This window comes from Colias philodice, chromosome 11 (assembly GCF_061535455.1).
Source record: "Colias philodice isolate Cphi_HAF_F1 chromosome 11, ilColPhil1 Martin Lab GWU primary, whole genome shotgun sequence".
In the NCBI taxonomy this organism is placed as follows: Eukaryota; Metazoa; Arthropoda; class Insecta; order Lepidoptera; family Pieridae; genus Colias; species Colias philodice.
The window spans coordinates 10,433,655-11,010,370 of NC_143096.1; the positions used below are offsets into that span (position 1 = coordinate 10,433,655).

Genomic DNA, 576,716 nt, shown 5'->3' on the forward strand with positions numbered 1-576,716 from the left:
TATGTCTGTGAGCTTTTCTATAAAAAAATAATTATTTATTTAATGTGTAGCACTAATCATGATGCACCTTTATATCCTTTTGTTTAATAATTTTATAGAATATATAATTATAATCTACATGAGCAAGAAGCGTAAGTGATTGACTGCCACGGCTAAGGTCAGGAGGACAAACTATATTGTGATATTATATCATACTACATTATGGTTTACGTAATACTTTCAGAGAATACTGGAGAATAATCTAGTTCAGTGCCGCACAATAAAAAGCTGCCTTTTGAAGTGTCCGAACAATTTATCATTTTATAGAAGTGGTTTATCGTTTGCGGTGAAAAATGTTCAGAAACTTTGTGATGATTATTTTCTTTACTTCAATACCTACTTTAAGCTCAACGGAAAATAGATGTTCCTGATTCACGATTAAAAACAAAACTCCTTATAAAATATACGAAAAAATAAAACATTTTATAATTAATAAATTATAAACCGACAAATCGAAGGGGTCTTAAATTTCATTTTGCAAAATTCTTGCGCATTTCCGTGAAAAAGTTTAAGAATGTAATGAAAGACTTCAATTTTCCAATCAAGGGCTGTTTAGCGAAAAACTGCTCCTGATTAGGGTCCCTCGTTGAATTATCCTATAAAAGATGCACCTTATTGGATTAGACTTCGCTTTGATGTCTATAAGGCACTCTTGTACGTAATAAAATGCTCTAAGTTATATTAGGTTCCGTATACATTACCATGGGAATATACTTCCGCAATTCTTAGAATATCTTGTTTGTCGTTTGTTTTTGTTAACGAAGTATAATTAATATTAATTGTACTTCGTTAATACATAAATAAACAACAAATGACATATTCTCAGAAAGGTATTTTCGATATGAGCTAAATGTTCGTCTACGTTTATAATCTCTATTAACGTTATGAATAATAGAGAGCTATTGTAAGTTTATGAATATGTGTATGTTCCCTAGTTGGAATAAGGTCCATATTTTATTTTGTTTTACTTACCTATATATTATGTAAAATGTAGATATATATTTCGGGCATTTGATTACCTGCTTATGTTATACATATTATGAAAACTGCTACATTACTTATTTTATTAAGGACAAAGAAAGAACTGGAACTACACCATCCTCAGAAATAATACCCTGAAATAATGAGGCTCTTTTACGGATCCTTAAATTATTTTTCCGCTTGCAAATATTGCATTATCTATCTAGGTATTCATTTCACAGGACCCTAAAAAAGTAATTTTCAAAGACTTCTTTCTTACAAGGGGCGAATTGGTAAAGTTAACTAAGTGAAGTGAAATCGGCAGTTACATTACATTCGCTTTGATGATGGAACAATATTAGCAATCTTATAGAAAACTTGATCACAAAAACAATAAATCTTCAAGATTAAAAAACAATTCGGTAATGAGTAAGATAATAGTTAAGAGTTACTCTATTTAATAGAATTAAAATTCCAAGCCAATGTTTATCAAACTACACAAACCATGTGATCTTAAATTTCGCAACAAACAAAAAATAGTAATGAAAAACATCAGTCGAAAGCAATTTAAAATGAAATTATCTAAATACTTTCGCATTTGTAGGTTAGTTACATACGAAGTTATTATTGTTCCTCATAATTAAATATTGATCATGATATCCCAACCAATATTGGATGTAACAATTAATTTTTCAGTTGTTATTAGTTCGCAACCAATTCACAACGCGTATCTGATGCATTGAAACAAACAATCAATGAAACTGATGACAGCATTGAAACAAACAATCAATGAAACTGATGCTGTTTGATTTAGAATGTTTATATAGTTGTTTCAATATCCGCGATAAATACAAATCGGTCACGCAAAACAAAATGGTGGACTCGATTGGGCTCTTAAATATTTGATCGCGTGTGAATGTGATGAAAATTATACCGAATACTGCATATTACTTTGCAAGTACAAAAGGAAATAAAAGTGATACTGGGCAAATTATAAGAATTAGACGAATATTTTGAATAATTACTTTGAATAATATAAAGGAACTCGATTGAAACGAGTATGAAGAAGATGTCAAAACGGTAAAGTCAAGGCATATTATGTGATCAAGGTTGGTATTTGTAACAATACATAATATCATCATCCTTTTAAGCACCTACTGAAAAAAACTGTTATGTCTGGTGTATGCGGAGAAAGAATTCAGTTATGACAGAGGTGGCACGTCAAACGAAACTACAATTCCATGAAAAAATGTGCAGCCAACTTATAACAAACGAAGAAGACGGTATGTACTCTGCTAGATTTCACATTGCGCAGTAAATCGTCAGTTCACTGTAAAGCATTCTTGAAGCTGTAATATATACCTACACAATTTTATACCTATTCCTATTATATCAACGAGGATACAGGAGTAGCTCCCAAAGTGCATACAATTATAAGCTTTAAGTTAACCATTTTGATTATATAACTGAAAAGTATCAACAGAATCTGGTTTATAAATGTGATGGTCATTTCCCGTATAACGTTTAAGTACCTACTATTAATTAGTTCAAAATGGTCCAAATTTTACACCAAACTTTCCAGTTTTGCCACGGTTATCAAAGGCATTAGCGGCAGTGGTGTAATCGCACGTTCCTTACATGAACACATAGCCATTCTTCTTGTCCGATACTATCTAAGAATCATTAGAACTGCGTGCTACCGTACGGTAGCGGTACTGAAATAGGGTTGCTACAGAAAAAAATCAATTACGTAATAGATGCATTTTGACAATTAATTACCTATGTGTGTTTTGAAGATTAAATTCATGTACTTTAAGCTTTATAATTGAACGTAGGACATAATACTACATAATATTTCAAATATTAGATAGATTGTACAACAAATTAATAAGTTTTTTGAAATATTACTTAAGCACATTTGACAGGGTGTCCAATTCATATCCATAACTTGTATAAATTTGCAATAATTTTATTCAACTAAACTCGATTTGTTGTGGAAAACGTTCCCATATACGATATCAATACCCAGCCAATTTGTAAAAATACTATTTAACATTTAATTACAGTTAATTTTAAAAACTAGTGACTGACAACCCTATACTTCACTACGTTTTTGCTAATCGTCCATCTGAGTCGGCCGGCTGCATCGCTTGAATTATGGCGACCCGATGCAAATGGGCGCCGACATCTAAATGAAAATCGGTATTTACACGCTAATAACTCTTTGTTGATTGCGGGTTTGGGGTAAAAGTTTGCGCCGCAATATCCTATTAATTTGTGTAAGTGTCTGATCTAGGTTTTATCTTTCTTTTTAAACCAGAAAGAATTTGTCAGAAGACTATTCGCTCGCAAAGGGTCAAGTACTTAGAATTAATTACAGTATTTCCTCAATATAAAGAAATAAGGAGACTTTAAATTAGAAACCATATCTGATTTTTCTTGCTCTATGTGCTATATCTACAGATCTAGAAGAAACGATACTATTTATCATCAAATCCAAAGATAAAGTTTTGTTTAAAAAATGGTTGCCTGTAAAGTCGGTTTTACGGGCGAAGATTTTACGTGACAACGTCTTTTTCTCGATCATAGTTGAGTGGGAGAGAGACGCAAGGCATTCGGCGGGCCTCTCTCTCGTTCGGTGACTCATCGTAACGTTACCGAGCGTTACACTTTTTCATAAGTGACTCCCAGTCGCAACCTAATTTAAGACGTTGTCACGTCAAAATTGAAACCCGCTTGCTAAATTAACGACAATTTAACATAATATTGTTTTTTTCATAAAGCTCTACTTCAGATAGAGGCTTCTATTCACTATCTTCGCATTTTCACTTTTAATTAATCGATAACTGTTCGACTAGTTCTTTGTATTGCCACACTTCATCGCTTCCCATATTAGCAAACAAATATATACCTGATTTACAAAAACACAAACAAGTATTCCACAGATTATACCGTCAATTAATATGGCATGTAATAACCCACGCGTCAAGGGACACACATTTGAACTCCATCACTTCTGCCTGTAATCTACACTGCAGTAATTTTCCCGTTCGTTGATGTAGAAAATATAACGCTCTGCATAGTTCAAAGGATTAGACTATTTATGTACCTTCAATGTTACGATTCGCTTTGGTTTGTGTCTCACGTTTTATTTCCCTACTAGGTACAGATGTCTAAGTTCTTCTGGGTGCGGTCTAGGTAAAGATGAAGATAAAATGCCTACAGCTTTAGGAATCTCGAACCTGAACCTGACCTTCGATTGTGGAAACATATAAAAAAATCTGCATTGGAATACCTACAGAATCAGGGGTTTTTCTTTTTAACATACCAACTAGGTACATATTAAATCAAATTGCGCTATGCAGTCCCGTCAAGATCGGTATCTTCCCTTTAAAATATATTTTAAAGGTAAGTACTTTATTAATGATGATATTTTTTTACGCCATTAACTATGTATATTACTATTACTATATACTATTCACGTTTAAGATTATGTTTTGGTTAAATGATTTTTACAGTACAAAACTGGCAACATACACATTTGAAATGAATTTTTTTTTTATCTTAAACGATGTTTTGTTAGCAGTCATATGAGTTTTAAAAGGACCCCCTTTCTATTCACTTACAGTCATCATTACCTCTCAGTCATTCATCGCATCATGACGTCATTTGCCATGCATCGTCAGTCACATTGAAACTGATAGAGGGTACATTTTATTGTACTTAGTCATAGTCTGTCACAACTCACAATAAAATATATTGTATTGCTTGCATAAAAATTTCAATTTTATAACCAAGAATACCCTACAGAGCACAGTTTATCAATTTTTACTGACATAATGTAGGACAATAATCGTCTAACTCATCATCAACTAAAGTTTGTTCGTAGTTTCTTGTCACAACTGAAAATGAATAAATTATGACAACATTTATTATTCTAATTTTAAGGCTGAGCTTAAGAATTTAATTAGGTTTCACCGCAATTTTCTTTCACACGTATGTACTCCTCATCACAATCATATTCCTACATAGAAATTTATACTCAAATTAGATTAACAATTTTGGTCTAGTAAACTTTTGATAGCTCTATATTGACTACTCTACTATGCTCTATATTTGACAGCTCTATATACGCAAAAAGGCTAACAAAATATCTCCCTTACATTTACCTTACCATCCTAGGCAAATTAAACTCATAAATTGCTTACGTAACTATGAAGTATGATACCGAGATGACATATCAAAGAACGTCTGATGGGAATTAGATATGTTGAATTGAAGCCCTCTTTCGCGATATCTTGCGGGGTTGTGTACTGACTCATCTGGAAGCTTTTATTTGTAAGGGAAGGAACACAATTAGTCACTAGTTTTTAAAATAATATGTATGGTAAATGACAGTATACATATTGTGTTACCTACGATTCTATTCTAGATATAAATGATGGAAATGTATGTAAGAATAGGTACGCAAACAATCGTGTAACTTTACTGTTTCACTTTAACTTTTATAATTGCACAATTGTTTGTTAAAAACTTAGCTGCAGTAGGTAGCAGTTAGCTGCAGCAGCGCAGACCGCTTTGATTTTTAATTTTTAATTGAAATAAATTATATTTTAAACAAATGACAGGCGTTTTATATTACTTGTGATTTTCATCAGATCATTTTACATGTACAGTGAAAAGTCGATAAAAATGTGACCTAGCCCTAAAAATTCGGGGACAGGTATCAAAAATGAACAGTAAAAGCGACATTTTTTACCCCTTCTCACACGTCACCGACTACAAGATCACAAGAGCTCATTAGAAAGACGCGTGTGTGACGCACGCCTAATTGATTATAATAATAGCCCGAGCATTGACGCCTATTCGTATTACGGAGGGACAAATAGGGCCAAATCTCTAATTGCTATAGGGCATTGTTACCCCAGCGTTTTGTTTATGCCCCATTGTTTCAAAAAAATGTGATATGCGAAAACGGGTCGGCTTTTAAATAATTAGTGTGGCTGCGAGATTAAAAATGCTTGTGTGAAGTGTGTTTGTGGGTTACTTTGCAATTTGTGATTACAAATCATGGCTCGAATAAGTATATATGTATATACTCTGAATAGGGTTCATTTGTGATGAAAAGTGGATAACACGAACTAGTCTGTCATGAAGCATTACATTGTTTTATAATTCTGCCAATTATAATACATTTCTAAATAGTTAAATAATCTCAAATATACAGACAGGTAAGAGATGCATATCTACGACTTCTCAGTCGTCATTCTTATAAAATACATAACAATGTTGCTTTCATAATATAAACTCTCAGTCAACATCCCTATTAAACACGTAAATAAATTTATTTCTACCACATATTTTGTACCCAGTTATACAACTTCTATGAGTATTATGTCATGACCAAGTGCGGCCAGGGGCCTTAGACAAAGTAACAATTAAAAAACGATAACGAAGTTAGAAAAGGAAAAATGTATGGGATTGACATTAGATAGACCACGTGATCTAACGCGGCGTATGTCAATCCCATACATTTTTGCCTTTTCTAACTTCGTTATCATTTTTTAATTGTTACTTTGTCTAAGGCCCCAGGTGTCCCTTATCAATCTTTTACCCCAATACTTTTCATGATCATGTTCCCAAATGTACATAGCTATAAACACACACTCCTGTTCATACACCTTCATTCACAATCCAACGGAGGGTTGTATAAATTATTTATTATCTTTATGAGGTTGTTCCGCGTGGCTCAGCGTGCCGCAGACAAGGATTCACCACACTCTGACCACCCGACTATACTTGAATCTCATTACTGACACACTGCATTGCGGAATGACGAGCATATACATACACATTGGTACTTAAGTGCCAAATGGTGTCCAATAAAACTGCAAGTTACGTGTGTTACTGTTATTGGTGAAAGGAGTAATTCTCACATTTATTTGTTGTTCTTTAAACGCATGAAAACTGACGGATTGTGATATTTTATTGAAGAAATTAAATAGAAAAGTAAAACATGTTTCGTATTTGAGTCTATCAAGTGTTTAAGTATAAAAAATCTTAGATAGAACTGATATATGGAAAATTAAAATACCATATCAGTGAAAAAATATTTTTTTCATAAAAATTATCCCACTGTTTGCGGAACGTTCAACCCGTAAATGTGAATATTATATAGGTCGTTAAAATTCAATTGTTAGTGGCCCCCGCTGGGCGAATCTTACCCCCGTTGTAATAAGTCCATTGAAACTGCATAATTGCAAATCATTTGAGGGCTTATAGACCCCACAGTGAAGTAGTGAAATTAAGATAATTTAGTGCGAATTAATTGTTTCTGAAGGGCACTAAATGGGCGCGATTATGTAATTTCTTTGAACTTTTTCTGCGTGCAGCTGTAGCAAAAGTATACCCTTATTTGTATGAAATATCGAATAGCATTTATATATTATATTTTTATATTAGAATAAAGATAACATAATACATATTTATTATATTTATAAAATTCTATTTATTATTCTGTCTATTTTTAAATATAATTATTGAAGAATTATTGCCTATTGTGCTACGAAACATTAAAAAGGACTTGTCAAAATATAGGTATGAAACATTCAAAAATGTTATTTAAAAACAGTCAGATGTACTTACTTCAATGAAAGAACACGTGAAGAAATAACAAAATAAAAGCAACAGCCCATTTCTATATGAAAATTCTACATTCACTATACCTACAATAAAACTTCATCATAAATTAGAATTTCTTATACTACCAATAACAAAAATCTAAAGATATTCAATAGAATAAATTAAGGAATATTGCCAATAAAATGGCCCCCAATCAGAGCACCCCCTGGAAGTAATGCAGTCGTTAATATTCTTATTTCTTACTTTACGGACAGTATTGAATCAAACACGGTAATAATGTGGAGACGGGATTAAGTAATTGGTATAAGAACCAAGCGGGACTCTAGTAGAATATTATTGGTTCCGTATCTACTTATATATATTTTAGTTATAGCAATTTTCAAGCCTCGTAATTTTGACGCACTTTTCGCTGTAAGAGCTACAAGATATAATTTAAAATACATATCTACAAAATATTACGTACCTAAATATGTACAAAAAAAAAACTACGCTCTAATATTCTCTATGAAATGGTTAGTAATGTACCACAACTTTTTATACCTAAATATCACTCGAAAAAAGCTTAAGCTTGAGCTCTCAATCCTCTTCATTAGCACCCTCTTAATTCTGTAGAGAAATTCCCTATAACTTATCCCAAACACGTGGCATTTTAATCTTGGTAAATACTCCCTAACTACAAGGCTCTTAGAAAAATATTTTTGCAATCCTTTGCAACGTAGTTTGCGGATTTTCTTAAATAATCGGGTACGTCATAACATTTTGTTGTTTGTATGAAATAAACATGATAGATTGAATATTTAATACATGAAGATTGAAGATCCCTGCTTAAGAAGCGTTAGGTACATTCTAGTTTTTTGTAATAAAATTATTAAATTATAAAATAGCCTTATAATAAAGGTAACTGAGCATTGCAGTATTGAGTTATTGACTATAGCCCTTTTTTGAGAAAGTATCAAGCAAAGTACTAGGTGGGATTATATCCCTTACCTTTTCCAGTTCAATATTCAATCCTCAATCCTCCTTCAATGTAAATCCGCTCTTTATCTCGCCCCTTTTTAAATACTTGGCATGATATTCATAAGGAGTTTCCCAACTTCGTAAATACTTATGCATGCTGGTGGTTATATACAGTCAGGATATCCTTCAAAATCTACACATTTTCTTCTATTAAGATCCCAATTTACTCATCATATATAGAATCATTATTTAAGAACCTATTTCTAATACTATTTCTCCATCTCCCTTATTATTCCTTCTAGTTTTACAAAAGTAACCCCCAAAAACGGGAAACCATAAGCAGTATTGGTTATCTGTCAATTAGTTAAGTAAATCTGATGTGAAATGTATGTATCAGCGACGAACGTAATTGGGATTTGATGCCGGCCTGATAAGTCGTCTGGCCGTGATTGAATGTAGCGGTTTTTGGATGTTCTGTGTCTGTCTGTTCATATTGAGTCAAAGTAATGAACATTTTTGATTTGTTTTATATTTACTGTGTTGGAATTCTAACGCGGACAATATTAGAAACGTAACGTTCAATTTATTCCACGAAAGTAATTGTAAATTGAATATGTCTAAAGTCTGATAAGATTCTTCTATAAGTTCGTAGAGAATTCTTAAATCTTAAACAAACCGATTTTAAATACCAGCCTACTAAAATGTAATACGATTTCAGTCTACTAGGTAACTCTACTGGCGACCTACATAAAAGCTCTTAAACTCGCATTAAACTCGAAATTTTATGAATAAGCTCTCTATCTTAATTCGGGACAAAACGCATAATAGCAATATAATGAATACACCACAATAGCGCGGATAATTAAAAGCAATTAAGCCACGATAATACGCTATCACAACCCTTTGGAAGTTTTGCTTACCGCTAATGACGTCACGATGACATAGAACGGGTAATAATTACAAGAAATCAGGGTAATTCGGGACGCTGAGTGTGGCAAGGTTTTTGCTCGTTAGACGTGTGTGGACGCAGTTTTGGCGAGACTAGCGTATAAATATTAAATTAGTTTAAACGGTTTTGTTTCTAAAAGAATTGTTATTTGAAAGTAAAGGACCAGAAAATTGGTTGTCATTGTTCGTATCACTTTATCTTCTATTGAACATAAGTATATTACTAGGAACTGGTAAATATTTATAAAACCTACTAAACAATAAACATTTTAAAGATCAAGTAAGATTATAATATTTAGGTACTGCGTAAGGCAGCAGTTCTTAGACAGTATAAATAGGTACCTATTTCAGATTTTATTTTAATTATCCTTTGATACCTTTAAGAATATCCTGAAAAAGACAAAAATGTCAACTAACTATAGCACGTTAAACAGAAGGGTTTAAAAGTATGAAACGCGAACACTAGGGGCACTAATTCACACTCCATTGAACAGAGAAATGCCATGTCATCGGTGTTCAGATTGCCAGCGAACCATGTGAAAGGATTTTTATAGCCACGGCAGCTATAATAGAGACAATAAAGAAATATCTTATTCCTCTTCGAATGAGATTTGCTAAACGTATTTTTTCTGATGATAGAACAAAGTATGACAAAAATATAAGGGGATATTATAATAATACAATGGAACGGTATGAGAAGAAAGGCCGATTTGAGTAATTCAGATTCCGATTGTCTTTAGAGACGGAAGAAAATGTGCTCTACTTCTACAAAGATTTAATGAAGATATTATTATAATTGAAAAATATATTTGGACAGTATATCGATGACGTCATTGGAAAGTTCAATAAAAATATCTATTAGTATTTTTATTTCATATCTTTGTCAGTGGCTAATAACAATAGCTGACTTGATTTATTTTGCCATAGATTCTGTTGTGATAATAAACAAAAAATGATTACAATATTCTACAATGTCGCAAGCAACATGTAGTCTGATATAAGCTGAATCATTCTCCCTACATCAAAGGAGGCGTGTAAGCGAGATGTAAGCTTAATTTTGATATTACTCAACGCACCACAACAAAACATTCGTCCAATCGAACAAAAGATTTACGACTATAACCAAGTAGCGGATTAGCTCAGCTGGAAGCCTCCAAACAATGCGACAATTAGACAATGAAGACGCCACGTGAATAGCTTAATCTACAAGCAAACGATGTTAACATTTCTCGTCTTATCCTCTACGGGGCGGGTAAACGAGCGCACGACCCGCAGAATTTCAAATAAACGCTTTGAATGCACCAATTCTTTGCTTAGCGAATGTGCATGTGTCGTTGGAAGAAAAAGGTATGTTATGTACGCTGGCTGTCTTGTGAAAATTTTTGATATTTACACCAAATTGTAAGATCGACTCGTTTGCTAATAGATTTATGGGAATTTTTTATCAATTAGTATTAAAGGACACGAAGCCAAAATCCAATCAGCTTTATTATGATATATTGTTTGGTTCTTATCTCGTTATATTTGAGTTACGACTCAATGTAGACAAGGGGAGGCCCTCAGACACTGTGATTTACTGGACATCGACAAATAACAATTCGAAGCAAATACTAAGAAATTAATTGAGAAACTAGTATCATAAACATTAAAGATAAAAATGAAATACTATATTTACCGGCATCCAATATTAAGTTGGCTAATAAGGACATTACACAAAAACATGTTCCTCTATTCTATGAAGATCTTATTAACTGCACGATATAATATTATGAACTTGTAACGAGATATCAAAAGTATTGTAGTTACAATAATAATAATATAATAGTACTTAATTAAAATTATTCTTATAAAATGTGCCATTCTTAATAGTAAATAACAGAAAAGGCCAAGATATCAGTTTCAATTAATTATTTTTCACTTATATAATTATATATTTTTCGCGCCCGTTTACGTAGGTTCCATTGAGGTTGTCTTCGCGGCCTGATTCCGTCGCAAATCTTAGCAAGCGTCATTTGCACTTTCGCAGAAAAACATCGTCACAAAATGAAAAATGAAATTTCACCGACAGACCACAGCACAATGCTTATTGTTGGCTTAACCGCATTCAGCCAAAGTAATGATTTCCATTCCAAACCTTAAGATTGAAATGTTTTCTTTATAAGTATAGGCATGTGCTTTTGTTGTATGTACTATGTACTGGAAATAAGGGTGATGTTTCATTGTATTCAAAATTTTCCTTTTGTATATACTGTTACGTGGTGAAATTTTAAGGTATTAGGCCATGTTTTTATCTACATAGTAGGTAGTAGGAAGTAATATACAGGTGGGAGACAATATATTTTACACGTACAAAATAAGTATTTAGTATTCTTCAAAGCAATATGTACAGAACATTTTATGTAGGTATAAAATCGTACATAAAAGCTGCGTATTAGCTACATTAGTAAAATGTATTCCATCTTCAAAGCTTTTTCACAAATGGCACGGAAATTATAAGAAATGTATAGATATCAGTTGTCAGAAATGAAACGCGCAATCTGAAAACCGTATCCTATTTCCGACAGCGTCAATTTAAAAAAATAAGCCGTTATTTTGCAAATATGCTGTGATATTTGTACATATTTGATTTTATGTAAAATACTAAATGACCCACGCAACTTTGTCTGCTGTGAGGAGGAATATTCTTTTAATTTTAAAAATATTTGTCATCGATGCTCTCTTGTATTGGTCGTAATTGTATGTACAACCTTCATCGAGTAGTTGCTGAGATAAGACTATTAAAAAAAGACCTCAATTTGAATATTTATTGTTCATTAATAATTTCTCGGAACTCTCCGATTTAATCAACGTGCCATATTATGATCAAATAATAATTATAATACTTGTGTGTATTTATAACACATATAAAACAATAATATGACTAACAAGAGTAACACATACCTTATGAAATTTAGTTAATGTTCTAGATTAAAATAATTTCTTGTAACATGAAACTTGAAGCAGTTACACCACATACACATAACATTATCCACAGGATTCAGGGAATCTCTGCTAGTGACATAAATCGTCTCCGTATGCCGTGGTTTCTCGCAGACCCATAAATACACGCCTCGTGTGACCACACCTCTTCCGCTCACCACTATTGTTTTCCGATTATTAACAAGCTATAACAGCGATTTATTTGGACAATTGAAAGCGACGAATCGTATGTATTGTATGTTAGAATACCACCTTCATTGAGGAATAACAAAGTGAGGTATACCTACTAACGTAGTAACTATTTAGTAAGGTATGGTTGAACTGCCAAAATTATGTTGTTAAAAGATAGGACAATCGATAGAAGTGTAAACTTTTCACTTAGAATTTTAGTATTAAAATTTGAAATTACATAATATACATGCTGATGTTGGTGATGAGAACCAATAAGATTTTCCGATATATTCAACGCGGCTAAGAAGGTTTAGTTCAAAAAACAACAAAAGAGTTCGTTTTTATAGAGTTTGAAGTTAAAATTACCATGGAAGTAAAAAAAAACTGTGAATAATCATTATTGGTAAAAAGAGTTTTATCGGTTTTATCTATAATTAAAATGGAGGTTGGCTGACATTTCCATGTAAAAATAGCCAGTTTAATTATAGACTCTTTTTAAAGACTATTTTTATCTTTGTAAAAATTCAATTGAATTTTCATCAAACGCGATGAATTTATTGAAATGAAAATTATTCCAATTTGTGAAGGTCGCCCGGAGCCACGTTTCGATTAAGGTTTCGATTAATACAACTTTCCGACCAATATAAAGATAATAGATTGTTATAAAACTTTTGTGGAGAAATGGAGTTTATTCTTGTATTTTACAATTGTTATAAATATATTAATTGTATGCTTAAATCTTTAAAAATACGCAACGGATTTTGATGCGGTTTTTTTTAATAGACATAATGATTCAGGGGGAAGGTTTTAGTATATAATTTTTTAGGTTTTAGACAAAGCGGGCGAAGCCGCGGGCGGTAAGCTAGTGAGTTATAATAACGGAGCGGTAACTAATTCCAACATTGGCAGTACAGACGAACTTTTTCAATAGATTACGTATGTAATGATGCTCTTTAATATTCTAATTGAAAAACAATCAGGTAACTTTCTATCATAAATTTTACCAAGCATGAGTAGCAGTGTCCACATAAAGGCTTAATTACTCTATATCTTTCCATAGAGGTCTATCAATACTGGTTATATTTAAATAAAGGCCAAACCAATCAAGGAACTATGTCATTTACTAAGAATGACCCTGTTACAAAAGGGCCATGTGAAAACTTTGCACGACATTAATATTCAGATTCACGTTAAAGGGTAACATATAAAGGCAAGGACACAAAGAACCAAAGGTCGGAAGCGAAGGGACAAAAAGCAGTCTATTGACTGTCTTATCAGGACTGGTGATTGATAAAGGGACGCTATAGAACACGTCTTGTTCGACGCGTGAATTGTCCCTATAGGGTAAAAGTGGGATAGATGCCGCACGGGGATAGATGCCCCATTTTCAAAAAACCTCACTTCCCAGAGTCGTGACTACGAATTAATGATTTAAATAGGAGCTCCTATCACCCCGTACCTCGGGTACGCATGAGCTGTTGTTTGGTGAAGACGTGTTTCGCTAGTGCGTGTTATAATATCCGGGGCGAACTTCACGAACACGTTAAAATTTAAAAAGGTTGATATTTGCCTTTGCATAACTTTATAAGTATTAATAAATTTCACTATATTTCTTATTATGTCTATACACTAGTTCATTAACTACAAATCTAAGTGAAAATAGTGGCTCTTTTGTTTTTATTCAATAAAAAAAATACTGGGGCAGCTATCCTTATCAAAAAGGATAGTTGCCCCTTTTTTTTCGAGGGATAGATGCCCTTAGGGGCCTCTAAGGGCATCTATCCCTCAATACATATGTACTGTATGTTATTATCGATAATCACAGGAACTGTTTATATTTTTACCTGATTGCGTCAGAGGTTTTCTCTATGTTAACCGATTTTACTCGTTTAATTTGCTTTTTTTTGTTATGTATACTTACTTATTAATGATCTGCCCTTATACTGATTGTAGGAGAACGCCACGAAAATACAAAAGAAAAGAAGGAGTGCGAGCGCAAGTATATTCTTGGACAACAGAACAACTATGTTAACATGACATTTACTGGTTTATCATATAAATTTTATTAGATTTCGCGTTTATAGAGTATGTAAGGCATCTATCCCACTCTGTAGGCATCTATCCTCCTTAGTATTTTCATGGTGGGGCAACTATCCAACTAGGTAGGCATCTATCCTCAAAAAAGGTGTTCTACAAAAATATTTATTACACATTATCTATAAATGATAGGATAAAAAATATATATAGTAATTCAAAACAGATAATTAACCTAGCTATATTCATACAAAGTGTTCGTATAAGATTCATGTTTTTAAAATTATGAGGCTATTTCAAAAAGTGGGGCATCTATCCCACTTTTACCCTATGGGAGGCCTTTGTGAACCTTTGCTATTTTGGGAAAATATTTAATGGTATCAGTAATGTTTTAGCTGCTACGTTTATGTATAATCTTAATTATGTGTAGCTAATAATAATAGAGAGATTATAACTAGAGTTCATTAATACTGCAATCGATTTCATTCTGTAATATTCATGAAGAAGACGAGAGACGAGAGAACTTATATCTAATATGTAGTTGAAATTAACGGATTGCTATACTGATTGTAGTATTTTTGGTAAGATAGATAATTTTTACTTGTATCTATTACTAGCTGCGCTTCGTGGTTTCACTCGCGTGACTCCGCTCCTGTTGGTTCTTCGATAAATGGGTTATCTAACATCAAAAGAATTTTTCAAATCGAACCAGTTGTTCCTGAAATTAGCGCGTTCAAACAAACAAACAAACTCTTCAGCTTTAAGTATATAGATAAGTTGGAATATATTAATATGTTGTAACTTATCAGTTATCATACCTTTTGAGTTAAAATTCCAAGTCTATTCTCCATCCAACAACATCACAGCAGTTCCTCAGATAATGTCTACAATCTTGTAGCTAAATCTTTGAATTCACGTGGCAGTATGTATCCACGCACCACAACGCGTTTCCGATACATAACAATAAATATGCCTGACTGAATGTTCGTTTGCTTCCGACAGCGTGCTTGCCATGGACGAGTATCTGTGGATGTGTTTTTGCTGTAGCCAATTAGTAGATAAAGGGAGTTTTAATAAAATATAAGCGTTTCGTTGATATTGTCTTTGAAAGTGTTTCAAACCATAGAGTTTTCTTTATTGTCAGTAATTTCTAAATAAATGATCGGTGTTTCAGCGTCGTCCATATCAATTTCATATCAATTTTCATCTAAATAGGCGAAAACGTATTAAATAGAAAGATATAGGTACTGAAGGATTTCTAAATCAACGATCGGGGTTTTAGCATTCTACATGTAAAATTTCATGAAAATAGGTTTCTTAATTTAGTTGCGAAAACGTATTAAATAAAAAGACTGGGGTGAAGGACAGACTTTGAGATTTTAAAGTGAAACATTTATTACATCGTCTCAAACTTTTTGGTCTGTGTAGCGCATGTCGCGTGTATCGCGGCTGCCGAGTAGGTATACCTACTCGGCAGCCGACCGTCACGCGACATGCGCTACACAAAGCAGTGTTCGGAACCGTTCGAACAGTTTCACTTTTACCGTGGTTTCATAAAACCACACAACATTTTTTTTTCTTAATATTGTATCTATGTATTCTTCATACAAAGTCGTAATTTTATATAACGAGTAATAGTTACACATTCCAAAACTACATTATTTCGAAGTTCGTAGCGTTCGAAAACTGGCGATTAAGTGATTAATAATAATTAAATATCGTAAATTCCTACACGGTTCGCTTGTTTGAGTTACGGGATTAATATTATGAAATCAATAATTTCATTTATTTAATCTTTATAGTAGTTATTAAATAGCACAGCAGTGTTAGGTTTTAATACTTACTTATATCTAATACTTACCAACAATAATGTAGTCAATATACAATATCTAGTATTACTATAACACCTAAAATATATACTATTGCATTTGATTTATATTACTTTAAAACCAATTTAAAACGCAAAAAATGAAATTTTAGTAAACCATATCAAAACTTTTTTTTTCACATTCTAAAATTCCAATTTCAAACAATCTTCAGCCAGTCCAGTCTTTAACGTACAGATATAAAATATAGCAGAGCATAGATAATATATCTCTATGATAAATTACGTTCAGAAAGCGCTTATCCAATGCTTTCCAACACAGTGTAGCTATTAATTGCAGAGCCAGGCCGTTTGGCGCCGTTACCGTGTTCTTTCACTAACAAACATACGAACTACGCTAATAATGTGTTACTTGCTATGTCTGGTATTGCTGTTTATTTTTAATGGATAAACGACATTTTATTTTATTATCTACAGGCATAATTTCGACGCTTAAACCGAAATGTTTATTTTATAAGAATCAAATCGATAATTGAAAATTAATATCTTTCAAAAGAATTAATAATTAATAATGATTAAAAAAATTGTCATTATATTCACTTATTGTTAGTACGTAGTACTATTATATATTCTGTGCTATTAGTATTAAAAAAAAAAACAAAAACACAAAAAGTGTCATTATTTAATCTGTGGCATTATGAAATGGGCGCGCCACGCGTATGGCGTGGAACGTATTAAAAGTGTATTTTTTTAAATAAAATTGCTGAGTTGGTGATGGGAAAGGTATGTCATTTATATTCGAATAATAACACAGGAATTGAAAATAATTGTTTCGTAATAGCTTACAGGATATTGTGGGTAATAACTTAACTATTACGTTGTTGTTCTTACGTCTCAGTGTAAGTATGTAAAAATGTTTCAATAAACTTTCATATGTATTTTTAAGAATTTATTTATAATTCAGTAAATTACTGCAGTTTTTTATTACTTGTAAAAACTTTGTCATAATATTGATAATAATACAAACTATTTCAATATAATTTTTACATTTCAGAGTCGCCTTGTATAAAGCTATTGTGTTCCAAACGCCAAATTATACAAATAGGAACAATACGATTTAATCGAAACTTCTAGAAGGTTCTCGAAGGAACACACGTTTTGGAGGGAAACTTACGAGTAATTAGTTGGGCCACTAATTGTCGGTCACGCTGACCCTACGTGGTAACTGTTTTCGTTCCTAACTAGTTTACAGCGGTTTTGACGGTTTGTTTATTAATTACGTTTGTTATTCGATTGTTATTAAAGTGTTTGTTAGTATTTGGGAAGAGAAATAAGTTTCTGTGGTTCGTACATTACTATTAACGCGTTTCTTACTGAGCCAATATTTATGATTTTGTATATATTATGTTAATACTTTGATTAATAGGTTTGTTTTAGACATGTTTTTTTTAATATTATGTTCTTTAACCTTCGAATTCCATATAGGTAGTTTTTACTTTACTTCGTATCATATTATATTTGAAAATGTATTACTACAAAATGTTACAATTAAATCAATTTTCCTGAGTAACCTTTCACTCTTCCGGGCTAAATTAAAACTATCTTATAGTATTTAAAATATTATCAATGGCTAAATTATTACAATATCTGTGGTTACGTGAAGTCCGTGTAAGCTCGTACCAAGTCTGAGACACTCAGACGGTCAATTCGACTATCTTGCGTACACATCTGTGGTATAAATGCTACAATGCTCGTAAACCATAACCATGTTATGGGCAATGTTATTCGGGTAATCTGTACAATACCTACCGTAGATGCTTTGGGCAGTGTGGTAAATTGTTTATTGTTGTTACATTTAATACATTGTTTTAATTATTCTGGTATTTATGGAATGTACTTATAAATAATTCTGATAAGTTGGCTAAGATAGATAAAATGACTTTTCATAAGTAATGTTAATTTAATTTATAAGGAAAATTGAAAGAACAAGATTATACCAATATGTATCGAGTAGCTACATACTACACCTTCTAAACATTTGACTATACTAGGTAGCCAGGTAGGTACTACATATTACTTTTTACCTTTTCATGCTGTACCTTAACAAAAAAACTTATATAAAAGACGTGTGGCACTCGGGGACTGCCGCGGTAAAGCTATTGTATGCTATGCCCTCAAGCCACACCTCCGCGCTCGTCGGAGTGGGGAGCGTGAGGTTTTTCGTTACGCAATTTCTGGATTCGGTCCCCGCGCTCAAGGCCCGCGATAGAAGCTATGCAATAGCTTAATAAAATCACCCTATATATTTCGAACATATGATTATAGATACTATCCTATTTAATAATTAATTATTTTGTACATAATATTAATCCAAAACCCATAACTCGTATCTGGCCAGTTTCAATTAGCGACAGTTATCTGGTGCCACATATATTAGGGACACCCGTCCGATGTTTATCTTGAATGCACTGCCTACAATATTATTGGATTAAGCTTGCAATTTAGTTAAGACGTAATTGTATTGAATATAATACGGGATGGGTATGCTACCCTTGTGTTTATCTCGACCAGTGGTGGAACTGTATCAGTCCTTTAAGATTAAATTGGGGTCTTATAATAATAACTGTTTTGACAAAGGTCTAGATAATATTTAAAAGAAGAATCATTGATTAATTTAAAGTCATAGGTATTATCTTCTTATATATAAAATTCTCGTGTCACAATGTTAGTCTGCATACTCCTCCGAAACGGGTGGACCGATTCTCATGAAATTTTCTGTGCATATCGGGTAAGTCTGAGAATCGGCCAACATCTATTTTTCATATGTACCACGGGCGAAGCCGGGGCGGGCCGCTAGTGTGTATATAAAAATACATATGAAAAGTATTACGTCTTCACATGCTCTACATTATTTTATTATTAATATAATATTTATTTTATCGAATAGACTTTAATTACGACTCGAAATCCTTATATTTTATAAAATAAATAAGCAGAGCCATCGTTCTCTTCCAGCTAGTTTCACTAGTGCTCTTTATTTTAGAAGTTTTTTAATATTTCCATCAAGAGCGAAGTTCCTTTTTAACAGGATTCATAACAAGGACACGATAATTTTCTGAATTACGCGAAAAACTCATCATGCACGAGGCTTAAATTTTTGCTTTGAACGAGCGACGAGGAATTTACAAAGGCGTATGTGTAATCATGTCAAATTTTTGTCCTATCAGTCATTTTTTATTATTAAAAAGAACATGAGGAAGCATACATTTTGGTGGTAATGAACAGAACAGCATTACAAAATGAGCAAAACTTGCAAACAATTTATACCTATTTATTTTAGGGCTAATTTTTCAATCCTTGGTTAAAACTTAGGTATTCATCGAATAACGTATTAAACTACCATTTCAAAAATGTATTCTAATTGTCCGTATTTGACAGTTTATAGGTGACATTTTAATATGTTCCTGTAATACTTTATTGGACGGATAAATTTTAACCAAGGATTGAAAAATCGGCCCCTTAGTCGTACCAACTATCGCGTTAACAAAGACTTTTTTTATCTTTAATTCCATCCAAATTCATTGATCATCCTTTCTTCATCGATACAATACAACACAAACAAGAGACAATCAATACAATAACATCGTACAAAGATTTTTCCATAGATAAAACAGTTACAATCCGCTCCGTGCTTACAGCAAATTGAGCCAATCTTAACACCTTTGTGAGGATGCACGGCTTCGATCAAATATTTGCTGCTTAAGGGAATACCTTAACGATGTAACTTTGTAGAGAGTTTAAACAAACCCTCTTTGATTTTGTTATGCAATCGTTTTGAAATATTTGTAGTACAAACTATTGTAGACGTGTGAATAGTTTTATAGACGTGGATTTGTTGCATTGCATTTTATTGTGGAGTTGTTAAACATTTTCCATGCATTTTTCTCGTAGTATTTAAACGTGTAGTGTAGCAACGTATTCAGATATTTTTTCTAGTAAAGTAATGCGATAATTAATATACTTTTTGTTGAACAATTTAGTTTTTTGAGTAGTAAGTGCAAACATTCCTAGAATTTATTAAAAACGTTTGCGTTTATCAAACCGCTAACGCATTCAATTAGGGATGCTATTGCTACTTTTTCCTAAAAAAGTTTTTCCTTAATTTCGTATTTATAATATTAATTTGTACGGTAAGTCAAAACAAGTGAAAGTTAAGCGTGCAGGCACCGATACATCATATTTAGCTGCGATCAATCAGGGGCTGCCACATCGGCCATTACTCTATTAGCAAGTGATGGATGCCACAAGGGACACCGCTCAACTCTGTAAATGCGTGGTTACGGAGTATTTAACGGACCTTCAGATATTTTTTTCGAGTTTTTTTTGACATAGAATGAGGTAAATTTTAATATACGTTTTTTCCACTATAGATTTTATGAATTGTCAAGATTTTTTTTTAGTTTTGTTTATGTTAAAATTTTGCATGTTTTCTATTATAAATAAACCGTCAGCGGCTTTAGTAGAATAATGATAACGAACTTAACTATAGTAGGTAGAGCAATATGAAGTATACCTACGCAGATTCGAAGTACATTTATATTTTAACAGTATATTAAAAAATATCTGAAATGTATCCTACACAAGTTGCTAACCTTAGGTTGCATACAAAAATAGAACGTAACTCAACCATACGCGAGAAATATCGTAGCCAAAGCGCTAGCATACATTCACTAACTTGCATATTACAACTTTAACCATTACATATTTCCATTGTGTTTAGCAAGTAAGAAAAATGGTATTTTTACATTTTTCCAGTTGTTAGCTGTGTTTTATGAATATGAGCCTGAGGCAAGATTTATTTTAAAATGTGGAACGGATGCGTTTTCATCGGGATACTGTTTCCATTTCCGCTGAAATATATTTATTACGACTTGCTTTTGATATTGTTATGTTATTCAGTGTTTTATGTGCATTGAATAAATTATTATGTATTAAACTTATATTATATTAATAACTACTACTCAGTACTCACACATCTATGTATCACATATATGTATGTATCTATCCGTATGGTATGGTCGTATGAATTTAAAATGTGCTCAATTCAAAGTGTCAGGTAAATAAATATAATATTTTCGTTTTAATTATATCGTTTTCGATTTATGTGAAGTAAAATTATTCGATTAATTGAGTAAAAAAAATATAGTATGAAAAGGCAGATACAATAAAGCTTATCTATAATATCTCATTGAATTATATATTCTATTGTTAAGCACATAATAATGTTATACCAAGCTATAAACTTCGAGTTCCATTCAAGAAGACTATTAAAGCCACACAGCCATATTGTAAAAATTTAAAACTCATTTTTATAGGACTTGTAATGTTATTTTTATAGAGTTATAAAACTGTTTGTTCAACTTTTACTGTGAGGTCTGTTATTGTCGCTGTAAACTTTACTGTCGTTTAAATATTTTAATCGTAGTAAAGTTAATCCTTTGTACAGTACTTTGTGTATCAGAAAGTCTCAAATATTTGATGCAGGCTTTAAGAGAACTTTCATTTCAATTCAAAACGTTACGAGTTATAACAACGGAAATAAAAAAAAAATATAATTTCATTCAAATAACTCCAATTTATTCACTTAAGTTTTATGAATGAATGAATGAAAAATACTTTATTGTACACCTTATAGAATGTAGATGTTCATTTTACAAACTTAACAATATATACGTAATATAACAATGTACGGTAGGCGGCCTTATAGCTGGCAGCGATCTCTACCAGGCAACCCAGAAAAAAACGAGGAAAATAAATGAGTCAATAACATGGTGGTGCAAAATAAATAAAAGTGCCAGAATATACTATACTTACATATATATAGCTTAAATTATAATATACATACGTATATTATACAAATGATAAGAAATCTGTAATAAATAAATTTTATTATTGTTACTTTGTAAAATTACGTATTTTTAACGTAGATATATAATTGAATAGCTCAGACTCCATTTAATTAGCGATCATATATTTAAGAGCTGTTAACAAATATTATAACGAAAGTGTGTTTAAAATACAAATTAATCACACGAGTCCAATAAATCTGAAACAATTATAAAAAAATGTTGTGTGGTTTTATGAAACCACGGTAAAAGTGAAACTGAGGCACAAAATTATCATATTTGTACGTATTATCGTACGGTTCGACCGTCACCCGACATGCGCTACACAGACCAAAAAGTTTGAGACGATGTAATAAAAGTTTCACTTTAAAAAGATTTTCACAAATGTTCATCGAATTACGAATAGTGAAATACATATATAGGAAAACAATTTCGCAGTGAACTCATAAATCTTGTACAGTTGTTTGCGGTGATCGGATATTGATAATTTTTACCCCTTCCGAGGAAACAATTCTTCCGGACAACTTGGCCGGTAAATTCGTATGTCGTTTAACTCATTTTCTATATTAGATGACCGCGACTTCGTCCGTATAGTGTAAGAGTTGTGTGTCCCATTTTCGACTTTTTATTAATATTGTTATATTTAAAATAATAATACAATGGTATTTTTTGTTATAAATGATTGATTTATAAAAATGCATGAAATACCTAATTTGTAGATATAGTCTCAAAAAAAAACCTCAATTACCCACCTACGTATACGTAGACGTATTGAATTTTTCCTTACTTCTGACCTACATAGTATTGAGTTACATTCAAAATATACGGAAGGTTCTAAATTATGCAATAACATTTGGGTAAATACTCTCTATATGAGTTTGCATATATTAGTATTTACTTGTATCACGGGGGCACAAAAAACCGTTCTCACACTTGGACGCATACAATCAGTAAACAGGAAACTGGGAACTTTTGAAAAATCTCCGTCATTTCCGGCGCGTGTTGTCAAAGAGTAAGTAACCATTATTTCGGTCTATATTTGTTTATACGAGCTGAATTTTTACTACTTTTATTTGAACGTGGCTATGAGATAATAAAAATAGCCATCGTTTTTAATTATAAGTACTACCTACACGTGTTTCTTCAGTTATTTCTTAACTGTTTTTTGTATAAAAAAAGCCTTTATAAATATTACTACTGAACAAAAATTGATTGACGTCCACGCTTTACATTTTAACAAGCATTATATTCCTGCCTAATACCTACCTACAGAATAAAACATGGGATAACAACTCTAAAAAAATCATTAACATCTCCGTTATTCTTTGCCGATTGTCATTTTTCCGCACCACGGGTGGGAAGTGCGACAATGCGTGGGGAGGGGGTAGTGTTTGTGATATTTTCATTTTTCACTCACTTTCCACATTACAAAAAGCTCGAAGGACTATTCACGTCCTGATGGCACGAAATTTCGCTAGCGATAAATATTCCCTGATTTATTTGTCATATCAATTTTGTAGCAGGGCTTAATCCATTAAAGTCGGACATAAATATTACTCAAAATAGTATTTTTTGATATATTTTTATAATAGCCTGATTGATGACGCGCTTTAATATGGACAACAATTTTTGAACCACATTTTTTTCGGATGACAAAAAAATTTTGAACAGTGCCAGCTGAAAACGCGTCCTATGTAACAAAGCTTTGAGATAGTAGTTTAAAGAAGTTATAATATCATCGATTTAGTCTATCTCTTTCACTTCTACTACGATTTCAAATTTCTCAACCTTCCTAACGTTCAATCGCGTCGCTACATTAATTCTCATAACACGTGTTCCATAACATACTATAATATTTTATAGTTTGACAATAATACGTTATAGAATAAAAGAATAGAACTGGCATCTGAGGAAAAATTTTACTGGCAAATAAAATGCCAGTAAAAACCCAACTTTCTACAGTTACCAATTACCATTCGTGGATCACTGCTCCCGCGAAATGCACTTGATGTAGAAAAATTTAATAGGTTTTCTGAGACTGACAAAGGAGAGCAAACGTCGACCCTAGCGGGGGCTGCATCATTATTGTATCCCTTGTCTTCTAATTGTTTCCTCGGTTCGACGTATCAATTTGCAAGCAATTTTGTTCCGCATCGGTCTGAAAATGAACCGTTTACTGCCATGTTTCAAACATTATATTGTTGTATATAATGTGGGATGGTCGTGGTTAAAATGAAAAAGGGGTGAAAACATTGTAATTATTGCAGATAATGAATATCTTTACTGAATGTTGTCGTTGTGTGTACCTTTATGTAAGCAATGGCCAAATTAGAAACTGTTTGTTATTTAAGTTATATTGTATGAGCTGTTCGACAAATGAACCACAATATGTAATGTGTATACCGATAGGTAACATTATATTATTCCAATGACTTGAATATTAATATCATACTGATAAACAAAACTAAGTCGTAACCTTCTTAGATTATTGCGTGACTCAACCAGAAGCCGTTAATTACTATACTTAGGTACAAATAACTTTTTCACTATTTGACCGTGAAATATCGTGAAAAAATAAAAGGCATCGTGAAATATTAATATTTCACAATCCAAAAATCTTGGGAGACATAACCTGCCTAAAAATGCACCCAAGATGTAACTCAATACAGATCCAGTTATATCAATCGTTTGACAACTTAATGGATTACAGAGACGTCTCGAGGGGACGTGAGACAAAAAACTTGCTGATGCCCTGTGTAATTTGTTAAGTCATCCGTAGAGATAGGTTACCGATCTATGTGCACACCATTAATAATAAACGGGGGACTTTGCTATTACACTTGTGAGGAGACTGTATGAAAATAAAGAAAACATAAGAACTGAATTCTGAAGAAAAACTTAATTGGTTTAAATATATTAGTGACTCATCCTCATCTTTATCCTTTACCTTGGGCAGCCTGGAAGAGATAAGGTTGCCTTATGTACTATGCATGTTTTCCTTTTCTTTTAATATTATGATATCACTGTAAAATTTGTAATGGTAAATAAAATTGTTAAATAAAATAAAAGACTCATATGTATCACAGTCTCGAGTAACGTAACTATTAAAAAACATAAAGCAGTTCCATGTGGATGCAGTTGCAGTAGATGCGGACAAATGCAATATGTACGTGTATAATGTCCATTGAGTTATAATTGTCCAAATGAATGAAAACAATATTTTCATGATATCAGGCCGAGGTGAGTACAACAATGTTCTATTATGGCATAGCAAGAGTCGCTTAAAATGCTTGTTTATACAACACACTGACAAGATACCTACTGCAAAATTTTTGCAAGTGCGAGCGACGGGATTTACCGATAAACTAAGCGTTCCTTACCCCCGGTCAACATTACAGATAAAAGAAACATACTATTCATTAACTTTATAGCCGCTATAAATGCGAGTGCATGCGATGCTCTTATTAAATAGAATCTCGTTCCGCCCATGCTTTTAGCTAAAAATCGTATTGTAATAAATCTCGGATTCGTCCTGTTTCGTAGTAACGAAGCGACCCAGCGGCGCCATGTTTAAAATATGGAAAAATATGTGTTTTTATTTTCAATATAAATAATAAATTTATACCGATTTTGTACAATTTGTTTATGTAAAATTTTAAAAGTTTATTATTTATGTGATGAATTTTCACTTTCGTCTATCCATTTTCCTTAAAAATAAGATCATAATATAAGTCACTAGCGGTCCGCCCCGGCTTCGCCCGTGGTACATGTTTACTTTTTCTTTCCCTAAGAACAATCCCCATACTTCAAGGAATATTGTAAAAAATAATTAACAAAATCAGTTCAGTCGTTCTCGAGTTTTGCGCTTACCAACAAATTTAGCGATTCATTTTTATTATATAGAAGATTATAAAATTAAAATTAAAATTTATGAGCAATCAGTCTGTGATACGCATATTTTTTATTATAAGTATAAACAGTAATAATTAAAAATGAAATCAGTGTTCTAAAATTAAATGCAGTGTAACTGAGGCAGAATGCATCAATAAATATCCACTACAGACAACATTACATACATAGGTACAAGAGGAAAATTATTTAAGCTTTTTCTAAATTATTTAACTAAACTTCAAAAATACTTGAAGCCTTAACCGTTTATACAATAACCGAACATAACAGTGGTTTGTATCGTCACAATTGAGACCCTAACGATCGCCGATTCAATGACTATTCGACAAACTTGTGATATTAGCATAAAACATCAAAACTCGCATTAAACTGTCCAAATTTCCCCAGCCTCCGTTAAAATATTCCCCCTTGGCTTGTCTGCTTTGCTCAGTCGAGCGGGACAGTAGCAAATACTAAGTTATAAGCTTCTAGCTGTGCATTGGACCCACATTGATTTGAAAAAAATAGTAGTAAACGCTACGTACTTTAGTTATCATGCTACGGAAACAATATTTTCAATGTTAACTCCGCTTCTTTTGGTTGTAGTGTGATGTTATTAGCACGGGTGAAGCCGCAGTCGAAAGCTTTTTTAAAACTGATAGCGTAGCTTAAATACTTATAAACATTTGTAGCTTGTTTAAACATTTCCCAACGAAACATTTTAATAATTGTTTATTTTTATTTAGTATCTACAACAGATATATTTTACAAGATTAGTATATTAGAATAATATCCGACAACGTAACATTACTAACATAAAAAATAGTTATTGTGTTTAACCGCTGTTTGCTTCTCACTTGTACCACACAATAATAATGTCTATATTTTATTCAGCTACATAGAAATACTTGAACAATAAAATAATTATCATCTATCGGTAAGGGTTTTATGTTTTGGAAGGAATCGGGAAAAATGACGGCGGTTTAGAAGTTTCTAGAGAAAGTTGGCAACACAATAACGGGACAATTTTCAATAAAACTTTTTGTAATGCCTTTTTAATCTTTTTCGTATAAAAATACATGTTTCAGTTTTTCTTTTTGAAAAAATCGAGTGATAGAGTTTTAGTCTATTTTGGGCTTGTTTTTAATTGATACACATTATAGATTTTATATTATACTAGCTGTTGCCCGCGACTTCGTCCGCGATTACGTCGTTTTTCGTCATTCGTCGTTTAAAAAAATACGTGGCACTTTATTTTTGAATGTTCTTAATTGTCTCTTATAAAATTTAACTAAATTAAAATTGAACACTGATAAGAAAATCTTAAAATCGGAGGAAATCGAAAATCTGAGGAAAACATGAATGAATGTGATTTAAATTCTACATTACTTAGTATTTCAAATAATAATCTAAATTAAATGTAGATTAACAGTTTGAGCGCACCGTTATAGAATATATTGTACCTAAGTATTAAATTACGTTAGTTTACATAGTAACAAAACAAAAACACGATGACTTTCTTTCGCGCTCGGTACCACAAACTAAGCATGTTAATGGTACGTGGCTCGCGTCACTTGACCCCCCGCGAGTTCCCCTCCGTTGCTATGCGAAAATACATTCGTCGCCCTGCTGTAGAAAAAATTGTAATACTGTGGCCTGGGCGTTATAACACGCCCAGGAAGTTCCTGAGTGCCGATAGACGTCCGTCTATCGGCATTTATAACAATTTTATATTAATATCACCATTCACCATCTTGAAGAAAAGCTTCTAATGTCGATTTAAAACTGCATACATACGAATTAACCTGATGAAACATGTTCTAAAATTGTCCTTACTCCACTTTAAAGCATTACAAAAATAACATACTACGTTAATATCGCCTATACAGAAGATATACAGAAGATGATCTGTAATCAATTGTGAGGTTATAAGCAAACCCACTTTTATATTTGTCGGACCCCACCACCGAATTCGTAGATTGATCTTCTATGTTTACCTCTAATCTAAGTCATTAAGACTATGTCGAAATCTGTCTGCAGTAAGAGGGGCCTCTCGCTATTCGTCCGTTTCCAGAGACCGAATAGTTTCAATTCTTAATCTTTCATTAAACAAACTTATTAATCGTTTTTGGCTCAATTAATTGTAATATTCGCGTCCTTACTCTAGTCATTGCTTATGCTCATGTTCATCTTCAAGAGATCGAATAATATTATGGTGCACCCTATCATTTGTCAAACGGTCTTCATATTGAGTAAAAGTTTCAGATTCTCGAGTTAAAATATGACGGCCGTGATCAGCTGTGAGACATTATACCCTCTCAGTGAAGGTTTCGGTCTCACGGGATAGTACATGCCGTTCGCGGTCAGCTGTGAGCCGCAATTCTCGTTGTGAAGCGGTTTCAGGTTCTCGGCATAACACATTTTGTTTTCGGCCTATAGTAAGCCTCTTACCTCTAACGATTCTTGAGAACTCTTATTTCTCATTTTCTTAGCTTTGCTCGATTTTCGAGATAAAGATTTTTTAGGTGGCACTGATGCATGAAAATAAAAATTGAGTTGAAACGGACTGAGAGTGTTATAGACAAATATAATCAGAAAGCTTCGAACTCCTAAGCTATCGGAAAATACACGTGTTATTGTGAGTCAACCATAAAAGATATACATTTATGATGTCGGGAGATATTTTTTATATAATAAGGAGAACATTTCTTTCATACAATATGATTTCTGTGTAACTTTAACTCTACTTTTACTGCTCTGCTCAGGAATATGTAAAATAATTGTACCAAGTTTCGTTTAAATCCGTCGAGTAGTTTTTGTTTCTATAACGGTTATACGGACAGACAGACGGACAAAAATTTTACTGTTTGCTTCGTTGGCATCAGTGTCGATCCCTAATCACCCCGTGATAGTTATTTAGGAAATATATTTCATGTACAGATTTAATATAAGTATACATAATATATTTAGATTCCAATTTCCATGTAACGTTAAATTCGACTATACAATAACTAACAGACAACGCAGGTTACTCTCGTTTCCGAAAGTTGAGGCGGCTACATATTCGGTCCTCATAACATCACTTTTAGTGAACGAAACGACAGCGCGGTTTAATTCGATGCCAATACCATCAGAAAAAAGGAAATATTTTTAATTGTGAAAAAATATTATGATTTACACTATTAACACTATTTTAATATAAAATATATGGCTGTGAGTGTGTAAAAATAAATCCAGCTAGTTTCACATCACACTTATGTTTATAATTAGCTATACGACATGAAAATATACATATTAATTACCAAGCAATAATCATACAGGTAAATACTGAACAAAAGTATTAACAGTCAAAGTTTATTTTTACTAACATTTAACAACATGTAAATGATGAAGAAATAATAATTATCAACGAACTAACCTTTTCTATAATACTTAACACAGCACATTTTTTAAATTATCTTGCTCAACTCTGCTCAAAAATTTGAGGGTTTTGTTGGAACTTTAATGTGTCAAAACTATGATATATCTAAACTACGATACAACTTGCATGCGGAAATGCTCATTACAATCTGTGAATTTAAAGAATAACTAACAACATACTATTCAATTTTATTGAGCTGATGAATATCTTTTGCCTGGAAAATCACCGCCGCCTAATAAATATACTGTGTTTTCTTATAAAATCGTAACATAATTTCTTTTATCTACTAAATTTTAATAAATAAGTTCTCTTTGTTATTTTCATCTAAAAATGAGCTTGAGCTTATATTAGGCAAAAGTATACATTAAAGTTTCAGGACCGCACCTTAAATGGGGCGCTTGGAAAATATGCCTACGGGTTATTAATAGAAAAATGATACACAACAAAGTTATGTTGGTTCCATTTTATTTATAAAATATAATGAAAATGGGCAAATATAAAACATATTATGTAAAATGATTAAAAATAAATAAATGAAGCAACTACGATTCAAAGAAAACATCTTTTTCAGTGTGAAAATGCTCTATGCAATGGATGATGAGTATATCATGTACTCTGATCCCAGTACGGTCGATAGCCATAACGATAAATATTATAATCAGATAACAGCAAAGTCAGAATAAAAATCATAACTTGTACAGTTGTGAGTGCAAAATTTATGTTTCATTTGGCAATAACATTTTTTTCGGTACTAAAACGTAGTACTTTGATATGTGGTTGGCTGCCCCTTCTCTCCTTCCTGAAAAATATCCCCCAAAATTACCCGAGATACTTCCAATGATTGAACCATACGTTGGACATTAACTTCAGTCAAAAATTGACGAAGCGGATGATTACTAATTTCCACTTAATCCTCGCTGCCGAAGATAGTGGCAATCATCAAATCATCAATTTTCAAGTGGTGTTGTAAAATTGTCAGCAGAAATCGTCTTCCAAAGGCGATATAATTTTATGAACATTGAATCTGTAAATAAAAAATCAAAAGTTAACTGTAAATCTATAAAAAAAGCTACTTACAAATAAAATTTTATCAACAAACTACTGTTCCCAACGCACCTCAAAATCTTGTAAAAGTCAAAAAGAATTCATCATTTTATTATTTCATTCTAAAAGTGTAATATAAAACCTTTATAAAACCAATAAAAATGTTGTGTGGTTTTATGAAACCACGGTAAAAGTGAAACTTAGGCACAAAATTATCGTATTTGTACGATAATTATTATCGTACGGTTCGACCGTCACGCGACATGCGCTACACAGACCAAAAATTTTGAGACGATGTAATAAAAGTTTGACTTTAAAAAACATGAATTGCTATCATTATAAATAATAAATACCTATAAAAGTAACAACTTACCTTTTGTGGGAACGCATGGTGAAAATTCACAAAACACAAAGATTGAATTTGATATTTTTGGTTTTATGACATTCAAATGCTTTATAAATATAAATTTATAAATAATAAATTTATAAAGAATAGAAACATTCGATCACGAAATTATGTGGGTTCGAGTCCCGCCTCGTGATCGAATTTTTTCTATTCTTTATAAATTTATAAAACACGAAGATTTTAAAAATGTAACCAATGAACACAATCAATATTAGATTAATTGTAATATTGCTCTGAGATTGTAATGGTGTCTAGTTTGACTTAAAATAATAAACATCTACCCTCACTTTTAAAAATGTAGTATATTCACACGAAATATAAGCGCACCTTATAGGGAAGGGAAGATATGGGTTAAAGAGTTAAATAAATAACATGATTATATTTAAATTATTAATTTTCAACAGTATTTTCAGTAGTGTTAACATGTAAATTGATTTGATTTTTACGAAATCTCATAGATGGCGCTGTTTCAGATTTGTCTTTATACTACTAAATTTATTAAACTGTTTCTCTGCCCAAATTACGTAAATGACATAGTTTTTATTTTGTAAAGCTAGATAATAGCATGGCTTACTCGAAACCAACATTTAAACATGAGTCTTTAGATTGTACGCTGTCGTAGTACACGGAATATGTAAGAAAAATAAAGGCTCACAGCTCCTCCCCCGAAGGTGATATCATGATAATATGTTTAAACTATCCTCACCCGACCTCTTAGGAATATTCATGCAAAATTTGAAGTAAATCTATGCAGTACTTTTCGAGATTAGCTTGGTCAAACATACAGACAAACAGACAAACAGACAAACAGACAAACAGACAAACAGACAAACAGACAAAAATTCTAAAAACTATATTTTTGGCTTCTATATCGATTATAGATCATGGATTATGTATTCTTTTAAAAAAATATTCAATGTACAGTTTTGACTTTCCTACGATTTTATTATATGTATAGATGTCGAATAAAAAATAACCAAAATTTTTGAATGTTATTCGTGATAAGGAATAAAAATCAAAGTAATCGAGTATGTACTTACTGTGTTTGTTATATGTAAGCAGTTTAATATTATTTTAATGGTGTTGAACGGCTAACCTTGCTTACCTAATCATTAAAAACTCCGAAAAAGTATTCAAACTTCAATATAAAATAATGAAAAAAGACTACTTTCTCTCATAGAGTTTAAACATGCGTCCAATACATATTCAACAACGTTACACATTGTTCATGCATATAACGTGTAAGTGACAAACGTTTTCAAAGGAACAGCAAGCTACAGCTAACAGTTTCTAGCAAGCAATTTCTCGGTCGTCTCCTTTTGTGACAAGCCCGCGACACAGGTACTGCTAAACTACAGGTTTGTTCGGGTTTGCTTGGAAAGTTGAACTGGAAAGTTGATATATTGTTACGGTCCAAAGATGCATCGTACATGATACTTCGTCGTATATAATATGCATAGAAATAAACGATAATGCTACGAGTTTAATCGTAGCGATTAAAAGCTAAAATATGATTGCACTATAGTAAATTCGATATAAGTAGGTAGGTGCTGTAATTTCAGATAATATGCTGTATATGCATGAGTCGGTTATCGAACCATGCATTGACGCACCATCTCCTTTTGTGAGATTCATAATATTTTTTATATGCCCAAAAAAGCGAGATATAATCAGATAATTAATATTTCTTAATATTTTTGTGCACAATATCTGCGGAAACAGAAAAATAAGTGTTGCATTTAAAAGCAGTAATGAATAAATAGTATTAAAGGTAAATGACCGACAAAAATTATTGGATTTTCGTTTTAATTCAATCAAGTGATGTACGACGGACCGTAAAATAAATACTTTTAGAGGAATTTATTCTCCATTTATTCATCATTGAACCACCTGCATGCGGATAAAGTAATTAACCAAATTTATTTTTTATAAGTATTTTATCATTTGCAAGCTGAAACGCTAGAATAAATTTCATTCTTCCAAAATAATGGGTCCTCACAAAAGTAAACCAAAACTGGATAAACTGTTAAATTTAACAAAATTAAAATTTTCATGCAAATGAACAGACGCTGTTTAACTATAAATGAATGAAAATAATGAACCCATAATCATACTATAATGCGAAAGTTGTATGTCTGATGAAAATACAAATAGGTAGCAAAATTAAAGTAGCTGTTCCCAAATTCTGCCCTATTTTCTGTAAGAGCCTTCTACTAAATAGTGGAAAAGTAATGAGCAAAAAGAAAAATAGGATTAAGTATATTTATTAAACAACGAAAGATATTTTCATAATATTATACATATACATTATGTTCGCAATTGTATATTGCGAACATAATGTAATACGTCGATATACCAAAGAAATGGTGCGTATATCCTAACTTCTAGACATCCGATCTACAGAGCAGTCAAAGGTGACATAAGTGGCCGTTGGAGCGTGCAGACGCAATCACGCGACTCTTCAACTTAGCAGGGTTCTGGCATAGGATCTAACAGTAGTTTGTTGGAACTTATATACTGAAAATAGAGAAAAATAGTTTATGATTTTAGTCCGAAACTGAGATCTTACAATAGTCGATCATTAGTAGAATTTGGAACAAGATAGAAGAAGTCCAGTGACAGTCATGGAATATACATATATACCTAATATGGACTGAAAAAAAAAGTTTCCATTTATATAGAGAGGTCGAAGAAAGATTTTTGGAATTGGAATGTAATTTGAACTAAAACCTATTAGAGTTCTTGGCTTCCGAAAATAATTTATAAAAGTATTGTGGTGTATTTACGAGGCTCATCAGGGATAGACGTGTTTTTTGTGTTCATAAATTCAAAATAATAGTCTCACAGTATAATAATCCTACATATCTTGTAATAAGTCTCAAAATAGTGTAAAAGTGCCGATCAGTGTTACGTCATTCTAAAATAACTTCAAAATTAAATTCAGTGAATTTTTGCGGTGCGCAGCTCCACTTCACCTCACGAGGGAAAGAGACGGACTCTTATTTTTGAAAATATTCCGTCGCAGATTTGAAGCGACGCGACATAAGTAAGGAATTTGCGTAACCGATATTCTATTTTTAGAATTGAAACAAATTTTAATTTTAAAAATATGGCTTGCAACTGCGGAGCATGTAATAAAATAATAAAAATTAACCAACACAGTATTAAATGTTCTAAATGCTCTCATAACTTTCACACAGTATGTGCAAATATAGCAGATTATAAAAAAATTACCGAAGAGTCGAAATTAAATTGGACCTGTTCTTTATGTCCTCCAATAAATTCGAATATCGACATAATTAATTCACAAACCAAGCCGAAAAACTCAAGCTACATACAAAGTTCAAACAATACTTGTACTGCATCTGCTTCGTCCAGCCCATCCGATATCACAAACGACGTGTCAATCAGTGCTATCGTTCACGAAATGAGGCTTATCAGAGAAACCGTCGGGGAAATAAAGTCACAAATGCTGTCGCTTACTGAACATATATCAAAATGCAACCTTCGACTCGACGAGTACGATAATAAGCTGGAACAGCACGAAAAAAGAATAATTACATTAGACAATATCATAACTGAACTCAAAGATCGTATGAACTCAAACGCACAAGCTCATCTTCGCAATGAAATAGAAATAATAGGCATTCCAGAAACTCCAAACGAAAACCCCGCTCATACATTCCGCGTTATCACTCAAAAATTAGGTTTTCCTATTGAAGAATCTGATTTGGACTTTACAACCCGGGTGGGCCCCTCGCGCAATTACTCGCAAAATAAAGGTCCTACTAAAACTAACTTCTCCCAATCGCCTCGACCTTTAGTTGTCCGATTTTTGAGCCGTAATAAACGAGACGAATTTCTTAAAATTGGTAAAATGAAGCAGCGCTCCATCAACACTCTGGACATAGGACTCGGTGCAACAGAATTTAATAACATAAATCTGTACTTCAACGAACGTCTAACCCAAGAAAACAGATATTTATTTCGAGCCGCTCGGCAACAAACAAAGGTGCATGGATACAAGTACTGCTGGATTAAAAACGGCGTGGTTTACATCCGCAGACAAGAAGGGAATCCTGCAATTCCTATCAAAAAACATGAAGACCTCCACCAAATACTCAACCCTTTTCAAAACTCGACAAATCCCTAATCTCTTTCTTATTTTATTATGTTTTATGCTAAGATATAAACTAAGACGTAATTTAATTACTTTATCTCTAGAAACACATGTTAAATGTGCCTTAGTGAAAACTTTCCTATTAAGTATTAATCTACAACATAATTATATTTTTAATTTTTCATATTTCAAACCTTTTATAAATTACATAATTATTATTAAGAAAAAATTCACTATAAATAAGTTGCACGAGTCAAAAATAAGTTTGTATAAAAATATGATGGAAAACAATATAACTATTATTACTTCTACATATTATTTAAAGATTTTTCATAATTGTGCGATTCAAAGGCCAAAACGTATAATGTTTAAAATAATAATTTTGTTTCTAATTTTGTATATTAATTTAAGTTATCTTTATATTATCACCTTTGCAATTTCATATAAACTAATATATGTCTTTATTAAAATAATGTTATATAATTTATACACTAATTGTGTGAACCAATGGCCAAAACGAACATTGTTTAAAATAATAATTTTGTTTCTAATTTTTGTATTTAAGAACGCTAACTTAAGTTATCTTAATATTGTCTTTGTAAATTCATTTAAACTAATATATGTCTTTATTAAAATAATGTTATGTAAACACACTAATAATTGTATACCCACTAATTGTGTGAACCAATGGCCAAAACGTATATTGTTTAAAATAATAATTTTGTTTCTAATTTTTGTATTTAAGAGCGCTAATTTAAGTTATCTCAATATTATCTTCTTTGTAATTTCATTTAAACGAATGTATATCTTTATTAAAATAATTTTATCTAAACACACTTACCACTACAAAACACTATTACACACAACTCACTCACACACTCACCTCCTATCATACACATCAACACGTTGCACTCATAATTATTATGCATATTATAATAAAAGTTTTTTACAAAATTTAAATTTACACAAACTCATTATAGGGATGACAAAATCTTGCTTAAAGAAAAAACAATCTGTTATAAACTCATATCGTCAGTATGTCATTAATTAACGTAAGCAATGATTTAGATGAATCTATCTGTATTGAATGTCATCCCTACCAGTCCATAGAAGAATACAATAATTCCAAACTTAAACCAAACGCAAACGGATTTTCGGTATTATCGTTAAACATTAGAAGTATCCAACGCAACTTCGATGACTTCGCCTTAAATCTGAGTAGATTTCATAATAAATTTGACGCTATAATTTTAACCGAATGCTGGCTATACGAAAACATCATAATCGATAGTTTACCTGGTTACAACACATATCGCTCCTCCAACCAGATAAATAAATCTGGTGGTGTAGTTATATTCGTTAAAGTTTGTCACAACACAGTCATGGTAAATTCTTCAATAGCCAACGCCGATAGTTTAAAACTAAATATTAACCATAACATATCTCTCCTGGGAATCTACCGTACCCCTTCCATTCCCGTCAACAACTTATTTCTTTCTTCATTAGATAATCTCCTTCAAACAATAAGTGATAAACCTACAGCGATAGTAGCCGGTGATCTTAATATTGATATATGCAACCCAACATGTCAACAGTCCTTAGATTATTTATGTCTCATGTCTTCTCACTGTCTACTTCCTACTATCACAAAACCCACACGGGGTGATGCGTGTCTCGATCACATCTTTATCAAAGCGTCCGGTAAACTGTATGGTGCCATTTGCCAATCGTCTATAACGGATCATGACATTGTTATTGGCCTAGTCGTGAAGTCAAAGCAATCACAAAACAAGCCTCGACGGCGAATAAAAACTGACACAGACGCTCTCATACATTCACTAAAAGCGATAGATTGGAATGAAACTCTCTCTTCTTCAAATGTTGACGAGGCTTCCTCCTATTTTTATGAAATATTATCCAAGAACATAGAAAAACATTCCGTTAAAATGAAAGTAAGTCGCAGATGCACAAACATAAAGCCCTGGATCACCCCTGGCTTAATTCGATGCATTAAACACCGCGACAAACTGCATAAAGAAGCCAAGGCATTTCCTTACGATCAAATCCGCCAACATATATATAAAAGATATAGAAACTTCTGTAATAAAATTCTTAGAAATGTGAAAATACAATACAACAGCACTCTAATAGATCAAAATAAATCTAATACAAAAATGCTATGGCAAACCATTAAAAACATAAGCTATCCCTCTAATCATACTAATTCTTCGATAGAACTTCTACATACAAATAATGATATAAACAGCTCTCTTAACAATTGTAACAAATATTTCACTTCAGTCGGGAAAACTCTGTCCGACAAGATCCTAACAAAACTAAATATATCTCAAGGAGCTCTAATCAACTCTTATAAAACAGATAACACAGCATCTCAATCCTTCTTCCTCTCCCCCACCGACGAAACTGAAGTACGCAAATTCATAAACAGCATAAATAATGATAGCTCCCCCGGCATAGATAATCTCACAGTCCGAACAATAAAAGCCATTCTTCCTGAAATCATCAAACCTGTAACTCACATATACAACCTAAGCTTAGAGACGGGAGTGTTCCCAAACTGCTGGAAAACAGCAGTTGTGATACCTATTTATAAAAGTGGAATAAAAAACCAACCGGAAAACTACAGACCCATAGCTTTATTAAACATACTTGGAAAAGTACTTGAAAAAATTGTGAATTATCGACTAACATCTTACTTAGACAAATATCAACTAATTTCAGATAATCAATTTGGATTTAGAAAAAACAAATCAACAGAACATGCTATCTCCCTACTCACCAACTTAATATCTTCACATATAGAAAATAAAGAATGTTGCATAGCCGTATTTTTAGACCTGGCTAAAGCATTCGACACAATATCACTCGGACTACTCGCAAAGAAACTGGAGGTAATGGGAGTTAGAGACACAGCGTTAAATTGGTTTAAGAGCTACTTAACGGACCGCACTCAGTGCATAAAAATTGACAGTAACCTTAGCTCTAAACAAAAAATAGAATTCGGTGTTCCACAGGGAAGTGTTCTCGGCCCCACTCTCTTCACCATTTACATTAATGATATACTCAAACTGACTATAGAAAACTCCCACACAATTGCTTATGCCGATGATACTGCTGTTCTGTTTCACGGTAAAGATTGGAAACATGCACAAAAGGTTACAGAACTAGGATTATTAACCATACTAGAAGCTCTCAACAAAAACCTACTCACCTTAAATCCTAGGAAAACGAAATTCTTGTCTTTCTCAAAATCCGTACATCAAAAGCTTTTGCCAAATCAGACTATTAAACTTCATACTTGTACCAACCCCAACATCACTCACTCAACATGCGACTGTAATCACATCGAAACCACTCCGTTTATAAAATACTTAGGAGTTACTTTAGACACCAACCTAAACTACAATCAACATATAACAGAAGTTTCAGTTAAAATAAGGAAACTCATCTTCATAATGAAGAAGCTCCGCAACTGTACCCCCATTAATATTTTACGACAAGTATACATATCTCTCTGTCAATCCGTAATGAATTACAGCATCTCCGTTTGGGGAAGTGCCGCTAAATCACACCTTCTGCAATTGGAGAGAGCACAACGTGCATTAATCAAAGTAACTCTAAAAAAGCCTTTCCGCTTTCCGACAAACGAACTGTATCGGGAGTTCAATGTTCATCGCGTCCGCCAACTATACATACTATCAGCAGTTACCCTTACCCACAAATCTGTTGCTTCACGCCCCGATTACGAGGAACTACTAAGGAAAAGAAAATATCGTATCCCACTTCCTGCATACAACTCAAAAATAGCTAGACGAAGTCCATCTTACTCACTCATCCACACTTACAATAATGTCTGCAAAACTAAATCACTGAAGAATTGTAACTTGCACAAATGCAACAAGATAATGAAATCCTGGCTTCACGAATTAACGTATAGCGACACAGAAGACCTGGTTTAAACGTAAGAATGAAAACAAAGCAATTAATAAATTTTCTTCTCGTCCGTTTTTGGAACAAAATATAAAGCATTGATAGTACAAATACACACACAGAAGTATAAACTCACACTCAACCACACACACACACAATCACAAACACACTCACACACACATCACACACGACTCTCATATACACAATCACACACGACCCTCTTATACACAATCACACTTTTTGTTAAATAAATAATATTTCTATTTTAATGTCAAAGTGTTCCTATGTAACTAAACTTTAGACTTTTTAGAGACCTGTATAACATTTCTTAGATCCAAGACACAGGCAACAGCCTAGTTTGGATCTCCTATAAAACTGTAATGTACTGCTTTTTTGGTAAATAAAGATTTTTATTTTTTTTTTTATTTTATATACAATCCTTTGTGTAGAGTATCAGATAACTCTTCTAATTCAGATGTTTTGTTAATATCCTTAAAAACTAAACATATACCATTATTTCGAGCTCTTATCCCAAAAATACTTAATCATTGTTTTATTCATACGGTTCGCAAAGGTTACTCGGCAAGAGACCGTGCCAAGACGTAGAATATAAACATTTATAGCCAGCTTTTACAAAAAGAGCAGGATGTAGGCCCTAGCCTGTCACATGTCACTCCCCTTCCTACAGGGGACAAGTGAGGCGGAACGCTTCCAAAATTCTGTCTAAAATTCGTATTCAACGGGAGTGTAAGACAAGTGCTTTTGGATGTGTAAGTTTTATTTTTACAATGTCTGGGCTTAAACTTTGTACTTTGTTTGTTATTTCTACTTAAGCGATTCGTCTCGAGGCTATGATAGTAATTAGCCTTTATTTGGTCTCCGGATATATCTCATTATCGGAAAGTTATTCGATACAGCCTTAGATCATTATGATCTAAGGATACAGCTAACATGTCCGCAACAACTTGAAGGAAGTAAGCTATATATTTTACTAGCTTTCCGCCCGCGGCGTCGCCCGCGTTTTCAGAGAACACCCCGCATAGTTCCCTTTCCCGTGGGATTTCCGGGATAAAACCTATCCTATCTCTCAATTTGGATCGAACTGCACATGGTGTGCGAATTTTATTATAATCGGTTAAGTGGTTTAGGAGTCCATTGAGGACAAACATTGTGACACGAGATTTATATATATTAAGATTTATATACTACTAGCGGTCCGCCCCGGCTTCGCCCGTGGTACATATGAAAAATAGATGTTGGCCGATTCTCATACTTACCCGATATGCACAGAAAATTTCATGAGAATCGGTCGACCCGTTTCGGAGGAGTATGCAGACTAACATTGTGACACGAGAATTTTATATATAAGATAATTAAGATTAGCTGCGCTCCGCGGTTTCACCAGCGTGTCTCCGCTCCTGTTTGTCTTAGCGTGATGATATATAGCCTATAGCCTTCCTCGATAAATGGGCTATCCAACACCGAAAGAATTTTTCATATAGGACCAGTAATTCCCGAGATTACCGCGTTCAAACAAACAAACTCTTCAGTTTTATAATACTATCTGTCTGAAATCGGACAGTAGCAGATACTTTATCGAACATTTCCACATATTTTCTGCACAAAATAAAAACAATCCGGTTGTCATTTAGTAAAATTACTTGCACGACTTGATTTACACGTTTCTGCACTACACCCCACTGCTATGGGATCGTGAGTGACTGCATCAACCCCCATGTGGATTCCCATCTATCTTGTATATAAAAACAAATATTCAATAGATATCGAACGCATGAATTGAAAATTAATGACGATTTTTCTTGGTATAATGTTAAGGGGTCTTTGTAAGGCTCTATGTATTCTTTCATGCATTGAAAACTGCGTTTTTTTTCATTTGTTGTATTAAAAGTGGTTCCCGTGAACGTTATTTCTTAGTACTAAATTAATATCTCACCAGTTTTGAAATAAACATAAATGATAATAATTTATAAAAGTTATTACCGCCTCTAATTAATTATTTGCTTTTTGCGTGTTAATTCTCACATTTGGTTCGATTGCTCTGTTATAAAACAAAAAAATCTTAAACGTAAAGCTAAAACTTTACTAAATCACTCTTATCCCAAATCCGCCTTTCCTAAGTAACATTTTATCTGTAAAATAATTTTATATTCCCTATAAATCAGCTTAGTAAAAAGTTTTCAAAACCGGTGAACGCTTTTAACCAAAATGAATAATAAATGAAGATTCACGACGCAAATTAAACTAAATTAAAACGACGCTAAAGGATGAGTTGATGCGAGGAAACTTTCAAAACAATTTTACTAGTGAAAAAGCGTATTAGTTTGGTGAAAAAACCCCTTTTTATTCCTGTTATACAACAATCTCTAGCAAAATAATTACTGAACGTGCAGAGGACAATTGCAATTTATGCGGGCGTTTTAACAATTTATTCAACGACAAAATATATGAAACTAATTGCAGGATAAATATTTGATGATCACACAAAAAATTCATAACAAAACTTAATTTATAAAAACTACTAACATAAATCCATACTAATATTATAAATGCGAAAGTAACTCTGTCTGTCTGTCTGTTACTCAATCACGCCTAAACTGCTGAACCAATTTTCATGAAATTTGGTATGGAGATATTTTGATACCCGAGAAAGGACATAGGCTACTTTTTATCCCGGGAAAATGACGCAATCCCGGAAATCCCACGGGAACGGGAACTATGCGGGTTTTTCTTTGACTGCGCGGGCGAAGCCGCGGGCGGAAGGCTAGTTACCTATAAATATCTATCTAAATTACGATCATGTTTTTAAATTGTTTTTCATCTTTATCCTATCTCACTTTCGTATTAAATTCAATTCTGTACATCACACCAACACAATTGAATGTATGTGTGAAATCAGAAACCACAACTTGATAATTCCATTCTCCATCAATTTTCAGTGTTCAGGCAAATCAAACTACAATCCCATCACTTTACACGTTCACCAAACTGAGAACCACTCTCGGAGATTACAACGCAAAACATACTTTTGGCATAAACATAAACTTCAAACACCTACTAAGTTCTGTTAAGAGGTTTTTAAATTTATTCACCCTTCGTACTGGAAGTTCGACGATTAAATCGACCAACATTTAGGGCTGTATTTGCATAGTCTGTATTGTCTTATTGGAAATTATTGAACAGAATCTATAAATTCATCTTATGAAGTTCTACAATAGTCTGATGATCGTGTTGTTAAATGTGAAATTATCGACAACTAGAGGTCCGCCCCGGCTTCGCCCGTGGTACATATTTCGCAATAAAAGGTAGCCTATGTCCTTTCTCGGGTATCAAAATATCTCCATACCAAATTTCATGCAAATTGGTTCAGTAGTTTAGGCGTGATTGAGTAACAGACAGACAGACAGAGTTACTTTCGCATTTATAATATTAGTATGGATTTACTTGTAACGATTTTATTTTACTAATTAAATACGCAGTAAATAGCACAAAGACACTTCATAAATAGGAAGTAAAAGTTCATTGAATAAAAATACCATTACTTATACGAAAACAAATAAAAACTGTTAATTTATTTTCCATTTTCCGATCAATATGATACAAATAGCATTTGTATCGTACTTTTTAAGTTACGAATCTATTCCGTTCTGGCACAGATCCACGTAAAATCCTTTTGAAAGAGTGCAAATTGTTTTCTCTCTGGCATCAAACCAAAACCACTCGCCTGCAGTATTCGTGTAACGTTACATCTTAGAATCAATGATTTAAGACCTAAATACCTGAATCTCTATGACGGAGCATAACGAAGGAGTGAATTGGCTAATGTTAAGTCACTAATACCCATAAACTTAACTGATTGCATCCAAGTTTAGCCTTTTAACGATATATCGAAAGACGAAAGAAATTATACTCGACATTATTTAAATTATACTAGTTAAAAACACTAATACAAATTTACTTTTACCATCTACTTGTTGAAAAAATTCAACTGGAAGTTCCCAGGAAAAGCTTGAAGCCATCCTTAGGTGTAATAATTAATTGGTGTAATACCGTTTTAATTATTATAATAATAAATAGGCTACTGATTAACAAAATAACTGCTAACATGCATACATAGTGTAAAATTTTCAGTACATTCTATGCTAAAATATCACTGCAGTCATCAATATATAGTCACCGCGCTGTAAGCTGCTCGCAATAGTTTACTGAAAATTTATAGTTATCACTATCTAATATAACTGAATGAAAATGTATTGAAATTTATGTAGTTAAAACCTCAATGGGTTCTTATTTCGTTTTATAATACATGTTTATAACCAGATAAGTTCAACAACTTCAACTTTAAGAAGCAATCATTACCAATATTAATTTTTGTAATTAAAATATTCATGAAGTTAATATTTTTTTTACTTATATTTTGTCTGTAATGAATTGCGATCAAGACTTAGATCAAAACAATTTCATCTAAGTCTTGATCGCAAATTAAATACTGCGTGAATAAAATAGACTCTACTATAGTATAAGCAAGTCAATGTATGTTGCATATTTTAAAACTTTTCTTCTATTTATCGCGAGTGTATTTTTCAGCTACGCACCCATCGGCCCATTAGCTCAGTTGGTTAGAGCGTCGTGCTAATAACGCGAAGGTCGCGGGTTCGATCCCCTCATGGGCCAAGTACCTTTTTTAATACTATTTAACGTCTCATACCATGTTTTATCCTCATATTTAAGTAAAATAATGATTGTCTACTATCAAATTGGTTGATAAAATCATCGCTAACATTTGGCTAACATAACAATATAGAATACTTTCTTTTCTACTCGTATAGAATTGATTGTCGTCTCTAAAATTATTGCCTCTACAATTACTTAAAACTGCCTAACAAGTATAATGTGTATATCAAGTTAATTAGTTAAGAATTTTTAAGGAAACACAATAAAATACAGTTCCATCAAGAGGTAACAATACAAATTATAAATTATATCAATTTAATTACCTACTAAATAAAATTTAAAATCTAATAACCATGTAAGTATACCTATGTCTTCTACACATACACAAGGGTCTTCAAAACACAACCTACATAATATTATAACATAATCTCATCATTCCATGAGTCCAAGGGGCGAAAATTCCCAAACTTCCCTTGTTCCATAATCCTTTAGTTACTAAAGCCTATTTTAGGGTCCATCTGTCACTAATTGCTGTCGATGCTTGTAGGTGACGCGTCACGTATTGAATCGGCTTGTGATAGTTTAGTTTCAAATGTAAAAATCTTTATTTAGGGATTATAGTACGTGACATAATAGTACTTTGCTTACCAAAAACATGGTTACAATAGGTGTAAATTATAGGTGGCCACTTTTTTTTTTTTTTATGCTGCAATAGGGAAGCGCTTGGCCACGATCTCGCCTGATGGTAAGCTGAGATGTGGTTGTAATATTTCTTCTTTTGTTTGAATAGATTTAAAAGAAAATCACAAATTATTTGAGTCATTTATTACAATCCTATCCTACTGACTCTACATACAAAATCAAGTAATCGGATCAACTAATTTTTTTTTTTTCATTCAAGATGATTGAACTAGAAGAAGAATATTTCATTAGTCTCCTAATTATCCCCGTATTGAATTCATTTACGTTTAAATTATTCTATCGTTTGGAGTACCTAGAAATTATAAATATACTATGTTTCGAAACAAACCTAGTCCACTAATTGCTACTGTTCTACACACAATTCTCACTCATATTTCTCTTACTCCATCACTCGCTCCTACACGCTCCACTAAACTGATGAGACGTATTTATCATAGCTAGAACCCGATTTGAGCAGTGGCGTACCCAAGGGCTAGGTGGAGCAGTGCCCTAGGGCCCTCAAGATGAGGGGCCCCCCGAGTCTTTAAAGAAAATCTCAATCGAACCGTCATTTTTTAAATAAATATGACAGGTTCCAACTTAGATGGAACTAGATAGCCATATGGCTTGTTTTTTTTTATCGTTGATAAACCTAATTTTATTATTTTCTTGTGTTTGATTTTACGCGAGTATTACATTTATTATATTATATGAATTAGGTATGACCGCCAAAACATATAACATCATAGTTTCCCCGTGACCACAGACGCTGAAAAGTGTGTGGAACGTTGGGTTAATAATATAATGAATAAATCGCGTTTAAAATCCGTTAAAGTCTTTAATTTCCAATTTTGTTGCCCCAGGGCCCACACTTACCTGGCTACGCCCCTGTATTCAAGTAGCGAGTGTTAAAAGCGCTATTTGTTACCTTTTGTGATGCACTTCGGCCCATTCGGAACGCTTTGTCTCATAATGTGATGAATCTTTCAATTTGAAATATTATGTCAATCGTATCGTTATTTGTGAGGGTAAAGTGGTTTGTATTTAGGGTTTGTAAATGTATACAATACGTATAACGTATTGTTATTAAAAGTTATTTAATTTATGTTTTTAATTTCAGGTTCTGCTGAGAAGATATTATACAGGGTATAATTCTACAGGGTTACCGAATAGTGTTAAAGTTACAAATAAAAAAAATAATGCAAAATATATGTTATTTTTATTGGTTTAAATAGGAAACGTACTTTTTACCTAAGAAGAAACTATATAAACATACATAAAAAAGATAAAAAGCTATATATTTATAAAATAGTACCTACAAAGAAAGTCAACTCTTTCTTTTAATGCTAATTAATCCTTCAGTAAATGCTAGACAGCTACCGCAGCTCTTTATAAGATCACTGGAGGGCCCGTGACGTAAGCACCCTCCAATTAGACCAGCCCTTAGCGGGAAGTGTTTTTAAACGATTTCATGGCTACGTCTAAACTCTAAATACTTCTAGAAGTTTCGTAGATAGGTACTATAAACAGCATTGTATGATGTGACACGCGCTACTTGATCATCGGGTCGTGTATTATTGTAAGTTTTAAGGATTGTTATCTTCATTTACAATTAAACAAGTAGGAAATATTATTTCTAATTATTTTTTTTATTTTTTTAGAAAGAAACCAAACGTCTCGTTTTAACTTTTATAATATACTAGCTTTCCACCCGCAGCTTCGCCCGCGCAGTCAAAGAAAAACCCGCATAGTTCCCGTTTCCGTGGTATTTCCGGGATAAAACCTATCCTATTTCCCGGGGTAAAAAGTAGCCTATGTCCTTTCTCGGGTATCAAAATATCTCTATACCTAATTTCATGCAAATTGGTTCAGTAGTTAAGGCGTGATTGAGTAACAGACAGACAGACAGAGTTACTTTCGCATTTATAATATTAATATAGTATGGAATATCTAAGTATTTGAATGATATCATGTATCTGTATCATATATTGTATTTTATTTAATATTATAAGCAGATACAATAAGAATTTATTTTTTAAAAATTTTATTCATATCATCAGCACACATGATAACACTTCACCTTGTACCTACATAATATTGTTTCTAAGAGATACTTTTTAATTATAAGTTCCCTCAAGAGCAGTAAATTTGATGTAGCATGTGCTACACCGAAGCGTAGCGGGATTACCTAGAAATTGGTAAAAAAATTGATACATTCCAGAAGAAACTTAAATCAATTTACATCAAGTATATCTTTTATAATTATAAATATAACTAATGATATAACATACTTACGTAAAAACGCTGTAAACTAAGTTTTAAATGTTAAGATAAGGAAATTTTATGGAGCAAATAACAGAATGGCTAATTACAAATTATCTCCAAGCGAAGTCACAGGCAAAAACTAGTCTCACAAAAATGGAAGTATGGACACGAGACAGCCGAAACTCATTACACGGACCAATGGAGTCGCATCTTTGATCCAGCCATCAGCAGGAAATCCTGCCCAGCCTAAAGGAAATTGTTCCCGAGTTTTCTAGAACCCAGTTGGCAATTAACTAACTGCTGGAAGTCTTAATTGAATAAGTTCTTTGTTCTTTTAAACTTCATTGAATTGTGCCGTATCTATTGGATTGGTTTTATTGGATTTAAGTGAATTGAATGGTCTTGCTAATGTATTTTGTAAAGTTAAAATGTATATTAATGTCTTAGGGAAGGGTTAAAACATAATATTAATTATTATCTTTCATATACCTACTTTCCATAAATATAGGTACTCTTCCTCCATAAATGGACTATCTAACACCAAAAGAATTTTGCAAATCAGACCAGTAGTTCCTAAGATTAGCGCGTTCAAACAAACAAACTTTTCAGCTTTATAATATTAGTATAGATTAATAATATTTAAAAATAAATTCTTTACATTGTGATTCACTTCTATACTACGTATTCTATAACTTCTATATTACGAAAAGGCTTTGTTGATGCAGAATTAAATATTAGTTTCTCAGTATTCTGGGCAGAAGGCCGTACATTCGTATAACACCTTCATCTTTATTAAGGGGTTTCTTTAACCGAAAGGAAAGACAGCCCGTGAAATCTTTGCCTTTTCACATATCATAAGAGAAAGCGATTTAAATATTTTATTATTTCAATCTGTATTGGTAAAAAATATACGTTATATTTAAGAAATGACGACGCGGTTGGCGCAGTGGTAAAGTAACTGCCTACTGAGCCGACGGTACCGGGTTCGATCCCCGGTCAGGGCAACTATTTGTGTGATGAACTCAATTATTTGTTCTTGGGTCTGGGTGTTATTATCTATATAATATGTATTTATTAAATATTATATTTATCGTCGCCTAGTACCCACAACACAAGCCTTAATAATTGAGCTTACTGTGGGACTAGATAGATTTGTGTAATAATGTCCTATAATATTTATTTATTTATTATTTATTTGTTTCATTGTCTAAAATATATTTTAAAATATTAAGAGCAAACAACAAATCTTACAAACAATGCACATGACATGAATTATGAATCATAGACAATGTTTTTTATTAAAAATGCTTTTAACCGGGAAAGTATGTTAACTGATGAGGCCATCATCACCACTCATAAGCATTCGAAGTGGTCGAAATCGAATACGCTTTACTTTCGACTAAAGTAGAGTTACACCACTCTATCAAGTTTTGATTGTTTATACATGACTTTTTTTACTACTTTCGTCTTTTGTTATAATAGTTCTATCTGTCCAAAATGTATAATTTCTTATATATAAAATTCTCGTGTCACAATGTAGTCTGCATACTCCTCCGAAACGGGTGGACCGATTCTCATGAAATTTTCTGTGCATATCGGGTAAGTCTGAGAATCGGCCAACATCTATTTTTCATATGTACCACGGGCGAAGCCGGGGCGGACCGCTAGTAATATATATAAATCTCGTGTCACAATGTTAGTCTGCATACTCCTCCGAAACGGGTGGACCGATTCTCATGAAATTTTCTGTGCATATCGGGTAAGTCTGAGAATCGGCCAACATCTATTTTTCATATGTACCACGGGCGAAGCCGGGGCGGACCGCTAGTAATATATATAAATCTCGTGTCACAATGTTTGTCCTCAATGGACTCCTAAACCACTTAACCGATTATAATAAAATTCGCACACCATGTGCAGTTCGATCCAACTTGAGAGATAGGATAGTTTAAACATGTAGGTACCACGGGCGAAGCCGGAGCGGACCGCTAGTTAATAATAATATCTATCTAAATATGTACCGAACACATTTTATGTAACTCAAATATTTTCCAATTTTCACACTTCAATCGCTCTCTCCTGTACCACAGGAACATAGAGTAATGTAGAAGCAGGTATTAATTATTAAGCAATGCAATCGCGGGCGTTTCCAACCCGAACGTAAATACTTGAATACTCTGTATTTAGGTCAGAGAACACGGGAACCGTGTCGTACCTATATTATTTAGTGATCATACGCATTTTGAAATTATTTCAATGTGATATTGAAAAAAAAATTAGGAATGGATTTTCACAGGTACAAAATGTCTTAGTGGAACAAACTGAAAAACACAAATGGAAAATTAAATTTGTCTAATAATAATGTATAAATAGTTTCAGCTGGATACTATTACTAACTTTTATTATTAACTTTATGTAGTACTATAAACCTTTAAAAATATGATATCACAGATAAAAACTAATTTATCCTGACGTGATTCGCCGCTTTCACTTTCGTATGATCAAATTTATCGAAATCGGTTCAGTGGTATCAAACTTTAACATTCATTATATAATTAAAGATGATTACAGTGTAACTACATACACAATTACACAAATTATAAAATTTATTATTATATATTATGTTCTGTTAGCAGTTAGAGAAACGAAAGACTTCTGTATTAAGCATTAGTTTTTTAACCAATATTAAAGTAATTACTTACATTTGCAATGTGAATAAATGGGTGATAAATAAAACAATTCTCTTCAATTATATTTTATTTCAAAAATTTAAACTCACTACTCTTAAACTTATCTAGTACCATTTCTATTTGGTTCAGAAATTTACAACTATTTATGTTTGAAACATAATCTTTAGTATAAGCACTCTAGGCCTACATTTTTACAACAAACATCTAAAATATTGTTTATATAGCTTTATACAATACTCCAAAAGAACGCACCGTTATTAATAATTTTCCGAAGTATTGATAACCAGAAAATACATCTGTGTGCGTGCTACAATATTGCAGTGTGCGTAACACAATATATTAATGACGTCACACAAAAGAAATATACTGTATTCAAGATTTAACGATAAAATACAAAACACGGAAGTATTATGAACTAAAGCAGAAGTTTACAATGGTCAATCATCAATGTTAAAGATAAGCCACGAAATTTTAAAATCAATTCGTGAACAATTAAACAGTACATAAGCTTTAAAGTTTCACAATATACCCGCAATTAAATTAAGAGCAAAAAAGTTCTTGTAGGTACAGAGCCAATTAACGTTATAATAATTTTAAAGGTTCACAACACACTCGCAGTTCTATAAAGAGCCGAAAATCGCTTGTAACATTTCGATGCGTTGATGCTCCGAGAATTTCGCTTTACGTCCATACATAACACTCTCACACATCCTTCAAGCACTTTTCTACCAGTCGACCAACACAATGGAATCTCAACCTCAATACTGAAATAGTAAAGTCATGGTGCTATTAAGAGCGATAAGCGGAGCGGCATATAGAGCGTAAATAACGCAGTGCGCGCAATATAACATAAACATAGTGATTTGATTTGTATTGCTATTTTAATTAGTCTAATTATATCGAAGTTGTTTATCAAAAAATATAACATAGTAATTTGACTGTTTTTGCCTTTTTGAAGCTATAAGTGTATTGAAGTTGTAAACCATAAAACAGAATAAAACAGTATTTTTTCATCAATCACATAATCCTTTAAGTTTTAAACTTATTCTTTACAATGAAAAATTGGTAACAGAAGCTATAAACTGTAGTAAACCAATAATTTCACCCTATACAATAGGAGACGAAATATAATCGCAGATAGCAAAAAAGTCTGACCATTAAAGGCTCTCTTTTTAATCCGCTCCTCTTAACCCAGAACACAGCCTTAGTGGGCTTGAAACACATGATCCTGCGTACTATTGTGTGAGCTGCTAGATGCAAGCACTTAAGTAGCGAGAAAGTGCTAACATACAACACGCTCTAAGATCTTATTATATAGGTAAGATGAACGTACTAAATACTTTTAAGAAGCAAATTCCGAGTGTTGGCAGATAGGTAGAAAATACATAAAAGTGTCGCATATAAAAATAATATTACACAGTTAAATTAAAATCATTTCTTATGAAATAAAAATATTGTCTATTAAATAATCTATGGCGTGAAAGACTAGAATAAAAGTGGCACTCGTGAACTAACTAACTTAAACTAGGTTTGCAATATCTCCTCTGTAAAGTAAATTGAATGTATAAAAGTATTAAAGCAGTGAACGGTGCATAATGTAAACCTCATTGTAGTACAAATAAAACATCCATTATTAATACTTCACCATCAAAATTATTGAAACTATTTCTATCAGTCTAATTCAGAAAGCAGCGTCTTTCGACCACTGTCGCACAATCCACCCGAGACATTTCTCTAAATATCCTTGACAAATTAACTAGCATATTCGCGTCGTTGTTCCTACAAATCCACAGATTCAATATATTCTCCGTCGGCGAACAAGTATTAGAAAAATAGTAGTAATACGACGACAGTTTCAATTTTTCCGCCAACAACCTCCAATCGTTCCCTTTAGACGACTGACTATCCAATAATTTACAAAGAATAACTCTATCTGATTTCGTCAATACATTAATCCTATAATGATTATTGTCCAAAGAGTAATTATTTCTTTGAATCCCATTTCGCTGCGTATAATTATACCTACCCTCCTTTTTGGATAGCGACGAATAATTAAATGGATTTTCGAGGATATTAACGCTATAACCCATCTCCACGCCTGAGTAACTAAAACGCTTATTACAACTGAGATTCGAATTAAAATCGTTCGTTTTCAAATTGAAATTGACGGAGTTCGATTGCTTTTGTTTCTGATATACAGTAACGTTGAGTTCCAAGCAATTAATCGCGTCGATTTGTGTCAAAGCAAATACGCAATACAAAGATCTAACGCTCATATTCCAGACGTGTAAATACGAAAGTTCCTGGTACTTCGCTTCCGGCTGAATCTTCCAGCCGGTTCCAACATCCCTAACGTTAAAACACAAATCCGAGCAATTTTCTTGAAAGTACAACGTCTTTGGCTCACAAAGCAAAAAGCCACCGGAACGTCGCTCGTTCTCAAAACACTCATAAAAAGCGAATGGAGTATCGTTAAAAACGCGTACATTTAAATTGTAACCATCTTCGCCAGTTTTATTAACGAAAATAGCGATTTTTAACAATTTAGCGTCCAAGCCGTTGAAACTTCTTCCTACCAATACAAAGTCACTTAAAAATTCACAAACTAAATATGCTTTGGCTGGATCGACTTGAGCGAATATTGGAGTTCCCGGCGTTTCTTGACCTAAAGTCAGAACTTTTCGCCATTCTCTAGAATTGACTTCTTCTGGTTTCTGAAGAATTGATAGCATCCAGCTGGAGTTTTTCAAAGCTGCACAATGTGGGAAGGTAAGAACGACTCCTTTGCTGAAGTGGAAATTCTTTGGGCCGCATCTTATAACGGGGCTGAGTTGAGTTTCACCTGGTAAACAAAACACATTTTTAAATATTTTTATGTTATAGACTTTCGATAAAACTTTTATTGAAAGGAAAAGCTCTTATATCGCGTAAAAATAAAATTGAATTAGAGCAGACGGGACAGTTTATTGCCAATAATATAGCGACACTGAAATAGGTCCAATTGATTTCACCAGACGCTATCTTAGTTGACCCAGACGACAGTATTGTTGCGGTTTCTTTAATTTATTTATACAATAAAATGCAATTGTAAAATTGTTATTATGGGATATTTTAAGTTGTGTTTTGTCCGTTGATAAGGAGTAAATCCCTCCTTGTCAGGAGTACATACATTTGTTATGAATAATTATTAAACTATTAAATTATATAAGGAATAACTCTCTGGCATTAAATAATAATTAGCAATATTATATTTACATAATTTTACATCTTTTGACCACATTTTATATTTACTTATTTTGTTGTAGATCCCTATTTATCTTTGTAACGACCACTCACCTTCTTGTAACAAAGGTCTGTTCCAATCTTCATCAGTGACTTCAATAGAGAACAGCTCTTCCTTTTCAACAACCCCATCAGGCACGAACAAACTAACGCCACATTTATTCAAGTTCAACCAATCCCCATCGCCAGCCACTATTTTTGATACCGTTGTCTCCAAATATTGATGAAATTTTGAATTTACTGACGCGTTGTTTTTTAGAGATGGCGACATTTCTACACTATCGTTACCGTACGACGAGCCCGCTGAAAACAGTATTGGATTGTATATTTCATAGATAGATACCCATGTCATGTTTTTTTTATATTATGACTTACGTACAATTTAAATGTTGTTTATTGCTTTTATAGAAAAACAAACTTTTATATGATTTAAAACTTGAGCAATTATTTGTTAGAATAATGCCTGGTTAATTTTTTGTGTGATAAAAAGTAAAAACATTGAAGCCACTCTTGCTAAAATTTCCCATGCAAAAATAGAAAGGCAAATATTTCATTCAATATGCGTTAAAATTAACGCTACTTGCAAAGCTTAATAGAAAACTAAGAACATCGATCAGTATTAATTCGTTTCCAGGGAAACAAAACTCTTTATTATCTATTTTAATAACGTAGATAACATTTAAGTCTAATATTTATCGCTGTATAATTAACTTTCAGAAAGGAACAGTATTATGTATTTATAGACACACACAACTGAAAGATTAGTTTATTAAGCAATCATCTTGCACAAATACTAACGTAAATAATCAATATATTATCCTACACACAATAAAATAGATGCCTTTCAATGGAAGGCAACTCACAGCTCAGAAAGCAGCTGGAGTCAGATATTTCCGACCCCACGTTATCCTTGCAAGCGAACTTTTCCATTTGATTCCGACCTGTGCTTACCTCGTGATCAATGGGCGCGATGTAACTGAAATAAATGTATTGGTTACACTGATTCTGACGTCTATATTTAGTTATAGCATACAAATCCATACTATAATATTATAAATGCGAAAGTAACTCTGTCTGTCTGTCTGTTACTCAATCACGCCTAAACTACTGAACCAATTTTCATGAAATTTGTTATGGAGATATTTTGATACCCGAGAAAGGACATAGGCTACTTTTTATCCCGGGAATATGATGTAATCCCGGAAATCCCACGGGAACGGGAACTATGCGGGGTTTTCTTTGACTGCGCGGGCGAAGCCGCGGGCGGAAACCTAGTGCTTTATAAATTGTTAAAAATAGAAAAAATACGTGTGGCTCTCGAGGACTGCCGCGGTAAAGCTATTGCATAGCATCGCTGTGCCGGTTGGAGTGGGGGGTGTTAGGTTTTTTCGTTACGGAATTTTTACATTCGGTCGCCGCGCTCAAAGTCTGAGATAAAAGCTTAAAAATTTGATCGCCTAAACGCGGATTCGAATCCCGCCTCGTGATATTTTTTTTCCATTCTTCAAATTAAATTATTATCAGGAGGTCCTAAGACATTTCTTTTTTTTATTGTTGGTTGTTATATTATGTGTGCAGCTCGCAATATCTAGTCCTTTATAAGTTCATAGGGCTAAAGTCATTTTATTTTTGTTAAATCCTTCGGTTTAATGATTGTTCTTGAACTTTATATACCTAATGTGTTGTCTTCGTTAAATGATTAGCTTTGTAATTGTAATGTATTGTGTAATTTATGCTTCTTTTTTTAATTTTCTCTATTCTCTATCCATTAACCATTTTGGTTTTTGGTAAAAAAAAGTAATGAATCGTCGTTTTTATGAATCCATCACTATGAACCACTGCGACAGGGCGATGTGACGTGAATAGAATAAAGTTTAGTTTGAAAAATTCCGAAGCCAAAATAATAACTGAGTTGCGTTGGCCTTTTTGTTATACAAATTGTTTTTATAGATAGAAATATTTAAAAAAAGTAAGTGTAAAAATAAAATTATTATTAAAATTATCTTTCGTACTCCATGAAACTATGTCAATTTATTTTATTCATAGATACTTTTAATTTTGTACCTACTTATAAACTTGATAATGTGAAATGCTGACAAAATCTTTTTTTTATTAAGGCCAAAAAAATTTTTGTAGATAGACAGCATATTAGTTATGAATAAGATTATTTACGCAAATAAATATACATAAATATCCAAAAATAGTCGAATAACTTTTTTAAAGGAAACTATTTCTAAGGTTTGTGTTGTGCACTTAAAAATATAAATAAAAAAATCACATAAGTATTTTGTTTCTTCAAAACCTGAAACTTCTTTTGATCTCCTTACCTGTTAGCCAATTGTGGCACTTCATACAAATGTTCATGTCTCGGATTCGGTCTGTGCGTCTGTCGCACCGTTTGGAACTCCTCGTGGATCAAGTCTGGCTGGTTTGTGAGTGTTCGCTTTATTACGTTACCGAAATAGTTTGACCCTACGGTGTGATAATCGATGAATTATTGTTACTAAATTATTAACAAATAAATATTGACTTATTTAGTTATAGTCTATTCGATCCAATCAAGCATTGTGTCTTATAATGAAACTTTAAAATATATAATTATAAAAATGGACAAAAAATATTAAACTACACTAATAATAAATTATACTCCATTCATTTCCGGAAAAGATTTATTAAAATCTTCAAACATGTAAGAAATAAGACGCAATTGTTTATAAAAATAGAAAAGCACTTACCTGGTGGTGGTTTAACATATGGAGAATCTTCGTTCATTTTAATTTTCATATATTTTATAACCAATACAGCCACTACGATGAAAATAAGAAACGCAATTGATATTATTACAAAAAGCGGCCAATATGATGATCCTGTAACAAAATTAAACGTGTACATATATATCGATAAATCTTAAAGAAGAAACATAAATCACGCACAAACCTTTCTATTTTAAATATTGAGATTAATACCTACGTGGGTCAGAGCTCGAGAAGATCAAACACGTCCGAGGAGACAATCTTACCATCATGCAGCATATTTGACTGAGAAGACCTAAGTTAAGGGAAGCTAGCCTTTGCAGAATTTCATCTGTTATAGATGCCTTACTGATATGCGAAACCAGTTATGGTGTCATTATAATCATGAAGCTCATGTTAAAAAGCCACGTTACCATCATGCAGCAGATCCGATTTAGAAGTCCGTATACACAATGGACACTGCGCGGCTTGGTAAGTATTGCCAAGACAAGCAGAGCTGTTCTTGTTTCCTTACACTCATGAATAACCCGTCAAGGCGTTCTTACCATCATGCAGCAGATCTGACTTCGAAGTCCGTATGCACAATGGACACTGTGCCACCTGGTAGTCCTTGCCAAGGCAAGCAGTGCTAGTGACGCAGCGCCGCCGCCGTGTTTGCAGGCAATCCGAGTCGCACCGCGACCATTCTGACCATTTTGACCAGCGACCTGGTGAAGTATGTGATTCTTTAACGGAGTATTTTGACCAATAATCTGGTAATGTTCTAAATTCTTGAATGGATTGGTAAAGTACTTGATTTTAAAGTGGCAGATCAGGCTTTCATTTGTCTTATTAACATTGATAGAATGTCATGGCTACAAAACTATTCCATCGCATAGCAAAAACAAAGCCTGTGTATTATTAATTAATATAATAATAATTAATATGCAACTAAAACTTAAACTCAATCACTGCAGTAGCTTTGTCTTTGTTTTCTTAAGGCTACGGATGACGCATGAAATAAATTAAATATACTCACCGATTATAATATCTGATGATTCATCTGCTAATTCATCCAAAGTGTCAACGTACACATCTGAAAAATACTACGTAATTGAAACACAAATATATTTTATCCATTATTTATTTATTTATATTATATATTATTAGCAATGTAAAAAACTAAAGGAACTATTCTTTTTTTAATTATATTTACTTTTTTATCAAACTAACAAATATTTACCTAAATCACAATCAAAGCAATCCTGCGTTCTTTGAACACTAGGGCCAACACACGCTTGTCCGCCATTCAAGGGTCTAGGGGATGTGCAACTTCTGACCCTTCTTCTCCCTCGACCCTGGTCTCTGGGTTGACCAGCGCAGTAACAGTCGGTCCAGGCTGACCAACTACTCCAGCCACCGTTTACTGACACATAATGTTAACATCACAACAGTGATAAGACCGCCTATTGTACAATAATCCTATTTTTCTGTTATTCTTTTGTATTGTTTTTATTTGGTGTACAATAAAGAGTTTATTATTATTATTATGTCTCTCTCCATAATACACGGGTACCACCAGAAGGAAGATACCCGGTCCTTTGGAAGGCTTACGTGGGGACACAGGTCCAACACGCAGAGGCCCTTTAGAGAATTTAATGTGTTGTGGATTATTATTATCACAACAATATTAATTATGAAGAAGAATTTAAGAAAATTGCAATACCTCATTAAACATGAACTTGGTTAATATTATGCTTTTTGCATTTTTAAAAGACTTAATTCGAATCAAGTCGCAGTAATCGTTTTATTACAAAGAGGGTACACTAACGGTGAAGAATTTTCTCTCGTAACATTATTTTCTTTGAACAAATCTTCTATTTCTACAAAAAATCTATTACTTTACACTGTGAATGAATGAATTTTATTCTTGTATTGTTCTTGCAAATGAAAGAAGAAAGTTTTTATGCAAATAGATAATTTAAAAAAAATCATCAGTTATTAAACTTGATTTTAGATCATATTGTTGAATTTTCTTAAACTGAAGCAAATTAGAATGATAAATACCAATAACAGTAAAGTAACACAACCATTCATATGTACAAAAATAACAAATAATAGAGAGACGCATATTTCTCACATGTTATTATTAAAACTCACCAAAAACAGTTAAGAGAGCGGGCTCCGACATTCTTTTCCCGGCAACATTTTCAGCGACGCAGGTGTAGTTCGCCATATCCTGGAAAATAACTTTGTCTAGACTAGCACCTTTTTTCACCCTTAACGAAATTCGTTGGCTGTGAAATGATTTTCCCTACATTAAATTACATTGTCGCTTTCAGCTGCTGAATATTAAATCTTTTCCCGTTCGTTTATTTAGAGAGAGTATTTCTTAAAATAGTGTTCAGGTATTTTTATATTTGTGGAAGTATGAATCTGACAATTCTCATACTATTTCTTATAGTTAAATAGTTATTTAGTTATCTGTGCTTATCCAATGCATGCCTAAAAACTTATTTTATGTTTTATTACCAATTCTGTCGTTTAGCTATATGTATGCTATACCTTATTCATATACTTAATCTCATCAAAATTAAGTAGTTATGAGCGATCTATGATCGTTAATATGGTATTTACATAGAAATAAGACTTCATAACAGTACACCCACTTCATATCTTACCATCAAAGTAGCCTGCTTGATCACCAAGCTGCCTTCCTTAGTGATCTGAACATTATCATCAGCTACTACCGGGGCTCCATTCTTCAACCAATATGCTTGTGCGAACGGTGCAGCTTGTGGAGGCTCACATCTAAATGTTACTCCGCTATTCAAACTGACTAATTGTGACTGGGGAGCTATTGTGAAATGCTTCTTGATGTCTACAAAGAGTAAAAGAGTGATAGTGTACCTTCTATCTTAACACACTCCATCTAAGGTCACATCTCAGTTAAACAGCAGGCAAGATTGTGATCAAGCCCTTCCCTTTCGCCCGATAAAAAAAATGTTATTTGTGCTTCTTTATGATTTAAACAACTAAAGTATTTAGGGTATTTAATCGGTGATAGAAAGTCTTAGGACTGGCCAAATTATATGGATCAGATGGATTAAAATTTGTTAATGTGAATTTCTCGGTAAATGTTTTTGAATGTCATCTGAATTTTCATTTCCATGTAATAACTTCGTAAACAATTCATGGAAAGTCTATAAATAAATAGTTCTTGCTAATAATATTATGTAAATTTATCTGTAGGTATAATAATATCGTGATCAATTGTTAATTGATATTTTGGATAAAACGTTTCGTTGTCAATTTAGGGCTTAATATTAAACACTATTGAAAACACAAAATATGAGCCTCATTCTTATGTTGAATCCTATTACCCAGTTTTTATATATAAATCAAATAATAAAACAAAACATTAACTTCACGAACACAGGTTTGATGTAGCAAAATAAACATTAATAAGTAATTCTTTTACTTCTCAATTGTCTTCATTATACTTACAAGCCAGTTCAATAGTAGCTGGTTGGCTCCAAATATGCCCTCGACTGGTCCAAGCGTTACAAGAACATTGATATTTATCACTTCCAAAATATTCTTCAACTTTATCCCTTGTGACTTTATACTCTCCTTCAATAATTCTGACTCCAGTTTGAGGATCGACGAACTCAAAATTTAGAGCCTGCGTTTTAACTCCGTTACAATTAAAGTATACCTAAAACATTCGGTTTTATGAGATGTTGTTAACTATTTGTCCCAACGGGTTTTTTTTAAGTAGTTATAATTCAAACATTTTTTTTACAGACATGGTATTAAGTAATTATGTTAAATGAAGTCTTTGGTTAACACAAAGAAATATGGAAATAATGGAAATGAGATACAATATTATCTAGATCATTATTTTCAACGATGATTTAATATTTTTTTAGAAATTTTGTATTCTTAAAAAATATGATTTGTATCAATTAAGGCACTTACATCTAAAGCATTAGCAGCCCGACATTTCAGTATAGCTGGTTTGTTTTTAACAACATACGTATTTTCTGGCTCAAGCAAAAACACGGGCAAATTATCTTTAGGCGTGTGTAACGGTAATTTATCATCTATTTGCGAATCATCATATTTTGCTGTTACAGAATCTGGTGAATCTTTGTAATTAGTTTCTTTATAATCATAATCTAAATAACTTTGTTCTGCTTCATCTTCTTCGTCTTCCTCTTCCATTTCGTCGTTACTTTCAAATATTGGCGGTAGAAAATAATCTTTTATTTCATTTTTTGGATTATTTGTAAGAAAATCAAGTGTTTTTTCATCATCATCTTTATCGGTACTAGGAACCTCGTGTTTTTTGCCATCTAAAAAAATATTGTAAATGCTGTGTTTTAACACAAATAACACAAATTTAAGTATTCAAACTAATTGTTACAGCAACCGAAATAGAAATAGAAAACAATAATTATATCATAATGCAAATGGTGTAACGTTACTTTTTTTCAAATACTGTTATACCAATTTTCATTAAATATAATCTGTTTCTTATGTTGAACTAAATATAATAAACTACCTTAATGAAAAATACAATTTAATTTAAAAATTTCCGTGTTCTGTTCAAATTAGATTACAATACAATTCGTCAAAATTACAGTTAATAATAACCAACTTCCAAAACATTATTTTTACCTATATTCCATTTTATAAATATGTAATAAATAAACACAAAATTAAATTCCGTATAATGATCATAAAATAAGTTAAGTACTCACGTGTCACCGCATCTTGTCCATCAACAAAAAATACCAATTGAGCAATCACTAAATACACCAAAAAATTCACTTCCATTTATAGACTCAAATCCTGTAGAATATTTTAAAACAACAATTATTTGCCCGCGAACACCATATTCTTCCATAACTATTATCGAATCACATTTTCAACACTTTTCATACGTTTAAAGGAACAGAAAACTTCGACAGGAAAATTTCTTTGCGTAAAAGTTTACGTAAAATGGCGCACACTGAAAACGGTGCTATCGTCACGGGATGAAAGACAACACTGAGGGTAAAATATGGGGTGCCAGGAATTATAAGCGCAAAAGTTTTCTGCGCATGCGCGAAAAGTTAAGCGACCCTAATCGACGAAGTTGCGGATGATAAATTCTGATGAATTGATGTTCCGAACTTGTAACTCGTTAGCGATTGATGCTGAACTTTTAAATAGTATGTAAATGCTGAAAATTGGATTTGCGATAATTTCCAGAATCGATTTCTATGATGTTCTTGAATAAATAATTCAAGTAATGATACGAATGAATAATTTGCAATTGAGAGTAAATTGTAATTAAATTAGCGGTTCGGTTCCACATTCTTTATCCAAACCGCAAGGGACTGGAACATGCTTCCTGAGTCTGTGTTCCTCGACGAGTACAATATGGGGGTCTTCAAGCGTAGAGTGATCAGGTACTTTCTAGGGAAGCACGTTCCATCTTAGACCACATCTCAGCTTAACATCAGGCGACATTGTGGTCAAGCGCTTCCCTATTACCAATAAAAAAAATAGTATGCAAAAAAATAGTAATTATTCTTTTTAAAGTCCAAATGCAACAAAACAAAATTCGTCAAATTTCGTTCATTCGTTATTGATTTAGAATTAGTGTAATCTTAACATATGTATAAATATCAGATATCATACTAGATAATATAAAATAAAAGCCAAGATTTTTGATCAAATTTATTAAACAATTGCTGGATAGACTAAAGTCCCAGCAAACAATTGTTGCTTATCCGAAATAACGAAGAACAGAAAAGGATGGTCCGCTCGGAACTGCATTGTTTTCTCGTAAGACAACTTTGATGCAACTATGGCTGAAAGAGAGACTTCAATTTAAAAGATAAAGTACTTATTTTGTGGCTAAACTTTCCTGAGCAGTTAAAGATAACAATGCTCGACGTATTGATGCTTGAAAGTTTATTAGAAAAAGAAAATAAAATGCACATCAAAGCCACAGAATAGGTTCTATTAGACAAATAGACGTATTCTGAAAACATAATCTTCTTTTCTTCTTATTTGTATTGTAATAATATTTGTATGGAAACTATTGAGTATTATAATTTATAATCATTGAACACATACAACGTCCCTATTATTTTTTAGGTTTGTCTTTATTAAGAACCTTTATTAGCTTCACCTGTATTTTTGTATTTAACTGACTTATTTAAACTTAATTTTGAGCCACTGCAAACAGATTTAATTCAAACTTTGTATACTTATCAAGGATCGGTGACAATACAATAATTTCATGATTTTAAGCATGTTTTTTTGTCTGTTTTTGAACTTTATTAATTATTTATTCTTGCAGTTTAATAACAATTTTATAAGTAACTTACCAGAGGCTGCGGCTGCTTCAGTACCGTACTCATTGACATCAATCATTGCCTTTTGTTTTGCTTTAGATACAAACAGAGTTTTGTCTTTGACTATACCATTAAGCTCTGATTCGTATTCATTAAATATCCGTTTTACTCCTATCTGAAATTGTAAATACTTTAATGACCTAAAATTAACGACTTAAGCACCGTTTAAATAGATCGATTTCGATTAACGATCATTTTTTTAAACTTCATAATAATTTAAAGATTCCGTTCAAAGTCTTGAGATCTTGAATGTCAAGACTCAAGATGTTGAATATGAGCAGCGAAATTCAAAATCTTTATCAAAGACTACAATTTAATTTTTATTTCTCTATAAACATCAATTTAAAAGATTTAATATCTGCTACCAATTTATCAAATGTATATTTCTTAATTTTGTTTTTTGGTTAATAAATGATTATTTTGTTACATTCGATTAATTTTATGACCCACCTGTTCATACATGAATCGCAAATCAATATTCCCTTCTATTTTAAACTTCGGTATAGTGACATGAACATTTCGAGTAATTAATGTTCCAAGAGCGGAATCTAATATTTCTGGTGCCAACTTTAATTGACTTAATAGCATTGGTAAGCCATTCTTAGTGTTTGGTAGAACTATGAGAAACGATGCCTTACCTCCATTGTATGGTATTTTGAGTATCTGTCGATAAATTATTACGTTTTTTGTATAATGATATAATTACTAGGCAAAATTAACAGATATTCTTCTAGAAATTTAAAGATCATCATGAATTTATCATGACTTGCGTACTTTCAGTAATGTTTAAACGTTATATTATTGTAACTGTATTAATTTTAAGTTACTAAACCGACCTGCGTTACGCAAATATTTATCTCTCCAATACAATTCAATCCCATCCATTCCATTAAATCTTTAAAATTCATCGCCGCATTAATTAAAGCCAAATTTGAATAATTTAAAATATCTGTAATTCGTCTTTAATCTAAGGATAGGAAAAGAAATCGTTTTTATAAAACTAATTGTAAAACTTACTTTAGCATCCAAAGCTTCACTTTCTGTGTAGTTAAAATGTGCCACTTTAGTCATCATGCTGATGCGTCGAACATCATTTGGAGTATTGAACGTGCCTGTTTGTACTTTTGTGAAAGGCTCTACCCATTTCCCCTATTATCATTGTTCAAATATACATACTTATTTTCTTAATTATAAGAAAAAATGTTTATACTACGAAAATTATGATAGCGTCTCTTGTTACTTTAGTCGTTGTGCTGTTTTTATTCAGAATTGTTGTAAACAATTCTTCCAAAAATATCTTTATGTAGTCAGTAAGTATTTTGAAGTGAAAACTTCTTTAGCGGCGTTGAGCACTTTTTCTGTAATGGGTATAAAATCTTAAACTCGCGTCAGGACACGTGACCTGATCGAAAAAGTGTAATGCTGGCCATACACCATACTTCCTATCGTCCATTCGGCATGACGCTACCGATTGGATCAGTTAGAACTGACCATGTGTGCCATACCATAATGCCAATCCACTCCCACACATGGTCAGTTCTAACTGATCCAATCGGTAGCGTCATGCCAAATGGACGATAGGAAGTATGGTGTATGGCCAGCATAAGACGGATACCATTCCAAAATATCAAACATGCTCAACGTTAATAATCAAGTTTTCACTCCTGCCGGCACTCCCGGAGTGCAACCCGTCTTTTTTTAATAAACTACACATTGACCTTACACTTGAGTAACGTGCATACTTTCATTCGAAAGAACACTCGTTTTTATTTAAGTTTTGTATCGGTATAGGACTTGAACATAACATGAAGTTCTAAGTAAATATTCAAATGTCATTAATTTATTTTGTAACAACTAATTTAAAATTTTAAAGCCACATCTCCCGATTTTATCAGAAATATTCAGCAAACAAATACCACAACGTAGGTAGAAACCGCACCATACTGCGGTCTTGTGTTTTGAGACAGGGTAGAAATTCTGCGGCTTTCGTAACTGCTTCGAAAATTTGCTCTTATAACGTTCATTTTATGTCCTTGAATGTTTGTAAAATACTTCGTAAATAAACAGGATGTTGAAAGATACAATCAGTTACAAGAAATAACTAAGTCAGAAAGTTTTAAATGTAAAAAAAAAATATGATTCCAAGTTCAACAGAATCTATATCATTGTTAACAGAGAGTGGTTCTTGTATTGATAAGCAATAAAATATAAAAATACTCACAAGAAAATAAACAGCATTAACCAAAATCATGGATGTGTCTGGACTTATGTCATCAGAAGAGATAATATGTTTTATCATATCATTAGTTTGCATTTCCACCTATATTAATTAATAATTTAAAGTTAAAAATGTTTTATACATAACTACAATTATCTATAGTTACCTAGCACTTATAAAATATGAACGCTACAAAGAATTAAAGTTTCCATAATTAGGGAAAATAGATGACTCTACATTCTCGAATCGAACTTTTCAATAAATGAGAAAGAAATTTTCCTTCTCAGTTGAAAACAAAGGAAAACGTAAAAAATATTTCATATTCTATCGATACAATAATGCAATAATCAAGTCATTCTAGTGACTAGATTTCTGCCCGTGTCTTCCTTTCTATTTATTTAGGTTCAAACTGATAAAATTTCAACCTAAAATTTCCAAAAATCGTTTCTTAGTGTTTCCATAAGAACGTAACGTAAGAAACATACATTTATATCTCATCATACTCAAATCATACATCAAACCAGCATAGTACATATTTTCATTTCCTATCCTAGTTAGCTGGCTTGTAGGTACTTTTTTACTATGTCATACAGAAAGTTTTCTAGACTATGCATTGCATATTACTTACTACCACTTTTGCATATCAATCAAAAGCTTTCCTTCCTAAATAGACAGATAAATAATAGATAATTTACCCAATTGTTAATTTTTTCAGCTGTCGCCACTGGAGTTGTGAAGTCAACCCTTTCTGCACTAGATGTGAATACATCTCTCGCATTATCACTGAATTTGGACAGCAATTTGGTTTGTTCGCTTATGTATAGCTTACTAGCGACATCTAGTCTCACGCCGGGTAAATAACGTAAGCTAGCGATGAGAAATTTGAAATGTGCTTTAAGCTATATAAACAAAAAAAAACACGTGACAACTTAAAAATACATAATTTTTAATTCGATTTATTCGTAAACTCAAACTCAAACATATATTTATTCAATTAGACTTCTTCTAGAAGCACTTTTGAAACGTAAAAACATATAAAGTAATTAGTATAGGTTCTAGCGAGTATGTACCTAATATCAAGCAATATCATACATAACAGGCCTTATATAATATAACGCCGTCTCTACACTTCTATAAGGACGAAGAATCAGTCATACGTTTATATTTATTACAAAATTTAGACCTGTAGACTGCATTTCATAGAGAAACATTATATTTTAGGAATGAATACGTTATAATATGGGCTAGATTTTACCTTGTCAATATTAAATACACCAATGGCTGTAAGCAGTTCATCCGAAGTACTACCATCTGCGCCCAAAGCCAGCTTTCCGAGCGGCAGCAGAGCGGATATCGGCGAACATATTGTGTTGTTGTAAATGTTTTCTATTGCGTTTACCTATAATGGATTTAATTAAGTGAATGGCAGGACTTTCAACGATGTGAATATAGAACACAGAAAGCAGAGGTAGAATATATTTTCTTCACTTTCGTACGAAGAATAGATTTAAAAATAGTGTAAATCAAATCTCATTGAAACAATTAATAAACACCTATTTTACGTAAAATTTCCAGATTAACAGAAATGAAGTAGTAAGTCATATGCTGGCCGTAGCAGAAAATAAATATAATCCAAAAGTTCACGGCTTATAATGCTCATTCGTTCGACGAAAAGAAGAATAAGTATAATTTTAGTTTTTCTTAATCAGTACCTTCAAAATTATATTCAAGTACATAGAAAAACAGCTACTGTATCAAACGAATTACCAAAAAGAAAGATTTTCTCAACGATCCGCTCATGTCCAAATTCTTATAAGAGTCATGTGCTTCGTTATCATCTGAATCCCTTGTTTTAGTTTTCTTTCGACCAGTTGAGGTTTGGATTACGAGAAACATGATAACTACAAATGAAATAATACTTCCATAAGAATATAATAATATAAGTTAGCGTTACGCCCGCGGCTTCGCCCGCGTTTTCAAAGAAAAACCCGCATAGTTCCCGTTGCCGTGGGATTTACGGGATAAAACCTATTCTATGTGTTTATCCAAGTTACTTTCTATATGTGTGCTAAATTTCATTGTAATCGGATCAGTAGTGTTTGCGTGAAAGAGTAACAAACATACAAACACTCGCCCACACTCACAAACAGTTATAATATTAGTAGGATAAGAATGAACCGGAAAGGCTAGCTTCTTTTGGTCTTGAAACAGTAATTGCCTGTATATTCAAATATTAAAATGCAGTTTCTCTTTTCTGATCTATATAATAAACTAGAGGTCCGCCCCGGCTTCGCCCGTGGTTCATATTTCGCAATAAAAGGTAGCCTATGTCCTTTCTCGGGTATCAAAATATCTCCATACCAAATTTCATGTAAATTGGTTCAGTAGTTTAGGCGTGATTGAGTAACAGACAGACACAAGACAGACAGACACAAGACAGACAGAGTTATTTTCGCATTTATAATATTATTAGTATGGATTTTAAGTTATTCTTTATCTTAAAACGCTTTTTAGTACATAACAAAACGTTAAATTTGGCTAAATTCGTTGTAGTAGGTATTAACTAGTAATAGTTGTATACGTAGTATATTATTATTAGTCTGTGCTATAGCTATATTATAATCCTTATATTTGGTGTCTCTCCGCCCTCGCTTTCAAAGAAAATCCCGCATAGTTCCCGTTTCTGTGGGATTTCCGGGATAAAAAATAGCCTATGTCTTATTCTGGGTCTTTAGCTACCTACATACCAAATTTCATTGTAATCGGTTCAGTAGTAGGTATTTGCGTGAATGAGTAACAAACATCCATCCATCCCCAAAAACTTTCGCATTTATAAATTAGAAGATAGAAGAAGGTTTAATAAAATTAATTATTCGTATTCACATAATACATTCATTGTTAAATACTCACACAATAATATTGTTTTCATGTTTGCTATGTCAAAAACCACTTTACAAAAGCATTTTCATTTAGTAATTAGGTATGCACAGCTTAAGAAGAAATTGCAATTCTTATCTGAGTGATTAAATACTTATATCGATTTCTGTTTATCATTTGAGGAAATAAACTCCGATCATTAAACTTTCTTGATAATGTACCTATTGCTCAACATGAAATAAACATAAGCCGTGATTTATCAAACATTTTTCTTAGAAAGTTACGTTAACTAACCTATTTATCTAAACAACGTAATTGAACAGTGAACTTGTATCTAAACAACTATAAAATAGAAATTAAAGACTTTTAAACGGATTTTAAACGCGATTTATCTATTATATTATTTTCCCGACCTTTCGAACACTTTACAGCGAGCGTGGTCACGGGGAGACCTCGTATAAATGTATAATTCTTTCTAAATGTATAATACTCGCGTAAAATAAAAAACTAGAAAATACTAAAAAATATTGAACCGTGAACTCGAATCTATGTCTTAAAATTTTTTATATTTCATCCGTTACGTGTAGGTAGTCATCTCCGAAATTCTTGAGAACTACAATATAACGTTTTTCATTATTACAATCTTAAAATGATTAAATTAATTTGTCTCTACTTTCTTTATATATTTTATTTCATAGTCCTCTTTTGGTAGAAATCCTTTCTGAACTAGATACCATATTTATTTGGCCCAGAGCTATTAGAATAACTAGCACGAAGGCTAAATAGAGGTACAATACCTAAGTAGTAACATCTAACCACGTTATTAATTTTCTCCAACATGCAAAAATAATTAAAAATAAACGTAATTATAACACTAGTTTTTTGCCCACAGCTTCGCCCGTGTAGTCAAAGGAAAACACGCACAGTTTCAGATCCCGGTATTTATCCTCTATGTGTGCGCCTAATTCCATACAACAAACATACAAACTTTTTCAATTAAAATATTAGTAGGATTATCGGGTGAGCACTTCATATTCCAAGAAAAGGCGGATGTTGTCAGAATTCAATCATATGATAATGTAGCTAATTATAATTATGTTTTAATAATTCTTAGAAAGACGCAGTAGCAGTCATGTTAGACGATGCCCACAAGTACATCCTTGAGAAAAACATGGTCAGGTTTATGTTATGTAAACTATGTGATATGGGGATTTTATGTTATCTTCACAAGTAATGCATAGACCGTATGTAACGTTATCTTTCTTTATATAAAAATGAATCGCAAAATGTGTTGGTAAGCGTATAACTCGAGAACGGCTGAACCGATTTCGATAATTCTTTTTTTAATATATTCCTTGAAGTACGAGGATGGTTTTTATGTAGAGAAAACGTAAATATGTACCACGGGCGAAGCCGGGGCGGACCGCTAGTTTAATATATAAATAAATAAATATTTTCAGGACAATTTTGCACACATGGCACGATCTGATCCCATACTAAGCTTTAGCTTGTGTTATGGAAACCAAATGGCTGATAAACATACATATACTGTATATATAATTTTAAATAAACACTTATATAGATAACACCCAGACACAGAGCAAACATCTATGTTCATCACACAAATATTTGCCCCGGGTGGGAATCGAACCCACGACCTCTGGCTTGGAAGGCAGGGCCACTACCAACCTAGCCAGTTGACTGACCAGTTGGTCAGTCAAATATGTAGTAAAGGTTAATAGATACTGTGTTAAATTCATTCATTTAGATTATTTTGATCCTGAAACAAGAAAATATAAAATAAAATTAACCATATCCAAGAATCATTATAATACCTCCTTGGAAATTGGACATTTAAAGACTAATAAACTTTTCATGGAAAAGCTCCCAAAAAGGTCAAAAACAAAATGTTAATTGATTAATAAACATAATATTGACCTCATAATTTCTATGCAAAATGTCAGACTTAATTATTATCGCTAAACTTTTACGGATTTACAGGGATATGCTAATCACCTACATCTTGATATTTTCCGTCATCATTCTGAAAAACTGTTTTTCTTGTCTCGATTGTTACCTCAAATTTTGTCCAGAGCGTTGAATATTAATTTGTGAAATAATATTCTTCATCAGAAATAGGTTATATACCTATATATCCCCCTATCCCCAAGTATTTGTAACATTATAGAACGTGGACAATCCTCTACGAGCGCTATTTCTTTGATCTATGTCGTTTTAATTTCTAAGGCGTGAATAACTAAATAAAGTATTGAACATATAATTTTATTAGGTATATTAATTATTAATAACTAGAACCGATAAACAATAAGCAGTCATATCAAATTATTGTACTCATTTCTCAATAGCACCAATAACGCAATTAAATCAAAAGCAAATATCAGTTTTCCTTTCTTCCGTTTCTAGCTAATTATTAATTTTATTGTGTTTACCTTCACTATCTATTAATCATCGATACTCCACAACTCATACTTTATCAAAACTTTTGTTAGTATGTTAATCATACCGATAAGTATAATATATCTTTTCAATTGCTCCGATTTTAAAGATAAGCATTTTTAATTTTACTATAAATACTTATAGCTTAAAGGACTGGACATACTTACAGTCTCCCACTACAATAGAAACATGAAAGGTGAACACAACTTCAAAAACAGTCATAATTATAATTATTTAAAATAATACTAATATTCTTTTCGTTTTACAGCGTTCGCAGGGTTAGTTCTCTTAGCAGCGGTGGCATTGGCAGAAAATGGTTGTCCCCAGGAACAAGTATGGAACTGGGAAATAGAAAAACTATTGCCGCATGAGCAATGTAACAAATTCTACAAGTGCGCTCATGGTCAGCCCGTGGAGATGCATTGCCCTTACATTCTTGTCTTCAACGTGGAAACACTAAGATGCGATTGGCCATCTTTAGTGGACTGTACCGGCCGCGATCAGCCAGGATCATCTGATCAAAGTGGGGAAGCTGCAGGAGCTATTGGCATGCAAGATCCCAATATGAATGTAAACGAAGTAAGCCTAGACGATCCAAACAACGCCACTGACGAAAACACACCAGCTGAAATTGAACAAGAAGTCGAGAGTCCTGAAGAGGCGCTTCCAGAAACTAGCACATTACCATCTATTGAGTTGAAAGAAAACGGCTGCCCTGTAGATCCTCTCATCCATTGGTTGACGCCTCATGAAGACGATTGTACATTGTTCTACTATTGTGGTTGGGATACAAAAATTCTGCGACAATGTTCACCTGGGACACACTTCAATAGGGAACTTCAGGTATGAATGTTTCTTTTTTGAATTGTATAATATGTTATCTACCTTACATCAGTTTTTATACGAAAGTTAAGATCATTTTAACAAATAAAATTATGAAATAGTTAATTTAATTTAGATCGTGCTATAAAATTTTGTATGTATTCGGCAAATTCATAACTCCCATTACAAATAAAAAGCAAAGTCGCTTCCTTCTTCTGTCTGTATGTATGCTTAGATCTTTAAAACTACACAACTAATTTTATGCAGTTTTTTTGAAGTGAAATTTCTTTAGGCGCGTTGAGAGTAAAATTTCAAGGTCGAGTCATGGCAAAACCGTCACGTAATGGAGTAAGGCGACGATCTTCGTATATTTTCCAAAGAAGTAAATTTCGCCAAACAAGTTTCACTTCTGACACGTATGCTCGGCACACACAAGTTTTAGAATAGTTTAATTTATTAGGTTTTAGACAAGCGTAAGCGGCCGAAGCCGCGCGCGAAATGCTAGTTTAAAATGAATCTACAAACTATATCTAGGTACGCTTAATTTCTACCCTTTCCCAGGTTTGCGATTATCCCCAGAGAGCTGGCTGCAACGAAACTGCAAGCAGATAAGTTACGGCATATTATTTTAAGGAAGATAATATTTATATTAAATTGATTTTAAAATTAATTTTATCAATAAGATTTTGAAACTTACTATAATATAAAATTTTTGAATAAAAGACATAATTTCTCAAATTGGAATTTGCTTTTATTTACCTTGACCACATAGTACTACAGAATATAAAAAAATTAATGTGTGCGTGTACTAGTGTAGGTACACACGTAAGAAGTGAAACTTCTTACTGACCTTATTTTTCAAAAAATAATTTACTATATGCAACTTTACAGAAATACGTCAATCACGCGTGGTAGGATAAATCAATAGGCCATCTTGTTTTTAGGTTGTGTCATAAAAACAAGATGGCGCGTAACGGAAAAACGTTACACTAAATTTTTTTCCAACCCCGATAAAGAAGTTTCACTTCAAAATATAAGAATAATACTGCAAGATGCATATAGCGGCTCACCACATAATATATTATAGACAGCCGCTTCGGGTATTTTCCGTAAATGCACACCTAAGGCAAGACGCATTACAGTCAAGTGCCTATTACGCTTGTACTTATTGTATGTACCTAATTATGCATAAAATAAATGAAGTATCAGTAAGATAGCTGTAATTAGAGTAGGCGGCAGTATATTAATTTAATCCATACTAATATTATAAATGCGAAAGTAACTCTGTATGTCTGTCTGTTACTCAATCACGCCTTAACTACTCAACCAATTTGCATGAAATTTGGTATAGAGATATTTTGATACTCGAGAAAGGACATAGGATAGGTTTTATCCCGGAAATCCTACGGGAATGGGTTTTTCTTTGAAAACGCGGGCGAAGCCGCGGGCGGAAAGCTAGTAATCTATAAATTGGGAATAGATTTAGTTATCCGAAAAAATTTATTTTGTTTCAAAAAATTACATTAATTTAGTTATATGAGATATATTAATTATTATGTAAAATATTCAATTTAAGTAAAAAACGTGTAAATTGTGATGTTTTGTTCTTTCTCGTTAATAAAAGTTATTCTCATTTTACATACCACGATTAAATTAGCCGAAACATTTAATCTTCAATCAATATCAAATATGCCGTTGTTTATTATTATGTCCTCTCAACTGTGTCGGCCATTTTGTATGGTTCACGCATCTATTGAGGCAATTCTGGGTGGTCCCGCACGAGAACGGCGCGAGTTGTTATGAAACAAACTAATCAGGATGAGCAAATTTTTTTAGTTCATTGTACAAAACTCGTTAAAAATAAATTTAAATAAACAATTATTCGTACAAAAAGGTTTTATTGTATTTACAATAATAAATATACAAACACATTAAATAATAAAAACATACATTCCTTAACATTTTTTTTACAATACAAGGCTTACAATATTATACATTAGTGATTAGCCATTCCGAGCGGTCCGAGTGCCGGGCAAAAATATCTGAGAACTGAGAATACTGTAGGTCAAGTGGCTTAGGTTATTAATTACTTATATTATAGTTTGGTTCACATACTTGCCTAAAAAAGAGGTTTGGCTGTAGGAAGTGTATATTTTATGAGAAATTAAACAATAATAAAAGCACTTAAGCGCAAAAAAGATCCTCTTAAACTTTGGTTATCAGGATGAATTCTGTAATCTGTTGCATTTATTTCAAATAAACTCAAACTCAAACATTTATTCATTCAATTAGACTTCTTATAGAAGCACTTATTAGAAGCACGATTCGGAAAGCAGTATCTACGGAGAAGAACCGGCAAGAAACTCCATAGTTGCTCTTTTAAATCATGTCAGTTTCACAATTTTACAAAATACATATGTAACATCATCATATATCTTCTTATATATAAAAATGAATCGCAAAATGTGTTGGTAAGCGCATAACTCGAGAACGGCTGAACCGATTTCGATAATTCTTTTTTTATTATATTCCTTGAAGTACGAGGATGGTTCTTATGTAGGGAAAACGTAAATATTATGTACCACGGGCGAAGCCGGGGCGGACCGCTAGTCTTATATATAAAAATGAATCGCAAAATGTGTTGGTAAGCGCATAACTCAAGAACGGCTGAACCGATTTCGATAATTCTTTTTTTATTATATTCCTTGAAGTACGAGGATGGTTCTTAAGTAGAGAAAACGTAAATATTATGTACCTCGGGCGAAGCCGGGGCGGACCGCTAGTATATTATAATAACATGCCAAAGAACTGTCCTGTGGTTTTTTCGCGACAACCCTCCATGGGTTTTTATCGTCCATATATTCCTGAATACTGTAGTACGCTCTCTGAACTAGTACATTTTTTATATAAGTTTTAAATTTAGAACTACTAAACTCCTTAATATTATGAGGAATTCTATTGTAAAAGCGTATACCTTGACCCATAAATGAATTTTTAACTTTAGCTAATCGGAAAAATGGCATTTCAATTCTATTTCTGTTCCTTGTGCCATAACAGTGTCTATCTCCTACTCTTGTGTGTAAGTCGGCGTTTTTGTGTACATGCAAAATATTATTAAATATATACTGTGATGGTACAGTAAGGATACCAGTATTCTTAAAGAGATCTCGTGAGTCCCGAGCACGTAAATTATATATAGAACGAATGGCTCTTTTCTGTAAGATAAATATAGTTTCTATATCTGCTGCCCTGCCCCATAGTAGAATTCCATAGGACATAATACTATGAAAGTAGCTGAAATAAACCAATCTAGCTGTATCCTCATCGGTGAGACGCCTTACCTTTCGGACCGCATATGCTGCTGAACTGAGCCTACCTGCAGCGGTGTTGACATGGGCTCCCCACTGTAGTTTCTCGTCCAATGTTAACCCAAGAAATACAGTCGATTCTGTAGGGTGTAATACCTCCCCGTTCAAGGTAATATTTCTGCTTAACTTTTTAACGTTTGGTAGTAAAAATTCAACACAAGTTGTTTTTTTGGCATTTAATAATAAATTATTAGCAGTAAACCAGTCGGATATGTGTAAAAGAGCACTGTTCACTTCGTCAACATTTGGGTCATGCCTATCCACATTAAATATTAATGAGGTATCATCTGCAAACAGAACTATTTCACACCTATCCTGTAAATAATAAGGTAGATCATTGATATATACAAAGAACAAGAAGGGTCCTAAAATAGATCCCTGTGGAACACCAATGTTAATCGACGCACCGCTAGAACGTTCTCCATTAACTACCTACAGTTTGTATCCTATCATGCAGGTATGAGGCTATGAGGTTCCGAGCCCGTCCTTCAATCCCATAGTGACCAAGTTTACGCAATAAAGTACAATGTTCAACACAGTCAAATGCCTTGGAGAGGTCACAAAATATCCCCAAAGCATTTTTTGAGTTTTCCCATGCCTTATATATATGTGTTAGTAGTGCAACTCCAGCATCTGTGGTTGAGCGCCCCTTCGTGAAACCAAACTGTTTGGTGTGCAGCAAACTATTAGATGCAAAGTGACTAGTCAATTGGTTTAATATTAACTTTTCGAATACCTTACTTAATGTTGGTAAAATCGAGATAGGTCTATAGTTGTTACAGTCTTCTTGATCGCCTTTCTTAAATAGAGGTATAACTTTACTAAGCTTTAATAAATTAGGAAATGTACCATAGTCACAACCACAGAACAGTAAAGTAGATAGAAGTGTGATGTGGGCGTGGCCCACGTGTCACAAGTAAGGTAAGATACACCTAACTTGCTCTCAGTTGTGCGCAGAAAAATATTCGAGTCGGTTGTCAGCTGTCAAACCTTTTTTCCATATTTATTCATTAATTAGGACGTGTTGTTCGGTATTAGAGTGCAAAAATGATAGCAGACGTAATAATATCAGCAATGGAGGCATTTCATACCATCTGTAAGTCTTATTTTTATTTATTTTACATATAATATTTTATGTTATAACTTCGCTTGTAATTTGTCAAAATTGTATACAAATATCTAGTCAAAATGTACCTTAATCCGTAAGAAATTAGTACTATTATAGATTGAACAGCAAACAAGACTTTCTGGAATATTATTGCAATAAACAAACGAATGTCGCTTTAGTGATGCTTGTGGCGCATATCGACAGTATCGATACTTTAGAAAAGACAAACATTATAAATATTAAACTTTATTTTATTTTTCCTTAGCTTTCATTTGTCCAATTTATTTATAGATCTCCCAAAGAGGCTAATTTAAAAGAGAAATGGATAAATGCAACGTGACGAGTTAACTGGATGCCGAACAGCACTAAGCAGTCTAACAAAGGCCACCGATACAGCAAACCTACGGCAGTTCCAAGATTTAAAATAATGCATATTTTCTGTTTGTATTTTGTAAATATAGATTAATACTATTCTATTCCGTTTTTTATTTAATAATAATAATATAAAAAGACGTACTTAGTAGTTATAAACATACTCCAAAATGTGACACATTATACTATACTCATATAGTTAATAGAAAGAAAAAAAATACACAAAAAATATTTATTTGTGAATTGAGGGGTATAGAATCAAAGGCAGCTATATCCACAACAAGTCATTTTTTAAACTGTGAATGCCATCTTATTCTTCATACTATTCCACATAAGTTCACAAAATTGTTTGGTACCTAAAACAGCTAAATCCCAGCCAAATTCCCGTTTAAAGAATCGGTTTAGAATCAAAGTCAGCTAAATCCACAGGGTTTGGAAACGAACACAGCTAGAATTGAGCTCGGCCAATCACAGGCATCCATTTTCGTAATGACAAGATGGCGGATTTCATACTGAACCGTGTTTGCGTGGGTGTGATTTTTATCGAAATTAAATAGGATTTTGCATAGTTTTCTTACTAAAAACGTGTTATACGACTAGTTAAACGTGTAATGGAAGTGCCTGTAATAGAAGCATTGCCAGGGAAAGGAAGAAAGCGCAAAAGACAGCCGGAGAAATGGAAGGCGAACAAAGCGAAAATTGACAGGTAAGCCTAGTCTAGTGATGTACTTAATCCGATGGAGTTCGATAGAATTTTTAACAAAAGATACAATTTTTTAAAGAATAGATGGAAGAGGTATATATTCTAGGTTTAACATTACCTATAAGTTTAATGTTGTTCAGTTCGATTTCTATCAATAGATGGGTCCATTCCATTAAGGGTCCCGGGGATTATAGTGTATTGGAATTTAGGCGATAAGCTGACAACCTATAATTAAAGTACGTTCAGCCTGAAGCGATCGCTCTTTGTACCTGCTGCCTAGGCGCGTGCCGGCGCTTGTCAAAGGAAGCCGTCGCCGCGACACGTTCTGAACGAATATACTTTAAGCAATAAACTTCCACCTTCCTACCTTCAAAACTTTGTCAGACGTCGTATAAACTATCTATGAGATCGGTGACGCTCTGCCCACACCGTAAGAGATATAGGCGTCGCTATTTGTTTTGCAAGTATTTCATCTTAATGAAAATTGAATAGGCTAAAACAGTAATGGTTACGTTTGTTTTGTTTCACAGGTACTCGTCGCCATCTTTGCCTGAAAACATAACCTGCAATCATAACACAAAATCATTTGCGTGTAAACAATTGAAAATACTAGAACTAGTGCATTTTCACAGATCGTTTTACTCAAAACCCAACAAACAACATCAAGATGCGTTAATATTGAAGTGCTGTTCGGTAAAAAAAACAGCCAGAAAACGGCCTGTAAAAAACGTAAGAAAAAGCAGAGCTTTTTCGATAAAATATGCAATTTACGCAAAATCACTTAAGAAAGCCATTCCAGTTTGCCAGAAAGTATTTCTAAATACACTTGGGATAACGAAGTATCGTGTTCAGTTCGTCATGCAAAACTTCTTTGAATCTGGTCGGGTTCCTACAGAGAAAAGAGGCGGTGACCGTAAGACACAAAAGTTTGCAGCACAAAGACAATCAGTTCATAGTTTTTTAAAGTCTTTGAATTGCGTTGAAGCACATTATTGCAGAGGATCATCGCAGCAACGTAAATACCTACCTAGTGAGCTCAATATTAAAAAAATATATAAACTTTTTAAACAAGCACATCCAAACAGCCCAGTCAAATCATCTTACTTTAGATCTATCTTTAATCAGGATTTTAATCTTGGTTTTGGGAGTCCAAGGACGGATGTGTGCTCGAAATGCCTTGAACTTCAAGAAAAATTGAAAAACGAAAATGATACATCAAAGAAAAACCTACTGATGATAGAGAAAAGGATACACAAATTAAGAGCACAAACATTTTTTAAACTACTAAGGGAAAAAGAAGGGCAAATGATTACATTCTCATTCGATTGCCAAAAGAATTTAGTACTTCCGAAAGTGCCCGACCAGAGCTGTTATTACAGCAGGCAGCTGTATTTGTATAATTTTACAATAGTCCAAGGATCATCGAAAGATCCTTTAAATAAAAACACTACATATGCATACATCTGGACAGAAAATGAATATGCTAAAGGTTCAAACCAAATTGCTTCTGCTGTATATGATAGGCTCAACAAAACTGACCTAACTGATGTAACCCACGTCCGTTTAGTGGCAGATGGATGTGCTGGCCAAAATAAAAATTATATAATGATTTCCATGTGCATGCGATGGCTTTTAGAAAACCGTCATGTAAAAAAAATGGAACTAGTGTTTCCCATCACAGGCCATTCTTTCATGCCTCCTGATAGAGTTTTCGGGAATATTGAAAAACAAATCCGAAAACTTGAGGTAATCACATCGCCAGAAGAGTACATCGCTGTAATCAGTGAACACTCTACAGTCACGCAACTACGTGATATACCCGTGCTTGACTGGAAAAGTTCAATAAATAGTATTGTTAAAACACCGGCTCAAATTCACTTCAAGATTTTTCAGTGCAAAAGATTTATTCTTCGAAGATCCAAAAAACAAGGAAGTGTGTTGGTACGTGGTGAATTATATTACAATTCTGACACGGGAAACCCCAAAAGTTTGTGTAAACCAGGCAAAAAAGCTGAGGATATACGACCAACAATAATTCCTAGCGGCATACAAGTGAATCCATTAAAGTTGCGAGATGTCAGAAACTTGCTTCAAAAACACTACGGTGACTCTTGGAAAAACCTGGCACATTTAAGATATTTTCACGCCGTATTGAATCATTTAGACGAAGATGAGCTGCGGCTATTAGAAGAAAGGGGAGTTGAAGAGAACGATACTGTAGAAGATCTATGTGAAGTTCAAGAAGAAGGAGAGAATTTAAGTATATAAAATTTAATTCATAATAAAAATGATTTTATAAAAATGTTCTTTTATTTACTCAACTAGCTGACCCGGCAGACGTCGTCTTGTCCAGTAATCAATCCAACACCTACGCTACACCTACCCTATACCTGCCCTATACCTGCCCTACACCTACCTTACCCCCTATGTATTATTCTGGGTCTTCAGCTACCTACATACCAAATTTCATCGTAATCTGTTCAGTAGTTTTCGCGTGAAAGAGTAACAAACATCCATCCATCCACAAACTTTTGCCTTTATAATATTAGTAGGATTATAATTCGGTATCAATTTTTAAGCAATCGACGTGATAATAACGAATGCATATTTTCATTTCATTTTGGATAGAAAATCCTTAGATAAAGTTTAACTGCACATCACTATTCCTGTGACGTCATCACCAAAGAATTGGTATCAAAAACAGCTATATCCATTACAATCAGATTCAAAGACAGCTAAATCCTTTTGTTGGTATCAAATACAGCTAAGTGATTTTAAAATTATCGCGTAAAAGTTTTAATTTGGATTGGTTTATGGGTGTGTGTTGTTCAGTGGTACCAACATTCCTAATACTTTTTTTAAGGCTTTTTTTACACGTATTTCTACAGTAAAAATAAAATAAGACGTTTTTTCTGCTTTATGAAAAAAATGCCTAGGTGGATATAGCTGCCTTTGATTCTGTACCCCTCAATTATCGATAACAAGGCTGACATCCCTCAGGGCATAGCATCAGATAAATATCAAGTTAATGTCATTAATGTTGAGTGACACAAATTTCAACCTTATCTCTATGTGTTGAGGTTCAAAGTTATATCTATCGAAAACTAACGCCCTCTGTTGTGGAGTAGCTGAATGTTTTCGAATTTGGAATTTCTGTGCAATGAGAAACAAAACAGCTAATATACCTATATGATGTTATACTAAAATAAACCGTAACATGGTGCGTTAGGGTACATATTGAAATGCTGAATTTATAACCTAAGTCAGTTTTTACTCAAATTAAGCTGTCCAATCAAAGCCATAGTTTACTTGTAGTGTACTGTATAACTATCGGTTTAAATGTGTGAGTTTGGCGACACTGGTTTTCATACTAATTATGACATTAAAGCACTTCTATATGTTTTTACTGTTCTGTGGTCACAACACTTATTAAATATAAAAGCTAAATTGTTCGCAATATTTTCTATTATATTATTAACTAAATTTACGGACATTCCCCAAAGATCACAAGTATTTTTTAAATTTAGTGTCTTAAAGGCTGTAACAATATCATTAGCAGTTACGTGTCGCAATTCAAATAATGTGCTGCACCCCGCAACATGGTCCCTCAAAAAGGTCTCTGCAAGTGCTGAAGACGAATTTAAATTATTAGTAATGCTAGCAGGGACACTACTAAAGAAATCTTCAAATGCAAGCGCAACATCAATATTTTTGTCAATAACCATGCCATTATTAACAAGTTTTATGGTATTACTTGATTTGCTTTTACCCATTTCACCATTAATAATAGACCAAACTGTTTTAACTTTATTATCCGAGTCGCGTATTTTATCTCTGATATACAAACGCTTCGCAGTAAAACAAACAATTTTAAAAGTTTTTGAGTAATTTCTAACATAAGAAAAGATGGGTCTTTATTATATTGATTCATACCATATAACTCATAAAGAACGATCCTAAACCTATGTATGCTAGGTGTCGCCCATTTACTAAATGGTAAATCCTTGGTAATATTTAAAGATTTAACTTTAAATATTTTTTCAAATTCATTATGCACTAAATTAAAAAGATTTTTAAACATTTCACAAGGATTGTTATGACAGGATTGATCATTCAGTACGGGCAGGTTTTTATTAATATTATTTCTAAATTTATTAATGCCTTTTTTAGTTATAGGCCTAACATTAATTCTTTTAAATTCAGGTAAACAATCCCATTCAAAAACTACTTTCTGGCCACAGTGATCCGAAGTGAGTGTATTGAGAATATTTTTCTCTAAACAGTTGCAGTCGCAGTATATATTATCAATACAGGTTGCAGAAGTAGGTGTAATTCGTGTGGGTTCATTAAAAAGTTTATACAGATTAAATGACTGAAACAAATTAACAATTCGTGTTGCCGTTTGTGTTTGTAAAAGCATATCAATATTAAAATCACCACATACTATAACTTTTTTTTTACTCCCACTTAAACGCTTTAATATTTCTTCCATGACTGTCTCAAACATATTATAGTCACTGGAAGGGGGTCTATAAACGCAAACAATAACATAACGCTCCAGCTCCACACAGGACAGTTCAATGGTCCGTTCTACAGAAACTAACAATGTCAGTTCGTTCTTTACATTTTACACTATCATGTACAAAAATAACAGAACCTCCGTGAATAGCCTGTGTCCTAAAGTATATACTTTTTAATTTGTAATTTTCAATATTTACTAACGACTGACATTGTTTAAGCCAATGTTCTGTTACACAAAATATTTTAATATTGTTATAATTCAGAAACAATTCTATTTCAAACAATTTGCTAGCCAAGCCTTGAATATTTTGATGCACAATGGAAAAAGACTGCTTAGCTGTTGTCTTATAAACTAGTTTAAATCTAGCTTAGGGCTAGATTGTCTGTCAATACTTAACCTAGGTTGATGTATATAATTACTACTACATAAAATTATAGTAGATCGATGGTCTGATACCGAACATGTACCAGACTGATTAATATTATATGCTATTAACATAGCAAGTTCTCGCTTATATCTAGATGGCAGATACACTGTATTCTTTGTCAAAGTAAACGATTTAATACATAAATTAATGTCAAAGTAAATGAATGCATCACGATGATGATTTGTTATGTTATACAATTTTAAATTCATATTATGAATTAATCTATTTTGTTCTTGTGTCAAACCAGGTAGGTATGGTAATGTACACAACATAAATTTACATTTAGTCTTACTACTAATTTCCAACATTTTTTGAAATCCTACATTAATATCCTTATTTTTTATATTTAAACTATTTCCAAATAGTATTATTACAATATTATTCTTATTAAACCTGAAATGATCAAGTGATTTGACGATATAACTAAATGAACTGTTAGGAGTGCAAATATTAGTGACTTTAAGCCCTAAGTTGTTGAGCATAGCGCCAAAAACCCTGACCAATATTATCTGACAACACAATAATTTCCTGCTCGGAACACCTTTGTTTAGTTTTACTAGTTGAAATTGTTGTCACGGGTTTAACACTATGTATGTCAGTGCAGTCAAGCTTATGGGGTGACGGTTGCTCACTGTCACTTTTGAACACTGACATACATATTTATTGGTCAGCGACTCAAAGCGATCCATATTTTCATTGCTCAACTTAATCAAGTAATCTGCCTCTTGTATATGCTCGTTAATTTGCAATTGGGCAGCAGAATATTTCTGGTTGACATCATTTAACATATGACTTAAAGAGTCTATCTTCTCCTTTAATTCATTTGTTTCTACATCATACAAGATTTTATAATATTCTAGATCCCTATGATATAATAAAAAAAATATTCTACAATTTAATGATAAATTTTACAAATCGATCAGCACAATAAAAGACATGAAGCCTTTGTAAAACATTTCTAAAATCAACTACTAAATTAAACAATTTCACCACAAAATCAATCTCCTAGAGATCGCTCAACAGACGAGGAAAAAGTACATGACTAACATAGTACGGATACGACCAAGACTGTCACATTTGAACCAATAATATGAACATAAAATTAAAATAAATGAAGTTCGTTGCCCAGCTTGGCTTGTCGATCGTAACTGATCGATCACTCAAGTTAAGCAACGTTGGGCGCAGTCAGTCCTTGGATAGGTGGTCGCAAAGTGGCATTTCAATCGAGCGCTACCATGCTACGGAAGTACGGAGGGCACGTTAAGCCGTCGGTCTTGGTTGGTAACAATCGTTAGACCATGTCGAAAGACTGGGCGGTTTAGAAATTTCGACACCAGGGTTGGCCACTTATCTACACATGAAGAAAAAGAAGAAGAAAATAAATTAAAAGACAAAATGAAATCAAAACATTGCAGACGAGAGTCTTTAAAAAAAAAATAACAAAAACTTGCGAGGTGTCAAGGGACACCCGGATGGAATTTTTTTTTAAGTTTCAATTGTAAGCATTCTTTTTCCTCCAACCTTTATGTGTCTTCTTTTTAGTTTCTTTATTATTTAGTTAATATCCAAAAAGTCGTAACTTTACGTTTGTTATTTTGAAGATGCCAGAGATTTAAAAAAATAACAATGAAAACTAGGTATTTTTTTTTTCTATCAAGAAAATATCATGGAATCATGTTTCTAAAACGGTACACGTATTGTGTTACTATTGAACTTTCTTGTCAAGAATTTTCATCTCGACAACTTTATTAATATAAAAATTACTAAGGTTTAAAAAGGGTCGTAAATGTTAGAAAAACAACTTTTCGTAAGAATACCTAACCAGCAACAAAAGCTACAATTGTGGATGGACATATTTATACAAATAAATATAGATCTAGGGCGTGTAAAAACTAGTGTGTGGGTCGCGGGCAAAAGCTAATTTAACATAAATTATGTAACTATGAATGAATAGAAAGGAAACAGGGGTCCATACATACAGTTTTACTGCAACCAACACAGAACGTACGCACCTGTTTCTTGCACACCGTGCACGCTCGCCGCTTGCGTTGGTGGTTCCCCATCGGGAACTCAGCCAATCGGTGAGTAACGTCGACGCGCTTGTTCTGTGTTGGTGAAGGCGGAAGTGGTGAAGGAGAGGAATGCTTTGAAAGAAGTGATTTTATCAGAGAGATTCGGAAATTACGATGACTTAAAGAAGAAGAGTGATGATGATGTATAATATACGAATTTAAAACGGACACGTTTAGCAATCTTCTGAAAAATTTTTTGTACCACACCCTGGTCCGTTTCCGCTCGACTGGGTACATGGACAATAATTGATCTTTTTTGTCCACCCCACCCATCATGATATTGTAATCCAATATCATGATGGGTTTGGTGGAGCTATCAATTGTGCGCTGGCCGTTGCCATGGTATGTAGAGATCATAGCCACCCTATTAGAATCTCTCCATACCATGACATCGACGTCGACTCCCCTGCGGTGAGACCAGCAATTTGACCTGGGCGCATAATTTGCTTGGTGAGACTGTGTAGGGTCTGCGGAACGTACTTACGATCGGTTCGCAGGGTTCCTACACAGTCAAACCCCAAGGATTTAAGACGTCGAGCTAGGCTTGGGGAGTGGTAAAAGTTGTCCATCCACAATGTGTATCCTTTGTTTTCCAGACCTTGGATCAGTCGCAATACAATGGATGGTGTTGAGGCCTCCAATGGATCTTCTGTATGTTGTAGAGGGGCTTTTTTATGAGCGTGAACCTCAAACCGCCATAGGTAGCCGGTTTGAGATTCACAAATCTCATAAGTTTTTACCCCTCTACGCGCAGCTTTATTGGGAATAAGTTGGCTCATTTCGAGCCTACCTTTCCACATTAAAAGACTCTCGTCTAGTGCAATATTTTGAGCTGGTGTATAAAGTTCTTGGAATTTTTTGTTCAAATGTGACAGTATTGGCCATATTTTAAATAGTTTGGCCTCGGAGTAGTCCAGTTCTACCGCACACATGTCGTTGTTATCGTTAAAATGTAGACATTTGCTTAATAATAAAAAACGATCGATAGACATGTGTGCGCTAAAACCGGGACTATAAAATATGTCAGGGGTGGAAGACCAGTACTCCTCTATGCGGCTCTTAATAACAACCCCCATAGCCAAAATGATCCCAAAATATGAGTATAACTCATTGGGATCGGTGTCCTTCCACTGGGAGATACGGCTTCTGGGATACATGAGGTTGTTATTAATCATCTGGTCTGCCACCTGCTGAGCATATTTATTCGTCTCCGAGGCAATGTGCTTCATAATTTGAAGATCCCATATGTCAATAAAAATGTCATACGGGTCTTCATGAGAAGTTGTCGGACCAACATTATTTTCGGAAAACGTTTCCCGTCTCAATGCAGGGGGCATTGGAGAATTCGGAAACTCTTTCCAATCAAAATCATACCAGCGCCAAGGCTGTTCCGTCGCCGTTAGAGGTACAGCAGGCACTGGGTCAGCGACAGACACTGGGTCAGCGATAGGCACTGGGTCATTAGTGGGTGCATACTCTTCGGCAGCATCCTCATCCTGGTCCAAGGGTGTCTCCATGGTGCTCTGAAACACCCTTGGAATACCATGAAACGCGATTGTCTTGTCTTCGTCGTCGTCGCTCTCGTCGGAGTCTTCTTCGCTTCCTGTAACAAATGGTTAAAAACCTAGTAAAAACCAGTAGTTTGGCTACGGCCCTAAACCAAACATATTAGCGGGTTCTTACCGTAATTGATTAGGTAAGAATTATCTTCACCTCGCAGTTTCCGTGGGCGAGGAGGTGGTAATTGCTGCATATGCTGTTTCGGAGAGTCGGCTGGTAGCGTGTTTTGATCGGACTCCCATCCCTCGCATTTAACAAAGCTAGAATAAAAGCAGTGTGGTAGTATCAATATTTTTAGAGATAAATAAGAAAGTTGTAAGCTGAAATTGATATTTTTGGTTTTATGGCATTGAAATGCTTTATAAATATAAATTTATAAAGAATAGAAAAAATTCGATCACGAGGCGGGACTCGAACCCGCATCCTTTCGCGCCATTCCGGGGCGGATGCCTGACCAATTCAGCCACTCGTGACCCGCCAGAGCAATCGAATTTATTCTATTCTTTCAGTTTTATGTGTCTAGGGACACACCGCGCGCCATCTATTGAGATGATTAACAACCATCTCAACCAATATGAAACACTTTTCAGTGAATACAATATTGTAACGATGGAACACGACCTTTTTTGTTGAAATTGATATTTTTGGTTTTATGGCATTCAAATGCTTTATAAATATAAATTTATAAAGAATAGAAAAAATTCGATCATGAGGCGGGACTCGAACCCGCATCCTTTCGCGCCATTCCGGGGCGGATGCCTGACCAATTCAGCCACTCGTGACCCGCCAGAGCAATCGAATTTATTCTATTCTTTCAGTTTTATGTGTCTAGGGACACACCGCGCGCCATCTATTTGTTATCATCTAAGTTGTAAGCTACTTACATTGGTGATGGTGGTAGTGGTGCAACTAATGGTGACTGTGGTGGTGAAACCGACGGTGATGGTAGTGGTTTCACCGATGGTGATGGTGATTGTCTACGATTTGATCTAGATGAACATTTTAAAACAGAAGTTAACACTTGCATAAATAGTATTACAACCATAATTATATCTACAAGATACTAAGGTAGAACTACTTACGACCTCATACGCATCTTTTTTGGATGCAAGGCAGTCTCGAGACCCTGGTCTACCGGCAACTCGCTAATGTCGCGGATTACAAGTCTAAAATTCAATACGAGTCAATGATAATAACAATATTAAATTTTCTTAACAGAGAAAAATAAAAATAAGAATGTTGAAAAAATAAAGCAAAAAAAAACTAACTCGTCAATAGTACGAGTCTGGCCACTCGTGGCGGGCCTCGTGTGCGAGGACGTTTTGTATTACTTAAAAAGCGCATAAATTTTCATAAAACATTCAAGTATGTATTAATAAAGCAGTAATACGCAACGAAAGAAAAAACGTGAAGCACTGCGATAGAAGCTATGCAATAGCTTAAAATAACACATGTACAAGTTGAAGTAAACGTAAGCCAATAAAAAATAGTCACTGATAATTGTTTTGGAGTCTTAAAAACACGAATAAAGAAAACTGACCAAGAATATTAAAATTGAAATCCTCTGAAATCATCCGAACAAATCCTACAAAAATGGCGGTAGAGTGTCATTGACCTCAAATACCCTGTCTGTTGATCAAGCTCATAGAAGATCCGTTTGGGTTGCGTATTTTTTATTTTAATGTTACGCAAATTCCGTGTGGTATTTTTTAAATTAAAAGTTTTATATCAATAATATGATATTATGTAACAATATACTTTAAGTACTAACTACTAGTACTATACTAACTATATTTTCTACTCAAAATCGTTATCAATACACAATCTATGAATTAAAAACTGTTCATTACTTACCGATTCATGATGTAATACCGTTTTCCGATATTTTATACTCCACAACAATTCACAACACAATAATAAAAATTAATAACCCAATGAACTTCTCGTCGATGCGCGTGAAATCGTGACCAAAGACTACTATGTATATACGGACAATCGTGACTTGGTGACTGCCACAGTCCACAGAGCAAGTAATCAAGTTAATGGTGACTGCCACAGATAACTATAATATATTAGTCAGAGAGTGACTGCACGAGAGGCGCTCTTGGCCACATAATATATAGGTAAACCAGAATCTGATGGCAATTAGGGAAATCAAAATTTTGAGTGTGCAACCCTAGGGAAAATGGACTGAACGATCTTGATACTGCTTATTTTTTAGTTTGTTCTCAATATCATTAGTCACATTACATAAGTGGACAATACTGTACTTAATAATGAGATATCCACTTAATATTATGTAGGTACATACTTACATGTATAATATACATATTACTTTTATACAGGTAATACATATTATTATTTACACATACCTATATTTGTATGTTCATTATCATTATGCCATGTGAAAATATCGATGTTATATCGATAGAAAACTAGACTGCTTATAATTTTTTATAAAATAAAATAAAACTATGTTTATTTTCGTAAGTATTAACAGATACACACATTATAAAATTGACTTGGACAGCTTGGACTTGAAATTATTGGATTGGAAATCCCGTATTGGAAACTCCTGTAATAAGTTTTCATAAAATTATATTCCAATCAACAAACAATATTATAGTTACCTAAATATAATATTTTTAATTGAAAGTATCAAAGCGGGTAAGTCCAATTTACCAATAAAATCTTCTAAATTGAAAATTGTGATGTGTTTGACCCTTCTTCATCAAATATTTTTCTATACACATTATAAACAACACCTCTTGCTTGTGATCACAGCGGCTTTTTCGACATTTTCGAAGATTTTTTAGACAAAATCCTAAAAATTATTTATCAACTGCAAAAAAGACAAATAATTTGACAACCAATTTGATAGTTGTCAAATAATTTGCCACATGAAAATCTTTTACTTCATAAATATAAATATGCCATCAGATTCTGGTAGACCTATAGTTCTGTGCACCGTATATATTATATTACTCTATGGTTCTGTGCTCGTGGCTATGTTTTTGAGACGTAGGCCGGCCACATACATCACTTTTCCTGATACGATTTCCTGATCCGTTTTCCGAATCCGGGCCTCCGAACGCAGTAAATTCATATAAAAGTAATGAAAGTCACACACATTCGATAACTTTTGTCCACGACACAATAGATTTTCTATTGTGTCTGTGATTAAACTATTTATCCGATAAATAAAAAATTAACATTATTTGTTGCAAATTAAATTCTCTACAACTTTGGTCCAGTAAGTTTTTGTTGTAGAACTTTAAATAAAAAAGTTATAAGTGAGAATGTTCATTAACTATTAGAGTTATTTATATTTATCAAAAAAAAAACTTTTTTTTATCATTTTACGAAGAAATGATAACAGACCATTTTTGTAGATTGTATTTCGAGGAACAACATTTATAAACGAAATTCATGCTTTTTCCAAACGTGTGCCTATATAAGGCCGGCCACATACATCAGTTTTCCTGCAGCGTTCGGAGCCCCGGATTCGGAAAACGGATCAGGAAATCGTATCAGGAAAACTGATGTATGTGGCCGGCCTAAAGGCCCCAGTACACACACACATGTTGACCCATTGCCATTGTGTACACGGGGTAATAGGCATGACGACAGTATCCATAAATGATCGAATTAGTGTTTTTAAGGGAAAATGTATAATAAATAAATAAAAAATAGTGACTTAGAAAGATTAAAAACATTAAGATTAATGAGATTATCAATAAAATAAAACATCGAAATTCTGCAGTTGGCCATATTGACTGAAACACGCGTGACGTCACGTCTATGTAAACAACTTCGCGTCAGGTGTATTTTGTTGTTATGAATATATTGAGAATACGCATTTTTATTTATTTTCTATTTTTTCACGTATGCTTTATCGACTCAGAACAGAAATATAATTGTGAATTCCAGAATATGTGGTTCGGGTTTCTCTGCGTCAAATTTATACAATCATTTCATATTATTTTCTCGCTTTAAACAATTACTAACACTTTTTTGGGTATTATTTTTATGTAGATTCAAATTGCAATACTGCACACCACTTATTAACTTTGAAATTAGATTCTATAACACTTAATAATTAAATATTTGTTTAATTTTGCTTCGCTATGCATACAGATAATTACGTATTTACGTAAGAGTGACGTCACGCCTACGCCATGACCCCTGTGAGCTGTTTTGGCACAGTTAATAAATATTTTTTGAAAAATGGCTTTTATCTTCGTTAAATTTAAGTATATTAGCGAAATATAGGGTTATTCTTGTTTAATAAACGTATACACACATTATGGAAGAGGTTTTCAAAATCTTTCGTCATGCCTATTGTATATGATGGCGGGCAAGTGTCTTTCGTGGCGTGCAATCGGGGAGTTGTCGGTTTTTTAGGCACACTTCAAAGGATTCGTGGCGTCGCGTGGCCTGTGGTGTTCACACAATGGGCCATTGTTTACAGGTCCATCGCAAGTGGCTTGACAGGCAGTAATGAGACATGGGCCATTGCCCATTGTGTGAACAGCAAGTGATCGTGGCCTACAGTTGTGCATTGGCCTCTCACAGGCCATTGTGTACTGGGGGCTTAAACATGTGAATGTATGCCATCCTTGTTCTTCTGTTGATATTTTGTGTAAGTAAGAGTAGTAAAGATATAGTTAACGACGTACAATAATTGTAAAAAATACGTCAGAGGGTATAATCGATGTCCAGGAGCAGCCTGCTCCTGCTCCGAGCAGGCGACATAGATGCGTTTGACAGTTGACACCGCAGAGTTTGCCACAGACGATAGGATTAGCTGTCATCTGTTGTTTTTGATATTGATTTTTAAATTTTTTTTTTTTTTTTTTATACTTAAGCGGGCAAGCGAGCAGGCGGGTCACCTGATGTACTAATACCTAATCTGTGCACCTGATGGAAAGTGATGCCCTCGTTAGAGACACCTATATTACTTGCTCTGTGGTTAGAGAGTAGTATAGTATATTCTTTGGTGATGCCTAAATGATTATTGAAGACTAGCAAAACAAAAAGTGTTGTACCGGTTATATCTTTAGTAATTCACATACGAAAACGCATCTAGGCTCAAGTGAATATACTTGCTTCAAATTTCAATCGCTAAGAAAAGATTTATAATTAAATCGTACTTTCATCACACACAACATGATTCCCGGAGAAATATTTGCAGAAGACATGATGAGTACCATCATACGATATGGATTGTATATTGGAGCAGCTTTTCAACTTGTCTGCTTATTAGCAAGCGTTACCCTCACTGACGACCAGAGTGAACCGTATCCTTATGAAAAGGTAATTAATGCTATTTATTGCAATCATTCAAGTTTCAACAACTACAAAGAATCTAAGCTATTGAAGCTATAAGATTTAGTTATAAGTAACTAGATTTCCGCCCGCGGCTTCGCCCGCGTTTGCAAAGGAAAACCCGCATAGTTCCCGTTCCCGTGGGATTTCCGGGATAAAAACTATCCTATGTGTTAATCCAAGTTACCCTCTATATGTGTGCTAAATTTCATTGTAATCGGTTCAGTAGTTTTTACGTGAAAGAGTAACAAACATCCATACATCCATACATCCATACATCCATACAAACTTTCGCATTTATAATATTAGTAGGATTTACTTAACCAATATCCTTTACTAAATAGGTATAAAGGATATTCTCTCTTTATACCAAAAATCTTTAAAATATTAGTTTTACAATATTTTCATTAACTAGCTAACTAATTTCATTTCATTCATTAATAGGTTGGAAGTCCAACTTTTGTTTCCAAACTCAACAATATAAGTAGTACCTAGATAAATTCAAAATATATGCCATTATTACTTACCTGTACCTTAACATTATTTTTTTTAGTATCTTGTTCAGAAATGTTAAATTATTTGATCATAGATAATGATTACAATATTTTCATAAAAATTTTGTTTTTCAGACATACACAGACAGCGACGAGTGCAGCTCTGAACAGTCATCCCCGGGGCACAGAGCCACTATATCTCGCACTAGACGCCATGATAAGAAGAAACGACGATAAATTTAATAAACATACTAAATGGTAGCAATTAATGTGTAATGGTTACATGTTTAGAATCAGATTACTGTTTCTTTCTAAGCCATAGTATTATTATTAGTATTCAATTATTAACATTATTTTCTTTTATACACTACTTGAGGATATTGAGGAAGTTTTTTAGAAATTCCTTGACTATTTGGATTTTTTCAGAAAATATGAAGTCTTTTTTTTTTTAAGTGTAAACTTCTTTAGCGGCGTTGGGTATAAAATCTTAAACTCGCGTCAGGACACGTGGCAAAAAACGGCGAAAAAGTATAAGACGGATGGATATCAAACATGCTCAACGTTAATAATCAAGTTTTCACTTCTGCCGGCACTCCCGGAGTGCAACCCGTCTTTTTTTTAACTCTAGATAAGGAAGCGCTTGACCACAATCTCGCCTGATGGAAAGCTAAGATGCGGTCTAAGATGGTATGCGCTTCCCTATTAGGTACCAGTTCACTCAACGCTTGAAGACCCCCATATTGTATTTGTCGGGGAACACAGATTCAGGAAGCGCGTTCTAGTCCCTTGCGGTTCGAATGAAGAAAAGTCTCAAATAAAATGTTTGTAATCGTCTTAAATCTATAATATTAAAATACCATTATAATTAGTATCAAAACATTTTAATGTATGTTGATATTTAATTAATTTTATAGTTTTTAGTAGTTTTATACATTCCTTCTCTTGCCTGTGTGTGTATTAGTAGATTTGTAAGCTTAATCTGTTTTATAATAAGCAATGTAATACTCAAGATGATTCAATACATGTATGGTAAGTAATCTCTCATGCCATAGAAAATAATTGTGGTTCTTGTAATGCATATGAGTTATTGGGATTATTTAATTTTGAATCACCTACATGTAGGGTATCTTTCTTAATACTCAGATGATAAAAGACTTAGCTACACTTAAGACTTATCCTATACCTATTGACTAATGTATTCATGGAGAAATTGACTTATTTGTGTGAAAATTATCTTATCTTATCTTATCTTATATATAAAATTCTCGTGTCACAATGTTAGTCTGCATACTCCTCCGAAACGGGTGGACCGATTCTCATGAAATTTTCTGTGCATATCGGGTAAGTCTGAGAATCGGCCAACATCTATTTTTCATATGTACCACGGGCGAAGCCGGGGCGGACCGCTAGTGTTTATATATATTAAACAGCAATGCTGTATTTAGAGAAAAATAGAAATACAGTTAATAGCAATATTGTGTTACTATTATCTTTTATATTTTACTTTATGAAGTTAAAAAATAAAAGTAGGTAATAAATTATTATTATCTCTGGTAACTATGACCAGTAGATGCGACTGTATTGTAATATTATTTATATTTTGTATGAGACTACGAAATCTTTTTTCATTTTTACAATTTACACCATTATTTTGTAATTTCATTTATTGTGAGGCATAATAACTACTCAATAAAATGATTTCTTTTTAATCATTTCATTTTTATTACCTTCAATATTCCAATAAAATTTCAAATACGATTTTCTTAAATTATTATTCAATCTGGTGATTAATCCATATTTTTGGAACATTACTCTGCCGTCTAGTATCCAAAATAGATATGACGACGCGGTTGGCGCAGTGGTAAAGTAACTGCCTACTGAGCCGACGGTTCCGGGTTCGATCCCCGGTCAGGGCAAATATTTGTGTGATGAACTCAATTATTTGTTCTTGGGTCTGGGTGTTATTATCTATATAATATGTATTAATAATATTATATTTATCGTCGCACACAACACAAGCCTTAGGGTGCACTCACTGACTGATCGGTGACGGTTTGTGTACGTATCCACAAACACCAGTCACCGTCATGTTGTCCGTCAGTCACGTCGCCGGTTTGACTGAATCATTGAACACATACATCAGGTTAGTCAGTGATTAGACGTGTGTCACGCTAGAGAACATGTAGCAATTATTGACGGTAGCACGACGCTGACTGAACTGAGACGTGACGGCACCGGGTGAGTGGGGATAAAAGTATGATACATGTATGGAAAGATTATTTGACGTGCCTGACCGGTGACGTCACTGATAGATTTCGTGCCGGCGACTGTCGTGTGGGAACAGAGTCATATTAAGAAGAGCTGGAACGTCAACACATTTACACATTGCACATGTTAGGCCGGGAGATACTGACACAAAATTTCGGGTCATTTGTAACAGGATGGCGGTCTAGAGGGGTCTTAGTACGCAATGACAAAAAGAAAAATGATGGTCAGAACGCTGGTACCTGCGGACTAGTCGCGTGGGCGTTAGTCACACTCGTCGGATAAATAGCGAAAGTCCAACGATTTGTAACACAAAAATTTTAGAATTTACCGATAGCCCTTAAAAAAGATGTAGGCGGTAGTGTCATGCCATACAGTTACGATGTGACTTACAGTCCGCCATACCGACGTGAATGCGTTGATTTAAAAAAAACAATTCAACCATTTGTACCGGGCTCACTTTTGCACAGGTAACCATCGTCGTGCAGCCATTTACTAAAATCGCCATGCCATACTTTTCGGACGATTCTAAATGGTCGCCATACCGCGGAAAATCTGCAAATTTTTGAATTTTTTTTTCTCGCCAAACGATTTGTACCACCCTACATTTTTTTTTTCAACAACTCCTGAATGATTATAAATAGAAGTGTGATAATGCCATACCTGTGGGAGGTGGCGAATGTGTATAAGATTTTTTTTCTTATTATAAGATTTTATTCGTAGTTTGAACGATTTGTAGCAGTATGGCACTAATTTTTCCCTCTATTAAAAGTATGGCAAATATAATAATGATCACGTTGCATCAAATACTTTCCAAAAATGCCGTACTGGTACAAATCGCCAATTCTTTTCATTTTTTTTTACGTCTTGGCTTAAGTCTTACAATCATCCGCCCCATGTTTGCAATCTGCGATATTTTTTTCTAGGTAGAATTGTATACAAACAAACAGAATATAATGATCCCATACCTACTGTAAAAAATTATTTTACGTATTGTACAGTCGTATTTTTGAAACGTGACGAATAAATTAATTTTCAAGTATATCAGCACTTTTTCCCCCTACTAGAAGTATGGCAAATATAATAATGGTCACATTTTATCAAATACTCTCCAAAAATCCAAATGCAATACTGGTACAAATTGTTTGGCGAAAAAAAAATTTTTTTGCAGATTTTCGGCGGTATGGTGGCTATTTGGAATCGTCCGAAAAGTATGGCATGGCGATTTTCGTAAATGTCTGCACGATGATGATTACCTGTGCAAAAGTTAGCCTGGTACAAATGTTTGAATTTTTTTTTTAATCAACGCATCGCGTCGGTATGGGGGGCTGTAAGTTACACCGGAAAAGTATGGCATGACACTACCGCCTACATCTTTTTTATGGGCTATCGGTGAATTCTAAAATTTTTGTGTTACAAATCGTTTGACTTTCGCTATTTATCCGACGAGTTCGACTAACGCCCACGCGACTAGTCCGCCGGTACCAGCGTTCTGAGTTCTGACCATCATTTTTCTTTTAGTCATTGCGTAATAAGACCTTTGTAGAACCGCCATTCTGTTACAAATGACCCGAAATTTTGTGTCAGTATCTCCCGGCCTATGTATGTGTCATATTTTGCAATTGTTTATAAATACAGGGTGATGTAATTGGTGTAGTACGAATATCTAAAAATCTATGAAGAATTTTGTGATACAGTAAATGGAAGAATTATAGACTATTTTACAGTATTTAATAAAATCATTTAATTTTTTGTTCATTTTCATTAGAAATGTCAATTTTTCTCACCAAGGTGGAAATTTGGATGATAAGGATCTTGTTAGAAAAATATAAATTTTGACTAAAATCGGCATTTTTTTTTTCAAAAATCAAATTACTAATTAATAATCAGAGTTATCATATTATTAAAAAAAATAAGCCAAACTATACACAATTTTTACCTACTTGATGCAATCCTCAAAGATCATGGACATAGTGTATTGCGCCTTCCACCATACCATCCAGAACTCAACCCAATAGAGTTACTATGGGGCATAATTAAAGGGAAAGTAGCATCACAAAATGTGAACTTTAACTTGAAAACTGTGGAAGAATTATTTAGAAAGGAAGCAAATACTATTAGTCTGGATATGTTTAGTGACGTTTGGAGAAAGACGCGAGAACATGAGGAAAAATATATTCAATTAGAACCAAAAGTAGATAATTACACTGACTCATTTATAATAACATTAAGAAATTCCGACAACGAAACATCGAGTTCTTCGAGCGATGAAAGTTACAGTGAAGTAGAAGATTACGATTATGATTAAATAGATTCTTCTTCTTCTCTATAGATACTGCTTTCTGAATTGGTGGTAAATGTTAAAACTGTTAAACTGTTATGACGATTCAAAAGTGCTTCTAGAAGAAGTCTAATTGTATAAATGTTTGAGTTTGAGTTTAAAACCAATAGTGTGAAAATTATACAATAAACATGTAACACATATTTGTTAGCGCGTATTGGTAGGTATTACGTACTTACTACAAATATAATATTTCTTAGATATCTTTACTCGACCAAAGTCAGGAATTTAATTATTATTTGATAATTGAATGATTATTAATACTTTTATCCAATTGATTATTATTAGAATAAATAATTAACTTCATCAATTGATTTACTTTTAAATTATAATTTTACAGGTAAATTATGAGAGCTTTCATAAGTAATTATATTTGCATATATATATATATATATATATATATATATATATATATATATATATATATATATATATATATATATATATATATATATATATATATAATATATATATCTACAACGCACCCATTTTACAATTCAAGTCTAAAATGAAACTAGAGTCGCATTTATTTTTGAACATACTGTAAGTGAAATTGCATAAGTGTGAGTACTGTGAACATGCCAGCTTTCCCTAATTGACCGATAGAACTATTGATACATATTTTTTTTTAATCCTGTCCGGTGACGTGCCGTGACGGTGACTGATGTGTGTGAGTGCACCCTAAATTGAGCTTACTGTGGGACTAGGTCGATTTGTGTAATAATGTCCTATAATATTTATTTAATATTCTTGTGAGTCAAAATATACCGTCCTACAGGTAAATTAGCTTGGAGAAATTTTTGCGTTTGTAGTAGTGTATGGTCAGCAAATAAAATAAAACAACATTTTATTTTTAGTTTTTATTTTATACAGGGTTACTTGTAAAACACCAGCAACCTCGCAGGACAAGATAGCTAACATCATAAGTAACAACATTTCTTCTACGACTTTTGGCATAACACAATAAATTATTTTTAAATGATTTTTTAAACTTTTATTGTACTCTCCTTACATTTGTAAGTCTATGTTCTATTAATTATCGGATGGACGACGCGACGCCCCCTTCCCCCTCTCGTTCGCTTTTTGTTTACGTAATTTTTGGGAGGCGTAGAGTTTATAATATTCAGACGGAAAATTAAATGAATATTTATTTTTGTATGAAAATAAAATCTAACAAATTATCAAAAGTCGAAATGTTGTTACTTATGATGTTAGCTATCTTGTCCTGCGAGGTTGCCGGTGTTTTACAAGTAACCCTGTATATATAAGGGATTTTAAATTAAACTATATGTGTTTCTCCTCTGAAAAAGATGAGACTTTATTTTAATATTTGCACATTTAACATACATATAACTTTTACATTAACAATGTTACTAAAATGAAAAATTTACTAACCTGAAAAAGAAACGACATTTAAAGTTTAATTCTTTAGTTTGAGAAGTCAAAGGCTTGCCTCGACCATGTTTTAACACTGGAGCCATATTGAATTAACAATATAAAGTTACAACACTTACACACAAATTAAACACTAGTTATGGCCCTGCCTTCATACAAAACTGCTGAATACGCCGTTCGCACGGGAATAGAATGTGGATGCGATTTCCCTTAGTTAGCATCCAAGCTTACGTCTTTATAATTATTAAACTGTATAAATTCATTCTTTAACTCCGGTCTGCATCGTGCAGTTTCATTTGGGGCCTCCGGCTGCGGGACATGTAATTCACTTTAACAAATATTATAACAATAATAACAAATAATAACAACAATCAACAAATACAAAATTTAACAATTAAACTATGTAATAATTATATTTTTTTAATGAAAATAATGTGTGCTTTATGTTCTAACGTTACCAAACGACTGCACGTGGCACCTGCGGACAGCGTAAACTGGTTTATTCTGGTTTTGTGCGTGTTTCCACTTTCCACTATCAAGTGACGATTTATTTATTTGTTTTGTTTCGTAATTATTATGGTCAAATATTAATTATGAAACAAATTATTATGGACACGATATTTTATTGTTTCACGGTAGTCGCCTTGTCGTTTGCTCAAGGACGTAAAATTGAATGATATATTTTTTTTTATAAAGTCAAAACCATTTTCTTTCAAATAAAAACTTGTTTTTATTGAAAACAAAAGTGTTGCTAGGAATAAGTATAAAATTAAATAGTAATGTTAGGATATCGAAACATTTTTGTATAGGCCAGAACGATATAGTGGAAACGCGATCTAAGATCTGAGTAATATATACACCACTACATATGCAAAAATTTCTCCAAGCTAATTTACCTGTACATCTACTATGTATTGGACATATCACACATTTTAATTTCAATTTTAACAGTTTAATTTTAACTTATTCTCATTCTCGTTTAGCTCTTTGATTGATCAGGATTATTGAAATGAAATAAGTATAAATTATTTTCAAAAGCCTTTATTTTTCGGACTAGAAATTTTACAGCATTATTATTGTTATTGCTTTTTCTTACATCTAAAATCTAATAAAATCTCATAGAATTACTCAACATTTTGTACAAGGCACTTAAGTACAACATATAAGGCACTGTTTTTATTATATTAGTGTATATCAATTAGAAATAAAATATTAAAATTTTTGTATAAAACTGTTATAAAATTATTAATATAATTATATTAATTATATAAAACAATATGGCACGTGCGTTTGGCATATACAATACAATATATTATCACTATTTTCTTTAAATTATATTGTTACAATCCACTTGAACTTCACTTATAAATTTTCTGCTATAGTGTCCACATATAATACTTATATCAAGGTTTCATAGATTTTAACAAATACTAAAAACAATGGTCACGTGTTTTAAATTTAAGATTCATTGAGTGTGAACTACACAAGTTAGATTGAAATTTAAACGGACACAGAAACTTTATTCAATTAAAATTATTAATGCATCAAATACACAATCAAGTCTTTGAAAGACTTTTTATAAATAGCAAATATATTATTGCACGCCTCATAAGCGAAGCGTTGAGGTGGGTACTACTGTCACTTCGCGCAAAACATCTGATTTTTCAAACTTAAAATGTCTTTATGTATCATACATTGCACTTGTAAGATAATACATACACACACATATTAAGAAAAAACATTATTTTTAACATTCATGATATTTTTGATGTCATTTTTGTTATTTAAACTAGTTAAAAAACAGTTTAAAAAAGTTCTGTCTTGGACGTCCGTGTGTCTGTATGTGCGGAGGATTTTCTTGTTAACACGATAGCGACCGAAATACTTTACTAATCGAGTCTTTTTTTTTCTCTTACGCTTGAGTATGCTCAGGAATAGAACCCTTTCATTTTTCAGGGTCTGATTCGATGTGGTTTAATTGTTATTAAATAAACAAAAATAATAATTAATAAATAATTATTAAAAAAAAATTATGAGGCGTGCACTTTTGGATTTTCCAAATTATTTATATTTACGACCAATTACAGTTTTATAATTTACTAACTGTAGCCAATTTAAGTACGAAACCTTATGTAAAATTCATTAAAGAATAATTTCCTAAATAACATTAGAAACAAATCGGTATATGGTAACTAAAGAAATTTATATATTAGGCAAGTATACATTTTTAGCTCATATCCTTCTTATAATAAGAATAAGGAAACCCTGTTTCATATATTTTTGGTTTCGTTCCTAATATTATAAAATATCATCTCATTACTAACGCACTATTATAACAATCGTAAATCAAAATGATCATTTCAATATAATTTGCTACATCTTCTTTACATATATCATCAATCATGAATATAAATAGATATTGAACATCATCCGTCTTGTTACAAAAACATAAATAAACCAAGTTTAAACCCAGACTATAGAGCCATGGTTTAACTTTAGTACAGAGGTTTAAACTTTTCCTTATCTATGGTTTAACGCTTAAACATGTTTTGTAATAACACTTTTACTTAGACCATGGCTAATGGCTTTAATACTTTTTTGACCCGGTCTGTAGTTAGTCCATGTTTTGTAATAAGACGGTATACTTAGTTAGGTTAAATTATAAAAATTAAAAAACTTAAATAATATTAGTAAACATATAATAAATTCTATATCTTTTATTGTATAATTTGTATGTTATAAATATATTAATTCATCATAATACTTGTGAACAACAATAATAAATATAACAAATTACAAAAACAGCACCGAGGCGAGTTTATGCGAATACTGAATGCTTTGTACCTGATAAATGCATTTTTTTTCCCAAAAAAGCAAAAAAAAATTAGAACGTCGTTAAACTATGCGGCTGGATTGCGAACAATAAATCGTTGTTAGACAAAAACTGTTTATACGCATCGGCCTTTTTAAAACATATCGTCACGCAACACGATTTATTTCCGCGTGACGACTTTTTAGTATCCGATTTACAGCACGTTTTATCTGTATCGCATGAACAGGTTAAGTTTTTTAAACTGTCCGCTACACTTGCAGGCGTGTGGTCGTCACACTCGTGCGTATAAACGCCGAATTCTTCTAAATTCGTATTATTATGCCGCTTGTGATAATCTAAAAACGTATTGTGGTTTGTATCGGTCGCTTTACCGCATCCGACCGCGCACTTCATTTCCGCGTGATCGCATTTACAATCAACGCACGAACATTTATCGTCGCAACGATCTTTTTTATCGCAAGTCGTGCAATCGTTGTTCGGATCGCATTTACATTCGACGCAAGAGCAAATGCCCGCGTCTGCCGCTAACTGTTCTAACGCGTTTCGTTTTGGTTTACCGAATATGTTTTCCGTTCTAACTACGTACATGTCTGAAGGAGGTTCGTTGTCGAATAGCAAAGTGTCTTCTAGCGCAAAATCTGTATTGAATAAAACTGAATTGGATGGATTTATTTCAATATTGTGTTGGACTTTTGATGGCGGTGGTGTGTTTAGTGTTCTATCGTCATTGAGAGGTTCGGGGTCTTTAAGGAAATCTATTTCAGTACTGAGTTTTGGTTCTAGATTGATCACAAGTTCGCTGTCATTAAACACTTTATCGCTAACATCTAGAATGTTCGGCGTATCTAAATCGAAAGAGCTTTGAGATATTAAATTAGCAGTTGGCGCTTCTGCGTTAAGATCTATGTAACTTTGCATGTGTGTAGGAACGAATGTCGCTAGAGTGAATATGTTTTCTGGTGTTTTTTCTTTAATGCTAACTGGAGTTTCTTGTATTGAAGCCGCTAACGCTGTGACGTCAATCCAAGGCGCTTGTAACTCTACTTCATTAGCGAGTGCTAATTGCATTGCTTTCGGTTTAATTTCCAACTTATCACTTAAAGGTATTTCAGGGACCCAATTATTCTTCTTTGCTTTATCATCGAAGGGGAGTAGATCGATGTTTGTTAGGTCGTAATTAATGTTAGTGTCGTTAAATTTGTTAGTGGCGTTGTCGAAGAGTAGTTCGGTAATGTCTACGTTATTGTTAGAGAGATTGGTCATGTCTTCCAAGCTGCTGTCTGTGGAATTAGATTCTGTGGTGATTCTGCCGAAGGATTCGAGCAGACTGTCCCAGTTCATTGCTCGAGGAGGTTTCGTGAGCTCGTTTTCTGTTACCTCAACGGTTGGCGCTTCTGTGTCGATCTGGAAGGAATAGACGTGGGAGTCAGTTAAAATTTAAATATTCATGTAATAATGTATTTTACCGTACAATTTAATCGCATGAAATTGGCAAAATAGAGGTAATCATGTAAAAGTGATCATTCTCTCAAAATAATAGGTTATCTACATCACACATACCTAATTTAAGACTGTGTAAAAGTTAATGTAAGTGAGGGTTAAACATAGACAATATAATATTATGACAAATGTAAATTGAGTTGAATTGAATTTTTGATGGTACAAATTTCCAAATATTTTCAGAACTTACAAATAGTTTCTTAAATTCTGCACCGCACGGCCAATGACAGATATTTTATACGACCTTTACAAATAACAAAATATTTTTTTATAACTACCCACCTGTTTCGGTAAAAGCGGCTTGAAAGTAGGCGTGGTTGGTTTCACAGTGTGCGTCCGTCCATGTGCCTTCAAATGATGCGACGCTGTGAAAGACTTGCCGCATCCTTCTGTTCGACATCTGTAGGAAATTTGTGAAAGAAAGTTATATAATAAGTTAAGTATTTCGCAAATTTAATGATTTTATATTTTAATAAAAAATTCGACACTCCGAAATTAAAACCTTTTTTTTTTCATCGTCATGGTGCAGACATAATTCGAAGTTATTATGTTATAGAAAAAATTGGTTGTCTGTAAAGTCGGTTTACTGACGATAGTTGAACGTGACAACGGCCGATTGTGCTTCTTTGTCGCTCGTTCCGCGCTCTCGCTTGCACTTCAAGCCTTACATGGAACGCCTCAGAGCGAGGTAACGCCGCATGAGTCATGTTTTTTCGTGCGTGCAGCCGGCTCTATCGAATTATAAGACGTTGTCACGTCAAAAACTAAAAAAAATATGTGAGGAAAAACTACATAGACCTACCATATTATTAATATGGTAGGTCTAATACACAATTTCTTATAGGATTTATAGGTAGCTAATTTTGATAATTATACCGATGTTATAAATATCATCAACCCTATATCTTAAACATCTATTTATTAACTTTGTAAAATGGAATATGTCTGTATGTATGCATGTTATTTTTCATGTATTTTTAAATAAACTATATAAACGTACTTATAAGGCCGCTCCTGTGTGTGTGTTCGTATGTGTTTCTTCAAATCGCTGAGGGTCGTAAAGAATTTCGTGCATTTGTCCGCCTTGCAATTAAATGTGTCTCCGCTGTGCAGTCTTTGGTGTGCCCTTAACCTGGAATTATTTAGCTTGCTTTAGCCCGCGGTTTCGCTCATAATTGGCTTATGTGCTACTATAGACTATAAAGTATGGCAAATTTGAAGACATAGTATTATAGTATACTGGAAGCTGAATGGACAATCGACTGGAATCTAGTTCCAGTCGCTTGTTATAAAAAAAGAAGTGTGGCACTCGGGGACTGCCGCGGTAAAGCTATTGCATGCTATGCCTTCAAGCCACACCTCCGTGTGGAGTGGGGAGCGTGAGGTTTTTTCGATACGGAATTTCTGGATTCGGTCCCCGCGCTCAAGGCCCGCGAGAGAAGCTATGCAATAGCTTAACTATTGCTAATCCAGATTATGATCAAATTTAATTGATAGCCTACTTGACGCTTTTTAATATTTTCATACATTATTATTTCTCCTATTAACTGAAGGATAAGCTTAGAAGTAAGAATATATCCAGAAACGTCTGGACGTTGTAGCACTGGTTCTATTGTTACAAGTGTTTATGGGCGGTGATGTTCACTTAACATAAGGTGGCACACCTGCCCCTTTAATTGCTCTGACATAAAAAAAACGTTGAAACTATAACAGTAAGAAGTAAGACAGTAGTAAGTATATCAATTTGTGAGTCATAAATATCATGTATAGTGAATTTTGTCTGTTAAAATACAAGTAGTAAAGGGATACATTGTATAACATGAAATTACTATTTCCTTGGTTGCGTTATATTCCCCAGGCGTATTATGTGTTTATATAACTCCTTAGTATTCTGAAGCTGTCTCATATATTTGCATTTAGTGCAACTCAAATACCTTAGAGACCATCGCTGTGTGTGATTAGATCTATAATAGCAACTGGAAAATGTATGCCATCGTAATTAGAGAGTGAAAACTTCCTTTGTTATTTAGTATCCTTTTATAAGCTTCACTATGAATTATAATTCATATTTTTAAGTTTTGATCGCCATTTTCATTAAACTTAAAATGCTAAACGAAATGTACATTTAGGACAGTAAATCTAGTTTAGTAGTGCTCTATTATCCAGAGCCGACCGCCTCCTTGGTTCAGTGGTTGACGCGTGTGCGTAGAACTACTATTATCCAGAGCAGGATAATAGTTGGAAATTTTAATTGTGTATCATGTTTTCGTATGATATGCAAAAGACTAATGTAAGTGACTTTTCTTTTTTGCAAGATAAGACAGATTTATATGTTTAGCCAGAAAATCGATTTACTTAATCGATATTAATTTTCCATTTTCATAATTTAGCATACACTATCAAAAAATACATGTAAAACTACGAGTTTAAGCTAGTTTTAAAATTGTACGACCTGTCTTTTATAAAAGAGTATCATAATACATCTGGCATATTTGTCACTTAAATAGAAACTCCGATAAATATCAATACAGGACCAGTGCCAAATACCTTCATATAGTTATGTGATCATTACATTGGCACTATGCGTCTACCGTTGAATACCTTCTTATCGACAATTTGTCAGATGTCAATCAAAGTACAGAGTAGGTACTGTTCAACATCAAACAGGTGTATTTATTTAAATGAAGACACAAGATAGGAAAGTTTATTGCGCGATTGAGTTGGTCTAGATTTGGATAGGTAGATAGGCAGTGGCGTAGCGTTTACTTCAGAAAACTTAGGGGCCCCATCAAATGTTTGTATGGGGCCCCTAAGTTTTCTGAAATTGAGTCCCCATTAGACTGGGGCCTCGTAAAATTGACATGGCATATACGATACAATACAATAAGAACTAAAATAATATTATAACTAGTATTTTTCTAAAACTTCGAGTTATGAATTTGCCTGTCTTTATGTCTGCTACTTTCGCATAACTATCGACGTAGTTAGGTGTATGTCGAAACTACGAAGCTACTATATAGGTACATAATAATTATATCTACTACCTATAGGTACTAAAAATGTCACTTAAAATTAATTTAATGTTTTCACATCTTAATTAATTAACTGTTATTCAGAAAACACTGATTATATCGCCGCTAACCATTAATTTTAAAACGCACAACAATATTTCACACCCTGTCAGCTAAACCTTTAGAAAATAAATTACATAATCAATGGAACTAAAAATAGATTAAGGGAAAAATGTATACGACGACCGCTTATTTATTATGTAGCAAAACTGTGGTTTAGAAATAGTTAAATTATTGCTTTCCAAATTGGAGTTTTATGTCCATGCGGTAAGGATTAAATTCGATACTCAATTAAACATTCTCGTAAGCTCATAGATATTGGCAGGTATCCAGAGAGTCATAAATCGAAATTACAGGCATGTTGTTTAGAAACTCGTGTATTTTAAACGAAAACAATTCACTCTTTGTGCGTTTCGCAATTATATGAATGATTAAAGCGGCCAAGTGCAAGGTTGCTGATAAAATAGATCTTTTTACTACATTATGTCACAGTATTATTTGTTATCGAATTTTTTGTGTAGATTAAAGAACGATATGGAAATTCATTTGTATGTAACTATAAGTGTCACGATTAAACCGCTGTACATATTTGGATGAATTTTGATAGATAAACAGTTCCGTATTTGCAGAATACATATTTTTACACGCGAAAATAAAACTTGAATAAACAGGGGATCAATACAAATGGTTATGCGAGTTGAAATAATAATCATTTCATGAAAACGCCTACAAACTATTTTCTATTGAAATGAAAAATAAATGTTTGTGAAAATATTACTAATTTTCATCATTCATTTTTGAGTAATAAACAAATGATTATTAACAGGCATATTAAAACAGTCCTCAAATCCTTGTGTTATTAGCAAATACGGTCATATTAACAAAGACACTTATAAGTAGTATTAATATAATACCAATGCTCTTGTGTGACGCAATTTTTACAATTTGGACCTATGCCTTATTAATATAGGGCAATAATTTGCCACTGCTGAGCATCTCATAATTTCTCAATTACATGTGTCCTACATTGTAGTATGTCTACACTATGCGAAATAAACATACATACACATTTTTTAACAATAATTGGAAAAATATTACTTCTTATTAATTTTTGAAGTGAAAACTTCTTTACCGGCGTTGAGCACTTTTTCTGTAATGGGTATAAAATCTTAAACTCGCGTCAGACAGGACACGTGTCCTGGCCTCGACCGGACGCTTTTTCGATCAGGTCACGTGACCTGATCGAAAAAGCGTAAGCAGATGGATATCAAACATGCTCAATGTTAATAATCAAGTTTTCACTTTGGCCGGCACTCCCGGAGTGCAACCAGTCTTTTTTTGCTCCTTTCAGTTATATTTTCCTTAATTCAGTAGGTGATTCAATATCGATTACTAATAAGTCTGCAAAGTCTGCTTTCTCTTTGAGTTAATTATGAATAACATTCTATAACTATTGAGCTATCTGTGATTCAACATAGCACTGCAAACAAAAAAAAAAAGACGCACTCGGGGACTGCCGCGGTAAAGCTATTGCATGCTATGCATTCAAGCCACATCTCCGCGCCCGTCGGAGTGGGGAGCGTGAGGTTTTTCGTTACTAAATTTCTGGATTCGGTCCCCGCGCTCAAGGCCCGTGATAGAAGCTATGCAATAGCTTAAAACTTCTTCATGTAATTGATATATACTTTTCCACAAATATACAGCAGGAAATACCAAAATTTTATGGCTCAAACCTACACTCGGAACTAATAATTTACTTTTTAAAAACATAGTACATTATTGTGCGTGGTGTATATTTTGAATTAGTGCTATTTTATAATATGTTTATCAGAAAAATACTTTCTATATTCTTTAGAAAAGTTGAAATATCTATGACTATGGATTATGAATACATTAGAGTTGTCTGGTCTATTATTAGGTCAGTTCAATTATTACTATAATACAAACAAATTAGTATAAGACCTTTACTCTATCAAGTTTTATAAAGTCTCCATACCTGTATAGTGTATTAAATGCCTTATTACAGTTCCCCATGTCACATGCAAACGGTTTATCTTTGGTGTGCGCTCGCACGTGTATCTTTAAACTGTATGACGTGAGAAATGCCTTGTTACACTGAGCCATTGGACATATAAACCTGTATTCACCTGTAAAAACATTAAATAGTTATTAATAATAATAAAAAAAGATGTGTGGCACTTGGGGACTGCCGCGGTAAAGCTATTGCATGCTATGCCTTCAAGCCACACCTCCGCGCCTGTCGGAGTGGGGAGCGTGAGGTTTTTTCGTTACGGAATTTTTGGATTCGATCACCGCGCTCAAGGCCCGCGATAGAAGCTATGCAATAGCTTAAAAATAACGAAAAAAAACAAATGAAGTGAGCATCTGTGCTTGTTTAAAGACTACATTAAAATAATATTTAAATTCTAAGCAAATAACTAAATGAAAATCCGTAGCGTAATTTCAGTATTATAACGCTTGATAAATAAATTTATTTCTTTGTTAATATAATTTAAAAAATATGGAAGGAGTTTTAAAGAATATTTATACTTACAAAAGGTGATCCAAGGTAAGCAGAGATTAAAAAAAAATTATTCGCTATGTATTTGAAAATACATATTAAGACAGTGATTGATATTCAATCCAAATTTTAAAGCATGTGTTTCTAGTTCTTGTGTCTAATATCACATCAAATTTTTATAACTTATAATATGTATTATAAATGATAAATTATCACTACATATAGTACAAAACAAAGTCGCTTTCTCTGTCCCTATGTCCCTTTGTATGCTTAAATCTTTAAAACTACGCAACGGATTTTGATGCGGTTTTTTGTAATAAATAGAGTGATTCAAGAGGAAGGTTTTAGTAGGTATATAATTTATTCGGTTTTAGACAAAGCGAGCGAAGCCGCGGGCGGTAAGCTAGTTATACTATAAAGCTCAAGAGTTTGTTTGTTTGTTTGAACGCGTTAATCTCAGGAACTACTGGTCCGATTTGAAAAATTCTTTTGGTGTTAGATAGCCCATTTATCAAGGAAGGCTATAGGCCATATATCACCACGCTAAGACCAACAGGAGCTGAGCTCATCATCATCATCATCATCATCATCATCATCATCATCACCACGCTAAGACCAACAGGAGCTGAGCTACAGAGGTGAAACTGCGGAGTGCAGTTAGTGATAAATAATTACCTTTATGTGTCTTCATATGCGTTCTCAAGTTACCAACAGTACTGTATGTCCGCTCACAGCCCTCATATTCACACTTATATCTCGCACTATTATCCTCCGGCTTTCGTTTGTTTTTATCCATAGTTGTCTTTGGTATTTCAATGCTTGGGCTTGATTGCTCATGTTGTCTACAAGTTGAAAGTGGAATTTATTATATGTACTCTATTTAATTCATATAAAGGCTATAGTAATTGTGAAGATTTAATTTGGATAGAAAGGATTTAGGTAAAGTGATTTCTACTTTGCATTTTTCAATTAATATTATTTGCCAAACAAATTGCAAGTCATTTTGGCACAGCATATAGGAAGGAGTTCTAATTGTTAAACTGTGAATGTAAATCTCTATTCCCCTCATTATTATATTTAAATTGAATAATTATCCTGCACTAAATTATAGTAAAGCAGTGTCTAGTTATGTTTTATTTAAGTTTAAAACAATTATATTTACATCATGAGATAACAGAAAAGCAAAGGATATTGTGTTAGGAAGTTGTGGTTTTATTTTAGTCTCTTATGAAGTGAAAAAACTATATAGTTTGTGACTGCAATGATTCAAGTTTATGTGTGAAAATATATTGCATTTGAAATGTTTTTTGTTATTTTTGGATTTAAAGCAAGAATGTTCCAAACCTCTTTTAATCAAACAGCTCTTATTATGACAATGTTCTTAGCAGCAACAATGTATTGGTTAGTAAGCCAAAACCAAGGCCATTATTGTGTTCCAATGCTTTACCAAGGAATATATACGCATTTTACCTTCCAAACATTAGTTTTATAACATTATAATATACTTAAACCCATAAGACGACACAAAATCAGTATATTCACATCACATCGTGATGGTAATGTACCAAAATAGAATGCCCAAAAAAGTCATTGTGGGATAAAGATCGCATATGCAGAATTCGAACAGTGCGAAAGAGATAAAAAACCATATTGACAAACAGCTGATTCAAACTTCTAGCAAAATAATACACCGCCACTCTATAGAATTATCCCGAAATCATGTAAAGAAATGAACGTTTTAAAACGGAATTCACATATAATGTGTTTGAAAGATTCATTACACTATCACTTACATTTTTGTTGCGGTTAATTTATCTTTTACACTGTCCTTGGGAATTATTTTGTTTTCCAATGTCACGGTAGTTCCCGCCGTTTCGTTAAGACATCGCGCCGAATGTGTTTCGAAAACTTTTTCAAGTATATTTGTGTTTAGGTCACTTGAGACTTGTTGGTTCAAGTTATTTGTTATTTTATTGACATAGTTATTATTTTCTAGATTTGAAGAGCCGCTGTCACCGAGCCATGCGGCCATGTTTGTTCATAAATAAATAATTTGACACTTGACACTTCTCTGGGTAGGGATGTTCCAAATATTTTGTTTCAAATTATCGATTTTTACAGAACTTTTTATGTACTTAATATATGAGTAATTTATATATGTAATTCAATTATATTTTGAAATGTACATATGTGCTTAATTACTTGAAGTCCTTACGCTTAATTAAAATAATATTCACAAGATCCCGATTGTTGAATAAATTGAATAAATTTTCAATAAGATCAGCTTATAATTTTAAAATTCGAAAAAATAACATTATCGAACACATAGATTTAGTGACATTTATTTCAAAGAAATTTAAATTCACATTCAAGTTCAACATTCAACGAATAGATGTCGCTTATTTAAATTGTATTAGCAAAGAGAGAGCTTACAACTTTAAAGCAAAGTAGGTGCTTGCGCCCGCAGTGTATACTCCCGACCGAATTCCCGTTATAATGAAAATCACTTGTTGTCTACACGGGCAGTGCGCCGACCGCACGCCCTTCTATAACCGCGAATGTTTGATTTTTATATTCGGACATTTTTTTTGCAACGAACAGTGCAAGGAACTTATACTGTTTAAATTATTAGTGTAAATAAAATATTAATTATGTGTTTAAGAAGTTCTTTATTTTATATCTTTGTGGTAAGTTTAGAAAACATTTGCGTGTATTTATGGTGTTTATTATATTTTACTTCATTTTTTATTAAAGTAAATAGTAGTTACTAAAATATTATAAAGAAAAGTGCAAAACTTTTATTTTTAAATTTCAATTAATATGACTTTATTATTCCATCTAAATCCTTTTGATTATTAATTAATAATTATTTAGGCATACTAACTATATTTGAATTATTATTTTTATATTTTAGTAACAAAATATATAACTAATTTATTTGAAAAATATTAAGTATTTTATTTTTATTTAACTACTTTCACTAAAAAAAACAGTTATTTTTTTTAATTTAATTTACATAGTGTGTGAACAAACACGGACAAAAAATAATTGATATCATGGACTTGATAATAATAATTATTATAATATATGAGTGCCATATATTTATAATCATCATCAGATTCACGCTCGACTGACTCATTGGTTATGCATTTAGAACGAACGGTTCAGGAAGATATGAAAAAAGGTCTAAGCTGTGGGTGAAGATATCATTCGTGTACTGTTATCCGCAAGTTTGCTGTCTAAACGCATTAACGTGTCATTAGTCGAAGTCGAAGGTTGCTGACCGATGATGTTTCTTCCTACAATTTAACTTGCGAACATAAAGACTCGTAAAACAACTTACACATTACTCCTGTAGAGCCGTATAATTAAGCGGCAAAATGCAGCAAGAACATTGGAACTAAATCCTTCTTTGGAACTTTAAAATAAATAATTTCCTCTGATGACTACTATTTGCAGTGCAAAATGATTAAAAAGTAATCAGCTTATACGTATTTTTTTGTATAATAAAATTGCAGTCAACTTCTAGTCTTCAGTCTAATATCTTAATATTTATAGTTCTAAAGGATAGTATAAAAGTGCTATTGTGAAATTGAGAATGTAAACATTCTCTCGTTATAATTTCCGGAACATCATTAGCGTAAAGCTACTGTTATTATTCCAACCACATCGTTGACAAAGCAAGCGATGGCTATCTCTATTGTGCATTAAGAGTCATTACAAGAAAATTCTCACCAAGAAATAATTTGAACCCTTATTTCTTAGAATACAAATAATAAACGCTTTTAACCCAAACTTATAATTTTTAATCTTGTCTCTTAAATATAACTCCGCGAATAGTTACTCTAAATTACCTACATATTTATTTCATTTTATCATCTATCGATCATAATATTTTAAAGTACCAGTAGAAGGACATATCCAAAATATTAATATGAAATTTAGTGACCTCTATTGCGACGTGATTTTGGCATGTACAATTTCATAAGACCCGTTAACTTGATGGTCAGTGGTCCACTATTATTACTACCTATGTAGAATTCAAATCGCCCACGTCGTGCAATCCATACAATGAACCTAAGCTATGGTGGCACTTTCACTGGTTTTTTCAACAAATTTTCACTTTTTTATTGATTTTAGACTTCGTCATGAATTTACTAGAAATTGACTGGAAATCAAGCAATTCAATTTCGATTATCGATACTTTTTATTTGACTGAGATACTGAGAAAGAAAAGTATTAAAGATGTTTTATTGAAAGTTTAGTTTAGATTTTTTATGCAAATAATAATCTATTCTTTTAGACTTAGTTCCAAAGAGTGAATATTAAACACAATAAGTTTATTGTAGATTTTATATTGCTTACAAAATCCTTCGTTATTAAAATTCAAAACAATGCGCCATAATCTCTACAGATAAAATGCACTTGACACACGCCGGATTTTCCAACAACAGTTCAACGACATGTTATGTACATTGGCCTAGAAATGTGACACTGGCACTTTCTTCTTGAGGGCTTAACGATTCGTCGCACATCACTACGTTGCTCTTCCACTTCCGGTGTATCCGATTTTGAGTACTTAATAAAATAACAAGAAAATAACATTATTGTTTACTCTGGCATTTGCGTCTGTTCCTATCTTCATATTCGAATATACAAAAAAAAACTTATATATTTTGTACGCGTTTTATCTTTTTATTGTATTGCAGCACACAGTATTCAATAGAAAATTATATCTATGAAACCTAAGTTCTAGACTAGTTCTCAACGTTGAACAGAGCTATAAGGCCTAGGAATTGTGCCAATAGGCCACGGCACACATTCTGTTTCTGCCTAAGACGCACGTTTGGCCGTGAAATCGTGCCGCCTTCAAATCATAATTTTATGATCGTCGTGAATCATGATATTGTATTTAAAAAGAGATTTTCAATCTCGCGGCGCGGGCGTCCTGTTTTTAATTGGCTCGAAACTTATTATTTTTAGTTTTTTACAGACAGGGTCAGTTATAAGATTCGCTGATAGAGACACGCAAATAGCCTATTTCGCACTAGTCTAGGTTCGTAATAACTTCGGAATGGCACATCGGAATGGCAAAAAAATACTAATAAATAATGCACTGACCGAGCTTGTATATTATAGGTATTACAAAGTTTTGCATTTTCATCAGTGAGTCATACAATTCTTGCAGGGAAATCAAAACATGTCTCGTCAGTAACGACTCGTTACTAACGAGTCAGACAAGAAAGTTGTAACTCGTAAGAAAAATTGATCAAAATGATATACTGTCAAGTTTTTGTTGAAATTTTTAAGTTTTCAAGTGCTTGTCGGTACACATAGAAAGTTGAATTTAAATCTAATAGGTACAGACCACAGTCTTTTGTTATTTATTGAACAAGAAAAAGGCGGGACCAACTGAGAAATGTTTATTGGTGTTATAATAGTTAAACAAGTCCTAAGTAAAGCTATAGTTACCTACCAAAGCTTATTCTCATAATTGGTACTAAACATTTTATGTTTTTCTGACACTGGGCTTGATTGATCAATAGAATAGAAAATATGCGAAATGTTTGCGTAAATATTTTTTTTTGACTTTTGAATAAGTATATATACTTAGGTATATATATATTATATAAGGACTAATTTTTAAATTAGTACAGTGACAATATGCTCTATTTCCCTGAAAACCGCGCAGGTGACGAAGCAGCATAAAGTAATTATAATTTATAACCTAAAGATATAATCAATACACGCATCTTCCTCATAAATACATGCAATGAGTCATTCGTGGTCATTTCTAATTAGTTGGCAGAAGTTTAACACAGGTCAAAGTCGTAAAGTATAGATGCTGCATTTACTTGGCGGTTAAACTTGTTGGACAACGGTTATTTTGTTGTAACTTTGTTACCTAGTAAATTTATTTAGTAGACACCATGTTACTTTGTGTCTATGACGCCGACTAGAATTAGTTAATTATTTAGATTTCATGTTTTTACTTGCATTGTCCATCTCCAGCCGTTATGCCAAATGCCATCTTTCTTTCTTATGACAGAAACAAAAAAGTTAACAAGATTTTTTTTGTATTTACAGGATCAGCCACTTGTTTAAAAAGTTTAAAAAGTAATATGCGAGACAATCAATATTAGTTTGAAATATAAACACCTAGACTAAGAAAAGAGATGAAATCTAGTTAATGATTTTTGAAGCACTTTTTCTGTAATGGGTATAAAATCTTAAACTCGCGTTAGGACACGTGACCTGATCGAAAAGCGATGGATATCAAACATCAAGTTTTCACTTCTGCCGGCACTCCCGGAGTGCAACCCGTCTTTTTTTTTCGGTCTATTGTCGATCGGTGGTCGATCGACTCATGGTTATCTTTGCTTTAGTTATGGCACGAGAGCGAATCGGACATCGCAGTCGCTTATTACGAATTACGATTATTATATAATACTGTAATAATAGATAATTTGACGGAAAATCTGTTCAGACTCGCTAGGAGGAACAAATTTCCACAACATAGTTAGGTGACGTTAGCTATGATACCTATTTTTATTCATCAATGTTATGACTTATGATTAATAATAAATAGGACTTTAATAAATTAGGTAGTAGTAGCTAGCTAGTAAGCTACTAGTTTTTATTCTGTGGTAGTAGGTAGATGAAGAGTTAAAAATCGACATTATCTAATAAGTAATTATTAACTTAAAATCTTGACGAAATTGCATTGTAGGTTTCAAAAACCTACAATGCAATTTAATAAAAACAAAAAAATAATAAATAGGAAAAACTCATTTACGTGGGTGACGCAGCTAGTCCTAATTAATTATTAAGTTTATTATAATTAGTAATACTCTAAGATAATACTTATTTAATCTTTTTTCGTAATATTTCAGGCGGTAACCATAGCAACCGTGGTGGGGGAGTGTGGGCCACGGTTGAAATACACCTGGGGGGACGCTCTACAAGGCACAGATTGTCCAGGGCCAGATGGTACACCTTATCCTAGGTAAAATTATTTTTATTAAGTACCTAAGTAGTTATATTAAGTAACTAATATTTTTTATTGTATATTTTTACCAAATATCGGTACCTACGTTTATTTTTAGCCCTAGATATTTTAAACAAACTGATTACGCAGGTTTTTATTAGTTAATCTCACATGCAATTACATATAAGTCCATACATAGTCCATAGATATACTTATGGTACACTTTACTGTATTAATGGATACGTATTGAACAGGTATACTTCGATCCCATCTCTTTTTCGGTTTATAGAATGACTTTGTATCAATTATTAATGTCCAAAGTCCAATAGCATTTAATTAATTAAATTTAATAACACTTCTACCTTCTACTTGTCTTTGCTAAAGGTTAATATTAGGCATAAATAATAAATTCGTTACATTCGCCTTCAACCGGTTCAATCGATCTCAAGCGGGCCAAAACGCGTTTCCACCGGTCGAAAGCGACCCGCGAGTGATTACACTGCGCATTGATACCTTAATAGTCATCATCCATCTCTGTCTTACAAATGAGTAATCGAGCAACCTCGCCAATGTTCGTACCGTGTTCGTATCTAACAAGTTACGCAGGCCGGTTTCGTGTTACGAGCAATGTGTAGTTTGCTCGATTCAGTTCAGGGCAAAGTACGTTTTCACGCAAGTTTTATTCAAATAGATAGTGTGTTATAATAATATCTCTGTAAACATGTCCACGAAGGGCAATGTCACGAGGGAGGAATTCGATGCGCATTTCAATGAACTTTTGAAAAGTAAAACCGCATTAAACACAGTCCAACTGACTAAAGCGAAATACTTACGCATAATAGAACAGGTGAAAGAAGCGCATTCGAAAACACGGAAGACTGCTATGGATTACAGGCGAATTAAACGGTACAAAGTTTTACAAACTCCATATGGTGAAAAATTATTTCATAACGGCGGCAACTTCTCACAGATGTTCGTCACATTAGATGAAGTGTATGATATTATACACGAATATCACCTCAAATTGAATCACTGTGGAAAAAATCGTCTCGTCAGTGCTATCAAGCAGAAATACAGAAACGTCACAGCTGAATTCATTATACTTTATTTAAAACTGTGCAAAGGATGCAAGACGAAAGCGCAAAAAAACACGATGAAATCAAAGAGTAATAATATCACGGCGGATACGGCAGCTGCAGAAATATTATGTGAAGTTGGATCGAGTCATCAAATGCCAATAGACAACTTAATTGACACACATTTCCAGGACGTTGCCGAAGACACAGATGCACAAGAAAATGTTTTCGATGAAGAAATTAAGACCTACCCGGAACAATTCTCCCGTGGTCAAATCGACATACTCAACGTAACGACCGTGCCGCACGAAGCGTATAAATATTTAATGGTGTATAGGAATCTAGTGACTAAGTTCATTCACTTGAAGCCATTAACATCTACAAGCGTCGAGGAAAGCGCTGACGCTCTTTTATCGATATTCCTAGTATTTGGAGCGCCGAATGTGTTACAATCACGAAATGGGTTGTCGGTATCGAAGCAGATTTGTAAAAAATTATCTGGAATATGTCCTGAAATTAAAGTTGTATATGGGAAACCACTAAAGAATGTTGTGAAGGGGCATTCAAATAAAGATATATTGAAGTTGCTTCGTGATTTTTTAAAACAACACGCGACAATGAAATGGCATCAAGCTATAAAGTTTGTACAAAACTCGTTGAATACTTCATTCGATATGAGCATTTGTAGGACGCCCAGTGAGGCAACTTTTGGCTCAAATCCTAAAGCCGGTCTTCTAGCAATTCTAACTCAAAACGACTGTGATAATAATTTACAGAGTGAAGATGATTTGGTTCGAATGTTAGACGAAAAGGACGCTGGCAATGTTTCCAATCAAATAATCCTGCAGGAATCCTTGATTCCAGCTTCCTCTATTATAAAAATTGAAAACATGGATGGTGACGATGATGAGGACGGCGATATTTTTGATAGTGATCTAAATTTTTAAAAATATAATTATTAAGTAAATGAAGAATATAAATAAAGGATTCGAGGAAAGCAACGTATATTTTATTCTGTACCTAAGTTCTGTGTTTATTTGTAGGTATTATGTATCTAATTAAATATCTAAATGAATCTCAATTAAGATATTTAAAAGTACCTACATAGTAATAAAACGATAAACGAAAGACAGTTCACTTTGCGTTTTTATGTTTAACACTTCCTACCTATTTAAGGTAAACTAAATTAGTCGAAGTAGGCCAATTGAGGTCCCGTTAAATTCGATACAAGTTTATTACAACCATGAGAACTTTCCCACTGCCGTGAACTGTAAATAACGAACAATGTATTATCCAGTCACGATTATTTTCCCATAATACACTTCCAGCATGCAATTTTACAAGAATGGTTCTTTTGTAATTTGGTTCATCGTTTAAGGCTATGCCATCTAGTAGCGATTAGACTAGAACTAAATTGTTTAAGAAGGGCTTTTAGCAGTTCGTGATTTGATTGTAGATGGCGCTAATCTAAAATAATTTAGTGTAATCCACGGACATATATCAAGATAGACTAAGCGAGTGTATGTACTTCCCGTGTCCAAACTACGATTATGAAACTTACTTGACGCTGGCCTACACTCAGTCCGCGCTTGCAGTTCGCCAAGGAAAGACGTGAAGCTGAATAAAGTAAAATGCCGAATTACGCCGTTATAAACTGTAGAAACTCCACAGCTGTGAGTGGCCGAGTTAGCAGAGATGTTTCCTTCCACCGGTAAGTAATTTTCTAATCAGAATATGCACTATTTATTTTAAAATCAAATAAAGAATATCTGTGGAAAACGATCGTGACAAACACGGATACCAAATCATACGAAATGATTCGGAATACATTGCGGCTTTTACTTGGCACGGTAAAGATCGCGTCGTATGATAACAAGCAATGAATAGCGTCTTCTCATTTTTCTGTTCTCATTTTTCTGTCCAATTTTGTGGTTAGTGATGTTCATTTGATGCAACAGTTCTCGATTCTAATCGATTTTATAATCGAACAGATAAATGATAATTTGAAGGAGCAATTTTTCAGAAAAAAGGCATAGATTTTTTTTGTCATTTAATACGACTTGACCTAGAACTTTTAAGTATTTTAATACAAAGGTACTAAAAATAAATATTATGACATGGACGCCATTAGTTAAAGTGTCATCTTGGGAGTTTTTTAAGAAAACTCCTTATTGCTTAGACTATGTTTGTTTTTTCAGTTTTCCAAGTAACCCGAACATAAAAGGAAAATGGATCGATGCAACGGGACATAAAGATTGATTGATTGACAGTTTCATTACTTTCTTTCGATGGCCTCTCTAGTACGTAGTACATGGTAACTCAATGGGCATATGTAAGAAAAAGCTAAAACACATTAGTTTACTTGTTAGAATATTAAAAGGTTTATAACTTTATTTTATCATCCCTCTGTCTATGGTAATTATCATTTTTCTGTCTTGAATCGATTTAGTAATCGATTACGATTCATTTATTTGACTACCTCTTAGACATAGATCTAGTTTGATCTGATTTCTTTCGATTTACTTCGATGGGATAGGACGATACTAGAATCGCCGCGCGAGTGGCGGCCTAATCGATTTAGCGTAAAATGAAATTAACATCACTAAAAAGCGCTCGTGACGTCATAACGCGTCAAGGTCAGTACAAAAAATATGACACGCTTGGTTTTCATACAGATCGCGGTACTTGCGTTGTCTACTTATATATACATGTCTGTGGTGTAATCGTTTACAGAAAAATATATGAATAATATAAATGTTAAAAATTAAATTTTGTTATATTACAAAAATGTTAAAACAATAAATTTTAACGAGTTCGATCAAAATCGAAAACATAACGTATTAATTATTGTTTTCATAATCACCACTAGATGGCATTAAAAAAAATTGTAATTATTGGCGCGAAGCTTCGACTTTCGAGTTTACAAAAATTTAATTAACATTACAGTAATTTTTTCACAGTACTAGCAGTCCGCCCCGGCTTCGCCCGTGGTACATATTTACGTTTTCTCTACGTAAGAACCATCCTCGTACTTCAAGGAATATAATAAAAAAAGAATTAACGAAATCGGTTCAGCCGTTCTCAAGTTATGCGCTTACCAACACATTTTGGGATTCATTTTTATATTATAGATTAGTAGCGTTAGCTACTATTAAGTATTCTGTGGTATTAGGTATTCAAATAATATCATTATTCATTGTAATTTCAGGCATTTAGTGAATCGTGCATTAAAATCGGGACCATGGGGTCAATCGTCGCGACAAGGGCGCGTGGCGAGGACATTAGACCCGGCGCTCATGAGGCGAGCGCTGCTCGAAGCGCATGGCGGGTACTCAGAAGGCGCTATGAAACCACCTAATAATAGAACAGGTAATGTTTTTTGTATAAATACGCGTACCTGTAATTATGTTATATTTTATGAGTGTGCGTGTACCCACACTGTATTACACACACTGTACATTTAATTAAGAATTATTGATAATAAGATTAATGAGTACCTAAAAGAAAGACCGCTGGGCAGGATTTGAACTCACCAATCTTTTATTTTTCATTCTTTACTGTTTAATAAATAGTTATAAGTTATAACTTCTGATCAATTTATTTAAAAATAACCTTACAATAAAGATCCATATTCCATATGTTTCAGAACACGCATAAATTATTAGCTTCACGTGAAAACGACTCTTAGATTCGATTTTGATACCCTTTTAACAGACAGATTAAATTCAATCTTTGTAGACAAGTATCGGCGGCAATACAATAATTTCATGAACATTTTCGAAATTAAAGCTTGCTTTTTATATTTTTAATTAAAGTGAAACTTATATTACATCGTCTCAAACTTTTTGGTCTGTGTAGCGCATGTCGCGTGACGGTCGAACCGTACGATAATTTTCGTACAAATACGATAATTTTGTGCCTAAGTTTCACTTTTACCGTGGTTTCATAAAACCACACATTTTTTTTTATTATATTATTATATTCTTCGCAGCACGAGCAACAAACCTCCCCGGTGTACCCACGAACACGTGCGGGGGGACCCGTCTCTGCCGGACGCGGTACAACACAACCGCGCCGATGTACGGCGTGTCCCTCACTTCGGGGCAACCGGTGACGATTGTACAGAAGTTCCCCGATTTATTGCAGCAGGTTGTTTTTGAAGTTTGCGAGTAAGTTGAAAGATTTTTTTGCTCTAAATTGGTGTTTATGAATCTAGATTTATTAATTTGTTCAGTGGTTATATGTAACAAGTAGCTTTAGTTAAAAATTGCAAAAATTATGCAGATATGTAGGTACTATGGAAAAAAGTAAAAAAAAATAATCCTAAATGTATTATTTTTTTCGATCGATGTAGAGCAACAACTCAGATCGAGAGTTAAACCATAGGATCTAACTTCACAAAATAAGCTTACATTAGGAACAATATTTTTTAATGATTAAATGTGGCAGAGTAACTATATTATTAGATATTTTAATAGGTACAAAATTTTAACGATAAATTTGAAGAACACTTCTTTGCTCTACCAAAGTAAAACCTTTCTACATCTTTTTCAACCGAAAGTTTTAATAATTCACATTTTCTTCACAGATCGAGCGAATGTTCAGTAGTTCGTGGTTCCTGCACACAAACCTACGTGCCCTATTTATTCTTAGTCCTACCTTTAGGGCCTGTGACTCTTACAGGGCAAGATTATGTACTGGTCGAATCTGGGTGTGTTTGTAGACCAGACCCTATCTAGATATTTTTAGATATGAAAATTTAGTCCATTTTTCAGGTTTTGACTGTCTTATTGTACTTACTGTAAAATTGGTGAAATGGGATTAAAATTTATGATTTTTAATCCTGTTTCACTTGCCTTGTAATTTTGCGGCATATATTTGTAAAGGATCGGAATACATTGACAGATACTAATGTGGCAAACTTTTAAAAATATATATTTTGCAGAAATAAATCTGATTAGAGAACCTTCTCTAATCAGATTTATTTATGCAATACAATGGTTACAATACATTGGTAACTTTCTATAAAACAGGAAATTTGTTGTTTTGTCGATAACCTGTTAAAAATTTAAACATTCAAAACTCTACTTAGAGGCTTATAGTACAGTGGATAAGAAATTCTTGTTGTTGCTTTAAGCAGAATTTTTATTTTTTAATAAATACAGTTATTTTATCTGTTATTTGAATAAAGACTGTCATGATGACATTTCCCGCTTATCTAAACGTCAAAACATTATGTTATGACAGCATATTTTGATCTAAGCATTTGATAGAATAATCTGAAAATATTTATTGTCTACAAGGATATAGAAGGATATATGAAAAATTCAAAATTTAGGTTTTAAAAAATATTTACGTAGATAAATAAAATTAATGGGACCAATTTTTTTAATCTTATTTTTAATTACCCAGACATGCATTTAAAAAATATATTCCTTCCTTATATTCTGTATTATTACAATTTATTCTAATTTTTATTGTATAAAAGTGAATCATATATTATATTATATATCTATAAAATTATTTACATCTTACATATAGACTGAATGTAGGTATTTTTGTTAAATTATTAAAATAGTTTTATATATTTATTTTCCTTGTGATAGTTCTTAAATGTACTTATATCTTAAGTTATAACTGTTAACAAAAACATCGAATTATTGTGAGAATAAAGAAATTTAAAGAAAAAGTATTTTGTATTATTTGACTCTACATTATTATTTATGCTGTGCCACTAGTTTTATGAATGTATGTAAATAATGTTTTCTAATTTTCTTGAATTTATATTATTTTTATATCTGACTTAGTTAATCTCGTGATATACATATAAAAAGTACCTACACAATAATAAGTAATGTTTTCAAAGGTTGTGTAACGTTGGTTAACGTGGTTTGGAACATAGAGTTGTTGATATTTTCCGAGTAAACCTTAAAGATGGAAGGGTTGGTAAAATAAACAAAGATTTATTTTTAAAATTTTATTTTATTTTTATATCACAATTTGATGTTCAACAATTCAATATCTAAAAAGTAATATCGCAATACGAAGCGTAAAGAGCCATTGGCAAGTGTAAATTCATTCTTGTTTCATAGAAATAGATGTGATATTTAAATAAACATTAAATATTTTTTATACATAACCATGGACGTATAAAAAAAGACGGACGGTATATCGCCTAAACATTGAGTGAAGCCTAGTAATGGCGGCGACACATCCATGTGTGTGTGCCATGTTGCCATGGCAACAGCTGTCCTGATGACAATGGCGGCTGTATTTTTTTCTATAAATTTTGACGTAATAATTTTGTCATTAAAACATTAATGAAATAACTTGCTTCCCTGTGGAATGTAATCCCTTGTGTTTTGTTATTTAAAATAGTACTGTTGCGACACCATTTAACCACGCAAGACAGCATTTTAAATATTTTTTGTGAAACAGTGACGCAGTTAATCGGTCGGTAGTTCACGACGTAATGGCGGCCGACTAGCTTACTATGGTGAGAGTGTGTGCATGTTCATTGTCTTTACACGATCGCTAGCTTACTATTGTGGCTTCACGTTGTTTGTTCGTAATACGGCGTCCGTCTTTTTTTATACGTCCATGTACATAACATACAAAATCTTTAGGACTTAGAATCAAATCTTAATCTAATAGGTCGCAACTAGAAGCTAATACTTTCTACATTAACAATATCTACGGAAGAAAACGTGTACGGTTTATAGGATTGAAAAATGTAGATACCATATAAAAAATTAAATAATATGTACGTGATTTAAAAATATAAAGAAACAAACGTTATGTGGTTATACTACATATGGTGTGGAATTGGATAGTTAGCGAATGAAGAATTAATTACAAAGTGAAAATCTATTAAAAAAAAGTTCTAAAGGAACACATTACACAGATAATAAAATATTTTGTAACTGGCAATCAACGAAAGCGCAACAGATTATCATTTGGATAAAGAACATAGAGTTAAACAATTAACATGAGGCCGTAGACATTGTTCGATGATTCTAGAATGTTCTAGAATATTCTAGAATTATTCGTAACGGTAGTACTGTTGTTGGTGGGGGTTCGGCCGAGGTTGCGCGGCTTGTTGCACCTGTGGTTGGGGTTGCGCTACATGTTGCGCTACATGTTGCTCTTGGAATTGGGGCTTTGGTGTGGGGATTTTAACTACGATGTCTGTAGGTTTGCGGGATACCTGACAATATTAAGAACGATAAAAATTAGCTATTTTCTCTATAAATTAATATAATTTTCAACAATGAAGATGCAATATAGAAATATAACAGTCTTCCTAGTGAACTTCTGGTATTATGAAATATTAAATCGAATCTGCAAATGGTAGGTTTCGAAACGTTTAGCTGAAAATTTAGAAACTCCATATCTCTCATTGCAAAGGCAAGATTAGTAAGATCACTAACCATACGAATTCAATTAGGAAATCATCGAGACATAAAACTACATAATCAAAATTAAACCAAGTTTACCTCAGCCTTGAAGCCCTCTTTAGGGTCGGCGGTGTAGGTAACAGTTCTGATGAAACCATCGCTGTCCACCACGGAGTAGGAGCCCTTGATCACGTCACCGTCTCTCTGCTCCTTGCGGTTTTGGTAGTTGGTGAATTGGTCATCATTGACGTCGAAACCGAATTGGTATGAAGGATTGGCCTGTAAGGAGGGAAATATTAGTATCTAAGTATTAAGAGTCTATGACTGGTAAGTCAGCAAAGGTATTATTTTATTTATAAATTATATTATAATATAGTATTTACTAGTAGATATTTAAATTACTTGCTTCGTTAAATGCAAAAATTGAAGATATAATTAGTAATGTAGGTTTTTTGTACGAAAATAGTTTTTATCAAAGACTTCATCAATTGCGTATGATAATATGTTAAACAATTCGTTTACTATTCAGATAAATACATGTTATACAAACTAGTGTTACAAATTAACAATAGTTTGCGAATATCTCAGACACATCTGTAACGGTATACGTAAGTTCACACAGTACGTTAACCTTTGGTTCATTATTACGCGGTTAAAAGTCAAGGATGTATTACATTATGAAAGTAAGAATTGATGCTCATTGTTCAGTTATATTGAAGTGAATACTGTTTTAAAATTCTGTAAAGAATCTGCATATTCAATCCTATAGATACCTTTTTATTACGTGATGATTTTTTGTCTTTGAACTGTGAAGATCGACCCTAAAATCACTGTCTTCTACACTATGTACATGAAAAACATTTCTAAAAGGCCATAAGTGAACACAGATAATATAATACTTATGACATTTTTCAATTTCTAGTCTAGTTGCTAAGAATGTGTATCCTTTTACGGTATCAGATTACAAAACCTGCAACTATACAGTATACATTATCGTAGTCCATAATTTCCAACGTAATTCTGCATCAGTACCACGGGATCGAATGATCTACTTTCACTCGAAACTCGCTTTGAACACGTTCTCTAAAAGCATATAAATGGAGCAATGTGTGAGGAAACCAGATCAAGTGATCCGCACGTGATCAATGTTCTTAAACTTTGGTTATGTAAACGTGTAATTCAAGAATTTTGAGATAATGGACAGTTTTCAGGAACGAGACTTTAGCAAGCCTTTACTCAATTGACGTTGGATGGTCCTTAAAAGCACCTCAATGAAGAACCCTTTCCACATGTGTAACCGAAATAATGTCCATCTCATAACGCGAAGATTTGAATCTAATGTGGTTGATGTTGCCGTAAACGTGGTTATAAAAATCACTGATCAGAGTTTCATTATTATTATGATTGATGACAATACAAATTTTTACCCGACGCTCTCAATAACGTCGGAAGGTTCTCTATCCGAAGCTCATGTTTCTTATTTTATTTCTTTATTCATATTGTTTTATCACGTGACTTGAGGTATCTTGAAACATGTTTGTTGTCATGACAAAAACAAGTTTTGCATTAGTTATGTCTGCAAAGTATTGTATAATGCAACTGTGCCAAAACGATTTGCAGCGGTCAACCTGTATGGCGGTGAAATGTTGAGAAATTGCAATTGGTCAAAATTGCCTGGACGTAACCAATTTACTTATTCAACCTGACGATTGTCTTTGTAATACTATTTTATTGGGTAAATAAAGAGCTCTATATTCCCTAGTAACACCATGACGTAATTTACTAGCGAATTTCTTACTGACTGACAGTTTTAAACATAAAAATTTAATTTCGCGCCGTTATTCAGAAGTTACACTTGTACCTACGTACTAACAAGTATCTAATCATCAAATGAATGTGATGGCACTGTTAACCTCTTTACAACTAACAATATCGTCAAAGTCTTTTGGCCTGTCTTCTCTCTGTGGTTAGGGTCTGTATTGTGGCTACGGCTTCTACTGCTTATACGGTCCAATGTTTAGACATGGCACTGTTACCACTTTACAACTAGCACTTACGTCAAAGTCTTCAGGTGGCAGCTCTTCTCTCTGTGGCTGGGGTCTGTATCGGACTGTAGTTGGTCCTGCTGTTGGTACTGTTCACAAGTGTCTAAAGTATCTAGATTTTAGGGCGTTTTACAACTAGTACTCACGTCAAAGTCTTCAGGCCTCTCTTCTATTTGAGCTTGCGGTCTGTATTGTGGCTGAAATTGATCCTGCTGTTGGTACTGCTCACAAGTGTCCAAAGTATGTAGATTTTAGGGCGTTTTATAACTAGTACTCACGTCAAAGTCTTCAGGCCTCTCTTCTCTCTGTGCTTGCGGTCTGTATTGTGGCTGTGGTTGCGGCTGTGGCTGCGGCTGAGCCTGGTACTGTGGCTGTGGTTGGTACTGTGGCTGCGCCTGGTATTGCTGGCGGGGCTGGTACTGCTCTTCACTTGGGACGTTGTATGGCTGGAGGAGGGAAAAGAAATGTGAATACTGGAGTCTCTTTAACTTCTGATATATTTTCGAACAAAAACGAAAAGAAGGATTTATTTTTTGTAGTTAAAGCTCTTGAAAGAAATAAAAGGAGAGTTTACTTCCCAAATAGTTCACACTTACCTTTTTAAAAATATCATGAATTGAAATTTAATCTTTTTTTCGTAGTTTTGAATTACTTCAGTTTCACACTTAAAATCGTGGTAACTGGTAATGATTCTTGTCTATACTAAAAAAAAGTTTTTTACTTGATACTCTGACAACTTTCAGACAACGTATTACATTAGCAATTTGATAAAGTCATAAATTTCATAACTACAAAATCTCTAAACTGCAGCTAAAGAAGAAGAGGAAAAAGAGAGTGTCTGTTTAGTTAGAACTTAATTTCCTTACCAATCTAGCCGGCGCAGGCGCAGCTTGTGGTATGTGTTGTGGACGCGGTGCATGCTGTTGACCCTGGCCGATGTACTGTCTTAATAGATGAGGGGGTATGCCTTCTTCCTGCTGGTAGAAATATACTGTTAATAATAGGTTCATTTTTGTGCTAGAGGTAATTGAGCATGATGAAAAAACAAATAAAATAAGTCCCAAATATTTGCTCTCATAGAATGTAAATCATAACATCAAATGACTGAAAGTTGTAAGTCACAAAAGAATTTCTGTGCTCGATATAATTAACCTCAAAATATAGTTATGTAACTTTAACCAGTTATGCTTGTTAACTAAATCGGGTTAGCCTAGTCTACGGTTATGTAATAAGTGGGACTATAGTTATAATTTGATTAATTTTCATTAATTGGTCTTGTATATGACGTTGACATGCGATGTGACGTGATTCGTGAGTTGAATGCAGTGTTTTATTAGTTATTAGTTAATTAGAGAACTGAATATTGTTACTTATTAATTAATATATTGCTTTATAATAAAGTGACTCATTAATTAAATAAAAAATATTGTTCATATTATGATTTATTGCAGATGAAATGAATTTTTTAAAATAATTCGGTGGAATTAATTACTAATTTATTTGGTTAGTTATTATTGGAATCTTTAAAAGCTACGAAATAGTAATTTATGTTTTTTATGTAAACTGTTAAAAGCTTTGCGATATAATAAAATGGAGTTAAATATCTAAATTTCATAATTTATTAAGTACCTATTTTTAAATAATTTGAACCTTTTAGCAATTTAAATGCAGTTTTTTTGCGAAAAAAAGTGAAAACTGAAATGCAGTGATTACTATGCGTGTGAAGAGGTTCCGATTGTCTGATAAGCACAAACTTTCACGACAATTTTGTTCATTGAACTTGATCACGCAATCTTACTTTGTGCACTGCTTAGTATTTTGTAACAGTTTTATAGCGGAGGTACCTACCTTTATAAAGGTAATTTATCAAACTTTAAATAAGTTAAATTCTCAAAAATTAATGAATTATATTTATATAGCTTTTATTCATAAGTAATTTTTCAACCAAATCATGCAGATTTTTGAGTTAAAAAAATCCAATAATTTTTCTTTAGTTAAGCTGAGATAAAGATTAGGTATATTTAATTTAAAGGCTGTTATATAATTCATCATAGTATACACGGTCATTAAAATTTAATACAAAATTGATATTGATGCGAACTTCATAGTTCTTCAGCAGTATAAGTTTGTGTATTTGTTTGTTTAGCTAATTTGGTCAAATAAATGTATTAATTGCACACAAATATGATGTGATTTATAGTAGAACTAGCTTCCGCCCACGACTTTGTACGTGCATCCCCGTGTTTTCCCGTTCCCGCAAGAATTTCGGGAAATCATTTCTTAGCGGATGCCTACGTCCTAACATCTACCTGCATGCCAAATTTCAGCCCGATACGTCCAGTGGTTTTGGCTGTGTATTGATAGATCACTATATCAGTCACCTTTGAGTTTTATATATATACATATTATATAGATAGATGTTAGACTAAAAATTGTAGAAAAATATTTTTTTTCTGTAAACCTCTACCGGTAGTATTAATAAACTTGTGAGATTTAAAAAGCTAGAAAGTGTATATTTATATTACCGACTGTAATAAGTGTATCTTGAAATAATTGGTTGTGGCTTTTAACCTGCGTAATTTTATGTAATAATACTAGAATAATAATTATACTTGAAACCTTTTCTCGGCACAATAATTATGTATAATTTTAAAATTACATTGTTGGCAAGGATGCAAGCAATTTGTTTTAAAGATGGCACTCCTTGTTTTCTCTTACCGAATACATCTTAGAAAAGGCATTTGTTATAATTATTTTCTAATTTATCTTTAAAATCTTCATACAATGGTATCTCAAACATTGAATAAAAGTTCGCTTTTACCATATATTTAAATTGGTAAAATTAATATATTAACTAAGTGCCAAAACAATACCACCATTACAAAACTTGAAGCTATTATACCGTACCGAAACAATGCCTACATGTCTCTACACAACAAAAAGCCACACATCCAAAAAGGTTCAGCCGTTAGCTATTCACAATGACAAACCTGTACTTGGTACTGCGCGACGGGGGTGGCCAGTGCGCACCCCAACACTGCAAGAACAACACATTTACGAAACATCACACACAATTATGCACACACAACACGAAAGATACAGTGCGTTGCGAGAACAACAACACTTTATATACATTCACCCCTTCTATTTAGTGGGGGTATGAACGTAAACTATGGACCAATGTTTTAGGATACCTAGGTCCTTTCGAATTGGTGGGAAGAAATTTGTATTGTTTTATGTCAGAGTAAATCAATAGATCTTTAAGGACCTGTCCTAATAGCTATATAAATTGAAAATTGAAAAGTACATACTTATCATTTAGAAAATGAATATGCCGTGTGTGACCATAATAATATACTGTCCAACAATGCTTAATTTTTGTTTTACACTTTTCAGAGAAACTAATGCTTTCAGGTCTGGGGCTTTACACAGTAAGTAATTTTTATCAATCTTATTTCAGAGTATTTTTTTATTAATATTTATTTTAATCCAAATTAAGATTGAATGATGCCAGATTGAATATCGCGGTCACAGTAGTCAGAACTATTGAGTATTACCTATTGTTATATTTTTTGTTAAGATGAAATAAAAATGCATGAATTATTTACATAGGCTACGTTACTCATAGTTACTTAGAAAATAATTTTTCAAGTTTGAAAAACTATACTAACTACTAAAATTGGCAATTTCACGAGCTCTCTGCTTTTTGCTAAAAGTAAAACAAGTACATACCTACTTTTTATGCCATTTATTCACAATGGAAGCGAAATTCGGAATCTGTAGATAAAAAGCCTATTTCATAAACTGTACCTTCTTATATAGTTTCGTAATTCAGTTTGATAACAGATATTAATTAAAAATTTCTAGGTACATGAAACTATCCAATTCCCACCGTCATCCTGGCTTAGTTTCTAACCCCTTTCTCGGATTTCTCTCGAGAAATTAAAGCAAGTAAAGAGGCGATAACTGATAAGCTGCCTATAATTTCAAAACAGCTTTCGTATTTGCGTATTAATATACATAGATTATTTGCATCAATTGATATTCCTTATTACTTTATCTTTTCCGACTTACAGAAATAGTAACTAGTAACTAGAAATAGTAACTATGTATTTGTTTTAATTAAAACACGTTATTTTAATTATCGTTAGCTCTCACGTGGCTTTAAAATGATTTAAATTATGTTATAAATGAACTAAAAAAGTTTAAATATTTTACATACAATTACAAATAGGTATTGCTTCAGTATCTTTTGATTAATACTATAACATTTTCGATTATAAAATAATGTTACGTATAAAAGCAATTTAAAAAATATAAACTTCTAGGGGTCCGCCCCTGCTTCGCCCGTGGTGTGCGAATTTTATTATAATCGGTTAAGTGGTTTAGGGGTCAATTGAGGACAAACATTGTGACACGAGATTTATATATATGTATTAAGATTATTCTGAACATTAATTGATGTTCAACATTCAGCGAACAATATTAATCGGTCAGTGATAAGGCTAATATTACAAGGCTTGCTAATTATTATTTTATGGAACTCTACAAATTTGGTAAGTTAAAAAAAATTAAAAGGGTAAGTAAGTACATCCTTCCTCTTTATTTGTTAACCGACTTCAAAAAAAGGAGGAGGTTATCAATTCGGCCGGTATGTTTTTTTTTTTTTTATGTATGTACACCGATTACTCCGAGGTTTCTGAACTGATTTACGTGATTCTTTTTTTGTTCGATGCGGGATGGTGTCGAATTGGTCCCATAAAAATTTTATTCGGATAGGCCCAGTAGTTTTTATTTTATGAGCATTTTTGTCTGTATTTGTAAATGTTGCAAGTGCAAGTTTGAAGTCGGTTGTTTTTAACGCAGTTATCACTTGTTAATATACAATAATATAGAGTAATTAAGATACTTCATTATGTCGATATTAGTTCGCTATTTATGATTTTGGCAATATATTAAAATCACTAGCTTTTCGCCCGCAGCTTTGCCCGCGTAGTCAAAGAAAACCCGCAAAGTTCCCGTTCCCGTGAGATATCCCATGTGTTAATCCTAGTTACGCTATACGAATGTGCCAAAAATCGGTTCAGCAGTTTTTGCGAGAAGGAGTAACAAACATACAAACTTTCGCGTTATAATAAATAATTATATTCCGTAGAAACGGAAGCTGTTCAAAAAATATAGAGCGTAGGTACAGTGCGTGGTTCGCAGCCAATGGGGTAACAATTCAATTTTAAGTTTCTGTAGAATTTTCCTACAGTTAGGTTTTCCTGTTTCTGTATTTTTTTTAATAATAATGTAATCATAAATATTAGAATAATTATCTTCTGGCTACGATTCTATGTTGGGCTTTCAACTCCTTCCAACTATAGATAGCTGTAACTTCGTGTTTCTCTCGATTTTCCTACTAACGGTTAAATTAAAAGTAGGGGGAATCCGGGAGACTTGCCCAGGTGGGAGAGTTGAACCACTTTCAATAACTTTTTAAATTAGGTGCCAAATTACGCCAAGTACCAAACAAATGAACGCGCGTAACCCGCCAATCACAAGCAACTCACAATTTTGAGTGATAACAGACGCGTTCGACCGTGAGTTCCGAAAAAGTGGTTTCATCGTCGCGGAGTGAATTTTTTTGGCTTTGTTGTTTTAATTGCTATGCACGCATTTATGAAGGTATACATCAAACACCTACGTTATTGCATTACTAGATTATCATATTTTGTCGCACGTTCAGTGTTGTTCTCCAGTTGATAGTGGATTTGTTGGAAAAAATCAAGATATGGCCTTGGGTCGGGTGCGGGAGAATTGAACCAGTCTGCAGTCGGGAGACTTGAACAATGGTTTAACTCTCCCTTTGCAGTTTGTATACTATTTAAGTTAGCTTTTGTTTTGTTTTAGAAAGAAAATGCCATTTCAGAATAAGCCTAAGGAAGGTAGTCGTCGCAGGAAACCGTTTAGGTACTAAGTCTAAGATTGAAAGCGCAGTCAGAGAAATAAAGAGTGTAAAATCTATTCGTCAAATTGCAATCATGTATGGGATAGGCAAAACCACTTTACGGTATTATCTGTTAGGTGAACATAAGTTAACACCTTTGCAAGACAAGGGGAGCCAACACAAATGCTCCCGGATTTTCAATGTAAATAAAGAGATATTGCTTGTTCGTTACTTATTGACCTGCAGTAAAATGCACTATGGTTTAACCATAAAACAAGCAATGCATTATGCAACTAGCATTCAACTACGCCAAATTCCTCCAAAATGAACATCCAAGAGGCAAATATTGAAGAAATAGGCAAATAGGCACATATTAATTAATAGTAAGAAATGTCTTTAAATTAGTTTTGTAGATTTATTTAGCAGTAGATACCTCAAAACGAGTATTTAATTAATAAAAAGAAGCGAATGTTATGTTTAGGAGTTGCTCTGAAAACATTTTTCACTAAATTGTTTAGAAGATGATTATGAATAATCTAGTTATTGTTAAATGTGTCTAAATAATACATAACTAATGAATAATATGCTTTATTTGCGTCATTTCCCCTCTCTAAAAAGGTATGGGCAAGTGTCCCGCACCTGATGGGCAAGTGTCCCGCCGGTTGGGGAGACTTGAATCAAAACTCATTTTTCATTACAACTTCGTTTACTATCTTCTCCTTGCAACTTTTATTTTCAGAATAGTATAAAATCTTAGCCAGATAATAAGGCTTCCATATGGTGTAGATCTTAAAGCTCTCCAGGTCACTGATCAGATTTTATAGAGTTTTTAGTAAAAAGCGGTTCAAGTCTCCCGGACTCCCCCTATGTCCTTATTTAAACAATGGTTATTTATAAGATTTTGCATAATGTATTTGTGATTTTTATCGTCTAATAAGAGACGGCGGGGTATAAATGGCTTTAACATTTAGCGTTTTCAATGGCGCTCTATTATCTAAAGTTCAGATCTTAAATTCGTATAATAATAGTAACGTTGTATCTGTTACGATATGACTATCTAGTTGCAAGGATTATTACTTTATTAATTCTTTTTCTAATGCTCCTAGGTTAATTAATTTGCATCGGGTTATATTTTGAAACTCCTGTAATGTTCGAAGCTTGAACTTTGACGTTATAAAAAAAGAAAATATTAAAAAAAAAAAAAGTGTGGTTAAGATTCGTTCTCGTCAAGAATTGTTCTGGTAATAATAAGATAGATGCAGTCTCGTGTCCCCTTGTGAGGTATGGGGCAGATGCATTTCACACACATCACACATCGAAGAGAAAATTATCTTCTGTGTCCTGCCAGACCGAGAAATTAACTAAAATCTCTTATCGATTTCGCTATTACAATAAATACTCCACTATACTGCAGCATCTCGACATAAAACAGTCTTTATTCGATCCATAATATCTAAACAAGGTAACCTTGTTTAGATATTATGGATTTCTTGAAGCCTAATTACACACCAAAAATCCATACAATGAAGATGTATTTTTCTCCACGTGTTTACAAGTGTAACGTACGAAACACATGTATTGTAAAGCACATAGCGACAGTCATTGTGTCCGTTCGCCACACCTCACTGAAATTGGGATAAGGTCATACATCTGAACATGTCTGAACAGTCAACTGTCACACCAAACGCATATAGAAAACTAGTTTCGGCCTTCTCATATTATATCCCTATACGTGTTATCTGGTAATAAGCAGACTGAAATATGTTGTTGAAATAGAGTCTAGTTAATTTGTGTAAAATTAATATTTGTCTGTATGTCCTTTATAGCAACGAAAACTATGCTTTTGATCATGTGATGATCTTCAGTAAAGTGTTGTGCATGAGCCCACGAAGGTTTCTGAGTCGGTAGGTACCTACGACTAATCTTCGATAGTGTAACACAGGCGAAGCCGAGGTGCACAGCTTGTAAGTCATAATAATAATTGGGATATTAAAAATAAACATTTTTAGCATCAGAATCTATGGGCAACTGTTTGAATGAATAAAAATGAAACTGAATTGAAGCAAATTAAAGCTCACGATTATCTTTTACCTTTGCACGTGGTAAATGAAACAAAAATAAATGTTACAGACATTATTTCTCATGACACTCCCCGCCCTTTAGAAGAAAATTACCATAATTGTTCATTTTCGTCGTCGTTCGTCGAAAAAAAAAAATCCTTGAGCTTTTTTGACAATTTTGAATCTAGGCTTTATTATAATAAGGCTGTAAATTGTAATCGTAATTGTCATGAATACATTATTCAGTTTGGAGAAATGAATTTTAGAACTAGCGCGTTTATCTAGATAATAGTTTGATATACAAAGTATGCCAATTTAAATTTTATGCTCTAATAATAAGAAACCAATTTGTTTGATAGGTCAAATTAGTTGACCTATATCCGGAACTACGAGGTAATTTTGATAAGCAACATTATGTTATTATTATAATTGTTATGTCATTGTAAGGCTGTATACTCACGATCGTGTTTACCGCAACTAATTCTGAACAATTATCCTATTTGTGTAGAGGGCTTAATAAAACACGATATAGTAATTATTTGTTGAGTAAGCACAGTTTATTGTACAATTCATTACTGTTTCCAAGATCACATACTTTGCTCAAAGGTTATTTCAGTGACAATACTGTAGGAAAAGGATTTCAATAGTGGTAGCTTCGTTCAAACACTAACGATCATTGTTTATTTGATGTGGGCATTTACATGCAATAAATAAAATATCAGTGATAATTTATTGCTTGGTTCAGGACAAACTTAAAACACGGATAACATTTGATAATTTAATTTGAGAAATTTAAAGTTCCACGAGCCAGAGAATTTGACCAGCCGTACTTAGTTTAAAGGTGCTCGGTTCAATCCATCGCATCATATTATGTACAGTTGTAAGAAAATGTATTTTCACTCCATTTCGTCTGAATCATTTTACGATGCCTTGTTAATTTTTTTCATATTCATTTATTAGGCGCGCCACCGCTCGTTAATTTTCAGCCACGGGCCGACGCGGACGCGCGCCGGGCGGCGCGGGCGCAACATACGAGTTTAGTGTCGTAATTATAAGTGAACGGATTTGGGTAGTCGTGTGTGTCGACCGCAGAGTAATTTGATACAGTTATACAATACTCTAACTATTTAGTGTAACAATTATTTATCTGTGGCCTGATTGGGGACATTAATTATTGATAAGACCGTAAATGTCCTGGCCGAATTGTAATGTGAGTCAGAGCTTTAACTTACAGGGGATGTGTGCAAAAAGCTAATTTGTTCAAAAGAATGAATTGCCTAACATGTTATCTTCTTCTTTATCATCAGCTCGTTCGTCGTATCAAGGCAAAGCCAGCTGTACTGGCTTTGTCTTTGAGGAATGTCTGTTATAGATATAAGATATAAGATGCAAACCTACATTTTAAGCTATTGCATAGCTTCTATCGCGGGCCTTGAGCGCGGGGACCGAATCGAGAAATTCCGTAACGAAAAAACCTCACGCTCCCCACTCCGACGAACACGGAGGTGTGGCTTGAAGGCATGCTATGCAATAGCTTTACCGCGGCAGTCCCCGAGTGCCACACGTCTTTTTTTTATCATATTATCTATGGTTGAATTAAGCTTTCGCTGCAAAAATTTTTCGTAAGTGAGGGTTCGCTAGTAATGTAAGTTTTATTTCAAGTTGTACTCCCGGTCTCCTGAAGATCTAAAGATATACAGTATACACACAGTATGATGATTGATAAACAACCGTTTCTACGGCAGATTATTAATTTTACATATTTCGGGTATAACATCGTAACAAGCATACGCTACTCATTCAAAACTTTCATCACTCGTCAAGGTAAACCAAAGTTTCTAAAAAGTATTTATTATGAAATTTTCAGACATCACTGCCTAACAAAATAATGCCTACACGTCTTACTGCACGTAAGTCTTTAGAATACGTAAATCTACCTACAATCTACGTAGACTAATGTAAAAGTGCGAGTAAGATGCGTTATAAATGCCTTTTTAAACATACTAAATAGTGTTTCGTATAAGCCTACTCTATGTAAGTTTTATTATGTTCACCTCATTATATCTTGAATAGTTAGGCTGCTACGTGACAACTATTTAAATGGTCAATTACACTTGTGTTTTTCTTATGTATTCTAAATTGGGAAGGAGTTATGTAACTGTCTGCAAGATTTTTGAAGTAGGTAATTGCTTAGGTAAAAGAAAATTGGAAGGTCTGGCATACCTGCATAAGCTGATAAAGACTGCTAATTTCTAGCATTATCACACACACACTCTTTTTTTAAACACCGACACAGTCTTTTTAATAACAAGTCTTTTTATCATGAAAAGTACTTTGATTATTTACTTGAAAAAGTAATTATTATGATGCGGGAAAAAGGATTGATATGGCCATCCTTCTTAATATGAATATGATGTTTGATTTGAACATCACAATTGCATACAATAATTATTATATAAAACACCTTTTTTAATATTCGTTAATATATTACATTAAAACACATTTGTTACATATAATTATCACATAATTTTCCATTTTACTCACTGTTATCTGCCATACAATAAAGGCTTTTATTTGAATTATTTGAACCATTTCTTAACAATCATATCTCTACTATCTATATTTTAAAACTATATCACAATTAACAACCCAACAAATTCGCATACAAAAATGAAATAGAACACAAAACAAAAATCTTTGAAACTCCGCTACGATTTATATTTATTTCCAACGTGGTGTCTAACCCCCCATTTATAATTTGCATTTTTGTCCGTCTTCACAAACGTGTGGACCGGGCCCGTGACGCCGCTATCTTTGTGGTCGTGGTCATCGTGGTCGTGGTCACGGTCGCGGTTGTGGTCATATTCATCTTGACCGCGCTTCGGTCGCTGCCATCTTTCGTAGCGAACTGGAACTGAAATTGTGTCATGTTAGATAAAAAACGTCTTTGGGACGTTTAGCTCTTTCAAAATAGGTCTATTTTAAGCTAAACGCTGCTAAGCTGCTGTTCTAAAACGAATTACTAGCATACTTATAACTGTAAAATAAAACATGTGTGCGTGTACTAGTGTACACACGTAAGAAGTGAAACTTCTTTATTTTTCAAAAAATAATTTACTATGTATATGCAACTTTACAGAAATACGTCGAATCACGCGTGGTAGGGATAAGAAAAAGATGGCGCGTAACGGAAAAATGTCACGCGTAACGAAAAAATGTTACACTAAATTTTTTTCCAACCCCGATAAAGAAGTTTCACTTCAATAATAATTTATAATTATCTCACGAGACAGCGCTATTGTTTATATGAATTTTGTTAAGAAAGTTTAGGAGATAGAACTTGTAATAAAAGAAAAAGCAAACATTACCCCAAGTATGAACTATTATTATAAAGATATCTGTTTTCATTATATTTAATTGTACCACGTGTCACTTGCTCTATTTTCCCCTTAAAGATTTTCCCTATTATATCTATTATCTATACATAGAACTATCTATAAGTACATATAGGTGGTATGCATAATAAATTGTATAACAATTAATTGTATTATGTAAAAAAGACATTATAACTCCGAATAAATAACCGTAATGGACATAAAATAGCTTTCTATAGATAACTATAAAATTATATCAGCTTGCAACTATTATATAAAAACACATATTTCATATTTCCAATAACTCCAACCTTGTAACAATAACTTTAATAAAAGACACTTATATGTTTCTAACCGCAGACAAAATGCGTAACACAGAACGTTTTTCTTATATCATATTACATTTTTGTTAAGATAAAGTTACTAGCTTCGTAATCACTACATAGTATAAAACAAAGTCGTTTTCTCTGTCCCTATGGCCCTATGTCCCTTTGTATGCTTAAATCTTTAAAAATACGCAACGGATTTTGATGCGGTTTTTTTTAATAGATAGAGTGATTCAAGAGGAAGGTTTTAGTATGTAATTTATTAGGTTTTAGACAAAGCGGGCGAAGCCGCGGGCGGTAAGCTAGTAATTTTATAAATTGAGAAGAGTTTAGAGAGTTACTAAAGTTATTGTTTTAAATTAGCTGTGCACCATTTGTAAAATGTAGAGCTCTACTATACTGTAAGTGTATCTATATATAATATTATAAAACTGAAGAGTTTGTTTGTTTGTTTGAACGCACTAATCTCAGTTTCTACTGGTCAGTTTTGAAAAATTATTTCGGTTTTAGATAGCCCATTTATCGAGGAAGGCTATAGGCTATATATATCATCACGCTAAGACTAACAGGCGAGAAGCAATGCGGGTAAAACCGCGGGGCACAGCTGGTTATTTATATATAATAATATAATACCTACTAGGTATTCTATGTAGCGGTGGTAGAGGCGCGTATCTGGTGACCCGTAGCGGCCTATGCACTGTGTAGAACGGCGCAGACCAAGCTGAGCTGGTCACCACCACACTTGCCAGAAGAAGCTGTAATACGCGAAGATATAATTTGTAGTTAAAATAATTAATTAAATCAGTGTGTCAAATAATTAAAATACTTTAAATGGTCGATTTCACTACTTCTGGAGAATTCCTGTTTAGCTTATCTGTCAGTTAAAAATTAAAATAACAAATAAAATATAATGCATGATAATATTAAAAAAAAGTGTTAACTTGCTAGATGAATGATCAAAAATTGCTATATTAATAAATAAATTATATTAAAAATAGCCTGTTACGAACATAATAAGTTAGTGCTAAAATTCGCTCTTTGTTTTACGTCTTCAATTTTATAGTTTTAAGGTTTTTATTATCTCTCACCTTTAAATATTTTATAGCAAGGAGAAATATTGATCCTAATTGCATATAAAATAATATATAATTGCATATAATATAAATAAAAAATGCATATCATATTTAATTACCTAATAATTAAAACAATGAAACATAAAGTTAAGTATAATAAAAAGTAAGTTCGTGTATTTTATACCTAGTGTTATTTTATATTGGCGTGACGGCCATTTCTACAAAAAATCAGAGAACGTCCGAAATAATATATTTTATCATTTTTTATGCGTCTAGGTTTTAACGTTAATTCATACTACTCGGAAAGATGATGAAACCAACCTATATTGATCAACCAAACAAACCCAAAGTTTAACTGTGTTAAATTGAAAATTGCTACAGACCATTTCTTATATAAACTTGTAATAAACAGAGATACATTTAGGTTATATATTAACAGCATAAACGTAGATAACCGCAGGCAAAGTTCGCAATCAGTTAGTAATCAATATCACATACTTCATGACCCAAAGGCAGCCCTATATAAAACCGGCCGAGAATTCACCGAATGTCAAAATAAAATTACATAAACACTTACCAAAGTGTAGCAATCCATATCACTAAGAATAATGCCGCCTATAGTGTCAATGCGGCGTTTATAAAGAAAGAAACGAATTTGTATCACTTTCTATCGGTTGTACGCTCCACTGGGTTTGAATTCATTGGTCTTACCATCAGTGAGGTCAATTTTAAAGTAATTTAGAGAGAATGCTGGAATAAACAGTGGCAGAATGATCATGGTGAACGCCTCTCGAACTGCGCGTTGACAACATAATGTAGGTGGTTTTGGCAATACGAAGATCTTAAATGTATCTCTGTTTATTAGTCTTTCATAGATAGCAATCCGTTTATAGAGCTTGAAAGCTTATTATGTAGACATTACTCTCCAACACTACAACTGAATAATTTTTGAAGGCTCGATGATTCACCATCCAACTCCGGTTTAGCATATTAAAATATCATACCAGCCATTTTTTGTTCCTAACTAAGCATGGTTGGATTATTAGGTATTGGTTTCAATGATCCCATATACCTACTTGTGGTCCCAGAAAGCTGAAGCACTATTTGCACGTACAGAAAACTCATCATAATTATATTTTATTTATCCCCTCCACTGGGTGATTGGCGAAAGAGGGGGCGAATTAGGTATTTTGACGACAGAAAAGCGCCGCTTAGAACCAAAACAAATGTTTGAGTTTGAGCATGAAAGTTTCTTTATTCATACTATATACAAATTTTGTAATTTAGCTACTTATTCTTATAAAATTATTTGACTACCCTCAGCAATTCAGATGAAAACGTAAACACATGGTAATTGGTAAGCTCGGGTTTTTATAAGTTTCTTATAATACGGAAAAGCTTTCGACCAGCATGAAACAGTTCTTACTCCAAAGAATGCATTAATTTCTTAAAATTATAAATGGTATTTAACCTTTGAGCAACATAAAAATGTCGTGACGCGGTTCTCGACTTCAAAATGTTGTCTTTTACAAATTGAGTAATTGGCTTACGAAGTTTATGATTATTATGTAAAATAATGTTTCTTTTCAAGAGAACGTACCTACAGGTGAGAAATTGAGCAGTGTCTTATTTAAAGTAAGATTTGCAAGTAGATCTGCAGCTTAAATATGACAAAAGTTATCTTGATTGGTAGGCAAAATTTTGCTTTATTTTTTGAGTAAGGCAATACTGGAGCGTTGCTATTATGACATAAATACTTTGTTAAACAAAATTGCGTTTTATACGCGTGAAATTAATGTTTGTAAACTTGGAACATTGCTAATCTAAATTTAGTTGTTTTAAAGAATTGGAGTAAGTAATTTTTTAAAACGGATCAGCATTTATTTTTACAAATATTTACGTCATTCTGTCTGAGAGTGTCAAACATTTTGAAAGAAAAACGATGGCAAGTTAATAAAATTGTAGGATGCGAACTTATTGTTCAACAAAATTGCATCGCTTCGCTGATCATATTTTATAATATCAGACTTTAGTTCCCAGTGTGTCAAGGGTTGTTATTTGTTTAAAAAGTATCTTTGATAGTATAAGATTATATTATATCTGACTTGATAGAGTTGTAGAGTAAGAAATTAAGTTTTGTCTGTAATTAAGTTTTGTCTGTGTTAGTCGATATAGTGTTCTGTATACGATGTTTTAGTGTAATAAAAGAACTCAAATACATGTAATACATATGTATACAGTTTTTAGTTTAGATTACATCATGTTTTGAGATAGTTTTTTGCGGGTTATCTAATAAAACTAGGAGGAGTGCATTCCCTAGTTTATTAATATCAAAAATAATAAACGCACAATAACTGTACATGCACAATGCATATATCATAAAGCATAAACCCGCCTCGTACCCGGTCGTACTCTTTGTACGCCAAAAGATAACTGGCGACCAGGCTATTTGTATATTTATCATTGAATTGAAGTTTAGGAATGTTACAAATAAAGTTTAATATTCAACAATTTACACATGTAAAGATTACATGTGTAAATTGTGAAAATCTTATGTACTGCATGATTTCTTGGGAATAAAATATGTCTTTCTATTCTATTCTACGTCAATGTTGTGATTGTAATAAGAATGTGATCGTTTTTAACGATAACTGATAGAGTATAATTTTCTAAAATAATTACGTCAATTTAGGTGCTTTGCGTCGTTATTTTAATACAATTTAGTCGTTCATTATTAACTACGAAATAATATTCATAATTACATTTATTTTTTAAATATTAATAATTTCATTAAAGCTGTTCATTAAAATACGTTTTTATTTGATTCTCCTCAGTTTTAATAATATCTGGTGTATGATATTTTATGCAAAAAAAAAACCTATGTTGTATGTCGAATCAATGTAGAAATAATCTTAACGTTTTTGTACATTTACGCATTTTAGTAATTATTGTAAACTCAAATTAGTTTTATCTCCTTGTTCGTTTTCTTTATTTTGATTGAAAAATCTTTAAATAATTATAGTTACAATGTACACAATAATATCAATGAATGTTTATACCTTATAGAGTAAGTCAAACGTGCTTAATTAATTTCATAGATGAATGCAACCGGACATGTTAGGACAGTCGTGCACAAAAGTATTAATAGATAAATAATGAAAAATTAAGTACTTAATTTATTTAGGTATTTAGGAAATACGTCGTCTCTTGTTTTTTATTAAGTTCATATTATGTAATATGTAGATACTTACGTCATACATATCATAAATCGGAAATCAGGAAGTTTAGATATGTATTTAAATAAATTAATATATTTTATAATATTTAAGTTTTTTTAATTAATTGCATTTACACAATTATACGCATTATGCAAAGAAAAAAATTGTATTAATATTTTGTATAGGTAATGCGTTAGTATAGTTAGATGTGTCTCTTACAAATTATATATGTATAACTGTTCCCTGTTAGTTGGGTATACAAAATAAAACAGCATCTCTGTAGCAACGAAATGTCGTAGTATAAAGATTTGTTACCGCACTCTACATAGACATGTTAATACAATTTGCTCACCAGATCATGACTATATCAATGAATGATATTAATGCTTAATTACTTTCAACACTTCTGTCCCTGACTGTAATTATCTGGCACACTTTCGTACATTTCACAATCGTTTATTGTCTGTAACCTAATTAGCAATTTTGTAATGAAATGGACTAATTTATAATATCTTTACAAATGGTTGATAGGTCTTTTCTAAAGCTTTTTTGGTTAGAAAAACAAGTATAATAACAATTATTATTATGAAAACTAAACGCTAATTTATGTAGCCTATGTCAGTATCGAAATTCTGATGATTACAATGAAACCTCAAAAGTCAAAATGCGTCTAGTGATTTGAGCTGTAGGGCGTGCCAAAGAAACTTCAAGTCACATTACACTCGAAAAACATAATCTTTTTTTTTCGCAGTCGGGTAAAATGTAAAGAGCGACGTCAAAACATATTGCCATAGTTGACTCACACCCACATGTGCGCTGAATCGTAAAAAGTAAATTGTATGACGTATTTATTACGTTTAATAATTCATGTTTAATTACTCAATTAATTACAATTAAGTGTGTATTTGTGCATTAATTCATGTTATTTGATTGATGTGTGTAACCACTGTGGCTAAATCAAATACCGATGTTATGTTTCTATTAAAACGTGAAAATATTACCCGATTTCATCACATTGCAATGAAGAATTATTATAATAGCTATCTGCCCGCGGCTTCGACCGCGTTTTCAAAGAAAAACCCGCATAGTTCCCGTTCCCGTGATATTTCCGCGATAAAACCTATCCTATGTGTTAATCCAAGTTACCCTTTATATGTGTGCGAAATTTCATTGTAATCGGTTCAGTAGTATTCGTATGAAAGAGTAACAAACATGCATACACATACACATACATATCCATTACATTCTCACAAACTTTCGCATTTATAATATTAGTAAGATTAGTAGGATAGGATAGGATTGAAGTAGGTAAAAGATATTTTGCTTTAAATAATTCAAAGGATGTTGACAAATAAATAAATAATATCAGATTGACAAGTTTGATAGCTTTCTACAAGTTATTTAATCAAATTGGAAACAGAGGAATTACGGCGGGAACCAGAAGGAAATCGGAAAGAAACCGGTAAATTGATGTTAACGTTAAGGCAGTGATACAATTAGCTCTATTGTCTTTGTAATATTAAGAGGCCTACTGCCAATTTTATTTTGGTATAATATTATAAAACACTGGTGGTTAAGAATATTTTTTTTAAATTAAAATTGTCAAGAAATCAACGAAGTATTTTAAAATCATTGAATTATCTGTAATTTTCAGTTAAGTTTTTCGTCCATTTTCTTTTCCAACTGCAATTAAAATTAAATGTAATTGAGACGTTATTTTTTGTAATTTGCACACCATGAAAATACTTGACAATTTTTAAGAACTGTATTTTGTACTTAATTAGGACTCGTGGACTACAAAGAGTGATAGATTAGATTATCAAATGCTTTTAAATACCACCTTGTACAAAATATAGAACATAATATTTCCGTTTCGTACCCACTGTGCCACCAGCCTAACAAATAAGAAGCGGTAAATAATTATGGGATATTACATAATCTATTATTTTACGGTTGTTGCCGTTTAGTCGGATATCGGAATCTTTGCCTGTTATGGCGATAAACGCTCTAGTTAATTGCGATTGTCATTATTGCGCAAAAACAATGACAAACTAATTAGTGTAGGAAGTTATATGCCGCTTCACTACATAGTATACAACAAAGTCGATTTCTCTGTCTCTATGTCCCTATATGTATGCTAAAATATTTAAACCTACGCAACGGATTTTGATGTGTATTTTTCAGATAGAGTGGTTCAGGAGAAGGGTTTTATCACATATTTGATACTAGGTTTTAGTATATAATCTGTTAAGTTTTAGTACTAGTACAGTTTCTAGTATTATATTATCTATATTCTATACTATGGGTTTATTATATTATCTATGGTAGCATAGTATAAAAAGTCTCTTATATCTTTAGGAATGATAAATTAATTTATGTAGAAAGTTATTTCGCTTAATTATTAATTAATTCGCTTAATAAAAAGTTAATTCTAAAGTTATAGTCTGTCGTTGTAATCTGTTCCGGCATTTAATATTTTTTTGTTCTATTGCGTCTTCTGGGAAATGTATTATTTTTGCTTAATCTTTGTTATGTTTTATATAAGTTTGATTTATTATGTTGTTTATGATTTCCTTAATATTTAATTACATTTAATAGTGACTTCAGTAATTACTTATTTCTATAAAAATATACAGCTGCTATTTTGCTTGTTCAGGAAAACGATAATAGAAAATTATGAAATAGGTACGCTATTATTTTACATATTACATAAATTCATCACGATTTCAATTCAATTAAATCAGATATTTGTATTGGAGAGTTTATCAAATGAATTTATGTAAAGCAAACGATTGTATACTGTGAGGATTGTGCACCTGTTTAGACTTAAATTATAATAATAATTTAAGTTTTAACATTTATAATCTCTTGCAACTGTTATTATTATATCCGGAATTTATTCATTGATGGTTTAAAAATAATACTCTTGTACTTTGTGTAATATAATTTAGTTTTGTAACCTATTAATGTTGTGAGAACCAAATAAAGTTGATTTTATTTATTTATTTAACAATTTTATGTACCATTACAAATTTTACAATCATATAATATTAACAGAAAAGGAAACATTAAAAGCACATAAGGCAACCTTATCGCTTATCAGCGATCTCTTCCAGGCTTTTATTTATTTTTATTTATTTATTTAATTATCTGTGGTAAAAGTACACAAGAAAGTTTTTTTGTTGAAAAATGAGAATGCATAAAAACAGTGAACGGATTATTTTTTTCAAATTATAAAAAATAATATAAGAAACAAACAATAAAAATATATGTAGATATGTACATATTATGTAAATTAGGGTAATAAACCAATCATGAATAATTAATCGAAACTGTAGTTACCTATATCATTTTATCTATTACAATCTATAACGTAAGATAAAAAAAGGATGTTCAGTTCTTAGGTCAGTCTTTAATGAACTTACTAATTCATTACATTATCAAAAACATGCGAATATATTTCCAAAGATTACAGATGAAATAATCCATTCTAAACATTCTCTTTCGATGATGTTTAACGACCTTGCCCTCAGCTTTCAAAAGAATCAACAAAGAAAACTATCAGAAATTTCTTCAACCTATTTCTTAACTATCACCGAAAGCCTATAAATAAATTGCCAACAACTATTGTGTTTCAAAGGTTGTCAACATCTCAAGATGTCACAACGTCTCAGCAAAATGGTAATAGATTGAAACCAAAGATTACAGAAATAAGAGAATGTGGTTTAGTGAAAGTGATCGATTTAAATTGAAAAAGTGTATCATCTGTATTTGTGCTATTTTGAGATGTTTTTGCAAGTTTGATAGTGAATTTCAAATAACGGCGACAGCATAAGCCAACGGTTTATTATTTAAAAAAAATATCTTTATTTTTATGATAAACGAAAGTGTAATTAAGGCCGTCAACAATATTGAAGTTATAAAAAAAGAAATAAGAAAAAAAAAACACAGCATTCTAAATTTAAATTAGGCGCGCAAAAAACAATTATTTATTGGCGGAATGTTGGCGGGAAATCATTAGTTTACACGTTTAATACGACAATTAAAATAAAATGCTATAAAAGTGACTTGTTAATTTCAGAGATGGATTTGGTGTTTCTTCGCGTTTTATTCTGGATCAGCATGGAATCCTGTAAAAGCTGTTCCTAATCCACAAAATAGGCCGAGTACTATTGAATCACAAGCAAAATTTTTCCAGTAAGTTTTTCGTCAATTATAAATAAAATAATTTTCTCTTCATTTTCTTTATGAAAACATAGGTTTAAGTGAAAAGAAAATCCTAATACTATTAAAATTCAACTTCATAAATTAGTAATAACTATAGTTAATTAAATTAAAAGTAAATTAGAGGCATAATGTTCTTTCACGATTCATTATTTTAATTATTTTAATGAATTAGGTTTAATTTTCACGGGCTTAAGTTACAGCCTTGTTTAAAATTAATTAACTAAATTAATAATTCACTGTTTTATAAGTATAAAACGAATATAAACAATCATAAACTGTACCATAATTTTATCATTTATTATTTTGTTTATGTAAATTTTTCTTTATATTTCTAAATAAAGTATGTTTCACTGAAACTCTTTGTTACCAAACCTCTGTATCTATGCATATGTCTATCCTTAACAAAAACTATATCAACTAAAAGCTAAACCATCATTTATAGGGACTTTTTCTCAGTACAGTTGAGTCCGTACAAGATAGAGTTCGGTCATGTATGTGAAGATCCAAACACGTGGGAACAACGTTACGAGCGGAAAGATTATAAAAACCACAGGGACATGGGAAAAGTAACCGGCATTTTTTATGCTTTGCCTTCTTTCCTTCGCTGATCGTTAATGGTTTATAGACAATGCCTGTCTAGTGTCTATGAAACATTAATGATCTCTATATGCTATTCTTCGTCAACTACGTTAAGGATGTGTATTGCTTTTAAAATAAAAGAATTTGCAGCTTAAATATTGATCAGCTTGATACCTAGTTTTGCAGCATTCAATTCAATTCTGTAAAATTTTCTCATTTACATCAGCTGTTGATTAAAGTTAAAAACCATCGTAAGCACATTCCTTAGTTGTTGATACAAAATCATATCTAACTGTTATCTTTCGCTTCGCTTGGCAAGGTATAGGCAGATGCCTACTTCGGAGGATTTTGACCAAGGTCACCGATTGGGCAGTGAGGACCACTTCACTGAAAGGCATGAACGATCAAGACCTTCATCTGGATTATTTAATGCTAAAGTACGCTTCTGCTTTATTACGTTTAACAGAAATGTTCATTTAAAGTAACAGACTGAGTTATTACATTCACACAATATTAATCATCATTAATGTCATTTTTTATAAAGATTACGCTTTCAATGTTTCTTGTGACTGTTAACATTTTATTTTTCCTACTAACCTCTCTTTGTATCACTTTATAATTATTATTCTTGGTATTAATATGCATCTAAAAATTTTAAAGGTTCGTTGGGGTGACAAGAAAGGAGGATATGGTGAACATTACTGGGACCTAAATCACGCAGGTCATACTGATGACCATGACAATGGTGATTATGATTCTGACGGTCAATATAACCATGATACGTATGACGAGCCCAGTGAACAATCCCCTACATATGAGTCTAATGAAGAACTAACATACGACGAAAGTGAACGTATTAAGAGAGCGGATTCTGAAAAAGCACGCAGAGAATTAGAAACCCAGAGGGATCAACAAGCACATTACAACCATGAAAACCATGAAGGAGAGTTTAAGAGACAACAAAAGAAACCAAGGGAGAAGCATCACATAGTGTTAGTTGTAAACCAAAGAGAAAGAGAGCCTCAAAGACAAAGGGATGTGAAGCAGCGGCCTTACGAAGGATCAGTTAGACGTCATCCAGATCTAGAAAGTTCTGTAGCCGCTTCAGCACCAAGACTTTTCTTTGAATCATCTACGGGTCATGTTATAGATAGAACTACTGGTCAAGCATATGTGCCAGTTGTTCATCATTAAGCCTAATTTAAGAAATTATTTATTAATAGTAATTTTACGTTCGGTTTAAGTGTTAATTTATTTTGTGTCTGAATGTTAAATAAATGTTTTAATTGAGCGATTGTGTTTCTTTTCGTGACAAACCATCTTTATAAAATGTTTGGTAGTTATGTAAGGCATAATAAAATAAAAAATCGAGATAGTAAAATATTCAAATACATACTACATAATGTAGACATTATTTGTTCGATTAACAAATAAAACTTTTTGCAGTCATTATGAATCGAACCCAAGATAATTAGGTTACAAAACTACCATAAAATACGTAGCAATTTCTAATGTTACTATATAATAATTAATGAATAACTAACGATAGCGTAATTCCCACTTGACTGCATGCAATCTGTGTTTAATAACTGTTGTCACGTTGTTCTAATAAATCCTTCCTGTACTTTCTCTTTAATATATTGATTAATAGGTTTTGTTAAAGATAAGCTGGTGAAAGTTAAAAAAATAAACTTGTGGAAAATCTTTCAAAAATACAATTAAATTTTCACGATATCAGCCGCTCTAGGAAAATAGCCGAAAATTTGTAAAAATATATTTTTGATATTTGTTGATGCAAAATGATCTACGTAATATTCAAAACTAAATCATTAGATGAAATATGCTCATCTATTATTATGAGTATAGGTTAAAGTAGTATCTATAAGTTTATATTGTTTTAATAAACTTATAAAATTATTTAAATCTGTAAATGTTAGTTTTATTGATAACATTGGAATAAATTATTATTAAAATAAACAATAAAAATAAATAAATTGGTAAAAAAATATTATGAAAAGACGAAAATCTTTGTTACTAAAATGCAGCCAAAAGAAAGGTTATTCTTTACTAGCGACCCGCCCCGGCTTCGCACGGGTGCAATGCTGATACTAAATACACTACAGAAAAATTGTGAACGTTGTATAGGTATAAAAATATAGCGGCCCGCTCCGGCATCGCAATTCGCACGGGTATAAAATACATAGCCGGGCGGCCGCAAACGCTACGTCCCGCAATTTTTAAATCTGTAATATCTTCGAAAATATTCACTTAAATCATGCGGTGTAAAGGGCCATATAGATCTATATTAAATGAACAATGTATCCATGGTATTTAATTGCTTAAGGATTAATGCTGTATTGGTTAAAATCGCTTCGAAAATTAGCCATTATTTGTCGTAAAAAGTAAATGACAAAAAAAAGTTATTGTGGGTTATCCATAAGAGATAGACATATGCCATCGCGGACTTTTCTGTAGACCTTTTCAATGTGTATAATACTTAGTACATTATTTTGATAAAACTCGTAGGGTTCAGCCTGCGTTTGCAATGTAAGCGGAATAAATGTAATTTTTTACGACATCACATTAGAAACCTCAAAAATAACAGTACTTCTCCACTACTTAATGGATATTATTATACATATAAACCTTCCTCTTGAATCACTCTATCTATTAAAAAAAACCGCATCAAAATCCGTTGCGTAGTTTCAAAGATTTAAGCGTACAAAGGGACATAGGGACATAGGGACAGGGAAAGCGACTTTGTTTTATACTATGTAGTGATTCTAACAAAAACGCCGTTAGACGCAATCAATGTAAAACATAATATTGTAATTTTTTATATCATTACAATTGCCCGTGAGAAATTTTTTTACGTAATTAATAAACATTATTTAAATTTATGCATATGTCTACGTAATAACACGAAAATTAAAAAATGCTGAACCCTTTATAGTTAATCATACTGTAATAACATTTCAAAGTGAGAACACGTGCATAAAATGGATAAAATTGCAAATAAAAAGTGCTTAGTTTTACACACCAATACTATTGAAATGGTTAGAAAGGAAATCAAATTAAGTAGGCCAGGTGAAATGAAAGAAGTTATTAATATTTTGAAGGAGTGGGTGAAAATGCAACCGCATTTTAAGAAGAAAGATTTTCGTTAGTATACATTTTTAATAGTAATATGTTGTGTAAATAATACCCAGAGTTCATAAACTTTTATTAGATATAAAAAAAATATATTTTTGATATTTGTTGATGCAAAATGGTCTATGTATTATTCAAAACTACCTAAATCATTTTTAAGTAAATCATTAGATGAAATTTGCACATCTATTATTATTAACAGTAGGTTAAGTAGTATCTATAAGTTTATATTGTTTAAATTAACTTATGTTGGGTTGTGGAATAAAACGCCTTCGTCACAATTGATATTTTAATATTCCTCCTTGTTACATTCACTATTTACTATAATATTCGCAATCTTTCACAATCACAATCTTAAATAATAGATTTAAATAATCCTAAAACAAGCACGAGGCACGGCTAAGGCACTGACTTGTTGACCGCACTGGTCGGCTGTTCAGGATCAATTGCTAGCTGATCGTTTCTTCAAAAAATGTGAGCGATCGACTGACAACTAACCGACTGGAGGGGAGGTTAAGTTGTCAGGCGGTAGATTATAAATAACAGAAAACCTTGTCTATGGAAATGTACTATGTATGATTTTAAGATTTGTAACAGCTCGGCCATCCGATCTTCAACGAGTGCCTTCGTTGGCTTGAATTAAATTTAAACAAAAATAAAATGTTAAAATATGGAAAACAAAATGCAACCATGCTTACATGAAATTGAAACAAATACTTATAATTAATAATATGTATTTACAACTAGTTCCCAAAGTTTGAATTGGTATGATTAGCTTTTACAAATAATCAAAATTACACAAGGAAACAAGCCTAGGATAAGATTTACAAATTTCGAAAAAAAAAAAAATGAATAAATATATCTCTATTGGAACAACTTCGACAATCGCTACAAACATTTGTATAACAAAAACTCACTTCTCTATCCGTTTGATTAGGACTAATTCAAATTCAAATAATTTATTGCTCACCAATACATTTTTACATATTAGTGACCTTATGCAGGTATTGCAATACAATCATAATGTTATATTTAAATTACATAATACTATCTCATACATTTAAATTTTAAATTTGACAATAATTAGATCACAAAAATAACAATGTACAATAATAATTGTTGCTTTCTTATGGGCGGCACATCATTGTACCCAGCATGCCCTTAACAGTAATAAAAATCACTCAGTACTCACTGCTTGCACATAGACTGCATATTGTTACTCTTTGGGCGGCACATCATGCCCGGCATGCCCACAGTATGTAAGCTATTCGTTTTGGGCGGCACATCATTGTGCCCGGCATGCCCACAGTATGTAAGCTATTCGTTTTGGGCGGCACATCATTGTGCCCGGCATGCCCACAGTATGTAAGCTATTCGTTTTGGGCGGCTCATCATTGTGCCCGGCATGCCCACAGTATGTAAGCTATTCGTTTTGGGCGGCACATCATTGTGCCCGGCATGCCCACAGTATGTAAGCTATTCGTTTTGGGCGGCACATCATTGTGCCCGGCATACCCATAATAATCATACAAAATCACTCGGTACTCACTGTTCACACATATACTGCATTTTGGTTCTCGTTGGGCGGCATATTGTGCCCGGCATGCCCACAATATGCAAGCTATTTCAAATTCCATGTGTTTGTTATAAACGTCGATCATTCTTCGTTCATACCAAACACGTAGACTTGACTCGTCATTTTAAAGGAGGATGTGTATTACAACATACATAAAGAACTTTAAACTACCTAATGTGTATGTATAAAATTTAATTATTTTGATTCTCAATGGCATCAGAACAACTGTCATCACCGTCATTATCGCTATCAGACATCGATTTAAAATTTAACCAAGGGTGCATTTTGTCGGCTGCCACGACAGTTTCGTACCGCCTACCTTTTCGAGATAAAGGGGTATCCTCTACCACATAACGGTCGTTTGGTAAAACTTTAATTATGCGGTACGGTCCCTGTAGCTTGGATTCCAACTTTTTAGACTGCCCGCTACCAGATGCAACTGCTCTCAAAATTCGCACTAGATCACCTACTTTATATACTTTTGCCGCTTTACTTTTTCTATTATACCGTTCTTCACTGACCTTCGCTTGCTGTTGCATCAGGCAGCGTGCATCTAATCTAATATCGTCAATCTTACCGTCTACTATTCCATGTCCTACATCCGAAATTACTTCACTTAATTGCGAAGGATTTGTAACTACGCCCAAATAATAATTTGCTAGGAGTTTTTTTTTTTTTTGTGACGTCGTGTATTGTCGTATTAATGCCTAACTGTATATCCGATAGATTATCATCCCATGTTCTAGGATCTTTGCCATGGTTCATGGTTCCCAATGATGCCAATATAGTTCGGTTTGACCTTTCTACTTGACCATTTGCTCGCGGCGTGGCTACTGCATTCATAACATGCTTTATGCCTAAGGCCTGTATAAACTTCCTAAACCTCTTGCTGGTAAAATAGCTACCTCTATCAGAAATGAGGCGTGTTGGAGTACCAAAATACCCAATAAGATTTTTTTTTAATTACTTTTATAGTTTCCGACGTTTTGGTACTTTTGACGGCAGCCAAAGAAACAAATTTAGTAAAGGCATCGATGATTACTAAGATATATGAGTTCCCCTTCTTACTCTTAATGAAAGGCCCAACATGGTCCACGTGGACCGTGTGAAAAGGGATTTCTACTTTTTCTACGGAATGTAGGTGACCTTGTCGAGCACCACCTGGCATCTTATGGTGAGCACATTCTAAACATGCTGAAACATATTTGGTGACAAAGGTTCTCATTTTAGGAAACCAATATAATGCCCGAATACGATCTAAAGTCTTTTCTAACCCAAAATGGCCTACGTCATCGTGATTGGCTTTAACAATTTGCCAGCGTGCGCCTTTAGGCACTACCCATTTGATATTATCATCAGCTATGATCCTGTATACACGTCCATTTTTTAACTTGTAATTTTGAAATGTACTTACTATGTTGGGGGATTCTGGATCACTTAATATTTCTTTAATACGCCTTATATCGTCATCTGAAGATTGAACAGTAGTAATCCAATCTTCAGCAGTAACACTAAGTATATCAATAACGTGCAAATCGTCTACTTTTGAGTCTGATGGAGCTCGACTCAGGGCATCCACATGTGACATCTTATCTCCTGGTCGATACTCAATTTCACAGTCATATTCTTGTAACTGCACCCACCATCTTGCAATTTTCGGGATCACATCTCGTTTTGTAAGTGTGGTGCGTAATGAATTACAATCTGTTAGTATTTTGAACCGTAGGCCTAACAAGTAGATCCTAAACTTGTTTAATGACGCTATCACAGCTAGAGTTTCTAACTCAAACGAGTGAAGTTTCTGCTCTTCTACCGTGGTTTGACGACTGTAGTATGCTACAACTCTCCATTTGTTTTTCTAATTCGCTAAGATTATCCCCTATAACAGGCTCAGATATATCATTCCTGTCAGTGAAATTAACGTTATTTACATATTTACAATCATTACTCATTACCATACTGCGTATCAGCAACTGTTCACGTTCTAGAATTAAACCCTTAGTTCTAGGATTAAAGATAAGAAGACAGCCTAATCCATATTTTAATTCATATTCTCCCGGAAACAAATAGAATTCAGAACCATTTTTTTCCCCGCATACCACCTCTAACATATACAGTACAAGAAAGTTCAGGTTTTGCTAATACTGCGACAGTTTGTATTGCTTCAGGGTTAATATAAGTTTGCTCCCTACATAACAAGTGTATTTTAGCGTTTTGGGTCTTACAAATCTCCAGTTTATCTACGGTTTTAGTGATTTTAATACCCGGCCGTTCTGAAAATGAATGCCCTACAAACACTGGATAGTTAATAAGATTATCATTAATAACTAATATTTCTATATCTTTTCAGTAATTCCTTGTACCTCAATATTAACTAACGACTTGCCGATAGGCTGGTACGGTATACTGCCTAGGCCTTTTAGTAAAGGTAAATCATTTGTGGTCCAAACGAACCCTAGATTTAGGGCGTCCGTCAACCGAATTAGTGTACATTCGCTTCCTAAATCTAAATGACATTGGACATTTACCCCGTTAATACGTATAGGAAAAGCATAAATACTCGCCGATTGTTGACTAGAGATTTTCAACACGGTTTTTTTCCTTATCTAGCTTTTGAGCGGGTTCCATTTTAGAACACTCATTAGACAAATGACCTAATAAATTACAACGACTACACTTTAATAACGGTTTATTGCATTTATAGCTGGGGTGACCTACTTCGTTACAATTGAAACAAGTTATCCGACCCGGTTCGGATCTATTCGGCTTATTCAAGAACCTATTTGAATTATTTGGTACCGGCCGTTTATCCCTATCTCGAATTGATCTTTCGGTATCCCTAGAAACGCCTGGTTTAACAGTTTTAAAAAATTTGAGTAACTGTTCAGGTTCAGAAAATTGTGCCGCTTGAGCTCCTAGTCTAATACCCCTATCTTCAATTCCATAAATTAGACAATCAACTGCATTTTTGCCATATATGTTGCAACGGTTTAGTAAGTTAATTTTAGTGTAATAATATAATTCGGGAGATTCACTAAACCGTAGTTGTTTATTCAACATTTCAGTTAATAATTCACCATAATTCTGGGTAGATGGAAAAGTTTCAATTAATTTAACTTTCCATTCCTCCCAAGAATACAGCAATGTGGGGAGACTTTGGTACCACGTTTTAGCTATTCCCGAGAGTTTAGGCAGAGCGTAGTGCACGACTTCTTTTTCTGACCATTCGTAAATTAATTTACATTCCTCAACCTTCGATAACCACGCATTAACAGTCTGTTCTTTTGCCATTGGATCAAAATCAGGTATTACATTGTGAATAGACGAAAATTTATCACTAGAACTAGATTTCATCGATTTAATCGCATCAACAAATGAATCTATTAAAGTACTAGTTAGATCGCTTTTATCACCTTTTTGGGGTCTTGTAATAGAACAGTCCTTACTACGTTTCCTACTTCTACGGTCCCGATCAATATTCATAATTCTGCTATCGTGGCGATTTCGTAGCTGACTGCGGCTACGACTTCGATGTTCACCAGATCGTTGGCTGCGACGTTCAATACTACGCCTAGAACGTCGCTCACCGGGGCTCCTTTGGTGGTGCTCAGTGTTAGGGCGGCTCCGGTGACTGGCACTTCGGTTCGGGCTTGGGCGCTGACTGCGGCGGTCTGAGCGCTTTTCACTGCGGCGCTCTCTACTACGCCGGCTTCGCTGTTCATTGCCCTCACGACTGCCGTCTCGGCTGCGTGAAGGAGTCCTTGACCAATCACGGCCCATCACCAATCTGATAAAAAAAAATAATCCGAATCAGGTTCATTTATTATTATTAAAAATATATATATATGAGTTAGCTTTTATGTTTTAATGTAAAATGCGAATCATAAAAACATCAAGGAGTTCACGAACAGTACCAGAGAGTACCCTGGCATACTGATAGCAAAATCCGCATTAGACTAGTCTAGTGTCACAGCCCTACTACCCGGGAGTGCCCTGGCCAAATAGTGCTGTACCTCCAAACTATCCAACTAGATGTCTCTATATACGCTTTATCATTAATAAAGAGAAAATACGTATATATAATGTATAGTTTTTTTTTTTTAAATAGTTTAGTCACTCAACCTTATTACCAGAGTGTAGCCCTGGTCAAATATTGTCAAGATTCCAAACTATTCAATTCTGTGTATTGCTAGCACTATCAGGGAGTGCCCTGACCACGTGTTAACAACTCACATATATAATGTTCAATACAATAATATCATAAACGTGTCACCTGATAGTTTAGTCACTCAACCTTATTACCAGGGAGTAGCCCTGGCCAAATATTGTCAAGGTCCTAAACTATTCAACTAGTGTCTTGCTAACACTATCAGGGAGTACCCTGACCACGCATTAACAATTCACGTACGTACATGTAATGTTGTAAATTATTCGATTAAATAATCTAAAATCACAGTCGTATCACCAGGGAGTGCCCTGGCCAGATTCGATCTGGATCGTAGATCACTTAAAGCGTCGTTTGTTAACATTATGAGGGTATGTGAACCCGGCCAAATGATAACAATCAACGTTCGATACACGCACAAGGATTATTTATTTATTCACATATTTGTGGGCAAATGGACGATAACAAGCCTTTTAACTAACAAGCATAGTTTAAAATACATAAAGAAAAAAAAATCCTTTATAATAATTATGATCCATGTAAACTATATATTAATAAAAGACGGTGGTAAAAAAAAAAAATATAAAAGAAAAATGTCACATTACCTTGTTATCGTTATCCCGCTTCTGAAGCTGTTGGGTTGTGGAATAAAACGCCTTCGTCACAATTGATATTTTAATATTCCTCCTTGTTACATTCACTATTTACTATAATATTCGCAATCTTTCACAATCACAATCTTAAATAATAGATTTAAATAATCCTAAAACAAGCACGAGGCACGGCTAAGGCACTGACTTGTTGACCGCACTGGTCGGCTGTTCAGGATCAATTGCTAGCTGATCGTTTCTTCAAAAAATGTGAGCGATCGACTGACAACTAACCGACTGGAGGGGAGGTTAAGTTGTCAGGCGGTAGATTATAAATAACAGAAAACCTTGTCTATGGAAATGTACTATGTATGATTTTAAGATTTGTAACACTTATAAAATTATTAAAATCTGTAAATGTCAGTTTAATTGATAACAATGGAATAAATTATTATTAAAATAAATAATAAAAAGAAATGCTAGTATATATACTCACCATTGATTTGATGTATTATAATATTCCAACGGTACTTTGAATTAATTTTGGATTTATAATATAAGAACAAAAATGAAATACGAGTTTAAGGACATTTAACAAAGTGTCCTTAAACTCGTTTCATTTAAAATGCACGTTTATGATGTCAGTATTTTACAGCATTTAGAGTGAAGTAACTGTAAGGCATTTAAAATATCCATTAATCTGATAATATTTTATTATTACTTTTACAATATTTTATGTCCAAAGAAGTGTAGTGCATTTTTGTAAGAGCTATAATTAAATATAAGTCATATAGGGAAATATTATAGAAATTATTAAGGAAAATATTCTCGATAATTTTAGCTGATTCGTATCTGGAGAGATGTATCGTAGCATCTAAAGGTTCTGTAGAAAAAGCAAAAAATCGTTTGGACAAAATGTGCACTATGAGAACTTTGATGCCTGAATTCTTTGAAGACAAAGATCTTACAAAAGATTTTAAGGAACTATTTGAGACAGTGTAAGTATTTGATAAATATTTAATTAATTTGTGGTAATTTTAAAACAACAATTTGACAAATCTGAAAAAAAAAAACTGAAGATTTCAATAATTATTTTGTATTTGTGTGTCTGTTTATTTCATCGTAGGAAAGGGTAGATTTTTTTAACATGAAGGAACAAAAAAAAAACAATATTTTATGGTTATAAAAACAGCGGGCTGATCACCAAATTGGAAACATGATTGTATTTTGCATTTTAAATTATGTTAGACATTTTGGGATATCTGGGTGCATTTATTTATTTTTTATCTACTAAATACATATTATTTGTACATGTCGGTATTATTCGGGTATTTTTCTAACATTTTTATGAGAAGATAAGGAAAAAAGGAATTTTTATTGCAGAATTCTGACCATTTGCCCGAAATTAACGAAGGAACACCAACAAGTTTTCGTAGTAAAAGCCTACAAGAATCCTTCAAGCTCAAAACTATTCACTACGTTTTTTAAATATGGAGTTTATGTAAGTTATTATTCTTAGCTAGACACGTTCAAAAATAGTGATATTTTTAAACAAAAAAAAAATTGGGAATGTTTTATGTTTGCTGTTCACAATATTACTAGCGGTCCGCCCCGGCTTCGCCCGTGGCCGTGGTACCTACATGTTTACGTTTCTTTTAAGGAATAGATTCTACAGCGCACGCGATGACAGAATTTTTATTAAGGAATTTTTTACACCTTGGGTTACATTATTGCATTTTTGGTACCTATTGAAAATACAATATAGCCTATGTTGCTCAGTCAAGATGCAGCTTCTATAATGGTGAAAGAATTTTTGAAATCGGTCCAGTAGTTTATTCATGAAAACCATACAAACATAATAATTACAAACCTTTCATCTTTATAATATCGTTCCTATAGGAGGAACTTGTAGTCAGCATGTAAAATGTGTATATTACACAATATTTACTTTGAATAATATTACAATTTATAAATTCAATTTTCAGAAGCACTTTTGAATCGTGAATCGTCATAACATACTTTTAAAATTTACCTTAAATTACCTATTTTATTATTGTTATTCTATGTAGGTACAATATTTTAGTAAAAATAAAGCACAAGTAATTTAAGTTTTTTTTACACTTAATTAATAAATTATGTTTTTAGCTGGCAGAGTATGAAAGAAGATATGATTACATCGCCGGTTTTCGTATTGTTTACGACTTCAGAAATTTGGATTTAATTCATTTCGTTTCTAAATTAAATATTGTTGAGACTCGGCATGCCGTATCTCTGTTTATGGTAAGATATTTAACAGAAATGCTAAAGAGCTGAAGTATTGTGTAATAGTAGTATACTATTAGATATATATGGATATATTATCTGTGCGGTAATAGTTTTATTTTTAAGAATAGAATAGAATAAAATAAATTTTATTAGGCACACCAAATTACCACCACCAACACAAACAAAAAAAAAAGAAACAATATAAAAATACACTCTTAAATATAATCAAACATAAAAATTTAATTTAATTTTATCAGTCCACTATCTGTGTCCCGCGGTTTCACCCGCATTGCTCCGCTCCTGTTGGTCTTAGCGTGATGATCTATAGCTAGCCTTCCTCGATAAATGGGCTATCCAACACCGAAAGAATTTTTCAAATCGGACCAGTAGTTCCTGAGATTAGCGCGTTCAAACAAAAAAACAAACAAACCCTTCGGCTTTATAATATTTACTATAGATTTATCACTCGAGTCTTAATTTGGATTGGAATTAGTCTAAATCTGCATTCCTGTAATATTAGATATATTTGAAGAAAGTATTGCTTTGCTGATGTACAACTTGTATTTAATTAATTTTTACGCTCACGGGTGACGGGTTTACAAGGCAAAAGTTCTTGCGCCTGTAATATTTTATGAGCAAATTCACATGCTATAAAATTATATCACTGCGGAACTAACTTTCACATAATCTTTGATTCTTGAATCAACGATTCTTGACATATCTTCATAAACCATTTTAACAAAGCTGTTTAAAGCTCCTAGAAATTGTTTTTTCTTTTTTTTATTAAATGTTTTCTAGATAATTAGAATTAAGAAAATATTACATTGATACAAGATGTTCTTACTTTCAGTTCTCAGTTGTGATAATATTATAATAAGTTAAGTAATATTATTAGGTTTTAACTGATACGTAGGTACCTAGTAAAAATATGACGATAAACCTCCAAACGTCTGCAAAAATAAGTCCAGTAACCAATTAAAAATATTTTTTTTAATAAATAGATAATATGTATTTTTTTTAATTATTGTTTAAAACAAATTAATACATAATCGTTCTATTATTTCAGCAAGGCTACGGCTTGAAAATAAAAGGCATTCATATAATATCAGATTCCAAAGGTGTCGATCTTTTTGTGAATATCATCAAGCAAATATTAAAGCCCAAGCTGGCTAGTCGGATTTCAACTCATAAGACGTTTGAGGAGATACATGATATCGTGGGAAAAGATGTTCTACCAGCTGAATTGGGAGGATATGAAAGGCCTATCAAGGAAATTCATGGTAGGTAATATTTGAGTTTAGTTTTAGTAGAGCTTGTTGTGAACCCCTCACATTTATAATTTTCTTGTAAATTTGTTAAATTATAATATGCTAATTTGGTATCCCAGAAGGATAACGGCTATTATATTTATTGGACTGCACCTAAATGCCAAATTATGAAGGGAAGGAAATTATTACACGATTTACACTTTCTATATCAGATTTTCGTTCCTAAAACTGCCTTCACTTAACTTATCTTACACTCAAACATTTATTTATTTAATTAGACTTATTCTAGAAGCACTTTTGTATATATAGTTTTACTCACGTTTTACCATTTACCACCGGTTGCAGTGCTTAAGCTTACATTTCAAAGTTTCGAGGTACAAAGCCTCCCTAGCACATTTTGATATATTATCTTTAATTAAAAAAATACTATTTCAGAGGATTGGTTATCAGAATTAGCAACAGAAGAAAACATGGAATACATGCGTGAAATGAACAAAGCTGGCACTGACGAAACACTTCGATCGAGAGACAAGTTCAACGAAGACTATGCTGGCATGCCTGGCACCTTTAGAGTTTTGAGTTTAGACTAATTAGAATTATATAAATTCTGGTTAGATGTTTATTCTGATAAGAAAGAAAGAAGAAAGAATAAGATTCTCACTGCTCACTGTTCAGCATGATGATTGTGTAAAGAAAGTACCTATAGTTATAAAGAGATTTTAATTGTATAACTAAAAAGTTGTTGATGAGGATAAGAAGCTTAAGTTTTTTATAAGCTAAAGTATAGGCGGTGATAAAAATAAGTAATCGATGTATGAAAAAAATTTTATCCTAGTCAAATGATTAAAGATGAATTTTTGAGACTTTACCTAAGAGCTAGCACGCAAGAGCAACTTTTGTCCCCGCAACTATTTTGTCTCTCCCATCAACTCTATGGGGAGTTGCGTGGCTACGTGCGCGCACTTTCTTACTAGCCCATAGAGTTGATGGGAGAATCAAAATAGTTGCGGAGACAAAAGTTGCTCTTGCGCGCTAGCTCTGAATAAACAACTGAATTTATGACTGTCCGTCATTTTCTCTGATGATATTCAATTCCAAGTTAAGACCATTAAATCTATGAATGAATGAATGAATGAAAAATTCTTTATTGTACACCATATATAGGACAATTTAAAACACATAATAACTTATTTACTTATTTAAATGTATCTATTATTTTATACATAATCTTTACAAAATACAGTTATTATTATTATTTCAATATTAAACAGTTAAGGCGATGAACTATAAAAATCTATAGAAATGGTAAATAAAAGGTGATCTTTTTCATCTCAGCGCGTGGCTTTATTTGAACATCAATAGATATTCGCAGTCTCCCCTTCCGTTAAGTAACATGAATAAAAAGAGTATGATCTTGAATTAATATGGAGATGGTACGCATTAAAAGCTAGTGTTAAAGATATTCTATGTTTCTTAGTAATAAATGGTGAGTATTAACAACTATAGTGTTCGTAATGTTCTACTATTCTAAATAGCAAAAGAATATTGAGTCAATTGAGTTCATCTCGTTAATTAAACAATTATTACAAATATGTCTCAGAAAAACAATTTTTATGTATTTAATTAAATTTTTTAAATATATTTTATTGTAAAAAATAGCGAGTGAAGAAATTATACTCTTTAGAATTTGGTATTGCCGTATTATTTATAACCAACCCGATATTTCTGGAGAATACAAAAGTATAGTATGAAATTATTTTTCTAAGGCTCAAATCATTTACTACTGACCTACTGCCTTTTAAAATTTGTAATTATGTTTAAATGAACAGCCCGCATGTGAAACAAATACAATAACGGTTGTTGATAAATCAGATAACATTATTTCTAAGTCTTACATTTGTGTTCCACCGTGAGAATAGTTGTTACTTCTTGACCCCTATTTTGAATATCAGAAGGGTGTAGAATATTTTTGTATACTTACAACTGTATATTATTGAAAATATCCTAAAAGAGGAGTCATCAATTACGTCTCATACTTTTAAAAATAGGTTTACCTATTAAAAAATGTACTTTATGGAAAACACGAAAAATCCTATAGATAGTCTACATGTAAAATACCAAAATTAAAAAAAATACTTCCCACTTATTCTAATTTATTCTTCTGTCCTTAACGGCTATTGCATAATAATATATAGACAAATAAAAAATCCTAGAAGACCTTTGCAAAACTTTCTCAGGACGAAACTGGTCAAACCAGTTGTGGACAATGGTGTCTATGGAGACACTGTCCCTTAAATTGCAAGGGTTCGTCCAAAACCAGTTTGACCGCTTTGTGTGGGAAAGGACAGTCAAATGACCCTTTATTTGCATGTCTTAGGTGAAGGTGAAACTATTATTGTGCTAACGGTACAACCCTTCCGCGTGGCAAGTGTAAAGGGATCTTTTGTGCTTAAGCTTTTGATGGCATGCCATATGAAACCTTATGTGATAGTGTTAGAGTTGAAATTATATTGCAATAAATGTTTGTAGTGCTGGACACATCGCTATCTAAGAACTGGTTTGGATAAAAATAGACCGGGAGATACTGACACAAAATTTCGAGTCATTTGTAACAGGATGGCGGTTCTACAGGGGTCTTAGTACGCAATGATAAAAAGAAAAATGATGGTGTGATCGCTGGTATCGGTGGTTTAGTCGCGTGGGCGTTAGCCGAACTCGTCGGAAAAATAGCGAAAGTCAAACGATTTGTAACACAAAAATTTTAGTATTTACCGATAGCCCATAAAAAAGAAGTAGGCGGTAGTGTCATGCCATACTTTTCCGGTGTGACTTACAGCCCGCCATACCGACGCGAATATGTTGATTTAAATAAAACAATTATTCAACCATTTGTACCAGGCTAACTTTTGCACAGGTAACCATCGTCGTGCAGCCATTTACGAAAATCGCCATGCCATACTTTTCGGACGATTCCAAATGGTCGCCATACCGCCGAAAATCTGCAAAAAAAATTTATTTCGCCAAACTTTTTGTACCAGTATTGCATTTGGATTTTTGGAGAGTATTTGATAAAATGTGACCATTATTATATTTGCCATACTTCTAGTAGGGGGAAAAAGTGCTGTCATACTTGAAAAATTAATTTAGTATGAATTTATATAAGTAAAGATTTCCAACAACTAGATCTTTGAAATTTTGTATTTATATTCTTTGATCCTCAAACTTCCAGGAAAAATAAGTGCCATACTGTTACAAACGTGAGTGAGTTCGACTAACGCCCACGCGACTAAGCCGCCGGTACCAGCGTTCACACCATCATTTTTCTTTTTGTCATTGCGTACTAAGAACCCTGTAGAACCGCCATCCTGTTACAAATGACTCGAAATTTTGTGTCAGTATCTCCCGGTCTAAAAGTGCAGGAAGGGCGGACAGGAATAGTCGAACGTGACAACGGTTATTTCGCAAGGATTGTTCGCGGTCATGTGGGAATTTCGCTATCATCATTGAAATAGATAGGTCACTATTGTTATTTCATATTTGTTCGTTGTACATGCGTATAAAATTGTTATTGTTTTACCAGGAAAAAGTATCTGAAAATTAATACAGTGTGGCATTTATTGTTTTATTGATAAAATTGTTTGTAGGATATTTAATTAAAATATTTTTTTTAAGAAATACATAAACTTCTGATGGTGAGAGCATTTTATTCAATTAATGAATCTCTAAGAAGTTTTAAAGAACTATCTACTTATTAACAGTAGAAAGTAATAAAATTATATTTATTTAAACAAGCATAATAATTATGGATAAATTCAAGAAGGGGAGTCAAAAGTTATTGTTCGTCGCGTGCCGAAAATATGGACCCCAAAGTCAAGTAGATCCCTCTCATCTCCATTTATCAAGGATTTTTTGAAATATCCCTTACATATAAGAAAGAGAAAGATATAGTTTTAATTTTATATTATATTTTATACTTTCGATGACTGGAAAAGCGTGAAAGTTTTCAAATGTTTTTCTGGGGCCCACGTATGCCCACGTCACAGTCCACGTTTTTTTAATCGGACCAAAAAGTCTAGCAATTTTACATCCTATCGTTATTTTATAACAATATGTTGAAATTTTGCCATGAAAAATTTTAGTAACGATTATAACGTAATTGTTAATATTATTTACCAATCATTATTTAGTAGACTACAGAAAAGTAAATTTATAATTATTTCAATTTGCAACTTTTTAGTTTTTATCATTTAATTTTATTGGTCTGTATTTAAGTAGGTTCTTAGATAAAAAGTACCTAAATAATTGACCACTGATTGCAAATTAAGGTCAAGAATTATAGATTAGTTGAGCATTTGAAATAGTAATATTTATTTACTGTATCGAATGCTGACTGGATAATCCAAGTATATACTAATTTCTTAATTGAAAACTGAAACTTTTTCAGTCGTTTTTATGTTTTAATGGACGAAGTACCTACTAAACGAACAATATTTACTTGCAATGATTTAAAAAAATATATGGTGTATCGAAAGGTGTTTTATTGAGAAAAAGAACTAACTGGGTATGTTAATTATAGAGGGTGATTATAGTTTGTGTCTATTTTGCATGCAAAACGGTGGCATATTAATTATCATTTACACATTGAACTTATAAAATTATAAAGCATTTGAATGCCATAAAACCAAAAATAGCAAAGACTTTGAACTTCATGAATCAGAATATGCAGATCTTGTGTACTTACCATAACCATAAAACAAGTAAAATAAATAAAAATTAATTAATCATATGTTTTTTGATACCTTATACCTATATGTTACTTTATTACCTAAAATATACAGATATTGCGACATTTTAAAACCTTTTAATCTATGTCTAGACATGCAGTTTAGACATAATATCACTGTATGTATTAAATAATCTGTCACGGCGAGAATATTTTTTTTACACCTACTGACACTATCACCGCCAAAAACCTCTATTAACTGTGGTCTGTGCCCGCACTAAAAAAAAAACCATAATTTTTTATTATTAACGAATTCAAAATTTAATCTAGACTCAATATTCTAAATGTTCCAGGTGTTCCAGCGTAGTCTTCATTGAATTTTCCACTTGGTCGGAGCTCCTCGTCAGTGCGAGCATTGTACATGTAGTGGGACCACTCTCTGAACTCTTTCGTTGATAACACATCTATTAGATCGTCTGAAATTTAATTGTAACCTTAGTATTATATTTAACTAGCTGTGCTGTGCGGTTTTACCCGCATTGCTCCGCTCCTTTTAGCGTGATGATATATAGCCTATAGCCTTCCGCGATAAATGGGGTATTTAACCTCTTTTTCAAATCGGACCAGTAGCTCCTGAGATTAGCGCGTTCAAACAAACAAACAAACTCTTCGTCTTTATAATATTAGTATAGATTAGAACCTAGGCTTAGATTGCATCGTACAATAATAAGAATATCAATATCCAGACCGAGATCTCTTAGCGAAAAGACATTCCCAGCTCAATTGTTTGTTGAAAAAGGAAACAAACACTATTGAAAATAATAGTGATATATATGTAGAGCATAGAATCAGAAACAATTTGCAATAGCATAAAGAATAGAATTTGTACTATAAAGCAATGTTAGTGATAATTACTTACCATGCAATTCAAAAATAGATCTTTCATTGCCTCCAAATTCTGGTGGAAGAACATCTTTTCCGATAAACTCGTGTAGATCATCATAAGACTTATGTACGTGCATACGACTAATTATCTTAGGCTTCAGAATTGTTCTGGCAATATTTAGAAAAAGTTCGATGCTTTTCGACTGTGATACTAAATGTATACCCTTGACTCTCATACTGTATCCTTCCTGAAATATATAATTTTAAAGTAAAATGACTATTTTTCTTATTAAAAATTCACAGGAGTTAACTACATATAATATTTTATTACGTTACACGGATGCAGCTTTCTAAAAATAAAACGATTTTTAAAATCGGTCTAGAATTTAAAAAATCAATTCTCTTTCCTCTATAATAAGTTTAGATTTCAGTTTCTTACTTATCATATTTTTTTCGTCTATTTCATGAAATGGAAACAACATGCAGTATTCTTATTTTCGTTTCAATTCTTTATTATTTTCAAAGGACTAATTTAATAAGATAATCAGACATTTATTTTTACATGTATTTAAAAACTTACCAGGAAAACGGTTATAATATTTCTAAATTCGACCACGTTCATCTTTGAGATTAGTTTGACCATATCCAGTGATTGTAAATCGTAGACGCAATGAAGACCCATTACATAATCGTATTTTCTCAAAACTTCACCAATCTGAAATTACAATAGGTAGTAGGTATTTGGAGCTATCTTACAGAAACAATTACAGGGATATAAATTGTATATTATATATAATATAATATAATTATATACTAGGTAGTTATAAAAAACTAAAAACACGCGTAGACTCGTGAAATGATTGTATTGTCGTCGATCCATGTCAAGTCTACAAAGTTTGAAATAAACGTGGGTCAAAATCGAGTCTAAAGGAGTCAGTTATATGACAAACATACATTTCACAAACAGGTGAAGCTAATAAAAGCGTGTTAATAAAAAAAGGTCAAGTGCGAGCCGTTCTATGAATATTGGCAAAACTTGAATAGTAACAAAAAAGTCATGTGATATTCCCAAAAATGAATGTTTTTTTCGGTGGCCTTAATTAAAATAGATTATTATACTTGTATAATTAAATTAATTTTAAATAAATAACAATCCTAGATGCAATTTTTTTATCAACTACTTATTATTCTGCCATTGTTCTTTTTTGGTAGATAAACAAACTTTTCGGGCTTTCATACAGTTCTGTTTTTTGCTAGTAGCAACTATTACAATTTTTATAAGGTTTCTTATCTAAAATATGTAGCAGGCACCTTATATAAATTACAATCTAGCCTACAAGACTAATAAGTAATTTTATGTCAACTTAAACTTACTTAAACTATTACATTTTTTTATATATTTTGATCATGAAGCATTTGTTTATATGACAGTAAGATTATTTTAAAACTTACGTATATGCTAAATTTATAAAACATGGATAAAAATTCAGCAGCTGCATCATTTACAAGGGTCTTTGTTACAATCACTCTGTGATGTTCTTTCGTAAGCTTTGGACAGATGACGGCAACGCTGTAAAATAAAGCTCATCAGATAACGGATAAATGTTGATAGTATTGACCATTATTATTATTTATGATTATGAATAAATATACTACTAGGTACTAGTGATTTAAAAATGTGACTAATCCATTTGGTTGTTGTTATTTTTTAAGCTTCTTATTTCTTCAATTAACAACTAATTTTTTGTTGATAACTAATCTGTTTTTAATGTCCTTTGGTTTTGTACATTTCAGTTCAGTTCAATAATTTATCATTTTTTTACCATGACGTAATCTGAATAACAACAAAAATAAACAAAAACAACACACACTTGGCGAAAGACGCGGGATCGAGTCCAGCCTCTGTATAGATTTTTTTCTAATACATACATATTTATAAAGCATTAGAATGCTGTAAAATAAAACAAACAAACTCACACTTTATCACTTAAACCGTTGAAATCCTGTGTTATGTCTGACTCCTTGAAGAAATTGGGCAATAGAGTTCGCATTGTACACATTCTGTCCAAGCGAGATTTCGCCTTTTCGACCGACCCTTTGGACACCACAATCCATCTTTCTAAATACGAATCAGCTGTAACGATAATATTTATCAAATTATTTATGTGATTGGTCTAAACTCTAAAGCAGAAACTAAAATTATTAACTGAAATCTGGGTACTCTATCTCTTCAACTATAAAGAGATAGGATACTACCTCCATTTTCTTAAAAGATAAACTGAAACACAATTGAATTCTTTCAACAGTAGGTGCATGATCGATTTATTGTTTATTATGCGTAAAAAGCATACATACATACATACATACATACATACATATGAACCTTTCCTCTTTACAATATTAGTATAGATAAAATCAAAACCACTAAATTGATATTTTTTATTTTGTTTATATGTAGAGCGAGTAAATTATCAACATCAAATTTCGGGTTCGTCTACGTGCATAGGTCAATTACAGATAATATAAAACTTTTGGGTCAACTTTTATCATAACATCATTTCTTTCTTTTCGACTAAATATTTAAAGGTTATTTGTTGAATGCCGTCAGTCGTGATTAATCATTTTATACAGAGCGGAACGTAGCAGGTATTAAATTACTAGTTAAACTATGACTGACATAATTTTATTTCAATTGGACCTGACTACAAAAAAAAACATTCATAACACATAGCCCTTTAGGCCTCAAAATCTAAGATCTCTCGTAAATCACGCATGAGATCAATAAGACAGTAATTAATTGGTTTAAAAACGAATACCTGTTATTAACTTAAGGTCAATTGGACATACTGAGAAATAAAATATGATAAGTACTTATATAATTTATAAGTAACTCTGCCTACAAACAGAATTATGTCTCACAACCTTGATAAAAAACACGATTAAAATGATTATATTTAATCACTACTTTTAACTGTGTAATTGTGAACAGAGACAAATTAATATTTAATAAAATATAATAAAGTCCATTAAACTTATATGTATTAATAATTAAGTATAGAAGTGAAAAATTGTGAATATGGAGATGTGTTAATCGTTCATCCAAAAATGGACTAGGTATCAGATTTTATTAGTTGATGAGTTTTTGACACAGAAATTATAAACTACAGTTTATTTTGGGTACCATATGTGCTAAGCTACTAGATGAAATTTGTGTCATAGAAAAATGGGCATTAAAAGCAGTTTTTTTTTGGAAAACTAAAAATCGTATCTGTAATTATTAAGATGATATTATGATAAAGATAATATACGTAGATATGTAGAGACATATCTAAGTACAAGCATAACGTACTTAATAGAAAAAAAAATATAACGAGGTGGGATTCGAACCCGCGTCTTCTGCCTTTCTTCAGTTTCAGTTTTTTCTATTCTTTAAAATTTTTATTTCTAAAGAATTTGAATGCCATAAAACCGAAATATCAAATTCCACAGATACAAGGAAAAATAAATTTGTATGCATACCTACCTAGTTACTCGTAAAGTTTAAAAAAATGGTAAGCTGATAATTACAATGTTTTTATGACCATACATAAAAATAATTTTGGATTCGGGACCTTGGCTGCTTTATAGCTTTTTGACAATGGGCTGTTTAGTATATATGGTAATTTATGTATTTTTTGTAATACGGTACATAATTAATATGACAGGTTTTTAAACGACTGTGCATATATTTTGAAAAGCTCCGAGTTGATAGATATAATAAGAGTCGTGTATTATTTTATGGTACTGTTATTATTTTAATTAAACACGTCAATCAGCGAGCATCTTATTTTTCTATTTTATTGCCGGGCACGGGCAAAATTTTAAATATTATATTCAGATATAAATTACGTACGTCTTTATTTTGAAAAGCTGAAACGTTAATCGGAACAATGTTCTTATCTACCCTAAAATTATTTATATGTAACATATCTTGCATAAAGTTATCTATCAATAGTCTCAGACCAATGTAAATAATTAAACTTAATATTTATTTTGATAAACATAACACAATTAATTAATTGTTTAGGTATCTACATTGTACACTTAAAAACTAAAAATAATTGTATCTTACAATTTACAAATACCTCCTCAGTGAAAGAGAGCATTCCTCTTAATTATAAAAAAAGTTATGTCCATATATTATTAGCAAAACAAAAAATAAATAATAATATACTAACGGAAGTCTTTCGTCCTGAAGTGAGGCTGCATCTGCACCCATTCCCTAAGAATTCGAACGGCTTCTTTCATGTCATCTTCTTTGGCCAAGTTTATTTCTTTTTTAACTACATCAAATGTATCCGGATGAAAACGAAACACTTTATTTTGCTCTTGCGACATTTTATGTGTCTATTCACTTCAGATGTATATTTTAAACTGGTAGATGTAATTTGCTTACAACTTTATTAATATAACGTATTTGACAGCAACCTATTATTACATTATGAGGAAAAACGCTATGGAATAAAAATGAATAATTAAAAAGGTGTAAGATCAAACTTGGATTATTTTATTATACTCAACCATTATTATCCAAGTGTCCTTAACTTAAATAGGTAATTGATTTTAATAATTTCCTTGGATGCACATTTTTAATCTCCAAAAAAGATGTTATTTATAATGAAAACCGAAAAAATTACTTGAGAATTTTAAAAATATAGTGCAACTAAATGCTACAATTATTAATATGTATGATGTCACGTCTTTACAATCTCAGCGAGGTGATATAAAATTTTAACACCGATTTTATTATTTAAATTTATTTCTAGAAAACAAAGGTTAGTTAATATATTGTGAGAATGTTATTGTATTATAATTAGAATGGTCTAGCAATTAATTAACTTAAGTATAATTAATTAATTAAATTTATACGTGTGTCTTTAATGGAGAATGTTCACTAATTTTGATTATTAGCACTCCATATTCTCTGTCAAAAATAAATAATACTAGTGAAAAAATTACTTCGATACGTCAATTATTTTCCGATTTAGAAGTAAAACAAGTTGTAAACGCCCGGTGATGGTGTGACGTCACACCACAACACGCTCAATCTGGCTCACTCAGTCCGCTAGCGATCGCGCGCCCGCGCCGTCGAAATTATAATTAAATACTTTTAAAAATGTCCAATCCAAATACCAGAAAATCATGTGTTGTTCCTAAATGTAAAAATACAACTACCAATTCGTCGGATAAGTTGTTTTTTATAGTTACAAAGGAAGTAAGCTACATATTATAATATTTTGAGAACATTGCAGCTGTTTTGCGTTATCCTTTGTTTTCTATACAAGTTTTAATCTATACTAGACTGTGCTTCTGCTCTGCTCGTATGGGCTAAGTATAGGTAGATGGCTAGTAAGATTTTTTCTTGTTTTAAGTTGAGAATGATATGGAGAACTATACTAAAATATAAGTTGGTCGGGGGAAGAATTAAACAAAAACAGGGCATAGTTCCACACAAATTCAAATGTCAACAGGAAAATGAAGATAAACCTCAGAGATCGTAGAGAACGCAATCGTATAGAATATTTTGAGAAACTATTAAATAAAGATGAAACTTTGGCATGACTGTTATTTTATTAAATGAATAATAATTACTATTATTGGACTATTAACGAAATTCGCGGACGAAAACCCATCAAAATACTGCGCAAGCTATAACACCTACTACAGCGCTGCCGACTTGATACTAGGGTGCGTATAAAGCAAAATTACCAATCTTCTATTAGATGATACGTGTAATATTCAAGACCAAATCTAAAAAATAAAATATATAACAAACTAGATGATATGTTCAACGATTCTGTTCAATCAAAAACATAAAATATTAAAATTGACTCGATAAAAAAAAATCACCAAGTTAGCTCTAATTTTCACACTTTTACGTTTTCTACTTGACATGGTAATACTTATTATGATTTTTTTTTCATAAACAATTATATTAAAACATTTGCAAGATATTTGTCAGAGCATTTTGAGTAATTACTTTTAGTTTTGGTTTTATCTGCGATAAACCACTTTTATCGTGACAAAACCAAACGTTTATCTCGAGAAAAAAAGAGCGCCAAAAATAAAACCAAAACTAAAAGTAATTACACAAAATGATTGACAAATATCTTGCAAATGTTTTAATATAATTGTTTATGAAAAAAAAATCATAATAAGTATTACCATGTCAAGTAGAAAACGTAAAAGTGTGGAAATTAGAGCTAACTTGGTAATTTTTTTTATCGAGTAAATTTTAATATTTTATGTTTTTGATTAAACAGAATCGTTGAACATATCATCTAGTTTGATATATATTTTATTTTTTAGATTTGGTCTTGAATATTACACGTATCATCCAATAGAAGATTGGTAATTTTGCTTTATACACACCGCGCGGGGACGCGGCCGCGCGGTGCGTTGTGACGTGACGTCACAAGCGGTCACGTGACTATTAGCGGGACTCGATATTTTTCGAAACTTTGAATGCGTATAAAATCAAAACTACTTGGTATTTTTGACTACGACAAAAACTAGTGTATTTGTATACATACAGGCTTTACTGAGACACAATTTCAAGGGATTTGGCATACCTAGTAACATTCTTCATTATATAATGGATTCACAATAATATATTTTGGATGTTTACTCAACAACGCCGCATTATAAGAACTCAACAAGATTGCTATATTATCACTATAATTATCTATACCTATGTAAGTAACTACACATTTAATATATAAATAATATTATTATGAACTTTTTTATATCTGTATTAAGATAAACTTGTGCATCTAATTTCAAGGTTTATAATTTAATTATATTGCGATAACCTACATAGCGATTATTGAATATAATCGCTTACTTATTTATTGTTAGTAGGTATGTTTATTTTTATGGTACTCACAGTGTGTATGTTCTCACTTTCATGAAGTCTTATCAAGCCTAAGGATAGAGATCATTAGGTTTTTTATAAAGTTCATTAACCGATACAGTAAGAGGTCAAAAGCACACTTTCAATTTAATTCTGAAAACTAAAAATTTAACCCTAAATTATAAAATTTGTTCATATAATTATTTCTATTAGATTTTGCTGTTAGAAGTAGTTGCGTACATTCTTTTTCATTTAGCATAATATTGTGTACCTAATATTCTTTTAACGGATCTTGAATTGTTATAAAATTAATTAAATAAATACCCATTTATCAAACTGCTCTTTAAAAAACACTATAATTTTATACAACAATAGTATGCCTATTAATTTTGACCAAATAATAGCAAAATTCCCATAGATCGTACAATCCTTGCAAAATAACCGTTGTCACGTTCTAAGACCGTTCCTGTCCGCCCTTCCTGCACTTTCATTCCAAACCAGTTCTTAGATAGCAATGTGTCCAGCACTACAAACATATAATGCAATATAATTTCAACTCTAACACTATAACATAAGGTTTCATATGGCATGCCATAAAAAGTTTAAGCACAAAAGATCCCTTTACACTTGCCACGCGGAAGGGTTGTACCGTTAGCATAATAATAGTTTCACCTTCACCTAAGACATGCAAATAAAGGGTCATTCGACTGTCCTTTCCCACACAAAGCGGTCAAACTGGTTTTGGACGAACCCTTGCAATTTAAGGGGCAGTGTCTTCATAGACACCATTGTCCACAACTGGTTTGACCAGTTTCGTCCTGAGAAAGTTTTGCAAAGGTATTCTAGGATTTTTTATTGTTCCATTGATTATATTATTATAATATAAGCCGTCACCGATAAGGTTGGAAGAAAAATTTAGTAGGTCCACAAGTGCCTGGATTAAAAAAAATAATGATTATATATTAGACCGATTATTTAATTAGAAAAATTATTTCTTTTTAAATGTATTTTGTTAATTAACTAGGTACAGACTAAAATAAAATTTGATGAAGATATGTAAATTGTGAAAAATTACAAGTATGTTCTCTGAGAAAACATAATATCCTATGGTGTATAAGTGTTCCTGTCTTTGCGCCCCTTAAAAATATTTAAATTAAGGGTCAAGGAGTAACAAAATTTCTCATGAGGGCTACATAAAAGTTAGTTCAAACAATGAAGTGTTATCAGTTTGATTATTATTCACCGTTACATGTGGGCTGTAGTTTGTTTGTTAAAATACCTATTTGAAACTATCGAAAATTCCAATGAAAATTTTCATGTACTTAGTAACTCTAGTTAACGGAATATGTGAAAAGGTCCAAAATTATTTCCTTAGTTAAAAATGTACAAATTACCAATGATAATATCATGTAACAATGAGTTTTGAATGAAAGTACCTAACCATAACCTAAACAAGATATTTTACTACATATTTACATCATTACATGCGGTTCATGTAGATCACGGTACACCGTGAAACAAATAGATACTTTTTCCAAACATCTTTTAACATTTATTATCCTACATTTGAAACGTATTCAAATAATTATAAAATATACAATATGCCTTCCCTTTCATCTTAACTGCATAAAGGGGAGACTGCGTGTACCCCATTGATGTATGTAAGTATTGTTGTAGCCACGCGCGAGATGAAAAAAGCTTCGTTGTTTGTTTTGTATTGAATTTTACAGTTCATCACCTTTTACTGCTTAGTGTACTGTGTAAACTGTAAATATAATGATTTACATATTGTATTATGAAGATATTGGTATCGAATATTTTCTATTAATTGTAAAATTTTAATAAGAATCTTTCCTAATGAATAAAAGAGAATACAGAAAAAGTGAATACGTATATATCTGTCTTGAATACAGAATAAGCTGATAATATATGTATCTGTTTTTGCTTCTTTCAAAAATAATCTGATCTTTAGGATGGCGCAAAAAATTGAATAACCTTTTATGTATCTACTATCTACTCGCCGCTATAAAAATAAAAACAAATACCTGGGATGAAATAAAAACAGCCTATGTCACACCTTCGTATGACCTGAGCCGAGTACTGACTTCAGAAGACTACTGCACTCTACAAAAATACAAAGTAAGAAATTAGACTCTACCATAATATAACATATTCATTCGAAAATACTGTCTGATCAATCATCATTGTTTGTGAATTACATCATTGTGCAATTCATATCAGTGTGTTGATATCATAAACCATTGTTTAAATTTTATTACGTCTAGGTATCCTTTTGTCACATTAGCACAATTTAGAAGATTCTACTAATTCACAAACACAACTTAGGTTACTAGATATATCTATAAAAATCTAAAGAGTCAAACGATGCGGACATTAACAGAATACTTACCTAGTTACAATCTTAAAGTTAAATAAAGTTTGTATGGATGTATGGATGTTTGACTCTTTCACGTAAAAACTACTGAACCGATTACAATGAAATTTAGCACACATATAGAGGGTAACTTGGATTAACACATAGGATAGGTTTTATCCCGGAAATCCCACGGGAACGGGAACTATGCGGGTTTTCCTTTGAAAACGCGGGCGAAGCCGCGGGTGGAAATCTAGTAATTTCCATAATATACGATATTGGTACATAGTACTTACGTACATTATCATACAAATTTTTATGACGTTAACTGAACAAAGGTCCCTTTAGAAAAAAGTGACATGCAAATAAAGGTCATTCGACTGTCCTTTCCCACATAAGTCGGTCAAACTGGTTTTGGACGAACCCTTTGTAACTTTATGAAGGAACCTTTGTCCAAAGCTCGTTTGACCAGTTTTGGTGAGAAAATCTTTCAGTAGTTATGTAATGGATAAGGCCACAGATAAGGCAAGGATACTGAGACAAGTCTTTTGCTGTTACGAATTATTATATTACTAACTTAACTTTACTCAATTACGTTTTATGGTCAACGACAAATCTAGATAGTCTGGTCAAGTTATTTCATAAATTATGAATGAATGATTATGAAGTTAAAAAAAACTATCAAAGCAAAAAAATTGAATTCATCAGAAAATTATTGGTAACTACTTCAAAAGATAACCAAAAATTACGATATTAATAATTACCCATCATAGGTACCTACTTGGAAACAGTGAAGTAAATAGTTTTGCGTGATTATCACCAAAAAGTTTTATAAAAATTTTCTTTTGCATTAAAAATTTTACTTTCTAGAGCCGGAAGTGGAAGTATGTGAGTTTCTTATTAAAAAGTGTACCAAAAAAGCATAGATTGTGAGATCCTATACGATGTAGGTTTATTAAAATTATTAGTATAAAAAGTATTTATGGGATGAATGCGTATAAAAATAGTTATTTGAAATTTCTAATGTTTGCTTTACTTTTAATGTATTAAACAGTTTCATAGCATTAAAATTAAAAATTGTTCAGTGAGGTGGGATCAATATGGGTGGTTAAGAGGTAAGGCCTCGACTTATTTTTAATTTTTTCCTTTTCTATACAAATATTGAATCTTTTTTCAATGAAAGCTCTTTGGTTGTACTTCATCATAGTGAGGTAAACCTATATTAAGAAGAGCTGGAACGTCAACACATTTACACATTGCACATGTTAGGCCGGGAGATACTGACACAAAATTTCGGGTCATTTGTAACAGGATGGCGGTCTAGAGGGGTCTTAGTATGCAATGACAAAAAGAAAAAACCGGCCAAGTGCGAGTCGGACTCGCGCACCGAGGGTTCCGTATGTGATGTAACTAAAAATTTATGGTTTTCGTAATTTTTCCTTTATCTATGCTATAAGACGTTGCTTCGTACCAAATTTCAAGATTCTGAGTTCACGGGAAGCAACCTGTAGGTTTTGATTCCCTTGCAAGTGTCGAAAATTTGCGGCATAAACGGCTATATCTTTTGATTGCGTTGGCTTAGAAGTTTGATTTTTTCACAGCTTCAAGGGACAGTAGACCTGAGTAATTGATATAAATTTCAGCTTCATACCTCCACGCGTTCCTGAGAAAAAGGGTCTTGACAGACGGACGGACGGACGGACGGACAGACGGACAACAAAGTGATCCTATAAGGGTTCCGTTTTTTCCTTTTGAGGTACGGAACCCTAAAAATGATGGTCAGAACGCTGGTACCGGTGGACTAGTCGCGTGGGCGTTAGTCACACTCGTCGGATTTAAATAGCGAAAGTCCAACGATTTGTAACACAAAAATTTCAGAATTTACCGATAGCCCTTAAAAAAGATGTAGGCGGTAGTGTCATGCCATACTTTTACGATGTGACTTACAGTCCGCCTTACCGACGTGAATGCGTTGATTTAAAAAAACAATTCAACCATTTGTACCGGGCTAACTTTTGCACAGGTAACCATCGTCGTGCAGCCATTTGGAATCGTCCGAAAAGTATGGCATGGTGATTTTCGTAAATGTCTGCACGATGATGATTACCTGTGCAAAAGTTAGCCTGATACAAATGGTTGAATTGTTTTTTTTTTTTAATCAACGCATCGCGTCGGTATGGGGGGCTGTAAGTTACACCGGAAAAGTATGGCATGACACTACCGCCTACATCTTTTTTATGGGCTATCGGTAAATTCTAAAATTTTTGTGTTACAAATCGTTTGACTTTCGCTATTTATCCGACGAGTTCGACTAACGCCCACGCGACTAGTCCGCCGGTACCAGCGTTCTGACCATCATTTTTCTTTTTGTCATTGCGTAATAAGACCCCTGTAGAACTGCCATTCTGTTACAAATGACCCGAAATTTTGTGTCAGTATCTCCCGGCCTATGTGTAGCTTTTATTTTGCAATTGTTTATAAATACAGGGTGATGTAGTTGGTGTAGTACGAATATCTAAAAAATCTATGAAGAATTTTGTGATACAGTAAATAGAAGAATTATAGACTATTTTACAGTATTTAATAAAATTATTTAATTTTTTGTTCATTTTCATTAGAAATGTAAATTTTTCTCACCAATGTGGAAATTTGGATGATAAGGATCTTGTTATAAAAATATAAATTTTGACTAAAATCGGCATTTTTTTTTCAAAAATCAAATTACTAATTAATAATCAGAGTTATCACCATTTACATTAATTTACAAACAATATCGGTTGTTCTTACTTAAAATTGAATACCAATGTCTTATTGCGGTAGGTAACACATATTTGTTAGCGCGTATTGGTAGGTATTACGTACTTACTACAAATATAATATTTCTTAGATATCTTTACTCGACCAAAGTCAGGACAAGACTGCTCCGCAACTGCAGAAGAAGTCCCTTATTTAAATCATTATCAAAACAACCATCCGTGTGTTGGGAGTGAGCGTACACGTGTTATTTGTATTGTTTTTATGACCTGAAATTTAATTATTATTTGATAATTGAATGATTATTATTACTTTTATCCAATTGATTATTATTAGAATAAATAATTAAGTTCATCAATTGATTTACTTTTAAATTATAATTTTACAGGTAAATTATGAGAGCTTTCATAATTATATTTGCATATATTTATCTACAACGCACCATTTTACAATTCAAGTCTAAAATGAAACTAGAGTCGCATTTATTTTTGAACATACTGTAAGTGAAATTGCATAAGTGTGAGTACTGTGAACATGCCAGCTTTCCTTAATTGACCTCTATAATCTGGGTATTAACATGGACGAATATATTTGTCTATGGTATTAATTCATTATTTTTATTTTTATTATGTTCAAGTAAAAATCGATAATGAATAATGTCATCTTATCTTTGTAATATTATCAGTTTAGTATAAATATGACAGGTTTATTTTCAAATTACGTTAAAAATAAACGCCTTTTAAATAAATATAGCAATTAATATTTCGCTTGTTTAATTTCTTTTGTGGTCAGAAAAGCATTGAATTCAATGTATGCAAAATATCATAAGAATAAGAATGTTATGATAGTCGAGATAAAAAGGTGCATAAATCAAGTAGGGAATGAAGACCCTTGCGATTAAAAAAACGACAATAATAGGTGAGCTTAGGTGGTCATATTTGCTCCTGTAATGCATTTCGAAACAGTGTTAGTGTAGTGCAGGACTTTATCGTGATCACATTAAACTTTAACATTTTATATTTAAAAGTTGTAATAGGTTAAAGGTCGACAGTGAAAGTGAAACACAGTAAATCTGGTGAATTTTTTTTTATTTAATTTTTAAGGTAAGTTGGATACAATGAAGGATGATGTTTTTAATCAGATACACAATTGGTTATTACAATATAATATATGCCTCACATTTTTCAATATTATAAACGTTTACTATATTTTTTATTAATGTCATGATAATGAAGGTAGTATACAAATGAGTTGATTATACTCTAAGGTATTTAAGGGTCGCCAATAGTTGCCAATCAATGAAGATAAGTTACGTGGTTGACTTGCTTGGTTACGTGTAATTTATTTTTTGGTTTTTTTAATATTTTTTTCTTTTTTTTTGGTTTTTTATCGATTTACGATCCTCCGTCTGCTTATTCTGGCTCGTTCATCCTGAGGCGGGCGAAGTCTTCGAAGACAATGTTGTCCTCTTCCTCGTTGGTGTACAGAGAGTTCTCGTAGCGGTGTCGCTCAATGGATTGCATCTTCTTCATGGCGTTGAATCGCTGGCGCTCAACAGATCCTAGAATGGATAGATTCAATGAATAAAAAACGTTTTTAAACAGGAACCATTCTATTGGTACGATGCCTTACCCTCAGCAGGGTGAAGAAGTTTGAATGGCACATCGGTAACGAGTTCGCCTCCAAGAGTACCGCAGTTCAGCTTGACACGGACGGAGTAGGATACGACAATACCAATAGCGTCGGCTGGGCATTTGCCTTCGGTTACAAGGGTGGAGCTGGCCAAGTTGACGTCATCTTCCTTGAGGTGTCCGTCCAGAGCCACACCTGTTTCACGAAACAAATAATTAATGCAACGGTTTGATGTGGAAAGAAATATGAAATAATTTTTCATGGATCTAGTTTACCGCGGATGTCCTTGTTGCTGCGAGCAAGGGGTACGAGGTAGAAGCTCTTGGACAGGCTGGCGCCGGGGGTAACTGGGCAACCTTCACGGCTTTCCAGGGAAGCGACGTGGCGGCTGAACTGCGAGTTGATCATGGTGATTTCAACGTGTTGGACCACCATGCAGCGGATGTTGCGGACCGATTTCCTGGAGTTGTTGGAAACGATGATGTTCGCGCAGATCTTTTCGCCATGGTAGTAGATTTCCTTGTCCAAAGTGACTTCGAGGCTGATCTTTCCATTGCTGAAAGTGAAGCCCTTGCTGACGAGAGAGCTAGGAAGGCGGCGGCCTCGGGAGGCAGGTGCGTGTTGAAGCTGTTATAAAAAAGGAAAATTAGTAGTATGCTTTATAAAGCAAAGTATTCGATAAAGTTGTACTATAGACCACCTTCTTGATCGCCAAAGTGACTGAGCTCCTCTTGTGGCTCTTCTGGTCTTCGCTCTCGGCAACGTAAGTGCGGACGCAGTATTCAACGCCCATGGGCTTGCCTTGGTCCTCATCGGATGCTTGCAGAGTTACCTAATATTGAATGAGAATCGATAATAAATAAAATCGATGAGTTATTGAATTTATATTAATTTAAAATAGATAAGTGAAAATATCATGTTTCCTTCGTATCGTTATCTTCATTTGATTGCTTTAAGTTAAAATAAATAAATTCATTACCGAGCTAGGGGACATCTCTGGGAAGTTGAAGGTGAATGGGAAGGCGTTAGGGCCCAGTTTCTTCAGAAGTTTCTCCTGGACGGGTGTCAGTTCCATTTTGTTGTTGACCATTGGGACGACCTGTTCTGTACCGACGACCATTTCCTTGGAAAATTTGACCCCCATAACCTCATCTTCCTCCCTACCATAGCGGTAAGTGGTCACGAGCTGCACAGATACAAATAATTTTAAATCCAGGGAATGCACTTCACTTATCACAAGATGCACAGAACGTCACTATTTCACAACACTTTTATACCTGGCTGTAAACTTTCCTTCCTTTCAGGTAGTCGGTGTCAACGACCACCACTCCATCGATTGGATCGCAGTAATCTATATGATCAATGAAGTCACGCTTGCCAAGGTAAACCGTAATTTTTCCATTGGGGGTGGTTTTCTTGAAAACCTTTACGGCAACCACAAAGATAAGGGATAGGTAATCAAGCATTTTGCTTGGGGAGAGTGATACGAGACCACAGGAAAAATTGAACTTAGTATACTTTCGTATTTAGTTGGATTGTTTTTGGAATGTTTAGGCTGTGAGGCGTTCACCAGAAGTGATGAGCCTAGGCCTCTACCACCTATTTATACTAGCAACCTATGAGGTTTCCTGAGAATAAAGTAGCAACGTAATGAGATTTAACTCGTATGAGACAAATTGGATTAAACTCGTATGACGTTGTTTTGTAACAATATAATCGATAAATAGTACACAACACTACTCTGCAAAAAATTTGGAAATCGGTCAAGGAAATGTCAAAATGACGTGAGTGTTTTGACAGTTCTGATCGGGCTAAATTTCGAGGAAAATTGTTTTATTTATCAAGTTTTAAAAATAATCACTAATAAATAAGCACTACTAATCCAATTAGATTCTTATATGATAACGATTTAAGGTTTTAGGGATTTGATAGCGCAAGTAACGACACGAGACTATGTGAATGTGTTAGTATTTAATTTTGTTTATTTCTGTTAAAGTTATCGATGTATTTCACTGGTCTTGAAATAATGTAAACTGGCAGTATATAGTTATTTTACTATCTTATACATGATTGTATTTAAAATGCATATAAAGATAAAGCATATTTCATGTAAGAATGTGTAGTTTCGCATATATGTTCTAGTCCTTTTATTATAGATTAAATCTTTTAGAAGATTCCATTACTAGCAAATATTCTCATAGTTTTTTACTTGATGTCTAGCTTATACACCATGAACTAAAAGGCTAACCATTTCGATGTCTTATTTCTAAAAATGCCTCTGTAGCTTAATACAAGGTTATACTTATTAGTAATTTGATATAGCCTCCAATGGTTATATCACTAATTGGTGTTATAGTAAACAAGCAGTTATTTTGGTCAACAAATTTCTATTCAAGTTCATTTTCATACAATTTTTTTACATACTAGCACTAGTATTCAAGTAATGTTAAAAGTTATGACATTTGCCTACTGCCTAATAGGTTATTCAGATATTTGCACCCACAAAGCAATATCCCATAATTATTTTTGTTCAACTCATAGTTCAAACTCATGTTGTACATTCTTATATGATTATAGTATATTCTATTATCAATCTAGTTTCAATTATATAAAGTTAACATGTTGTATGTACTTATATGACTGGCCGGTTGGCTTGGTTGGTAGTGGCTCTGCCTTCCGATCCAGAGGTCGTGGGTTCGATTCCCACCCCGGGGCAAATATTTGTGTGATGAACGTAGATGTTTCTGGGTGTTAATTATCTATATAAGTATTTATTTAAAATTATATATGTATGTTTATCAGCCATCTGGTTTCCATAACACAAGCGAAAGCTTAGTATGGGATCAAATCGTGCCGTGTGTGAAAATTGTGCCGAAATATTTATTAAATTTATTTATTATTATTATATGATTGTTTGAATAATCTATCTTCAATCTAGTTAAATTACACGCTTTATATTAGCTTCACCTGTATGTTTGTTTGTTTGTAACCGACTTCTTTGGGTGCGATTTTGACCCACTTTAAACGGCCAGATTTCTTTCAAACTTTGTAGATTTATTGAGGACCGATGACAATACACTAATTTGATGAAATTTTTTAGTTCGGTTTTCTATAAAAAGCTTTTTTAGTTTTATTAAACTACTAGAGGTCCGCCCCGGCTTCGCCCGTGGTACATATTATTATTTCGCAATAAAAGGTAGCCTATGTCCTTTCTCGGGTATCAAAATATCTCCATACCAAATTTCATGCAAATTGGTTCAGTAGTTTAGGCGTGATTGAGTAACAGACAGACAGACAGAGTTACTTTCGCATTTATAATATTAGTATGGATTATTACACCAACATTTATCATATTTCAGCTACACCCTCAGCATGCCCACATTCCTGACGCCTGGCCGTCATGGCTACAGTGTTAGATTCTCGAGAACGCGGCCAGATGCCCTTGCAGTGGCTACGAGCCAGTACTATGGCCTGGCTGGTGGCGGCACATTGTTCTTCCTGGAAATCGCTCCAGATGGAACGAGTGTGCTTGAGTTGCAGAAGTTGGAATGGACGGATGGATTGTTTGATGTTGTGAGTATATCTATACTAATATTATAAAGAGGAAAGGTTTGTATGTATGTATGGTTTTCACGCATAAACTACTGAACCGATTACAATGAAATTTAGCACCCATATAGAGGGTAACTTGGATTAACACATAGGATAGGTTTTGTCCCGGAAATCCCACGGGAACGGGAACTATGCGGGTTTTCCTTTGAAAACGCGGGCGAAGCCGCGGGCGGAAGTCTAGTCTATACTAATATTATAAAGAGGAAAGGTTTGTATGTAGGTATGGTTTTCACGCATAAACTGCTGGACCGATTTTAATGAAATTTGGCATAGATAATCTTTAGACCCTGAGAAAGAACATAGGCTACCTTTTATTGCGAAATATGTACCACGGGCGAAGCTGGGGCGGACCGCTAGTGTTGTTATAAGCTTGATAGTATGGTCTATTACTGGTAAAAGAAAGAATAAATGCATACAGAGTTTTTTATGTTTTAGTAAATGCTTCATAACTATGATATTTAAAATATTGGTTTGTGTTAAGTTTACAACCATGATTTCTTAGTTTGATTCTTAGTAAAGATAAAACATAAGTTTTTTCCTAGTTTCTGGTGAAGCCTTAATACCTATTTGCCCATAAATCAATATCTGAACATTACAAACAGAAACTGGCTCATATTATGTATCTCTTTTCATTTTTCTATCTTAATGGTTCATAGAAAGAAAATATTTAGAATCTTATATGAAACTTCAAAGTGTTATCCACAAACTTATTTCCTATACTTTCACAGAAAATATTGTACAGTTCAAATAGTTATATAGAGTTTCAAAAGAAGAAGTATTAAAATGGTGGAAGTATGTTGATATGAGATATTGTAGTCAAGTCTATAGTATTCAACAGAAAACATCACTTACCTATGTGAAAACTAATAAACTTATTTGAAAGAAATAATTTCATATTTGAAAAAAAAAAAAATAAACTGGATAACACCATTTCTATTGCTTGTACAAATCTTGAAGTACCAAATACATGTACACATCTTTTAGCATTATTTTTATTATCATATCTATGAGTACTCATAGCCTCCTTTTTTGTAAAAAAAATCTCTCACAGAACCTCCTAGAATAATAAGAATTTTAAGCCTTCCTTAGTTGCATACAACATTCTTCTGTTATATAATGTTAAATCTAATTATAAATAATAAATACAGTTAATAATGACATCATAATTTTTTTTTTATTAAACGCCCCACAAATTAAAACATGGCGTAAAATAATATTTTACAATATTTATTAAAATTGGCCGTTAACTGATTGAATCCCATTAAAGTTTATTGCATTAGGTCACGATTGAGAACAGAATATAGTAGGAGTAACCTTTTGAAGCCCTAATAGTGCAGTTATGTGAGAGCTTGACGTGGGCCAGTAAGAGGCTTATCTTTTCACTAGCTGTGCCCGCGACTTCGTCCGCGTGGAATAGTGACTGCATAGTAGGTAGTTACTACTTAACTTTTATTGAATAAACACGTACTACCATAAATAATTAAACGAACTGTTAGTAAAATTTATTACTAAACTGAGCTAAAAAATAAAAATAAATACCTAGTTAATTTTCTACGTAAAATTTATTTTAAATTATGTCATATTATTTTTAGGCACCAGGAGGGAAGGGAGCAAATTTATTTTTCTTCCTTCCTTGTATGTATGTTTTTGACAATATATATAACCGTTTCTACGAAAAATCTATTTTTTCATTCGTTGATCTCAAAAATAAAAATTCCAATCACCAGAACGACAGGAAATTTTAATAATTTATTTTTAATTATGTTTTGCACAATTTTGTTAAATTACGACTGGATGAAAATTTTGTTCGTGGTCGTCGTCGTCGTTGGTAAGGTGAACAAATCCTTATCAAAACATCATACGCTTAAGACAATAATTAGTATCGATAGCGGATTCTATTCCTTTGCGTTTTGACGTTTGTCTCAGCGCTCAGATCTTTCCTGTCTCACGCCGTAGTAACTAAACCGTTTAGACCGTGCAATAAAAATTAAATAAAAAAAAAACTCAACGCAACGAAGAAAAGTGCATAGAAAAAGGAAAAAATGTTGTGTGGTTTTATGAAACCACGGTAAAAGTGAAACTTAGGCACAAAATTATCGTATTTGTACGATAATGACTCCGAACACTGCTTTATACCTACTCGGCAGCCGACCGTCATGCGACATGCGCTACACAGACCAAAAAGTTTGAGACGATGTAATAAAAGTTTCACTAATTTTACAAACTTCCCGAAGATCTTTAAAAATAAATACCATTTTAAATATTTATAAAAATAAAAAAAACAAAGTCATCGGGGCTGCCATACCATCATTATCATAATATCATATACAATTATATTTTTTTTATAATGGTACTTAATTTTAAAGATCGTCGGGAAGTTTGTAAAATTATAATTTATTCCTTTTCCTTCGTTGCGTTGGGTTTTTCTTTTTAATTTTTAAATTTTTAACTTCGGTTTCTTATTTTCATGTGATATTTTCAAGTGAGCGAGACCTACCTCTACCTCCATATTACATTCCTACATCATATTGATATCTATAAGTTTGTTGCTCCTTGACATCTTTTAAGTTGGGCCGTAACCGTGCACAAATTGTAATGGATCACAGTGGCAAAAGAAGTGGTATCTTTAGGAAAAAAATTGCCAAGAGCCAGGCCCACAGTATTACAATATTATTTCCTACAGTAAGGAATCGCCTTTGATGTCGCGCGATGCCGCCGCCAGCGTAGGTACTTACGCTGCCACACGAAAATACGCTAGGGTTGCAACAAATGGGAAATAAAACAATTGTGATTATTAATATTATGATGAAATCATTTATTCATATGTACATTCAAAATAATTGCGATTATTTAATCTGATGTAATTATTTGTTCATAAATATATAATTACAGATATTGCACTGCTAAATATTTACGTGGACACTATTTTTGGATGTTCTTAATTGTATATTATAACATTTAACTAAGTTATGCATTCGCATTGGGATGTACAATCTGATTAGAAAATAATGAGGACAACATATGTACATAGCTTTGATTTTAATTCAACAGATACAATTAATACAATCTTTCTGAAATATTGTTTCCTTCTGGGATTTCAATGTAGATTTACATCCGCAAACGGAACAGTTTTTGCGCGCCATAATAGAATATGTCAGTACCTATGTATAATAAAATTATTACACAAAAAATACGACTGCGTCGTCCTTTCGCGATAGTTAATGCAAACTCAGCGTGATTGCATTAAGCGGCCCGCGTCGCCCGACCCCCCGCCAGTTCCCCTCCGTTTCTCTGCACAAGTACATTCGTCGCACTACTGTAGGAAATATGGTAATACTGTGGCCAGGCCTATTTGGCTTTGAGTAGAGTTCAAAATTTCCAGGTTGTGGCTATCCTCTCGCTCCCATATCCCCCTCTTCTTTCACAGACTTTCAACCCTTCTCTTTCCACACCTAGTAAATGGCAGAACCGATTTTGATGTAAACCATAATTATTATCTAATTATACCTATATGTACACGTCATATCCTGTCGTTTGATGCTCCATTTGGTTTATTTATCTAACCACTGTCACCCCTAAATGTAATAAACGGATGAACCGATTTCGATAAAACACGTTGCTCTTTTATATTTTGATATGCCACTTGAGTATATTATTTGACCACATTCGATTATTGTTCATTCCCACTTTCACCGCTGTAATCTAATAAATGGATAAACCGAATTGGATAAAAATATAACTAATATTTTTTCCCACATTCCCACTTTTACCTCTATATACCTAGGTATAATAAATGGATGAACCGATTTTGATACACTTTATCTAAGAACCAGCGTCGGAAAATATGCTGCCTAACACGCATCTAATTCGTATTACCTGTTAGCGAGCTACGGTGGCACAAACAGACAAACATAGCGGTCAAACACTTATCACCCATCTTTTTGATGGTTAAAAATGGTTAAAAGGGGTTAAAAATATAATACGACATAATTTAAAGGACATTTTATGTATAAAATTTACCTAGAAGTAAGCATAATTCTAATTTGACCCCTTCCCCCCCTACTACCTCAGCTTACCCCCCCACCCTTGGGGACTTTCGATATGATCACCTGGACATTTATAAGGAATAATTACTGTAGCGTATAACAGATAACTTACGTTTTATCGTACACTGTATAGTGTACAATAGAATGCCTTTGCAAATGTTCGCCGTGAATACTTAAATGGTCATAACTTTTTTATTTACAAACCGATTAACATGAAATAAACACTTAATATTAAATGAAGATTACCACAATATATTAGTGAAAACCGCATCTAAATCGGATAAGCCGTTTCTGAGATTAGCGTGCACAAACATACAGACAAACAGACAAAAAAAATTATAACTACAGTTTTGGGTTTGAGATCGACTTAATAATAACCCCTGCTATTTTTTTTACATATTTTCATTGTACAGACATCACTTTTCTAGAATTTTATTATAATATGTATTGAATATTGATTGACCACGCGCAAGGTTACTAATTTCCACTACATCCTCACGCCAATCGTCAATTTTTATGAACATTGAATCTGTAAATAAAAAAAAATCAAAAGATAAGTGTACCTAATTTTAATAAAAAGCTACTAACAAATAAAGTTTTATCAAGAACTAAAGTGACCTTCTTTGGGCGTATAATATAGTCTTGTAAAAGTTATACATGATAAAAATAAAATTTCATCATTTTCTTATTTTGTCATAACTTTAACTAATTAAAAACATGAGTCTAACTATATAATTATAAAAAACAATAAATATAAAAGCTACAACTTACCTTTTGTGGGAACGCAAGAAGGCGAAAATTAAAAAAAAGCCGAAGATTTTTAAAAATGTAACCAATGAACACAATCACTGTTATCTACTATTACCCAAAGAGAATACAAATACTACGTCTATTACCTATATAACTGTAACTAACATCAAATAATAAACATCTACCCTCACTTATAAAAATTTAGTATATTCACATGAAATATATGCGCACCTGAAATTTACTCTGGGAAGATATGAATTATTTATTTAACTTTAAAAAAAAAACCAAACTCACCAACATCATAATATTTAAATTATGAATTTCCAAGGAGCGTTTAGCGTGTAAATTGATTTAATTTTAATGAAATCTCATAGATGGCGCTGTTTTAAATTTGTCTTTATACTACTAAGATTCATTATACTGTTTCTCTGCCAAAATTACTTAAATGACGTAGTTTTTATAGTGTAAAGGTAGACAATAGCATGGCTTACTCAAAAACAACATTTAAACATGAGTCTTTATATTGTACGCTGTCGTAGTACACGGAATACGTAAGAAAAATAAAGGTTCACAGCTCCTCCCCCGAAGGTGATAGCATGATAATATGTATATAACAGCCTGACCCGACCTGTTAGTAATATTCATGCAAAATTTGAAGTAAATCCGTGCAGTACTTTCTGAGATTAGCCTGGACAAACATACAGACAAACAGACAAACAGACAAACCGACAAACAGACAAACAGACAAACAGACAAAAATTCTAAAAACTATGTTTTTGGCTTCTATATCGATTATAGATCATGGATTATGTATTCTTTTAAAAAAATATTCAATGTACAGTTTTGACTTTCCTACGATTTTATTATATGTATAGATTTACCTTCATTTAATTTTGCTCAGTTCAACCACATGGTTTTAACAACCTGTTTTACATAAACTATATAATAATTGTGTGTTAAATTCGTAAGTATTTGTTTAGGCTAATTTTTAGGTAGGTATATAACTTTAAAAACATGATGTTATGTTGAGGGAATGATTGTGTAAATAAGTATGTACCCAGGTAATTAGTCTTCTACATCTTTCTAGGCTTTAAATTGTTTTTCAGTCTCTTCTAGTGAATGTATCTATGGGTTTTGAGTTGGCATATACAAAATAAATAAAACATAGGGAATAACTACAGTTTTAACAATTGTTGTAAAGGTCAGAGTCCCTATAAGTAGTTGGGCTTATAGCAGTTCATATTATATTACAACATTCTGATATTATATATTCCAGAAAGTGACAAATTATTATAGACTAAATTACAGTCTTTTCTTTATTGTAATTCATAAACCTAAAAATTTAAAATGTGGTTATATTTTTAAACCCGTACAGCATTTGTGTATGTGTATTATGTTGAATAATGTATAGGCTATCTTATCCATCTACCATGTGACTATAGTAAGCTATGTGCTGATACTAATTTTAAATGCTTATATAAAGCAAAGTTAAAATAATAATTTACTAGGATTAGGCTTCCCAGAGAAGCCTTGTTATGTAAATGTGTTTTGAGTTGTTATATCTATATATATAATAAAACTAAGTCGATAAAATGTGCGTGCCGATAAAACTTAAAAAGGAGTCCCGACACGATAAAGGGACTTATGTGGTGTGATAGCCCTTTATCCCCCCTCGAACAAGAAAGTTCCCGTTTTAATCTAAAGGGCATGTTTTTAAAGATATAAGGGACTTTCCGACCTTTCAACTTGGAAATTAAGTGCAGTGGCGCCATCTGTTATCGAATATTTGAACTTCATTCAGGCCAACGATTGTTTGGGTTGAATTTCCAAAAGCGTTGCGAGCAATTGTAGCATGTGTAGTAGTGACATGAAATTTAAAATTCCAATTTCAATAAAGTCTTAAATTTAATTTGATGCTATAATAAAGTTATTAAATTTTGTGTATTTATACGTCATTAGCTAACTTATATTTTGGAGTTAAAGCGACATAAAATTAGTTATCCAAATTAGTTCTCAAAACATTAATTTAGGTTTTTAAATTTCGCGCTTTTACTACAAATGCTACCGCTATAGAACCTTTTATTATGGCGGACGATAATGACCAGAATACTCTAGAAGGTGTGAGAATATTTTCAAATTTTCTCGAATATTCTAGAGCCTAGCACTCTGAAGTGTCTCTGAATATATAAGAGCCCGGTGTCACTCACCAGAGTTAGTTTAATTTGAACAGCGAAAAACTTCCCCACTGAATTTCTAAACTCTTTACAAGTACCAGGAATGCCATTACACTGCCTTCGTCGTCATACTACTCAGAAATCTCAACTCCCCAAAATTATGTAATGGAACTAGAATGATCGTAAAACAGCTATCGAATAATATCATTGAAGCTGAACTTATTTCTGGAAAGACCAAAGGACAGACAGTATTTATACCTAGAATACCTCTGATCTCTTCGGAATTGCCATTTCAATTTAAAAGACTGCAGTTTCCAATAAAATTAGCCTTTAGTTTTACAATTAACAAAGCGCAAGGGCAAACTTTAAAATAATGTTGTGGCATTAACCTCAAAGAATCCTGCTTCTCTCACGGTCCGCTATATGTAGCTTGCTCAAGAGTAGGAAATCCGAAAAATTTATGTATATATTATACTCCGGACAATAAAATGAAAAATGTTGTTTATAAACAAGTATTGTAAATAATGAGAAAACGTTTTCAATAAACTTTTTTTTTACTTTTTACGTCATTGTTTATTTTTTTACTTCGACTCTACCACGTCATCTCATATCAACTCCCGGGCGAAGCCGGGTTTTTTAGCTAGTGTATATTATATAAATAAAAGTAAATTACATATAAGATACACCAAGTATCTAAATATGCACAGTGCACACATATTCACTTGGTAAGGAATATGAAATATTGAAGATGTGATAATGTAGTAAATGCTTGTATATTGTTTTGCATATATACCATTTTGAATATTCAGTAATGTGGTAGAGTAGACAAGGTTTAGTAAAGTAGATCATAGTAGTAGCCATTTTCAAAACTGTTATAGGAGCCATTTCATATAAATTATGTTGGTTAGATAAAGTATCTTGTATCTAGGATATTACAAAACTATTTCAGATATGGTCTGGCATGTCAGACGTGCGGGTCCGGCGACGGCATGGTCATAGTGTAGCGCTTGGAGTGCGCGAGACCGTTCCCATTGACATAAAATTATTTGGCCAGATTCATACATTCGGCATCAGAAATCCTATTGAAACTGTGTTAAAAATTGTTGCCTATTACAACTATTAGCATCTAGAATGTTCGAAATCTCTTTCAGACGTGGTCTGGCACGTCAGACAGCGTCGCCGCGTGCGGATCCGGCACGGTCATAGTGTGGCGCGTGGGGAGCGCGGGACCTTTCCCATTTACATTTTATTTAATGGGCTTGATTATGACATTAGGCATCATAAAACTTGTCAAAATAGGCGTTTTGAATGTATTTTGTTATTCTTGTATATATAATGTACAAAATCTCTTTCAGACATGGTCTGGCACGTCAGACAGCGTCGCCGCGTGTGGTTCAGGCGATGGTACGGTCATAGTATGGCGCGTGGGTTGCGCGGCGCCGCTGCGTGTGCTGCGCGCGCATCGGAGTGAAGTCTGCTCTGTGGACTGGTTGCGGACACATTTGTTAAGCGCGAGTTGGGATACGACGGTGAAATTGGTGAGTTTTTTTTTGTTTTAAATAATTTATGTATTATGTTGCTTGTTTATGAGTTAAAGGTGTTCGGTTTTCAACTGGGTGCGTGATTGTTTTATGCTTTTTTATTAAATATTTTTAGTAAATATTTAGTGTAGTAAATTTCAATTGTTTGTGATGTTATTTAATTATGTATGATAGGTATTACTTTGGTATTCGGTTTGTATACTATAGTTTGTCTAATAATAATCCAGTCTTAATTGAAACATTATGGTTGTACTGTATTTAAACATTGCATTTTTTTCCGTTATTAACGGGAATATATAAAGGAAAATTAGAAATACTTTTAAAAACTTGAGTCATGAGTGGTTCAGTGATTTTATTTCATGCACGTCATTCAGATAATAGGTTGTTCGGTTATTTCCGTTATAATTTTTTTTTTATAAATTAAAACAATATGCCGACATTTCAGCTGGGTCATACCTTCTATTTCTTAATATATTGTATTAAAATAAAACTGGTAATTCATTGAAATTCTTGAAAGATGTTTAGTAAATTTACATTTAAAGAACAATAAAGATTGAGTTATGATGTATTTTACATTACTATTATAAAAAAAATCTGTCATTCTGTATACAATATCGATAAAGATAAAAGTTTTGGACGAACTGATTTGACTTCATTTACTTCATATGAACCATTCACTTAACAGTTGCCTACTAAATTCTATTGAAATAACATTTTATTCGTTGACAATAATTTTTAAAGTCTATTGTATCGCTAATTAGAAAACTCTGCCCAATACACACGCGTAGGCAGAGTTTTGCTTTAGGAAATTTTCGCGCTCGATTGTGAATAGTTATTTATTATTCACTCAATTGTTATAAGGCTAAAGAAAATTCTATATTTTTTTTTAATCTCTATGGTCTTTCATGTTTGATTCTAATTAGCCGGACTGTCGTTGAAATCAAACGACAGTCCGTGGCGTCCTTTATAGTCTGTGGCATTTCCCACTCTAATCAGTTATAGTAAAATAAAAATCTAATAAGAATTAAGGCAAGTGCTTAAAATGCACAATATTAGTGTATAATGTATAAGTATTGTGTATTTTTACTAACGGTGTTTGCGATACTAAGCCGCTAGGTGACTCGATAAAGATACAGATTTCTAATAGTAAAAAAAAATCCAATCAGTCAAGTAGTTTTTGAGTTAAATCGTTATGCTGGCAGAATAACTAAAAAAAATCTAAACCTTTTTTTATAAGTAAATAATATTTTTTACCGATTTTAAAATTTTAAATAGGTAATAAAAGAAGTGTCTAATAAGTTTTTTTGTAAATATGAACTATTAATTTTTAACGAAACTTAACTTAACTAACAATATTTTCTCACTTTTTCTCTCATGAATTAATCCCAAAACATCAATAAATTGAGACTTAGATATGCATAAAGTACACGAACTCATCACCAATCACTAATCCATATAATTGCACCATACAAAAAAATGGAAATTACGATAAAATTGTCATACTTATAGTTATTAGGTACCAAGAAAAAATGTTTATATGTATTTTGCCTGTTATACGAGCTCTATGGAATTCACAGTACTTATGCAAATTTATGTAAAATAACCTGATTTACTCGCTCTAATGACTAGCTTCTAAATAGTCACATTATATTGCATGTAATTTGAGAGCAATTCAATAATGCAAGTGAGTGAGTGGATGTAATTTTTTTATCACAGTACCTACCAGCAACAAAGTTGCTAATTATGTACTAGCAAGATGTATGTTAAATAATAGTTATCTGTATCGGCATAGCGATATTATCGATGTACTTTATTTTGTATCATAATATGAAGAGCGCATTTTCTTTCTTTCATTTATACAGGGTTACTTGTAAAACACCAGGGCCTGTAGACAAAGTAACAATTACAAAACGATAACGAAGTTAGAAATCGCAAAAATGTATGGGATTGACATACGCCGCGTTAGATCACGTGGTCTATCTAATGTCAATCCCATACATTTTTGCGATTTCTAACTTCGTTATCGTTTTGTAATTGTTACTTTGTCTAAGGCCCCAGCACCCTCTCAGGACAAGATAGCTAACATCATATGTAACAACATTTGTTCTACGACTTTTGGCATAACGCAATACATTATTTTTAAATGATTTTTTTAAAGTTTTTATTGTACTCTCCTAACATTTGTAAGTCTATGTTCTATTCATTATCGAAAGGACGACGCGACGCCTCCTTTCCCCTCTCGTTTGCTTCTTGTTTACGTAATTTTTGGATGCGCGTAGAGTTTATAATATTCAAACGGAAAATTAAATGAATATTTTATATTTATTTTTGTATGAAAATAAAATCTAACAAATTATCAAAAGTCGTAGAACAAATGTTGTTACTTATGATGTTAGCTATCTTGTCCTGCGAGGTTGCTGGTGATTTTACAAGTAACCCTGTATAAATTATACATTTTGTGCATTGAACCAACAGTCTTACAAATAATAATATTATCATTGAAACTATCGATAATAGTTTAAAGTTTGCCTTTATTCCCTCAGTCCCGGAATCACAGACACAATAGAAAATCTATTGTGTCGCGGCCCGATCGGGCCGCTCGGTGGTCAATGGGTTATTTTATACCATAGGTAAATCGCTGTTGTAGATAGAGAGAGAGAGAGATCTAGATAATATTTGATTGAATGAACGCGCTTGTCATTCAATCAAATAGCGCATTCAACCAGATGACGGTGACATAGATATCCCAACAAATTGATAAATCTATATGAGGTTAATGAATCATATTATGCATATAACATTAAGTATATTGTGTTGCCGGTTCTTCTCCATAGATACTGCTTTCCGAATCGGTGGTAAATGTTAAAATATGTTATGACGATTTAAAATTGCTTCTAGAACAAGTCTAATCTTAATACTATTATAAAGGCGAAAGTTTGTATGGATGTATGGATGTATGGATGTATGGATGTTTGTTACTCTTTCACGTAAAAACTACTGAACCGATTACAATGAAATTTAGCACACATATAGAAGGTAACTTCGATTAACACATAGGATAAGTTTTATCCCGGAAATCCCACGGGAACGGGAACTATGCGGGTTTTCCTTTGAAAACGCGGGCGAAGCCGCGGGCGGAAATCTAGTTGAATAAATAAATGTTTCAGTTTGAGTTTATAAATGAGAAATTTTGAAGTGAAACTTCTTTATCGGGGTTGGAAAAAAATTTAGTGTAAGTAACATTTTTTCGTTACTCGTGACATTTTTCCTTTACGCGCCATCTTGTTTTTATCTATAGCACGCGTGATTCGACGTATTTCTGTAAAGTTGCATATAGTAAATTATTTTTTGAAAAATAAGGTTATAAAGAAGTTTCAATTCTTACGTGTGTACACTAGTACACGCACACATTTTTATTTAAGAATAAAAATCGCATTAGATAATATTATGTGTCTAACGTTCCCCAACCATTTCAGTGGGACCCCGAGTCGGAAACATGTCTCAATACATTCGCGGGTCACTCGCAGCTGGTTTACACGGCAGCATTTTCCCCACACTCGCCAGCGACCTTCGCGTCGGTGTCCGGTGATGGACATCTGAAGTTATGGTCCTGTGCAGAACCTTCTAGACCAGCGGCTGTTGTTAAGGCACATGATGCGGAGGTGAGCTCTATGTGGTTGTGATAAAGTTGAGTTGTGTGTGAAATAGGTAGCTGGGTTAGGAAGTCACTCGCAGCTGGTATGTGACATTTGCATCTATGCGAAGGTGAGCTCTATGTGGTTGTGATAAGGTTCAGTTTTGTGTGTGAGGTTAATAGTGAAATAGATAGCTGGGTTGTGGAACGTAGTCACACGCAGCTGCTTTTCACACTCACTAGCGATATTCGCGTCGGTGTCCGGTGATGGACACCTGAAGTTATGGTCCTGTGCAGAACCTTCTAGACCAGCGGCGGTGGTAAATGCACATGATGCTGAGGTGAGCTCTATATACTTGTGATAAGGTTTAGTTTTGTATGTTAGGTTAGTAGCTAAATAGGTTGCGGTACATAATCACTTAAGCTGTGGTCTTGTGCCGAACAAAACCGTGGTAAATGTTAAAAATATGTAATGACGTTTCAAAAGTGCTTCTAGAAGAAGTCTAATTGAATAAATAAATGTTTTGAGTTTTTTTTAACCTTCTAGAATAGCGACGGTTGTTTAGCCACATGATGCGGAGGTGAGCTCTATTGTGTTGGAGTAAGGTTCAGTTTTGTGAGAAATAAGTAGCTTGGTTAGAAGTCACTCGCAGTTGGTCTATATTGCCGCGTTCTCCCCGTTGAAATTTGCATTTATGCGAAGGTGAGCTCTATGCGGTTGTGATAAGGTTCAGTTTTGTGTGTAGTCACTCGTAACTGGTTTACATATTCCGGTGACATAAGCGTGTATGTCCGGCGATGGTCATCTGAAGCTGTGGTCCTGTGCAGAACCTTCTAGAACAGTGGCGGTTGTGAAAGCGCATGAAGCGCAGGTTAGCTCCTATGGCATTGCAATAAGGTTCAGTTTTGAATAACGGTAGATTTTTTTTGTATATACAGTGTGTCCGGACATGACATACCGATATTTGAAGGGGCTATTCTCCAGGTATTTTTATCGACAATTCAACCCCTCTACAGTCCCCTACCTCACCCCCCTCAAAATGGCAAACCTATCAATTCGGATAGTGAATTTATGAAAATTGTAATAACTTCGAAAGTGAGTGTCATAAAATACTAAATTTGGTTTTATTTGAACAATAACAAGTTATTCTAGGGACCACTAAACAAATTTAATTGATAAGAGTGATGAAACATACTTTAAAAAATTCGAATACCATTTTGAGGGGGGTGAGGTAGGGGACTGTAGAGGGGTTGAATTGTCGATAAAAATACCTGGAGAATAGGCCCTTCAAATATCGGTATGTCATGTCCGGACACACTGTATTTTCAACGTATATAAATAAAATACTGAAAGAATATTGGCATAACTTTTAGTATGCACCAACTATATTACCATTTTTTTTCTTTTTCTAATTTTGATCCAATTTCAATATTATTTGTTATCTTTCGAGTTTACTTGATAAATATATCAGACAGTTTATCAAATAAAATTAAATTGCAGGTATTATCCTGTGATTGGAGTAAAGCAGAGGCGCACGTGTTAGCGACTTCAGGGTCTGATGGACTCATTCGAGGGTGGGACCTTAGGAGACTTACAGCACCTATGTTCACGCTTAAAGGTATGATATTAGAATTTTGTATGAATGATTAAGGTTTTTTAATACAAAAAAAGTGTTTTTTGTGGAAATCCTGAATTTCATACTCTATTTTTTTCTATTCGTGTAAACTTACAAAATGTGCCTGTAAAATGCTAAATCTTAAGATGAAGGGATAAATTATTATTCTCGAAATCATGTAGGTAGTTGAATATTTTATACTATTTCCCAGGTTGTGAGTGCGCTGTAAGAAGAGTCCAATTTTCACCACACGCGTCTTCAGTAGTCGCCGCTGTGTCATATGATTTCACTACGAGGTAAGAATTGTTTATTAAATCAAATCGACGTATTACTAAACTTCTTAACTACCTATTTGATATTTATATAGAACTTTGATACAGTGTATACCTTATGTCTCATTGTATTTATCAGTGAAAAGTGGGTGAGGTCTTTATTGAGTTTACTTCGAACGAAATAAAGTCCTGTTTGACTGTCCTTAAGTTTAGAAGATTAGTTTTAGACCTGTCGGGAATGGGTCAATGATAATGCACATATGGTTAAAATTGATATGTGTAATAAGGTACACCAAATTCCTGTTTTTGTAATTCTATTTGTGTTATTTTACTTAAATAAAAAAAAAGACGTGTGGCACTCGGGGACTGCCGCGGTTAAGCTATTGCATGCTATGCCTTCAAGCCACAACTCCGCGCCCGTCGGAGTGGGGAGCGTGAGGTTTTTCGTTACGCAATTTCTGGATTCGGTCCCGGTGCTCAGGCCCGCGATAGAAGCTATGCAATAGCTTAAAAAATATTTTCATTTTCATATTTTTCCAATATCTATCTGTTTTAATGCAATTCAATTATTGCAGGATATGGGACGTAAAGCGCGGTTGCGAGCCGCTAGAAACGATCCGGCATCACTCTGAGTTCACGTACGGGCTGGACTGGAGCGCGCTGCGGCCGCACCGCGTGGCCGACTGCGGGTGGGACTCGCTCGTGCACGTGTTCACGCCGCGCTCGCTGGCGGCCTACTGAGCGGGGGCGGGCGTGCAGTGAGTATATATTGTTTCTTGCCCGCATGCGTCTATTTCCCGTCCGATTAGGGCCCTTCTGGCCTCCTCCACTCAAGCGACAGCTCAAGCCGAGGTTCGTGGTCCCCGTCAAGGGGGGACGCCCTTGTGCATGTCGCTACCAGGGTGAACCTTCAGTTCACCCCCGCGTCCGCGTTAAAATGTAGAAGCCCTTCTGGCTAACATTGAGAGACACCACACAAAAAAAAAAAAAAAAAAAAAATGCGTCTATTTCTGTCTTGATATCGTATCGTAGTATAGGATATGTAGCAGTGGGTGGGACTCGCTCGTGCACGTGTTCACGCTACGCTCGCTGGCGGCGTACTGAGCGGGGGGATGCGTGTAGCAAGTATACAGGGTGTCCCACTATATGGGACGGACGGACGACTATGGGTGGTATACTAAGCGCGATGGAACTTGTAGTTTTGCATACACTGATCACGTAAAAAATACTTAAACAACAAAATTACGTCAAAAATTTTTTGCTAAATTTTTCCTGAAAATCCATGTTTTCTTCTCTAGCTTCGCGCAGCCGGCATATACCGCTTATCTAATGTGAGCATTTTGTCTATGAAAACATAATCTTCAACGATAGCTCACGTGCTGGTGGCAAAGTTGGGCGGGTTGCTTGTTATGGGTGTACACAGAGTTTTAAGAATTCATCTATTTGAAAAAAAAATGCGTCTGGAATTTTATAAGTATTTTTTACGTACTCAGCGTATGGAAAATTATAACCTCCTTTGAGCTTAGTATACCAACAGTGGGACACCCTGTATATTGTTTCTACCCGCATAAGTCCTTGAGACGTGAAGCGCGGATGCGAGCCGCTAGATAAGATCCGGCACTTTTTTTTGTCCAGGGCTTCTACTTTTAACCGAGCTCATATTTGCTGGCTGCGTATTGAGCCCCCGTAACGTAAAAACGTACCCCCGCGTGCGGTACGACTTTATTGTTTCTATCTGTGGGTTATATTTCGTTTGATTGCATATTTTGTACTTATGACAAAAAGACACATAATAACAAACGTCTAGTCTTATAGACAAAGGAATAGGTACCACAAAAATTATCTACAACTAATTGAAGGCAGTTAATCACGGTGAAGCGTTATTTCTTCTACTGTAAAGTTGCATTTTATGATGTATGATAATTGATAACTTGCCAATTCAATCTCAATAAAAATAAATAAAAAATAAACTATAATTGTCCTACTGTAGGTATGTATTTTAAAGTTTAAAACATTATTATTTTCAGATCTCGTCTGGGAATTTATACCGTCTTGTGACGTCTAAGGCTGTGGAAACAAGTGGAGGGTTGAATATTTTGTTGGCTGGTTTCGTTTTAGTTGTATTATAATTATTCTTTGTTGAATTATATCAAAGCATGAATGTTCAATGTACGATTTAGAGTTCTGACGTCATCAGACTGTAGTGAATACAGTTCAAAGTCCAAATGAAGTCATGACGTCATTCGATAATCACATGTTTCGATATTCATCTACATAGGAGGTGGCTATCCTTAATTTCAATCAATGTGACAATAATAGAGGAAGCTTTGTGACGTCATAAGCCAAAACCGCAATAAGTATTAAAATAATTTCTAAGTGTAATGTTTGTGATGTCACAGTAAACTTAATAAAAAGTCTCCTTAAAACTTACTGAAATGTCTCCGCGCCATGCTTATGAAATTGAAATCGTGTTTCAAAGTAACCACTCTGTTTCTTTCATTCTTAGGTAAAATAACTTGAGAGTGAAAGGGATAGAACCATTGACGCATAGTAAACAATTACACTCTCAATCATGGTCAAAAATTGTCCGGAACAAAACTCTGCTTTCGCGTGTATTAGGCAGAGTTTTATTATGAGAGATACGATGGATTTTGAACATTACTGCCAAGAAATAAGGTGTTCATTTTAATGAATGTTTTATAGAACGCCACTCGGACAGTTTTTGACAACCTTTTAATAGTCGATTGTCAGTGTAATGGTTCATAGTACGACAATTTAACAAAACACTTTTTTACATAATAAATATGTTAAATTAATTTAAAAAAATAAAGCACCCCATGGATGACTCTAACTGAATTTTTGAAAAAAAATCCAGCATTTTTTTGAGTTATTAACGAGATCTTTATTATAATTTTAATGTTCATTCCTTTTTACGAATCTATTCTAATATGTTTTTTGTTATTATTTGTTAAAATATTGGGAATGGAAATTAAAAACAGGGAAATGAATGAATTTCGGTGGTTGGAGTGTAAATACAATTTTATATTTGTTAAATATTTTATAATTTTTAGATGTAAGTCTTTCTAAGCTATTTTTATTGCCTGTTAAAGGTTATTGTATCGTCTGTTTTATTGTTGTATTTTATTGTAATTCTGTTATTATTAACTTTGAAAATATGTTACGAAGCTAAACTTTATGCAATTTACAAAATTAAACTAGCTTTCCGGCCGTGGCTTCGCCTATTCGTTAAAAGAAATTATCATAGAAATGAGATGTTATACCGCGACATAAAGTATCAAAATGGAGTATTTTGAGTAGCAACGTGAGAGAAAGACAAACAATCAAACATTGTTATATTAGTAAGTATTTAATAAAAAGTCGCAACTTAATAATTCTAATTTATTTGCTCTTCTATAACGGTGTATTTTCATCAAACGAACATAGAGCTAGAGCAAGAGCATTCTTTCGTGATCTTTTAGAGTAAACGAAAACTTGTATTCAGTAATAAAATAAGTATTAAAAAATTGCATAGAATATTTTCCAACGCACTAAGAACAACGGAATAATGCTCTACGCCTGTTTACACTCACACACAATCGCCTTTTCTCGTTTGATATAAACGCACCGTAACATATAATAGATTAATAATAACAGAATATTAATAATTTTTCAATGTAATAAATAAAATGAATTTGAGCATTCCAGTATAATCGTTTAATATAATAAATATTTTTTATTAATAATTGTATAAATGTCGATAATTGCTTGTTTTGTACATAATTAATCTATTTGTAATGTGTAACCTATACCATAGTATTTTATTGTCTAATATTATGTACTATATCACCAGCACATTATTGGATTCTCTGTCAATATTAAACTCAAACTCAATAATTATTCAAACTACATTTAGTTAAGCTTTTGAATCGTCAAAATACAGAAAAAAAAAACAAAATGATAATTTTAATAAATTATTTGAAAGCAATGGATACAGAAAATATATCATTCCTAACATTATTTTTTAAGCTATTGCATAGCTTCTATCGCGGGCCTTGAGCGCGGGGACCGAATCGAGAAATTCCGTAACGAAAAACCTCACGCTCCCCACTCCGACGGGTACGGAGGTGTGGCTTGAAGGCATAGCATGCAATAGCTTTACCGCGGCAGTCCCCGAGTGCCACACGTCTTTTTTTTTATTCTTATTATCAGCGCAATTTTTATGTAAGTACATAAGTACACCATGGGGCATTTCACGCCAAGCGGACACAGATTTCAGGGTCAGGTTTCAGATTTCGGTTATATTTTAGTATGTTACACCTGTATATATCCTCGGTATGTATACGAAATATTTTTGCATTTAGAATCTTAGTTTTCAAAATACAGGTCTTTGAAGATGTCAGTAAGCGCGAGGTATGGGGGACTTTGAATGTAGTTATCAGTTCAAGAAAAGTAATTTTTAAATAAATTGATGACTGAATAATATACCCCATGAAATAAACTTTTTATGCTCATATTTCGAATTTCGAATTTATATTAAAATTCCTTAGAAAAATAAAAAAATATTTTTCTTTGTCATTTTTTACAAACTTTGCGTATTTTTAATTTTTTTAAAGATCATTAAATAAATAGCTTATATTATGCTTAAACTTCATGCAAAGTTCTAGAGTGGTCATCGCAGAAGTTTAGAAGCTACATGTATTATAATGTCGAAGCGCGGCAATATCCCCATACTAGCGCCTAGCGCGACGCACTGCAATATTCATAGAAACGGGGACAAAAAATAAATTCTAGAAATTTGAATTAAATGAAGTGTCAACAGATAGGTCTTTAAAAATTGATTAGAGGATTATATATAAGTTTTATGCTAAAATAAATAATTGACGAGATATACGTATTCAAAGTCGTAAAAATGTCATATTACTTTACTGAATATTTTTTTTTTAAGAAAACTAAAGTAATATTTTCTTGCTTGTTATTTACCACTATAAAATCTTATTAAAACCTGAAACGGTGTTATTAACTAACTATAATGAGATAAATACTGCAGTACGGTGCGCTAACCAACTAAGCGCTAGTATGGGGATATTGCCGCGCTTCGACATCATAATACATGTAGATTCTAAAGTCCTGCGATGACCACTCTAGAACTTTGCATGAAGTTTAAACATAATATAAGCTATTTATTTAATGATCTTTAAAAAAATTAAAAATACGCAAAGTTTGTAAAAAATGACAAAGAAAAATAAATTTTTATTTTTCTAAGGAATTTAAATATAAATTCAAAATTCGAAATATGAGCATAAAAAGTTTATTTCATGGGGTATATTATTCAGTCATCAATTTATTTAAAAATTACTTTTCTTGAACTGATAATTATATTCAAAGTCCCCCATACCTCACGCTTGCTGACATCTTCAAAGACCTGTATTTTGAAAACTAAGCTTCTAAATGCAAAAATTTTTCGTATACATACTGAGGATATAAACAGGTGTAACATACTAAGATATAACCGAAATCTGAAACCTGACCCTGAAATCTGTGCCCGCTTGGCGTGAAATGCCCCCCATATAAAGTATTTTTGGTCAAATTCAGGTGTAAAGTAAATTTCGTGAATTAATTTAGCTTTTCTACCTTGAGTTCGAAAGTATTACAACATATTTGAATTTATGAACTTCTTTATTCGCGTTGAGAGTCGCGTCAAGGCAATACCGTCATAGAGTAAGGCGACGTATATTTGAATCTTGCCCAAGAAGTTTCACTTCTGACATGTGTACTCGGCACACACGCTCTTTTTCTATTTCAAGGTACCTTTACGTCGTATTACATTTAAACTAAGAATAGAATTTGCAAAAATATTATTATAAACTGTATTGAGTAAAAAAAAACAATCATGGTTATAAAGTATGTACTATTTTTAGTTACAATAGATGACAAGAAGTTAAGCGATTTTTTTTATATTCTATAAATAATTTCTGTTTCTTTTTATTCATTGTTCAGTTTAGTTCTTCATTATGGAATAATCATTTTATAGCTGTGAGTTCTTACAATGATTACTAAATATATAATATTATAGGATAAAAAGTTGATTGATGGTGTTTGGGAATGAATTATATTTTTGTATTATTTTAAACATTTAACTTCAATGATTTTAAGATGATCATTAGATTTTTTCAGTTTTTTTATAAAGACTATAAATATATTATATAATTTACTAGGTTCCGCCCGCGGCTTCTCCCGCGCAGTCAAAGAAAAACCCGCATAGTTCCCGTTCCCGTGGGATTTCCGGGATTGCGTCATTTTCCCGGGATAAAAAGTAGCCTATGTCCTTTCTCGGGTATCAAAATATCTCCATACCAAATTTCATGAAAATTGGTTCAGTAGTTTAGGCGTGATTGAGTAACAGACAGACAGACAGAGTTACTTTCACATTTATAATATTAGTATGGATTATATGTATTGATGTTATACGGGTAATAAATGATAAAATATATTTATTTACTTTAAACATCGAATCAACCCTTAATCAACCATAAGAAAGGTGTTCGTTTATAAGAAGAACAAAACTGTAATACGTGAGACACGCGAATAATTTATTATATTATACAGTAGTAGTACCAAGAAGCTTATATCTTATACACTGGAGATTTCGGTACGAACATTTGACGTGTAACAAGAAAATTGTTGTGTTCTATCACTTTCACACCTAACTTGGTATTGCCACTGTTAATACGAAGTTTTCCCAAGGCTACTATGTATGCTGTAATATTCTGTGCAAAAGGATAGTTTTTGTTCATGAGTTTGTTGATAAATTGCCAAAAACGTCATTCAGAAGCATTGTTGGATGAGACAATTATTATTTATGCTAAATAAAATAAGTATCTGAACCAATTATTAAAAAGCGATATTCCCTGATTATGGGTAGTTACCATAATAAAATTGTAGCAACTCTCACTTTGACAATATGACATAAGTGTCAAAAAAATTGCGTCGCTTCGAATATTTAAGTTAATATTGTTGCGTATTTAATAAATATTTTCCGAATATTAATAACTAGATTTCCGCCCGCGGCTTCGCCCGCGTTTGCAAAGGAAAACCCGCATAGTTCCCGTTCCCGTGGGATTTCCGGGATAAAAACTATCCTATGTGTTAATCCAAGTTACCCTCTATATGTGTGCTAAATTTCATTGTAATCGGTTCAGTAGTTTTTACGTGAAAGAGTAACAAACATCCATACATCCATACATCCTTACAAACTTTCGCCTTTATAATATATATTAGATAGCAATGCCCTGCGGTTTCACCCGCATAGATAGCGATATCGTTACAGTGAAAAGTCTACTATAGGTCGGACTATAGGTTTAATTTTTAATCACATGAAAATCACCTTTACCCCGTCCCGCACTACGGCCTTTTTTTTTTTTTTTAGTGGGGAAATCTTTCATAGATACCCACGGCCTCCGGGGGAGGGGCCGTGGGTTATGTCGGATTCCTACCGACCAAAACCCCACTGTGTTCCGTCAAGACGCATATTGGTAGAATTCCTCCGTGACCCCCGCACTACGGCCTGCTCGAACAGTATACCTACTATTTTCTGTAGATTGACACTTTTAAAAATTCGTTATATCTTTTGAATGGAATATCCAATTCTTTTCATTTAAAAAGTATTTTGCTGGTATTGAAACAGTCTATAATAAAACATCATTTAATGGGATAAGGATTAATATATATGTATGGATAACATGGTTTGATTACTGACGGCACTTCTATTTACTTTGAAAACGTAAAAAAGTTGTTGTAGTACCATAACTACTGAAGATGGACATATGGTATCGTGGACTTTCTTGTAGATATTGATCCATTCTATAATACCGTAGAACATTTTTTTGTTCTATCTTCAATAGATTCCACAGCGCACGCGATGACAGAAGTTTTATTGAGGATTTTTTTACACCTTGGGTTACATTATTGCATTTTTGGTAAGGATCTCTAATTTTTTTGAAAATGCAATATAGCCTATGTTGCTCAGTAAAGATGCAGCTTTCTAATGGTGAAAGAATTTTTGAAATCGGTCCAGTAGTTTTTGCGTGAAAACCATACATACATACATACATACATACATACTTACAAACTTTTCCTCTTTATAATATTAGTATAGATGTATTGCATTGTGAAAAATTGCAGAAGTTTTTGGACACCAAATTCTGGCCTATAATTTTACAGGCAAGTGTATATTTACGTTATTTACAATATTCCTTAATACTCGTGCATTTACCTGTTTAGAATCATTTTAATGGCAAAAATCATCAAATTTATCATCATTTTACTAAGCAATCATGTTAAATAAGTTCTTTTCCTAATACTTTCATCATTTTTCAACAAGTTTTCAACAAACAAATTTAACAAGTAAGGTAACCATGATGATGGGTTTTTACGGATAGCGACGATAATATTATATTGCTAAACAATATTATGATGAACATTTAGAACACCATTTTAAATTTTTTTATACTAGTAATGAAACAACACACGACATCGGTATTGCACTCACATATTGTGGTTTGTTCTTTTTTACATTGAAATTTATACTTTTTAACCTAATATTTTTTTTGTTTTACGTATTTCAGCTTTCCAAAAATGAAATAAAAAGAAATAAATGGCTGTCCATAGTGCCTATCAAGGGTAAAATTTATCAACATGCCAGAATATGCAGTTTGCATTTTAAGCCTGAGGATTACGGTCCAGAAAAAAAAATACCTTTTGAAAAGTGCTATACCTTTTTATTTACCACATTCTTGTTACTGCGTCTCAACTGATAAAGTAATTTTAATTATATTATAATTAACCACCATGAAACCATTAGTAACCGTAAGTACAGCTCCTGAAAGACATACGAATTTCTGAGAACTGTAATATCGTTACCACACATCAACACTAGCGATGCAACTCTCCCTTTGGAATATTGAAAAGTTTTAGACTGAAGCTTGAGTAACAGTAACAAAACGATCTTTTAATGTATGTAGCACTCATTTCAAAATCGTAGTATGAGATCAAAAGTTATCAAGCGTTATTTAAAACTATCATTCTCTACCAATTAAAATGGTATGTACATATAAAGATGATAATTATTCATGTAAGTTGACCAGTAATATTATAATATAAATACTGTTAAAAATATATGTCGTTATTATTTATAGACCATGATTTTTAGTTTTTTTTATTTCGAAAAATCCTGAATATACAAACCAGTGTGGTCACCCACAGAAAGAGACAAAAAACAACACTGACGTCATTCAAGGTTATATTTTCTTGTGACAAGTTAATGGTCATAGTGCAATCTCCAGTGTAAGATATAAGCTTCTTGAGTAGTACAATATTGTCGGGCGTTTCGTAATTTTGATTATAAAAATGATTTTAAAATTAATAGATACTATAACTCCTTTTTCATGACACCATTTATATATTACCTGAGATAATTTATCTTCTACATTTTTATAAATCTGTATATTTTACCTGCATAGGTACTGTTGTGTAATATTTGTAAATTAAATACATAATATATAGACTAGTTTTTGTTATTGGATTACTCTGAATACTTGGTGGATAAATAATAAAATATTATTCGATTGGTGTTGTTTTTATTTATGTGTAATCTTAAGTTTTTATAATTTCAATTAAAGATGTATTAATAATTATTATGATCTATGTCTTACAGTAAAACTAAAACCTCTTAGGTAATTGCAGAATTTTCATCTTTGGCTAGCCTATTGATATTATTGAAGTGAAACTTCTTTATCGGGGTTGGAAAAAAATTTTGTGTAACATTTTATGGTTGGTAAATAATATGTTAATATTATTTTTTAAATGATTAGGCATTTGCGCGGTACAAAGTTGCATATGTACATAATATGCATATTTAACGTATTTGTTAATAACCTTACATATTGTCAAGAAGTATTAATTAAAAATTATAATGGTCGTAACTATGTACTTAAAGACTCGAAGGCACGAAAAAAATTGTTAATAAAGCCGTTTCATTTATAGAATATATTGGTTTTTCTATAAATATGTCTTCTAAATAGAAGGGCCTATTCAACAAATGAGAAACAAAAGTAATTAATTGTTATATCATATTATTGTGTACCCATTGACCAATATATTACTAATTATTAATATACCAATAGATTTTCTATTGTGTCTGTGATTCCGTGGCCTGAGTTATTAAACCAATAACTATTATAATATCTTTAATTTCGCTTTATAATACCTACACTAGCTGTACTAAGTACTCAAGAATTTCTATCCTTTAGTTTCTGTGATCTGTGATTTCTATAGTCATGTGTTGCTCTTCTTTTACTTTAAACTTTAGTTTCCTTTAGATATTATGTTTACCTACTGATGACATATAGACTAGCAATATGATACTTACCTATAATGTTAGGACTTAGGCGTAGCGATGCTACGCTATAATTATCTAATATTTTTAGCGATACCAGAGCAAGTAACTAGAGTTTTTATAAACTCAATTCCTAACTCGAAAGGGAAAAATCGGAACCCTAAAGGATCACTTTGTTGTCCATCTGTCTGTCTGTCTGTCCCTTTTCCTCAGGAACGCTTGGAGATATGAAGCTGAAACTTATTTTTATGTTGGACAATGGACACTTACACGTGCGATGCACTTAAATATCTAAGCCCATCGAGTTTTACCTTCAAAAATATATATAAATAAGAGATTATATTGTAGACATTCATTTGAATAAAAATTTTCAAACATAGCGCTCGCTATGTTGTTTTTATTATTATGTTTAGCGGCAGTGCTGTGGTATACAGTATTTAGATATAAAAGAAAAAGATTATATGAACTCGCAGATTTGCTACCGAGCCCTGAAGGAATGAACAATTTGCTCGGCATAATGCAACATACATTTAAAGGAACAGATGGTGAGTATTTTAGAGGTAGTTCAGCAGTATTTTTCATTTAATATTTTCAAATAATTATCTAGGTCTCCTTTTAAAAGCGGACAAACGTGTTACGTGCGGCACTTGCGACGTGTGAAATAACATCCTGCAACATTAGAAACATACTAAATAATTCACCCATTTCCATGACTTAATTATTATTGATCCCTTTAAAATAATATGATAATTGATAAATAGGTATTATTTTTTAAGAAGATGAAATTGTTGATGACTACGAATCTATCTCTTTTGTGGGATTGAATTGTATTAAAAATGTTGTCAATTTCCCTGAAAATTTCTTCACGCTTTAATCTTAAAGCCTCTTGAAATAAAGAAAATTTGACTTATTTTATCGCGTAGCATATCTGTTAGTCTGTACCTAATGTAATGTCTGTAGCATCTACCTACCTACTAGGTACCGATTTTATGCAATTTGAAATGAAAATCTTTTACTTAGATATAATATCTTCGATCTTAATAATTATAATATTATATAATTAATATAATGATATATAATTAATATTTAATACCTACTGTTTCATTTACATAAGTATTATTTAAATTCGAACTAAGGAGATCTTGTTAGAAACTAGATCAAATTTAATTTGCGGCGATTGAGTAGGTACTAGGTAGTTGAGTTGATACTAATTATCTACATATATTTATATAAATGTAACCCGTTTTCCTTGGTCACGGCATCACACGTGAACGGGTGGACCGATTTCGATAATTCTTTTTTTATTATATTCCTTGAAGTACGAGGATGGTTCTCATGTAGAGAAAACGTAAATATGTACCACGGGCAAAGCCGGGGTGGACCGCTAGTCTAATAATAATTGAACTAGTTACGTAGGCTAAATAATCATCACTACATAGTATAAAACAAAGTCGCTTTCTCTGTCCTTATGTCCCTACATCCCTATGTCCCTATGTCCCTTTGTACGCCTAAATCTTTGAAACTACGCAACGGATTTTGATGCGGTTTTTTTATAGATAGAGTGATTCAAGAGGAAGGTTTATATGTATAATAACATCCATCAAATAGTGGAGAAGTACTGTTATTTTTGAGGTTTCTAATGTGATGTCGTAAAAAATTTGATTTTTTTTCGCTTACATTGCAAACGCAGGCTGAACCCTACGAGTTTTATCAAAATAATGTACTAAGTATTATACACATTGAAAAGGTCTACAGAAAAGTCCGCGGTGGTATATGTCTATCTCTTATGGATAACCCACAATAACTTTTTTTGTCATTTACTTTTTACGACAAATAATGGCTAATTTTCGAAGCGATTTTAACCAATACAGCATTAATCCTTAACCAATTAAATACCTTGAATACATTGTTCATTTAATATAGATCTATATGGCCCTTTACACCGTATGATTTAAGTGAATATTTTCGAAGATATTACAGATTTAAAAATTGCGGGACGTAGCGTTTGCGGCGGTACCGGCCGGCCGCCCGGCAGCCGGCTATATATTTTATACCCGTGCGAAGCCGGAGCGGGCCGCTATGTTTTTATATACAACGTTCACAGTTTTTCTGTAGTGTATTTGGTATCAGCATTGCACCCGTGCGAAGCCGGGGCGGGTCGCTAGTAGTTTCTACTTAATTATAGTTTAGGTATATTTATTTAACCTAGCGGCCTAATGCCAATGTCACCACAGAAATTAAGTGACATATCACACTAGCGGATTGCGAGCGGTTTCAAAGCGGAGCGGGTGCGCAACGAATACGTTGCGGTTGCGCAGCGAATTCGTTGCGGACGCGTGGCAGATGCGCAACGTTTACGTCGCAGTCATGTACACTCATTAACAAAATGGAATCCGTGCTGGTTGTTACTTATAACTTGTGATAGTATAATAATTATGAGATCATTATTTTTTACGAGTTTCATAACATGTTAATGTTTAGGGTATTGTTTTATCTATTAAATCTTGGTCGAAATGCAATCAGATAACTTAATTGCTCATTAAGAAAGTTCATTAGTGAAATAAATGTTAAAGCTCCTTAACTAAAACAGGGCTATCTTATTATTAGATAAATAGCAGTGAATAGAAAATTTTATCAAGCAACCAGCAACTCACTATCACTTTGCTCATAATTAGGTTCACAAAATCTCTTTATAACATACGTTGCTATGGGAGAGATTATACTGGTCAGTCGTTACATACTTTTGGAATGTATGGTACATTCTAAAAGTCCTAGTAATTCAATTTTATAGCACCTTTTTTTAACAACTCCAGTTGTTATTACATCTTTAGTTAACTGTTAAGTAAGTGCATTTCCACAGTACGGTTAAAAAATTGAGTGCTACAGAAACGATGGAAATATTGAATGGAAGTTAGGCAAGGCGGAAGGGCTGGCTTTTGTGCGAGAGTATACAAAATGACGCGTCCGCAACGAATTCGCTGCGCAACCGCGGCGTGTTCGTTGCGCGCCCGCAACGTATTCGTTGCGCACCCGCTCCGCTTTGAAACCGCTCGCAATCCGCTAGTGTGATATGGCACTAAATAGGTAAGTATTTTTTGCGGTTAATATGTTTTCAAGGATTTTTTGCGGTTTCGAAAGCTTTCCCAAAAGTGTTGAAAGTTCAGATTCCAAACTTGTTGCGCAGGGAATGAAGAAAACTACCTAAATAAATATTCCTTTTCCACAAGTACCGTGGTCATTCACACAAATTAAAACCTATTTATTTAAAAACTGGCATCAATTATTATTGTCTTCTTTTTCAGTTGCGTTCCATGTTATAAAGGAATTCACCAAGTTTTGTGAAAAAAGCGGAGGAATTATTAAATTTTGGGGAGGACCAATATTTTTCGCAGGTTTTTGTATTGTATACCTACACCTTACGGTGCACTTATCTACCTATATCAAACGAGCGAATGCTCATTCTAACCCCATTTGTGTAAACAGGCGTAGAGCTTTCTTTCGTTGTTCTTATTGCGTTCGAAAATATTCTATGTCATGTTCTTACTGATCAACACTGACTACGAGTTTTCGTTTACATTAAGATCACGAGAGAATGCTCTTGCTCTAGCTCTATGTTCGTTTGATGTTAATGCATCTCTACAATAATTAGAGGTTTTTTTATTTGACTAAAATATCTAAATATTTACATTTAAGCAGTCCGTTACAATTCAATATTAATTATTATATATTCAAGAAAACTTGACTTATTTACATATAAAATGAAATAACTATTTTACTTATGAGTTACTTACTATTAATGAAATAACTATTTTACTTATGAGTAACTTACTATTAATTAAATAACTATTTTACTTATGTAGTTCGTTGCCGATTCAAAGTATCTATTTATTTCCAGGCTCCTGAAAAACAGTTTATAACTATATTAGGAGCCTAGGTCATTTAATATATGTAGCAATTTTTGTTGAAAAATAAACGACTTTTTATTTTATTTAATTAACTTTACAGGTGTCATGAGACCGAATGATGTTGATTTTATATTAAAGAACTTCCCAGAAAAGGAAAGTCGAGAGAAGTTACTAAGAGAATTTACTGGCAATGCTGGGATTTACGCACCTGGTCAGTTAATTAATTATACTTAATTCAAATAAAATGAAAAAATCCATGCTAGTACTTCTAAATTGTTAAGTAATTTGTTGAAATTTTGGTTGAAAATAAATCATAAGCTGTACAAACCATATTTATGTCTTCTATAAAAGAAAATTGTCTTTAATGGACAAATAAATATGTAGAGAAACATTGTATCTATAAAAAATGAAAATATATTTTATGACTACGGCCTTGAAGAATAAAGTTGTAGCAGAGTATTAAGGCACAAATATTATTTTAAATGACTTTGTATATTATGTGCAATAATGTATGTATTTTCAATCAATTAGCAATCTTTATAATTATACGTATTATTATAAAATCCTCGTGTCATAGTAGGTAGATACTAAATACTTGTAACCAGACTTCTGTGAAATAGTTTGACAGATTTCAATGATAATTTTGTGAAGATATTTTTTTGTTAGATCTGAGTGTTCTCAATATTATTTATACCCCAGTTATAAGGGTGTTCTGATCAACAGAACAATTTGGGGGCCAGCTAGTACAAACGTATCTAAGGCGACAAACATCGACGATCATTTGTTGGGCCAAAGCAGGCATTGTGAAGAGGGCACAAAACATTGAAATTTAAACAAATGCTTGTTAACTATAATTTTAGTGCCAATTTGGACGCGTCGGAGGAAGATCATGGTGCCGGCATTTTCTCCGAAAATAATAAATGGTTTCTTAGATACAATTGTCGCCCAAAGTGAAAATCTTACTAAGCGTTTGGCGAAAGACGATCGTATTGGTACTGGGCAGTTTAGCATTTGGCTGTATGTTACTGGTTTCACTTTGTCCACTATTGCAGGTGAGTTCTGAACAAAGTACAAATTAGCAGAAATGACGACATTTTTATCGTGTAAATAATTTTACTCGAGCGTGTGTGCCGAGCACACGTGTTAGAAGTGAAACTTCTCTGGCAAGATTTAAAGATATCAAAATCGTCGCCTTACTCCATGACGTGACTGTATTGCCATGACCCGAGCTTGAAATTTTAATCTGCACTGCTTAGAGAAGTTTCTTTTCAATAATATCCAATGTAAAAGGTAAATTTGGCGAATGTTTGCATGAAGACGGAAATACAAATTTTTATATACCCTTGAACAGGAACGAAGCTCGTAGAAATCTGAAAATAAAACGCAATGTCCAAAACTTTACCTAAAACATATTTTTTGCTTCAAACCGGGTCTTTCAGAATAAAGTACCACTAACAACAATAAAGTACTACCTAACAAGAATTTAATATAGTTTCAATGTCAATTTATTTTATCTAATTACTTACTCTGAATTATATTTTTACGTATCCTCTAGGATAAAACCTACCCTATGTGTTAATCCAAGTTACCTTCTATATGTGTGCTAAATTTCATTGTAATCGGTTCAGTAGTTTTTACGTGAAAGAGTAACAAACATCCATACATCCATATTTAAAAACTTTCGCCTTTATAATAGTAGTAGGATTAATTTTCCAGAAACGTCCCTCGGCGTGAATCTGGACATCCAGCGAAATCCAGACATACCGTTCCTAAATGCTATTAACCGCACATTATTTTTAATGACAAAACGGATGTTAACTGTTTGGTTGTGGCCCGACTGGTTATTTAGACTAACCCTATCATATAGAGAGGCGCAAGAATGCAAGGAGATTATGAATGGCTTAACTAATAAAGTAAGTACATAATGTTATGTTTTGTGGTACTTAATTTCTTAATTTTACCATTTAGTGACGAACAAGAATAAGATGTTAATTTTAGACATTCCTTTTTAGCGTTCCGTACGCAAAGTGTAAAACGGGAGTCGGGACCCTATTACTAAGCCTCCGTCCGTGTCTGTCTGCGCGAGTCCGACTCGCACTTGGCCGGTTTTTTAATAAATCTCATATTAATACCCTTATTTATATTGCAAAAGCATTTTGCACTCTATAAACTTGTGGTTTTTATTTTTATATTATTTCAGATAATGCAAGAGAGACGTGAAGTACTGAAGGATTTTAAAGGTAGCAGTAACAACAATTCTATTTACGGTATGTTACTTGAATAGAACACTTCTAGTTTTAATTTACGAATATTAAAATGTTAAAATCTGTGTAAACGAGTCATTCATTTAGTTTAAGAATAGTTTTAAGAAGGTAAAGTATGAAAGAACGCTTAATTTTAGGTCAAGGTGAACACCAAGTAAAGAGTTTCCTAGATCACCTAATAATGCAGTCTAAAGTCAATAAAATGACTGATACTGAAATAAGGGAAGAAATTTTGGTTTTATTGATAGCGGGAACTGATACCTCTGCTGTGGCGATATGTAATACTTTGAAGCTATTAGCAATGTATCCCGAAGTACAGGCTAAAGTTTATAATGAGTAAGTTATTTGTCAAGACATTTCTAATCTCAGGCACTCTTCACAATGAGCAAAGTTGGCCCAACAAATGATCGTCGATGTTTGCCGCCATTACAGTATAATGAATAAACACCTACAATGATGGCCGATCATAGACATTAATACTCTCTACATTATCGTGATTGCCTCTTCTCGCCCAACGCTGCTCATTGTGAAGAGGGCCCATTATTAACAGATTGAATATTATAATTTGTCAAGGAAATATATAAAAATTGCAGCCTCTTTTGTATCTTTTTGTAAACTATAATAAGAATATAATCGTAATATAATAATTAATAAGAATATAATATTTGAACCAGTTTAACTATAAATATAGGAACTTATAAAATAAAACATTTGATATACAGTCCAGATTTTGGTCCTATTATTGAGTTTTCCTATCTACTGCATTTTTTTTAAATAAAATATCAAATTTCATGTAAGAGCTAGCGCGCACGAGCAACTTTGTCTCCGCAACTATTTTATCTCTCCACCCATGGGCTAGTATGAAAGTGCGCGCACGTAGCGACGCAACTCCCCATACAAATTGATGGGAGAGACAAAATAGTTGCGGAGACAAAGTTGCTCGTGCGCGCTAGCTCTTACGTTATTCGATAAATATACATTTTTATCAATCAGGATAATGAGCGTCTTGAAGGATGACCATCCACTTGACAAAAATAGTCTCAGAGACCTCGACTATTTACAAAGAGTTATAAAGGAATCCCTCCGACTATTTCCTCCTGTACCAATTATTGGAAGAAAACTCGATACTGAAGTTAAATTACGTGAGTTATTTCGTAAAAAAATCTCAAGAATTCATTACATAGGTACATACTTCTACTAGATTGCTGTAAATACAATCTTGCAAGATAGGTGTAAAACATAGTTTCAAATAATAATTTTAAGATAACATCATTATTATCTTTGTAAGTACCTATATAATAACGGGTCATGAGGTCACAGTTGATGCAAAATTACCTAAATTACTTTAAAATGTGCCTACTTATTCTTTACAGAGGATTTACCTATTTATTATCTTCAATATACTTAATTATTGTTGTTAATAATAGCATCTTAATATATATAAATCTCGTGTCACAATGTTTGTCCTCAATGGACTCCTAAACCACTTAACCGATTATAATAAAATTCGCACACCATGTGCAGTTCGATCCAAGTTGAGAGATAGGATAGTTTAAACATGTAGGTACCACGGGCGAAGCCGGGCGGACCGCTAGTTTATTTTAATTTCTAGGGGTTAAATTTCTGTAATTACATTATACTTAATGTACAATTCCTTTATTTAAATTGAATATTTTGTGTGCTTATTCATTATTTTAGGATAAATCCTATTTTGCTTTCAATAGCTTCTGGCGCCATACTCCCTGAAGGAGCAGAAGTTATAATATCTATCTGGGGCATTCATCGAGATGTAAACAACTGGGGATCTACAGCAGAATGCTTTGATCCAGATAGATTCCAATCAAAGGAAGATGGCGGTCGCTTTATACCGTTTGGTTCAGGGCCGAGAAATTGCATTGGTGAGTACAAAATGCCATTTGCTAATTCTGGAATCGATTTGTTTATACGGTAGATAGTTCCATTTTGTTCCCTATCGTATCATTCTTGTGAATTACATAACATTATAATTCAGATAATATGGCGAACACAAAAATATTATGTGTGGTTTTGATTTGTTTCCGTTTCTAAATAAATGGTCAGTTTTTTTTAAGTTCAATTGTTATAGGTCTACCAGAATCTGATGGCATATTTATATTTAAGAAATAAAAGATTTTCATGTGGCAACTTATTTGACAACTATCAAATTGGTTGTCAAATTATGTGTCTTTTTTGCAGTTGATGAATAATTTTTAGGATTTTGTCTAAAAAATCTTCGAAAATGTCGAAAAAGCCGCTGTGATCACAAGCAAGAGGTGTTGTTTATAATGTGTATAGAAAAATATTTGATGAAGAAGGGTCAAACACATCACAATTTTCAATTTAGAAGATTTTATTGGTAAATTGGACTTACCCGCTTTGATACTTTCAATTAAAAAATATTATATGTAGGTAACTATAATATTGTTTGTTGATTGGAATATAATTTTATGAAAACTTATTACAGGAGTTTCCAATACGGCTATTCGTCAAGTCCAAGCTGTCCAAGTAAATTTTATAATGTGTGTATCTGTTAATACTTACGAAAATAAACATAGTTTTATTTTATTTTTATTTTATTTTATAAAAAATTATAAGCAGTCTAGTTTTCTATCGATATAAGATCGATATAACATCGATATTTTCACATGGCATAATGATAATGAACATACAAATATAGGTATGTGTAAATAATGATATGTATTACCTATATAAAAGTAATATGTATATTATACATGTAAGTATGTACCTATATAATATTAAGTGGATATCTCATTATTAAGTACAGTATTGTCCACTTAAGTAATGTGACTAATGATATTGAGAACAAACTAAAAAATAAGCAGTATCAAGATCGTTCAGTCCATTTTCCCTAGGGTTGCACACTCAAAATTTTGATTTCCCTAATTGCCATCAGATTCTGGTTTACCTATATAGATTTTTTGTATAGTTTAATATGACGTGGTTTCTCAAAGTAGTCTACGATTACATCCTATTTGACTTCTTAGAACTAACTTTTTTGCAGAAGTTATAAAATTTCTTGCTAAAGTTAAGGGTGAAAACGATGAAAGTATAGATAAATTATTTCTTTCAGGATATCAATATGCATTGACTGGTATTAAAATAGCACTTGCAACAATACTTCGACACTACAGAATCGTGGGTAAAGAAGCAAGTAGCAATGTTCCAACAATGGATTTGAAATTTTCCATAATGCTGAGAGCAACAGATGAATATCAGATTTCTTTGGAACGCCGTTGATGTTTAGCTATAAGTTATTTAAATAATAAATGAAATTGCTTTTAATACGTTTGATTTTTATTGTGTCTCCTTTTCTGAGATTTGTTGGTATTTTGAAATATTTAATTATCATAGAATTTTAGATTTCTACGTCAGAATAGGTCAGGATGCATAAGGTATTGCAAAATATTTTAAAGGTTTCTTTCCTTTGAGGCTCACAATAACAAACAAAATATAATATCTGAATAAGGTAAACAAACAAATAAAACACGAAATGCTCGATCAATATTTATTACGCCATACACGACTATTACATAGGTACAATATGATAATTTCAAACGGTACGATCACAAATTTTGTTTTAGTCTACGAACTCTGCCTTCTATCGCAGTGAGCATATAATACAATGTTTTTAAATCATGGCTTTCATTCCGTCTAATATCTACAGCACTAATAGTTGGTGATAATATGCAGTTTTGATTTATTATTTCACGTTTTTTGATTTTCACTTGCAAGTTCTCATCTTGTCTTCCGCTAGGCTTCATTGTACACGCTTCTACGTATATATTTGATGGAGAAAATGTATCGAGTTCATTTGTTAGCCGTCTTTTAACTGAAAATATTAAAAAAAATAATAAATACCAACACAATATACAAACGCCATGGTAATTCATTTTTATAAACTAGAGAATTAACTTTGCACCTACTCTATAAATATTTTTTATTTGATTGATATTTTTTACGACATTCCTCAATGATTTCATCAGAACAGAACTTACCATTCTGTTTAAACCGTATAATTTTTTTCGATAAGAGATCACTGTAATATCGACATGATGATGCCATCTGATCTTCTATGTGGTCTCCGCTGGTGTGCACTAAAAATGAATAAATAATAAGAAACCGAAAAATACAATTATTATTAAAAGTAAATTATTACGTAGGTACTACATTCGTTAAATCTTCTTCATTATTTTTGAAATGAACTTCTTTAGATGCGTTGAAAGTAAAATTTTCAGGACGGGGCGTGGCAATACCGTCACGTCATGAAATAAGGATTTTGGTATCTTTGAATCTTGCCAAAGAAGTTTCACTTTTGACTCGTGTGCAAACACACACACACACACACACACACGCTCTTTTAAGCAAAGACAAACATAAAAATTACAAGGTAGGTACCTACTATAAAGAAAATGTAAATTCTATTCAATTTTAAAGGAATTTTACTATCTGCAATGAACCAGTTAATGCTACAATGTTATTATGTACGCAAATAATTTAACTTGACTTTAAGATACTTTTTAACTGTCAAGGAAAACGGCAAATGCGATTTTGTTCCAGTTTCTTACCGTAATCCTTGTGTTTATTATATTTTCTAGAACAGTAAGGACATGTAAATGGCAACGACCCGAGTATTGCTTGTATGGATTGCGAGTGTTTTTCTGTAAAAAAAGAAAATATGTTTTTTTGTTAAATGTTCAGGATAAAAAGGCTCTTTTCATCAGAAACGTTTGTTATGGACCTTTTTTTTTGGTAAACCTACCTACCAGTAGGTATCTAGTAGGTAATTTTCTAAATTTTATCATACAGGATTGTTTTTTTATAATGACAAATTATTAAATCATAAAATCATTTTTCAAATCAATTTTGAAGTGTAATTGAGTAGCTATCTAGCAAACATAAAAAATACAATATAGGTACATTTCCTAAATGTTCTATCTCTTTACGTTCAAGAGATATATAAATTAACAATTTCATAAGAACCCATAGCGTAAAATAGTCTTTCAATATGGAGCTATAATATTTTATAACACCTTTTGGCTTTTGGGTAGTTTATGAAAATTATAACAGGGTATGATATAAATAGGGTATTTATTACCCATTACATATTGTCGTTGTCGAGGTTGTTTACATTAACCTCTATCTCAGTACAAAGAACTACATTTTTACAAAATAATATACTTTTGCATTGTTGTAATTTTATTGAGGATGTTTCAGTTCTTTTTAATTAGATGAATCAACAATTTATTTGATGCACAAAATCAAAGAAAAATTAACATTAGTTCTATTGTATACGTTGGGTAGTTTTTAAATTCCAAATATTATGAAGATACAGGTAAAATATTGTTATACCTACCGAATTTTTTTCCTAAATTTTTAACCTATCCGAGCGAACCTTTATTTCTCTCCTCAAATTATTATTATCGTAAAATAAATAAATGTTACAAGCGTTTACAGCTTGTTTGCATATGTGCTTGATTATGTAATTAAAATTTCAAAATAATTCGGATACAAACCTTCAGGTACCATAATTCCACCAATCACAGCACTCGTTTGCTTACAGCAATTGATTTGTCGTGACGTCACAAAACCAATGGTACGACTGTTGTTACTAGTTTTCTTTGCTGTGGGAGAAATCGCTTCAAAATTAGTAGTATTGTAAAAACGTTATTTTAATTCCAATTACTGTAAACAAAAAAAAACTTATTCAATCGTTTATTAATTACTAGCTTTCCGCCCGCGGCTTCGCCCGCTTTGTATAAAACATAATAAATTATATACTAAAACCTTCCTCTTGATCACTCTATCTATTAAAAAAAACGCATCAAAATCCGTTGCGTAGTTTAAAAGATTTAAGCATACATAGGGACATAAGGACAGAGAAAGCGACTTTGTTTTATACTATGTAGTGATAATATGTAGTTAGAGCTTTAGATAAGCTTTCATATTTTTTTTAATATCTGTGAATCAACCCTAAACAGATTGAATATTTTTTCCTCAATAATTGTGCTGGTCACGAAAAATAAATATATTTATACCAAAACTATCTAACAATAAACGCAACCTAATCAAATATACTAACATTTAAATATTTTCCCAAGTCGTGAATGTGTGGAATCATTTTGTACGCCTGCTTCCATATTCTGAGAGTGGACTATGCATCTACCTCGGTCATATATGAACAAACAGTCTAGAACAATCGATATTGCATATTATTATTTTACTATAAACAATATTAATGTCTGTGCTTTTAGAAATAGCACACTTTCTTAACTTTTATAGTTATTTACACTAAGACAATAAAACGAAAAGATACTTTCTAAGATTTGATCTCTCTGTTGTTCTTTCTATTTCAGGTTTCCAAAGGTGGAATCAATTATAATAATTTTACTTTTTCTTCGGCAATATGACAGATTTAAGCTTATCTTTTATTTTACCCAAACATAGTATTATATTATCTGTGCCCAAACGAAGCACTTTCAATAAGCAAACTAAATCAAAAATTTTAAATGTTCAGATAGCATAGTTCTTATTTGCACTGTATCCTCCATATTGTAATATTTCAATGTCATAAAGCGAGAATGCCATTTATTCCCACTATAAAACACATAAATCTTCCAAGTTGAAACGCTGAATCAATCAAACTTAGATCCACTTTATTCCGCGTTTTATATTACAAGAAACGATCAAATACACAGAGCTGTAAAACGGAGTTTTCCGATTTATCATTTTCCTCTTTGGAAAAATCAGTGACATTATAAAGATTTTACAGAAAATAATGTTTCAGTAATGAAATATAATACGTAGGTAATAACATAATAATAATATTTTACCCAAACACATACATATCTACTAAACATTTATACCCAAGAAGCTTATATCTAACTAGCAATGCCCTGCGGTTTCACCCGCATAGATAGCGATATCGTTACAGTGAAAAGTTTACTATAGGTCGGACTATAGGTTTATTTTTTAATCACATGAAAATCACCTTTACCCCGTCCCGCACTACGGCCTTTTTTTTTGTTTTAGTGGGGAAATCTTTCATAGATACCCACGGCCTCCAGGGGAGGGGCCGTGGGTTATGTCGGATTCCTACCGACCAAAACCCCACTGTGTTCCGTCAAGACGCATATTGGTAGAATTCCTCCGTGACCCCCGCACTACGGCCTGCTCGAACAGTATACCTACTATTTTCTGTAGATTGACACTTTTAAATTCGTTATATCTTTTGAATGGAATATCCAATTCTTTTCATTTAAAAAGTATTTTGCTGGTATTGAAACAGTCTATAATAAAACATCATTTAATGGGATAAGGATTAATATATGTGTATGGATAACATGGTTTGATTACTGTCGGCACTTCTATTTACTTTGAAAACGTTAAAAAGTTGTTGTAGTAACATAACTACTGAAGATGGACATATGGTATCGCGGACTTTCTTGTAGATATTGATCCATTCTATAATACTGCAGAACATTTTTTTGTTCTATCTTCAATAGATTCCGCAGCGCACGCGATGACAGAAGTTTTATTGAGGATTTTTTTACACCTTGGGTTACATTATTGCATTTTTGGTAAGGATCTCTAATTTTTTTGAAAATGCAATATAGCCTATGTTGCTCAGTAAAGATGCAGCTTTCTAATGGTGAAAGAATTTTTGAAATCGGTCCAGTAGTTTTTGCGTGAAAACCATACATACATACATACATACATACATACATACTTACAAACTTTTCCTCTTTATAATATTAGTATAGATACACTGGAGATTTCAGTATGAACATTAACTTGTAACAAGAAAATATGACCTTGAATGACGCCTGTATGTTTTTTTATCCCTTATAGATATAAGCTTCTTGTTCATATCCATCGGCTAAATAGCCTTGTCGAATAGTATGACATAAATGACATGAATTAAAATATTTAAATAAGTATATTATCATAGTGGCGTAGCTACCCAGAGGCTAAGTGAGGCAGAGCCCTCGAATCCCAGGAGAAAATCTAGATCGAACTATCGAAAATTTCTCCCATTTTCAAAATAAATAGGTATGACAGGTTGCAACTTAGTTAGTTGGTATGTCTAGATAAACAAAATAAAAATAAATAGTTTTTTTTCATCGTCGATGAGAGGCCCTCTTTTGTTATTTGCCCCACCCCAGGGCCCTTGCTTAAGTAAGCAAGGGCCCTGGTAACCAAGGTACCTGGTAACCTGGTAACCAAGTGGTTACGACACTGGTTACAACATTGTGAAGTAAACCAACTATCAGCAATTCATTGAGAAGACTGTCGAGATTCACACACAGTTACAAATATTGTACTGTGTCATAGTCTATAGCGTATTTAAATTTTCAAATACAGCCAAGTTCTGAAGAGGTACTTATCTAACTGATGGTTATATTATACTATACTAAGGGCCGATTTTTCAATGCTTGGATAAAACTTATCCGTCCAATAAAGTATTACACGATAATATTAAAATGTCACGTAAACTGTCAAATACGGGCAATTAGAATACGTTTATAAAATGGTAGTTTTATACATTATTCGACGAATAAGTTTTATCCAAGCATTGAAAAATCGGCCCTAAACTAATTTGGAGTGTTCTTCACCAATTCCAAATCGCAGAGAACCGACTAACATGCATGGCTAAAGCACAAAGCTATATTGCTCAATACTTGGATCATTTAGATTTTAGAGCGAGCTTCAAAGGATCGAATATACTGGAACATTTTAATCGTTCAATTAAATCGTTTTATATGATAATTATACATTTTGGAGAGTGTGCAGATTGTCATACTATTCGACAAGGCTATTTAGCCGATGGGTATGAATGTTTAGTAGATATAATTATGTATTAGTTAATGCTGCAATTTTTTAACGAAAGTTAAATGAAACTAAATTTGACGATTGATTTAACTCGCTGTGATTTCTAAACGATTGAATCTAATTATTTGCTAAATTATATAATTTGTTAGATATCAACTCAATTCCAACTATAGCAGGAAATCAATTTGACTTCTTTACAGCCAGCCAGTAGCCATATTACATAGATTTTGGACACGAAGAATGATAACATATTTTTCTGTTAATATTTTTTGTTCATTAATTTAAAATTATACACGATTATTTTCGTTACGAAAAACAATTAATAAGGACTTTTAAATCTAATGTTGATGCTGTAAGCTGTTAATCTATTTTAAATCTTAATATATAATATAAATCTCGTGTCACAATGTTTGTCCTCAATGGACACTTAACCGATTATAATAAAATTCGCACACCATGTGCAGTTCGATCCAACTTGAGAGATAGGATAGTTTAAACATGTAGGTACCACGGGCGAAGCCGGGGCGGACCACTAGTATAAAATATAATACATATATACAAGTAATAAGTTACCTGTATGATCTTTACTCTGACGTTGACATTCCAGTGGCTTGGCGAGAAAATGGCGCGATGTCAGAACGCAGGCTGATTTGTGTTTCACTCTTGATTTTTTATCTGAAATATTATATTTTTCCAGAAACAATTGTTCTATGGATTGAATAATTTCTTAACGATTATAACCTGATTGTAAAGATATACATATATTTTAATTTGTATATTAATAATTATTATCGGAAAGAGACGGAATAAAAATCAATAAGAAAATGAAATGAAAACCAAAAGGTTCAGCCAAAACAAAGTTTAAAATACGGAATAATTATCGTTGAAATTTTGTTAAAACATTTCAAATATCCCCCATATTTTCATTTGAGATTATTAAATCACTATTCTTTTATACAGATAAAAATTGACTATAAAACCTACCTATTTAGATTTTCTAGGGTTAGTTTCGATATTAATCGTGATCACACAGTTACTTTTATGCATACGGTCCAACTTTAATATTATACCAAACTTCGAGTTGCGTTTGGATGAACTTCTTTGCTCTATGGAGAAAAATATTGGATTCAAATATGTTTATCTATTCTATTCGATATAATAAAATCCAAGTTATGTTTCAATATAACGGTAGGATTGTTCGGTTTAAAGAATTTTATTTATCTCATAAACAAGAACAATACAATATGATCTTTTACACATATGAGAAATAACAATTTTGCAGTTAGTATAACACAATCAGCTATCGAAATTAGTTAAGTGGGTTTGTCTTAATTTATTTTTAAAAATAGTAATTGATGAGGATTCTTTAATTGCTTTAGGCAAGCTATTGTACAATTGTGCTCTCTTGATTGTTAACGAACAAAACTGTAACGACGAATTAATCTTTCAACACAATGTTTTAATAAAATGATAAATTGGAATGTTTATTAAGCAAAATTACTTAATGTTTTGTACCCATTGACTTATTATAATAAAAGTAATAAAAACAATAAAACAATATTGTATTTACCTGCATCACAAACGTTTGAACGAACTTGCAGTGAAGATTTATCTAAATTCTTCGTAGTATCTGAAATTGAAAATGATAAATTTCGTGCGCAATTGATGCTATATTTTATAAAAGAATATAATATTATATTTATTGGAGTAGTTCTTTGTTAATACAACTATATCATCTCATTAAAAAATTGGTAATTTTTTGTATCACAAATTGTTTATTTCTCATTTGATTTTAAGTAAAAATTACCTGAAGCATCCGCATCTTCTTGATTATGGCAAGACTTTGTAACTCCAACATTTTCCTTAGTTTCATCTTTAACTGGTATTTCATCCGTCATTATATTGTTATCAGTTAGTATTGTACTCATGTTTTTTGCAGTTACTGAAATTTTATCCAGTCGAGTTAAAAGCGACTTCAAATTAAAAATAATTATAATCGAAAGAGAAAAAATAGTTTGTATTTACTAGTTTTAAATGATTTACTTATATATTTTTATAGATAGAAATGTCTAGGGTTAAACTGAGCAAGTATTAATATTATATAAATTTATAAAGAATAGAAAAAAAGAATCACGAGGCGGGACTCGAACCCGCATCCTTTCGCGCCATTCCGGGGCGGATACCTGACCAACTCAGCCACTCGTGACCCAAATATATTTATAAAGCATTTGAATGCCATAAAACCAAAAATATAAATTCAAGTATTAATATTTTCAACATAAAAGGACATAACTGAGAATCGAGTTTTAATTAGGGCTCATTCACAATAAGAAATATATTATGGACTCTCTTTTTCCATACAATAACCAACATCCATCTAATCTAAAACTTTAAAAACCATATTGAACTAATAAATTTTTATTTAAACGTTTATTTAATAACAATACCACAATTAACAGCAGCTTCTTGAGAATTAACAATATCCGATGTGTGTTTGTACTCGCTTGCGTTTGTCACGGCCAATGTAGCGCGCTCTAACGACTCTGATACTGTCATTTCACTTATATCTATTATTGATTGGTATTCTGAAATTTCGAGTGAAAATAATGGGAAATAATAATTTTATTTATCTTAAATAAAATTTTAATATAGTGGTACAATATGAATTTGAATTTCGACATGCTAATGGCGTTCATATCGTCCTTATTTTTAAAATGTTTTAATATAAACATTGTGTACACGAAGCAAACTTACTTTATCAGACAGCAAAAAAAACTAATTAAAATCATCATAATCTTTCTGCATTTTCAACTGAATTAGTAAATCTTTTAAGGAATTATACGATAAAGATTTGCAAAAAAACAATTAGATTCATACACAATTCGTGTGTAATTAGGACAAGTAAATAAAAAGGATAATTTTATTAATAAAATGCGTAAAACTTTCGTATTTTATTAAACGTTCAAACAATAACTTAAATAACATAGGTATATGACTATACCATCTTTAGTACATCCATTCATCCATTTAGCGGCGTTTAAATTGCTCGATATAACGACACTGGGGTTACGAGGCCGAATCAACGACTTATTCGATCTCTGTTCCACACGACATGACGTAGATTTTGTGTCCCCTTCTGTCTTTTCTAGAATTAAGTACATAAATAAATAAATAAATAAATAATAAAGTGTTGGATATATGTAATATACATGGAAAAAATAAATACTTAATTGCGTATAAATTTTTTATATAATGAAAAACATCGATCACGAGGTGGGAACCTGCGTCTTCTGCCTAAAAAGCATTTGAATGCTGTAAAAACGAAAATTTCTAATTTATACTTAATTATCAGTAATTATTTACAAAGAAAAAAAATTTTTTCCCTATCTAGAGTGTATCATAGCATTTTGAAAACGATTTAAAATAATATGATGATAAAAATTAATATTGTTTCATAGACATAATATTGATAGTTCCAAGCGGAAAGTAATGAAAATTAAGACATAAATAAAGTTCGTGAGTTGGTGGAAGTCATAAAAACGAAAGAAGAACTATATAAAAATATCTCAAGCGGTGGGTAGATTAATTATTATTTCAAGGATATAACATGAAGTATCGCTCTATAATTTCGATATAATTTTGTTGTTTTAATTATTTGCTAATATAATGTTTTCTGGGTTAAAAACTCTACAAAGTCTTTGTGTTACAAAGTATTTTATACCGATATTCTCAATGATCACGTAGGATTTCTAAATTGTCGTTTTTTCTTTCATTAGACATAGACTTACAAGTAGGTACTAAGTTTTAAAATTAAAAATCGTTGAAGTGGAAGACACTACGCTTCTGTTAAGTTTTAGGAAGTTAGAATAGAAATACCAAAGTTCACTCATGTGTTCTAAAACAATGTGAAACAATTAAGACTTTAAACTTTCTAATGCGTGAGGTTGAGCATTCACCGAATTATGCTTATTGCTTTGGGACCTTCTTTTGTCATTCCCGAGCTAATATTGATGATAATATCTATAATCGAAACTAGCGGTTTTCTCTCCATAAGAACCATCCTCGTACTTCAAGGAATATTATAAAAAAATAATTAACGAAATCGGTTCAGCCGTTCTCGAGTTATGCGCTTACCAACACATTTTGCGATTCATTTTTATATATAACTAGCGGTCCGCCCCGGCTTCGCCCGTGGTACATATTTACGTTTTCTCTACATAAAAACCATCCTCGTACTTCATGGAATATAATAAAAAAAGAATTATCGAAATCGGTTCAGCCGTTCTCGAGTTATGCGCTTACCAACACATTTTGCGATTCATTTTTATATATAAGAAGATCTACAAGGACTTTTGGAAATATTCAATGCCGGTGAAATACATGAAAATGAAGCGCTTTAATAAATGTACCTACAGTTAAACATAGAACCTCATTCTTTTTTAAAGTTAGTTAAATTGAGTAAATTAAGAAAAATTCTATATTATACAAACCTGTCGCGTCAGTCTGCTTCTCCAATCTAGATGGTATATTGCTCCATGTTTTGTTAATTTTGATGTCTGGTGTATCTGTTTGTAAACATACGTGCTTGATAAATTGACTGTACTGATCTAAAGTACACAATATGTAGGTTATCACAAATACAATTTTTATAACGATTGAAAAGACAAACTACCTAACTACCTATAGTAGAGCCATTTTAATAGGCAACATTTGACAGTTCAACAAAATTCAACAACGTAACCTAGTAACGACGACATAGAATAACATGATATTTCGTTTTGTTGTAACTGCACATTTGCTTAACTTTTTTCAATTACGATTACATATTTATAATAATAATGACCGATGCAACTAATTTTAGGATTTGATTTTACTGATAAACCATTCTAAACATTTTCTTATTTAAAGAACTGACGTCGCTACAATTTTGTGTCAATAAACCTTTTTTCTTTTTAAATACCAGAGACGTTACTCTAAAAATCGAAATCTGACACCTAGAATCGAATGCATTGATTACTTGGGAATAAAAATCATCATAAATTATTGACATGTGTTTCAAGTTCGATTGACAAAATATGTTTCAAGTCCGTATCGATTAATTCGCTTTAGGGCGCTTGTGCACTACAAGGAATTTTACCGTCCGGCATTCCGATTTTTTACGGTCCGGTTTGGCATGAAAAATCCGATGAATTGGCTTGTGCACCTGTCCGTCTTTACTCGGATCAGTGCGGTACAGTTCAAGGAAGTTTGGCGGTAGAATGCTATCATATTTTTTTTGCATTTTACAAGAAACGAGTAAAAAATAAAATATGTTGTGTGGTTTTATGAAACCACGGTAAAAGTGAAACTGTTCGAACGGTTCCGAACACTGCTTTGTGTAGCGCATGTCGCGTGACGGTCGGCTGCCGAGTAGGTATACCTACTCGGCAGCCGCGATACACGCGACATGCGCTACACAGACTAAAAAGTTTGAGACGATGTAATAAAAGTTTCACTTTAAAAATATAGAAGATGAAATATTATATTACTTCGTAGGTCAATGTATATAAAAATAACAATACCGACTTTTCAAATCACATTGCCAGCTAAAAGGAAGTAAAACAAGAGCTTGTTTCAATTGGCATATGCTGTAAAAAGAGTAAAATCCAAGCAAGTGGGCATTCGAAAATAATTATATGTACAGCGACTCGTAGACACAAAAAACCATCCGGAATAGGGAAAAGTGAAATGTCGGACAGTAAAATTACGTATAGTGCACAAGCGCCCTTTATCGATGTTTTTAAGCAGGTTACCACCCTATGAAGATAAAATTGATAGACGTCAAATGTTGCCTATTAAATTGGCTCAACTATTAATTAATTATTAGGCAAAATGAACTGAAACTAACTAGCTCAGTATATTACAATAAAGATAAAAATAATATTGTTCTAAATATTCGAAGAAATGTTTATTATTTAAATCCATACTAATATTATAAATGCGAAAGTAACTCTGTCTGTCTGTCTGTTACTCAATCACGCCTAAACTACTGAACCAATTTTCATGAAATTTGGTATGGAGATATTTTGATACCCGAGAAAGGACATAGGCTACTTTTTATCCCGGGAAAATGACGCAATCCCGGAAATCCCACGGGAACGGGAACTAGGCGGGTTTTTCTTTGACTGCGCGGGCGAAGCCGCGGGCGGTAACCTAGTTTACTATAAAGCACCAAACCTGTATTATTCTCCTTGGAAGCTTTCAATACATTGACAGTTTTATCAAACGCAAAGTGAGACGTTAGCATAGACGCCGACACAATCCCCTTCGGCGTTGTATGTGTTTCTATAACAATTAGATGAATTGCTATGTAATATGTATGAATTCATTTTATTCACTAGACAGTACCTTGTCGTAAAATTTCGAGCAATATTAAAGTCCAGATGGAAGATTATTACAAAAATTTTGTCGTAGACAACAAAAGTATGTAGGTACTTTCCCTTTTAATTCGAGCTCGCGGCTTTGCTCCCATAAAAATTAACCTACCAAGTCTACTACGACTACAGTTATTAATATGTATATTTTTATTTAAAATTTCATACTGAATCGATCATCTCTTTTTGCGTGATAGAGTAAATGATTCTTCATAATTTTGTTCTCACAGTTTCACAATTACAATAATTATATAAGTATAGTACAGTATGAGTAGGACAGCAGGTTACGAATATTAAGTATTATTCAAAGATAAAAATTCATGATTTATTTACTACGTATTATCATAGTTGAATTATTATTAAGATATTTGTAAAATTACCTGCATTTGCCATAGACGGCTTAGCTTGCGTGTCCACGTCTGAGAAAGAGTCGCCCAGCATTCGCACCGACATGAGGCGGCTGCGACCGATACGCCCGGAATCCACTGATTTCGGTGTATCTTTAAATAAAACACAGCTGTCTTCTCAAAAAATAATACACAAATTTCAGCATTATTAAACGAAACGAACTTACTTTATAATTTTTTTATTGCAACACGAAAATCAGTAAAATATTTAACTGAACAAAATGGAACATAACTTTTTTTTTCTTTTTTTCTAGAGCTCATTTTCCCGCGCGTAAACGCAATTTGGACTTGGGCTTTTATCTATACAGCCAAATAAAGAGGTGCCAGTATATAGTAATTTATTTTATTATATTTATTTAAAAATAAATGTAAAAATTACGTATATGAAAAAAACCTATTGAACTATTTCATTTTCCTACGCGAAAATATTCTTAATCCTTTCACAAGAGGCTGGCTTTTAGCTATAGGCAGCCAGGACAATTGTTTCAATAGAAAATTGAGCTTGTTTATTTATTTTATTAATTATTATTACTGTTACCTAAATTCTATTTTTAATTAATGTATATTAATTATTATGAAGTAATATAACTAACCATTTTTCTCCTTATCGCTATACTGAACGAAAGCGTCATTCATGTTTGTATTGCGGACCTCCGTAACGGCTACGTTGGAAATGATTAGAGCCCGTGACTGTATTGCCCACTCTGTGTTGGTCGACATTGAATGCATGCTTGGACGAAAATCTGAAATTTATATGGGTTATTATACCATAAAAATCATTCGAACGACTAGCTGTCCCAGCAAACGTTGTTATGCCTTACTCTTATCTAAAAATAGATTTAAGCTGATTCTCAGAATTATCCGATATGCAAACAAAATTTCATAAGATTCAGTCAAGCAGTTTCGGAGGAGGTTAACTGCTGACAAATACCGCGACACGATAATTTTGTATTTTATTAGAGATAAAAAAACTCCATGTTTTACATAAACTGTCAAAATAAAGGTTTTTTAACTTCACACATAAAGTTGAAGTTTGATTCTTTCACTAGGTACGATAAAATTGGTATTTTTCCCTAAGCTCGAGTTATACGACCTCATAAAATTGGTTAAATAGATACGAAGGATTTAGGTAATATCTTGACAATTTTCGGTTAAAGTGCCTAACATAACCTTAATTTCTAGAATAAAAATTTGTTAAGCTTTAGGGTACATTTTTATCTTTCTCAAATTTAGCAATCGATAAGAAATTTTCATAATAGTGCAGGTATAGGTAAACCAGAATCTGATGGCAATTAGGGAAATCAAAATTTTGAGTGTGCAACCCTAGGGAAAATGGACTGAACGATCTTGATACTGCGTATTTTTTATTTTGTCCTCAATATCATTAGTTATATTACACAAGTGGATATTATACTGTATTTAATAATGAGATATCCACGTAATATTATGTAGGTACTTATTACATGTATAATATACATATTATTACTTTTCTAAAGGTAATACATAATATTATGTATTACACACCTATATTTGAATATAATATATCATTATGGCATGTGAAAATATGGATGTAATGATAATGCAGATCAAAACTTATTCACTATATTTAACGATTGTTTATAATCCATACTAATATTATAAATGCGAAAGTAACTCTGTCTGTCTGTCTGTCTGTTACTCAATCACGCCTAAACTACTGAACCAATTTTCATGAAATTTGGTATGGAGATATTTTGATACCCGAGAAAGGACATAGGCTACTTTTTATCCCGGGAAAAAAACGCAATCCCGGAAATCCCACGGGAACGGCAACTATGCGGGTTTTTCTTTGACTGCGCGGGCGAAGCCGCGGGCGGAAACCTAGTTTTTTATAAAATAAAACAATAATAAAATAAAATCATGTTTATTTTCGTAAGATTTAACACATTATAAAATTGACTTGTACACCTTGGACTTGACAAATAGCCGAATTGGAAACTCCTGTTATAAGTTTTCATAAAATTATATTTTAATCAACAAACAATATTATATACTTACCTATTTATAACATTTTTAATTTAAAGTATCAAAACGGGTAAGTCCAACTTAGCAATAAAATCTTTCACGCGCTTTAAAATTGAAAATTGTGATGAGTTTGATCCTTCTTCATCGAATATTTTTCTATATACATTGTAAACAACACCTCTTGCTTGTGATCGCAGCGGTTTTATCGACATTTAGAAGATTTTGAAGACAAAATCCTAAAAATTTATCATCAAAACAAATAATTTGACAACCAATTTGATAGTTGTCAAATTAAGTTGCCACATGAAAATCTTTAATTTTTTAAATATAAATATGCCATCAGATTCTGGTAGACCTATAACCACACTTATTATCACTAGTACATAGTATAAAACAAAGTCACTTTCTCTGCCTCTATGTCCCTATGTATGCTTAAATCTTTAAAACTACGCAACGGAATTTAATACGGTTTGTTTTATTAGATAGAGTGGTTCTCGAGGAAGCTTTTTGTATATAATTTATAAGGTTTTAGACAAAGCGGGCGAAGCCGCTCTATAATTTCAAATACGATGTACGTTTATTTTTAATGATAAATACAAAATCTTAGTCAAACCTGCATTAAAACTGCGTTGAGTTTTTGGCGACCCACAGTTGAACGATGACTTGTCTATTAGTTTAGTTGTAGATACGCCTGTAACATCGGAAAATCTATTAATAACGAATATTATAAAACTAAAGAGAAGAATTCGTTTATTTGAACATGAATATGAACATGTTGCAAAAATATTCCTTTTGACGTAATATTCTAACTCACCAATTGTAGAATTAACAGCTTTTGTTATATCCGTTGTGGAAGTAGTACCGTCATTCTTCATAATATTATTTTCTTCAATGTTAATGCCTACATAGAAAAACATCTTTAAGAACAGGAACCAAACAGAGTTCATAATATTATAATTTGTATCTATTAATTTGATTTTTTTTTCGACCAACAATTTAAGAAGGCAACAGGGTCATGTTGACCCTTTGTCGTTATTATTTAAAACAACTGCTATGGTACGGGAGCCAGCAGCAGATTTTATGACCAAGTTCCTCTCAAGCGGTAATTAGTAAAATGCATCAAAGTATAGTAATAAGAAGCCTCGTGAACGTCAGCTGGAGCTCGGTTGGGGGGAAGAGCGGTTGTAGCCTCCCGTATCAGCTGACGGTTTTTCCACCAAGATACAGCCAGCTGACCTATATATTTATCCACAGTTACATATAAGCTATCATCAGGTAAATTTTTGTTTGAGAGGAAATCACGGAAAATAAATTTTTCTTTAAATTTAACTTTCATGTTCGAGACACCAGCTGACGTATATTATACCATGTTGTAACCAGCTGATTATTTTTTTTCGTTGAGATATTGGGTTAGCTACAATTTGACAAATTTTTAGCTGAGAGGAAATGAATGAATGAATGTATTTTTTTCCTACGTGCGTGGGAGGCTACAACCGCTCACCCCCCCAACCGAGCGCCAGCTGACGTTCACGAGGCTTTATAATACTATACTCTGAGGCGTCTGACGAATTATCTCTTGAGAGGAAATAATTAACCAAATTTGCACCTGGCTCCCGTACCACTACCTAATCGTAGAAAAATCGTGCAATTTTAATATTGATCATTATAAATATATATTATTATAATTATTATATAAAGTAATTCAAATAAATAGAGCGTACATTTATTTACATTTATTCGTACATTTATTATTTTTACATAGCTTTCTGTACACTTATTTTGGGATCTAAACCAAGGAATCCCGAATCGATGATCAAATAGCTAAGCATGTGCTCGTATATTATTTGAATAATAATAATTGAAATAGTTATAAAATAACGTTTGAAAATAAAACCGTACAAGTATTGTTTTACCTAAACACGCGTCTTTCAGCGTGTGTTGGTAGAGCGACGGCGCCGTGTGACACACCATGTTACGCGTCGATACCAAATTCGTAGACATAGCTGAAAAATAATCAGTATTACGTATTTTCATAAATCATCATCTTTTTATTATAAAATACTTTATTTTAATTGCTTACATCATAATATTATAATAAAATAATTGTACTTTTAATGTTAGGCCAACATACCGTGAGTTGCGGGTGTATTGTATGTAGTACCAAATTTCATGAAAATTGGCTCAGCAGTTTTCACGTGAAGGTGTAACAAACAAACGTACAAACTTTCGCATTTATAATATTAGTCGGATCGTTAATTACCTGTGTTTGTTATATACTTCCTATTGTAAAATACGGAATCAGCTTGAAGATTGACCGATGATACTGATATTATCTTTGTGCCTGAAATGTAATTTATAATAAAAATAAATGAATAAATGATAAAATATAAATTCAGCCAAGTCCGAGTCGAACTCGCGCACCGAGGGTTCCGTATAAACCTTTTTTTTTAATATTTTGTAACTGTAAATTTTACACAATTTTCCTTTATCTGTATATGTATTGTATTTAAAAAAATATTAATTTTATATTTTACCAGTGCACGATAAAACAGTTCCTTTGGGCGTAGTCAACGTAGCAAAGCCCTTATTCTCAAGCCTCTTGCAAGGTATTACAGTATCTGGAACAATTATTGTGCTCATTATTTGAATACTCTAAAGGATGTACCTACTCGTACTTGTAAATTTACTTTTACTAAGCAAAAGGCAGCCTTAGCCAGCTATAGTAGAGCCATTTTAATAGGCAACATTTGACAGTTCAACAAAATTCAACAACGTAACCTAGTAACGTATCATAGAATAACATGATATTTCGTTTTGTTAGAACTGCACATTGGCTTAACTTTTTTCAATTAGGACCACATATTTATAATAATAATGACCGATACAAGTAATTTTAAGATTTCATTTTACTGATAAACCATTCTAAACATAATAAACAATATCTGAATTGAAGAACTGACGTCGCTACAATTTTGTGTCAATAAACCTTTTTTCTTTTTAAATACCAGAGACATTACTCTAAAAATCGAAATCTGACATCTAGAATCGAATGCATTGATTACTTGTGAATAAAAATCATCATAAATTAATAAATTCGATTGACAAATGTTTCAAATCCGTATCGATTAATTCACTTAAATCGATGTTTTTAAGCAGGTTACCTCTCTTCGAAGATAAAATTGATAGACGTCAAATGTTGCCTATTAAATTGGCTCGACTATAAGTATCGAGCCCTTAAAGAAAAGGAAATAAATAATAACAAATCGAAGGCGAAGTCTATTAAGTCTTAATAACTTGAAATATGAAAAATACTCATTGGCTAAAGGCTCAACGACTCATTAATAGATATTTTTTTTATTATACAGGGAGTTTCAGTTCTGCCAAATATTTTTTTAATATTATGTAGATTAAATAGTTATTACCTGTAACAGTACTGGATGTATTGAGGAAACCATTGTCGAAAGTTATCGTGCCCGTTGATACTTTGGTGTTCGACGGTTCTGGAGTTATTCGCATCGATTTCACTGTTGTAAGGATATTATTATAAATTATTATCTAGAAAGGTGATAATCCTTATTTTTAAATTAGTTGTTATACATTGTTTAAATAAAGAGATAATAATCCTTTATAAAAAAAAATAAAAATTATCTTGGTTTTTTTTAATGTTTACCGTTGCCTCTACAAATTTATTGCTCTATTTCACATCCTTAACTTTATTTTTGAGTTAAATAGGTAGAGATTGTCTAATCTAAAAATGAACGCCCCTCCACTGTGTTTACGCTCACATTCAAAGTACGTGTATAGACGCAATACACACAAATTGGTCTGCCTCATTGGTCGTTCAGTCCTCCAGTCCCGTTCATGCCCGAACGACAGGACCAGTTGGCCAACTAGTGCATAAATGACGCGATGCACGACAGAACGGACGTGTCATTCCGTACATAGCGCGCTCTCCCCGCCATACAATGCTAGGCACCTGAACTGATCGCCCGATTAGTTGACAAATCAGTGCGCGAGTGTCAAAGTTTGCAGTAGAATCGCCGCGCGCACACATATAAAGTGGTTCAATAATTATTTGTCCTCACACATTGAAACAATTAAGTTTAGTGGAGGGGCGTTCATTTTTAGATTAGACAATCTCTAACATATTGTGTCCTGTATAGTCTAAACTATATCTACATTCAAATTTATCCAAATCAGTTGTTGAATTTATGGCCTTTACAAATTCATCTAATTACTCAAAACAAACTTAAATAATGTTCCATCTCTTTTTATAATATAACAATAATAGTAACCCTTATTAGTCTTATTACTTTTTTTTTCATACTCCAGACGTGAATAAATACATAAAAGTACACCGAATAATTGTATGAATATCGAACCATTACATTTTACGATATCGGAATCGAACCGACACCGTCATAACGATTTGAGGTATTAACGCAGTTCATAAAATATGATAGAAATCGCTTTGAGCTATGAAATTATTATGTGATTTTGGTTCTATCTATGCGATTTTTTCCTTTATTTTTATATAAGTAGGTATGTAGAAAAAGTAAGCTTGAAATATTATATCTTCTTATATATAAAAATGAATCGCAAAATGTGTTGGTAAGCGCATAACTCGAGAACGGCTGAACCGATTTCGATAATTCTTTTTTTATTATATTCCTTGAAGTACGAGGATGGTTCTTATGTAGAGAAAACGTAAACATGTACCACGGGCGAAGCCGGGGCGGACCGCTAGTATTGAATAAAAAATTAAATAATATAAACATAAACGGTGAGATAAGAGGACATCCTTTTGTTTTCAAAACCTAATTGTTTAAGGATTTAATAGTTTTTTCCATATCATATTATTTTGATGATAGTTGATGTATTTTGGATCTAACTGAAGATGATAGCTGATGTGCTACCTAGGTAGTAAAGTGAATAATATTCTACTTACTCATTGATTTGTTCTCTGACGTAAAATCTTCGGTTAATTTTGAATCGCAGTATAATTCTGATGTTGTAGCTGATGCTTCCAATGTTGGATTGAATTTTATATCGGTGGCTGTGAAACACATCACACATTAATATAATTATTGAAAAAAAGAATCATCGTATTGAATTGAACAAACGATGTTTGTTACAGGCGACAAAAAGATTAATTCTAATGAATTTTCAATTTACCTATACATAAAATTGACCATGACAAAAACCTTACACAATATTTGTTGTCTCTCAGTCTCAGTTGAATATTATATCTATTCAAGTTTTCGAGTGAAATTCAAAAGCATTTCTTAATTATTATGTTGTATTATCCACTAACATATCAAACCATAGTCTTCATCATTCACACATACACACACACATTTAGATACAAACATAAGTTAGATTCACACTATCTAGGGTTCGGGAAACTAAACAATGATTCACATCAACGGACAAAAATAGTACAATATTCGATGATATAGGACCCATGGAAGCGTCTAACAGCTTTATGATTCGGAAATATAGGAAGGAGCAGTATTAATCTATGGGCTACGTTTTGGGTTACACTGTATGTAAGATTAAGCTATACATTTCATAGTTAAGACAATAATTGTATCCCACTAATATCCTACTAATATTATAAATGCAAAAGTTTGTGAGGATGTGTATGTGTGTGTTTGTTACTCTTTCACGCAAATACTACTGAACCGATAACAATGAAATTTAGCACACATATAGAGGGTAACTTGGATTAACACATAGGATAGGTTTTATCCCGGAAATCCCACGGGAACGGGAACTATGCGGGTTTTTCTTTGAAAACGCGGGCGAAGCCGCGGGCGGAAAGCTAGTGTTTGATAATAGTTCTTGTTTTTAGAAAATGTTTTATATCGAATAGAATATAATAATTGACCTAAATTTTACAAGAAAAAAATGTCCGTGAAAAAGTTATAAATAAATTCCGCCATTTTGTGTTCTATTTTCTTTTGTGACACAAGTGTTCTATGAAGAATAATCCTATTGTAATGTCAATATTATGTTCGAAGGGAATTGGGTCTACATAATAAGACTGTATATTATATTGAAGAATTACAGTACCTTCGAAATATTCAAATAATTATACCTACGGGAGTCATCAATGTATATAACAATTATATAGACTGTGTCTGTAGTCTCGGCACTGTGTGAAAAACTTCAGACAAACATACATTCGCTAGCTTTATAATATAATTATTATTGAAGAGAAACTTCTTTATGCGCGTTGAAAGTAAAATTTCAAGGTCGTGTCATGACAATACCGTCACGTCATGGAGTAAGTACCTATGAATCTTGCCAAAGAAGTTTCACTTCTGACACGTGTGCTCGGCAAGCACGCTCTTTTTATTATTTACCTGCATTATTGCAAGTTATGATCATTTGTGTGCACACGTTTTGTGGTAGTTGGTCCTTCAGGTGTAGCAGAGTGCTCGTTATCTTATTGGTTAGCGGTGGAAGGGATTCTGTAACTGAAAATAGTGTCCTTTTCCGTGTAGATATAATAAGAAATATCGATAAATTAGACTCTACTAAATTTCTATGTACTTTTATAACTATGTTGAAAGGGTAATTATTCAGCTATCGAATGTCCGTTGAACTCATAATACAAATGAATGTGACGTGGGTGTTTATAAATGTTAGAAGGCAGTAAAGTATACGAAACAATTATGTAGGTAGGTAATACCTACTGAGAATGATATAATACTTGTATGTAGGTAATAATTGAAATGATCAAGCAATCCAATAGGGTCAAGATAGAGCAAATAATTAAATGAAATTTGAACTATTCCACAACAACACACGTATTAATTACGGTAAGGAATAACGTACATTTCAACGAAACAATTATGTAATTGAATACTACAAATTAGATCTACAGCACAAGTTTGAAATAAGCATTTACCTACCGGAGTATAGACGGCCTAGAACTTTGTCATACTCAACAAATACACAACTTATTCATACAAATAACATTGAATACCTGTCCCATTCTCGGCTTTGTCACTCGGAATAACCACATAACTCGTCGACTTACTGAGTTGACGACTCACTGGGAAAAATGTAAAAATGTTAGAAAAAAAGCGAAAAATTGTGGTAATAAACCGGCCAAGTGCGAGTCGGACTCGCCCACGAAGGGTTCCGTACTATCATGCAAAAAAATACACGTCTATTGTAAGGGGAACTTAACTATTTATTTATTTTTTAATTTTAGTATTTATTGTTGTAAAATGGTATTTCCGTTTCATTTGTGAAAATTTCAGGTTTATAGCTATCACGGTTTATGAGCACGGTTTATGAGCGGTATATACAGCTTGGACACAGACAGACAGCGCGGAGGTTAGTAATAGGGTCCCGTTTTACCCTTTGGGTATGGAACCCTAAAAATGTAGGAAAAATTGCAAAATACAAGAGTCATTGTCGTCCTGCGGTCCTGCCGCCTTACCATTATTTATCTTTCAAGAGGAACAAGGCGAAATTAGAATAAGTGTTATTAAAGGTGACGATGAATATCTGAGGTTTTTACACCTTTATAAGGTACGTTGCTCACTGAGATGGAATTATTTTCAAGGAAATTATGATAGCATAAAATATAATTTATTATACTATAAGGTATTTAAAGTAAATTAAATTTGGTTACATTATTCCTTTACACAGTTAAGTAAAATGCAAAGAATTATAAAATATGCGAGCTATATATTTAATACAATTAAAGGTTTTGGAAAAAATGGTTTACCTACTGCATAAAAAATTACTGATAATAATTATTACTGCACAACCAACCATACAATCTTATAAAGTATACGTTATAATTATTTTAATACATATAATATTCAGGTGAGCGCTTCTCTTTATACAAAATAGGATTTGTTTTTCAGAGCCTTAAAATTTAAGGGTCTTTTAACACTACACTTTTGTTACCTCCGAGTATAATGTCGCGACTGCTTAGTAAATTAAATAAACGAGATCTTTATTGAAATTATTTAAAAACCTTCGGTGGCATTTTTATAATGATATCTATTATTAAATATTACTTATATACAAGGTATAGGTACTTTATAACAATTTTTATTGAACTATATAGGTGTTTGTAAAATATTGCACTCTTATGAACTACTTACCTATTAAGAAAAGCTACATAGTATTAAAAAATAAAATACTTAATATCAATCTTACATCTCATCTTCGCTGACTGATCCATAAGTTTAATTAGTTCTTTGAACGTTTTCAAATCTTGGAAAGGCGATGACTTTTCCACCGACGTTGTTTGAGACACCATTGGTAATTCTTTAAAAGAACAAATCAACATAATAATGGTCTATCTATATATAATATTTCTCATACATCTTGATCTGTATTCTATGTAGAGTTGTTATTGATAAGGCACTTAATTTTTCGTTCATCCCTGATATAAACACACAATGTCTTCCGATCGTTTATTAGTAGGTCAAGAGGTTTCCGCAGTGAAACAGACGTCAAATGTATGTCGTAAATTATATATCTTTTTTGCTCTATATATATTTAAAATTATCGAGTTACAATGTTAGTTACAATACTCTTCCAAAATGGCTGGACCGATTGTGATGTGCTGAAATTTTGTGTGCCTATTGGGTATTGATTGGTTGTCATTCCATTCACCTAACAGATCTAGCGAATGTTCGCAAAAAATTTCAAAAAATCGGTTAAGCCGTTTCTGTAAGTTTAGTTACAAACTTTGTGATATGAGATTTTCTAACAATTTATGGATATTTTGTTATCCAAAAATTAAAAATGAATATCATAGTTCTATATCTAGAAATCGAGTGTCGTATTACTGTGGACTATTCTGGAAGTATTTTTCGTAGTTTCTTCTACGTGACTCTACTAAATGTAATAAAAATTAAAGGCTAAATTAATTGAACAAAACGATCGTATTTATTTAACAAATGTTAGGTTAGGTTAAATTAAAAAATTATCTAAAGACTTTTTTGTGAATTTTAAATGACAATACAATACAATACAATACAAATTTTTTTATTTAACACACACATACAGAAGAAAAGAAAAAAAAACATATAAGACACTATACAACATGTTAAATAGGCGGCCTTATCGCTTTCAAGCGATCTCTGCCAGGCGACATTATCATGGGAAGACTGACCGCGCTTGCTTTAAAATACTTGAAACGTCAAAACGAAATATTTTACTGAATCACGTTTAAAATCAATTGAAAAGTATTCAATTTCTCTTGCTCGGGTTGTATCCACACATAGGGAAAATGTAAAAGAATGTAAAACTCAACTTACTCGTCAATTTGACGAATGAGAATTCCGATGGGCCAACATTAACGTGATTCGGATCGCAGTTTGTACACTTTTTTAGTCTTGACGTTGTAGAGGCGACTGGAAAAAAACAATATTAAAAATAATTGTTAGGCAAGTTTTCCTCTAAACTCTCTGAATATTAAACTCTCTAAATTCAACTAAATTGTGAAGTTTAAAGTTTTTAAAACATCTATTCTTATTTATATATGGCTTGTCCGCGGCTTTGTTCGCATATTTTCTCAATTGTTACTATCTTCTATTGTAATAAAACCCAATTCACTGGAACTCAATGAATTTACAATTCAATGGATAATTATCGATATTGTTATTATAATATTATCAATATTCGTATGTAATACGTACCTAACATGAATGTAAATATCAAAAACAAAAGCTCGTGTGGATGGTGCTTTTCTAATATTATGAATGTTTTATTCCTATATCTGTATATTGTTTGAAATATTTTCAAATAATGTGAAGCCAATGAATGTATAAAAATATGGTTTCCTATTGTCAGAGAGCTATTTGTATATAAGACCATATTATAGATATTACTAACGTGGGAAGATTTTATGAAATTTTAAATATTATATTTTTGTATTCAAGATCAAGAAGATTGTAATTATGAATATTACAAGATTTTCTGGAAAGTACGCCTAATTATAATAACGCCTAATTAAGTACGCCTAATAAGCATCAAGCATGTCGAATTTTGAAGTATGAAATTTAATAAATGAAGCTGGGGCTGTTAATGAAACTCTGCTTCATAAATCATAAGTGTAGGAATGTACATATTTTCTTTTCTCATTGGTGAAAAAAAGTAGTCATCACAGTTAAAATTTGAATGGCCGTTTTTTTCGAGACTGCCTATTTTAAGACATACCCAGTATGTCATTTAATTTATTTACCCACCGATCTATAAGGGTACCTAAGTGTATAGATTTTTTCTACAACATTATTATAGTAACATACTTGATCCATTTCTAACTTCTGTATCCGTAGTGATAGCGGCAGACCGTTGCCCCTTTGACAGCGCGTCCGTCCCTAAAAAGTAAAATCGTGTCATGGGTTACAATATCCGCAGAATTACGAGGAAATGTACTCCGATCTTCGTCTCAAATGGCCTTGCTAATGCGTCAAATTATATTTTGAAACCTCTTAAGATAATGTCAGCGGAACGATGAGAGAATTTTTCATCCACCCTTCGAGCGTTTGATTTTGCCACGTATTTATTATACGCTTAAAATCAATTCAGAGTTTCAAGAGGGTTCCGCGATTTATCCTAACATTTCAATGTCAAAATGGATGCGTCATGGATAGTAATCAGCCGATATTTATTCCAACGACAAAACATGAAATTAAATTAAGTGTAACATGGAATTTCACTTTGTTTTTGTAAATTATTCTCAAAGTATTTTTTCGGATAAGTGGGAATCGAACTGAGTCAAATCTGCAGGAAACCACACGCTCACAGAAATCACAATAAGTCACAGACGTGATATTATATTAACATGTAAATGTTTGTCTCTCGTTCATATCATTTCCCTAACCTATCCCAGTCCTCTGCTTTATATAAGCAACTTATTCGTAGAGGCCTAGTATTTTGGGTCCGTAAATGCTCAATAGTTCCTTTGCCCGCTCTTGTATAAATAAATAATAATAGTTTAACAAAACTAAAAAACACGCTTTTAGTTCGGTTTTCTATAAAACGCGTGTTTTTTATTTTTTTTTAACTATTATTTATTTTATCAAATTAGTGTATTGTCATCGGTCCTAAATAAATCTACAAAGTTTGAACGAAATCTGGCCGTTTAAAGTGGGTCAAAATCGCGCCCAAAGAAGTCGGTTACAAACATACAGGTGAACCTAATATAGCGTGTAAAAAGGTGATGATGCTGGTTTATTACCTCTTTCATTGTATACTAGGACAGTGGTTTGGACGACTGCGTTGTCTAAGTTGTAGCGTTGTAAATAATGCATCATTCGAACTAGAAGAAATACAAGAGATTTATTAAAGTAATTAGGTATATAAGGTATTTTAAAAGTAAATAGATAAAAAAAATATTATGTCCATTAATATTATTGAAATACTGGAAGTATAAAATCTGGTTGATGTTAAATAATGTGATTATGATGATCTTATTCATTTCAATAATCTATATTCGAAGGATTAATTCGTAGACTTTATTCGTAGACCTTAGCAAGATATTAATTAATTTTAGGTAACCAATAAAAAAAATTCTCAATGGTTAAATGGTATGCTATTTTATTATATACACTATTTGGTTATAATATCCTCTTTAATTAGTTAAACATAGTATGGGTAAGTAGGTCTCATAAGTTTCGCTCTCCAAACCATACTCTCCCTGAGATTGATTCAATATAGACGTCAATGTGCGATTCCCTCCAAATAAGATTTTCACACGATATTGATATTCAGTTTTTCGTCCTCTAGACGTAAATAAGATCAGCAGTTTGAGTCGATCTTCGAGAAAATTTCATTTTACCAGTCAGTCATAGTTTTTCTGAGACACCTTTATTTTGTTATTGATATTATATCGAGAGAACAGTTATTTTATTCAATAACAGAATATTAGTGTACGAAATTGGTTTTCATACGGAAATAAAAATATATTTTTGGTTTGAAGTTGAACGTTTGAATGTTCAAAGTAATATTCGGAGTTTGGCGTTAAGGAGTCTATTTTATAAATATCCTGATCTGAATAATATTAAGTTCGTAGAAGTCTCGAAAACAATAAACACAAGGACATCATGAACTGTTTTTAAACACAGTCACCGTCCCGTTTATCTTCTTCTTCTTATATATAAAAATGAATCGCAAAATATGTTGGTAAGCGCATAACTCGAGAACGGCTGAACCGATTTCGATAATTCTTTTTTTATTATATTCCTTGAAGTACGAGGATGGTTCTTATGTAGAGAAAACGTAAATATGTACCACGGGCGAAGCCGGGGCGGACCGCTAGTTTATAATATATTCATGTCAGGTTTTAACGCACGGAAAAAACTTGGGACTTTTTAAACACAGTATAAGTAGGATAGCAATTATTTATATGTACCTTAAAATGAATTTATTATATAAACTAGCTTTCCACCCACGGCTCCGCTCGCTTTGTCACTCTCTATCTATTAAAGAAATATATGTACCATCAAAATACTTTGCGTAATTTTAAAGATCTGAGCATACATAGACGGTAGAAAGTGACTTTGTTTTATACTATGTAGTGATGATACATACGTAATAATATAGGATATAGTTACATTTAGCGAATTTTGACGGTGATTTCGACCATTTCGTGAACCGTTGTGTGGTTTTCTTCCAAACCCGATTCCAGCGATGTTTGCACCCTCGTCCAAACACTATGCGGTTTTTCAAGTCTACAAATCGTTTGGATACTGAAAAATTGTCTTAAGACATTAAAAGCATTAATACTAATGTATCACAACTAAATAATAAAGCAAAATTTGTCGTGTTATAAATTATATTTAATTATATGAAAATTAAATTAAAAAAATAAATATTACAGAATAATCTATTAATTGTGGCTTACTCTTGTTGTTTTTATTTGAATATCTTCTATACTTCTGACATTTTTTACATCTTCCTAAAGAATCACGAAGTTTTTGAATATTATTTTCCCGTATGGCCACTTCCTTTCTCCAACAATAATGGTAGTAATATTCACGATAACTGCAATTCGCTAAAAAGCCAATGAAATCGTTTAAAATAATACTATCTATTAAATCTGTATCTTGTCAAATATATAAAAGGTAAATCCATGAAATCTATCACATTATATTACGATAGATTTACCTTTCAAATGAACATACTAAGGCCACAACTTTTTATACAAATAACAAGCTTAATATACTCAAACCTGCACACTTCTGCGACGAAAAGTTGCTCGACGGCTTGCACAGGTCACCCCTCTGTCTCCAGGAACCATCCGTCGTCTCCGAGCACTTTGACGACTTGAAGATGGCACTGCACTGCGAGCTTGGCAGCCTCCAGTCGTACTGGTGAACATGATGTGTCAAAATGTAATAATGTCTTTGCGAGAAAGAGATAGTGCTATACTAACTGTGTAGCTCTGTCTCTCACACGCCGGAATAATGCTCTATGCTATGCCCATTGACGTACAACAAATAACTAGACTCACAATCAGCTCAAAAAATGTTCGAAGTTAAACTCTGCATGGACTGCGTGGCAGACTTAACAATCATTCCAAATTCAAATTAATTTAATTGCCAAACACATGGTATACAGATAGTTTTCTAATGAGCAATACAATGGACTGTGAACTTTGCTGTCATGAAATAAGGTGCTAATTTTTATAAATGGTTTATATAGCCTAAAGTAGAGACCTTTTAGTAGGCTATTGTGAGTCTAGCTGTTTATCACATCGGTTTACCTGGTCGGTCGCTTCGCTGCTATCATCCATGTGTTCGCAGGCGTGACTGGAGAGATCGTCTTGTATGTCCACGTCTTTGCCTGTGCTTGACGTGTCGTTGCCTTGGGGCGTATTGTTTATTTCAATTAATCAGGTTTAGTGTTGGAATTATATGCAAAAATTAATAAATTATTATTGTTGGAATTATATGCAAAAATTAATAAATTATTATGAGTATAGTAACTCATTTGATCTTTTTTGTAAGTATAAAATAACCGCCACCCGTTAATATTTGTTCAGTCCTGTTTTAATTTGTGAACAGTACACAAGTATAATACAGTAAAATAAAAAGTGATAAAGTGAAGTGTAGTATTATTTTATACCCTAACCTCCTACAGGTTATGGGCCCAGATTACGCGAGTGAAAATAATAGTGCAGTGTTTGTGCGGTGAATTGTTAAGTGTTGTTTAAGTTAAGTGCGTATACGTTAATATTTAAAATGGAGAACCAAAAAATGAAGCGAAACATTAAGCCGTTCGATGGCGAAAAATATAGTACGTGGAAATTTCGTATTCGTGCTTTATTGGCCGAAATGGACGTTCTTAAGGTGGTCGACGAGGATCCCATCATTCCGACAAATGAGTGGGAGAAAAACAATAGGATTGCAAAAGGTATTATAGTGGAATATTTGGCGGATTCTTTTCTCGGTTTCGCTAAAGAAGATTCTTCAGCGAGGCAAATTTTCAAAAAATTAGACAACCTATACGAGAGAAAAAGTATGGCTACACAATTGGCTATACGAAAGAAGTTATTGGCGTTAAAACTACAAGGCGATGTACCTCTTATCAAGCATTTTACTACGTTTGATGATTTGATAACGGAGCTCTTAGCTGCAGGCGCTAAATTGGAAGAGACCGATAAAATAGCCCATTTATTTTTGACACTACCCTCATCTTATGATGGAATCGTCACTGCAATTGAGACGTTGACGGAAGACAATCTAACGTTAGCTTTTGTAAAAACGAGACTTTTAGACCACGAGGTGAAGCTGAAGAATGAATCTGGTGACACTAGTATGAAAGTCTTACAGGCTAAAGTTGAGATTCCGAAGAAAAGGAAGTTCAATCGTCATAAAATTAACTACGATAGTCATAAAAGAAAGAAGACATCACATTTCATAAAGTGTCATCATTGTGGGCGTAAAGGACACGTTAAAAATGACTGCTACTATTACAAAAGGAATAATCAGGCATTTAATCAGCATAAAGATTATACCGACAGACAAAAAACGCTACAAGTAGTGGACACAAATCAACCGTCAACTTCAAATTATGTTTCTGGGTTTGTTTTAATGATGGGAAATTATCGAAATGATCCTAGAGGTAACAAATTAACATTTATCTTGGACTCCGGAGCATCGGACCATATAACAAACAGGGAAGATTTGTTTATCAATTGTACTCTTTTAAATTCGCCTGTCAAAATTTCGATTGCTAAAACCGGTCAATTCATCTGTGCAAATAAAAAAGGAGCTTTGCAGGTAACCAGTGATACAGGCATACAGGGAATCTTGGAGAACGTGCTTTACTGTCCTGATGTGCCGTATAATCTCTTGTCCGTGTCGAAAATGCAACAAGCTGGTTACACCATCATTTTCAACCAGTGCGGTGCTCGTGTACTAGATAAGAGTGGTAATGTCATCATGCGAGGTATGTTGAATAATAATTTAATAACTGTTGATTTTATGACTTCGTTACACGAGAGTCACTCTGTTTCTAATATTTGCAATAATAATATTACCAAGTACAAATTATGGCACGAACGTTTGGGCCATATTAGTAAAAATAAATTTTTAGAACTGAAAAATAATAAAATGACAGATGATTTTAATGAAATTGAAACATTGTTGCCAATTAATGAATTTTGCGAAGCCTGTATAAAAGGTAAACAGAGTAGACTACCGTTTAACGACGTCAAGGATAAAAGTTACGTGAAGAGACCTTTATTTATTGTTCATTCGGACGTCTGTGGACCTATCACTCCTCCGACCGTAGATAATAAAAATTATTTTGTGCTTTTTGTTGATCAGTTCACGCATTACGCCGTGGTTTACTTGATAACGTATAAATCGGACGTATTTTCAGTATTTAGGGACTTTGTAGCTAAAAGTGAAAGTAAATTCAATACAAAATTAGTAAATTTATATTGTGATAATGGCCGTGAATACTTATCCACGGATATGAAAAATTACTGTGTTGAGAAGGGTATTACTTACCATTTAACTGTACCTAGGACCCCACAGTTAAACGGCGTCTCAGAAAGAATGGTTAGGACTGTTACTGAAAAAGCCCGCGCTATGATTAACGGCGCTAAATTAAATAAAGTATTTTGGGGTGAAGCGGTATTAACTGCTGTGTTTTTGATTAACTTGACTCCGACTAAAGCGGTGCAATGTCATAAGACACCGTTTGAGATGTGGCATGATAAAAAGCCCCGAATTAAATATTTAAAGGTGTTTGGATCGACTGTGTATGTTCACAATAAAGTTATGAAGTCAAAGTTTGACGACAAATCTTGGAAGGGTATTCTCGTGGGTTATGAACCAAACGGATATAAAGTTTGGAATCCTGAAATTAAAAGGTTTTGTGTTGTTAGAGACGTTATAGTTGACGAGGTCAACTTTATTAAAACTAGGCCTATAGATAATTTTGAAGAGAATGTTCGAAATTCTCATGACCAAACTGATAGTGACTTTATGTCGAAATCAGTGTCAAAGCCTAGAGTCTCTGCAAGTAATAAATCTGATGATAATGAGTGCCCTAGTAAAAAGAGTAAGAACCAAGATGTAAATGATTGTGAACAAACACATGTTGATCTACAGTCTGTTAGTCCGAGTTCAAGTAATAATGAATTAAGGAGGAGTGCTAGGCTTAAAGGGCGTCCGCCTGTGTCATATAAAGAAATTGATGAATGTAATAATGATTACTTAATGTGTGCTCATTCCGTTTTGTATAATATACCCGCCTCTTTTAATGAAATTAAATTTCGGGATGATAAAGTTTATTGGGAACAAGCAATAAAAGATGAATTGAATTCATTAGATATTAATAATACATGGGTTTTAGTTCCTAAACCTGAAAATAGAAATATAGTTGATTGCAAGTGGGTTTTCACTCTGAAGACTGATGAGTTTGGAAAGCCTTTAAGATACAAAGCTCGCCTTGTTGCAAGAGGTTTTAGTCAGGAATATTTAACTGATTATAACGAGACATTTGCCCCCGTTGCAAGAATAGCTAGCTTCCGATTTATTGTTAGTTTTGCTAATCAGTTTAATTTGCTCATTCACCATATGGACGTTAAAACAGCTTTTCTTAACGGTGACTTAAAAGAAGAGATATATATGAAAATACCTGAAGGAGTACAATACAAAGATAATTATGTATGCAAATTAAATAAATCATTGTACGGGTTAAAACAGGCCGCTAGGTGTTGGTTCGAAAAATTCGAACAATGCCTTGTGGAAAAAGGTTTCCAAAACTCTTCTGTAGATAGGTGTATTTACATGTTAGACAAGGGCAGTGTGTATAAAAGTATTTATGTGCTATTGTATGTTGATGATTTAGTAATTGTATGCGCTGATATTAGTGTTATGAATAGTTTTAAAATGTACCTAATGAGCAAATTTAAAATGACCGATTTAAAAGAAATTAAATTATTTCTGGGCATTAAGATTGCAAGATCTAACGATGAAATATTATTAGATCAAAGTGCATATATTAAAACAATTTTACATAAGTTTCAAATGCACGAATGCAATCCCATAAATACTCCTATGGAAGTAAAACTTAATTATGATGCCTTAAACTCAGAAGAAAAGTATAATGCACCTTGTCGTAATGTTTTAGGCTGCTTAATGTACGTAATGTTATGTACTCGGCCAGATTTAAGCTTGTGTGTTAATATACTTAGCAGATATTCTAATAAAAATAATAAAGAGTTATGGCTGTGTTTAAAGAGAGTTCTCAGATATCTTAAGGGTACTATTAATTTAAAATTATGTTATAAACGGTCTGATTATGAAAATATTTTATGTGGATATGTTGACTCTGACTGGGGTGGAAGTGATACAAAGGACAGAAAAAGTACAACTGGCTATATATTTAAATTGTTTGATAATTGTACTATAACTTGGTGTACCAAGAAACAAATGTCGGTGGCAGCCTCTTCGACTGAGGCTGAGTATATGGCACTGTATGAAGCTGTAAGGGAAGCGTTATGGCTAAAATCATTAGCGGCTAGTGTTCATTTAAATATAGATAAACCCATTGTTATATATGAAGATAATAATGGTTGCATAAGTATTGCAAATAACCCCACCAGTCATAAGAGGTCAAAACATATAGACATAAAATATCATTTTTCAAGAGAAAAGGTTGAACAAAATGTAATAAAATTAAATTACATTCCCACAGGTTTGCAGCTAGCAGATGGACTCACAAAGCCATTACCTGTCGTGGCCTTTCAAGCGATGAAGTCCAAATTAGGATTAAAATGAATATGGTTCATTTTAAATGATTCAATTAATTTATTGTGAAAATTATGAATTATGTTTGATTGATACATTTATGAATATTATATATTATATAGTCTGATTAGGTTTTTCTGGGTTTTTCCTAATCCTTGCAACAAATGTTGGACTATTATTATGTATTCCCAGTGTATACTTGTAAACTGTACTGTACTGTGGTAAATGTTAGAAATATGTAATGACGATTCGAAAGTGCTTCTAAAAAAAATTTTATTGAACAAATAAATGTTTGAGTTTGATTTTGTAAAGATTGATTTAATGATTAATTTTTGAGGGGGCGTGTTGGAATTATATGCAAAAATTAATAAATTATTATTGTTGGAATTATATGCAAAAATTAATAAATTATTATGAGTATAGTAACTCATTTGATCTTTTTTGTAAGTATAAAATAACCGCCACCCGTTAATATTTGTTCAGTCCTGTTTTAATTTGTGAACAGTACACAAGTATAATACAGTAAAATAAAAAGTGATAAAGTGAAGTGTAGTATTATTTTATACCCTAACCTCCTACATTTAGGTTATGGATTTTAAATGGGGAATGTTTTATATACACAATATATAATAGGTGAATAATTCCCAGAAATTTCACTGGTGGTATGTTTTTATTATTTATTATTATAAATAATAATAACGGTGAAGGAAAACATCGTGAGGAAACCGACATGTCGAAGAATCAAAAGTTCGACGATATGTGTCATCCGCCAACCCGCACTTGGCCAGCGTGGTGGATTATGGCCTGTACCCTCATAGGAGGCTCGTGTCCCAGCAGTGGGAACATATATGGGCTGATGATGATGATGATGATAAATAATAAAAACATTATTATTATTATATCAGCCTGTCGTGTCCCAATGCTGCAAAGGCCTCTCCAAGTCGCTTCCACGAATCGCGGTCTTGTCCTAATGAGAACCAGTCATTTTTAAATTGGTGAAGTTCATCTCGCCATCTCTTCTTCGGCCTGCCACGACGTCTTCTATGTGTTCCTGGGCTCCACAAAGTGGTTATCTTGGCCCACAGTTCGTCCGGCATGCGACTTATGTGCCCTGCCCAACTCCATTTCAACGCAGCGGCTTTTTGCGCTACATCGGCAATTTTAGTGGTGGTATGTTTACTTGTGCTTAATGTAAACAGTGGTGATTAAATTTACAAAACACGGATGAATTTTCTACATACCTACAATTCAAAGGACCCACATACTTGTTGCTCTATATAAATTTATTACTTTCTATTTCGACGTGTCTTCTAAAATTCCATATAGATTTAGGTATTCACTGTTAAAGTTGTGATATTCGGGATTGTATATGGGTAATACACTAATTTTGAAATAACTTATGCGTAAATTATAATATTGTGTTTAGACCTCAAAATAATGCAAGAGTAACTCGTGCATGATTTCATCACACTTACAATCTCAATCCCAAACAACCCGGCCAACCCATATAACTTAACACTATACCGTCTGTTTCAAAGTTGGTGGTCCGTTGTAGAACTTCTGAAGGACACTCGATGTATGAGGGGACTTGTATGCTGTTGTAAGGTTCTTTCTTTCGGGTCGGGTTCGGTGTGGACGGGAATTTGAAGGTGGCATAGAATTCTGAGGAAAGTAATATTATGATGATCAATTATCAACATTGTACAGGTATGAGTGGCGTGCTGTTAGATTTTTGTATTGGAAAAATCTCTTTACGTAAGGCGTCTTCAAAATTAAATTTATCCCGAACACCTAATGTGGATGTAACTCCATTAAGCAAATAAAACTGTTGAATTTCAACACATATTATAATTTCGTTCATAAATTTTTGTAGCAAAAATATAAATTACTGAAATCACCATAACCCTTAAAAGGAGGAATTACTAAATATAGAAAAACTTTTGATATTAACGTACCGTTGGGAGGCTTCAACGGTTTCGTATCAGTATTCATTTTGTGCAAAGGGTTTACAGGTTTTATTTTAGAGTCCTTAGCTAATATCACAGTTTCTTGCACCGTCATCGATTTAGCTGAAATTAAATAAAAATTTGAATGCCATTCGACATACAAAGCTATCAATAGTGATTGTAAATTGTTGATATTGATATTTAATTAGTCTGAGTGAGCCACCCTGAGTGTCTATAGCTTACCAGTTATAAATAACTTGAACATCAAAATTGATTATATTTAATGTATGTAAGTGATTAATTTACTTTCTAGTAATTACTTAATATTATTATTTTTTCGACTGAAGAGACATAGGATAAATTATAATTAAAAGTCATGCATCTAAAATTATAAATTTAAATGCACTCATTTAAATTTATAATTTTAGATGCATGCCTTTTAATAATAATTAATGGTCTAATTTTCGTAGTTAATTTACCATCGGTATTTTTCTCTATGTCCGTCGTCGACACAGATTTCTTAGTTTGATTTTTGTTATTGAAAAGAAGTGAGTACTTTCTGATAATTTCTGCTCTGGGATCCAAAAAGCCGTTTGATTTCGCTCCACTTGACATGTATTTTGGCTGACTATCAGAATGGTAACCTAAATAATATTTAACAAAACCTTTAGGAGACAATTCATATTACAGCATTATAATGAAAGAGTCAAGATTTTTACCTGATTCATTATCTCTTGTGGGATGATCTAATTCAAACGATAACCAGTCTCTAACATTATCGTTTGTGGATTGGAAGTATCTTGCTCGGTGATTTGCGTTGCTTGTAAATGAAGAATGCTGGTTGCTCATCCCTTGTTCTAGAACATTTTTATGAAGAGGTTAAGGAATAGGATTTTTATAGTATTTACCAAATTAATTTAAATTAAAAAGAGTTGATACTAAAACTTCACTGTTTTTAGTTCCTAGATGCTTTTACATGTTGAAGCCCTTATAACATCTTAAAGTCCTGGTTTGATTATAATTTATCAAAATAAAAATAGTAGTGTTCTTTTAAAAGCTTTATTATATAACAGAAAATTGCTACCTTTATTAGTATCGGCCATGTTGAATCCGCTTCCAGGAGATACGTTACTTATATTATTACTATTGCCTGGGGTCACAAATTGAACTTCTAAGTTTTCATTTACTGGACCCAAGAAAAAATCTAAAAAATTATTGTACATTGAGCCCCTTACATGATCAGCAAAGTGAAAATAAATAATAATTACCACTTAGCAGGGGTAGCTAGATTTTAATCATGTTTACATAAATTAAAAAGATCATTCAAATATGATATTACCATTGTAAATGTTGCTATTAATGACTGAGTTGCCATAAATTTGTCCTAAAGTTGGAATAGGTCTTGTTGTAGCTACAGTAACTGGAATATCATGCAGTTCTGAAAAATCTGAAACTTCTAGTTATAACTTTAATATTTTATTTCAATCAAATAATTTTACAAAAAAATAAAGACGTTTAATTTCAAAAACTGACCCGGTGAAGTGTTATAAATTTGCAGTCTTTGTATATTTTTATTTTGTGATAAGATGCTTTGTGTATTTTCCTTTGATGCTTTTTTCTTCAGAGTGTTAACTTTTCGCATTGGAATATGACTTGGTTTTGGTTTTTTATCTACTTCTAAAAATGTATGCCATATTTTAAAACCTTTAAATTTATGTTTAAGATACAAAAAAGATATAAATATTTTTTTATTTACTTGGTCGATTAGTCGGTGCTGGCCTGGGTCGTCTATTTATGGTTGTCGAGTCACCTTTGAAGAAAAAAAGGCAATATATTATAGCAGAGTATAATAATTATATTTCAATTATTATTATTTCAATATTAATTAAGTACCTGCAATATCAATTCGACCGTTGCTATTTGGTATAACTCTTCTAAAATTAACTGGCTGTCTGGTTCTATAGAATTTATTTTCTTCTTTCTTATCCTCTTCACTTTTATGCTTAACATCTATAATTTCATATATTTTATAAATATTTAAGTCTGAATAATTAAATAATATTTTTGTTTAATTTACCTTTGTTTATTTTGTTCCTAGTTGAAGTCATACGGCCAAAGGCAACGGTATAATCCTTGGACTTGGATAGATTGGAACTTACTTCGTGAGAAACATCCATTTCTGCTCTATTAAAATAAATTTTATAATTATAACTTGTTTGACCTGATAAAAAATAGGGATAACAAATTACTCCAGTGTCTAACGTATAAAAAATCAAGAATATGAAATGGAATAGTCACCTTTGGAATTTCTCTATTTGTTGATTCTATTGTTACAACATGCGCATTATAAAGCATGCATTCACTTTTAAATTTTGTAAATAAAACGAACAAAACTTATATTTTTATGTATTTATTTTACAAAGAATTTTAGAAATCCAAAACAATCTTTAATTCATGTTGACAAGCTGTCAGTTATGATTTCTACTTCATATTTTCTGCCAGTCCAGTTATTTCTTTGTCGATGAACATTCAGCTTCAATCATAACATTCATTGGGGTATTTAAGTTATTTCCTTCTTCTGCTTTTATTTCTTCTAGCTTTTTGATTAGATCCTCTTGTACGCTGTCTACAATCTCCTTTAAATTCTTGGCTGAAATAGGATTGATGTTTTTGACATGTGATTTAATAGAAGTGGCAATTGATCTATGATTTACCAATACACAACATAATGTGAATTTACTAGAATATTGTTGACTTATGCTACTTCAAATTCCCTAGGACGCCAAGGATTTACCTGTTTTCTGATTAAACTCTTCAGCTATGAGTGATATTTTTCTCAATGTCCCCACATACTTTGCTATTTCACCAGCGACGTCGTGATCACCTCCTGTGTTCACTGCAACATCTTCCATAGGCATTTTGATCCGTCTCTCTGTTGGCTTGAACACATCACTGCTTGAGACTGGCATTTTAGGCATTTTGAAACCACTCTTTAATATTGGATTTTCTATTTCTGGCGGCTCATCAGCTGCTATGGTTAATGGTTGAGGTACACTCAATGTATCGTTCGGCAATAATTCTGGCGCGTAAGATTGTAAAGTTTCAATTTTTAAAGGTGAATCTTTCCTTGGAGGTGACCGTTTTGATAATCTCACTGGTAGTGCGTTAGTGAGGCTTTCTATTATTGTTTCTATAAAACCAAAAATGCGATTGCTTAAATCCATAATAATTTTAGTAATGGAAATGAATAATATTTGGACACTAACGGACTATGTTTATGGGCGCTTCGGCTTCTTGTTTCTTTTTCAACATGAACTTTTTTGTCAGTTCAGCTATGAACATTGAACATGTAGGACCTGGAGAAGAACAGTTTAATAATAATGATAACTAATAGATAATTTTCTTTATAATTTGAAATTACGCTAATAATAATAGTTACCATCACTCTTTCTTTTCTTCGCTGCTTTTTGCTTCGATGCAGCAGTTTTATTCTTACTCTTGATGCGGATCGGTTTTTCCATAACTGTTGGAATAGCGCTTGTACGTGGCTTTCATATATTTATCATGTGTTTATTAAAGCATCATGTTTTTGAGTTTATGCTACAATTACTAAGGTTCTAAATATAAATTTACCTACCAAAGACCCCGGGAGGTCCCGATACAGCGGGACTCCCGAGTAATATGATATTTAAATAAATCAAAGCTAAAATTAACCCAACACAACAGTAAATTTTCGAGGATAGCTTTTTGACAAAGTCATATTGAATGTCGTGGTTTTGTCAAATTTCTTATTTTTTAATGAATAATATATTTACAATGAGGTTCATGTCGAGAGTACGTAACAAATGAGTGCTAAATGAACATTTTTTTGATATTATGTTCCTTGGTTATAGTATGCTCTATAATCTCGACATCCTATAGTAGAGCCCAAGAAGCTTATATCTTATACACTGGAGATTTCGGTATGAACATTTGACGTGTAACAAGAAAATTGTTGTGTTCTATCACTTTCACACCTAACTTGGTATTGCCACTGTTAATACGAAGTTTTCCCAAGGCTACTATGTATGCTGTAATATTCTGTGCAAAAGGTTAGTTTTTGTACATGAGTTTGTTGATAAATTGCCAACAACGTCATTCAGAAGCATTGTTGGATGAGACAATTATTATTTATGCTAAATAAAATAAGTATCTGAACCACAGAACAATAAAAACAAATAGAAGTGCTTTAATGTCATAATTAGTATGAAAACCAGTGTCGCCAAACCCACACATTTAAACCGATAGTTATACAGTACACTACAAGTAAACTATGCCTTTGATTGGACTGCTTAATTTGAGTAAAAACTGACTTAGGTTATAAATTCAGCATTTCAATATGTACCCTAACGCACCATGTTACGGTTTATTTTAGTATAACATCTCTAGGTATATTAGCTGTTTTGTTTCTCATTGCACAGAAATTCCAAATGCGAAAAACATTCAGCTACTCCACAACAGAGGGCGTTAGTTTTCAATAGATATAACTTTGAACCTCAACACATAGAGATAAGGTTGAAATTTGTGTCACTCAACATTAATGACATTAACTTGATATTTATCTGATGCTATGCCCTGAGGGATGTCAGCCTTGTTATCGATATCGAGATATCGATAATTCACAAATAAATATTTTTTGTGTATTTTTTTTTCTTTCTATTATACGAGTATAGTATAATGTGTCACATTTTGGAGTATGTTTATTACTACTAAGTACGTCTTTTTATATTATTATTATTAAATAAAAAACGGAATAGAATAGTATTAATCTATATTTACAAAATACAAACAGAAAATATGCATTATTTTAAATCTTGGAACTGCCGTAGGTTTGCTGTATCGGTGGCCTTTGTTAGACTGCTTAGTGCTGTTCGGCATTCAGTTAACTCGTCACGTTGCATTTATCCATTTCTCTTTTAAATTAGCCTCTTTGGGAAATCTGTAAATAAATTGGACAAATGAAAGCTAAGGAAAAATAAAATAAAATTTAATATTTATAATGTTTGTCTTTTCTAAAGTATCGATACTGTCGATATGCGCCACAAGCATCACTAAAGCGACATTCGTTTGTTTATTGCAATAATATTCCAGAAATTCTTGTTTGCTGTTCAATCTATAATAGTACTAATGTCTTAGGGATTAAGGTTCATTTTGACTAGATATTTGTATACAATTTTGACAAATTACAAGCGAAGATATAACATAAAATATTATATGTAAAATAAATAAAAATAAGACTTACCGATGGTATGAAATGCCTCCATTGCTGATATTATTTCGTCTGCTATCATTTTTGCACTCTAATACCGAACAACACGTCCTAATTAATGAATAAATACGGAAAAAAGGTTTGACAGCTGACAACCGACTCGAATATTTTTCTGCGCACAACTGAGAGCAAGTTAGGTGATCTTACCTTACAAGTGACACGTGGGCCACGCCCACATCACACTTCTATCTACTTTACTGTTCTGTGATCTGAACCAATTATTAAAAAGCGATATTCCCTGATTATGGGTAGTTACCATAATAAAATTGTAGCAACTCTCACTTTGACAATATGACATAAGTGTCAAAAAAATTGCGTCGCTTCGAATATTTAAGTTAATATTGTTGCGTATTTAATAAATATTTTCCAAATATTAATAATGTATTGCATTGTGAAAAATTGCAGAAGTTTTTGGACACCAAATTCTGGCCTATAATTTCACAGGCAAGTGTATATTTACGTTATTTACAATATTCCTCAATAGGTACTCATGCATTTACCTGTTTAGAATCATTTTAATGGTAAAAATCGTCAAATTTATCATCACTTTACTAAGCAATCATGTTAAATAAGTTCTTTTCCTAATACTTTCATCATTTTTCAACAAGTTTTCAACAAACAAATTTAACAAGTAAGGTAACCATGATGATGGGTTTTTACGGATAGAGACGATAATATATTGCTAAACAATATTATGATGAATATTTAGAACACCATTTTAAAATTTTTTATACTAGTAATGAAACAACACACGACATCGGTATTGCACTCACATATTGTGGTTTGTTCTTTTTTACATTGAAATTTATACTTTTTAACCTAATATTTTTTTGCTTTCCAAAAATGAAATAAAAATAATAAATGGCTGTCCATAGTGCCTATCAAGGGTAAAATTTATCAACATGCCAGAATATGCAGTTTGCATTTTAAGCCTGAGGATTACGGTCCAGAAAAAAATACCTTTTGAAAAGTGCTATACCTTTTTATTTACCACATTCTTGTTACTGCGTCTCAACTGATAAAGTGATTTTAATTATATTATAATTAACCACCATGAAACCATTAGTAACCGTAAGTACAGCTCCTGAAAGACATACGAATTTCTGAGAACTGTAATATCGTTACCACACATCAACACTAGCGATGCAACTCTCCCTTTGGAATATTGAAAAGTTTTAGACTGAAGCTTGAGTAACCAAAACGATGTTTTAATGTATGTAGCACTCATTTTAATTAAAAAATCGTAGTATGAGATCAAAAGTTATCAAGCGTTATTTAAAACTATCATTCTCTACCAATTAAAATGGTATGTACCTATAAAGATGATAATTATTCATGTAAGTTGACCAGTAATATTATAATATAAATACTGTTAAAAATATATGTCGTTATTATTTATAGACCATGATTTTTAGTTTTTTTTATTTCGAAAAATCCTGAATATACAAACCAGTGTGGTCACCCACAGAAAGAGACAAAAAACAACACTGACGTCATTCAAGGTTATATTTTCTTGTGACAAGTTAATGGTCATAGTGCAATCTCCAGTATATTAGATACTAGCAATGCCCTGCGGTTTCACCCGCATAGATAGCGATATCGTTACAGTGAAAAGTCTACTATAGGTCGGACTATAGGTTTAATTTTTAATCACATGAAAATCACCTTTACCCCGTCCCGCACTACGGCCTTTTTTTTTGTTTTAGTGGGGAAATCTTTCATAGATACCCTCGGCCTCCGGGGGAGGGGCCGTGGGTTATGTCGGATTCCTACCGACCAAAACCCCACTGTGTTCCGTCAAGACGCATATTGGTAGAATTCCTCCGTGACCCCCGCACTACGGCCTGCTCGAACAGTATACCTACTATTTTCTGTAGATTGACACTTTAAAAAATTCGTTATATCTTTTGAATGGAATATCCAATTCTTTTCATTTAAAAAGTATTTTGCTGGTATTGAAACAGTCTATAGTAAAACATCATTTAATGGGATAAGGATTAATATATGTGTATGGATAACATGGTTTGATTACTGTCGGCACTTCTATTTACTTTGAAAACGTAAAAAAGTTGTTGTAGTAACTTAACTACTGAAGATGGACATATGGTATCGCGGACTTTCTTGTAGATATTGATTCATTCTATAATATCGTAGAACATTTTTTTGTTCTATCTTCAATAGATTCCGCAGCGCACGCGATGACAGAAGTTTTATTGAGGATTTTTTTACACCTTGGGTTACATTATTGCATTTTTGGTAAGGATCTCTAATTTTTTTGAAAATGCAATATAGCCTATGTTGCTCAGTAAAGATGCAGCTTTCTAATGGTGAAAGAATTTTTGAAATCGGTCCAGTAGTTTATGCGTGAAAACCATACATACATACATACATACTTACATACATACTTACAAACTTTTCCTCTTTATAATATTAGTATAGATAAGCACAGAACAGTAAAAACATATAGAAGTGCTGTAATGTCTAATTATAGTCGAGCCAATTTAATAGGCAACATTTGACGTCTATCAATTTTATCTTCGAAGAGAGGTAACCTGCTTAAAAACATCGATTAAAGTGAATTAATCGATACTGACTTGAAACATTTGTCAATCGAACTTGAAACACATTTATTAATTTATGATGATTTTTATTCACAAGTAATCAATGCATTCGATTCTAGATGTCAGATTTCGATTTTTAGAGTAACGTCTCTGGTATTTAAAAAGAAAAAAAGTTTATTGACACAAAATTGTAGCGACGTCAGTTCTTTAATTCAGAAATTGTTTATTATGTTTAGAATGGTTTATCAGTAATATGAAATCTTAAAATTACTTGTATCGGTCATTATTATTATAAATATGTAATCGTATTTGAAAAAAGTTAAGCAAATGTGCAGTTCTAACAAAACGAAATATCATGTTATTCTTTGTCGTCGTTACTAGGTTACATTGTTGAATTTTGTTGAACTGTCAAATGTTGCCTATTAAAATGGCTCTACTATAGTATGAAAACCAGTGTCGCCAAACCCACACATTTAAACCGATAGTTATACAGTACACTACAAGTAAACTATGCCTTTGATTGGACAGCTTAATTTGAGTAAAAACTGACTTAGGTTATAAATTCAGCATTTCAATATGTACCCTAACGCACGATGTTACGGTTTATTTTAGTATAACATCCCTAGGTATATTAGCTGTTTTGTTTCTCATTGCACAGAAATTCCAAATTCGAAAACATTCAGCTACTCCACAACAGAGGGCGTTAGTTTTCGATAGATATAAATTTGAAACGCAACACATAGAGATAAGGTTGAAATTTGTGTCACTCTACATTAATGACATTAACTTGATATTTATCTGATGCTATGCTCTGAGGGATGTCAGCCTTGTTATCGATAATTCACAAATAAATATTTTTTGTGTATTTTTTTTTTCTTTCTTTTATATGAGTATAGTATAATGCGTCACATTTTGGAGTATGTTTATTACTACTAAGTACGTCTTTTTATATTATTATTATTAAATAAAAAACGGAATAGAATAGTATAAATCTATATTTACAAAATACAAACAGAACATATGCATTATTTTAAATCTTGGAACTGCTGTAGGTTTGATGTATCGGTGGCCTTTTTTAGACCGCTTAGTACTGTTCGGCATCCAGTTAACTCGTCACGTTGCATTTATCCATTTCTCTTTTAAATTAGCCTCTTTGGGAAATCTATAAATTAATTAGACAAATGATAGCTAAGGAAAAATAAAATAAAATTTAATATTTATAATGTTTGTCTTTTCTAAAGTATCGATACTGTCGATATGCACCACAAGCATCACTAAAGCGACATTCGTTTGTTTATTGCAATAATATTCCAGAAAGTCTTGTTTGCTGTCCAATCTATAATAGTACTAATTTCTTATGGATTAAGGTTCATTTTGACTAGATATTTGTATACAATTTTGACAAATTACGACAAGCGAAGTTATAACATAAAATATAATTAAAATAAATTAAAATAAGACTTACCGACGGTATGAAATGCCTTCATTGCTGATATTATTTCGTCTGCTATCATTTTTGCACTCTTTATACCGAACAACACGTCCTAATTAATGAATAAATATGGAAAAAAGGTTTGACAGCTGACAACCGACTCGAATATTTTTCTGCGCACAACTGAGAGCAAGTTAGGTGATCTAAACTTATCATTGACACGTGGGCCACGCCCACATCACACTTCTATCTACTTTACTGTTCTGTGGATATAAGCTTCTTGGTAGAGCCATTTTAATAGGCAACATTTGACAGTTCAACAAAATTCAACAACGTAACCTAGTAACGACAACATAGAATAACATGATATTTCTTTCTGTTAGATCTGCACATTTGCTTAACTTTTTTCAATAACGATTACATATTTATAATAATAATGACCGATACAAGTAATTTTAAGATTTAATTTTACTGATGAACCATTCTAAACATAATAAACAATTTCTGAATTGAAGAACTGACGTCGCTACAATTTTGTGTCAATAAACCTTTTTTCTTTTTAATTACCAGAGATGTTAGGGCGTTTGTCCACTACAAGGAATTTTACGGTCCGGCATTCCGATTTTTTACGGTCCGGTATGGCACGCCATTAATCTAAATACTAGCTTGTGCACTATACGTAATTTTACTGTCCGACATTTTACTTTTCCCTATTCCGGATGGTTTTTTGAGTTTACGAGTCGCTGTAGGTATAATTGTTTTCGAGTGCCCACTTGCTTGGATTTTACTCTTTTTATTGCATATGCCAATTGAAAGCAAGCTCTTGTTTTACTTTCTTTTAGCTGGCAATGAGATTTGAGAAGTCGGTATTGTTATTTTATATACATTGACCAAGCATTGACCTATAATTATTATCTAAGTAAGTGTTGGTAAGTTAAAGTTCAAGTGGGAATAGATTTAGCTCCTCGTCACCGATTAATAAATAAGTGAAACACGCATTTTAATCCGTCAGTCCTCGGATCACAGACACAATAGAAAATCTATTGTGTCTCGGCCCGATCGGGCCGCTCGGTGGTCAATGGGTTAAATCTCTTACGGAACTTTACTTTTTATTATAACGAAGTAATATAATATTTCACCTTCTATATTTTTACCTACTCGTTTCTTGTAAAATGAAAAAACAATCATTTATTATACCGCCATACTTCCTTGAACTGTACCGCACTGATCCGAGTAAAGACGGACAGGTGCACAAGCAATTCATCGGTTTTTTCATGCCACACCGGACCGTAAAAAATCGGAATGCCGGACAGTAAAATTCCTTGTAGTGCACAAGCGCCCTTACTCTAAAAATCGAGATCGGACATCTAGAATCGAATGCATTGATTACTTGTGAACAAAAATCATCATAAATTAATAAATTCGATTTACAAATGTTTCAAATCCGTATCGATTAATTCACTTTAATCGATGTTTTTAAGCAGGTTACCTCTCTTGGAAGATAAAATTGATAGACGTCAAATGTTGCCTATTAAATTGGCTCGACTATACATATTATATTTCATATTATCATGAGCATGAAAAAGTGAGTACTACGACAAGACTACGATGGTATGTGATATCTCAATAGCGTTAGCTACAAAACAGAATTGTAACAAATTATAGCATAATAAAATATAATAATATGTATGTGTTAATTAACAATTGTAGGTTTTACAATTTCAAAAAATTTGCAATAAATATGAAGGATGCTCTTGAAATATGGAAAAGATTAGTCCTGGGAATTAATAAAATATAACACATTATTATTCCATAAATACTTTATTATATTGTTAATTGTATAACACTTGTTTCTTGAAAGCCAGATGTTTCCCTGAAGATCTGTAAAGATAACATAATATTATATTTAAAGAAAAGTATTATGAGTAAAATATTTAGACCTCTATTCATATATAATTTTTCATAATAAAATTTATAATTGTGCCAGCGAGGTATTATACGTAAAGGTGAGTAGGTGATAAAATAAAACGGTTCATAATAATGATTTAATTTTAAAAAGTGAAAAGCTTTGAAAGCGATATTAGACTTAAATTTTACCTTATTGCTTTGCATCTGGAGGAACTACGGGTTTCTGAAAACCATAAAATTATGGTTATAGTAAGACATTCAACTAAACATAAGACAAAAATTATACTTAGCAACCAAGCATTATATTATTGTTTAGTTTTGCACAAAAACTTAAAAAATACACTTGCTATTAAATAACAGTAATATATTATGCTAATCAAATAAAAAAAAAAATTGAATTTGGTCAGTTTTAAGTTTCACCAAAATGGAAATTTCTCTATGCCCTAAAAAATTATAGCACGGAATATCCAAAAATTCTTTCGTGTCATCTATTACCAATATAAATTGTATTACCGTAACAGTAGATGGTTGTCGAGGGGTGGCAGAAGTCCTTTGAGTTGTTGCAGTTTGTTCTACTTTTGGATCTTGACCGTGTTCAGAATGTGCCTGGGCCAAGGCGACTGTTGCTGCGGGCTTTGCTTGGTTATCTATAGTTTTAATAGAACAGAAACATATTTTAGAAAGTGGTGGTATTATAACAAAAATATTAATAAAAAATTGAAGAATTTGAAGGTTCGAATTGTATTTTGACTTTTAAGTATTATTACCCTGAATGGTAACTCAAACGTTTGGAAACTCAAACGTTGGCTTAGAGCTGATAACAAATTTTCGAAATACAATACTGAATTGTTTTTATATTTTTAATGTTAGGTATATTCTTTCAAATGTTGCTATCTGCTGTTGAAGTTACTATAATCTTTATTCGATAGCTTTACAAATACATAAGTACGTATTTATAAGCTGTAAACAGTTTTTACCTGGTATATCATGTAAACTGGCATTCGCGTCATAGAACTCCTCCTTTCCCAGATCCTCAACTTTTGGAGTACTATCCGACAAGCTAGATGCTGACGTGCTACTCCTCTCCGCAGTGGGTTGTGCTCGTTTCTTCCTTCTCTTCTTTATTCTTAAATCAGTTGGTGCAGTCTTCTCTGCTTGAGGCACGTCTTTCTTGATTTCGTGGAGTTCTAGTACAAACGGTTGATTAGATTCGTAAATTCCTGAATTGGAGGAGGACGACTCTGTGTCTGTCAAGTTTAATAGGTCTTCTAATGTCCTGTCTGCAAGTGAGTTAAAATTGCTCTTGTGAATAACAAATAATGCTCAATATAACAAAGAGTGGGGATTAAAACTAGTACACTTTTTCTCGGCACTTTAAAGTAGCTAGAGCCAGTATATTTTGGCTGGGTTTTAAGGTCACAGCTCGGAGGACAAAACTAAGTCTTCCAGCCCTTTTTATCTAACTAAATAATAGAATATTGTTATAACTGAAGAAAAATCTAATTTCTTCACACGTTTCGGGGATCAAGTGTCTCCTGCATACGAATTAAACGACGGACAATTTCAAATACTGTGACGATGTTTACGATAGCAAACACTTTTCGACTCGGTATTGGAATTTTAAAATTGTTATATTTGACTAGCTTATACCCGCGGTGTTACTTGCAATGGTATGTAAAATACATCTTTGGCCGTGATAAGCAGTAAAGCAAGAAATATTACTAACTACTACCCTATTCTAGTACCCTATCAATATTATGGATGAATGAGTTCATTCAATTTTACATTGAAATTATCAGTATTACGTGGCCTTTAAGTGAGATAAATCTTTCTTCTGTATTTTTTATTTATACATAAAATAATGTTTCATAATTTTGAATGCAATTAGGGACACATGTGCCGTATCGGAATTCAGGTCATGGTAGTTAATTTCAAACTAAGATGGTAATAATACCTCCTCCTCTACATTGAAGTTGAACTAGTAAATTATAGATATGTTTTGCACACCTCCACCCAGTCTTTAAGATAAGGCAGAAGTGCACATATAGAGAACTTACAATACTTACTTGAGTTATCCATTCTATATGGGGTTATCTTTGTATTTATATGAACTGAATGTGTGATTTTACTGTATTATTGTTTTTTTTTAAACTTCCATATTATAAATGATTATTTGTATTATTAAACGGGCATTTTGAGAAACTTGAAGATTTTACTTAATTTTTAGATGTTCTGACTATTTCTGTCAAGAACTGTTCTTTGTCATAAAGTTTTAAATTAGGAATTTATTTTTTAGAATGCGTTAACTATGTGGAATGAGGTTTCAATCGAATTCTACCTAGTGCTTGAAATAATTTATCTGTAACATACGTTTTACATACGCCCTACGTAGTGTAGGGCGCCCTGTAGCAAGGTGGAGCGACGATATACGCAGGGTTGCTGGTACTCAATGGCGGCGAAAAGCTGTAGACCAAGCTCTATGGCGTGCCTAAGGAGAGGCCTATGTCCAACAGTGGACGGAAAAAGGCTGAAGAGAGAGAGAGAGATACGTTTAAAACTTGTTTAAAACCAATTACTTGTAAGTAGTAAAAAATGTCTTATTATATAAATAGGTAATGTACGTATGTATTACATACGCAACTTCGCTTTGACATGAATATGCATATAATGTTTCATCCATAGAAATCTAAATAACAAGACACATAGAAGTGCTAGAATGTCATAATTCGTATGAAAACCGCTGTCGCCAAAATCAACACATTCAAACCGAAAGCTAAACAGTACACACAAGTAAACTATGCCTTTTATTGGACAGCTTGATTTTAGTGAAAACTAACTTATCTATTAAATTAAGCTTTTGAATATGTATCCTAACGCTCGAATTTACGGTTTATTTTAGAATAACATCCCTAAGTATATGAGACTTTTTGCTCCAATACGAACAAACGTGATAATAAGAATGGTCGACTGTGTCATTCATTGTTATTTCGATTACTATGGTGACACTCGTAATACTTGTAAATATTCTATAATTTTAAGGAAAAACGGCATTATTTCTAAAAAAATATATTTTCCGATGAAATATTATTCCTTTATAAGTATAATTACAACTTGTGGAAGAATTTCCGCAATGGGAATTGCTGAAACACACCATGTATACACTCATACGTCTCCAGAGCAACTGAACAGTGACGAATGCACTGGTGATGTGCAAATCACCTGAGTGGCGACAAGGTCACGCACGCTTACGACTTCTAGTGTCTTGTTATTTAGATTTCTATGGTTTCATCGTCTATCAGGTATTTAAACAAAACTACCGTCAGCAATTTGTATCCATCGATACCGTTTCAGATAGCTGTGCAGATAGCGATAAAAAATTATTGTAATTGTGTGATATTACTTCAAAATGTTATACTATCTTCATTCGTGTTAACGTCTCAATAATAAATTGATAGAATTTAAGATCAAAGTCACTTCGAGCTATAATTTGTACGATAAAGGAAAATGGTCCGCTCACACACTTTATGTGACTGTTATTGACCTTTCAGTCCTTTGAGAGTCACTCAATGAACATACATTTAAAAATAACAGTTAATTCCATAAATATGATTGGTGATCCTATTCCTTAATTCTGAGTGCTAGAAAACATATACACTTAATAAATAAAACCGTCTGTTATTCATTTGAATTAAATTTGACTAATCGATGCATTAGATAAACTGATTGTATTAAGCTTAGTATTAAGACATTACTTTAAAAATGTTTATATATTATATAGTTATAAATTACTAGCTTTCCGCCCGCGGCTTCGCCCGCTTTTTCTAAAACCTAATAAATTATATACTAAAATCACACTAAAATCCTCTTGAATCAATCCATCTATTAAAAAAACGCATCGAATTGCGTAGTTTTAAAGATTGCTTACATAGGGGACATAGGGACAGAGAAAGCGACTTTGTTTTATACTATGTAGTGATAGTGATTATGTACAAAAAATCATGTAGATAAAAAAAAACGTTGGCCCTCTGTGCGTTTTAATATTTATTTTTTTAATGTCCATCCAACCATAATAAAATTGAGCCGTGCTACATAAAACTTATAATCATATTATAGAATAATATAAATTATGAACTAATGAGTTGTAGTTGTAATATAAAAGAATATTTGTATTTCAGTAGAAACATTGTCATATTCTTTGTAACATTGCGGGACTTTGGCGGAATTTACATAGATTTATGTTCAGTGCTTACGAAGCGCGTTGTCTAGATTTAGATACTAGTGCCTCGAGAGACCGAGCTTCGTAACAAAACATATACTTATTATATATGACACACTTTGCGTTGTTCTTATGTAACAATGTTATCATAATATATTTATTTATCCTTTCTTATGGATATTGTACAATTTAAAGTAGTTTAATTGGGTTTAAGTTTAACGGTTGTTATTATTAAAATACTAGCGGTCCGCCCCGACTTCGCCCGTGGTACATATTTACGTTTTCTCTACATAAGAACCATCCTCGTACTTCAAGGAATATAATAAAAAAAGAATTATCGAAATCGGTTCAGCCGTTCTCGAGTTATGCGCTTACCAACACATTTTGCGATTCATTTTTATATATAAGAGAAGATAAGTAAGGTCAGTCTTCATCCGTTCTAAAAGGTAAATTAAGTGTTAAATGCTCATGTTTAAACTCTATTCACATCTTTAGGTATAATAAAAATGAATCGCCAAATGTGATGCTAAACGTAAAACTCGAGAACGGCTCGACCATTTTGGATATTTTTTTTTTGTTAAGGTTTTTGAAAACGTAAACACCGTGGTACACACGGATTAAACCGCAGCGAAACACTATTTTATGAATTTATTAATAAAAAGGCGTCTAAATTTCATCTTTCATTATTCAATGTATAACGAAGTGTAGTTATTTTAACCAGAATTTTTAGTCAAAAGGGCCAATAAAATCGAGTATCTAAATAAACAAGTCAATAACTGCGTTAAAAACAACCGACTTCAAACTTGCACTTGCAACATTTACAAATACAGACAAAAATGCTCATAAAATAAAAACTACTGGGCCTATCCGAATAAAATTTTTATGGGACCAATTCGACACCATCCCGCATCGAACAAAAAAAGAATCACGTAAATCGGTTCAGAAACCACGGAGTAATCGGTGTACATACATAAAAAAAAAAAACATACCGGCCGAATTGATAACCTCCTCCTTTTTTTGAAGTCGGTTAAAAATTGCAGCCAATAACGACCTAGCGTAACCAACAATTTTCGCGGCTCGTCGCGTATTGTATTGCCCGTGAAAATATGGTTCCCTCGATTGGATGTTCCTATGGAAATATGTTTATTGTGACAATGTAATAAACGGCACGTCGTGTAAGCTTTGATAAAAGGGATTAATATTTATGAGTCTATGTATATGAAGAGGCTCTTAACATTCGTCTATGTGATCAATGATGTTTATAGAAAAGGAAACTATACAGCGAAAACGAAATATTCATTCTTAATCGATGAGTGTGAATCTTAACTTTGCTTTTTGACGAAAGAATGCTGAATGGTAGTGACTTAATTCAGATGTTCTTACTTCTTCCAGTGCAAATATAGTAATTTTGGCTACTGAGTGTCGCTACGAAGATTTATTAAAGGTATTTGTGTTATATTATATTCCAATATCTTAGAATGTATAATTATCATGTCATGTTAGGTGTATTTTTTATCTGCTCTACATTTATTTCAATATAGACAATAATTATCTATATTGATTCAAACTACCAAAATTACAATATGTGAATGTGAAAATATAAAATAGTTTACTAGATAATCCGACATCATTATAATTCATATGCCTTTAGATACAAGATCTATTAGAGTCATTTTTCATACTGATCACACGCGTCCAAAGTCCACAAAAACCCTACCATATGTATTATTTATAATTTGGGGTCCCACGAATGAGGTCAATAGGGTAAAAGTCAACAATCTTTACAAATATTTCGATCGATATTCTTATCTGTAATATGTCACCAGTTGGTAAGCATCCGATGGTTGCCTACTCAAAGATCCCTTGATGCGGTGAAAGGAAATTTAACTTTATATTATGAGCGTTATGATGTATTGTGTTTAAAGGTGATTGATTTGTTTTTGGTATTACATACAAATATGTTGTAATTAATGCATTCAGCCCCCCTAGACAAGTGGCTTTCTATTAGCGTAAAGTTGAATAGAATAGATTATGAATGTATGAAATTGACGTAATCAATCGTCGTCGTCGTCGTAATCAAACGTCAATCTCATACATTCATAATCTATTCTATTGAACTTTACGCTAATAGAAAGCCACTTGTCTAGGGGGGCTGATTATTAATAATTAAGAACTACATAATTAATTAAGATGACACGTCTTGTGCCCTGTGCTACATGCTCGTGCTACGCTACGATCTATGCTACGTGCTACGACACCTGTAAACATCTGTTAGACTATAACAGATGGTTACAAGGTAAAAGGTAGGTAGGCTAGCTAAATATTTACATTTTTTAGTTTAATACACTTAATTTTAAGGCCTTAAATTGAACTAATGAATTTGTTTCCTTCCTAATAATTTTATTAATCTCTGAAAGTAACGAACTATCAGATTTACTACAAAAGGTAACAATATTCGTATACCCAATAGATAGTAAATCATACATTACATTATTCGTTGGAGGCTGCGCTTTATCTCCCGTAATGTAACGTTTATGACTTGCTGTTGAAGATGACAATAAATCGATAGGGACTGCAAATTATCGGTCGTCAGTGACCCGATTTGTTTCGGGTCATGGGTTGCATGGGGGAATAATACTGGCTTTACACTGAGCTTTATAGTGGAGCCTTAATTATGGAAGGGTTGTAAGAAATGTTTATGATGGATTGATTAAGTTTTGAACGTTGGGTTTTAAAGGTTTATAGTTTGTTTTGTTCGTATATTGCCTTGTTTATAAATAGAGTATTTTAACAATGTATGCAGAAAATAAACAAAGGAGTAGGGAATTGAAACTGGTATCTAATAGGTTATTATGTACTGGTATACTAAAATTAATATGAGATTCCTTTACTGTGTCTTATCCTTATTTAATACTAGCTTACCCGCGGCTTCGCCCGCTTTGTCTAAGACCTAATAAATTATATACTAAAACCTTCCTCTTGAATCTCTCTATCTATTAAAAAAACCACATCAAAATCCGTTGCGTATAGTTTTAAAGATTTAAGCATACAAAGGGACATAGGGACATAAGGACAGAGAAAGCGACTTTGTTTTATACTATGTAGTGATAATAAAATTTAATATAAACTCTACATGTAATGTTATGTTAGGATAAAATATGGAAATTTAATTAGTTACTTAATAATAATAAATTGATTGAAAATGTAATCAAAGTTTTAACTTATAAACAATATCAGTTTAGATATTCGATATAGGTAATACATTTTGAAAAGCCCGATTCAGTAGACAAAATGTGGCGTAATATGGAGTAGGTACCTATGTAGTAAAAATAAGGTAATTAGACAAGCAAAAATACTTTCTAGACAATAAAAGTAACTGTGTTTTTCGTTATCTATCCTATTCGGTATATTGTTTACAGGAACTCGTCGCCAAACAAGTGCTTTTTAATGAGTCGATGTCTGGTCTAGTTTTTAAGATTTGTGGGTTTTCTCTATGTGTAGGTATATACTATTATGGCAGTTCCTGGACAGCATAATAGCAATACAAAATTAATGATAATGTATGTTTAATCTATTACATTTCATACGAAGGCTTAAATATAACGTAATATGTGTAATAGAATATTTTATTTAGTTTTCCTTTTTCGTATTGCCTTGTTTTTGCTCACCCACTTTTTGCTTTTGTGTATTTCCTATATTTTAAGGGTTGCCTGGCAGAGATCGCTGCCTAGCGATAAGGCCGCCTTTTGCTTGTTTTATATTATGTGTTGTGTGCTTTTGCATCTGTATTTATTTATAAGCAATAAAGAATTTTCATTCAAGGCTTAATTGCAGCTTTTAAATAAATGTAATAGACCGGACTCTCAGTGGAGTTTCGTTTGCAAAAATCGCGGACCTAAATCTGACTTCTGATATATATTGTATAGATCCCAGACATCCTATAGACAGATGTTGCCAACCAGTTTTGTGGTCCCCCTGCCCGCACCCCGGTAATTAAATATGGCATACAAAGAAAAAAATAAAAATTTCCAAAACATGCCGTGTGGGGTATCAAATGAAAGAGCTTATTGAGTAGATCACGAATATATAGCATACTATATACATTTCTTACACTTTCTCTAAGATTTTTTAGAAAATTTACGAAAATGGTCCATTGTTGAGTTAACTTTAAACCACTATAGATTGAAAACTCGTGAATATATTTTTTAAATTATTATTTTAAATAATTAACAATAGTCCATTGTTTACGATTCAATATTTCGTACAGTGAAATAGTTGCATGGGGGAGTGGGGGGAGCATTCAAAGATGGCGAGTATATTTTCAAGTTCATATAGTATATAGTTATTTTCATCAAATCCACCACATAGCTCACTTATATAATATTACGAACTATTGAATCATAAACAATGGACTATTATTAATTATTTAAAATAATAATTTAAAAAATATATTCATGAGTTTTCAATCTATAGTGGTTTAAAGTTAACTCAACAATGGACCATTTTCGTAAATTTTCTAAAAAATCTTAGAGAAAGTGTAAGAAATGTATATAGTATGCTATATATTCGTGATCTACTCAATAAGCTCTTTCATTTGATACCCCACACGGCATGTTTTGGAAATTTTTATTTTTTTCTTTGTATGCCATATTTAATTACCGGGGTGCGGGCAGGGGGACCACAAAACTGGTTGGCAACATCTGTCTATAGGATGTCTGGGACCTATACAATATATATCAGAAGTCAGATTTAGGTCCGCTATTTTTGCAAACGAACATCTCCTTGGAGCCTGCTCTATAAGAGATAATAAGAAAGGGAACTTGTACATAATTATGGTTTCTTTATATCACATAAAACAGCGGTTATTAAGTAAAAGTTATGCACAGTATATGCACAATAAAAACAATGAAGTAGTAACTATCTCTTTAGGGCCAGACAATAGTTGCAAAAACACGATTAGGTACAAGACATCACGGATTTATGGCGAACAATAAACTGAATTTCACTTCTCTTGCCAGAAAACATTTTATAGTTGTCATATTAAGACATCAGTATAAAATATTTCACACTTTATTGCTCGGGGTAACACGAGCGATGTCTCATGGAGTATCTTGCGTTCGCATGCGACTTCGCTTTGCTCTCACTGTAAATGTATTACTATTCTTAACTGTAAAATAACTTTAATACACGGAAGATTGGTGGATTCTCTCTATTGGGAGCATAATTGACAGGTTTATGTTGACCCAGTACACTTCAATCTACAGTACATTTAATTACTGGATAAAAAAAGAGTGGAAAAATATGACATTGGTATAAATTAAATTAATTTCTTCATTTTCACACAAGGTGGTATTGTATAAATCATGTTTTCATCAACCGTCGCATCATAAATATAATTATATATATAAGGATCTAAGTACTAAATAATGAATAAATATAATTATTATTATCTACGCACCGCAACTTTCTGGTTGTGATAGACACGCTAAGTTTGTAATGAATTTTGGTACTTAACATTACTTCTAACAAACTTTTTGATTTGATTTCATTAATATAAAATATATTACATAATATATTACTATGAACAGAATTGGGTGCTCTTATATTAATTTTAGTACTTAATCGAATAAATAATATGTTATTTATTTTCAGCAAATAATACGTAATTTCGGTTTCATCAGCCAATAAATAGTTAAAGAAAATAACGAGTACGATAAAATTTACTCTCTTGAAAACAGAGTACTTACGTTAAAATTTACTGTCTCATAATCTTTGAAGTCTTTTCGAATCTGAACTATTCATGGTTCAATAATAATAATTAATAAATCTACACCACAGCTATAACTGTCAACATGTTGATAATTAACGATTTGCAGTTAATAAAATGAAACAAAAGTTGAAAGGGGTTTTAGGTAAACTAGATAGGTCATTAGCGTTATTTATTTCTAGTATACAGGGTGTCCCAAAAAGTAGTGATATACTGAAGCTGGGAGGTAGAGGACTTAGAGTGCTATCCGAATCACCCCCATGTGTGTTATGCGATTTTTCGTATTTTCGGAGTTATTACATTTTTTTCAATTTTTCATCTATCGCCGAGTACGATGAGATTTTTATTTATGGTGACGTGAATTATTGCGCTAGATGCTTGATTTTTTTTTGTGTGCTAAGCTGAAAGATAGGCCAATTCAGTATGGTAACATTTACTATCGTTAAATCTTCGAATAGAATAAAAAAAAGAATTAAATGCCAAGAAAGATAAAATTACCCAGTATGTTCATAACTTCAAGGGCCCATAAAAAAATAAAATCACATAAAAAAGGTTTTCCATTTGGCTTTTAAAAACTTGCTCTATCGATCAGGTAGCTACCCTAAAAATTTCATTTTATTATTCTGAAGGCTTCAATCGAAAAATTGAAATCTAAATGTGGTAAGTGGAAAATTTTTATTAACATGATGATCATTAAAACCAATAAATAGGTGTTAAATTACCAGAATTTTTTTAAAATAGCCCCGCTGTTGCTCAATGCAAGTGCGACATCACCGTAAAAAGTTGTTTTTTTAATGTCTGAATGCTCTTTTATCATTTTAAATGGTTTCTTCTGCAACTATGAATTTCCGGGTTATTTCGTCCAAATTGTGGCAGTCTCTCGTCTTTGTAGTATTCCCACGGAAAAAATTCAGTAGGGTTTATGTCCGGAGACCGTGGAGGCCAGGCTAAAGGGCAAAAATACTCTGAAAGATGGATTGGTCGTTGCAGCCTGCGCATGCGCTGGTGACGCCTGCTTTAAAGCCTGGCCTCCACGGTCCCTCGACCTAAACCCCATTGATTTGTTTTAATGGGGATACTAAAAAGACCTTGGCCACTTGAGAGAATGCCACAATTTGGACGAAATAACCCGAAATTCATAGTTGCAGAAGAAACCATTAAAAATGATAAAAGAGCATTCAGACATTAAAAAGACAACTTTTTACGGTGATGTCGCACTTGCATTGAGCAACAGCGGGGCTATTTTAAAAAAATTCTGGTAATTTAACACCTATTTATTGGTTTTAATGATCATCATGTTAATAAAAATTTTCCACTTACCACATTTAGATTTCAATTTTTCGATTGAAGCCTTCAGAATAATAAAATGAAATTTTTAGGGTAGCTACCTGATCGATAGAGCAAGTTTTTAAAAGCCAAATGGAAAACCTTTTTTATGTGATTTTATTTTTTTATGGGCCCTTGAAGTTATGAACATACTGGGTAATTTTATCTTTCTTGGCATTTAATTCTTTTTTTTTATTCCATTCGTAGATCTAACGATAGTAAATGTTACCATACTGAATTAGCCTATCTTTCAGCTTAGCACACAAAAAAAATCAAGCATCTAGCGCAATAATTCACGTCACCATAAATAAAAATCTCATCGTACTCGGCGATAGATGAAAAATTGAAAAAAATGTAATAACTCCGAAAATACGAAAAATCGCATAACACACATGGGGGTGATTCGGATAGCCCTCTTGGTCCTCTACCTTCCAGCTTTCGTTCATCACTACTTTTTGGGACACCCTGTATATTGAGTTAGATATAAACTTTTAGAAACACTGTTTAAATAAAATATAGTAGGAAATATTTTATACAAAATGGCTCTAGCTATCACAAACTTTTTAACATAAAAGCAATTTCTTTCATATACCTACTTATGAAATTAGACGACTTAGAGATTCTCCTATAGAAATCGAACAAAAATCACAAAATCACCTGATTTAGTAGCACGTGTATGGAAGTTTTATAAAATATCATTCCAATAGGTAATAATAAGCTGAGAAAAAGCCCATAGAAACAAGATTCGCAATCAAAGTGTCCAACTAGTGATTAATGGCAAATAATAATTACTTGGTTACTTGCAAGTGATTAAGTTGCTTGAGAAGGGTTAAATATACCCTTTGCTGATACTTATGTGAATAGACTGCTTTTATATAATGTGGAAAAGTAATAGAGAACGGAGTTATTTATTATGAAAGGGTTTTTTTTAATTGTTTTAATTGAATGTTTGTCTCTTTGATCAAGTCATTGGTAGGTATGTGAGAGACTTGAGTCTAGTGTTAATCGTAGGTGGAGATTGATATTTAAATTTCAGCCTTGTTTAAAAAATCCGTGATAATGACCTTTTTTATTAGCAGAATCCACGTCAGAAGTGAAATGCATCTCTACCGTCAGCTGTATCTCTTCCTTATTACTTTTTTAAAAGCAGGAAATTCATTTGTAAAGGCCCTACCTCTACAAATATTCATGGACGGCGGCCGGTTACCATCAGGTGACCCATCACTTTAGTTGCCCGCTGTATTATTAAATAATTTGGAAAATCCAAAAGTGCACGCCTCATAATTTTTTTTTAATAAATATTTATTAATTATTATTTTTGTTTATTTAATAACAATTAAACCACATCGAATCAGACCCTGAAAAATGAAAGGGTTCTATTCCTGAGCATACTCAAGCGTAAGAGAAAAAAAAAGACTCGATTAGTAAAGTATTTCGGTCGCTATCGTGTTAACAAGAAAAAGGATCCGCACATACAGACACACGGACGTCCAAGACAGAACTTTTTTAAACTGTTTTTTAACTAGCAAAAATGACATCAAAAATATCATGAACGTTAAAAATAGTGTTTTTTCTTAATATGTGTGTGTATGTATTATCTTACAAGTGCAATGTATGATACATAAAGACATTTTAAGTTTGAAAAATCAGATGTTTTGCGCGAAGTGACAGTAGTACCCACCTCAACGCTTCGCTTATGAGGCGTGCAATAAAACATCTGTAAGAAAAGGTTCATTAAAATTCCAATAAAATATTACTTTAAAAGAATATTTCCTCAAACAACGCCTAACTCCTAATACATTTACACAGTTTTAAATTAATCAAACAGTTAGTATATACTAATGGATCTCTAAACTTTCAATTCTATTTAGAACTAAACTGGAAAGAAAAACTTTTCACTCACATAAAGCATCAGACGCTGTCTTTATTTACACCCTTTGAGATTTTTATAATATTATCAGCGCGACGAATCTCGCCTCTCAAGATTTATTACAGTATAATTTAACTTACAATGGTTGCATTTGAGACATAATTACATTAATCTTTTTATTTAACTCGCAAATACAGTCTAAATAACCAAAATATTAGTTTTCAACTATTTAATTAAATGTTTATGTAAGTAATTTAGATACTAACACAAATCATTTCTTAGAATGGAGAGTTTATTTATTATTTACTCTCGAGAGTTAATTTATTATTTTAAATTTACTAACTTTTTAAACATAAATATGTATAATGTATATCTCTTATGTTATGATAATAATATCTAATATAAGTAAATGAATAAAACTTTAATTTTTACTTTAGGAGTGATCGGTTTATCGATCCGAGCAGAGCCTAAATTGATGTACAATATCTACTTGACTTAAACTCATACAAACTTACAGTGAAACCATAAAGCATGATATCCATTCCATATTTATTTTAAGACATTGGACTTGGTACTATTACCAAATTAAATATACATAGGTATATATCAGGTAATTATACATAATTTAATTGATTATTATCAGGATAGGAATGTTAAAATCAAACACACCACATCGTTTCATACATTTATTTCGCTTATCTATTCTAAACATAGATTTACACATAAGGTACTCATTAAATTCAATTAACATCGATTACACCAAATGACTTAGAGTTTGACTCGGGGCCATTTTGGCACCAGCAGCCGATCCATATATCGGCTTGGAATTTATATTAAATAGACTAATGGTAAATGCTTTGTTACTTCGTGGTATATATTTCAATTTTGATCATACTTTGGTAGATCTTCCTCATGTAATTTCTGTTTTTAATTTGTTTCGTATTCCTGTTTGTTATAAACATTGAAATCATAAAACCCCCTACGACATACCTAATTGTGCAATATTTTGCCAATACTTTAAGTATTTCGCAATTATATGAATTATTTATATTTTAATAGCATACTATATTATAAAATCAATATTATGATTATTGAAATGCCGATTTGAAATATACTATAGTTAGATTTGAGCCCACGCTAACGAGATCAGATTATATTAAATTTCTGATCTTAAAAAAATGTAAAAAGCACAAGAGACCCACATAAAAAATTGTAATAAAATTCTGACAATTATTATATCAATATAAAAAACACCATTCAATCTAACAACGACTTATTCTATCTTTGGTACAAGAGATCGGTAACGTCGTACAAAACATTTAGACAAATTTTGAAAAAATAGCCATTAGTATACATATAAATAATCCCTGTAATATATTTTAACCCTAAGATACAGTGATATCTTAAGTATAATGGCAATGAGATTAAATGCATCGAAATCAAGGTATTTGGTAATACAAAGGATTATACTTATTCTTTAGGACTATTTCTAATAATAAGTTTTGTAATTGTGTTATCTCATTACCACGTATTATTTTACATATTTAATTACATAGAGACAAGATAACGATTTAATATTGGCAGTTTTAAATCAAACACTGATTAACTTTAAATTAAATAGGTATATTTTTTCCTGAAATATTACTTAGTTTAAAAAATTAAAATCTTTGGCTTTAGTCATAACGAGTAAAATAATAAAATGACCGAATAAAAAATGGATAAGGTAACTGTTTTGCAAATAAAAATGTTTTGCAAAATACAAATTTTGTCATAATTCAAGTGTCCGTATATAATTCGAGTCATTTTAAAATATAGCGGGATTATTAATTTGTGATTTATCTACAAGAAGGTGTCGTCTCGCCTTCGCGGCTGGCAATTATTATTTATTTGGGTTTGTTCTGGCAAATGGAGCCGAACTTTACGGGAACTATTGCACTGGTGTAAGCGCTGCTTTGGGTACTTAATGCTGTCGTCTTTTACCTGAAAAATGAAATAATTATATTAATTATAATAATTATATAAATAATTATATTAATTATTAAGTGCAGTGTCTAACGTTTACTTTATTACAGAATCTACTCTACTAGAGCGTAAGTAAATATTTGTAACAATTTGTATTTCCGGAACTAATGTTTATTAAAAAAATTGAACAATGAGTTTGAAAATTGTCATGGTTTTACTAAAAGTAGATTTGCGTATAAACAGTATAAAAATGTAATAAAATGTCGAATATTTTATAACTACATTTAGAAAATTTTGAATCCCTAGAATACTTTAAATCTTATTTGAAATATACTGTGAAAATTGCGTACCCATACCTACTTTCCTACCACACAAACTAGTTGACAACATGTCACTACAAAGATACATGATGAAGATTTTTTATCAAAGAAAAGGGATTTTTTATTAATACGCGCTGTTGCTGCGGAAGACAGACCATTTATTATTAAGGTTTGTAAAGGAATATGACGGTGCTCATAAGTTCTGCATAGCGAAAATGTACTGAAATATTTGTTCCAACTTTTCCTTTTTATTTTCATCTCGAGTTCTTTATTATTTATGTTTTTGCGTATTTCTTAACATAATGTTTCATTCTTATTTAAATGATGATTGGATTTGATGAATCATGAATAACAAACGATATTAAAATTTTAATTTGAAATTTCGATGTACTAAGGTAAATTTCAAATCTTGGAATTTATAACGATTGAATATGGAGCTTTCAAAGTAGAGTTTCTTGATGTAAACCCATTTGAACATTCCTTATTTCAATTACAACGTATAATTAGTATCTACAAACAAAACATTATTTTCTGCATGATTTATTTATAAAACGTCATTGATTATTAATTATAAAATTATGTTTGATTTCCAATAACCTCTAAATTTAATCCCTCCTCTTCCCGTCACTTTAAATAAACATTTCATACCGTAAATGAGATAATAGGCTGTAAAATAACGATTCATAAATATGCAATGAGCTCGCTCCAACAAATATTCAGATTACGGTCGACTGCGGGATAATCCTCGGTGACGATATTGTTGTCAGACATGGGGACTGGGGAGGTTTCCTTACATATTGTTTGGAAAGAACACTTGAGAAGGAAATGTATGGGAAATAAAAACAATTAGTGCACGTGCTAAAGGTATGTATGGTTTAGAATTGAAGTAGTAGGAGAATGTCCTATATTTTCCTGGATTATATAAGTCATTGTCGCCGTCACAGCCGATGCACAGTTAGTATTTGCATTCATTAAATATTCTAGGATTCGCGATCGTCGCTGTTATGCACAATTGCAGAAGATCGTTTGCAGGCATTACAGCTCTACAAATGAATTGCCAACGTTAAAGGGAAAGAGAATAAAGAAAGGATTGATCAAAGGAATAAAGGACTAGGAAGGGTAAGGAAAAGGTCATCCTTTTGAACCAGGGAAAAAATTAAGATAATAAATATGACAACTTATTAATTAGGTATTATCTTATCCTATTACATTATTAAGCATAACGCAAATAAAGCGCGTCACACACGGTGAAGATACTATAATATTTTATGTTCAGATTCTCTAATATAAAATATTACAGTATCTTAAGGTATCCGGTATCAGCGTTCTGACCATCATTTTTCTTTTTGTTATTGCGTACTAAGACCTCTGTAGAACCGCCATCCTGTTACAAATGACCCGAAACACTGACACAAAATAAAATATTATAGTATCTTCACCGTGTGTGACGCGCTTTATTTGCAGTTCGGTCTGTCCATATTTTATAAATGGCACACACGCACACACACACACACACACACACACACACGCACACACACGCACGCACACACACGCACACACTCACCCGCACGGTGAGCTCGTGGCGGGTCCGCCGGTGCGAGGAGGTGAGCAGCTCGGTGTGCGCGCGCGACTCGGCGCCGCCCGGGCTGTCCGCGTGCAGCCAGCACAGCCACTTGTATGGCGGGATGTTTCTGCATTTGTAGTGCTTACCCGTTTATATGTTTTGTAATAACACATACATTTACGCTTAGTCACAGTAAATAGAATACGAACAGTAAGGCAACTAAAGCTTTTTAATAAAATAATTACCTACGCAGTATTGAAACAAAAGTTCTGTTAACGTACGTTTATTTTTACATAATGTGCGTATCTGGGGGCACGGCAGTGCCCCCGCCAAGTCGAGCAAAAAAAAAGCGGCACGGCCGTACCATCCTTTTCTCGAAGCAATTCGGGCCTTTTTCGACCCCCTATAATTCGGTTGTGGATAAAGCAAGAAACCTGAATCTTCAGTAACTAATCCGGCATTGTATAAACACGGAATATTTAAAATTTCAGTCAATTTGAACCAGTAGTTTAAGAATGACAACTTGTTAAAGTTTCTAAATTTTGTCACTCACTGACTCACCGATCATCAAAAGTCCAAGGCACTTCTAGCAGACTTAGAAGCTTCATATTTGGAATACATATAGAGTTTAGTGTCTTAATCATGGGAAAACTTAAATATTTTGTAATTTCGGTCCAGTTTTCCAAATACACCAACTGCATCAATAACTTTGTAATCACATATAAATATATGGGATTACAAAGTTATTTATGCAGTTGGTGGTTGGTGGTGGTTATAAATTTAATAGGTGTAGATAGGTACCTACCATATGAGGCAAGGGAGGGGGTATAGGGTGGGTAAGGGTGTGTTTAGCCCATGAAACTGAACAACATTATTACTTGTAAAATGGTCGACGTAATGAAAAACACATGATTGGACATGTCTTGAAGTACGAAAATCTAATAAAACAATATATTATAATTTAAATCTGTTATATATAAATTGTTGGCGCGACTAGCCTCCTTACAGACAGACTGGCCTCTATTTTACTCTATGACTGACAAGCAAAATATACGCCAAAATGACAGAACAATGAAATGTGAATGCCTTCGAGCGAGCGGCAGCCACACGCATACGTGCGAGCGCCCTCATGCTGTTCGGATGTGCCTCGAAATCTAACCTATAAGTTTGCGATTTTCATTTATAATTTCGATTGAGGCTGAAGCTCAAGAAGTAGTACCGGAAAAGAAAAAGAGGAAGACTACATATAAAAATAAGAAAATATCATAAGACCTTTAACAAAATTTGTTAGAAGTAGATGGTATCAAAAAGAAAGGCTCTACAAAAAGAAGTGAGATCCCATCAAAAACATCCTGTAAAAAACCCAAGTCTCGCAGCTCAGTTTTTCTACCGTCAAAAGTTGTGAGATCCATGTAACCAAGTCGGTTAATCTATTTAGTGTCTACTTGAAGGACCTTCTGTCTTAAGTTATTACATAAGTTATTATCATGCCAATATTAAAAATATTTAACGTTTTAAACAAATAGATCGACTTGGACATCGCATGAAAACAAAATGAATATTACAATATTATATTAGATTCTTTAGTCTCTCGCGCCTCACGCGATTGAAACTCTCGTTCCTGTTGGTCGCTGGCCCGTCGTGCTGTGTAGTGTGATACATACTAATAATCAAATCAAGCGATGTCCAAGTCGATCTATTTGTTTAAAACGTTAAATATTTTTAATATTGGCATGATAATAACTTATGTAATAACTTAAGACAGAAGGTCCTTCAAGTAGACACTAAATAGATTAACCGACTTGGTTACATGGATCTCACAACTTTTGACGGTAGAAAAACTGAGCTGCGAGACTTGGGTTTTTTACAGGATGTTTTTGATGGGATTCTATTTACTGTGTCAAAGTTAAGCTTAAGGGCTTGGTCTAGTAGTGCAAACAAATGCATCCTGTCATCCTATATGTAAATAATACAAATGTACTAAGGGAAAGTTGCTCCACTTAATTTTTAAAAATTAAATCATTCGTATAATTTAATATTCGTAATAAGTACCAAAAATGACAATTTGAAACAATTTTCGTGAAAATTACACCGGGTGATTTTTTTTTTATCAGTACACAAAATTTGCGAATACTTTCTATTGATATCTTCAACTTCATGTTTATATAACTGATCAACTTTTACAAAGAAATTTGGACGAAATATAAAAAAAATAAGCTTTCCATACAAAATGCATAACTCTATACATTTTTTTCGACCTAAGTTTCTTAGTGAAAGTTATTCAGTTTAACTAATAAAACGGATAAACAAATTTTGTATTTAATAAAAAAAATGTAATGTTTGTGTTAAAAAATTATAAAATAGAAAAATACGCAAATGAAAACAAAAGATATTTATTACTGACTAGCTTCCGCCCGCGACTCCGTCCGCGCGGATGTCAGTCTTCGCGTCTTCTACAGATTTATTATATTATGTATAATATATAGATTAATATTGATAAACCTAATAAATCTTTTGCTAGCATTCTGATGCTTTATCGGTTGCACTGGATTAATCTCTTTTTTTTCAATCGCTTGAATGATATAGGATGGGTCCTTGATGGGCATCGAATGCTGAAGTCTCGAATCAATCAATTCTGACAGTAGGCAATTTATGTAAAATCTTGATAATGGTCCATCATTTTATTTTGCCTAAACGTTACATACTTTTTTATATATTCTATTTTTAACGAATGATTCACTCCAGTCCAAACAGCAAATAAGCAGACTTCTGCTTCTGCAACGTTTAGTTGTCCCTGAATTTGAAAAAAATAGTCATGATTCTTATCTATGACAAAAGTGTTATTTTTTGCATTGTATTTCAAATATTAAATTTTTTTTAACCGCATCTTCCGCATTCATGTCTTTTGCCGGAATTAGACATTTAACTTCTACTAGTCCCATTTTCCCTTTTTGATATGGGAGTGTATAAAGTAAATTTTTTAGATATTTCTCGTTATACTTTTAAAAAGTTATTATTGTCATTTTGCTCATTAGGTAAAGTAATTTCGATATCAGTTTTAAGTTTTTTGATACCTGCAATAATAACGTCATAATCGCCTGCACATACTTATCGATTACACCCTGTATGCAATCCACCATCCACATTCATAATGTTTTCCTGTCCTCCTCTCCTTTACGCTGTTCACCGATACATTTTAAATGAGTAAATCTGCTACCACTGAAGGATGTTTCATTGTGATCAGCAAATTTTCACCACTGTTGTCGATTATTTGTTTTTCATTTTTAATCAGCAATTGGGAATCATCAGTTTTGTTTTTTGCAGATTGGTGATGTACCCTAACAATACGTCGAAAAGGGAAAGCATCAACGAATTATCGTTTTCGTCCTCTTTTTTTATTCTTCGCGTCTCTGTTACTTCTGTTTGTTTAGTTCTCAACCCCACTGAATTTTCTATGTTATTGTGATCTTCCATTACATCTGAGTTTTGATGATGTGATGATAATCCATTCGTTTTAATATTGGTACTTAGAGTTGGTAGACTAAACTAGAAATGGTGGACTAAATTTGTCAGCGCGTCTGTAAGATCAGAATATAAAACCAACATCCTGTATTTAAGTTACAAAATTAATAATCAAACAACATGCCGCTACGTTGAAAATGACTAGAAGAAAAAATTAAAACACCTCGGATCAATTTTGGAGTAAACAAATCATTTTCCCCGTATGGGGATTTCCCCGGATGAACTTGGGAAGTTCAAGTTCTCAATACAAGTTTATATTATATTTCGTATTTCTCAAACGAAAAATAAACATTTTTGGAACTTCAAAAAAATTATATTATAAGAAAATTTATGAGCTTACTTTAGTTTTAAAGAAATATACATCCCTTTACTGACACCCCGTAAAATAAAGAAATTGTTGCCAATCACCTTTGCAATCTATTTGGTTTCATTAACTTTATGTTCGAAGATAATTTTTTTTCTAGTAGTTACACGCGTAATTTTTTCGTTTATTTTCCATATCGAAATCAAATGTTTAAAAATACGAATATTTGCACAAAACTAAGATAAAAATAATCAATTAACAAAAATATTAAATTTAATGAAGTAGAGCAACTTTCACTTCGGTATGAAGGAAAATCGAGCGTAGAGCACACGTCAGAACGCTCCGGCCCAAGGAGCGCGACTAAAGAAATTCGCTAGGATTTTTACTTATTATTTTAAATATTTTTTTAATATTTAAAGAATTATCAAAATTCAAAAAAAAAATTTTTTAAAGGATTAATACTCATTGGTCTTCAACCAACTCGAATAAATTAATGGAAAAAATAACTTTTAGCAGTATTTATCAATCGATTTTGTAAGGCAAAAAATGGGAAATTTAATGAATTTATAACGTCCTAATTAAGAAAATCATAAGTTTTTCGGCAATTGTATTCAGCAGTTTTTAATAACGACTATATAAGGATAATAATGCGCTGATCAGATTGTGTAAATTGTAATCGGTTGCAACGTAGTGAGTGCACAAACTTAGCTCGAAATGTCTTTGGGGGAAAGAGACTTATCTTTAAGGCCTGATTAAGGTAACATAAAGTAACTTTATAAATGTGAAAAAATTCACGCGCATTGCGTATATAACACTAATTGATAAACAAGAAAAAAAAAATTCAGTTTATCATTTCATTAGCCGGGAAAAAATTGTCAAATAACTTGTTGAAAACGCAATTTTGCTAGACTGCAGCCTTAATTTCAAAATAATTTAGACTCGAAACTCTTTAGCTCTTTAGCTCGAAACTCGTTAGCAAGCTTTTATTTATAGCCTAATGAACAATATTTTGTTTAAATAACACTGATTCAAAAATCAGAATGTCGTTTTCAATTTCTTCAATTATCTTAACCCATTTTATTTAATAGGCCAATCCAAAATTTACATAAAAATATCGCTTCAATAAAAAATTATATTAACAGCACTTAAATGAATACAAACAAATCTTTAATTAAAAAATACAAAAGCATTATTATTTATTGGATTCGGAATTTTATAAAGCTCTTTGATCATTCAATTTATTATTGGGCGAAGAGAAACTTCGTCTAATCGGAAAATATTTATGGACATAGAATTTAATCTCAAATTTATGAAACCATAAAACCCTTCCCAAGTTAACAATTAGCTATAAATCATTTGCAATAACAACTGCGGGTAAACTTTATTCAGAAGTAATTTTGTGACTCAAAGATATATTGTTGCCGTTTTTAATAATATTTGTATATCTTTATTTAAAATCAAATGCGCTTTTAACACGTTGCAACCCTAATTAGCATACACAATACATCATAATTAATTATTTGAAAGCTTTTCATAGGGCTACCAAATCGACGTTAACTTTGGGCATTTAGGGAAGGCTAAATCTTATTATTTTGTAATGCTATTTGTAATCTATAAATTATGATTAAAATACTTATTTATTCAATGTAATAGGTAATTTTAACTCAGTACCTATCAATACTCATAATTAAGTATCATAAAACGACGATTAACAACCGAAATCAAATTTAATATTACAATAACAATTTATGACATAAATTGTCAGTCTGACTTCGACTTGACATTTCGATTCATTGGCCTGTATCTGATCGTAAAACTATGGTTTCTTTTATGATATTTTTTAAGTTTGTATGAAGATATTTCATAGGAATATGACTAATTTATAAAATTGCAACTTTGCACTGCAGTAAACATTGCATCCATTCACTGGACAAAATATTATATTGGATCGATTTTTAAAGATTCAGCGACGAATTTTCGTTTCTTGAATGAGGAGAGGTACTTTAATTGTAGATAACACTGTTCAGAGTGCAAAAACTAAAGATTTAAACACGCTTATTTTAAAACTGAAAGGGAGCTTAACTTTAAGGTTAGGTATTTTAAGGTTATAATTGATAAAAGCTGTGATATGATTATTTGCATCACATCACTCAATACTCAACAAATACAATCATTACTTTTTCTAAAGTTATCTATTGACGAAAATGACAAACACAAAAACCCATAAATTTTAAAATCAAAACAGATCTTACCTCAAACTAATAAATATTCTATTAGAGAAGATGAAATATATAACAGGGTTGGCTGCTGAGTTGAGAGGCGCCAGGCTTTGTATCAGTGAGGCGATGGCGATGTTTGCTTGTGTGTCCGGTACGTAGCCATACACTTGAAGTAGGTCGAAGATCATATATGGCGACCAGCAGAGGACGAACACTATAGATAAGTATACATTTTACAAATATATAAATAGAAACAAATATATATATATATAAAAAACCGTAAAATCTTCAAATTTTCTGTAAAGTACATTTTTTTATTTTAAATAGAAATAGATTGCACGTATTTGCATGTTTTCTGCAGTCGAATAAAAACTTACAATGTATATTCAATCCATACCTGTATAAGATAACCATTGAAGATACATAATATTATGGACAAGGTTTAATATGGCCTTACAGTCAACAAAACAATTCAATAAAAGGTTAAATGTAGAGTGTATTACGTAGTAGGTACCATTTTTATCTCTTGGTTGCGTAAAACATACCTACAAATTTTCACATTCATTTTATTAGTCACTACAATAAATAATTGATTAGGGCAATTTCATGCTATCTCATAGCAATAATTCACAGGAGTAAATTCGACAGCCGTCCAATCTTGATACAGCCCTAAATAAATAAAGTCACTCAACACGTTTAAAAGAAATATATGAGCATAGGGGTTAAATGAAAAGTCGAGTCACGATTCGAATTGTAAATTTATAAGATTCCTTCACACCGCTGCTATGTGGGGGCACGTGACGACGCACTATAACGTAAAGGTATCAGACTATCAGTATAGTTTTTTTGAGAATTAGGTATCTAGTTTTGTGGAAGAAAAGTTTTCGAGTATTGAGCAGTCAATCACTTCCTATCCTGTTGTATACATAATACATATATTATGAAAACGTAGCTAATTAATAAAATTGTAAGGATATTTCAAGTTAAGTTACAATGTTGGTTACAATAAATAGAGTCAAGTCTTTTATTTTATTAATGTAAGTAAATACAAAGAGTTTTCTTACACGTAGTAAGTTTTAAACCAGTTAAGATGGAACTTAGCTACGTGGTCGACGTATTTATAAACACTGGCAAAATTAATTTTATTCAATACAAAATCAGCAAACTACCATCTAAAACGAAGAATATGCATAAAATAATATTAACGAATTGTTAAAAAGCTCACAAATATTAGTTTTTATGCGTCAATTAATTGGGGTATTTCATGCTAAAGCTATAAGAATAACAATTTTGTCCACTTAGACATAATGGACGCGATCGTAAAAGGCTTTATCGCTGAAGAGCATTTACTTTTCATATTTATTATTTTTATAGTAGATGTATTTCTTTTCAAAGTAGGCTATTACGTTTTTGTTAGGAGCCCGCAATATGCTATACGTAGCATAATATGATTTGATTTAGACGCTTTTTTAAATATTTTCTTCCAGTTCGATATGACAAGCCTTATCATTATATATTTTTCTACTTAAATATACATTTAAGGTAATGTCTAATTACCACCTGTTTTCACCCTTACTTGTAATTTTCATAAAAATATTTACACCTGTCCCTACCATATACCTACATACCCATAAAAAGTTAAAGTCACCAGCCCAATAAAACCATTCTAATACTAAAGGATTTCAGCTTATAATATACTTATGTTAAAATTTAACAAACTACGTATTATGTACAAAGAGAAAAATCTCAGCAAACAAAACAATCTCTCAGGATCCCAAATTAATACATAAGTATATCTTCGTGAATTCCCGCAAAGCATCTTTTAAGAAAATGAAGTTAATAAATAGCCAAAGAGAAGCGGGTAAGTTATTGGACGTTCCCGCTTTCATAATTCTGTTTTCTTGTCAACTAAGTTTTCAGACATGGATTTACCGAGACCAAACTAATTTCGCTAACATTTTATTAAAAAGTGCTATTGACAAATGTACTAAGTATGATGGAATTGAAACCGCATATTGCAGTGACGTTTTTACTTTGGATGTAAAATTTGTATCAAATATTGACTCACAAAATCATAAATCTACTTAGGTTGTAAAAGTATTTATGTTATGGATAAAATGCTAAGTAATATTACAAATAAATGGTAACAGTGAACGGTATGGAAATTATTACATATTTGTATTAACTAACATTTTGGACGAAATTCAAATATTCTTGAAGTCGGCTACTATTTCCAAAAGAAACCTTATTGTTTTTAATTTTCCATCTTATGGAAAACTAGCTGTGCTCCGCGGTTTCACCCACAGTGCTCCGCTCCTGTTGGTCTTAGCGAGATAATATAATACAGTCTATAGCCTTCCTCGATAAGTGGGCTATTTGACCCCGAAAGAATTTTTCAAATCGGTAGGTAGTTCCCGAGATTAGCGCGTTCAAACAAACAAACTCTTCAGTTTATAATACATATTAGTATAGATTAACTTTACATTTTTCTTTTATGAAGAGTACCTAGGTGATCTTATCTTAAAATAAATTACTAGTCACAGAATTAGATATGTTTAATTTTTAAATTAATTATCACACTATAATATGTTCTGTGAATTATCATTACATGACTCACGAGTATTGCAAAATTTTCAGGTTTCTAATAGTACGACTTACGAGAAAACAATAATTAAGGTCTGTACTATGAAAAGTAATTAAAGCCAGTTGTAGGTATTTCAATATTTATCACAATTATGCTATCCATTACCCTAATTTTAAAAGCAAGCAATTTAAATAACTAGGTCAAAAAATTAATTAACTGCTTAATTTAAAGCTACTGTAATCAAGTTTTGATATGAAAATTAAAAGCCAACACGAAACAAATCACGCCAACTTTAAATATATGAAGGGGTTAGGAAATTGAATTATAATTGTTCACTATATTAAGATAGTTCAAGTTCAATTTAACATAATATAATAAACTAGATTTCCGCCCGCGGCTTCGCCCGCGTTTTCAAAGGAAAACCCGCATAGTTCCCGTTCCCGTGGGATTTCCGGGATAAAACCTATCCTATGTGTTAATCCAAGTTACCCTCTATATGTGTGCTAAATTTCATTGCAATCGGTTCAGTAGTTTTTACGTGAAAGAGTAACAAACATCCATACATCCATACATCCATACAAACTTTCGCCTTTATAATAGTATTAAGATAAGATTAAGATATGTAGATAATACTTGGAATATGTATAATTATTAATTGAAATGAATGTTTCCACAGTTCATAAAACAAAATACACATTTTTACGTAGATAATTATAAATTTTCCAAACTATTGTATTAGTTTCTATAGTGTCGTACTCAACATACGTACAATTTATTTTACATATGAAAAAATCCTTTCTTATCATTAATTAGATCTATTTTCGACACTAATTTTCCAATAATATAATACGAACCTTTATTATTTATTATTCAAACTAATTATTATTTTCATACAAATAGGTCTATTAGTATTTATTAGGATATTGACTAAACGTTCCCTTAAGCATTGTATTAAATAGCTACTTATTTGCTATAATTTGTCTCAAATAAGTTTATCCTCAAGGAAAATGGGCCACAAATTAAGGGCAGAGATACTTATCGCACTACTCATCCCTTGTCACGAATTACGTACACGGAATATCTTCCTAGTCAAGGTTCTAGCGGCAACTAATCATAAATGAAATTAACTTATATTTACGCAACAGATATTATATACACTGATATAATAAATAAATATTAAATAATCTGTTCTAATGTGACGAAACGAAAGTCTTTGATGCGGGTGTAAACTAAAGATACTGCTTTCTTTGATTATTTTTAGCCAATTTTATTTGAATTTAGTATGGAAATTATGACCTGGAATATATTATGTAGGCTATTCAGTATTCTATGTAAGTAACTAGATAACGTGGCCCACATAAGACAGCTCGAAGCATTAATCGTTCTACAAGACAGGCTAAAAACTTTCTTAATGTATAGGTATCCTTTGAAGAAATTATTATTATAAATCACAGAAAATAAACTTTACATAAAAATTAATGTTATTGTGGTCAAGAGAAATCTATAGAGACCCATTAATCAGACAATACAACATCCTAAAAGTCCTAAAAGCTTAGACATACGCCACAACATAGTACTTGAAGAGTCTCATACGTGATTCTAAGCAAAGTTTCCATCGTACGCTATAATCCTATCTCACACAGTTCGTCCCCAAATTCTATCAACAGTTACAGGGGAAACCGTCGATGATCCTAGTAATCTCATTCAGTCTAGACGACAATTGGTTCCTATTTTTTTCCTTTCGTTTTACGCGTCTCTCGCAATATTATGTACGAAACGCGCGTTGAAATTTGAATTAGGTATTAGATATACCTAATGTATTATGATATTGTAAATTCCATTTTTATTCAGATAGTCAGTAGTATGATTTTAACTGTAATTTTTATTACAACTACCTACTACTTACACCTAGTGTATTCACAACAAAGTTTATACAATATCTATGATTGATTATTGGGCTGAAATTTAAAACAAATTAGTAAAACACACTGCTAAAGTTTCATAAATGTTCGGGGATGCGTAATTATGAACATTATAATAATATGTTATTTACATGTAAAATGTTTTTGAAAATTCTACCAATATTTTCATGTTTATTTTATTTAGGTTATAAAGTAAACATATAAATTTAATGTTAATTATTTACATGCTAAACTTACCAAAAACGATAACAAACGTCATTTTGACGGTTTTGATTTTTGCTTTGGGAATGATGCCGCGGCTGCTCGCGCGTCGGCTGTCCAGATCATCACTATCTAAAATCAAAATAGATGTATAATACTTGTTTTTAAAAATAAATTAAATAATTACCTCCAAATTGTAACTATGGCCGTCAATAATTATAATTGCATTATCTATGGTCTATTTTTATACATAATGTGGAAGTCGAAGTACAATGATTTTGTTGTGCAAAAAATTAAAAACACCTCTACTTTTAATTAAAAATATCAAATGTGTAGGTACATTAATCATTTGATTTTGGACGAATTATGACCTGAATGTAAAACCTTATAAAGAAAGAAAAAGTAATTAACGAAGAAAATAATGGTGACTAGTGAACAATAAAGAAAAAATTGAAAAGGGAAATGTGAAGGTTTTAGTTCAAAAGAAATATGGAAGAAATTATTTCATAATACATATCTAATATTATAATGTGTTTTTAAAACTATGTTGAAATTTTGTTGTAGTTTGAACTTTAAGAAAACCCTAAAAATCTAAGTCTTACTCATATTATTCGTTTTGCTTTTATTTTTTTGCCAAAAAAGGCATATTACAGTCCCCATAGTTCAGTTTATCTCCGTTCTAAATTTCATCAAAATCGGTTCAGTGTAAATGTTCGATCGTAACGTACGTTTCTTTCGCATTTACATTATTAATAAAAATACACGAAAAAAGTATCAAGTAAATACTTAGACGAAAATATATTTAACAAAAAGCGAAAAATCTCCCTAATCAAATTAGCCTCTTACATCGAGCTTTTTGATTCAATTACTGTATAATATGATTTAAATCCGTCATGTGAGTCGAGGCCGTATTCCCAATTATTATACGAAACATGACACTGTCTGAACAAATAAACACCGGTGAAATAATCTTATGTTTTGGGAAAATTCAATTAGTAATGTTTATCGATGATGGTTTAGTCGAGGTTTATGGAAATTCATCTTATGGGAGCAGGTTCCATTGGAATGAGGAACAAACTGTTGGTTGTAGTGGAAACTTTAACTGATTTTCTTGTGCTATTTATTGATAATTTACAACGTTAAAAAACTCTCAAGTAGTAATTTTTCATTGTTAAGATTATAAAACTGATCTGTTTGTAATTCATAAATTCCATTAATGACGTAGAATTTAGCAACAATATAAGCCCGGGCTTGTAATGATTAGATTTTTTTTTAGTTGAAATCATCATTACTGCAACCCTCCAAACAAAATGTATTATTTTAATCTCACAAAATAATATAATACCTATCCATTCTTATTTTGTTCCAATAAATTCAAATACCATAAAACAAACCATTTAATGCGGCCCATAAAATAAATCCACAACTAATCTTATTACTAAAAGATCCATTCACTAGATTTGTTCCATTCATTGAATAGTTTGTCAACGTCGTTACATTACCGTTAATTTAGCAGACGTCCCCAAATTTACCGACAAAAGATCAAGTGACAAAGTTTTTCTTACAAGACACTGTGGCGGCCAGCTGAGCGAGCGCATAACGGGACTACGCGCCCTTCACCCCGCGCCCCGCTCCGGCCGCACACGAGAGTTGTCCGCTACGCTTCGCGACTCGCGAGCCTTCACTCCGTGGCAACCAGCTTTAGACGACGGATGTGCGCTCAGTTTTTCTATCCTATTGAATTATTGTAACGTGCGAATAAACGCATCTTCGTGGATGTTTTGGGATTTTATTTCAACGCTCCTCAAGCATCCCACATTGGTGACCCCGACTTCAAAAAACGTTTTATAATGGAAAAAGAAGACCGATCGGATTTGGAATTGAATAAAGTCGGCGTGCGGCTGCCGCCATTTTGGGCGGATGACCCTGCTTTGTGGTTCGCGCAGGTTGAAGGACAATTCTTTTTAGCTGGAATAACGTCTGATACGACGAAGTTTTACCACATTTCGTCGCAATTAGAACAAAGGTTTGCCCAGGAAGTCAAGGATATAATAAAAAATCCTCCAGCTGAGAATAAATATAATAAACTTAAAACAGAATTAATAAAACGACTAACGGCGTCACAGGAAAGACGAATACAACAACTTTTGGCTCAAGAGGAATTAGGGGACAGAAAACCGTCACAGTTTCTTCGTCATCTACAGAATTTGGCGGGGCCAGCTGTTCCGGACGAATTTCTCAGGACTTTATGGACAGGTCGGTTACCATTAAATATTCAAACAATAATAGCTTCACAAAAAAGTCTCAGTTTAGAAGCGATTGCCGATTTAGCAGATTCTGTTCATGATATTGTACACCCTACCCAACAAGTTTGCACTTTAAATAATAATTTGAATAATAATGAAATTTCAGAATTAAGTAAGCAATTAGAAAATTTAACAAAAGAAGTAGCTTCACTAAAAGGTCAAGTCCACAGATCAAGGTCACGTACCCCATCTCGAATAAGAACTAACCGTAACAGGTCAAGATCTAAATCTAGAAATTTCGATTTTTGTTGGTATCATCATAGATTTGGCAAGCGAGCGCATAAATGCATTAAACCGTGCAAATTTAATTTGTCGTCGGAAAACAACATGTGCAGCCGGAACTAGCGGCAACCGACTGCAATGTTTCGCCAGGCCGCCTTTTTGTTATTGATAAAATAAGTAAAATAAAATTTCTTGTCGATACAGGTTCTGATTTGTGTGTTTACCCACGCAGAGCGCTCAGGCAATATCGAGAGAAGACTGACTATCAGCTGTTCGCGGCCAACGGCACTGTGATACCTACATATGGCTGGGTGCAGATAAATATTAATTTAGGTTTGCGGCGTGATTTTAAATGGCGATTTGTAGTTGCAGATATTAATAAGCCGATAATTGGCGTTGATTTTCTTTCTTTTTATAATCTGTTGGTAGATTGCCGCCAGCAGCGACTTATTGATGGGTTGACGTCACTCCAGGTCACAGCGTCAATTGAGATTCCAACTGACAGCGACTATGGTTCAATTAAGGTAATTTCTGGAGATTCTATTTACCATCAGCTTTTACGCAAATATCCAGACATAACACGCCCGGCTGGTACACATAAGGAGGTGAAACATAATACCGTTCATTATATTCGAACTACACCAGGTCCACCCGTTTCCTCACGACCACGCAGGCTGCCACCGGATCGCCTTCAGATAGCACAAAAAGAATTTGAGGACATGCTGCAATCAGGCGTGGCACGCAGGTCAGACAGTTCTTGGTCATCTCCATTACATTTAGCTCCTAAGAAAGACAACGGCTGGAGACCCTGCGGCGACTACAGAGCTTTAAATGCAAGAACTTTGCCAGACTGCTACCCCATCAGACATATTCAGGACTTTACACATTTAATTGCTGGAAGCACTATATTTTCTAAAATCGACATGGTAAGAGCATTTAACCAAATACCAGTTTTCAAGAGCGATATACCAAAGACCGCCATTACTACACCATTCGGATTATTCGAGTTTTGTTATATGACGTTTGGCCTTCGCAACGCAGCTCAGACCTTTCAACGTTTTGTTGATGAAATGCTCAAAGGACTATCCTTTTGTTATGGGTATGTCGATGATATTTTGGTCTTTTCCGCAGATTACGATGAGCACCTGGAACACCTGGATCAATTATTTAAGAGACTTTCAGACTACGGCATGCTTATTAATTCAAGTAAATGTGAGTTTGGTTTACCTAGTATAACCTTCTTAGGTCACAAAGTTACATCAGCTGGAATTAGTCCTGTTGAAGAAAAGGTTCAAGCTGTCGTAGATTATCCAGTTCCGAAGAGTGTAAGAGAACTCCGCCGATTTCTAGGAATGTATAATTTTTATAGGCGTTTCATTCCAGATGCATCTTCTATTCAAGGTCCTCTCAGCCTGGCACTCTCAGGATCTAAAAAGAAAAATAACCAACCTATCGAGATGTCTGATGTCATGCTGGACTCCTTCAATGCCTGTAAGTCGTCTCTTGCGAGAGCAACCTTATTAGCTCATCCTAGGTCCGACTGTGATTTTGCAATTCACACAGATGCCTCTGACATCGCAGTCGGTGCTGTGCTCCAACAACGGGTAAATGATGACTGGCAACCACTAGCGTTTTTCTCACGCAAACTTAAGCCGTCTCAGGTAAAATATAGTCCGTATGATCGAGAACTGTTAGCCATTTATGAAGCTATACGATATTTTCGACATATGCTGGAGGCCAGAAATTTTACTGTGTACACAGATCATAAGCCGCTGACATTCATGTTCAAAACTAATCGAGATAAATGTTCACCTCGACAATTTAGATATCTAGATTTTATTTCTCAATTTACTACAGATATCAGGTACGTGACCGGGTCTGAGAATATGGTAGCCGACGCTATGTCCAGAATAGAGGAAATCACAGACTCTATAAATTTTGAGGAGCTTGCACGCGCTCAAAGTACAGATATTGAGCTGCAAGAACTTTTAAATAACAATTCATCTCTTAAACTAGTAAAAGTAAAATTACCAAATTCATCTCATTTCATCTACTGTGACGTGTCTATGCAAAATCCAAGACCGTTTGTTACTAAGGCCTTTCGCGAACAAGTTTTTAATAATTTACATGGTTTAAGCCATCCTGGTGCTAAGGCGAGCATTAAGTTGATTACGCAACGATTTGTTTGGCCTGGAATTAAAAAAGATTGTCGACGCTTGGCGCGAGCTTGCACAGATTGCCAGCGCAACAAAGTCATTCGTCATACAATTTCACCTTTCTCTCAATTTTCTACACCTTCTCAACGTTTTTTGCATGTCCACATGGACATTGTAGGACCATTACCTTATTCTTCTGGTTACAGATATTGTCTCACGATCATCGATAGATTCACGCGTTGGCCTGAGGCAGTTCCTTTACCAGACATACAAGCCGAGACGTGTGCCCGTGCTTTTCTCTCTGGTTGGGTGGCGAGATACGGATGTCCAGAGAAGATCACTACTGACAGAGGAAGACAGTTTGAATCTGATTTGTTTCGTAGCATTTCTTCACTGTTGGGTGCAGTTCATCGCCCTACGACGGCGTATCACCCGGCATGCAACGGCATGGTGGAGCGCTTTCATCGGCAGCTTAAGGCAGCTATCATGTGCCATAAAAATGATCAATGGTCTGAGGTACTTCCACTTGTTTTACTTGGCATTCGCAGCGCTTGGAAGGAAGACATTGAGTCATCTGCAGCTGAGCTAGTGTACGGGGAGCCACTGCGCCTTCCCGGTGAGTTTCTCGCTCCTAAAGCTCATAGTACTGATCTAACAGATTTTGCATCCCGCCTACGCAATCATTTTCATAATCTCGCACCAAAACCAGCGCACTGGCATACCAGCAAAACCTTTTTCATACCTAAGAGCTTACAAATTGCTGACTATGTTTTCCTTCGCAAAGGCCCCATTAAAAAATCATTAGAATCACCTTATTCTGGCCCGCACAAAGTGATTGAAAGAGGAGAAAAAACATTTAAAATTGACGTGGGAGGCAAGCTTTCGCATGTAACCATAGATAGGCTTAAACCTGCTTATTTGCTTACTAAATTACAGGAAGAACCACAACACGATGAGAACAGCAAATCACTACCGTTCAAGACCAGAAGTGGACGAGTGGTTCGCTTCCCCAACTACTATCGACCTTAGCTGTGGCATCGGTCTCGGCGGGGGAGTAGTGTGGCGGCCAGCTGAGCGAGCGCATAACGGGACTACGCGCCCTTCACCCCGCGCCCCGCTCCGGCCGCACACGAGAGTTGTCCGCTACGCTTCGCGACTCGCGAGCCTTCACTCCGTGGCAACCAGCTTTAGACGACGGATGTGCGCTCAGTTTTTCTATCCTATTGAATTATTGTAACGTGCGAATAAACGCATCTTCGTGGATGTTTTGGGATTTTATTTCAACGCTCCTCAAGCATCCCACAACACCATTAGTCTACACTAATATTATAAAGAGGAAAACTTTGTTTGTTTGTTTGTTTGATTGTAATGGGCTCATAAACTACTGGACCGATTTTAAAAATTCTTTCACCATTCGAAAGCTACATTATCAACGAGTAATATAGGATAGGTTTTATCCCGAAAATTCCACGGGAACGGGAACTATGCGAGTTTTTTTTGAAACCGCGGGCGGAGCCGCCGGCGGAAAGCTAGTTGAATATAAATGCGTACGACTGTACTTTCATGTTGTAGGTATTATATACAAGTATTGTTATCCGGCTTTTGATGGCAATTTTACATAATTTATGTGTGTAATATCTGCCAATGGTTTGAGAAATGTTGACAAAAGATTGGCCTGATACGAGAAAAGTAATATAAGAGCTTATATTTTCAATGGTATTTCTGTTTGTAGGTACAAAAGATTGAATGGGTACAATTCACCGATGTGTCTATACCAAGGTCTATACAAAAGAAAACCAATCGCTACGCATTAGTCTGTAAGAAAAACTCAAGGGGGCTTGATATTTGCTGGGACAGTTTAATAAAGTACTTTGGGACAGGCCGACCGAAAGCCGAAAAACTTACCGAAGTTCAAATCGTCACACTGATAAATACAAAAACTAACAAATACTTCTAAAATTTCTTCATCATTCATGCTATTACTAAATTCAATGGGTTGCCCGAAAGATATCACTCTTAACGATAAGACAGCTGTCTATGCAGATATCTAAGGACATGCCTCTGCCCTTGCAGCACAATCACATAAATTTTGAAAACCTAACAAGTGTGAAAAATAATATACAAATAAACACTCACATTGCCTTGTAGCCGCAGTCCGCTTGCCCAGAACTCGTCTACTCTTCTGACGAATGGTGACCACGATCACACCATAACACGCCGATATGATCAGCGCGGGCGCCACGAATAGAGAGAGGAACACGCTCGTCATCCAGATCCGCCATTGGGTTTGGTTTATACTTGACCAGCATTGTGGAGTACCTGTGGAGAGCTGGTAGTGTTAGTGTGAACGACAGAATCTTATAAGAAAATAATATCTAAAATGTAAGATACGGTGTCAGCAATGTAATGTCGTCAGAAATTGAGAGTTTGAGGTGAAACGCTATGTTCGCTAGGTTCGTACGTCGCGGCGTAGCGAACCGCGACTGCTACTGACCTTTAGGGCGTTACAAGTAATAAAAATTATGCCTGTATGTGTATATTATAACAACCTGCTTGCATGTTAATTATTTATCGTCATTAATTTAAAAGTTAAAAATACTTGTGACCAACGTCCTTAGTTAAAAACTGTAGTAATTACATCACTTAGATAATATGGTTATCAATCATTTAACAAGAACATTGATATTTTCAATTATGTAGAGCTTAAAAATGAACATTAAAGAAGTTGTATACTCAATATTGAACTTTCTTATAGGTGTCAACCCTTATCGTAACATCAAGAAAAGTTCTCGAGTCGTCTTGAACTTTTTAATCGAGTTTATTTTCAACAAATTCCTTCTAACATTTACACGAAGACTTATAAGAACCTATCAGGGAGGTTTATTGTTGATTTCTTACAGCAAAGTTAATTATGTTGAAAATTGCTAAACTCAAACAAGAAAATGGTTGAGAATCAATAGCAAAACTCGTGGAATCGTTTGTCTTTACTGAGATATGCGAGAGATATTCAGATTTGGCTTTGGTGATAAATTCTTATTACGGGAATGTATATTAGGGCATACTGGGTGATATTTTAATGGAGTTGACAGATTCTGTCATGTATACCTACCTAGGCTTGATATGCATGATATGCGAATTGAATTGTGTACCCTACTAAATTTTTGTTCGCTGTTGGTTATTAGTAATTTATTAGACTCTAATTAAATAAAGAGAATAAAAGTACCATTCAATATTTTATCTATTCGATAGTCTCATAGTCCGGGATACATCGCCCATTTTTGCAAGTGATTACTATCAAGCTAATTTTTCGTGAGTAGCTTTATTTTGATGAGATGCCCAATAATTTCATGTACGAAACTCTCGATTGTGGTAGCTTACACAGGTAACAAGGATAAAAATTTTTGATTTGACGGTTCTCAAATATTTATTACGCAATTTGTAGGACAATATGTCTGTTGAATTATATAAGTATTAAATAGGTGAAAATAAAATAATCAGCTGGTTAGTAATCATTTATGATGACTTCGTTATCGATACACATTGGAAAGAGGGACTCTTTGATCAAACCATAGATTTTGTAGGACAAATATTTTTCCGAATAATTTAGATAATTATCTTGAGATTGAACAAAAAAAAAACATTCAGTTAGTAATTAATATTTGAGAACCATCAAATCAAAATATTTTATCCTTGTTTCCTCTGGTAGCTACCACAATCGAGAGTTTTGTACATGAAATTATTGGGCATCTCATCAAAATAAAGCTATTCACGAAAAATTAGCTTGATAGTAATCACTTGCAAAAATGGGCGATGTATCCCGGACTATCAGCTAATTTTAAAATCTATTTATACTAATATTAAGAGAAAAGTTTGTAATTATGTAATTATGTATGTATGTATTGTTTTCACGCATAAACCTCTTAACCGGTTTTGATGAAATTTGGCACAGACAATCTTTAGACCCTGAGAAAGAACATAGGCTACCTTTTATTGCGAAATATGTACCACTGGTCGAAGCCAGGGCGGACCGCTAATATAATATACATGATATGAAGCTGTTCAACAATTTGGAGTTTTCTTTTCTATTTCGACAATAATTGTAATTACCCAAAAAATAACAACAACCAAACCAACCAACCAACCAACGTTTTTCAAAGTTTTAAGGTTCGGTTTTACTATGGAATTGTATCTCAAAAATGTTTTAATAATTGTAGATAATAATATTTTGCAAATTAAAAACATTAAAATAATTCAATTCTAATCCTTAACCGTTCAGTATCTATCCAAGATGTACGAAAAATATTTACATTCATATAACTTGTATCAACAATAAGATAATTCTTCTCAGACAGTCACGGTCGATTAAATCCCTTAATATTCATAACTTTTATTCAATTTTATTTCCATATAAGTAATACTTTAGTTATAAACCAAGAGATTTTTCTATCTTTGAATTTCAGCACGAATAAGTATGAAAGAAATCGCTTAAGGATATTTGAATTTTGTGAAGTAATAACACTTATTCAGTCAACTGTGAACAAATATCTAACCACTTATGAATATTTACTTGTATGAATATTCGATGAATTTCTAATAGAGCTTATCTTTTGTATACATTTCAATATATTGATATTACTTGAAAACGACGTAATATGTTTATTGTTTAATAAGAAACAATAATTATGTTTCTCTCGTTATAGTAGGGGAGCCCAGGATGCTAAATGTGGATTTACTCGAGCGTCACGGGAACCTATTAGAATTGGTAGATTAGACCATAGCGAGAAAAAAAGGTCCTATATAATGTTTTCACTTTTAGCGGTGGGGAAGGGTTTTTTGATTTTTTTTAATTTAAAAAAGAAAAAAATTGGCTTGGAAATACTCAAGCGCGTTAGATATTGATATTTTGCATGCTCCAGGACGTCACTGAAAAAAAGTATACGTTAATCTGACGATTTAAGTGGCGATTTAATCGCTATGAAGAAAGGGTAAAAAAATTAAGTAATATTATTCGAGCGCGTCAGATTAATATATGGGGGGGGTTAATTACAATATAAGAAGTCCCCATTTCGCTAATCTGACGATTCGAGCTCAACCTTAGGAAATTATGGATTATTCAAATTTTCCAGCGGGGCCCCTGAGCGCACCCACCAACCATAACTGCTCATATTGACTAGAGGTACTAATGAATAGCTAAGGTACCGTCCCTTATAGTAGTAATCTGACGCGCTCGAGTAAATCCCAAAATCCCCTCTTGGGCTCCCCTACTATTATGTATAAGATACTTGTATTACGTTGATTAGTAGATAATTAATTGTTACATATATTATGTAACCGAACAGTATAACAAATTAAATCAGTACAATCTCAGATACTAGAACCGAACAGTATAACAAATTAAATCAGTACAATCTCAGATACTAGAACCGAACAGTATAACAAATTATATCAGTATAATCTCACCTACATTATATTTATAACAAAGAGATAATAATATTTGTGTAAAGTTAATTATTATTTTAAATATAAATTCAAGATTTTAGTTTAAAATCGGAATCACTACATTATAATTAATTATACATTTCAACCACAAACCTACTTTTTACGACAACACAGTATGACTATTTTTACCTACTTCATTTGATTGCCTTGTAATTAACATTTTCCTGATTCTTTCAAAATGCCTGCATATCTTAATACTATTATAAAGGCGAAAGTTTGTATGGATGTATGGATGTATGGATGATTGTTGCTCTTTCACGTAAAAACTACTGAACCGATTACAAAGAAATTTAGCACACATATAGAGGGTAACTTGGATTAACACATAGGATAGGTTTTATCCCGGAAATCCCACGGGAACGGGAACTATGCGGGTTTTCCTTTGAAAACGCGGGCGAAGCCGCGGGCGGAAATCTAGTTCTTAATAAGGTAACTAAGCACGCTATTACTATCTTATACCTATATTATTGGAATTCGTAGATCGGATTATCTAAAACAGTATGCATGTGCTTAAACCATACTATTGGAGGATTTTGCTAGTAATCCTCTTTTCATATCATTACAGCACATTTCCTTAAAGACGTCCATATTATATTTAAAAGGAAATATAATAAAGATATTTGCATATATTAATACTAGATTTCCGCCCGCGGCTTCGCCCGCGTTTGCAAAGGAAAACCCGCATAGCTCCCGTTCCCGTGGGATTTCCGGGATAAAAACTATCCTATGTGTTAATCCAAGTTACCCTCTATATGTGTGCTAAATTTCATTGTAATCGGTTCAGTAGTTTTTACGTGAAAGAGTAACAAACATCCATACATCCATACATCCATACATCCATACATCCATACATCCATACACATAATAGATAATAGATAATAGCTGTGTTTTACCTGAAAATAAAACACATATTAAATACTTACCTATATTTGAAGCTTACTTATTGAGAAGGCACCTAGCTTTTTCCGCCTATTTTTCCCTCTCTTTCCGTTGTATATATGCTATCTCTCTCGCACACCTCTCCACCAGGTGGCGGGGCGCTCGATAATGTGCGGGCGCTGGATGTTTTTCATTGAGTCGAAATCCACAACAGGTGGACGTTAAGTGTAAGCTTCAAATATAGGTAAGTATTTAATATGTGTTTTATTTTCAGGTAAAACACAGCTATTAAACACTTGACCGTAATTTGAAGCTTACTTATTGAGACCCGTTTGTTACCCACCTGGTGTAGAATATATGGACGCCAATGTGAATTTGAAAACATAAGTAATTACTTATTTCTTTATTTGATAGAGTAAGGTGTGCAGATAGTATACCTACCAATAAATCACACAAATTTTTATATTATATAATATATTAACAATCCCAGATGAAAAGTTAATCAAATAAGAACCAAAAAGTTAATCATAATGATTAAAAGTATTAGAACTTATGAGATTGGTTCAAGTGTACCTTAGTTAACCTTTTGGGCTTGAAAAGTTAAAGTTACTACAATTTCCACTATCTTTAGCGTAAATCTGCGAAAGCGCCAGTAACGACTTTCAATTAAGCATTTAGATGTTACTTACAAAATGAAGCAAAAGCTGATCCCGACGAGGCAAAAATACCTCAAACTCAAACCTTTATTTATTCAATTAGAAGTCTGCAGAAGCACAATTGAATCATCTTAACATAAAATTACCACCTGTCTCAACTCACACAGTTTTAACCCAACCTGCTACAAGCAGACAAGAAGAGACCTTGGTCCTTACTTTTGGGGTCAGAAATAAATTTAAAAAGGTCACCCCTTGAATAAGGCAATAAAATATCAAAACAGGTAAACGGTTTTAATTATAATACAGATTTTTAACATCCAACCAAACCGTGCGATATCTATTAATGTTTAGAGCCAACGCCACCGATCATAATCTAAACATGGCTAGTACTTTCAGTACAATGCATGAATTATTTATTTAAAACTGATAGGTCATAAACTCTGTACTGAAAACAAATATACTGAACTCAAGAGACTAAAATGATAAGGAGCTTATCTGTGTCCCAAAACTGCAATTACTACAGCCAAGTACGTTACTTCTAATCAATTCGGTTTTAAGATATAATTATGATTTACATCAGAACTTATATACCGAAAGCCTCGGGACTACATAACGTGACTTATTTATAATAATTGTGTTTGTACATAACACTAGGCAGTCAACAGCTATATGAACGTCAGATAGGAAAAGAGCCTTTATCCAGTCAGTAACAAAGGATTTTAACTATAGGTACTTATTCTAAAACAAACAACTACTACTAGCTACTCCGTATGACTTTTGGGTAGACGGAGGCAAATAGGGTTTTTATTCCAACTATATCATTTGATATTTTGAAAATGTACTCCACATTTTCATACCGTCAGAGTCATTTTGCAGATTATAGTGGTGCGGCACTGAACACTGTCTATTAGGTGGCTGGTGCTGCTGACCGGGCCTTCAGTTCCGCTTTCCAGAATACCTTCACCCTTCTAGGTGCTACTACTACTGAAATAGCAGTACTCTATCGCGTCGTTCAGGTCTGTAACCGACAGGATTTCTCATATTATCGTAACAACCCTCGCTCGTTCTAACGAGAACAAATTATCGCCAAGGAATTCTGCTGCAGGATAATGGCAAGAGAGATTATAAGCTTAACTATGCATTATTATGTTCAGGAATATGGTAGATTTTGAATACTATCGTCGTCTGAAAGTATCTCCTTTCGATTAACTTCATTAAGGATGCAGATCTGATCCCATCTTTGTTCCGTAGGAATGCTTCGACAGTCTAAACGTTACACTGGACAAAGAAAATTGCCCTAAATATAGTCGGTTGTTCCAACATCCGTAATATGGCTAGCCTACCTTGCTAGCCCTTGATTGTATCTGCTACCAATGGAGGCATTGGTCTTGTGTTGTCCACAGTTGTGCGAGTGCAAAAATGAAGAACTGAGCTCGTGGGGAGCTATGTCAAATGAATCTGTAGATTATGACAGTATATGACGGCTGTGGATGCGAAGACAGGACATTACTTTATTCATCCGTAAACACGCGAGGCAGCCACGGACAGCGATATAGCAAGAACTAAACTAGCAAAGTTTAGTTCGCTTACCAGACTTTGTCATGTTTTAAATGCAGTAGGTATATCCTCTGTATAGCATTGCATTTATGACTATTGATAAACTTAATTCACCCGTAAACACGAGAAGCAGGCACGGAAAGCGATATAGCAAGAACTAAACCAGCAAAGTTTAGTTCGCTTACCAGACTTATATTTTAAAAGCCGTATAGTCTGTACATTTCATTTATTGCCCCCCCCCCCCCCCTCAAAGCAAAGAAATGAGAAGTCATTTGGCAGAGCTTTCTCGTTAAGGGTAGGGGTTCCAAGTAATATCTAATAATAAGAGGCTTTTGTTTGGAAAGATATGTAACTCAACAGTCAGTATTCTCAGCATTCGTTGAGTACTTAAACGTTTTACGATAATAGTTGTATATAACTTTATTATACAATATAATAATCCTGGTGGGATGACAAGAAACTTGTCTAACAAACGATTATCCTAATCCCTCAGCGATTTATTGTTTGAGCCCTGAAGAAAAATCTCATGGGTGCAATAATGAGGTTTAAATTGGTTGAAAAAACGAGTCAAATAAATTGCCTACAAGACCGGGCAACTAATATAGGCCTATAAGAGGTCAACTATACGTAATCAATCGTCATTTGTTACATTCAATCGCTTTGCGATTAAAAAATCTCTTCCGATGTTTTTACATGAAAATTGGTCGGCTAGTGCCATTGAATTACGATACCAAACATACCGTTGACACAAGGCTTGGTGACAATCCTCGAAACCACCGCCACAAATCATCTGCGAGATGATATTTGATCCGACTCGCCTTCCTTTGTTGTGAATAGGCTTTGCATTGGTAAATACGATTTGTTCAATTCCAATATCCATAATTGGTAAACCAATGGTGGTTTCCTGATTCCTGAAGCGTAAACTTTTAGGATACGAAGTATCAATTTCATGCGCCCATTATTTAACGTCTCTAACCTTTATTGTATTTATTAGGTCATATTACTATACTACCCACTGTGAAGTAGATTTCAAAACCTTTTTCTACCTACCTTAGAAGAGTGAAGATCCGATACAGTCATATCCAAAAATTTCTTTCGTTGGTCCTCGTTGACGAAAGCAAATATCTATGATCATTTTAATGATCAATCCTTTGTTTATTTGCACCAATCGCCATCAAAGCCCCGCGAGGGCTGATATATTCCCCGTGGAGACGGTTGCTATCAAAGCCCCGCGAGGGCTGATATATATTTGCACCATGTCTCCGTGAGGTACTAATGTAATCAAAGCCCCGCGAGGGCTGATATATATTTGCACCATGTCTCCGTGAGGTACTGTTGTAATCAAAGCCCCGCGAGGGCTGATATATATTTGCACCATTTCTCCGTGAGGGACGGTTGTAATCAAAGCCCCGCGAGGGCTGATATATATTTGCACAATCTTTTCCGTGAGGGACGGTTGTAATCAAAGCCCCGCGAGGGCCGATATATATTTGCACCATTTCCCTGCGAGCGACAGCTGCGCGAGGGATGTTTGTAACTAGAAATAAGTAGGGCCTGCCAAAAAATGCTTAAGAGACACCCTGCGAGGGTGGATTTGACCTGGCTAACCCCTGCGAGGAGTAGTGGCCACATTTATGTATTCTGCTTCGAGCAAGAATACACCTTAGTGCTAATATAAATTAGCACTAAGGTGTATTAGCAGTAAATAATTATTTAAATAATATAGCAATTAACAAGGTCCTTTAACTTATTTTCCAATGTTAGCGACAACTGTCTAGGATGAAATAAGAATTGATTTGACAATGGTAATTAATTATTATGTTTATATAAAAAAGGACTAACTATTTAATAAATTCATAATTCAAATCAATTCACTAAATTTTTAAAATGAACTTCGATTCATATTTATTTTTGTTCATGCAATCGATGTAACATTTAGTTGCTTTATATCCGTTAACATTCCTTACGAACGCAACCATACCGTCGTAGGACGTTATATTTAATTGCACAAAATAATCTCCACTCACCCGCAATTTTTTACTTTTTGTCAAGGTGTACAAGTTTATAATATTATTCTAAAACGTTAGAAGTGAATTGTAAATCCTTTGAAATAAATGTATCTAAATCTAATTTATATTAAGGTATCTCGATAATTATATTATACGATAACCCTTTCAGCACAAGTTCAGTAAACCAAAGCATTTAATTGTAAAATTTTCGTTTTAACAAAAAAGTTGCATCATTTGAAACATAGGAAACGTAATTTTCAATCAAATTAGCCGTGTGTAATATGTCTACTTTCACATAAAAACGGATCAGAATAATACTCATAAAAGGACACGTATAAACTACGGATAGTTTTGAATGTGTGGAACATTCATGGTACGTATCTACATGAGCGAATTCCATCATTATTCAGTTGAGCGGTAACTCCCGTACGATTTATAAAATAATATCACAACATGTTCTGACATGTCGTGACTTCTTGGAGCTGACTCATCTCGTTCGATAATTTTTAGTAATAAACTATGATAGGAATTCCGAACCGTTCCTAGCGATAACGACAATGTAATAAAGTCCACGTGTTTTCCACCAAAAATTCACTTGTAACATTGTAATAAAAACACATTAATAAAAATGAAATAAAATATTAAAAATATCTATATACAAGAGAGGGTATTTGATATATCTAGTAATATCAAATAATCACAAAAGTAATATTAACGATTCGAGTAAAGCCGAACGGTAACACCGTTAAAATAGCTTTACTCACAGTATTAAAAATTCAAATATTAATTAGTACATATTGCATAATGAAATATTTCAAAAGAAAAGTTACTATTTCAAGTAAAATGTAACGGTTGTATCGTTAATTTTAAATATCTTTATTCATGCTATTAAGTATTTAAGCATATTGAAAAATAAACTATTGCTGAAGGATTCATTAAAAACCTCAGCATTTTAAATAAAGTCCAACGATTATACCGTTGACTTTAAAGATTTTTACTCATTTTTAAGTAAAATATCATAAGAATAGATTAAAAATAACTCACTGTACCGATCCGACGGGATACACTTTTTAACACTTTTAGCACTTGCTTTAAGCAATACTTAATACTTAATAGCACCAAGGTTGTAGTCTTGTAGACAACCTTCTCGCGGCGGAAGCTAGACGCCAATGAAAAACATCCAGCGCCCGCACATTATCGAGCGCCCCGCCACCTGGTGGAGAGGTGTGCGAGAGAGATAGCATATATACAACGGAAAGAGAGGGAAAAATAGGCGGAAAAAGCTAGGTGCCTTCTCAATAAGTAAGCTTCAAATTACGGTCAAGTGTTTAATAGATTGTTTCATAATAAAAGCTCTTACTTTGCTTAAATTGCCTGAAAGATTTTTATCGATCATCTGCCTATTTGTACTACTATAATAGGTATTTTCGTTGTTTGTATTTTGCCTGTTATGTGTACAATTATATTAGTATTTTATAAGAATGAAGTACATGGTATAAAATTTTGTAGCAGATAAATTTAGTAAAAAATAGATCATATATTTTATTTTATCAATTTCTAAGGTTTTCAAAGAAAATATAAAATTTATAGAAGACATCTTACCTTGTATGTCTGCTTCATCGAATAAAATAAGCATCGGTATACAAAATATGAAGCTGACGAGCCACGCGCCGAATATCAAAGCTCTGGCGCGACGCCCTGTGAAATAATATAATATTATTATATACTGAAAACCATTCATAAAAATACAAGTAAATACAATAAATAAATCATTGAGTTAACATTTTCGTATTTTTCTTACGTTTCTAGTAAAATATTGGTTGAAGAATGAAAATGAATTTCAAGCATTAATTCTTAAATTGAGTATTTGAATTAAATTTTTTTTTGTGATAAATGGAAAGATTATATATTAGTTTTATAACAAAACTGTTTTTATTTTTATTTTTTTTGCAATAATTCAAAAGTTATTTCAAAATAAAAATTAGTCTTTGAATCCAGTACCGAAGACACGCCGACAACTCCCGAAGCGTCACACGATCGCGTGTGACGTCACAATGTTAGTTTTCACTCATTGCAGTTGATAGAAAATTGAATATAGTTTGAAAAACTAAACAGGACAAAAAGATAAATTCATGAAATTATTGTATTGTTACCGGGTTTTTATAAGTATACAAAATTTAAATTAAATCCGTGGGTCTAAATCGAATCGAAAGGAGAATTGGTTACATACAAACATATGTTTTAAGCTGATCCTGGCGATCCTTATCAGGATAAATTTATGATATTATTGTATTGTCATCGGATCTTGATAAGTGTTCAAAATTTGAACAAAATCCGTCGGTTTTAAGTGGGTCAAAATCGAGTCGAAACTTCGAAAGGAGTCGGTTACATACAAACATACAGGTGAAGCTAATAAAAGCGTGTTAATAATAAATACAGTGTTTTGATCTATTTAATTTTGTTGTCATTATTAAATTACATATTAATTATATTAATTGTTAATTATATTATTTAAATTTATATTAAAAATGGCGAACCTCAAAAGTTATCGTTTTGTATCATTATGTACGAATACTACAAAGGCAACTCCTGACAAAAATCGGTGATCATAAATATATCAACATCAAGAATATTATTCGTAACTAACTAACTAATTCGGAACCAACTAACAAATCGTATGTAAACGCTATGTACTGCAGTTAATAATAGCTATAACATTATGACGTCACAACTGTGGTGACCAGTCATGGCGCGTTTTTAGTCACGTGATTCTAACTTAAATTTCATCAATTTTTAATTGCTTATAATTAACGGAAAAATTTTTTTTTAAGTTATTTGCATTAAATATCAATATTATTAATAATAAAGTTTCAAAATACATAAAAAAAATCAATAATTTTTTTTTATTCAAATACTCAATTATTGTAAAAGTGTACAAATACATTTGAAATATTATTAGATTTAATAACAATCTTAACTATATTTTTAACATGTTAAATTTCATAATACGTAGCGCTATAAAATAAATTTACTTATTAACTTATAGAAAATGATATAAACTTACAGCTTCCCGTAAAATTCATAGGATGCGTGATGGCATCACACCGGTCCACGCTGAGCGCGACCAACACATACGTCGATGAATACGTAACTACACCCTGCAAAAATATTTCTATTATTTATTTTATTTTTTGGGATCAGTAAGGAACTACTGATCCGATTTGAGATTAGCGCGTTCAAACAAACAAAAAAACAAACTCTTCAGCATTATAATATTAGTATAGATTACTTCAAATCAACTACGTATATTTAATCGACTAAAAACCAAGAGAGTTATCGACATAAAAACATTAAAAAATGCTACGTATTGAGAACCTCAGTTGTTTTTAGGAACGTCGGCTAATTGCTTGGTGAAGCATTCGTCATCAAATTGTACTTAGATAATTTAATTTTCTACTAGTTCATTCGTAGTTTCGTATTTAAAACCTACGTACATACTACCACCTATAACAGTAGAACTACCTTCTTAAAAAAGTCTTCAAATTAATGAAATTTCTGTTGTCATGACAACTAACATAGTCAAATAAGTGCAGTTAATTTTTTGTTTAATTTAGCATTGAGGTATTATTACTACGTAGTACATAGTAACTCAATGTCATTTAGTCGCTTTTTTTTCAAATATTATATACACTTAAATTGCTTTAATTTGTCTCAACCTGCTAATTATCCAAAAATAGCTATTAAAACGTTAATAAAACAATAGAAAGCTAACAAAGCTGTACAAATTAAGAACACGTCTTCAGCCGTTATTTCTTGAATGCTTCCTTTTGAATTTGACTCTAAGTCCCAGAGTGTTTCGTATTAATTAAATGATGACAATATTAATAAGAAAAAAAGGCAAGAAGTTCAACAATGTTTTTGTACATTCATGTCATTTAATTTTATACTACAATTCTTATTTCTTTAGTAATGGAATATTGCACGCCTCATAAGCGAAGCGTTGAGGTGGGTACTACTGTCACTTCGCGCAAAACATCTGATTTTTCAAACTTAAAATGTCTTTATGTATCATACATTGCACTTGTAAGATAATACATACACACACATATTAAGAAAAAACACTATTTTTAACATTCATGATATTTTTGATGTCATTTCTGTTATTTAAACTAGTTAAAAAACAGTTTAAAAAAGTTCTGTCTTGGACGTCCGTGTGTCTGTATGTGCGGAGGATTTTCTTGTTAACACGATAGCGACCGAAATACTTTACTAATCGAGTCTTTTTTTTTTCTCTTACGCTTGAGTATGCTCAGGAATAGAACCCTTTCATTTTTCAGGGTCTGATTCGATGTGGTTTAATTGTTATTAAATAAACAAAAATAATAATTAATAAATAATTATTAAAAAAAAATTATGAGGCGTGCACTTTTGGATTTTCCAAATTATTTAAAACTACCGTTTATCTATTTAAATCATTAAACATTATTTAATCCTTAGATTAATACAAAACAGTTTAAATAATATAATATGTAGGTATTTTAATCTATTGTTTAATAGTGTAAAGTTAAACCTAAAACTACCTTATAAAAAGTACTTTTATAAAATAAAGATCTAAAACTACAATCAATGTACAGAAATAGGATGTATGCGATTCAATGAAATTTAATTACACACGTTAAAACTAACCGAATAAATCAATAGTACAATTACAGTATAACTACTGCGATTAAATTTATATCTTGGCACGATTCGACGAGGATTAAAGTTTCAATAGCATTGTTTATTCTAACAATAGGACTGTCAATTACATAGAACATACCTAACATTGAATTATTTTTAGAAATGGCGGTGAAATATTTTCTAATTGTTTTAGTGGGACATGATAATTCACAACAATAGTGTGAAATAAAACTTACCAAGTGAAGTTATTTATAAATAAGAAGTTATTTATAATTTTACAATTCCACAATACAAATAACAATTATTTCTTTAAATTCTATTCTCGAAAAAACATAATGTGACCTAAATATCAATGATTATTCTAGAATCATGGACGTATAAAAAAAGACGGACGGTATATCGCCTAAACATTGAGTGAAGCCTAGTAATGGCGGCGAAACATCCATGTGTGTGTGCCATGTTGCCATGGCAACAGCTGTCCTGTTGACAATGGCGGCTGTATTTTTTTTTAAATTTTGCCGTAATAATTTTGTCATTAAAACATAAAATAAATAACTTGCTTCCCTGTGGAATGTAATCCCTCGTGTTTTGTTATTTAAAATTGTACTGTTTCGACACCATTTAACCACGCAAGACGGCATTTTGAATATTTTTTGTGAAACAGTGACGCAGTTAATCAGTCGGTAGTTCACGACGTAATGGCGGCCGACTAGCTTACTATGGTGAGAGTGTGTGCGTGTTTATTGTCTTTACACGATCGCTAGCTTACTATGGTGGCTTCACGTTGTTTGTTCGTAATACGGCGTCCGTCTTTTTTTATACGTCCATGTCTAGAATGTTAAATTTTCTTTCTCGGTCGAACGTACAGGATTTAAATTTCGAATAATATGATTTTTTTTTAATTTAAGCTGCCAGCGCCATCACGTCGAATTTTTTTTTCCAAAAAGGTTTTATAAAATTCCTGATTCGAGAAAATTAAATGTCAAAGTTGTTTCTTAATTTTATATTGCTATAGAAACCTGGGAAATTAATTTCTTTTTATAAAAGTTTTGCGGAAATTCAGTCAGGATTTTAATCAGGTGCTAACTCTATTAGTTTGTATGTGTTTTTTGATTTGAAGTTATTTTTATTGTTCCTTTTTAAAGTAATCAATGTATTATAAATATTTATTATAGAATAATATTCTATCCTTTACTGTGATATATTCGCACTAGTGCGTATCAGTATTTTGACCAACTACACAATAGCGCATTTAGAAATTACTGCCATTGTTGAATATTGTTGCATAAATTGACATGAAACTCTGTTCCTTCCAATTAAAATTAAAATATTAACATTGTGGTTTATAATTTTAGGAATAGTACTACAAATAAACTTCTGATAATATGTTAGATATTTTGAAGTATTCACACCCCTTAACTTCAATAATCAATCAACTAATTCGTTTACTTTAACCCCCGCATACATAATTTTGCGGTTGTGAAATTTTGCATATAATTTGCAATCAATCGAATTACACAAATTGTTTGTGGTAGATTTACGTGTTAAGATATTGAATAGAGGAACTTAAAATAGAACATTTGGTTATTAAGCATAATATAATATAGCAAAACTAAACGACGCGCGGTTTCACCACTCCCTGATAACGTCGTTGATAGACTATTTGACACTTTTTGACGTAAATTTTCAAACATTATTTTGTTTTGACCACACTACACGACATTGGCAAAATTGTGGCAACGCAGTACTGCCATAAATTAAAATATTGAATTGAATTGTTTTGACCACAATTACTGTCCGCTTTTTTTTCTTTGCTTTAACTGACAGTTAAGATAATCAGGAAGCTGTTAAACCGGCCCTCACTACCACACACAGCTACCACAATACAATATGATTAAAATGAATATTAATAATCTTGATTTCTAAATAACAAATAAATAATATAATCTTACCTGTAAATATTTCATCAGCTTACAAGCTATTGAACCAGCGAACCACGAGATGGTGACCCGCTGTATGAGGTCCGGCAGGACGCTTATCAGCCCCACCCATAAATCTGGAACAAAATTACTTTACGCACAACTAATCGCATTTATTAACTAGCTGTTGCCCGCAGCTTCGCCTGCGTGGAAAAGATAAATTTTCATGGTACAAACATTCATCCCCTATTTAATACACTTGGGATGCCAAATTGCAGCCCGATACGTCCTGTGGTATGGGCCGTGCGTTGATAGATCACTATGTCAGGCAGTCACCTTTGAGTTGTGAATATTTAGATTTAGAGATAGATTTAGATGGAAAGCTATACAGTGTGAGATGAGGTACTTGTTGATAGTTATGTTAAAAATAAAATGTTAAATGTATGGAAGATTATAGTCATTTTCGCAAAGGTTGGTGGTTATAACCACTTTGTGAAAATGATGTTATAAGTAAAAAAACGTACCGGCCGAATTGATAACCTCCTCCTTTTTTTGAAGTCGGTTAAAAACAAAATGGTGTTGATAGGTTACCAACACGACATTTGATCTTCCAAAATTGCATCCTAGCGCACACACGATTAGATGCCAAGTAAGATGGCATGATTCATCTATCGTGAGCGAAAAAGAGATAACCGAAGTATATTGTGGCTAATTAGCCACATTTCTCGAAGATTCTATCTTCATCTTTTTACGTATAATTAAAATCTACTATGAGTAAATAATATATGCGTCAGTCTATGATTCAGCAAGAATAGTTAATTAAATTTTCCTACGAACAACGTATCATATTAATTTACCGCCTTCTAAATCTCTTTGGAACACATTCCATAAGAATCCCTCAAAGTTGCTTTATAATAAATTGAACAAACTTCGCGCTGCTGTTATCTTTTTTATTGTGAATCAGGTCTTCTGTTTTTAACTGAATAATAAATCTTTTCTAAAAAACATCCAGATTCTAAAGTGATACGAAATTATTTAAAAGAGCAACTATGGAGTTTCTTGCCGATTCTTCTCCATAGATACTGCTTTCTGAATCGGTGGTAAATTTTAAAAATATGTATTGACGTTTCAAAAGTGCTTCTCGAAGAAGTCTTAGGCCCTTCGCTCATGGAGCTACTCAAAAAGAACTAGTCACAAACTCAAATTACTAACGAGTTGCCTGAGCGTCACAGCCCATACATGTTCTATGGAGATTCGCACACGACGCGACTAGTTACTAACTGGTGAGTAACGCGTTAGCAACAAATCACGTGCGACGCGTCGTGCCGGTCTCCACGCTACTGGTTTCCCGAGTTTCTTTGTTTTTTATGATAAAAATGAACGAGCAAACATTGACAAGTGACTGAAACCTTATAACTTGAGTAGCGTTGTATGCGAGATACAATTTGTAACTGGTTTGTAATCGTAATTACTGATTAGTTCAGTCATTTTTGAGTAGCTCCATGAGCGAGGGGCCTAATTGAATAAATAAGGCCCTTCGCTCATGGAGCTACTCAAAAATGACTGATTTAATCAGTAATTACGATTACAAACCAGTTACAAATTGTATCTCGCATACAACGCTACTCAAGTTAAGGTTTCAGTCACTTGTCAATGTTTGCTCGTTCATTTTTTTATCATAAAAAACAAAGAAACTCGGGAAACCAGTAGCGTGGAGACCGACACGACGCGTCGCGCGTGATTTGTTGCTAACGCGTTACTCACCAGTTAGTAACTAGTCGCGTCGTGTGCGAATCTCCATAGAACATGTATGGGCTGTGACACTCAGGCAACTCGTTAGTAATTTGAGTTTGTGACTAGTTCTTTTTGAGTAGCTCCATGAGAGAAGGGCCTTAATGTTTGAGTTTTTTTGAGTTTGAGTTTTGACAACTATTCTATCAAATAAAAAAAGAATCACGTCAATCGGTAGAAAACACACGGAGTTATCGACTTCTACTACTATCGAGAAAAAACAATACAGAATTGAGAACCTTCGTTTTTGGGAAGCTTGTAAATAGACTTTGTATAAAAGCTCCATTAGCCAACAATTATTTTCAATACGATAAGTTCGAACTAAATGTTAATTGGCATGTTTTGGCACGTACGATAACCTAAAACTAACTACTTCGGATTTGGAGGATCATATTGAACAACAAAAGATGCTTAGTGGGTCGTCTTAACGTTCTATTTCAGTGTTCTAACCACACAACGCTGTGATGTGTCTATATTTTCGTATTTGAATTCCATTTTATGAATTAATTAAGGTGAACTTAAGCTATCATTTATTATCATTACGATATATATGTCGTAGGCAAATTGTAGGTATTATTTCGCCGAATATTCGTAATCAGAAATTTTTCGTTTGGAGGGGGTGGGTTAGTTAGGTTCGTGTTTTTAAAACTACACAGAAATAGGCTCGCGACCGTCTTTTTGTAGAATTTTTGAAAAAGTAAATCCTGAGCATATTACAAAATGCCGAGCATTTGTAAACAGCGAGATTATACAATTTGCCTGCGACATATACAAACGTAAAATTAATATGTTTGAATGTTGAGTTTCGCTACAGAATTTCCTACAGTTAGATCAAATAGAACGCAGTACAAAAACTGTCTATTCTTTTTAACAGGTAACGTGGGTAATTACGTCACGCAGTGTAGCCTACTCTTACAAAGGACCTAATTGATATACCTTTGACTAGCATTCACTATTGAATGGCCTTTTATTGGGTGAATCCATTAATTAAGAGAAGAAGATGATTTTCCTTAATGAAAGATAAGTAGATTACATGTTTTATTATGATCGAAGACAAAATAGCAACTGTAATTTTTCCATCTACCCTCAACATTATTATCTATTAAATTTATATTTCTGCCGTTTGTTTTTGCTGTATTTACATAATAAGTAAGATGTGATATAAATCATATTATTACAGTTTGAAATATTCTTTGTCTAAAAAATATTTGTCTTCTTTAATTTTTAACTCATATTACTGTTTCTGTGTGTGTGTATGTGTGTGTGTTTTCTGTATTATTAAATGCTTTTTGTGTTTTCTGTTTTATTGTAAGTATGATTGTGTTCTATGAATACACGTTTCACCTATCTATCTATTTGTCTAAATAAAGAATAAAACTTACCAGCTATAGCTAAATGCATGATAAAGAAGTTCATCCGACTTTTCCTGGACTTTGTGAGCAGTAACGCCAGGATGACGGTCGCGTTGCCGGCGACGATTGCCACAAGCAGTACCCATAGTACTGCCAACTGTGCTGTCTGAAGGAAGAAGAAACGACCTCGGGATATAAAATAGTAATTGGAACATTAACTTACATTATACTATGTTGACTTATCTGAACTATTAATAAAGACAGGTATGCTGTAATTATTTTGTGAGTTTTTAAACGATTGATTCGATTTTTAAATTGTCCTCGTTTAATTTGCATAGAGTATTTGATTTTTGCATTGTGCGCGTAGTACCTATATCAAAACAGTTTAAACGTGAATACGTAGGTACTTTTATTATATTACTAGCGGTCCGCCCCGGCTTCGCCCGTGGTACATGTTTACGTTTTCTCTACATAAGAACCATCCTCGTACTTCAAGGAATATAATAAAAAAATAATTATCGAAATCGGTTCAGCCGTTCTCGAGTTATGCGCTTACCAACACATTTTGCGATTCATTTTTATATATAACTAGCGACCCGCCCCGGCTTCGCACGGGTGCAATGCTGATACTAAATACACTGCAGAAAAATTGTGAACGTTGTATAGGTATAAAAATATAGCGGCCCGCTCCGGCCTCCGGCATCGCACGGGTATAAAATACATAGCCGGGCGGCCGCAAACGCTACGTCCTGCAATTTTTAAATCTGTAATATCTTCGAAAATATTCACTTAAATCATACGGTGTAAAGGGCCATATAGATCTATATTAAATGAACAATGTATCCATGGTATTTAATTGGTTAAGGATTAATGCTGTATTGGTTAAAATCGCTTCGAAAATTAGCCATTATTTGTCGTAAAAAGTAAATGACAAAAAAAAGTTATTGTGGGTTATCCATAAGAGATAGACATATACCATCGCGGACTTTTCTGTAGACCTTTTCAATGTGTATAATACTTAGTACATTATTTTGATAAAACTCGTAGGGTTCAGCCTGCGTTTGCAATGTAAGCGGAATAAATGTAATTTTTTACGACATCACATTAGAAACCTCAAAAATAACAGTACTTCTCCACTACTTAATGGATCTTATTATACATATAAACCTTCCTCTTGAATCACTCTATCTATTAAAAAAAACCGCATCAAAATCCGTTGCGTAGTTTCAAAGATTTAAGCGTACAAAGGGACATAGGGACATAGGGACAGGGAAAGCGACTTTGTTTTATACTATGTAGTGAAGATATTATAAAATATAAAGGCATTGGTTAGAACAAGAGACAGCTCTTAGCGAACAAAATAAACGCCACAAAAGTAGTTCTTCCTAGATAAATAAGGAAATGAGGAAACAAAAAATACCCGTTAGTTGACAAAGTTAATTATATAAAAATTTGTCCTACCTTTTCTCTTCCTAACCGGGAAACGAGTTGTTATTAATTACATTGTGTATTCCCTTAGAAACTTTATTTTTCTAAATACTACACTTATTTAAATCTACCTTTGTTTTTGCTTTCATTAAATCATTTTCATTTCACGTCTCATAACTCACAATGTTCCTGTATTCAATCATTTATTTTGGCCCTTGTATAAAAAAATGTTCTAACTATTATGTTTTCTAATTGAAAAATTATTTTATGTTTTGTTCTAAAGAAATTGAAAACAAAACATTTTCGTTCCTTATTTTCCATTCAAGCGTTAAGTCGAGATTAAATATTTATTCCATGACACGATCCTCATAATGCAATTTAAAGTGAACTGAAAAGAATTTGAATAACGGGCTAACGTTAATGGTTTTCTGTTGTAAATTATAAGAGGGTAAAGTTTTGCATAATAACGCCCCAGTGCAGTTAGCAAGCAATCTTCAACGAATAAATTGACTTGAAAGTTGTACCTATGGATCATTGACTTGACTTACTACGTCGTAAACTATTGAGTTGTAGATTTAGTAAACAAAATAGCGGATGTATTTGGGAATTAGCGATGCGGTCTTATAGTAAAAGAGAGATGGTTTGATCCGGATGGAAATCAACTATTAAAATTATATTGAAATAAACAAACCCATACTTTAGCAGTGGATTAAAAACTGTCCATAAAACGCAATAAATTTAATATTTCCCCATCATAAGAATCATTGTCTATTCTAGTACAAATAAAGGGATGATGGTATCAAAATCAATTAAATACTACTATTTTATTCAATAAAGCTTGTGTAGTGCTTGATGCACTGCACTTCAACCAATTAAGTGATTCTTGTTAATAACATAAAATTATTACTACCACAAATTAGTGCGTGTAGTTTGTAAAATTATACGTATTTAAACAAGATTAGAATACTGTGTCTAGACCCATACTTCAGTGGTCTCTCAAACAATTAATTGGAACCCGAGTGAGGATCTCTAAGGAACATTTGACGTTTAAACAGGCAATTATGAACTTTATCGCTCAATTATACAGTTTAAAATTGAATATACGAAGGTGTCGTCTCCATAATGCATAAGACGACGAAATTTAAGTGACTTTTATGTCTAAATCTATAGTGTTAGCGTAAGTTTTTGCTTGCCAAATGAGCCAGATAATATTTACATAAGTGAGTAGTTTACAACATTTTTAAAGAAAATAATAAATTCGTGAAAACACGAAGCTTTATAAAGCTTATGGCTAAAAAAAATAGTGGAAACTACAAGTCTACTAAAGTTGTCATACCTACTATAATATTAAGCAACTACAACAATTATTATTGACGAAAAACAATATTCATCCTAAAAACATTTTTTTCATTATGCTTGTACTTTTTATTTCGATAAATCATAAACCATATTTTATAGGTATTAACAAAACAATTTTTTAAATAATTTACACAACAATAAAACTATATATGTACCTGGTAGAAATAAAATTTGTTGATGGTAACATTGCTCGTCGTATTCCCATAGTATGTATCATTTTCGTCCAAAAACAGACTGCAGTTGTCGCACCCCACCTCTTCCATGCCGCTTCACATTTTGTCCCTTGATTATCTGTGGACGAAATATCATTAAGGCAATGTTTATCTATGTCCGGGTAATTTCCTGTTGCTCTTTCTACTGTCCACAGAAAATTTAATTTCAAATTTGGAATTTAATAAGGTCAGTGTGACAGCCCTATTTCTTAGTTTGGATGTTTTGGATGTTGTTTAGAATTTTAATTTGGCCTCGAGAATGTGCCTTGGAAATAATAATAATCAGTGTACTACGATTAAGGCAGTGTCTATATATTTTGTATTTTTAAATGAAATTACAATCATAAAAGTAAAATAGCAGAAATCTCAAATGGTGAGTTTCTATTTTTATTTGGATCAAATATTACCTTATTTGAACTATAGCCTATATTTGGTATATTTTATTAATTAACGATTTACGTCAATATGTATTTTATTTACATACTATAATTAATAGGTAATTGAACTATTTGGTTTGATATAAATTGTTTTATTGCTTTTCTCTTAATTCTATTCCTTGGCCTTTTCTCCTTGAACGAATTCGTTTTCATAACCAATTTCCTTCCCAAATATTATTTTATGCGCGAAATTTGACTTCCAGAATGTCCACCAATAATAAATGTAATTTAAATGTATTATAATTGTATTTTTAATTTCACAGACAAAAAAATCACACACGATCATTGAACTAACAATCCAATTCTATAATCTATAATGTCGTTCGATTCAAATCGAAACAGATTGGTAGAATGTAATGCTTATTACACACAATCCGAAGTAACCATTTACTGTATCGAGTTGAACGAATTGCTTCGGATTAGACGGGGTAAGTATGTAAGTACATCAGTGATTCAATCGTGTTACTTACATGTTGTAATTCTCATTATTTTTGGTTGTAAGATTCTTCTGATAAATTTTAATATAAGTATATAAATCTCGTGTCACAATTTTTGTCCTCAATGGCCTCCTAAACCACTTAACCGATTATAATAAAATTCGCACACCATGTGCAGTTTGATCCAACTTGAGAGATAGGATAGTTTAAACGTCATGTAGGTACCACGGGCGAAGCCGGGGCGGACCACTAGTACAATATAAATTGTACGTTCCATATCATATGTTGAATTTTCCCACTGGGACACGGGCCTCCTATAAGGGTACAGGCCATAATCCACCAAGCTTGCCAAGTGTGCGAAAGAAGTTTGAGATTATTAAAGACGTCTGTCCGGTTCAAAATACCTCAAATGTAAGTTTTAAAGTTGTTAATGATTTTTGCAAAAAAATACTTAGATTACCTAATTGTTATGTAGACATCGATTATAGGATATAAATAAAAATTATTTAATTTAATTACACTGTACGTATGTTAACACACAAAAGTAAAAAAAGGTAATACCTAAGGTAATTCAAATTTCAAATAAGCCCGTGTACCGTGAATTTTGTTCCGTGTGTCTTGAATTTTGCGTAGAAGTGTTAGAAAGTGGCTATAGCCTAAGCAAGTTTTGTCAAAACTAAAACAAACATAACATAAACATACAATTACATAACACAATGAGCTAGTTATCAGTTGTTATCTCAACCTTTTATTAAAACCCGGCTAATCCTCGCCACAATGCTACCCTTTCCTTATTTTAATGAAATAAACGGGCTTAACAGAAATTTGGGGCCCAAAAATTTAATTAGGACCGTTGATGAAGTCTTTTCATCTCGATATTATTATTTTTAACAAAACTAAACCGCCTGCAAATTGTCGGAACTAGATCAAATTTAAATAAGATACAGAAGGCACAAGCTTTCATATGAAAAAAAAAATCATTAAAATCGCTTCATCCAGGTAAAAGTTTATAACAAACAAAAGAAACAGTCGAATTGAGAACCTCCTCCTTTTTTAAAGTCGGTATAAAAAGGGTTTTCGTCAAGCGTCTGTATCGAGAGACGTATAGTGGTAATCTACAATAGCATTGGATATCTATAAGATTCCACACTTGTGACGAATTGCTTTTAGTAGTAAGCTTCGATAGGATTTCGTTGTGTTTTGTGTAGAAAGAATTCTCATCATTCAATCAATATAGAAAGACTGAGTAAAATCCCATTTTAATAACAGCAATCGAGATCAAAACTTTAAGCTTCTTAATCACAAATCTACTATCGGCTTTATTATTTCTAACATATCATAAAAAATGTAATGAAACTTCCAAACTGATGATTCACTTCAATAACTTGTGTATAAGTTTATTAATTCCTGATATCATAACGAGTAAGGAAACAAAAATATTCAGCTCAAGTTCTTAATAAAAACAACTCTTAACTTATGACCAAGAGCGTAGTTTTTTCCTCTCCACATAACATATAAAGCTGTGTCATCGCCCTGCTTACGTCTAGGGCATTTACATACTCTGTATTATCTAATACTATCTTCTACACCCGTCTTATCAAAATATTACGTCTTAAGACCACTGCTCTCAAATGTGTTCCTAGAAAATTCTAGCAATTTCATATTTCTGTAGTCATGGATATGGCATTCGGAAAAAGGGGCTCAGAACTTCTGACTATGAAGTAATAGTCTTAGAAAATTTATCTTATAGGGCTCCAGAATCCGACAAATACATTGGAGACTCCGAAGCGAGCAGGCCAGTTAAATATTTACTTTACAGATAACCATATATACCAAGAGATAAGACCAAGGGTAGTATTGATTTAAAGGCATATTTCAATTCAGCAACTGAATTCCAGAAATAATAATATTTGCCACATTGTACCCAAGAATATTGCCTATAAATAGTAATAACAAGCAGAGAGAAAAGATTTCCAAAACTATGCCCGTAAATATTTATGCTAAATAGTTAACATGAGAAAATTCTTCACATCGCAAAGGATGGATTCTGACATAAAACCAACATAAAACTGAATGTGGATACGAACGCTCATAATGGAATGGTTTTGCTCGATAATATTTTTCTTAGGTGAGTTTATTATTTTGTTCGTACAATTTACACAGGCAACTAACCCGAAGGAATGACATTTGGCGCCGTAAAAATTTATTAAAACAATACTTTTGTTCGTTTTGCTATGGAATTTATAGGAATTGTTGGGAGATAAAATTAGGCAAATTTAAAAGAATTAGGTAGGTACTATCTCATAGCTTAGAGTTAAGACTAATTAAGTAATCTCTTTTTTTTAATTGTGTGTCTAAAGATATTCTGTAAAATATAGCCACAATTATTTTAGGACTGTCAAAACAAAACAATCTAATGTAACAAAAAAATTCCTCTTTCAGATGTTCTCATCAATATGCCGCTGTATAAAATATTCAAATTCGTCAATAGCCATGAGCAGATGGTATCTGTTGTTTTATCATTTGCATCCTTTCTACATTGGATTTAAGGTTCAATTTCGCTGAAATTAAAATTGGATAATCAATCAATCTGACAGCGATTCGGGAGCCGATATACAAAGTACTTAATACAGTCGATCAAATTTGCGAGACCCTGTGTTAACAGGTGGGTTACAATTGCTTTTCTTTTAGCTCCTACTTTTTTAATAAATGTCAGAATTTTTTTAACAAAAAATTAACAACTTGTAAATAACTCATAAAAAATATTTAAAAGAACCAACAAAATTATTTTTATTATTTTGGATAATTAATTAGGAAGAAAGTGTAATTGGATTTTCAGGGTTTCGATTTTCTAAAAATAAATTCTCGAGGAAACGATGAACAGAAGGTATTTATGTTATTTATAATTTTAATTATGAATCTTAAGATATAAATAGATTTCATTCTTATCCATTCTTGCCCTTTTCTCAATGGTTTACTTAATAAACTTTTCTTAATAACTTCAAAGGCAAGGACTTCAAAGGATCACAATAAGTCAACGTTTTCAGGCAATGTCTGAAGAAGTACCTAGTGCGTAATATAACAAATTAAATGTATCGTAAACCCAGTGTCTACAAGGTCAAGGGAAACAAAATCTCATTTCAAGGAATTAAGTTCCTTGTGCCTCGGTATTCTTAATGTGGTAAAGTGATTCGGAGGACTAACTGTAATCCAATTTGGGAAATTCGTGCGAAATATTAAGTGTTATATCTAGTCTGTAAAAAAGCAGATACATAGAAAAAGAAATACAAAACAAAAAAGACCGTTTGTGCCTTAGAGCATTAAATGCTCTAAGGTTTGTGCCAAGAACACGTGTCAGAAGTGAAACTTCTTTGGCAAGATTCAAAGATATCAAAATCGTTGCCATCTCCATGACGTGGCGGTATTGCCATGACTGAACCTTGAAATTTTACTCTCAACGCGCCTTCACGAACAGTTTTACTTCAAAAATACTTCTGCAATAGCTATATTCTCTCCTGATTTGCTCCTTACATACAATTTCTAATTTCTCATTAGTTAAAATAAACATCCGACACATTTCCGGGCCAATACCATGACACGAGAATTTAGCTTGACCCACATCCTTGTCTAAAATTCTTAAGCTTTTACAATAAAATCCGATTCATGTAATTAATCAGTGACAAACACCATGTCCCTTAAGAAGGGTCCAAAAATGACAAATAACTGACTGACTTTTCAAATTACGCAATCAAGAAAATGGAAATGTAAACTTTTCGCTTGAAATATAATTAGGAGCCTTCTTTTTGCATTATGGTTGAACTGTACTCTGAAAAGGTAGATGTTGCTTATTAAAACATACCAAATATTAGATTCCAGTGTGGGTGTTTAATATTTCATGGGTTCCCAAAACAATGTTTAACAGAACATCTATGAACGCTTTTCGTTTCTTTTCATCTAACCATCATCATCTCAAGTCGGTGTGATAATATTAACATTCTACTTATTATGATAAGCTTTTAAATGTCGAGAAAAAAATCAAAAAATCGAAATCGAAAATTATTCGTTTACAATGAAATAGTAGCTTGTACCCAATTCTGCATAAAAATCAGAATTAATAAGGTTAGAAAACAGTTTTTAGTTAACCTTTTTGACTTTCCCAATAAAAACAGTTTCGAATAATAAATCAGCCTAAACCTTATCTGGAAATTAGCATAAAATCACAAAGCAAACTAAAGGTATCCAAAAGTTTGGATCATAAACTCAATCCACTAACGGGAACATTATCGCATGATAATGAGGCAAGTTTAAAGTTATAATGCAGAGTGCAAATTTGTGTAAGCCACTGTGGCTGAGCGTTAAGGAAGGACTTGGAAGTATCTCATCCCAACGGGATTACTATAGCAAGGAATTACTGCTTTCCGTAGGCGGGATCTGGTTTGTGCCGGTTCTATCGTTCTCATAATTTGATTTGTTAAACTGGAAAATAGTGCTTCTAAAGTTTGTTGTCTGAATTGTATAGTTTAGAACATTGAGATAATATTAATATGGAGACGACACCGCCTAAATCACTTATGTTCCACTCAACATACGTCATGTGACGTATGTTGAGCGGTATTTTTTAATGGTTTTAAAGTGAAACGCATCAAACATGCCTTCGTGTGTGTTACGATATTGCACAAATAATACAAATAATACGGAAAAGTGCAAAGGAATAACTTTCATCGTTAAGTACCTAACTAGATAATAATTTTTAAAACTTAGTTAGAGCAAAAAAATGGCGCACAGATTTTGTTCGTGGTGTCTCCTCCATACGTAGTAATATTATCTCAATGGTTTAGAAAGGTTTTGTTGCGCTTCAGTGAAATATAAAGAGATTATAATATTTTGCTCATGGATGCTTGGGTAAATCATAATTTTGGCAACAATTGTACAGAAGCTTTGGTAGATGCTTATCTTTGTATTGCGCGGTAATATTCTCTTGCCTTCAGGGGACTTGTAAACTCGTTTGCCCACTCTGCTAAATACATAAAGAAATAAAGGGTTCTAATAAAAAACCTCACCATGTGTATCGTAGATTTGTGAGGTATAAGGTTTAGTTGCGGATAAAATATATTGGCGTCTCATTAAAATGTTAAACAAAAAATAAATCATGATAGAATATAACAGTTATTTAAGAAAAATTAAATGAATATGCAGATTTTTCTTTCAGTTCCGACTCAACCACTTATAAATCACTGGCATAACTTTTTTTATCAATAAATCATTTACAACATCTAAACTAGAAAAGTAATTTAAAAGCTTGGAAAATTGTTAACTAAACGTAAATTGTTATGAGGCAGTAACTTTTTCTCACCTTAAGGAATTAAGTTAAACATTAACTCGAAATTTCTTCGGAGATAAACAGCTTGGGGCAATTTACGGGAGCTTCAAGGTCAATTACGAAATAAATTCACTTTTAAATGTTATTTGAAATAGAATTTCGCTACTTTTCGTATTTATTTTTGGGTGTTCAAACAACTTGTAATGCTGAGTGTTTAATTGATATGATTACCTTTGCTTCTTTTCTTGTAATTTGGGAAATTTTAAATGAATTAAGCTTTAAAATAAACTATATTTTTTACAGCAAAATTAATATTAAGTTACGTAATATAAGTTAGTACGTTTTAGTATACGTAAAAGAAAATCTAATAATAGATTGGAATACCTACACACTGACATAAATCTTTTTTCCATAAATAGTTCTCAATCTATTTATAACTATTTCATACATTTATCAAAACCATATTCACAAATCACAAGAGACGAAACAAAAGCCACAACTCTAAGTGAACGTTTATATTTCATAATAATTAACACTTCCTTGTTTCAAATTACCAATACATAACGTACGAAATGCGAGATCTTGAACACGAATAGAATAATAATTGTCTCGACGCAATTAATTTTACGTATGAGATACTGTTATTTAGTTAATTTTGTACTATCTTGTCATCGTGTGTTATTGTGAAATGTTGATATATTTATTATTTTATTAGAACTTACTAGCTGTCCCGGCAAAGATTGTTCTGCCTTACTCTTATCATTAAGCGGTATGAAAAATAGATGTTGTCCTATTCTCAGACCTACCCGTTATGCACAGAAAATTTCATGAGAATCGGTCCAGCCGTTTTGGAGGAGTATGGTAACTAATATTGTGACACGAGAATTTATATACCTATATAGAGAAGAGATGAGGAAGATGGAAGGTGTGACTCAAGAACATATTTCTCGACCATAATAAATTACTAGCGGTCCGCCCCGGCTTCGCCCGTGGTACCTACATGTTTAAACTATCCTTTCTCTCAAGTTGGATCGAACTACACATGGTGTGCGAATTTTATTATAATCGGTTAAGTGGTTTAGGAGTCCATTGAGGACAAACATTGTGACACGAGATTTATATATATTAAGATTGGTCAGCTGTAACATAACAAAGTTTCCAAAGGGTCTGTAACGGGTTAATCAGGTAATTTCTTAATCACTGTTTATTTTTTAATTTACCATGTGCGATGAACAGTGAATATTCGTAAAACCACGAGTGGAGTCAATAATATTGTTTAGATTGTTTTCTAAGTAAAACATTAATTATTATCAAATGATTTCCGATCCTGAATCTCTGATTTAAATTCTATATTTATAGAGCTTATTTTTAAATATTTAATTATATCATATTTTGTACCTTGTTATGTTGAAATTGATTCAGTTAGTACTGATTAATATTTTGTCTGTGCCGCTTACAGACAGATTGGGCTGATCAAGTAGTAGATAGATTATTAATATGAACATGAAGGTGGTCAAAGAGTTACCTAAAAATAAAATATTTGTTCAAATGCATGAAAAATCTGGGCACTAACTCATTAATCACGTATTTGTTAAAACAATCAACAAAAGGGACTTTGTGGTGAACAAAAAAATTCAATTTGTCGCCTTCATAACTTAGACGTTGGCTGCTAATGCCGACCACATTATGGAAGTTTTCGTCGTTGGTGTTTTATTAAAAAGATTTCTTACATTCTTGTGCATAGTTTTCACGAAATATTTTAAATTTAAGTTTTGTAAAAATATCAAAGGTAAAATTTAGTTTAAGCGATAGTCTATACAACTTTTTAAAATCTATTTTCTAAGGTAAATTCTATAGTAGACATTTCAAAGCGTTACTTTATACCTTACATAATTAATACATTACATAAATTAATATAATACATTTTATAGTATTGGTGCCTTGAAAAGAGCAAGTATCCTTCTTGACCATTTTCTGCATTCCAAACAGATGTTACCTCCTCATTGTTAATTCTTCCTTAAACATTTTAAACAAGGAGGAAAGAATAAACCTTTGAGCTCGAGTTGATCCTTTTTACTGGATTAAGATTCACATATGAATTTATGATTAAGAAAAGTGCAATTTGTATGATGACTCATAAATTAATAGAAACAGAAGAAAGCATTAATATTGAACAGATAAACAGTAGCAATCTGATCTGAAGTCACATAGTGCTGCGTTGGCTGAGGGCAAATATATTCATATAATAGCAATGTTTGTTGTGACAGAGCTTGATGGAACAAACAGTTTGATGTAGCAGAAATATTGCTTGATTTACAGTTTGGTATCAGTTTTTGGTAGATAGATACCTATCTGTATACCTGATAGATATCTATCTAGATACTAGCGGTCCGCACCGGCTTCGCCCGTGGTACATAATATTTACGTTTTCTCTACGTAAGAACCATCCTCGTACTTCAAGGAATATAATAAAAAAAGAATTATTGGAATCGGTTCAGCCGTTCTCGAGTTATGCGCTTACCAACACATTTTGCGATTCATTTTTATATATAAGACTAGCGGTCCGCCCCGGCTTCGCCCGTGGTACATATTTACGTTTTCTCTACATAAAAACCATCCTCGTACTTCAAGGAATATAATAAAAAAAGAATTATCGAAATCGGTTCAGCCGTTCTCGAGTTATGCGCTTACCAACACATTTTGCGATTCATTTTTATATATAAGAAGATTAGTTTGAAAATTATTTGCGGTTGAACTGTGAAAGTTATTTAGTAGGTAAATGAATGCGTAAAAGTTATTTTGGTATAATATATTAGGACAAAGCTAGTCGTCCGCTAAACGGATGAATAAAATAAATTAGTCGTCCGATTACCGGATGAATAAAATAATTTAATCGTCCGATAACATCTATTTATCTATATGTATAGTTAGGTTATCGGGGTTTCTTTAGAGAACTGCCGCACGTATTATAGGTTTTTTGTGGGGGGAGGAGGGGGGAGGAGGGCACACGTTGGTATTTGATTTTTTTTTTGCGCGTCGACGGAGCCCCGCTTCGCGGGGCTCCTATTTCTGTGTAGTTTTTTTTTTAAGAAACCTAACCTAACCTAACCTAACCTAAACTTGATTTTTTTTGCGCGTCTATTTCTGTGTAGTTTTTTTTTAAGAAACCTAACCTAACCTAACCTAACCTAAACTTGATTTTTTTTTGCGCGTCGACGGAGCCCCGCGAAACCTAACCTAACCTAAACTTGATTTTTTTTTGCGCGTCGACGGAGCCCCGCTTCGCGGGGCTCCTATTTCTGTTTAGTTTTTTTTTTAAGAAACCTAACCTAACCTAACCTAACCTAAACTTGATTATTTTTTTGCGCGTCGACGGAGCCCCGCTTCGCGGGTCTCCTATTTCTGTGTAGTTTTTTTTTTAAGAAACCTAACCTAACCTAACCTAACGACTAACCTAACCTAAACTTGATTATTTTTTTGCGCGTCGACGGAGCCCCGCTTCGCGGGGCTCCTATCTCTGTGTAGTTTTTTTTTAAGAAACCTAACCTAACCTAACCTAAAGGCTAACCTAACCTAAACCTAACCTTACGAATTAAGGGCGAATATCTCGGCCATTTTTGATTTTATAGAAAAGTTGTTCCTATAAAACATGCTTATACAGGGTGTCCCACTGTTGGTATACTAAGCTCAAAGGAGGTTATAGTTTTGCATACGCTGAGTACGTAAAAAATAATTAAAAAATTCCAGACGCATTTTTTTTTCAAATAGATGAATTCTTAAAACTCTATGTGTACACCCATAACAAGCGAGCCGCCCAACTTTGCCACCAGCACGTGAGCTATCGTTTAAGATTATGTTTTCATAGATAAAATGCTCATATTAGAGAAGCGGTATATGCCGGCTGCGCTAAGCTAGAGAAGAAAACATGGATTTTCAGGAAAAATTTAGCAAAAAATTTTGGACGTAATTTTTTTTAAAAGTATTTTTTACGTGATCAGTGTATGCAAAACTACAAGTTCCTTCGCGCTTAGTATACCAATAGCGGGACACCCTGTATTAGCGTAATCTTTACGATAAAATAATAATAAATAGGTGTTATAATGACACCAACTCCATCAAAAATTTTCTAAGTCCTGCGCCCCCTTTGCTTTAGTCCAACCCAACTAGCTTTAGTGTTAAAAGGTTATCTATTAATCCGAATAATCGGACGATTAAATTATTTTATTCATCCGGTAATCGGACGATTAAATTATTTTATTCATCCGGTAATCGGACGACTAATTTATTTTATTCATCCGTTTAGCGGACGACTAGACACTTCGAATATATTATCTACATCTAAACTAATATTATAAAGAGGAAAACTTTGTTTGTTTGTTTGTTTGTTTGTTTGATTGTAATGAATAGGCTCATAAACTACTGGACCGATTTTAAAAATTCTTTCACCATTCGAAAGCTACATTATCCACGAGTAACATAGGCTAGGTTTTATCCCGGAAATCCCACGGGAACGGGAACTATGCGGGTTTTTCTTTGAAAACGCGGGCGAAGCCGCAGGCGGAAAGCTAGTGTAGATATATATTACGTAAAATTAAATCATAATATTGACATGATTTTAAAACTATGGAGTTTCTTGCCGTTTCTTCTCCATAGATCCTGCTTTCCGAATCGGTGGTAAATGTTAAAAATATGTAATGACGAAGTATGTTGAGTATATATTTTGAATAATAAATAAAAAATTTAAAGGTATTACCTTTAAATTTTTTATCCACGTTTATTTGTGTTAAAATATATTTCTCATACCAATATTACTTTAGAAAATAATTAGATTGTTAGGCGGGACTTAAACCCTACGTTGCGTTGCCGCTAGGCACGTTCCAAAATACCGTCTCAGACATTTTTTCTCTGGAATATAATACCTACATAATATTAAAATGCTATGAATAAAAAAATATAACTTAATTTATTTAGACGTTGGTTAAGCATTCCTGTAATGTTGGAAGTTTCATAATAGATTTTCATATTGAAATATTTCCACTCCAGAGGATTGATTTTCACCATTATTGTTACAATTGTTCATATTGTATCCTCATATAAAATTGCACTTTTGCTGACATGAACTATAAATAGATTCAGTAGAATTCCACGATAACAGTTATCTATAAATAATTGTATGCACTCCATCCGTGCGTTTCATTGATAAATGGCCCTGCGAATATTAGATAAATATTATTTATCTATTTCGTGAGATGAGGCATGCTGGGACAAACCCGCGTGCAAAAGCTAGTACTTCTATATATCTTACTAGCTGTGCTCCACGGGTTTTTTTTTTGTTTAGCTGTATAGATGTGTTGCTCAGTTACATAAGCTACAACACTGTCAAGTTTGTTGTTGTTAGTTGTGTAGTTGTTTTTCCGTGAAAGAGGAACAAACATACATACACATATTATTAGCCAACCATCCTCACAAACTTCCACTTTTGTAAAATTAGTAAGAAAATAAGGTTATTCTTGTTAGAAGTATCTACTTGTAGAACCAAATTTACTTAAATGTAATAACTAACTTATCCATTAGGTATGTTTCAATTTTGCTTTTACGAAAACCGTATTAAAAGCATGTAAAGTTAGTCCAATTATTTAGGCAAATTACTTACATAGAACTCTTACTAACTTCATAAAATGTTCAAAGACTTGAAACCTATTGCGATATTAATTTTAATGTTTTCATTATTATATTTCTTTAAATTGTATTAAACCGGCTACTCACGTATCTGCAGCAGGGGCAATTTTGAAATTGGTCCCTTAATTGTGATGTGTATAGGCAAGCAGGGGCAATTTAGAGAACAACTGAAATTGCTCCGACCGCCGATCAACCGAGATTGTTCCAATATTGCCCCTACGTACGTGAGTACCAAAGATCAGAATCGGATCCTTAGTGCAGTGGTTAGCAGATGAAAAAGAAGTGGAAATTTCATAGGTTCGATGTTAACAGATGAACGCAAAAGAGAAAACTTCATAAGGAGATTGGTGGATATTAAGAGTGGGTATAAAGCAAAATTACTAATCTTCTATTAGATGATACGAGTAATATTCAAGGCCAAATCTAAAAAATAAAATATATATCCAACTAGATGATATTCTCACAACAAGTTATTCGGACAAAACAAACACAAAAAAAATAACCTTTTAGTGAAGACGTAGTAGAACTGTAGAAGTTATGCGCGGCATCTCATTTTTCACATTTTTATTTATAGTTAAAATACATTCAAAAGATACAAAAAAAAGTAAGTTCAAGGTCAAATCTAATGAAAATTGCTCCACTATGTATTACCGTAATTCACAAGTTAATTAGCCGATAGTATATAAACCACTGCTAACTGTGTGTAATTACGCTTGCCTGCTTTTATGTCCAATCAAAGTAAGTAATTGTATGAGATTTAACATTCTCTTATTGTCAACTTTATAGTGGAAAGTTTTAAAGGCGAAAATACAATTTTATATATTTTATAATATTATAAGGTTGTGTATTTGAATAAGATTATGTAGGAACATTCGTATTTAACGGATGTGAAAAAAATAATATATTTTCGTCCGTGTAAAAATTATTGTTAATATATAGAAATGACCAATTTGCGCTAGTATTTTGCTAAAATTAAATTTTAGGTTTCAAGCTCATGGGTCGTCGTCGTGACCGATATAAAAACTTATTTTTGAATGAATTAATTTTAGACGCATAATTGCGTCTTTAGTGATATATGTCCCATTTATATTCATACATTTTTGCTGTAAAATAAACAATATATAGGTAGGTGTTATGTATCTTAATTTGGATTCCATTCTTCAACACTATTGTAAAGCTTTTGGTTAACTAAGTTTACTGAAATTTTCTGTAACATAGTACCAGTTTTCAGTTCAACCATAATCTAAAAACGTATTATTTCTTATTTACATTCAATTTAATCTAGGTATAAAATAACAAACATATTACAAAATACAGCAACTGTTTGTCGCTCCTGACTTTTCCAATGACGTCACATGGTCTAGAAAAACTTTGCATACGATTATATCTAGGAATGGGAAATAAGACTTTTATTTTCCTTGACAAAAGTGTTATAGAACTTTTGTTTTCTTTATGCTTAGATAAGATACTAGACTCAGTATTATATGAGCGACAGAATCGGGACAAATAGACTGTTTTCAGCGAAAAATAATAAGAAACCTTTTCGATTGTAGTTATAGTTCTTTAGTTTGTTTGTTCTACGAGATTAATTTGAATTCAACCTTATAATTTTAATAATTTAGGAATTTGTGTTAAATATGTAGGTAGTCGTCAGAATTTCGACAACCTTTTCATTCTGAAAAAGTGGTTCAGAATATTCTGTGATGTTAATGTCACATGTCAGTCAATTTTATATGAATCCAAAATTGTAAATTCAAAGGCTAAAACAAAACAAGTTAAAGAAGCGTTAATAGACTTTGAAACAAAACCAAATTATAATTTAATCCCTTTTAAGGCAAAAACTGTACCCTTATATTTTACCAATTATAAAATCGTCTGCAAAAGGGCAACCTTACACAGATCTTTGTTTGAGGTTCCTTGTTTAATTAATTTTCATTCTTAACAAACATCAAGGCTCTTAATCTCAGCATTCTTGGCTTAAAGGCCTTATTAACTGGATGATAAACAAAATTACAGCAGTTTGAGTCATCGATTCCTGTCAGAAACAGAATGGTTTCAATTTGTCCCATTACGTCGACTCAATGATCCGATTTTCAGTGAAAGCCGGCGTAAGTATCGTTTAGGGTTAACCTCTGGAGTTAATAAAAAAGGAAGTTTAAAACTATGGCTATATCATATTTTCAACCTACTCCATTTGCTGGATCGTTTCCTAATAGCTTTGTGCATTAGACACAGGCATTAGTCAAATAATGCTTTATGTCGTTAAGCGGAAATAACTGATCTTTATCGTATGATTAATAGGTATATAATTTCCCAAATCACACGTTTTAGTTCGATTGTTAAAGCATTTTTATTTTAAGAGCTAATATACATAATATATGTATACATAATGTAGCTACTTTTTGTTAAAATTTTGCTCTATGAACCTAAAATCTATTCTTTACGACGTCTCGCGTAGTTGAACTCATTTCAACAATCATAAAATAAAAAAGCGAATAAATAGAGCATTATTATCGTTTCCATTAACAAACTTTTCCAGAACTTTCTACCTCATTTAACTCATTAAAGCCAAGGATGGCACAAGGGCGCACTGTCAAGGGCAGTCCCGGATATATAAATGGCCATGAAAAAACATTAATAATATATGTAATTTTCCGACTTACTTCACATCGGAATATATCGAATCAAGCCAGATACCTAGTCTGAGAGCGTGGAATAGTTTTATATTTTCTGCGGTGATTTTCGTCAAATATTAAATCTAGTATTATTAATGCTTTTGAAATCTTTTGGAATATAAAAATTTAATATTTTTCGCCTTATTGAGAAAGCGTTTCGCCGAACTGCGTATTTACATAGGTACTATAAAAATTTCATGAGGTACTTGATATTTATTATCATTTCTTAATAATTTTAAACTTGCTTTCGAAAGCAGAAAAAGAATTGTTTTTTTTTTGTGTTGAATAAGTAAAAACAAAAAACAAAACCCCTATTTGAAATTCTGCAAGCTATGCACGTTCAAACCAGTCAGGGGCAGTATATTACCCTACAAATATACTACAAAGAACCCCATTGCCATCATAAATCCCATACACACATCCTACATATTTTTACCATAATCTCCTAGACTACGTATCAAACCGATTCCGTGACCTTTTCCGTCTATAATTTATTTATATTTCCGACGGACATGCTGTTGATACAGGGACTTAACGAAGTCATATTTCATTTTATACTTTGTTTTCTTTTTCGGTGATTGAAGCTACATTACGGTTGATCGACAATGGTTCTATAAAAATATTCTTTCGTCTTTTCAGAGATTATTTTTAAATTATGAAACTTGTATGTTCACTACTTCTTGAATATATTCAAAGCATGTGATTCAAAGTTTAAATTAAACTATCAAACTATAAGTTACATAATACTTATATTATGTTAACTGACCGTAGAATATAACCATTTCTAAGGTACTTATATACAGATTTTGACGTGACAACGTCTTATAATTCGATAGAGCCGATTGCGCGTACGAAAAAACATGACTCATGCGGCGTTACCTCGCTCTGAGGCGTTCCATGTAAGGCTTGAAGTGCAAGCGAGAGCGCGGAACGAGCGACAAAGAAGCACAATCGGTCTTAAGACGTTGTCACGTTCAACTATCGTCAGTATACCGACTTTACAGACAACCAATTTTTTTTTGTGAAAATCTAAATGTTTCCTTATTAATAGAACTACCGCCAGCAGTTTTGCCATGCCATTTGCCATGCAAATTATACATATAAACCTTCTTATCTATCTTAAATCACTCTCTATTATAAAACAGCAAAGTCCGTTGCGTAGTTTTGAAGATTTATGAATACACAGGGAAGAATACATAGAGCCATCATGAAGGCAAACGTGGTTCAGCAGATAAATGAAATTTGATAAACATGAAAATGTCATCATCTGGATTTCATATTTCATGGAATGACAACTAAAAAAAAAGTTTTTAAATACCCAAAGACGTCATTGCGAAAATTATGTACCATTTATTCCGTAAACAAATTCTATAGAAAAAGGCAACAAGAAACTTTGTGATTACTTTTTTGAATCAGATAAAATTTATAGAATTTATTTACAGTTTTCATTTAAAAAAATAAACTTTTCTCGACCCCTCTGAATCAAATTCAATTTAATATTATAAATGTGAAAGTATTTGTGTATCTCTCATACGCTTTCGTAGACATCTTAATTACGTGTCAATTTTATTAAAAAAAATAGATGAACAGATTCAACACAGGTTTCTTTTATTATCAACCGATATGATGTTTAATAATGGATGGCCATACATGACATAATATGTATAATTGGTATAATATTATTGTAACTCAGTAGATGCGTCGTGTATGTTTTTAAGTTTGTCCGTCATTCGCATCGTAATGGTGAGCATACAGATGTCAGTATGCTACTAGTCAACTATGAAAACTGAAAACAGAGTGTTGCAAATAAGTAAAACGGAACGCGAACGTATCCTCAGCGTTCGCGCTGCCTCATCGTGGCATCGCGTCATCGAGCCGTACCATTGGCCGCTGATGATGCTACGTTGTTCCATATGCTACGCAACCGCTGCGCCGTACTGTAAACTGCCTCGCTTCTAAATGCTGTGTCGTAAAACGCTCTCTGCAGTATTGACTATTTTTGGATAAGAATAACTACCTATTGGTATATGGTAAATTGTGTTAACATGGATGAGGAACGATGAATTATTGAAGTGTAACTTCTTTATCGGGGTTGGAAAAAAATTTAGTGTAACATTTTTTCGTTACGCGTGACATTTTTCCGTTACGCGCCATCTTTTTCTTATCCCTACCACGCGTGATTCGACGTATTTCTGTAAAGTTGCATATAGTAAATATTTTCTTGAAAAATAAGGTCATAAAGAAGTTTCACTTCTTACGTGTGTACACTAGTACACGCACACATTTTTTTTTATAAGAATAACTACCTATTGGTACATGGTAAATTGTGTTAACATGGATGAGGAACGAGGAATTATTATATTTAAATCGTATTGTTATCGTATTCATATGAAAGCTTAATCGAAACAGAACTTTTAGTTCTTAGAACGTTAACAAATCAACTTAGTATTTTAAATAGCTAGCTAGATATATTATAAAACTGGTTTATATTTATAATAACAAACGCTCCAAATGTTAGCATCAATCAATCAATAGGGTATTGAATAAATCCAAGAACACATAAACTTCAGTTTATACGCGCTAATTTCAGCAGCTTCCTAGAGGGATTTTCCTTTACTTACAAAAATACAGATGAGTAAAAGCACAGATATTTAATTTTTAGTTATATGGAATTCACATCCTACTATCCTAATATTATCCCATTAATAATCCTTAATATCCAATATCCTACTAATATTACAAATGCGAAAGTTTGTGTAAATGGGGAAGGATGAAGGTATGTTTGTTAGTCCCTCACGCAAATACTGCTGAACCTATTACAATGAAATTTGTTATGTAGGTAGCTGAAGATCCAGAATAAGACATAAGCTACTTTCTATCCCGGAAATCCCACAAGAACGGGAACTATGCAGGTTTTCTTTGAAAACGCGGGCGAAGCCGCGCGAAAGACGTGTGTTCGTATCTCAACTCGTTATCAAATATTTCTGTTCTTTATAAAATTTCTCAGTACGAATAATTTTCATACAATTATTCTAGTAATTGTTACAAGGAACCAGACATAAATACTATCTAATTTTCAACTAAATCCAATAAGAATGTAATTATTCGGAGTGGCTTTTTTCGATTGCGCGATGAATAATATATTTCAATTATTTGTCCACCTGTATTAGTAATGTAAAATGTAAATAATTGTTTCTCTAGCTAACAGCTGAGAAGCTAATTAGTTTGGTTTTACAGATTTTTTATTAATTGCAATTTGATATTATTTGTAAGCATTTAAATAAATTTGTAAGATATTATTCCAAAAAATATATTATGAGAATTGATATTTTTTTTGAGAAACACTTATATTAGATATAAATACATAGTAGAACATTAATTATTAATGTATTGTTCATAAAATTTTATAACTAGTTTAAGCCCGTAGTTTAGTAAAAACTCAATATTTTAAGTTTTTGTTAAATTAAATTCACAATTAAAATTTAGAATTAAAAAAAAAATATAGATATGATTATTATTATAAGAAGGCATAATTTATATAACCTATATGTTGAAGTGCTTTTATGACATTTTATTTGTAGCTGGATTTTCCACGAAAATTGCTTTAATTTATTAGATAACTATTCAGCTTTAGTATTTTATAAAGGTTTTAAAAGAAAAAAAAATCATAAAAAGTGCTCTTTGTATGTTGAACGATCTAAAAATTTAGATAACGCACAATAGTTAAAATGTAAAACAATAATAATTTTCGAAGTTAGATAATTTAAGTTCATGGCACTGAGATTTTAACTTTAAAGCTTTAGTATTTCCTTTCTACTATTTTCTATAAAATAAGTACTTATTATTCAAAGTAATCTATGTAACTAAATATTAAGTTTTTTAATTAGCGTGCACCAAACCAATTTAATAAATCACTTAAAAATAACCAAAAAATCATCACACAAATCGTCATAAAAATTAATAATAAAAACCTTATAACTTAATAAATTATTTTGAATTAAAAACTAATATTCACCCTCAAAATAAATTCTCTCAACACTAAATCACTGAACAGTTAACAGTTATACACACTTCACAACACTCGTCAAAGTTGGAGCTTCCGAAAGCACAGGCGTGCGTCGTCCAGCGAAGCCACTACGAGAATACGCGCCAAAACCCTGCGATAACTTCGATTATTTATTGTATAATTATATTGCTTGTATAATTGTGTATAATATTATACTGTATGTTTCCTATTTATATATTCTACATTACTTTTGCTGTACGAATTCGTTGTAAAGAGGCTTTGTAGGTATGTACAAGCTTTTGGGCTATGCGTTCTGGTTTGATGTTAACTGGTGTAGAAAAATATTATGTTGGTAGGTATTTGTTAACCCTAAAATTGAAATAAAATTCCAATTGTTTTGTAAATGGTAAACCTTAATTTTTCAGAGGAATAGGTTATGGATATTTATTATCTAAGGTACTTTTTTCTGCGTAATCTATTTGGTGCAAATGACATTCTCTACGGTCTACGAACAAGTGAATTATGATTAGCAATATTTATCTATTTTTTTGAGCAATATTTGAAAATATTTGCTTAATTTAATCCATTCAAAAACAGCAAGAATTTCTCGTACAATCTATGAAAATTTAAACGCCACTCTAGAACCTATCAGCCTTGTAATATCTATTTTTAAAAGTCTTCACACAATCATGTTTTACTGTTCCATAATTTAATAGTCAATTTTCAATGTTTTATGATGCGTAGACATAAATTTACCGCGCATCATCAGTTTAACTAAAAAGATATTTTTACTCATCTAAAAAATGTTAGTATTCATTCTATTTATATATTTATGTACATCCGTATGTTCGTTATTTACATAGTGTATTTTTAGTGTTTACGGCTTACGCATTCTTACGAAGGGAACACGCAAATATTTTTACGTTTTCTTAAATGTTTTGAGATTTATTTCACTCAATCTTGTAGTAACTTAAAATAAACCTTTTAACACATAAAAGAGTGATCGTAAATCTTCTTAAATGTTTTATGATGTTTAAGAAAAATGTACTGAATACACATGAAAGAAAGAAAGAAAGAAAAAAAGCTTTATTGCCAACAAAAACTTAGACTAACTTAACTTAAAAGTAAACACGTATTAGGCAATCGGAACAGACTCAGCCATGCTGTGGGCTAACACCCGAACATATATAATACTAATATATATAATACTAGCTGCTCCGCGCGGTTTCACCCCCGTGGCTTCACTCCTGTTGGTCGTAGCGTGATGATTAGCCTATAACCTTCCTCCATAAATGGGATTTTTCAAATCGGACCAGTAGTTCCCCAGATTAGCGCGTTCAAACAAACAAACAAACAAACTCTTCAGCTTTATAATATTATTAGTAGGTATAGATAGATGTGATTATTGCCAAATTTTATTGTGAAGATTTAAATTTTTCTTTACTACCTATCCTCTTTTGCTAAAAAAGTAAGGGAGGTTTCGAAAAGATTTGGCCTAAAAAGGTTTCAATCTACAATTATTGGGTTAAATGTTTCATACATTTCCGTAATAAAAACCAGGAAGTATTTCCCAGCCGTGTTCGGAGGTACAAACTAGCGTAGGTACTTTATGTCATGTCACTAACACACGAATTTCATGGCGCAAGTTTGGAAAAATTTACCGACTTCCAACATTCAGAAGTTTAAAACTCAATATATTTCCCGGAATTCTTGTAATAAAAATTAAATGTTCTATCGCGTATAAAAGTTGGGTTTGAATCACCTATTAGGTAGAGGGCATTGCACTTGATATGTGCAAAACTTTTTTCTATAGGTTGTTGAGATAATGTCACGATCATTATCAGTATTATATTTATTGTTATAGTCCTTTCAGGGGTTCAGTTCTAGCAATTTAAGATTATTTAAGAAAACATTTTAATTAAAGATATCTTAATCACCATAGATCACAGCTTCAACGTATAATTCCAGATCAAATTATCGATATTTTGCTGACTAATTATGTAAATATATTAAGTATAGGTCTCGAGTAATTTTTTTTTAGTCTAGATAGGGAAGTGCTTGACCACAATCTCACCTGATGGAAAGCTCAGATGCGGTCTAAGATGGTACGCGCTTCCCTAGTAGGTACCGGTTCACTCTTTGCTTGATTCTTTATTAACGAAAACAAACCGATATAACTCTTTTGTTTGTGGTTAACAGTGTGTTTTATTGAGACATATTATTTAAAAACGTGTTTCATGACTCTTTACACACTTGAAATCTATAAAAAAGACATTCTGTCGGTAAAGTCCTGTAGCACAGAATCAGGTTACACGTTCTTTATATTTTGGACTTCTTTGTCTTTGCGACTTTTAATTTTAATGACAACGAATGATTAAATGTAGAGCCAAATGAGAGCCAACGTTTTTATTTTAATACCTACTTTATATTATATTTTTTTAATTGAATTTTAATAACGTAGAAATTATTTTTAAGTGACACTTCTTTAATCGCGTTGAGAGTAAATTTCAAGGTCGCATCATGGCAATAGCGTCACGGCGACGATTTTGTTATATTTCAATCATGCCAAAGTTGTTTCACTTCTGTCACCTGTGCTCGGCACACACGTTCTTTTTTAATTTAATTGATTTCTTGAATCATGTAATTCTTAACTTTGATAAGTGATTTTATTCGCTTAGTAACTTAGTAACCCATGATTTCCTGCTTAGGTACTTTATTGATCGTCACTAAAAAGAAATATATTGTACCTACATGCTAATTTTTATTCATCCAAACATTTCATTCATAGATTTGAAATTCCGTAAAATACATACATTTAGCCGAGGTTCTCCTTACATAATATAACGGTCCAACCCTACCTGTATGTATCCCGTGAAATCCTACCTTCTAATGGTGTTACACGAATATGTCAGTTGATAAAAGCTTATATAGGTAATAGCAAATGTAACATAATGTATTTGTCACATCAGCGCGTCTCCGATTTTTACCTGTATTTTTATCCTAATAAATTCGTGTATGAGGGTTTTTTGAGGGAAAATCCTTGTGAGCTTGTGACAGCGGTTACTAGGGAGGTTTTTCGATTAATATCCTATATTTGTTGTATTGTATTAATAAATAAAAAAGTATAAGCTGAATCTTTATTTATAGCTCTTTGTCTAATAATTATAGTACGAGCTTTCTTAATTTATTGTAATCAATGACTCTATTATACTAGATTGTAATACGTTCCTACAGTATCGATAAAAATTAACATGATAATTCATAGGAAGATCACAGTAACGAACATTTTTTATTATTTACAACGTAGTCGTTTAAGAAAAGATAAACTGTACCATTTCAAGTAAATAGTAGAGTTAAAGATATTGCTATAACTTGACCAATAAACAGTTACCAAAGTTATTCAAAACTCCTAGATTTTTAATTGCTCTAGCCGATTGCAGTTCAAATTTTACGATACAATAAAATCAACGCTTCGCTGAACAAAGTTCAATTAATGTCTTTGAAATACAAACTGAAACGAGACTATTGTTTCCAATTTTGTTCTTCTTTTGCGATTGCTTGCTTTGAATATGCGAAATATAGGCATAAATATATCTGGGCACGTATTGTGCTAAAATTATGTTACCAACTATTAAATGTATATAATTTTATTTAAATAGTATAATATTGTTATTCTTTTATTATTTTGCATAGTTCTGGTAATGAAATTGAAGAGGTATTTCAAAAACATTCTCTTTGCTGTCTCCATGTCTAAAAACGCTACGACAATCAACCTCAGCTATTGTATTTTTCTAGCTTTGTGCCCGTTTTCAGTTCCATTTTTTGCATTTTTTTTATTTTTATGAATAAAAAGTAAAATAGAAAATGTAGATTGTACGATTATTACGATTATTGTACGATTGGAGACCCAATAATGATATTTGAGCAGCAGATCTCTACTTTCTATGCATCTGAAGATACGTAAATATGCACCGGAGTTTTTTGAGAAGAATTTTTCAAATCGGACCAGTAGTTCCTGAGATTAGCGCTTTAAAACCAACAAATTAACTCTTCTAAATATTAGTAAGTACAGATTTTGGCCTTGACCTTTGTATCTATGGTATCCAGACTTAAAATTGAAATTATTTGAATACCAATAAAGTTGCGTAGGCTTATAATCGGGATATTTCTCCTAAAATCAGTGTCACGTCTGCCTGTTTATTTATGTATCAAGCTACATTAAGCTAAGATTGTTATTGTTATATTTTATAAAAAAATAGTTGAATAGGTAGTAGTTATGACAATGGTTTAATTTGGATAGTAGGTAATTTACTTAAAAGTTATACCTACATCATAAATAGATAGATAGAGAGAATTAAGAGAATTAACCACAAACAGTAAGTTAAGCACTCCATTATAGAAATCAACACTGAAATTTGAAACTAAGTCTTAGGAAACTGTAATCTATGTCCTTCTGTTAAGTGCTATTTTAGCACATCAGTGATATCTTTAACAACAGCTCTTCAGATGAAGAATGGTCGTGTTTCGGTTTACGACGCATTTGCATTCGCAGACTGTTTCGTTGTTTCTTATGTTTGTACTATCATATTCTTACTATCTCATTATAGACTATAGCTTTACACCCACGGGTTCACTCACATTATCCTCTGGAATAAAATCCATCTTATATCCTTTCTCAGGGTCCGTTAGCGGTACCTGTACAAAATTTTATCGAAATCCGTTCAGTAGTTTAGACATGAAGAAAAGACAGACAGACAGTTTATTTTCGTATTTATAATACTTGATAGGACTATGAACAAAACATAATAACACCTAGTACGGTGTTGTAAGACATTAAATTTTTATTTGTATTTTATTGGCACCGGTGTTTGAGCTACAAAAATATTACAGATGTGTTGTGTTAAAAGCCGGTCAAGTGTGAGTCGAAACAAAGAGGCCAGAGGGTTTTAAGGGTTCAGTAAGAAGTCTATAATACTACATATTAGAAAAAAGTCTGTCTATCAGTCGCAATTTCGGTTAAATTACAGCAATTAAAATTAATCAATATAGTTGATAACGCACGATCCGACATAGTCCACGTTTTTCCTAAAAAATCAACAACATTTGGTGTACCTACCAATATTATTATTTCTAACACACATTTTCACACAAAGACAAAAAATACATAGTAAAAGCACCCCGGTTGCCACTTTTCGCCATGTCCAATACTTTAATAATCGCCTTTCCTTATACCTTCTCACAAAGATGAATAAAATAAGGTTATTTCATCATGGGGTGAAATAGATAATGAAACATTACGAGAATATGAGAATAGAAGCCTAATACGAGGCCTTCCCAGAGGGACTGCTATAAGACTTCGCAAAATAAATGAATTTCCTTAAATTGAGTCTTCCAAATTTGATGGAAATGACTATGGAGTTTCTTGCCGGTTCTTCTCCATAGATACTGCTTTCCGAATCGGTGGTAAATGTTAAAAATATGTAATGACGATTCGAAAGTGCTTCGAGGAGAAGTCTAATTGAATAAATAAATGTTTGAGTTTGATTGTGATATTTTTTCGAGAGCTTTTAAAACCGCAACGCTAATACGCGCTTGTCAATATCCAAATGTTTATAAAATGGACTAGCTTTCCGCCCGCGGCTTCTCCCGCGTTTTCAAAGAAAAATCCGCATAGTTCCCGTTCCCGAGGGTTTTCCAGGATAAAACCTATCCTATGTGTTAATCCAAGTTATCATCTATTTGTGTGCTAAATTTCATTGTAATCGGTTTAGTAGTATTTGCGTGAAAGTGTAACAAACATACATACACATCCTTACAAACTTTCGCATTAATAATATTAAGTAGGATAGAATAGGATAGGTTGATTCTGGAAGTTTCTAGAGAGGTTTGATTTCTAAAATCTATTGTAATAATTGTATTTGAATTGTTGAATATTCAACGTTATTGTAATAGATGCTGTTTTATTAAGAAATTTGAATAAAATTTTACCAAGTTATCATTTCTTATGATAATAGATATTATTGTTGTTCAGAAGGTTTGGCTCGTTTAGCAATTTAGGATAAAAAATGAATGTAATAATTTATGTTTCTTGCCGAGAATTAGTAACCTTTGTCTGTCGTCGAGGTCTAATTTATCTCTAAGCAAATCTCATCAAAAGTAGTCTAGCTATTTATGATAAAAGAACATGCGTACAAAAAATAAGATTTGTATGTGTCAACATTCTTCTAGGTATAATTCCAAACATGGTTCCAAGTTCTAATTTGTTCTAAGTAAGTTCTAAGTTTGATCCCTGGTGACATATTATAAAAGTAAGTTGGACTAAGAATAACACATGTACCTAAGAAGTTAATCTAATGAAACACAAACAAACAAACCTACATCTAGTATCTATATATATAATAATGAATAGATTTTTAAATAATCAATCTTTTTAATTATTTCTGAGGTTTGTTTCAATTACACTCTTTATTTATTTTTTTTATTAGGTATTTTCAGCCATCAGTCCCACTGCTGGGCAAAGGCCTCTCTTCCCTCCGTCCACGTCTTCCTATTGTGAGCAATTTTAGTCTATTCCTTGCAATGAGAGTCCTGTTCGTCTCGCCATCTGATTTTGGGCCTGCCACGCAGCCTTTTTCGACTATTGGGGCTCCACATAGTGGTAATTTTTGCTCACAACTCTTCGGACATTCGGCAAACATGTCCAGTCCATTTGAGCTCGGCAGCTTTATGGGCTACGTCAACAATCTGTGGTTTTGAGCGCAGCGTTAAACTCATATTAGTATTTTTAATTATTATTTAAATTTTACATTACTATTTCTCTATATTTTCCACATAAATTATTTAGAAGGGCTAAAAAATAAAGGAAGGAATATTTGTCAGATATTTCATTTCGTGTAAAATTTAATCAAAGTACGGCTTCACGCGTAACTTAATTTGCTCTGATTAAATAATCAGCACGAAATATTCCTAGTTGTTCTACATTTTAATATGTCAAATATATTTAAATATCTTCAATAAAACAGACTATGAAATGGTATTTAATTAAATAATTTATTTCTGGTGATGATTTTCTTTGGACTAAAGAACTAATATAGCAGCGTAGCTCTGGATTGACGGTCAGAATTCTGGGTTCGATGTTTAACCCTTTTTTTTATAGTGGGGAAATCTTCCAAAGATACTGCCCCCGGGGAAGGAGCCGTGGGTTATGTCGGATTCTTACCGACTAAAACCCCACTGTGTTCCGTCGAGCCGCTTTAATGATGGGGCCGCGGGTATTTGTTAGAATTCTCGATGTTTAACCCTAGAAAGATAATCATATTGAGTAGTACGGAAAAGATACTCATGCGTCAAATTGACGCATGTTTTTATTAAGCTCTAAGTCGAGGTATATTATTTGTTATTATAATATTATAATCTCAAAAAAGCCAAATATTTACAGTCGAGTAACCTTATAACATGTATAATAGAGATGACATCTATTATTAGTATTTCTCAAATTAGCATAATTTGATCACTACTATCAAAACATAATTGTAATACAGCGTGCTGCGTGAGTATATTTATTTAAAAATCTTTATTGTGTTAATTAACAGAACGTTTAGGTAATTGTAAAAAATGTAAAAAATTCATTTCTTAATTCATAACACAGCCATTTATAAATTCCATAAATTCCATATCACTAAATATTATCGCACTAATAGTAAACTATAAACGCAATAAAGATACCCACACAAAAATCTTAATTAAATAACGTGCCTCAAACAAAAGCCCAAAAAATCCAATTCCATCAGGAAATACATGGATAACAAGGATTATCTCGCAAGAATACAACTAGACCTATGAGTGTTATCTCTGCCCTTGAGTGACCTTCTCATCCCTGAAGTGTAACAAAAGAAATTGCTGCTTTTTATCTGTGGTCTGATTGATGGATTATGAACGAAAAGTAGAAAAAATAAATTTATTTTCACAAAATGAAAGAATAATGTACGCATATTGTGATTTTGTCTTTCCTTAAAATACGATAGTTTCTGAATTATGCCGTTCAATTGTCGTCCTATAGTGGAATTGATGTAATGCCTATAAAACAAAGACACATGCATATATGGATGAAATTAGATTATTACTCTTAAAATTTAATGGAAAATTACTTTATCCAAAGTTTGTGTTTCAGTAAAAATAATTCATTCATTGAAATTAAATAAAGTGTGAAAAAAAGCGTATTATGTGGTGATTTAAACAATGTTTTTGCTATTACAAAAACATGCAATTAAAACTATATAACCAGTATAAAGTTTTAATTGCTATTTCATAAAAAAAAAAACAGAAGAAAATACTTTCATGTAATAGATACCTATTCGGAACTATACAGGATGTAATCGTTAAGTGTGCACAGGCGATTATTCCGTAACTATTGCAGATATCAAAAAACTTTAAACTGATATCGAAAGCCCTTTGGGCGTGTTTGATGTAAAATTATTGGATATTTCCCGTTTTATTTTTAAAAAGTTAGTATTGTCATTTTACTCATTAGATCTGCAATAGTTACGGAATAATCGCCTGTGCACACTTAACGATTACACCCTGTATACATTGTTCCGATGTGATCCTGAACGAGTACAAAAATATGTATCAAGAACATTGCTGAATAAAAGTTAGTCCTGTATTTCTTTTGTACTACAAACACAATTTGCTTTATAAATGTTAGTTCATTAATGTTCTGTCTCTACTATTTTCAAGTTGTTTGATCAAAAGAAGAGAGAAAAAATAATCTAACATTTCATAATTATGGTAATATTTTTTTACGATTTTATTTAAGCTCAAGGATGAATCTTATGGAGGGAAAACACGAAAAAGGTAATAGGGCAGATCAGCGTCAGCCGGTAGCTAGTTTTTTATATAAACATTAATCTCTTCGTTTATTTTTTAAGCCTATTAGGTGAATTTACATATTAAAATTAGTTCTCCAATGCAAAAAATAAATATATAATACAATCACAAAAACTTAAACTGTATTAATAACATCACTTTAACCACAAAATACCTAATCCAGCCTGTACCTAGTATAAACTTCGTTTAAAAGTTACTATGTTGAAACCACTTTTCAATCACATTCAAACTTAGTCACCAAATATTTCAGTGAATCTAGATTAAGTAACTTAAGCACTAAGTTGAACAACAAATGTTCATCTCACTGGAACGTCGCGGGATTATCTAGAATTTGCTACAACTTTATTATAGTTTTATCTTTGGCAAACTAAGTAATGGTGAGGAAGTCTTACCATGTCTTGTATTAACTGATTGAATGTATAGGATAGGGATATCCTTACTAACATTATAAATGCGAAAGTAAGTTTGTGTGTTTGTTTGTCTTCCTTTCACGTGGCATCGGAGCGATTTTATGATATGATTTTTGCGTCTGGAGAGAGTTATTGAGTCTAGAAAGTGACATAGGCTAATTTACACGAGGGTGAAATATTTTATTTATTTTAGAAATATTATTGCTATGAGAAAATCCTTTGAATATGCGATCGAAGTTGCGGGCTGTAAGCTAGTTAGGTAAGTAAAAATAATATAATATTTTTATTCTACGTGGCCTACGTACTATCCTTTTACCAAATGACGAAAGGCCAAGTTATGTCTGAGAGCCGTGGATGTAGAGACAAAACCAATCAGTTTTTAGATAAATTATTATTATATCTATCTACTTCTATTTCGATTTCAAGGTTGCTGTGGTAGAAAAAAAAGCTGTAAGGGAAGACAAATTTTTCGTTTGGCAAAATCAACCTCTACAAATTGCTTCCAAATTAGATAAATAGGAATATAACTTGGATAGGATTCTACAATAAAGTCCAAAAATATCAAGTGATATTACACAAATATTACCGTGAATATTAACCCATTAAAACTATGCTACAATTTTTAATTAATTAAAATACATTTTAAAAAGAACTTTATAAATCTGAAGTAAAAACGCTATTTAACCTATTTTATAAGGTCCATAATACATTTTACGATGGAAATGTGGTTAAAAATTCAAAAGAAAACGGACCCTGAATGCTGAAACCCCTTCCTAGTTGATAGCTCGCGGGTACGATGATCCCTTACGTATGCAACTACTGGGCGAACCAGAAAAACAGCGATTTTAACCGCTTGAGTTGAAGAATGAGTTATATTAGTTCTTATAGTACTGATCTATTAATCTATAGAGTATTATTTCATGACTTGTCAATGGCTGATCGAATTGCTCACACTGTATTTATTGTTGATAATTTGATCAAACATTTCTTAAAATAAAAAAGTTTGAAACTTACAATAAATACACTTGAAATAATTTATTGTAATATTACGGACAAAACAGCCTGCAAGTTATTTGTATAATACTTAAGGGGGCGCATAAAGCAAAATAACCAATCTTCTATTAGATGATACGTGTAATATGCAAGACCAAATCTAAAAAATAAAATATATATCAAACTAGATGATATGTTCAACGATTCTGTTTAATCAAAAACATAAAATATTAAAATTTACTCGATAAAAAAAAATCACCAAGTTAGCTCTAATTTTCACACTTTTACGTTTTCTACTTGACATGGTAATACTTATTATGATTTTTTTTTCATAAACAATTATATTAAAACATTTGCAAGATATTTGTCAGAGCATTTTGTGTAATTACTTTTAGTTTTGGTTTTATCTGCGATAAACCACTTTTATCGTGACAAAATCAAACGTTTATCTCGAGAAAAAAAGAGCGCCACAAAATGCTCTGACAAAAATCTTGCAAATGTTTTAATATAATTGTTTATGAAAAAAAAATCATAATAAGTATTACCATGTCAAGTAGAAAACGTAAAAGTGTGAAAATTAGAGCCAACTTGGTGATTTTTTTTTTATCGAGTAAATTTTAATATTTTATGTTTTTGATTAAACAGAATCGTTGAACATATCATCTAGTTTGATATATATTTTATTTTTTAGATTTGGTCTTGCATATTACACGTATCATCTAATAGAAGATTGGTTATTTTGCTTTATGCGCCCCCTTAATACAAACAATAGTTCGGAGAAGATGTGTGGCATGTTAAAGGTTTGTATGATGACACGGTTCAAAGCACGAATGAATATGCGCTAAACTGATATAGTACTATTACTGCAAATACATAATAGAGCATTTCAAAACTCGCTCTTGGATTCGCTTAGCTGATCCAATCCTGTCGCGCTTGCCCTGGCCTCTCGTAGAGTCGTCAACTAGAATAGAAGTGCGGTTGATCGCCTTTTTATTGTTCACTTTGTACGCTACTCGCATCTGTAATGTTTGGTTTGTTTTCATTAAGACACTTCACTACTTTAACCCTAGTAAATGTTTTTTATTACGAGAGAAATACCGAGACTTAACGGCTATTGTGAACTGGACTGGACAGATGATAATAATTCCTTTGTTCATGGTTTTGGGGTAATGATTTAGTTTATTGGCGAGTAAGTAGACCGTTTTTGGTGTCAATCTCTGTGTATTTATACATTAATATTATAGCGTTATAAGAAAGAAGTTATAATGTGTTTGTGTCCATTTATAATAATTATAATGTGTATATAACACATTATAATTATTGTTATCCTTTTTAAACTGCTAAGTTAAGCATAATTTTTTCAATGTCCAAATGTCTCACGATGTGGGAAAAACCATATAAATTAAAATTCAACAATATTTGGGGCTTTTAAAATATAACATACTACATCTTTAAAATTTATATACCTAAGTATTTACAAATAATATTTCAAAAATTCGGTAAAACCATGAAACATTTTAAAAGCTTTCTCCTATCAATAAGCAACAAGCGTTCCATTTCGCGTCGTTTTCCATCTTGCTGACGTCACTGGTAATGCATTTCTATTTGTTTAGTGATAAATGAATTTCCTATTTACTCTGATATTGATATGTTAACTGATATACTTGATAAAACGTGGATGAAATATAAATCCAGGAATTTAACTTGTATCGAGTATACTGCAAATTGTGGTTCAATATGTAGATAATAATCAAAGTCGCTGTAGCTAATGGTCCGACCTAATGTATGCTTAAAACTTAAAAACTACGCAACGGATTTTGATGAGGATTTTTTAATAGATAGAGCGGTGTCTTAATAAACTCTGACTAAAAACTGCCTATAGGAAACAATATTAATGAATGCTCTCAATAATTGAACTAGGCTTTTATTATAAAAAAGATTCACCCACTTATTTTCGGTGTATTTGATGAAGTATTACAAATTATCAATATAAATACATTAATTTCGTTTCATTTCATATAATCCTATATCAATTGAGTAAATCTACGTTACATGGAAAAATATACCATAGTCAATGTCCATATTAAATTTCTGTACCTATGTAGATGCAATTTCAACTTGGTCTCCATTTCATACTCGCTATAAAGACATACGAGGTCAACTTATTCTGGTTGCGTTTAAAATTAAAAACCCCGTTTTACAGTCCATGCTCTTGTCATAAGATTGATGAGTCATAATTGATGAGTCACGATACAATACATCAAGGTATTATGGTATATTGTTCGTAAAAACGTTTAAATGCTCTTGACAAGGACATGGTATTAATAAACGCGAAAATTTTAACGTCCGGGAGGAAATAAATCGCGGCTACGTCATGTTCATTGTAAAATTCAAAGAACGGCGAATACATTAAGGGTGCACTCACACACATCAGTCACCGTCAAGTCACCGATGACTGATCGGTGACGGTTTGTGTACGTATCCACAAACACCAGTCACCGTCATGTTGTCCGTCAGTCACGTCGCCGGTTTGACTGAATCATTGAACACATACATCAGGTTAGTCAGTGATTAGACGTGTGTCACGCTAGAGAACAGATACTGCCCTGACGGATAAAATGCAATACACGTGTAGCAATTGACGGTAGCACGACGCTGACTGAACTGAGACGTGACGGCACCGTGTGAGTGGGGATAAAAGTATGATACATGTATGGAAAGATTATTTGACGTGCCTGACCGGTGACGTCACTGATAGATTTCGTGCCAGCGACTGTCGTGTGGGAACAGAGTCATACTAGAACTATTGATACATATTTTTTTTTAATCCTGTCCGGTGACGTGCCGTGACGGTGACTGATGTGTGTGAGTGCACCCTAAAATGATATTGCGTTTTAAAATTTATATAAAAATATGAACTTATTGATTGGTTTTTACGTGGTTTTTACTGTTTAATTTAAATAAGACTATAAGTTGCAAGTAACATAATATGTGAATATTATACCTAGTGCAGTTTAGTATAATCTAGATCTTCAATGAAGGTGGTATTTGTCCCTGCAGTGAGCCCAAATATAGGCTGGTCTGGCATTTTATTAATATACTATCGAATATTGTTTTTATCATATTTTCTTAGAACACAATAAGTGGAAAAACAATGTTTAATCATTATTATCTTTTTCATGTTTATTTGGTTACAAATTCGGAATTTACACAATGATTTTATAGATATTATATACACTTTATGTACATAATATTATGTTTAACATTCGTATAACAAAATTTAAATACAGTCATCATGTAAAAATATAGTAATCTTAAAGATAAACAGGCATTCTGTAGATATCATCCCACATTTTAAGTATACAGAGATATAAGGTAAACATTTCAGTAAAGGTTTAGGATTACGTCGAAAAACGACAAAGTTAATACCTTGACTTATCAGTGGACCCCCAATAATGTTGAGTAAAGCTGGGTACAGAAACCGTTTTATAATTGAGTTCAAACGATACAGGGGATTAGACACGACATAGGATTAGAGGAATCTTTATAGAGTTTTATTCGTTTACGAGCTGATTTTTCTATCTTTGGTTAAAATGAAATTAGGAAGTAAATTCGGTGAATATCGTTATAAAAACCCGTTTCAAAATTGCCCATCTTTTGAAATTACTGGTGATATTTCTTTCTCGTGATTTCTCTCAATAACAATCTTCTTTACTTTACAAAAAAGTTTTAAAAAATTTTTGTCGAATTGTTCTAGCCGCGGATTGTTAAGTATTTTCACTGTGACATGTTATAAATGAATTCCAACATAATTAAACTTTTGAGCTCATTCTACATTGTGACATAATAGTTCATATTCCAGAACGTAATTACTCGGACTTAAGACGTTCACAAATTTATCTAAGGATTAATGAAGGAAATTCTCGTCTAATGGAAATTTGTTTGCCAAATCGGCGGCCGCAATACGTCATCCGAACTTGTTGTTTACAAAACTTCTATCAATTTTCTGTTATTTATTAGTGCCCTCAATATAATAACATATTTCATATACTTTCACCGAACTGTTTAAGAACGACTTGATGTATGGCAGTAACATCAATAGTTATAGCTTATTAACTCTTAATTTATGGACTATTTTATATTGATAGCGTCCCGTCTGTGCTTTGTTTTCGGAATAGAAATTATGATTAACAAAGCCAATTGCGGTGTATCAAATTTATTATTATTCCACACTAGCGGTCCGCCCCGGCTTCGCCCGTGGTACATGTTTACGTTTTCTCTACATAAGAACCATCCTCGTACTTCAAGGAATATAATAAAAAAAGAATTATCGAAATCGGTTCAGGCGTTCTCGAGTTATGCGCTTACCAACACATTTTGCGATTCATTTTTATATATTCCACATAACATTCAGTTTTCGTTTAGTCATCCTACTAGATATTGATTCACCAAACATTTAAAATATTAGTTGTTGGTATGCAAAGCGTTGTGTTACTTAACCATTACAACCTTTCCTTTTCTAGATTTATTATACTAAGCTCTGATTTTCAGATACGTAGCTCTAGTTAAAATAGATCTCCCTAGATTGTATGCGTAGCAGTTAGTGATTTAGTAACTACTGTCACAAATTTTCATTTGATGATTGATAAAATGGTAAATAACAAACTAAAATATTCTTATGTATGTAGGTAGTATATTAGTTAAGCAAGTTCCACATAAACAAGTTCATCCAACCAGTCGCCAAAACCAATTGATAGAGAAAGCTACGTGATTCCAAGGCTTCCCGGAAGGGTCCCATAAAAACGGCCGTAAAACCTGTTGGCACCGAGATGAGTCAAGGACATGCAAGGTCAGAGTCCTGTGACCTCTGCTCGATCTCGTGCCATATAACAATATTTCAATGTTACGTAGAGTGATACGTGCTTGTGCTTAAGTCTTCTGTGAAGAATTGGCTTGTATCAGGGAAGTAATAGTATGTTTGCGTAATGTGGACTCATTAATATTGTGTAATATCTTGGGTCTGATCTTCCAATTCATTGGAGTATGAGGGATTGATTGTGGAATTAAACATAAAATTTATAAGCTTGTATGTAAATATAAATTGAGTGAAAATTACTCTAGGTACATAATATTAGATTATTTAATATATGTATTATAATATCCACTTCCTGGATAAAGATACGCATCTTTATCCGATTCCAAACTACCCAATAGTAATTTTGTGTCTTGATATCTAGTTTACTGCAAGGACACATAGAATAAATAATACAGTATTGATTAAATACAATATGAATTTCAAATATACTTTTATTAAGTGTAACGATGAAATAACATTTAAACGGTGTTTTAACGACACTGAAATATAGGTAGATTAGAGTAGAGTAGAGATAAGAAAATTAAGCTAAAAAAAAAATTAAGCTCAGAATCTAGATATCTCGGAAAGTAAAAAAAAGTTGGCTTATACACCAATCTACACGTAATCCAAGATTCATAAAAACTAATATTCCATCTCGATTCCACAAGCATGTCATAAACAGCCCACACGCTCAAAGTTGGCGCGAATTGTGATGCAAATACGAGTCCGAGGATTTCGGGACGAAAAAGTTATTGAATAGCTTGAGGTTAGATTTCGGAAAATTAGAATGAATTCGGGAATTCGATATCGGCTTTCCTTTGATGTGGAATGAGATTTGCCTATTCTGTAGTTTTCAGTGAGATAGTATTCACTTCGATCTTGATTTGTAGGATAGGATTGGTCGTTGAAGTAATTGTTTAGATGTAGAATAATGAACATAGCTGATAGGCTGTACCGATCATACATTATTGCGAGATCAAAAAAATGGCATTTCAATAATGACTGCACATACGACTTTTTTTTGCACACGATCTTACACTGCATATTATGGATTTTCAAATAGTGTGTTAATTTATACCGAGATTTTTACTTAATCGTGTTCTACAAAAGTTTCGTAGCTATTTCGTAGACTCTACCAAGATAGTTTAATTTTGGTGTTTGGTACAAAGTCTAGGAGTTGATTTTTCACTAAATATATTACTTAGATCATAATATTATAAGGAGATTAAACCCAAAACCATCTTTTATATGAAATCCAATAAATTACTGAACAATAGCAAAAGTTTCAATAAACATTTTCCCACCTGGATACATAAACCATATTTCAGTTTAATTCTAAATGGATTTCCGGAATTATTTGTTATACCACAATACGTAAACTTTGTTTTAGGATTGCCCTGACCCTTGTAACGGGCCCTTCTAATTATACCATTATATTAATTTACGCTAAAGGGTTTCAAACACCTATGAAGCCTTATAACACGTATTACTATGTACTTATATGTAGAGTAACGTAAAATAGTTTATTCTTCGTTTATTTTTTTCATGAAACTGAACAATATTGTGTTATACTCTGCCAATTGTACAATAGTTAGTTGGCAGATGCAACTCGAATTTAACAGAACTCATAAAAGTTTAAAGCCTTGAATATTCTATTGTACTTTTATTTAATATATACAATATTACTGAAAAATTTAACACAACGCTCTTACACGGGAATATTTAAATATATTTTTTGGGATTTTTGAGAAATAGTGATTTGATTTATAAGTATAGGAAATAATAGGGTTAACAATTTTCATGTTACCCAATACTGTCGATAGTTGTATTTCTGCGACATGCTGGTTTCCTTGCAATATCTTGCAGCACTGATTGGAGTACCGTATGTATATTATTAGAAGTTTTATTAAAAAGAAAAGCAAACATAAGTATGATTAAATTAATATTATTTCTGTTACGTTAGTAATCACGATAAGGTGATTTTTTAGCAAACGTAATAATGTTTTTATTTTATAAAATTAAACAAACAGAGCACACAGTGCAAACAGAAATATATTTAATCTGAAATCGAATTAAATTAAGTTTCCATTCAAAATACTGTTCGAAAAATGCCCACTTTTAATTTAAATACAAATTAATACAGTTAAGGGTCTATATAAATGTAATAAAGTTGAAAATTAGGCTAAGACCGATGAACTTCGATACCTTATTTACGACTGAGAGTTTTACAACGCAATAAAAATTTTCACGCGACTCCCGGCAATTAGGCTATGCAAATCTGGGTCTTATATTATTATAGTACTGTATACAATCATTCAAATAATTAACCTTTATTTGTTCAAACACAAAAGAACATTATTTTATTACAGATGAATCTCAAATCGAAATTGACTAAAATCTGAAGTAACATCCATTCTCTTAATCTCATATGTGACACCTCACTAAGCACATCTAAGGCTGGTAATACACGTCCGATCCGCAGAGACGGCATAAGGCCTCGCGGTAAAAAGAGCCTCGCGCCTTACAGCCGAAAATTAAAACTCAAAACTACACGCCAAAATTCTACTTACTACTATGTGTCTAGTAGTCGTAACTCGCGAGTCCGACACCGATATTTTAATTTAAATTTTCTGTTAGAGAGCCTCGCATCTCACGACATGTGGCAATCGGGTCAGGCAAAGTGGGCAAAGTGTTTTAAGCATGATTTTTTATTTCTCATTTATAAATCATTTGATTAAAATTTAAAATTAATCTTTGCGACAAAATAAAAAATATGAAAGTGTGTTAAGTATTCAAAAGTATGGCATGAGAGCCTTCAGACAGTCTGAACAGCCAGTCAGTCAGACTCTTGGATGAAAGAATGTGACAAAGAGAATACAAATACTACGTGAATGTGACGTATATTCCCAGCTTGAATGTTGATGAAGCATGCAATCAATATGTCATTTTCAAAATGCTCCGCTGATCGAAACGACCCGGATCGCACTGGCATGTCCTAAAATTTAAAAAAGTTTAACGTCGTATGACAGGCCACAGAACAGTAAAAACAAAGTGGGCCAATGGCTATCCAAAGAGGTTATAAATTTCATTTAATCTAAAGATGATCTCTTTGGGTAGGATAGGATTAGCAGCATAATCAAATAATATCAATTATGTTGATTAATACATAATATGTAGGTATTAAGGTTGATATTAAACTTTCTTCTTTAATTATAAAAGTACACATACACGCCCAATTAATACATCGATAAACTTTTATGACCAATATACAAAGTTTATTCCGGTCATAAAGTTCTAGGACTAAATGTATTAATGGCCTTCCAAACTATGGCTACTCAATTAATGTAGGTACATATCATTTGACGACAAAATTACATTTGAAACAAGCCGAGTTCTGTGAATTAGGTTTTGGGTTATATTATTATGTATATTTGTACTGATAAGGGGAATACATGATGAAGCACTTTGTGTGTACAAAACATTTTAACATGGGACATTAATTATTAAAATTTTTAAATACAGTAAAAGAATCATTTGTCATTGTCTTCTATGCGAAGATATTTTCAAAAAGAGAGAATCATCAAAAAAAGGTTCATCTAAAATATTAAAAACTTCTAGGTACAATCATGGACCAATATACTCAAGATTAATTTCATTAAAACGAACTTACTTTTCAGACTTTACTCCTTATTACATAATAAACCTTGAGAAACATCACAATTCTGACCAAACAGTCCCAAATCAACAAGGAAAATATATCAAAATGCGTCCGCAACAATCTCAAACAAGGCAATATATTTCCATACAAGTAAATGCAATTTACAGTTTCTTGTAAACTGAAATTAATTGCTTGGGAAAGCGCCAGATACGTTGCATCGAGAATATTATAAATAAACAAGAGTTTTATGCGATTTTCGACTGTATGGATAATTACCTGCGTAAACCTGTTTAGTGAACAATGCGGATAATAAAATACGTATTATTAAATATTGTTTATATGAGTAATCTTTTCAGTCTTTTACTGTTTGATTCACTTCGAAATTAAAAAAATATACCTATATATATGATACGATGCAATGTAAAAATTGATTTATAAAACAATAAACATATTACATTGGTAAATAACTATTTTTATTACCTACTTATTGCCTAAGTATTTTGTTTTGCTAAAATACTACATGATATTTAAAAATTAAACCTGTGTGTTTACTCGCCTTATTATTACCTCGTACCTAACACAAATGTTTCCTAAATTAGTACTTACAGCCTCTAGTTATTAGATCGAATCCACTATTTTGAAAAATTCAACATTTCAAACATTGTTACATCCAAGTTACAACATTGTCCCAAAGTCTGCTTATCAACGTCAAATAAAACTAAATGCGCACAAAATAGAGCTGTAAATGGAACAACAGATAAAATGCATGATACGTCACAATGTGTCACGGTCGTGAATTTCACGAGACTTTTCAACTCATAAAATTTCATACAAGCTATTAGTATGCAGATTCGCACTATCTTTGGGTTGTCTCCAAAAATATTTACTTGTCTAACAATATGAGAAGTTTGGTTCGCCAAGCCTTTTGTCCTGGATTTAACAATACATCAAAATAAATATACGTTTTATATTCGAGGAGTCTAAGTTCAATCGCGTGAAAACTTATAAGTCATGTATGTGAGCTAAATATTTTATTTTTGTGAAATTTAAAAAATTATTGTCCTTTCTACATACTTAATATATACAAGGTATTAAAGTAGTCTGCACTATAAGTATCTAACAGTTTATAGTGGTTATAATAATACCTTATTAGTACAAGCAAAAATACTTCGAGCAACCTAGCCTACTTTCTAAAACCACTCTATACTATACGAGTTGTGCTCTGCGGTTTATCCCGCAATGCTCCGCTCCTATCGGTCTTAACGAGATGATATAATAAACCTTATAGTATCCTCTATAAATGGACTATCTAACAATATGAAATAATTTACAAATCGGACCCATGGTTCCTGAGATTAATCAAGCGAACAAATTCTTCAGCTTTATAACATTAGTTAGATACTTATGGGAGTTAGTTACCAGGCCAAAATAATTAACCCGCCATTGGTGACGTGAATTTGACTTACACCGTTGGTGACCCCGGTCTCACGCACCGGGGTTTTTGACTACGAGTTTTTCTGTAATTTGCGGTTCATGCTACTTTTCATTGGAATGGATATAAAATTTGATCTTTTATTGTCAATAAAACATAGGTATTTCATAAATCAAATTCTCTTTTATTAGCATAAGACAATATCTTTGGAATAACTAACATTTTCAAGTATTTTAACAAAGTTTTTTTAAAACTCAAAAATAAAGCAACAATCTTAATTATTTAACAATAAAATTAGGCTTAGTCAGTCTTATGACATTGAAAACATAAAATGAAGTAACATAAATGGTAATACTTCAACCAAAAAAAAAAAAATTCACAATACCAAAATCACATAAATCTTCAACAGTAAAACAACTAGAGCAAGTTGGTACTACGTGCGATCTGGTTCGAAATTATCTGGTTCGAAGTCACTTCCAGATTCACTTTCCGATGACGTTTGTAATCTGTCCTCATCAGATACTGCTTCTTGCAAAAGAGCCTCGAGACGACGCTGATTACTTTCGTAAGACATGCTGAGACAATGTTCACAATTTGAACAAAAAATACGGAATTTCTTGTAAAATATCGATCAAATCTAGCAAAACGCTTACTAATAATAGAATTATATGATTAAACTATAAATTACAACAACAGCTTTATCAAAATAAATAAATAAAAAAAAAATACACAATAACCATTTGACTTACTTAGTTGGTGACACCGGTCTCACGCACCGGGTTGGGGCCAAAACTCTGTAACGTGCGCCCGCGTCGCTGTCACGGGGTAGGGGTAGGGTAGGGGGCGCGAAATAAGGCAGCTACTCGAAACCACAGTGTAATTCGATAAACGGTGACAAAAATATTTGGGTTTCTTTAACTGCCCGGTCTCACAGACATATAAGGTCACCAATGGCGGGTTAATACGTAATTATAATTCAGGTTCAACAAACCACAATGAAATTGGTTTTGTTCAACCAATCGACCTTTATCAATCTACGTCAGTGACAAATGTTTGTGACCAGTTGACACTTAATTAATATTTTTTTAGTATTTAGCACTTATTTGGAGCTAAGATGTATGGGCGGTGATTTAGGTTATGAATGCTGCAAAAACGTTTCAGAGCGTCAAGTGAATGAGTAATAACATTTTCTGTATATCTCGATGTATTTATTCGGTATAAAATAATTAAGTAGTCTTTAATAATTAATAATTATTTAATAGTTAAGTAGTAAAAATGTGAACTTGAACTAGAATTAATAATTGTATAAATACATACAATAATAATATTGTATTAAATTATAATTTTCACATACTCGGAGAAGATAATAATTATGTTCTTTTCGTTATCTCGTATGAAATTACACGAAGATAATCCACATACGAACGTAATAAATTAATTATAATTGTCTATAACGATCCGAGTGGCATAATTTGCCGAAATAATTAATTTTATATTAGTTCGTTATATTAAACTAAGACGATTAGTCCAATATAAGAACTTACAGAAAAGACCCATTCGCTCTATATATAATTTACGTGCTCGGGACTCACTAAGAGATCATTTTAAGAATACTGGTATCCTTACTGTACCATCACAGTATATATTTAATAATATTTTGTATGTACACAAAAGCTCCGACTTACACACAAGAGTAGGAGATAGACACGATTATGGCACAAGGAACAGAAATAGAATTGAAATGCCATTTTTCCGATTAGCTAAAGTTAAAAATTCATTTATGGGTCAAGGTATACGCTTTTACAATAGAATTCCTCATAATATTAAGGAGTTTAGTAGGTAGTTCTAAATTTAAAACTTATATAAAAAATGTACTAGTTCAGAGAGCTTACTACAGTATTCAGGAATATATGGACGATAAAAACCCATGGAGGGTTGTCGCGTAAAAACCACAGGACAGTTCTTTGGCATATTATGTAGTTAGATATAAGTTACATATTATGTAATATTGACATGATTTTAAAAGAGCAACTATGGAGTTTCTTGCCGATTCTTCTCCATAGATACTGCTTTCCGAATCGGTGGTAAATGTTAAAAATACTTATGTAATGACGATTCGAAAGTGCTACTAAATAGTAGTCTAATTGAATAAATGAATGTTTGAGTTTGAGTTTGAATATTAAATTACTTCGGTTGAGTTGATTAATCTAAAAGTTGTTATAATTGAGATTTATTAAATCCTAACATTTTTGGGCTGTGCTCGGTTTCACATACGAAATAAACCTCCGGCAAAAACTTACATCTTCTATTTCAACCGTATAACATTAGGCTTTGGAACCAATTTCTCGTAAAATAACATCGTAACTACTAGTAGTGAGTGAATCTAACTATGTATAACTTTTATAATATCCAATAGAGATCTTTTCTCGCTAAAGAATATAACAATATTTTTATAATAGCTACAAAAGTTTATAGTGTCATTGAAATACGTTGTATAAACTATTAAGTGGTCGGGTCACTGATATTACAATTTAAGTATTAATCACTCGCTCGCGGAGAGCATACCAAAATTATAGAGTGCCATTGTTACAATTTTCTATTAAAACATAAATATAGAACATCAAAATTATTAAGAAAAACGTAAAAATAACCAATAAAAACCAACACTTAATTGAATACATTAGCAAAATATTAAAAACCGCTTCACTGAACATGCTGAAAATGAATTGTAGGCGTAGGTACGGGAATCATTGAATTATTCATTATATTTATTCATCAATAGGTAAGATACGCTATCGACTGGAAGCCTATATTCCTTTGACACCGATACGTTTAATATACTGTATTTACATTTTTATAACGCAATATCTTAATATATATAAATCTCGTGTCACAATGTTTGTCCTCAATGGACTCCTAAACCACTTAACCGATTATAATAAAATTCGCACACCATGTGCAGTTCGATCCAACTTGAGAGATAGGATAGTTTAAACATGTAGGTACCACGGGCGAAACCGGGGCGGACCGCTAGTTTTAATATAGATATAGTAAAGTTTTAATAGAGGCTTGTCATATTTTTCACATGCTACGACTGCTTGCTATTGACGAAAATTATGAGAAAACAAATATTTGGGATAAATTTGGTTGATATCGAAATAAAAACTGAAGCAATTATTTTTATTCAACAACATTCATAGACAACGAATAATAAATTTTTAAGCCGGTTTTTTGCATAATTTTTTAGATTATAAATTACGAATTACGAGCTAAGTAAATTATAAATTACGAATTGTTTTGAAAATACACTGCAATCTCTTCTAGTTTCCCTTAGGCAAAGGACTTATAACAAAATAAAATACACATTAAAAGGTAGACGAAAGTTAATTGAAATTCTTCGGGACCTCCTTCAACGTGGCGTTAGAATGACGTACACTTTATACCATAAAGTTTTTCAATTAATTGTTATTTAAAGTAAAAGGTTATTGTTGTGCGTGTGTTTATTATGTTTACTGTATATTAAATTATTGAATATAACAAATATATTAAAACACTAGATTAATTTTAAAAGGGACACTTCGAAGTTTCTAGCTTGTTCTTGTCTGTAGAAACTACTTTTCGAATCGGTGGTAAATGGTATGTTATGACGATTCGAAAGTGTTTCTAGAAGAAGTTTTATTGAATAATATAAATGTTTGAATTGATTGAGTTTGTATTTAACATCATGTAAAATCATTAATAATTGTAGAGTCTGTGTTTATGTACACATTTTGTTTGTAGGCGTGAGAAATATGCATAAACGTTCTATGAAAAGTTGTAAAGACTGTTAAAATATACTTCTCAATTTCTCTATAAGTAATTCTTAAGCGCTTTTATCGACTTTTGGATCTATCGACACTTATAATAATATTATATTTGCTTAAACCATAGATTTTTTTCGTCTGACGACATTGTAACGTGATGATTGCTAATAAGACAGATTCCACCAACTGAATAATGAATGATACAATGTCATTCACCCCTGTTTGTTTCAGGTTCAAGGACCATTAAAATTGTGGCAAATTAATGAGATTCCCCGTTGAAATTTATGATGGCATAGTATCGGTTCGTTTAACATTGTACAATGACGAGGCTGTGATTGTTATGGTGTACTGTTTTTTGAATTACAAATTAATTAATGACTTTTACTTGGTGTTTTGATTTTTTTGAAGTGAAACTTCTTTATCGGGGTTGGAAACAATTTAGTGCAGCATTTTTTCGTTACGCGTGACATTTTTCCGTTACGCGCCATCTTTTTCTAATCCCTACCACGCGTGATTCGACGTATTTCTGTAAAGTTGCATATAGTAAATTATTTTTTGAAAAATAAGGTCATAAAGAAGTTTCACTTCTTACGTGTACACTAGTACACGCACACATTTTTTATGTATATGGTTTTCTAGAAGTCTACGTTATGATCCTGATAGTCACATTTGTGTTCATAAGAAATCAGGAGCTCTTGAGTTCTTGGTAACAGAACATTTCTTAATGGATGCCTCAAAAATCTTTTAAATGTATATGTTGAACAATACTTCTAAAAATGTAAGTAGGTACATTATTGTAGTGAAAAATTGTCTCCTGCTCCTGTGATGTGATGGATCTCAAAATCGGATGAAACTATAATTCAACTGATAATTAAAAATGTATTTGAATCGTTACACAATAAACTATAAATAATTAATTTACTGACTACCTATTGTTTCATTATTCAAAGAGTTATTAAGTAGGTACTTACAATTTTGTGGTAACTGGTAAAGTCTTTGATTTATCTATTTAGTCCTTTCTAGAACATTCTCGCAAGTTCTACTGCTACAATAGTTCGTGAGTCCATGAACTACAATAAAGTTATTTGGAGACTTAATAATAAAGATTCTAAACTAAGTACCTATTTAATATTAACTGCGGCCATTTTGAAATCATCTTCAATAAAACAATGAAGTTTTAAAGAAATAAAATGTAATAAAAAATATACTAAGGTCTACTTTCCAATCAGGAATATAAGGATTTTAATATTTCTACGTTATTATGTTAATACATATATTTCACAAGTATATGTATTAACATAATAACGTAGTAACACAAGTACCTGGTTAAAATGTGACACAATTTGAAACCACAAAAGCTTTGGTGGATAATGCCACGCCCGAAAAATTGAGAGCTTCGCTTTTGTCAATATATTAATTAATGTATCTATTGTTTGTTTTGTATGCTATACGGATTTGATAGAGACGACAATATCTCTAGCTTGTTTGAAGTTTAACACGTTCGCTGCGAAACAGGGCTTGAAACACCCTGTCCGTGTCTCGTCGTTATAGCGGTAGGAAAAAACTTAAACTTCTCTGTCGTGCGGGAGGCATAACTTGCATCTGGTTCAGTGTAGGAAAGTGATATCTATATATCTGAGATGTGCTATTGATTCCTAGTTCAATGGTATACCGACCTTAATACCGGGTTTCTTAGACCTCGTGCCGCACTGAACAAATAAAAATTCTAACACAGTGCGGAACGAGGTTGCGAACACCTCGTACCACCGCGCACCTCGTACCGCACCCTAAGCTAGCTTCACGCGGTTAGTGTTGTGCAACGCATTCGAGACTATTTGTGGAACAACTTATTGAAGCTTTTACAAAGAAGGACTTGAATGTGGATACAGGTACCTAATTTTCAAACTACTCGTTATAATAAATATCGTTAATAGAAACGTGAATGTGACATGTTGAGTAACTTTCTTCAAATAGGTTGATAATCATGATTACTATTAGTGTGTTTGTTCATTGAATCAACTAGCGGCAAATCCAAAACACCCGGCAATCGGTGTATGGCTCATCAAAATTTAACTCTTGCCCAAGTCAACAAGCCAACAAACAAGGCACATCATCTCTTAAAGGGATCAAAGAAGAGGAGATGTGTAGGATGTTACGAAAAACTCCGCATCTTCTTAACAAGTCGTGAGGCCGACAAAAAAAGTAAAGGAAATTCTCACAGAATGCACTGGTTGCAAACAATATTCTGGTTTGGCCTGTTTTAATAAAAAACATCCATAAGTTTGATAAATAAATACAATTAAATAAAATCGATATTTCTTTTCCCATCACTAAATTATATGAAAAACTGCTATTGTTCAGTGCGGTATGGGGTACATCAGACCCCACATTTTATTTTACCCATAGAATCTAAACTAACTAATCTAACCACGGGCGGCGGTAGATTTAGGTTAATGAACTCATTGTTAATAATAATCACGACAAAAGCCGCACACTTTGTCTTATTTGGCGCCAAAAAAAGGATTTTGGTCTCCTACGGGCGGTGGGGTTTAATATGCCTCGTGCCGCCACAATGTCTGGTATAGGACAAGGTTTAAAACGACCCGTAACGCAGTAATGGAAAGTACAGATATATCTGTGCCGCAGCGAACGTGTTAAATGGATTAGCTTTTCATATTTATCGTAGATTTTTCCATCGAGATATTTTAAGTCAAAGACTATCTTATATTCAGGAAATAAAAGCTTAAAGCAATTCCAATTGAAGAAAACCGTGCTGACAGCTCGTATTACTCCACCCCAGGCTATTTTCATAGTTCAAAACGTGACGATATAGAAAACTTTTTCTAATATTACTTTGATTCCGCAACCAATATGGCTTCGGGCGACAATTTCGGTGGCCGCAAACAAGCCCAAAGAAAGTTTGAGCAAACCCCGATCAAATCAAGTAAAGATTGTTATGGTTTGATTTCATAAATCAAATTTGGTTATATAAATCAAATTTTATTTATCTTATGGGAACTTATAATTATCCTCATTGAGAACTTGTTTGCTTAAAAAGATATATAATTAACAGTTTCAACTTTGAGTTATTAATAGTTTTCATTTTTCTTTTTTCTAGGACATACCTAATTCTAAAATTGTACTAGTAAAGCTTATTCAGAGGAGTCGTATAATTGTTAAAAGTTACAAAATCTTTCTCTCTCTCTACACAAACTTCCCATTTTATATAAACTTAGGCACCCTAAGCCGATAGCGCTGTTGAATGCAAAGTTGTTATCAGCTCTTATTAATAACCTAACTAGCCATCATCCATTCTTATTCGGTAATGAAACTATAGACTATTTAGCCAATGTCTATCTAATGATATGGTATGTATTAATTGATTTTATGATAATATATTGTACCATGACGCAGATAGGTTGTTGGTATAAAACTAGTAAATGAGTACAGTTTAAGATTGCTTTGAAAAGAATTAAAAAGAAAATTATTATGAATAAAATATTTCTATTTTATAATACCGTTGGTTGTAGCTATCCCTCTTAAAAAAGAAAAGTAGGTACGTAGAAGTAATTAGAGCAGGTAGAAGCTAAATAACATTTTAATTAAAATACTAATTGTACATCAACCGCAAGGTTTTGCCTTTGAAACCTTTAGTTTGTATATGACACGTTTCATGTACAAATAGCACAAATTAACAGGCTTTAAATTCGTCGCAATTATTACAATAATTACCGATTATACCTAGGTATATATAATATTATATCAGTCCAATTAGAAAAATAGGATGAAAATTATGTACCTACTAAGTGAGTGATGTTAAGATTTGAAACTAAATCGTAAATAATAATAATAATATTATATTGTGACGTGAAATTTTTGAACAAAATGCCTATTACATGAATTTAAGAAATGTAACGTTACTTAAAACGTAACGTTTCTGTAACATTTAGCCACATCTTATTCCGTACAACTGCACTTGACAGACGTTTAGAAAAACAAAACTGCAAGCATTTGTATTCTAATCTGAAAATGACGTTTATAAACTGCGAAATCTTACAATTTGTAGTTTTAGGATAAAATTTTACGATATTTATGAGTAGAGTTGATAAATAAAATCACATGATGCTATACCTACTTAGACTGCAAATTCTTTTAATATTTTACGTGGAAACAGTACATAAATATTTCATGTATTCATAGATAATATGTTTGTAATGTAATGTAAATATGTGAAATACCCTAAGATAGTGCTCAATGAAATGGGTTTTTAATCCAATTTTTTTGCATCTGGAAAGTCGATTGCCTACAACCTATAAGGCAATAAATAGGAGTAAGGAAAAATAGGAAAAATAAAACAATTAGGTTTATGTACACTTGAATAATCTTTTTATTATATTTCAATAGGTATATTATACAAAAATAATTGTAAACATTTCTTATTCTATAGAATATTAAAATCTACTCACACACGATTATATTTACGTTTTTTACATATTATTATCTATTTACACACATATTATTAACTAGTAAATAATACTATTATTTGATGTACAAATGTCTATAAAAAATGCCAGTATAAAATAATAACAACCTAAACGAATATTATTTTATACAGCAATACAACACTAAATACATTAAAAATGGACTAGCCGTTACAATGCTTCTATACTTTGTTCAATAATTATAGACGAATTCTCTGCTTTTTTACTCTATTTGCAGGATTTTATTAAGTTTTGAAAATTGAGGTTTCCCTTTCATAGCCTTATCAAATCTATACTAATATTATAAAGCTGAAGAGTTTGTTTGTTTGTTTGTTTGAACGCGCTAATCTCGGGATCTACTGGTCCGATTTGAAAAATTCTTTCGGTGTTAGATAGCCCATTTATCCAGGAAGGTTATAGGCTATATTATATCATCACGCTACGGCCAACAGGAGTGGAGCTACGGGGGTGAAACCGCGCGGAGCAGCTAGTTTTAAATATAGCTAGTACAGTAAGTATGTATAGAATTATTATAGTACATTAAGTATGTATTACAATGAGCATCAGTTCTATGTATTTAAATGTATGCCTTGAACAAAATATTAAACAAGACCAATAAATATTATGTCTCTTTGGCACTAAATAGGTTAATTCTTACAATAATTGCTACACACGTAAAATAGCCTCATATTTGATTATGAATAAAGATGACTTAATAAATTCACTTACTTCAAGTATTCTATGAATAATATTATAGTGATTCGTTGCTCTTGCTAATTTTGATATAACTTAGTTAATACGAACAGTACAATAAAAAAATGCACTCCGGGAGTGCCGGCAGAAGTGAAAACTTGATTATTAACGTTGAGCATGTTTGATATCCATCCGTCTTACGCTTTTTCGATCAGGTCACGTGTCCTGACTCGAGTTTAAGATTTTATACCCATTACAGAAAAAGTGCTCAACGCCGCTAAAGAAGTTTTCACTTCAAAAAAACAGACCCAATTTTATAAAATAAATAAAATATGCATATAAATAACGAAGTAATTCAACAAAAAAATATTTTCTTTGCTCCAGTAGGTAGATATAGAACTAAAAAATAAATGTAATTTAATTTTTTAATTTAATTGTTTATTGAAAAAACAATATGTTCAAAAAATAAGAGCATTAAACCAGTTCCAAAAACATTCAAAAAGTTGTCATTCGAAAAAAAAATTAAATAAGCAGTCAAGATATTTTAATTTCGGCCAACATGTTTCATTGCTCTTAACACAACCACTTCAAAATTACTCAGTCTAAACAACAAATACATACAATATACATAGAAATACTGAATATTTGACTATAATTTTAAATAAATAATAAATAAATATTCAGGACAATTTTCACACACGGCACGATCTGATCCCATACTAAGCTTTCGCCTGTGTTATGGAAACCAGATGGCTGATAAATATACATATTATATAATAAATTTTAAATAAATACATATATAGATAATTAACGCCCAGACACAGAGCAAACATCTATGTTCATCACACAAATATTTGCCCCGGGTGGGAATCAAACCCACGACCTCTGGCTTGGAAGGCAGGGTCACTACCAACCAAGCCAACCGGGCCGGTCAGTCAAATACATTTACATAATATTTATTAGTATTACATTACACACACACACTAATATGGACTATATTTACAATCAGTCACATTTAACTATAGTAAATGACTTAGTAATAATTATGAAATACTTACTCTAAAATGTAATCAACTAACATCTATTATGATAATCTATCTATATAGTATATAAAAACTAGCTTACCGCTCGCGGCTTCGCCCGCTTTGTCTAAAACCTAATAAATTATATACTAAAACCTTCCTCTTGAATCACTCTATCTATTAAAAAAACCGCATCAAAATCCGTTGCGTAGTTTGAAAGATTTAAGAATACAAAGGGACATAGGGACAGAGAAAGCGACTTTGTTTTACTATGTAGTGATGAAACCCGTTTCGATTTGTCACGGCATCACGTATGAACGGCTGAACCGATTTCGATAATTCTTTTTTTATTGTATTCCTTGAAGTACGAGGATGGTTCTTATGTAGAGAAAACGTAAATATGTACCACGAGCGAAGCCGGGGCGGACCGCTAGTTCAATAATAAAACCATAATTTACTTTATGAAGGTGTGAAGAAAAAGTAAATATTGTAAAAATAGAAATAAAATAAAATTGAATTTGTAAAATGTGTTTTTTTTATTATAATTTGAGATACACGATATTAATGAATATTCATTTTTGATTGTCACTTCAGTTGAAGACAGAAACGGACGGAGTATAAAACAAATGTAGACTTTAACCATTTTTTTAATAAAATATTTTTAAAATTAATTTACGATTGAAATAAATGAATGGAATTGTAATAATTGTTTGTTTGAACTTTTGTTTTAAGATAATATTGTTTTGTATTATGCCACGCCATCTAGTTAACGTTCCTGGAATTTCTAGATACATATAAACTTTGTGAATACATCAAAAATTAAATTTACCCTTATTACTGAGACTTCACTATCAGTCTGTCTGTCTGTCTGTCCGTCTGTCACAAACTCACCAGGCTGCATCTCATGAAACGAATTGTTTGCAGTTCTAACAAAACGAAATATCATGTTATTCTATGTCGTCGTTATACTAGGTTACGTTGTTGAATTTTGTTGAACTGTCAAATGTTTCCTATTAAAATGGCTCTATTTGTTCTTTGTCAGGTTATACAGCTCCATGTAAGAAGTTTAAGAGTAAATAAAAAGTGAATCATCTCATCCGTGATTTTTCCTCAGCACAGAGTTCGCTTATCATGAGCATTAACTTAAATTGATCATCTGCTCAAAACTTGACATTGGCAGAATCCGTCCTCACTGAAGAATTACTATAGTGCGTCTACAACATGACGTCCTGCGCACAATGCGAATGACTATGCGAGTGTGTGTGTGAGTATGTGCACACATAGCTATGTGTGTGTGTATGTGCGTGTGTGTGTGTGTGCCGACGTCACTTGTGCAGCGCGACGAGCAGTGTGGCGCGGCGCGGGGCGCGGGGGGCGCTGCCGGACTGGCTCGCGTTCAGTGCCTGCAAGATATACAGTTACATATTAATAGTATTGAAGTGAAACTTCTTTATCGGAGTTGGAAAAAAAATTTAGTGTAACATTTTTCCGTTACGCGCCATATTGTTTTTATCCCTTCCACGCGTGATTGACGTATTTCTGTAAAGTTGCATATAATAAATTATTTTTTTGAAAAATAAGGTCATACAAAAGTTTTACTTCTTCTTCTTCTGTATAATATACAAGGTGAAAGGTAAGACGTTAGACAAATTTAGACAGGAGCTTCTACTTATGAAACTGAACAACTTTTATTCTACAACTTTGCTGAATTCGCTAATCAGCTGACCGATTTCCATACAAAGTCTAAATTTTTTTCTACCAATTCAGCAAAGTTGTAGAACAAAAGTTGTTCAGTTTCATGAGAAGAAGCTCCTGTCAAAATGCGTCTGACGTCTTACCAGTCACCCTGTATAATAAGTAATATAGAAATCCCACTAACAGCAGCATGCGAGCGTCTCGCGTGTGTGGAGCTGAGCAGATCGGAGTGCGCGGTGGAGTCGGAGCGGGAGCGGAGCCGCGCGCGGGACCGCCCGCACCACACCCAGCGGTACGGGGGGACGCGTCTGCAACATATACGTAATAATATTACAAAGTTATATCTATACTAATAATAATCTCAGGAACTACTGGTCCGATTTTAAAAATTATTTCAAATTATTTCTATGTTACATAGCATATTTATTGAGGAAGGTTATAGGCTATATATCCACACTCTAAGACCAACAGGAGTGGAGCCACGCGGGTAAAACCGCGTGACACAGCTAGTAAAAAATTATATGGATTCTTCAGGTGACTTGTTGTAGATGTAATAGTTTTAAAGACATGAAAGTATAGCTCATTTAGAGTAAAAAAAGTAGACCATTAGTCAAATCCGGCTCGAAGGACCATGTTAAATCGTGTAACTTGTAAATGTAATTAGTGTAAAAAAACCCGGGTTTTATTACTTTACACCAGCTACATTTATAAGTTACACGATTTAACATGGTCACAAGCACTTTATTAATAATGTGTATTTTCACCATCACATAAAACGGAAGTTCAAAAAAAAAGACGTGTGGCACTCGGGGACTGCCGCGGTAAAGCTATTGCATGCTATGCCTTCAAGCCACACCTCCGCGCCCGTCGGAGTGGGGAGCGTGAGGTTTTTCGTGACTAAATTTCTGGATTCGGTCCCCGCGCTCAAGGCCCGCGATAGAAGCTATGCAATAGCTTAAAAAAGTAAAACATTACTCAAATCCGGCTCGAAGGACCATGTTAAATCGTGTAACTTGTAAATGTAACTGGTGTAAAGCAATAAAAACCCGGAGAACTTTGTTAACAGCGTGTATTTTCACCAACACATAAAATGGAAAAAGATTGCCGTACTTAAAACTTACTTAAAAAAAACCCCAACAATTACCAAGCCTAAAATTATTAATTTCAAAAATATTCTGAAAACGATAAAACTATGATTTCACTCAGTCTAGTGAAAAAGTTTTGAGGAAATATGGATATCTTATTTTTTTCATTGAATTTACGGTCTATAAAGGAAATCAAGCCAATAGTTTCAAGGATAACGGCGTTTATACTAGCAGCCTGCTGATATAATGTATGAAGGAACCGACGAATACAACTGACACGAAGGACTGTCAAATTTTAGAGCCTCTTACCTAATCTGGCCTAAAATAAAACAATTAACACACTTCCAAAATACAATTTCTATCCTCACCTCAAACTGCTGTAAATATGCGGCGAGAACATACAGCAGATCAAAGGATTGGCTGCTGAGTTGAGTGGTGCGAGAGACTGGATGAACGTGGCTATGGCCAGGTTGGCCTGCGTTGGCGGAATGTGGTCATACACTTGGAGGAGATCGAAGAGGATGTAGGGCGACCAGCAGAGGATGAACACTGAAATTTGGGAAATAATTGGTTATATGGTGGCAAAAATATAGTAAATAATATCTTGTTATTGAACTACGAAGTTTGAAATTATGATAGAACAATGAAAAATAGGAATAAGTTATTGCTAAAACGTTATTAAGTAGACCTTAAATTATTTGATGCTTAAAAATTTAAAGATTCTGGAGCTTAAAATTATGATCCAACAAAGTAAAATAGAAAAAAGAAATAAAGATAATTTCAATAAATGTGATACGATAATGAAGTGATGGACATGTGTGAATTTAATGTAATAAATTAATAATACATAAAATTATAGTTGTTAGTGGTCGGCTTATAACTATGAATTGCTAATTGCAATACCTATTGACTGTATAAGTGTATAATAGCGATTCAAAGAAGATAGAAGTTAAAATATCAATACATTACAATTGAAACAGATACGTAATGCTAATGGATTTATTTATAGGAACTAAAATAACAGCAGACAATTCCTACTGTTCCTGGCATTCTAACAATACAAAACAAACAAGCACCAGTTACTTCCAAACTCTAACCATGTCAAGAACTTACTAATTGATATGTTCTAAGAAATATTTAAAACCAAATGAACTAGAGTCGGAAAACAAAATGAACATCAAACGTTACGGACGTCACTCGTCACGTGTTCCGGAATACATTGGCCAAAGAAAACCATAAAATATGTTATCAAAACACTCTACTGTGTTCAAAGTAAATACAAAGAAGACTATTGACGGATTCGTTTAATACAATATCTGAAAACACATTTTTATGGATCCTTTGAACAATTGGCTGCGTTGGGCGAGTAGAGGCAATCACGATAGTGTAAAATAGTAATAGATAGTGTGGCCTAAATATCCATGACCAGCCGTCGTTGTAGATGTTTTTTTTTATAATCACCGTAGGTATTGGCGGCAAATATTGACGATCATTTGTTGGGCCAACGCTGCCCATTGTGTAGAGAGCCCATTTAATAAATTGTAAAATATTGTATCAAAATAACAATGAAATACCTAGCTTTAATGTGCAACTCATCAACTTTACAAAATATATTGAAAGCTTTCCCTTACTTTACCAGGCATAAAAACTAATAGATAATAATGATGGTATGTTTTAAAGACTTTCAAATAATATTATAAATTGTGAAAAAATTGGAATCCCCTTTGAAGTTAGTGAAAACCAATGGTGAAAACTAATTGTAGATATAAATTATGCACACATTTAATGCATGGCGTTCAAATAAGCTTACTATTCAAATCTTGAAAGAACAACAAACAACCAATTTTTATACAAGAATTACGCGATAAAAAAAACCATGTAAAATGAATCACAGTGTGTACACAGCGCTATTTCGGAAGTTGAACCATAGTCTAAATATATTGTGATCTTGAACCGTTTCGAGGTGTATAAAATAAACGATACATCTTGCTCTGACTTATAAATGATCTCGTGTTCGTATGGCGTCTTTAGATAATTGCCTTCCGGTATGAGTTATATAGATTATTGTTTTGAAGATTATCTGGTAATAGAATTTTTATTATGTAAGAGCTTTTGGAGGTTATGAATTTTATATTTAAAAACGTAATGCTTTTTGATCGATACACTCATTCAAATATTGAATTTTGATTTTATTTGAGTTTAATATACCTACTACAAGTGGTAGGCTTGTATGTAATCATAATTTTTTGAGAATGTTCAATGTACATACCTACTTGAATCTTTAAGTTTTACAAGTAGGTGCCACCAATGTTCAGTATTTATTTAAAATAAATACCCCTACTAATGCATTTTATTTCATTTTTTATATAAATATAAAGACAAATTGGTGTCACCTACCATTTAATATTTTAATAAGGAACACTAATAACTTTCTTTTAACAGGGCGGGAATCAAGTTACATTTACGAGTATGAAAGGAAATACGGACATATGACCCAGTTCCCTCATTCTTAAGAAATATTTTTATTATCACTTTGAAACAATTTTAGCAATAACTTTTATCTTCTTTTTTTTTAAGACATAACCATGGGGAAATTTTTCGCCCCAAATTTTACAATTTTATAGTAAAAGGATCACTTCGCGGTGGTTTTCAGGGAAACTATATTATATTTAGTTTTATAACATTCAAATGCCTTATAAATGATAAATTTTTAGATAAGTAATAGAAAAAAATGACCACGAGAATTATAATATTGTCACAAAGTAATATTGGCATTACTTTATGAACTAATACATTCTAATACTAACAACGAAGGCTTAGTACAAATTTCAGATACTAAAACAACAAACAAGTTATTATGTTAGTATAATATTAACTATAATAAACTTAAAATATACATCCATCAAATCACCAGATTAGTTCAGACAAACGTTATAATAATGCTTTATCAAAAACGTCTTTTTAATTTTTACACAGAAACTAAAAAATGACCAAACACACGCAAGTATGGACATCTTATACCAAATTATGATTAATCTCTCTATAAGATGTCTTATTCTATAGATTTCAGCCACTCACCCCACTAATTACTAAACCGATGTGTTGAAAAGCTCTTGGAAGTGATCAATCTTAACTGTCAACTACCTTATGTAATAACTGTCCCGTACCTTGGTAATAAAGTTTGATGATCGTCAGGTTTTATATTGGTACTTTAATTATATGAAAATACTAGATTTCCGCCCGCGGCTTCGCCCGCGTTTTCAAAGGAAAACCCGCATAGTTCCCGTTCCCGTGGGATTTCCGGGATAAAACCTATCCTATGTGTTAATCCAAGTTACCCTCTATATATGTGCTAAATTTCATTGTAATCGCTTCAGTAGTTTTTACGTGAAAGAGTAACAAACATCCATACATCCATACAAACTTTCGCCTTTATAATAGTATTAAGGTAAGATATGAAATCTCGTGTTTCATTCTATGGCTTCGTACTTTTATCTATAAGATTATATATTTTATGATTTATACTTTGTATACCTATATTTTTACTTTGTATTGTCTGTTGTCCATAAGATTGAATGGACGTTTAACGCATGTGTAACATATTTATTTGTCCAAAGTGGATAATTAACTTGATTCAGTGTGCAGACGAATAGTTGCAAGACTAAATCGTGACATCTACTGCGAGTCGTAATGTACCTTTATCGCTATTTACAAAGATAATAAACGTCCAATAGATCCTCAGATTTGATCTCTATCTTTTAAACTAATGACTACGATAAAACCTTATTCGCTCCAAGTAAATAAAGAAACAGTTAAAAATTATTGGCTGTGCCCGAGGAATGCACGAAAATTATCGCAATTTTCGTGCATTAATTTATACACACAGATATACATTGTAACTTACATATTCATTTGTTCACCCAGGCTTTTGCTATCTCACTAAAAACCCTAATAAATATTGACATAACGATAAAAAAACACACTTTGGCACCTGAGTGGCAAATGAATAACCTCCTATTAAAGTCGCCAAAAAAGTTACAACAAAAACAAAAAAACGAAATAAGACAAATTAAAAAAAAAGAACACACACACAATTAATACTCACCAAAAACAATAACAAACGTCATTTTGACGCTTTTAATCTTGGCTCTTGGGATGAGGCCGCGTGAACTGGCACGACGGGACTCCGGCTCGCTCTCCGCTTGCCCTGGAATTGTATTAAGCTTACTAAATAACTAGCCTATGTATTCTTATAATAAATATTTTATAATCTAGTGAACTATACAAATTAGACCATAATTTCTAACGTATTTAGAGACCAAATGTAAGACCTTAGTTTAAAACACGAAGTTAAATAATCCAGTCCACTGACGAATAGAATGAACAACTAGACTCACAATGCAACTTTTTCACAATTGTTGGAAGCCAAACTCTGCCTTCGTGTGTATTAGGCAGAGTTTTCTAATAAGCGATACATAAGACTTCGAAAATGATTGCCGTGGTCTTTGGAAACGTTAGGTTAATCTAATTTTGTGTATTGACATCATATTGCTCAACCATTGCATTTTTGTGCAAATGAAACTTTTCGTACTACAGTAATTGGTTTTCTACGTATTAAGCGCGTCACACACGGTGAAGATACTATCATATTTTATCTTAAGATACTGTTATATTTTATATTACAGTATCTTAACGCATCCGGTATCAGCGTTCGGACCATCATTTTTCTTTTTGTCATTGCGTACTTTAGACTCCTGTAGAACCGCCATCCTGTTACAAATGACCCACAAAATTTCGCGTCATTTGTAACAGGATGGCGGTTCTACAGGGGTCCTTAGTACGCAATGACAAAAAGAAAAATGATGGTCCGAACGCTGATACCGGATGCGTTAAGATACTGTAATATAAAATATAACAGTATCTTAAAGATAAAATATTATAGTATCTTCACCGTGTGTGACGCGCTTTACTGTTAATTAATATTTCTAGGAGATATAAATATAAATCATTGTTTTAGAATTCAAAGTCGTCATAAGAATACCTGGGGAATTTCAGCGTATCTAAATTGAATGCAAGAGGTCTTCATTACTTAGCTGGGTTGTGCACTTAGAGAAATTGGACCTTTTTAAACACTAAGATAGACCTCTATTGACTTTTCTGTTAGAGCAGTGTATTATTATAATCATATTTAATAGAGTACAAAATTATCTATGTATTTTAAACTTATGAACTATCGAAAAATGTTATCGAAGACGTACGGACGGTAGGTAAACCAGAGACTACCTACAATGCAATGGGAGTAGGTAATATAAAATACTAACTCTACGCTTTAAATGCAAAAATATATCCGTGCCAGTTTAAGCATTAGCTAATAAGTTTCCTAATTTAAGAATTTAGGATATTTTCAAATGTTATGTCGTCATTTTTACTAACAAATAAAGTAAATAGAACATAGCCAGAAGATATGAATAAAGCTTTTTAATAATGTATATCAAAAGGACACGATCGTATCGCATACTTTCTAACCCAGTATTTTAGTCATTAGTGCATTCCGTCACACTTTTGTTTCGTTCACATCCGCGAGTTTCTTATGCCTTCTAATCTTATAATCTAGACTGATGGGAGTTTTAAAAATGCACTTTTGAACAAAATAATGTGGGAATATTTATGTTTATCTTTTTGTTTGTGTAATTAAAGTGAATGTGAAACACGCACTGTTGTTTTTGTATATTGGACTTTAAGAGATTTAAAATTACATCGACACTCATAAGAAGGCCGAAACTATCGACAAATTTAATAAATAATAAATAAATAAGTAATAAAATTCACATTTGGCAAATATTTAAACAATCAAGATGTATCATTTGATATTTATTTAATGGAACATGTAGAGGTTTTTGTGCTTTTCGATATTTTAAGATTACTTTAATCAAGCTTTTAGCAATAATTTTTAAATATTAAAAACTTCAAACGTCTGACTTACATACCCATGCCACATAAAACAAATTTTAATCAAAATACTTATCTACATCTCAGTGTTTGATATGGAAATCTTATGAGATAAATATTTGTAAGGCACCATCTTCCCTACTAATTAGTACCGAATGTTAATTATATATCTCTATGAATTAATACATAAATATTATCATTAAATTCTGAGGTAAAAACCTACCTATACGCAGTAGCAAATATATGAAGATTTAGTCGAGTGTAATTAGTTTAGCTTGATGAATGCTTACCTACACTATAGAGGAATGTTCTTCAGATTGTAATAAACATAATGATACTAAACATGATTGATTGATGACTAGAAATTGATTGATAAGTTTATAATCCTAACTATAATATATTTTAGTCCAAATCGTGAGTACTCTTACGCGTAATACGCCGCTATAGCAAGCAACAAACTCACAAATACAACAAAACTCACCATTTCTCCAATTCTTGAATCTTCTAGAATTGACCGGTGGGCTCATAACCACAGCCTTGCTTTTGGTCCAAATAGTAAGTACTATTATTGCGTAACAAGCCGCTATAGCAAGTGCGGGGAGAACGAATATCATGACAGCGACTAGAGTGACCCACACTTGCCAGCGCTTTGTGGTGCCGAGGTCTATCCAGCATTGAAGCTGACCTGGGTATGGAAATTTTAGCTTAAGGGCCGATTTTTCAATGCTTGGATAAAACTTATTCGTCGAATAATGTATAAAACTACCATTTTAAAAACGTATTCTAATTGCCCGTATTTGACAGTTTACGTGACATTTAATAAAGTATTACACGATCATATTATTATGATCGTGTAATACTTTATTGGACGGATAAGTTTTATCCAAGCATTGAAAAATCGGCCCTTAATCTTACAAAATTAATTTAAATTGAAAGTCCAAAACAAACATTCATACGTGTCCATACAGATAACAAAATTTACTTTACAAAGTTAAATGTCTTTCTTTTAATATTGCATGCACACAATTTAGTTTGGTTTTACAGCTCCTGTAGATACGTTGCTAGAAAATTTTGTGTAGGTATTAACAACTCTGTATAGTTCTGTTTTGAGCAGCTCTATATAAATACATAGTTGGAAATATTTTACACTAGGTATTTAGATGTCTATTAACAATATGAAATATTTAATAATTTCCCAAAATATCTACACAATATATCAAGTAATCAATCGAATTAATATTTTTATTCAAAGAATTAATAGGTGAACAAAATTATCACCCACCTTGTACTTCCTTAACTTCATACAGAATAAGAAGCGGTATGGAGAACACAATGCTGATCATCCAGGCGGAAGCGACGAGTGCCCGCGCTCTGTTCCCTGAAATATTATGAAATACCTCCTTAATTTTCTAAAATTAATATTTTTTAAATTGTACTTAACTATTAATTTAATGGTGTTATCACAAAAAGCAAAGCTTTCATCACTACTAACTATATAATATTATAATAATATGTAGATATTATTATGTTTCAGTGGTTAAGGACTTCACATGAGTTTTGAGACAAGCATGAATATCCACACCACCTAGGTAATTAAACGGACGCCCCTCCGAGAAAAAATAATGTAAATTTCAGTAAAGAAATACAATTATAATAAGAAAAGATATAAGTATGAAGACGTAGGTTCGTCATTAAACAATATTTTATAACGAAAGTAATAAAGCCTTTAATTTCATCTTAATTGCAGTCTAAATTGGAGAAACATTACATTTACCTTCAACTTTCAATAATGCGTAATAAGCCGACTTGAAATTTACCTTTCCATTGCATATTATGAAATTTAAATTACGTGGCTCCACTCCTGTTGGTCGTAGCGTGATGATATATAGCCTATAGCCTTCCTCGATAAATGAGCTATCTAACACCGAAATAATTTTCCAAATCAGACCAGTAGTTCCCGAGATTAGCGCGTTCAAACAAACAAACAAACTCTTCTTTATAATATTAATATAGATTAGAAGAAACTTCGACTCAAACTTCTTCTTTTAACTTCGAGAAGCCACCGAAATGTGTAGGTAATGTATGATGTTAGCAACGTTAAATACACTTCGAAACAAATTTATTGTTCAATTTACAAGAACTCTACAGCAGGTAAGATGAATGAACTTTAAATGGATATTTAATATTCGCATTAAAATGACCTTTAAGCCCACAGCGTAGAGAGCAAAGTCGACTGAAATGTTATTAATATGTGTAATTATACACGAAAAACGAATATACTAGAGTTCAAAATAAACTGTGTTGTGAGTGTCTTGAACATATGGTTTCGTGTTATAAATTAGCTCTGATTCAGTAACATCTGCTAGGAATTTATTTTAATTTAGACTTCACCTCACAACAAATTACAATATGCAAAGTGCTGCATTTTATTAAACGCATGGAATTATTCAATACAAATTACTTTTATTAAGAACCGCCATGAAGTGTGCTTTTTTGGGCATGTAATGAAATGCATATAAAAATTAAACGATTTTTCAAAGTGTTCAGTCTTTCGGCCACTCACCTTTTTGACATAGAGAAAAGAAACAACAGGAGCATTATGCACATAAATTATAAAAAAAGCATTCTTATTTACACTGTAATAAAATCTCTTTATGAGAGGTTACTCTTTTATTTAGCAAATATAAAAAAAAAAACAATTAAATCCCAAATTATATATACCAACATCAACAAACACAATCATTAAACACTTCATAATTTGCAATAGTAAAACACAAATTAAAGTGCGACGATTCAAGCTTACCACGACGCGGACGTCTTGTAGCAATATTATTTTTCGACAAGCTCATTTTTACATAATGGAAATAATACTGTTTTAAGACATCATAGTACGGAGGCAGAAACTAAATCAAGCTTCCCAAATAGACACGGTTTAGAACCATTATCATACTGAAATATGTAAATACTCACAACTGCCGGAGAAGTTCATGGGATTTGTGATCGCGTCGCAGCGGTCTATACTGAGCGCCACTAGAACGTATGTGGATGCATACATTACTACCGCCTGGAAAAGGGGTTTAGTATTAAATTAAATCAATACCTAGCAGAATTTATTGAAGTGAAACTTCTTTATCGGGGTAGGAAAAAAATTTAGTGTAACATTTTTCGTTACGCGCCATCTTTTTCTTATCCCTACCACGCGTGATTCGACGTATTTCTGTCAAGTTGCATATAGTAAATTATTTTTTTAAAATAAGGTTATAAAGAAGTTTCACTTCTTACGTGTGTAGACTAGTACACGCACACATTTTTTTTTAATATGTTAATTGCATTTAATGTTGTATAGAAAACTATCAACAACAACCGTCGGTTTCACCTAAATGTTAAAGGCAAATTCAGAAAAGAGATGTTTCAGGAAAGAGATGTAAAAGTATCATTTATGTATCACTAACTATACTGTGTAATAAATTACTTAGTTGCCACACGAAAGAGAAACAAACTCACTTTTGCATTAGTATATTTTTATATATTTTGTATACGAAAACTAAAAGCAATTTAAGGGCAGTTTCACAGTGTTTAGCTTATCTATCAGTTTGAATCAGTTACAATGTATGTCAATCAAAAACTATCAAATAGGCTTTCAACCAGAGGTGAAAATGGTGAAATAAATAGACAGAGATATGTCTTTTCTTTTACGTATAATGTAAATGGGGTGATATATCTGCATTCTGTATCTTTTCTCAAACACGCCCAGTCATTTGAATTTTGGCTTACTAGATGTTTGTTTCGGATTTCTAGTGTCTTTTTTTTAATGGTAACTTTTATTTCATTTCAGTGTTAAAAAATAAATGTATTTTTAAGAGAATTATTTCAGAACCAGTAAAAATGTTATCAAAGATTTTAAATAGAAGGTCACATTGAATAACGAGAAAATAATAGGCAGTCGTTCCGGAAAAACAAATATAAATGTCGAAAAATTTAAGATCATCAAAACCTTTTCAGTTTGAAACGCCATTGCACTTAAAGAGTGATAAAGACGGTAGCTTTGAAGTCCAATTAGAAAACTTAAAGTAATCAAAAACTCTGATTTCTAATTTAAATTTACAGTTAAATATTCTTATCAATATTTTAATTCTCTCTGTTTTCCGTCCGTCCGTTATTATTTTCATTACAATTCCTTTTGAGTAGCTTTTCACCAAAAACTGTCATTTTTACACGCTTTATATTAGCTTCACCTGTATGTTTGTTTGTAACCGACTTCTTTGTAGATTTATTGAGGACCGATGACAATACACTAATTTGATAAAATTTTCTATTTTTTATTTCGGTTTTCTATAAAAAGCGTGTTTTTTAGTTTTTTTAAACTATTATTATTTAAATGTGCGTGTTATTATTTTATTTCAATTTATATCCATACGAGAATATTTTGATTTGTCAACGATAACTTTATCTTTCTCTTCAAAGTATCAAGCCAAAATAAAAAATGATGACCACATCGAGTAAAATTATTATCTCGATAATAAAACCTAATATCCCTTATCCATATTTAAAATTATCCAGTTTAAAATTAGTAACAAGCCAGGTTTACTAATTTGAATATTTACAATAAAGAGATTTTCTGGATACTAAAGCTTAAGCTGAGTTATAATCAAGTTATTTAAATTAGTTATCAATATAAGTATGGAAATTATATCAATCATTCATTCAAGACAAAGAAGAATGTTTTTGACAAACCGAAGACAAGTGGATTTTTGTAATAATTGTTCTAGATAATTTTAAATACTTATAATATGCTTTGAATTTCATACTAGAATATAAACCATTACCAACCAACCATAAGGCAGACGCTTTATCATAAACTAGTTTAACGCCCGCGGCTTCGCCCGCTTTGCCTAAAACCTAATAAATTATATACTAAAACCTTCCTCTTGAATCACTCTATCTATTAAAAAAACCGCATCAAAATCCGTTGCGTAATTTTAAAGATTTAAGCATACAAAGGGACATAAGGACATAGGGACAGAAAAAGCGACTTTGTTTTATACTATGTAGTGATTTAGGCTTCGCCCGCGGTTCATGTTTACGTTTTCTCTTCAATAAGAAACATCTTCATACTTCAAGGAATATTATAAAAAAAATAATTATTGAAATCGATTCAGCCGTTCTCGAGCTATGCGCTTACCAACACATTTTGATATTCATTTTTATCTAATAGACATTAAGTATAAAGTAAATTTCAAGGGTACACCTAGGGGATACGTATTTTTTAGACAAACTGATTTACTTAGAAAACAATTTACATAAAGTAGACATTTCGTTATCTCGTCTATTATGTTGATTTCAAAGTGTACTCTACGTCTCTTCGTCTTTGACAATTTATTCATAAAAACTTTTCTTGCGAAAGTAAAACATTATTAAGGACTAGGTCGAAAAATACCTACACTAATCATACTTTTCGTTTTGCTCAGAAATTTATTAATATTACATTAAATAGAAATAAACCTAAATAAATTAAAAAAAGGGGATATTACAAATTACCTGTAAGAATTTCACAACTTTACACATGAATTCGCCGGCCAGCCAGGCTATCGTGATCTTCTGTACGATGTCCACGAACACGTATAAGAGACCAACCATGAGATCTGCGAAATAAAAAAAACTATTAGAGCTATTATAATATATTCTATATATTTTATTTAATATTAAATTAACGGTGCGTTTAGTACAAGGAAAAACATAAAATAAATAGGATCTACTGAATGTAGTATCAAATTTTACGACTTTTTAATTTTATGACATAGGTTACTAAGAACTATAAAAATCAGGAAGATTGGATGGTAGACACGTCAAATTATTTTTGCAAACATATTAAACTTTACAATAAGCACAATAATGATTTATTAAAATAACCACAGTATAAAAGAACATCGACTAACATTGAAAATTGCGCATCGCAGTTTTTTTATCGGTTCGCACAAAAATATTCTACCGTTTACATCATCATATTTATATTATGGCTAGTTTACACATAATCGTATACGTTTTATCTTTGGCTAGCTTCATAATATATATTACATTCAAAATTATAATTTAAAAATGATTATCACGTCTGTTTTTAATAGTGAAAGTAAGGATGTAGAGTCCTTAAATTTAAAAAGTTATCTTCAAATCTCATGTGATCCTATTGAAAGAATAAAAAACAGTACATAGTAATAATAAATCAGTCAAAAATAATAAAATAAATATAAGCATAAGCCGGTTTTAAACCGTATCTCCAGGCTGCTACTCTATAATTTCGCTTGGATACAAAAATAAGAATATTTTTCATATTTTCTTGAGAAATCACACAAAATTTGAAGATATTAAACTAAATATTCAAATACAATAAAGAAATTTTGCTTACGGGCAAAGGAATCATAATAATATTCACGTATTTTGTTTTTTTTACAAGAATAAAAGATATTGGAAATGATAGAAGGAAGTCGAATTCAATTAATCCAAATAGATGTCCAAATATTTCAGTATTTTGCGTTTTGTATATTTTATTATATTCAGTAATTTGTTTGGTTTATCGAAGTTTTTTTTCTATTTGTACTGAACTACACGAGAAGGAATCAATATTACCAAAGCCAAAATAATTTAAACTAAATAATATGAAACAGTTAACAAAAGTATCGTTTTATTTTCGAGACAAATGTAACAATACAGTGTCGATGAAGTTTGCGGTAGGCTTAAACATTTTTACAACGTACCTACGCTGCTCAAAATAAACTGCTTCTGTTTACATGCTGAGTGAATCTTCGAACTAGTCATCTGATAATCTTTAATACATTGTAATAAAGCGTAATCTCGTTTAAATTTTATAAATAATCTACTTTGGACAAGGGTTTTGTAGTGACTGGATATTAATGAAGCGATGAAAGCACGTCAAAGAGAATGCTACAATGTTTACGCGCTGTTTAAAATCATACTTCCGTATGGCAGAAATGTTTTTCAGTTTTTGATATGCTTTGAAAACATGAAAGCGTTTTATAATACATATTTTAAGTAGCCACGATAGTTAGCTTGTAGTTTATGACGTGTAAATATTTCTCCGCACGATTATTTTTCTCGTACGTAAAATGTCGCTGTCAAACCGAAGATAAACACGGAATTTCAAGTTCATTACAATTAGTATGGACGACATCCAGTTTCCTGAACCACACCACCTACGCCAAAAGTTCATGAAATGTCAGTAAGCAGTGAAAATATTAAACGCATGATGGAATTGTATCCGTTAATCGAGATTAAACTGTATTAATCGAATGAGCGATCAAAAGCGATCATACGTTGTGTATGGCGAAGGCATTGAACGCTCAATTTCAGTCACATTGTTGGATATTATATCCAGCTGTCATGTGCTTGCTTTATCAGAATCGACTCGATCGATTGTGATTATCGATTTATGCAATAACAGTGTAATTTATCCAATTATTGTTAAGATGGCTAATATTATCTTGTTTTACCGCTAAATTAGGTAATGTTTTATGCAATTATTTACGCAGTATGTATGATACGTTGGTTAAATAAATATTCCTGGCAATGTTACATATTGATATCTTAATATAACACTTTTAAATAGAAATCGCTACAGCCATTAAAATTACGGTAACGGTAGAATGAAAAAAATAAATGTTTGAATGTGATCTCTACATAGTGAGCATCCATAACTTTGCTCCTGTGATATCATTTTAAATATATATTATTATTTTAGGTGATAATTTATTGATGCCAGTATTTTATAAAATAAATCCCTAAAATTATATTTCGGGATAGTAAATTGGCAAACCCAAACAATTTAAATAAACCTATGTTTTGTAGGGAACGTGAAATGGAACGCAAATTATTGTTTCCCCCAATTAATATAAATTATTGCCCGATGATAAATGCGTTTCCGCATCCCGTTTATAATTAATTTATTGTGATTAAATTAGACAGCCGCGGTTTGTATCCCCGTTATTATTTGTTGTACATAATTTGGCAAAAAATTGACGATGGAAGAACAAAAGAAAATCGTTCTAAAATTATTCTGGAAGTTTTTATTGATGTAGATGAGTGGGAACTGTGAAGGTGTTTCTAATTTAAATCTGGTTTGTATTAATATTTAGTATGTAAGTATATATATGAAAAGTTTGTTAAAATTATTCTTGAGATGTTGTTTTTCGTTTCTTTTACGTAGCGATCTATTGTATACGATAAAATAATTACGTGCAGTTTTAAAAAGGATTATAATCTTACCATCTAGCCCTATTTATGTGTAGTTCAATTTATAATTGAAAACAATGTATCCGATTCATAGCCTACACCTAATAATCATGTATAATAATAACTAAATAACCATCTTTGCGAGCAACCATACTCCATAAATTTTATTTTCAAACTGCAGAACATTTATTTCACTTAATTTGATGCAGACGACTATAACCAGACTGTAAAATATATCATCCGTCTTTTGGGAACTATAAATCTGTGAAGAATTCGCGTTCACACTTTTATGATTGCAACTCAAGCGTATAAAAGTAATCAATTTATTTATTCCAGTCCTATTATTATGAGTGTGCAAAACTGTCTAAAAATGTTGATATGTACACGAGCTGCATACTATTTTTATTGTTATGTGAATTTTATTGCTATTAAAAGATTTATTAAGATCATTTTGCCTATTTTGCTGTGGTAAGTAGACTACTGTTTCTTTGTCTCAAAATTCGTGTCTTTGTCGTTGCGTGATAAAATAAATATAAACAAAAGAAGAAAAAATTCTCCGGAATCCTATTTTTTTTTCTATTTAACCCATTATAATCCTAATGGACGCTACAATTACATGCTTTTAATATCTAGGTGGTCTAACACAAGTCAATAACTGCGTTAAAAACAACCGACTTCAAACTTGCACTTGCAACATTTACAAATACAGACAAAAATGCTCATAAAATAAAAACTACTGGGCCTATCCGAACAAAATTTTTATGGGACCAATTCGACACCATCCCGCAGGGAACAAAAAAAGAATCACGTAAATCGGTTCAGAAACCACGGAGTAATCGGTGTACATACATAAAAAAAAAAGAACATACCGGCCGAATTGATAACCTCCTCCTTTTTTTTGAAGTCGGTTAAAAATGGGTGTAATTTTATTAAAGGTCTCTTAATTTGGAAAGTTCTCTGTGCCGTTAATTAAGGTGAAAGGGCAGAATTACCTATTGTCGTTTTACGTTTTAGGGGTTATGAAATTGGAGGCTCACTTAAAACTTATATTTGCATATTTATTGGATGTGATATGACTATGCCATATTATTTCACGCGTGCTTGTTTCACTATATTCTGTTAATGGATTCTTGTGTAAATTGTAATATGAGAATTTATTCAAAGCTTAATGGAAATATGGAATAGAAAGGTTACCCGTAAGTCTTAACAATTTCTTCTTCAAATAATTTATAAATCGTAAGAACTAAGTTATAAAACAAAAATAACATTTTGTTTGCTTATAACTTATAAGTTAGATAGATTTCAGTGTACATACCTACCTACATATCATATTAGAGTCCACTAAAATTACTTACAAAAATCACCAGATACCTAAATATTAGGTACATGGGATTTCTCCCACCATCAATAATCTTAAAATACCATACCTACACTATTTAGTACATGTAATTGCTTTAACATTACCACGTACCTGCAATAGCAAGCTGCATTATGAAGAAGTTCATTCTGCTCTTCCTAGCATTGGTGCAGAGTAGAGCTGCTATGACTGATGCATTTAGAAGCACGATCAGGAAAAACAACACCCACATTACAGGAAACTGGATCGACTGGAAGGGAAATTATTGGTTAATAATTAAAGAAATTAAACAGCTTGATAATGACGTACTCAGTTTTAAATGAGTACCTACTAATCTAAAGGAATATTTTTGCCAGTAAATTTCTTCATAGCATAACGTTGTTCGCTTATAATTATATTGTGATTGCCTCATTGATAATGTTTGTATGTCAGGGTGTGAGAATCGACAAATCTTTCGAAGAAGCTGATGAATCACTGGATTTACAATTTACTTAAATAAAAAATGTGAAATAGTTGTGCAAGAAATTGACCAGCTTAGACATATTAGTACCTAGTTTTACATAATTACAATTGTTAATCGCAATAGTTAATATTTGTAAAAATAAACACAAAAGTTTATAGTTTATAGTTTTGTATTACAATAATCTTGAATCACATAATATGTATAATATTATGTCTTCGAGTTATGTCTAATAACATAGAGACAATCCAAATATGTATATTAATATAGGCTACTATTTTAATGTTTAATTCGCGACCGAAGCTTCGAGATAGAACTATTATGGTACCCTCAGCTTAATGAGCCTAATCTAATTAGATGAAGCTGGAAGCACACTCAAATCCAACTTTAGATATTGATTGACACAAGGAACCTAATTATATGAATTGTTGTTTAAAATTAGTTTTGCGGAAACAAATTACGTCATATCCAACTTATGACAATATGAGGTTTAAACTGAAAAGTCATGAAAGCAATTAGTAAAAAAGTTAAATTTTTACCTTTGAAATTTGAACGATTAATCACAGTTTTGCGAAAGCTTTGAATAAATTAAACTCGGTTTTCGCTGGTAACCTTGCAGTTTACGTAACGTTCATAACATTTAGCCAAGCACTATTGTCATACTTTAGTAATTAAAACAATTAGTCCGTTGAGTAAGGATCTCAGGGAAAGGTATAGTGGACCATGGAAGTGTGGTTTTGACAACTAACAGTCCGTTTAGATTCATTAATTAGGACCCTTTTTGCTTACTGCTGCTTTTGACAGTGGTTCTTGGAATTATTTACTTCATGTTAGCATATTATGACATTGAATTGAGGTAGTTTTTGGCATTTTAGAGTGCTCTATAAAGCTCATGGATAAATTACTATATCTCATTATTTACGAAACTCGCGTTAATATTTAAATAACGACTAAATTCCTATATCAAGTCTCTCATTAAAGTCTTATTTATTCGTATAATAAAAATAAAAGTTAAAAGAATAATAGATACAATTAGTCACGATGTTAGAAATCACTTCCTCGAAAACATAAGCCCATGCTTAAAATAATGCAGTCAAATGTCACGTAGAACTAATAATAAACCACTTTATAACAAATTTAAAGCGACTGATTTATTATAATTTGACATTAATAAAATTTACAGCCACTTCTAGCTTAATCGCAGACAGTTCGCTGATAGATGTCTTTATGATGCCTTCATAAATTACTGCGACTATGTCTATTTCTAAAGCATTTGAATCTATTACACTCACACATAGATCTTCTACTAACAAGGTACACTTGTACCTTTGTGCATATAACACGTACTCATACAAGCGTGTACCTACATAATATTACGCGTCTGTATGTGTGCGTAATAAATGAATATAGTTAGATTTATTGTGTGACATTTAACTGAACGCACTGTTACTCCTATACATTGTCATAATTTACGGTTGTCTTTTGTTTGATTTAACGTGATGATTGTTATATATTCGACCCGACAATTCGAACACTTTATAGCGAGCGAGGTCACAGGTATAACAATATCAAAAAATCAACATCTTTAAGGGAATTTTATCTAAGCGCTAAAAAGCTTTAATGTTTCAGTAAATTGTTGAAAACCGCAAGCCGAATGTGTATAATAAACTTGCTATTTAAATTTAAATACGTTATAAAACATTTATTTCCAAATATCAACGTCAATAAAATAGCAAATGCTATTAATCACGGGAAATATATTAAATAGAGTAACACACCGTGAAGTCAATAACCTTTATTGAATGCCATTTTAAAAATAGCCGGCATACCCGATTTTCAGATATATTTAATTCTGTGTGTACAACTCATTTGACATTTATAATACACGATAAATAATATATTTATTAGGATAATATTTGATCATATTTTTGAAGGGATTATAAGCGCAAGTTACCAAAATATTCCTTATATTTAGATCCTGAAAATATAAATAAATAAACTTGAAAAGATCCTGAAAGTATAGACATATTAACAGTTGCGGATATGTGGGTTATAGCCACGTTAAAATGTCTACAATTTTAATTATACCATCTAATTGTTGATTGATTTAATTTGAGTAATATAAAAAATCATGCTTTAATTATACCAACTGCAAATTATACTCAAATGCAAACATAAAGTGTGCTTATACAGAAAAACGCGTAAGAAGTAATTGCTCTCATTCCCTTTTTCATTACTTCATACATATCTTTTCATAACCATAATGTACTTAAACATGACGCTTTTTATAATGTAACACTCAATCTCATTATTGAATCACCGGGGTTTTATATGTATACAATTACAAGGTTTACAGTATACATTTAAAACAAATAAAATATCGTGTCGTATCGTATAAAGCGTCTCAACGGCGCGCGGTCAACGATAAATTTCAGCGTATTGACAGCTATACAAATTACAAACGCATGAAGAACTGTATACGTGCCAAAAGCCGCGAACCGCTTATTGTTATAGCCATTGTAAACCACTTGTTTGCGACATTGTATTTGTATTCTCGTAAATTATTTGAGAACTATTGTACTATTATATTCGGATACGATGCATCAAACAAGCATGATAGAGCCCTCACGAAATGGGAATCAATTTAAAAAGATTTCAACGTAATTTAAAATTATCCATATGGTATCTAAACGATAATTATCAAGCAGAAGTATTACTACATTTGTTTCTATTACTTTATTACCCATAATATAAAGATAGCCTAATAATTTTATATAACTCAGTGAACCCGCTAACTATACGCATTAAGAAGAAAGTTCGAATCTATTTATTCAAACTAACATGAAACAGCCAACCCTATTACCATATTATTAAAACAAAGCACGACCATCCAATCAACTAATAAACAACGTTATCGTACACAGTGAATCTATTAAAAACACTTATCTGCCGTGACGACAGAACGGTAACAGGCGTCCATTACACGATTAAAACCTTTCAGCCTGTTGATAATCCACCTGAATGCGTGGGCGCGATTTACATTACGATATTGCAAGTATTTGCCTCTAGTTTCATACTTTGTATTGAGATAAACAGTAACTAGTCTCACGAGGCCCCGGCCCCAAGCGGTGGTTGAAAGGCAGCAGAAAGCGCTGTTTTGTAATTCGGAAAATGTTAAAAAAATACTAAGATATTAGAAACTTTAATAGGTAATATTCCTGGGCATTTCTTATGTATGATGTGTGAACACGTAATTGGTATAAATGACGTTTATATTATTCTAGCTTTCCGCCTGCGCTTAAAACCTTCCTCGAGAATCACTCTATCTATTTAAAAAACCGCATCAAAATGTTGCGTAGTTTTAAGGATAGGTAAGCACACACAAATGTCGAAGAGCGACTTTGTTTTATACTATTTAGTGATCACTTTCATTATAGTATGTTACTACATACTTGTACATAATATGCACTTTTTTTTTCTTTTGAAAAACATGAAAAACAAGGCCATGTTTCCAGTCGGCCGTAGGCGACCCCGCGCGACGACGCGTTACGCCCCTGACTAGGCTTCGTTTGTTTAATCAAACTATGGAGATGCTGACTTTTTTGGATAAACTACTGCCGCTTAACTAAAATGTTAAACAAATGTTTAAGCTATTTGTCGCTGACTTTCTTGTTAAACTACGAAAGTTTGATTGCTTCATATATTATGCAATATTATTACAAGGCAGTTAAAAGTAAAATGTATCTATTTTTAATTGAAATAAATGTCATTCATTGAGCTTTAAACGAATTAATGTTTAATATAAATATTAACGATAAAGATTAAATGTTCCGAGACACCATATAGGTAACAATATGAAGTGAAGTATGAAAAGCTAGATTTACTTAGTTACCCCTCGACCTAATAAAAGTGATTAAAAGTACTTACGTCATAAAAATAGTACACATTGAGATCATTTGAAGTGTTACTGCTGTTGCCTGGATAGATAGTTGTGACCAGGGACCGGGGCGTCGACCCCGGCATCTCTTCGAAGAGGTCTGGCTCCATTACCTGTGATATAAAAATACATAATATAAGTATAGATAGTAAGTAAAAACTTAAGTAATTGGTTTGCTTACGTTCTGTGAAATGGATAGATTTCTATAAAAAAAATATGTATAAGTGTGTATTGATACTAATTACAAACACAATTTAATTACCTACCTTGTAATAATTGTTAGATAACTTCTATTAAACAATATACGCCATACCTACATTATACGTATTTCACGTAATAAAAACGAAATATCTACTAATTATTTACATTTATTACGAATATTGCAGAAAGTTATAATGTGTACAAATTGTTGTCTTTTGTTTTTAATTAATAATTTTTTCAATTGATCTAAATTCAAAATTTAAGAACGCGTAACTTTTTTTTTGCTTGCCAGTATCAGTATGTTCGCGCGGCGTTGCCAAAATAAATAACACCATAATATATAAAAAATATAAATAATCATCAATTAATTTTAAAAATGTTTTTGCATATTTAATAGATAAAGTCTATAATATCTAAGCATAAAAATATGTGATCATGTTTTTACTTTTTAGGTTGAAAAAAAAATTCAACAACGCGCCAATTCCATTTGACCACAGATTAGCTATGACGTGTGCATCGATTTTTTTTTTGCGAGTTGTGTCTATGGCTGCCGGCTGTGTCAGTTCAATTATTTATTGCCTATTAAAATATAATTTATTGTAATGCTTAAATTTCCAAATATCTATATACTAATTAATAATAGCAATTTATTTTATAATAATGATATAAATAAATATAATATTATTTTTTATTAACGTTATTTTTTTAAGAAGCGCGCTTTTTTTGGACGCGCGTTTTTAGCGCGCAGTAGCCAGGTTTTGCTATCAAGTATGAATATAAACTATAGAACAGGTACGTAATATAAAAATTACTTTAAATATTAAACAAATAATTTTATCTACAAACTAACTTCCTGAACATGGGTGCGTAAATTTTTGGAATCTGACTTAAAACGTTCAATCAACTTTATCAAATGTTTCATATTATTATGTAAGTAGATAACATGATTAAATATTTTAATAAAAGTTATCTATCGATAATTATTGGATCTTTTCTATATTAAAAGTAATATTCAACGGTAAACGTCCAGCCCGCGGCGAATTTCAGCAACTAATAAGGGAAGAATGCCAATAAATCCAGACTTAGTTCACGCTTGAGGAAATATTTGCCCCAAATTTTAAATCCCTTGGTCTACGGTTTTGGACTAGACGTTACTTTACATTTAGACGTTAATGTTCTAATAAATTAACGTTTACGTTTTAATCAGAGAGTTGAATGTATGAATCAATGAAAACAGTACATTTGGACCAAAGGAACAGATAACTATACAAAAGTGTGTCCTTTTGACACTTATGACCTAACATAGTTACATACCTAAAGACAGGCAGCCTTATCTCTAAAACAGCGATCTCTTCCAGGCAACCTTAGAGAATTATGATTTACAACACTAGACATAATATATTGTGCACACTTAAAAATATCTTATTGATTGAGATTCACAGAAAATGTTAAAAAATGTTTCATTACAACTTTTTCGTAATAGATCCCATAAAAATTCCCCCACAAACGTAATTTTTATTGTTTCCCGAAAATATCGTAAAATAGGTATACTTTGATTAAGATTGAAATCGTTTCATTGTTTATGTTGCAAGAGATAGGTACGTTGGTTGAAACATCTCGAAAACACGTCGTAAAATACGCAATCCGTAAAATAAGTATTAGATTTTATCGATAATTATAATTTTTGTGGGACTTCCTCAAGCTATGGATATAATCGGGTTTCTATCTTGTATCTTATTGGTGAATATAGATAAGAAAGAAAGAAAGAAAGATCATACAAACAGATGCGGGGTATAATATAACTCGAACAATATTTTATAAAAAAATATATTCTGATTTAAAAATTATTCTTAATTTCAAATAATTCATCTCTTGGTCTATGGCACGTTTTTCATTTGTGTAGTGTTTGTGTTCTTAGTTAAAATGTTGATACATGTGCCAAAATATGCCTGATTTTACAGTACAAAATTTCTGTTAAATACCAATTCGCTAGAAAACCATAGGTAGAAAAAGTTTTAAATTCTGCTTAATTCGAAAACAGAAGTTCTCTGGTAAAAATCAGAATAATTTTATGCTTGAAAGTTTCAAACATCTGGCAATATTTTTTCAATACCTACGTTTTATTTATATATTTAGTTAACGATTTCAATGCCTACGATTTAGTTAACGATTCCAAACTTTAAATCTGTTGCTCAGCCAAACATGAAGTATAAAATTAAACTGAATTCCATCTCAGTTTTTCATACTACATATTTGCAAACTAAAATATTTCCAAGAATAATTGGAAAACTTTCAGTTGAAAAGTAGTTCCCTATTTATATGTCAGTGACAATAATTTCTTATGAAAAATGTTAATGTCCTTTTTGAAATACGGTAATGCTCGTGGAGGAACTTAAATCAAAACTTCTTTGAGTTAATATTTGAGTTCAATATTCTTATGGATATCACGATTGTTTTAAATGGCAAACGAATTTGTTATTAATTTAGATTATGATATTAGATTTGAACAATGATATATTAAAAATCAATATTTGATTCGATTAAAAAACAATGAAATTTCAATAAGTGCCGATGGGGTACGCGTGTATGACACAGGCTATTGCGTTTTAGCATGGTTTTAATCTTGTTTTAATCAACTGAAAATGATAGGATTTATTTTTATGTGAAAACATTGTCTGTGCTTTTTTATAAACATGATATTTTAATAATAAAAAAAAACGTGATAAGTATAGTATTCACTATTCATATATTTGTCTTTTTTTCATTCTAAATAAAGAGTGTGTGTGTGTGTAATATTCATATAGAAATATTATATATTATATACTATAGGAGATTCAAATATTCTTCGCTCAATCGACGTTCCTCTACAGATTTTATCATACGATACTCGTTAACGTAACGCAAAATTTTATTATAAAAAGGGCCAAAGACATAAAGTAAGTTCTTTCTCCCTTAGGACCTTCTTATTTCTTAATTTATCAAAGTCAAACCTGCGTATAATAGTGGTATTACTCTTAATGAGACCAAAAAAAGCTAAAACTATCTAGATAATCCACTACCATTAAGTAACAATGGACAATGGACCACGCATTTTCTTTTTATGCGAAGGCCAGCAAAAAACAATCGTTAGTTCCTCTGAAATTTATGTTAGCGACATACAAATTACAAGGGTCTTTTCGTATCATGTAGCAGTAAATTTTTCATAAAAAATATATGATTATTAGATTATGATGTCCATATAATTAGATTTTGGAACAACCTTTCTGTTACATTTTTCTCGTTTCGCGTTAAATAAAAATGGATTATAAAAGTAAGTTTTTAAATCATTAGCTACTAATTTTTAAGGTTCATTCTTGTACCATCTTCAATATTAAAACACATTAAAACACACAATATAACTATAGTAATCACAAACTCAACTTAACTCAATTTACCTTATTTATTTTTTGTAATAAATGTATTTGCAAGGTATCCCTACTTATAGTACCTACTTGATAAAGTAATTCGCACTATACATTACTCAACAATAAACCAACTAGAGTGCTTTCATTACTCACATTGTACTAGCCTTGTTTACTTTCTTTTGCTAATAAATTACCTATATTAAACAAGGATCAATGTCATTCAATACAAGAACCTTTATCCAACCACAGATCTATTTATTAAAAAAATATGTAATAAATAGGTCTGTGTATTATTTATCTTACAATACTGTATAATAACAGCTACACATATTCTATAGATACAATACTGTAATCATGTAGATTTGGAAGCCTTATAGCGATATCCTTTCATTCAATACTTGCTTCTTCAACTAATACGATAAATATAAAAGTTTCGACGTTCAAAGATATCGATATTTTCGAAACATAAAATACTTTTCTTGAAATACTTATTCTAATGTACATAAAAAAAAACTTCTAGGAATTGCTATAACGTACATTTTATTTGGAAGAAAAATGTCTGGGAAAAATGTAAAGAAAAGCAGTACCTACCATTGATAAAAAATATACATAAAAAAATTCTTTGGAAGCCTTGTTCTTTGTGTGGTTTTATGAAAATAATTGATTCACACGTGTATAATATTGAATATTGTACAGATATTTATTTATTGGTTTTATGTATGAATTTACATGTATATAATTTTGTTTAAACATGAACTATCTTTCCGCCCGCGGTTTCACCCGCGTTTTCAAAGAAAAACTCGCATAGTTACCGTTTCTGTGGGATTTCCGGGATAAAACCTATCCTATGTTTTAATCCAAGTTACCCTCTATGTGTGTGCCAAATTTCATTGTAATCGATACAATAGTATTTGCGTGAAAGAGTAACAAACATCCATACATACATACAAACTTTCGCATTTATAAAATTAGTAGGATGATGGAATGCAGCTGCATAAACGTGTGCATGATATCAAAAGATGATCGAAATGCGAATTACAAATCCTTTGGTAAGCTGCGGGTTATAAATATTTTACAAGTGTTTCAATTATTGATTTTCTTAAACATGTATCTATAACATACCAGAAAATGTATCTGCCATTTATTAATGTTATACAAACTAAATTTTATATTTTACAGCTTAATAAATACATATTGGTACTGTAATAACGAATGAAAGTAATAAACAATATAATGTCAATTAATAAATAGGGAAAATAAGTTCCAATGAACTTCCCTAATTCATTCAAAGCCTTTCCATTAATTATTCGCTGTAGAGTATTATTACAAACAATAAATGAGTTATCGTCTTAAACAGTGCCGGATAAAAGTTAAGTTCATAAATCCATAGGCCTTTATTCAGACAAATTAAACAAAGCAATAAGGACCATCAATGACAGATTTATTGAATCTCTTCGCTTCGTTACCAAATAAATTATCTTTACTTGGGACCTTCATTGTTTGTTCGATGGAATATTGAGTTTCGTGTAGATTTCTACATTCAATCAGATTTTGAATATATGCTTTGTATATTGTATACGCTGTTTCGATTGCTGTAATATTTTGAACATGCCCAGTTAAATTTTAAATACATCCATTAACTAATAATTTCGAAATATATACAAGTAATGTTGTTACCATAACTTGTACATATTTCGAAAAAGGTACTTTATAAAAATTGTACATAAAAAACATACGTAAAGACTTGATAATTTTATCCTTTAATATATTGATTGTTTCAAAACATAGTTATTTGTACGATCAGAATACATACAATCGCACTACATAGTCATCCCTATACTCTAGGATTTAAATCTTTTTCAAGCAAGATATTTTAAATTCCCATTTGAAATCACATTTTTTACTAAACGAAAACCCCATAATTTATGTAACAAATCACTCCACTGAACCTCTAAGTGGATGATCAAGGCCGCATTTCATTACAAAACGTTCAACTTTATTTACATAAAAGGTAATGGATTTCGTCATTTTATTAAAAAAGGTTGGCAAGGTAATTGCCAAAGTTATTGTTTCCTAAAACCCTTCTTTGCTTTAATTGACTCACCGGGCGTGTAACTCGTAGAATACATTAACTCTAAAGAGCTTTTTGTGTGCTTTTTGCACCAGAGTTAATTTTCCTGTTAACAGTGCAGTTGAGAGTATAAAAGATCCACTTTGCGTCGTGAATTAACTCTTTCAAAATCTCTACAAAAGTGCAAGTACTACTTAGAATTTACACGTCAATCATTGCTAATTTTTCTGTGGTGATTAAATACAAAAGTGGTTTTTTTTCATTGCTCCAGAACATTATTCACTAATATCTAAAGACATTTGTCCCTAAATAGTATAAATAATATTATACTATGTTATAACCAAACCTATTTAAACTTAGCCTTTCTCTTCCAAAATAAATAAAATCTACGAAAAATCAGAAAATATAAGGTGGAAAATGAAAATTCAATTTGCGTATTCCACTTGAGAACATTCGTTATCGTAAAATAAACACCATACAGTTCTGTGATACAGTTTCTACTCCGTAGTTTCCAATACAAATAACAATTGAATATCTCTGAATTACGACAGCAAACATAGAGCGATGAGATATCCGCTAAGTCCACGTAATAACTTCCCAAAATTATTCAATAGACGGGTTCACACAGAGCGAGCATCCTCGCGAAGCCGTGTGAAGCAGCTCTGTCAGTGTGGACGTGGCTAGGCTAAAGAAATGAAATGAATACTCTTCATTGTACATGTGAAGTAGATTAAACTTAGATTACATATATTTTTCATTTATATATTATCTGTTATCACTTTGACAGTTTGTCCTATTGCGCACATAAATAATAAAACCACTCGTAGTAAATTCTTACATCTTTTATTTATTGAACATCACGTTACAGTACATACTTTAAAATATAGTTTGTTACATGGGTGAGATAGTTACTTATAATAGAGATGAAAAAATAGCGGCTTTATACCTCATGAGTGTATTCTTCCAACTCAATGTAGATATACATAGTGAGCTAGAATTAAAGTGTCAACACATCGAGCTGCATTTGCTTCGCGAGGATGCTCGCTCTGTGTGGTCGCCTAATGGTTCGGTCAGATAATACGAAACTCTGACAAGGCCGGGATTTATTTACTTTATAACCTTCGTAATGAACTTGAACAAATCCTGATTGAGACGCTTGAGTACCAAGAAATATCTTTGTGCGAGTTTTTGTAACCCAGCTTGAGATTATTTACACTATTTTTGCAGGAACGTGGTGAAAATATTATGATTGGATAAAAGAATTTTATTTAAAAATGGTTCTGTAATTTCAGTCTTTGACATTCGTCACGAAATGAGAAGTGGAATACTAATTTATGTAGTTACCCCGTTTGCTAATTTTAAAATATTTAACGAGTAAAATAAGCTTTAAATATAAATAACATTCATCTCTATATTCTAATAACTCCACCAAAAATTAAAAAAGGTAATAAGCCTTACAATTACTATATGTATGTATTATGAATATTAAATTGGCTACATATATTTTACAACCAGTATTAACACATAGGGTATAATCCCGGATCAAGCCAGACAAAGCCGGGATGAGCAGCTAATTTAATCCTTCCCGTCATCACATTTATATACAAAATTCAGAATATTACTCCTCTACACGCGAATTAAATTCGAGCTTTCATATAAATACACTTCATAAAACTTATAACATTATTTACGTTGGTATGTCAATTTCATATTACCAAGCTTAGAATATTATGTAAGTCGTAAATTGGACGAAGTTTTTAGTACTTTTGTTAAATCTGTGAAAATGTTCATGTTTGCCTGATGTACCTTAATGATACTTTTCATTACATTTTAATGGCTCTATATCATAGATCTCTATAACTGACTGCTCTCTGTGCCTGCTTTGAACGGGAATAAATACACACCTATAAAAAAGTTAATACAATAGCAAAACTTTATTCAAATCTATTCCAGTGCTTCTGTGTATGAGACTGAACTATCATATTAGAAGCACCTTTTGCAATTTTTCTCAAAAAACTACTGTGATTAACATGATAATTACAATCAAAACCATGCGTATTAGAAACAATTAATGATGAGATTTCAATAAACATTATTGTGAAAAAAAAGAATATGTTTCTGTACATATATTTATTTATTTATTAAGGCTCATTAGCAGCTGTACATCGATGAAATTACATAAAAAATACACAAAAAATATAGAACGTGATGGACAACCAATAAAAAATGAGCACTGCATGCACTATAAAAAATACGTTACAACACATTCAATACATTCCAAAATAATCAGTTAATAAATTATAATACATATATTATTAAGCCCACTTTCACGACATGTTGTCGGTACCTTTAAATACTCCGTCTCGTATCCCACGAGAATAAAAGTATTTAGAATTCCCTTAATTAAATCGTTATTATCATGTTTTGTAAAGGTAGTTGTGTCATAAAATGTAAGAAAGGTATATAGTACTATTCGTTCAACCTTCTTCTACGTCTTTTGTTCTGTTCTTGATTCCTTGGTGCATGGACTGTCGAAATTGAATCTGGTGTTATATTTATTATTTGTTCGTCTGTAGATATTTGATGTGGCTGTAATCGATTGACTGGTTCGTCTGTTTGTGATGTGTGATGTATGTTCATTTGTTGAGATGTATGTGTTGATAGTCCTATACTTTGTGTGTTATGATTTACTACTGTGTTTATAAATACGTTATCGCCAAGTACTTTACTTAATATAATTGATGAATGTATGGCTGCTTGTTTTTGAAGAATGCTGATGTCAATAAACGTATCTAATTTATCTATATATTTTATAATGTTTTTAGCTACTACCCCTGTGGCTCCTATGACAATCGGAATGACCGTTGTTTGAGTTTTCCACAAACGATTTACTTCAGTCTTGAGTAGTTGATATTTACTTAACTTTTCTATCTCTTTCGGCCCTATGTTGTAGTCTATAGGTACTGTTATATCTATCAAATATGTTTTGTTGTTAATTTTATCTATATATATTAAGTCGGGTCTATTGTGTGTGATTGTGAGATCAGTTTGAACAGGCATTTCCCAAAGAATTTTAGCGGTGTCATTTTCTTTTACTTGTGGCTGTACAAGTGTTTCTTTCCACCAGAGGTTTGAATCTGCCAGTTTGTGTTTTTTAGCTAAGCACCAATAGACGTATAGAACGAGGTTATTATGTCGCTTCATATAGTATGTTCCTGCCAACTTTTCACACCCTGATATGATATGTTGTGCAGTTTCATCTTTGCAGGCACATAAGCGGCACTTGCCGTCTATCGGTTCTTTCAATATATCGCGTTTATGTTGTCGGGTCATAACAACTTGATCCTGTATAGCAAATATTTCTGCTTCTATTCTAGGTGATACTTTTTGTTTTTTCATCCATTTAAATGAAAGTTCTGTATCTATATTAGCCTGATCTAATACTCTTTTTGGAAACTGTCCATGTAATTGTTTACATATATTATAATACATATATTATAATAATATATTATATTAATATATTATATATTTACTTCTAGCGATAAAACAAAGCCACGGGTGAAATTAAGTTTACATTATTAACAATTTGACTGAAACCAATCCCAGTCAATCAATATTATAATAGACCATGATTGCTTATTATGAATTGATTCTTGATTATCCCTCACTCCCTTATCAGCCGTACCTTTCGCCTAAATAAATTCATTTTTATCCTACAATGGGAAAAGAATTGAATGAACAAAATGACTCTCACAATCCGCTGTTCAGAGAAATCCTTTTTTTAATAAACATAAATTTAGACGTAAGGTAACTTTTGAAATGCTCTTTTAGCATTATATTCATTGCTTTTGATTCGAACGGGTTTACAAATAGTGTTTTTAGGGTTCCGTAGCCAAAATGGCAAAAACGGAACCCTTATAGTTTCGTCATGTCCGTCTGTCCGTCTGTCCGTCTGTCCGTCTGTCACAGCCGATTTACTCGGAAACTATAAGTACTACAGTGATGAAATTTGATGGGAATATGTGTTGTATGAACCGCTACAAAAATATGACACTAAATAGTAAAAAAAAGAATTGGGGGTGGGGCCCCCCATACATGTAACTGAGGGATGAAATTTTTTTTTTCGATGTACATACCCGTGTGGGGTATCAATGGAAAGGTCTTTTAAAATGATATAAAGTTTTCTAAAAAACATTTTTCTTAAAGTGAACGGTTTTTGAGATATCAGCTCTCAAAGTCGTAAAAAGTATGTCCCCCCCCCTCTATTTTTATAACTACGGGGTATAAAATTCTAAAAAAAATAGAGGTGATGCATGCTAATTAACTCTTTCAACGATTTTTGGTTTGATCAAAGTATCTCTTATAGTTTTTGAGATAGGTTGATTTAACTGTAATTTATTATATTTGCTGCTACGGAACCCTTTGTGCGCGAGCCCGACTCGCACTTGGCCGGTTTTATTTTAATACCAACTTTGACTAGATTTCAAGAACTACAGATTAAAAATATGTATATAAAAATGACTGCGTGAATAATACCTACTACTTGTTATGTCTACGTAATCAACTAAGAAGATAATAATATACTAGCTATGTCGCGTGGTTTTACCTGTAGGCAAGTGTAAGGCAAGTAGTTCTATTACATGTGTTATTCTGGTACATAAACTACATTACTACCAAGTCTCATTAAAATTAGTTCATCGGTTTTCCGTCAAAGAGTAACATAAATTTTATATTCAATCCTCATCATTCCTCATAAATTTTCAATTTTCATATTAGTAGGAGGATTACTATGTGAAATGTGAATAATACTCTTATTTAGTAGGATAACAATGTAAATAATACCCTTGTATAGAAAGTATATTTGGCCCAATATATACCAATATCCTGAAACCGATAGTTACGCAATACCATTGGAAGGATATTAGGAGTGATAGCAAACACTGCCTTTGATTTGATATATGGAGCAAACAATTCAACGAACTAGTGGCTTCATTACATCATCAAGTGATTTTGGGATCTTATTGCTTTGGGACTTCGATATTTTATTTAACGGCTGTAACGTACATAATGTACTATTTTTTTATAATGTTATTCGTTTTGTAGTCCGTCAGACTTCAGTCGTTTGAATTATCTAAATTAAACTATCTCGTCGATCGACGATCGTTTAAATCCAAATTAGGTATAATCAACTTCGTTGACTACGACGTAGTCACAACGTAGTCGCAGTAAGTAGCATTAGGTATTCACAAACAATTTTAAACTGTATCACATTATAAATTATAATATAACATAATATAAAATGTTATTCAGCGGAATATAGACCTATTCAGGATGCTGTTTTGTCTAATAGAGATATACGTAGCACTTCTTCCAAACACTAGACATATCGAACTTCAAGCCAGCAACATTGCCCACCCAGAAAATACAGGATAGGTAATCCTAGCGCATGAAAACGATAAACTGCAATAACAACCCTAAGTATAAGTCAATAAGAACTCTAAAAAGACCAATACTAGAAGCTACAACATAAAATAGAGTCATAACAAACATAAACATTGTTTACAGTTACAGGTGTTGTTTCTCACCATCGATCATATCAACGATTACTGGGGACCATTAATATGAAGAATTGCTATTTTCCTTATTTCGTAATCATTTATCTATTCAGCGTCTTGCAAGGCATATAATATATCACCGTCTATTTGTGTCTACTCCCATAAGATTTTCTAAAATCCCTTACATCTCCTATTAAATTACTATATAATTAAAGAAAATACACTACTGTTTTCCTTAGTCGTCAACTTTTTATCTATACATATAATAAATCTGTAGAAGGGTCAATTCTGTACATTGAAAATATTGAAAAAATAAGGGGGTGTTACTGGATCGATACCAAACCCAAATATGTGATTAAAAAAAATTTTGTCTGTCTGTCTGTCTGTCTGTATGTGAAGACATCACGTGAAAACTAAAGGTTCGATTTCGATGAAACTTGGTATAATTATACCTTATTATCCTGAGCGTAAAATAGGATACTTTTTATCCTGAAAAAATACGAAGAAAAAAAATAATCTTAATTTTTCAGTTTTATCCATAGACGTTGTTCTGTAGAACAGCGAACACACGTTGGGTATTATTATAGGCCTAGCCGTATTTGAGTCCAATAGATATTTATAAGATGTTATTGTCAGAGTTACTCAAAATGGAGAAATAAACCATCCACGCGAAGACCGACATCCGCGCGGACGGAGTCGCGGGCGGAAGCTAGTAAAAAATAATTTCGGCAGTATATACCTATCGTTAAAAAAGTTTCAACCCATTCACAAAATGCATTCTTATTATAACAGCATTTAATTTTTTTGAAGTAAAACTTCTTTAGGCGCGACTAGGGAGTAACTCAGATTTATTTTCTGACGGAAGTAACGCTTACTATAGTCTGCGTAGTTTCCGCCATTTAAAAATAATAATTCTGATTGGTTGTAAGTATATGTCATATACTACACGCTTCTTGACTTATACGCCAGCTAGTGGCAAATATCATAATCAATTAGGATTATTTATTTTCAAATTTTCAAACGGATCAATTGTGAATAGCAAAGTGAATGAAAAATTCAACAGTTTTAAAAACATTATTTTAAATTGCAAAATTTTTTGAAAATCTCTAAATATACTTGTTTATTTATTACTTTTAAAATAAGTAAATTAAAAATAAAAATAAACATGTTGCGGATTATAATCAATCTATTTTAAATATTGCTGAAGACAAAGTAGTATCCATAGCAACAGATATGTATATAGGTTGTCATTCAGTTGAACAAGAAGCATATTATGTACGCCAACAATTTCATAAAATGTCAGTTATTGATACAGGAGGATCGCCTTATGAAATCATATTAGTTCTTAACAAATTTTACATTATTACAACCAATATTGATGTATCTGATGGCTTAGCCAACGGTTGTGTTGGAAAGTTAGTGTATATTGAACGTGATGACAGTGATAACATCATACGCTTATGGCTTGAGTTTCCTGGTAAGATAGGAGAGAAAATTAGGAAAAAAGCTGCCCATCATATTCAAACTCTAAACATTAGTAGAACAGCAGTCCCAATTTTACGAAGATCGTCATCTGTACCAATGAATAGAAATAAGACAATATTTGCAAAGAGAAATCACTTTCCATTAGTATCTGCTTGTGCGCTTACAATACATAAGTCTCAAGGTGGTACTTTTGATCAAATCGTTTATGAATACAATAAAAGTCACAGTCAGCAGCTGTTATATGTAGCATTATCACGAGTAACTGATATAAATGGATTGTTCATTGTCTCAAACACCGATGACAACAAATTTTATCATGGAAGAAAGCGTCCAGGGGGAATAGTTGATTTACAGTGTGAATTTGAAAGACTTTCAAATTCTCGCCTAATAACACAACAGGAAGAATTATATAACCTTGTAAATGAGAGTAACATTACACTATTTTCCTTCAACTGCCAAAGTTTACGTGCTCATGTTTCTGATCTGAATGATAAAGTATTAAAAAGGTCCACATTGCTGTTATTTTCCGAAACTTGGATGAAAAATGACGAACAAATTCTTATTGAAAATTTTTATTGCGTTACCCAATACAAACGACCCAACTCAACTGCTGGTGGAGTAGCTGTATATCATTCATCTACAGATACACTGAACAATGTAACACCAATTCAAAATATTTCACCAACTATATTATCACAAATTTCCGATGAGGTTTCACAAATTGGTGACATCGCCTTGGTTCGATGTGTTAATACGAATGACCAACCTGTGATTATCGTTGTTATTTATATTTCTACAAATACTAGCCTGACAAATATCATAAAATTTATTCATCAGCAATTACTTCACTTCACAATTGAAGGTTCTCGACTTTTAAATAGTAATTATCATGAATTACCGATGATTCTAACTGGAGATTTTAATGTTAATTTTCGCTCTCAGGAATCTCAGCCGTTAATTGATTTTTTAGAAGAAAAATTTGATTTATCTATGAATACTTCTCGACTTCATTCAACAACGCGTTTCGGTACAACGATAGATGCTGTATTTTCAAGAAAAGTAGCAAATTTAGAGAGTAAAATTTATGTTTCACATTATAGTTACCACAAACCTATAATTTCGTACGTAAGAAATTATGATGACATTCAATTACCTGTTTCGAATGAATAATATTAATATAACATTTAAATAATCTTTGTAAAGCACATGAATAATAAATATAATTAAATTATAATATAATATTTATTTATTTAAGTTAATATTTAATCATTTCAGTGATATATGTCGTCAACGCCAAAGAAGTTTTACTTCAATCGCGCGTAAAGGTTACACGCACACACTTTTTTTTTTCAGTAATAAGTATAATATAATAATAGTACGTATATTTTATGAATAATTTATATGATATTCAACGGCTGAAATGATGATTTTAGTACGCCAATAATAAAATCATCGCTTCAAATAAAATTACCATTAGATGCGTGACTGAACAATATTTAAATGTATTTGGAAATATTAAATATACTATCCGTGTTGTCCTTTAAATAAGTACTGAATTTAATTAAGAAGTTTTAGTCTTATCAGTAAAAAAGAGTAAAAGGCTCTCTTTATTTTAAAGACAATACAGAGCTTAATGTCATCATACCACAGAAATAAACGAAAACTTAATAGTGTCATCATCCAGATAATTATTACTCTATTCATAATTGAAAACACGTTTAGTTTTTCTTAATACATATATTCAATACATTATATCATTGAAATTACAATTAACGTTTTAAACAAAGGCATTTATTAAAAAACAACTCTTTCATAAATTGACTTCATATAAAAGCACAACAGATAATTAAATACCCAATTATAAAATTTCAGTAAGCAATATTACCAATTTACAACAGAAATAATTGGGTCGTTTGCTTATTCGGCTTTTCCGACCTTTATATGGCTTTGTATTGTATTGTAATTAATTTTCAATATAAATGATACAACTTTTCAATAAACTTTCTGAATGTGTAACCTTTTTATTATACAGACATTTTCCCTTTTGACAAAGTATTGGTCATATTTTATGTTATGGACGCCATACTTTTTTTGTGCTTAAAAGTTCTTAAAGTTATTAAAGCAATAACAAATATATTGATGGCATAGACTCTATCGACCAGACCAAATCCATTAAAAGTTACATTGAGGGTTGCGTCTAGCAATTATGTATGTTTTTTTTAAGTGAAATTGCTAATATTTAAAAATGTAACATTTCAATGGACTATTTTCTATTGTTATCTACTTTGTACTGGTTGGTGACCGCTTCTTAAAGAAATACATTGAATGCATATTTACAAGGCAAGGTTGTAAATATGCATTCAATGTATTTCTTTTGTAATTTATAGGTTGTATTATTTTTAATTATTTATTATCAGAAACAACAAGACAAACAAGCATATAAGTGTACAGCTGTGAAGTAAAACAGCACTGAGATTTAATTATAATTTATAATATCATATTAGCTAACATAATGTCACAAACTGTCACAAACTATTACGATAAGAATTTTATATTATTTGTTTCTAAAGAATTTGTTATTCAATTTAATCAATAAACGTTCATGTCTTTGTGACTGCGTAAAAAGAATTTGCAATCTTCAATCTAAAAACACAAGGGAAATAGGACACAACGCTCAAGAATGTTCTCGAAACAAATCCTATGGGCACAATGTATTGCATTGATGTGATCAATATAAACGGAATTGGTACGCGTATTTTTGCAAGACGTATGACTCGATAAATTTATGTTTTTAAATGTGTTTTATGCGTAAAGTGGGTTGTAATAAGTGCGTTATTTATGAGGTTGAACGATTGAATAATAGATTTAATGTTCCCAATTGAAATGAAATGTGTTATTATTAACTTTCTTTCATGTCGGTCTTTTCGATGAATGCATACTTACAGGACTGAATAAATAAAGAGTACGCATTACTTGCACGTATTTATTTATTATACTTCATTGTACAAACATAAATGGATAAAGCAGAAAAAAAGAACAATATCACAAAAGGGCATCATTTGTACAAAAGGCGGCGTTATTGCTGAACAGCAATCTCTACCAGGCAACCTGGTAGGAAAGGTAATGTATGAAGGTCGAAGGTCGTATTTACATATTTTAGTACATTAAGTTACAGATTAGACACTAGGTTTAGTTATATATCACTAGTATATAGTGTGACTAGTATATGATAATTATAGTTTAAGATAAATGTTATAATTTGTGCTCTCAAAGAAGAAATAACAGCTGATTCTTTAAGCTATCACAGGACGAACCCAAAAATTAAATAGGTATAAAAAGTAGTCCATTATTTAATTATCAGAATTATATTATGGTTCTATAGCAGATATAGAAGAAGTAAAAGCGAATATTAAAGGGTATGAAGCCACTTCCCCTGAACACTTGACCTGACCTTTTACAGTGAAAGGTAGATTGGGTACCACCTCTTCAAAAACTAAAGCCGATAACCGTGTAAAATTTTAATCTAGTAAAATTTCAAAAAAAAAATTGTCTAGTACATTACACTCAATAATATAATTCTAAATATTATCCTTTTAGTATTTTTATAAGTTTACTTTTCTTTAAGAAAAATGGGTTGCTTGGTAGTATCATATCTAACACTCACAAAGCTTAAAATAAATTCCCCTTAGCCGACAAAATCCACTCCCAATAAAGTCAAATCAAACAAAAAACAGTTAGCCAGCGAAAGGGATAATAAAAGAAACATTAAGGGCCTTCATGAGTCCATGTAAGTACGGTTTATACTCTGACCCTGACACCTCGTTACAGTAAGTGATCAATTTGGAACCGTCCCGCTGTTAACTCGTAAAACCTTTTAATAAACTGCTTGAGACTGCTGACGCTAATCGCCTTTGAATATCAAATATGGAGTGTTGTGTTGATGGATCGATTTTTTAAATATCTCGCTAATGGAAGTTTTCGGTTACTTAGTACTTTGGTTACTATTCATCAGTCCGGATCATTTATTTGTGGTAGAGACAGACGGGGCAACTTGAGCATTGAACCAACTGTTTAAGCGGGATAAAGATGTCAATTGTAGTGGCAATTATTGGTACCTACTTACGAAATAATATTCAATGGTAAATATAAGAAGATGGAAAAGTTGACATTATCGACTTTCTCCGGGATAACACCATACAACGAGTAAGTTGTAAAGGATCATTACGGATTTTTAGAAAAATACTAGGAATATAAACAAGTAAAGTTCTTGGTTTAGCAGAGACGAAGTAAAGCGAAGTTTTTTAATAATAGTTTCAAACTCAAAATATTGGAACAGTAGGGTCAAGAATAATTGAAGACTAGAACTCATAATATTACGTTATTTTCATAACCTAATCTAAATTATGTTAGGTCTTAGGAGACTTTTTACTAATTAATCCCGCTTACGTCTTCCCCGAGAAATATAATTTTAATCTATTCTCTATCTAATCTCTATCTAGGCAGGCATGGCCTTTCATAGACTGCATCACTATTTACCATCAGTAGTAGTGCAGTCAAATGCCTGGCTATCCTAATACTATTATAAGGGCGAAAGTTTGTATGGATGTTTGTTACTCTTTCACGTAAAAACTACTGAACCGATTACAATGGAATTTAGCACACATATAGAGGGTAACTAGGATTAACACAAAGGATAGGTTTTGTCCCGGAAATCCCACGGGAACGGGAACTATGCGGGTTTTCCTTTGAAAACGCGGGCGAAGACGCGGGCGGAAATCTAGTTCTATATAAAAAAAGACGGGTTGCACTCCGGGAGTTCCGGCAGAAGTGAAAACTTGATTATTAACGTTCAGCATGTTTGATATTTTGGAATGGTTTCCGTCTTACGCTTTTTCGATCAGGTCACGTGTCCTGAAGCGAGTTTAAGATTTTATACCTACTACAGAAAAAGTGCTGTAAAGAAGTTTTCACTTCAAAAATGTGATTCGTGATTGAATGAATGAAACATTAACATTTTATTACGATTAAATTACTTTTGTGATAAGATTCTTTTACTTTTATACCCAGTTTTTGCCAAGCAGAGTAGGAGAGCTCTGTAAGTCTGAAGCAAATAGGTTTCTAAATCCAAAAACAAGGTATTGAATTTGTCATTCACAAATAATATCCTATCAGGGGACGTTCAAATGAAGCAAACAATTTGTGAGATCAACCTTGGACCTTTACATGAGATTGGAGTAACTTCACTATATTTTGTAGACAGTTCAATTTCCAGGCGGGTTACGATAAGGACTTTTATCAAGAATAATATAATAAAAAGAAGGATTTTTTGTACATGCTCCAACACGTAAAAAACAGCTACGAGAGAGAATATAAAAAATTGGCCTAGAAGAAATTATTACTTCAAGTATATAAGTGACATCACGAGTGCAGACAGGGAAAGTAGCTAAAACACATATTGTAACAAATAAATAATAATTTATAAGACACTAGCTGCTCCGCGCGGTTTCACCCCCGTGGCTCCACTCCTGTTGGTCGTAGCATGATGATATAATATACCCTATTATAGCCTTCCTCGATTAATGAGCTATCTAACACCGAAAGAATTTTTTAAATCGGACCAGTAGTTCCCGAGATTAGCGCGTTCAAACAAACAAACACACAAACTCTTCAGCTTTATAATATTAGTATAGATTTAAATCGTTATTTCCGTAACCTACATTAATATATTATTATTTATTACTAGCGGTCTGCCCCGGCTTCGCCCGTGGTACATAATATTTACGTTTTCTCTACATAAGAACCATCCTCGTACTTCAAGGAATATAATAAAAAAAGAATTATCGAAATCGGTTCAGCCGTTCTCGAGTTATGCGCTTACCAACACATTTTGCGATTCATTTTTATATATAAGAAGATTAACGTACATTGATAATGGATGAAGATTATCTCTACCAGCTATTTACTTCAAAACAATATAATGTAAATTTATACTAGGATAATCAGCTTATTGTCTCTATTATGTATCATTTATTTATTAGTTTAAGGTGCCAAATGATTTATTGTTGCACGCGGTGAAAACTAAATTGGTATTCAGTAGTTCAGTAGCTCCAAATATTTCCGCAAATAACTGTTTATCTAGATCATAACAACTTATAAAATAATTCCACTGAATTGAAAATAATTTTTAAAACACCTTATAAACGTAGAAAGGCGCTCATATAAGCTTCCAAACGATATTCGCGAACAATAACACGACGAAATGTTCAATGTAAATAACGCATAATTCATAAGCCCATAAAATAAAAACAATTTACTAAGAGCTCGAAGCACCTGCCCTTATTAAGAATTCATTAAGCCATAATCTCTTTTATAGCTTTTATAGCGTCGTTATAAAATTTATAGATTCATTGGACAATATCAGAAGTAATTAACATTGAATTGTATTGCTGTATAACAATGAATCGATGAAAATATATCTAATACTTACTAGTTTCACACGTGGCTTTGTTCATGTAATTTATAGTGGGAAAATACTTTTCCATACACAATTGTATTCTCTTACGTAGCCCATGTCAGATGCCTGATTTTTAACTTCGTAGGTTAATATATCAACATTTTATTTATAAATCAAACGAACACTAAGCAGATTTTCTCATTCACTAGCTCACATTTTCACTGGAAAAAGTAAGCGTTTTATGAAAATTAAAGTTCTGGTTTTATGAAATTTACATTCTTCATTATCATTATAATAACATTACCTTATTCTTTTATGAACCAAATAAAAAATACACTTTTAATCTCAATAATATAATCTTTATAGAATACACGTTAAAAATGACAGAACAAAATTTCAACATCATTTATTAGCATGAACAAGCATTATTCATCAACATGCATCTTAAAGGCGCCAGTAAAATTCTGTTTTATACGTTTTTAAACATTCATTAGTCGTATATAACATTTGTATACAATGTGAGTTATTATAAAAACCCAACAAAACACCGTGATTTATCAAAAACTGCTGCTGCTGAGATATTCTTAAGTCTTAATCTTAGCTCATTCCCACGATATACAATTACAGTTTGCACATTGAAAATATTAGTAACCAGCGGTCCGCCCCGGCTTCGCCCGTGGTACATATTTCGCAATAAAAGGTAGCCTATGTTCTTCCTCAGGGTCTAAAGATTATCTGTGCCAAATTTCATCAAAATCGGTCCAGTAGTTTATGCGTGAAAACCATACATACATACATACAAACCTTTCCTCTTTATAATATTATAGTATAGATGGACACAAAAACTATCTTTGTCCTTGTTTAGAAATAGTGAAATAACATATCCATTTGTTTTCTGAGACTTTTTTAATCTTAAAACAACTCTAACTTAAAGAATATTAAAATAGAGCAAAATTTGCCATCAAGGTTAGATTCAGCGCAAAATATTTCCCTCATATATTATTTTCCCACTAATATTAATAAATAACCTTGCCAAGGTACCTTATATCTCGATCAAAATACAGGTTGTTTTTCCCATCTCACCTACGCAATATAAATTTCCCATAGAAAACATCACGCTGTGCTTAGTTCGACACCAAAAATAGATTTCGCGAAATTGGAAAAGGTCACTATACTTAATTGAAGAATTATCAGGGTTTCCCTACTGACGTCATTCCGTTTACAAATCATTAGTATTTAGTTTTAGCGTAAGAAGTTATTGTAATATATTGACATATTATAAAATCTTAGGAATGTACATTGAATATTTTTTTATATCGAAACAAAAAATATAGTTTTTAGAATTTTTGTATGTGTATACAGGTTCAAGTAAGTGTTAAATTTAGTACAGAGATAGCTTGAGACCTGCAAAAGAACATGGGATATGTTTTATCCCGGAAATCCCATGGGAAAGGGAACTATGCGGGTTTTATTTTGACTATGCGGGCGAAGCCGCTGGCGTTAAGCTAATTCTTATTAAAGTAGGTAATTACAAACATTCTATATCCTATAGCGATTTAATAAGATTTTTTGTTGAATTGACAGCTCTTAATTTAATCTGTGGATTCGTTAATTTTATTCCGTAAATAAAAGTTATCGGATGATTGAAATCTATCTTGAGCCTGTCTGATTTCTGATTAAATCGTTGATTTGACTTTATGGCACAGTTTTTTCACGCTACAAAAAACAGATAATAGTAAAAACAAAATAAGTTTTCATGATGTAAAAATGCATTTCGTTGGCAATCACATTTATTAAGAACTAGCTGTGCCCCGCTGTTTTACCTGCATTGCTCCGCACCTGTTGGTCTTAGCGTGATGATAGGCCTATAGGCCTATAGCCTTCATCGATAAATGGGCTATCTAACACTGAAAGATTTTTTCAAATCGGACCAGTAGTTCCTGAGTGCGCGTTCAAACAAACAAACAAACTTTTTTTCGATTGTTTTCGATACAGTTTTTAGTCGGTTTACGACGAACTTTGTAACCCAGTATAGAAACTAATAATTATAAACGGTTTAATTAAGCCTCTTTAGATCTTACGAAGTTCATTAACAATAACCCGAAATTCCACATCAAATGGTATGATTTTCCATACAACAGCATCTCATTATAAAATTTTGATTACTTTCAACCGATGTATAAACTTTGTAATTAATTCGTTGGTCAGTAATTACTCGTGTACTATAATTAGCTTGAAATTTGAAACTCCATTATTTTTCACAAGGGTCACGGATCTAAGTGTAATTATTTTGTAAATCGAGATGGTTTACAAAATTGAGTTTCCCAGAATTTTTATAATAAAGAAGGCTATTGTTATTTTGCACTTAATAAAAGACACATTAGTTAGTGTTGCTATCCAAATATAGTGAAAAAATATAAAAAAATGACGTATTTTAATAAAGAATTAAGTTAAGTGAAAAACACATTATCACATTGCAAAGAAAATGCGTTTTCATAGAAAGTTTGTTGTAGAAATTTAACATAATAATTACGGTATTGGTAAGGTTTAATTAACTGTAAAAAAATTAAAGAAAATACGTAAATTCAGCCATTACTATAACAAAACCAACATCACAATACAGTTAGTTACTACATATCGACAACTTGATACATTATTTTAATTCTTAAACATAGTCTAGTTACCAGACTAGAGGTTTGTTAAACACAACATTAGTTACAGACTACTTTAGGGTCTCTTTGAAATAAGGGTCAAAGTTTTCCAATCACTCAATGTAACTAACCAAATTAAATTATTAACAACTTGGTGTTACTATTCAAAAACGAATATGTCTGTTGAAGACTAATAAAACATTATTATTTTGAGTGGCAATACTATCTTTAGTATTCAAACAATTTGCCCCAGTTCATATACCTACTATCGATTAATATTTATTATTTCTCAATTAAAGTTGAATAGTTTTTTTCTTACATTTATAACAAACATCCTTCCAAACATTTTCGTTAGGTTTCAAACTTGCATTAATGGCTAAACTTTACTTTATAGGGCGTCGAGTTGAGTCGTAAATTTTTTTGTGCTTAGCTATTGTCCTATGGAACCTAAATCAAAGATTTCATTTGTTGGAAACTTTAGTTTATGAGTTACGAATTTTTGAAATCGGAAAATTACTATAGAAAGTTACTCACCAACAAAAATAAGAAAGTTTTCGCCTGAAATAAATATCTACATAAAGTGTACAACTACATACAACTAATGTACAACTAACGAAGTGTTAAATAAATAAATAAATAAATCTATTACCTACCCGTAATCATTGCTAATGAAAATTAATTGAAAATTATATTGGCTTGGGTAGTCGGAAACTCTAGATAAAAGTTGCTAATGTACAAAAATAATAGACAAAAGAATCTCAACTTTCTGATTAATAGATTAGAATAGTGCAGTAGATTATTATTTTTTATTTCGAATACTTACTATACCCGGCGCGGCCTAAGATGATCCCTATGACAGTTCGTCTTAGTGATTGCTCGTATGATGGATCGTGTCGATACTTTACTATTTTATAGGCTAAGGCGTGGTTTGCATTCAGCCACGTCGGTAAACATGTTTTTACAAATATTATAAAATGAATTTTTAACGTCTATTATGTAAACGAAACGGTAAAACGAAAGTTTTCCAAAACATAAAAATGCACCTTATCATTTTCTCGTAATCTTTAACCCGTTTAACACAGTGTATATTATTTTATCATGAAAATGGAATCCCCCATTTAATTTTTCTAAAAAACTTATATTATCATAGGTAAGTAAATTAACGCGAACGGTAATTAATTAATTAATTATGCTGCGATCTTCTGTTCCATTCAATAGAGAATATAAATAATAAACTATAGCTTAAGCATGGAAAAAATGTGAACTCGTTTCCATTATCGAAATTTGTTTATCGATACTTTCCGCACTAGTCGATAAATGCCAATGATGTAAGTTTTGAAGGACGTAAACGTAAAGTCAGATTGATATAATTTCTCGTAAATGTTAAGAATTGTTATAATTCCAACGGAATATCATTGTAATGGCACAAAGCTACGTAAAAATTAATAAATGCCATTTTTGGACGCCTCCAATACGTTTCTAATTTAATGGTGACGCCATTACAAGTTTGTCTCTTGACAATAACTGTCAGTGTCATAGGGATCATCTTAGGCCGCGCCGGGTATAAATAACTCATACTTGAGGTAGACATAAAAATATTTCAAGCTTATTTCGCTAAATTGCTTGAAAACTTTAAATACAACAACATAAAATCCAATATTATTAATCTCTTTCAACCTACGCAAACTGTAAAACCAATAAAGTTATATGTTTTAATTGCCCCTAAAGCGTAATTTACACAATATCACATAATTCAAATACTAATAACATTGTGCAATATTGCTTTCAGCCATTATTATTAAGCTCTATATAGTATTTTCTAATGTTTGATTTTACGCGAGTATATATTTAGAAATTAAAGATCTTTTAACGGATTTTAAACGCGATTTATTCATTATATTATTTCCTATAATGAAATATTTAGTTTTACATGTTACATTTATATATAATATAAAGATACGTAAGTAGGTTTCATTTCGTTGAAGATCACAATTATTATATTATCTCCCAATTATTTAACAATCAAACTTTTACCTTCACATACAGTCACAGAAATTCAACAGCAATATTTTTTAATTTTATTCATTTGATTTGAAAAGATAATTTACAATGATTCCCACATAATATGTGTAGGTATATAATATGCCTCCCACACTTGATGAGAAGCCCAAAAAATGTTCAAATAATATTAAAACGTAGCACAACGATTTCTGCCACCTTTCTGCCACTTACATATAAAATTTAATCTATACGAAAGAAATTAAATTCGTAAAAAGAAATACTAAGAAGAAATTTATAACTTTTATCTAATATTTGACTCCCTACTTGCATTAGCTACTATTAAGTATTCTGTGCTCGTACTTTTTCATACATCAGTTTCTTTGCTTAAAGGGATTATCTATATTAATATTATAAAGAGGAAAGGTTTGTAATTATGTATGTATGTATGTATGGTTTTCACGCATAAACTACTGGACCGATTTCAAAAATTATTTCACTGCTGCTGCATCTTCACTGAGCAACATAGGCTAGGTTTTATCTCGGAAATCCCACGGGAACGGGAACTATCATTGAATATTACTACGCATGGAGGAGACACCACGAACAAAATCTGTGCGCCATTTTTTTTGCTCTAACTAAGTTTTAAAAATTATTATCTAGATAGGTACTTACCGATAAAAGTTATTCCTTTACACTTTTCCGTATTATTTGTATTATTTGTGCAATATCGTAACACACACGAAGGCATATTTGATGCGTTTCACTTTAAAACAAATAAAAAATGAGCGTGCAGTTACGCCATATGGCGTATGTTGAGCTTGAGAGCTTGAGAGTTGAGAGTTGTATATCTCAATGGGAACTATGCGGCTTTTTCTTTGAAAACGCGGGCGAGGCCGCAGGCGGAAAGCTAGTCTATTATATTTTGTTATAAAGAGTAAGTAAGTCAAGAGTATCTCAAATCACCTACTCCCATTTTAATTACCGTACACAAGTCTTAACACTCCAAACATCTAAAAAGTACAAGAAAAAAGAAACATTAGTGAAATTCTTTACCATTGTTCTTTCTACAAACATAGTCCATTTCTACGATGTACCATGTCGGCAGTAAACACACATATTCAGCAAAGATGTAAATCAACTCAATTTACACAGCGGTTACCTCGTTACAGACACGTAGCCGTAACCGTGGTACAAACGTAACCGTAACGGCGGTTAAGGTACACAAATTATATTTACCCATTCTAAATATATTTCGCTTTGAGCAATCAATCGAGTTTCCTTCAATCTGTTTTACTGCGAACATGACTCGTTTATAGCTTCCGGAAAATGAATAAAGTTTGCATAAGTAATTTTTACCTCATTGAAAAATAAGAGCTTTTAACTGAATTTGTTAATATTAATAAAATAAAGTTATATTAAGCCTATACAATCACCAAGCTTATAGTTAACTAGCTGTGCCCCGCGGTGCTTCCCTCTTGTTGAGCTTAGCGTGATCATATATAGCCTATACTCTATAGCCTTCCTCGATAAACGGGCTATCTAACACCGAAATAATTTTTCAAATCGGACCAGTAGTTCCTGAGATTAGCGCGTTCAAACAAACAAACTCTTCAACTTTATAATATTAAGAATAGTTAAAAAAATATACAATGACCTAATTGAAGTACTTTCTCCAAACCTTTCAGCAAATTTTTGTTTCTACGCATATCATAATATCACAACAAGGAAACGCATTCCAGAAGATAATATTATTTTCATAATAAAATCAACAAAGCTCGCAATCTTACGTATTTAATAAACCTCGTCAAAAATTTCCTCATAACCCACTTCCAGAGCAATTGTTTAACATAATTAAAAATACGCGACCAATGTTTCACATATAAACAACTTTTTATGAGATCATAAAATTATAAATAATTTTTGTGTTGTAAGTCTTTACGGTTGTAAGTCATATCGTAAATATATCATAGTAAGAACGTTTTTATTTCTGAATGAAAATTATTACGTCCTGGACATCTTGAGGGCACTGAAAAACTATTAAGTTATATTGGATCTCATTTAATAGGTTAGGGGCTAAATTAATTCAATAGAGCGAACAGAACTAAATAAATAAAAACCAAAAGTGACTCTCTTTCTGGCAATAAGGTACCTCAAGTCTCATATTAATAGGTGATATAAATTATTACAAAAACAATACCACCTACAATTGGAAAACTATATTTAATAATCAAATTGTGATTTAAAAAATTCATAACAAATATTTTTCTCTACTAACATAAGTACGAGAAACCTATAAAGAATAATAATATTATGTCCTGCCGTCTGCGTTTATCTTTATGGTCTTCATTTAATTTGAATGTAGGATAACTTTTTTATCCATACAGGGAATAAAAATATTTAGATAAATTTCTTTATTGTTCAAACAACACAGAGAGAAAAGAATGCATTTTAAACATACCAAACCGAAACACATAACCCAGGCTAAGTCAAAAATTATTAAATCCTAACATTCAATTACAAATATAAAAATCTGGAGTTGAGAATACTGTCTCCAAAAATGTTGTCGTATGTAATTCACATCTTTACGGAACGATAAACAAACCCAATTATTTCAGCCAATAAATGCCAAAGCAAAAAATATAACCGAAAGAGGACTTAATAAATTCAATGATCGTCCCTTTGAATTCTTGTATATTTCTTGTTCGCTCCACGTTTTGAGTGAAAAAATCTAGCCACGTTTTGCGCTCGAATTGTTACTTATTCCATCTGTTGTACAAAACGAGTTAGGAGAATCTACCAAAAAAAAGAATAGGATTCTTGTAAATTTTGGCTGGATATAAATGAAGTTTGTTGAGACGGATTTTAACTTTAAAGTAATCAATGTAATTCTACGAAGCGATCTCTTAAAACGTCTCAAAAAGAATCAAAATAGGTAATTTTATAGCAATAATCCGAGTCCATTTATTCCATTATAGATTCTATAGCTCTCAATAGGTGTATTGAAATATAAGGAAGAGAAACTGTAATATAGATAATATTTAGATATTATATCACTTGAAAATTCACACAGAATATTATGTAGGTTTATATCAGAATATGTTCTAGTTTGAAATATACCTTTTGTATTAAAAAATAATCAAAAGACAATTTGTTTTTTCCCGAAGCAACGCGAATGCTGTCCGCTAGTAATAGAAAAACACATGGACAGCCTTTGAATAGATTGAGGAAAATTTCGCTTCAAAACTAGTGTGTTTTTTTTTTGTAAAAAAAATCTTATATATATGAAACACTTCTGCTTTAATTTATTGCATACAAAGAATTTCTACGCAATAGTTATAGCAATGTTTAAACATCAAAGATTTTATTTGAGATTTTTGACTTATTTTAATACGCTATAGAAGTATTTTTAATCAGGTTTTTCAAATATTTTTTTAGCTCGTTGAAAAGCGTATGATTTGAGAATTTGCCATAAATATGCTTTGATTGCTAATGCAATTATGTTTTCAGCGAATCTAAAATTTTATCGCCTACGAATTATTTTAAAATTACATGGATTTTAACACATAAAAGTATAATAGTGATGCTTAGATAAGAAGTAAACCAAATTAAATTTTAAAACTTGTCATAATGCACACTTAGGAACAGGTTGGCGTTACAGATAATAAATATTCATACAATTCGTTTTAATGTCTATAAAATATCTATTACTCCTCTCCATAAAAGTGGGAATGTTCTCGATTTTACAACAGGTTTTATTAAGTAACATAAAAAGAGTCTCGGCATCTCGAATTGTAAGAAAAAGGTCGTTAAATCTGCGAAATGCGAAACAAGTATTGCAAGCACGTGGCCTGCTATCATTTTTTGTGTAACGATATTGAGAATGGAGGATATTTATCATGAAGCTAATATATCTGGTTGTTATGACGTCTGCCTGTTTTCGCTGTGTTTTAATATACGATAGTGATTGTATATACCGGGTGTAATCGTTAAGTGTGCGCAGACGATTATTCCGCAACTACATATTACAGATATTACAGATATCAAAAATATATACGTATTACAGATATCAAAAAACTGCGAACGAGCGTTTGATGTAAATTTTTTGGTTATTTCTCGTTTTATTTTTAAAAAGTTATTATTGTCATTTTACGAATTAGTTTAAGTACTTTTAATATTAGTTTAAAGTTTTTTTATATCTGCAATAGTTACGGAATAATCGCCTGTGCACACTTAACGATTACACCCTGTATAAATTGGGTGGCAATCATTTATTGTTTGTTGAATATATTTGAATATTCTAATGTTTAGTACTTATGTTCTGCGTAAATTATTTTCTTTATGACAATTATTAACGGAATTGCCTTTTATGTAAATCGTCATTACCTAGTCTAACCTTCACCATCATTTTAAGTATCATTTTTATTTACTTAATTTAAAGATATTTCAAGTTATTTTGCTAAGCTAAGCTTTCATTGCAAGTACTACTGAAACATTATTTTCTTTCATTCATATCTCGGTTTTAGAATGGTTTTAGATCACACTGTCACAATTCTTTCCAATTAGAGTTTGATTCATACAGTTTGTAAGGAACCTCTGTTTGAAATTAATTCATTACACACAATGTTCAAACACTAACCCAATAAAACCGTTTGCTTTAAAACTTTACGATAACGCGCTACATAAAACTATCCAGAACACATAAGTTATTAGGAGTTAGCCAATTTACTGCACCATAATCACTTCTTTTGATATACATAAGGTCGAAAATCGCGTGAACTTTCAGGTACTTACCATTCATAGTCTGGAAATTTCAGAAATAGATGCAGAGAGTACATTCCAGTAAAATAAAGGTGAGAACTTGTTCTTTGGGTTAAATGACTCATAAAATGTTGAATGCGCTTTACATTTTTATTCGGAGTACGTGAAAAGTACAGCGTAGTTCGTGTACATTTATTTTGTTAAGCTCTTCGCAACTAATACAAACAAATGTTTTGGCTCAAATGTGTTTAAATGGCATGTGTTACGGCCAAGTTGGATTCAACACTTGTTAATGGTAAACACTTTTATCTGTTAACTTTGTGAATTAGAAATTGTTCCATATTGCTGGGATATATTGAATCACTAGTTTTCCGCACTTGCACTTTATCTTAACATATTTCGAAGCCAAATATTATAGTAACGAATAATTATAATGTAATATAATTTCCATGTCTTATTTCTACCTAGACAGTTTATAGACAGTTAAATATAATTCGTCTTTTCAATACATCCATGTAGGCAGCTACCTATCTGCCTTTATACCTAAATATTAAACATCTTAAACTATCGAAAAATGGACAACAAATTCACACAAGAATATAGAACTCAGGTATAACGTAAAGATAAGCATAAGAATAACAGGAAACTATTGGTAGATACAACAGCTTTTAGCCGAGCCCTTCTTAAGAGCCCTTCTAGCCATGGGCAGGATATTTTCTCTGGTATTTTTGTTTCGTTAATGTCTTTAGGTTTAATGGAGTTTCCCGCTAAAGGCATTTTTGTGTCTCATTTAGAAAGCGGTGCAAATTAATCAATTTGATTAATACTAAGAGATTTATTATAGGTAGAAGACCTTTACAATGATTTAAAATCTGTACAATAACAATAATGTAATTCAAAAATACAATTTGATGACTAAAATTAATCGAGGTCAATCAGAAAATAAACATCTTACGACTCAAATCAGTATGTAAGAGACAATGAACATAAACAACACAACCATATTTTAACTGCCTGAGTTAATATAAATCTATTCATTTCATATACATAAATACATACATCGACAAGTTTTTACTCTGATATTACTCGAAAACCTTCATGGCAACCCCTGTAATATGGGTAAATACTAAACGGTAATTGATGTAGACATAAGGAAGAGTAATCAAACCCAATACATGCCAATCTAATTTCAACAATCCCAAATCATTGTCACGGACAGTACTTCACTTCGTCACCCGTCAGAGGTCATCAGCCGATACTCATCGATACTGATTCCATAAGCAAACACATGTAAAAGCTAAATCAGATAAGCTTCTGCTTTGTTTTAATGCTATCAGATAGTAGAGATAGCAACGAAATTTTCAGGAAACATGCGTAACAATCTTTATTATTATTTGCCAGAAGTACTTGAAACTGTTACCAAATATTGATTATATTATAAAGAGGATTTACAGGTGAAACATTTATAAATAAGAGTGTTTCAATATTCACGCAATTTTATACAATAGATATTCTATTAATAGTCAATATACTTGGTAAAAAGAATTCATGCTAAATTAAACAAATATTGTAATTATGATTATTAACTCATCTGAACACTCATAAAAATCAATCCAAATATAAATATTCAAAAATATCTCAAACATTTGTTAAGAGGATATCCAGAATACTGGATTTAAAACAATCACTACTTATTTAATAATATTTATTCTTGTAAACTACTAGCGGTCCGCCCCGGCTTCGCCCGTGGTATATATTTCGCAATAAAAAGTAGCCTATGTTCTTTCTCAGGGTCTAAAGATTGTCTGTACCAAATTTCATCAAAATCGGTTGAGAGGTTTAAGCGGGAAAGCGTAACAGACAGACAGACAGAGTTACTTTCGCATTTATAATATTAAATAGTAGGGATTACACACTGCAAAATCTATATAATATAAGTACGGTTACGTCTAGATAAAACAAATCCGTTGAAAGTGCTTAACATAAAGATATCCCGAAAACCACACACCTCAAAAACCTCTGATTTACACCGCACCTAATTTCAATAATCACTTTATTCAGCACATAAATAAAAATAATGTCCCACTTTAACGGCCCCGATAATGTCCCATTTCTGACCAATGTCCCGTTATATTTGGGCCATGGGGCAATTCGGGTTGAGACAGACGAATGCTTTTTACAGGCGATCTTATAAAAAGTAATGCCTTTCCTATATCACATGGCAGTTTGTAAGACCTTTTCCTTCATTTACATAAATTTTATATAACCAGGATTATTTACATGAATATCTAATGCTTTATATTGGAAATGGGTGCAAATCTATATAATATAATTTTTAAAAGCTTCGTTTTTACATTTTGCCTTATGAAAGATAAATAAAACTGACTTATATTCATATCATCTCAAGATAATACACAGCTATTCGTCTGAAATTTCGCAGATGTAATCAGTAGAATCCAATTTGAATATCAAAATAAAAATAATTTAATAAATAAACATTAAATAACAAAAAAGTACTTATTTATAATATTTTGTATTTTATTTATATCGTTGTTGTATTCTTGTTAAATAAAACTTTAGTATCTGTGTCAATTTGCGGCGGATAACTTCGAAATGTCTAGGCGGCTTTTTCTGGTAGAAAGCAGTTGTTATAAAAACTAAATTAGGGTTTTCTTTTTTGGAAAAAAAAATTGAGCTGCCCGAAACAATGTCGCATTTAATCTGGGTGAAATCGCAAGACTTATGAGTTTTAAACTTTCGAACTTTTTGTTTATTTTACAGTACAAGTTACAACCGAGCCCATCTCTTGGTTCTGTTTTCTGGCATAAAAAATTTAGCCTATGATGTTCAATAAAGGGGCTACTAAATGGAAAAATAATGTTTAACACAAAACAGTAGTATTTCAATTAAATCTCAAGAAACAAACAAACGAAAATAAACTATTTAATATTTTCTCTTTATAATATTAGTACCTAGGTATATATATACTAACTAGCGGTCCGCCCCGGCTTCGCCCGTGGTACATATTTCGCAATAAAAAGTGGCCTATGTCCTTTCTCGGGTATCAAAATATCTCTATACCAAATTTCATGCAAATTGGTTCAGTAGTTAAGGCGTGATTGAGTAACAGACAGACAGACAGAGTTACTTTCGCATTTATAATACTAGTATGGATGTGCTATTTATTAAATAGGTTTGAAGTTGGTGCCGAACATTAAGCACTTAGTATTAAGCCCGTGCACCGACATCAAACCTTTTCAATAAATAGCACATATAAAATATAATATGTAGTAAATAATAATGTCAAATCTTTTTTATTTCTTACTTTTCCGTTTTTGAAGTCGATTGTTTTTAAAGCAGTTATTTTTATTAGTGAATATTAAGCTTTCCGTGCGATTAGAGCTTTTTATGACAATTAAGCTCTCCGTGCGATAAGAGCCTTTAATGAAAATTAAGCTCTGCGTGCTATTAGAGATTTTTGTGAAAATTAAGCTCTCCGTGCGATTAGAGTTTTTTGTGAAAATTAAGCTTTCCGTTCGATTAGTGCTTTTAATGAAAATTAAGCTCTGCGTGCGATTAGGGCTTTTGTGAAAATTAAGCTCTCCATGTGATTAGAGCTTCTTGTGAAAATTAAGCTCTCCATGTGATTAGAGCTTCTTGTGAAAATTAAGCTCTCTGTGTGATTAGAGCTTCTTGTGAAAATTAAGCTTTCCGTGTGATTAGAGCTTTATGTGAAAATTAAGCTCTCCATGCGATTAGAGCTTTTTTGTGAAAATTAAGCTTTCCGTGCGAATAGAGCTTTTGGTGAATATAAAGCTTTCCGTGCGATTAGAGCTTTTTATGAAAATTAAGCTCTCCGTGTGATTAGAGCTTCTTGTGAAAATTAAGCTCTCTGTGTGATTAGAGCTTCTTGTGAAAATTAAGCTTTCCGTGTGATTAGAGGTTTTTGTGAAAATTAAGCTCTCCATGCGATTAGAGCTTTTTTGTGAAAATTAAGCTTTCCGTGCGAATAGAGCTTTTTGTGAATATAAAGCTTTCCGTGCGATTAGAGCTTTTTATGAAAATTAAGCTCTCCATGCGATTAGAGCTTTTTTGTGAAAATTAAGCTCTCCTTGCGATTAGAGCTTTTTGTGAAAATTAAGCTTTCTGTGCGATTAGAGCTTTTTGCGAAAATTAAGCTCTTCGTGCGATTAGAGCTTTTTGTGAAAATTAAGCTTTCCGTGCGATTAAAGCTTTTTGTGAAAATTAAGCTCTCCGTGCGATGAGAGTTTTTTGTGAAAATTAAGCTCTCCGTGCGATTAGAGCTTTTTTGTGAAAATTTAGCTTTCCGTGCGATTAGAGCCTTTAATGAAAATTAAGCTCTCCATGCGATTTTATGCGGTTATCAATACGGCCGGTATATTTTTTTTTGTATGTATGTACACCGTACACCGTATGTTTTTTCGGATAGGCCCAGTAGTTTTTATTTTATGAGCATTTTTGTCTGTACTCGATGACTAAGTTGATATGTAGCAAGTAACTTTGATTCACTTCCCGGTAACCGATTGAGCTGAAATTTTGTATACGTATGTAAATTTGATAGCGATGAAACATTATCATGACATGAAGCTGATTTGATGATGGAATCGGAAGGTGGCCATAGGAACTTAGTAATATATTGACTCAACTTTATCGAGTTTGGGCTCGTTTGATTCGTGTTGAAAAATACACTAAAAAGTATTAAATAAAAATAACTGCGTTAAAAACAACCGACTTCAAAAACGGAAAAGTAAGAAATAAAAAAGATTTGATATTATTAACTACTACATAATATTATTGTACATATTTCGTAATAAAAAGTGGCCTATGTCCTTTCTCGGGTATCAAAATATCTCTATACCAAATTTCATGCAAATTGGTTCAGTAGTTAAGGCGTGATTGAGTAACAGACAGACAGACAGAGTTACTTTCGCATTTATAATATTAATATGGATTTTAACTAAATCTATTTGCATATAAATATGATAGTATACAAGAAGTAGAACACATTTAATAAACAATGGCTCTCCTAACTGAATTTAAATTGTTTAGTTAGCAATATGTGCGCAGAATGTGTCACGTAATCGCTTCTGAAATATTATTTGTTTAATATAAAATAATATAAATTTCAGGAATAGGAAAATCTAACACGCTTCAATTATTATGTTATTTGCGTTTCAAAATCTACTGAATAATCATGGTATTTTTCACTTTAGCAATATATTTTAAGCATTCAATATTATCTACCTATTGTTTTATTCTTTTAAGTCTGAAGGTACTTGTTTAAAAAGGGTAAATGACACAAAATATATAAATTGGTTGTAGCAAAAAATTATTGACGGAATATAAGTAAATAATACTTGCATGAAATAAAACACAAGGAAACTCTAAATTTTATGGTTAAGGTATTCTAATAATTTCTAATTACAGATTTTCCACACATCGTTTTAGTTAAAAGTGATTCCTACAAAATATTTTTTCAGAACAATTTTAAGAGTTTAAGTAATCTTATAAAAGGTTTTCCTTATAAATAAAGCAATAGAAAATTTAAAAATATATCATTGTTTTTTAAATCATGCTCTACCAAAACTTAAGACATTTCCATCCATAATATTGCTATAATATTTTCCTTTCAAATACGTTTCTAAGCATTCTTTATTAAAGGATATAATTCAGGCTCGGTTGGACACAGAAACCTCAATAATATCAAGTTGCAAGAACAGCTGATATTTCCATACGAGTAAATACATTTAAAAAGCTCGTCCCGAATATTTGATATTTCCACTGAACCTTATTGTGAAGAATCTTCGAGAAATTTTCTTTTTACATACGATTTACTTCGTAAAAAGTTTTGAATGTTTTTATTTTTGTAATTGAAAAATATATCTGATACAAGTTTACGTGGTATATTATGTTGTATTAATTTCAGTTTCAATTTATATTGTGGAATAATTAATAAAGTTACATGTACAAATTGTTTTATTTCAATATTAAGGTGAAAACTAATCAACCCAAAGTGAAAAAGTGTATATTAAATAATTTCATTTTAATCAGTATCCAATATGTGTTTTAATTAATTTTCCATTTGCAAATACAAATTGAAAAGTTTATTTAATCTAATGACGAGGTATACAAATAATAGTTTTAATTAGAGCAACATATTATGTTGATGATATGTTACAAGAGGGTTACTAACATAATTATATGTGTGTATCAAGTTAGAAAGGAAAATTTAATATATAAATACATTTTATTTGTACTTGTGTATATTCTAAAGTTTTATTTTTTTATAATATTACCGTTTAAAAGCTTCACAGTCTTCAAATTCAAATCCAAATTCTTTTCAAAAGACCCACCATTTTGTAACAATTTTACACGATTTTCACCACATGCAATATCATGCGACGGAACACAAGCATCCACAATATGTAAACAGTAAATAATATTTTACGACGCTGTCCGGTCGCGGATTATTTGTGTAACATTAAACTATTTATAAACATCCGCTTCAAAAGTGGACCTCTCGAAATTCTTTCAGCCTGTTGTAGGCGAGCAATGTCAAGATCAAATGATTGATGATTATATTTATTCATACTAAATGGTGCACCCGCTACTATCGATCCCTCTCAATACCCTTTATGATTCTCGTAATCACGCGTGCGTGTGTGCGTGAGCCATTTCGAACGTTTTGTATGAAGTTTCCTTACTGTATGTATCTGTATATTGTGCTAAATGCGAAAGTCTGATAACGAACCTCTTCTGCGGCTTTGAAGGAATTTTTGAATACCAAATTACCTATAGTAAAAGAGCATTTTTATTATAATGTTTTAAAAAACACGAAACCACTTTCAAATTGTTTGAAAACAAACATAACTTATTATATTCCATATATTTTTAAATGGAAACACAAGGGAGGAACCAGCTTTCAATTACGAAAAATTATCAAAATCGTTTCACTCATTCGTAAGTTCTGAAATGCAAACCCAAACCAAAACAGTCGAATAAGAGAACCTTTCCGAAGTAAATTTAAAACACATTTCATAATTAAAAGAAATCATAATGAGTCGCAATTAAAACACGCTATCTTCAAAGAATAGGAATGTAGAATTGTAGAGCTTGCTGTTCCACAACATTCTGAGCCTGAGTTTATTTGCAGCCACATACACATTACTAGAAAAGTTTATTAAACCTATATATAAAAAGAGTTGTTCTATATTCTCGTTTTAGAGTTTGTTGCATGTCGTGTTTTCGCTAATCTGTTTTTTTTTAATTATCTAATACTAGCTTTCCGCCCGCGGCTTCGCCCACGTTTTCTAAGAAAAACCCGCATAGTTCCCGTTCCCGTGGGATTTCCGGGATAAAACCTATCCTATGTGCTAATCCAAGTTACCCTCTATATGTGTGCTTAATTTCATTGTAATCGGTTCAGTAGTTTTTGCGTGAAAGAGTAACAAACACACACGCAAATCGTAAATCCTCACAAACTTATAATATTAGTAGGATAGGATGTAAATATGAAGTCATCTTCTTGAGGATGTAAAATCAAAAATCAATTGCTCTGTAACTATCGCATGAAAAAATAGCAAAATTGTACCAAGTCATTGGGAAATACTGATATACGCTTTATAAGGAAGATTGGTGGTTTCAATTACCGTCAAAAGGGACAATGCCTTCAGTTACCCAACCCAAGAATTTGAAATCTACTAACTGGAAATTTGGATGCATCGACTCATTTGTAATATCATCAGCTATTTCTTTTGCAATAATATTTCACAAATCACTATCATTCATTTTTTACATCTCAATCAATTTACGACTCATAATAATTTCATCACATTCTAAACAAAACAATAGCCGTAAAAATTAGAAGAATGACAACAATATCTAAATTAAAATCTCCATTGAAATCCGTGATTTGTTTCAGACGACCGTTGGAGCAGGAACTTCTTTTATCCGTTCCCAAAAGATTCCCTTTCGAGATATTTTGAAACAATGCTTTTTTTGTATTGAAGCCAGATATATTACATAAATAACATCGCGAAAGCAGATAACACTTGAAAATAAACAGTTGTACTCGATAAACAGTTATTTATAGAGCGTAATGATATAACTAAAGAAAATAATAGTCTTTCGTTTTAAAACATCGCAAACTTTTGTGCGAAACAGATAACTGATTTAAAGGACAAATAAATATTTTATTTTCAAAGGCCTCGTGAAATATTTTTAATCTTGTTTGAATTTTAAATTAAATAACAACAAATGCCAAAACAAAAATGAAGAGAATACACAAAGCTGACTTGTAATTTTACTTTAAAGTGAATATCTTTTATTTCAATAAAGATAGATAGTAGACACTGATGTAGTTTAATATTTTTGAGGGTTTATAAAAATGATATTAGGTTGTTACCTATGTAACAGGATTTCTATAATTTGATTTCTATAAATCGTTGTCTCTTACTTGACTAATTACTAATATTAAAAATATGCTTATATATAACGCTGATGGAATCAGAATGAAATTTGGCATTATATAATAGAAACTACTAATCACTACGTAGTATAAAAAAAGTCGCTTTTTCTGTCCCTATGTCTCTATTTATGCTTAAATCTACGCAACGGATTTTGATGCGGGTTTTTATATTAGATAGTCGAGTAATTCAAGAGGAAGGTTTTAGTATATAATTTATCAGGTTTTAAACAAATCGAGCGAACCCGCGAGCGGATAGCTAGTAATATAATACTTTAAAAACTAGCATACAGTACCTACCTCGGTGATTTTTTTGAAATAAAATGCACTGAAACAAACAAACTCTTCAGCTCTATATTGTAAGTACAGAATACAGATATCGATTGGTATATACTATGTTTAATACGGATTGAAGTATTGCAATACTATTAGTGCGCCCATCCAAATGCTCTCTAGAAATCTGAAGAGATACATTTTAGACAATCATATAGATTGGACTTAACTTACGTTATATTTTGCTCTTCAAAGCAATGTTTGTAGCTTGCACACAAGTATCCTATATATTATTATGTTTTCTTGTATTTAATTTTACGTTTTGCTATAAAATATTAAAAACTCTTATTAAAATCGTATTGTTTTTCAATTTAAATTTTACTGAAAAGCAATAAATATTGATGATAATGACTGGCAAAAAACAACGCAGAAGACAAAAAAAAAATATTTACAAGTGCTGGTCGGTCTTGAAGATGTTATACAGGGTGTCCCAAGCAGTAGTGGTAGGTATACCTACTGAAGCACTCTGGGAGCGCTCTAGGTCCTCTACCTCCCAGCTTCAGTAAATAACTACTTCTTGTGACACCCTGTATAACATTTCTATTAATTGCACTGTTGGACTTCTTCACCTAAATTATTCAACAACACCACAGATAATATAATACTATAGAAATACTAATATTACATATTGCGTAGTCAATAAACTTTGCCTAGCAAATGCAGAGCTTCTCTGTTAATTTTCCTTCTCACATTATAATACGATGTAAGATAATGACGAATTAATTCTAGAGAAACGAAAACCACTATTGAGAAAATACCTAAATATTGCTTCTACGTATTAAAGTTTATTTATATCTTTGTTGATCAGTTAGGAACTTTTTCCTTAGAATAATATATTCATTTTTCATCCTGTAATATTTAAAGAACATGACTTTCAGGTATAAAAATATATTCACGACAACACATGTTTTGTGTGGGTAGTACGAACATGTTATAAATATTAATCGGCAGGATTATCCAACTTTATTCATATGTTACGGAATTTTTAGAGAGTAATAAATAAAAATGCCTAAACAGTGTAATGTTTTCGGATGAATATTTTCTTCTACAAAACAATTGGTCTTATTTGATGTGGAATAAAATAGCAGAGCGAATCATTTTACTGAACACGTAAAATCTAAGAAATTGTTGAAATTAAAAAAATCTAAACAAAAAAAAACCTCATCATTCAATCATTTTTTCGCAAAATAATGTGTAGGTACGACTCTATATTTAAAGCGGATGTTGTTATTCTTTGAACGATTTAATATTCAGAGTTAGCAAACAATAAAATAGCACTTCTAAAAATACTTTGTTAAAGCCTTGTTTGACTAAACACTAAACAGTCTTGTTGTTTATCTTAAAAACGAACTATTAATTAACTTTGTAAAGTGCTGTGTATTTACAAAATCAGTCTGATGCATTTCAGCAGTTTGCCTTGAGGAATGAGGTAGTCTACGTATAAATTCAGTTGGAGCAACAATAGATCAAGATAATTAAGTCTAAATCTTGACCATATTACTAATTACTTTACTATCTAACTAAACGCTCGTCCCGGGTTCACCCGGGCTGAACCAGGATAACTACGAAATAAAATATAACCTCCTTAATAATGTAGCTTTTTATTAGAGAAATCATTAAAATCGGTCCGGTAGTTTGGAGCCTATTCAATAAAAACAAACAAAAATATTTCATCTTTATAATATTAGTGTAGATGTTATCTAACAAGTACAATGTACATATTGTTTTTATTACATTCTGCGACATTCTCGCAGTATAGAAAACGTAATCATCTTCATTTCAAGCAAAAAACGTGTCACTTGTTTGTGTAAACTAATATTACATGGATATTATGTACAATGTTGTTTGCACGTATTTTTGTTTCAAACAGTTTTATGGCTACATTACATAGAAATGAACCTTTTTAAGCTATTGCATAGCTTCTATCGCAGGCCTTGAGCGCGGGGACCGAATCTAGAAATTCCGTAACGAAAAAACCTCACGCTCCGCCTCCGACGGGCGGAGGTGTGGCTTGAAGGCATGCTATGCAATAGCTTTACCGCGGCAGTCCCCGAGAGCCACACGTCTTTTTTTTAAGTGGGGAAATCTTCCAAAGATACCCACGGCTCCTTCCCAGGGCGCCGTGGATCCGTTATGTCGGATTCTTACCGACTAAAACCCCACTGTGTTCCGTCAAGCAGGTAGAAATGAACTACTGGTAGAAAATTGCCACAAATACAATTTTGAATACGCTAGTAAAGAGAAAAAGCGTAATGGGAAGCGAAAAGTAGACATATTTAGATATGAAATTCATCTTCATTCGTCATGTCGAAGATGAAGATCTCGTATACTTCTGTAATTTATAATTATTATTATTGATACATCATAATATCATCATCACCATCATCATCATTGATGCGCAGTATTTAGTGCTTCACGCTTAATCTAATATTCTAAGACATCAGGACAGACATACAGGTTCATTACTAAATTAAGTGCATGTGGTCTTTAATATATAATTAAGTACTCTTTTAAAACTGCAATCAACGACAAAAAGTCGGTGACAAACAACTTTATTTCCCATCGAATGAATCTTGATTAAAAGTTAGGGTCAACCGGGGCAAATGCAACTATGGGGCTATGGCAACTAGTTATCATAACTAATTTATTAGAGTTGTTGTAATAAATCGCCACCTATGATTCAATAGCTCAACGACTAATAAATCTTACAAGTAATAGATGGTGCCCCTACGATGAAAACTATTTGATTGATAGGCCATTGTGTCAAACCGCTATTTTGAAGTTGGTGTGCGTAAAAACAGGTGTCGAGTGGTGCAGACAAAAAAATTGTTTAGTTGTGATTTTTTGCAGGTGTTTTTGATTGGACGCGATTATCACAAGCCGTTAAGCATATTTCATTTATATTTTTAGTGCGTTAGTTGACTCTATTTTGTGTTATTGATGCAGTTACAATTGCCTCATGAAAATTTCACTGTGGGGTTATTGCAACTGTGAGGTTAGTTACAATAGCCCCTTATATTTTTGTATGAAACTAAAAACACTAGTGATGTGACAGTGTCGATATTTTTATTATGTATCCTTCTTGGTAGTCAAAATATATTTTCTTTATGATTAATTAAAGAAGAACCATCGATTATTTCTTCGATATTATACCCAGAGACGGGTTCATAAGTAAAATTCAAATTAGATAAAGCGTGGTTAAAGAATATAAGTAACTAAAAACGATAGGTAGGATAGTTCTGTGATTGTTCAAGTAATTTTTAGTAAACGGTTGATTAACTAATAAACGTATTTTGTTTGGTTTACGTTTTTAACAATATTTAACATAAAGAATATTATTTGTTCTGACCAAAAACTAAAATTTACTTCGTAGGTAGTACACTGTTATTTTTTTTTTTGTTGCGATTTAAAGTGGTAAATCAAAGTAGGTACATGAGACAATGCGGCGCCATCTACGATCGCAACGTTATTGTATATATATATATATATATAGAATAATAAAAATATATCGATGAATAAGTTTTTTGCATTCCCTTCACTAATTCTCTAACAAATAGTTGCATTTGCCCCACAATCAGAAAAATAAGATTTTTCCTGAAAACTCGTTCTTCCTACACGGTAATCCAGTTCAAAATCCTATGAATAACATGAAATCTCATAAATATATTCTATATTCGTTGTTTTATATGAAATAGAAGAAGAGCTATGGCAGTTAGTTGCATTTACCCCCGACTAGGGGTTAATGTAACTTTTTCTACCAATTTTAGGAAATATTCTCACTACCAGTTATTTATAAGACTACTGTATTGCTTGATTGGTTGAAAATAATCTTGAATAAATACAAAAATCACTAAATGGGTCAAATAAATGACCAAATATAAAAGGAGATAACTGCAACCGATCAAACTTGACACTTGTTATTTTTTAGTTGCATTTGCCCCGGTTGACCCTATACGTTTTATCTCCGCTCCTCCATACCATGATATCTTATAGCAGTATTATATCCAGTGTGGGAAAGTAATGGCGCTAGACGACCTATATAGCGCTGTCTCTTTTCCACATTGGATTTAATACTGCTTTCTGACATCATGTTACGGGAGCAGATCAGTTTAACGTCAGTAATAATAAAGTTCCTGCAAAAACAAATACGCCTCACGGAGCATTATTCTCTGGGGTTTACAATATCGTTCTTTCAGTCATTTTATTGTGTATATTCTTTTATCTGTGAACGGTCCTTGAACTTTTTAATAAGCTGATTTGAATAAATTAAACAGAATTGAATGACCTTTAAAAATGCGGCAAGCAAAATTTTGGGACTAGATACGACTTTATTCATATACTTAGACAAATTATTTTATATAGTTACTATCGCCATTTTACATTGAGACTTTTTACCTAATAAAAGGGACTTAATCTAATAAATGTTATCTTTGAACGTTTATTCTTATCATATTTGCAAAATGGTAGGTATTGTTTTTTTTAAATAATTATCAACTATAATTTCGAATTCAACAGAGTATTCATAAAACCTCACAATTTACCTTTGACAACATTATAAGCAATAACTTTTTCCGTTATTTCATCCGTTATAAACTTTTGTATCATTTTATCTTTCCTCGTCATCATAAAATTGTTCTTGTAAATATTTAGCGCGATATTTCCCAAAGGGAACTTTCGAATTCCTTTTTGTTTGTAGCTGCGTGTGTTAACAAAGTGAATTCAAATTGTCATTTCTGTCAGCATATAAAGTAATGCTGACAGAAATGACAAACTACACAAATAAATAAATAAATGTTAATGAACAGAACGAAAAATACACAAATAAAAATAATAATGTTAATGAACAAAAGAAAAAAAAGAATTTAAGCGTATTTGCATTGCCTTTGAAAGGCAAGGTGAAAATTTTTAAAATATTGCCTTCAATTGAAAATTAAACCAAGAGATTACCATCGTGGTAACAATTATTAATTCAGTTATTATAAAACGAGTATGACTATTATTAATGTATAATGTAACTAATATCGTATTATTCTTTTAAGAAAAGTTGTGTGTTTATAAGCTAAAAAACGTTTTAAATGTAATATTACCTTTTATAAACGCCATAGCACCATCACTACATGACTAAAAATACGGCTTCATAAGCTCATACACGAACTTGATATATACATATTGCCAACGTTAATCCTCAAAAATTTCCCTCTTAAATATGTAGGGCAAAAAAGGACATCATATGCACCCCAAGTGTTCCTATAATGGTAATATTATACGAAGTGTCTTTGAGAAAACTCTCTGTAACGGTGCATTGACATCAAACGAATATAGAGCTAGAGCTAGAGCAAGAGCATTCTTTCGTGATCTTTTAGTGTAAATGAAAACTCGTATTCAGTGCTGTTCAGTATTAGAATTTTGTATAGAATATTTCGGAACGCACTAAGAACAACGAAAGAATGTACTATTCCTGTTTACACTAAAAGAATTTGACTAGAATGAGAATTCGCTCGTTTGATGTAAATTCACCGTATGTTAACAGTATCCAGCTGATTTTAAATTGTTGGCACAAGCGATCTTAAGACGCTTTTGTGATAACATTTTAGTAATAATGCTTGTTTGCGTTTTATGGCTAGCAGATTGGCGAGAAATATGGAGTTAGAAGTATGCTATAAATAATATGATGAAGTATACTTTAAAGATTAATAGGGTATGGAAGTAAATGCTTATTTGATATGACATATTTCGATTGTTATATAGAAATTTGTAAAATAATCACAAATTTTTAACACCGTTGAAATTTATAGATGTAGCTCGTCTAAGTTCGGACACGCTATGCTAGGATGAAAGCCAGGTTCGAAGCTACATGTGTATTTTGTACTATCAAAATCAGTTAGATCTTTTTTGGGTAAACTAAATATCTAAAGATACTCGTAGGCGTAGAGACTACTTTAAAAAGTAAAACACAATAGGTACAGACTTAATAGTCACTACATAGTATAAAACAAAGTCGCTTTCTCTGTCCCTATGTCCCTTTGTATGCTTAAATCTTTGAAACTACGCAACGGATTTTGATGCGGTTTTTTTTAATAGATAGAGTGATTCAAGAAGAAGGTTTTTGTATACAATTTATTAGGTTTTAGATAAAGCGGGCGAAGCCACGGGCGGTAAGCTAGTAGATAATAAGGCTGAAATTTTTCAAATTGAATGAGCCGTTTTAGCTTCATACACATATGAAGCTATCTATCTTTTCTTTCTTCATAATACTGTAAGAAAGATTAGATCACATTATATATTCAAGGCATTTTCAAAGTTTTACGAAATAAACTGAAAAAACTTATTTAATTTAAAAAGTCATGGGCGAAGAGTGGCTTCAGTCTAGAAATAACTTAAAATAAAGAAACAAGAAACAGTTAAAGTAATGGAATCCATTTAATACGTGTTTTGGATACTAAGAGAAACAAGACCCATTGTATAAAATAGACTTTCTCATAATCTGAATAAAGTAGAATAGATTGTGATGCTTATTACAACAAGTCATTTAATTAGAAATTCAAACGTTGAATTAAGTTTTAAAATGTCTTGGAAAATACAATTTAGATCTTAATATCATGAAAACTTACTTTTTAAGGTACCTCGTAGTTATATTTGAGGAAAAGGGTAGGCAAATCCATACTAATATTATAAATGCGAAAGTAACTCTGTCTGTCTGTTACTCAATCACGCCTGAACTACTGAACCAATTTGCAAGAAATTTGGTATAGATATATTTTGATACCCGAGAAAGGACATAGGATAGGTTTTATCCCGGAAATCCTACGGGAACGGATTTTTCTCTGAAAACGCGGGCGAAGCCGCGGGCGGAAAGCTAGTATGTATATAATGTAAAATTAAGATGTTTGTTTATATTACCTATTCATTTGTTTTACCTGTTGTCACGTTAGATAGTAATTTATTAAATTATTATCAGTTGAAGTTTATTAGTATGAAACTTGAAACAATTCAACACAACTTATCATTGAAAATTGGCAGCAGTCCCTATTAAATAAAAACCAAATTCAATCCATAAAAACAAAAGTATGTCAAAATAATACATCAATGTTAATTAAAAGATTTTAATTGACAGAACAATCGGCAGCTTTTGTTGATCGTTATACGTACAATACGACGAGGGCATAATAAAAACGATATTCATATAAGGGCCGATTTTTCAATGCTTGGATAAAACTTATCCGTCCAATAAAGTATTACACGATAATATTAAAATGTCACGTAAACTGTCAAATACGGGCAATTAGAATACGTTTTTAAAATGGTAGTTTTATACATTATTCGACGAATAAGTTTTAACCAAGGATTGAAAAATCAGCCCTAAGTTCATAGGTACTTATTCCTTGACATAAATTGAGCTCTTGTGTCGTTTTACGTAGGACTCTCATAATAACAATGTGGTTGTAATTACTAGCTGAAAAGCATCGGCAATCTATGTATCTGTGTTATGACGACTCAAAGGTGCAAGAAGTTCTCTAGAATACATTAAATGTTTGAGATTGTATGATCGCAACTTGCTATTGTATAAGTAAAGGCGATAAATATAAAGTTATATTCTTTTAAGGGCTGATTTTTCAATCATTGGTTATTCATCGAATATCGTATTAAACTACCATTTCAAAAATGTATTCTAATTGTCCGTATTTGACAGTTTACAGGTGACATTTTAAAATGTTCGTGTAATACTTTATTGGATGGATAAATTTTAACCAAGGATTGTAAATCGAGCACGCAGATGAAACTGTGTGAAAAAATAAACATTTTCAAATCCACACAAACAGATTGTAACTCTTTTTTAAAGAATACAACGTTATTTATGTAGATAAGCATTGAAATAAATTTTCATTCAGGATTTTTTAACGACCAGAGGATGTCTGTAATAATAATATTATACTGTCGTGTTTGACGTCCGTTAGTTATTTCAATGCTAATAAAATCACACAAAAATATAACAGAAATGTTGTTGGATAACATTTAATTTCTTTCGTTCATCAGTTTCGTGTTAAAGCTACATCAAGAAACTAAAATTAAAACTTTAATATTATTGAACATTTAATAAAAACAAACACTGCACATTATATTGCCTGGTAGAAATCGCTTAATAGCGATAAGGCCGCCTTTTTAGCTTTATAACATTCATTTTTTACATGTATTTACTTGGTGCTGAATAAAATGTATTTTTTTATATTATATTAATTGTATTATTCTGAAAAAAACAGTCCATTTTATTTTATGGCAATGGCGCTTAATTATTGCAGTATGCTTATTTGCAATTTTTTCTTGGTCAATACATTTCCATAATTCTCACACTATGAAAGTAAAACTGAATGAAGAACTACCTCTCTCATTATTTTGCTCAAAATTACTTAACTGTGGGAATCAGATTATGTGATAATCGTTTACTTAATAAGCGGATTTAATTAGTTTTTTTATTTATTAAGTACTAGCTGCCCCGGCAGATGCATTTCTGTACTATTGCCTCTATTACATGTTTTCTCTCCATAATATGAACCAAAACGTTCAAATAATCAACCGAAGTAGTGGTTCTAAAGTTTTGGGCTTAGCAACAAATTTGAAAGAAAGAAACATTTGGCGATTAAATTTTATTACATAGATATTAATTTCTTATTCGTTATTAAGAAAACTTTATGCCTGAAATGCTATGACTGTGGAAATGGAACACAATTTACTTTAGAGTAACTAAGTTAAGCATCAGAAGCTATTTAACAGGACTGAAATATCTTCAGCTAAATATAAGAAATACTCCGACATTTAGACTGTTCTAAACAATCGTTAATTATAACTCAGTTGCAAGTATCATGTATCTATTTATTTTATTGTTTGTTTCTTACAATTGAGTGAATTTTATATTGGCCAATAATATTCTATTTATGTACACAATAAAGGCCTATTTTATATTGCTACAATTTTATATAACAATTAAGGTAACTTTACATTTAGCATCACATAATATTCTATGTATTTACAAGTTTACAACTATAATATCTTTTTGGAATTTTCATCTTTGTGAGGATGAATGGATGTATGTATATTTTTGTTCCTCTTTCATCCCAAAGCACTGAACGGATTTTGATGATACTTAACAGTGATGTAGCTTATGTGTACCATATTAACACTGTCTTCAGCTAATACTTACTACTTTAAGAAATACTTTATTTTTGCCCGCGCGGAGGAAACTGCACAACACAGCACAGCATCTGATATGTACCATAAATTCCAATAATTCATCCTTCAATTAAACCACACAAAACATTGTTTCCAATCCACTCCCAATCTTCTCGAAGCTTGCGGTAATCTTGATTGAATATCAAAAAGTTTTTATTGATTTGTTTGTAAAGCCAATCCTGTAGATTATTACTGCCATCCATCATACCAGAGTGTCAAGCTGAAGTACCCTAAGTGTGTTTTAACTTTTATTTGGTAATTCTTATCTTTACTGTGACCGCTTCTAGAAAATGCTATGTAATATTGAGATGCTAAATTCTTTGAATATCTAGTTTTAGATAAACGCTTAAGAATCCATACTAATATTATAAATGCGAAAGTAACTCTGTCTGTCTGTCTGTTACTCAATCGCGCCTAAACTATTGAACCAATTTGCATGAAATTTGGTATGGAGATATTTTGATACCCGAGAAAGGACATAGGCTACCTTTTATTGCGAAATATGTACCACGGGCGAAGCCGGGGCGGACCTCTAGTATTTTATATCTCTAGTCAGTTCCTTGTTTGTTTTTCTTCTCTTAAAGCTTTTCAGCTTTTTTAAATTATGCAATTAGTTTACTAGTTATTTTATAAGGTCTATTTTTTATTGTTAATTTTTTCCTCGCTTATCATTTATATAAGGGCCGATTTTTCAATCCATGGTTAAAACTTATCCGCCCAATAAAGTATTACACGATAATATTAAAATGTCACCCCTAAACTGTCAAAGGCGGGCAAAGAATACATTTTTGAAATGGTAGTTTAATACGTTATTCGACGAATAAGTAGGTATTAACCAAGGATTAAAAATCAGCCCTTAATGATATTAATCAATCAATTTGTAAATGATCCTTTATTCTACAAGATAATCTAAAATTATTCCTTTCAATACAAAAAAACAAGTTTAGACAGTGTTCCTGACAACTCCCTTAAATTAAATACGTTTCGTACAATGATTAACTTTCAATTTAACTTCTTAACCCGAGTCACGTTAAAAATCAAGGATCCAACCTTGATTTTGAAGAAAGTAAGGCCAAATTAAATACGGTTTAAGAGTGAATGAAATTGAGATAAAGTAAATTTGGTAATTTGGAAGCAAACATTCGAATTGGAATGAAATAATTGTTATCGTCAACAATTATTGAAATTAATGGAATAGCGTGGACAATATTGTTAAGCTTTTTATAAGTATGCTTATCATGATCATTTTTTTTTATCCTTCCTTTTATAGAATATATCCTCCTTACCTTTTTTAGGCTATGATTATTATCAGACTGGTCTATTGCGGTTTGAAAATAAATTTATTGTTAAGCACTGTCATACAATTATTTTTTTTTTTTTTTGGAAACTGTTCGTAATTCGTTAAGCTGCAAAATGCAATTGTAAATGATTTAATGTGAAAAGATGATTTATGTTTCAATGAATAAAAATTAAGGTAAATCATCCTCGAATCCCACATACAAAAATCTTAATGGGCCCTCTTCACAATAGTCAGCGTTGGGCGAGTAGAGGCAATCACGATAGTGTAGAGGCAGTATTTAATCTGTGGTAGAGGCTAGCTGTTTATTCATGCCGTAATGGCGGCAAACATCGACGATCATTTATTGGGCCAACGCTGCCCATTGTGTAGAGGCCCCATTACACATTAATCACATCTCAACAAATCAAACCGCACACGGCAGAGCGTAATGGGCCAATTTTGCGTTCGATTATATTGAATAAAGTTCAATTTACGAGTGCGAGTTTGTTCCCCGACGGAAATTCGAGCACGCAATGTTGCGGGAATCTTTATACATATCTCGTTTGAAATTTATGTTTCCTTTCATAAGAATAATATTGCTTAATTCGATCCGTTTTTAAAAACAATCCGCGCTTTGATGTGGAAATGCGTGGTAGGAAACCGTAAAGAAATGACATATTAATAGACGTTTGTGTTACATTTGCATTGTTATTTTGAGTATGTGGGTATGACGCTTTTTTCTTTTTTACTAGCTTCCGCCCGCGACTTCCTTGTTGTTTTCTTGCTGAAAAGATTTCGGCTAACAATGTATTTCTCCCGCCAAATCGGTCTGTTCCCTTCGATGTTCAGCCGTATGAAATGGACCAGGAAAACTTTTTATTCATTATTACCTCGTTGAATCTACATAATATTTTCGGAACTGTAAAGAAGCAGTTAATTGTAACATGAACATAGATCTATTTAAAAACTAATGACACACTTAAATATTTGAATAGATACAGTTAGTTCAACGGGACTACCTAAGTGATAAAAATCTATACAGATATAGGTAGTACTACTAAGCTCAGCTTACGACCTTGCCCGCATGGTAATTGAATAAAAATAATCCATTATTCTGATCCTAATCTACTTGCATAATAAATTTTAGCTTAACGAGTTCAGCAGTTTTGCCGTGAAATATTAACTAACTGACACATCCATTTGGGTATCATTTAAGCTATCACCAATTTAATTAGTTTTGTGTTTCTTAAATAATAGGGTTTGTCCTCAAAATAGTAGATCTGTCACCAAAATGTAGTCACCAAACAATGCAAAATCAGTTCCACAATAAATCACCTAAAATCCTGAGATATAAGGTCTAGTACCAAATAAATGTTTTTGTATGTATTATAATAGGTGTGTCCTAATAAGTATTTAAGCAAACTAATTTAAAGAGATCACCAATAAATCATATTATGTTACTAGAAAATTGCATTAAATTCAAATAAAAAATTAGGGTTGTCATCATCGTTTCAACCAAAAGATTCTCCCAAGGTTCTAAATTTCCACTGGTAGTATAAATTATATTTAAATAAAATTTTTAGCAGAGTAGTAAATAAAACAATTAAAGTCAAAATAATCAATATTTATTGTTTAAAATAATTACCACTGAACAATCAGCGCTGGTTTAAAATAGCTGGCTTATGGCTAGCAGAATAGTAGATAAAACACTTAATTAAAGTTAAAATAATCAATATTTATTCTTAAAAATGATAACCACTGAATAATCATTTGGTCATCATTGGTCAATTTTTAAAGCGCGCCAATTTGTCTCCGCCCCTTTGATCATTTTTTCATTAAAATTATAAATTGATGTATTAAATTGGTAACGAATAGTATTAATTTAATATCTGAACGAAATAAAATGTTACTATAGTCCTTTCCACCTAAGATGATTTCTGTGACACATCGATTTTTGACACGTGTAGAGATGTCGGTTACTGAAATCGTATCAATTGTTTCCGATAATCGATAATATTCTATATGGAAATGAAATCGATTTGAATAAAGTACCAAAATTAGTTTTTTCGGCATTTCGCCAACAATTAACTAAGGAAACTTAGCAAACAACAGCAACAAAAAGTCAACAATAACAATTAGTAACAATAACAGAATACCACGTAAAGTATCAATATAAAATTGCAATTTGCATACAAGGCTGACGCACTCGTACAGACGATTGACTCGATTGTCAAATGATCACAAGATGGGCGCCGATTATATGATTTTCCAACCCTATGATTTTTCAACGATCCATTTCATGTACACGAATTGCGTAGGTATTATATTTTTGTGTTATTTTATTTTATTTTTCATTATATTAAACTAAACAATACTGTTTTTGATTTATAAGCTTAAGGCGTGAATCGGGTAGAATGACCTTTTAATACCGAAAATTAACTCTAGTTATAACCGTTTTTCTTCTTAGATTCTTAATGTACATATCTAAAAAAAATGTATATTAAAGTTTCGAATATGATAAAGGGCATGGTTGTTTTAATTTGTTTATTTTACAATCAGGTTTTTTGGAAAAAAATCATGAACTGAGGTAGATTTTTGGACTTTAAACCAAAACGCTAAGTCAATATAACGTCAATTATTGTAGAATTTTTACAGTGTGTTTATGAAATTGAAACACAGGGCATGGTTGTTTTAAATTTTGATTCCATACCCAAATATCATTTTAAATAATTTTTATACGTACTTTTACTACGGTAGATTCGCGCCGGTCCCCCGATCCCGCCTTGTAAATCGTCGTCAAGGTCGCTAGCCCCTATTAACGCCTTAAGATGTTTCATTTTTATATTTTTGGTAATAATGCCGCCATAAAATAAAAATATTATGCACTAAAATTATTTTGACTTTAAACATAAAATTCGTAATTCGGAACACGATGAAGTGTCACAGGAATCATCATAGGTGAAAAGGACTATACTGTATTGGTGACAAAATATCAAATAAAAAGGAATCGCAGTCAGGGATCAATAATCGATTTATTTGGTGACAGATCTACCATTCTGAGCACAGAGCTATTATTTAAATAACAAAACCGTTATTATAAGAACGAAGTTTTATATTCATGTAATGCAATATAATTTTATTGGTTATCGATCTCTTATTTTACACATATATTAACATTAATTTGATAATTCATACCTGGGAACAATTTTTGTTTATCTGAGAACGAAAATATTTCGTGGTGATAGATCTATTTATTAGGTGATACAACTTGATGACAAATATAAATTTTGGTGATAGAAAATATAGTTCCCCATCCATTTAGAGTTATTATTATATGTGTTTATAGGATTTTTTACTTGTACTCGTTTGTCACAGTTATTCTTTTACGTAATTTAGGAAATAGACCGGTCGTATTGCGAAAGTTGTTATAGAACTCTATTAAAATCATGTTTGACTTCTTATTTCATTTTAAACTAAAGTTGTCACCCGGCTTCGTGTGAAATGTGACTATACATTGTTAAGATATAATATTTATTACTAGCAGTGCATCCCGGCTTCGCCTGAGTTACACTGTCGAAAATTGGTTGTAGGAACTCAGAAATCATCGTGGGCTCATGTACAATACTTTGCTGAAAATCAACACATGATCAAATCCGTAGTTTATAGTTACATAATAGACATACAGACAAACATTCATTTTTATATATTTATTAGAGGTTATTATTAATTGACTTGATACAATAAAGTTCAATGTCGGTTTAATGTTTCATTGATGAAACTAAGATAAATTTATATTTGAAATATCGCAGCAAATAATTAATGTAGCTGTAGTTTCCGCTGAGAGCAATGAATAAATGAAAATCATGATGTTGTGGACAATGATATCCTGAAAATTAAATGTATATTAAAATTTCCCTGGTTTCAATGGAGTCGTAAAATAATTCAATTTTAAATTATAACACTTATTATGTTAGTTTATCTATAAGTACTTATTTATATTCTTTTATCAGCAAAGCAATTACAATGTTTTATAAAATTTAAGATTAATTATTGAATGAAATTTCTCTTTGATAAGTAGTCGTCGTCGTCGTCGTTTCAGCCGTGGGATAGGTAGTACCACAGACTAATAATAATATACTACGTATACAATATTATTATTTGAAATTTTTATTGCAGATTATAATATAAATTGCTACTATAGTATAGTTACTAGTCGGTATAGTAAGTATTATAATATCTGTGCCATAGTACAATGCGAGACGAAGAGCTGTCCAATTCAAGCCCGACATAAGATTGATCAATGAATTAGTAAGTACTGAAATTCCGCCCCATATTCCACAAAGGGACAAACAAATGTTTACAGGAATTGGAAACATAACCGTTGCATTCTCAAATCTCTCTCCAATAATTTAGAGCTACAACACAGAGAAATAGTATGAATATAGGTATAGTATTACTAGCTTTCCGCCCGCGGCTTCGCCGCGTTTTCAAAGGAAAAACCCGCATAGTTCCCGTGGGATTTCCGGGATTAAACCTATCATACGTGTTAATCCAAGTTACCCTCTATACGAGTGCTAAATTTCATTGTAATCGGTTCAGTATTTGCGTGAAAGAGTAACAAACACACACATACACATCCTCACAAATTTTCGCATTTATAATATTATTAGTAGGATAGGATATATAATTAGGATATTCTCTGTAGTATTATTTATTATCTGTGGTCTGACACACTAGTTTTTTAAGTAACGATTAATAAAGTATGGGAACCCACGTATATCTTGTTTTCTAAGGAATCTTTACACAATGTATCGTCTTTGTCGTGAAAAAAGAGATCAAAACAACTACTAGAAAAACTTTACCAGCATTCATGTCCTAAACCTTTATATAACTGAGAGAGATCTGTAGAGATACAATGGAAACAAAATAGGTTAACGATACTATTAACAATTTCGTTCAAACTGTTTCAGTAGTTTTTGCGTGATGAAACATCAAACACACAAACAGACTTTCGCATTTTTAATATACGTAAATAATATTTTCTTTACGATACCGGAAGTTTAAGGGTAAGCGTATATTTTAAGGCAATAACCTTCAAATCAACAAACGAGAATTAAAAACTAGAGCAACCGACCTACATTCATGAATATTTAAATATATATAACATAATTTTATTCGCAATTTATCAGTATTTCACCACAGTTTATAGTTTTGTATTTAAACGCGATTTTGGACGGGTATAGTTTGCGTTTAGTTAATCGCCAAATAGGGTATTCAAATATCCCAACGTTCCTGCCCCGAATAATAATTAGATCTGATTATCATGCAATCTATACCAATATTATGAAGTGTTTAGTTGTTTAGTTTTTGCAGAAGAGTTTGTTTGCTTGCTTGAACGGAACTCAGGAACCAGGTCTGATAATTTCACAGTTAGATAGTCCATTTATTGAGGAAGGCTATATCACATCGCGCTAAGACCATAGGTGCAATGAGGGTAAAATCGCGAAGCATAGCTAATTTCCTAGTTCCAATATATAATGTGGAACTAGTCAACATAAAATAATAGAGACTTTAAAATCAAATTAAATTACGAATACATAATAAGAATTAAATACCTTCCGCCGTTTTTGGGAATAGCATTCCTCTCGATATCTTAATCTTATCTTCATCGCTAACTGTTCAAGTCTACATAATAAATTAAATAATTAATTACACGTAATGACACATAATTGCACATTATAAATACATAACAAATAATTTAATTAAACCATTTTTTTTTAATCCTTTTATTATGATCGTCAATTTAGTTGATACAATTTAGAATTTATAATCAAAACTGCAAAACCATCTCTATCATTTCAATAAAACACCCGAATCTTTTGGCTTAATTTTTAATTAATTTTTTTGTTTATAAATCCAAATACACTAATAAATTAATATTCGCATAAATTAATAACAGGAAAAAAATATTTGTAAAAACTCCACTGGCCTAGTGCATCGTTTAATTGACCTTTAGGTGTTATATTAGTAATAATAAGATAATGTTTTTATTGTTCCATATAAGAAATGTTTATAACGTGCAATTGTATTAATCTTCTTATACATATATAAAATTCTCGTGTCACAATGTTAGTCTGCATACTCCTCCGAAACGGGTGGACCGATTCTCATGAAATTTTCTGTGCATATCGGGTAAGTCTGAGAATCGGCCAACATCTATTTTTCATATGTACCACGGGCGAAGCCGAGGCGGGCCGCTAGTATATAAATAAAACAAACAATATCAGAATCACAATTTTAACACTTAGATATAAAAAAGTTCGCTTATGTAAAAAAGAAACTGCTAAAAATATAGTGCTCTCTTTCTCTTATTTTCAACCTCATAATATCATTCTTCTCGCTCTTGTAACGAAATTTTCCTAAAACACTTTTGCATTTAGCCATATCCACTTATCGATTCCTTAGGGTAAAAGTGGGATAGATGCCCCACTTTTTGAAATAGCCTCATAACTTTAAAAACATGAATCTTATACGAACACTTTGTATGAATATAGCTAGGTTAATTATCTGTTTTGAATTACTATATATATTTTTTATCCTATCATTTATAGATAATGTGTAATAATAATAAATATTTTTGTAGAACACCTTTTTTGAGGATAGATGCCTACAGAGTGGGATTGATGCCTTACATACTCTATAAACGCGAAATCTAATAAAATTTATATGATAAACCAGTAAATGTCATGTTAACATAGTTGTTCTGTTGTCCAAGAATATTTACTTGCGCTCGCACTCCTTCTTTTCGTGGCGTGGTTCTCCTACAATCAGTATAAGGGCAGATCATTAATAAGTAAGTATACATAACAAAAAAAAACAAATTAAACGAGTAAAATCGGTTAACATAAGAAAACCTCTGACGCAATCAGGTAAAAATATAAACAGTTCCTGTGATTATCGATAATAACATACAGTACATATGTATTGAGGGATAGATGCCCTTAGAGGCCCCTAAGGGCGTCTATCCCTCGAAAAAAAGGGGCAACTATCCTTTTTGATAAGGATAGCTGCCCCAGTATTTTTTTTTATTAAATAAAAACAAAAGAGCCATTATTTTCACTTAGATTTGTACTTAATGAACTAGTGTATAGACATAATAAGAAATATAGTGAAATTTATTAATACTTATAAAGTTATGCAAAGGCAAATATCAACCTTTTTAAATTTTAACGTGTTCGTGAAGTTCGCCCCGGATATTATAACACGCACTAGCGAAACACGTCTTCATCAAACAACAGCTCATGCGTACCCGAGGTGTGGGGTGATAGGAGCTCCTATTTAAATCATTAATTCGTAGTCACGACTCTGGGAAGTGAGGTTTTTTGAAAATGGGGCATCTATCCCCTTGCGGCATCTATCCCACTTTTACCCTAATTGCCACCTAACCAGAATATCTTAAATAACTTCATTGTAGACACTATAAAAAAGGCTACATAAATAATTTACATAAATTATTCAACGAATTTTAAGCGGTTTTTTTAATAGATAGAGTTATTATAGATATATGTTAATATTTATTAGGTTTTAGACAAAGCGGGTGAAGCCGCGGCTGGAAAGCTAGTATATATATAAATTGAATTAATATCACTCTTACTTTTCACCAAATTGAGTGACATTCTAGAGACAAAGAAGTTTATTGAAATAACTAGCTTCCGCCCACGACTTTGTACGTGCATCCCCGTTTTTCCCCGTTCCTGCAAGAATTTCGGGAAATCCTTTCTTAGCGGATGCCTACGTCCTCAATCTCATCTACCTGCATGCCAAATTTCAGCCCGATACGTCCAGTGGTTTGGGCTGTGCGTTGATAGATCACTATATCAGTCACCTTTGAGTTTATAGATATGTAAATGAAACAAATAGATTCGAAGACATTTACACCATTTAGCTATTATGTAGAGCTTTGCTTCTGTATTTTATATCTCATAATGTCAAGATATTATAAGATTCTAGGTGTGCCCCGCGGTTTTGTCCGCATTGCCCCGCTGCTTTTGGTCTTAGCGTGATAGTATGATATATAGCCTTCCACGATAAATAGGCTATCTAACACCGAAAAAATTCTTCAAAACGGACCAGTAGTTCCCGAGATTAGCGCGTTCGAACAAACAAACAAACAAACTCTTCTGCTTTATTATCATATCATACAATTGAATTATTTTATATAAAACCTAGGTAACTATAATAAAGCCATAAAATAACTAAAAATTTCAAATATTTTGTCACTTAAGACTGAACAACTGAACAATATGTTGTTTTACGACGATCATATACGAGAATTCTATAGTAGGTCAAAGTTCATACGTGCTTAGTGTTACTAAGAAATTGTTTTCTTTTAATAACATCTTATCAAAAATTCAATTTCATTGAGAAATTTTATATCTTTCTTACGAATTTACAGCTCTCAGGAGATAGACAAGGAACAACAGAGTATAAATGTTTATAAATATTCATAGAATGTTTGTTACAAAATGAAAAAACTTTTTTAATTTTCCGTGTTTTCATTTAATTGATAGTCAATGCTTTTGAAGAGAAACGATGATTAATCTCATACTTTTTGATATTATTAGTAAAATATTAAAAAAGCAAATAATTAATTTGTACATACCTAAATAACATATACCTACTAATTATATCTGTTAGAAAAAAACATTTAAAAGTAAGGAAAGGAAAATGAAGGAAGTATTTTAATAAATAACTGCATCAAATATCCGGAAATCAGAACTTAATATTAAATTGTACATATGTTATTTCTGTAACTCTACATTTGTAAAGACACATCGCTTAGGCTAACATCAATAATTAAATCATACGCATAAATGACTTAGCCAATGATAACGTAATTCACAAACCCTTCCGACATAATTGCTTGCTCACGCAAAAATATAATCAAATCCGAATGTCAGCCTATTATTATGAGCTTTAAAATTATATTTTATTACATAAAACCTATTTATATTCGACCGGAGTAATCCAAGGAGTTCAACCCACAAATTATCTTTTATAATTAGGTAAATTACACCCAGTTGACACTTAAATACTATTAAGTATAATTACTCACGAGTTTCGCAATCCTTGACTCGAAATTCGGCAACTTCCAATTCACTTTTCAACTGAAATAGTCATTGTCATTGCGCGCCAAAACTTTTAAATTAAAATATAAAACTGTCAATCACATCGTTGACACGTTTATAAATTTAAATTTGGAATCGTTAACACGCGATTATTACGTCACATCATTGACACTGTTACTTTTTAAAGTTATTTTTTTAATTCGCGACGGGCGAAAGTACGGATGCCAGCTAGCGGGCGCACGCAACTGAGTATAGTCTCAAAGTGAAAAGAGCAAGGAACGTTCCCGCGTCAGTTTATCCGAGTTAGCCCGTGATGTTTTTGCAACACCGTGATTCGTGTCAGTCAATTAAGGAAGATTCTCTCAGATTGAACATTGCCAATTTAATAAATCTCTTAAGATATGGGTTCGTTTTACACAATTTCTTGACAAATCTACGAGCTACGCGGATTTATTCTTGACAGTTTGACATATTGTAGAACGATAAATTCTCTGATTTAGAAGTCTGTTGGACTTTGTAACTTTTCAGGGGGATTAGAGGAAAGTTTTTGCGTTTTCTATCCGTATGCGTCCCTTCGGAGCCACAATGATGACCGCGATTTTTTATTCGTGTACGTGCTCAGCTTCTTTGCCTTACTGCGGGAAACTTGATGCAAGTTTTGTGTAGTTGGGAAAAAGATTTCCCGAACTTCGAGTATCGTCAATGGCAGTTTTTTATTTGTATTAAAGATGCGGGTTTATTGTCATCGAATTTCATCGATACTAAGAAAAACTGAAAAGTCAAAGTACAAAAGTAAAAAATTATACAGCTCTCTTTTGTTTTCTTATGTTTGCAGTTACTATTAAAATATCGTTTATTAACATTTTAAAAGGTTTAGTGAAATTACCAAACAAGTATGGTTGCCTTTGTATAGTAGAGCTCTCTTTTAAAGTCTCTTATTTATGTATAAAACAATATCCTACAATTTACATTCATATGCATTAAAAATAACACTTTTAATGTGTCACTAGTGCATCTTCTCTTCTTATATATAAAAATGAATCGCAAAATGTGTTGGTAAGCGCATAACTCGAGAACGGCTGAACCGATTTCGATAATTCTTTTTTTATTATATTCCTTGAAGTACGAGGATGGTTTTTAAGTAGAGAAAACGTAAATATGTACCACGGGCGAAGCCGGGGCGGACCGCTAGTTTTTAATAAAACTCATCCAAGGATAACTCATGAAATTAATTAATTATCCAACTAGTTATAGATACGCTGTGACGTATACGATAAGTGAATGACCTCGTGATACATTTACGAAAACATTACGACTTTAATAGAAAATTCGATATGAATGAAACAATTAAAAAACATTTCTAAAAACATAAATAAAATTAATCGATGGAAATCGATTTTATTGTCAATCCATTTTAATTGAATTTTTTAATGGAATGTAATCATCTCAATAAATTAATGTTTCTTGAGAATATAAGCGTGTAAAACCTGAGATAAAAATAATATACACATAAAGATTAATATAAATAAATAACGTGTGAAATCACGAAAATAGCATGCGATTTAAAACAAATCTATTTTCAGAATGAATAATTGCTCTACATTAGTTTTCTCGGTATAAAATAAATCTGCATCGAACAAATATGCTAAAAATGTATTATTTTGGACAATACAGTCAATTTGATTTATATTTTACATTCTGAATATGTTCTGAATCGAGTTGGACAAGGCATAAACAATTTATTAAAATAATCAAGCAAAGCCAAACAAGCTTTAATATACCTAATAAATTAATCTCGTTTTGTATCCGTCAAATTTATTTTATTAAACAAGTTAATAATACTATTTATGGCTGATTTTTCAATGCTTGGATAAAACTTATGCGTCGAATAATGTATAAAACTACCATTTTAAAAACGTATTCTAACTGCCCGTATTTGACAGTTTACGTGACATTTTAATATTATCGTGTACTTTATTAGATGGATAAGTTTAATCCAAGCATTGAAAAATCGGCCCTTAAACTGAGCAATAAAAATGTTCCAGATTCAACCAAAGTTAAAGAATTAACGAAATTCGTTCCAATTTCCATCTATTTCCTTGTACCTTTTGATAATCTATGGTTTATTTTCAATATTCATGTACACAGGACCTTTTTACCAAGGATACTATTGTACCAGTCCGTACTACGCGAGATTATTTTACAAAATCGAAGGAAATATGTTAAAAATTTACAAGGACTATACCTATTGGTATTCGATTATACGCGTTTGGGAACTATAAATCTATCAGAGGTTAATTCGTTTTTACCCTCGCCTTGAAGTTTGAAGATCTTGATAGAAACTGATGAATTGCTAGATGTGAAGTTTAATAATTTTTTATTTAATAATCGTAAGTTAATGATCGTTATCTATTACGCCTGGTAGGGTTTTTATAAGTTTTAAACTTTACAGTTAATTTTCCTAAACTAAACAGAGACAAACCAAAAGTCAATAAAATGCATTCGAATCTTTTTGAGTTATTAAAGTATTATAAAAATATATAGGTGTTTAAGTTATCAGAATCAATGGCAACCCATCTTTTCACTTAAATTATTTTCACTTAAGTTTTATATAGGTAACAATAAAAAAGGTATAATACTCGATTCGTTATTAATCCGAAGATACTAAACCATAATAATTCAATGAACCATATCGTAAACACGTAAGAGCGTCTTGATTACCATTAATGAATGGTTCCTAATTGCTTGTGGATTGCACTAAGAACCGATATTGAATAAACATGTGGGTAGATGATTCTTACCCTTTAATTATAGTAGTGAACTAACTTTATATTGTGGCTCCTATCACTCCTTTGCTATGTGCCAATTTCAACAACCTATATATTGTGATCACCCCTTTTATATGTTACTAACGGTCCGCCCCGGCTTCGCCCGTGGTAAATATTTTGCAATTAAAGGTAGCCTATGTTCTTTCTCGGGGTCTAAAGATTGTCTGTGCTAAATTTCATCAAAATCGGTTGAGAGGTTTAACCGGGAAAGCGTAACAGACAGACAGACAGAGTTACTTTAGCATTTATAATATTAAGTAGGGATTACAACTTTACTTTATAACAAACTTTAGTCATCGGTTAATTATTTTGTTGAACTGTACCTTTAATATATTTTACAGCAAGCGTGGGCGGACGGATACAATAATTTTCATTACTTACTATCTTCGCAAGTATGCCATAAAATGTAATGAACTCATAACTGGATCAAGATAATTGCACTTTTTATAAAACGTTCTTATATGTCTGAGAATTTACGAATCATGCTAATAAATTTTAATGTACCTATTGCAAAATTATTAATTATACTAATTTTAACTTTTTTACTACTTACTACTGTTATAAATAATATTTACTACTTTTTCACGAAAAAACCATGACAGGTAGTAAAAATGAAAGAGAGTGAAAGAAAACAAAATATATTTATTGGCACACTTGCAATCAGTCATAATAATATTATTATCCACCGAACTAGTTCTACACACTCTTTTTATTGCCTGTAGCTTCGCCCTTTACCAATGTGTGTAAATATAGTAGATAAAAATATAAATAGTATTCAATATTTTATTGTATTACATATCACTGCATAGTAGCTGTAAAACAAAGTCGCTTCCTGCTGTCTGTCTGTGCCTATTTATGCTGAAATCTTAAAACTACGCAAGATATTTTGATGCGATTTTTTAAAGATAGAGTTGATCTCAAGAAAGTTTTTAATATACATTTATTAAGTTACCGACAACACGGGAGATTCCTGGAAAGCTTATAAATAAGTCAAACAGGTATATTGTATTAAATATTACTTAATTATAATACATATCAAAAACACACTGATTGAGAAATATCTTGGTTTCAGGCGGCTGATATCTCCGGAATTAGGTCGACAATTACAGAAGCAATCTTCACACAGCATCTAGAAGTCAATCAGAATTAATTCTGCGAACATTGAAATACACATTCTAGCCTAGTATTAGTAGATTAGTTGGAATGTCCTTGGTTGGACTAAGAATAGGTACTATATACATTGATACAGTTGAATAGTGTTCCAAATTTTCCCTTTTCAAACTATTAATATGGAGTTTTTTAGAATTTAATAAATCTTAATTGTAAGAAAGTATTGTGTATATACATATTATAGGTTGCATTAATATCCAATGTAATAGATATTTGAAAAAATTGTGTTTGCGTGAAAAAGGCGTGAATATCGCTAGTGGCGTTAATTGTATCCGTTATCAAATCATTCGTTCTTTTAAATATATATGGAAAACTAGCGGTCCGCCCCGGCTTCGCCCGTGGTACATGTTTACGTTTTCTGTACATAAGAACCATCCTCGTACTTCAAGGAATATAATAAAAAAAGAATTATCGAAATCGGTTCAGCCGTTCTCGAGTTATGCGCTTACCAATACATTTTACGATTCATTTTTATATATTATATAAGAAGATAGGTATATTAGATATGAAAAAAATGTGTTTGCGTGAATAAGGCGTGAATATCGCTAGTGGCTTTCATTGTAATCGTTATATGAAATCATTCGTTCTTTTAAATATATCATTCGTTCTTTTTTCGAGGGTAGGCGCTCAAAAAGTTAGTAACGTTTTTTTTGAGCTCTGAGTTTATAAAAGTTTTAAAAATAATTTATAGCAATTTTTCACTATAAATCTATGAGTCTGTAAAGTATTACACCTACCAGCATATCATCCTTACTTTGATTTCCCTTTATTTGCAAAAAAACACAAACACTGGTTTTTTACTGGTACTAAGATGGAGAACTTGAAAGAAAACATTGCACAGATGACTGAGAATTTTAACACCAGGATGGCAGAGTTCCAAAAGCAATTGCAAACTAACAACACACCTGCCTCCTCTAATATTACTACGGAATTTTCACTCTTCCAAAATTTTATATTGTCTTCGCTGAAAATCCTGCAGAGTGAAGTGGAGATGTTGTACAAGCTACATGACATACAGGAAATGCGGTCTCGTCGCAAGATTCTTCTTCTGCACGGAGTTAAGGAAGACCACAATGAAGACACAAAAGCAGTAGTGTTAGCGACTTTATCTAGCAAGCTTCAGTCGTTGAACCTTGATGCGGACTCCTTCAGTCGCTGTCACAGGATGGGTCATGTGAGTACTAGTGCTGTCAAGCCTCGTCCTTTATTAGTAAAGTTCAGAGATGTAGCAACGAAGAATACTGTCTGGTTTTCCAAAACTAAGTTCAAAAACAGTGGTGTCACTCTCTCTGAATTCCTCACTAAATCTCGACACGAAACTTTCATGGCCGCTAGGAAGAAGTTCGGGCTCCCCAAATGTTGGACCAAGGATGGCAATGTGTTCATTATTGGTTCTGATGGCGATAAGTACCAAGCAACCTGCCTAAACGATTTAAACACTATTCCGTGCGCGCGAGTGGATAATGTGCAATTGACCTCAAGTGTTCCTATGTTAAGCGATTCAAATAACTGTACTAAAGCCGCTTCTAGACCTAAAAGAATGGGTAATAAGATTAAATAAACTTATTAATATGCACATTATAATATTACATTGTATGTCCTTCTCAAACTAATTTCACCTTTATTGTTGTGTCTTATGTATCCTTTTTCTTTATAATCACCTTCCGTATGTCCGATTACTCTTTTTTACCCTCTTTTGTGTATTTTAAATCATTGTTAATTTTTGTGTCGTTTTTCAAATATTGTTTTTACATTCGAATGACATTCTGTCAGTGTCAAATGTCAATAATCAATTATTGTCTGATATGTCAATAGCAAATGTCAAATGTCAATTATGATTTAAGTATGTTTTTGTTTCGTTTCATGTAATTTTGCAATAACCTGTTTTATATTGTATTTGCTGGGGGTGTAGAAAAAAATAAGCGTTTGTTTGCTTATATTATATAATTTGTGTTGTGTATATACGTATATATTATAATATAATACATATATTATTTAATATTTATTTTATTGTCTATTGTATATAGCACGTATCTATTTAATAAATTCTAATATTCTATTTTACTCTTAAATCTTTTCGGTGTTTGTAAGTAAGGTGTATAAACTGTTTACTTTTGTAATTAATGGTTAAAGACGACTCATCTAGTGATCTTAACTATATGTCTCTATCTTCCGAAGACGATAGTAGTGACGATAGTTTTCGCAGTTCTTCCTTTGTTCCGTTAAATAATTTCCTATCCTCTTGTCTCCCTCCCAGCTTGAAAAGTTTCAATGTAATCCATATAAATGCCCAAAGTTTGCCTGCACACTATCCTGATTTCCTCTCCTCCTTCGACTCTATTAATGCCCACGCTATCCTTATTTCCGAGTCTTGGCTCAAACCCTGCCTTCCTTCCTCTGCCTACTCACTTCCTGGTTTCCACTTAATACGGAATGATCGCTCGGGGAGGGGTGGGGGAGGCGTCGCAATTTATCTACGGTCTCACATTCCATTTAATATTGTAAGCGTATCGCCGCAACCCCCTCCCCCTGACGCTGCTGAACATCTCATTATTGAAGTTTCCTTATCCCATAAAAAAATCCTCTTGGGTGTGTTTTATAGTCCTTCCCTCTCCATTAATTACTTCCACTCCTTCGAAACCATCCTCGCAAAATTTATTCCTATCTATGAGCATTCCATCCTTATGGGGGATTTTAACACCTGCCTCCTTAAAAACGATTCCCGAGCCAAGACTCTCCTTTCTATTACTGAATCTAACAACCTTCATCCTCTCTCCTTAAAACCTACTCACTCTATTCCAAACTGTTCTCCTTCTCTCCTCGACCTAATCTTTGTCTCCTCTCCTAACCTCGTCCTAAAATATGGTCAGTATGATGCTAGTGCATTCTCTCATCACGACCTTATTTTCCTCTGTTACAATTTGCGATCTCCCAAACCTAAACCCAAACTCGTGATGCGACGCAATTTTGCTGGGATAGACATCGAAAGTCTTCACCGTGATGCCGGTAAGATTGACTGGTCTGTTATATTATCTGCCGATACAATGGACTCGAAAGTTGATTTGTTTACTTCACTTCTGACTCAGCTATACGACCAACACGCACCCCTCAGACCAGTCAAACTTAAACATTTACCTGCTCCCTGGCTCACGGATGACCTCAAGTCACTGTTAAATTTAAAAGCGAAAGCTAAAGCCAAACTTAAGTCGAATAACAATGACTTGAACAGGGAAAAGTATGTCAAGATTCGGAATCGTTGCAATACATGTTGTAGAGATGCACAACGACGCCATATTCACTCATCTGTCGAGAACGGCGACTCCAGTAAAATCTGGAAATTCTTAAAATCCATAGGAATTGGTAATAAACCTAGTAACCCCCTTCCTGATAACATTAATATAGATCTTCTAAATCAGCATTTCACCGCTTCTTCTCCTATTTTAGATAATAACACAAAATCAAACTCTCTCCAATATATTTCTTCTTTACCAATTCCTGATTTCCCCCCGTTCCATCTGAGCCAATTCGCTAATGGTGATGTTAAGAAGAGCATAATGTCAGTATCGTCTAATGCAGTCGGTAGTGACGGCATTAGTCGTAACATGATCATCCCTATCCTTGACCTCATCATTCCTATCGTAACTCATATTTTAAACTTTTCCATCTCCTCGGGTACTTTTCCCTCTGCTTGGAAAAGTGCTCAGGTTATTCCTCTCCCTAAAAAGTCCAAACCCTCCTCCCACAGTGATTTCCGACCAATTTCTATTTTACCGTTCCTGTCAAAAGTTCTTGAAAAATTAGTGCATCAACAATTCAGTATTTTCCTTAACAGACATAATTTATTCAATCCTTTCCAATCCGGTTTCCGTCCTGGTCATGGGACGACTACTGCTCTCACCAAAATCACCGATGACATTAGACTTGGCATGGACAACAAACAACTCACCGTACTTACGCTACTTGACTTCAGCAATGCTTTTGGCTCTGTTGACTTCGAGTTACTGCTGGGTTTGTTACGTTCACTTAACTTATCGCCATTAGCGTGTGATTGGTTTCGTAGTTATTTATACGGGCGCCGGCAGCGAATTGCACTCGATGACATTTCATCGTCCTGGCGCAATATCAATGCCGGCGTGCCTCAAGGTTGCGTCTTGTCCCCTCTTCTCTTTGCAATTTTCATTAATACTTTAACTCACTCTTTAACTTCTCTCTACCACATGTATGCCGACGATGTCCAGATCTACACCCAAGCGACTCTGGAAGACTTGCCCAAAGCAATCAGCAAGGTCAACAATGATTTGTCGACCATTGTAAACTGGAGCAAGAGTTTTGGTCTATTACTCAACCCATCTAAAACTCAGACAATCATTATCGGCAGCGCGTCATTTCTCTCAAGGATTGATTGGGCAACTCTTCCGGAAGTTTTGTTGGACGGCATACAGATTGGATATAGTACCCACGTTAAAAACTTGGGTATTTTTATCGATCAGACCCTGTCGTGGGATGTCCATGTGAAGGAAGTTAGTAGGAAGATGTTTGCTTCTGCTGGCTCACTTCGGCGCCTGCGCAACTTTCTGCCTATCCCAACCAAAATAATGCTAGCTCATTCCCTTCTCCTATCCCACCTTGATTACGCCGACACCTCTTTCCTTGATCTTTCGGAAGTCCAGTTGAATAGACTTGAACGCCTTCAAAATTTTTGCATTCGTTTCATCTTTGGTTTGCGCAAGTTCGACCATGTGTCGGACTATCGCAAAAAGCTCAACTGGCTTCCCATCCGCTTCCGCCGCAACTCCCATATCCTACATCTTCTTTTCTCCATCCTCTTTGATCCTAAAACTCCTCACTATCTCAAAGATCAGTTTGATTTTTTCACTTCTCCCTTCCCACGTTCTTCCAAAACTCTTCTTCTGCGTGTCCCTGTCTCGAAGACCAAATTTTATGGTAATTCCTTTGCAGTTCGTGCAGCCAAACTTTGGAATGAACTCCCACTAGAAGTGCGTCAGGCACAAACCTTAAGAAGTTTTAAGCACCTACTTAAGGTACATTATCTCTCTCTTACCTAGCTTATTTCACTCTTCTTTATTGTTATCGTATCTTCTTTCCTATCCTTATTTTGTTATATATTATTATATTTATTCGTTGTATATGATATATTAATTTTATTTTGTTCATTTACGCCTTGTTTTTTGCTCACCCACCTCAATCAAAATCTCTCCTTACGCATATACATACGGTAGCCTGGAAGAGATCGCTACCTAGCGATAAGGCCGCCGTTTGTACATGTCTTTCTCTATTTTATGTTCTTTCTGTATTTGTACTTTCTGATGTGTGTGCAATAAAGTATAAAATAAATAAATAAATAAATAAATATATATGGAAAATATAAAAGCTCTTTACAAACTAAAACATTAAACACGCTGTATATTGAATTAAATTTATTATCTAGATATACATCATGAGACTAATAATACAAACTATTTGTATTCATATATGGTAATAGTTATGAATTTAAATTAAAGGTGACTATTCAAACCTTATCAATTAAATCTGGCAATGTTTGCTTTCAAAATTAGTTCACATAACAATTATTAATCTTAAGGTTAGTTACATATGAAATTCTATTGCAAGAGAGTATGTAGTAACAAAAGGAAAACAAAGAAAGTGTTAACAAAGTTAAAATTCACAGGAAGTTCTGTCGTTTTCTTTTCTTACACAGAGTGTAAATAATGTAATATCGATTAGATGGATTTCACCGATTTACCGAATAATTTTTTATGTGCAGGTAAGTAATTGAAGTATACGGTTCTAAACATCTTTATTATTAGTTGATTTCTGAGTAAAAATCTTGACTCATTATCTATACTTCTATACTAATACCTATTGTAAAGAGGAAAGGTTTGTAATTATGTATGTATGTAAGGTTTTCACGCATAAACTACTGGACCGATTTCAATGAAAATTAGCATACATATAGAGAGTAACTTGGATTAACACAAAGGCTAGGTTTTATCCCGGAAATCCCACGGGAACGGGAGATACGCAGATTTTTCTTTGAAAACGCGGGCAAAGCCGTGGGCGGAAAGCTAGTATAACATAAATGTAGAGATTTTATAAATCTGGGCAATTGAATTATTGTGACAAAATCGTGCGTAATAATGTAAAAGCACAGACAAACAGTTACTTATAACTTGTGTAAACTCTGCAAAAATTTAGTTTTCTATTGGTAAAGTAACTTATATCGCTCAAGGAATAGGAAATCTGCTAAATAGTTTTTGAGTTTATCCTAAGCAAGTGCCTTTATTTTTAAATAATGAAATCCCTCTAACAATAGTAAAATAAATAACAAAAAACAATAATTCATTTTTGTATAATAATAAATGATTAAATTCTTGAAACAATTATGAATACAGTGAAGAGGTTTCAGAGGGCAACGAACAGATAAAACGGAAATACATTGAGATCTGTTTCGATTGATATCCACTAAGCATCAAATTTAATATCTGCCTGATCGATATATCTCCCATAAATTCTAAATAATTATATTTGATCGGTTTATTTTAGATCCAAATACATTATATTCGTCGTTTTCTTGTAATGCGTTAACTTTTTGCAAAAGAGAATTTAAGTAATATTGTCTAACCTACAGTACAGTACCTACTCTACATATTTTAACAGCCGTACAAATAAACGAGTCATAACATTTTATGATAAGAATAAACTAAGAATAAGGAAAAATCATACAAATAAACACGTAATAAGTTAAACCTACCATAACGTCGTAATAAGTATTCATACTAATGCTATTTCATAGTTATTCCGGCTGTCACCCTAGTATAAGTCTGACATAAACGAATAAAAACACATCTTTTCGTACTTTCTGTAGTAAAGGTTGTAATTTAGAAGCAATTTTTAATCTTAATTCGAGATAATGGCAATGAGAGCAATAAGAGAAGTAGAAGAAGTTGAGCAAATTAATAATTTCATTATTGAAATGGAAAATCCTGTAAGAACAAAGAGATCAAAACATACGAAATTAGGAAAAACCCCTTTGATATTTATAATGATAATAAGTTTCGTAGAAAATATAGATTTTCTAAACCTGGAGTTATGTTTTTGGACCAGTTATTTGGCAACTCTCTATATAAAGACAGACGTGGTGGTGGTTTATCTTCTGTTCTCCAGATATTGATAGCTTTGAGATGTTGGGGTCGCAATCAAGTAAGTGTGTACCTTACTATATAATTTTAATTATTTCATTAATAAACATCATTTTTAGAGTAACCCACACAATATTTTTGTATTTGTAGTTTGCTGTGCAAGCAATTATGTAGGTACTAGGTAACTAACCTAACTAAAATATTTTGATTAACTTTCAGATGCAAGATGATTCTGGTGATATTCACGGTTTGACTCAGCAGTCTGTCTCTACTGTATGTCATCGGGTAGCAAGGGCAATATTAGTGAAAAGGTTTGATTACATTAAAATGCCGCTATCTTTAAATGAACAGTTGAAAGTTATGCAGCAGTTTGAACTGATTGCTGGGTTTAAAAATGTGGTTGGTGCCATTGACTGCACTCACATTAAAATACCAAAAGTCCAAGGACTTAGTGGTCAATATTATATAAATCGGAAAGGATACAGTTCCTTAAATGTACAGGTGTGTGTTATTTTATTTTTTCTCAAACTGCATAAAATCTATCTATATGTAAACTATCAGTTATATATATCCACCATATTAAATTGTGTGTTGACTCACCAATTATTTAATTTCAGGTAGTGTGTGATGCAACATTAAAAATAACGAATATTGTTGCTCGTTGGCGTGGCAGCACTCACGATTCACGCATATTCAGTGAAAGCCGAATAAAACAAATTTTTGAGAGTGGGCAAATACATGGTAGATTACTAGGAGACTCTGGATATGCTTGCACTCCGTACTTGTTTACACCCCTGCTAAATCCTTCTACTCGGAAAGAAGAAGCATACAATTATGCCCATATTAGAACACGCACAAGTGTTGAAAGATGTTTTGGTGTGTGGAAGAGTCGATTTAGATGTTTATTATCAGGTTTTCGAACAGCTCTGGACAACACCAAAGCATATATAGTTGCTTTGGCTATATTGCACAATATAGCCATCGAATTAAATGAGGAATCTTTCTTTGGTGATGATGATGATGACGACGATGAAGAAATACCTGCTCAACCACCAACAGTACCCGCTGGTATCAACACATTGCGTGGACCTGCAGTACGGGCCACATTTATTGAAGATAATTTTTAATTATGTATATAATATGTATATTATAGTATATTTTTATTATGTAATTTTATTTAGTTAGTAATTATGTACATAAGTTTATAAATAAAACGATAAATATTATATTATGCATTTTTATTAGTATCCAAGCATTTTTGTAAAATTTCATGTTGCAATTTTAAATTTTTCATAACTTGCACATGCATTTCAGCCATTTGAGTAATTCTTAATTCATGTTCCTTTTGTAGGCGCTCATTTTCTTGCATTCTAAAGCTATGCATGTCTTTATAAGAGGCTTCAGCAAAATCAAAACTATTTTGTCTTGCTATCTATAACAAACAAGAAAAATTTAATTATCTTTTGATACCCTAGATTTACTAAAATTCTAAGTTCTGCCCATGAACAGCTACCAACATTATATCTATCACACATTTAATATAATTATATATCTCAATAACAAACATTTGAATAAAAAAATATTTTGGAAATAAGTAGAAATTGAACAAAAACAAATATAAACTAAATCAAAAGTTAAGATGTATATAATTACTGGTGTTTTTTGTTTTTGAGGTTTTTTTTTTGTTGGTTTTGGTGGTGTTGTTTCTTCTACTGCCTTGCCAATCTTGTTATTTATAATTTCCTGGAATTAACAAGAGCAGTTCATACAAGTATCTACCTGAATATAATAGATAGATATTAATCTAACTACCACTATTACTACTACTTAGTGACCTACTAGTGATCATTATGTCACTTGATATGGTTATACCTGGTTAATATCATTTAATAATAAATTGTATGATTATAATAAAGGAACACAAAAAAAATCCCTACACTACTATTTCCATCCATTGGTGTATTTGGTTCCACAGGATCTGGATTCCCACTTATTTCATTTGTAATATCCTGAAATAAAAAACACCCATGATGAGACCACTTAAAGAACGTCATTACAAGATAAATCTTGGTAATTATTTACTTAGTAATGTAAACAAAGGAATAGTATTTAAGTTAATTTCTAACCTTGATACCATCACAATCAAACTCATTAAAACCAATCTCAAACTCCTGAGGTACCATGTCCAGTATTTCCACAGCATCTGGGGAAGGAGAAGGAGGTTTGGGGCCACCCCCAGTTTTATTTGACTCTCGCCTAAACAAGGACATTTCTTTCTTCGAATTTAATTTTTGGACCTTCCATTGATTAATTAATTGTTTTCTATCCCTTGTTCTGATATTTGCTAGATTAAAACTGAAAATAACATGTTTCAAATTTCAAATTCAAATGATTTATTGTGATTCACAGGTTATAAGGGTTATTACAATGTATGAGGTGATCCGCTGTGATCTGCCATGTGGCGTACAATTTTTAAAAAATGTTTTTCAAATGTTTGGATACATCAATAAGGTTTATAAGCAAACTAATATACAAAACAACACAATACTTACTTCTCTGTTATTTCGTCCCAAGCCTTTGTTTTTTCCTTATTTGTATTGGTAGTTAAATCCTTATTTTCTATTATATTTAGATAGGGTCGTAAGATATTCCTAAACAGTTGCTGTGAACAGAGAGAGGTACAAGAAACATGATCGAAGCAAAGAAATTACCACGCATCAATTATAAATGTACATAACTCTACATACCTTTTCCTCCTTTTCCCAATTCAGACAGCGTTCTCTTTTATTTGCTTGCATATTTAATTATAATATAATAATATATTTCCAATAATATTTTCCAAATAATTTAACAAGACATACAATGAAACTTCGAAAACAAATTCGAATGGAGGGAAGTCTCAAGTCAATCGAGTGTCGATTGTCAAAATGACAGCAGAAACGCTTATCCATAGACAATTTCAATGTTTTTCATAATTTTATGAATGAATTGCTACGTTGCCGCTTCGCGCCTATTGCATAGCGTGAGCATAGTTACATCGACGTTATTCTTAATTTATTTGTATGAAGTTATGACATCCATATTCTTTATTTATTCCAATCATATCTATTCATTGCATAAGGTTTGAATAAGCAAGTTTTTATTTGTACGGCTGTAAAAATATAGGTAGGTAGTTAGGTACCTATCAACCTATATTTTTTGATGATATGTAATTTTTTATAATGTTAATTTATTTATTTGAATCTGAACAAAAATATCAGCGTACTTATTAGGTTCTTGGATCATTTTAAAAACTACAAAATAATAGAAAACAATGGCGGGATTAAATATTAAATAAATAATAAATAACGTTTATTTCTTTTATATTTTCATAGACATGGACATATTCATTATAGTTTTGTTCACAAGTAAAAAGTATAAGTGGCACCAGATTCATAATCAAAAATAATATACCTATACGTAGTAATTCTGATGCCGAATCATTATATTACACATACCATAATATTATTATTATTATGTACCTACTATTGTACTAAGAAAAAAAAATAAACAACAATATCTAAAACTAACAAAATCTGTTCTTTCCTTCTTCCACGCGCTTCGCAATCCGCACTAACTCATGTCGAACAAATGTCGAGGGAGTTCCAATAGTTTCCACTCGGAACACAGAACTTACTGCTTTATGGCCGTAAGTGGGGAATGCACTCGCTAATAAAGTTTATTTAGCGTATAATTTTGCGAGCGAAAATGCACGATTGCTGTTAAAGTGTGTGTTCGCTCATGTGTTTATATTATTTTGTAAGAGTTTTTATTAATTTTAAAATGGAAATAAAAATGATGGAATCGTCGATAAGTTTTTTATTTACCTATTCCTTAATTATAAGATATTATATTAGGTATATTAAGACTACATCTCCTTTATCATTAAAATAATATTACGAGGCATTTTGTCACATAACATTTATTTTCATTGCAATTTTATTTTTTACTTCAACTTTATTTCAACCCTCTAGGCTAATTTAATGTGATTTTCATGCTTCTTTGTGTAACTTATACCTTTCAACAGACATTCAATGAGTTTTACCAAAAACGATTCTTATTTAACGTAATATATCTTTGCATTACATTATAAGATAACACGAACCGGCACTTTCGTTCTTCAAAAGAATACACAAAATCTTCATATAACCTGTTCCTCACATTAGCTGTATCAAATGTCACTCGAGAGTAATGTACTAGTAATACGATACATTTGTATACGTCACAATGTTAAATAAAAGCTGTCTGAAATATACAGCCTTAGATATACAGCGTATAAAACAGTGTTAAATATTGTACAGTGATCTGAACATTAGTTTTCAAGCTGAATGTGCATACCTACCACATAGAGGTTCCATATCAGTGTTCGATATTGATACATATATTATATTTGAAAACCACAGTAGAGTCGTATCCCGTGTTTAAACAAATCATGTAGCACTCGCCCCGTCTCGTTGAAGACGGTTTTTCTACGTAGATTACATCTATATGTTGAAAGACAGGTAATTTCATAATCTAAGTATATGAACTAAACTATCCAATTAAATTTAATTATCTAGTATCAAACTAAACCACTCTCATAAGGATCTACAGCAAATGTGCTACGAAGTTCAGAAAAAAGGAAGAAAATCGATTATGAAACCCGGCTCCCAAACACAAATAGATAATACTATAAATAATTATGCAGTTACTTCGGCCACCTTTTTTTACATTTTGATATAGTATCTATCTGTAAGTATCTGAATCTCAACTTTTCCCATAGAAAAACGGTTGAAAATACTTGCGTAGATGCATAAAATCTACCATAAAAAATAAGTGCGTAAGTACACGAGCTTGTAATAATATAAAAACGTATTAAAAATACGTGAAAGCTTTGCGAATGTTATCAAATAGTAAAACCGTTATCGGCGACCGACACGCGCTCGAAAAATCTTTCAATAACACGTATAGGACAGCATGTTTTGGTCGTAAAAACATACCATGTTTCAGTAAATATACCTTTAGAATAGCTTTTTATATAATGCTTGAAACGAGTTTATTATTTCAAGAGAACCATGAATGAAAAATATGTTATGATACCAGCTGCACGTTGTTTTAAACAGGATAAAAATAACCTGGGATTGTATTAGTTTTAAATAACCTTATCACATCTATCTAACATTGAATTTTATGTTTTTGGTTTTAAGGCATTCAAATGCTTTATAAATATTTTATAAAGAATAGAAAAAATTCAATGACGAGGCGGGAGTCGAACAGATTGGATGCGGGTTCGAGTCCCGCCTCGTGATCGAATTTTTTCTATTATTAATACTACTTGGTAATTGGAAAAGTGCAGATGACTCCATCTAGATTTTATATCAGACATGGTCTAATTTGGACCAGAATTAAAATTGTGCTCCGTAATATTCTGTTCAAACTGAAAGATAAGTAAGACATTTTGGAAAAAGCTCCTATAATGTTACAGATCATGAATACTTGAGAGTTGTCACGTTGCTTCTCGGAAACATGTTTGTCACTAGTAGGAGTCGATTATAATCCTGAACAATTTTCCACTAGATTTGTTAGAAGCCCACGCAGGAATCCCTTCAAAAAGCCCTTTGGGAATACGAGCGTGATGTTATGAAATGTTTTACTAGCTACCCTTTCCATGTATCATTCTAGTTTTAAAACCGTACGTGGCAAGACTGTAAAAACTCATATTATTTACTTCCTTTATATGGGTAAGTGCAGCGTTGTTGAAGCGATATTTATGGCGTGGCTTCTTTTGAGTTTGGATTAGATTTCCTTGTAGATCCTTCTTCATTTTATCTATTTATATCGAGAAGATGGAAAACAGAGGAGGAAAGTTTTGAAGACCTTTGCTTGCAGTTAGTCGAGTTTTTCATTTTAGTATAAACCTCTGATCTCTTGAATAGGTGCGGATAATGTTTGATATAGGTAGTTATAGGTTGAGTATTTTTTCTTGACAATTTTGAAATTATATATCATAGTATGTTTTTTTCTTTTCCTTGGTCTATCTTTCAGGTAATAACTTACAAAGCTTAGATTAAGGATTGGTCTCCGCGCGCGCGCTACCCCGCGCTAAGTTACAAAGTTTATTAGTCACTATTAAAAGGCTCATTCAAAAGCTTTTCGTTTAATCGGTAAATAATAAAGAAAATGCAAAGCTGATGTCTATGAATTAAAATCGTATTATTCCCTTACTATTATGTACAAAGGGTCGATTATTTATAACGTATTTTCTATTGATAAATGAAATTTAATAGCCACACGTCACGTCATATCCATCAACCAATCAGGGTTAGGGATTTCAAGCGTGAAGCTGCGTGGAGAAGATAAACACTTTTCTTTGGGACTTACCCTTTGTATAATAGAGAAAATACAGGGCAATAACCTTTTTGGTAGTGTTTTAATGTGTTGTGTTGTGGTTTAATATAAAATAGGTATTAAAAATCATGTCATAAAATCAACGTGAAAATGCGACGTAAAATAAAGACAACAGACCAACACTCTTTCGCATTTATATATTAGTAACAACTTACATTTTTTGTAGAATAAACTATGCTTTGTTAACCCATGAACACAAAGATTTAATTTATATATGGTCAGACAAAGGAGCAAAAATGTCGGCTCTTGGCAGCTGCAGCTAACCCAACATTAAGATTTATGATATGATGTAATGCCAAATTAAACTGGAATTTATGCTTCAGATATATAGACCGGGAGATACTGACACAAAATTTCGAGTCATTTGTAATAGGATGGCGGTTCTACAGGGGTCTTAGTACGCAATGACAAAAAGAAAAACGATGGCGTGAACGCTGGTACCGGCGGCTTAGTCGCGTGGGCGTTAGTCGAACTCGTCGGAAAATAGCGAAAGTCAAACGATTTGTAACAGTATGGCACTTATTTTTCCTGTAAGTTTGAGGATCAACAAATATAAATACAAAATTTCAAAGATCTATGTGTTGGAAATCTTCACTTATATAAATTAATAATAAATTAAGTTTTCAAGTATGACAGCACTTTTTCCCCCTACTAGAAGTATGGCAAATATAATAATGGTCAGATTTTATCAAATACTCTCCAAAAATCCAAATGCAATACTGGTACAAAAAGTTTGGCGAAATAAAAAATTTTTGCAGATTTTCGGCGGTATGGCGACCATTTGGAATCGTCCGAAAAGTATGGCATGGCGATTTTCGTAAATGGCTGCACGACGATAGTTACCTGTGCAAAAGTTAGCCTGGTACAAATGGTTGAATGATTGTTTTATTTAAATCAACACATTCGGATCGGTATGGCGGGCTGTAAGTCACACCGGAAAAGTATGGCATGACACTACCGCCTACTACTTTTTTATGGGCTATCGGTAAATTCTAAAATTTTTGTGTTACAAATCGTTTGACTTTCGCTATTTTTCCGACGAGTTCGACAAACGCCCACGCGACTAAGCCACCGGTACCAGCGTTCACACCATCATTTTTCTTTTTGTCATTGCGTACTAAGACCCCTGTAGAACCGCCATCCTTGTTACAAATGACTCGAAATTTTGTGTCAGTATCTCCCGGTCTAATATTATAGTTTAAGAGTAGGAAGAGACGCCATTTAGGACCTCTCAATACTTAGTATTGGAAAGCAAGTAAATAATGGAAAGTCTAAAAATATGACGTTTTTGAGCCAGAAATCCGCATTCTCTTTTTTCGTGTAGGTACCCCGTGAAATTTCAGAACTATACATCTATCCTACGAGCTAAAATCTTTCCGTTTGAACTACATAAGGAAGGTATCTGCAAAATAACTAAATCTTTTCGAATAATATACCTCGAGACGTGCAGCAAAAGTTCAGGGGTTAAATTCCCTACGATCCGGCCATCCAATAACTTACAGGAAATCTCTGAAATATTTCAAATATAACCTGCATGCGTCATATCAATTTGAGCGTTGCAAGTCAGTGAACAAGCAATAACTATTATACTATATGTGCTCGAAACATTCTGCCATTCTGAATCCCTTAAGCCGATTTAGCTTAATATAGAAATGAATATGATTCGACTTATCGCATGTTGCATGGTATTTATAAAATTGCATATCTCTTGACGTAAACATCCTAAATTCTGATATAATCCCACACTAGGAAGCTATGGAAATTGCATTAAATTAAGCTCTATCTATTAAACTCTAGTTTACTATATCCTTACTTAAATGAATGGGGAAAATGTGTTTGTTTGTCTTTATTCACAACGTAACGGAGCTATTTTATTTGTTTTTCAAGAGGCAATTAAGAGACTAGGATCGATATAATATTATAGGCTCCTTTTATACCTCAATCCCGTGGTAATTTCAAAGCAAAGCCGCGGGCGAACAGCTTGTATTTTTATACAGGTATGATAGTTAGATGATAAATGAAAATAAATGCCTGTGTTTATCTGAATATTACCGAGAATATCTGAAAACAATTTATTACGATAAATACACGTAAAAAATAAAAGAGTGAAGCCAAATAAAAACATGATATAACTTTTATAGCGAAATTACATAATCATTGACTTCAAATGAAATACGTGACTACGCATTAATGAGTATTTATATGTTATATAAACTTCATAAAAATCGTAAATGTATGTATCAACAATGTGTTTGTATGTTTCAATAGTACCTACATGTTATTATATTCTGTGATTTCAATAGAAATTTGGATATTTGATTGTTTTCGCAAGATTTTTCATAGATAAGCATGGGTAAAACTTTAGTTACCTTTTAAATTCAATTGTAAATTTTAAAATGTCCAACAGTATTATAGCATGTACAATAAATGATATTTTAGAAGCAATTTCATAAACGCCTGTATAAATAAAATAGCAATTGTGTCAGTCAGAGTAAAAGTACTTTGTAAATACAATATGTACACGAAAATTCGTCTTCCCTCTTCATATCCATTTATTACTGAAATGCTCTCCATATCCTCGTTTTTATATAAATTGAAAGGCTTAAGGATAAGGTTCAAATACCTATTAGTAAATGTAATTTCTGGGAAGATTCTCAAAGGGTTGCAAAGGGTTGTAAGTAAATCTTTCATAGAAATTATTCACAAAATTAAAGTGTATGTATCGATTTCTTAAATCGGTAAAATATATATATCTAAGTATTTGTACAAATATTATTAAAATTGTCAAAAAATCCGAATGTTTTTTCCTTTGGTGTTTAACATAATATTTTGGTCCTTAAAATTTTTCAATATATAGGGAATATGTTTCTCATTTGCCGAATTTAACCTGTCAGAGAAAAATAGAGCACTACCACTCCATAATTTTATATTATGATAAATACGAATAACATTTCTTTTCATTCAATTAAATTTTCATACTTTTTTGAATACCACCAAAATTCATAGATATTTTATCTTCTATAATGAGAGTACCTTCCTAACATAATAAACCTACCCACGAATTCATAAGAAACTTTCAAGTGTGCTTTCGAGCATAATATATTTACCTACTGAGATCGCAATTTTGGCGGTATTTCGAAATTATTACTCGACTTCATGTCACTGTGTCAACTGTCAACATGAGATTTTATTACCATACGTTATAAATATAATTCTCAGTCTAAAATAAAGGAACATGCGTAAATCATTTTCATCAATCTATTACAATTCTATTTAATATAGTGCAATAAATAAGATAGATAATTATTAAATGTTCTGTAATAAAAATATACTTAAATTGTATGAATAGGTAATTAATTTAAGGAGATGTAGGGCTGTAAACGTGGCCTGTAACTGTAAGAGCAAAACCATGGGTAGAAACCTAGTATTTTTAGAGCTAGCGCGCAAGAGCAATTTTTGTCTCCGCAACTATTTTGTCTCTCCCATCAACTCTATGGGCTAGTAAGAAAGTGCACGCACGTAGCGACGCAACTCCCCATAGAGTTGATGGGAGAGACAAAATAGTTGCGGAGACAAAAGTTGCTCTTGCGCGCTAGCTCTTAGACTCTTAGTATGTTTAAACAAGCTACTATTAAACAACTTGATAAATCGCTGGCAACCAGTATAAAAAAAAAGAAAATATTCAATACGACGAAGGTTTTAAGAGTGAATAGAAGAGTTAGGATATATGAATTATGAACCTCTTAATTTATATTAGAACCTCAATGACAAGGAAAAATGAAATATCTCCTGAAAGCAGTTAAGTTGGCTAAGTGCATTTTAGATTATTAGTGAAGATGCTGTCGGGTCAGGGATTAAGCTTATTGATTGGATATCGAAACTTAGATCAAAGGGTTTCAAACTGTATTTACTTAACATAATATCATTATATTGTCATGTGATTTTTTACGTATGAAATATTTTCAATACATCTTAAAATTGTGAGTACATCTTTTAATATATTATATCTAATAAATCTCGTGTCACAATGTTTGTCCTCAATGGACTCCTAAACCACTTAACCAATTATAATAAAATTCGCACACCATGTGCAGTTCGATCCAACTTAATTGAGAGATAGGATAGTTTAAACATGTAGGTACCACGGGCGAAGTCGGGGCGGACCGCTACTTAATAAATAATAAATATGTAACTCCAACATAACATAGTTACGGTTTAAACTTTAAATCACCGCTATTTTTTACACCCATGACCGAGTAATAGTATAAAATACAAATGCCATGACAACAATAAATTAATTTATTTATTCAATCTGAAACGTGGAAATTCGTTTTATTTTTCAATACACAATCCTTTTGATGTACACTTTCAATTGACATGTGCAATGTAATGTTACATTACTCAAGTATTAACTAATCAAATTCATACGACACGCCTTTGTCTTGTAAGGGTTGAATTTAGAGATAAATACGAGGCAATTTGTATTTAAATAATATATTCCACATAATATAATGTACTTGAGTTGGAATGATGAATGGAATCCACGACCTACTTAATTGGTTTTATGATTTATCCTCCTAATTTTAGTACAGTAGGATAAATTAAAATCGAATTATATTTATTTATAATATAACGTTTCAATAATCAATACTTATTATACAAGCAGTCTGATAAGAAAATAAAGAAATTATAGGAAAGAAAATCTTTTGTAAAAACTATGTGTAGCTTGAAAGCTTAGTTTGAAAGAATTAAAATTGCGGTTGAAATCACATTACATCGCAGTTACTTAATTTTATAATGTTCTGTAAAATGCATCACTTTCTATAGGTACCTGAAATTATTCTGGAGCAGATAATATAAAATTGTAATAATAAAATGCCTACTTCGTAAATAAATAGGATCTTTTCATATAATATTTATATAAATTAAATATTTATATAGTTTGTTTCTGAATGTAAATGGAAAAAAGCAGAGTAAAATCTTATATTACATAAAATTAATTATCCTAATTTTTGATGAAGAACCAAATAGACTTGTATCATTTCCACAGATTTTACTTTAAAGAAGCTGTTATGTCACTTGCCAATGTCAAAAACATAAAAGCGCGCTTCTTCGTAATTCGTATTTGTTTTTTTTCTGCAAAGTAAAGTAAACAAATTAAAAAAAATGTGTTGTTGAAAATCAAATAATTTTTATTAATCCTAAAATAATAAAGTGAAATGACAAAGGGTCGACAATATCAATACAGCTACACTCAACTCAATACTGAAACCGGGTAAGTTATTAATTTAGTTTTACATATTATTTATGTTTTGGTACATAGATGGATTTGATAAAATGTATCTTCTTTATTTAAGTTTAATATATTATTTTGGATTCATTAGGTACCTATTTTTATCTCAATTTTTGTATATGATTGAAGACTTATTTCATGTATAATCATAGCATTCATTATATGTATTATTAAGCATTCAATCACTCTAAAAGGACATACATTATTCAATAAAATTAAATATGTATTCCTTTGCCATAGCAATAAGTAGTCTAAGAAAAAATACACAATAATATGTCTGTAGGTGTGAATGAAAATTACTTCTTATTGGAAATAAGAGTAGAGTTTATTAGAGTTAATAATTGCAATACAAATAATTATTTAACCATACAATGTAATATTATTATTGAAAAGTAACACCTTCTGTTATACTTTAATAGTCACTTTAACCATCAGATTTTAATTACTTAGATTTTAAAGAAATTCAAACATAATGTATGTGTACTGTTCATTTTCCCGTCCGACTAGGGCCTTCCCGGCCTCCTCCACTCAAGCGACAGCCCAAGCTGAGGTTCGAGATCCCCGTCAAGGAGGGACGCCCTTGTGCATGTCGCTACCAGGGTGAACCTTCAGTTCACCCCCGCGTCCGCGTTAAAATGTAGTAGCCCTTCTGGCTAACATTGAGGAACACCACACAAAAAAAAAACGTTCATTTTTTTTTTTACCTAAAGATTATTTTGTTCTTATTAGTGTTTAGTATGAAAGTACTACTATACAGACAAAACTGTGGGCCTGAAGTTTTCACAATTACAGCGCTATGCTTGAATATGGGCCTACTTTTTTAAACTAGCTGCCCGGGTAGACATTATTCTGCCCCATAGCCCTTATTATGTTCTTTTGCTCCATAAGAACTATCTTCGTGCCATATTGCAATTGCCAAATTGATTAAGCCACTATCAAGTTTTAGAAAAAAATTTGATGATTAATTTTTATTTTACCAACGGTCAAATACTTCATTATTATATAATCCATACTAATATTATAAATGCGAAAGTAACTCTGTCTGTCTGTCTGTTACTCAATCACGCCTAAACTACTGAACCAATTTGCATGAAATTTGGTATGGAGATATTTTGATACCCGAGAAAGGACATAGGCTACCTTTTTTGCAAAATATGTACCACGGGCGAAGCCGGGGCGGACCACTAGTACTTCATATTTAGATATAATTTATTTGACATTTTGATGGTGTTTCATTTGATTATGAAGAAGAATATCAAACTATTTAATAAATTTAGAAATTAAAGTTTTTACATGATTTATTTATTATTTTAATATCCCGATGTTTCACACACTTTGCAGCGTATTTCCAAACTATACAAGGCCAGCACGCAACGGTGTGAAACTAATCACGTATAGTTTGGAAATAACTTTTTTACAAAGTTCTTCCAATCTATACAACAGCAGTACGCAAATACTCGCGTATACTTTGTAGTGAAGTAAGTAAGAATAGCGTTCCAAAACATACAGCGCCAGTACGCATACGGACTAATCGTGTATGTTTCGGAGTAAGCGCGGCGTTTTTCCATTGCTCGCGTTTATATTATTGTATTGCCTTTTTTAAATCTATTATTACAATGCATACACGAATGTTGCGTACTGATCGTGTTTAGTTTGTATCGTGGATGCTTGCGTCTTCGTTCCCGACTATACTACACGACTTACTTACAATTGACAATAGTGCTAAAAGTAAAAATCTAATAAGTCCAGAAGAAGACGGTTACGAGGCGACGGAGCCCCGCTTTGCGGGGCTCCTATTTTTGTGTAGTTAAAAAAAACACGAACCTAACCTAACCCACATTATCTGTTACCTACCCCTTATCTGTTACCTATTTATTTGCCTAAGCTTACATAATAATATTTTTATTCCATATTTTACTGAATCAAAAATAATCAAGGAGAATAAAAGTAGATAGATATAGCTGTACCTTGAGCTGTACAAATATATGAATACCTGTTTATTTATTATTTCGTTCAAGTGTTAGTAGTGTAGTATATTTGCGTACTGATCGTGTAAGTATAGTTTGGAACGAAGATGCAAGCATCCGCGTTACAAAGTATACGCGATCAGTACGCAAAATGCGTGTATATATTGTAATCACAGACTTAAAAACAGCATTACAATATATACACGAGCAGTTTCCTATGGTTGCGTTCTGGCTATGTATAGTTTGGAAAGACGCCACTTTGCAGCGAGCATGGTCACAGGGAGATTGAGATGTTATATGTCTTAACGGCCATTCAAAAATATATCGTTCATCATCGTTCATACCTTCCCTGGACTATGATACACATTTCAAAACCAAAATCAGATAAATTGGCTCAACCAATCTCGAGATTTAGCGTGACTAACGAACAGTAAATGATTTTTATACATTTTATGAAATTTTCTAAGTTCATTATCTAGCATTATTACCATTACAAGACCTATAACTGTGCCTATAACGTCACGCTATCGCCTGGCGCCTACATCATTGATCCTTCTATACAGACGTCATAAAAATCGAGTGGGCGATATTTAACCAATATATTCTCAATTGCTAGTGGGAGTTTACTGTTAACTGTGAAAATAATAGAACCGTTAGGTATTTCGATTTTTTTTTTAATCAAAGTTGTCATGATCGCGAATATATTTTGGTATTACAGAATAAACTAGGTATATAGGTTTTAAATTTTAATCATGATTTGCGATCGTCGCGGTCGGTACTTACTAGAGTTGTAAAAATACGAATTTTTCATTTATATGCGGCAATTTTTTTTAGTCTTTGGTATAGTTTAATGGGTTCGATTTGGGTGGAGACTGCTTATTCTGATAGAGTTATGAGTGGTTACTTAAACTTGCTTGTTGTTAATGTTTGTTAAGGTTTGGAATAAAAATAACAAAGTTCATAGAGCTAATGAAAACAAACTCTATTCCTAACAATGAGGCGCTGGCCCTAATACTTGAGAAAATTGTCCAAAAATTTTCTCAAAATAAATAAAAACTGGGCAACGCGTGGAAAACTATCAAAGAAAGAGCATTAGTCTGTTTTCATAGAGGTCCAAAGTCTAATTTAGATACGAGCGGTCATTATAATATTTGGAAAGTAAAGTAAACTTGCTATTCTACGTCACGTATCGTATACGCGGGGTGGGTCGCCCGACTGCACATTCAGTCGTCGAGAGGCGCGGGCGTCGAAAGGCTTGCCGGCCTCGATACAAAACAATTAAATTAATAATTTCTACATAAGTGTGTGTGTTTGTGTAACAATGAGTGAAGAGAACGCAGTGTCGGATGATTTGAAACGACAGGCGGCTATGTTTTATAATTCCACGGAAAGGTTTGTTTTCATTTCGTTTAGAAATTGCTTGTTGATACGATCTATAGTCGTTTGAGGTTGACGCCCGGTGTTCAACATGTTTTGGAGACAGAAAATGCGAAAGCCAGTTTGAAGTTTATGTGCAATTGTTTTTACAGTGTTTCATAAACTGCAATTGCAAAAAGTTTATGAATTAGTAACTCAAATATCACAATTACTCTTATGAACTATAATTAAAAAATGACACACTTTTGTTATAGTCACAATTCAAATAATTATAATTATGTTTTACGAACTAATGCACACATTAAAAATTTCACGGTAATTACTTTTAATTATTAGTTCGAAACGTCGCATATTGGAGATTATTTTTGTCCATAATTAGAAGAAATAATACCTACTTAGTACTTATAATATAGCGAAGAATATTATTGTTCCTCGTGTGCCCGATTAAAAAAACAAGGAACTTCGGCACAAGGTCGCAAACTCGTTTTTCTACAATCTATCTTGAACTTACGGAGAAATATCACCTAAATGATCGTACACTTTGACTTATCATATTAGAAAGGTGAAGCTTCCCAACACGTTTGATTAGGTATATTGCCTCTACATTCACACGGATCTTAATATGTATATACTATATACTAATATCACTACATAGTATAAAACAAAGTCGCTTTCCCTGTCCCTATGTCCCTATGTCCCTATGTACGCTTAAATCTTTGAAACTACGCAACGGATTTTGATGCGGTTTTTTTTAATAGATAGAGTGATTCAAGAGGAAGGTTTATATGTATAATAACATCCATGAAATAGTGGAGAAGTACTGTTATTTTTGAGGTTTCTAATGTGATGTCGTAAAAAATTACATTGTTTCCGCTTATATTGCAAACGCAGGCTGAACCCTACGAGTTTTATCAAAATAATGTACTAAGTATTATACATATTGAAAAGGTCTACAGAAAAGTCCGCGATGGTATATGTCTATCTCTTATGGATAACCCACAATAAAATTTTTTTGTCATTTACTTTTTACGACAAATAAAAGCTAATTTTCGAAGCGATTTTCACCAATTTAGCATTAATCCTTAACAAATTAAATACCTTGAATACATTGTTCATTTAATATAGATCTATATGGCACTTTACACCGTATGATTTAAGTGAATATTTTCGAAGATATTACAGATTTAAAAATTGCGGGACGTAGCGTTTGCGGCGGTACCGGCCGGCCGGGCCGCTATGTTTTTATATACAACGTTCACAGTTTTTCTGTAGTGTATTTAGTATCAGCATTGCACCCGTGCGAAGCCGGGGCGGGTCGCTAGTTACTTATAAAGTTGAAGAGTTTGTTTGTTTGCTTGAACGCGCCAAGTCCATTTATCGAGGAAGGCTGAGGCTATAATATTATATCATCACGCTAAGACCAATAAGAGCGGAATAATGTGGGTAGGTAAAACCACGGGTCACAGCTGGTATATTATATTTTACTTCTTTCTATTACTTTATGCATACTTTTATCTTTATTAGTTTACGTAGTTTTATAATCACGATGTAGTTCAGTGTAAAGAACCTTTCACAGAAACTGTTGTGTATGTTATACGCTCAATTCCTTTTATTAGTTTGGATTTTATTAATGGAGTTACTCAATCTTTATCTGAAAGATAAGCTACTAAGGAGAACGAATAAACTGTGCGGTTTGTTTTGCGATAATTGGTAGAGCGATTTTAATGTAGAGATACCGGTAAAATTGTCGTCACATGAATATTATTGTTATTTGTTTACAATTTACATGAATAATCATAATATTTGTAAAGTGTTCTGCTTCTTGACCGAGGTATAGGCCGTTGAGCGTAAAAATAATATAGGTATAAAAATGAATGTTTTTTTTGGTCAAAATTTTACAAAAAAATACGGGACATAGAATAACATTTCAGATGATAACCTCTACTTTACTGCAATACTCTATATCCTAGAGCATTTCTTATATAGATAATGCAGTAATAAAATTCCTTAAGATATACATAGAGTTTTTGCAACTAATATTTCGTCTAACTTGAAGTTTATTCGACTCTTAGGTGCAACCTCCATATTATAGTTTCTGCTGCAGCTAACGCTCGGTTGAGTAGTCTTGTCGAGGTCTTATATATTTTGACGAATGACGATCCAGAAATAGGATCTAGAATCGAAATTCTAGACCGACAGAATATCTGTAAGTGGTTAAATATTGTTGTAGAATATCGTTTATAAAATCACGTTTGTATAATACAAGCTGAACCTTTTAAATTCGTCTTCGCTTTATATTAATACTAGCTGTGCCGCGCGGTTTCACCCGCATTGCTCCGCTCCCGTTGGTCTTAGCGTGATGATAATATATAGCCTATAGCCTTCCTTGATAAATGGGCTATCTAACACCGAAATAATTTTTCAAATCGGACCAGTAGTTCCTGAGATTGCCGCGTTCAAACAAACAAACTCTTTAGCTTTATAATATTTTAAAATTTTCCCATTGTTACACTTTATGAATACTTTGCTCTATATAAATAGACTAGCTCTATAGAAATATACAACGTTAATAATTTGTCAATTCGAACCAGTAGTTCCTGAGACTGGCTCGTTCAAACAATTTTGTCATGCATAAATATAAACTAATAAATTACATAAAAGCCAATGCAAAATAAGTAGATATGAATTTCCCATCATGGTTAAACGGTGGAACCTTGAAAACTGAACACATGAATATTAATTACATATTGTTATCTATACTTTGTGGTTGGCGAGGATTCTGCGGAAAAACGAGCAAAAAATTTACATTCTTTCTTTATTTTGCTATACGTACTTGCATAAATTCATAGAATCATCCAAGTAAATCATGTAGGTACATAAAGGAATACAACAACATGCCAAGCTATAAGGGAAATTAATTATATTTAGCATATTTCTGTTTACAATAACAACTTTTCATTTCTTTTAACCTATTTTTCACTGTGATGCAAAAATAAATGACATTCTGTCACAAAGATACCACATTATATTGCGATAGGAGTCACTTTCAAATCTAGTGCAAGTCACATGAGCACGTAGAGCTAACTTTCATGTCAGTTGAGTTAAAACTTAATACTACTTCGACTGATTACATACTGAAGTAATTACAGTCACATATTACATACGTAATCACAACTCGTCTCCAAATTCACGTTAATTATGCCTAGATTGCATAGAATAGGTAAATACTTCTCACCGCGGATCCGTACTGAATATTTCTCTATTTGAATGTTTTCACTTTCTACTTGTTAATATGTATGTTATAGTATATATTTAGAGTTATTGCCTAAACCACGAAGGTCTATCACAGCAGTGACGAATATGTTATTAATTAATAATTGTAATTTATTCAGATGCTCTAATGTTATCTAATTCTAAATAGTATTATATACTAGCGGTCCGCCCCGGCTTCGCCCGTGGTACATATTTACATTTTCTCTACATAAAAACCATCCACGTACTTCAAGGAATATAATAAAAAAAGAATTATCGAAATCGGTTCGGCCGTTCTCGAGTTATGCGCTTACCAACACATTTTGCGATTCATTATTATATATAACTAGCAGCTTCCGCCCCGGCTTCGCCCGTGGTACATATTTACGTTTCCTCTACGTAAAAACCATCCTCGTACTTCAAGGAATATAATAAAAAAAGAATTATCGAAATCGGTTCAGCCGTTCATGAGTTATGCGCTTACCAACACATTTTGCGATTCATTTTTATATATAAGAAGAAGAAGAAGAGTTAATGTAGTCTATAATTAAATCACATTTCCGTATACATTCTTATATATTCACAATCCCAAAGCAATTTGTTCCGATGCCATGGATGCTCAATTATTAAGTGCTCAATTATTGCACACAATTACTTTTCCATCAAGCAACTAATTGCTTTAGTGACCGTAGTAATCTTCTGGAAATGTTTCGGATTTATCCAGCATTTAATATAATGGTTATAAATGTGCAATTTCTTAGATGCCAATGTTTTGTTACGAGGAAAACATGTATTTTAGGACCTAATCTTGTATGTAGTGAATATATGCAGTTTAGTAGACATTGAAAGGTCAGAGAAGCCTCAATATTATTGCTATTAAATAAATGTTAAGACAAAATGTGATAGAAGCTGATATTATATTCAGAATAATTTAAAATCATAGTTCATACAATATATTAACTATCTACAGTTTCTACTGGTTCAACAGTAGTTTTGGAGCTTACAATGCCAAAAAATATTCCTCTTTAAATAAGATTTAATAATGCTCGATTATCCACATAGGATATTAGGTAACCTGTTCATTTTCATCATTAGCATTAATTTCTGAGTCGGAAATTAAATAATTCCTAAAGCCTATCTAGACAAGCTGTAGAATGTCGTGGGAATATCCGGTCATTAACTTTTATATAAAATTGTACATTGTGAATGGTCTTGTATTCATTTTAGGGCCGATTTTTCAATGCTTGGATAAAACTTATCCGTCGAATAAAGTATTACACGATAATATTAAAATGTCACGTAAACTGTCAAATACGGGCAATTAGAATACCTTTTTAAAATGGTAGTTTTATACATTATTCGACGAATAAGTTTTATCCATGCATTGAAAAATCGGCCCTTAATTGAAGTCAGGTACTTATCAAACGTTTTTAGGAAAAATAATGTTATTATATAACAATTCATCTATAGGATAAGGGTATTATTCATTTAGAATAGAAAAATGAATTCAGTACTACACCCACACTCTCGTATTTCGTAGTTTGTTCTAATCTCGTCCTTAATGCAATTGTAATAAGACTTAGCGAACCTCCCACACACATAGCTTACAAGTTAATGAAACCATTGTGAATACCCACGCAAAGATTCATATGATCCCTGCATATATTTCTTGTATGAGAAGATGGAAAAATTGTCCCGTCTGGAACCTACAAGAATGGATGTTTATCGTCAAATATCTTACCTACTCGCTTCTGAAATATAAATAATGCATCCCAATATTTTAAATTCAGATGTTGGTTTGGAAAATAATGTAGAGCACTATGTATTATGTATTTGTACAAGATTTTTAAGAGAACCAGCTCACAGTTATCATAAAAAATAAGGTTTGACCTTAAACCTGGCTACCATGATACCATAGAGCAGTATTATTTGTAGTTTGGGAAGTGATGGCGCTAAACGACATAACGCCTTTATTTTTCTACAGCGGAAATAATACTATTTAGAAACATTATTGTATAATATGTAGTCATTTATCACAAAAACCCCAATTAATAACCTTGCCGATAATAGTCGAAAAGCAAAACATTTGTCCGATATAAATTACGGGAGAACTTTTATTGGTTTACTTGATTTACGGATTGTGATTGGATACGGGTTGATGAATATGAGTAAAACGGTCACTAGATGAATGGATAAGATGAAGAGTATAATATATTTTTTTATATTTTCAGGACAATTTTCACACACGGCACGATCTGATCCCATACTAAGCTTTCGCTTGTGTTATGGAAACCAGATGGCTGATAAACATACATATACAGGGTGTCCCACTATTGGTATACTAAGCGCGAAGGGACTTGTAGTTTTGCATACACTGATCACGTAAAAAATATATAAACAACAAAATTACGTCAAAATTTTTTTGATAATTTTTTCCTGAAAATCCATGTTTTCTTCTCTAGCTTCGCGCAGCCGTCATATACCGCTTCTCTAATGTGAGCATTTTGTCTATGAAAACATAATCTTAAATGATAGCTCACGTGCTAGTGGCAAAAATGGGCGGGTTGCTTGTTATGGGTGTACACATAGAGTTTTAAGAATTCATCTATTTGAAAAAAAACTGAGTCTGGAATTTTTTAAGTATTTTTTACGTACTCAGCGTAGCCATAACTATAACCTCCTTTAAGCTTAGTATACCAACAGTGGGACACCCTGTATATAATTTTAAATAAATACTTATATAGATAAATAACATCCAGACACAGAGCAAATATCTATTTTCATCACACGAATATTTGCCCCGGGTGGGAATCGAACCCACGACCTCTGGCTTGGAATGCAGGGCCACTACCAACCAAGCCAACCGGTCAGTCGAATATAAAACGCTATAGCCAGTACTACAATGACTTTCAGCCGGTATTGATTTGAAAAAGGTTTGAGAAAGCCTCGAGAAAGCTTATTTCACATAGGTACAAGAAAATATTAAAGCACCATATAGGCATAGTTTCAAATACTCATTTCAGATACCGGCCGTTTACAGTTTTATTTAAATACATGTAATGAACAAAATGATGCGATGATTTCTATGAAATCATATAATCAAGCTTACTCCTTTTGATACATGTAATATTTCCAAAAAAGTAATAACCTCCATTGTAACATGACATCAAAGCAACGACACTCCGCAGAAATGGGTTTTCTTTTCTTTTGGATTGTTAACGTTGCGTTGTCTCTAAATGGCGTTATTGTTTTTAAGTAATTAATAAATATGCCTTTTTATACACAAATATATTTTGTATTTTTTAAGTAATTAATAAATATGCCTGCTTATACACAAATATATTTTGCATTTTTTTAGTAATTAATAAATATGCCTGCTTATACACAAATATATTTTGTATAAGCTTTATTATCTTTAATAATTGTTTACTTTGCTTGTTTTGAGACCTGTCTGGAACAGATTATAGATTCTGTAATTACAATGAATGTTGTCATTCAGATCGGTATTTAGCTCGCATAAAACTGCGTTTCACATTATAGAACAAGTGGGTCATTGTTGTAGCGTGGATCCGTCACTTTGTCGGATTTATCCTGTTGTTTAGATTAACTTAGTTACTTATTTAGATTTAATTACTTTCAGATTTTATCCTAGCGCGTAGCTTGACGTGTGAACTTAGATACTTACTAGCTTTCCGCCCGCGGCTTCGCCCGCGTTTTCAAAGAAAAACCCGCATAGTTCCCGTTCCCGAGGGATTTCCGGGATAAAACCTATCCTATCTCTCAAGTTGGATCGAACTGCACAATGCACATGGTGTGCGAATTTTATTATAATCGGTTAAGTGGTTTAGGAGTCCATTGAGGACAAACATTGTGACACGAGATTTAAATAATTATATATATTACTAGCGACCCGCCCCGGCTTCGCACGGGTGCAATGCTGATACTAAATACACTACAGAAAAACTGTGAACGTTGTATATAAAAACATAGCGGCCCGCGGCCGGCCGGCCGGTACCGCCGCAAACGCTACGTCCCGCAATTTTTAAATCTGTAATATAGACATATACCATCGCGGACTTTTCTATAGACCTTTTCAATGTGTATAATACTTAGTACATTATTTTGATAAAACTCGTAGGGTTCAGCCTGCGTTTGCAGTGTAAGCGGAAAAAATGTAATTTTTTACGACATCACATCAGAAAACTCAAAAATAACAGTACTTCTCTACTATTTAATGGATGTTATTATACATATAAACCTTCCTCTTGAATCACTCTATCTATTAAAAAAAACCGCATCAAAATCCGTTGCGTAGTTTCAAAGATTTAAGCGTACAAAGGGACATAGGGACAGGGAAAGCGACTTTGTTTTATACTATGTAGTGAAGATGTATTAACTTGCATTCAACGATAGCTTAGTGTTTGATATAATAATGTAACACGTTCCGGATTGGAATTAATTTGTATTCAAAAATATTTCAGCCTTATTTAATAAGATAATAAAGACGAGGATTATAGGAAAAGGCGGCATTCCAAATCAATGATGTTTTATTTTATTAATCATAAAGGTAAGGAATAAAATATTTGACTCTAAAATAGATTATTATTAAAGCATGATGTTGAAAATACAGCATTTTAGGTAATTTCAACATGACACAAAATACGAATTTTTATCAATTTGACGAAAATGTCACTGACAGAAAGCCCATAGAAGTAGTACTTATGCTACATTTCTATTGAAAATATATCATATCGTCTTTGATATATAAGAAGGATGACAAAAGGAAATAGGTGTTCGTGTTAAATAAAAGGCAAACAAAAGGTATTTCTACGTGCACCAATGCTATCGATTTCATTGACTGTTCATATTTCATGATAACTATACGAGATAACCTAGCCATTCATTAATTTAGATACATAGATTATTTGCTTACCATATACTATATGGAGCGCTGCTAATTCTATTACTATCTAAATATATTAGTTCAAAGAATTCATTGATTTTATTTGTGAATAACATCCTTTTTCATAGCATTTATTGATGTATCTGAACTAGGCCGTCAGAAATATTGCGACGGTGAAAATTTTGCCATTATTTTTCCGCGACAATTTATTCTCGCAATCCGAAAGGGACATAATAATACAATGAATTATTATTTATTTAATAATTCATAATCTCGTTTAGAGTATCGTTAGATAAATTGACTTTCCAAAACCGAAAAGAAACTAATATTTAACCAGGAAGTCGTTACTTTAATACCAAAACAAGCATGATTAACACAACGATAAACTTCATAGAGCAACTTTGATAGTGACTCAAAGTTAACATTGCTTCTGAACAAGCTAAATGAACTATGCTATCATTATGTAAATACCTGTGTAATGAAGATCCAAGAATATGTGCGGTTTAATTCGGTTTATGACGGTCGTAAAATAACAGTTTTAAGATTAATCGCCTTGTTACATCTTGTATTAATGGTGTATGTTATGCAAGAATTTTCCAAGGAATTGAATCTATAACTATTAATATTATAAAACTGAACAGTTTGTTTGTTTGTTGGTTCGTTTGAACGCGCTAATCTCAAGAAATACTTGTCCGATTAAAAAATTTTTTTCGGAGTTGGATAGCCCATTTAACAAGGAAGGCTATTATAGGCTATAATATATCATCACGCTAAGACCAACAGAAGCGGAGCCGCGCGGGTGAAACCACGGAGCGCAGCTAGTGTGTAATCAGTAATCACAGAACATAATATAAACTGTGTGTCTAATATTATTGTTGGTCCTAATCTGAAATAACTTGAATAGCAATACATATGAAGCTGAACAAAGAACAAGGTTATATTTTTTTAATTAGGTCATTTATTCGGACATTCCATAATGCTATATAGTTCAATGATTGATTATTTGTAAAATATTTACATTTACAAAATTAATTGTGCAAAAGCGTGCAGTTATGGACGTCAAATGTTACAAGGAATACGAAGCAGTTTATGAGTCTCATAAAAATATAATAAAAGAAGTATATTATTTGTATACAAATATCAATTTGCATACATATTTGTACTTGTATATTTTTAAGAGATTCAATATTTTATTTTAAATTGTATGAAAGATAAACCGCAATTAATAAAAGTCAAAGGAAACTTGAAAACATTCAAACAAACATTTATTCATACAGTTACATAAAAATATATAATATATAAATGGCTTCACATAACAGCAATTAAGGATTTAATGACTTCTACTATAATTACTTCTTGCAATTACAGCATTCATTATTTTCATAATGACTGATTTAACTTGCACTTGATTTTTCGAATTTCGAGTGTTTAACTTTTTCTATTTTTAGTTTAGTCAAATTTAACTGTTTATGTGTTATGTGTTAAAAATGTGACTGTCGTTTACACATACACAGCAAACCACAACACATTTTATGTCGAATTATTGTTATCACTATAATATCCAACATCACACAAGGATTATTTTTCAAATTGGTTTGTACTTATGTCCTCACAATGTTTGTACATGTAAAGCACTTATTTAACATTAATCTACATATTGATATAAGCATTAACCGTGACAATAGATTGTAAGATAAGATTGTTCGATTCAATACGATTCTTTAATCATGTATCTTAATAGTTAATACCTATGCACGTAGTACCTACGTACCAGTACAGACTTTATACATACTTATATATGAAATGATTAATATTATAAAGCTTTTTTGTTTGGTTGAAAGCGATAATCTCAGGAAGAACTAGTTCAAAACGAAGAATTAAGAATTAATTAAAAACGCTAAGTATCGGATAGTCCTTGTATCGTCAAGAAGAAAGAAAAAAAGAAGGCCCTATTAAATGACGCATTGACGAGTAAAAATAAGAAAATAATAATAATAATAAAGGCGTAGGGATGTGACGACCCCATCGCCCCCGGATGGCATATCTACAATAGATATCCCAACCGTGCAGTCAGTCATCCCGCAGGGCACCTTGTGGCGAGGTGTCGGGGAGTAGCGACCCCGCGGGAACCGAGCGCTCCCGGGGGAGGCCCCTGTCCTCACCTCCGGGCTGTCTTTGTGACAGTTCGGAGTGAACAATGACGAGGTTCAGGATCCCCCACCTCTGGCTTGCCTTTGCTGGCCGTCCAGAGTGGAGCCGCCAGAGCTATATGCTCGGGGGTGGAAGTGTCTAATGGCGTAATAGCGGGGAAACCCGCTCCGGGCCCGCGGGCCCGCGATGGTGAAACCGGTGCCGCACCTCTCTACACCCCTAGCCGTTCAGCTGATGTTGCCCCCTTGTTGCCATTCTCGGTAATCTTTTTGGGAGCCCATCGACCGAACTGGCGAGTCACCGTCTGCCATTATTTTCAATTTTTAATATTGAAAAGGCAGACGTCCATAGTCCCCATAGAACCAATATACCAGTCCATCTAACACCCCCTTCCATAACCCAGTTTTGTTCATTTCCATTTTTCTGCAACAGTCCTACATTGGCCGCGGACTGCCCAGGGCTGTATCTCTATAGTGCAGTCATGGGCAGGCTGCGGCTGGTGTCCCACAACACATTAAATTCTCTAAAGGGCCTCTGCGTGTTGGACCTGTGTCCCCACGTAAGCCTTCCAAAGGACCGGGTATCTTCCTTCTGGTGGTACCCGTGTATTATGGAGAGAGACATAATAATAAAAGGAGGAGGACTGGAGCAATGAAAAACGTAGAATTTACAAAAAAAAAAACTATTCAGGTTCAACTGGTCAGGGAGTAGTTACTTCCCTTCAATTAGTTTTATTCTGATATAAGAATTACAAAAATGAACTCGATATAACAAAAATATAATATATTGATTAATGATTAAGGTAATCTTCGAATAGGCAAAAGATTCTCTATCTAGTACCTAACAGGCGGCAGTGCTTAGTGACATAGAGAGCAAAATAAATATCACGAAGCGTTCCTTTTATTAGTGATTTTTCGAAATGTCAACTCCAGAAAAGCACATCCGGATAAATATTATATTACAAAGAGTTTCACGTGAGAATATATTCAAACTATGTAAAACTATCCATGGACTATACGAAGAAACGCAGATAGTAAAAGTTTCCGTAAGAAAACCTCTACATATTAGGTCTATAGGAGAAAATGAGCATATCAAATATTTTAAACAAGTCAAGATGTTACGCATTCAAATGCCCTTATCTTATAAATGTCACATAATATCATACTCCTAGACGAAACAAGTTTTTTTTACTACAAAAGATATTATATAACAAGTATATGGTGCAGAATTAAAGATTGCATCAAGGAGCAATCCTCCTTTGATTTGACTCCATCTATAGGTGCTATTTCGCACAATCCTCTGGTTTTCTCTAGGTATAGTTATTTCGCACCCCTTAGCTCCGTGATAAAGAAAGCCACATCAAATGTCATTTCTTGACCTAATTCCGTTTCCATTGTAGATGAGGCTTACCTACGAGTTATAGCGGGATTGCAGGATAAAGGATAAGTGGAGGCTTTGTGAAATGAACTATTTCTGACCAGAATTATTAACGCTCACCCGGGGCAAACAAAGAGTTAATTAACTAAACGCTTAAATCATTAGCTGTGCAGTGAAAGTTTTGACCATTAGTTCGTGAATCGGACAACTTTTTAGTGTACTTATGCGGATTTGAAATAATAATGATGTAGTCAACAGAATAATTGAAGCTAAAAAATACAAATTTTAGAACCTATATTTGTTATTAATATTTTTAAGCCACTTGAGTGAGATGAATTAGCGGGAATTAACAAAAATATCAATTTCCTAGGAAGTAAGTACTGAATAAAGTAAATAAAAATCAAGCACGGATAATTTTGCAATTCAATGCTCGAATGTGATACTTAGTCGTTAAGTTATATTTTCATAACAAGGTCGATGCATTCAAAACATTTAATGCACTTACTTCGCTTAGATAGTATGTTTGAAGACGGATATTAAATTTGAACTAACAAAACTAATAACTTCCTTTGATTACAATTAAAGAACGTGACCCAAAATTCACCAAGTTAAGGAATGCAGATAAAGCAAAACATAAGGTACGTGTACCATAGGTACTATACCGATATGATATAAGTACCCGATGGTCTATTACATGCTACATATATTACATTATCCCATTCTCTGGAATTGCTCTTGCAGCTATAAACTGAAACACATTCACGATTCCATCATGGAATTATCTATGATCTTCCCATATACACAAATAGCTTAAGGTTTTGACTTTTGCATTTTCAAGAGATATAGGTAGATCTTTTTGGCGTTAACTTAATTTTGTTGTTAACATAATTCAAGCATTTATTATAATTTAATTTTACCAAGCACAATTAAACGTTATGGCTTGATGAATCTTAAAAACTCGTCTATATGTACCTTGTTTGGTGTTTATTAAATGATTCAAAGGTTTGACTTCCTTATTGTTGGTTGTTTTATATTCGTATGCATTTTAATTCATAACATTTTAATGGCTTTCCTCATATATATGAATCATCTCTAAGCTTATTTACGTACGATAGTTACTTTGTTTTACCACTAGGTATTTACCTATTATTTTCCCAAAAACAGCATCTATAAGGATAAGATTTTTTATGTACGTTACTTATTCCACTAAATATTGATAGCCCTCTCTATTAAATTTTGGTCCAAATAAATCAGAAATGCAACATCCTTAAAATAAGTAATTGGGTCACAACCTAATTAGGTCGGTTGACATCATCGGCACGAATGTTTGGCCCAATAAATGTCCCACGGGGGCTTTTCTTAACGACATCTTGGTTACGAGCAAACCACTCGATTTACAAGTCCCCGCCGTGTTCGAGCTATGTAGGATTGCGGTTGCTAAATCGAAATCTCCCCTCACAGAGCTTTATCATTGCAGATTATATTGGGCAAAAAGTTGGTTATCATACTTCAATCCTAAAAACGTATTATAAACGAGATAATGCAATTTCGCTTGAGTGCCGTTCAGCATTGTACGCGTGGAGGAGGCGGTGTTTATTACGATTTACGACTGCTTTTGCATTTGCATTCTACGTAAATAATAGAGAAGTTGTATTTTTCTTGCGAAGTTTGTATAATCTTATAAATATAGGTACTCGCCCAATAAACAGTTTTAGTAAAACAATTCCATTCATTAAAATACAAACCTTGCAGAAAATAATAAATAATAATACAATGGAAATCCGGTGAATGAATGAGATGTGAATATACTTTATAATTAAAAGTAATTTACCAAAACACTTCAATGATGTTATGGAGCATTACAATTGCTATAATCGAGCCAATTTAATAGGCAACATTTGACGTCTATCAATTTTATCTTCATAGGGTGGTAACCTGCTTATAAACATCGATTAAAGTGAATTAATCGATACGGGCTTGAAACATTTGTCAATCGAACTTGAAACACATGTCAATAATTTATGATGATTTTTATTCCCAAGTAATCAATGCATTCGATTCTAATTGTCAGATTTCGATTTTTAAAGTAACGTCTCTGGTATTTAAAAAGAAAAAAGGTTTATTGACACAAAATTGTAGCGACGTCAGTTTTTTAAATCAAAAATTGTTTACTATGTTTAGAATGGTTTATCAGTAAAGTCAAATTCTAAAATTACTTGTATCGGTCATTATTATTATAAATATGTAATCGTTATTGAAAAAAGTTAAGCAAATGTGCAGTTCTAACAAAACGAAATATCATATTATTCTATGTCGTCGTTACTAGGTTACGTTGTTGAATTTTGTTGAACTGTCAAATGTTGCCTATTAAAATGGCTCTACTATAATATATGTATAGGACATTTATTATTCTACATACGCACCGATATACCTACACATTGATCTTACGTAATTTTTTTGTCAAAATATTCATGACCATTTCATGACAAACTTATGTAACAATACTTGGTAAATACTACATTAGGCTTGCCATATTTCGAAATAACCTTGTTTACTGAAACGTGAATGAAGTCAATTATATTAAAGTATACCTATATTTCTACATGTCGCTAACTGAATAGGCTTTTATATTTTTGTTAGAAACAACAGAAAATACTAGTTCAATTTACAGATGACAATTTTCGCTCCTTAGTTCCTTCGAAGAGACTCTCTATACATAATAATCAAGCCGTTTCGGAGGAGTTTAACTGAAAACACGACACGAGAATTTCATATATTAGTAGCTATTGTATATAGTACAGAAATGTTTATACCATGAAATAAATATTATATCTAAAAATAGTAAAACTAGAAGCTCCATACACCCACATACTTCAATGTTGACAATGGAATCCTGTTACAAAGGGCAAAGGTTTCACTTTCCTCTATATTACTATACTCTTTGGGTTTCACTCTCTCTCACGCTTGCTCGTTTGTCCTTCAAAATCCCATAGAGATAATAGTACCGTAAAGGGTGACCATTATTAACTAAAGTATAAAAGATATAATTTGACTAAAACAACTGAGGACCTCATATAGGAAGTGTGAACACTATGGGAAGTCAATCCACGATTGGCCGGTTTATATCTATATGTACAATCATTGCTCCGTATGTCAATTGAATGATTACATAATACAATTTTCAAAGACGCTATAAGCATCGTGACTTCTGTATTACGCGACCCACGTATGAGAATTTAAATTACCTGCTAGCACTTATAAGATATTCTTATACATATCATAAAGAGACCCATTCTGTGATACTTAGAAAGAATCACGAATTATACCGATTAGAGTAGAGAGATAGAGTACTTTTGAAATATGTACTCAAAAAAATGACAAAAAAGTACCTAGGTACTAGGTCCTACTGATTGCACATGTATTTGCACTATATACTTTAACGACTTCACCAACACATAACATACATAATACATAGGTATATACTATATGTATAGGTAATAGAATTAGTGTCTAATAAATTAAATCAGAAAGTAAATTATAAACATTATTTCATACTCATTTATGAATCGAAGAACTTTTGATGTTGTTTATAGCAGTCTCAAAGAGAAATACAAGGTTATCTTAAATTATTCATTAAACGGAATCTGAAGACACAGCTTGAATAAAAGATATATCATTTTTTCCTTCACAAATATTAGGGCAAGCTAGGCTATTCAGCTCGGCATTTCTAACGACCTTCGGCTTGGTAGATGATTCTTAATTAAGTCTTTGACTAGACAAATTTAAAACATAGTATGTAATAATAAAATATCAACATATGATATCACTATATTATACTGCCTATAAAGTAGTGGTGCCTGAGTGGTGAGGACTTCGGAATCGAAGTCGGAGGTTCGAGGCCCGGTGAGCGTGCATTAAATAAGTTGATTTTTCAATTTATCTGCGCATATCACCATACCACTGCTCGAAACGGCGAAAGAATAACCGAAACAGCAATAACCGTCATAGCTCGAGCAGAAAAGTCTTTTTCAAAGCACTATTATATCAATAACATGTTAAACGATCCGATCATGCGAAGATTATTGCAAAAAATAGGGACACAAGGGTGTGTATATTTGTCAACCAATCTTGCAAAAACTACTTTACAGATTTTGAAAACCGGTAGGTAGTTTATTTGGTCAAATTTCGAATTTGTTAGAAAGTTGTGCTGTGAAAGCGGAACGGATAGTTTTTCATTTGAAGTAATTTAATATATTCGGATGAATAATTTTATAATACTAGAATTATTCTTGTTCTAATGTAATTTTCATTCAGAGTTCATTAATTCCAGTTGAACAGAGTTATAACAAAAAAAAAGTATTCATGATCATATTCCAAAGATCTCTCCATAAAACTAACAAAGTTGAGACTTGGCCTCTTTGTAATATTATAATAGAAGTGCAGATTACTTCGATAAAATTTTCACGGTAATCAATCACTACATAGTATAAAACAAAGTCGCTTTCTCTGTCCCTATGTCCCTATGTATGCTTAAATCTTTAAAACTACGCAACGGATTTTGATGCGGTTTTTTTTAATAGATAGAGTGATTCAAGAGGAATAGACCGGGAGATACTGACACAAAATTTCGAGTCATTTGTAACAGGATGGCGGTTCTACAGGGTTCTTAGTACGCAATGACAAAAAGAAAAATGATGGTGTGAACGCTGGTACCGGCGGCTTAGTCGCGTGGGCGTTAGTCGAACTCGTCGGAAAATAGCGAAAGTCAAACGATTTGTAACAGTATGGCACTTATTTTTCCTGTAAGTTTGAGGATCAACGAATATAAATACAAAATTTCAAAGATCTAGGTGTTGGAAATCTTCACTTATATAAATTAATAATAAATTTATTTTTCAAGTATGACAGCACTTTTTCCCCCTACTAGAAGTATGGCAAATATAATAATGGTCACATTTTATCAAATACTCTCCAAAAAGCCAAATGCAATACTGGTACAAAAAGATAGGCGAAATAAAAAAATTTTGCAGATTTTCGGCGGTATGGCGACCATTTGGAATCTTCCGAAAAGTATGGCATGGCGATTTTCGTAAATGGCTGCACGACGATGGTTACCTGTGCAAAAGTTAGCTTGGTACAAATGGTTGAATAATTATTTTTTTTAAATCAACACATTCGCGTCGGTATGGCGGGCTGTAAGTCATACCGGAAAAGTATGGCATGACACTACCGCCTACTTCTTTTTTATGGGCTATCGGTAAATTCTAAAATTTTTGTGTTACAAATCGTTTGACTTACGCTATTTTTCCGACGAGTTCGACTAACGCCCACGCGTCTAACCCACCGGTACCAGCGTTCACACCATCATTTTTCTTTTTGTCATTGCGTACTTAGACCCCTGTAGAACCGCCATCCTGTTACAAATGACTCGAAATTTTGTGTCAGTATCTCCCGGTCTAGAAGGTTTTAGTATGTAATTTATTATGTTTAAGACAAAGCGGGCTAATCCGCGGGCGGAAAGCTAGTACCTAATGATATAATCCGTACCTAGAATGTAAACAAAAAACATTCGTAAAAACAAACGAAAACGACCTTACTTGATAATAGGTGCATCAAAAACGTAAATGTGGTAAAAAACTTAATTGTACTATTGGAAAACAGTAGGTAGTTTTTATTTGTAATTGATCAATGGAATTAGAGCGGAACCTAACTAGTATATAAATGTAACGTAAAGGTAATAGACCTGATAAATTATAGGCGAATTAAAAGTTATGGTACACGTTTTTATGCATACTTACCTATATGTCAATCACGCTAAAATAACTGAACAAATTGGAATGAAATATTGAAGAAGTAGAGATATGATAGAACAAAAATCTTGTATTTCCTACAACTATAGAGAATGCATAGGTCAATTGCCAAGGTAATATTATGTTATAATATGTTTCTTTGAATGGTTTAAGTTGTTTATTGTCGTATTTAAATTATATTGTCCACGATTTGAAAATAAAATCCTTTGAAAAGGCCATCACAAATTACTTATTCTTTAAGACTAGTTAGTTATAAATTGCATTTACTTTATGCTAAATAAATAACACAAAATTAATATGTCTATGTATTTTTGAATAGAAGGTGACTTTTAAACATATATCTAATCTTTATCGAAACATTTTCAACGTTCAAAACAAATAATAGTTGTGTAATAGAGCTCGTAGGTATGCTATACAAATAAGCACATAAAATATATATAATATTCTCCAAGCATATCTGTACATTATACAACTTTCAACGGCGGCATTCGAACAAACTTATATCATAACTAGCTGTTGCCCGCGACTTCGTCCGCGATTACGTCGTTTTTCGTCATTCGTCGTTTAAAAAAAATACGTGACACTTTATTTTTGAATGTTCTTAATTGTCTCTTATAAAAATAAACTACATTAAAATTGAATACTCTGATAAGAAAATCTTAAAATCGGAGGACATCGAAAATCTGAGGAAAACATGAATTTGATTTAAATTCTACATTACTTATGTAAATTAAATGTAGATTAACAGTTTGAGCGCATCATTATATAATATGTACCTAAGTATTAAATTACGTTAGTTTACATAGTAATTTTACTAAAAACACGATGACTTTCTTTCGCGCTCGGTACAACAAACTAAGCATGTTTGTGGTACGTGGCCCGCATCACCTGACCCCCCGCGAGTTCCCCTCCGTTACTATGCGAAAATACATTCGTCGCCCTACCGTAGGAAAAATTGTAATATTTTAAATTCGAGAAATATTGATTTCTTGTATTCGACTATTCGTTGTAGTCGAATACAAAATATATTTGAAGAAACTTAGGTTGGCCTTCAGGCAAAAGGGATCCTATCAAATGATAAACTTGACCTTGTATCTTAAAAGTAAGCATGAAAGGATCCTCTGATAATTGTTGAGCACCAAAGGATCATTTAAAACGCACTACTATAAGAGCGAATATTGTCTAAGAACTGTTTAGATTGCACATGTTCCTCTAAAAGTAGTGATTTCAAAGGTTCTGGTGTATCTTCAAACGAAAGCCGACTCCTTACTCCTCTTTAAAGCATTACAAAAAGAACATACTACTTGTATACGTAGTATATTATTATTAGTCTGTGATACTACGTTAATATCGCCTATACAGAAGATGATCTGTAATCAATTGTGAGGTTATAAGCAAACCCACTTTTATATTTGTCGGACCACACCACCGAATTCGTAGATTGATCTTCTATGTTTACCTCTTAAGTCATTAAGACTGTCGAAATCTGTCTACAGTAAGACGCGAACGAAGCTCGCTATTCGTCCGTTTCAAGAGACCAAATAGTTTCAATTCTTAATCTTTCATTAAACAAACTTATTAATCGTACTTGTCTCAAATAATCTTGTCTCAAATAATGGTAATATTCGCGTCCCTACTCTAGTCATTGCTTATGCTCATGTTCATCTTCAAAAGATCGAATAATATTATGGTGCACCCTATCATTTGTCAATCGGTCTTCATATTGAATAAAAGTTTCAGATTATCGAGATAAAATATGCCATTTGCGATCAGCTGTGAGACGTTATACCCTCTCAGTGAAGGTTTCGGTCTCACAGGATAGTACATGCCGTTCGCGGTCAGCTGTGAGCCGCAATTCTCGTTGTGAAGCGGTTTCAGGTTCTCGGCATAACACAATATGTTGTTTTCGGTCAATAGTAAGCCTCTTACCTCTAACGATCCTTGAGAACTCTTATTTCTCATTTTCTTAGCTTTGCTCGAATTTCGATATAAAGATTTTTTAGGTGGCACTGATGCGAGTAAATAAAAATTAAGTTAAAACGGACTGAGAGTGTTATAATCATCAATCATCATCATCATCAATACATATAATAAAATTGTGGAAAAGCGATGTCTGTACAATGAAAATATGTAGAAAAAAATTAGCAGGTGTTATTATTAAATCGATCTTGAACCCAAAACTGTAGTTAAAAATTTTTTTGTCTGTTTGTCTGTATGTTTGTGCACGCTAATCTCAGAAACGGCTTATCCGATTTAGATGCGGTTTTCACTAATGTATTGTGGTAATCTTCATTTAACAGTTAGTGTTTATTTCATGTCAATCGGTTCATAAATAAAAAAGTTATGACAATTTATAAGTAATCACGGCGAACATTTGCTAAGGCATTCTATTGTACACTGTACAGTGTACGATAAAACGTAATTTATCTGTTATACGCTACAGTTATTCCTTTACATGTCCAGATGATCATATCAAAATTCCCCAAGGGTTTGGGGGTAAGCTGAGGTAGTAGGGGGGGCGGGGTCAAATTAACATTATGGTTACTTCTAATAGGTAAATTTTCCACACAAAATGTCCTTTAAATTATATCGTATTATATTTTTAACCCCCGACGCAAAAAGACGGGTGTTATGTGTTTGACTGCTATGTATTTCTGTGTGTGTGTGTGTGTCTGTCTATGGCACCGTAGCTGGCTAACAGGTAAACCGAATTAGATGCGGCTTTTTTTTGTTAGGCAGCATATTTTCCGACGCTGGTTCTTAGATAAATTGTATCGAAATCGGTTCATCCACTTATTATACCTACATAGGGGTAAAAGTGGGAATGAAAAAAATGATATAATAATTTATTTTTAAAGATCGTTGGGAAGTTTATGAAATTATTTATTCCTTTTTCTATACACTTTTCTTCGTCTAAACGGTTAAGTTACGTGCTCCCTCTCTGTCTCTTCAGCCTTTAGTTACGTGCGTGAGACAGGAAACATCTAATTTGGATTTGTTGCTGGATTTGATAAAAATTGAGTATCGATTAAGCTGATCAGTGGCTACACCATACATTATTAAAAACATCCATTTAAGAAAGGAAGGAAATAGAATTTGCTCCTCTCCCCCCCTGGTTCCTAAAAAATAATATGACATAATTTAAAAGAAATTTTACGTAGAATTAGTTAGGCATTTCTTTTTTGATTTTCGATATTATATACTAATCATAATTTTTAATTACAATATTATGTAGTAACTATTTGGTATAGGTTAGGCATTTCATTTCTTGATTTTCTTTAATAAGTTGGTGCGTAAGTTTTTTAGCTCAGTTTAGTAAGAAATTTTAATAACAATTCTTTTAATTATTTATGGTAGTACGTATTTACTCAATAATTGTATGTTAAGTAGTAATTCAGCATGGGCGTAGCCACGGTGGGGCTGGGTGGGGCGCTTACCCTGGCTTTGATCTGGTAGGTACCAATTGTGAAGGGGAGTGGGCGTGGGCGTTGGCGTGGGCCTGGGAGTGGGCGTGGGAGTGGAAGCATGAAAATAAAAACAATTATTGTTGCCCCACCCTGAGCCCATGGTCATAGGTCCCATAGTCACTATTCCACGCGGACGAAGTCGCGGGCACAGCTAGTAGACAAATATAATCAGAAAGCTTTGAACTCCTAAGCTCAACCATAAAAGATAGACATTAATTATGATGTCGGGAGATATTTTTTATATAATATGGAGAACATTTCTTTCATACTAATAATTGTACCAAGTTTCGTTTAAATCCGTCGAGTAGTTTATGTTTCTATAACGGTTATACAGACAGACAGACGGACAAAAATTTTTGGCGTCAGTGTCGATCCCTAATCACCTCGTGATAGTTATTTAGGAAATATATTTCATGTACAGAATTGACCTCTACAGATTTAATATAAGTATTATTCATATAATTAGATGCCAATTTCCATGTAACGTTAAATTCGACTATACAATAACTAACAGACAACGCAGGTTACTCTCGTTTCCGTAAGTTGAGGCGGCTACATATTTGGTCCTCATAACTTCACTTTTTGTGAACGAAACGACAGCGCGGTTTAATTAGATGCCAACACCATCAAAAAAAGGAAATATTTTTAATTGTGAAAAAATATTATGATTTACACTATAAATAGATACTATTTTAACATTAACACAAAATATAAGACTGTGAACTGTGTGTAAAAATAAATCCAGCTAGTTTCACATCAAACTTATGTTTTTAATTAGGTATACGACATGAAAATATATTAATTACCAAGCAATAATCATACAGGTAAATACTGAACAAAAGTATTAACAGTCAAAGTATATTTTTACTTACAACATGTAAATGATGAAGGAATAATAATTATCAACGAACTAACCTTTTTGTATTATTGTTTATAAATATAAATTCATAAACAATAAATTTATAAAGAATAGAAAAAATTCGACCACTAAAGAATGCTGGTTCGAGTCCCGCCTCGTTATCGAATTTTTAAAACACGAAGATTTTTAAAAATGTAACCAATGAACACAATCAATATTAGATTAACTGTAATGGTGTCTAGTTTGACTTAAAATAATAAACATCTACCCTCACTTTTAAAAATGTAGTATATTCACACGAATTATAAGCGCACCTTATAGGGAAGGGAAGATATGGGTTAAAGAGTTAAATAAATAAATAACATAATTATATTTAAATTATTAATTTTTAACATTGTGTTCAGTAGTGTTAACATGTAAATTGATTTGATTTTTACGAAATCTCATAGATGGCGCTGTTTCAAATTTGTATACTAATAAATTCATTAAACTGATTCTCTGCCCAAATTACGTAAATGACATAGTTTTTATTGTGTAAAGCTAGATAATAGCATGGCTTACCCGAAACCAACATTTAAACATGAGTCTTTAGATTGTACGCTGTCGTAATACACGGAATACGTAAGAAAAAAAAAAGGTTCACAGCTCCTCCCCCGGAGGTGATAGCATGATAATATGTTTAAAAAAGCCTCACCCGACCTGTTTGTAATATTCATGCAAAATTTGAAGTCAATCTATGCAGTACTTTTCGAGATTAGCCTGGACAAACATACAGACAAACAGACAAACAGACAAACAGACAAAAATTCTAAAAACTATGTTTTTGGCTTCTATATCGATTATAGATCATGGATTATGTATTCTTTTAAAAAAATATTCAATGTACAGTTTTGACTTTCCTACGATTTTATTATATGTATAGATTTCCGAAGAAACTCCCAATACATCCGAACTTTGTTGTAAATAGTATGGCGAGATAACAGTTGCAGTTATTCATATTAATCTGAAAATACGTCCTTTATATTCTCTTAGTTCGTTTATGGATCATTAAGCTGAATATATTCACATCATCGTATCCCTGATGTCTACACAGTGAGTTGTTATCTTGAACAATGTAAACAAACCAAAGTTCCCTACTAAGATAATCATATCGTTTATTGAAATTGTATTTGTAGTAAGCTATATCAATTTGAGTTAACTGGAACACATATTTTGAATGTTTTGTGTCCTGGAACGAACGTTTTATGTCCTGGAGACCTTTTTTTTATATAGTGGGGAAATCTTCCAAAGATACCCACGGCCCCCGGGGAAAAAGCCGTGGGTTATGTCGGATTCTTACCGACTAAAACTCCACTGTGTTCCGTCGAGCCGCTTTAATGATGGGGCCGCGGGTATTTGTTAGAATTCTTCCGCGACCATGTCCTGGAGACCTGCTTTGTTTTATTAGCCTGCTTTTTAACCTTAACTTTATAGGTATGTATTAGGTAACTACCCTAATGTATTTCTAAAGTTTATGTCTATAGGTGGTACGTTTTTTTTTTTAATAAAATTAAAAGGACACTCCGAAAAATAGAGTACTGAATTTGGAGGTAAGACGTGAAAGGTTAAAAACAACGTGGATTGGGTTTTATTAGTTTTAATGTTCTTGAAATAGATCTGCGCTGTAAGAAAAGTATACCTACTTACATTATTTGTATAAATATGATGTTAAAAAAGGTCATAAAATAGTACAAGTCAATAACTGCGTTAAAAACAACCGACTTCAAACTTGCACTTGCAACATTTACAAATACAGACAAAAATGCTCATAAAATAAAAACTACTGGGCCTATCCGAATAAAATTTTTATGGGACCAATTCGACACCATCCCGCATCGAACAAAAAAAGAATCACGTAAATCGGTTCAGAAACCACGGAGTAATCGGTGTACATACATAAAAAAAAAATCATACCGGTCGAATTGATAACCTCCTCCTTTTTTTTTGAAGTCGGTTAACAAGTAATGTACCAACTGGTTTTTCATTTAATTACCTATCGTCTTAAACAATAAGCTAATAATTCAGTAACAATTGATCATATTTTCTTTTATTTATTTTAAGTATTTCCCTGCTCTCAAATCAAATTTATTTCGATACAACATAGATTCGTTCGCAGCATTCACAGAGCGTAGAACCTCTCTGTAACAATGCCTTTACAACAATGGAAAAACATAACGTAACAGTGAATAGTAAAAGGGAGTGGACCTTGGAATAACTCGACAATGAACTAATAAACATTCCTCTACGATAAGTTGCTTACGAAAACACTAAGTGTATGGGTTCCGTGGGGTCAAGTCAGTGCATTAACCGGACATAACTGTCCTTATTGGCAACGCAGATTATATAACTTTAGTCGATCCTTTTTGGGTTGGTAAAATTGAATATTTTTAACTGTATAATTGTATGATTTTAGCTAGACGATAAATTACTCGTAGTGTATCTACTTACGTGATAAAATACGATTAGGGATACCTTTATTCTAAGTTAGTGTATTTTTCCGTGTCAAAGATTTCTTTTACTTTTTTTTTGCATTTATGAGTTTGATTACCAAACTTTACTCCTAGAAAAAATATCAAATGTTTTTTATTCATTACTCAAAGGTTGTTTACATAAACCTCTACATAAAGCTAATGCTCTGAACCCTTATTTTTACGACTTACGTTTTATGTCAGCTGGTTTGTAGTTAGGACACTTATTTAGGTAGCGACAAGCGAAGCCCTAGTACCCATATAGCCCTACATTAAATATATTGTGTTCATATTATTGAGCTTGCTCGTAAACTTGTAGGCATGAGGGATCTATAAGAAAAAGTATTCATTCGCCGCCTTCGCCCATGTTACATGGATTTGGTTGAAATTTCTTATTGTATTTCTTTAGGTTTTGGATTTACTGGGAGACGTGATTTAGGATGAATTTAGTAAGAATGGTTATGAAATATTATCTTTTTCATAACTTACGTGTCAACGACCTCCTCTTCGAACGAATTGACCGATTTTTATGAACTTTTTGTGTAGGTTTGATATTAGGTCGTAAATTATTTTTTATTGCCTTAAGTGATAAGGGTGTTCTGATGAAACAACGTTTGTCAAGTTTACGTGATCCTCTTCAAATTGCCCCACTGATGATATAAATGCATGTTGCCATGGGGCAACCCGGTGCCATATTGTTTAAACCGAAATTGTTTAAACAATTGCAAGGAATTGTTATTTTTCAACCGGACAAATTTTTTTTATATTTTTTATCGAAATACCAATAAAAAAGGTCCAATTACTTTTCACGATAAAGTTAATATTTTCAAAGATATGAATTTTTTAAGGTTTGAAAAATCTCAAATTTGGGTACTTTCGACCCATGAAAAATATATTTAAAAAAAAAATAATATATAAGTAATATTTTTTTTTCAATTCTCTATACAATAGTTAATAATATTGTTAATAGAGATTTAAGAAAATTTCATTGTTTATATCTGTTTTTTACCTTTATTATATTTGTTTTTTACCATTCCCAACTAATCTTAAAAAACCGTGTAATTGTAAGAAAGCCTGTAAAACCAAAGCTTGTTATTGTAAAAAAAATAATATAAGTTGCATACTTCTATGTGGTTGTGATTCAGAAGACTGTAAGAATATAATATATAAAAATAATATTGATAATAAATAAATACTTATTTTTAAATCTTGTTTTATTATTTCATACTTCTCCATCTATAACTTTCGTTTGAAGAAGTTATTCAATGTAATTAATAAGGTAAAAGACCTAGTTATTGACACTTTAAATTTTATTTTAGTTAAAAAAAAAACAAATCAATTCTAATAAATTAATAAATATAATTTTTGAATTAAAAATTTTAAGATCTTTGGTTTTTTGAGAACATTTCATTCTTTTAATTAAAATCAAATTGCGAGTGTCAAACAACTAGGCCAGTGTCAATAACTGGGTCTTTTACCTTACTTGCTGTTTCAATAACAAAAAAGTAATATAAACTGACAAAAAAGTAATTTTAATTACATGTTTCAATTTATGCTTAAATAACTTTAAAAAAATTGATTTCAGAAAAAAATATATAAGAAACAAATTGTAGACAATTTAATTATTAATAAGATTGCTCTCTTTAGAAATCTTGATAAAGTTGATAGTTTTTAAGATAAATGATAAATAATGATTCAAGACACAGAGAGGCCGATGCAGCGCATGAGTAAGAGAGAGACGGCGATACTTAAAGGTAAGCGGCGCGTACTTGTGAGCGCGCGAAGTTAACAATTAAAAAACAGATATAAACAATGAAATTTTCTTAAATCTCTATTAACAATATTATTAACTATTGTATAGAGAATTGAAAAAAAAATATTACTTATATATTATTTTTTTTTTAAATATATTTTTCATGGGTCGAAAGTACCCAAATTTGAGATTTTTCAAACCTTAAAAAATTCATATCTTTGAAAATATTAACTTTATCGTGAAAAGTAATTGGACCTTTTTTATTGGTATTTCGATAAAAAATATAAAAAAAATTTGTCCGGTTGAAAAATAACAATTCCTTGCAATTGTTTAAACAATTTCGGTTTAAACAATATGGCACCGGGTTGCCCCATGGCAACATGCATTTATATCATCAGTAGGGCAATTTGAAGAGGATCACGTAAAAAAATTGAGGTGGAATAGTTTTCGGTACTCATGCGCCGATTCCTCCTGGACTAATTCATTTAGAGTACAAAATTATCGCTCAGATGGTAATTATTACAATCTTAACAAACATGACCTTTGTATGATCCTTTCTATTAGTATATATGTACATCGTACGTAATATTTACTTAATATATTTCATACACCTATGTTTATACATATTTATTTTTATGTCGTCAATGTTATGCTTCGTCCTTTATGACTATTTATGTACCAAATTTCATTATAATCGATTCAGTGGCTTTGGCGTGTGGGTACCCATAGGTACAATCCTTTTTTTGTTCATCTCAGAGTTAAGTTCTTCACATAAAACCGCCTATATTGTTCGAAGTCTTAATAGAATCCAGCCAGAACTTACATAAAAAAGGCGTAGCGTCACGTGTTTTGAAGTTCGATCATGAACAAACTTGGAAGTTAAGAACTCCTAAATATCTAGACAGGAACATAAAGAGTCGGTAATTTGGTAAATTATTCATATATTCAATATTCGGCTCACAAATAAAATCGTAAACCTAAATCGTAATTTGCACGCCCACTAAAATATTGCTGACAAAAGCTCGGATAATATACGCAGTGAGAACGAGGTAGGTATAATCATATTATTTTCATACATATATTTTATCAAGTACATACATATATTGATTTATACATGGACACGTACGATCTAAACAATGCAGTTTAAATAGTTTTATGACAAAGGAAGTTCTCTGAAGTTAATCTAGTTTTGCTAAAGTATTGACCTAACTCCTGGTTAATTCCACTGTAACATGAATATATTCTTGAGTTACGGAGTGCTTCTATTTCCTCCGAACATAGCTAAGAACCTCGAATGTCAAGATCTTCGAAATATATGCATTGTAATCAGATCGCCTGCTTAGGAGCAACAAACAGATTGACACAATGCACACGCTATATTTAAACCTCGTTAAATATTCTGTTGCAAATGTAGCTGTAATTTTTTGTTCTTAGGAATTAAGAGTTACTACGTACATTTTTATTGATATTCATATGAGAAGCCGTAGAGCCACACATAAAGAATAAAAATTGTGAATAAAGTGTCGTTAGGGTTTCTTTTTTTTTAATGTCAAACAAAAATAATTAAAACAAATGCATCAAATTTTACACGCACGCGTACACACTAATTTTAATTTTGTATCCTTAGTGATTTTTCAACTGCAAGGAGCAACTTGCACTTTATACATACCCAATATTAATATTTTTACGCCGATGATTTCCAACTTCCTACCCACAAACATGAGCTTTTAAACGCAAAAATGAAATCGATATAAATTCCTTATAACCGTATCGGCGTGTATCGTAATACCTACCTACGATATTTATTTACAACCGTGAAAATACGCCATTGTAATGCTCAATCATGCACTTGTTTTCCATTTCATTGACCTATTTTAACTCAGTTTCATGTAATGGATCGATTATCGTTATTTAAATATAATAATCGACCTACCTAATCATTAATTCCTATAATATATTAATGAATGAAGATCAAAATTCATAATGAAACATCAATCTACAAAGAATGAAACACTTTTGATCAATCGGTTCAGACTTCAAATGCATTTTGAATGCTTAAATTTTACTATAATAACTTTAATATACACCACTAGTCTATTTTTAGATCATGGAATTTCGGTCACAAAATTTTAATGGTCTTACGAGTTGACTTATGGTATATTTCCCCAATGTAATGGGAAACTTTTGGCCGTAAATCTGGGACGCCCTTGGGAAGATTTTATGTCACCTACATTCATTTTAAATTGAAATTCAAGGAACTTATGGCTATGCATTACGCTTTAATTAGCCTAACATTATCCATTATAAACCATATTTTAGCAGGAAAATGGGAAAAGAATAATTGACACTTAACTTTAAGACAAAAAATGTAATATAATATTAGTTAATTTATTCATATTCATGTTATTATTGTAGTTAAACGTAAAGTTAGTAAAAATTTACTTTTCAAAAATAATAAGATCATGTTTTTTGTCTCCAATCAAAGAGCTAACAAAATATAGCCAACCTTATTTTCGAGTAGCCTTCACATACGCATGTATTGTACATAATACCACAGATTACTTAATAGTTCATCATCATCAGCCCACATACGTTCCCACTGCAGGGACACCGGACACGGGCCTCCTATGTGGGTACAGGCCATAATCCTCCACGCTGGCCACATGTCGGTTTCCTCGCGATGTTTTCACCGTTTTAGCACATCATCTTAATATACGTATATATAAATCTCGTGTCACAATGTTTGTCCTCAATGGACTCCTAAACCACTTAACCGATTATAATAAAATTCGCACACCATGTGCAGTTCGATCCAACTTGAGAGATAGGATAGTTTAAACATGTAGGTACCACGGGCGAAGCCGGGGCGGACCGCTAGTAATACATAAATAATAAATATATAAATGTTTCTCACTTTAAAATTGTACTTATTACTTACAGAGATCAACCAAGAATCAAAGAGCACACAGAGCAAAGCACATCATGGCGATTCTGGAGGAAAAGGCGTTTAGTGGTCTCTCTACTGGCATTCTTCGGTTTTTTCAACGTGTACGCTCTGAGGGTGAACCTGTCAGTCGCTGTGGTGGCCATGACGGAGCCGATGGAGACAGAACTTGAGAACGGGACTATAGTTTATGTGAGCACTATTTAATTATCTATACCTTTATGGTATACTTATGTCGTAAATATAAGTTTGAAGGATGAATATTTGTGTTGTTGTTTTTGAAGTGAAAACTTCTTTAGCGGCGTTGAGCACTTTTTCTGTAATGGGTATAAAATCTTAAACTCGCGTCAGGACACGTGACCTGATAGAAAAAGCGTAAGACCGGATGTATATATCAAACATGCTCAACGTTAATAATCAAGTTTTCACTTCTGCCGGCACTCCCGCAGTGCAACCCGTCTTTTTTTTGTGTAAGCTGGGAATACCAAGGGTGAATGGTAATTTGTTATTCGACGGGAATTTTAGACATATTAAAAGGGAAGTATAGAGATTTCATCAAAGTTGGTTAGTAAAAGTAAATGGCACAATACACACGATAAATTGCGGCTAATAAGCCACAATTCGTCGTGCTACTGCCGGAGCGCTAATATCTTATCATTGAGTATCTATAGGACCGTAAAATAGAATTATTAATTGTTAACAGTTTGTTTTTAAATAGTGTCGAAGAATTATGTTTATAAAAACATACAACCATTTTTGAATAAATAATTTTCAAATAAAAAATTAATAATTTCAGGTGCCAGAATTCGACTGGAGTTCCCAAACAAAAGGTCTAGTGCTGAGCTCGTTCTTCTATGGCTACATCATTACACAGCTACCTGGTGGATGGTTGGCGGCTAAAATAGGAGGTAACAGGTTCGTTCCTTATTGTAAAACGAATGAATGTGTGAGAGAATGATAAAATCACAAAAAATTTGAAATAATAACCTTTCATGTTGTTTGTACATAGAATGTTTTAAAATGATATTCGTCACAATAGCATGAAGATTGAAGGCAAAATATCTGAATAGGTACTTTAATAAAAAAATGTTTCTTATTCTACCCATTTTAAATGTCCTGTATTTAAATACTAGTATTCTTATTTATATTCACGATTGCTTTTTTTATAACTTAAGTCATCAATACCTAATGATAAAGATGCCTTATAACAATTCAATACCATGAATAACAGTAAGACAACTCTTTATCACTAAAAAACTAAACTCAAAAAACTAATTATTCAAAAAAATCTGACAAAATCTAAAAAAAAATTTTAAGCTATTGCATAGCTTCTATCGCGGGCCTTGAGCGCGGGGACCGAATCGAGAAATTCTGTAACGAAAAACCTCACGCTCCCCACGGGGACGGGCGCGGAGGTGTGGCTTGAAGGCATAGCATGCAATAGCTTTACCGCGGCAGTCCCCGAGTGCCACACGTCTTTTTTTTTCTAGAATGTTCGCGATCGGCGTGGGTATGACGTCACTGCTGACTCTCTTCACTCCACCCCTAGCGCACACCAGCACAGGTCTGCTTATCGCTGTTAGAGTTATAGAGGGATTGTTTGAGGTGAGAAAATTAAGAACTTTTCTTCTTTATAACTTTTTATGTCTATTTGATCCGTTTTTTAAATTAAAAAATATTTATAATTTGATTCGAGACCGATTCTGCGAGTCCACTAGGACGCTGAAGTCTATCATCATTATTGTTACCATATTTTCCCCATGGCAACATTTTTTGAACATTTTGGATTCACGCTCTGCTCCGCTTATTTACGCTTATTTTGTCGTAACGTATGGTATATACCTCCCTCGACATATAAAATATCCAACACAACAATAATTTCTCAACATATGATTCAATACCAGATTTATAATTAGTAGGAAAATCTGTTAATTACTTTTTATTATATAAATTAAAAAAATAAATAAAGATAAACTCTTATAAAAAAACTTCTTTTGCTTTATAATGTATATTTGTCTAATTAAAATAATCATTATAAATTTCCAGGGTGTAACATACCCATGTATACACGCAGTATGGTCATCTTGGGCACCGAGCGGTGAAAGAGCAAGGCTAGCCACTTTTGCCTTCAGCGGTAGTTATGTAGGAACAGTTGTGGCTATGCCTGTATGCTCTCTGTTGGCACATTATACCGGCTGGCCGGGGATTTTTTACGTTTTTGGTAAGTCATTGATGTCATTGAGGGTTATTTTCTTTGCATGGTGAAAGGACCACCTATAATGGTCGGGCATTTTTTACGTTTTTGGTAAGTATTTCAGGTCATTAAGGGTTATTTTCCTTTGCATGGAAACAATTCACACATTGTTCGGCGATTTGTTATGTTTTTGGTAAGTATTTCATGTGTTTAAGGTTCTTTTCGTTTGCAAGAATCTGAAAAGCTTCACTTTGTTTTCTCTTTTTACCACAAACAGTAAGTTTTATTAATTAAAAATAAATAAATAGTAAATAAAATGTCCGCCATAGGTTCTTGAAGTCCCAGTAGAGAAATAGAAACGTTTTTCCTAAGAAAATATAAAATATTATCACAATTAATGTATTTTTTTTGTATATTCCAGGAATAATGGGTTTGGTGTGGACCACAATTTGGTGGATCGTAGTCAAAGAGTCACCCGAAAAGGATCCGCATATAACAGCTGCAGAACTTAAATATATACAGGTAAATAATAAAAAAAGGCGTGTGGCACTCGGGGACTGCCGCGGTTAAGCTATTGCGTGCTATGCCTTCAAGCCACACCTCCGCGCCCGTCGGAGTGGGGAGCGTGAGGATTTTTCGTTACGGAATTTCTGGATTCGGTCCCCGCGCACAAGGCCCGCGATAGAAGCTATGCAATAGCTTAACCTTTTGAACGCCAATGACATCTATAGATGTCATGCGCAATCGTGCCCTGTGCGCCAACGACACCTATACATGCCAAGAAACAGATCATAGATAAATACAAAATAAACATATTAAACCTTTACTTTTACGTGTTTTATTTATACAGTTTATGAACTGAATCCCCAGTTATTACATAATTGTACACAGTAAACAAAATTGCCAAGTAGTTATTCAAATATTTGATGACAAAAAATAACTTAATTAATGGCTAAAAAAGCATGTTCTCTCGCGCCAATGACATGTATACGTGCCTACTAGTGATGTAGTGTAATATTCAAGTAACTTCATTAAAATTTCAGCGAAATTACTCTAATTCGCTTAATTTTTGTAATAACTACAAAAAAAATATATAAGCTTAGTCACTGAGAAAAAAGGTAAATGCTACATTCTTTGGTATAATACCATATTGTCTATATTGTGGATATTGTTGATTTGAATATTTTCCTTTTCGCCAATCATGCGCATCCCTAGCACAGTATCGATATGCAATCCCTTCTGCGCCATTGACATGAATAGATGTCGGACTGGTGACGTCGTAAGCGCGTGCCGTGTTGTTAAGTGCGGAAAGTTGTAAAAATATTTTATCGAGTATTGCCGAGAGTGTGAGTGCCTTTATTAGAATATTCTTATGATACAAATTGTCGCTATGTCATATCAAAATATGGTAACCTACATATAATTAGTATTTGTAATAACTCAAGTATTAAACTAAATGATTGGAAAATAAATATGTAGTTTTAGACCTATTACGCACTGTCGACAAGTCGCCGGCGACTGTGACTTACTATAGTTTAAATAGGGGCTTGCGCACTGTCGTCCAGGAGTAAGTCCAGTCGCCGGCGACTGAGTCGCCGGCGACTGGTCGACAGTGCGTAATAGCTCATAATGCAATTCCCTTTATTTAAAGGTAATAGTTGTTTTGATATTTACAAATAAACACTCCACAATAATACCTATAGTTCATATAAACTTAATAAATAAACTCGATAAGTTATAATAATATACAGCTACACATCCCTAATCAGAAGCGAGAGATTATAAAAAAAAGGATGGTTGCCCGCGCCATTGGCATGTATACATGCCAATGGGGCGTAACTGATAGAGAATAGTGCTGTAACTTGCTGCAATTTTATATGTATTTTTGTATCTCAAAAGGTTGATTTTTTTTGTTGATAGTTGCTGTTTAATGTGGTCTTAAGTTTTTACAGTAGGAGATGAGGTTAAATAAATATTATTTTTGTGTTATAAGCTGTTTATTCAAATATTCAGACGTGAATTATTATGTTTATCGATAACATTTTGGAATCCCTACTATTTTCAAGGTTATCTCATTGAATTTGTGGCTTGGCGTGGAGGGCACGGCGATGCGTTTTTGCTCTGGCGGTCAAAAGGTTAATAAAAGGAATTAATATACATGTACATAATTTAAAGCATCTTAAAAAGAATAACACTCATACAATTTTGCATCAATTTTGTTAGAAGAAATATGATGATGCCACGGATACAAATAGATTTTTAAAAGTTACATTATTAAACATCAATATCAAATTTGTCTCTATTTTTGAAGTGAAAATTCTTTAGGCACGTTGAGAGTAAAATTTCAAGGTCACGTCACGTAAGGCGACGATTTTGGTATCTTTGAATCTTGCCAAAAAAGTTTCACTTCTGACACGTGTGCTCGGCACACACGCTCTTTTTGTTAACACATAATAATCTCCTTTTTAACACTTTAATCCGAATTTTCCAGGAGTCCCGAGGCACCACAGTATCGGGGTCGCAGGTTCGACACCCGTGGCGGGCGATGCTCACTTCGGGCCCCGTTTGGGCAATAGTCGCCGCACATTTCAGTGAAAACTGGGGTTTCTACACTTTGCTGACGTTTCTGCCTACTTTTATGCAAGGTATTTTATTATGTTCTTGAATTTATCGTAAAATGTGGTATGAATTTATAATAATAGCCAATAGGCAATAATAAATCATTGGATTGTCTTATAATATGGTATTATGATAATAACTAAAATCGTAAAAAAGTATGAACAATAATTATTTGTGCAAGGAGTAATATAAAACTATTGAATATTTGCATTATAAATTCAAAAGTATGTCTGTCTATTACGTTTCCAGAGCTTGAAAAATAGTTCAATGCCAAATATAGTTGTTTTTTTAGCATTGAACTAGGGGATCAAAACACTTTTCACAAGAAACCGCTACCAATTTTACAAAAGACATTGTACAAACTTATTTAACACGATATCACTATCACTACATAGTATAAAACAAAGTCGCTTTCTCTGTCCCTATGTCCCTTTGTATGCTTAAATCTTTAAAACTACGCAACGGATTTTGATGCGTTTTTTTTAATAGATAGAGTGATTCAAGAGGAAGGTTTAAGTATATAATTTATTAGGTTTTAGACAAAGCGGGCGAAGCCGCGGGAGGTAAGCTAGTTCTTAATAAATTTCAGACATATTAAAATAAACATTCTATAAACTTGATTTACATGTTATTCTTAACAATTTTCAGACGTATTCAAATTCAAAACGTCCCAAACGGGCTGGCTATCCGCCGTGCCATATGTGGCTATGGCGATAGTGCTCCAAATAGCGGGCCACGTGGCTGATTGGATGCTAAAAGTCGGATTATTATCGCGAACAAACATACGAAAACTGTTCAACTGTGGCGCTTTTTTATCCCAGGTGAGGAATTGTTAAACTAATTATAATAGTGACAAGATAGAAAGAAAAGCGTTTACTTAGGGATACAGTGTAACAAAAACGTAGCAATAAAATGAAAAAACCGTGCCATATGTGGCAATGGCGATAGTGCTCCAAATAACAGGCCACGTGGCTGATTGGATGCTAAAAGTTGGCTTATTATCGCGAACAAACATACGAAAACTGTTCAACTGTGGCGCGTTTTTATCCCAGGTGAGGAATTGTTAAAGTTATTTATTTAGGGCTGATTTTTCAATCCTTGGTTAAAACTTATTCGTCGAATCATGTATAAAACGACCATTTTAAAAACGTATTCTAATTGCCAGTATTTGACAGTTTACGTGACATTTTAATGTTATCGTGTAATACTTTATTGGACGGATAAGTTTTAACCAAGCATTGAAAAATCGGCCCTTATTTATTTATTTAGGTTTACCAGTAATTGTTACACAAATAAGCAAGTATACAAAAAAAAATCTTAAAACTAAGTGTACAATTTAAGTAGGTACACATGCGTACAATCAAACAAACAAAGTTTTCCTCTTTATAATAGATAAAAGGAGTAATTTTTCCAAGTCTCATATTAACATCTATTTAATAAATTATAATGAAACTAATAACTATTTAAGGTGATGAATTAATTTTTCTAACATTTACGGCCCTTTTCAAACCTTCGTAATTTTTATATTATTAAAGTTGTCGTGATGAAAATTCTTGACAAGAAAGTTCAATAGTAACACAATACGTCTACCGTTTTAGAAACATGATTCCATGATATTTTCTCGATAGAAAAAAAATACAAAGTTATCATTGTTATTTTTTTTTAATCTCTGGCATCTTCAAAATAACAAACGTAAAGTTACGACTTTTTGGATATTAACTATAAAATATACAACCTATACGTCTACCGTGTTAGAATTTTGAAATATGCGATGGTTTTGAAATAAACAAGAAATACTTGAAATTAGCGCGCGACCAGCCAATATAGCGAGAGCCGCCCTGTACCTTCCTACCCCGATCGCTGCACGAGTCATTCCCGCTACGGCCGTCACACGGGGAACTTGTGTCGCTTGCGCAATCGTAAAAAAGGGTGACAACACGATAAGACAAAATGAGACAAATGGGGACAATAAAGAAAATAAGGAGAAGAAACATAAAGATTGGAGGAAAAAGAATGCTTACAATTGGAACAAATTAATGAAGTAAGTTGGTTTTATTTTAAATTTGATGATAATTGTATTATAGACGATGTTTGATATGTACCCCTGTTTTAAGTACATAACGAATGTGTAAGATTTTTTCATTTATAGCATAAATAATCTGTTCAGAAATCCGGAATCCAGAAGGAAAATAAACCCACTGATTGTTCACAATGTGAATCAACTCCTTCGTAAGTACCTTTATTCAGTCAAAAATGTATGTTATCAAAGCTCTACTGGTTTTATCGCATGATTCCATTTTTAGCAAAAAGCAACAAAGTGCAAAGAAATAAAAAATCATGGTGAACTTAGTGGAAGTATGGCGGACATAATATGGAACAGGAGCTCATTGGAGTAGTATTATATTTAAAAAAAATACAAAATAATTTCAAGAATTACATTTCTTAGAAGGTGGTAGATAAGTATGTTGTATAAAGAATTTGATGTTGATATTTATTTCATTTATACTTACTACACCTGTGCGGGAAATTGCTTAGTAATAAAACAGGTTTATATTCATATTTACATAGTAATGTGAGTTTTCATTTCGATAAATTTTGTGTAAGTATATTAAATTGAGTTCCTGGGTGATCTGGAAACACAATTGGGCCCGGAAGATGGCGCTGCAGTCACTCCTTCTAATGACATGAACCGATTTGGATGAATATTTGTGTGCACATTTCATTTTTGTGGGATGATTGGTTGATTCGCTTTCACATTAGCTAATATTATGTATTTTTGTTGTTAGAAAGTAAACTTAATTTAATGTTTATAATACATTATTATTGGTATAAATAAGCCAGTGTTCGTCTCACATTGCTGTACCTGCCTACCTACCCTACCAGGGCCTAACTTTGTTCTGGCTATTATATTTTGATTATTTGTAATGAATAATTACAATTATAATAGAGTGCAAAAAATAAATACATGCGTCAATATATTTTGTGTTTTTTTTTAAACAATTTTTTTATTTAAAAAAATATCATTCCGACCGCGGCTTTGCCCGCGTGGAATTAGATTATATCGTGAATCCTGTCTTATCCCACAGAAGTGTTCAGTTCGGATAAAAAGTATCCTATGTGTAAATCCAGGCAATTAGCTATATTTTATCAAAATTGGTAATGTAGTCTTGACGTGATTAAGTAACAACTAACAAAAAAATATACAAATTAACATCCAAAGTTTCGCATCAGTTTTACTGTATTAGTGATATCTTCCACTCTTGACTTTGACTGAGAAGAATTAGGGTTTATAACTTCTTTCAGAAATATTACCTTTCATTTCTGGGCATGATGTAATATCTACGTCAGCATGAAATTCTATCTAAATCCATTCAGTAGTCCGCGTTATTGAGTACCATTTCATTTTTTCAGAGTAACAATATTTTTTGTTATTTTAAAGATTATTTATAACCTGTATTATTTTGTAATAAAGTAAACATTACGAAATAATAATAATTATTAATAATGTCTAAGTAGTTGTTAAAAAGAAGATTATTTGTTTATAAGCAAGAAAATAAAACCAATAAATCAACAATTAAATATATGTATAAGAATATTATAACTGTATGACGACTCCATACATGTTTGTCCCGAGTCGGCCAGCGGCAGCGCGGCGAGTTTGCAAGAATGACTTCGCGCACACCCGCGTTCGCGATAGCGAGCTATTAGACTCCGCCCGCCAAGCAGTAGATTTTTTTTTGTGTATCGTCTTAAATGTATGTAGTGTGTGTATTTATATAATATCCAACACTCTCCCACTGTTCCCAAAATAAAATTAAGGTGCACATTATATTTTTTCTCTACCTATGCTACTGTCATAAAAATTATATGTATCATATTTTAGTACTGAATCATTGCATCTGTACAGTCACGTGGTCTCCTCTGAAAATCAGTGCAGCAATACATTTTAAATAATGGTTGCTGCTTTGCTGACGGGGAGTCCTTTTTGCCACCATTGCTATCTTTTTTTTCTGTTTTGTGTGTTATATTCCTAAGATTTATATTTTTGAAGTGAAAACTTATTTAGCGGCGTTGGGTATAAAATCTTAAACTCGCGTCAGGACACGTGACTTGATCGAAAAAGCGTAAGACGGATGTTTTTTTTTTTTCTTTTTAGCCCTTATATTCCATGCGTAAGACGGATACCATTCCCAAATATCAAACATGCTGAACGTTAATAATCAAGTTTTCACTTCTGCCGGCACTCCCGGAGTGCAACCCGTCTTTTTTTTTATATGGTGGCAAATAAAATGTTTCCTATTCTATTCTAAATAAATTTTCAGACGATATTCATGGTAGCAGCGGTGTATGCAGGCAGTGTGATCGGTTGCATCGTGTGTCTTACTATAGCCGTTGGTCTGGGAGGTTTCGCTTGGTCTGGATTTAGGTATAAATATTATATATTTTATTATTATACTTATATATTAGCTAGTTGATGCCTGTGGCTTTGCTCGCGTCGTCAAAGAAAATTAACTGTCAATGAAATAATAAAAAATTTGGTTGTCTGTAAAGTCGGTTTACTGACGATAGTTGAACGTGACAACGTTCGATTGTGCTTCTTTGTCGCTCGTTCCGCGCTCTCGCTTGCACTTCAAGCCTTGCATGGAACGCCTCAGAGCGAGGTAACGCCGCATGAGTCATGTTTTTTCGTGCGTGCAGCCGGCGCTATCGAATTATAAGACGTCACGTCAAAAATCAGTTTAGTTATCTATCCATTGCTTTATTTACGTTATCTGTGAAAATAAATACAAAACAATATTATCTGTCATCTTATAGTTTCTTACAAACTGCTTCATGATACTAAATTAACTATTTAACCTTTCACTACTTTCAGCCAGTTTTATAGTAATAAATAAGATGTGTTTTGGTATTAAAACTAATATATTTATTTCAGCGTGAACCATTTAGACATAGCCCCGCCTCACGCCAGCGTTTTAATGGGATTGTCTAATACTATAGCGACTTTACCCGGTATTGTGAGTCCGCCGCTAGCCGGATCTATTGTTACTGATAAGGTAAATTATTTAAAAGTATCATAAGAACACTATTTAACTATGGGTTAAATTTAGTTTTCAATAACTAATGTAACTTAGAAATAAGCCCTTTACTGGCATGTCTGTTTTGAGACATATTAATTTTTATTGATTTGAGATAAAAATAAATAATGAAAAACACAATCTCTATTGATTATGTACGGAAGAGATAAAGAAACTTTCCATTGATGAAATAAATGAAAAAATCTTAAAAAAACATAGTTTTGATAAGTTTTTTACAAACTTACCAAATCTTCCCTCTCTTTAAAACATATATTTATAAATTACCATAATCCATAACGACAATCAAAGAATATGGAGAGAGAACCATTTTTACACGCTTTATATTAGCTTCACCTGTATGTTTGTTTGTTTGTAACCGACTTCTTTGGGCGCGATTTTGACCCACTTTAAACGGCCAGATTTCGTTCAAACTTTGTAGATTTATTGAGGACCGATGACAATACACTAATTTGATAAAATTTTCTATTTTTTAGTTCGGTTTTCTATAAAAAGCGTGTTTTTTTGTTTTTTTAAACTATTATTATTTATTTATTGAAGTTGATTATTAATACAAAACATTTCTTTACAGTCTGCAGAACAATGGCGTATAGTGTTCTTCATATCGAGTGCTATATATCTCCTCGGGGCAATTATTTATTACATATTTTGTTCCGCGGAAAAACAACCGTGGGTCCTCGAAATTGATAACGATGCAAGTTTCGATACAGACGCAGCTTCCGTAACTACTGCGAGAGGATATGATAATAAAGCTATGGATACACATTCTGAAATGTAATTAATAATAAATAAATAAATAAATAAAAAATGTGTGCGTGTACTAGTGTACACACGTAAGTGAAACTTCTTTATGACCTTATTTTTCAAAAAATAATTTACTATACGCAAATTTACAGAAATACGTCGAATCACGCGTGTTAGGGATAAGAAAATGGCGCGTAACGGAAAAATGTCACGCGTAACGAAAAAATGTTACACTAAATTTTTTCCAACCCCGATAAAGAAGTTTCACTTCAATAAATAAAGTGTGGTGTACACTCAGCATGGAATAAAGAAGAAAAGTTTAAAAATAGTTGGTTGTTTTAAGCCATTGACGTACTATAGCAAGGCTCAGAATTAAAATGACGTCAAATATGTCAGTTACGTTGAATAAAACAATTATTGAATTTAACACCTTATTTCTGTTGTTCATTGAAAACTCTACCTAATACCCTAGAGAGCAGAGTTTTGCTTTGGACAATTTTTGATTGTTGACTGGTCGCTTATTGTACGACAATGGTTGAAAATAATAGTTTATAAAACCCACCACAGTGGCGCTAGTGTCGCAAGTATGATTATGTATTTGAAGTGGTTGAATTTGTTGAAAATTAAAAAAAATCCTAAGAATCTGTAATATTCTTCAGTATATTAGTATAATTTTAACTATATTTTTTTGTCCAAATTATTGAATAATTAAAAAACCAGTAACAATGTATGTTCTGATTTTAATAGTATTGTTAATTGAAGCGAATTGAAATTATGATGTTTTTTCAAAGAATGTTTACATGTTTTCGATAAGACGCTTTGATTTAAATTTAAGCCAATTTTTGGAGGACCATTGTGTTTATATAAATTGAAATAGGTTAGATACATTATTATTAAAGAAAATAAAACATGAGTTTTGAAATTTTTTAACGTTTAATATACCCTGTTTTATATGTTTAAGAATTCTACAAATTTTCAATTATTGTCTATTGTGAGAACTGAATTTATGTTTTAGTAGTATTTCATTGATTTAATATGAGATCTGTATTTTATACAGAAAAAGAAAGAGCATGTGTGCCGAGCACACGTGTCAGAAGTGAAACTTCTTTGGCAAGATTCAAAGATACCAAATTCATCGCCACACCATGACGTGACGGTATTGCCATGACGCGACCTTGCAATTTTACTCTACTAAAGAAGTTTCACTTCAGAAGAAATTAATTATTTATGTAACATATTATATTATTAATGTAAAAATGTACTTTTGGATAACCACTGTGGATAATTCTTTAAAATATGTAGGTAATATTGAGATAAGGAGATTTTTCAAATTACCTATATGATTTTACTATTATAAGCTTATGTATATTTTGATAATCTACATAAAGCATGGTGAATTGAAAAAGAAAAATAAAAGATAATTTGTAGTCCGTAGTAGCCATGTCTGTTATAACTTAAAATATGCACAAGGAAATAATTTTAATTTGTAGTTGTAAATCAAGCTCAAAAATAAATTAAACTAACGATTGATTTTATTTTACATGTAATCTTTTTATTTTTTTAGGAAATATACTGTATAATTATATTGATAAGCCTCGCAAATGTATAGAAACATATAGAAATCATGTATTTGCAGTTGTAGTAATGTATGTTTATAAGTTTGTATTTTATGTTGTTATATTTCTTTAAATCTGTGATGATATAGATTTTATGAATTAAATTTTGTTTTATTTTATTCAAAACCCTGAAAAAAATACTCTTTTGCATGTCGAAATTATAAGAAAATGATTGGCAAATACTTGACCGATAATTAGTATAAAATTTACAAAAATATGTTTGCACGCCATCTTTCCACATTAGTTAGTACCTCGTATTGTTTAATATTGATTAGACTCATTTTTATTTCTAACAATTTAAAATTTTAATCTTTATAATAACACAACTGTAACTAAGTATAAATATTTACAACACAAAAAAGTTGTATGATGAAAAAAAATGCAAAAACTTCACATCAATATCAACGCCATCTTTTGTAAAAAATTGAAAGCTTAAATGGTACTCTTTCAATTTAAATATTTTTCTCAATTTGAAAAATATTCGAAATTCTACACCTTGCATTATTCATAAATTTTTAAAATATATTGGTAAATTGTTTGCATGATTAACTACATAAACCAATTCCGTTATAATATCATATTCGATAATTTCATATAATAAAATAAATCTTTTTAAATAAACAATTTCTCAAATATTATAATCTTACAAAATATTAACAAATAATTTAAAATATTAGCATTAAATTTTAATACGATTTTCTAAATTAATAAATAAAAAGTCGCTCAAAATTATTTTCCAAAACAAACTTACTACGTCACAGCCGCCGAACCGTTTGTCGGCAAATATAAAAGCAGGCGGCACTTTGTCGCGCCGCTCTTTCGCCGTTACTTCGATTTGAGACATTGATCGCGTTGATTGTAAAAATGGTTGATCGTAATCAGAACGAAATTTCTAGAAGATTATTGGGCGTGATGCAGAAGACTGGATATCCTATCGTCCAACACAACGGGCAGAGGAGGTTCGGTCCGCCTCCAGACTGGACTGGTCCTCCACCACCGAAGGGCTGCGAAGTCTTTATCGGAAAGCTTCCGAGAGATATCTTTGAAGACGAGCTCATCCCTATATTCTCATCAGTGGGCAAGATCTACGAGCTACGTCTGATGATGGACTTCTCCGGCTCCAACAGGGGCTACGCCTTCGTCACGTACACCACGAAAGCAGATGCCACCGCTGCAGTTCACGAGCTGAACAACTACGAGATAAGGCCTCGGAAGCACATAGGGGTGGTGAAGTCCGTGGACAATTGCCGCCTTTTCATCGGGAACCTTCCGAAGAACAAAACCAAGGAGGAAGTGTTTGAAGAGCTGTCGAATCGGGTCTCCGGTATCGTGGACGTGATTATTTACAAAAATTGTTTCGATCGGCGGCAAAATAGGGGGTTCGCCTTTGTGGAGTTCACGTCGCATAGGGCGGCAGCAATGGCTCGTCGCGCGTTGGTGCCGGGCTGCGTGAAGCTGTGGGACCGCGAGCTGCAGGTGGACTGGGCTGAACCAGAGCCAGATATTGACGACGAACAGATGAGACTTGTAAGTAGAATTATATTTGCTTTGCGATTTTCTTTTACTGTAGCGAAATTATTTACGTACTTTTTTATCTATGTAACAAAGCCATTTCTTGCGAATTGTTTTTTAATGGTTGAAGGGGGTGGATTTTGTTTTTCTTCCAAATTCGTTAATTTTCGGACTAATAATACAATATTATCCCTATGGCGTATCTATTGTTTATAGAAGTTTATATTGCAAGATCATTATTAATTGTTATATAAATATTAAATAGTAATGCGATGCGTATCACGGTTTGAATAAACAACGTTTGATATAGTTTATCTATTGCAGGTGAAAGTGTTATATGTTCGTAACTTTGAAATTCGGACATTACCAGACACAATAAAAGCTATATTCGAAACTGCGATAAATAATAAAGTCGAAAGGGTAAAGAAAATATACGACTATGCGTTTATACATTTCTATGAGCGCGAACACGCAGAGCTTGCTATGGCGAAATTGCAAAATGCGGAGATAGACGGAAGTAATATAGAGATACGTTGGGCCAAGCCGGTCGATCGCGATTTGTACCGTATACAGAAGCTAGGGAGAGGCAATGCGAAGTTTAATAATAATCTGGACTTGTCTCAAACTTTGATGCTTTATAAACAGCACCTGCAGAAAAAGGAATATGCTAGCAGCCCTAACGACGAAGGCATCGGGTCGGCTTGCGCTGTGGAATCTCCATGTTGCTCGCCCATTGAGTATAAGCCGGCTTGTCAGACAGATAGCTACACCATGGCTCCAGCTAAGCTTGACTCCATGTGTAAAAGGTACTATAAGTTTAAATTTCATATAGGTACATTTTCATTTTAGACTACCCTCCAATATACCTATTGCACTTTTTTAGTCTGCCTATTCAGTCTCATGTAAAAAAAAACCTTAATCCTTACTAATATTATAAATGCGAAAGTAACTCTGTCTGTCAGTTACTCAATCACGCCTAAACTACTGAACCAATTTGCATGAAATTTGGTATGGAGATATTTTGATACCCGAGAAAGGACATAGGCTACCTTTTATTGCGAAATATGTACCACGGGGCGAAGCCGGGGCGGACCACTAGTTACATATAAATTAATGTCTATTTTTGTAAAATTCCAGGTACTCATGGGTGTCACCACTGTACAAATACCATAAATATGTAGATCCTACTGGCGATGACTTGTGGGTTGGTAGTGTGGAGTTGCCGCATGTTGGCCAGCCGTTGCTGAACCCACCACGGGTGATGGGCCCACTGATCACCAGGCCTTGCTTCTCTGTACAACAAGCTCATGTTGAGGCTGCTGAAATAGCGCTACATTCACTTAAGGTAATTCAATTTTAACTATTATCACAGGTATTTTAACAGGTAACTCTATTTCTCAATGTCTATACTAAATTAAAGACTTTCTTTTTATTTGAACAATAAATCTATTGTTTGCTAAGTAAAGTAGTTTTGAATGTATAAAGAACCTAAAACATTCTACAAATGCAAGAGTAGTCTGTGTCCATTGGAATTGGTTAGATAAATTGTATCATCTTTTGTAATAAATTCCTGCAGTATTATAATTGTATCATTTTATAAGGGCTGATTTTTCAATCCTTTACTTATTCCTCGAATAACGTATTAAACTACCATTTCAAAAATATATTATATTTGTCGGTATTTGACAGTTTACAGGTGACATTTTAAAATGTTCTGTAATACTTTATTGGACGGATAAATTTTAACCAACGATTGAAAAATCGGCCCTTAAGTACTTATGATCTTATGCAAACATTGTCTTTATTTCTATTTCAGATGCTTCGAGCCAACCTCATACAGCGGTCCACACAAGTTTCTACCCAGATGTACCAGGCTGTAGTCCCCACAGTGCCCAGTTGCATCAGTGTACCCTGCGACTATATTAATCCCCATCTATTCACTAGGCCTCCGCCAACTCTACCTGTCTCCATCCCACCTATGTGGTAGATTTAAGCGGACAAATTTAATTTTTATTGTTGAGCCAATAAAAATTTATTTCCTTTTTACCTTTAAGTAATTTAGTTAAGAAATAATTATAACCGAAATATAATCTTATTCTTGAAGAAATAAGATTGTATTTTGTTTAAAAAGCTAAAGTGTAAGCTATTCAATTTGATACAATTGTGAAAATTGTAATATTGAATACTGGCAGCACTAGGCAATTTGGTTTATTTCCTTATTTTTTAAGTTACCTTAAGAAATAATTATAACCGAAATATAATCTTATTCTTGAAGAAATAAGATTGTATTTTGTTTAAAAAGCTAAAGTGTAAGCTATTCAATTTGATACAATTGTGAAAATTGTAATATTGAATACTGGCAACACTGAGCAATTTAGTTGATTCTTTTTTGACAATTTTTTGTTGACTAAAATAATCCTTTCTTGACTAGAACTAGAATAGTATTTTGACTTGTTAATTGTTTAGATTTTATAAGGCGTTATTTACTTGAGTAAAGCTGTCCTCAATGCTTCCTTGTGTTTATAATTGTATATTCAGAGAGAACGCATTGTTAAATCTGGCGGTATGAGACTGTAACTTTTTTTGACAATAAACTTTTGATAACATATTGTGGTTGTTTGAATTTCTTGTACCTACACAACAATATTTGCTTGTACCTACATAATGCTACTGGTCACTTTAGTATATGATTCCAACTATTCATCCAATTCAGATTTTGTAACGGCAATTGGATCGTTTCTATACAATAAATAGAGCTAAGCAGTATGCATGTATTTGTACCTTCACGACAAAACAATGCATCACGTAAAAATTACTCGACAGATTTTGACGCAATTTCATAATATGATAGGCTGTTAGTTACTAGGTTCACTTTATATCTATTCTTAACCACAGAGATTTTTTAATCCGCTCGACGTTAATTTCTGATATCTTGAATGGATTTCAAAAAATGTACTACCACAAGAGTGCTATTTCTATATGTCGTGGCCATATCGTCGATTTGCTCATTTCATGAAATGATTGATCATTTCACGAAATGGTCGCATTTCATGAAATGGTTGAATGTCTATTGGTCACATCATGATGTGGTTTGAGCAGATCAATGATAAGAAATCGTTTCTCGATATGGGCAACTAAACGCGGATTTTTCATGAATTGATCAAAATTATTTGATCTTATCGTAAATTTATTATTAGTAGAGGCGCTACAAGCGCTTGGTTTGTGTGAAGATGGCGGCCGCTGGCGAAAATTTCATTATTCGCAGTTAAAAACTTAACAATTCGTTTAATTACATCATAGCAAAGAATTTACGACGAAGACAAAGAGTACTATGGAAACTGCGGATATTTTATATTCAAGAAAAAATGCGTCTAAAATCCTATAACTATATTTATATATCCTACTACTTATGTATATTATTAAAGGTAATTGTTTCCTATTTCAAAAACGATTCGCTTCTCGTACTCGCTAGCCGCTGCCGCGGCACTAACTTAATAGACTACAAGCCCGCATAGGAAAAAAAATGGGTCAAATGAACCACCAGGGGACATATCTAGAACGATAGAAGAGCAAAAAATAATAAGATTCATCACCATGCCGTCACTTGTAAGCTGTCCAACTGAGTGCAGATGAGAATTGAAAAGTACAGGTAGACTCGGTAAATTTTGGTCATATATTTTTGTACGGCATTCTTAACCATCGAAAGATCCATTAAAAATAATAAGAAACCGCTCAGTGCCGTACAAAAATGGTGGTCCACCAAGTCGGAATTTTTATTTAATTTCCGAGAGTTACCGGGGGTAAATTTGGTCATTTGACCATGTACGGCATCTGTGTCATACTATTGCTATACTGCTTTTAATCCATTATTCCGCAACGCCGTACAAAAATCATGGGGACAAGGGGAAAAAATCGAGAGTTGCAATCCCCTCTCTTTCCCCACTCCAGGGGGTCATTTGACTAAGTACGGCTTCGGTTCCAAAACATTATCTAGCACTCAAAAGTACTATTAAAAGCAATGCCGTCAAAAAATAATTGTTCTTTTAAATGTATACCAATAATCATCTTAATTTCATCGAATTCTTGATATAAAGAGCTGTAAGGTCATTTGACCCTGTACGGGAACTTTTTTTTTAACATGATATTGTAAAATTCAATTGTTGTATAGTATTGCCGTTCAAAAGAAACCGTTCTAAAAAAAGTTATAGAGAAATGCAAAACCAGAAATTTTGTTAAAGTTTAAACATCGTAGATTAATGAAATATAATAGTTTTCTACACTTTATTCGTTGTTTTAAATAGTATAAACATAGATAAATTAGGAAAAAACGATGCCGTACATTTTTGTGCAGACCACATCTTTTAGGCTGATGAAAGCGACGAAAGCTACAATTTTAAGGGTGCTTTATGGCCATCTGATACAGTACGGCATTAACATATTTTTACCCGACTACGGCAAAGCAAAAGGAGGGTTATGATTTTGACAGGTCATGTATGTATGTTCATATAGTCACTCGTAACTTCTAAACTACTTATCAGAATTCGACAAATGATATATCATTAGAAGCGTCTGAATTGTTCACTGGATAACCAGCGACCAGCTAGCAAAAGGCTATATGGGGTTTCACAAAATCTAATGTGGCGCCCTCTAGCGGACAAAACATACAGAGTAAAAAAATTAAGTTAAGATAAATATGCCGTGTTTGGTATCATTTGAAAGCGCTTTACTTGTATATTTTGAATATGTATATATTACTAGCATTTGCTTGTGACTTTACCTGTATTCATGAGCTAATTGCATATAATTCACATCTTTTCGTTCATAGCTTCTTTTTTAGTTTAATGGAGTCCATTCCACCTGACTCCGACTTTCCAAAGTGATAATTAACCACCTCGAGCTTCTTAATATTGTATATTTATATTTTATTATCAAAATATAAAGCAAACATTTCGTTATATGGATTTTTTTCTTTTTCAGATTTTTCCCCTTTGAACCAACGAAAATGTACGGCACATGAAAAAATATTATCTATGCATAAAATACTTTAAAAATAAATTTATTTCGTGTTGTGTCAAATGACCTCCTGGAGTGGGGAAAGAGAGGGGATTACAACTCTCGATTTTTTCCCCTTGTCCCCATGATTTTTGTACGGCGTTGCGGAATAATGGATTAAAAGCAGTATAGCAATAGTATGACACAGATGCCGTACATGGTCAAATGACCAAATTTACCCCCGGTAACTCTCGGAAACTAAATAAAAATTCCGACTTGGTGGACCACCATTTTTGTACGGCACTGAGCGGTTTCTTATTATTTGTAATGGATCTATCGATGGTTAAGAATGCCGTACAGAAATATATGACCAAAATTTACCGAGTCTACCTGAACTTTTCAATTCTCATCTGCACTCAGTTGGACAGCTTACAAGTGACGGCATAGTGATGAATCTTATTATTTTTTGCTCTTCTATGGTTCTAGATATGTCCCCTGGTGGTTCATTTGACCCATTTTTTTTCCTATGCGGGCTTGTAGTCTATAAATTACAATAAACAAGTTCTTAAAATATTCAGAATTTTTTAAATATTTTATGGACTGAGTCGACTGACTAAGTAGTAAGTACCTATATTTTATACGATCTGGCCAAATGTGGATGACGATTTAACGATCTGGTCAAACTATGTTGGCCACATCATGAAATGCGACTATAGGTAAACCAGAATCTGATGGCAAATTGGGAAATCAAAATTTTGAGTGTGCAACCCTAAGGAAAATGGACTGAACGATCTTGATACTGCTTATTTTTTATTTTGTCCTCAACATCATTAGGCACATTACATAAGTGAACAATACTGTACTTAATAATGAGATATTCACTTAATATTATGTAGGTACATACTTACATGTATAATATACATATTTTATCTATGTAATACATATTATGTATTATTTACACATACCTATATTTGTATATTCATTATCATTATGCCATGTAAAAATATGGATGTAATGATAATGCAGATCAAAACTAGATTGCTAAAAATTTTTTATAAAATAAAATAAAAATAAAATAAAACTATGTTTATTTTCGTAAGTATTAAAGACACACACATTATAAAATTGACTTGGACAGCTTGGACTTGACGAATAGCCGTATTGGAAACTCCTGTAATAAGTTTTCATAAAATTATATTGTAATCAACAAACAATATTATAATTACCTACATAAAATATTTTTTATTTTAAGTATCAAAACGGGTAAGTCCAATTTACCAATAAAATATTCAAAATTGAAAATTATGATGTGTTTGACGCTTCTGCATCGAATGTTTTTCTATACACATTATAAACAACACCTCTTGCTTGTGATCGCAGCGGCTTTTTCGACATTTTCGAAGATTTTTTAGACAAAATCCTAAAAATTATTCATCAATTGCAAAGAAGACAAATAATTTGACAACCAATTTGATAGTTGTCAAATAAAATTGCCATATGAAAATCTTTTATTTCGTAAATATAAATATGCCATCAGATTCTGGTAGACCTATACTTCACGAAATGACCTAACTTAACAATAATTATATATTCTCATTTCATTTTTTAATTTTTTTTAGTTTTATTAAATTCAAATAAAAATCTACATCATTTTGACCACACGATCAAATAATAAATATCCATAATACACAATACCCACAATACCACTACTGACTACATTATTCACAATATTAATAATTTTTGAACGACTGTTGTAATGTCATTCTGACAAATGAAAACAAATTGTGAATTGACACTTTGAAAATGAAAACAGTGTGATAAAAATTTAATTTTTCTTATGAAAATTTGCAAATATGTGGAAGAGAAAGATTCCGTCGCTCGTAAAGAGTACCTTTGCCATTGAACCAGTATTATCGTCCAGAAAAACTTTCGTAAACAATGTAGTACTAAGAAAATGTAACCATAAAAAGTACACACAAACATGTTCCAGAGTATTTTCCACAGAAAGTCATCAAACCAGACAAATTCCAATTGACAATGGAATAGTAAAAGAAAGTAGCTCTTTTACTTATAGGACACACACTTGTGGTGAGCTTCGACCGATTAATGAGGGTGAAAAAGTAACTTTATGTGGATGGGTGCAATTTGCTCGACTTTCCAAATTTTTACTTTTGCGAGATTCATATGGACTCACACAATGTGTAGTTAATGATTCTTTAATAGACATATCTAGTCTTCCACTTGAAACCATTATTAAAGTTGAAGGAACAGTGATTACTCGACCAAAAGATATGATTAATCGTGAAATGACTACTGGAGAGATAGAAGTTGTCATAGAGCGTCTAGAAGTATTGAATAATGTTGAAAAATTACCATTTAATTTACGTAATTATCAGAAACCTAAAGAACAACTTAGACTTCAATACCGGTATGTAGATTTAAGATTTCCCGAAATGCAATATAATTTACGTCAACGATCTCAAATGCTGCACAATATGCGCAGGTTTCTTATTGAGAAACACAATTTCTGTGAGGTTGAGACGCCGACGTTATTTTGTCGAACTCCGGGAGGTGCGAGAGAGTTTGTAGTGCCTACACATCATTCTGGACTATTCTATTCCCTTGTACAAAGTCCACAGCAGTTTAAACAAATGCTAATGTCTGGTGGAGTTGATAGATACTTCCAAATAGCTAGATGTTACAGAGATGAAGCCACTCGACCTGATCGACAGCCAGAATTTACTCAATTGGATATAGAATTGTCGTTCACAAATTTAAATGGAATTTTATCTATGATTGAAAACTTGATGTATGAAACATTCATAAAAGATTTACCAAAACCTCCATTTCCAAAAATGACTTATAAAAATGCCATTGAAAATTATGGAAGTGATAAACCAGATTTAACTTATGATTTAAAACTAAAGAATATTACTAATTTGGTTGGTGAAATACCTCAATCAGCATATGCTATATCTTATTCTAGTAAATTAGGTAAATTAACCACTAAATACAAGGATCAAATAAAAGAGATTAGAAAGAAATATAATGTAAAAGTTGTATTTGAAGAAAATTTGCAAAAGGATTTTGGGACAGACATTAGCAACAATATAAGACATGTAATAAATTTAAGTGAAACATGCATAATAGCACTAGGCGATAGTGAAAATGCTTGTTTATGTTTAGGTGAAATTCGTCAATTACTAGCACCTTTATTAAAATCGAAAGATTTGTTAATTATCAACAACACAATGAATCCTCTATGGGTGGTTGATTTTCCCCTATTTCTAAAAGGAGAAAATCGTTTAGAAACCTGTCATCATCCATTCACAGCACCTCATTCAGATGACTTACATTTGTTAGAGACGGAGCCTTTAAAAGTCCGGTCACTAGCATATGATTTAGTATTAAACGGCAACGAAGTTGGTGGCGGCTCTATCAGAATACACAATGCTGGTTTACAAGAGAAAGTACTGAAGATACTCAACATTGATTCTAGTTCGTTACAACACTTTTTAGATGCGTTAAAAAGTGGTTGTCCTCCCCACGGAGGTATAGCGTTAGGTATTGACAGATTAGTGTCTATTGGATGTAATGCTGAATCTATTAGGGATGTTATTGCATTTCCAAAGAGCCATGAGGGAAAAGACCCCTTATCGGGTGCGCCTAATACAATAAGTGAAGATGACAAAAAGTATTATCATATTAATGTTGTTGAATAATGTTAATAAATATGTTTTATTTACATACTTTGGTTTTTTATTTCTGATTCGTAGAATTGACAGATTGTATAGATAAATATGTATTAGTATGTAAATTGTGAGTTTTTAAATCATTACAGTTTAATAAAAATCCATTAATAATAATATTGATTTTACTGAAACATGTACATTGTAGATTCTGTGATACATTTTTTTAAATTGTTTATAATAAAAAAACTACGTTTGTATATACAATTATTTTTAGTTCATTTAAAAAATAAAACGAGATTTCATACATTTAACTTTTTATTTTAATTACATAATTACATATTACAAAAAAACAGACCTTAACCCTATACTTGGCAAGAAAATTTTTTTTTTTAAATTGAAAAAAAACTTATTTAATATGTTTGTATGTGGCTATAGAAGGGGTAAAAAATAATAAAAAAAATTTAATGTCAGTAAATTGTCATTTATTGAGTGTAACATATTAGATACATTGCCAAGCCCTTAACAATCAACACTATAAAATCTATGTATCTAATTTGCTACAATGCCAACTTTTCAGTGCCAAACAAATCAGTTTTTTTAATAAAATACTTGTAACAAAACAAAACTTAAAATGTCAATATTCTTCGTAAAATAACAAAAAATCCATACTATAATATTATAAATGCGAAAGTAACTCTGTCTGTCTGTCTGTTACTCAATCACGCCTAAACTACTGAACCAATTTGCATGAAATTTGGTACGGTGATATTTTGATACCCGAGAAAGGACATAGGCTACCTTTTATTGCGAAATATGTACCACGGGCGAAGCCGCGGCGGACCTCTAGTAAAATATAAAATTATTATGTTCTTCTACAGACATATAAAATTAGAATAATTAACAGCCTTAGTACTTATGTTATTAATCTTAAATCTTAATGATTAGTAAATTGAGATCAATCAATACAATAAAGTAAAAAATCAGTCTCACAATCGTCTTTCAAATTGTCATTAAAATGCAAGTGAAGCCTCAGTAATTGGAACTTCTTCAGGGTCATTATATCAGCTACTTTGTTGCTTCGCGTATGTTTAGCCCAATAATCTGTATAAGCTGGTAATTTATGAATACCCATATATTATACAAGAATTGCCAGAAAATCTTTGATATCATTTTCTGTAACATTTATTGAATGACCCTTTAATTGTGTGCTATATAAATTTGTTTGTTGCACTATGAGAGAAATTATGTTATCAGAAAAGAACATGCCGAAATATTCAATTGGGCTTTTCTCTTCACTTGGCTCAAACACGATTTCATCTACTTCTGCACAACCAGTAAATTTGAACCGATCCCATTTAGGTGTTTACCTTTTAGGTGGTATTGCTTTGCGTTTTACTGTGACAAGTTTAGGTCTCTTTGAACGAGTAGACGTTGAAGGAAAATTTGCAAATAATGGCGACGTTGGTGGTGACTGATGATGCCGCTTCAAGTTACTAACTCGCGGTGAAGTTAATTGTGAGGGTGCAGCTAGTACAGATGGCGATGAAGGTGATGGTATCGGACACGAAGATCTGATCTCAGTTGCTAATGGATTAGGCGATAAAATTGATGGCGAACAAGGATTAATCAATGGTGACTGAATTGAATGTTGACTGTATGCTTGTACTAAAGACTTTGAAGCGACTATCACATTGACCTCAATATCGTCATCTGAGAGAAGATTTAGGTTTTCTATTAAAGATGGCAATGATGGAGGTGGCGAACTGCTATCAGAGTAAGGAAGGCGGGAGAAATATTGAACTTCGTCCTCAGAAGTATCATTTCGACCAAATCTGATTTTGCTCCCGGTTTTGGAACAAGAGCTACGACTTGCCGAGCTCTTCTTTGTTGTTGCGTGTTTAAGTGAGAAATTACCTGTAAAAAAATAATAATTTACATACATAATGACTACATTTTGGCCCCTTGGCTATAATCGATTTGGAAAACAAAACGAAATAGTACATCTCTACAAATCTGGCAATGTCACATATTTGATACACAGCTAAAAATATGTAGAATGTTCGCTGTCTAGCAATGTATCATATTTGCTACACTTGAAAAACAATGAAGATTACATGCACTAACAATTTATTTAGGTATTGGAAAATAACGTTAGTAGTTAGAATATATAACAAGCTTTTTAAATTAGATTAGTTTTGAAAACAATTTTAACAAAATATAATAAATAATCTATAATCTTACTTTGCGATGCGTAGACGCATTCGATCGGTCCACCATCTTGCGCTCTACTGAAGATTTTAGTGTTGCAAGCACTTCAAAAGTTTTTATTTTTTGAGTATAAATATATTTTGTACCATATTAAATAATAAAAGTAAAAAAAAAACGTTAGATAAATTCTCGGGATTTTTTTAAAGTTGAATGTATCAAATTGTACACAGTACCAAGAATAGGGTTAATATGCCTTAATTAATAAATTAAAACATCTTTAATGTTAAAAAGCTCTAAAAAATGATAACATAATTCTATCGTTCTTAGGAATTAGTAACGATTGCTTATAAAATTAAAAGGTAAGTTTATAAAAGGTTGATAATTATTTTTTTTAACTATATATGTAATTTAATACAACGCCATCTAGTAACTCGACGTGGTATCACGTCAGCTGAGTTCTGTATTCTAAAATCAAAACCCGCCGAGAATGTGGCTTCTAGGTTCTAGGTTAGCTGGCAGCGGGGTTTTTAAACACCTTGATGATGATCTCATGATGATACTTATTTCAAATAAATATAAACTGACAATTAAAAACGCAATTTATTTTTGCAGATAAAAATATATTTTATCATGTCTGTTGTAAGTAATGCTTTCTAAATTCGGTTTTACCTTTCTAACAATTAACGACTAGATTTAATTAAAATCGGGTGACCCCTGTAACTGAGGACATTCTTTGATCGGAGTGCACGGTGCATCTTCACTTTTCCTCTTATAATCGGATTTACAGACACAGCCGGGCTTGCATTTCTCTTTAGCGTCACATTTGTATCTGGCCACAATAGACATGCATGTTTCTGGTGGACACGACTTTTTGCAGTCTGTGTATTCTTCATTTAGACCGCATTCAATGCCTGTAAAAATATTTTAAATGTTAAAACTTAAAACCATCTCTGAAACAGATAGCTAGGTAGGTAATAATATAAAAAAAATTATCCTGAGACTATTTTTAGCTTTCACAGTGCACATAATAAGTATTATAATATCTAAATACATATATGAAGTTGAATATGAAAATTAAGTTAGTACATACCTTGTTTATCGCAAGCTTCTTCAATATGGTGATGGTGATAAGCACGACGCTTTTCTCTAGCAGCATCTGTAAAAATAAATTTATTTGTCGTTTTATTCTTATGAGATAATATAATTTGTAATATTTTTCATTTCATTTTATATTCCATTACTTAATTTGATATAATTTCAGAAGAATCATAGTTCTGTAAGTCACATTATGATAAGCTACAATACCTAGGGTCTCGTCACCGTCTTAAAAAAATTTCATAAGCACAATTTTTTTTATTGATTAGTGATTACCTATTTTACCTTTGGGGCATTCTTCAATAGGTATACAGTTGCCATGTTCGTCTCTGGCGTGATCCGGATCGCAATAACATTTATTATTACACACAATATTCACAATGGGACAATTAGTTTGGTTTTGTAAGTGTAGATCGGAACACACATTGTCGCATTCTGGACCACACGAGAAGTACTCGTTTTGGCGGGAACATTTCTCTGTAAAAATATAAAAATATTTTATGTGGTTTATTACAAGCTCCAATAATACGTATGTACAACAAATGAGCGCCAAATAAAGTCAGTAACAATTTATTAAAATAACGCGCTCTATTAGTACCTACTTCATGGTCTCTATTATTATGCCTTGATCCTATATTACTGATAAAGTTCGCAGAATATTGCTAAAAGTATCATTGTTATTGGAAATATATAAACAAGGAAACTCTGTTCGTGCTTATGAATTGATCTCTAATAGGTACAGATAACAATATGTTATTAATATTATAAATTATGCATATTGCTCTTTGCTAGGATATGTAAAGGATTTTTTTAGTAAAATATTACGACTCACAAGAGTAAACTTTAAAATTTAATCAGCATAGAGCCTTGATTTGATATAGCTACGTTGTATGAGTAGTTTTTTGAAAAAAAAACATCCTTGATTCAAGTAAAACTTATTTCTAATTTTCTAAGATTCAATTCATAGATGTCGAACATCATCTCTAAAATTTTGTCTTACGAAAGAAACAAATATCGGCTCTACCTACACTAGTACATAATATAAATAAAACTAGTACAATACCTAACTATCTATTACTTAATTGCTAATTTCAATACTTTTTAAATAACCTTACCACAATTTTCTTCACTAGTACACTCTCCTATAGAATTCCTGTAATACCCCTCTTTGCAGACACACTTCGGTCGACAGGGTGATTCGCTCTCCAAGCAATTGAACGCTATGTTACGGTTTCTGCAGTTGCGCTCCGGGGGACATAAGTGGACACAATCGAGAATTTCATTTTGGCGGTTACATAGCATTGGATCTGCGTAATCATATTTTTTTAAATTATAAATAAATAACTACATATTTTCACACACATTTCAGGCATGATCTGATCCCATACTAAGCTTTTAGCTTGTGTTATGGAAACCAAACATATATCATTTACTAGATAACTAACACCCAGACACAGAGCAAACATCGTTCATCACACAAATATTTGCCCTGGGTAGGAATCGAACCCACGACCTCTGTTAGGCAGGGTCGCTACAAGCCATGCCAACCGTCAATTAAATATATTTAAGTAGGTACCTACATAGTTATTTTTATCATTGTTTATGTATTGTTTATGTTTAAATTGGTCAATGTCAAATACATAATATTTTCATATGAGGTCAAATTTGAGCCAAACAGAGTAGGTATACGGTTACGGTATACCTACCTATACCTAAGTTTTTACATCTGGTATGTTTGAAATTACAAGATTACGCTCAAGATTCTCAAATTCAAATGTAGAGTTCTTATTATACCAGCGTCACAACAGCCGGCTAATCAAAGTCAAAACAATTGACTTACCATGACCATGACCTTAAAATCTTTCGATTAAATAATAAAAATATGTAATGACTACTGACGATTCAAAAGTGCTTCTAGAAGAAGTCTAATTGAATAAATAAATGTTTGAGTTTTTGAAAAAAAAAAAATAATAAACTTAGCCCTACGAATCGAACCTCCTCCTTCGGGTTACCAAAATTAAAATACGCCTACATTCTATCCTCAAACTTTAGCAAGATGGTAGCTGAAATATTCAGAAGATTGAACCATAATATAAACGTTTACTCACCGGCATGCATAGATTGAACACTATACAGGAAAACAATACAACAAAACACAGCGAGGGACTTCATTTTCTTGCCAATGTCAAACTGGTTCTGATCAGATTTGCAGATTGTAATAAATATATAAGTATCTTATTTGTTCATATTTGTTACGTCACCTTTTTGGTACGGGGACGTTGATAATGTCTCCTTCATTATAGGTATTTAAAAAAACAATTTATAAATTAAAATAAATATTTAATTAGGATGAAGAGTCATACCCATACATACGTTATACACCTGTTCAAATAGCATACATGTAGGAGCTGTAATCAAATAAAAAAAAAATCAAAAATATTTATTCAGTAACAAATATGTTTACAATTTTATCAGTCACTAGCTTCCGCCCACGACTTTGTACGTGCATCCCCGTTTTTCCCCGTTCCCGCAAGAATTTCGGGAAATCCTTTCTTAGCGGATGCCTACGTCCTAACATCTACCTGCATGCCAAATTTCGGCCCGATACGTCCAGTGGTTTGGGCTGTGCGTTGATAGATCACTATATCAGTCACCTTTGAGAATGTATGAAATCAAGGAATTGTATACAATTCCTAGGAAATGTGTACAATTCCGATACCATTTAGGAAATGTATAAAATATTGTTTAAAAAACTATTTAATGCATGCATATCCTAGGAAATGTATAATCTTCCTAGGAATTGTATACAATTCCAATATCGTATTAGGAAATGTGTAAAGTAAATGCTTTTTGTAATAAAACACGTTGTTATTTTTTTTTATTATAGCTCTTATTGATACAATCGGGTAACAGTCATACCGTAAAATTGTAATAATATTATGTTCATATTATTATCTTACTAATTAACATTTGTGTTGTTTCAGAACAATATTTTAATATGTACAGCTTGCGAACTGTAACTTGAACATCACACACCGAATATAATTCTTGAGTCGGAAATCTATAAGGTTTAAAATGGATAACCTCTTTGTGCCCTTTCTAGATCGAGTTTCTAGTCTAGATCGAGACGGTAATACAATATGTTAGCACCGATTGAACAAGTGACACATACAATTTTCAGCAAATCTGTCGTTGCGACATGTCTTAGGCCGGCCACATACATCAGTTTTCCTGATTCGGAAACCGTATCATGAAAAATTCCGTACGACTACCACACACATGCGTTTTTTTCCGTTCGGAATACCGAGATTAGTCTAGTACGGCACACCCGCGCCCGCGCCGCGGCCGCTTGTGTTTGACCCGCGCCTAGGGTTTCCGGCAGCATTAGCTATATTTTGTTCCTGTTCATATCTACGCTTTAGCTTTTTAATGAGACTAGTGCAATAATTCCTGTAACATCTATATGTGATTTGCAATACATGATTTTGTGGGTCAGATCGAAGCTTTATTTGTAAATAATTTCTATTGCGAATACATCGTAATACCCCTTGAGTCATCCACGGTTTTATAATACGTTGCACATTCGGAATAATTTTTGTATTAAATTTATTAATTTTTGAGCCAAAATATTAGCATCAACACACAAAAATAAATCATTAATGTTAGAATTTTGAAGGCTTTTTAATGCATTGTCATAATCCAAAGAACTTATATATTTGTTTTTACATTATTTTATTAGATTAGATATTTTTTTTAATTTTAGAAAAATTGTATAATGATCCGAGGTACTTGTTTTTATCAATGGAAGCTTTATTTTTAGGATGATGATGGAGACAGTTCTTATCTCTCGTGGGTATTATGTGTCCCGGAAGTAAACCATGTGTTGACAACTTATTTATATCTAAGTCGATTAGTTTTATCATGAAAACTTTCATTATCTTTGTGAATTAAATTAATATTTATGTCTCCAGTCAAAATAATTTATTTGCAATTTTTTATGGATTCTAAGTGAAGACTCAATGAATTAATAAAAATTTCAGCATTAATATTAGATGGCGACCGATAGATTCCGATCAAAATAAATTCCTTATAACTGATTTGTATACAGAAGCCTGTGAGATATTAATTTATTTTATATTTACCGAATGGATATTTTATACATATGCTGTTACACCATCACAGTGGTTTATGTGTTGACTCGTATTATATGAGGTAAGTATAGTTATTTAATATGGGTAAAGATTTGTTGCTGTCCAGCTAGCACTCACTAAGAATAATAAAGTCAGGCAAGATTTGTAGTTGTACAAGATTCAATTTAAAGTCTTCCAAATTTTTATAAATATGTACTACGTATATTTTGACACACTATGGTAAGATCGGATTTTTGTATTTTGTACAAAGTTATAAAATCGTGGGTAAATAGTACATTCCTGAGATTCCGCAATATTTACATATATTATCTAATTCATGCAAAGTATTAAGTGAACTATCCATATACAGTATACTCTATAATAAAATGTTTGAATTTATTTAAAGTATGCATGTTTAAGTTTTATAATATAATTATTAATATATTTTAATAGTGTAAGGAGTGCATTTTTAGTGTATGTATAAATTGAAGTTGTAAGTTTAATATAGTCCATTACAAATATATAGTGAGTTAATATGTTGACAATATATGTGTTGAGTTTTTGTATCAGATTAAGTTGAGTACTAATGAAAATTGTTCTGTTCTCTTTACATGTAATAAGAGTAAAAATAGAAATATAATAATTGTTTAAAGTTAATACTGACTTATAACAATAGTTTATACAATATGAATATATATTAAATAAACAAAAAATATCGTATTTACGCTTCTCATATAGTCATTTATCTTGCATGAGAGTTTGTATTTTGGATTCATTTTAATAAAGGTAGGTGAATTATCAGTTTTTCTTACATAATATATTCTTCCAAATGCAGATATTAATAAAATGAAACAAAATAAAACTTGATAAATTTTTTATTTTATTTTAAATGACAGAGTTCATTTATTTCTATTCTTTCTTCTTGAAGCGCTTATCCTTGTATTCTCGAGATCAAGCTGAAACTGAATTATTATATAGATTAAATAAGTATCTAGATACACTGAGGCTGAAAATTTGTGCTCACAAAATACATCAATAAAAGTTAAATATAATTATGTTCTATAGCTGCTCTTGTCAAGAGTTCGTAAAACCTATCAACCTTTTAAATAAATAGGTACTTAATAAGAAAATCTATTAAAACTACATATTTCAAATTATTTTTTTTTCAGAGCGTTGGCCCAACGAATAATCCTAATGGCCCAATGAACATCTACAATGACGGCCGATCACACTTTCGTGATTGTCTCTACTCGCCCAACGTTGCCCATTGTGAAGAGCGCCCATAACATAAAATAATTTGGAAAATCCAAAAGTGCACGCCTCATAATTTTTTTTTCATAAATATTTATTAATTATTATTTTTGTTTATTTAATAACAATTAAACCACATCGAATCAGACCCTGAAAAATGAAAGGGTTCTATTCCTGAGCATACTCAAGCGTAAGAGAAAAAAAAAGACTCGATTAGTAAAGTATTTCGGTCGCTATCGTGTTAACAAGAAAAAGGATCCGCACATACAGACACACGGACGTCCAAGACAGAACTTTTTTAAACTGTTTTTTAACTAGTTTAAATAACAAAAATGACATCAAAAATATCATGAACGTTAAAAATAGTGTTTTTTCTTAATATGTGTGTGTATGTATTATCTTACAAGTGCAATGTATGATACATAAAGACATTTTAAGTTTGAAAAATCTGATGTTTTGCGCGAAGTGACAGTAGTACCCACCTCAACGCTTCGCTTATGAGGCGTGCAATAATACTTACGACATTGTTCATAAGGAACGCAGTTATTGTTACCATCCCGCCAGAAGAAATCGATACAGCGACATTTCGGTTTGCATATAACCGTAATACCGATTTTGAATCTCGACCGGCACCGCTCTCCGTCAGGGGAAGCGTTGGAACATTCTTCTGAGCAAACTGGGCAGGGGTCGTATTGCTCGTTCTCTCCACATGGATATGGTGCTATTAAAATAAATATAATTGCCATATTAAATGTCCCTAGAGATAATAATGTTACCTTAAAGCAATATTATGTAGTTCACAAAAAAACTACGTCCTCTAAAAATTAATGATCTAAGAAAAAATGTAAAGCTCGTGTAACATTTCAATGGATTTTTATATTAGGTAAGTACCTATGTTAAATTTTGTTTAGTATGTCTTATGTTTATCCACATGCCGTAACTAAGCGATAAGTCAATAATATAAAAATATGTTTCTTTTGTGTCCATTTAAACAAATGAATTTTACACGTGTGAGTACGTAGTTAGTACATGTTTTAATTGTTGTTTTTTATTATTCCTATATTATAAAAACTAGCTTTCCGTCCGCGGCTTCGCCCGCTTTGTCTAAAACATAATAAATTATATACTAAAACCTTTCGCTTGAATCATTCTATCTATTAAAAACAAGTCAATAACTGCGTTAAAAACAACCGACTTCAAACTTGCACTTGCAACATTTACAAATACAGACAAAAATGCTCATAAAATAAAAACTACTGGGCCTATCCGAATAAAATTTTTATGGGACCAATTCGACACCATCCCGCATCGAACAAAAAAAGAATCACGTAAATCGGTTCAGAAACCACGGAGTAATCGGTGTACATACATAAAAAAAAACCTCCTCCTTTTTTTTGAAGTCGGTTAAAAATAACAACACACTATGATACTAGTTATACTAGGTTAAACTTACGGCATTGCCTCGTCGGTATACATGTACCGTTTTCTGCCCGACGACTCATGAGGCTGCATTGGCAAGGCCCCTGGGGGCAGGGGTCGGGGCAAGGGGCATCATCTCCTACGGGGCAACAGTCAGGGACGCAATCGTCCGGGTTTTGCTTTGCTACTTCGTTGTCACCGCACACTATGGCGTCATCTATTTTATTATGAAGAAAGAAAGAAAATACTTTTATTTGTACAGGTTGGTTCATGAATACTGCCTATAGGTGAGTGTGGTCACGACTCACGGCCCACGGGTAGACCTCACAGAGCAAGTAATATGTAGACCTTAGATTTAGATACCACGTTCGTTATACTGTTGTTTTGTATGACTATTAAAAAAATTTCCACTTGCATTATTAATTATAAAAACACTTGCTTCAAGACCTTACCATTAGGGCATGCAGAACCGAGTCCGGTTCCAAGTTTCTGAAACCCGGTTCCAAATCGAGCTCAGAACCGGGTAGAACCGGGTTACCCGGTTCTTTTATAATACTTCGGAAAAAAATATGAAATTAAACAAAAGTAACTGTAAAAGTACCTGATGGGCCTTTTATTTTACGCGGCTTGTGTCTTATTTTATTAAATTAATAAAGAAACAAAATTTCAATACTTCTCTTTATTTATCAGTCTTGTAAAGTACCTTGTTATCATAATAGCACATAAAATAAACTTAAACCTTATTCATTAACTGCAAACTGTAAAGCAAAAAACCGGCCAAGTGCGAGTCGGACTCGTGCTCCGAGGGCTCCAAACAAACCTATTTTTTATAATGTTGTAACTTTAAAATTTATGTTTCTAGCAATTTTTCCTTTATCTGTGTTATAAGACGTTACTTTTACCAAATTTAAAGGCTCTGTGTTCATGAAAAGTACCCAGCTGTAGGTTTTGAGTCCCATGCGGATGTCGAAAATTTTGATGCGTTGGCTTGTGTTTTTAGTTTGACTTTTTCACATAAAAGGGACCGAAGACTTGAGTATTCGATATAAATTTCAGCTTGATACAAAAAAAAAAACATGACTGGATCATTATATGAAACAGTAAAATCAACAGCTTTTCAAATTCACGACAAATCTAATAAAAATATTTCTGTAGCCTAATTTTTGTCATTTTCGAAGCCTAATTTTTTTTTTTTTTTTTGGTAATACAACCGTAGGAAACTTATAGCATCTAAGGTTAGACAACTAATCAGAGCCACGCTTGAGACGTGGCACGAAAATTCGCGATGCACGTGAGTCTGACGTTGCCAGATACAATAAATTTGTTAAAATAATGCAGCAAAATATAAATAATACTTCATATTTTAATATTTTGGTCGGAACCGGGAGAACCGGGTTTCATACTATTCAGACCCGGTTCTCAAGATCATCAAAAAACCCGGGTTTACCCGGGTTTTTCGGAACCGGGTAAACCCGGGTGCATGCCCTACTTACCATGAAATGTGTCATTTAAAGTAAAAGTTACAAATATAAAAATAAAAGAATCAATAAATAACAATCAATATAAAAAAAACTTACCACAAGCACAACAAGCGTACAATGGGAGAAAAACAGTGAAAACAAATAATAGCCAAGCCTCCATGATGTCCGCTACACTACTGAGTCGTGTCTCATTAAAAGTAATATGTATTTTATAAAAGTGAGAAAAGACGTTCCGATTGCTTTATTTTTAAAAACATTAGTATAATTAAAACAGCTAGGTGTTGGTTTTTTTGAAGTGAAACTTCTTTATCGGGGTTGGACAAAAATTTAGTGTAACATTTTTGCGTTACGCCGTACGCGTGACATTTTTGCGTTACGCCGTACGCGTGACAGTTTTTGCGTTACGCCATACTCGTGACATTTTTAAGGTCATAAAGAAGTTTCACTTCTTACGTGTGTACTCTAGTACACGCATACATTTTTTTCATATTCACTTATGTAGGTATGTAGTCATGTGGGTTCGTTCGGGATAGTATGGGTTCTTACTGGAAATTTGTATAGTAGGAATACTATCCTACTAATATTATAAATGCGAAAGTTTGTGAGGATGTGTGTGTGTGTGTTTGTTACTCTTTCACGCAAATACTACTGAACCGATTACAATGAAATTTAGCACTCATATAGAGGGTAACTTGGATTAACACGGGATAGGTTTATCCCGGAAATCCCACGGGAACGGGAACCATGCGGGTTTTCCTTTGAAAACGTGGGCGAAGCCGTGGGCGGATATCTAGGTTTATAATTTTATATGTATATAGCAAAATTTTAGTTTTTTTACACGCTTTATATTAGCTTCACCTGTATGTTTGTTTGTAACCGACTTTTTACGGCCAGATTTCGTTCAAACTTTGTAGATTTATTGAGGACCGATGACAATACACTAATTTGATAAAATTTTCTATTTTTTAGTTCGGTTTTCTATAAAAAGCGTGTTTTTTAGTTTTTTTTAACTATTATTATTTATAAAAATAGGGATGTTTAGGCACTTTTCACAATTTGAATCTGTATTTCTCAATCTATACTATAATATTATAAAGCTGAAGAGTTTGTTTGTTTGTCTGAACGCGCTAATCTCAGGAACTACTCCGATCCGATTTGAAAAATTATTTCGGTGTTAGATAGACCATTCATCGAGGAAGACTACCTATATAATTATCATCACGCTAAGACCAACAGGAGCGAAGTCACGCGGGTGAAACCGCGGAGCGCAGCTAGTAAAAATATTATATCGCGCACTTATCTCAGGAATATTAGTATGATGTAATTTTGATATTGTATGCAATTTCATACTTATAGGTAGAAGAAATTAAGAATTTACTTGTAGGCACATATTTTATTTGAGAATTTGTCATATAAATAATAAGTAATAACATAATATAGTAATGTACTTATAATAAGAGTACAATATTTAGAAACATAGTTGCGTTCTTAGCTTTCTAAATTATTAAAATAAATGGTAATCTTCTGCTGCACGGGCTTTTCGCGCCACATAAAATTTAAAATGGCGTCTTCTATTTATTTTGTTGTAATGTCTTCTATTTACGCAGTTGACTATTGCGTTTTAATTTTTGAATATACCTATTTATTAGGTATGTAATTTAATAACTAATAACTTTGGTATTGTTTGTCTTCTTGATCATCTCCTCATTGATGTAATCTCCAAGAATTTTACTTGACTGAAACAAAAAATTAAATTTCTAAAATATTATCTACGATAATAATTATTAAAGTAGGTACCTAATCATAGTAATAGTACTACAGTACCTATGGTTATAGTAAAGTAAATAAATAAAATAAATATTTCAGTATAATTTTCACACACGGCACGATTTGATTTATTTTGATCCCATTATCCCATAACGCTTTTCACTTGTGTTTTAGAAACCAAATGGCATGGAAAGTATTGGAATATTAATACTGTAAACATAAATTACCTAATGAAGTGAAAGGTCAATAGCATAAGAATTAAATGGAATTAGATCTATATATATCTATTAAAAACAGGTACTTAACTATATTTTCTGAAGAACTCAACTCAAACTCAAACATTTATTTATTCAATTAGACTTCTTTTAGAAGCACTTTCGAATCGTCATTACATATTTTTACCATTTACCTACCATCAATTCGTAAAGCAGTGGAGAAAAATGAATACTCACGACATTCCTCATACGGCACGCACACACCATTTTTCCTCCAGTAATTCTTCACACATCGACAACTCGGAGTACATTCCACGACTATGAGCATGAAGTAGGGACACTCCCCGTGTGGGGTCGCGGAGTCGCAGCCCTGTCCCGGGCAGTATGAGGGGCAAGGGTCGTATACTTCATTGGGGCCCGTGCAGGGGAATGGTGCTGGAATTGTTTATGAAAAAAGTCTTACTTTATTATTTATTATTCTATTTACAAAAAAATTGGTTGTTTGTAAAGTAGGTTTACGATCGAGATGTTTACGTGATAAGTGATAACGTCTTGGTGTCAGCGCTCGAGATGAGTCGGGAGATCGGTCCGTCTCTCTCTCGTTATACCTGCGATCGCGCTCGTGAGGTTTTGGTGTGACACAACTTTCTGAACATGTCACCCGACTAAAACGATTTTAAAAACGTTATCACGTTAAAAAAAATACTTACATGAATACAGGAGATCCAAACTAGGCTGTTGCCTGTATCTTGGATATCAGAAAAGGGGTACCTATAGGTCTCTACATTATGCCGAATTATACCTACCTTACTTAACTATACCAAATTAACTATGGTAGGTATTTACTTTTGATAATTCTACTAAGTAATAACACAGACTAATAATAATATACTACGTATACAGTGGCGGCGTAAAGGGGGGGCGGTGGGGGCGGTCCGCCCCGGGTGCCAAGCATCCAGGGGTGACAACACGGTGACAAAGAAATGCCAACTCTGTCGCGCAGATAGTAGCCGCTGGCGCATCTGCAGGACATGAATGGCGCGGGCGAAAGGGGGTCCCTTGCCGCTCGTGAAACAAGTTGACAGTTGGTCAGTCAGTGCTATTGTTTATAACCGTCGCGTTGCGTCACATTAATTCAAACGAAAGTCAATAAGTACTAAATACTACCTTTCCTTTTGATGTGAAATCCTAGAAGAAGTTAATCAGGCCCAAAAGTATATCCAAACATCTGGGCTATCGCTGGAAAAGTGTGTTATAAAAATCAAAGCCCTAAAAATTTTTCTTCAAACTCAACGTATCCAAATAGTGGAAAGAGCTATTTCCTACGCAACTGAAAAATGTGAGGACTTGGATATTTCCGTTGAAAGAAGAGGGAGGAGGATATTCCGACGACGAATGCCAGGAGAAATGTCCCAAGACGTTGGACTAACATTGCCAGACGAGTTGCATAGAGCTATGTTAGAATGTCTTGATAGATTTTACGAAGAACTAGAGCATCGCTACAAAGCAATGGATGACATTCTCACAACATTTGGTGTTGTTCAGAAGAAGACCTTCGTGATATGGTTCCAAATCTTACAAAAATCTATGATGAATTTTCTGCAGAGGACATTATTTTGGAGATTTTACGACTGAGGCGCCACTTGGAAGCCGCCAGCATATCTCTTCAAGAAGCGATCCAATGGACTACCCTGGAGCTTTTGAAATTAATTGTAAAACTAGCGACCCGCCCCGGCTTCGCACGGGTGCAATGCTGATACTAAAATACACTACAGAAAAACTGTGAACGTTGTATATAAAATCATAGCGGCCCGCTGCCCGCGGCTTCACACGGGTATAAAATATATAGCCGGGCGGCTGGCCGGTAGCGCCGCAAACGCTACGTCCCGCAATTTTTAAATCTGTAATATCTTCGAAAATATTCACTTAAATCATACGGTGTTAAGGGCCATAGGTATAGATCTATATTAAATGAACAATGTATTCAAGGTATTTAATTGGTTAAGGATTAATGCTGTATTGGTTAAAATCGCTTCGAAAATTAGCCATTATTTGTCGTAAAAAGTAAATGACAAAAAAAAAGTAATTGTGGGTTATCCATAAGAGATAGACATATACCATCACGGACTTTTCTGTAGACCTTTTCAATGTGTATAATTTGTATACGTAGTATATTATTATTAGTCTGTGGTATAATACTTAGTACATTATTTTGATGAAACTCGTAGGGTTCAGCCTGCGTTTGTAATGTAAGCGGAAAAAATGTAATTTTTTACGACATCACATTAGAAACCTCGAAAATTACAGTACTTCTCCACTATTTAATGGATGTTATTATACATATAAACCTTCCTCTTGAATCACTCTATCTATTAAAAAAAAACCGCATCAAAATCCGTTGCGTAGTTTCAAATATTTAAGCGTACAAAGGGACATAGGGACAGAGAAAGCGACTTTGTTTTATACTATGTAGTGGTGGGACTATTCTGAGTCTGTTCCAAATCTAGATCTATGTCTAAGATTTTTTTAAATAATTTTGAGGGTGCTCAATAGAAAGTCGCCCCGGGTGCCAACCTATGCTACGCCGCCACTGTACGTATACAAGTAATAATATTATAAATGCGAAAGTTTATGAGGATGGATGTTTGTTATTCTTTCACGCAACTACTACTGAACCTATTACAATGAAATTTAGCACACATATAGAGGGTAACTTGGATTAATACATAGGGTAGGTTTTATTCCGGAAATCCCACGGGAACTATGCGGGTTTTTTTTAAACGCGGGTAAAGCCGCGGGCGGTAATCTAGTATTTACTAATTATAAGCGATAAACGATTTTATTATTCTCTAAATATGTACTTACGACACGCTGTAGTCTGTATGCATGTCCCATTCTCTGCACGTCGATAGTTGAAGCCACACTTGCACCCCGCGGGGGGACATTGCTGGGGCTTGGGGCATGGGACACTATCCTGGAGGTTGTTTGTGGGGCAATTCTCGTAGGAACAGTTGGCTGGGCAGTCGTCTTGTACCTCGTTGATACCGCATTTTGGGTCAGCTGTGGAAAAATATTGCAGTGACTCAATTCTTAGCTATAAATCGTGTCTTATGTCCTCATACAATTTATAGATTTTTTTCTTAACTACCTAGTTTGTATGTATAATAAAATTTAATGATAATAGGGTTCAGAAAAGAAAACAAAATGTGCAACCGATGTGAATCTCTCCGTAACATGTAGAGTTACAACTACCTACCAAACTTATTATTAAGTTATTATAAATGGGCTATCTAACACCGAAATAATTTTTCAAATCGGACCAGTAGTTCCCGAGATTAGCGCGTTCAAACAAACAATCATTTGATTGCTATAACGATAACCGATAATATAAATAACGATAATATAACGATAATATAAATATATAAGTTTATATATATATATTTAAATATATTTATTAATTTGTATTTAACTTATTATTTTTATTTAATTTGTATGTTTAATATAAATATAACTTGATTAATACATATATACTGAATTATCTATGTCTATTCTTTAATTAGTAATGAATTATTTGTGTTATCTATTCTTTTTTAAATCTTTTGATGCGCCCTCGCTTTTTACCAATGTCTTACATGTCCTTTATTTTTATGGTTGCCTGGAAGAGATTGCTTTTAAGCAATAAGGCCGCCTATTGTACACTTTCCAATTTTATGTATTCTCTTATTTTAAATTCCTGTTATATGTACAATAAAGTGTCATAAATAAATAAATAAATAAATAAACCATCCCATAAATAAATGAGCTAAATTAAATCAATAACCTGCTTACAATTAACTAATGTGTCGGTCATCCAAACTTTGTCATAATTACATCAGCAATTTGTCTAGAGGTAAATCCCAAATTCCAATTCATAATATATTATTTGGTAGGTATACCTATTGAGATTCGATTAGAAGTGCACGTATAGGTTTTTCCTCAAATTTATTAGTATAATGTTCATAGTCATTAATAGTTTCTATACATATATACATAACTAATAAGATGTTGACAAGGTATTTTATTTGTAAACAGGACCTATTAGAAAGGTGGAAATTGAAAGAGCGACACTTTAAAACTACAATAGATAAATTTTGCTATTGTCTCTAAATATATATGTAGGTAGTACATTTAAAATATGTTATTTTTAAATGCAATATCATTTTCATCTGCGTAATCCAATTTCATTGAAGTCACGCACCATTACTAATTATAAGTTTAGGGTGGCATTATGCCGTAAATTTTTAATAATTATAATATGATCTGTACAATATTTTTGAACAAAAAGTTGACGACAGACGTTGTTTTATTTAAATTATTATATTTCTTGACATAGGTAAATGTATTACTTATCTAAAGAAATAATTTAAATAATATTTAGGTAGTTAGTTACCTACTCATTGGTCAGTAAGTATTGTCAGTAATAATAAAAAATAAAGTTTATAGATACATTATTCTTTATCAGGCACGAACGAAGTTAATGTAGTTCTGACGCCTGAAAATATTTTGAAGTGAAGAAGTAAAAATCTACATATAGGTACTAGGTATCTATTGAAAAAATTCTTATCTAGGTAAATGAGTTCAGTTAAAATGCATCGATTATTATCTTTTTAATGGTTTCCTAATTATGAAAGTCGTTAATTAGTTTACAATAGTTTCATAATATAGATAGTATAAACTTCTTACCTAAAGTCAAACCAAGGATTGCTGAATAAACAATAAATATTTGTAAACACGACATCTCAAGGCAATATCTCAATGTAAACTAAAGGATTCTGTAAAATCTATTAGTACAGTTAGTAACTATGTGATGATTCTTGAAAAATAGTCGTAATAATTTTCCCCGAAATTTCAAATTTATTTTAGCGCCATCTAGTCTATATGTCATAAACTACGTGCTAATAGTATTAAAAGTATGAACTTGAATGTTACTCGGACTTTTAAATTATTTTTCTCGATCGATAACAGATGTCGTTATAATAAGAATGTTTTAATTTGCTTTGAAAACACAGTTTGAAAAACTATAGTGACCACGTTTTACCTATATTACATTTGAGAATATTATTAAGGTCAGCCCAAAAGAATATCTAGTTCATTGATCAGCTACTTAAATTCGCAAAATTTTTTATCTGCAAATCAGTATGGTTTTCGTAGAAATTTGTCCACCAGCCATGCAGTTGAAGCATTAACTAATTTCGTTAACCTGAATAATGATTGTGGAAATAAATGTGTAGGTATTTTCCTCGATCTAGCCAAGGCGTTTGATACGGTTTCAGTACCAATCCTCCTCTCTAAACTTGAACGCCTTGGTGTTCGGGGAGACACCTTTAATTTATTTAGATCCTATCTGACAGGGCGCAAACAAACGGTCAAAATTAATTCTACCCTCAGTAACGTACAAGAAATAGAATAGGGAGTGCCGCAGGGCAGTATTTTGGGCCCCACCCTGTTTTTAATATATATCAACGATCTCTGTTCCCTCAACATCCCTAACTGCCAAATAATCACTTATGCTGACGATACAGTCCTGCTCATAAAGGGCCGTTCATGGGACTTGGTCCAGAGGAGCGCAGAATACGCGCTAAATGCCGTTATTTCATGGCTGGACAAAAATCTGCTGACGTTGAATTACAGCAAGACGAAATATGTCACCTTTTCCACGACCACTAAAACACAGCCGGGTGTCGATTTCACAATTAAGGCTCATAGATGCGCTTCTCTGGATCAATGCTCATGTGCAGCATTGGAGCGAGTAGCACAAATAAAATATCTAGGTGTAACGATAGACAACCACCTCAGGTGGGACCATCACATTAAGTCTCTCGCAGGTAGGATCAGAAAACTTGGTAAGGTCTTTAAAACAATAAGACACCTTGGCGACTATCCCTTTCAAATGAGAATATATAAGGCTTTGGGGGAATCTGTCATTCGTTACTGTATACTCGCATGGGGTGGAGCTGCAAAAACGCGTCTAATATGTCTCGAAAGAGCTCAGCGTATGCTCTTAAAAATTATTACTTTCAAACCTTTTCTGTTCCCTACCTTCGACCTATATCAAGAATTTAAAGTTCTCACAGTGCGACAAGTGACAACTATTCTTTCATAGCCTTATTTTAAAACAGCATAGTTTCCCTAGAGATAATAGTGACTTAACCCTGGCTTCAAAGCGTAAAAAGAATAAAGTTTTTATTATTCCTAGAACTAATCTTAAAAAAAGCAGAAATCATATAAATTTCTTGGGCCCCGCCTTATATAATTTTGCTAATAAGGAGTTTAAAATATCTAATCTATCTAATTACAAACTTCGAACAGTAGCACACGACTGGTTTCAAGGATTAAGCTATGATGACACTGAAAAAATTTTGTATGATATCCTCTAAAAATCACACAAACACACACATACATACGCACACACACGTACACGCAAGCGCATACACACTCACTCACACACACAGACACACATACTCACATAATTAGATAACTTGTAAGAAACCATTTTATAATCTTTATATATATTATATGTATATTAATCTTATTTATTTATATATTTATTTATTTTTTAAAGTTAAGTCTAACTAAGTTTGAAGATTGTACCTACATACAAATTTCTGTTTCTAAATATGTACTGTTAAAATCATATTGTAAAAAATATGCTAAGCCGACGGAGGTCACTGGTTGACCCCGCACAGGTTTTTCCTAGTGGGTTAACCAGGGACTTACTACAATTTATATGAGTTGTAAAAATTGTGAAACAAATAAATAAATTTGAAATTTGAAATTTTTTTTGAATTTTTCAATAAAAGATTACATAATTTTTTTGAATAGCTGTTACGATCGATCAAAACACAGCACAAGTTCGACAAAGTTCCTATAGAGCTGACAAGAATTTCTGTAATATATTGGTCCATGGTAATTTACATAAAAAATAAAATATAGGTTGCCTATACTGCGTGCCATTGTGATTTATATTATGATTAATAGTTGAATGTGAAAGTGAAATCACAGAAATTCAGATTTTATTTCAAATCACAAATACGTCTTCGTCTTGCACCTAGATTACCTACCTAAGTATATTGTATAAGTAGATAGGGAGTCATTTTTAAGTAGGGTAAAAAAATGGCAGGCACCCCGAACCAATATACAAAATCTATGTAAACATAATATGTATGAAAAATTTTCCACTCAACCAATAACAAGATATTTTTTAAATTTCCTTATTTTTGTATGCACAGTTTTTGTATTACATGGTCAGTTACGAAATTATTGACACAGCCTCAATTCAGTACCAAGAAATGTAAATTTATTACAACTAGCTGTGTCCTCTGGTTTTGTTCTTGTTAAACATTTATTCGTTTAATGGGGATATATTTTTATGGTATGAGCATAATATATATTATTTGAGAAATTTTAAGTTACTATTAAGTAATCTGTAGCTCCCTCAATTCAAGCTACAGGCTACGGACGTAACTGTAGCCAGTAGCTTGAATTGAGGGTGAAGCCGAAAGCACAGATTAAAAAAAGAGCGTGTGTGCCGAGCATACGTGTCAGAAGTGATACTTCTTTTGCAAGATTCAAAGATACTAAAATCTTCGCCTTACTCCATGACGTGACGGTAGTGCTCGACCTTGAAATTTTACTCTCAACGTGCATAAAGAAGTTTCACTTCAACAATATAATTACGGATTACTTGAATGTTTTAATGGCGCCCTTTCATCGACGCATTCATATCATTTTCTTACTCTTCCTAATAATTTCAACCATGTTTTTTATTTATCCTTGCATTTAGTGATTTTAATTTCATGACTTTTCCACTATTTACCTACAAGATGAAAATCTATGGAAACAATCTACCGACCCATTTGGTCTACCAAAGAACCGAATGAAGGAGAATGTACCTAAGTACCTACTTGAAAAAACAATATTTCATAATGTTCTCGACTAACAGATTTCAGTAAACAAACTAATATTGTATTTATTTATTTTATGACGTGCCAAGAATTATTATACTATTGCAAAGAAAACATGTTTTGGAACAATGACGTTGTTGTTTTTTAAAAAATAATTATAATTTATGAATGAGGGCCACTTCAAATAAAGATTTAGTTTAATATTTCATACGTCGTTGAAAAGTACACATACAACAATGGGTGTTTATTCAGGTTGTGTTCTACTACGCGAATTTAATATAAGTTTATTTAGTTTGGACGTCGCGGTTGACGAAAATGTTGCTTACAAAAGTTGTGTTTTTTGTGTTCTATATTTGTTTTGCGGGTAAGTTATTATGTGATAGGGTTTTTAGTAGGACATTTTTTAAGCTTTATTTGTTTCTATAATATTAAGTAAACAAAGGATAATAAATGTTCAGACTTATGTCTTTTTTAATAGAGAACCAATTTATATTTGTTAAAACTATTGGGATTACATACTATTCTAGCTTTCATTTATGCTGCTGCAAAATTGCTTTGTTCTTTTTGAGCGTATTTTTGTAATTTTAAATTATTATTTTCGTCAGTTCATCAAGATACCTTTATGTAACTTCAAAATGAAAAACAGCATGGACCGAGAAATTCCACATCACGTTTTAAAATCTTCATTGAAATGTCTCTACCTTGTTTGCAGTTTCGCTTCCACCAGCAAAATTCGCATCAATACTGCCGCTTTCACAAGTAAATTACCAAAATGAACACCATTTACGAGATAATTTCCAAACACGACCTGTGCAACAAGAAAATTCAAAGATACAACAACTACAAGGGCTTAGAGTTCAAAACTCACCGCAAAATTTCCAAACAAACTTCCGAAGTTATTTGGGATCAGGGATAAACGATAAATTACAATATCCAAGGCCGATTTTGGTAAAGCCGTTTAATGCTGATAACCCACTGATGCCCACATCGATACAAGAACCAATATCACCAACGCTGAGAGAAGCACCGCCTTCCAATCAAATATTTAATAGGAATATAAACCACCTTGTCCCTAACAACAACAATCCACCTCCATTATGTAAGTATATCGTGGTAACAATATACATATAAAGTATGTCTTGATATGTATGTATGTATTTCTGTATTTATTTTATATACTAGAAGTTAAATATCTCGATTAATTGTTGCATTGCAGATAGAAATGTTCCTCAAATACCCACAGAAAATTACCTGCATAATACTGGTCAACCAATAAAAAAGAAATCCTTCACAATTATTCATCCAAATGGAACAACAGAAGAGGCTGATAATTTAGAAGAAATAATTAAGATGTATCCAATTCATACCATTGTTAAAGCGAGTGAATTCAACAGAAACTTGTTGCCAATTAATCAACATCCTGTAACAATAAAACCTCAACAAGCTTATGCAAAGAATCCAATAGCTAATCCAACATTAGTACCCCTGTTTGATGTACCTGTACCAACAGCTTTACCGAAAGATAATGAACGTGAAATTCTTTATACAAACACGCTCAAAGATTTTGAGCCTGTATCGTCGCCAGATATAATAACTGATCTACTGCTTCCAAACACTGCTAATCCAAATGCCCACGGGAATCCATTAAATAAAAAAAATATCTCGAACATTGTTCTTGATCTGAACACAGTGAATTCCAATTTCAGTACAAAAGAAAACGATAACACAGGTGTCGTGAAAAGTAACAGCGCAGAAAGTGAACCACAAAGTATTAAGATACCGAACTGGGATTCACAAAGTGACATATTAACAGACATAACGAAGACAACCACTGAAATCTCAATTCCTCGAGAAATGAATGAATCTAAAACAGAAAATGTCTTAGAAAAAATTGAAATTACACCAGACTTTGAAGATAATTTAAAACCAGACATAATTCCATTAAATGATACAATTCCTCATGAACTTAATGTATCTGAAGCTGAATATAATACAGAGGAAAATATGGAAGTCAAACCAGATGAGAAAGATGATATTAAACCAGATATTATTCCATTGAATGAAGAACTTAATGAATCTAAAGCAGAAAATAATGTCGTCGTAACTATAGATATTACACCAGACTTAGAAAATAATTATGAAGCTGATATTATTCCATTGAATGATATTTATACCATAGAAATAGCATTAGAAAATGACACAAAAGATGAAACAACAGATTCAAAATTAATAGACAGTATAGATACTCCAATTGAAACTAATAAGTGTGATGAAGATACAAAAATTGGTTCGTATTGTAATTTTTTATAATATTCGCTTAAGGGATAATTATTTAGAAGTATGTTGCAAAATAGTAAGTTTTTGAAGTATAGTTGTTTAGAAAATATAACATTCGGTTACAATTTTTAGTGTAAAGAAAAAAATGCGAAAATAAAATATGTACTAAGATAATGTTCATAAATAATTATTAATTTATCTTTCAGATATTCCAAACATTGCTCTACTACCTGATAACGATACGGAATCATCATTCTGGTTTCAATCAGACGAGAGGTTCCTAGTGGAAAGATTACTGAAAGACAAAAATACAGTTTTCTTCTTTATACCAAAAGTAAATTTGGAAAAAAATACAACGATCACTATTTACCCCAACGGAACAAGGATTGAAGAGACGAGAGTGGTAAAGAATGATGGTACGTAGAATTTGTTTTAATTTTTTTTTAGTACGCATACTTATGGCATTATATTTTCTGTGTTTATTAACATTAACTAGTTGTGCCCTGCGGTTTGACCCGCATTACTCCGCTCCTGTTGGTCTTAGCGTGATGATATATATATAGCCTTCTTCGATAAATGGGCTATCTAACACCGAAATAATTTTTCAAATCGGATCAGTAGTTCCTGAGATTAGCGCGTTCAAACAATAAACAAACTCTTCAGCTTTATAATATTAGTGTAGATCTATGTGATCAGACCATTTTTATTTAAAATATTTATTGAATAAGTAATTTAATTTTTCCAATGTCAAAAATTGCCTCTTGCTACTGCTTCCCGTAGACATTAAAGTAAATTTTATTACGCAGAAATATACCTTTTTTACCGATTTTATAGCTCGTAAGTAATAAGGTTTTATGCTTCAATCTCTGATTAAACTCTTGTTTTTATGTTTCATTAAAAATATATTGTGAATACCTAAGTTTACCAACTAATTGAGTATGAAACAGACTTTAGTCAGGTTTCCGCAACTACTGGAAACTGGGAAGTCAATAGAACATATTTGAAAACTAATTACTATTATTCGAGATGAAATTATTGCTTCCATATGAAATTCTAGCTTCAACTTCATGAAGTTAGCTTGAAACTTGTTTATAAATTTCAAAGTTTCTTCCATAGTTTATACATATATCATATTATTTTACACAACGGTTAATTATAGGTACTTGCTAAGTCATATTGACTCAAACTTCAAGTCAGATCTGAACAATCTAGACGATATTTAATTAGAGATTAAGGGACCTCAAAGTTATTAATGTTGAAGGCCAGTTTGAAAAGTTTAAGATTCTTGAGTATTACAGACAATTTACAATAACTGTATAGTGTACACTGATAGTGATTTCAATGAATTAAGGCATGAAACTGAACCTATTTCGATTTTATAAAATACTAGCGGCCCGCCCCGGCTTCGCCCGTGGTACATATGAAAAATAGATGTTGGCCGATTCTCAGACTTACCCGATATGCACAGAAAATTTCATGAGAATCGGTCCACCCGTTTCGGAGGAGTATGCAGACTAACATTGTGACACGAGAATTTTATATATAAGATGTATGTATAAATTTAAAACAATACTGAAAATAACTATTTTTTTGCAGGATCCAAACCAGTCGTGACAACAATAATAACACATGCGAATGATGAAGATTTAAATAAAAGTTGATAGCTAATATCTGAGTTTCATTTTATAGTGTATGTTCTTCTCCTATCAAAGAAGAGTATGACGTCATAATATAGTATAAGCCACGATTTAAAGTTTCATAGAATGCTCCTTAATTATTGTTAATAGGCTCTATACAGTATAATGTGTCCAAAGTACGGATTTAAGCTAGTTTCATGTTCGAAAAGCAAAGCATGTTGAAGGAAAGCATGTTCCTCTATAGTTGTTGATTATATTCGTGTCATGACTCTGATAAAATGATATTTATTATACCAGCCGCATCGAGGTATAATCGACATAAAAGTAAGATTTTTTTTCCGAAATAATGAATTTTCTAGTAGTAAAAGTACTTTTAATACTGGTCAGCAGTTACGTCAAAAATCAATAAACAAAGACGAAAATCTCTATAATATTAAAGAAAATTTCGATGATTTACGGTGAGAGCAAGGTGAATCTTTACAAGTGATAAGGCGACACTTAAAATAGGATACCTGCTCTTGTACCCTTTTTAGTACAATCCATTTGGAGCACAAAATAAACTCTAATTAGTAACATGACACGTTCACTGAGAGCTTTTAGTGCTGGAATTATAACTTGTGCGTCGCTTTGTAGCTCAAGTGTCCCAAGGGTTACACTTTATTAAAATGAGCACAATCGTTTCTAGTACAAGGTGTTTTATTGAATGACATATTTATAGTACACGTGTTTCTGTGAATGTTACGTGAGAAATATAGAGTAAGTCAAAAGTGTATCTGATTTAATGAGTTTGAAGGTACTATAGTCAAAAGAATTTTTCTGAAATGTCTTATGAAAAGTTATATCTATCTTATCTCTACCTACTGTTTATCTACATAACACTTTTCATATGTTTTATCGTTACGTTTCATCGTAGAATTTGAAAATTCTACGAAGCGCTATTGTTTTAGAAGTTGTTGAAAACATTGTCTAAATTGGCTGACAAGTTTCATAAATATTAAGAGCTATGGTATGTTGTTAATATATTGTATTTTTTGGCACAAACTAGGCCGTTTTATTAATGTGCCATTCTTTTTTATACAAAAAATAAGTCTGACAAAACAAGTTAAACTTTATTTCCTATAATTGAAAAAGCATATGTTGAGTGTTGTCATTGGCGATAACAATAGGACTGTGAAAAACAATTGAACAAACATTATTATGACAAGTTTCTGAGACGAATAAGTGATCTATCTTGTGCGTAGTTATTTCTTTTATTATGCAAATTTTTATTTCACGCAAATCAAGTAATTTCAGTTTCAAAAAATAAACATTATACTGCAAACAATATATTTATATAATTTTCCGCTAATATTGTTTTATTCTAGATGTTTCTGAAGTATACGCCTGATAGAAGTTGCATTACGGATATTATTATGGTTTCTAAGCCATCTCGAGGAAACTAAACATATGATATAAATTGTAGGAACTTTATAGAAGCCATCTGTGTAAGTTAAAACGAGATGACAATAATAATTTCTTGAATAGCGAATATTTATCTGTATCAATTAACTAAATGCCTAACTACATATAACATAAGTTAGCGTATGCTAGACCAGGTCTGTCTACATTTTTTTAATTAACACTGTGTATCGAACCCAGGACTTGTAAACAACTGTGCCATAGAGGTGGTCACAATTATAATAATTTTATATTATGTTACGTGTATCTTTTGTATCTTCAAAGGAGTTTTGGAAAAGTAAGCAGAAACTATTGTCCTATGGGAGACATGCATAGAGTATACATATATATATCATATTGTGTACAAGCCGGCGCATTCTTTTTCTTAATCAGAGCGCATTCTAAATTTCAATTTCAAAATTAGAATTCTGATTAGTTTTGTTTTTGGTCGATTTTTTGTATAAATACGGGAACTGTGTACAAATAAAATTATTACAATCTGAAATGTCTTTGAGTTAACAACTCCTCTACAGTTCTCTACAGTCCTATCTGTATAAATAAAGAGTGCATTGCACTTTACAAATAATAACATAAAGTTTCATAGAATTCATTTTATCTTTTGTATAATAAAATAAACAAACAACTGCATTCCTTACCTTATCCTATACTATACCTAGCAAATTAAGTTAGATTTATATTACTCATTAGCCTATAGTAAAGGGCTAGATCGTAATTTTCAATAATGATACCTTAGGTTCATTATTTTAGGTAAAAAAAAAAAAAAAAATTCCTTACCTTGTATGACGTTATATTAAAAAAGCAGGTACAAAAGCTGAAAGATCCATTGTAAGAACGTTTTATTACAGACTTATAATATGTGCATCGTAACAAAGACTTAATTCCCATATGGTTGTTGAAAGCCTTCGACCAATCTACTGCGGTTGAGTGTATAACAGTGTGCAATAATCACTGCTATTTTTAGTAACAGTGATTTTCTGTTATTAATTAACGAACTGTTATTTGATTTTTGATACAGTCATGTCGAGTTTATTATACGTGTACCATAATTATAAATATCAACTGTAAAATAATGCATTAGAATATATTAATTCTTGTGCAACGTTTTAATTGTTTTCGTTATTGTTAGCGTTCAACAATAGTAAAATATCTTATCAAATTATAGTGTTAAAGTTCTTATGATATGAATACAATATTTCGTACATCTTGATTATCGCTACATAGAACTATTTTTGACTTTATTTATGTACATGTTTGACAATAACATTTTACCACATGAATTTTATTTTCGAGCAAGTTATTTATAACAGTCGCAGGGAAGCAATCACAGTGATAAATAACGCTACGTTCCTACTGCGGTGGGCTGCATAGAAAAACTTGGATTGAATCCAAGAGGATTTTATAAAACGCTGACGTAAGCAAATCCCCAGCTGTATGCGGAGTGCATGTGACTCTACCTATTTTACTCGAAGAGAATTTTAAAATCGACTAATTTTCCTTGAGTATTTGAGGTGTAAGTACTTGGACATAATAAGAGAACGGGATGGTAATAGTCTTAAGTGTTTTGTATATATACTTGTTTACTTGCTTTATTTATATTTGTTTGAATTCGGATAAAAGACCAACTACTTATTCAATGTATTGTGTGTTGTAACAATGTGTTGTATCCTTTTGTGTCTCTCTATTTTGTGCTATTATTATCTATGTGTTTTCTCAATTTTATATAAAATAGGCCGAGTTTTTCTACTACTTCAATTCTACCGTGAACGGTGGTCGGTGATGTCACAATTTGTCGGCGAATTATGTATATTTTGGTTTTATGTAAGTTTTACGGCATGTTAATTGATCATGATGATTTACTTTACCGATACGAGCTGATGATGAGCTTGATGATGTTTTACTTCAGTCAGTTTCAATTTCATAGTTACCTGCAGATAAATATAATATGTTTGTAATTGCTTTGTTTTTTAAATATTGAATTCCAGAGCCTTTATCATCCTGCTAATTGAGTATTTGTATGTACATATATTGAATTTATGTGAAGCAGCGCAGTTTCAAATTGAATCCGGATTATAGCAATAGACTTGCTATGAGTTGGTAGTTATAACTATTGATATATAGATGCACTATATGCATATGTATAGACTAGATTTCCGCCCGCGGCTTCGCCCGCGTTTGCAAAGGAAAACCCGCAATGTTCCCGTTCCCGTGGGATTTCCGGGATAAAAACTATCCTATGTGTTAATCCAAGTTACCCTCTATATGTGTGCTAAATTTCATTGTAATCGGTTCAGTAGTTTTTACGTGAAAGAGTAACAAACATCCATACATCCATACATCCTTACAAACTTTCGCCTTTATAATATACTAGCTTCCGCCCGCGGCTTCGCCCACGTTTTCAAAGGAAAACCAGCATAGTTCCCGTTCCCGTGGGATTTCCGGGATAAAACCTACCCTATGTGTTAATCCAAGTTACCCTCTATATGTGTGCTAAATTTCATTGTAAACGGTTCAGTAGTTTTTACGTGAAAGAGTAACAAACATCCATACATCCATACATCCATACAAACTTTCGCCTTTATAATAGTATTAAGATTAAGATATTAGATTAGATATTAGATATTAGATATTAGATTATACAGTTATTATGATATAAATAATTCCCTATTATATACTATAATATAATTAAATATAATATTATATATGGTTTATAATAGTACATGCGAAAGTATGCTTGTTAGTCCCTTTCACGCCATAAACGAGCGATTTATGATATGATTTTTGTGCCTGGAGACTGTAAGGAGGTGGAGGAGTTAAATCATCTCCTTTTTACTGCGTTGAAACAGCTCAATTTATTTGAAAACACGTACGAATACCACCAAATTCTAACCGAACCAATGAATCAATAAAAAATGCAAAATATAAAATTTTATTTCGAATAGTGAAATATGTAAATCGATTTAACTATGCTCTGTTATAATCGATTTATCCGCCGTGTGTGTTATTCGTGTGAATTGGGTTTTAAAACTCGTTTTTTAGTTTAAGGCATAGATAACTGAATATTTAAGAGGGTGTTTGTTGCCAATGGACTCAGAAACATATTGAGATCTTGAATATATTTTATTTAGATTACATAAAAAAATATAATAATGAAGCGTTACGAAAATATGAAAACTGATTAGTGTAAAAACAAAAAACAAAAACTATTCCTATCACAAATAAAGCACTAACAAACACATTAAACACATCAACCGTAATGTATAGCGCAATACATCAGGATTTCGTTTGTTTCCCGTTAAATAAAAATATCCAATAAATATTCGCTTTAGTCCTCCTCAAAGGAATTGAAAAGGAAAACGTTAACAGTGCTATCCGTCTAAGGGTGTGCGTCGACTTGGTATGTTAGTTATACTCGTATGTAAGTTGTGTCCGTTTTTTTTAGAACCACAACACGATTTTCACGTTGTGGCTGTTATTTTATCGCTCACTGAGTGTTTTCTGTTTTGAGCGTAAATGTGAATCTTAGAAATGGAAGAGAGGTTTGTTTTGTTTTAAATTTAATGTTTATACAAGAATTCTTTAACGAAAAGGTAAAACTAAACTAAGTGAACGTCATTTGTATCTAAATTGTATTGGAAAAAGCATTAAGCTTAGTTTAACAAACTTGAATTGTGCAACTGTTCATAGGACTGTCAGTTAAGTTTAGGACAGTAATACAGTTAGTTACAAACTCAATGTGAAACCATTTAGAAACAAGGAAACTTATTAACATTTTAATTCATAATAAACTTGGAAAAGGGACATTAAGGTTAATAATGTAGGTTATATAAAGTAAAGAAAACGCGCATAGTTCCCGTTCCGTGGGATTTCCGGCATAAAACTTTTCCTGTTTTTTCTCAGCTGTCTCTGTAGCGAATTTCATCCAAATCGGTTCAGCAGTTTCTGAGTCAAGGAGTAACAAACAAACATACAAACTTTCGCATTTATATTATTAACAGAATCAAGCACAGCAGTTATCATGTGAATGATGAATCTATGAAAAATCTATATATTTATTTCTTTAGCTAAGTTCTTAGCAGACAAGTGTGCATCTACCCTAAGCATCAAAATTGAAAGGGTCTCTTCGGGATTGGCATCATATATTTTTGTAGCGATAGTCACACGAATCTTTTATACGAAAGCGTATTAATGTTGCCGTGTTGTGTTTATTTCTAGAAAGATCTTAGCAGATTCATTAATTATGTACTAAGATAATTGAGGAAGGAAGGTAAGTAATGTTCAAAGGGATTTTTAATGGGAATTAATATAGAAGTTAGGAGTTGTGTCTCATAATTTGACTTCTTAGTTTTGTTATGAAAATTGATATTGAAGAAAGTATGTGAGAACAGCGAAAGTAAAAGGACATAAGTATTCGATTCAATGTATAGCAACAATGCATTTCATATTTGTGTATATTATGTTACCGGAAATGTATGTAATCCGTCATTGTATACAATTCCTAGGAAATGTATGTAATTCCTAAAATCGCACGGAAATGTGTGAAATAAATTATTTTATACACATTGCCTAGGAAATCTATACATTTCCTAAATAGCTATCGGAAATGTAAAACATTTAAGATATTGATATGTCGCAGGCAAATTGTATATAATCTGGCCGTTTATAAACGGTCGGCATTTTGTAGTAACTATGCCGATAATTCGTAATCAGAAATTTTTGATTTGGATAAGGGGGTAGGTTAGGTTAGGTTCATGTTTTTTAAAACTAAACAGAAATAGGAGCCCCACGAAGTGGGGCACCGTCGACTCGCGACCGTCTTTTTGTAGAATTTTGGAAAAAGACGAATTTTCGGCATATTAAATCAGCTAGCCGTAATGTAATACGGCGGATTATACAATCCGACTGCGCCATATACATATATACGCGGGGACAGCGGGACGAGGGGACTGATTACTTGCCAAATGAAAATTTGATTTTATAAGAATAAAATATATAAGTTGATTTTGTGTTATTTACGTTAAAAGTTAGATAGTTGATTTTTAAAATGTTAATTAGTAAGATAATAATAACATAATATTATTTACGGTATGACTGTTACCCGATTGTAGATATCAATAAGAGCTGTAATAAAAAAATAACAACATGTTTTATAACAGAAAGCATTTACTTTACACATTTCCTAATACGATATTGGAATTGTATACAATTCCTAGGAAGATTATACATTTCCTAGGATATGCATGCATTAAATAGTTTTTTAAACAATATTTTATACATTTCCTAAATGCTATCGGAATTGTACACATTTCCTAGGTATATAATTGTATACAATTCCTTGATTTCATACATTTCCGGTAACATATATAATGATTTACTTTCCACCCGCGGCTTCGCCCGCGTTTACAAAGAAAAACCCGCATAGTTACCGTTCCCGTGGGATTTCCGGGATAAAACCTATCCTATGTCTTAATCCAAGCTACCCTCTATATGTGTGCTAAATTTCATTGTAATCGGTTCAGTAGTATTTGTGTGAACTAACATACAAACACATACATCCTCACAAACTTTCTTATTTATAATATTAGGTACTAGTAGAAAGTAGGATTACACAATATATTTTGTATTGAATTGGTAATAAGATAATTGTTGGATAGTAACACGATAATTCTCTCAAGCAAGTTTCACAAAGTGGAAACTCAGTCCCAAATTATCTTTAATTTATCAGTCCAAGGTTAACATTTAAAGATTTATTATACGTTCTCAAAGAACCTTTAGAAAAGGTTCTAAAGAAATTTTATCTCGATTAGTTAGGTATTTTTCTGAGCAACGTTATTTTATAAAAAGGGATATTAAAAGCTCTATGTCAAAAAATATTATTTAGATTGATCACAAGGAATTTTTTATGCCTTTACGATTTGGCTTGATTTTGATAAAATTTTGGTTTTATACAGGGTGTCCCGCTTTCGGTATACTAAGCGCGAAGGGACTTGTAGTTTTGCATACACTGATCACATAAAAAATACTTAAATAACAAAATTTTTTGCTAAATTTTTCCTTAAAATCCATTTATTCGTCTCTAGCTTCGCGCAGCCGGCATATACCGCTTCGCTAATGTGAGTATTTTGTCTATGAAAACATAATCTTAAACGATAGCTCACATGCGGGTGGCAAAGTTGGGCGGTTTGCTTGTTGGGGGTGTACACATGGAATTTTAAGAATTCCTCTATTTAAAAAAAAATGCGTCTGGAATTTTATAATTATTTTTTACGTACTCAGCGTATGCAAAACTACAAGTCCCTTTGCGCTTAGTATACCGAAAGTGGGACACCCTGTATAGAACTAGCTGCTCCCCGCGGTTTCACCCCCGTGGCTTCGCTCCTGTTGGTCGTAGCGTGATGATATATAGCCTATAACCTTCCTCGATAAATGAGCTTTCTAACACCGAAAGAATTTTTCAAATCGGACCAGTAGTTCCCGAGATTAGCGCGTTCAAACAAACAATCAAACAAACAAACAAACTCTTCAGCTTTATAATATACAGGAGCGGAGTAATGCGGGTATAACCGTGGGGCATAGCTAGTTATTTATACAATAAGCCTGAATGAATTGAAATCGATACATTGGTCTGCCAGACAAATATTTGATTAATGTTCGTACTTTGTAACAAAAAAACTATTTGCCTTTCTTACGAATGACTGAATTTTCATATTACATTTTCCACTTTATGTAAAGTCAACAGACCGTTAGCAAATGGAATAGTTTCTTAACAGTGACCCTTCGCTTTAATCAAATCATGAGGGTCTGAGACTGGGCGAATGAAAAATCAAATAAATGTTTTCAATTTATATACCTACTATATTCAAATAACCAGGGCTCAAATCGATAAAAGAATCTATTGTTACAAGCAAATTTTACGAATTATGTGACATCTACAAACCATTCGTTTAAGGCGTTACCCGGCAATTTCGACTATGTTCAACCTCTATAAAGTCTGGTACAACATAAAGCACAATACCGAAAAAAATATATAAAATAGGATGGTCTTTGATCTTTAATTGCTCGCGAGGACTTTTTTCCAAAGTTAATAGATTTCTAGAAAAAAAATGTGCCGTGGTCATCGATTTTTCCGCAAATACTCTATAAACTTCGTAACCTGCTGACTTAGAGCTCTGAAAATTTTATGTTTAATAAATTATCAGTTACACAACAGTCCCTGACGAGGATTTTTTGTTTCACTGATTAGTATCTTTTTAAATACAAAATGCGAGGAAAAAAGAAGGTGCAGCGGGAGAGGTTTGAGATCCGTCAAGTATGGTCAAGGTTATTAGCGCATGTATAAGCCTTAATTACATTAAACGGTGCATTTACATCAAACGAGAACAGAGCTAGAGCAAGAGAATTATTTCTTGCTAGTGAAGAAAAATAGGGCGTAATTCAATAATGCTACCTGAAGGGAAATTGTTCGTAATACCATATAGAAAACGTTCCAAAAAATGCATTACTTATTTTTTAAAGGAAAGAAATTACATTCAACCGAAAATTCGCTTGCAATACACGAGAGTCGACAAAAATCTGACAGAATTTCCCTTTATAAATGTTAGAGACCGAATATAACAAACAAATACATAGGTATTAGGTAGATAAATAAGCTCCTACAAAACAACGTTGCATACACATTACACACTTATACAGATTGAAACACTTAAAATTCTTTATACAACACTAGCTTTCCGCCTGCGGCTTCGCCCGCGTTTTCAAAGAAAAACCCGCATAGTTCCCGTTCCCGTGGGATTTCCGGGATAAAACCTAGCCTATGTTACTCGTGGATAATGTAGCTTTCGAATGGTGAAAGAATTTTCAAAATCGGCCCAGTAGTTTATGAGCCTATTCATTACAATCAAACAAACAAACAAACAAAGTTTTCCTCTTTATAATATTATACAACATAAAATCCACATAATATGAGTGAACACGAATAGCTCTGGGTATTCAAATATATTTCCAACGATTTTGTACACAAGACTGCAATTTTAATAATTACGATCAATACATTTTATGAGCGTATTTTTAGCAAGTGGTTCCATTCAGATATCCAAAATGCACCATTTATAAGCAGACTGATTTTTTTTTAAAGTTGAATTTCATGTTACATGTAACTTAGAATGCATTGGCATTCTTTGTATTGTTTCTATCTATATTCTATACTAATAATATAAAGCTGAAGAGTTTGTTTTTGTTTGAACGCGATAATCTCAGGAACTACTGGTCCGATTTTAAAAATTATTTCAGTTTTATATGGCCCATTTATCGAGGAAGGCTATAGATTATATATCATCACGCTAAGACCAACAGGAGCGGAGCACTGCAGGTAAAACCGCGGGGCACAGCTAGTGTTTATATAAGGCTCTATTTTCATTGTTTGTAACCGATATATAGTTATTTGTATGTCATGTCGATTGAAATTCTTAAAGCGTTTCTAAAAGAAGTCTACTAGTTGAATAAGTAAATATTTGACTTTGCGTTTGAGTAACTTCGTCTTAAGAGAAGATACAATATTAGTTCACTATTTTATTTCTAACCATCCTTCGTCGAAATGAATACACATTAAGAATAGTATTATATTACAACAAAAGAACATAGGTACGAACCTTCTTTAATTATCTATAGTCAATACAAATGAGCATTTATCGCCTTAGTGATTTGATAGAATTAAAACATGCAATTTAGCAATCAGTATTCAAGTAATAACTCTATTATAAGAGCCAGTATTGTAAATAATAAATAATAGACGTTATGAGTTGATAATCTACATAGTCTTCTTAAAGTTAAATCACAGTTAACATTATTTTCTTAATAGTCATCATGTCACACACCAAGATTAATCTTCTTCTTCTTCTTATATATAAAAATGAATCGCAAAATGTGTTGGTAAGCGCATAACTCGAGAACGGCTGAACCGATTTCGATAATTCTTTTTTTATTATATTCCTTGAAGTACGAGGATGGTTCTTATGTAGAGAAAACGTAAATATGTACCACGGGCGAAGCCGGGGCGGACCGCTAGTCTTATATATAAAAATGAATCGCAAAATGTGTTGGTAAGCGCATAACTCGAGAACGGCTGAACCGATTTCGATAATTCTTTTTTTATTATATTCCTTGAAGTACGAGGATGGTTCTTATGTAGAGAAAACGTAAATATGTACCACGGGCGAAGCCGGGGCGCACCGCTAGTCTTATATATAAAAATGAATCGCAAAATGTGTTGGTAAGCGCATAACTCGAGAACGGCTGAACCGATTTCGATAATTCTTTTTTTATTATATTCCTTGAAGTACGAGGATGGTTTTTATGTAGAGAAAACGTAAATATGTACCACGGGCGAAGCCGGGGCGGACCGCTAGTATTTTATATTTAACATATAGTTTTCCGAGGACAAGTGTATTTCTTCCTTAAAATAATCAAGAGATTCTCAATATTTATATTCAATAGATCACATATTAGTAGTCCAAGTAACGAAGCAAGTTGGCAGTTTTGATCCACGGTAAGTCAGCCCACTTCTAACTTCAGTAAACTAACCAACCGCTGGCTCCCAAATGGCCAAGTTTCAAACTTGTTAAGTGCTGCCAAATATATCCAATAGTATCGGCAGAGGCTAATTTATAAACTATAATATACTATATATATAATATACTATATATATATATATACTATCAAGAAAACAAACTAAAAGATTAGGTATACAGGTATTTATTTTATTTCAAACTCTATCGTGCTGCCAATATAAGAAACAATAAGTACAATAAAACTTTAGTAAAAAAGCACAGAAGGCGGCCTTATCACTTACAAGTGATACGTTCCAGGCGACCAACTTAAACATTTTTTTCATTGTTATTTTTGCGTATGTATGGACATTGGATCTAAATAAAATATGATAATTTTAGGATTATTTTGAAGAAAATGGGCATTCGAGTTTGACTCTACGACATCATGCAATCCATACTAATATTTTAATGCGAAAGTAACTCTGTCTGTTTGTCTGTTACTCAATCACGCCTTAACTACTGAACCAATTTGCATGAAATTCGGTATAGATATGTCGGAGAATTTAAATAACTCTCCATAATTAATTATAATTAGGTAGATATGTGAAATAATATTAAATAATGACTCAGTGCGCACACCTTGCGCGGTCGATGGTAGTACCGAGACTATATCATCGAGCTACTGACTCAAGGAATATAAACCATAGCATGGCCCGTAAGCCCATGCATTTCATATCAATTCAATATCGACATTATGTTGTACACAATAGAGTACATTATAATAGGAAGGTATAGCCACATAACAACTACTCTGTTATGATTCTCTCACACGGCCATTCTGACAACGAGCGCGTTCTCGCGCGAACAATTCGACAAGTAATTTTGCAAATTACTTACTGCGTTGTTATTTCATTTGTTGTATTCAAACTCTTTTCCCTTCACGGTTTGTAACTTTTCACACCGACTCACAAATTATTACTCATCATCGTCATCATCGGCGATATCAACAACTGCTACTGTCGCCTAAAGGCGAAGCTTTGAATGTATTGTGTGTGTTTATTATATTGTAAGTGTAGAGCTCTGAACAAATACTGGAACTACATGCAGCGCGGAGCCTGACATGTACTGTAGTCACATGAAGCGCAATGCTTCGCACAAAATCTGGAACTACATACAGCGCGGAGCCTCATATGTACTGTGACTACAAGGAGCTTAAAGCTACCCACAACAACTGGAACTACATGCAGCGCGGAGCCTGCCATGTACTGTGATCACAAGGAGCGCAATGCTACCCATAACATCTGGAACTACATGCAGCGCGGAGCCTGCCATGTACTGTGATCACAAGGAGCGCAATGCTACCCAAAACATTTGGAACTACATGCAGCGCGGAGCTTGCCATGTACTGGTGTGTGTGTGTGTATTATATTGTAAGTGTAGAGCTCTGAACAAATACTGGAACTACATGCAGCGCGGAGCTTGACATGTACTGTAGTCACATGAAGCGCAATGCTTCGCACAAAATCTGGAACTACATACAGCGCGGAGCTTGCCATGTACTGGTGTGTGTGTGTGTATTATATTGTAAGTGTAGAGCTCTGAACAAATACTGGAACTACATGCAGCGCGGAGCTTGACATGTACTGTAGTCACATGAAGCGCAATGCTTCGCACAAAATCTGGAACTACATACAGCGCGGAGCCTCATATGTACTGTGACTACAAGGAGCTTAAAGCTACCCACAACAACTGGAACTACACGAAGCGCGCAGCTTCCAATGTACTGTGATCACAAGGAGCGCAATGCTACCCATAACATCTGGAACTACATGCAGCGCGGAGCCTGCCATGTACTGTGATCACAAGGAGCGCAAGCGCTACCCACAACTACACGAAGCGCGGAGCTTCCAATGTACAATATGACATACACGCCTTGCTATGTCAAACACAGAGCTATTATTGAGCTATTAAATTGTGGTGTGTATGTGTGTTATGAAACTTTTGTGTAATACTTAGATTAACTATACTTAGATTAACTATATATCTATGTAACAACCAAAGGAATAAATAGGTAAAAATAATAAAATAAAACAAAAATAAAATTATACGGAGTATGTATTTATTTATTAATAATACTTTATTGTACAAAACAATGTAAGGAAATCTAGTACAGACTTATAAGGTAAAAATATTTTACACAATATGCGGCCTTATTGCTCACACACAGCAATCTCTGCCAGGCTGGAAGTTACTGGAAGTAAGGAGTAACTTGTGGACTACATTTTTTTTTTCATTCATTGACTCACTTTCCAACTGCGGCCTCCAGTTTGAGACTCGATTCGATACCTCTCGTTATCGCTAGATTATTTTGCATGGACTGGAGAACTTCTCTCCTAACTCAGTAATAAACATCGTATAACACGCCATCAATTCGTCATCCAGTGACACTATTTACAGGAATACACAAAACCACCTTGCACCTATAACTTGATGTATACTAGGTATAATAACAACACTTTACAATTGGGGCAGAGTAAAAACTAATAATTAATTTACGAAGACTGAACCAAGTCTAAAGTTCTAAAGTCGCACCGACTTCCATATCATTTACCACTACCGACGATATCACATTGTCATAGTCTACCTTCCGACGATTCAATAATCATAAATGACTGTTAAAACAAGTAAAATAACATTGATGTTACAATCGGCTTTTCTTTCTTACAAAATCATCAACATTAAACATAATGCCTTTTTTTTTCAATACGAGCCTTATAGACGTACAATTGCTCGTCCATCCTGACTTTTGTTTTATTTCTTATTTCAAATAGGTTAACTACTAAAGCGTTGACACTCGTACTAAAACATTATTACGCGGTGGACTTGCAGCCTATAGACAATTGCAATGGGCTGTCGCCTGTGCTGTGCGTTTCTTTCATACAATACAATTCAAAGTAAGTTGAATTTTGTTAATAATTGTAGAATGCCAATATCTACGTTCATGATTTTCAGCGATAATGAAACAATGAACTTAAGAACAGACATAAACCTTTTAAAATAACACGTTAGCGCAACTCATCCCGCTTGTAATTTTGTAAAACTCAAAAGAACACTGTCAACACAAGTCTATGAGTTCGCTACCTGCAAATGACGTAGCTTGATCGGCTACTATTACTTTCAGCGCCTTAAATAAGACAACAAAAACACAGCGCTTAACATGCTCCTTTTTTTGTGAAGACACATTTTTAACAGGAGCTAGGTGACAATATTTACCAGTAAATGCGTCAACAATTACCAATGCGCATTTCTTAAACTCGTAAGTGCCATTCGTATCGATTGTAATGTATGAAGTGGCTCTGACACATTTTCTATCGGATGTTAAGTCGACTGTCCAGCTCTGGAGGGCTTTTTATTAACTTTGCGATGTTAAAACGATCAATGTTCGTTCTAACGAAATTACACTAAATTTTTGCAGGATTTCCAAACTTAAATGTTTCAAATAATCATGAAATGATTGTATCAATAAACGAATGATAACACTTCATTTGTATCTAACAAAACAAGAAGATTATATAGCAGGCATTTTTTTATCGTATGTGATAACCTTAAACTTAAATCAATAATATCATTTCATCGCACATGTCGCGAATCTTTACTATTTTTGCCCGAATTGAACATTATGTGGAGACAATTAGTTTCTACTAATCAAATCTACATGCGGTATTCTTGCACCCTTGCGTAGGTACCGACATCGAAATCAAAAGCTTGTATGTAAGCCCATCATCTATGAACACGAGGAGAAAATCTTTTTCTTATGACATGATGCTTTGAGACTATTTTAATCTGTTAATATTTTAAAATGATAACGCTTAATTGATTATGCTTGAGGTCTTCTTAGACCTTTTAACTCTATTCAATAACTATGATAACAACTTTCTGTGTCAGTGATTCTTTGATTTTAATATTCGATTTTTAAGTTGATCATTACTTTCTTGTAGGAAAATTGAACCATAATAATCTATTGAACAGGAATCTGTGTGTACTTCAACAACGAGATTTGTCCGAAAATCGTTAATAAAGAAGCAGACGTCATTATTTTTTGTTTTGTTAATTTCTCCGCAGGTGGGTGTCCGTATGCGAAGTGCACCAATCCTACTTTACGTCTTTTTTATTTATTTCATACAATAGGGGCTAAGACTTAAGAAAAGCTAGGAGTAATCTCTCTACAATACCTCACGAATAAATATCTCTTATTTATCTGACGAAGCTACCGTTCGATGTTATGAAACCTTATTGTGAATAGGCTATTCAATGTTGCAACAGCAACTTGCATTTATTCCAATTAAATGAAAACTCTGATCAAGTGAGACTTTCAATACTCTTCTTAAACAAAAGAATGTAACCTCTTAAATTTTGAAAACTCGAGAACATCGTTGAATATAAAAAGTAGCTATGAAGTCACATAATTTATCTAGTCCTTGGTTAACAACAAGGGCATTACAAAGCCTTATAAACGTTGAAAGAACTATAGATTGTGCTAGTGTTGTATTCACAAGTCTTATTTCCATTTCACAAAATTCGTGCTTTACTTTCAATGATGGGTCACACAGGATGAACATAATTAAAATCATTGGAATCCGCGTCTATAAATTCAATATTATTGTCCGCAAAAACAAATATTTTTTTATTTTAAATTCACGAATAATTTGACTCCCATTGTTATTCATAATCAAACTACGTCCGGCTCTAGTAAAAACATCTCAACCTGTTACTTCATCCCCGAAAGTACTCGAAAGTCTACAACAACCAAAGCTCATAATATTTACATCATTAACAGTTATAGGTAATGTTGTACGGGCGAATGAATAGGTTGATACAGTGCCAATTCTTGTTACGCGAGTGTATACAAACTCTAGAGGCCTGGTCATGTTATCCATGGCTATCCTTTTACAAAGGAAAAAAAAAAAAAACAATCGGACCCGCTATCAATAAGGCACTTGAACTTAACGCCGGCAACATCTGTGACTGTAAGCAGGGTATCGTGCTGTAAACACACATTAACAGGGTATTGTTTCTTAAAGAGCGTGCCGCCCGTTGCTTAGAAAAACAAACCTCTTCTATGTGACCAAATTTATGACTATAAGTGCGTTGTTGTACTTTTTCTTAAATATTCAACGGACCTTTGTTATTCTTAATGATTAAACTAACTGATTTTGTTTCATAGGCGAGATTTACCGTCACGTTTGTAATGACATGTGAACACACAGTTATAGCAAACAATTTGCAAAATGCGACGCTTTAATTGATTTGTGTCAAAATGTCTACCAAGACCCACAAAATCAATCGGCGTGTATCATAATAATTCAGATCATACCTGGTCATCTGCAATACCTTCTACCACGAATTTACTATATTCGCGTAGTTCCAGCCCCTTCGCAGCCGGTCGGTTAGCACCAACTTTGTAGTGGAACACTCGATGTATGTTGAAACTCGATCACTTTTTAACCATACCATATCTCAAAAAGGTATTTTCGTTACACCATTATGCTGCCGTAAACTCGCTATCATTCGGGTCGTACATCGGTATGTAAACATTATTATAGTTTACCTTTCTTAATTATGCGTTAGACCCGGAAACAAAATGTTTCGTTTCGGGAAAGTGTATCTGCCATTTCTTTTAACAGAGATGCGCACGACATGATGATTGCGAAACCCACACACAACATTGTCGTTGTCGTGCTAACATTCTCATGATTTATTGGTGGAAACTGTGGTTCTTCTCAAACCTCATTACACTAGCTATATCTTCTTGAATCTCACTAACACTATCACTCGTTTCACTCACTTGCAGATTTGCACCGTTTAACAAAGTCTTATTCGTATTGGAATCGGGGGTAATAAGTGCCGATCCCACCGCTGCTGTCGGAGAATTTAAATAACTCTCCATAATTAATTATAATTAGGTAGATATGTGAAATAATATTAAATAATGACTCAGTGCGCACACCTTGCGCGGTCGATGGTAGTACCGAGACTATATCATCGAGCTACTGACTCAAGGAATATAAACCATAGCATGGCCCGTAAGCCCATGCATTTCATATCAATTCAATATCGACATTATGTTGTACACAATAGAGTACATTATAATAGGAAGGTATAGCCACATAACAACTACTCTGTTATGATTCTCTCACAGATATATTTTGATACCCGAGAAAGGACATAGGATAGGTTTTATCCCGGAAATCCTACGGGAACGAGTTTTTCTTTGAAAACGCGGGCGAAGCCGCGGGCGGAAAGCTAGTGAATAATACAAATAATGGCTATACAGAAAATTGTATCAATCTGTAGAAATACACACAAATGTTTCACAATGTAAAATGTTATACATTATCCCTTTTCCATATCATCAATTTGCCTTAAATAACATTAGACAAGTTTTTGTGAGTAAAATATAAAAGGTCACATTGATAAGTCCTTCATTGGTGATTAATGTGTTTTCTATCTTTAGTAAAGATTTCTCTTTTGCTAGAAGTGTAGAAAATAGAAATTTCTAACGATTCGACTGGCCGGTTGGCGTGGTTGGAAGTGGCCCTGCCTTCCAAGCCACTGGTCGTGGGTTCGATTCCCACCCGGGGCAAATATTTGTGTGATGAACATAGATGTTTGCTCTGTGTCTGGGTGTTAATTATTTATTTAAGTATTTATTTAAAAATTATATATGTATGTGTTGAGGAGCGACGAGCGGCAGGACAACGAGGCGTCCGGCTCGTGTTGAACGAACGGGAGCGGGGCTATACTTAGTAGTCGACGACGCGCGCGTAGGCGACGGCGGGGTGCTTTCGCCCCGCAACATCCGGTCCCCGTCTGTTTAACTACACATGTTTTGTACCCTTTGTAAATTGTATAAATATAGTAAGATTTTATTGTAAATAGTAGTAAGAGATCAAGCTTGGAGGAATAAAGAGCTATCAAGGAAGAAACTGAGTTTTCAATCAACATACAGTCCACAATATTCAGTGGTCCATCGAGCGCCGGATCAAGAGTACGAGCGAGCTGAAACCCTACTGGAAGAAGAAGCCATCGATATCTACGGGATAATATCGAAGCATGGTCGTCACACGCAGCCAGGGCGAAGCCGCGGACACGGAAGACCGGGCTATGGAGCAAGTGCGGCAGGAGAGGGCTCGACGTTTAATACTCGACCCTCCGGCCTCACCGTCGGAGTTGAGGACTACCACAGCCACCGAGTCGGCTGACGTAGCGCAACTACGGCGGCGATCACCTACAAGGTCCGTCAGATCGGCACGGTCCACGGGGAGCACGGCCACACGAATTAAAATGGCGGAATTAGAGGCGGCGGAAAAACTCGCGGCCATTCACCGCAAGGAACTCGAGCTTGAAAAAGAGCTCGTAAAGAAGCGTCTGCAAGTCGAGGTGTCGGCAATAGAGGAAGAAAATCTACAAGAAGACATCATCACCGCACAAGACGAACATCAGAAGGTGGACGACTGGCTGCAGGCGAACCCCGTAAACACACGGGGGGAGCCGAGCAAAGACGACAGACAACTACGGTTCGGCGTGCAACGAGGGCGATCTCCCACGCCGACTAAGTCCCGAACGGGCATCGAACAGTTAGCAGCGTCGTTAGAGAAAATGGCACGACCGCGGCTGCGCCACGTAGAGCTCCCAGTATACGCGGGCGCTATTGAAGAGTGGCTGCCGTTTCGCGCTGCATTTAAAGACACGACAGAAATGTACAACGTCTCAGACGCGGAAAATATTCAACGACTACGCTCGTGTCTAAGAGGCGAAGCAAGAGACGCCGTGGCGGCATTACTACACACCGCGACGTCGCCTGCACTGATAATCCGAACACTCGAACAATGTTTCGGACGGCCGGAGATACTCGTCGATAGAGCATTGGACGAATTAAAGAAAATGCCGAGGCCGGGGACATCGGCGAAAGAATTGAATAGCTTCGCCGTTAAGCTGCAAAATATAGTCTGCACAATACAAACAATCGACCGCAAAGGATACCTTTTCAATCCGATGCTGGCGAGAGAGGTTTTGGACAAGCTAAGTCCACATATTCGATCACGTTGGTGCGACTACGCGCTCACACAAGAGGGAACGATAGACCCGGAAATCATCGTGCTATCTCGCTTCCTTATGCGAGAGGCCGATCAGGCGCTGCGATACACGTACGCGCCTGTGAGCGACGCTACTACAACAACATCGAAGCCAGCGTCACGAAGGAAAACTGCAGTCTTCAATATTGTATCAACAAATGAAGAAAAGAAAGAAAAAACATGTCCGTGTTGTGGGCGTGACCACGAACTCACTGCGTGCCCGCAATACACAAAACTCAGCGTAAACGAGCGATGGGCGCTAGTAAAACAAAAGGGAATTTGTTTTAAATGTGCTACAAGGAAGCACAGACGCAATTTCTGTAAGGCAAAGTTGTGCGGCGTAAACGAATGCCAGCGCTCACATCATTCGTCATTGCATAACGAAGCACCGAGGGAGGAGCCATCGACGTCTGCGGAAGAAACCGTTATGTCAGTTGCGGACCGCGCGACCACACATCGACGCAACGTTTTATTGAAGATGTGTCCCGTCACCGTGGTTGGTCCACGGGGGGAGATCAAAACTCATGCGCTACTGGATGAGGGATCGACTATATCTCTCATAGACGAGGATATCGCTCGTCAAATCGGCGCAGAGGGCCCCACATTGCCTCTTTGCATACACGGGGCGAACATGAAACAAAGTGAGAAGAACAGCAAATTAGTTTCCATTCAACTAAAAGGAAGCAACGAAGACATCACACACACGGTGAAAGCGCGAACGATGAAAAATCTAAAACTTCATCAACAAGCCATACCGAACTCGCTTCTCCGTTATGAACATTTGCGCGATATACCCACCGATGAAGTGTGTTACGAACGAGCGCACGCGGGCCTGCTAATTGGTACAGATCACTGGGAATGCATTGTATCGCGTGAGCTGCGCACGGGCGGTCCCGACGAACCGGCCGCGTCAAGAACACAACTCGGCTGGGTGGTGCACGGAACCGCACCTCAGAGAGCACTTATAAACAAAAATAATGTGCTACACGTTCACGATAGCGAGCATCAACAACAACTCGACGAGCGACTGCACGACATGGTCGCCGAACATTTCAAAATAGAAGCCTTATGCATCGCTAACAAACCACGCATTAGCGACGCCGACGCAAGAGCCACAGAGATAGTTCAACAAACTATAAAACAAATAGAAAATGGTTATGAAGTCGGACTACCGTGGAAAAGAGACAACACTATCATGCCTCTCAGCTACAACAACGCGCTTCGTCGCCTAACAAACATCGAAAGGAAAATGGACGCGTCACCGGAGTTTGCCGACGAGTACACGCGACAAATAAATAATTTATTTGCAAAAGGATACGCGGTACCGTGCGACGGATCGGAAGCAAAAAGCAACGTGTGTTGGTACTTGCCGCATTTTGCCGTTACTAACCCAAACAAGCCCGGCAAACACAGACTCGTATTCGATGCGGCGGCGAAAAGCTACGGAGTTTGTCTCAACGACGAGTTGTTAGAGGGACCCGACATGTTGCTATCTCTACCGGGCATACTCTTCCGGTTTAGAGAAGGAAGCGTGGCAGTAACAGCGGACGTGCAAGAAATGTTCTTACGAATCAAGATTCGCTCTGAAGATCAGCCTGCACAACAATTTCTGTGGAGAGGTGATAAGCGTGATTCACCACCGCAACAGTACAAGATGACATCGATGATCTTCGGCGCAGCGAGCTCGCCATTCATGGCACACTACGTGCGTAATCATAACGCACAAACCCACGCCGAAAAGTATCCGTTGGCGTGGGAGGCTATCACAAACGGCCATTATATGGACGACATGGTCGTTAGCTACGACAACGTAGAAGAGGCGTGCAGAGCCGTAGAAGAAACAAGAAAAGTGCACGCTGTGGCAGGCTTCACATTGCGTGGGTGGAGCGCGAGCAACGAGCGCATATTGCGAGACATACCGCAAGAGCTGCACGCCACCGCGCCGACTCAGCTAGGCGGCTCACAACCCACGCCTAAGATACTCGGCCTCATGTGGGATGCCGTACGAGACGAATTGGGATTCAATACATCTATGAATCGCGTGCCGGCGGAGGTGCGAGAGCGAGAGCGACCGCCGACAAAGAGGGAAGCACTCAGCGCCGTCATGTCTATCTACGACCCGCTGGGACTTCTAAGCCACTTCACTATACGGGCGAAGATTATACTACAAAGCTTGTGGCGCCTTCAGATATCGTGGGACGAAGCGATACCGGCAGAGGAGGGCGAGTTATTTGCGGATTGGCTTGCACAATTAAAACAAGTCAGCAAGCTACGCCTACGACGGTGCTACGACGCTACGAAGGCACGGGGCGTCGAGCTACATGTTTTCTGTGACGCGAGCGAACAGGCCTACGCTGCAGTCGCGTATTGGCGTACGCTCAAGGACGACGGCAGCTACAATATCAAATTGATTGCGGCTAAAGCAAAGGTAGCTCCCCGACGCACACAAACCATACCGCGTCTGGAGCTACAAGCGGCGGTTATCGGCGCGAGACTCGCTGATACGATAAAGCGGGAACATCGATACGAGATCGAACGTACGGTCTATTGGACGGACTCCTCAACCGTCGTTCAATGGGTGAGGAACGACGCGAAACGCTACACTCCGTTCGTCGCACACAGGCTCGGTGAGATAGCCGAGCTAACCAACAAGACCGAGTGGCGATGGCTGCCTACGCAGCATAACGTCGCGGACGACGCTACAAGACTTTCCAACGTCGACGTAGACGTACGTAGATGGTTTTACGGACCGGATTTCTTAAACGAAGACGAAGAACGGTGGCCCACGGAACGAGAAGCGTACGAAGAGGACGACGTGGACGTACTACACATCGACGAGCAGCCTACCTTGTACGACTGGCTGCCGGACCCCGCACGTTTCTCAAAATACGAAACGTTAGTGCGTACGATAGCGCGTGTGTTAACCTTCGTAGACGTGCGTATTAAACGCACCGCTACAAAAATGGAGTATCGCCACATTCAAAGCGCAGAGCGAATGCTCATTCAGCGCGCACAGCACGATAGCTTTGGTGACGATATAAAGAGGCTACAGGAAGCGCGCTCAGTCACCAAATCGAGCAAATTATTCAAGTTAGACCCAGTATTAGAAGAAGGAATCGTGCGAGTGAGAGGTCGCATCGACGCGGCTACGGCGCCGGTCGAAACGAAGCGACCGATTATTCTAGACGGCCGACATCGAGTCACACGCCTGCTAGTTCTAAAAGAACACTGCGCAGCGGGACACGCAAATAGGGAGCGTGTGACCAACGACCTAAGGCAATTGTATTGGATCATACACTTGCGACCAACAGTACGTGCCGTCGCGAGAAGCTGCGCGTTGTGTCAAGTGCGACGTACGAAACCACAAGTCCCAGCCAAAGGGGACTTGCCTCGCGCACGATTAGACGCATTTCACAGACCTTTCACTAACTGTGGAGTGGACTACTTCGGACCAATGCAAGTGAAAATTGGAAGACGGCGTGAAAAGCGGTGGGGCGCGTTATTTACGTGTCTCACGTCACGCGCCGTACACATCGAAATCGTCGCATCGCTGTCTACCGACTCCGCAATCATGGCGCTAAGGCGTATGGCGGCACGTAGAGGCTGGCCGCGTCTCATCTACTCGGACAATGGGACTAATTTCAAAGGCGCGAGTGAGGAGTTGAAGAAGGCACACGGCGAGTGGGCGGCGGCGCTGAGCGAAGAGGCGCTGCGACACCGCACCGAGTGGCGTTTCATACCGCCGGGCGCGCCGAATCAAGGCGGCGCGTGGGAGCGGCTAGTACGCTCTATCAAGACGGCGCTCGGCGCTACGCTTCACGAGAGGGCCCCCAGCGAAGAATTACTACACACGCTACTTACGGAGGCCGAGTTTTCCGTCAACGCACGACCGTTGACGCATGTGAGCGTCGACCCGCACGACCCGGAGGCGCTCACGCCTAATCACTTCCTGTTGGGCTCATCGGCGGGCCTACCTACGACGACACAATGCGACGTGCAAGATCGGCAGATGTGGCGAGCGAGTCAAGCGCTCGCGAATCATTTCTGGCACCGCTGGGTGAAAGAATATTTACCCACGCTGGTGCCACGCGGCGAGCCGCGAAACACAGCAAGGCGCGTATTGGAAGGCGACGTGGTAGTGATCGTGGACCACACGTTGCCCCGCAACACATGGCCGATGGGTGTCGTAGTGCGCACTCATGCCGGCCCCGATGGCGCTGTACGGGTGGCAGAGGTGCGAACAAGGAGCGGCGTGTTTAGAAGGCCAGTAAGCAAGCTCGTCGTCGTGGCCAAGGAGGCTACGCATGCTACGCCGGGGGGAGAGCTGTTGAGGAGCGACGAGCGGCAGGACAACGAGGCGTCCGGCTCGCGTTGAACGAACGGGAGCGGGGCTATACTTAGTAGTCGACGACGCGCGCGTAGGCGACGGCGGGGTGCTTTCGCCCCGCAACATCCGGTCCCCGTCTGTTTAACTACACATGTTTTGTACCCTTTGTAAATTGTATAAATATAGTAAGATTTTATTGTAAATAGTAGGACAGTCCGTTTGCCGAGGACGCTGGTCGTGTTCACTTGTTGCTCCCGACCACGTGCTTTGCGCTCGTGCTGTCTCACTCTTGCTTACGCAATTCAGAGCGTCTGCGCCACTTTGTGTGTAAAGTTCGGTCTGCTAGTCGCCCCACGTGGAGTTCGCCTTTGCCTGTTATACCCGGTTATAACCCGCAGCACCGCCTGCCGTTTTTCGGCGAAAGCCGTTAAGTGGAGAGGGCGGTGATGTGTGTTTAACACGTTTCAGCAGCGCAGGCAAACGCCCACGTGCTCCCCGATGGAGCACGCCGGACCCAAAGGCCCTTCTCAGGGCCACACAAATGTGACCCCCGCGCGTAGTTCGCGCCCACGCATCGTTACGCGCACTGGCCGCGACGGAGTAGCCCGGTCGAGCTCGGCTCCCGGGCGCCCCTCCCGCCCCTTTTGGACGCAGCCCCGACGATGGGGAATACCTGAGGCCGCCGCCGCAGAGGAGGTGCCTGACCCGGACCAGGGAGTATCACCACGGACCGCATACTTGTCGGATGCCGTGCTGATCGACCGGTTCGTTTCGTCGGGCCTCCTGTCGCGCAAGCTGCGCGGCTGGCTGGCCTCGTACATCGAGATGAGGCGAGGAGACCTGGCGCGCATACCGCCGGGCTGCCTGGAGGAGCCTTCGCCGGAAGACGAACAGGTTTTACTGGCAAAACTTGCCGTCCTCCCGATCCCTCCGGGCAAGCCACGGGCGAGGCGCCGTCGCCCCCTCAGCAGCGACGAGGAGGAGGACCAGGTCGAGTCGGCGCAGGCCAAGCGGCCTTGCCAGACTCCCGCCCTCCTCCCCGCTACACCCGCTACCACCGCCGCCATGGCAGACACCATGGAGACAGACACGGCCGCAGCCACACCCGTTCCGCCCACCTACGCGGCGGTAAGTGCAGGCGCCGTCGTGCCACCACTCCACCCACGCGATCCGCGCCGCCCCCGTCGTATCAACGTGGAGGCGGCCGAGGAGCCGCAACCGGGCCCGTCCGGCTTGCAGCGCGCTAGTGCGCCTGCGCAGCCGACCGCCCCCACACCGAGGGCGACAGCAGCGCCACCTAGCGCCACTGCCCCCGCACCTACTACCGCTACTACGGCACCGCCTAGCGGCGCGCCGAAGTCGCCCCGCTACCCGCCTATCGTGGTTGAGTCGCTCCCAAACTGGGCGACTCACCTACGTAACATCACCGCTTCGCTGGGGAGACAGGTGAGCGCGCGCGCCTACGGGACTGGCGTGCGCTTCTCGCCCCAAGACGAGGCGGAATACCGGGCGGTCGACCGGTACCTGCGCCACATCCAGGAGGAGGGAGAGGAGATCTCCTGGTTCTCGTACTCCCCTGAGGCTGAGCGCAGTGTCAAAGTCGCCGTCCGCGGGCTGCCGGTAAACACGCAGCCCGAAGAGCTCATGGCTGCGCTGCGCGACCGGGGATATGACCCGGAATTCGCGCGGCCCATTCGCGCCCGGAAAGGGCGCCCCGGCTGCATCTTCCTCGTCATCTTGAAGAAGACGGAGAACCTCACGCCGGGCATCTACGCAATCAAGGAGTTGCTGTACATGCCCGGCGTCACCATTGAGGCGTGGCGCTCCAAGCGGGGCCCCGCGCAGTGTCACAGGTGCCAGGGCTTCCGGCACTCCTCGCACAACTGCCACAGGCCGCTTGCCTGTGTGCGTTGCGGCGGGAGCCATGCGACCGCGGACTGCCCGCGGCCGAGGGACGCCCCTCCCATCTGCGCCAATTGCGCGGGACCACATCCCGCCAACCACGCCTCATGCCCGGTGCTGCGACGCGAGGCCCGCAACAAGAAGGCGGGCCCGATAGCGCGCACCACAACCACCCAGCAGCAGCCGCAGCAGCCGCGCGCCGCACCGAATGTGCGGCCCAGCGCGCCGGCGGCGCCACCCGCGCCCGTGGAGCCGGTGCCTCGCGGAGAGGCCCTCACCACGGGTCTCATGGCGGCAGCGAATAACGCCCCCGCAACCACCTCCACAAGAAGAAACCGAAAGGGGCGCAGCGGTAAGAAACGTTCCCGCACGCAGCCCCCTCGGACCGCTACCGCCTCCGTGCTCCCCGCCGGCCCGCCCGCGCACATTCCGCAGGCGCCGGCGCATGCGCAGCAGCGCCAGCCCGAGCATACACGAGCGCAACCGCCGACCTCCGCTCGGGTAACTTCGGCGCAACGAACGCAGCCGAACTTACCCGAACCCGCCCGAGTACTGCAACAGCGCACAGCTCAACCCAGCTCGACACAGCTCGGCCCAGCATCGGCACAACTCGACCCAGCCAAGCGGGCTGCGATGCGAGTGGCGTGCCAGGTGCTCCAGAGCATGCTGGCCGCGCTGGAGGAAGGCGCCGACCCGATCCCCATCATCATGCAGGGCCTGCTGACTCTCGCTCAACAGTGAGTAACCGCTTCATTTACTGGAACGCGAGCGGGCTCAGCAAGGAGAGAGCGACACTACTGCGCCACCTCATGCGGGAACAACGAGTAGACGTCGTCCTCCTAAACGAGACGCACCTGGGCGCGCCTGACAAACTCAGCGCGTCTGGCTACGTCTCGTACAGACAGGACGAATGCTCCCCGTATGGGCGTAAGTACCGCGGACTTGCGATCCTTATCCGCAAGTCCATCCCTCACACCCCACTCCCCGCTTTCACATCCCAATCCTTTTCCGCGCTCGGCATCGAGGCGGAGTTTCCGGTGGGCAGGCTGCGAATGTATGCTGTATACAGGCCGCCCGGGGGGAGAGTTGACACGAACGAGGTGAAACGTCTTTTCGCCTCGAGCGTGCCGACGATCGCCGCGGGTGACTGGAACAGTAAGCATTCGCACTGGCTATCCCGCCTCGATTGTTGCAACGGCAAAGCCCTTTATAACATTATCGATTATAACGACATTGTTATAGAGGGCCCTTCCGAACCTACTCATTATCCTCGTACAGACTCCCACCAAGCGGACGTCATCGACTTTACGATTCACAATGTGATCCGCCAGTCGATGACGCAAACTGTTATTGTGGACGATCTCGGCTCAGACCACCTGCCGGTATTGGTCGAGATCACCGCAAACAGTTCCGCGCTTGCCCCATCCTACTCCCGCCGCTGTGTTAATTGGGAGTTATTTGCGAATGCGCTTGAGCGCTCTACGCCCTCACGCGCGGTTTCAAGCGCCGAGGACGTGGAGATATTCGCAAATGACTTGCATGATGCACTCAAGTCCGCTCTTGTCCAAGCCACGACTCTTAAACCGTCCACGTCCATACTCCCCCCCATTCCTTCTCATATCAAAGCCCTTATCCAGAGGAAGCGAGCTCTGCGACGGCAGTGGCAGCATTCGCGCTGCCCCACCCTCAAGCGGCAACTTGCTCGTTTGCGTGAGCAAGTTAGCGATGCGCTTGAGGCGAACAGGATCGAGGGCTGGCACCGTGCGATCGACTCGGCCGCCGAGGACTGGCCCTCGCTCCACAACCTCTGTCGCAGGCTTAAATCTTCAACCGCCCCCGCGCGCCCACTCACCGATTCCGCGGGTAATTATATATACGCCCCTCAGGGTCGCGCTGACTTGTTCGCCGAACATCTGGCACAAGTTTTTCAGCCGAACCCCCTGACGCCGTCGAGCGCCGCCCACGCAGCGGTGGTGAACGAACACCTATCAGGTTTTCTAGCATCACCGATACCGCCCGCTGAGGAAGTATTCTTCACCTCCCCGTCCGCCGTCCGCCGTGCGATTTCGCGTACAAAGTTGCGCAAAGCGCCCGGTGAGGACGGCGTGACGAACGAATCCCTCCGCCACCTCCCCCGTAAAACAGTCGCGGCTTTGTCGCGGCTGTTTAACGGTATATTACGCGCCGGTCATTTCCCTTCAGTGTGGAAAACCGGTCGCGTAATAATGATCCCCAAACCCGGCAAGAATGCCTCCTTAGCGGGCAGTTATCGACCCATCACCTTGTTGAGCACAGTCTCCAAAGTGTTCGAGTCACTACTGCTGCCTATGCTGCGTCCGTACGTGTCGCCGCGCGCTGAGCAATTCGGCTTTCGCTCGGCACACAGTACCACCCTTCAGGTATCTAGAGTATTGCACCATGTTAGCTCCGCCTTGAACAGGAATGAGAGAGCGGTCGCAATATTCCTAGATATCGAAAAGGCTTTCGACCGCGTCTGGCACGAGGGTCTTATATATAAGATCCTTACCACCACCCAATGCCCCGCGCGACTCGTGAGGATATTGCACTCTTTCCTCACGGACCGCTCCTTTCACGTTTCCGTGTCCCCCGCCATTTCCCGAAACCACTCTGTGCAGGCGGGTGTCCCGCAGGGCAGCTGTTTATCGCCCGCGCTATACTCCGCCTACACAGATGACTTCCCCTCCCCCGCGCCAAATTCTAATCAAATCCTCGCGCTATACGCCGACGATGTAGCTTTGATCGCCGCATCGTTGAATACAACGCATGCGATGGTTAAGGCGCAACGCTGGCTTGATGTGTTGCCTGCGTATTTCGATCGTTGGCGGATATCTGTTAACGCGCGAAAGACACAGGTGATTCGGTTCGGTGGTTTGACTCCCTCCCACCAACTCACTCTGGCTGGTGAGCAGATCCCATGGTCCGATACCGTCCTTTACCTAGGTGTAACTATTGATTGCCGGCTTCGCTTTAACAGCCACGTGAAGCAGGTAATCAACAAGTGCAAGGCCGCCCACGCAATACTCCGTCCGGTGTTATACTCCGAACTCCCGCTGCGTATAAAGGTAAGCGTTTATAAAACCTACCTACGGCCGCTCCTCACGTACGCCGCGCCCGCCTGGTATGTGTATGTGTGTGAAAGCCTGCGCCGCAGAATGCGCGCGCGGCAGTCACTCGCATTACGCGCTATCGTCGGTGCGCCGAGGTATGTGAGAAACGAGCTAATACGTAGCGATCTCGGTGTAGAAACGCTGGATGAGTTTATCCTTCGTCTCTCCCAAAATATGTTCTCGCGGGCGGACGCTTCCTCTCATCATCATCTCCGAGAGATTGCTCCGCACCGCGCCATTCCCGGGTCGCGTCGTCCAAATCCGCGCGACCTACTACCACCCCCCTCTCCTAAGGCGAACACGCCGTCCTCACCACCGGCATTGCAAACAATGCCGGCGCCCCATACCGCGCTTCCAGCGCCACCTACCGCCCACGCACTCTGTGCGCCCCTTACTATTCCCTCCTACCAAACTTATTCCCACGCGCAAATAGCGCAATCCCTAACAACGCCCCCACCCACGCAAGCCCCGCCTGCGACGGCGCTCACTATCGCGCCGTCTGTCGCCTCACCCTGCATAACTCCTACACAGTCGGTACACAACGTACCCAGCCACTCCACCGCCCACTCCCACGC

The 576,716-nt window shown here is 33.0% G+C and overlaps 28 protein-coding genes, 3 long non-coding RNA genes and 1 other non-coding gene across 39 annotated transcripts; 15 read left to right on the forward strand and 17 right to left on the reverse strand.

The window, feature by feature from the left end:
- The first annotated feature begins 43,909 nt into the window (after positions 1–43,909).
- Positions 43,910–43,983, forward strand: TRNAI-AAU (transfer RNA isoleucine (anticodon AAU)). The gene has a single exon. It is a non-coding gene; the product is annotated as a tRNA-Ile (tRNA).
- A 5,726-nt stretch (positions 43,984–49,709) lies between these two features.
- On the reverse strand, positions 49,710–60,662 carry LOC149484854 (netrin receptor UNC5C-like). Its single transcript, XM_089700801.1, has 13 exons — positions 60,400–60,662; positions 59,615–59,991; positions 59,141–59,351; positions 58,315–58,514; positions 57,794–57,872; positions 56,877–57,059; positions 56,673–56,729; positions 56,200–56,361; positions 55,637–55,768; positions 55,229–55,373; positions 53,765–53,877; positions 52,956–53,204; positions 49,710–52,461 (listed from the first exon to the last, which is right to left on the reverse strand). The coding sequence occupies exons 1-13, from the start codon at positions 60,473–60,475 to the stop codon at positions 51,296–51,298; spliced, it is 3,150 nt and encodes a 1,049-aa protein (XP_089556927.1). The 5' UTR covers positions 60,476–60,662; the 3' UTR covers positions 49,710–51,295.
- Positions 60,663–61,366: 704 nt separating this feature from the next.
- On the reverse strand, positions 61,367–66,160 carry LOC149484855 (antichymotrypsin-2-like). Its single transcript, XM_089700804.1, has 8 exons — positions 66,032–66,160; positions 65,520–65,663; positions 64,960–65,163; positions 64,268–64,366; positions 63,064–63,195; positions 62,497–62,709; positions 62,020–62,161; positions 61,367–61,497 (listed from the first exon to the last, which is right to left on the reverse strand). Exons 1-8 carry the CDS (start codon positions 66,158–66,160, stop codon positions 61,367–61,369), a joined length of 1,194 nt encoding a protein of 397 aa, XP_089556930.1.
- Positions 66,161–69,787: 3,627 nt separating this feature from the next.
- LOC149484856 (peritrophin-1-like) lies at positions 69,788–71,164 on the forward strand. The gene is made up of 3 exons (XM_089700806.1): positions 69,788–69,794; positions 69,867–70,441; positions 70,982–71,164. The coding sequence occupies exons 1-3, from the start codon at positions 69,788–69,790 to the stop codon at positions 71,030–71,032; spliced, it is 633 nt and encodes a 210-aa protein (XP_089556932.1). The 3' UTR covers positions 71,033–71,164.
- A 3,318-nt stretch (positions 71,165–74,482) lies between these two features.
- LOC149484857 (uncharacterized) lies at positions 74,483–75,372 on the forward strand. The gene is made up of 2 exons (XR_016316332.1): positions 74,483–74,884; positions 75,188–75,372. It is a non-coding gene; the product is annotated as an uncharacterized LOC149484857 (long non-coding RNA).
- A 134-nt stretch (positions 75,373–75,506) lies between these two features.
- LOC149484858 (uncharacterized) lies at positions 75,507–78,787 on the forward strand. The gene is made up of 2 exons (XM_089701235.1): positions 75,507–75,974; positions 76,502–78,787. The coding sequence occupies exons 1-2, from the start codon at positions 75,880–75,882 to the stop codon at positions 78,237–78,239; spliced, it is 1,833 nt and encodes a 610-aa protein (XP_089557361.1). The 5' UTR covers positions 75,507–75,879; the 3' UTR covers positions 78,240–78,787.
- A 10,741-nt stretch (positions 78,788–89,528) lies between these two features.
- On the forward strand, positions 89,529–91,505 carry LOC149484859 (protein anon-73B1). Its single transcript, XM_089701234.1, has 2 exons — positions 89,529–89,868; positions 90,510–91,505. Exons 1-2 carry the CDS (start codon positions 89,722–89,724, stop codon positions 90,609–90,611), a joined length of 249 nt encoding a protein of 82 aa, XP_089557360.1. The 5' UTR covers positions 89,529–89,721; the 3' UTR covers positions 90,612–91,505.
- Positions 91,506–98,441: 6,936 nt separating this feature from the next.
- Positions 98,442–108,353, reverse strand: MTF-1 (Metal response element-binding Transcription Factor-1). Of its 3 annotated transcripts, none has more exons than XM_089701128.1 (6): positions 108,094–108,353; positions 106,976–107,142; positions 105,776–105,926; positions 101,709–101,840; positions 100,991–101,108; positions 98,442–100,612 (listed from the first exon to the last, which is right to left on the reverse strand). In XM_089701128.1, exons 1-6 carry the CDS (start codon positions 108,330–108,332, stop codon positions 99,260–99,262), a joined length of 2,160 nt encoding a protein of 719 aa, XP_089557254.1. In that variant the 5' UTR covers positions 108,333–108,353; the 3' UTR covers positions 98,442–99,259. The 3 variants fall into 3 exon arrangements, with proteins under 3 accessions (XP_089557254.1, XP_089557256.1, XP_089557255.1); XM_089701130.1 differs by lacking the exon at positions 108,094–108,353 and adding an exon at positions 107,771–107,887; XM_089701129.1 differs by lacking the exon at positions 101,709–101,840.
- Positions 108,354–108,768: 415 nt separating this feature from the next.
- On the forward strand, positions 108,769–120,494 carry LOC149484861 (uncharacterized). Its single transcript, XM_089701133.1, has 5 exons — positions 108,769–108,987; positions 113,194–113,306; positions 117,573–117,733; positions 118,356–118,533; positions 118,953–120,494. Exons 1-5 carry the CDS (start codon positions 108,952–108,954, stop codon positions 119,101–119,103), a joined length of 639 nt encoding a protein of 212 aa, XP_089557259.1. The 5' UTR covers positions 108,769–108,951; the 3' UTR covers positions 119,104–120,494.
- Positions 113,875–115,484, forward strand: LOC149484862 (KRAB domain-containing protein 2-like). Its single transcript, XM_089700410.1, has one exon. It carries the CDS (start codon positions 114,010–114,012, stop codon positions 115,309–115,311), a length of 1,302 nt encoding a protein of 433 aa, XP_089556536.1. The 5' UTR covers positions 113,875–114,009; the 3' UTR covers positions 115,312–115,484.
- Positions 120,327–126,954, reverse strand: Cpr66D (Cuticular protein 66D). Of its 2 annotated transcripts, none has more exons than XM_089701131.1 (5): positions 126,797–126,954; positions 124,673–124,783; positions 124,085–124,252; positions 121,861–122,040; positions 120,327–121,571 (listed from the first exon to the last, which is right to left on the reverse strand). In XM_089701131.1, exons 1-5 carry the CDS (start codon positions 126,869–126,871, stop codon positions 121,407–121,409), a joined length of 699 nt encoding a protein of 232 aa, XP_089557257.1. In that variant the 5' UTR covers positions 126,872–126,954; the 3' UTR covers positions 120,327–121,406. The 2 variants fall into 2 exon arrangements, with proteins under 2 accessions (XP_089557257.1, XP_089557258.1); XM_089701132.1 differs by having other exon boundaries at positions 124,673–124,780; positions 126,797–126,953.
- A 7,538-nt stretch (positions 126,955–134,492) lies between these two features.
- LOC149484864 (uncharacterized) lies at positions 134,493–137,442 on the reverse strand. Its single transcript, XM_089700411.1, has 3 exons — positions 137,149–137,442; positions 136,136–136,253; positions 134,493–134,712 (listed from the first exon to the last, which is right to left on the reverse strand). The coding sequence occupies exons 1-3, from the start codon at positions 137,164–137,166 to the stop codon at positions 134,507–134,509; spliced, it is 342 nt and encodes a 113-aa protein (XP_089556537.1). The 5' UTR covers positions 137,167–137,442; the 3' UTR covers positions 134,493–134,506.
- Positions 137,443–143,413: 5,971 nt separating this feature from the next.
- LOC149484865 (uncharacterized) lies at positions 143,414–145,886 on the forward strand. Of its 2 annotated transcripts, none has more exons than XM_089701136.1 (4): positions 143,414–143,470; positions 143,871–143,986; positions 144,459–144,582; positions 145,256–145,886. In XM_089701136.1, exons 1-4 carry the CDS (start codon positions 143,447–143,449, stop codon positions 145,787–145,789), a joined length of 798 nt encoding a protein of 265 aa, XP_089557262.1. In that variant the 5' UTR covers positions 143,414–143,446; the 3' UTR covers positions 145,790–145,886. The 2 variants fall into 2 exon arrangements, with proteins under 2 accessions (XP_089557262.1, XP_089557263.1); XM_089701137.1 differs by lacking the exon at positions 144,459–144,582 and adding an exon at positions 144,915–145,032.
- A 1,687-nt stretch (positions 145,887–147,573) lies between these two features.
- LOC149484866 (alpha-tocopherol transfer protein-like) lies at positions 147,574–159,294 on the forward strand. Its single transcript, XM_089701135.1, has 6 exons — positions 147,574–147,757; positions 154,918–155,074; positions 155,460–155,577; positions 156,222–156,356; positions 157,408–157,621; positions 158,045–159,294. Exons 1-6 carry the CDS (start codon positions 147,595–147,597, stop codon positions 158,197–158,199), a joined length of 942 nt encoding a protein of 313 aa, XP_089557261.1. The 5' UTR covers positions 147,574–147,594; the 3' UTR covers positions 158,200–159,294.
- A 3,257-nt stretch (positions 159,295–162,551) lies between these two features.
- On the reverse strand, positions 162,552–170,666 carry LOC149484867 (retinaldehyde-binding protein 1-like). Of its 2 annotated transcripts, none has more exons than XM_089700413.1 (6): positions 170,434–170,666; positions 165,195–165,351; positions 164,670–164,787; positions 163,798–163,932; positions 163,252–163,465; positions 162,552–162,808 (listed from the first exon to the last, which is right to left on the reverse strand). In XM_089700413.1, the coding sequence occupies exons 1-6, from the start codon at positions 170,435–170,437 to the stop codon at positions 162,654–162,656; spliced, it is 783 nt and encodes a 260-aa protein (XP_089556539.1). In that variant the 5' UTR covers positions 170,438–170,666; the 3' UTR covers positions 162,552–162,653. The 2 variants fall into 2 exon arrangements, with proteins under 2 accessions (XP_089556539.1, XP_089556538.1); XM_089700412.1 differs by lacking the exon at positions 170,434–170,666 and adding an exon at positions 167,435–167,631 and having other exon boundaries at positions 162,553–162,808.
- A 5,629-nt stretch (positions 170,667–176,295) lies between these two features.
- Arr2 (arrestin 2) lies at positions 176,296–178,548 on the reverse strand. The gene is made up of 6 exons (XM_089701138.1): positions 178,147–178,548; positions 177,849–178,055; positions 177,570–177,701; positions 177,145–177,496; positions 176,870–177,064; positions 176,296–176,798 (listed from the first exon to the last, which is right to left on the reverse strand). The coding sequence occupies exons 1-6, from the start codon at positions 178,333–178,335 to the stop codon at positions 176,650–176,652; spliced, it is 1,224 nt and encodes a 407-aa protein (XP_089557264.1). The 5' UTR covers positions 178,336–178,548; the 3' UTR covers positions 176,296–176,649.
- Positions 178,549–178,658: 110 nt separating this feature from the next.
- Pex7 (peroxisomal biogenesis factor 7) lies at positions 178,659–279,288 on the forward strand. Of its 2 annotated transcripts, XR_016316319.1 has the most exons (9): positions 178,659–178,832; positions 180,229–180,442; positions 188,807–188,989; positions 192,469–192,654; positions 194,128–194,245; positions 194,454–194,538; positions 195,090–195,272; positions 196,542–197,617; positions 279,111–279,288. XR_016316319.1 is itself a non-coding variant. In XM_089701220.1 (8 exons), exons 2-7 carry the CDS (start codon positions 180,242–180,244, stop codon positions 195,253–195,255), a joined length of 939 nt encoding a protein of 312 aa, XP_089557346.1. In that variant the 5' UTR covers positions 178,659–178,832; positions 180,229–180,241; the 3' UTR covers positions 195,256–195,272; positions 196,542–198,750. The 2 variants fall into 2 exon arrangements, 1 of the variants encoding a protein (XP_089557346.1); XM_089701220.1 differs by lacking the exon at positions 279,111–279,288 and having other exon boundaries at positions 196,542–198,750.
- LOC149484870 (cytochrome P450 4C1-like) lies at positions 205,425–214,359 on the forward strand. Its single transcript, XM_089700807.1, has 10 exons — positions 205,425–205,452; positions 208,210–208,299; positions 208,913–209,023; positions 209,673–209,864; positions 210,529–210,725; positions 211,013–211,079; positions 211,214–211,412; positions 212,070–212,218; positions 212,801–212,974; positions 214,186–214,359. Exons 1-10 carry the CDS (start codon positions 205,425–205,427, stop codon positions 214,350–214,352), a joined length of 1,374 nt encoding a protein of 457 aa, XP_089556933.1. The 3' UTR covers positions 214,353–214,359.
- Positions 251,473–252,486, reverse strand: LOC149484871 (uncharacterized). The gene is made up of 4 exons (XM_089700824.1): positions 252,405–252,486; positions 252,232–252,321; positions 251,760–252,155; positions 251,473–251,615 (listed from the first exon to the last, which is right to left on the reverse strand). The coding sequence occupies exons 1-4, from the start codon at positions 252,484–252,486 to the stop codon at positions 251,473–251,475; spliced, it is 711 nt and encodes a 236-aa protein (XP_089556950.1).
- LOC149484872 (uncharacterized) lies at positions 253,759–254,488 on the reverse strand. Its single transcript, XR_016316309.1, has 2 exons — positions 254,247–254,488; positions 253,759–253,943 (listed from the first exon to the last, which is right to left on the reverse strand). It is a non-coding gene; the product is annotated as an uncharacterized LOC149484872 (long non-coding RNA).
- On the reverse strand, positions 257,276–432,230 carry LOC149484873 (uncharacterized). The gene is made up of 3 exons (XR_016316327.1): positions 432,105–432,230; positions 258,300–258,542; positions 257,276–257,996 (listed from the first exon to the last, which is right to left on the reverse strand). It is a non-coding gene; the product is annotated as an uncharacterized LOC149484873 (long non-coding RNA).
- LOC149484874 (uncharacterized) lies at positions 260,365–262,253 on the reverse strand. Its single transcript, XM_089700437.1, has 4 exons — positions 262,241–262,253; positions 261,152–261,361; positions 260,688–260,821; positions 260,365–260,397 (listed from the first exon to the last, which is right to left on the reverse strand). Exons 1-4 carry the CDS (start codon positions 262,251–262,253, stop codon positions 260,365–260,367), a joined length of 390 nt encoding a protein of 129 aa, XP_089556563.1.
- On the reverse strand, positions 275,029–334,651 carry LOC149484875 (cardioacceleratory peptide receptor-like). Its single transcript, XM_089701202.1, has 11 exons — positions 334,540–334,651; positions 315,920–316,055; positions 313,008–313,143; positions 309,868–309,971; positions 306,300–306,393; positions 304,838–304,933; positions 294,772–294,954; positions 287,988–288,083; positions 283,278–283,458; positions 277,200–277,326; positions 275,029–275,333 (listed from the first exon to the last, which is right to left on the reverse strand). Exons 2-11 carry the CDS (start codon positions 316,025–316,027, stop codon positions 275,193–275,195), a joined length of 1,266 nt encoding a protein of 421 aa, XP_089557328.1. The 5' UTR covers positions 316,028–316,055; positions 334,540–334,651; the 3' UTR covers positions 275,029–275,192.
- LOC149484876 (cardioacceleratory peptide receptor-like) lies at positions 365,976–444,791 on the reverse strand. Its single transcript, XM_089701212.1, has 11 exons — positions 444,508–444,791; positions 387,481–387,603; positions 383,208–383,343; positions 379,031–379,134; positions 376,463–376,556; positions 374,775–374,870; positions 373,974–374,177; positions 371,649–371,750; positions 367,912–368,092; positions 366,643–366,766; positions 365,976–366,166 (listed from the first exon to the last, which is right to left on the reverse strand). Exons 2-11 carry the CDS (start codon positions 387,598–387,600, stop codon positions 366,089–366,091), a joined length of 1,239 nt encoding a protein of 412 aa, XP_089557338.1. The 5' UTR covers positions 387,601–387,603; positions 444,508–444,791; the 3' UTR covers positions 365,976–366,088.
- Positions 444,792–456,835: 12,044 nt separating this feature from the next.
- On the reverse strand, positions 456,836–458,027 carry LOC149484877 (uncharacterized). The gene is made up of 3 exons (XM_089701140.1): positions 457,805–458,027; positions 457,616–457,687; positions 456,836–457,110 (listed from the first exon to the last, which is right to left on the reverse strand). The coding sequence occupies exons 1-3, from the start codon at positions 457,946–457,948 to the stop codon at positions 456,907–456,909; spliced, it is 420 nt and encodes a 139-aa protein (XP_089557266.1). The 5' UTR covers positions 457,949–458,027; the 3' UTR covers positions 456,836–456,906.
- A 12,549-nt stretch (positions 458,028–470,576) lies between these two features.
- MFS9 (major facilitator superfamily transporter 9) lies at positions 470,577–511,004 on the forward strand. Its single transcript, XM_089701190.1, has 11 exons — positions 470,577–470,756; positions 499,761–499,956; positions 500,561–500,679; positions 501,255–501,369; positions 501,811–501,985; positions 502,380–502,480; positions 504,450–504,603; positions 505,226–505,398; positions 508,900–509,003; positions 509,511–509,631; positions 510,242–511,004. Exons 1-11 carry the CDS (start codon positions 470,686–470,688, stop codon positions 510,446–510,448), a joined length of 1,536 nt encoding a protein of 511 aa, XP_089557316.1. The 5' UTR covers positions 470,577–470,685; the 3' UTR covers positions 510,449–511,004.
- A 1,805-nt stretch (positions 511,005–512,809) lies between these two features.
- Positions 512,810–516,136, forward strand: LOC149484879 (putative RNA-binding protein 46). The gene is made up of 4 exons (XM_089700414.1): positions 512,810–513,557; positions 513,867–514,348; positions 514,680–514,887; positions 515,359–516,136. Exons 1-4 carry the CDS (start codon positions 512,895–512,897, stop codon positions 515,527–515,529), a joined length of 1,524 nt encoding a protein of 507 aa, XP_089556540.1. The 5' UTR covers positions 512,810–512,894; the 3' UTR covers positions 515,530–516,136.
- Positions 516,137–520,318: 4,182 nt separating this feature from the next.
- Positions 520,319–522,279, forward strand: AspRS-m (aspartyl-tRNA synthetase, mitochondrial). Its single transcript, XM_089701141.1, has one exon. The coding sequence runs from the start codon at positions 520,388–520,390 to the stop codon at positions 522,254–522,256; it is 1,869 nt and encodes a 622-aa protein (XP_089557267.1). The 5' UTR covers positions 520,319–520,387; the 3' UTR covers positions 522,257–522,279.
- A 2,406-nt stretch (positions 522,280–524,685) lies between these two features.
- Positions 524,686–527,721, reverse strand: LOC149484881 (inducible metalloproteinase inhibitor protein-like). 2 transcript variants are annotated; one of them, XM_089701143.1, is made up of 5 exons: positions 527,638–527,721; positions 526,645–526,836; positions 525,815–526,006; positions 525,525–525,590; positions 524,686–525,345 (listed from the first exon to the last, which is right to left on the reverse strand). In XM_089701143.1, the coding sequence occupies exons 1-5, from the start codon at positions 527,699–527,701 to the stop codon at positions 525,128–525,130; spliced, it is 732 nt and encodes a 243-aa protein (XP_089557269.1). In that variant the 5' UTR covers positions 527,702–527,721; the 3' UTR covers positions 524,686–525,127. The 2 variants fall into 2 exon arrangements, with proteins under 2 accessions (XP_089557269.1, XP_089557268.1); XM_089701142.1 differs by having other exon boundaries at positions 525,806–526,006.
- A 148-nt stretch (positions 527,722–527,869) lies between these two features.
- On the reverse strand, positions 527,870–533,988 carry LOC149484882 (uncharacterized). Its single transcript, XM_089700825.1, has 4 exons — positions 533,907–533,988; positions 532,364–532,546; positions 531,431–531,631; positions 527,870–527,937 (listed from the first exon to the last, which is right to left on the reverse strand). The coding sequence occupies exons 1-4, from the start codon at positions 533,968–533,970 to the stop codon at positions 527,870–527,872; spliced, it is 516 nt and encodes a 171-aa protein (XP_089556951.1). The 5' UTR covers positions 533,971–533,988.
- A 1,287-nt stretch (positions 533,989–535,275) lies between these two features.
- LOC149484883 (inducible metalloproteinase inhibitor protein-like) lies at positions 535,276–540,593 on the reverse strand. Its single transcript, XM_089701144.1, has 4 exons — positions 540,515–540,593; positions 538,658–538,852; positions 536,030–536,227; positions 535,276–535,546 (listed from the first exon to the last, which is right to left on the reverse strand). Exons 1-4 carry the CDS (start codon positions 540,567–540,569, stop codon positions 535,539–535,541), a joined length of 456 nt encoding a protein of 151 aa, XP_089557270.1. The 5' UTR covers positions 540,570–540,593; the 3' UTR covers positions 535,276–535,538.
- A 3,446-nt stretch (positions 540,594–544,039) lies between these two features.
- LOC149484884 (uncharacterized) lies at positions 544,040–547,673 on the forward strand. The gene is made up of 5 exons (XM_089700415.1): positions 544,040–544,099; positions 544,448–544,834; positions 544,952–546,022; positions 546,219–546,428; positions 547,609–547,673. The coding sequence occupies exons 1-5, from the start codon at positions 544,051–544,053 to the stop codon at positions 547,671–547,673; spliced, it is 1,782 nt and encodes a 593-aa protein (XP_089556541.1). The 5' UTR covers positions 544,040–544,050.
- The last annotated feature ends 29,043 nt before the right edge of the window (positions 547,674–576,716 follow it).

Coding starts and splice junctions, on each gene's coding strand:
- LOC149484854 (XM_089700801.1), bottom strand. CDS start 60,475: ATGGAAGTGAATTTTTTGGTGTATTTAGTGATTGCTCAATTGGTATTT. Junction 57,060..57,793: donor CGCTCTCTTAACTGTTTTTG/GTGAGTTTTAAT, acceptor ATTATGTGTCAG/TAAACGGTGGCTGGAGTAGT. Junction 56,362..56,672: donor ATCATCAGATATTATAATCG/GTGAGTATATTT, acceptor ATACTTCACCAG/GTCGCTGGTCAAAATGGTCA.
- LOC149484855 (XM_089700804.1), bottom strand. CDS start 66,160: ATGTTTCTCGTAATCCAAACCTCAACTGGTCGAAAGAAAACTAAAACA. Junction 64,367..64,959: donor CTGAAAAAATTAACAATTGG/GTAAATTATCTA, acceptor TAATTAATATAG/GTGGAAATGCAAACTAATGA. Junction 63,196..64,267: donor TTAATGCTGTTTATTTTCTT/GTGAGTATTTTT, acceptor CAATGATAATAG/GGGAAATGGGTAGAGCCTTT.
- LOC149484856 (XM_089700806.1), top strand. Junction 70,442..70,981: donor ACTTCAATAGGGAACTTCAG/GTATGAATGTTT, acceptor ACCCTTTCCCAG/GTTTGCGATTATCCCCAGAG.
- LOC149484858 (XM_089701235.1), top strand. CDS start 75,880: ATGGAAGTGCCTGTAATAGAAGCATTGCCAGGGAAAGGAAGAAAGCGC. Junction 75,975..76,501: donor AACAAAGCGAAAATTGACAG/GTAAGCCTAGTC, acceptor TTTGTTTCACAG/GTACTCGTCGCCATCTTTGC.
- LOC149484859 (XM_089701234.1), top strand. CDS start 89,722: ATGATTCCCGGAGAAATATTTGCAGAAGACATGATGAGTACCATCATA. Junction 89,869..90,509: donor AACCGTATCCTTATGAAAAG/GTAATTAATGCT, acceptor TTTGTTTTTCAG/ACATACACAGACAGCGACGA.
- MTF-1 (XM_089701128.1), bottom strand. CDS start 108,332: ATGGCCGCATGGCTCGGTGACAGCGGCTCTTCAAATCTAGAAAATAAT. Junction 101,841..105,775: donor GCATTTAATACACTATACAG/GTATGGAGACTT, acceptor AAATAATTCCAG/GTTAAGGGCACACCAAAGAC. Junction 100,613..100,990: donor AGCCGCTTTTACCGAAACAG/GTGGGTAGTTAT, acceptor TATTCCTTCCAG/ATCGACACAGAAGCGCCAAC.
- LOC149484861 (XM_089701133.1), top strand. CDS start 108,952: ATGTGTTTAAGAAGTTCTTTATTTTATATCTTTGTG. Junction 108,988..113,193: donor CTTTATTTTATATCTTTGTG/GTAAGTTTAGAA, acceptor GTAATATTTCAG/GCGGTAACCATAGCAACCGT. Junction 117,734..118,355: donor ACCACCTAATAATAGAACAG/GTAATGTTTTTT, acceptor TATTCTTCGCAG/CACGAGCAACAAACCTCCCC.
- LOC149484862 (XM_089700410.1), top strand. CDS start 114,010: ATGTCCACGAAGGGCAATGTCACGAGGGAGGAATTCGATGCGCATTTC.
- Cpr66D (XM_089701131.1), bottom strand. CDS start 126,871: ATGTTTCGTAAATGTGTTGTTCTTGCAGTGTTGGGGTGCGCACTGGCC. Junction 124,784..126,796: donor TCGCGCAGTACCAAGTACAG/GTTTGTCATTGT, acceptor TATTTCTACCAG/CAGGAAGAAGGCATACCCCC. Junction 124,253..124,672: donor CGCCTGCGCCGGCTAGATTG/GTAAGGAAATTA, acceptor TCCCTCCTCCAG/CCATACAACGTCCCAAGTGA.
- LOC149484864 (XM_089700411.1), bottom strand. Junction 134,713..136,135: donor ACCGCTACATAGAATACCTA/GTAGGTATTATA, acceptor ACACAATTTCAG/TTCCAGTTCGCTACGAAAGA.
- LOC149484865 (XM_089701136.1), top strand. CDS start 143,447: ATGTCACAACGTCTCAGCAAAATG. Junction 143,471..143,870: donor CACAACGTCTCAGCAAAATG/GTAATAGATTGA, acceptor TGTTAATTTCAG/AGATGGATTTGGTGTTTCTT. Junction 144,583..145,255: donor ACCACAGGGACATGGGAAAA/GTAACCGGCATT, acceptor AAAATTTTAAAG/GTTCGTTGGGGTGACAAGAA.
- LOC149484866 (XM_089701135.1), top strand. CDS start 147,595: ATGGATAAAATTGCAAATAAAAAGTGCTTAGTTTTACACACCAATACT. Junction 155,578..156,221: donor TTTTTAAATATGGAGTTTAT/GTAAGTTATTAT, acceptor TTATGTTTTTAG/CTGGCAGAGTATGAAAGAAG. Junction 156,357..157,407: donor ATGCCGTATCTCTGTTTATG/GTAAGATATTTA, acceptor CTATTATTTCAG/CAAGGCTACGGCTTGAAAAT.
- LOC149484867 (XM_089700412.1), bottom strand. CDS start 167,594: ATGTCGCAAGAGCAAAATAAAGTGTTTCGTTTTCATCCGGATACATTT. Junction 163,466..163,797: donor ATATTATAACCGTTTTCCTG/GTAAGTTTTTAA, acceptor TATATATTTCAG/GAAGGATACAGTATGAGAGT. Junction 162,809..163,251: donor ATCTATTTTTGAATTGCATG/GTAAGTAATTAT, acceptor ATTAAATTTCAG/ACGATCTAATAGATGTGTTA.
- Arr2 (XM_089701138.1), bottom strand. CDS start 178,335: ATGCTTGATTACCTATCCCTTATCTTTGTGGTTGCCGTAAAGGTTTTC. Junction 177,497..177,569: donor TCACTTTGGCGATCAAGAAG/GTGGTCTATAGT, acceptor TTTTTATAACAG/CTTCAACACGCACCTGCCTC. Junction 177,065..177,144: donor CAGCAACAAGGACATCCGCG/GTAAACTAGATC, acceptor TTCGTGAAACAG/GTGTGGCTCTGGACGGACAC.
- Pex7 (XM_089701220.1), top strand. CDS start 180,242: ATGCCCACATTCCTGACGCCTGGCCGTCATGGCTACAGTGTTAGATTC. Junction 180,443..188,806: donor CGGATGGATTGTTTGATGTT/GTGAGTATATCT, acceptor AATCTCTTTCAG/ACATGGTCTGGCACGTCAGA. Junction 192,655..194,127: donor TTAAGGCACATGATGCGGAG/GTGAGCTCTATG, acceptor ATTAAATTGCAG/GTATTATCCTGTGATTGGAG.
- LOC149484870 (XM_089700807.1), top strand. CDS start 205,425: ATGCAACATACATTTAAAGGAACAGATG. Junction 209,024..209,672: donor TGCTGGGATTTACGCACCTG/GTCAGTTAATTA, acceptor CTATAATTTTAG/TGCCAATTTGGACGCGTCGG. Junction 212,219..212,800: donor CGATACTGAAGTTAAATTAC/GTGAGTTATTTC, acceptor TGCTTTCAATAG/CTTCTGGCGCCATACTCCCT.
- LOC149484871 (XM_089700824.1), bottom strand. CDS start 252,486: ATGGAAAAACCGATCCGCATCAAGAGTAAGAATAAAACTGCTGCATCG. Junction 252,322..252,404: donor GAAGAAAAGAAAGAGTGATG/GTAACTATTATT, acceptor GTTCTTCTCCAG/GTCCTACATGTTCAATGTTC. Junction 251,616..251,759: donor AGAGTTTAATCAGAAAACAG/GTAAATCCTTGG, acceptor ATCCTATTTCAG/CCAAGAATTTAAAGGAGATT.
- LOC149484874 (XM_089700437.1), bottom strand. Junction 260,822..261,151: donor CAGTTTACATGATATACCAG/GTAAAAACTGTT, acceptor TTAAAACTATAG/ATAACCAAGCAAAGCCCGCA. Junction 260,398..260,687: donor GACAACCATCTACTGTTACG/GTAATACAATTT, acceptor TATGGTTTTCAG/AAACCCGTAGTTCCTCCAGA.
- LOC149484875 (XM_089701202.1), bottom strand. CDS start 316,027: ATGGAAGAGGTGGGGTGCGACAACTGCAGTCTGTTTTTGGACGAAAAT. Junction 309,972..313,007: donor CATGCATTTAGCTATAGCTG/GTAAGTTTTATT, acceptor ATTTTGTTCCAG/ATTTATGGGTGGGGCTGATA. Junction 275,334..277,199: donor GCCACGAGCTCACCGTGCGG/GTGAGTGTGTGC, acceptor TTCATTTTTCAG/GTAAAAGACGACAGCATTAA.
- LOC149484876 (XM_089701212.1), bottom strand. CDS start 387,600: ATGGAGCCAGACCTCTTCGAAGAGATGCCGGGGTCGACGCCCCGGTCC. Junction 368,093..371,648: donor GACGTTTGTTATTGTTTTTG/GTGAGTATTAAT, acceptor CCCAAATTTCAG/TGTTCATCCTCTGCTGGTCG. Junction 366,767..367,911: donor CATATTTACAGCAGTTTGAG/GTGAGGATAGAA, acceptor TATATGTTGCAG/ACGCGTCCCCCCGTACCGCT.
- LOC149484877 (XM_089701140.1), bottom strand. CDS start 457,948: ATGTCCTTGTTTAGGCGAGAGTCAAATAAAACTGGGGGTGGCCCCAAA. Junction 457,688..457,804: donor TTGATTGTGATGGTATCAAG/GTTAGAAATTAA, acceptor TTTTTATTTCAG/GATATTACAAATGAAATAAG. Junction 457,111..457,615: donor CAATGGATGGAAATAGTAGT/GTAGGGATTTTT, acceptor TGTTTGTTATAG/ATAGCAAGACAAAATAGTTT.
- MFS9 (XM_089701190.1), top strand. CDS start 470,686: ATGAGTGAAGAGAACGCAGTGTCGGATGATTTGAAACGACAGGCGGCT. Junction 470,757..499,760: donor TTTTATAATTCCACGGAAAG/GTTTGTTTTCAT, acceptor TATTACTTACAG/AGATCAACCAAGAATCAAAG. Junction 501,986..502,379: donor GGGGATTTTTTACGTTTTTG/GTAAGTCATTGA, acceptor TGTATATTCCAG/GAATAATGGGTTTGGTGTGG.
- LOC149484879 (XM_089700414.1), top strand. CDS start 512,895: ATGGTTGATCGTAATCAGAACGAAATTTCTAGAAGATTATTGGGCGTG. Junction 513,558..513,866: donor ACGACGAACAGATGAGACTT/GTAAGTAGAATT, acceptor TATCTATTGCAG/GTGAAAGTGTTATATGTTCG. Junction 514,349..514,679: donor CTTGACTCCATGTGTAAAAG/GTACTATAAGTT, acceptor GTAAAATTCCAG/GTACTCATGGGTGTCACCAC.
- AspRS-m (XM_089701141.1), top strand. CDS start 520,388: ATGTGGAAGAGAAAGATTCCGTCGCTCGTAAAGAGTACCTTTGCCATT.
- LOC149484881 (XM_089701142.1), bottom strand. CDS start 527,701: ATGAAGTCCCTCGCTGTGTTTTGTTGTATTGTTTTCCTGTATAGTGTT. Junction 526,007..526,644: donor TACTAGTGAAGAAAATTGTG/GTAAGGTTATTT, acceptor ATATTTTTACAG/AGAAATGTTCCCGCCAAAAC. Junction 525,346..525,524: donor AGAAGCTTGCGATAAACAAG/GTATGTACTAAC, acceptor ATATTTTTACAG/GCATTGAATGCGGTCTAAAT.
- LOC149484882 (XM_089700825.1), bottom strand. CDS start 533,970: ATGGAGGCTTGGCTATTATTTGTTTTCACTGTTTTTCTCCCATTGTAC. Junction 532,547..533,906: donor GTACGCTTGTTGTGCTTGTG/GTAAGTTTTTTT, acceptor ATAATAAAATAG/ATGACGCCATAGTGTGCGGT. Junction 527,938..531,430: donor CGTTCCTTATGAACAATGTC/GTAAGTATTATT, acceptor ATTTGATTACAG/CTCCTACATGTATGCTATTT.
- LOC149484883 (XM_089701144.1), bottom strand. CDS start 540,569: ATGTCGTGTTTACAAATATTTATTGTTTATTCAGCAATCCTTGGTTTG. Junction 538,853..540,514: donor AATCCTTGGTTTGACTTTAG/GTAAGAAGTTTA, acceptor ATTTTTCCACAG/CTGACCCAAAATGCGGTATC. Junction 536,228..538,657: donor CATACAGACTACAGCGTGTC/GTAAGTACATAT, acceptor AAACAATTCCAG/CACCATTCCCCTGCACGGGC.
- LOC149484884 (XM_089700415.1), top strand. CDS start 544,051: ATGTTGCTTACAAAAGTTGTGTTTTTTGTGTTCTATATTTGTTTTGCG. Junction 546,023..546,218: donor TGATGAAGATACAAAAATTG/GTTCGTATTGTA, acceptor TTTATCTTTCAG/ATATTCCAAACATTGCTCTA. Junction 546,429..547,608: donor GAGAGTGGTAAAGAATGATG/GTACGTAGAATT, acceptor ATTTTTTTGCAG/GATCCAAACCAGTCGTGACA.